The sequence below is a fragment of the Nesoenas mayeri genome (assembly GCF_963082525.1).
Source record: "Nesoenas mayeri genome assembly, chromosome: 2".
Lineage (NCBI taxonomy): Eukaryota > Metazoa > Chordata > Aves > Columbiformes > Columbidae > Nesoenas > Nesoenas mayeri.
This window is the reverse complement of record NC_137543.1, coordinates 142,700,955-143,252,976: the sequence shown is the minus strand read 5'-3', so window position 1 is coordinate 143,252,976 and position 552,022 is coordinate 142,700,955. Positions and strand designations below refer to the sequence as shown.

The window sequence follows — 552,022 nt, the reverse complement described above, 5'->3', positions numbered from 1 at the left end:
TATCATTTCTAGTTATGCAAGTAAGGACAAACAAACCCTTTCCATGGTCCATCTGCTTATTTCTGTCTGTCAACATATGACATTTAGTTGGAGGAGGGAATAAAAAAATACAACCACACACAACAACAAACCCCACCAAAACAGGAAAATCAGGAAGAAATCTGGAAGAAAGCAATCTCACTGAGCTTATCTCCTAATTGGAAGAGAATCAACACAGCCCAGATTTATGACTGCAACAATATTCAACTTTAGTGCTCCAGAGTTGTTACTGAAACAATATTCACCTTTAGTCCTGAACTAAGTCCATGTGCCCAAAAGCTAGAAATTAGGTTAAGACCTAGAGAGAGTCTCAACAGAACATATATCTTAGTAACCAGATTATAAATAAATAAATGAATCCACCTTATTTTTCCCAGTATTATTAATTTTGGCTTTAAGACATCTCTGACATGACACTGCTCCTGAGGACTTCTCAGCAGTCATGATCGCTCCACACACTTCTAGAAGTTATTCCTCAAAAAAAGGTACAGGAATACATTATTACAAAACTTTCTTGATCAAAACTTCAAATTATCTCAATTTCCTCATCTGTAAACAGAGAAGTGGTCTGAAAGTTTCCAAATTGCTCTGATAACTCCTGATAAATTAGACTAAATAGAAATTATTATTCCCAAATAACTTTCCTTCACCAATTGTAAGCTGATCTCCAATATAAGGGGAATATCTTGATTTCCAAAGAAATAATATTGCACTAAAAATAAAAGAGGAATACTTTGCAGTTCTGATTTTCAGAGAGATTAAATAAAAAGGTGACATTCTAAACAGATAATATCTCCTTCAGAACATATTTTCAGTGCAAATAAAACAAAAGTTGAACTTCATGCAATAGAGACACATGCATGGTTTGGGAAGAGTCCTGGGAGTTAAAGCACTTGGGAGATTAATGATAGAAGCTTAACACTTACACAATGAAATTATGTAAAATTCAGAGTGCATGCTTCATTTGGAAAATTTTAATTAAAATAAACCACAAGGTCACTACGTGCTGTCACAATATAGCAGTTTTATCCTAAGTCTAAAGTGCCTAGTTGTGTTTCTTAAATTAACCCAGGCAACACTAGAAATTGTACTCAGAATAACCACCTCTCAATTGGAGCTACATAATACTTAAAGCAATTCCACATTTTAAGGAACTGTAGGAAATATTATATCACTCTTACTAATTTGCTTATTTTATATTCTACCACCACAAAAAAAATACCACTATAAAAAAAAAAAAGTTTTGATCCAGTGATCCATTTAATCCTAAAATCTAAGCTAAATGAATATGATTCTCAGTCTAAACACATTATTGGGCTGACCTGAAATGCAATACATTTTCACATATCTTTAGAAGGTTAGAACCCTCCTTACTGGTTCCAACTCCTTGTTACTGTTGCTTTGTATTTTGAGTGAATTTACTTATACTAAGAGATCGTTGATGGGATAAGCAAAGAAACAAAACAGCAAAATAAACAAGCAAACAAACCCCTCCCCACGCTTTTCCTAAGAAGGCTGCCACTAACACAAAGTAATTTTTCTACTACCCTAAAAACTCTTTTAGAGCAGTAGCTGTAGCTTAGAGAGACCTTGATCTTGTATCAGATGTTTTTTGAGAGTCAGGCCAGATAGGGAATGAATCAGAAACAGTCCCATACCACTATTCCAATCACCCAAAGCACCCCAAACAATATGAACTCCAAAGAGCTGAAGGAAACACATCATTCTCCCCAATTACAAGAAAAAGAACTAAATCCCACTCAGAGCCTAAAACTCCCACATACCTTAGCCCAGCACACAACCTCCAAATCTTCCTGAGTTCCTGCTCCTCCTCTACAGTACTTAACCAGCCTGCTGCTTCTGCCCAGGTGATTCATCAGGTAGTGATCCACTACACCTGCATTAAAATAAACAGATTTCAGCTGCTCTTTTAGAAAAAAACATCATTTTTTTTCTACAAGTTGCCTATAAAATGGATAGATTTTATTTCCCTGCAAAAGCTTGAAGTCTCAGAGTACTGATGTCAGAGAAGCTGCCATGGCAAGGGCCTACCACCATACAGGTGGTCCTACAGCAAACAAAACCAGTTCCAGAGTTGCTTTGAATGCAGTTGTAGTGTGTCAAAAACTGAGATAAAAATAAATGTTTTCTCATCCACTCCTCTATGAGGTGCATTACACATTGTCAAACTGCAGCTGATATAAGTGTGACTGAGGTTTTACATCACCAAGTGTTTATTTCCAAAGTTCAGCATGATTGCTGTTTTTCACAGTTATGTATTGCCTACCATGAGCAGCAATGGATTTCAGTCCTTATCAGTCTTATTGGAGGCCTATGTTGAATTACAAAGCTTAAAATTAATGGTTACATGTAATAACAGGTTATTTCTAGTATGGCAACAAACTTCTGTTGCTTTACCCTACTGATTTAAAATTCTAGAAAGCTGCCATGAATTAAGTATGTACCACATCAAAAAGACAATTCATCTGAGTGAAAAAATTACTATATGTATTTTTTTTTCAGCTCTGTGAAGCAGCTCCATTAAGCAACTCTAATGAAGATTTTAGCTGAATGGTGTCAAAACATTCAGGAAAAGGTTGAGTCTTAAGAAGTTCTAAGTTAGGCCAAAAATTTCTCCAAAGTGGTGAATATTTAGAGCCTCACCAAAGTAATGAGTTATTCCACCTATTTCAGTGGCTGTATTTCAGTAAAAAATAGATTAATCTGAAATATATGAAACTGTTACACTCAAAATCTTGGAAGAGTAATAGGGAAACACATAAATATTGAGCTAGAAATTTTAAACAGTCCAATTTCTGTTTTAATAGTCCAAATATTCTTAGTAAATCCTCATTAATCTATTTGATGTACATGACCTTTAAAGTATCTAACGCTTTTCTTCCTGTGGTGTTCACCTCTACAGTGGGCCTCTGGGTCTAAAACATCAGCAGTTTCAATCTCCCTCAAGAAGAATAAAGAAGTCTTGAGACAAGTCATCAGCAACGTGAAGTCTTCACTGGGAGGGGAATTATGCCTTCTTAGGGCATAATTCAGACAGCCTTCATCTTTGCACTGTCAAATTGACATGAAGCTACGGCCTGTGACTAGTAACAGTAAATATGTTATATACTGGGCTATACAAAAGGGTGAAGAACCATACAATATTTTGACTTTTTTTATCCTTAACCACTTTCATATGCATCATCCAGACATCTTCTGTGAGGCTTTTCAACAAATAGTGAGTGATGCTTTTCTCCATGGGCACATAATTTCAGATATACAGTTTCAAAATCTTCAAGATGCTGTACCTAACACTGAAACTTACCATGTTCCTGCTCTCAGTAAAAACCTACTGATTAATGGACCTTCTGCTTGTCTTTATAAAGCAAAAAACATCACTGACTGCAGTCAAGGAAATCTGAGGACCCCAGAAAATACTGAAGCAATTTCAGCATAACCTTCATAGGATACAAAGTCAGAAAACAGAGAGTAACCAACATCAAAAGTTGTTTTTTTGACAGTAGTCAGAGCTCTACCCTAAATAGTTGATCTTAAAAGGCTGGTAAATGGATATTAGTTGATTTAACGACTATAAAAATTCTATTTTGGAGAACAAATTCCCAAGACACAATAAAAAAACTAATGAACATCCATTACTGCAAGAAAATTACAGTTTTATCATTAATTTTGTATAAAAGAGGTAACTCATCAAAGAATACTTGCATAACTTAATATCAGGTGAAGTTATAGTTGTGGAGGAGATAGAAGCCCAGTGTAATGTTTCACAAGCAGGCAGAAATTATTATACTTTATAACAACCACTTGGTCTTTTTCTATATACATGCTAAAGACAGACCACACATTGGTGTCCATCTTCTATGTTCTGCTAAGCTTACAAGAGACAACTGCTAACAGCAATTCAATTTAAAAAAAAATATACATATATATGAAATAACCAGTAAATTCAGCCTGGTCTGTAAATATGCTCGTACAAAAATTTTCTTTATAATTAAGTTTTAATAATGGAAGTTTCCAATTAGCAGAATGAGTTAGAAAAATATAATCCCATTTCCAAAGAAACAGAATATACCCAAGTACCATGATGAATATTTACTTTACTGATTGCCACTTCACAAGTGGGAATAAGAAGTTAGCAATGTCCCTGAAACAGATTCTCAAGAGATTTAAAATGTCAGAGCTCCTTTAGATTTTTGTCAATTTACCTCAGACTTTATTGTTCTTCAGTTTCTTTGTTCATTCTGCTGAGGCTGTTGCCACCAGAGGTGCCAGTTTTGGCTGTAGTCATTTCTGAGTCATAAATCATGGACAGCTTTGACATAACTGACCCATTTCATGGGAGACAAGCAAACAGCGACTGACAGGTGCTAATGAATTTCAGCCCCCAGAGGCACAAATGAAATATTCACAGCAATGTGTGAAGATATCTATTGAGAAAGTAGGTAGCACAAAAGCTTGTGGTACAAACCTACCAGTGCAGATCTGCAACATGACTGGCTGAAAGGTATGTAATAACATCAATCAACAACTCTAGGTAACATTAGGGACTTCATTTCTACTTGGAACCCAAAGAAGTTTTGAATAAATAACTCCAAATCAAAGAGGTCAACTCAAAACCTAACGCAGAATGACTGGCAGGAAATGAGAATGAATGTCAAGATGAAGCCAGGTCCTGCAGCTGGCTGGCTGGAGGTGCAGTAAGTATCTGTGACAGAGATTAGACATCTCTTTTGGGTTATCCCTTGCACAAAGCCCTCTAGTAAGTGGATCACTGACACGATAACTACACTGCCGGAGTTATGAGCCTTTTGAGGAGGAAAACCAGGCCATACTAAGGGGAAAATATTAATACCTACCAAAGTCTAGAAAGACAGTTTGGAGACAGACAACAAACCACAGTTACTTAGTTGTCTTCTAACACTGTATCAGAAGGTCCTGTGCCCTACCACCTCCTTCCCTATAATACACTGTGTGGAATGCATGCTCTCTTTTTTTTTTTTGGTACTGGAAAAGAGCAGTTCTGACAAGCAGTAAAGAAACTCCTTGTTTTTCTCAGATTTCTTTTTACCATTATGACATCTTAGTGGCAAAACCTGTCCAATGAAAACTCAGAAAGACCATTGTAATGATTAGTGTTTGCCTGGAGGTGTCCAGGCTGGTGGATACAGACGCAGGCGCATCTGGAAAAACAAGAACAGAGACAATTCACAGCATCTTGGCATCAGACTTTGCCTGCAGGGTCGACAATGCCTACTTAACTGAGAAAACTTCTGGCAGGATACATAGAGCCCCAGGGCTCTGGCTGCAGCTGGCATGTAGCTGATTACACAGGCATCCTCTGAGTAAGCAAGACCCATATTGGGACAACAGACAGCAAGAGCTGCTTGTGCTCTGGGACCTATTGGCTCCATTTTGCCCTGGGAAATCTCAGCCTTTTTCTGACCACCTCAGACTTTATGCACTGAGAAAAGGTCAGGCAAAAGAGAAAGCCTATCTGCCAAACTACTCACTAATCCTTCCTGCCTTGCCAGCATGGTGAAAGGGATGAAGGGCAGTGCTGAGCTCCTGGTGGAGACAAGCTCCTTACCAGACAGTCCAGAGCTGGGGCTCAGCCACTGCTGCACCTGAACTTTGAACCAGTTTCCCTTAATAATCTCTGTAAACTCCACAGAGAAATGCACAAGAGACCAGATGTTTCATTTGGTCATGCATTCACTTTACAGAAGACAAACTTTTTTACATTAGAACACATCTCTCTCCTAAATAATTTTAATGGAACCTATGGACTTATAAAAAATTCTTATGAATATTAGTGAATTCTGAAGATAGTAATTCTATAATAAATGTTGTTTCATTGCTCAGATACCTATGCTACTGTTCTGGTGAGGCTGCATTTGAATTAAGCATAAAAAAAAAAAAAAGATAAAACAAAGCAAAAGAACCCACCAACACCTCTGTTACTGAAAACTCACAGAGAACTGTTATTTATGAGAAAATGTGGTTTTGTATGTGTTTGCTCATTACTGGCTATTTCACATCAAAATAAGTAGCAGTGAGTTTTCTTGCTCTTCTTACTGATTAAGATAACTAATTTGGACTTGGGTTAACAGACACTACACTAAAGTGTCTGATTTTGTACACTTTAAGTTTTACTTACACTCTTTCCACAACAGCTGCAGGGTATCCTTGGGCAAAAAAAGTCAGCAGTGCAGAATATTGAGAAGAGCCATGGGTGTTCAAAAGGAGAAATCCCCTGAAAATTGATAGGAAAAAAGCATCACCATAGAGCGCAAAAGTGGGACAGACATCAGATTTTCAATTAATTGCAGGAACAAACTTTATTTTTAAAGTCCTGGGAAGTTAGAAGGTAGTGAGAATAAACTATTAATTCTAGAGGAAGCTAAAAACTGTGGTGGTTTACATGAGATAAGATTTGATGCCTTCTAACCCAGCATGCGAACTCTGAGGAGATTTTGAAGATGGGAATTTAAGTGGAAACTTTCCTCTTGCTCTCTGGTGACAAATTATGTTCTGACAGTGTAATCAACAGTGGTAGAAATAAATTTTCTCTGGGATCTTTAAGAAGAAAACCTGCTGGCGTCCTCAAACTACACTCCAGTTTAGAGCTTAATTATGTATCTAGTTTTATTTGATGGAATTGACTTGCCACGACTTAATAGGGGAGTGGGGGGAGAAAACATGCCTCCTTGGTTCAGAGAAAGAAGATTGAAATGCTTATTTCTAACACCTTATTTGTGACTTTTAAGAAACTGAAATCCTTAGTATCGCCATTTGCAAAAGGAACATAATGACATTTACTACTGACGCACAACTGCTGGGTTAAATTATTGTGGATAGTCAGACCAGATTACCAGAACAACTCCTTTTGTCTTAAATTCTGCCCTACTTTAAGTTACTGCTATTATACAAAACTTTATTTATTAATGTTTTAATGTATCTTTAAGAATCTTGGAAAGTCATTTTTAACATTCACTTGAGTCATGGTGTGGTTGTTTTGTTTTAATTAAGCACAAATGTTAAAGTATTTCTGATGACAGGTGACCATATTACTGACAGAGACACAATGATACAAGGGTGGGAAGGATTTAAGAAAGGAAACGAGAGGGGATTTAAAAAAACAGAAGATAAAGCTAAGACAGGAAAAAAAGCCTTAGAACAGAACTTCATGAAAAAAAAAAAAAAAACAGTAAAATGGACCAATAACATGCCAGAATGGACAAGACAGCTTGGCTTAGAGTTGCTACATTTGAATTCCATACAAATGTCCAAACAAGTAAATCAGAACTAGTTATTTAGGCAACAGAAGAAAACACATCTCTGCTAGCAGATCCACCACTAAAGGGCATAATGTCAGAATTCTCAGTGCTGCAATCTGCATTTAGTTTAATTTGTTAGCAGAATTACTTTCTGAAATTTTAAATAATACAGTTACATGCCTCCCACAGTCACTCACAGCTAAAAGCACTTACAAAATGAAAGCACTGTGCAGAAAAGTGAAAACAAATCTGTCACCCACACAGAAGTATACAAATCTCCAAATGGATAGAAATGGGCCTTTATCCAAATAGTTTGCTGGCACCACAACACTAAGCTAGTTTTTGGCTCAGTTCACTTTTGAAAAAAATAATTGGGGTTGCTGTTGAGCTGGACTTTCCAAAATCCAAACCCCATTGGGTTTTGGGGGGAGAAAAGCAGGAACATCAAGTTGTTGCACAGCTGCCTCTGATGGGAAAAGCAATCCTCTCTGTTTTCTTAAATCTGTATGAAAAAGCAACTAAGAAAGTGTAATATTCTTTTTTCATACATTGCAAACAAAGTGAGTCTTCAAGATTTTCACCTTCTCTTCACAGACTGGCATCTATCTTAAAGACTATACCTTCTCCAAGCTTTTGTCCAGCTCTGGTACCAGAACACCCAAAAAGAGAATGCAAGAGAAAAAAAACATGAAAAGATATCTGCTTAACTCATAGCTACGGCTCCTATGCCACCTTGAGAAGAAACAGAGATACAAACAGGAGTGCACAGTACATGCAAGTACAGAAGTTAGCCACAGGAGGTAAGATTTGGCAAACATCAGGCTTGTGCAGGATGGAGTGGGTGTTTGCTAGTGATAATGTGTCTGAGCGTATGTGTGTATGGATATGTTCAGATGGTGGAACACTGGGAACACTTAGATTCCAAGACTTGTTCCTGAAAATGAGTTTTATTTGAAGTTAAGTCTGCTATGAAACAAGTCCTACCACATGGACTGGCTTTCAGATTACAACAGAAGATCTGGATGAAATACAAACAGTTTTTTCTTTCTCACGATTCTGTAGGAAATGGAGGTCTCTCAGTTCCATCCCAGTGTAATGCTGAGAAGGCTGAACCAATTCCTCTACCATCCACAGAACTAAAATTCCAATAAAATTAAGTGGAATTAAGATATAAATTTAATTATGATAATAAAAATTAAGCTTTAGAGCCAAAAGAAGTGTTCTTTTAATTACTGACAGTAAGTAAAATATGAATGAATGTGTCATAAATTGGAAAACCATTCACTGTGTAATAGAAGCTCCAAATAGGCTTACAGATGGAAAGTTAATGAGCTGGAAGAGAAAGAACAATTGCACTGGGAATGCTGGTTTTCATATTATTCATTGTGTGAATCTGAAGAGATCCCACTGTACTGACTTTTCCACTTCAGTTTAGATGGAAATGTACTGGCTTAACAGAGAAATACATTTGCATTTCATTTGTTAACCTTTCTAAGCATTTAAGAATATTAAATCCATTTCCTTGCCAGAAGTACTAAAAAAAATATATATATATTTAATTGTCAAAATCATATACCCAGCATTATAATAATAATTTTTCCCAGGCTCATTAATCTCCAGGTACAGAATATATATTTGTTTGAAATATTAAATAACTTGCTTTATTTTACTGAGAACTGAAGTGAAAGTATAAACATAAAAAAAATATATTAAATTGTGGTTTCATTTGACTTAAAGAACATATTAAATTTTAACTTTGATAAAATGTAAGCATTTGTAAGAGAAACCCGAAATGCATACCTGTGGCAAAATCCATCTAGCACCCTCTGCCTCCTCAGCCAATATTTAGGACAGGCTTTAATGCCCATGGAACCACAGGAAATCCTGTGAATTATTTCAAAAAACTTGGAATCAAGCCCTGCAGAAGTCACCAGGACTATTCATGAGTATAATTTTAAAGTGTAGTTGTATGCTTCTCTGCCTTGGTAAACCAGCGTACTGTTCTGCTACTGATTGCAAACCCTAAGCCTGCTATTGCCATAGTGTGAAAAACAGTCTTCCTCTGTTTATCTTCCTCATTCAGGCACCCAGTTCCAATATTTTCTTCTAAATTTGTATGAATTATATTGTTTCTTTTTCTTTGAGTACCGATCACTGTTGTTTTCTTCTTATAAAGCAAATGTAACTGTGTAACTAGTGTAGGAATACATGTCTGAACACTCTCCCTCCAGTCTCCCTAAAGCTTTTCATTACATGAGCTGATAATGTTTTCAGATTGACACGCTTAAGATAAATGCAATTTTATCACGATCGATGGAGACAGTTAAGATTTGTCTTACAGCCTCTCGGTCAATAAATTAAGATTGTGCAAAGCCCATTTTTATTATATTCATGATTACTATTCCTTTACCACCATCCTCAGATTTTCTACCCAAGTGAACATTGGATGAACATAGATAAAAATTGAAAGGCAAAAATAAAGTTGTCAAATAATGTTTCCTGAAACATTACAGAATGATTACAGATTAGACAGCCTAACTTTATGTGCCTCTATTTTTTTTTAATTTAATTTTTTTTATGCTTTTTAGTATCAGACATTTAAAATAAAATTCATAGAGGTAAATCAAACAGAGTCTGATGAGTTGCCATGTGGGGTCCAAGGATGCCAGTCAAATGACATTGATAACCACTATTTTTTATCCAATTCTTCATATTTAAAAAAAAAAAAAAAAAAAAAAAAAAAGAGAGAGAAAAATCTTGTTTCTCTGAATACACCATGAGTCAAGTACAGAAGAATGATTTTGAAAATACCCATGTAAGACTCCTTTATCCAGGACTTCTCTGCAGGTTTCTCTCAGGCCTGTTTCCAACATTTGTTCTCACTATGGCTTTCATTTTCACTGTTATATCCTCACTTTTTCTCCTCTTTCAGATAGAGTCACATACAACTAACAAGAGAGGGACAGACAGAGGCTTTCTTGGTGAATATGTGATATAGTTTGTCTGAGGTTTGGATAGTGCCAAGTACCACCAGCTCTCTAGGTGAACATGGAACAGCTAGTATTCTGTTTCATTTGTTGTAATGAAGAGCTATTTCATTCATAGTGTGAACAAATTCTAACTCAACACCTACAATTCATAAAATTCATCCAACTAGAAGCACTAACTAGCTTTAAATTGCTCTGCCCACCTGCTTTGATTGCCAGTGCTGGTGATAGAAATTTATCACCTTAAGTATGGCTTATGTCATTGTGTCCATTCCAGGCATAATGGGTGACTGTAGGTTTAATACAGTTATTTTAGATTTCTGAGGTTTTCCTGAGTGTATTTTTTATTAGGATTTTGGCAGATATATAAAGATTTATAAAATAAATTAAAGTCTTGATTGATCCTCTTAGGCTCATACTGATACAGTTATTAACTTTGAATTGCAGAAATTAATTTTTTCTTTTAGTTATTCGAGCTGATATTTTATCTAGTCATCTGGTCCTGTCAAAGAAAGATCCCTCATTATATCTCATTTTTTTTGTAATTATATTTTGTCAAATATGTTTCATGTATGATTTTCTTTTTTTGAGCTTTTAAGAGAGCTTTTGCTTCATATATTGTTTTCTTTAATAAAATATAAAGATGGGGAAAACAATTTGTGTGTGTATGAGACAAAATAGACAGGCTGTTGTTTGTATGGATATTTTTAAAACATTGATATGGCATTTTTGGACCTAAAATCTCCATGTGCTTAATTCAATATGAACACAGCAAGAAAAAATGGTGGTCGGTGTTTTGTTTCAGTGAATGAATTTGTCACATGCAAGCAGATTACAGAGGAAAAGCCACGTTACAAAATAGATATGAGTCTTCATCCTGAAAAGGGTTAAATCCCTGCTCAATTTCTTTACACATTTCTTCTGAAAGACATGAAACAATTTTCTGAGCAGAACTGAAAAATTCACTCAGCTAATCAAAGCTTCCACACATTTTTGTTAGTGATTTTACTGCTCCCGAGTATATGGAAAGTCAGCTCACATTAACTTGATGCCTTCATTGTCAAGGTACAGGAGCACAGTGAATTTCATTCTTATGCACTGTTTCAGTCACACTTTAGAATAGCAATGAGCAAATTATGGACAAAGAAGCTGACTAAAAAAAAAAACAAACAAAAACACACAAAACCCACAAACAAACAAAAGCAGCTGTCACTGGGTAAGGTAATATCTTAAAATTATGGATATCGAATTTTGCTGGTAAAGCATAATTTATGCCTTCAATAATACTGTGTCTTCAAGTACTTCAACTACTAAAGAGCAGCTTCCCTAACAGTTGTACATACTCCAGCTATGAATCCTCCTCCAGGAACCACAACATGCATAAAAGGGAGGAGACCAAATCCTGGCCTGATTTACAATAACATTAATCAAGGGCAGGCAGTAAAGCAAGAAAAATCTGGTATCATCAGCATTTTGAAGGAATGACAATCATTCCTTTGCTGCTTATCACTTTCCTGAGAATTCATTAATTAGTAAATTTGTTTTACTATTTTGCTACATAATGTGATAAACTGTTCTACACCCATTCCACTAAATAAATAGAATTGCAGAATTTGCAGCACTGAAGGAACAAGCTCCTAGCATAAAGTTATGCACTAGATGAATTACTAACATAATTAGAATTACTAGAGGAACACCGCAGATTGTCTTGTCAATAATGTTTAACTCACAAACTGGTAGAAATTGTTATGAGTTTTATTAGAATTCTTTTTTGAACTGCCACACTTTGCCAGTAAAAAGTGTATTTTTTGCCTTTGTATCCCTAACAATCAATTATGGGAGCCTTTGTACTTAGTCCACAGCACACACAAATGTTATATGACATTAAAACCATTAAACTTCTGGGGAACTGCTTGCCATTCTTATTGTTATACTTTGGGTAGATAAACAATACTGTAGAAAGTGCATATCTATTAGTCATTTTATCTTTGTTGGGTGCTTAGTTACAATTTCTTTATGTGACATGGGAACATGAACAAAGTCTGTGAAAGACAAAACTTGTCATGGATGTGTCCACACAAAACACTTTATTCTTAGATCATAAGTTGCTGTGCACATATGTTCTTAGTGAAAGGTTCATAAGCTATAGGACATAGAACCAATTTCAAGTTGCCATACAATAGAAATAATTCTTTATGCAACAGAAGGCTATTCAATGAAATTATGAAAAACTGAAAATGTGTTTTATTAGCAAAATAGTATTGACAGTATGTTTTGCTGTTCAATGCTACAAAGTATGTTTGCGATTAAATGCCTGATGACAGAACATTTTCTTCTTGCATGTGGGTAAAACTAATTAATTGAAAAGCACAAAACAAAGTACATGCAATAATTTAACTAAGATACAATGAAAAATAGAGCTGATATTTCTGTTTGAATTTTGACCATGGTTTATTCATTATGCTTACAACAATGTTCTTTTCTGTTTGTGTTAACTTATCATGCTTAAAATGATAGGGTCTTTAAAGATGATACCACCTCAGGCAGCTTGGATTCAGTATGTCAAGTTCATGAACAGGAAGAAGAATTCAAATGTAGTATTGAAAATCACAAATGCATCTCATCAGCCGGCCAAATTTGGATGTGGAAGTAATTAGCTGTGTCAGAAGAATGAGTATTCTGCCTTGAAGGAAATAACAAAAGTTGCATAGAATTTGCATACAGCATATGAAATATGATAATTTCTCTGTAAACAGATGTGTTTTCAGATTTGATTTACTGTCATCACTAAATGATGAGGATGTGCATGAGTACTGATCTGATGATATTAAACTATTTATTTATTAAACTATTTATTTACTAGAAAAAGAGACAGAGAAAGGAAACAGCCTTCAGTTAATTGAACAAACTTTAATAAAGAGAAATAATTTGATGCTTGAAAAGAGGTAAGAAGTTAAAACAGAAAATTTTAAAATAATCTGGACATGAGTGCTGTAGACAAAGAAGGGATGACATTGATTGGAAACTGAGGGGAAGGTTGCTGATGGTTTCAGAAATGGTGTGCAGAGAATTCATCATCGCAGCCTTATTTAATATGCTTTTTATTGCTAACAAATTTTTGAACACTTCTGCTATATTTAGGTATGTTATTACATGAATAAGTAAAATATTGTGCATTCCTTTTATCTTAGGCTCAGAGAGATATAAGGAAGAATTTTAAATCTGAGCAAACCTTTGTACCTCAATTCATAGATAGACATAAACCAATGCTGATCACCCTCATATTCATTACAGTTAGCCAGAATTGGAAGTATTTAGGACTTCTGACACTAAATTATTTGTATTTGTGTACCTAAATGCAGAATATATACCTTATTTCCAAAATACCAAAGTTAAAAAATTCCTCCTGATGGAAGATAGGGGCAAATGGATGAATTTGAAGAGCTCATGTTAAGCATACCAGTCTGGAGATCCATCTTAAAATTTTTCCTTCTCTTAGATTCTTTCATTACTTCATGAGATGTAAGAACTGTATTTACAGAACCCAGGGGCTCTAGCTTGTAATGTCCTCTCTGATACATCTTCAAAACTATGTTGTTTTGGCTGTTTGCATTGGATAATGCTGACTCCACTAAAATTGAAGACAAATTTCTCATAGACTTCACTAAATTACAGGTTTCATTCTTTTCATTAAGAATACTGTTTCTGGAAGGGAAGAGGAAGTTGACTGAGATTTTTAAATTTTTAAAAATTTAAATTTTTAAATTTTAAGTTTAAAGTTCTAATGTGAACTTTATTCTTTTTCTTATAACATTTTTTACTCCTAGAAACATGCTTCTCTAGTAAACTCTGGACATGAAAAATTTATCAATCTAACACAAAAACAAAACAAACCCTTGAATTTTTAAAACCATATATATATATGTAAAATTCCTTCCAATTAGTGTTAAGGAAAAACTTCAGAGAAGTTGCTTTGACACTATGCTTTACCTTTGACATGACATTTTTGTATGCAGCCATAACCATTGAAATAGGAAGGTTCTTGCTGTACATCAACATAAATTTTGGTATTGGATAAGTAACCATGTCAGCTGAAATTCAATATTGAAGTTTTTATGGATTATTATTACAAAATAACACATTTGTGGGATATGCCTGAAATTTTAAGAACACAAAGTTTATATCTATGCATTTAAAACATATCTGTTCTTATTCTGTGACAGAAGTTGTTGTCTTCTGATCAAATAATCTCAAGTAATGGCAACAGAAGATGATCTGAATCTATACCTATCTGAGTTTAATTTTATTGAACCTGGTTGACCAGTTCAAATTTTAAGAGACATTTGAATGCCTACATTTCTATTTAGCCTACTAAAGTAGATGTCAAAATACTACTTAAATGAACAGTGTGAAATTCTAAGCAGTGTTGGTAATGTCAGCTAGACAAATTGCGAAAAGGAATGAGAAAATAAAATATGAATAGATAATTGTAAGAGAATAAAGAGGGTCTTAAAAAGATTTTTACACCAGGCGAGTTAAATAGATTAGCAACAAAGTTACGAGAATTTACACTGCATATATTTTATTCCGATTTTATCTTTTGGAAGTTTTTGATAATGATCCAAATCATTTCTGTTCAGTCATTTTCACAGCCCTCTTGCATCTTCTATGTACTCTTTCAGTGAATGTACAAGTACACTCTAGGTAAGATTTAGAATAAAAATCTGAATAATATCATGATGTAGGTGCACAGTCCTGTATCCTGGAAACTTAAACACTATTGGAAGCTGATCTTGTGCCTATGCTGCTTACATAGAGAGCAGACTTGTTTAGATCAACAATAAAAATAAAACATTTGCCTGATACAAATCAGTTTTTAACTCAATCTCCTGAACAAAACCTGTTTATCTGAGTTTTATATAGATACAAGACAGCAACACTCTACGAATGCCTAAACTCTTCTCCATGTAAAGAGCTTTAGATGTGCAAAATAAATCTGTCTCAGTGTCTTTTGCATAAAGATTAATCTGTTTTTAATTTCTCAAGTGCAATAAACTATGGCTGTGATTTTCAACCCAGGTAAGGAGTATTTGTATATTTCTTTACCATCAAATCCAGTATCTTTCCTGTCTTCTCTCTGAAATACTTCTATTCCATTCATTTCATACTTGCAGTAATTTATGAAGTGGTTATTCAAATAGGCACATATTACTCTTGAATATAAACAACATTTTAAAAACTGCTATAGCATAAAGAAATCATATAAGTGTCCACACAGAGGAATATTTTTGGAAGTTATAAGTTGTAGTAACTGATTTTAAAACAGACTGTAGAAAAATCAAAAAAAGGTACTTGAGAACATATTGAATATAAATATGTGAACATGTAAGATAGTGTTTTAAATATTTTGGGGAAAATAAATTAGATGTCATTGCTGGTGACTCTTTGGTAAAAAAAAAAAAAAAACAGACTGTGTAGAACATTACAGATCCGTTAGTTCAAATATAGTTTTTAACTAAGGTATTGACAAGAAAATTCGAAATTTCATTAGCAGTATTAACGACAATTGAACTGGAAGATGTAAATCCATCTCCTATTCTCTAATTACTCGTTTCGTCAATTCTGCTTTATAAAGATAGTTTTATTTATAGATGTATACCAAAATGCTGGGCTAATACATCTGGATTTATTTTTTTCTAGCTCAGGAGTGTATACAAAGACACTTAACTTCTATCTTCCAGAGACACCTGCAGAAAGATTTGATCAGATAAATTTTGAGTATGCATCACACTAGTTTTGTGAGAGTGATAATAAATCACTGATATTTCAGTCCCCATCTCACTAAGAAAATAATCCTTAAAAAAAATCTATTCATAAAATAATCAGTCTTCAATTATTGTTTGAGTAATGCTCACTGAAGTTTCTTTACATGCCATTAAAATTCAATATTTGAAAGTAATACAACAGTAGCAATAAAGACCTATATTGGAATGACAAACGCTGTACACATCAGCAAGCCATCAGCTCATTTTGGAGTTTCTGACATTTAAGTTATCTATTAAATATAACTAGAGGAACCATCTGGAGAGCTGTTGTATATAGAATGGCCTAATAAATGTGATTTGTCATGATGGTATGCCTTTAAATTATTTATCTTCTGTTTGACTGCAGTCTGACCTAGTAATTTCTTTACTGATTTTAGAAAATTCAAATTTAAATCATTTAAATCCCTGTAATATTGCTTACATATGATAGTATTTGACTACAATTACCTCTGGAGATCTAACTATAGAACCTGAATTCATTTCTTAGCTGAATAGGAGACTAGAAATGCAAATTTGTTTACAAAATGAGCAGTGTCCTAGTGAGGACAGGTTGCTGTTGCTTGGTGCCTTCACTTAAAAACATGTAAAAATGGCACTACAAATGCCAAAATGCTGAATGGAGAGAGTAAGTGTGGGAAGAACTCCCACATCCTCTTACAGATATGATATGAAATGTTCTCTCTGGAATCAACAAAATTAATTAATCCAGGGATTTTATGCTTAATTATACATGGTCAGTCACCTCAATATTTACAACACCCTGCAGCACAGTGAATAATTTAGGAATAATTCATGCTGATTTCTTGAACTAAATCCAGTAATGATTTTACAAATGCACTGAATTCATTATGTGAAATTATTTGAGAGAAGGGGTAAATTTCCATTATCTTTCCACATCTGCCAAATTCTCTGTTGAGCAGTAAATTATACTTTATTGACACCCCCAGCCTCCCAGCAATTCTTATTTCACAGCGACCCCTGATCATCACCGGATGTCTGCATATTGTCTCCTTCTGTGGGTCCCAACACCTTCAATGAAGCCTGCAGAAATCCTAACTGGCTTCTCTTCCCCACAGGCTGTGAGAAGGAATAAATCAGAAAGCCTAACTTCCCCGTAAACATCAAACATATGCTGTTCCACTGATCTTGCATTTTAGAAATTATTTTTCTAGGTCTATGACCCGCTGTGACTCATCAGTTTACACACCAACTAATATTCCATGAATTGTGACTGAATAGTCTCTAAATATCTTGGCTTCATACTCCTAGGGCGATTTAAAATTCTTAAACAAATCACAAAAAATTATTGTAAACAGTGTTATTTTCATTTTCACTTAGCCGTACTCGTGACGTTTGACCCTGACCCAGCATGTAAAGCAAGAAAATCAGAGCATCTATCTTGGCTCCATTCCAGACTTCAGCTGGTGGCTTACATGTCATTAGACTTAGGTAATTTCATAATATTTCATTAGAATTAGACCCTCAAATGAATCTAGCCATCGTTGGTTTATGAATCATCAGTCGTAGTCGGGGCATTTCAAAGCAAACTGTACATGCTTACTAATAAAAATACGTGCTCTAGGAAGCCTGAAAAACCCAAGAACAACAATGAATAATGGTCACTAGAGACAAGTGGTATGCAGTCAATTTAAATAAAGCAGTATTCAAAAAATGGTTTGGTTGTTGACCCTGTTTTACCTCTGGAAATCATTCTAACCTGTAGTTAGGTTTTTAGAAAGCATTCTAAATGTACCTCTTGCACATAAGAGGATATCACTGATGCCTCATTGCTAGATATTCTTTGACCATGTGCTTTTTTCTTTCTTCCAAAAACTCCGAAGGAACAAAACCATGCATATTAAAATAAATTTTTAAAGAAAATGTAACTCAGAAAACCGTATTATACTGTAGTCCTTTCAATTAATAATGTCACAGGCAGTTGAGCACCATGGAATTAGAAGCTCCACAATGCACTACTCCACATTTCACAAGCAAAAAAGTATGACATACAGAGTCTTATTGCTTAGAAGAACACTGGAGCTTGAAGATCATGCATTAAGTTTGAGCAACATTGGTGAAAATGAGATCTCATTCCCTCATTATACAATCCGACATCCTTCATCTAAAACCAAATGAGATAATAAAGGAAGAGAGATGAGATATATTTTCTGCATAAAGAACCATATAATCCTTTATCTGATTTAAATAATAGATTCATAAAATCTTTTTTTAAACATCCAACTAAATGATGCAGTGAAATATTAATAAATCTGCATATTTAATAAAACTAATACCACATGTTAAATGATATCCAGATTAATTGATATCCCTAGAGAAATACCAAACAATACTAACATGGTTGTGGTTATCTGTTGGATCTGAAGTTTGTAAAGGGTTGTATATAGAAACTGGTCTGAGTATTGTGCGGATTCTGTCACGTGGTATGTAGCAGCACAGCATTAAAATACTGGCTTTATTTTATACTTGCATATATTTTTATTGAAGCGGGGACTGTGCTGATGTTTGAGACTGAGTTGTAAGTGAAAACATCCTTAGTGCTTTACAAGACAATTTCTTCTTGTAAGAAAGGAATCTCAATCATTCTTAAGAATCAATGTGATGGGATGTTTTCAGGTGTATGGAAAGCATTTACCTCACACTGGTACGTACATTAGGACCTAAATGCAACATTTTATCTTCTCTGACTACTTTGCAGCTGTGTCAAGTATAAATTCCCAGTAAGAAATAAATTGTCCGAGAATATTATTTATTAAAAATCAAAGAGACATTAGAGGCAAATAAAAATTATCCTGCATTTCCCCTGAGAGCCCTAATTAAATGGAAACTGAAGAACCAAACCCACTGCTGGGTGAATTCCTGACAGAGTGAATGTTCAGAAATAACATGAACAGTAGCAGGTAAATGTTTGCTGTTCGATTCAAGCTGTGGAGTGTTTTGCACATTTTCTATAATTTGCAAGTACCTCACAGCCAGGAATTAATTTTTCTCTATAACAACTCTGCTATGTAAAAGGGGGTCTTCAGGTTTTTAAGAACAGAGAACTGAGGCACAGAATTTAAGGTGCAAATATAAAATACACTATATCAAAGTATCTGTAAGGAAAATTACACAGACTCTAGGCATGTAGTTTCAAGTCTGAAATCCTTTAAAACCTGGTCATTGACTACATATTTCAGGCATTCCCTAAGGCTCTAAATGCTTAATTCATGTGTCCTGTTTGTCTGAAGAATTCATATTTTCTCAGAAGTACCTTAGAGTTGAGAGTGCAAAGCAATATGATTAGCTAATTAGTCCTTAATCTCAGTCATTATATTTAATCTATCTCCTTTCTAGTTACTGGGAGTGGCAAGGGGAGTGTTATCTAGTAAGTCATTAGGCTGTCTCCAGAATTTAACAGCAAGTACTACATACTTCAAAAAGTGCAGTGGAAGATACAGATAAAATACACAAACACTCTTTGGAAGAAGGACTTCACCTAGGAGTCTCTGTGCTAAAAACTAGGGTAATGTCCTAGCAAAATTTATTTATATCTTCCCATTTGAGAAAATAACAAACACTAGAGAGTTTGAAAAGAGGTGTATTAAAATAGGGTAAAATATAACAGTGTAAAGCATAAGTTCATATGAATTTCATTGATGGCTAAAATAGGAGTTTACTGGAGAGAGAGGTGGGGAAAGACTCTTCGGCTATCAGCTAACCATGTCATGCAGCCACAAAAGATATATGGTGACAGAGCTAAGTGTAATTCCATTGTCCAAAGCACTAGTGACAATGCACAACAAATAATTTGCAGAACATTAGTCCTTCAGTTACAAAAAAGTTTAATAACAGCAATAAGCATTAATTATCTAGACTGAGAAGAGGCATGAAGAGACAACCTTACAAAAAGAGGCTCAAATAAGGTGGCAAGCAGGGATATAATTGTTTGTAATGAGTCTATCAGCAGGCAGGACGATAAACACATCTCATTGAAAGGACATACTTGAAATAAAAGGTTGTTGGAAAAAATAAACAGGCATAAACTAACAAGGAAAGGTCTCTAACCTACAAAACCGTAGTTCTGAAATACAAACTGGGGATAAAATTTGACTTTTGATTAACTAAAGAAAGATGCTATAGTGCATAGATTTCTGAAACCGCAGCAGACTGGGCATCAGAAGCTCAGGAGGTCACTTCTCATCTCATTTTCCAAGATACAAGTGGAGAAATGTTCAAAGTGAAGAATTTTTCAAGATTTTAAAGTGAAAAATAAAGGAAAGCTTGGTTAAAAATTACAATGTTAATGAAAGATAAAACTGAATAAAACAATACTGCGTATTGCAATGCTTACAGTTTAAAACATAAGGAATGTAAATCAAAATACTGAATATGCAGAATGTTTTCCAATGAAACTAGTCAATGAAACTAGTCTAATATCGCTGAAGTTTATAAATATATGAAAACAGTAAATATGTACTGATTTTCCACTGCTGATACTTGCAGGTTGTACATTTCATAATATATTTCCAATTTCAGAAAATAATGTATATTTAATGATTAATTTTCAAAGATGTAAGTCTAGAAATTAATAGAGCTATCCAAGCAGAAAAGGCAAAAGAGCATGAACCTTCCGCTATTGCGGTCTGATTCACATCAACAACCACAGGAGAATTACTCCTAAATTCATACACATTCAAAACTATGTTGTCAAACAGTTAAGGCCTCTATCTACCGTTTTTAATCTCATGCTTGACACTAATTCAAAGCCAAGTCTGTTTAATAAGCTGGAACCTTCTGAAAGGAGACCACCCAAAGACTATAAACCCTTCTCAGCTAAAATATCAGTATTTTCAGGATGAAGAGGAAAATAAACAAAATTTAGAAGGTAAACGATTTCATAAGTAGATATTTCTACACAAATCTGCCTCACAAAACAAAAAACAAACTAAAATATAGACATGATAAAATGTTTTCTCACCTGCTGGACACAAACAAACACTGCCTGAGGTTCTAAGTCAGCAGTTTACCAGCTGTCTTTTTTTTTTTTTTTCTGAAACATTTTATTTGGAAAAGTTTTTGTGGAATATTTTAGTCTTACCAAAAAAATTTTTCCATTATAATTTTTTCAACCTATATCTGATGTTTTAGAATACATTTTTAAATTGCAGAAATTTTAAAATATAAAAATAAATTTCGATTAAAATATTCAATTACTTAGCACCTTGCTTAAGAGAAAGCACCAGATACAAAGAAGGCCCTTAGGTTAGTGAAAGAAGCTGACAACTGCAGCTAAGCATGAGTGAAAAAAAGGACTCAGCGTGGTTAAACTTTGGAGGGTATTTCCCCAAACAGGAGCCAACACTGCACTTAAGTTTTTTATTTCTAATCAACATTGTTGACTTTTCTGGGGAAAAGGTTTTAACAAATACTTCAATGTCGGTTGATTCTTTGTTCAGCAGCTGCAAATGCCATGATCTGTTTTCAGTTAGCCTTGCTTGAAGGGCAGCCTTTGACATTTTTGTGCTGTACTAAGGTAAACAGAAAACACAGAAAAGTATGTTCCATACTCAGATTAGAATTTCCAGTTGTATACATGATGCACACTTAAGCACATAGTCACATGAGATTTGCCATCTCTGAGAAGATGGCAAATGAAAGAAGGAACTATGGGCCAAAAATATCTGAGCCAGGTAGATACTGGTTCAATAAATATATCATGGTATGAAATGCAACACCGTGTGGTGTAAGGAGGTCTGAATGGATGATCTACTATAATCTAACAATCTATTCCAGCCTTAAATTTTAAGGCATTCTGCAGCCTTTCTCCCACACTGGTTATTTCTGCAGGCAATTTTAATTATGCTTATGGGATGGTTCTGCATAGCACGCTATAGCTGGGGTATGTGATAGAGGATGTCTTTCCTGATGCCAACAGTGTTTTCTAGCTGCCTGTGATGGGAAGTAAAGTGTTAATTAAGCTCCCCATTGCCCTGTAACTGTCAGATTTGTTTCAATATCTGCAGAAACCAGCATCATAGAAATAGAGAGGGTTATATATTAACATTTGAATTCCACAGATTTCTTCCTTCACCCTCAAATATGATAGTTGTAGAAAAGATCATTCTCCATAGGAGAATCGTATCAAAGAATTATGTATACTAGTTCAATATAAGGAGAAAATTTCCCTTCCTTATATTTTAGAAAAGTAATATTAATGGAGTTGATCTGAATATAGAAGTTACATTATTCCACATGAGGTATTTCTAAAGATTTTTACTGTCCTTTGTTGGAACATAGGGAAATTCATAAATCAACAAGAAATAAATTGTTCCCTTGCTGTTATATTACATTGTCATTTCACTAAAGTAACTTCTGTATTGCATCCAAGGAAAACATCTTTATTTTTGTTGAACAAGTTAATCAATTTGATCAAGAGGCCATGATAACAGCAAAATTGTCATTCTATCATGCAACTGTATGTTTCACACTGTGTCTCTTGAAAAGGAAAGAAAATTGCAATTTGTTTAGTTATAGTGCTTTATATACAAACCTCGTTTCCTCTGTTTTCCTGTTGTCATGTACATTCACTTGATCATCTCCTCTTTCTGCCTCATAGAGTAAGGCAACTCCTCTACCACCAGGAAACAGGTAAAATAAGGCTGATTTATATCTGAGTTACAATTCTCATCAAATTATCATACTTAGTAGATACCTTCTTACATGAAAAAATTATTCTATTTTAAACATCTTTTATAAAAGTATCAAAGCCATTGAAATAGCAAAGAAAACAATGTTTTGTCCAATGCTTACTAAAATTGCTCCTACAGTGGTTTAAAAACATTAAATTAAGAATCAGCATTCCCTTGGGAAATAAATGAAGGAGACACTATGTAAGTAGATCGCTTACCCACCACAGCATTGCCTCTGGACAGCAATTGCTCACAACAGCTAAGAACAGACAGTGAGAAAAGAATCTCATAACCGGCTGAAGTGGCACAGGGAATTTGGGAAGGCAGAGTGCAATTACCTGAGATGGAATTTCATTGGAATGCTAAGGTTATACCAACGGAGCAGTAATGGTCCCGTTAGAGCCACCTTGGAAGTAGAAAAGCAGAACTTGAGTATAATAAACACACTTAAAGAATTCAGGGTGTAGGACACAGAGAAATTTCAGTTTTCCTGCCTCCCCTAGATTTCACACTGGAATGCATCTTGTCCCTTTTGAAGCATTTTTTTTCCTTTCTAGTGGTCATCATTATAGCACCTGAGGGACAAACCTAAAAGAGGACTGACATGCCAAGAGGGGCATAAACAGAATTTAGATACAAAAAGAAACTAGAACCCCAAGCCTGAAAACCTCCTAACTAATCTCAGTTGAAAGCACAGCCAAAATCCAGAAGGGTCTTGAGAACAGTGAGGGGAATATGTGTTGCAGAGTGTACATTGTCCTCTTATGTCCTATAGACCATGCAACAGATGACATACATTAGGAACTCTTTTCAAGACTCTCTTTCTTTATCCTTCCAGAACTCTGAACAGCCATGAAGAAGGCAGATGCCACACAGCTCCATGATCTTAAGGAAGCTCTCAATTACAAGGTAGTTGTCAATACCTCTGATTAAGATAAGAAGACTATATTCTGAACTATGGATTATTCTTGTTGCAGAAGTTTGATCTAATGTCAGATGCAATAAGAAGGAAGTTGCAGCATGGCACATCACCACCTCACTAAGGTGTTAGGAAGCACATAAACTGTTTGAATGCATTATTTCCTTGTCATCTTACATTGCAATGTGTTTCTTTCTTGATGCATTTAGGAACTGGTATATAATGAATTTTTAATGAACTGGAATATGGTCTGTTGCTCCTAGCAAATCACTGTGACCAGAGCTGACCTCATTAGGAGACTATTGTTATACAAAGGACTAACCATTGGCCAAATTCCTTCTGTTTTTTTTTTAAGTATTCATAATGAATTTAAACACTAGTTTCTATGTAAACACAAACGTAACATTGACTGAAGAGGAGAAAGTAAAAAGCTGGTTTATTACATATTAAATTCCATTCTGAGAACAGCTTGCAAAACAAGCAGAAAATACACTTTCTAAATCCTCCAAAAATATACATCAACCATATTCAGCCATTAATAAAGCTTCAAATTGCCTCCTGTAATTTTGATCCTATCTATGATCCCAGAATTCCGGGTGGATCGGGAATTTTGTATACCTCTTCTCACTTCTGCTCAGTTGGAGCATTTCTGTTTTTATTAGATTATTTGATTCTAACATCATTTTCTGGTTTATAGACAAGACTGTTGTCCTTACATCTATTCAAATTAACCCAGATTTCAGATGCAGTGCAATTTCAGTGAGAACAGTGTTGATCTTAAGTCTTGTATACAGAGGGGTCAATGTTGGGTCCACAGAGCTACTGTCCCAAAGCAATATGGAAGAAAACCTTCATAATACACTCTGCTTAGTGTGATGTGTTGTCATGAACATATTTCAGTTGTTTTTCATCTGTCCAATTACCTCTGGTATCTTTCCTTTAGGACTCAGTGTGTTGACACTAATCTGTATGTTAAAGAGCCGTGTTTCATGGAACTCGTTTCCCATATATCAATGCAGGGGGACAACATAGCCGTCCTTGGAACAGTTTCCTGTTTCAAGACTCATTCTCATTCTTAGGAATAAAATAATTGGATTTTAGAGTTTAATATAAAATGTTATTTTGGTCAAAATTCTGTATCAATGAGGTAGCACAATGTGAAATTGGCCTGCTTCCCTGAGACACGATGTGTGTTTTACCCAACTTCAAAGTTCTTACTGTCTGATGAAAAGGTGGAGCTACATCTGGATATTGACCCATAAATTCTTATATGGCAAAGATAGGCAGCAGTTGTCAGTGATTCTGGATTTATCATGGGACAGAAAGACAGAATCTCTAAAGCAGACATGGTGTTGTTCAGCAGCTTATATGACTCTATATCATTTTCCAAACAGTTGTTTTTCAATAGACTTTGATTTTGACTAGCATATGGAGTTGCTTGGAGAATAAAAGCTTTGCTATCTTGGAGACCAAAATGCTTTCATAGTGGCAAATCTATCTTATGGGCAGTAATACATGCCATCAGTCTGAATTCACATAGTATATTATCTATATTCCACATTAAACTAAATAAACAAAAATATGGTCCTTTAAATCAGGTAATATCCCACAGAATTAACATCCCCATCTTTGAACTGATGAAAAAAATACACCAATGATTATGAACAAATAAACTTCTGGCAAACACTATCCAAAGAAATACTGATGTTAATATATCTGGCCTGTAAATACACTTCTAGTAGACTGTATCTCCATTTAGTACTCACAGAAATTAATTTATAAGTGCCAAAAGTTCTCCATCCAGGTCAATTTGCACTCCATTCAGAGGTACATCTGCTTTTTCTAGTTTGGTCCAATACTGACTAAAAACGTGATGGCTTTCATTATTTCATGTTTTCTTACTCCTTTCTTGGTCACTGTATTAAAGGAAAATACGTTTTTAAAAAAATCTCAAAATTCAATTTCTTAACGAAATATCAATTGAGGGTTCTCAGTTTTGATATATCCATATTACAATGGTTTAAAGAAGTAGTGTCCATAAATATATAAATATAAATGCATCAAATAATGCAAGCAAACATATCCACAAACAAATATGTCAACATATAGAAAGAAAAGGTATTTTTCAAAGATTGAGAACTCTGATGAAGTGACATTGACCAGCTACTAAAAATAATAGTGTCCACAGAGAAGTCCCAATGACCTAAAGAAGATAAGGCAAACATTACCCAGACCATAATTCATCACTGTAAGACAGGACAGGGTCCATTCAACGGATGCAGCTATATTCATTAAAATTCAATATCACTGCACTGCTGTCTAGTGATGTACTTAAAAATCTTTAGCTTTACTCCCTCAAGACCTTTTGGAAATTGAACTTCTTGACCCCACACAGTCTTGTCCAGGCATACACATTATTTTGATTGTCTGGTACCTGAAAAGGTCCTGATGGGGTCAAAGTCATTATCTATAAATTTTGAACACTAGAGAGAGAGAGAGAAATGGAAAAAATGGTTTAACTTTTTCATATCCCTAAAACATAGTTTTGGGCAAAGAGTACTTTTTCCAAGTATGAATAAATATGATACACAGCTGATATATACTTTTAAACACAAATTAGTCTAGGGACCACAGTGCCTAATTGAACAAATAATGTCTAATAATAAATGTATAATAAATATTCCAAAGTCAGAGACAAATGGTACAAAATAAGAAGAGAGGTCTTCAGATCATTTATACTTGTAGTCACTGTAGAGATATGAGAAAAGTTCTCACAACTGAAACTTTCTTTATTTGGAATAGATTGAAGAATCTTTCTCTTACAAAAGTGTCAGTGGAAGAGGCTCCAGGAAAAAATAAATAAATAAATAAATAAATAAAAACAGAAAATGAGAAGGCAGAATTCCAATACCAGAAAAAGTTCTGAAAATTTGAAAAATAAAATCTCAATATTATAAACTGTGCTGCTAAGCTATATTCCTTAATATTGTATTAGTACTGAATGAATGAAGCATGACAAAAAAGCAATTTGTTTTTGAAAGGCTCTGATGGTAAAATATTGAAAACTGTTTCTGGCATCTGCAATGAGTAAACCAGTAGAAACTAACAATCACAGAAATACAGAATTGGTGAGGTTGGAGAAAGTCTCTGGAGATTGTCCAGACATAGTCTTGTTCCTGCTCGATGGAGGACAACAGAAGCCAGTTGCTTATGGCAATGCCCAGTCAAATTTTGAATGTTTCCAAGGATGGAGACTCCACACCTCTCTGAGCAACCTGTTCCTTCTTCAACCACCCTCACTGTAAAAAAGTTTAACTTTTTTATGTGAACCCCAGTGTGCCCATGTCTTGCTTGTCCTGGGGAGCCCAGCAGTGAACACAGCACTCCAGATGTGTCTCACCAGGGCTGAGCAGAGGGGAAGGATCACTGGTAATGCTCTTCCTAACACGACCCTGGAAGCTGACAGCCTTCTTTGCTGCAAGGGTGCATTGCTGACTCATGCCCAACTTCTTGTCCACCAGCATCACTAGGGCTTTCCCTACAAAGCTGACTACCAGATGGCTGGCCCCAGCCTGTAGTAGTGCATGGGGTTATTCCTCCCCAGGTGCAGGAGCACTTTAGGGAAAGAAGTAGTAGCATATGTGAAACAACCTGACATTCAAATGCCCTGTACTTTCTACTTCAGCAGGTATCTCACATGTTTGTGGGAGCAAAGGAGATACAGGAAGAAGTAAGTAGACAGGAGTAAAGGACAGACACAACATAGGGTATTTTGTTTGAGGATGGTGCATACATTGCTTGACCCTGGAAGGTGGATATTGAACTGTTGGTCTATGACAAATAGATAAATGGAGAAACGCCACTTTCTGTAGAGGAAATATACCTTGAAAATGAGTAAAGAAGATACAGATATTGAAGTAAAGCTACTGGTAGATATCATATTAATATTTGCAAGTTGGGTGTTTTGGTTTTGTTTTCTCCAAAAGAATGCTAAACCCTGTTTAAATTTCTTTTCAACTGCCTGATTTAATTTTCCATGTATCCATCTTGCCTCTCATCTTCCTTGTACCATCAAGTCTGAAGGGATTTTTGAGGAAGTCTGAGTTAAATAACAACACTATACACCTTTTCTCCTTCTTGCGTATTTTTCATCTTTGAAGATCAGAATAGTTTTTCATCTCCATCAGTAAGTAAATGAAAGTTACATCTCTCTTAGTCTTACAGAAGGCGGCATAATCTTTGCCTTTTGCACCCTTCTGCCAGCATTGGCTACTCCACAGTCCAGGAAAACACTTTCGTCTTTGCAGTGGTAGGAGCTCAAAAAGACAGAAAAAGCTGCAGAGCTTCACAGAGCTATTTGAAACACTCCTTGCACACGAAATGCATGCTGCTTTGGGCACATGGCAATTCACAGGACACAATAGACACCTGCCAAGCAGGTATTTTAGCAGATCTGGCTGACCTCAAGAGACATGGCCTTTGCCTTTCTTGGTGTTACTTCATTGTTTCCCAGAACACTTATGTTTTAGGATAGTATGGTCTCCGTGCAGGTACGCAAACCTGAGTGCCTTTAAATGTTCAAGGTGTAAGCTTACTAGGAAAGCTAGAGGCTGGACCCCATTTTCTCTGTAGCACAGGCCAGCCACAGAAATGAACGTAGTCCTGCCACTTTGGCTGGGTCTGGTGCGGGTACAGTGGTTTCTTATCAGACATTATTTAGGATGTGAGACATTCAAACTGGCAAATGATTCAAGTCCAGAATGGTCACACAGAGAGCACAGAAGTGTTTTGAGTAAGTCACGGGATACCATCACTAGATGATAAATCCAAATGGAAGAGTGAAACTATAAAGAAAGTGACACACGAGTATTATCTTTACTACTCAAATCTTCTCCATTTACAAAGTAGATAAAGCAAGCTTTTCTGGTTTATCTCTCACTTCTCTTCTTTCAATTTGGAGGAAGTTGTTTTGCTGCTTTCTAAGGTTTGGAGGTCTCTCAGACATGCTACATACACATAAGCAGAAACAAGAAAATTAAGCAATGAAAAAACACTGTCTACTTTGCTTGGTTACCAGACAGTTATATTGCTGTATATTTACTGGAGCAGAAATGGCTAATTTGGCTTGAGTCACTTCCTTATTCACACACTTATTTTAGTGCTGACAGTACAGAGGCTACAAGAGCAGGGTTCAGTGGCTTGTGTTTTGTTCATCTTCTGCCTGTCAAGCTGTTTCATTCTCAGTGGTACTAAATCACACACTCAATAAAAAACAAGTTCAGACTCTATAAAGTTCAGACACGCTTGGCTTTGAAATGAACAGCTCTTGATATTTCTTAGGTTTTTTCATTTCTTGATTAGAGCTGTTGGGATTTTTTTAAAAAGAAAGCAAGAAAGATTTTCAGTCAGGAACATGCTGTCTCGTTCTGAGATTCCCACAATTTCCACCCTGGAAATAGTAAAGCGTGTGCTTAACTCAAAGGACAGGAGCAATGCGACCGTGTTCTCAGGCTCTGGCCTAACACCATTACAGTCCACTTTTACCCTGCTATATAATTCACTATAAGCAGCAAATGCAAGATACAGCAATGTACAATCTAATAGTCAGAGCACAACTTCAGAGCACCAAATCCTGCTTATCTTATACTTGGAAGTGGTGTCACTGATGTCAGAGAAAATGCTCAAGTGAGATTGCTGAACAGCCCTATCGTGTCTTATCTTTCCAAACTAGTATACATACTTTCACGGGATGAATAACACAGCTTCCTGTACCCACACAGCATTATGTTTTTAAAACTGCAAACTTTATACAAGCCCTGTATAAGTAATATAAACAACAATATGTTTCCTCTTTTAACATATAAATCACACAGACAAAAATCTACTCCTGTTTTTGTTAGCGTTTTTTCATCTTTATTATCAAAACCAAAATACATTTCAAAGGAAATCATCATTCCCTGCATTTGAAATGATACTTTGCTTATCTTTTGCTGCACTTTAAAACTTCAGAAAGATGCTGGCTCTCATCCAAGATTGCGACTACCCCATCTTTGGTAAGGACCTACACATGGCAATAAGATATCCTTAGGATTTCTAGGTGTTTGTTTTAAACAAACACTAACCTTTTTTTCTTCTTTTTCTTTCTCAAATGAAAAGGCTATCAGCAATGAAGTGGAATTTGCCTGTTTTCCGTTATTAAAACAGTTCTGCAAAATGCAGTCCTAATCACAGTTCACTTTATCAGTCATATTAGGGTATCATAAATTAGCTTCTAGACTTCCTAAATGACACTTGACTACATCTCCCCTACACATACTTAAAATTAGATATTGTGTAGATGCTCACAAAACATGCCCAGGAACAAACATTAATGAACAATGTTAGATGGTTCAATTGTGAGAGTTAAATGTGATAACTTACTGACTATCCACTAGCTCAAGCTGCTGCAAATTTCAGACATGGCCATATACATTAAATACAAGACTTCAGGGCTTTTTTACACTCATTGGCTCATTGTCCTGGACAGGTATCCTTTACAGATCTAGATGAGCAAGGAAAATATGACGATGCTCAGCTGCTTGTTGCTGACAACTGGATGGGTGTTGCTGTCTTCATTTCTCTATATGTGGAGGCAACATTCCCCAGTAGTTCCAGTCTACTTAAACCTGTCTTTGCCTGGTCTGTAGAGGAAACTGTCCATATGGTCCTTTCTATCAGGTGAGCTGTGGGGGGCTAAATCCTACCAGCTTGCAGGGAATAAAGGGGACATCAGTGACTTCCACCAGCACAGATGTTTGCAAAGTGTCTGCCCCGACCTAGTAAGAAAGTTGTGCCAGTAAAATTAAAGGTCTTATTTGACACTTAAACAGTTAAAGTTGCACAAAAAAGATTTGTTGATGTTCTTTTTACTTTAAATTCTAAAAAGTAGGACAATCTTTGAAAGAGGAGTATCCATGAGGGGAAAACAATTTATTTTAAATATTATAGTACAACTTTCCCTTGGACAAACTCAATTTCTTCTAACTGTGAAGCTGGCATTATCCACCAATGTTACACTTTTTAAATCATTCTCTCCTGGTCTAGAAGAGCAGATCTGTTGGAATAAATATCAGTGATGACTACATTTGTGGGGTTGGTTGATTGTTTTGGTTTAATTTTAATTTAGAGTGTTAAATCTCAAAATTCTGTTTACAGGTGCTAAAACCACCCACATATGCAAAGTCACAACACAGCAACTTCTTAATCTTTCCTACCTCATACCCAGATATTTCACATTCACCCAATCTAGCCGATTTTGGTGTGATGACTTTGATTATACCAGCTATGCACCCCACTGTTATCCAGGACACACCCCACAGGGGACAGGCAGGGCTTGTAAAGGAGCAGCATAAGAACCAAAAAATAACCTCAAATCACTATTTTCCTCTCACCCATTCTTTTATCATTGTTTTGGTCATGATTTTCCTCATTACATGCTACGGCTCACAAGCTCCTCCTTCCCTCCATCTTTTTTTTAAAGTATTTATCAAAGTACCTCCTGATTTTGCTGTTATGACAGATTTCCTACATTGAAATCACAGGGTTAAGGAGGTAATCTGATGCAAACGAAACTAAATTGGACCACCAGAATGATTCACATGGTAAAAACCTACCAACAGGAATCTTCTCAGACTACTGAAGACAAGGAGACTTGTCCAGTTTTCGAAGGGTCCTGATCGCCATAAGAACCCTTTAGGAGGTGCAGCAAAGTACAAAATGATAATTCCTCAATCTGTAAGAAAAAAAGCAGTGACTAGACAGGTTCCCAGTGCTATGTCCAGTACTGCATAGCTTTGTTTCCTAACATTGTCCAGAGTGGACATTGTCTAGAGAGTCTGTCAGAGCAAAGTACGGTTCCTTTCTGGCTTGTGTGCACAAAATACCTTCCCACTAGTGCAAAGATATGTGGAAGAGAAACAATGAGCACTTGGATGTCAGCTCACAGGGAAGGCCCTGTGTGCTCAGGAAATGGACAGTGCTCCTGAGGGACCAGCACAGATTTAACTAACATGTTGTGTGTCCACCCTTCAGAAATATTGAATAGAAGAGTGTGAGAGCAAGGAAAGGAAATGCGTACCCTTTTGTTATGTGAAATCCAGCCACATACCACATTACAGTGACCTTCTCAGGTTTTCTGTGTTTTGATTGCCTGCTGTCCCATCCACCTCATTCCTCAAAGGTTAATGAGACTAAACAAGTAAGAAACAAAAAGGTCAGTCAACAAAATGCTGATCTATTGACAAAGCCTAAGGAACACAAAATGCTGTTGTTCCTCCATTACTGATACCATGCTAGGGCAAACCCATACACACAACTCCTTCAGAAAATTTTACTGTGCATAAAGTAGAGAAGTAACCCTCTCTCAAGCCCAAAAAGCTGAAGCTTTAGTGAACCGATTGTTTTACACACTCAAGGCTGAAGTTTCTATTTTATTATAACCATGGCATGGTGAAGAATGACGAAGAGAGAACTAGGGATGAAGTTAGGAAAATAATTCTACCTCTCTAACTAACATGGTGTAGGTACATGCGAGATACGATTAAAGTTTGCCTCCCAAATGATCATGTCATTTCTGCTCCTCACCTCCAGGCTCAGGTCTTTCACCAAGGCCACATAAGTGCAGGTTGTCACAGAGACTCTGCTGCTCTCAGAGGTGATACAAGCATGTGTATTACAGCTGGAGACTTTTGTCTTCCTGTCACCAAGGCTGACAGTAGAAAAGGGCAGAGAATCTCTCCCTCAGTCCAAGTGACAACCAAGGACAATGCCTGAAGAGCAACTTATGATGAGAAAAACTTTTCTTTGTAAAAATTTGATCACTCAGGACCCCCACTTTTCAAAGGATATGGCACTTCAGTCAATAGGAAGAAATGTCTGGTCAAAATGAGCAAGGAAATAAACATTCGTTCCTTCCCTTTACTGTCTGTCTGAGCAGGGACTTGAAGCTGTTATTTTTAATAAGAGGAGGGAGGATTTGTTTCAGATTCAGAACTCAAGATTCCTGCAGTTCTGACTTGTTTCAGAAAAATGCAAATTTTTGATTTCCACAAAATTTTTAAAAATCTATTCCTAGTGTTGAAAGCAGAGTGAACATTGTCTTAAAATAATCTGCATTGCTTACCTATCACAGATATCTATTTAAACTTGTAATTTATTTCTTTAGTTACATTTTTTTGACAAGCAACGGTCTAAAAGAAAAAAATAGTTTGCAAAACCCTGCCTGGATTCCTTCTCTAATCAACAATGATGCTGAAAACAGAATGCTATAGGATTATGGAATTGAATAAAAATGACTAGAGCATCAGATTTGAAATTATAGTCTATAAACAATCATGTGTCTGCAAGAACGATGTGGAGAGTTGATGTGGAAAGAATATTGTAAATTTATGTTTGCAAAACTGCCCTTTACAGTTAAAGAATTTTAAAGGTTAATTCAGCAGGTGTTTTCAGCAGTAAATCTAAACAGGGAAGGAAGAGGGGAAAAAAAAAAAAAAAAAGGAGGATTGAAAACGTGTTTTCTTAGCAAAGTGAACTTCTTTTGTTCTTTGATGAAATTAAGGGAAAAATTTCATTGTCTAGAACATGTCACATGTTGCATGGTTAAAAAAGAAGAACGAAAATCAGTGAATAACCTAACATAGTTGAATCCAGTGCTTACAAAGAGTAAAATCATACAAAGATTTCAAAACACTTTCTCATGTTTTATAGCTCTCTCCAATCCCTTTCTGTTCTGTTGCCTTTTGTAGGGATGGCGAGCCATTCACACCTGTCACTAAACTGCTAAACAAATAATGTGTCTTCCCTTTGCATGGACCACTGGAAAGAAATTGCTGCCTGGTGCTTCTATTACTTCTCCCTTGACATAAATTATGAGCCACTTACAATGATGTAATAGGACAGATTCTTTTTCTTTGACTAGAAACTTACATTCTGAATACTCTGGAGTTTTGATTAATGTTTCTGCCTCATTTTTTGTGAGAGCTACGAAACTAAATATAGTTGGTACTCAGTAACTGCATCAGTATAGCGGACAATAATGAGACATGGCTGAGAACAACTGAAGGTTTCAAATTACTAATGGCATAAATGAGACCTGTTACAAATCTGGAGGCTGAATCAGAACGAGAACTCCATCCTCAGTCATAATGGTGATGGAACAAGCTACTATATAGTCAGAAATTTTGAGCACAGAATACTAAATACAGCACTGCACCAGTAGTTGTGTGATCTGTCTCCTACCACTGAGAAGTACTTTACTGAGGTATTTCTTCTGTGCTAAATTACTAATGGCTGTTATATTGCCTTGGAAAAAATGCAGATACAGGAGGCAGTCAGTGCCCTGGAGGCACCGGCCAACAATTATTTTCGTGTTTGGGGACCCCAGGCAGCGCAAACATGGTGAGCATTCACAAGAAACTTTAAGCTTGTGGATTTTTTTGCACTGGTTTGCACAACTAAGTAGAAACACCAGTTTCCATACAGAAGCTGGATATAACAGTATAAGAAACACAGCATAGGAAAAGGAGGGTAATCTGCTGTCGTTTTGATTAGCTGTACACACAAGGACTAAGTTCAGAATCAATTCCTACAGTTGAAAATTCCTCTTTTTGAAGAAAAGCTGGAAGTTATTCATTATCAATATCTATTCATCTACAGTAATATTACTGGCACTTTATTAAACCCATTGGAAGTAAATTTGCTTGTTGTTCTCCAGCCTACAACACTCTGCCATCTAGGTAACATTTCAAAGTCTAGATCTGAAGGCGCAGATGCGCACATTTCACTGTTTCCATCTGAGCAGAGATGGATGCCTGAAAGTCCATGAAACAATGTCTGAGCCTAAAACCTCAGGGTTTACTGCCTGAGGAAGACCTTTGCTATGTGGAAGGGGAAAGTGGAGCAGGAGAGACTCCAAAATGGCACCTGGAAGAGATGCAAGGAGCCCATCTAATCTAGCCCTCTGCATGGCCACTGGCTTTGGTTTACAAATGAGCTTCCTTCACATTCAGATATTTCCTTATGCACCAAATTCCTTTGGGACAAAGTCAGTACACTTGCCTTTTTTTTTGCAATATATTACTTTTTAACAAACAAACACACATACACAGCCCTTTATATATGTATGCAAACACATAAACAAAGATTATAATGTATGAAGCAGTAGTTGGATGACACATACAAGAACATAATTTAAAAAATAAGAAGACCATCAAGGTTGCTGAAAAGAAGGTATGAGCTTATACGACGAGGTTACTTGGCCAGGTGCAGGCAAGAATATTTATTTCATGGGTTTTATGTACAAAATGGACCACTAGGATTATTTAGTCTTAAATTTTGAATAACAGAACTTATAAATGTTACAAGGCATTTGCCAGACCTTAGTTGCAGCCTGGTAACATCATCCCAGAGGAAGACCAAAAAAGGTAATAATGGAAATATTTTTCTGCTGTTTTAAGGAGTTAGACAATGCAATGTAGGTCTTACCACATCAATTAGACCATTGTTAGAAATATAATCCTGTATCCTGTCAGAAAAAAAACTGTGAATACAGTTAAAAGACAATTATGCAAAAGCATGTCTATGAGGGAAAAACTATTTTCTGCAGTCATTGCAGGTTTCTTTTAGAAATCAGTGATTGAATTTTCCAAATAGAAAGCTCATCAATATTAAAAAGAAGGCTTTTTTAATTACAAAATAAATTACCTAGTTCTTGTTGATTTGATTAAACATAATGAAAAATTGAGTCAGTTAGTGAAAACAAGAATGAGATAAATTAACTGGTTTCAGACATACCTTCTTAGGGGTGTCTGTGACTTTAGAGTACACAGTGATGCAAATAGGCACAACTGTACTATCATCCTGAGCACAAAGATTCAGAACACCTCCCTTACTGCATGTGCAAACTCCTTTTAGTTATAGTTCTTGCAGCTCAGCATTAGTCCAATGTCGAGATCTTAGCAAATTTTGAGGTAGCACAACAAATTCACTTATAGCCCACTAGAGATCCTTTTCAATAAAGGCTGATGTAAACATTTTTACTGCTACAAATGGATTTGAATTCCTTTCTGCATAGCAAACTTGCAGCTGCATTTTTAGTGTGTTGACCCTGGCTAGCTACCAGGTATGCACCAAGCTGCTCTATCACTCTTCCTTCTCAACAGGACAGGAGGAGAAAAATATAACAAAAAGCTCATGGCTCAATATAGGGACAGGGAGATGACTTACTAGTTACTGTCACAGGTAAAACACTTGACTTAGGGAAGTTAATTTAAATTCTTGCCAATTAATCAGAGTAGGATAATGAGAAATAAGAAACCTAGAAACACCTTCCCCCCCACACCCCTCCCTCTTCACAGACTCAACTTCACTCACAACTCTTCTACCTCTTCTCCCTGAGCAATACAGTGGGATAGGGAATGAGAGTTGTAGTCTCTGCCACTCCTTGCTCCTCACAATCTTCCCCTGCTCCATCATGGGGTCACTCTCATGGACTACAGTCCTTCATGAACTTCACTATCATGGGTCCTTCCCATGGGCTGCTATTCTTCAATAATTGCTCCAGCATTGGTCCTTTCCATAGGGTACAGTTCCTCAGGAGTGGACTGCTCCAGTGTTGGTCCCCCCACAGTGTCACAGGTCCTGCCAGCAAACCTGCTGCAGTGTGGGCTCCTTTCCACGAGGCCACAGTTCCTGCAGAGCCCTGCTCTCATGTAGACTCTCCACAGGGTCCCAGCTTCCTTAAGGGCATATTTGTCTCATCCAGCATGGGGCCCTTCGTGGGCTGCAGATGGATCTCTGCTCCATTGTGGTCTTGCATGGGCTGCAGAGGGACAACCTGCAACACCATGGTCTTCACCAGTGTTTGCAGAAGAATTTGCTTCAGCACCTGGAGCACCACCTCCCCCTCCTTCTTTACTGACCTTGGTGTCTGCAGGACTGTTTCTTTCCTTTATCACTTCTCTTCCCCAGCTGCTGCTGCACAGCACTTTTTGCCCTTTCTTAAATACATTATCACAGAGGTGTTACCATTGTCGCTGATGGACTTAGCTTTGGCCAGTGGTAGGTCCATCCTGGTGCTGGCTGGAACTTGCTCTGTCAAACATAGGTGAAGCTTCTGGTGTCTTCTCACAGAATCCATCCCTGCAGCCCCCCTGCTACCAAAACCCAATGCAACATTTTAAAGTTATGATCAGCTATGGTGACTCATTCATAAAGAATTGGAATATTTCCTAAATTAGTGTCATAGTGGGATTTACCTAGGAAATGCCTGCCTCTGATTAAATTGGTGATAGTTAACTTCCTGCATTAGCTGGCCTCACTTTCATGGTTCGAAGTTTATTGTTATCTCAACAAGAAAAAGTTTTTATCACTCCAGCTCTTTTGAGAGGAAAACCCCTCTTCATTCCATGGATTCAGGTGATGTCAGTTTCCTGCAATACTAACAGGTACCTGCTAAAAAAGGAAAAGCTGCAAGCATTTAATTTATTTCCAATATATCACTGTATTTCAAAAAGTATTCAAAAATCTGTATTAAAGCACGGTCCTTACAGGGACACTCAGAACACTTAGAATACATTTGCATGTAAACAAAGAAAATAATTGTTAATTAAGACCTAGTGTCTTCCTTGGTGATTTTCAAATCCTGTTTTGATATTCAAAAGGTGTTTTTTAATTGCACTATGGAGGCTCCAGTTAAAGAACTGATTTGATAAATTAATTTTAAGCTACATGAAGCACATGAGGGTTCAGTCCTCTATTCTCAGCCTTGATGTGCAGTATTTCCCCCTCAAATTATGTGCCACTTGAACTGGTAGCATTCCACCTACGATGTTCTGCATGGCCAAACTAGGTCTTACAAAGCTTTAATTTTAATTTTGTTTAGGCTCCTATTAGTTTAAAGCAGAAAAAGTGTTATTAAGGAACCTGCTTTAGTTTCAAGTGTACACTAAGACTATTTAAGTTTGCTTTAAACTATGCCTCTAACTACCCAAGGCTCAGAAACCTGGTCAAAGTGACATTGCTTAACAAGTCACTAGTCAAAAACTAGGCTGTGACAATCTGTCTACTCCAAATCTATAGCAGTGCCACTTACTTCATTCTTGTTTAGCTGAGACTTAAGTAGATTTAACTTGTCATATCTGGAGAGTGCATGAATGAGCAATTATCATGTTCATACTGAGGCACATCAGGCTAACTTGTATGTTTATTCCTTAAATTAATACAAAATTACCCCTTTGGTTTGCTTTAAATAAAATTATTTTAAAATTATTCCATTAGTTAAGACAAACACACCCTTTTTTGTTTTCATGGCTAACTGGTGTTTTTCAAGGGTGGGAGCACAACTTATGCACTGATTTAACTAAAAAAAAAAAAAAAGAGGGGAGAAAGAAAAAAATGAATAAATAATTGAATTAAAAGAATGTGGCCTATCACACATAAAAATACTGCTTTTCTTTGTAAAACATTAGTTTCAAATAAACAAACTCTTTTTTCCCTTTGAAATAAAGTCTGTATTTGGAACAAGACGCTGTAAAATAATTTATGTTTTCATTAAATAGCTATTTAATTTTGGCCTGTTGATCTGCTAAATTCGTGGTTGTATAATTGGCATAGCTCTGTGGACTTTGAGAAAAGTACTAATTTGTAACTGATAAAGAGCCAAGCAATTTCTATTCATCACTTGTATAATGAATTTTATTTTCTTGACACTTTCTATCAACTAATTTCCTTTTTCTTTCCAGGTCTCAGAAATAATTATTTTTTCTTACTGAAAAATAATTCCTTCCAGAGATAAGATCCTTTCTGGTACATTTAATTAAACCAAACAAGGTAACACTGAAAGCAGAACCAGTCTCCCACACAAAACAAAAGGGGGACGATTGTAAATCAATACAGCAAGGAAGGTCAACATAAAACTATAAAACAAATGCAATAAAAAATGCCTACTGGATTAAGATCTGTGACCACATTAACTTAATTTCCCCCTTCACACCTCAGCAGTTATTCCCAAATTCTGTCTTAAGCAATTCTACTGCAAAGTTTCTGCACTAATCCAGAAAGCAAAGTAGCTTATACCACTGGAGACCATTAAAAATTTTATACACAATATGAGTATTAGAAAGACTTCAAGATATTGCTATATAATTAGAGCATCAAAAACTGCAACAGCCAGAATGTCATGTGTCAGGTGACTTGTCTCGAGGACAGCAGTCTGTACCAGGCTCAATACTTTCAGGCCTGATTTTAGAGGAATGAGGTGTTCTTAGTTCCCTGAAAAAACAACTGAACGAAATTACAGCTTCAAACCAATTGTATATGTAAGGTGGCTTCACTGCTCTTCCAATGCATGAGTGAAAGAACTCTCATCTATATCTAGCTTTATAATGTATGTAGAGGAGCTTTGAGGTTTGTATCTACTTTAACAAGATTTTTAAAGACAAATAAACTATAGTGAGAGAAAGACATTCTTTAATCAAATTCCTAACAGAAATTTGTTTTGCTAAACTAGCATCAAAAAGACATTTGGATGGATGCCCCTTTATTCAAAACTTTAATATTTGGGAAGATTTTGGTACAGTAGAACCTCATTTTAGGTCTATGTCTTCAGTTAATTAATGGAGGTACTTTATCTGCAGGTATATGAGTAAATTTATTTAATTAATATATTGATAAAAGAAAAGAAAAAAAGGAAAAATTAAAACTTTAAAACACATTTACTATAAGTTATTTAAGTGATATCTGGCAGAACAACTGGGTGGTGGGAGGCTGATATCATATTTCTGTTGTTCACATTAATAGGTTTCAGATAATCCAGTGTTCCATGCATGTGTGCATTGACTTTCGATTTTTAAGGTCATTAAGATGGTAAGGACATCATAGGCTTCTTTGTAAATAATAGTGTAAATACAATTGTTAAGGACACTTCACACGTGATTCGGGGATTTCAGTAAAGACATTAGCTCCAGATAAGCACTTCTAGATTCAAGGACACTCTATGTCATTACTGGCATTTATGAGTAGTTTCAACAAAGCTCTTATAAATTCCAGCATACTGGTATTAGTGAAGTGACTAATTTCTGCTGCTACCAGTATTAAAATTTCAGAATAGTAATGAGAGAAAATGCAGTTAAGCAAAACACGGTCTGAACTAGAAAGAGGCCAGAGTAGGGTCATATTGAGTGTATGCTACTATCAGTTATAATATGCTGCTAAAAACTCTCTACGAGGAATGCTTCTGGTAAATGCAGAGTTACAAATAACAAAGAGAAATCCTGCATACTACTATAGTGTCCTGCTCTGTTTTTAACCATGGAAATAATTTCTTCTGTACTGATGGGAAAGCTGACCAAAGAAGATATGTCAAATAAGTCAGAAATGGAATTGCCTGCTTTTTGTCCCTGGAGAATGTGACTAAAATAGTAGAATCTCCTAAACAGATTTATAACCATAGGGATACACTCATAATTATTTTATTTACATACACATGAATGAACACAGTCTAATTTCCTTCTCTGTATTTATGGACTTTCTTAGGTCCACTGACTCTCTTACGTTAAATGGCATCAGACTCATAGCTAAGGCTCAATTCTGACTTCCTTCTGAAACTGCCACTTTTGACACTTCAAAATGCAGGGCACATACCTCCTCCTCTCAATTGAGGATGATGACTCTCATCATGAGTTGGCATAGAAAAGCCAAGTAAGGCAAAATAATGGGTGGAAAAGTCAAGAAAAAAGGCAAGGGAAAGTTGAAATGTTAGGTAATCTAGTCAACTTTGAGGTGTCCTATTTGTAGGGGTATGATTTTCCTCAAAGGGAAAAACATTTAGTAGGAATAATTGGGAAATGGGATTAATTCATATTTTGTGCACCTCAAACTGAAAGTCAAACAAATTGTTAATGAAATAGGGAAAATTTGAAGAAGCTGTTTAGGCTATGTTTGACACCTTTTCTACATAGTTTACTGTGAAGGTCCCAGAACATCTTATATTAATCCTATGGAAAGCAAAAATGGAAGTTTCTTCCAGGGGAAGAGTTCACACTCCCAGAAATATTTTTGCTATGTGCACGATGGTCACACCATATTAAGATTTCATAAAAATCTTGCTTCATTAATACTGTAGTTCCCCTATAATCACAGGTTCATTAATAGAGATAATTTCTGTAGCAGGCAATTGTACCTTGATCAGTAAATCATAACAAAAAATACACTGAGATTTTCATAGCACTTAATCATTATTTTTCTGAATTAAGTTTGTTGTGCTTCTGTATTCAGGTAGCAGTAAGTCAAACTATCCTTCTATCATATCAAGTTGCACCCCTAGACAATTTTTTAATTATGTCCTTTGCTGGGTTATCTTGTTGTTCAATGAAACAATTATTTTGCAACATTTAGTGACATATCCAGTTTTAGAAACACTTTAACCGATATCTTTTGTAGACAGTGCACTGATTTTCCACTCTGTAGCTGTCAGGTAGATATTTTTTGCAGATATAACTTCATTAATTTCCAGTAAGTTATGCTGAGCCTAGCTCAGAGGAAAACATCTGCTGGTTTATTTCTTCATACTAGTGACCAGCAAAAGTTGGAAATTTTGAGTTAATTTCTCTTGGAGTAGCAGAGGTTCAAACTCAGTTAAATTGATATTGGAAGAAAAGGAGCTTGAAAGCCAAAATGCTCAGACTGAATGCATTTCTAATGTAACTTCTCAGTGCAGATATGCCCCACCCAGCAAAATAGGCCCTGTCAAGCAACATTGCCATGGAAAAGCACTTTGTATACTTTTTATCTGCCTCATAAAGCGGGGAGGAATCTAGAATGATTTTAACTACTCACCAGATAATGAAACTAAAGGTAAGGTAGTCAGAATCGAAGGACCAAAGATAAAATTTAAACAGTAACAGGTGTTAAGCTATTTGTTTGTTTGTTTCTTTAGTATAAATGGCATGATAGAAATAAAGTCAAGTCAAAAGTAGGAAATACAATAGTGGAGGAGCTGAGACTTATAGGAGAGAGGCAGCAGAGAAGATTAAATTATTACTTCTCTGAAGATCATGTCCTGTACAGTTTGATCTGGTTACCAAAGGAATAATGGACAGAAACCATTCACAGATTTAACTGCAAGGTGATAAAAAATCCAAGAGTTAACTGTTGCTTTGAGAAGGAACACTATAAGTGTCTTGGGGGATCCCATCTTGTTTGTATTTCCTTTGTTCTATTTCATGTTTGAGGACCTTTCACTGAACCCAAAAATATTCTTGTCACTAATGGCACAAATTTCCCTGTGCTGTTTTTCCCACATCAGCCTCACTAGTAAAGGCTGCACGAATCAAACTACACCTACTCACCTCTACTGATAGTAGCACTTCCATGAACAGCTTTCTGTTCACATGACAAATGAAAAAAGTGAAATTAAAGCTGTTGTAAGAGATGATGACACTTTCATTTTTCATAACATGCAGCCACGCTAAGTTGAATAAGCATGGAAGTGCGTTTAACTTCAGGCTGGTGTTACTATTTTTAAGGTGTTTATAGTAAATAGTGTTAAGCACTCATCAGTGTATCAGCGTAAATATCACGCAGACACATGAAATGACAGTTTTTCATCAAAGTTCAATACTTGTCCTTGAAGTCTGCCAAATTCTGACATTTGCAACAACTGTTAGGACTGTACAAAACAGAGACACTGAAAAGAGAATGTGCATTTTCCGAGGTTGTTTTTCATAGGCTCTAAGATAGATATGTCCTGTTTTTAACAAGCCCTTATTTAGAGTTCCCAAGATTAGCCTCTAAGCAACCAATCAAGTAGCCTTCTATCACCCTGACACAAAAAGATTTGGAAATAGTAATCCTTTGAATAAGAAGATATCAGCATTTGGAAGCATGCAGAGTTATAATAAAAAAATTCCACTTCACTTGGTGCATTGTTTCTAATTCTTTGCTTGAAAATCCCTTTTCACTGCAGAAATGATAACAGTGTCTAGACTTAGTGTACTTCAGCTACATCTGATGCTAAATGATGTTGTCCTCAGAATTTCAACTGAAACAAATGCGTTAATTGTAGCTGAATGTTTTGCCTGATCTTTTTGTAGCTATATTTACAGACAGAAGTAACTGTGTATATTTCTAACTATCTTCTCCTTAGAGCTTACACAATCATTCCAATTGCTTTATTTTACAGTCTGGCAGTTACTATATGGATTTTTGAACATATGCTATAGAAGAATATTGCGGACACCTCATGTGCACCATATATCAGTGTGCAGTACAGTCCTACATGTACATTTCATGATCATTCCTTCCCCTGTGAGTGAGGCAGGTGTTGCAGGAGACATAATTCTCACTAGCTCTAGCTGGGAATATCACATTTTGCAAATACTTTTGTCCCTCTTGCAAGTCATATGGTCAGTCTTCTTCCCATTAAATTTGCTTTTGCTAGTTGAACACGGGTAGGGATGATGCAGAAGCTTCAGAGCAGAATCAAACTCGGTACCTCTTCATCAAGAGCTTAAAGTTTTTGGAGTTCACCAATCTGTACTTTGCATTAATAAGTATTCATTTACAAATTTAAAAGAAGCCTATTAAACATATACTAAAAATTAACATGATATTTTAAAGATCCTACTTACCATTACTGTATGAGATTTCTTTTTAAAAAATAGTCAGTTTCTGCTTTTAACACATCATTAATTTATTCATGTAAATGAATTTTCTTTTTATAAAATACACTATCTTAGAAGACAACAGAAATTCCACATTCAGCTCTTACATAAAACTATACCTTTTAGTCCTACTAAAAGACATACAAGCTTTATGAAGGAAGCAAATATATCACTCACTTCGAACATGCACTTATCTTGCTGTCTTCATAAACCACACTTCTTTTCTAAATTAGGGTTTTAAGTTTTAGGATATTTCCTGAACTGGAAGCCAAACTAGTGATTAAGTCATACACCAAAGTTCCAATTAAAGATATTCAAAATCATTTTTCTTCTTATGTCTTAAAAGTTTTATTTGCTAGCCAAGTGTGGAGTTACCTTGATCTACATTAGAAGACGTGAGTAAACTAGTAGAGGGGTTGCAGCTACCACTGATGTGTACAATCATTTCTATCAGTACTCTTAAAATTCAGGCAACTACGTTCTCTTCTAACATAGATCTGAACCAGAAATATAATTGGTAAATCAGATGATGGAAATCCACTTTGTAGGCGTCTTCTATGAAACAATTTGTTACTGAGTTCCCCTGTCCCACTGTTTTCCAGGACTCGGGGAAAATCTGCTTGTAAGGACAGGAGAATTCTCAGATTGGCAAGGGTGGAAGGCAGACCTGTTGGCCAAATTTGTGATTACATTGATGAAATGGATACATTTATTTTGTAGATATGTGTCAGCAGAATGACGTGTTTACCTTAGACACCATGATTATTTCTCCCTTAAATATGTCCTGTCTGAGGAAGAGCACTCAGACATAATTAACACGTTATAGGCTGGAAAACCTTAATGCTCAAGGACATAAAGTTTCACATGCAACTTTAAAGCAGATTAGGGTCTATTGTTACTTTCCTCCATCACAGGACATTCACTATTCTTTAATGTTTACAGTTCTCCAGCAATTTACTTAAAACAATTCTGTATACATATGATATATTATAATAGATATTATACAGAATATACTATGTAACATAATATAGTATCTTGTATATAATTTTGAATTGTTATATATATATATACGTTTCATGTATCATAGAATAACATTATTTTAAAATAAATATTTTAATGTATTTTTATCAACGTCATCCTTCCTCCAAGTATCAGAAGCAATCACACACACAGCAGAAAGAAATTATAAATGCCACTTGGGGAACTAAAGGATACAAAGCTTTTGCTGAAGCAATTACAGTGCTTTATTGCATGTTCATTTTTCCTACTGGTGCTATACCTCAAATTAAACTAGCAATTTGCAGGACAAAAAAGATGTGAAATTTTGCTTCCTAGCACTTCGTAAGTACCACAAGCCACTTGTAGGAAAGCTTTCCCCTAAGATAACAAAAGAAGACAAAACCAGACTCTATCAGATTTATATGACAGCCTGAATACAGCTTTCACAAACACAATCATCAAACAGTTATTAAAAAGTGATGAGTAGCTAGAGCTTTGATTGAAACTAACAGGAGCCCCAGCTGCCCTAAATCTTTAAGAGCCATCCAAATTATGTCCAGTTTCTTGAAAAAGTACAAGTGCAGCTGAAGACAGCAAATCCTAATACCAGCTAATATTGTAGCACAAAGTCAAAGTCATTTTCTGTCAGCTTCCATGGTTTCTTCTAGGCATATGGAAAACCAAAACCAACCAACCAACCAAAAAACAACAAACACCACAAAACAAGGATTCAGGGCTCAGGTTGTGACTACTGAGATGAAAAATAAAGGTAAAAATTCTGTGGAGCACAGCCCCAGCAAAAGGAAATTGGGAACTTCTGCAGCAAGCAATTATCCAAAGAGGAAAAGGAGTGATGGAAAAACAACATGCCTGTGTTACAGAGGTGGAATTATCTGACTTGTTCCTCTTTATATTCTAGCAAACACTGGAGCATGGAAAACAGCAAGATGTGACAGTATAGAAAAAAATATGAAAGGAACAGACAAGTTTTATGAAACTAATGTTATTGTGTTAGTTCTGTAAACTTCTTCATAATTACATATGATGTCTCTTTAATTATTGCACTAAGTCTCACTCAGCACTGCAGAAATCGAAACGACATGCAGTGGAAAGCTCTGAGTAATATAGTGTTAAGCTAACAATTCTTCTAATAGAGATTTGGATTTCTGCTGCCGAAACAAATAAGAAAATAAAACAACCACAGCAGCTGCTTCCATCTTTACATTATAATATTGAACTGTTTATTTCTTAAGGACAGGCTATGTAGAAGTCACAAGTGAATTTTATAAAATGGCAGGTATTATAACCTCTGAGATATCTCAGGTATTTGGGCCACAACCTGAAATGTTTACGAATTGTTATGGAAAACACATCCAACAAAAATGGATAATTAATGCATAGAATTCCTATGTTTTGCACATCAAAAAGCACGAAATATTCTGTAATATATAAATCATCAAAGAGTCCAAACTATTGCAGCCTTGAGTACAGTTGTTTGCTAACAATGACAAGAAAGACTAGCAAAAAGGCACCCACACACTAGAAAACAAACCAAAACAAAATAAAAACACCAACCTGTATGTGTAATGGAAACAATAGCTGTGAGCCCATGTAAAATAACACAAGTGAATGAAAACTCCAGTAGCATAAAGAAGAGCTGATCCGAACTGGGCTACTAGAATGCCATACCAGGGAGATTTTTTTCTTCTTTGTGATTCCCTTTACTATCACTTAATTCACTCCATTCAATGCACTCATAGAAAAATTACAGTTTTAAAATGTAGCTCTGGATTTTCCCTTGGAGAAGGATTATACAAATCTCACCAGAACAAGCCCACAGGGCTGAACTTCGCCTAGGAGGAGTTTCTACTATTTGTTGCAGAAAAACACGAGTTGATTGTTGTGAACATGAGTGATTCTGAGCAAGACTCTTATTAATACTGAATTAATTGTAGTGGAAGGGATCAGGGACAAGCAGTAGGTCTTTCTAAGAGCCTGTTCTCCTTGAGACTAATGTAAATGGCAGAGCCTGCAACCATCACACTGCAAAACTATAGCCCACAATTTCTGGTGAGAAATGGAGGTGTTGAAATTTTGGCACTGTATACCTAGTAGTCATTTGAGAAAAACTTGGGTAATTTGTGTCAGGACACACACTGTAATGAGCTGAGTTACTAGCTAAACGATTGCAAATGAATGTCAATTACACTATGTATTGTTTATGGACTGTGCACTTGCTTTTCATATAGGAAAGATTGACAGAAGAGAAGATCATGAATTTGTTTTAGTTTCTGTTGTGTGGCTTCTGACCTACTCTTTTGGCCTCAGAGGCTGGGAGCAGCAAAGCAGAAGAGAAAAGCTTCAAAGAGCCGGAGATCTACAGATGTACGGAGCTCCAGCTGTAACCTGTGGAGTCCCAGACAGCTCTGCATCTCCATGTCTGCTCCAATTCCTAGTTGAAGTATATCCTGTGACAGATGAAGTCTGTCTTAGTGGATCGTGAGTATTATGTTTTCTCTTTACTACTAACAGTCGTGGGAAGCCGGACCAGCACTGCAGGATGCAGATCAACAGACCAGAACATGCCTCCAGCGAGGCAGCTGGGCAATGTCTGACTTCAGGAAGATGTTTCAAAAAGACAACGCATTTATTCTGCAAATGAGGAACGAACCAAAAGTGATGGCATCCTCTGCAATGACAGTACAGTGTCAGATCTAGGAAAATGAGGAATCTGGCAGAGTTTTGCTGGGAACAACCACTTTGAGGAGCTACTCTTCCTGCTAACTTTTTCTATGGACACTATAGAGTCACCAAAGCTAACACGAAATGTGCTAGAGCCTCAGCTACATAATTGCTGTTACTAAGAAAGTGTTTTGCTCTGCATTATAATCTATAAGAAATTAATAAAAACATTTTCAGCTACCCATTTTTCTTAAAACTAACCACAAACTGAATAGAATAGATAAACAAAGAATTCCAATATGAAGCAATATCACCTCTGGCTAACTTAAGTTCCTAGCCTCCCTCGTTGCCTAACTACTTGAACACAGAAATCAGTAATTTAAATTGTGTCTTGTTGTTTTCACTCCAGCATTTCAGAGGCATAAGCCATGTCTCCAGTTACTGAAGGGTATATGATGATATGTGAAATCCAGGGTGAATACTCCATCTCGTGGCAGATCATTATGTTCCTTGCTGGCAAAAAATATGAAACCAAGATTATATAATTCTGTGAGATTATTGTGTAATTCAGTTAAGACTGAAAATGTGAAAATACATACTTTTTCCCAGAATTAGAGCAGAAATACCTGTACATATGTATGTTGTGGTAGAAAGCAATTACAGTTTGAAATCCCTAATTTTCAGTAACACTTCTCCCCACCAAAAGAAGAATAAAAAAAACCCATAACAAATCAAAAACCAACAAACAAATTAACAATAAAATCAAATGCCTAGAATATAAGAAACAACCCAGCACACTGAATTCTAACATAAATTCTTCACAGCTTTCATAGAAAGCACAGCACAATGGAGTCACTGGATTAGTTAATCTGACTTTCTGTATATTATAGGTCTTTAAGTATTGATCAAATACTCTACTACATATACAAACTATTGTAGTCTTCCAAAAACTAAAAAAAACTATGCTCCAAAGAAAGAGCACATGCTGCCACCTTAATTTTTTGGAGATACACTCAGTTAGTTGTCTTCTGATCCACACATAAATAGAAAAAAAATCAGTTGTCAAACAATTCTATGGTTCCTTTTCAAAACTAGCATTTTCCCTTATTCTAAAGAAGAAGCTAGAAGCCCTTGAAATTACTTGGATAATATCAATATCAAGTAAAAATACACCCCAAGTAATCAGAAAGTCAAAGAACTCATAAAAAGTAACAGTTGTTCTTTGACTATTGGGAACACAGCACCAAAGTATTCTTTTCCTGACAACCATGTGAACAGACAGTGACAGTTCTGAAAAGTGTTGGGAAAAAATCAATAACAAAAAACCACTGCCCTGAAGCTGTTTAATATATGAAGGCTGCTACCCTTAAAGGCTCACAGAGATACTGTTCTTTGTAGGTTCAGATTGGTCTAATGTCTTAGCTCTCTAAGAAATCATTGTTTTCCTTCAAGAACTCATGCTTCTTCTCCACAAACTGCTTTAGGAGATATCATGAGTAATAAATACCAAAAATAATTAGATTTCTCCTGCATCATATCCATTGTGGGAATACATCAGACTACATCTGTATCATTGGAGCCTCATCTGCATTATAGGACTGAAGAATGTTTTCAGGTTTGCTGCAGTTTAGCCATGTGCCAACTCTGTATCATCATAAGATTAACAAACACTAGTATCTCACACATACTCTTGTTTTCATGGAAAGGAACTATCAATTTGCAGATTAAATGGGAGCTTCAGCATACTGTAAAAAAGTGAGTTTGCAGGCAGCCCGAGTGCTTGCAAGCATTCTGCTTCTGCTTCTGATCACAGCTAGAACCTTTATCAAAGGAAACCTCCATACTTCAAAGGGAGAAATCTCTGATTAAACACCTATGCACTGACCAACAACTCTAAAGCAGCCATCACACTATTGGTGCCACTAGTTAATTCCTCATTACCTAGATGCATTTTCAGAATAATACCAGATTGACAAGTTTATAGAAAGTCTGTGACATTATCTGAACATCCAGTTTCCTGAAGTACAGTCTGTCAGACTCAGATCAAATAAGACATACAAGGTACAGTGCCGCTCTCTCAGATAACCTCTTCCTTATCCGTGGTGGAACACACAACCAGAATTCACCATTACTGATAGTAGCAGCCAATTAGATAAACTTGTCTTAGAGGTGAGAAGTTATGATTAATAACTTGCAAACTGAATCTTAAGCTTGATTCTTATCTTTCATTTTCAAGATCTTCTTTAAGGAAAGTACTAAGCCAATATAATTGCACATGGAAATCATCCAGATATCTGTTACACTAAATGTGAGGGACTGCATATCCCAGCCATCCCTGCCCTAACCCTTGCATTTAATATTTCATAGAAGATGAAATATCAAGATAGACAGGCAGAAATAAAAATAATATTTTTTTTCTTCTTCTTTTTATTACCCTCAATATCATACGAAGTAGAACTTCAAACTTGGGATTCATTCTAAGTCTTTATTACTTTTCATTCCCATTACAGTTACCATCATCTGCCACTGGGTGGAAAAATATCGCCACCATTTTAGATACATACAATTGTGTTTCAGACACTCATGATCTTCAGCTATAGTCACCATGACTATAGCTCATAGCTAAGAATGTCTAGAAATAGCAGCAGCTGGTCTTAAATTCTGTAGCTGTCTACTAAGTGTCAGAGGTCACCAAGAATACACGAGACTACTACTCCACTGTCTATATTGACTCTCCAAAGAATAGTGCAATTCAAAAGCCTTTTTCTGGCATGCATAGCCTTTATTTGCTTTAGAACCACTTGTCTGATCCACCAGAACAGGCACTGATTAAAAATTGTGAGAATAGCCATCAAGAGTCAGTTTCATTTTAACACTACATTTATCCCAGGAATCTCATACGAAAAGTATGACAAGGACATTTATAACAGAGACAAGGAGAACGCCATATGATCTCTTTGTGATTGAAGACTCTCAGATATCCAATACTTGGACAAAACTATAAAGTAATATACAAATCAGTATTCAGTCAAGATTTTGCAGTAAGCATGATCAGCTTAATGCAATTTTCCCTTGTGGTAAGCAATATTGGTGATTTTTGATAAACAATTTATTTTTATCATTAAAAGCTATTCTAAAAGAAAATTAGTATAAAAAGAATCAAATGGTTAATAACTAGTCATTTATGTCTACTCATTACTATACCCCTTAAGCTCAGCTAAGTTACTGAAGCTTATGAAAAAGTGAAGTACGAACAAGAAGTCAAATAACCAACAGAACCTTAAATTCAGTAGACTCAAGGAAAATCAGTGCTCTGACTACATAAAGGATTCCAGCAGAGGTGGGGAGTGAGGAACTAAGTTACAATTAGGAAAAAAAAAAAAAAAGAGCATTTATAAATTTCAAAGAAGAAAGTTTTAAAACCATCAGGACCAGATTGTACAGGCAAACTAATATAAACAGGGTAGCTGCAAGAATTCAATATGGCTCTTTCTGATAAAATCTGATTAAAGATAACCATAGAAACGTTTTCAGTAATGTAAGCAATCTATCACCACTGTTTTATCTGCTATGATCTTGCTTCTACAGACAGAACATTTTTTTAACTTAACTGAAACAAAATTAAAATAGCTCCAAATTACATTCTGACTAACTGAATTCCCCTTCCTATGTCAATTAGAAATAATGTTATTCAATTCATGCTCCTTACTAAACAGCTGATGTTTACAGCCCTAGAGCATGTCACATCTCAGCGCAGGTGAGTTTATGTACATATTCTGCAATGTAATCAGGGTGAAAAAGGTGTCACATGCATAAAATTACTACGGATGTATGTTTTTCATTTGGATAAGTCAGCATCTCTGGACTTCATAAAGTTCTCCTCTGTATATGCTTTAGCCTCCTCACCAAGATCTGCATCCCAGAAACACTGTGCTGCTCATTGTGTGACCAGACATGTTACCCTTCTGTGGAATCATCTGGAGACTTCCTGCTGAATACAACACGATTATCAATGTATATAACAAAGCACAATAGAAAAATAACATAAAATATGAATACGTAGAGGTGTCAGAAGGAAGTAATTTTTCTCTAGCCTCCTGGAATAAAGTTCTAAGAGGAAATAAAAAGACCAAACATTTTCACAGCCTTCCAGTAGAAAGATCAGCTGTTATGAGATGTGAAAATGTGGTGCTCAGCACATTTGGCTGATCGATGTATTAAAGAGAAGTGTTTATCTGTCTACACAAGTGTTTAGATAATATTTCTAAAGCTAATACTAGCTATGTTTCTACCAGACAGCAAATTCTATGTCCGACATTCCTGTTTGAACTATACTGGGATTTTAAAAAACCCAGAGAGAAAAAGGATTCCAAGGTAACGCTTCACCATCAGCTGTCCATTACCCAGAATATTAACTCCATTTGAGTAATTGACTGTGTATATTTTGCAGTCTGGTTGTCCAAACCATTTATATGGAAAATATTTAAGTTCTGGTTTTGTACAGCACTTTTTATTCCACTATGCTTTAACTGACTACAAAGAGGTATAAAATTCAGATAGGAAGCAATTTCATTATGTAAAAATGACTGCTCACCGGTCTTGCTGGTAAAATGTTTCTTCTCCAATTAATCCAAGAGCTTATAAATAGAACACAATAAAATACAGGAAATAAAATTCTTCCATTTATTTTACCTGGATTCTTTAGTCTCTTCCTTTACTTTTCATAGCCATTAGAGTCTGGAGCTACCAGCACACTTTCTGAACCAGCTGGGCAACTCAGCAGTGGTGACCACCTGTTATTCCTCCTCTTCATTTGCCATTGCTGCTCCAGGCTTGCTCAGTGCTCTCTGTCCATCACTTAGAGAACACTTAGAGAAAACAAATCTGAACTGATGCTACATCTCTTGAAGCCAGTAAGAAATACTTAGAAAAAAAAAAAAAATCTACATTTTATAACTTTATACAATAATGAGTTCTGAGTCTTAGTTCTTTGAACACCTTCTGTACAAAAAATCTTGCTTTACACATTCATCACATTAAATGATAAGTTTTATAGCAATGAGTCAAATCAGTAGGGTGTCTTGACAGGGATACAGTTGATCTGTATATCTGACACCCAGTAGAATTTGAATGACATTTGCCACTAAGAAAAGCAAAGTTAGAAGGTTTTTTTTAAAGTTCCAAATCACAAAAGTTTCTTCGTTTTTTAAAAGTACAGAATGGTCACTTCATGTAGAAAAGAGTAGCCTCCTTGTAACTGCATCAAGACTTAAAGCTAAAACCTTTTTCACCTTCTTTTCAGGAAGACTTTGAGGACTTTATCACAAAATACACAAAAGATTTCCTTGTGGTTTTGTATTATTACTATCATTCTATAACAGCACCTACAGCCACGCTGGAGACTTATGCTATTCACTGTGTGTTTATACCGTAAATTGGGAAGAATAGAAAAAGGAAGGTTACAGTCCAGAGTAAGCTATTTAATTAGATGTTTGACAGCAGAAAGCTTTCTGTGTTAGTCAAATGTCCCTCCCACAGAAAAAAAAGTCAGTTGGGAAGACAAGCACTTCAGCATTTTCTCAGTCTTTTTTGTGAACTAACACTGTAAAAAAGAGAAACAAGGCAGGGAAGAGAGTGCAGTAGGAGGTTGAATAGAAGGGGAAAGATGAGAGATGGATTATTGATTTTAATAAGTTAATATTGAATGATGAATAATTGTTAATAAGATTCTAAACTTCTGCTTCTTTTATTAAAATAGTTCTAGTAATTGACCCAAGAGGGAAAAAAAATTGGTTATCAGGTCCAGTATTTGTAAGTCTTCATTCTTTCTTAAACCACAGTTAAATCACTAATCCAACCTATTTTATTTTAAAATGATTGTACAGGATACGCCATGTAACACAGGACATGAGAACTTTTATTCCTTCTTTTCTCTGACCTTCCTGCAGCTTCTTTTTCAAGTAAGGTCATCTTTCTCCTGCTTATTCAAAACCTGCCTGTACTTTATCCTTCTGCTTTTTTTTCAGCCCAGTATGGGGCCTGAAGCTCAATCCAGCTCTGTTGCTGGGGAGAGCTGTAACTCAGAAGCATCAAAGACACTCAGGGCCGTAGAACAGGAGTGTAGTAGACACCATATGCAAGAGGTGAAGTCCAGAGAGTCAAAGATGCTGCTGGTCAACATCTACATTTCATATGTCAGGTCATGGAAACTTTAATAATCTAAGTGAAGACATACTGGAAAGCAGGAGAACTTTGAAAAACCTGTAGGCTGGTGGAAACTGGAGGACCATCAAAGGGAAATAAAACATTTTATACTTGCTTAGTTCTCTATCTCCTTCATGGATATATGTTACTAATTTTTATGATGGAGAGGAAACCTGGGTGCAATTTTTGGTCTAATTCCATACAGCCAATTTTAGGTAGAATCAAGGAAAATACAAAATAAAGAAGGGGAGAGAGATTAAAATAAAGTGCATAGATATATCTGCATCAACTTGACTTACAGATTTCTCATCAGTTTCTTTGACTATCTTTTCTGTTGCACTCTTAATGCTACATGAGTTCCAAGTGACCTCAGTGGCTCCTAAGTCTTGCCTTCAAGATTTTCACTATCTTGATTGTCCTCCTCTGGACACAATCTAATAGCTTGATCTCCCTCTTATATTGCAGCACCCAAAACTGAACACAAGACTTGAAGTGGGGCCACACCAGTGCAGTGTAGAGTAGGAAAATCACTTGCCGTGGCCAGCCAGCTATTATGTGCTTGATGCACCCCAGGGTACAATTGGCCCCTTTGGCTGCCGGGGTACACTGTTGACTCATGTTCAACTTGCCATCAACCAAAATCCCCAAAATCCCTTCTTCCTGTGTGGCTGCTCTCCAGCCTCTCATCCCCCAGTTTGTACATATAACCAGGATTGCCTTGTCCCGGGTGGAGAATCCTGCACTTACTCTTATTAAATTTCATGTGGTTGATGATTGCCAAGCTCTGTAGTCTATACAGATCTCTCTGTAAGGCCTCTCTACCCTTGAGGGAGTCCACAGCTCCTCCTAACTTAGTATCATCAGCAAACTTACTTAATGTGAGATCATTTGTAAAAACACTGAAGAAAACTGGCCCAAAACTTGAGCCCTGGTGAATCCCACTGGTGACTGGCTGCCGGCCTGTTGTAACCCTATTTACTAAAGCTCTTTGAGCCTGACGAATCAGCCAATTGCTCACCCAATGTATTATGGAATTGTCTAGCTGTGTGCTGGACATTTTATCCAGAAGGATATTGTGAGAGATAGTATCAAAAGCTTTGCTAAAATCCAAAAAAATCCCACACCTACTGGTTTCTCTTGATGATAGGCTGGTCATCTAATGCAACTTACTGCTTTGAGCAAGGTCAAGAGTGAATTCAGACTCTGCTGTAATAAGTGGCTTCAAAGTCAGAAAATACATTCCAACCTACTTTCATATGGATAGAACATTTTAAAATCAAAAGCACTGGCATCAAATATTAACAGAAACTCCCCTCAGCACATCAGGAGATATACCTGTAGAGCAAAAGAAGCATGTTCTTTAACTAAAGCAGTTGCAAGCTACTCTTCTTTTCCGTCTTTGAAAAATTACATAAACTTGCAACATCAAATACAGAGTATATATGAGGGTATTCTGGTTTTGACTGGGATAGAGTTAATTTTCTGTCTAGCAGCTGGTATAGTGATTTAGCATGAGAAGAATGTTGGTAATACACTGATGTTTTGGTTGTTGACAGGTAGTCAAGGACTTTACAGATTCCCATGCTCTGCCAGGTGCACAAGAAGCTGGGAGGGGGCAAAGCCAGGACAAGTGACCCAAGCTGGCCAAAAGGCTATTCCTTACCATATGACTCCATGCTCAGTGAATAACTGGAGTTGGCCAGGGTGGCCAATACCATTGCTTGGGAATTAACTGGCTATTGGGTTGTGGTAGTGAGCAACTGCATTGTGCATCACTTGTTTTGTAAATGATATTATTGTTATTATTGTTGTTGTTGTTATTATAATTATTTTATCATCCTTTGCTGTCCTATTAAACTGTTCTTATCTCAACCCATGGGTGTTTTCTTGTTTTCTGATTGTCTTTCCCATCCCACTTGGCAGGAGGACAGAGGACATAGCCGGAATGTGGTCCTAGTTGCTGTCTGGGGTTAAGCCACCATGGAGGGCTGTACCAAAGTCCTTCAAAGCCACAACATGTTGAATACACCTCTCTCTCTGTAATAAAAGCACAGTAACAAGAAATCATTGCAAATTTTTGCAGTATAAATACTTGTTGTGTGGAGAGTAATTGCAGGTTTTCCACTATGCACTGTATTATCATCAATCTAACACTGAGTTTAAGACTAAGAACACTGAAACTGTGCTGTTCACAGGGATAACAAGTATTCCTGTTTGCTACCTGAAACTTACAATCACTAGGTGGTAGAGTATTTCACAAGAAGCTGTTTGATAGAAAATGATAACAGGTCCAGAGCACAGGGCAGACAAAAACCAAAGCATAGTTGACAAAATAATGCTTTGGTGCCTCAGACTATAGTGTAAGTTACAGCAAACAGATTTAGGCATTCCATTCAGGAAGAGCAGTACAGAATATGAACATGTACTAGAGAAAAATCATTAACAGAAAATGAAATAAAATCAAACGGGAAGTACATTTGTAAAAAAATGTAAAAAAATGGGAAAGGGTGGATGCATGTATTGACATCGGACCGCAATTTAAGATCACATTTGGATGAATTCTTTGTGCTGCAGTTACCCTCTCATACAACATTTGAAGTGGAAAAAAAAAAAAAAAAAAATACAGCAAATCAGTTCTAACCATGTATCTCAAGGAAGATTTCTTTAAGAATAATCTTATTCATCTCCAGACAAAATGTAGTCTTTGATTTTAGCAGGATTTCATGAGCTGAGCTGATCTCCCACTGGCTTCAGTAGAAGGACTTGATTTTAAATCTTGCAAGCCCCTCCCAGCTCCTGCCCGTGCCCTCACTGTCCATCAGCTCAAGCCAATGAGAAGCACCCAGGTTCTGCTAGGCCATCCCACGTCTACATGCTGGCTGAAGCTTCCCTCTAATATTGCTTCCCCGTGGTGAAGGGAACTGTCATGGAGGTACCCCAGAACAAGCTCCAAGCAGACTTTATTCTAATTAGAACTGTTTAGCAGAGAAACCAACTAGAAATGCTTGGGATTTTTTTCAAAAATAGACAGCACTCCAGCAACATTTAATAAGCTGCAGGTTCGACATACCAGTTGAGGATAATATTGTACAACTACTCACAAAAACAAGAGGTTTCTTTCACTCAAGAGTACCCTCAGAAATTCTCCTTAGGTGGCGTCCCTGATCTAAGGGGAGGGTTCTGTTCACTGACCCACTGCTCTGAGAAGACCACGCAAAGGGGGTCTTGGGCAGGCGCCCCATTTTATAGCCTGTTTTGATCTGGCTGTGGTCATTATGAGCATAGTCCAGAAGGTTCTCTGGGCATGGAAACCTCTTTTGTTGAGGACCCTGTCTACTGACCAAGGGTTCCACATCTCCTGCTCCGCTTGTGAAGGGGGAAATGAATGTGAGGAGTCACTGTGCCCTGATGTGAGAGGAAAGTGACTGTCAGCATCAATCAAGGTGCCTATGGGAGGACAGGCACAGTGGGACACAAAAGGTCCCATCAACTGCCCTATTGAAAGCACTGAATCTCATCAGGGCCATACAACAGCCACAAAGACTCTACCTGGATGACAGTTTTCACGGAAATCGTGCAAAAGGTGGTACCTATCGGGTTTTCGTCACTCTGCCAAACTGTTGGAAAAAGAAATATGCTCCAAAATTATTAAGCAAGAACTCACAGGTGAACAGACAGTAGGGGATTCAGCTGCTTAAATACTGGTGTCTAGTGCAATTTTTACACCCTGAGAAATCACAATACCCACCCAGGACTAGCAGATGTGACCCAGGACCTATAGGACTCCATTCCCTTTTGGAGTGGCAGCTATAAGCCAAATGCAAAGTTTTAAGGTACTAAAAATGACACTGAATACTTTAGCAACTGAATTTAGCTGGTAGTGTGACTATATGTCTTGTTTCTCTACAAAATCAGGTTTATAAAATAAGAAGAAGTATTTAAATCATCAAGGAGGAAAAAATTATGAGGAGCACTAAAAGTCTCCCATCTGAATGAGAAGATAACTGACTATAATTTGCATGGCACATCATATTTTTACTTTTTTTTTTTAGTTGAATGTTGGAAAAATAACCGGACAATCCATATTTTTATCTTATTGCAAAATGGTTTTACATTTCTGGATGCATTTCCAAGTATCAAACATTGTTCCATCTAGTTTCAGCCCACTTCTTTTTATATAGGTACATTTCTATGGAGAACAACAACCGTTATTTTTAGTTCTTCAGTTCTCCAAAATGCAACATCATAAAATGAAAAACTGCACTATCATTATCTGCCAGTTATCCCATTTAGTGATTAAATTTGAGATAAAAATGGCCAAATGGTTTCCTATATGATAAAAACTGGAAAAGGCAGATTGCTTATAAGATAAAAAGAAGAAACTATGATAAGTCAATCATGAGCACAGGAGATGAGCATTAATAACACATATCAGTGTGATGAAGACTGACATGTCCATTACCAAAGTGAAACAACTTTTAGCAGTAAAAAGATTAAGCATGATGGTTTGAAATAAAAAATTGACTAGATTTTCTAGAACATGGAAGTTCAGGAACTTCAAAAGGATTATTAAAATCTGCTGTGAACAGAAGCCTCCATGAGTAAAGGAATCAGAGAAATTATGCTACACCTTAATGGAAGAAAAAAAAAAAAAACAACCCTAACTTATCTCTTCTACACCCATGCAAAATACAGATAAATTATTTATAAGTTAGAAACAGTAAAATAAGAGTGAAAAAGCAAAGTCAGCTGCAAATTACTGCAGAGAAAAATGACAAGAGCAGAAGGTAATTGCTAGGCAAATACAAACCTCAGCATTGCTATTTAGCCATCTAGAACTTGAGGAAGATTCTTTTACCCATGACGGTAGCAGGCATTAATTTATTGGACAGTATTTTAAGGATCTGGTCCTTCACTGCTGATCATCTTATAAGATGTTGCAATAGGTATGATTTTGTTCTATCGTCTTCGTGGGCCTTTGATTCATATTGATATTGGATTATGTAATGAGTGGCAAGTCCTTTATCTTCAGGGCAGTACCTGAGTCTTCAGAAGACAAAGGATACAGTCCCTTCTGCACTGGCACCACGCACCAACAGATTTCCACAGCATTGTGTCTTTTGAGATGGTTAGTGAGACATAAACCAGCAGATAGAGGCAATATTAATGCTTAATTCAGCTTTAGAGATGCATCCATGCATACAACTGAAGACAACAGGGCTGGACCACTGTATCAAACACCATGATACTTAGACTATGCTGATGATTTATATCATTGGATGTTCAGACCTTCTACTCCTCAGATTTTATAATTTTCATTGAAGTTTTGCTAAACTGGATTTACCAGCCTTTTGTTCTAAAATCTAAGCAAGCCACCAGGAGAGATGTTTTGTTCACTATTATCTTTACACTTTTAATTATCACCATTTGCTTGTATTAGAAACAATCTTACGAAGTTTGACCAAAGACTTTTAGCACTTGCATCTTACCATGGATGTACATGCATGGATGTGCATGTGTGCAGCTTTTGTTCAAGGTAGATTTAAAAGACAGATCTTAGAATTTATTTCAGGGGGTTATTTTAAGGGTGGGTGGTAGCAGTAAAGAAATTAAATTAAAAAAAATAACCTGGAATTCCAGATTAATTCCCTTTATACCTTTCATTGAGACAAGAAGATATGCTGGAGAAAGGATGTGTAGGATTAGTGACTGGTTTTATAATTATTGTCAGCACATCATAAAATTTCAAAGGCAGTGAAAGAAGGTATCACTGAAATTTAGAGATTGGTTACAATGCTATTTTGAATGGACAACCATCTGATATGGTGTCATTTGTATCTATGATGCCAAAGGCATAAAAGAAGATAATTTCATTTAAATTACTTTTACTCTATTTTTAAATTTTAGTTATGAAAGCACACCTTTTGATTGTTCACAGAGCACCTATCAAATTTTCTGGTTTAGTACCAACATCTTGCACTGCTAAGAGACTACTTATTAGGTAGCGCTCTGTCATAATAAAAGATGTACTTTCAAATCAGATATACATAAATGCTCTGTGCATTGATTCACAGTTGTAGAACTGTAGGCTTTCCATTTCAAATAATGAACTTTTAGTATCTTAATTTACTTTGTTGATTTTCCTGTAGTTCGTATCAGTATGGTACAAACATTTCAAGACGCTCAAGGAGCCCTCACCTACCCTAGGGAAATATTAGTCCTTTGAAAAAGATCATTATTTCCTTCTCAAAAAAAGAATCTTCAAATAATTATTAAGCATGCACAAATGCAGTAAACTAGCCTGCCTGTAGATAAATTAAACCAAAAGCACCAAAAATGCATTCCTTTCAATGGGATACTGATTTCAATAAACTATGGGATTCATCTTAGTAAAAATGTCTACATCTGAGCTAATCACCTGTGATTATCTTCAAGTGACAGCTAGTTACAGTCAAAGGAGGGAAGGGCAACAGTCATGTCATCCTGGTGTTGACTTCTAATAGGGGTTGAGTGAATCACATGCTAGTTCTTTTAGATGACTGCAGAAGGAGCATAGTGTAACTAGCTTAACTATTAACAGCAGTATTTAAATGTCTAAATTTAGGACTGATGACTGTCATCCACAATGTCTAGCATGCATTTTTTCTGTTTCTGTGGATTCACTTATCTACTGTTTGTTGCAGAGTTGTTAATGCCCAAAGAGTGCAGTTGCAAGTAAGGACTGATAGAATGAGAGTGGAACTTTCAATTGTTCTAAAACTCATGATAGGCACAGATATCAGTACTTGACATTTCCCATTTCTGCAGAAGTTTGCTACCCCCTCATGCCTAGGTCTTTAAGTTTAAAAAAGTGTGGGCTGAAAGATGGATAAAACTGCAGAGATATTGCCCTCTGGATTTCAGATAGCACATAACTATTACCTGCAGAGAGAACTTTGTGTTTTGCTGAAATAGATGTCTGAACTATTTTTTGAATCACAGCACTCAGAAGATATCTTTAAAACTGAGATTTGCTTCAAGTAATAGCTATTAGAAACCAGAGAACAAAAACATAAATAGGAGAAAACGAATCATATATTTTACCATAAGTAACAGTCCTTTCTATGAGGTCTGCTTAATTACTTTCACTGAAGAATCATTAGCCAACTTCAGTTCATACTAGTATTAATAAATTAGAAGGAAAACCTTCAAAGTGGTGAAAATACTGAAGGCAAAAATCAGTTTTTAGAAGGGCACAGTTGCAGCAACTGAGATTGTCCAATTGGTTTTTAACTGTCAAGTTTTCAGTCATTATGGTACTTTGGTTTGTGGGGGTGTGTGTGTATGTGTGTTAACTGTGGATCTAATAAGCACAGTTACCTTAAGCATGTTCCTAAACCCACTAAAAACAGGCAAACAGGCTGAAACAAGCAATAGCAAATACTTCTGCAAATCACTATATTCTTTCTTCTTTTTCAAGCTTTTTTTTTTTTTTTTTTTTTATGATCTTGGGGACACCTACTGCCCAACGATTGTGAAAACACCCATTTTCCAGTGGTCTGTCGGCAGCATGGTGCAGAGAGCACTGCCAGTACTAGTACAGTGGAAGTAGTTTGGGATAAACTAAGAAAGCAAGAAGCAATTTAAGCTTAACTTCATGAATGTAGTCCATGACTACTAAAAATAAAGTTCACTCCTTTTCCTAGAAAGAGGATTGAGTCCCCCTGAGCCCACTTCGAGCAGGGGTTCACCTCCTCTTCCAAACTGGGTTGCACTCAAAGGAGTATTCCAACCCAACAAAAAAGTACAGTCACACTCATAATAAACATGTTAATTTTAAGTAAAGACAACTTATTTTCTATTCAAACAGGCAAAAAGATTTTTTCAGGAGTCTCTGATAAATATGGGTTCAGCAAGATAAGATCTGGCCTTTAGTTCTTACAGCATGTGTTACTGCCTGATACTCCCTACTGTGTGATACAAAATAGGGTAAGGCTAAACATGTCCCTCTGTGTTAGAGAAAGTACGCTCTAAGCAGACGTCAGAAGAAACATATAGAATTTTATTTATTTACATAGTATATGTAATGAGAAGAAGAAACCGCAGCTCCACTGTTTCCAAATGAGACATTTTTATTCAAACAGGAGAGGTAAGTCAGATCCGTAACATACCAAGCACACATTTCTTTTTCCAGAATTTATTACTTTAAAAAAATAACAGGGTAGATGTTAGTCAAAGAACTGTAGTCAAAGAGGAGCAGCTGATATGTACTTTGTGAGTAAATGCACAACTGAGACGTATAATAATTTTCATCACAGTATCTTTTCTACTAATTAAAGAAACAAGAATATTAATCAAATTGGACCTGTAGAACAAAATAATAAAGTTAATTTTGGTTGACATTTCCTGTCATCTAGGCAACATACATTAATATTTGGTGGTAATACATTTAACAAATAACCTTTATGTATTTCTTTTTCCACTGTGTTTTCAGAAATGTTATAAAGCTTTGATTTTTCTCTTTGCTTGTTACAGAGATGAGGGTAGAAAACCTGTACCATAGTCTAATATGGGTATCTGAAAATTCTTTCAATTCTTTGTCCCTTCCTGTGATGCCTTTGACTGATCTAATGCAATAGTGTCTATTAAAAATAGACAAGAAAGATGAAACTTGATAAGCACAGGAAAATCATTTTGTTAAGCCACCTTGGGTTTATCTTTTTCTCATACACAGCTGATGCCATTTTTGGAAAAATGCCTGCAGTGTAAGTCAGGATGCCAGCAGTTATAGCACTGGCATGTTATTAAAAATGAGTTTTTCCTATTGTCATGAGAAAAAAAAGTAATTTTGTTGACATGCTGAAACTTTTCAGCAGTTTATTAAGCCAATAAGAATGCTCATGGGCATTTCTCTCTCTTCATGGGAAGAAAAAAAAGAAAAAGAAGTAACTTTTAACAGCACTAGCTTTGCAATCAATCGTCTCATTGATTTTGTGTCATGACCTGAAGTCTGAAGAGAGAGAGGTGTTATGCTTCTGAGTTATGTTACTGGATGTCCTGAACACCTGAGGATCAGAACAACATCTAACCTGCAAAGATGAGGGATGTTCCTGTTGAAAGTGCCACTTCTTCCTCCAGCTCTGAGAGGAGAAGGATGTGTGCCCGGTGCTTTCGTCTGGCTCACTGGGGCTGCTGCAGCCCAACCAGAAGCAGGACCTGGATACTGAAGGGAGCAGGTCAGACTTTTGGCTGCTTCCCAGGCAGGTTCAAGCAGGAAGGCAGAGGGCTAAGCTGGCATTACAGTGAAGGCAGGAAATGGGGTTTATTATTTTGCTTTTGATCCAGTGGATTACTTTGCAATAAAACTAACGTGTCCTGTTCATATCAAGGCAGAGGAAAAAAGAAATTGAGAGCTTCCAAGGACTTTTTCCTTTCAGCTCTCAAATGTGTGGGAAAGCCTTGGGATAAACATAGTCTCATGTCTGTAAAAGCTCCCACATCAAACTTTGGGGAACTTCTCTGGAACAAAAGTGCGTATGCGAGATTTGACCGACATTACATCTTTAACTGCAAATAGCAAGACTGAGAATTCATTTCTTTATGAATGAATAGAATGAAAATTAAAAGCCTATTCACTGTCCACTAAAACGATGAGTAAGTTTTATTAGCAGTAGCAGTGACGTAGGGTTTCATCAATTGATTCTGAGAAGAAAAAAGCAATTGTAGCCTGGGGAAGATTGAATGTATAAATGTAATTATTCTTTTTTTTCCCCAAAACATTTTCACTACAGATTCAAGCAGTAAGAGAAGTCAACTTTCTCTCCAGCAGAGAATATGCCAACCACTGTTTTAATGATAACAATTTAACAACTTTATTTAGGTAGATCCCTGATTCTGGAACAGGTCAGTAGATACAGAAGGTAATTTGTAACCACTTTCCACCTAAGCACAGGTCAAAGCCCAACATATATTAATTCTACAACCATGGTGCGTCATGAACTGACATGCTATTGCTAGTGTGATATTAAGGAAGAGGTGGTTGGGAAAGATCAGAATCGCATGACATGTTGATCAAAAGCAAATGGAAAAGACAAACAGAAAGCAGCATGGGAATGACATTAGCTCACAGGATCTGTACCTCAAACATCTTCCTTAGCTGGTGGAACCTCACAGTTTCACTAAACATGCCCCACAAGTTACCTACAGTTTGGTCAGGGCGACTATAATAGCTTACATTTGTCCAAGGTTTCTGGTATATCTCAACAGCCTTTCTCAGGCAGAACTATGCAATACATTCAACTACTGTCCTGCTTGGAATGTGGAGTTTTCTTACTTACTTTTTTTTTTTTTTTTTTTTGAAAAGTACAATTTACAGTCCAAACATGCACATGATAATAGGAAAATAGAGAGAGGAGGAAGCAACATCTCTTGGGGTAGTGATGTCTTGTTTGAAATTGTAGGTAATGACAAAAAGCTGGATAAACTGAAGAAAAAAGCTGCTGCACTTACAATCTAGGAGACAGAGGCACAGACTTAGGCTGTGGGAGGGATTCGGGATGACGAAAATTTGTTATGTAGGAACTTCACTATAGGTGTTCTGCTCTACTGCATTTCTAATTGCCTAGTCTCTTCCTTGGCTGACCAATGCTCAGGCAATGTCCTTGGCACTGTATCCTCACTTTGGGCTGCATTTGCTGTTTTCTGGCCCTCCTAAGTCAGGAGATAATGGCTGCTACACAGGCAAGGAAGAAACAGGCATGAGTGAGAGGGAATCTGGAGCCAATAGACGAAGACTGAGAAGTGAGGTACTGAATTACGCAGATTTTATGAGCATGTTGCAGACGCCTGTCTGAATCTCTCAGTGCTAGATATTTAGGATCCGTCCCACTTGGTTCAGTGGAAGAGAGCAGTTTTCTGGTCTGAGGAAACTGCACTGTGACCACACGCAGTCACCTCACTCAGGGAACATGTAAGAATCTGTCCCTATCCTGAACACACCAGCTACTTCTGCGTAATAGGGCACCAGCTGCTGCTATTTTCTGTCATGGAATTCACCTGGTTGGAAAAGATAACAACCTAAATAATAATTGAACAAAGTCTATAAAGTGCTGTAGAGCTGGTTAAAGGGGCATTTTATATGATGCCTTTCAAATATCTGTACTAGGTATGAAAATTCATCTATTAATCCAGTTAGTTTTGGATTATATCTGAAATCAAAGTCTACTTTCAGGAGGAATCTGATTACTACTTCCTAATTTTATATGACATTTTGAGGGAGATTTAACATACAAAAGATAAGATACAGTGAATAGACAAAACACTTCTATTTTATTGTTCCTTCTCGAGTGGTGTTCCAAGCTATGTGCTTAATAAAGATAAAAAGAATAAAGAATATCACCTTTGTATTTAAATCATTAAATGACTCAGTAAAAATGTTACAATTCTTCTCAGGCAACACTTCTTTTTCCTTCCCCATCCCCTCCCCCTTTTTTTTTAATTTAATATTTCATCCTGAAGATGAATGAGTCTGATTTACTCAGAACCACTTCCATGGCAAGAGAAGCACATACAAGGGAAGGAAGCCACTGAGAAGGCTTTTTCACACTACTACGATGCCAAACTGTAACATGGCATTGGTGTATAGATAAATGTCCCCTGGGGACAAGTGCGCGAACTCATTTTAACTTGTGATCCAAGCCAGATTAGAATTTGAGCTGGTACCTGAACACACCAAGCTGGGAAAGCTCCTCACATGCAATTCTGCCCATTCACCTCAGAGCAACTAATTTCAGTCACATCAGTGAGCTTTTTTAAGCCTTGGAGACTTGTACTTGTGAATAACTCCTAACTGCTCTAAACCCTTCTGATGCCCAGGTTAGATCTTCAGCCTTTTCACATGACATTTTCTTCACATTCTTTCATGTAACATTCACTAGTACAAGGAAATGGTTGAATAAACATTTTGCAATGAGAAGTGAGTAGGAGAGTAAGTAGCCAAATCAGGAAAAGAAAATGAACTGAACTGTCAACATCCATACAAAACTTCTGAGTAAGAATTACAACATCACCAGCCTAGTCTACTACTCTTTGTCTTAACTCTCTCACTTATCAGATAATGGTTATATTAAGACAGTTCTCAGAGTAGGGATTATCTGTTAATGCTTCATGAAATACACTTTGAGCATACCTGTGCAGACTCAAAACATAATTAGCAATATTCATTGCTAATAAGTTGGTTCTAACTTATACATTTAGGAACTATCCAAGCAGTTTCTGACACATTTCAGTGTGATACTTCCACCAATGCTAGACTTACTAGCTTCCCTTAAGGCAACTGTACTTATTTTAAACTTTTCAGGTTACATCATGTGTTTTGGGTTGGGGTTGACAAAGATAGAAAACCTTAATTTGCTCACAGAAAGTAGTTGAACTGTTAGTGTGTTTTAAACAAGCAAATAAACTAGTTTGTTGCCAACTGTTTCCTCCTCCTCCTTTCTTATGAGAGTGAAGACAGACATAAACCCACAGGGAGAGATAGTAACAAAGAATACACATGCAAACACAGCTGTTTGCTCATGATTTTGTTCATTTTTAAACACAATTTAATATTTATGCATTATGTATTTTTAAGAAGATACTGTCCCTACAGACAGTAAAATCTACAGTCCCAAGAAGTTCAGCACAGCTGCACATGGTTCAAGCCAGTAAACATTTCAGATGAAGTTCTTTTTACACAATGTAACCCCCCATTAAGCAATCTCACTAGAGAACATGCCGCAAAGCTATTAATTATACATTTGGTGGAATATACAATGAAAATAAACCAGGTTTTATTATTTAACATCTACCTAATGTTTAAAAATGCATGCTTGATGTTTAGACAGCTTAAATGGCACTCAAGTTTCATACACTACGTCAGATGCAGTACTTTTGCAAACTCTCAATGCCAAATCACAAAACCAACACTGTTTGGCTCTGGTCTGTGTTTAGCATGAGAGTTTGCTAATAAACTTAATCTCTAGCTCAGTAAAGCATAGATACTGGAAGAAATGCAGCATATTTAATTTTCACAGGTTATTTATCTCACCAACATGACCTAAGTTTTTCCAATAAGTGAGAGAAAGCTACGTTGTGCTTCCTTTGTGAATGTGTTAATTTGATTCCTGTTTGTTGTTGTTTCTTTAAATTGCTGGTGATAAGCGGACCAACTTACGTGAGACCTTTGCAGTTTGAATAATCCAGTATACAGCATAAAACATGATCAGCTGACAAAGTAATTCACTGATAATTATGGAAGATCACTGATCAGTAACAGGAGTAAAAATCTACAGCTTCAGTGGAAGGTTTGTCAGAATTGAATGAATTTTAGATTATTAGTTTGAAACATTACATGCACAGAGATTACAATGCGCAAATTCTGTCAGAAATCTCATTACACGAGTGCAGATGTTGTTGGGGTATCTGCTGAATGATGAATTCATTCTCAACCAGAAGAGGAGCTGACTTGGCATATCAATCACTCCTGCAATCCTTGCTCTACAATAGTATCATTTTCATTTATTTATTTATTTACAGGGGCTCGACATCTGTAATTTTCACAGTTCGTAGCAGTTAACATGCTGCTCTTCCAGCTTTTGACTTTAACCGCCACCAAGACATTCAATCCCAAAGTTTGTCCACTTCCAGTTTTCAGAGTTGAAGTCATGTCTAAACCGGTGGCCATTTGAAGGGCTGGTCTTTAGGATCTTTGTAGGATGTACTTTGTGTGTTATGTTTGCAAAACACATTTTGCTGTCATGAAAATACGGACCTAATGTTAACTTCATTGAGACCTGCATTTCTAATGGGATTGACATTTTTCATCTTCTTAAAGTCATGACTGATAAAAGAAACCTGAGGGTTTTTTTTACTATATGATTATTTTAATCAAGATATTATTTCACAAGTCTGAAATAAAAATATCTGGTTTACTGTACTGATTTGCAACAAGATATTTCTGTACAGTATATGGTTTGAACTAATCCACATAAGAGGCCACTTGTTTTATGACAGTAGAGATAGTCCTGTTCTTCTAGAGACCCAGATTATAATAGATGTTACCACTTCCTGTATTTTGATGGCAAATGCAAAGTTGAGTTGGAAATGTAGGCTAAATTTCAATACAGTTAAATTTACCAAACATCTTTAAACTTTAAAATCCCAGTGAAGCTGAGCAGCATCTCATAGATGCATACTAGATGAAAAAAATTGATAAAAAGGAACTATATTTCTTTGATCTCTAGAGGAAGAAGCCAAAATCAAATACAATCATGAATAATATTGCTGAATAAACCGGTTTAAATCTTTGGAAAAAGATATTTTATATCACAAGTCCATCTCCTTTAGGCTTCATCCAGTATATGGTGGGGGAAGAATAGAAGGTAGGACTGGTGCAGGCAGGAAGAATTTAAAACACATATTGTCTACATTTGCACAGGGCTCAGGTTATTAAGCGCTATTTTATGTTGAGGAAACTGTTAAAATGAAAAATTTACACAACACACAGAAAGTATCAGTTATTTATATGACAGTGGTATTTATACTTATAATCTTCACTGCTATTCAGATAGACCGATTTATTAGGCTTATATTCAGCTCCACTGTAATATACAAATCTTGAAAACTCAAAATCTTCAATCTTCGAAGTTGATGATTCACTTAGAAGCTTGGGAGGGAAAGAACAGAAACAAAGGAACCATAGGAAAAACATTCAGAGAATGACAAAGAACATTAAAAAAAAAAAAATCAGAGCCCAGCATACATTTCTTTTTTTGCATGGTATCTGTAGAATACCACCTTGTATAGCTTACTGGACCTAAAGCTTCCCCTTCCCCCAGCTCCATTCCCACTGCTCTTCTCTTTGACTATATAAAAAAAACCAACATGGATTTAAATAACAGAAATGCAAGATCTTGGAACTAGAGCTGGTTGTTAAATTCAAAGTACTATTGCTAAAGCTTGATCTCCATGACATTTGATTGTCCTATTATCATGCTATATGCTTCGAAAACCTGAAGCAGTGCAGCAGATATCATTTTAAGGTTATTTATAAACAGTATAAAGCACTGAACGGCTGTGAGAGTTAGCAGATTTGTACACAGAATCAGAGTGAATGTGACAGCTCTCCATTGCAAGTGAAAAGCTCCTAGAGGCTGAATTAAAGGTTTTCCTGTAACAAAGAATAAACCAGAATGAATACTTCGGCTGTCACACTGAGTTTAATATTAGACTACAGAAAAGCTGAGCAAGATCTGGGACAGGAAGGTTTTATGAGGCTTTTCTTTATTTAGTAAACACCAGGGTTTGGATTTTACATACATTCCAGACTTAGAATTAGAATTGAACTGTAGGTTTCAGTGAGCTTTGAGAAAATAACAAGAAATGCTTGTTTTTCCACCATGTTTTTGTGCCTAAACTCGAGACATTGCTGAGAAATGTACTTACACATTTTTTTAATTTTGTTTTCAGGGTTGTTTCGAGACATGACAAGAATTGAATAGCTTCTGATTGTGTTGTCCGTTCTTCCAAAGCACAATTTATATTGCTTAAATTTCTTACATGCTTAAATGCAAGAGGTTTCCTACATCACTCACCTGTGTGTGCATGGCAGGGGGAAGGGAGACAGGACAGTTTTTACATTTGCAAAGGAGTTGCTTTTTTCTTGCATCTCTTTCACCTCGCTTCCTTCAGGAAGAGCCAAGAGAGCACGTTGTTAACACCAGTGTTGTCATTATTTCTCTTGAAGTCACTTAATGGTTGATTTTTAGACAAATTGCCTCAAAGACTTCCTGTGGTTACAGGAATGCCCAACCTGATGCCCTGGGCATGGAGAAATGGCTGCAGCTGAAGCGGTTGACATGGGCTAGCACTGGTAATCACTGCCCAAAGAGGTTCACACCAAGACAACCGGACAAAGCTCTACGCCTAAGTTCGAAGCTGGCCCTGCTTTTGGTCAAGCACTGAGCTAAATGAGCCCTAAAGAAATCTTCTAGTCTCAATTATTCTATTGCAGTTGCCACAGAGCAGGGGTGCCCTTGGACTCAAGCAGGCTCCCATGTTTCCTTGCCTGGGCAGACTCAAGGCACTTTCACCTCTCACCACTTGTCCCTCCTCCCTTTTCCCTACTCATTTCACCACACAGGCAGCATCATTCTGCACTCCATAAGACAGCCAGCAAAGCAAGCATCTGCTTTTGAACAACTACTGAATAAGGTATTGGGGAGCACATAAAACCAAGAAAATACTCTGAATACCTGTTAACAGTTGAAATGCTATGGAAACAGGAAGGACAACAAAGAAGGTTTAAAACAGAACTTCCATTTCTGGCTATCAGAAGTGAGTTCAGGGTAGAAAGCAAGACACCCACAGGACTAGTTCTGAAATAGCTTAAGTACACTTTTAAATAGACAGTATGAAGAATAAGTGAAGGCATAAGGAGTCTCCAACTAAAGATTAAAAAGATAAATTTATTATTTTTAAAGATAACCTAGAAGGGATCAGATAAAAAATAAGAGTGCGGGGAAAAAATGTTAAAGAACTAGACTCAGAATTACTCTTTCATTAAATAATAAAATTCCCAGTCAAATACCACTCAACTAGAGATGGAGCTTATGATGGACAGAGCAACCTACAGCACCACAGAAATCAAAGCAAATGGGAGAGGGGGCCTTGCAGAGGTTAACACTGGAGTCAAAACAAGCCAAAAGGTTGCAAAGAACATTAAACTGTGTGGTCGACTTGCAAACCAAGAATATGCCCATCACTTAAAAGTAAAACAATAAAGAGGATTCCATAATTTCACAAGCAAATGCAAACACTGGCAGAGTATATAAATAGCACGAGCAGGGCTGGAAACAGCATTACTAATATATTGGAAGGAATGAACAACATTGCAGTAAAAAGTGAGTGGGCTATCAATTTTAAAGAAAGCAGAATGCTAATTTCAAATTGGACACAGATGAACAGTCTGGTGTTATCAGGACACAGTAATTGTTGCTCTTGAGAGAAAAGCTGCAGAAAAACAGATGAAACTCAAATGTTAAAATAAAGATTTTATTCCCAACTGAAGAAGTTTATGAGGTAAATTAACAAGAAACTAAGGCAAGGGAAAAGGTACAATCTATCTACAGTATTACCTAAGAGAGAAAACAAATTTAAAAAAAAGTCTCAAATAGAGTAAAAGATGTGTCATGGTCTGTGTTTCAGCATTTGGAAGCCCTTAAGAGGAGCATCAAGCCAAAAGAGCTATGGAAGAGTGGAACATCCTGAGAGTAGGACTGAGAGAGTCCATGTGCTTCGTGCTCCTCAGGCACCAAGAGCAGGTGAAGCTTTTCTTGTGTGTGGGACTCACCAGCTGAGCTTGGACATGTGAAACAAACCAGAGAAATAACACTGCCTCCTGGCTTCTGAACCAGGGGACTGACCTTTTACCAGTTCCCTATTCGGTTCAGCACTGCCTGACTTGGCCTATATACATTTAATTTCTTTTTACTTCATCAGGATTCCACGTATGATAGAAACAGGGCTTACAGGGATGCCCAAATACAAACACTGTATACCAGCCTTTAACCGCTCCATCTATCACACAAGCTGTTTTACAGACAATGTTTTTAAACAAACAAAAACAAAAAACCCACACAAAAAAACCCAAACAAACAAAATGCAAAAATCCCATTAAAATATTCCATCTAAGCACAAGTGATGATAGGTATGTAATTACTACTTGGAAGTTAAGTTCATATATCTGTAGGATTAGTGTTATTTCTGTGCATTACTCCAATGGAAATTCCCTTAATGTTTGTGTTTTTAAATATAGTTAATAGGCATTTTATTTAAAAATAAAGATTATTCTGCACTCAAATGTTTTATTTAAAACTTTCAGATGTGTTCAGAATGTCAGTAGCACCCAAAAAGGACATAGTGAGGGTATAATTGACCTTGTCAGCTAGAAGCAGTCTTCTCTTTTTCTTGGAACATTTAACTCATAGATGCAGTCAATTACCTTCAGGTAATGCCTGCTTCAAGGGTTTTATTGCTCGCTTCCTTTGAAATGAAATAAATTTACTAGCCTAAGTTAGATCTCTTTTGCCTGATGTTCCAATGGCATTTAAGCATGATTTTAGCAATATTAAAATTCTCTCTGACTCTAGTACTAGGCTTTAAAAATAAAGCTACTTACATCTGTGTTTCAAAGCAATCAAATATTTATGAATTTTTCAAGTATTTTTTCCATAACTCCGAATTCATTAGTACGCATATTAGATTTATAGGTTCAATGGCTAATTTTTACTTGTTGCATTGTAAGGGTATTGGACAACTTTTAACCTAAAACTGTGTCTAGCTTCATAATTAGTTGGGATAATCTGTAGGTGTTTGGCTTAAGGCAGAAATTCTGGTAGAGCTAAAGCAGCGCACAGCAGTACGCCATGGTTTCCTACTCTGTCACCAATAGTCTCTGCCAGGAATCTTGGAGAGTTTGTGTTCAGTGCTGAAAAATCCCAGCTGACAAGAAGTCAATAGAACAACAACTCAAAAGAAAAAGGTTGGAATGTAAAGCCCACGGCTCACACATGGGCCCCTTGTCTAGTGGTTGTTCAGTACAATCAGAAACCTCAAATTCCTTTCTCTCCCAATGAAGCTTTTCAATTAGTCACACAGCAGAAGGCAGACACAGATTCACATGAGACAAAAATGGTCTGGCCTTAGATGAGAGTACTTTTGCCCTCTCCTTATTTCAACTCATATATAGGTAACCTTTATTTTTTCCCTCCAAATATTTATGAATCTATACAGATACTAACACAAACAGTCTTGACTGCACAGAAGAGACAATCAGACCAGCTACTGAATTAAGAAGGTACTGAATTTCATTGCTTATTGTTCAGGTATACACAATTGATGTCAATGTAAGATCCCATTTTCATTGCAGCTAAAAAGCAAAGCAGAAAGATAAAAAGATTCATAAGAAGCAAAAGAAACTGCCTGCAACACTTGCAGAGAATCAGCGTATGGAATTGTAAACAGTCTGGTATTTTGTTCATTAACTCCTAATTTAGATAGTTCTATAAAGAAGAATGAGCACTGTTGGGTTATATATCCTACTGAAAGTCCCCAGATATTTCCTATATTGCGTTTATTTTCACAGAAGCAATAGGATTTAATTCTACAGTAATTACTTCCCAAGTTTCCTCCAGAGCAGAAGTATATTACATTTCCTACTAAACTGAAAATGGATTCTATCAAGTAGCTGCTGTCTTGCAACTTACTGATAAAAGAGCAAAGTGAAAATATTTAAGAGTTTGTATTAAAACATACTGAGTCCAAGAGGAAAAGCAGGGCTAAGAACAGTGTTTGGGCCTTTGTAGGATCACTGCTAACTTTGTTCAATATTCACTGGATAGACTACAACATGTCTCTGCATCAACCTCCTTTACACATAAGAGACATTTATATATACATCTTTAAAAAAATGTTTTGCTACAAATATTATTCTTTCAATTGGCTCCTGCAGCTTCGAACTGTAGTTTACTAAGCTGAAATCTATACCAAATTTCTAGTTATGCCATTTTTTATAAATGCATTCAAGGTTTTTCCCAACATTGGAGTTTGAGTATTGGTGGTAATTGAACATATATTTTTGTCAAACTTTAAAGCTTGACCAAAAAAACCATTTTCTCAACATGGGATTAGAATAACACATCTCCAAGCCCAGTATCTGACAGCAACTTGCTTTTTGACTCTGGTCAAACTAATGAACTTATTGCTCCAGTTCTGTTGTCTACAGAATGGAATCAAATCTCCAAAGAGATGGAATAAAACCTCCAAGGAGATCTGGGAAAAGCTGATGGAAAAATGATAGTCACTCAAATGATTCAGTGAAAGCACTGCTTAAAAAGTGTAATCTTGAGAAAATAAGGTCAGAAACAAGAGTTTTGTTTCGCAAAGAAAATGGCCATATTTTTCTTAAAACTGTCATAGAACATTTTGACCAGTATTAGCTAGTTACCAAGATCTTAAGTAAGTCTCAGTTTTAACAGCACCATTTTCAAAACATGTTTTCTGATCTAGTTTGAAATAACTCAGTAAACATTTTCCTGTGACTAACAGTGCCTTTTTATTAATTTAATTTCCAAAAGGTCAGTGGTTACAACTTAAAATTTTAACCAATACTTTCATTACATTTTATCTTTATACCTTTAATTTCAGCTTCCAGCATCTTCGTTGGTCATCATGGCCTTTTCTGGAAAAACTGTGCAGTGAGACTGAAGTAACTTCTGGAGGCAGATCCGCCTCAGTCTTGGTGGATGCAGCGAGTGCACCACACGCCACTGTGCAGTACAGAAGCCACTGCACAGGGCTTTGGAGGCAGCTGCTGAAGGCTGGACAATCCAGCCACAGAAAGGCTGCACTTAGACAATAAGGGTGTGGAGACCTACAGGTCAGCTTTCTTCAAAAGCCAATTCAAATCTTGAAATGTGGTTATCTAAATTTTAGCCATTAAACTCTTAACTTCTATGTAAAAGTTACTTCTGCAATTAGCTGTGAAAGATGCAGAAACAGATATGAAAGTGAGTTTCAAGAAGTTTTTGCTCATCGCTTCATCAAAAAAAATCCTCAGAGAAGAGATGAAAGAAATTACAGCCTTACAGACTTTGCTCCATCCCCAAGGCACCCCACAGTTTACCACTTCTTTTTCAGGATGGAGGATGAGCCCTTTGAGACCCTACATAAAGTCAATTCCACCTGTAATGAAGCTTGGCCAGCAGTAACTTTCATTGTGGACATATAAATGAAAAGCTAATTATTAGGTAATACTTTGTCAATAGTCATAATGTAAAATTTTTTTAAAAACTGTTTAAAGGGAAATACACACCCATGAAATAAATAGAATTATAGCTTCCCATTTGCATTTATAAGATTGAAATACGTACAAGAGGAAAAAACAAAGTATTTTGCAAAAAAACACTTTAAATTCTGCCCATGTGCTGCCCAGCTGAGGATTGAATACTGTTCCATGATTAAATGTGATGGCACTGGGCTTTGCAAAGTCATGAAGGAAAGATTTGGCAGAGACAGGAGGAGAGCTATTTTGCTGTCTTCCCCAAATTAACACTGCTTCTGCCTGTGAATGGAGCACTAATTCTAGTCAACCATTTCAACTGCAAGGTCTTGGTTGTACTACCACTGCCTTGCACTAAGTTCCTGCTTCCAGATTCATTCTACCTGGCAGAAACTCCAAGTTTTAATAAAACAGAGTGTAACAGAACTAACCAGCCTGAATTCTGCTGGATGCGCAAAGAAAGCAGTGGAAGAAGTGATCAGAAAAGGATGAACTGAGGAAATTTAAACCAAGAAGCAATGGCAGAAATAGATGAGTAAGAAAAGGGTATTTTCTTCTTCATGTGCAGCACTGCCCATCGAGTAACCACATTCTGCCCCTGCTGTTGCTTTCCTGCACTTCCTTCCACCTTTGTCCCTCTCTGTCCTCACTGCACACTATTGATCTTGAAACTCCTTTGATATTGCCCAACAGTTCTGGGTAAATACTTTTTTCCAAATATTCTGGAAGGTGTGAAGTGCATGAAAGGATACTGACATTACACATACACACTGAATAAACACGCTCACATGCATAGCCTCTGTCGCTCTAAAAAAATATAATTAGATCAAAATTTTTCCAAGTATTTTAATATTTGGAACAGACTGGCAATGTTTTGTATAAATCTTTTTTTCAGGCCAGAAACAATAACTTGTAAACTACAAATAAGTTGAGAACAATTGTTTTAAGATTAGTTTGATTTTGTTCATCAACCATTAGAGAAAAGGCAGCTCTAAGCATCAAACGGATGGATGCGGCAGAGAAAAGCAGTGTCCTTTCTATGTCTAAAGAGTCCTTCTGGCTACAAAGGTACTTATTTATTCATTCTTCTAGAGTTCCATTTCACACAAGCAGCACAGTTGAAGATCCTCCTTTCACCACCATAAAGAAGTCATCATGAACACTCGTCAAGAATTTGCACTGACAAAGCCTCACATACAACCCAAGATTGCCCATATTTTACTGTCTTCAAAGTAATCAATAAGATACTCCTTGGTAGAAGCTGGCATCCTGTTCTCTCAAACAGCACTGCATCATTTTTTTCTTATGAATTATCAAATCTAAAATGCATGCATGCAGCTTTCCAAATGATGTGTCTACTGATGAACTGGTAGCATGACACATCACCATGCTGTGCTTCCTTGTTCCATTCCAACATTTCCTCAGCAAGAAGCAGTATTTCAACAGTACAGTTTAATATTTGATCTAGTTTTTCCTCTCATCCTTTTCTGAATTTTACAGAAAGAAAAATCTTGCAGGAACAACTGCTTCAGATATTTCACTTATTTTCATGAAGCCTGGAACATTTGGTACCACTCTACGTTCTTTAGGTCTCTAATTTCATTCATTTTGATTAAAACTGAATCATTTTAGCACCAATTGGACAAAATACTCAAAATTAAGCAGTGTTTCACACAAGACATGCATTGCAGCAACTGCAACAGAAACGACATGGGCAGTGAAAGACTTGGTGGTACTGCACATTGGGACCACTGCTATCCTGAGCTCTGCTTGCCATTAAAGATAATCTAAACATTGCAAAGCAACTGCCATTTTACCTGAACTTTGCCTTCATATGTAATAAGTATAAAGGGAAGACTAGAAATCATAACCACAGCTAAGCATAAGGCAAGGTATGTTTTAGAGGTATAACTGACAGTTCAAATTGTATAGATCCCAAATGTTATAAGTATTTGCCTTGCCATTTCTGAGGAGCAGTAATACCACTGTGCAGAGCCTCAGAGAAACAACTGCCACGCAACCAAAGCTCAATAATTATTTTCTTGTCGTGGACAGCAGACAGAGGTTATAATAAAAGTTAAATATGTCAGGAATTGTATTAATTTTCTTGTCTCCATTCTCGACGGAACAACAATAAAAGGTGTGGCATATAATTTTAACCACAAATCATGAACACAAAATGCTTGGAAGCTACAGCACTACGTTTCAGATTTATTCAAACCTCATCATCAGCTTCCCTCCCATCCCTCTGTGCTTACTTGATTTTATCTAAGCATGGTCCTCACAATTTAGCTAGTGATACACAATAACTTAGTTTTACTGAGGTATTTTTAAAGTCCCTCAGGTCAATGCTGAGCACATGAGTTAATGCAGGCTTGGCACGGCTAAAGTGATCCTTTCCTGCCATCTAGGGGACACATACTGGTGTACAAATGGAGGAACAGACTATTGTCTTCACAGTTACATACAGGAAATTTTTCTATATGAAATGCTTATCCCTATGCATAAAAAAACAAACAAACAAACAAACAAAAATCAATTTAAGATTAGCACAACTATCAAGAAACAAACCTAACTGAAGAGCAGCACAACTGTTTTATCAGGGACCAGATGGGTAACAGTTTAATTTTAGAATAACTCTACAATTTTCTACAGTAAATTTCAGTTAAATGCCCAGCAAAAATATTGAGTTGAGAATTTAAGCCTCACTTTTATGACACACAGCCTTCTTCTGAGCTACTCAGCCATATGAAAAGCCTTTTCATTTCCTGGATACCTCAACAGAGTATAAGATCTACACTGCTATAAACCACATGTAGCCATGAACAGCCAATACAGTGATAAAAAAGAATGAGGTGTCTGTGGTCCCAGAAATAGAGAAAGTCAGAAAAAAGCAAAGTTGCATCACAGCTGATATTATGAAATCTCAGCTCAGTGTCAGAACTTTCTTTTCGATACATCATTTACATGAAGCATTAACCTTCTCAGAGTCTCATTCTGCTGCCTGCATCTTGAGCAGTGCAGAAACTTAGTTTGGAACAGTGTGCCCCACATACTGTACAGACAGAATGCACCTTCCTATTGCTCTGCCCTAGGAAGTAAAATATAGAAACACTCAATGTTGAAAGACCATCAAGTTAACTTTAGAAAACAATAAAGTTTGTTCCAAGATGCAAGTTCCTATTGCTAGTGTTGGTATTGCAGCCACATTTTTCACATTTGCTCTCTTCACTGTTGCCTTCCAGGCTCCTTCACACAGCAGAGTCTACAAAAGGAAAGGGCAAACTCAGCTAAACGCTCAGCATCAGAGAAATGTACACACAAATATCCAAACTTTTTCCCTTCTCTTCCATTTGGATTTGTTTTGCTCTTACTTTGAAAAGGAATCATCCACCAAAGCAAACACCCTTTGCTAAAACAAACAAAGACCCATGCTTCCCACAGCTGAAAGGCTCTTCAGGATTAAAATTGGAGCTTCTGCTGGGATAAAAGGAAGATGGTGTTCAACCAACATGTTTGGTGAACTGGCTACAGTTGCACAGGATAGAAGCTCTGATTCTGTCCCTGTCAAAGGACTGAACATGAAACACTCTCCTCGACCCCTAGACCGAAAGTGACAGTGTTACCAAATCATTTAGCACCAGTACTTGAATACAAGTACCCAATACTTGAATACAAATACCCAAAATTTAACAGAACAACTCTTCAATTTTATTTTGATAGAAAAAGAAAAAAATATGATTAGCTCTGCCCAAGTCTTCGTCTCATGACTGTGTGCAGTGCGTTGAAATGGCTGAGAAGAATCACTGGCTTGGGGATTCTGAGGCTCTTTACCACCTAGGCCAGGAACTCCAAAAAATAAAACAAATATAAAGCCACATGCCAACTCATTTGCAGCAGTGTAATATAAATCTGTATAAGACACCTTAATTTCTTGAACTGAAACATAGCATATGCTTGCATGGCACAATCAGCAATTTGAAAATAGATCAACACCGCTGCTGAAAAAATACTAATAAATCTCTGCAATATTATACTTGTGAAATTTGCTATTTACAGGAAAAAAAAAAAAGGTCTCCTGCAAGCTCACGGTAACAGCCTGCATTTCACAAGAAAACCCCCAGTGGTGACTAGTAAGCCTTACATTTGATATAGAGGAACTTGCAAAGATTAAAACTTGCAAACTGCTAGTGCCCACAGACATTGTAGGAAGCTGTGTATGGAGCCCAAGTGTTATAACAGCCTGACTGGTTAAATTTCAGGAAATCTGTGCTCCTATGCCAGCCACTGTTGTCCAGGTTCTGCAGAACATCCAGCTAGCAGACTCCAAAGATCTCCAGACAAAATGGCAGCAGTGTCTTGGAAATGGAGACTGCTCTGGGCTTGAACACAAACACAGATAAAATGGATTTAGCAAAACAGATGTATGAGAAAAATGCAGCTTTCTTGGTAAAACCTGTAGCATATGATCAATGTTTTGTTCAGGACCTCACATGCCTTTGTCAGCATCTTTAGACAAGAGAGTACAAGGCAACGACACCTCAGGGCAGTGAAGTGAATTATATGAAGATATCATTCAGCCAAACGGAGAACTTTTGTGCCTATGAAAGCTCACATGTTCCAGCTTTGCTTTTTCTGAAAACAATGCAGTTTCATGTCAGACCTGACTACCTACAGAGACGTTTGTGTAGCCTTACAGAAGTTCTGAACTACCCCCAATTCCATAATTAGTTGGCTTGTATCTGCAAAGTTTTCTCTTCATTTAACATACGCTTATCTTTCCATAAACTTACGGAAGTAAAGCCAACAAGCATGTGAGGTTTCTAGATTTGTTTTCTAAATGTGATAAAAAGTACGGTTTCTGGAAGGAAACTTTTTTTAGTGTTTCAGGAAGTGTATTCCTATGCAAGAGACAGATCATGTCTCAGTAATTGCAGGTAAATATAGGCACACACTTCTTTTGCTACTCTGGCCCTTCTGCTTTGAGAACAGTATCCTTTATTCTTTGGGAAGATTTTTGGAATTACTGAGGAAAAAAGAAACATGCTACATTAGAAGGTCAAAATAAACACACGAGGGAAACACACTGAAAAAGTATTTCCTGTTTAAAGCCTGTTCTTATGAAATAGTGTTGGCATCAAACAGAAAAACAGGAATTCAACTGGCTGTACTTCCCACCCCCCAGCCCCGTATTCACAACTCACCACTAATTACTGATCTGTCTGTAAATATTTGTCTACAAGTCACGGTTTGTTTACAAGCTTTTTTTTTAAAAGCAAACAAAAAAAACCCAGAACACAGGTGAAAGTATTTTAAAAAATTATTTTAAGACCACAAAAAAATTGAACACTTGAATATTTTTTCAGATTTTTTTCCCAGTCCCAAACCCTTTTTTAGCATCTGTTAGAATATTTACATATTGAAGTGACTACTAGTGTGACTGTAGAATTTTATTTTCAAAAGTGGAAAAAATTCAAATTGTATGCTTTACGGGGGGAGTTTCTGTTTACGAGGAGCAAATGAACTTTTCAAAAATTCAATATATAAAATCATAATATAGAACACTTCAATATTTGCAAGCTACAGTAATTGTGAACTGAAGGGTAAAGAAAGGAAATAAAACTTTCCTTCTCAACTACAAATGACCCACTTCAATACGCTATCTGGTACAAAATGAAAATCAGCTTTTTATAAGTACCAAACGTATTTTTTCCCTTAGTAAATGGTTTTCACAGGTTATTGAAGCAGGTAGAAGTTAGACAAAATAAGATAGGAAAGATAGTACACTCACTACTCAGTTAGCCAGCTTATTTTTTCTAGCAGTTATTTATGCAATAAGGCTTTATTCAGTCTTAAAACGATTAATGGGGAGGGAAACATTAAAATGATTACTGGATCTACTTAGTAATAACAGTTAGCTTACAGAGAAAAACATCAGGGAAAAGCTGGGGGGAGGGAGAATTCTTATTGTAAAACTAATTCCACTTCAAATAAACCAGGCAAATTCAATTATGCAAAAGAGCTTAAAAGTCTGCAAAGACTACTTTAAAAAAGCAGATCCTGCCAACCTCATGCAAGCATGACAAAAATCACTCAAAGATGCATGCTCATAGAGCTTGCTACACAAATCAGAACTATTTCTCTCATAATATTATGCATTATTTTAACACAATGGGTCTGATTCTATAAATCAGACTAATATGCATATCAATTACTTTATTACAGTATCCTGTATTTTGATTAAAACTGATAATTCAGGAGAAAAATCTTTGTGATATTTTACTTGGGAAAGTTGTTAAACATTTCCTTTCATTAGTAATTTCCTCTGAGAAGATGATTAACAGTGTTTTTTGTGAACAGTATATTAAATGCAGAATATTTTCAAAGTGCAAAAACTACCTGCAATATTTACGACATACAGATTAACAAAAATTATGCAGTGTTTGGCAGTGCAAAGACACATGAAGTGTTCTAAAGCACCCCGTTGTAATAACAATTTTTGATCTTGCAATCAAAATCATTTCAGTTTAACAGGCTCTGAAGGTGATAAAAAACAAACATCCCAAAATTCCACACAAAGCCTTTTTTAAAAAAAAACCCAACCCACAGCATAAATGACTAGAAAAAAAACTGATAACATAAATGGAAAACTTGTAGAAAATGAAGCAGTAGGGTGATCAAAATTATAGCTGTTGTAAAAAGAATGTTTCCTTCTGTAAAGGTACTCAAAGGCCAGAAGTGTTAAGGAATTAAAAGCAAATTTTCATTATTCTGATCTTCTAAGGTCTACAATATGACCATTTCTCTTAATCAAACTTAGATGTATTACCTCAGGTGAGACTGGATTTAGTTATCAAACTATACATTTACAAATGGTTTTACCTGGACAGTGTTAAACATAAAATCATGCTTGCTGCCTCTTTTTTTTTTAATAGTCAAAGGGCTACTCATCCAGCTAGTGCTTTTTATGAATATTCTGGAATACATTTTGAACTACATAAAAATAAACCTACCTTATGAACTGAAATGATTAAGTCACCAAACAAGAAACCTCATTCACAGTATTATTTTATTTTTTCATTTATAATTTTCTTCCCTAAGAAGAAAACAAATCTTATTTTCACACATTAAAACAGTGAGCTTGAACACCAGAGCAAGAAGCTTTAATACTAGATTTTAACCTTGCCTTATATTCATTTTTTTTCTTTAAAAACTACTTTTCACTGATGCAAATTATTTTCTGAGCATTTTGACTTGACACTCAACATAGTCTTTCCCCTAAATGTGACTAACCAGCATTAATATGTAACTTTATTCAACCAATCACTGATTCCAAATCTATTCAGTCTTCTTTTTAACATGACATTAAACATGACATTATTTGCTGATACTTTTAAAATTTCATTACGCTTTGTTCAAATAAAAATGGAAACAAATTTCATTTATAAAACTTAAAATTTTATTAAAGAAAACTCAGTGTGCTTGAATTATTAAAACAACATTTATCAAAAACATTTTGTCGTTGAAGGATTCTAGTCAATTAGCATAATGGTTCCAGTAACCTGGCTACATGGGTTTTAGGCACACAAAAGTGCATGATGGTGCTTCTGGAAAGCCTGACAAACATTTATGCAGGTTAGATCCTTGAGTGCTGCTGAGATTCCACTAGGAACTGGGTGTCTGCCACTTTTTTTTTCTTCTAATGTCCTCAATTAACCTCATCCGTAGCTTTAGATTCTCTTTACAGATTTAACTTCATTCCCTTCAAATTGAGAGTAAGGTCCAGTCTTTCAACACCTGTTTTTCAAGTGGAAGATTTTTACTTTTTCAGCTTTTACTTCCTAAATTTCAGGTGAATTAAGTTAATTCAAACATCATCAAAAGTTCCCAGCTCCTGCAAATAAGACTAAAAACAAAAACTAAGGCAAAATACTTTCTTTGCAATAGAATCTGAAAACATATTTGATAGTATGTAAATAAATGTCAAGATTAGCTTCACTCTGAAATCTGCAGATACAGCACCATTATTTTGTTCTGTTTATAAATCTGGCTTCCCTTTTGATCTTGCATTCATTTAGAAAACAACACTCTCACTAAAATGTAAGGAAGGCTCATGTATACAGTATTTAAAATTTTTACAGATTACAGCAAGTCTACACATAACACTGGCTGTCATGATTCCAAATTTAATTATCAAGAGGATTGTTTTTAGAAAGGTATTCAAGTTCTAAATGACTAAATCAGCACTTTAAAGAAAATTTCTATCCACTGTACAGAGATGCATTTTCAAGTAAAAGAATTATATCCTAGAACTACTTATCAGAGAAACTGAGAATGAAATAGATTTAAGGCAGAAGTTCCATTATGTACCAGGTTGAAAGCCAGCACAATATTAACTATAACTAACTTGTTCAGCATTTAAAAATTTGCATTCATAACTATTAATTCCTGTGCTGGCTGGAACTTTAGTGATGTTCCAGGAAGCCCAGATGGAGATACGGTTATCCTTAGGGGCTAAAGCTATGCCAGAGTAAAGTCAATCTACTCACTACTTTCTCATTATTAAACAAACTGCATTCATTGATGTTATTAAGTTATATAAGGTATTTAGAAAGAGAAAGTATGAAATATTGACGATGAGAAAACAGATTTTTAAAAGCTATCATTTAAAAAGTTAGAATACATATTCAGAGGAATATCAATGTTTAAAAACAGATTCACATACGTTCATCTAGTTGAAGATTAGTGTATTAAAAAAAGTTAAGAAAATACTTTGTGTTTCAGTTCAACTGCACTTGATTCAAGTACAGCATGGGGTTTGGCTGATATAAATTAAACATGGTCACTGTCTCAGCAGCCAGAAGTACAGAAAAATGTACATGTTCACAGGATAAATAGAAGTCTCTTCTTTTGGGGAAAAAAAAGAAGCTATCTCACTCCAATACGGGAGGACATCCACTCCAAGCCTTGGCATAATCTGAAAGATAAGAGATATTATGTTGGTACTGGTTCTATTCCAACTTCTTTGAAGAATTTTCTACTTGTTTTCACATTTAAAAACATCTACTTAAAGTCAGCTGGAACTGGGATTGAAACTTGAATAGAGTAAATGGTGTTTTAAACCAAGTCTGCTTATGCTTTAACCATGAGAAGATGGTCAAGCATGCTATTTTACTGAAGCTTTACACTCCTTCCATTTTTTTCCCTTGTAAATCTAAAAGACACTATTCTTAACATGCTTACTCATAAGTATTGGGAACCAAATAAGTTTTTTTTGTTGGTGGTGTTTTGTTTTGTTGGATTTTTTTATAGGTTTCCCATGAAAGACAGCCTACTTGAAAGCTACCTTTACATGCTAATACTAAAAGACAAAGGACAGGTACCCAGACTGAACCGGTTCATGAAAATACAGTGTATTAAGAATTCCAAAAGCCCACAACAAAAATAAAATATATTTTTATTTAACACCAAGACTGCATGAGATCTAATCTGCATCTCTATTTAAAAGTTTTCGCTTTTCTTTGATGTTCTAGGGACCCAGTTGCCTAGCTTACACCATCTTTAAACTTTACCTTTGTACAGTATATGACAACATAGCTATCCAAGAGTTCTATCTTCACTCGCACAGGGCCAATCTCCCTAGTCTTCAGCCAGATCCTCCCAAGGAAGCTTCAGCTCAGTAGTGTAACTCTGGGAATTTTTTATGAGTTTTATGGTCTCACTTCAGTCACAGTTTTAATTATTCTAATTATTCTTCTTTTTTTAAATAAGAAAGAGGCAGACTAGGATGACAAACGTTTCTAAAGTAAAATTCATATTCATTAATTTCTATCTTTCTCCAAATGCCAACTTAATGAAGATCTAAGTTAGTACAGAAAAGTGACTTTGGCAAAACTGGTAGTAGGAAAGCAGAGTTGACTCTTGGAATGAAACAATACAATCCAAAGACTCAATCAAAAAAACAGTTCACTTTCACTAACACATCCCACCCTAAAGAAGTGAATGCTACTGATCAATCTACAAGACACCTCCATTACAATGGAAAATACTTAATGCTAGAAGTGCAGAAGATGCTCTCACTTCTCAAGTACTCAGTTGGATTCACTATTTTTGACGTCATAAGACCAGAAAAATGTAAAGGTTGTACAACACAGCTGAAAAAAGCCTCTAACTGTGACACATTAGAAGACTGCCTTAAGAATCAAGATGAAAAATTAGCACACTTCAAATCATGTAAGCAAGACACTATCCAACTCATTACAGGCATCCAAAAATATTTTTTTATCTTTATAGACACATGTAAAGCTCAGCTTTTCATTTTAGTAATTGCTGGCATAAGGTACAGAAGTTTCACAATTTTCTTTTATGCCAGATCTATGTGCCTTTTAATCCAAACTACATTTGAATGCTTATCGAAAAAAAACAACCAACCAAAAAAACCACAAAACCAACTCACCACCACCCTTAGAAGATTATAGCAGATCAGAATGCAAAGGAAGACTAGAGCAGCTTTTTTCTTTAACTACACAAAGCCACCCAGAAAGAGAGGGCCGTGCACAGAGAGTAAACAGTTATGCCAACAGCTCTATATTTGGGTGCAGGGAGGGTATTGGCATTTTCATCCAAATTTGGAGTTTGAGCAATGCAAAAAACCCCACAAGATTCAACAAAGAAAAGGAAAAATTCAAAGTGTCCCTCTGACTGCAAAGCTCAGAAAATCTGTTCTTTCAGGAAATCCATTTTGGTGTCAATAAGCTTCTAAAGCAGTATTCTCATTTACCATCTTTACTATACCAAGCATAAGCATTTACCCTTCTCCTGTCAAAGCACAACAGGACTGAATGTGCCACGGGTGATCCTTTATGGAGCTAAGGGTGAGGTATGCAGATATCTCAGCAGCTGTCATGCAACCTTTCATGTCCTGCTTGTTTGCAAAGATGAGAACTGCAGCCTTCTGTAAATCCTAGAAGTAATTTAGAGTATTCATAATAGTTATGATAAAGAACTAAAAGGCTATTGTGTTAACTGAAGTTCTTCAAGCTAATCTACAATTACACAGCAGCACAGAGTTTTAACAGACTTACTGCATTAAAAATTAATTACACTAAGACTCAAGAAACCGATTTATTCAGAAGTGTTCTCCACCACAGAGAATCAAACTATCACATATTATACAACTATCCTTTTGGTGTTGACCACATGTTCATATGTTAACTAATGAAAATCTTGTTAAAATATATTTCATAAAGCTCCAAACCATCCAGCCAGTAGAACTATTACTGGATAACATTCCAAAGTCTATATTAGCTGCTATTCAAATGGAAAATGCTACTGTCATTCCCTGGAAATTACTTTCAACTTCATTAAACAAAGTCTATAGTAATTAAAGCAGTAACAATTTGAGAAAGCTATTTAAATTATTGGAATTTTTATCCTGTTATTGCAAAAAGGAAGCTCTAATAATGCTGCAACAGCTTCAGTAAAAACAGAAACTAATAAAAAGTTGTTTTGTTTCTGTATGAAATTAGGATTCCACACGGCAATGAGACAAGAACTGGGATGTATGATTTTACAAGTGCAGAAGGGTAAACAAATGCAGTAATCAGGAAGCTGACAGTTGCAATTAAAAATGTCCAATACATTTAAATGCATATAAAATTTTGAAACTATTTCTCCAAATATTTACAGTCCAAAGTTGAAAATTCACTCCTACAAGTAATCCAGTCTTGGTCTGTTTTCAGGACATGGTAGACCACAATCTCGTAAGAGTTTATAACACTGAAAACTAATAAATTACAAGGTGAAAACTTCACCACAAAAAGTAATCTTTCCATCTTTTCTTGGTAGTATATTTGCTCCTTACCACCAGACCCAAACAACATTACCATAAACTACAAAGTAAAAAACTTACTCATTTGAAACAATGCAAATCCCTCAGAGAAACGAACTGCACAGACTTACTTGCATTGTACTAAATACTTTTACTTCAAAAATGAACAGAGATATTTAGATTTTAAAAAACTCTAATTTAGCTTGAGAGTGATCACAGAAGGTTTTAATGTACTTTGGCTAATCCAATGTGGATGTTAATTTAGGATGTTTGAGGGAGTTGACCCAATGTTGAACAGTCCTCAATACAAGACATACTAATAAAAGTATGAACAAAATAATTCAGAAGGAAATTGAATTGAAACCAATTTATCCATAGGATTAGAAATGCTCCTTAATTTTAAGGAACTAGATTAAAAAAAAAATAAAAATAAAAATGGAATTGCCTACTTTCTAATTTCTTTTTTTTAAAGTTCAATGAAATGTAAACCATTTAATTGAAAGAAGAGAGTTAGTTGTAGAGAAAAATAATACTTAGTTACATTAATATGAAGTTTAAGATATTTTACAAGTTCAGCATTTGCAAAGTAAAGGGTGATTTGATTACAATCAAGCAAGTCCTATTAGCAGGTTGTTTGATAATAATTTTCCTGTTTATTTATAATTTACATGGTTTTAAAATGTGACTAGCATGCATACACATTTAGGCTAAATTTTTTTTTTGTGACAGGAATTTTTGCTAACATAAGAAGCATATAACATTATGTGACTGTTTACAACAAAAGAAAACTACTATCCCAACTCGCCACCATACCTCATGAGCCAGCATTCTATAAAGTTCTTCTTTTGTAATAGAAAGTCGCTCTCTATCAATGCTGTCAACAACAAGAATGATGAACTAGGGGAAAAAACAATAGTACAGTATGTCAGTACAAAGTATAAATTACAGAAAGCAAGTTTTCAAGAGACCACTAGCACAAGTCTTCCTATAAGACAGACATAGACTCTCAGAGCACAGTAGAAAATAGAACAAGGTTTATCGTTAGAGTCTTTTGCTAGAGCGCTGGGTATCATACATGAAGTTAAAAAAAATAAATAAAAAATTGTGCTTGCACATTTCAATAGTGCTATTAAGATCTACTTTCATTTACTACGGCTAAATGTCTGTGGTGGATTTTCAGGCCCTACATCATAAGCAAAATAGTGATGTATGTACCAAAAGCACCTAGAGATAATGGATTACATTTAAAATGTGGATGACGAACTTGCTACATAGTTATCAATGAAAACAGCTATTAATATTACTATTTGAATACTCTGAACACTATAAAACTGAAATTGAAATTCCCTATTTTCAAAGAAGCATTTTTAGCAGTTTCGTACTATCTTACTCCCAAGGTGTAAGAAAAGTTATTTCAAAGTAGTAAATCAGACCTCAGAAAGCTATGTACCTGTAGTTCTTAGCATTATGTTGTTGCATAACACCTTAAACCTTTGTCATGAAAAGGGCCTCTGCAGTTGGGTTCTCAATGATGACTTTGCACCATTCCACCCGGGCATTTGGAGATGCTATAGCAATGATTTTACTTTTACTGTTCCTGCCAGGCACATTACTTTCATGGCTGTGCACTTGTGAATCCTGAGACACTACGGGGTCTGGTACATCTAGTCTCCTATTGGAAGCGATTGCCACTGGTATGAAAATTACTCTCTTTTACCCCACTCTTTCTGCCCCTTGCGTTGTAGTTTCTATTGTATAGCCTAACACCAGAAGGGAAAAGGACATGGTGTTATGTAGTAGGTAATGCTCAAGTAAATGCTTGGAAGCATTACACAACAGTAGGTGTGTACAAACCATAACAACTGATCAGTGGCCAACACTTGCCCTGCTCAGAGTGTGCTCCAAGCTGTGCTAACAACATCATACGTCAGAACAACTAGCAGGGAGCTCAAACATTTTCTGATGAAAACTATACAGATACTACTAAAAAAAAAAAAATTACAGGGAACACACGCTACCCTGGAGAGGAAACCAATGAGATGACATTCATCTGAGAGACTCCGTCACTTTTGATAGGAATACTTTCGCATCCCTTTACTCTTTTACTAGAACTCTTTTTATTATAATAATCACACCCCCAATAACTTAACCATGAGAGCTCCCTCCCCTATCCTCTTCCCCCAAATCTTGTGTCTGTAAGCATGTCTCAATATCATTTCTGTAAGAATATGCTCTGACTCTTAAAACAGAATTGTAGAACTAGCCATATTAAGTTGAAACTAATCAGGACAGGTATGCACTGAAAGCTTATTGGGGGGATTTTTACATTACTTCAAAGATTTCATTTAGATTGCTTTAATTTACAGATAAGGAAACAGAAAAGAGAGATAGTAACAAAAAAGGAAGATAAGAAGTCATCACTACTTTTCCAACATATGCTTCAAATCACTTTGCCTTAAATTAAGGAGATTCATTACCCTTTGAAAATTATCACAAAGTATAAAAAAACTAAGTCAATTTAATGCTGCTGTGACTTTGAGATGTCTAGCAGATGAGGAGGAACAATAAAGGAATTATTTGCATTGTGAAGGCTATGGATTAGCATATTAAACAGATCCCTTTTCTTCCTCAACTGTTTCAAGCAGACAAAGCTTCTAAGTGAAGGAAAAGTACTTCTTTCCAAGTGCTAGAAAGGACTGGATTTCAAACACTCACTAGCCAGAACATTATGGAGAACATGCCAAATAGGATTAAAAAAACCCCAGCAACAACAACATCGAAAAAAAACCCAAATAAAACAACAACACCCCCCACCCCAACCACACAGAACAAATACATGCATCTCCCCAAATTACAAAATAAAAGATTCTCAGTGAACAAATATCAAGAACTTATTGTAGCAGACAATGTGGGCAGAAGTGTCTTCACCCTCATATGAGGGTGTCTTAAATGTAACCATACTTTTCAGATAAAATTTAAGTTTAAAATACTAGATAAGTTTAAAATACTAGATATGAAGGTTGAGGCATGATCACCAGGCTTTCAGTAAACAAAAATGTTTCTGAACATCAGAGATGGATCACTCTAAATTCCCTTCTCAAAGAGGGTCATAAGGCAGAAAAACACATTTCACAGGAGGATGGAATGCTTATATACTGAGTAACATGTACAAGAGGTCTCTACTTTTAGTAGAAATGGTAAGAAATTAAGCCCAAAATCTTTTACATCAATGTAGAAGCCTCAAAGTGAGGCTACAGAGATTTTATGTGTATGTTCTGTTGATAACCTCTTGCATCAAAAAGACTGCCATAAAAACAAACCCCCAAAAGACAACTGTTGCCAAGTTCTACTCCAACCTTTCCAGCAATGGCAGCTTTGCCAGTTATCTCCTGGGTGCTGCACAGCTACACTTTTCTTTACCCTTTGGATAAAAGACACAAGCTGATGAGCTTTTTAAATACTGCTGCCTAGAGAAAGTTTCATTCCTCATCCTTAATTACCATTACTTCAGAAACATTTCAGACTAGACATACAGATGTTAGGTTAACCCCTGCAAATCCTCACTGAATCTGCAAAGTACATTGCAAAGTTTTCTTTTTGATCTACTTGAAAAAACATGCAAAAGCCCCATTTGATTGGAAATATATTTTGATATCATTTCATTGTCTAGGAAAAAAAGTCTGACTTCACATTTTATGCCACAGATCAAACATTACTGTAAAGTACACAGGAAAAATACATCAGATGTTACCCAAAAATTGGTTGCATACCAGAGACACCTTACACTTTTTGGGGTTTTTTCTTCCTCAAAAAGATTCAGGAACAATACGGCTGCAATCTTTATAAAAATCTACCAATATTCCTAATAAAAAAAATACAATTTCAAACAAACTTATTGAATTTCCAGATCTCAAAGTAGCTTCTCATACCTCTGTGTTTGAATAATAGGTATTCCATGACGACCGTAATGATTCTTGTCCTCCAATATCCCACATTAAGAAATGAGTGTTTTTCACCACTATTTCTTCTACATTGCTTCCTATGGTCGGAGAAGTATGAACCACTTCATTCATTAAGCTAAAGGAAACAATATCACACCATAAAGACCAACCAGTAAAACCCACAATGCTTGTCACAGCTCAGTTACAACAAATTTGTTGCAGAAAAAGTAATTACGTCTACCTCTGATAGAAAGATTTAAAAACTAGGTATATTTCAAAAAGTTACACATTTCATTTTTTTATAGACATGAAGTAAATATTTAAACCAGTTCTTTAGTAAAAATACTAATTCAATTTGAATTTGGACTGAAAACTGCTGATGAAGTTCTAGTGTGCTTTTGTAGCGTGCTTAAAGACATCAGAAATGAAAAACAATCACATAAAAGGCTTAAAATGCAGACATTTATCCATTTGGTATAAGTGGCTTCTCTTTTTAAAGGACACTCTTTAACAGATACTTAAAACACACTTGTTGCTCTTCTAAGGATCCCAAATAAGGGGAACAGTAAACTATCCAAAATATGAATCAGAATACAATTTTATCAGAGCTCTCAACTTAGTAACTCAATATTAAAATGAATTCCTAAGGATTGTTTGTTTACATAGCTGAAAAATTCTCAGTTCTAACGTCAAGCTTTGTCAAAAGTGCTTAGGAAAAGGTTCTTTGTAAAACATCCTCTGCTGTCTTTGTATCCAAATACATGCATAGTAATTTGGCTACACCTTCCTCCTCTTCCACAATTACAACAGTAATTGTGTTCCTGCCAAAATTATTGAATTTATCATAGATATTCTTGTAATGTTGGCAAGGTTTGGGTGCAATGACGCTATTGAAAATGCTTAAGGTAGGATCTAGGCAAGAGGAAATACTATCTTGAGGAATCTTCCATCACAAATTTTAGACACTGGAATCTGGAAACATATGGAAACACTTATAGATTTTTGCAGAGTGGCTATAATTCCCATTAATTTAGAAATCACTTTCTTCTCTGCAGTTCTTGATGACAGGATTAGTTCTATGTTTAGAAATAAAAATAGGCTTTGATTGCAAAATCACTTTGTGTTTATATGTACAATTTTGTTGTTCAATTCACAGTTCAGTTTTAAAACACTGCAGTTCCTTCACTTTATCCTTTAGAACCTTAAAGATTCTGCCAGGTTGCAAAGCTGAAGTTTCAATGATCAAACAGTGACAAAAACTAAAATGTAAACAGAAAAACAAAACAGTTCATATACTTACAATTGGTAAAGAATAGTAGTCTTTCCAGCATTATCAAGTCCCACTATGATTACTTTGTGCTCTGTATATACACAAAAAAGACAAGAATAATTGAGTAGCAACAATAATTAGAATTCTGGTTAATCACTTTTCCTTACTGAAGAAGGCAACTGCTTGTTTGTCTTATTTTAACAGCTTACAAAGACTACTGATGACTTCAGGACAGAAGAAAAAAAAAAAAATCCACAAAGCCTCATCTTCTCTTGAGACTACAGTTTTAGGAAAAGTCGGTACTGGAAGTTTTCATAAAGGAATGCTCACTAATATGATTACTTCATTAAAAAAAATCCAGTTTTGGAAAGAAAAGTACAATGAAAAAATATAACTCATAGCACCTTAAGAACATCACCAAACATCCAAAGGCTACACAAAATACTAGCCTAACATTCAAGGCTCAGTAATAACCACTTGTTAAGGGACCACCCACCATCATCCGCACAGTAATATGCTATGCACAGTAAAATGTGCATAGATCAAAAATCCCAACAATGCAATTTCTGAACTGAAAAGCCACACAACAGTAGGGTTGAGGTTGGAAGACACTTCTGGAGGTCATCTGGTCCAAGCCCCCTGCTCAAGTAGGGCTACCTAGAGCCAGTTGCCCAGGACCATGTCCAGATGGCTTTTGAGTATCTCCAAGGATGAAGAGTTGACAACCTCCCTGTGAAACCTGTGCCAGTGCTCAGTCATGCTCACAGTGAAAAAGCATCTCCTGATGTTTGGAGGGAACCTCCTGTGTTTGTGTGTGTACCCATAGCCTCTGGCCCTGTCACTGAGCTCCATCTTCTTTGCAACCTCTGTTCAGTTATTTATATACATTAACAAGATCCCTTCTGAGCCTCTTCTTCTCAAGGTTACACAGCCCCAGCTCTGTCAATCTTTTTTTTTTTTTTTTTTATATGTGAGATACTTCAGTCCCTTAAAGATCTTTGTGGCCATTCTCTGGACTTCCTCTAGTATGTCCACATCTCTCTTGTACTGAGGAGCCCAGAACTGGACATGCTGCTCCAGGTGAGGCCTCACCAGCGCCAAGCAGAAGGGAGAGATCACCTGCCTGGACCTGCTTGAAAGTCCAGCTTACAGAATAGTGATCTTCCAAATGCTGCGATGTTCTTTTTCCAGGTCGAGGAGAAATAAAACCAAACAAAACCGACAAAAAAACCCCACCAGAATTTATAGGTTTCTCTGTAGTTAATCCTTCTTAGAATTTCAAATACAGCAGTCCAGCAAACTAGAATGGTGGTTCTTTTGATATATGTGTCAAGTTAGAAGATACTTATCTGCTTACCGACAAAAAAGCAAATCACTTGAGCACAGAGAATTTACAAAAGAATACTAGAGGTAAAATTTGCATTAAAAGTCTGAGAATAGGCTCACTTTGGAAGAGGTTGTATTTAAAATTCTAGGGCACCTATTCCAAAGCAAAACATGGTTCACAGCTTAAAGATTTCCTCTAAAATAGCACATTATATCTACAAGACTTACAACAAATTATTATAAGGTTAGAAGTTCTACCAAAAAATATCAGATTGGTGGGGTTTTTGGCCTGCAAGTGGGTGTTTTAAGGAAGAATGAAAGTGGGGTTCATTTGTCTGTTTTTTGTTAGTTTTAATATACATATATATAACCACCTAGACCTTTTCATATTGAAAGTGACTGTAATAAAACATTCTCTTGCTTGGGACTTTTAGAGGTTTTGCTATGCGATACAGCTCTAACACTGAAATGCATTTCCTTGTATCTGTGCCCCTACTGCTGCATCCTGCCAACGCATTCCAAGGAAAGAACTTTTCCTGGCCTTAAATCCAGTAATAAGTTTAGCCCCGCAAGAAGCCGCATCAGTAATTAATAACCTTTCCCAATACATAAATGGTACTTACTCCCTTCTGCTTTCAACTCTAATAAACCATTTCACATAGCTAGACTGTCCATCTCTTCTTCAGTTTTAAGGGCTTTCAAAGTTCAAACACAGAAATGCCCTTCTGTTGTTTTCAAAACAGCCATATTGTCAACTATTGTCTGGAAGATGACTCTATTTTTTCAACATTTTGTTTGAGTTATTTTCAAAGAGGAAAAGAAAAGGAATTCCAGTCAGTATTAAACTGCTTTTTCCCACCTTCACATCAGAATACAGAGTCTTACTTAGGAATGAATAAGAAAAGCATTGGATGAAACAACATCACTCTACTTAAAGTAATGAAAAAAAAATTCCCATTGAGGTGACTGCTTTTGAAAGCCACTGAGGCATGAATGGTTCAACACTATATGGGAAATAAAAGGCACAGCTCAGTCAAATGGTATTTTATAGAGTAATGAATAAGTACAAACAAGGAACAGTCATACAAGTCTTAATTGATGTTGATTTGGGGATGAAAATAATATGATGAAATACATCAGTATCTCATACAACTCGTTTTCACCTTTGTTAATGGCAGGTGCTTTCAGAATTGTCATCTATGGTAATGGAAAAATTCTTCACTTACAAACATACTCAGAAGTTGAATTTCTGTCTAGTTTGGTTAGATTACAGAATTTTTGCTTATATATGTGCATTACAGGAAAAACATGAATTTATGCACTGGTTTGACTGAAAGCAAGTTAATTTTCATTATACAGATAGAAACTTTAATTTTTCATGGCTTGCATGGCTGCTGTTTGGATTTAGTTTGAGAACAAGATGATAACAGAATTAATGCTCTTCTCCAAGTAAGTTTTCAGCATTTGTAAGTTGGAACGAAGACTATGTAAGAACCTAACTGTTATCTTAGTTGGTGTCTGGTGGCCAAGGTCTTTCTGGGCTCTCTGCGTGAAGGTGTGAGGCAGCTGGGAAGGAGGGCATGGATGGGACAGACCTTGACTGACATTCAGGCTGATCAATGAGAATATTCCATGCCAGCAGCATCACGTTTCATAATTAATGAGAGTTGGATTTTCTGGCTATGGAGATGGAGACCCATTCTGGTTTCTGCTCTTTTGGTGGAGTTTCTCTGTTTGACCTTTTGCTGTTCTGCCATTTTGCGGTGGCCTCTGGGCCTTTCTGCCTTTTTCTCTCCCCGGCATCAGCTGTTCAGGCCCAGGGTGCTCTCTCTTCCTGGGACTGGGTGCTTGGCACGGACAGAGTTCATGAGGAATTGCATTGACTATCTTTTATATTCTATTTCCATTTTATACATTGTTATTATTAGTAGTATATTAGTATTATTTGTTATTTTGTTATTTTATTAAACTGTTTTTATCTGAAATCACAAGTTTCTTCCTTCACTTTTGATTCACTCCCCTATTTGGGGGTGAGCAGGGGAGTGAATGAGCAGCTATTGTGGTTTTGATTGCTAGCTGGGCTTAAACTGCAACAACTTAAAAACTGCTGAAGTAAGAACAAAAGACAAAAGTAAAAACAAGACCAATACTTGTTTACAAGAGGGACTAGTAGAAGATAGATGCTACATTTAAAAAAAGGTGAATTACGGAGTAAACCGTAAGCAGTGATTTATGCTCATATTTGTATTCTGTACTTACAGACTAACCCAAGTTTCTCCCTTTTACTGGCTGGTATTCAAACTCAGTTTGGATTGTACTCGTTAATATCTTCCCAGTCCACCACATTCTTTGCAAAGGAAGAAGAAAATCCATAACAAAGTTGCCAAAGCAGAAGAGCAGAGCCTTTATAAATCAGGTAGAAAGAGTGGAAAAAAATAAGTAGAAAAACTAGGCATATGCAGGGGAGAAAAAAACAACAACAAAACAAAACAAAAAACAACACACACACACAAAAAAAGAAAAATTAAAGACAGTATTAGACTACCATTTTAAAAGAAAACAAAAAGATATACGTAGTACTGTTTAAAAAAAATCTGGCAGTCTAGTATTACAAAATAACATGACAGTGAAGATGATCTTGCAGATGTTAGAAATAAGACATAATGTGCTCTTTTCTTCACTTACTCTTCTACATTCTTCTGTGGTAAGAGGACCCAAAACTGAAGCTTGAATTCCCACAACTTTGCCTTTTCCTCTAAGTGGTGAAAATTAAAAATAAAAATATTTCTAAATACTTCAATGATGAGCAAGGTTCTTCCAATATATTTGAAAGAAGACATTAATACTGTATAGGGTACCAACACTTTTGAGGCTGTGAAACACAAAACCCCCATCTAGTTCTGAGGAATGACGATTTTGGAGGCTTCAAGGCTGAACACAGAATGCAGACAGAAGTTTGCTAAAGGGGAGGCAGAAGGAATAGCATTTTACTAAAGTTTAAAGACATTTAAATACAAGGATTCATTCTGCACACTAAAAGCTGCCTTAGTCTTCTTTTAAACACAAAAGAACTGTTTAGATACAATTATACTTCCAGACTTGATTACAAGAAAGTAGCCTTTAATAGTCACTGGAACCAAAATCCATTCGGCTTTCAGGATAACGGTCTCTGTTAACCTGACTGTACAGTCTGGGAAATGCCAGCAAGACCAAGTGAGCTAAATTTTAGACTTCCAAAAGTTTAACCATCTTTACTTGGAGCTTATTTCTGTTCCATACCTATTGCATTTATTTAGAGAAACCTCAAAGACTATAATTAAAAAAAAATAAAATACAGATTTGTGAACTTCTTAAAGAACTCTACCAGTCACACACACAAAGGAATAAAGTATTGACAATTGTCAGAGTTGCCTTTATCAGTCGCTGACATTCACTTGTTTTTTTCCTTATGGTTTCATTAAAAGAAATCTTGATAGTATTGATGGAATGATAAGTCTAGCAAGTTTTATTGAGCTTTATGTTAACACAGGCAACAAGTTAGTTGCTCCACCATTTATTGATATTACTACATGTTGCTTAGAAGTCCGGGCCATTTGAGTACTGAATCATAGCATAAGTCAGTAATTTTTGAATTCTAGTATTTTAAACATACACTTATTTCAAAAATAACTCTTAAAAATAAGCTCATTTTGAACTTCTGACACTTTATAACCAGACTTTAAATGGCTGCAGGGCACAACGTGTTAAATGAAAACAATACTCAGGCAATGGTTTTTGTCAATTTCAAACATAAGGAAAAAGAACCAAGAAGCCATCAGTAAATTGCCTAGAAAAAAGACAAAAGTCTATTTTTAAGCCAATTGCTTCTATTCTAAGTAAAGTATCTCTATTTTGCATTGTTAAATTACTAGATTAAGAGACAATATATATTGAGAGTTCAAAGAGACAGAAACGCTTATTGTCCTCCCTCCTTCAATCTTTAACCCCTGCACTGAAAAGCACGGAGACCAGAAAACAAGAATATTAAACAATTTTGGAACAATTTTGTCCACTACTACCACCCAAACGAAACCAGCCACTGTTTATAAAGACTACTACCAAACTCAAACTGAAAATGAACCCTTCCAAACATATCCACAGAACTAAAGAGATATTCCCTAACAGACTGAGCTCAGGGCAGAGGCTGTTAGCCTTCCTCGCTTTCATCAGTCACTGACTCACAGATCAGCACAGGCGTCACCCAGTTTCCTCAAACTGCTCTGCACTGCAGCTTTTCTCCTTCCATAATCCCACGTACCAGATTTGGAGAATAGACGGTGCACTGCAATGGAAAAGCAAGTGCATTCTGCCAGGGGAGCAGGAAAAATAGCTAAAGGCTTTCCTCTTCTAAAAGTTCCTAGCACAGGTCAAAGCCACACAATACTATTTTAACCATTACATTTTTCACTATGAGCCAGTATGGGTTTACCAAAATGGGTAATTATAATCAAAATGGGCTGAACCAACTCGAACAACTTCTGCTGCATGTATACCAAGTTGAAACAGAAAACAGACTGGCTCAAGTTCCTGGTAGGAACAAACAGATGCTACCCAAGTCACAGGGCTACAACAGTGGAATACCAGTAGTAACAAATGCTGCTGGAAGAGGTCAGTAGATAGCATTAGTCAACAAACACTTAATGCTGATTGTCTTTAGAAACAGATTAGGTCAAGCCTCTCAACCTTCCTTCCCCTACTTCACCCTTGCCATTGGAAAGGATGGTAGGAGATTCAAATCGTAAAGCAGTAAACATGATGTGTAAATTAATAAATCGACATTCAGTGCTTTAGCAGGATGTAAGGTGCCTTCATCACAAGGCTTTCCCACTAGAACTCAATCTTCTGTGCACAGCACACATACTCTAACTGCACTGAACCCTGAGCACAAAAATGCATGGTGCTTATTTTAAGATGTTAGTTATCTCAAGATGTACATTTTTCAGAAAGCTACCAACATACCATCAACTCATAGGGAGAAGATACTAGCTCACCTGTAGATATTTCTTTAACAATGTCCAGACAGTATTAATCAAATACCGTTCAGATTTGGCATTTTCAGGTCAGCTATTATTCACATTTATGTAAAGAAAAACTGCACTGCATAATCAATACTCCAGTGAAATGCCAAATATTTCCTGTTCTGTATCTTCTAGCACTTAGGCACACCTTCTCACCCATGCTCTACTTGACTGAAGACAGACTACTTTATAAATCTTGGCTTTGTTCAACCTTTCATTTTGTCAGTATCAAGTGCTTCAGACACAATCCACAGTTGTGGCACAACCCATACTAGCCATGGTGAACTGATGATACACTCCACACACATAAGGGTTTATTTGCACCTTTAGAATGTTCCCTCCAGATAGTCAAAAGCATTGTGTAAGCTACTGGGCTAGTCTGCTCGGCAAGCAGTTTCATGAGCTAGCCTATGAACTCTCCAAAAAATTGTCTAGATTTGACATAACTAGATGAGTGACCAAAACAAACTCAATAATTCCCTTTTTAATTAATAATAATATTATTATTTAGAGGAAAATGGTCATGAAATCAGAGAATAACTTCCCACTAGACAGGTCAATAAATTATGTTTTAAAATAATTATCTACGTTGGAATTTCAATTTTGGCCATGAAAAGAAACTCACTGCCTCCTCAATGGTCACCAAAAGTAGTGGGGGCAAACAAACATACAAACAACAAAAAAACCCAACAAACCAAACCAAAAAGAACAACAAAACAAGACCCCAACACACTCCAGAAGCTTCTTCTTGAGATTAAAGTATAATGGTAAGTATGTCATGGTACTGCCATTTTATCTTAACTGTGATACTAATTTTTATTAACATTTTAAATGTATGAAGAGTAACTTTCCTTCCACGAATTAATAGACAGTTACAAGGGCATGTTTTCCTCTAATGGAATGGAATCAACAGAATCAAATGTTGTATACTAACAAAAACAAACAACCCCCACAAAACCAAACACCCAACCCCCGCAAACAAACAAACCACAGAAAACCAAACCAAGAAACTGCACCTCTTACTTCCTTTCTGAAGATAAATATTGACATCAGAAGGCACCATACTGACCAGCACTAAAAGCCACAAGAAGTTATCTCCTGATAGTCCTCTGCTTATACATGTCTCTTCAGAGTCCTTCACAGAAGGAAAGGTGTCACAGATTTCAATATTTGATGAAAACGAAGACAGTACTTAATAGTTTTCTGGAGAACGAGAGAAACCTTGTATCTTACCAAATGGGCTTTCCAGTTCAGACAAATAAGAATATTCAAGTCAAAATCAACAACAAATTCAGAAGACTTCAGGAAGGCCACAGTGGAATAGGGTATGCAGGGAAAAGATAAATGGTCTTGAGCTCTCTCTCCCACTCTCATCCCATGAAAAGACAGTTTGATCTGCAGATGTTAATATGTATACATGCTGAGATTTTGCCCGGTTATTTACATAATTAGAACGGGTTATGTGGTAGTCAATGGTGTGGAGTCTAGTTGGAGGCTAGTATCTAGTGGAGTGCCTCAGGGGTCAGTACTGGGGCCAATATTATTCAATATATTCATTAACGATTTAGACGAGGGAATAGAGTGTACTATCAGCAAGTTTGCTGATGACACTAAGCTGGGAGGAGTGGCTGACACGCCAGAAGGCTGTGCTGCCATCCAGCGGGACCTGGACAGGCTGGAGAGTTGGGCGGGGAATAACCTAATGAAATTTAACAAGGGAAAGTGTAGAGTCCTGCATTTGGGCAGGAACAACCCCAGGTTCCAGTATAGGTTGGGAAATTACATATTAGAGAGCAGTGCAGGGGAAAGGGACCTGGGGGTCCTGGTGGACAACAGGGTGACCATGAGCCAGCACTGTGCCCTTGTGGCCAGGAAGGCCAATGGCATCCTGGGGTGTATAACAAGGGGGGTGGTTAGTAGATCAAGAGAGGTCCTCCTTCTCCTCTACTCTGCCCTGGTGAGACCACATCTGGAATACTGTGTCCAGTTCTGGGCCCCTCAGTTCAAGAAGGACAGGGAACTGCTAGAGAGGGTCCAGCGTAGGGCAACCAAGATGATTAAGGGAGTGGAGCACCTCCCTTATGAGGAAAGGCTGAGGGAGTCGGGTCTCTTTAGTTTGGAGAAGAGGAGACTGAGGGGTGACCTTATTAATGTTTATAAATATATAAAGGGTGAGTGCCACGAGGATGGAGCCAGGCTCTTCTCAGTGGCAAACAATGACAGGACAAGGGGTAATGGGATCAAGCTGGAACACAAGAGGTTCCACTTAAGTTTGAGAAAAAACTTCTTCTCAGTAAGGGTGACAGACACTGGAACAGGCTGCCCAGGGGGGTTGTGGAGTCTCCTTCTCTGGAGACATTCAAGACCCGCCTGGACATGTTCCTGTGCAACCTCACCTAGGCGTTCCTGCTCCAGCAGGGGGATTGGACTAGATGATCTTTTGAGGTCCCTTCCAATCCCAGACATACTGTGATACTGTGATATGTGCCCTGACAGTAACAAGACTACTAACAGAATACCAGGTGTACCTGCCTCCTAAAACTTGCAAAATTGCACCAGCAACAACATGTTGCACAAAAAAAGCTTAACTACATTTTTAGTAACTTTAAAAAAGGAATGAAGTGTGTATTTGGAAACCTGATGAGAGAATCACAACAACAACATCAGTTTGCCTGCTGCAAACTCAGAGCCCCAAGGAAAAACACTAAAGTCCTTGACTCCTTTATTTTCTAGCCAAGAAAGGCTACGTAAACATGATTAATGAAAATAAATAAATAGATAAAACATAATTTCCTATTTTTCTGATAACTGTCTGAGCTAAAGGTGGTGACAGCCACAAGTTTTGAACTCTGAATTAGAGCATGAGCCATTATTGTGCAGCCGGGTGCACTGAGTAGGAGGGAACAGAAAGCTATCTATCCTCTTACGACCTTTATATTCTTGGCTTGAGAAGTGATTTTCTTGAGTCACTAACTGATTTTAAGCAGTATCTTTGCCAAAACATAAACAAATCTTTACCTCAGAGGCCCCGACACAAGTTCAGTGTTTTTTTTTTCTTGATATTAAAGATAAAAATAACATGATTTTAACAGCAGGCTCCGACTTGTGAGCAGAGGGTCTACAAAGACAAACAAGCCCTTCACGGTCCATCAAAGCTTCAGCCGCCACAACAATGACAAAAATGCCCGAGCGGCACCAGCATTCACTACCCTGCGAACTCGAGAGCACAGCGCTTGAAGGGGCTGCCCGGGGCAAGCCAAGTGCCTGGAGCAGCCAGGGGGGGCTGTGGGGACCATCTCAGCCAGGGAAACAAAGCGGCTTCAAGCATGAGGCGCCGCGGAATCCCCGCTCAAGGGGCTGCAGAGGGAGAAGCCCAACTTTTGCCTGGGCGCACCCGCACGGGAAGATCGCCGGCCAGAGCAGGCCCCCGACCTCCAACGGCTGCCCGCGGCCCCCTCCGCCCCACGGGCTCCGCTCGCCCCCTCACCACCGCCGCGCCGCCCGCCCCACCTCCCCACAGCCGGCTCGGGCCCCCGCGCCCACCTTGGTTACCGAAGAGACTCCACAGCTTGGCAAATATCAAGCCCATGCCTGGCCTCGACTCGCCGCCGAGCCCCCAGGGCACCCAGGGCTCAGGCAGGCAGCGGTGGTGTCCCCGCGGTTCCCGTCCGGCGCACACAGCCCGCAGCGGCCCCGGGCCAGCGGTCGGGTGGGGGAGCAGAACGGGGCGGGCAATCGGCGCTGCCCCGCCCCGCCCAACAGCCGCACGGCGCGAGGGGCCGGCCCAACGCCCACACGGCTGCGGCGGCGCGTCACTCTGTGCGTCATCACGTACGCCCACCTTGGGTGAGCTGAGTGGGTGTGGGAGCCGCGGCGGGAGGGGGCGGCTGGGACGGTGTCTTGCAGGGGCGAGCTGCGAGGTGGGGCCGGGCTTTCCCCAGGGCTGGTGAAGAGCCGAAGGGTCTGGGGTCTCTCACGGCCGGGGAAGAGAGAAGCGCCCGGCAAGGGAGTGGTGCGTCGGGCTGTGCTTGTTCCCCGGCCGCGGTGTTCGGTGCCGGGGTGGGAGCCCTGCCGCCCTGCGCTGGCAGCGGCCTTCTGCCGTCACCGTGTGATTCGGCCGGGCGGTGCTGCGGCTGGTCCGCGGCCTTCGTCACGGTGGGGAAGGGCTTGTGGTTCTCGTGGCTGTCAGTTCTTCCGTGTATAATAAAGCACTTTAGAACAGCAAACTCCTTTTCGATGCGGCACTATAGGCTCTTGCATATGGAACTCTTGCCTGGCTACCGCGGTTTTCTCACTTGGCAGCACCTTGGGCAGGGTCAGCAGAAGAGCACGAACCCCGCTCCGCCTTAGCGAAGGAACCTCGGGGCACTTAACGTGCAGGAGGGGTGGAAGTACAAAACCTGTTACTTTAATCTACTCAGCAGCGTTTAAGGTTTCTCATGCTAAAAGGGGGAAAAAAAAGAAAAAGCGCTGTCAGCAACGTTTTGTCTGGCCTGAGCTACTGCAGCGTCACGAACTCGTTGCCGTCCCGTAGCACAGGGACACGCCGCTCCACCGCAGGCCCCTGCCGGCAGCGATGCGGGTGGCGGTTCCGAGACGCCGTGAAACCGCGGAGCAGGAGAAGGACCTTGCGGCACAGCGTGCTCTGACCGCGGGGGAAACCGCTGCGGCCGCACGTAAGCGGGGACAGGGCGGGTAATGGCGCTGCTCACCCTGGGCGGCCTCCGCGCCGGCTTTGCTGCCGCCCTTCCCGTGCCCTGGGAGCGCCTCCGGCCCCGCTGCGGCGTGTCTGGCTCCCATAGTAACAGCCGAGCCGGCACCGCCCTGTCGACCGCCAACCAATCCCCGGCGGCCGCAGAGGCGGGACTTCCTGCCACTGCCCGGAGGAGGCGGGACCGGCCCTGCTAGCGGCGGTAGGTGGGGACGTGGCGGAGTCCGCAGCGCCGCCGGGAGAGGGTGGAACGCGGCCCGGCCCTGCGTGCTCCGCCCTGCTCGTGCTGTCCCGGGTCCGGACGGGGCTTGTGTCTCCTTGGGTGTACGCCGGGGCTAAGGGGGCAACGGTGCCGGTAGCGGAGCGTCCCGCTGAGGCGCGCCGCCTCCCGGGGAGCCCGGGCCTGGCGTGAGGAGCCTCGCAGGGCCTGGGGGAGGCTACCAAGAGAGAGCTGTTCCCAGCTTCCCTCCCCCCCCACCCCCTTAGTGTTTTCAATAAGGGCGCGATGTGGGAATAAAAGAGAGACCCCCAAGTCCTGCCCCCCACAGCAATAAGCTGGCTGAGTTTTCTTCCTCCTGTGGGAAGGGATGGGGAAAGGAAGTTTTAAAGTTCAGGCTTGCTCGGCATCTCTGGGCGCTGGCTGCGTTTGACAGCTTGCAGGGCTTATGGCAAGATCAAAGCTCTGGCCCAGCATCGCATCCCCCGCAGCAGCTCCCAACAGAGGCACAGGGAAACCTGTGAGGAGATGGTGAACAGGGGGTTATGCTCCCTCAGGGGCTCTGCTGAAGTCTGTCAATCCTTTCCTGGGGCAAGGTATACTGTGCAGCAGGTCTGTGGAAAAAACAACAAAACTCCTTTTGGTTTCAAACCTGCCTCCTGCTAGTTCTATTTGAAGTCCAACTCGTGTTTGAAGAGGCACTAGGCAGTCTCCCTCATCAGCTTTTCTTTCTGCCACACCTGATTTGATAAGCTTTTATCACATTCCCTCTCAGCTGTGTTCTCCAGCCTGGAAGATTGCAAACAGTTTAGTTTTCCCTTATTTGAAAGCCATTCCCTATCCCTTTCCCTGAAGCTACATTGCATCTCTTCTGGGATAACGGACACTGCAAGGGCATGTATACGGTGCTGAAGCTGCAGGCTGTGTGCATGTGCTCTGAGCCTCCAGTTGAGTGGTTTTGAAGTTTCCAGCCTGCTCACAATAGTTTTATTCTTTTGACTGCTCTTTTTAACCGAGGAATGGCTTTTCAGTTGTGTGTTTTTCCTCTTCCTGAAATAAGCACAATGATAGTGGGTTTCTTGTATTTGTCATTTGAATGCATGTGTCGAGTTTACATGCCTTACAGTTGCTGTGACAGAGCAGCTCTTCTGCAATAACGTTTTGTACCAGGCCCTGGGAACTACTCAGGGTCAAGTCTTAACTTCTCCTGTTACATGTTTGTCGATTTCCTGAAGTGCTCGTGAATTGTGGTTAAAAGCACATGTGTAGTATCATGTTTCTGCATGACATCTATGCTGTCTACACTGGGAGGAGAACAATCCCTGTTTTTATTCTTGTTTTTCTGTTGGCCCTCATTTATTGCAGGCACTGTAAAATACTTGCTGTCCTGCTTAGAAGAATGGTGGTCTCTAACACATTATAACGTTTCTATTTTGATATGAGATTTTCAGCCATAGAGATCCTGCATTACATAGTTGTCTTGTTAATTTGTATCGTGGGACTAACACGTCTCTTTATACCTCATTTAGGGACCTTCATTGCAGTTCTGTCTACTGTGTGTGGTGGTTTTGACCAAGAGTTCATGGTTTTCACCACCTATTGTCTCATATTTCGTGGTAGCACTCAGTTGCATTTTAAAAATTCGGTAGAAACAAGTCCCATTCCCAGCATGCTGTCCGATCAGTGGCTGGTTATCCATGAAGAACTGTGATTGTGAGATGACCTCAGTCATTCAGTGTGATTCTGCAGTTATCATAAAATACCCATTTAATGTCCTAAAAAGATGCCTTCATAATGTTAGTACCAAAGTCACTTGTAGGGCTCATAAATAACACATATTTCTACCAATTTCCAAATGTCTGCTTAATTCTGTTCAGGATTCCAGCTCTTCAAAAAATTCACAAGTGTGTGTTTTTTTAAATGCTTGTTTATTGTATTTCTAAAGAAAACCTTTTCAAATGTGAGCCATAGGGTTGGGTTTTGTGGGTTTTTTTTGGTGATTTCTTTTTCCCTGTGATGTAGGCATGCTAGGACAACAGCTCAGAGGCATAATATGTCACATTGTCTGAAATGTTAAAACAGAACTTTGTTAATTTTGGTTGTAATATGAACTATTATACTGTTAGATTTAGTAGAAATCTCAAGGTAAGGCCTTTCGGGCACTTTGTTAGATTCTAAAAAGAATTAATTCAATTCATAAAAAAAAATATTTAATTCCATTACAGTTTATATCTTTCAAAGGGTGCTCATTTCGGAAATAAGGCTTTGAAATTCCTACCCATGAAGCTGAAAGTTGCCTTTGTCTGGGATCAAAAGTAAGTCTAAAAAAGATTACATTCTTCTAGCATTAAAACTTCAGCTGAATCTGAAATATGCATATATATGTACAAAATATTTTGAGGGGTTTTGTATGATAAAAGTGACAGCCTCTTATTTAAATAGAATGAATACTCAGCTTTCTGATGTTTGTTCTTCAACTATGTTTAATCCAATGAAAATGTAGTATTTTATTATTCAAATTTCCTTGTTGTGGATATGATAAACCTCACTGACAGGGGCCATGTTCTCACTTTCCCTCCATTTAAGTTAGTGTAAACAATTTATTAAATATCTAGGAAGTCTCATTTCTGACTGAAGTGTGTATACTCTTTCAAAATACAAGCAATATAAGGGTGGACAGATACAATTTGGGAAGTTAACTGTATTTTATTACCTACAGAGAAAAACAGAGAATAATTACAAAGAATAAAAGCTGCATCAGTGCTGAGCTACAACAGGGACTTTATAGTTTGGCTTTGCAGAAGGAATTAAAGCAACCTCTGGAAATTTCCTGTAAATTTTAACCATGTAATCTTTCACCAGACGAAGATTTTCAGTGAGGACCACCAGAGCTTCTGTTGCATTCATGTTTCACTAGTCTTGCTGTGACTTAAACACAGACTCAAGAGAAATGTGTTACTTACAGTTCTTCTTTAAATTTTAAGTATATATGGAAAAAATGAGAATCATTGTCCACAGGGAAAAATTTCCCTGACAGGGAAAAATTAGAAAATTATATCTTAAAATGAACACATATGATGATATAATAGAATAAGAAATTCAAAGATGGGACTTAGAAGAGTCAAAACTAGACTCTGTGAGGAGCCTTTGTGAGTGAATTCTTGGACTAAATGGCAAGATGTCCCCAAGGATAGCTAGGGGAACTTTAATGAGACAGGATTTAGAGGTGGTGACATTTTCTTCACGTTTCAGACACTAATACAGTAGCCTTGGAAGGTTTGGCTGGGAACAACATGACAGCAAGGAAACCAGTAACCTCACTGTAAGGTGATTGCAAATACTAAACATGTTAATGAACATATTCTGAAATCTAATTAACAGTAGTGCTACAGTCATATCCTGAGCAATATTTGGAACTTTGAGTACAGTAAAATTGCATTATTAAAGCAGAAATAAGAAGATATTTTGCTTCTTTCAGTTCTTTACCAGCAGATTTTAAAAACTAAAGGAAGATGTCTTTTTTCCCCAAAATCTCTTTCCAATGTGAGGTTGAACAGTATCTTACCAAAGTTTTCAGAAACAATGAGGTATGTGAAATAGATACTACTAATCATCAACAAATATTTCCTAACTGAACACTGTTAATATTGCTTTAATATTTTGTGTGACTTTACTACCTTACATTGTCTTTGCATTAGACAAAGATTTTTATATATAGTTCTATTTAAAATATAAAATTATTCTTTATGCCTGTTGGCTCAAAGTAACCTAGAAATATTTAAACTAAACGTAGCGGAAATCTTAGACTCCAGTTTTGGATCCCACTGAAGTATGATCACTGAGAAAATGAACCACTTCTCAATCACATAATATTGACAAGAATTATTCTCTTATCCCAGTGTAGAACTAAAAATCCTATAGACAGTGTATGAATTCCTAATGTCAAAGGACACAAAAATGATGGTTTTGTGTATCAGAATAAGAGTTATTGATTCATACTTTTGAATCTTCCATCTCCTTGTGACTGTTCTTGGTACAGCATCACAGAGCTCACTAGCAGTTACTTCAAGTACTTGCTGCTGCCTGTTTACAATGATCTTGCTAATACAACTGTTTTTCCAACAATACCTTTTCAAGAAATGTATGGGTTTTTTACTGGAATTAGGCCTCCAGGCATAGACATTACTCACTATGGCCCACCACACAACCATATTCCTCCATTTCCACAGAATGGTTATTCAGTGGGTTTTGCTTTTGCTTTTTTTTTTTAATTTCACTGAGCAAGAGGCTGCTTTGTGAATCTCTTTAATATAAAATCTCTTCTTTCACTTTCAGCTTGTCACTGCTTTAGGAACCCAGGAGGCGGAATGTAAATATCAATCTCTGTTAAGTCGTCTATCTCATCCACCAAGTTTCACCACTGTTAGAGTTAATACCCACTTGGCCTCAGTGAAAGACGTGAAAAAATTGCTGTTTGAAGAGATCCAGAAGGTTTGTGGAATTTATTTGTTACAGCAAAAACAACAGGCTGTTTTATCTTTTGCTTGATTGTGAGAGCTTTTCATTACTGGAAACTATTCCTTAATATATGTCTGCTAGTATTAATGTTATGCAATCATATTGATTTCCTGTCAGCATTAAATGTTCAATGAAAATTCATTGTCTAGCATTATTCCTCATCTAATATATCCAAGAAAGGCAATAGCAGAGGGAAAAGAAAATAACTCTTTCATATTGCAGATCCAGACCTTAGATAGGATTGGGGTACTACTGTAGTAAATACTCTAAAGGCATTGTAAGTCTAGAGAAGATGGTAGAAGGAGAAAAAAACCTGTAGTTCAGAATGTTTAGAACATTTTTATTTAAGATTAGAGGAGAATGGCTCTGTGTCTCATTGCACAAACTGTTCAGGAAAGTAAGAAAATCTGTATATTTTAGAAACTGGAGCCAGAGTGATGCTCTGTAGCTGCTGTGTTTTCTTTTTTTAACCTGTTTTTTAATATTTATATAATTTTTTTTATTTTTACAGACCTTAATTAAACAGTTATTTATCTGATAATATGTAAGCCATTATGTTTAAGAAGTAGAGTATTTTGAAACTCTATCCTAGATTTTCACTCTGTCTAAAAAGACCTAGTTGTTCATTAAGTAAATTATTAATGCTAGTGGATGTGCAGGGAGCTATTGCATGACAGGAGCCAAGACATTTCTGTGATGCAGAGGTAGTTGACAGTATTCTGCTGGCTGGAATGGTAATGAGTTATGCTAATTTTAGTTTGATTGTAGAAATCTGGAAATATATATTGCAGAATGATATTTTGCTTCAAGGGAAAATGCTTTGCTGAAAACTGAATTAAGACTGGCTTTTCATAACCATTTTGAATTGTGGTTATGTTAGAAAAGGAAACCACATAGAAGTTTTTTTTAACAAAAGTATGCTCTTGGATTGTTTTCTTCAGAAAAAATACTTATTTATCAGATGCAAACTAATTTATGATTTTGCATGGTTGAAGGTTATATTTTAGAAGGCTCAGGGGAAAAAGCATCGTCGTCTTAAAGTTCAAGTTGTAAGCTGTCATTTCTTCAACTATATGCACAGCTCAGCTCTCAGTACCCAATGAAAGTTAAGCTGAAAAGAAAAATAACAAGTATTACCAACCTGGCATATTAAGTAAGACAGGCAATACATTAGATTTAAACAGTGTTTTATAATTAATAACATCAAAAAGATAACACAGACTAGACCCAAGCTTATCTGGTGGTGTTACTGTGATTTGATGATAACTTGACACAACCTTCTTCCAGAAGAAAGCAAAAACCAATGGCAGGGTTTGATGATGGTGGTAGTGTCAGAACACCGTTCCACTCCCTGAGGTCACATATTAGTGAATCCCTTAGTGGCCTTGTTATTTTTCAATTTATTAAAAGTTTAGCCTTTTAGAGCAGTATTTTTTAATATGGAATATCTCTTTATACTCTATTTCCCATCTTCTTGTACTGTTTTCACTACATTTGTTTTTTGTACTCTACAGCTATAAATTATGAATGGAAAATTGTTTTCAGTCTAATTAAGTACTCAAATGCTATTTTTTTTTAGAATTGCCTAATAATTACGTTTTTTAATGAAACAGCAATTTAAAGGATTATGTGTTCCAGTTCTTGAGCACCCAAAACTCCAGGACATCTTATTAATTCCTGTCATTGGACCCAGGTTTGAAATTTTCAGTCTTTAGCCTTAAAATGCCATAACAAATATTTTATTTATAGACTTCTTGTTAAGCAGTTATGATAACTAACTCACAATAAAAGACGCACAACTTCATATGTATGAAGACCTAGTGGACAGTCCATATCCTAACTAGGTGAGAGATTTAGTCCTTAAAAGATGTAAGAAAACATAGAGGGAGTTCTCTCCTTATTTATGAGATTAACTTTTTATAGGGAAAATGTAACATAAGAACATCCTGTCTGGCAATCCAGGTAGATGGCAGATAGAAGAACTAAACTTCTGTGGGGGAATATAGAACTATAGCTAAATACAGGCAGAGATTTCTGCCACTGTAATCAAGTCCAGAGCAAGACTTAGGGAGACTGGATCAAAAATACTGAGAGGATTCCTGAATCAATTTTGTCCCCTACAAAATGACTATTTGTTCTTCATTCTTAAGATATGTTTGGATATTTCTCATATTGCATCTGTGTCTGCCCCTATGGAGGTTCTTCAGTGTTTTACTGTATTCAGTTATGGACATTTTATTTAAAATATCTTGTTCATAATGCATACTAACCTACTTCAGATGCAGTTTATATTGTGATTAGGGAGAGATTGCTAACAAGTAGTACCGGTTCGTAAATGCTGTACACTCTAAAATAGCATTTAACACTTTTATTTATTCTTCATTCATTTAATTCTCTTTGGTAGCATCTTTTTCTGAACATTCTGTTCTTTTTGTATTCAAATATATTTGCACTTCAATTGAAGTTTGAGTAACTATCTTCCTCACAATTCCTACTGGCAAAGTTCCTTACATCCGGTTCTACATTTATTATAGAAGTACTTAGCAGTTGTTAAACACAAAAAATCACTTCACAATTGTCTGGCGTAGGAAGGGATAGAGGACTATTATGCTCCATCTCAGTATAATTTATTTGTATTCCTATGTCAGGTTCATTACAGTGGCAGAATGTGTCAGTGTGTCAGAATCTGGTTAATTTTGAGGACTAGTTTCCTTCTTGGCTCTTTCATTTGATTCTTCTGAGACTAAAATAAATCTTTTAAATGTAATACATAATAATTAACTATGTTTTCTATTATGTTGTGACAAACCCAGTATTTATGAACTAGAGTTTACTTGGAGGGTATTTTGTTTGGGGTTTGTGGTGGTGGTGTTGTTTTCAGTATACTTTTTTTTGGTTGTTTTTTTTTTTTTTTTTTTAAGCTGAACTACATATTGTATTTTTAGGAGAGATTTAAAAAAACATGCATCTGAAGTCATTGTTGGAGCCCAGTGTGGATATGCAGTACTTCGAGGAGCACATGTTTATGTCCCTGGAATCATATCTACCTCAAGATGTAAGACTTATTTATATACACTCAGTTAAGTTGAAGAAATTTCACCCCTTGGTGACAGTTTCCAATAAATACTGACACTTTTTTTTTTTCTATTCACAACTGAAATTTATCTTATAGTTGTAATTCATGGTAAATATATATTTTTTTAAGTTCTTCTGGTGTTTTCTGGGAGATAAGTGGATGTATGTTTATTATTTAATAGATACTACTTCCAGATATATTTTTTCTTCATTCAGTCACAAAGGCACTCGCCTTCATGATCCTGTCAGATTCTATGATACAGATCTAAAAAAGCAGATTTTTTTTCTTTTAATTCACTGGTGATTCATTTTGATATTGTTTAGTAAACTAGTAAAAAGGTTTTTTTTTCTATTGGTGAGAAAAATCTTCAGTTTTAATGTCAGATTCTTAAGAAACGGAAATTTTTGTTTCAGTGTTTGTGAGGCAAGATAAAAAAATTGACATATACATGCTTAGTGTTCAGCAGCCTATTTATTTTTTATTTAAAGGTCAAATTAACTATATGTGAAACCAGTATAATTTTGGATGATTCACCTCATTATTCTATTATGATGAGATCTACTAATCATCATGGTTCTTATTATTAAACAAAGTGAGTCAGGAAAGCATTTATCTAGCCACTTAACTTCATTCCCTTCCAAGAAAAAACCTTCAAGAAGTTTTAACCATGTGCTTATGTCCAATTCACTGAATAGGAATGATTTTTCAATCTTGGACTTGATAATGAAATAAGTATATTGCCATAGCAGTTGTTCAAACTGCTTATTTAGGCAACCTCATAAATATTCAAATCACTCTTTGAGTCAGCTAGTGATTTATTATAATTGCTGCGTGTAATTATGCATGCAACATCAATTCAAAGAATGAAAAGATACTATAAAACTTTAGGAACACTTCAGGGGAATTGCAGATAGGAAAATAAAATAAAAGGGGATGCTACCCACTTGAAGCCAAATATAAAAAAGCTGTGTTAAGCACAGATGGTCTAACTAGGAAAAAAAAGAGTACAGGAAGAACACACATTTAATCACTGAACTTGCAACCCAAATGAGGGTAAACTAATTATCAGGGGGCTTTGAGTTTAATTTAACTAATCAAACTCTAAGCTTTATGTTTATGGAATGCCAATATAAGCTACAAAAAGCTTAAGAGCTTTTCAGAGTACTAATGCATTTTGAAAGGATGGTTGTTAGCAGAGAGTGAAATAAAATCCGTGCAAAAATCACTGGCAAATATGCTTGATGGAAGAGTTAAATTACTGCAAGTTTTTGTTCAGTGAAGTTTAAGCAGACAATAGTACTAGGCTATCACATAATGTTTCATGTCACATTGTGTAAAAAGAAGCTACCAAAAAAGTACATGTTTAGTGGCTCCCCAACAAATATGACCATTTAAGAATTCCAAGGCATTTTGCATATTAAGAAGGCCACTTGGAAAAAAATTATTCCTAAATACAATTTAAAGAATTCTTGGGAAGCTGAACTGTCATTACTCTTACTTGTCTTATCTTCTGGTTGCTCCAGCCAGTCAGACATGTCAGAAATGTAATTTTAGAAAACTGTATATTGCTGTCAGTGGAGGCCTTTATTCTTAAGGATATTTTTCAGCCAGTCAGTGCATAGAGTTTGTCTGCTATTCTACAGAATCACCTAAACCATCCCCCTTTTCCATCTATATTTGATCTAGCTCAGAAAGTTTCAGTCCCCAGGACTACACTTCTAGAGTTTGGTGTATATTTACATACTGATCTGGAGGGGTTTAACTGGAGATGTAAAACTCTTTTAGAGGATTATTGAGAACAGCAGTTGCCTTAGAGTGAAGAGAGCCACACCAGAAAAATTGTTTCAACAAGAATATATAATCACTTGTATCAAAGCAATAGTTAGGGAAAAAGCAGCTATGGCTATGTTCTACCTAGCTATTGAGAGGTCATTAGACAAATTTAGTGTTATTACCTTTGTACCTTATGTGTGAACCAGTGTTTTTGGATGTACTTACATGCTTGGAGCACAAAGAGAGGACTGAATCCTCAAGAGCTGCTTAAAACTTATGGGTGAAGATTTGTCTCTGGCCTCTTAAAAACAAGACAAGCTGTCTGATTTGTAACCTTGTGTCTCTCAATAGCTCTAGTCTTCAGTAGCCATCATTCACCATGTACACTGTCAAGCCTAATATAAGTTAATCTTTTTCTTTGATTATGTTAATCAAGTTTAATGATTATGTTAATCAAGTTTAAATTTTGCTATAGTGTAGGAGTTTAAGTAAGTAGTCTACTGAGGATCCTAAATTATTTGGTCACTACTGTCTTGTCAAGGATAATATTAATCTCAAAATTTCTGTTCTTCTTTGCACAGTTATGAAAGCTGGAGATCTGGTCTCAGTGTATTCAGATATTGAAGGGAAATGTAAAAGAGGAGCCAAAGAATTTGAAGGAGTCAAAGTTTTCCTTGGAAATGGGATTTCAGAACTGAGTCGCAGTGAAATCTTTAGTTCTAGTTGCCCATTGAAGTAAGTCCATAGTAACTGCAATCTACACCTACAACTGTACAAAGCGAAGGAAGAAGATGGGAAGACATTTTGAAATGTTCTGTACTGTTTGTGAAACCACAAGATGGCTTTGACAGAGACCTTTGTTGCCTGTTTGGATTTCCAGTACTTTTGGGGAAGAGTTAGTTTCTGGCAATATAATAGAATTGTGCCACCTGCTGTCTTCTGTAGCTTCACAATGAAGGTAGCGGCAATATGATGGCAATTATGATTAAAGTACTACAGTAAGATTGTCAGACTCAACATTTATTTTCACAGTGGTATCCAGATACCAGTTTACTTGAGACGTAGGAAAAAATAAATGGGAGCCTTTTCAGAATTTATGTTTAGCGTATTACTTCAATAATATAGAACAAACAGAAGTGACAAACATTCTCACTGTGGCAAAATTGCATTTTGGTAAATTGTTCTGTGCCTCTCTCCAATTTGGAGAGAACAGAAGTGCAGCCTTGTTGATTTCTCCATCTCCTAAAAATATTCATAGGGGCTTTTTTTGGTGGGGCAGGGACAGGACATAAGGTCAGACATTTTAAAAAAATAGTAGTATTTGCCAATCTGTTTCAAGATTACTTACTTTTCTATTGTATTTCATTTTGTTCCTCTTCTGTCATCTAAAACATATATGAAAAGTAGTGTAGAAGAGCATGAACATCAAATTAAGGACCAAGAACGAAGTACAAAAGACCTAGTAAAAAAGACTACATTGTCAGAGGATTCCTTATTTATTAGAGCTTATATATAGTGAAAGTAGTGGTGGGATATACCTGTTGAATTGAAGATGCGGAATGACAGCATGTAACACTAAATATGGGGTCAGCAAATTTGCTTTCTCATGTCCTTCCTTCGTCTTGTTAGACTGTGCAGTGCATATGCAAAACAATACTAATTCTTGTTATCTTCAGTAATCTATTGTTTCCAGGCTCAATTTTGTTGTTGTTGTGGTGGTTTTTTTTCTTATTTTTGTTGTCCATTTCCTAGTACATTTATCTTAATTAAATCTGTGTCAGAACTTCGTATTTAAAACTTTTAGGTTGCTTCTAAGTTCAAACCTTTGTTTTGCAGGCAAATCAATGTTCTTGTAAGGCTTTCGAAATAGACTTTCTTTAGGTATTTGACTGAAATCTCAGACAGTCTAGAAAAATGGAGGAAGATCTAAGTAGGAAATCATATGCCAGTGCCCTAGTGGATATGTGGCTCGCCAAAAGCAGTTATGGATTGAAACGAACATATTTAAATCTGGTTTTGTGAATTTATTTACATTATCAAGACTTGGATTATCTCAGTTTGTGTTGTGTACAAGAAAAAGAAATTTGTACTGTTTTTAGTGATACTTCAGATTTATAACGTAGTATATTTTTTGTTATGATTTACCCAACTTAATGATGTAATTTTAAAGAATTATCAGATTACAAAATTGTAAAACTTTTTTTCCTAGTTGACTTAGAAGTGCTTTCAGTTTTGTAAGACTATTGTTTCAAGTTTCTATTTGTAAACATAGTAAGTTTAACTGAATACTGTTAAAAACTATAAATCTGAATAGTTGAAATATTTTTGTCATGTTTTTCAGTGGAATGGGCGTAAAAATGATAGAGCCAGTCTACCTTAGTCCTTCGTTTGACAATGTGCTTCCTAGTAACTTGTTTTTACAGGTATGTTACTTACAAAATAAAAGTCTGTACAATTTGTAGAATAATTAATATCTTCTAAGCATACATTAATACTTTATATAATCATTGTTTATTATGGCACCTAATTCACTCTTTGGATTTAAAGAAAACAAAGTGTTTAGAATGCAATCAGTACCTTCATGTAGGTGGTTTAATCACACTGTGTCTGAGCTGTGAGAAGAGACTTCAGAGTGACTTAAGAGTTACTCACTTAAAAACTTCGAAATTCTTTTGTGCACAGGTACTATGCATAGAACTTTTAGGTTTTGGAGTCTGCCTATCAACTCTGAAATATGAGCCTCGTTCAGGGTACATCCTTCTGTAGATAATCAGGGAAATCTCCAAATATTAGGTTAACTTTAATTTGAAGAAAAAACCTGTATCTTTTTAGCCCTAATGAAAAATACTCACCTGAACAATATAACCATGAAAAATCTTACAGTAACACAGCTTTTGCTACCTCTTAACATAAAACTATGCAACTTCCAAAGAAGGACATTTTTTTGGGCGTAGTTTTATTGTAGAATTAAAAACTTACTTCAAGCTAACTTTTCCTTCATATCTTTGATATCTATGATACCTATACTCCTTTTCACCTTCATTAAAACTAATTAAAAGCAATACTTAGACATAAGAATTGGCCACCTGTGCTGTGTTGAAACATAGGATGATGAAATCACGGAACTTTCTAGTTTTAAGATGATTGGGTAAAATCCTTGATTTCATTTTGCTGACGTAGAAAGATCAGGTGAAACCTCAGTTAGATTTCTAAGACAATTAGTGTACCAACAATGGTATTATATGATGATTTAGCAGCAGGGTTTAAAACAAAAGCTGTCCAGCCTTTAGAAAAAAAAGTTACTTTAATCTGTAGAGCAAATGTAAATTTTACATCAAATAAACCCTTGTTCAGAGATGTTATCTGAAATTCTAAGTTATCTCCTTATTTGATTGATATTACTAGCACTCAGACAGCAAGTCCTTTATTAACAGTGAATCGTCTCAGTATTTCTTTTGTCAGAAGAATCAGTCCAGCTGATGAATTATTTTCATGCATATATTCTCTTTGTAATTGAACTTAATATTTTAAAATCAGCATCAATTCTGTATTTTGAAGTGGGCAAATGTTAGTTTATCATGCAATATGTTGTCTCATGGCCTGCAGTAAAGAAGAGGCCTTTTCTTCCCTCATTCAGCCTATCAGAGCACTTGCTTTCAAGAAACAGAATTTTTAGGGAGACAGGTTGTTTGAGAGACTGGTGCACATGAGAATCTAGATCATATTTAACTTCTTGTCCACCAGGTTCTCCAGGGCCTTCCAGCCAGGCAGCCCCAGCTGGTGCTGGTGCCTGGGGTGCACCAAGTGCAGGAGCGTGCACTTCTCTGTGTTGAGCTTCATGAGGTTTCTGTTTCTCTGTTTCTCCAGCCTGTGAAGGTCCCTCTGAATGCCAGCACAATCTTCCAGTTTATCAACCACTCTTTCCTCTGTAAACTTCTTTAGGGTGCACTCTGTTTATATCCAGGTCGCTAAGGAAGAGGTCAGACCCCTGATGAACACCACTATTGACTGGCTTCCAGCTGGATTTTGTGCTACTGATCACAACCATTTAAGCTCTTCTTTTTTGGCTTTAATTTGCCATCTGTAAGATTAATTATTGTTCATTTATTTTGTTAACATTGTGGCATGGAACGTAGAACTATGCTAACCAGAGACAACATATAGTAAAGACAACTTTGAAATGTTTTTATATCTTCGTGCTGAACTAAGTTAGATTTGAATCTTGAAGAATGTTTCCATATTGTGTAAGATGCAATATGGTGCACAATTAGTGACTATTATTTCTCTTCAGTACATCTGTTCTATTTTCACAATTAATAGTGCAGTTCAGCTTCTTGGTACCTTAAATCAGCAAGTTGAAACTCCTGCCTGTTGATATTATTCTTCGTCAGTAGGTCACCAGTATGTTCATATAGTACATGTTCCAATAAAGAGGTCAATATAAAATATTTGTTATATACAGAGCTGCTCTGTTTTTGTGATAGTATCAGCTTATTTCATTTTGTCTTTTAACACTGTAGTCTCTGTAGTCATGAACACTTAAACTTCAGCCATAGATAGTCATATATAGCTTTAAATAAAAAATGAGCCACTGGAGACTTCTGACATATACAGTCTTTTTAATATAATCCCAGCAGTTAATTTTCTGTTAAGGACCTTACAGCAATATCACAGGTATCTTCATTGCTGAATGAATTTTTGTTTCAACAAGTTTCTCATTCCTTAATAGAGGTCTTGATACAGAACATAAGGTTTGAATTCTCTCTCTCTTTTTTTTTTTTCCCAATGTTAGAACTTACCTTCTGTGGTTGTGAGCCATATTTTAAACCCTCAACCAGGAGAAAGAATTTTGGATATGTGTGCTGCACCAGGAGGAAAAACAACCCATCTTGCAGCATTAATGCATGACCACGTAAGAGAAATCATTGAGCATTTTCTGTCTTGGTGAAGAAAGTCTGACCACTGTTCATTTGCAGAGCTCAGTTCACTTAGCTGTCAGAATGCACAGATAATTTACAACAGGAAACAGTACTTGAACATTCTGCTTACCAGTATATTTTGCTATACATCAGCCTTACTGAAATGGGCACAGACTATCAAATAGTCACCATCACATTTAAAAACTTACTTGCTGCAAATTGACCTATTGAAATATCTTTGATTTAACTTTTTAAATGTTGTTGATTTGTTTGTAATGGAGGAATTTGTAACATGCAAGGCAAAGTTAGGCAGGAATATGCTGGATTCATGAAACTGAGAATACATGGAAATCAGGAATTACTACTGTGTGCCAAAAGAGTGCACAACTCTGTACAAAAACATATTAAAAAGTTACTAAACCAATTAACTTTCTCAGTAAAAAGTATCAATTAAGCAGTAAAGATATGATCTTAGATTGAATTTCTAGTGTGAATCTGTTGTTCTAGGGTAGAAGGTGGCCCTTCTACCCTAGAACAACAGATTCACACTAGAAATTCAAACGCAAAAATATTTCATGAGAAAGCAACAAGATAAGAAGAAACAGAAAATATTTAGAGAAATACAAAGGAAAATAACACAGAAGCAAAAAAGAATGTGGATATGGGAATAACAATTTGCATATATTGAATTGCTACAAAAATACAGATTATTCTTTTCTGGCAGAGAAGGGAAAAATGTGTAATGTTTCCTCTAAAAATCTGGTAAGGTTATTATTTGCATTGGAACAGGGTTCATAGAATATATCAGATTATTTAGAAGTCTTGCAGTTACATTATGCAGTACTTCAGCAGTTGTCTCTGCATTAATGGGAAGGTACAGAGGGTGATGATGTGAGTATGTTTAGAAGAGATGTATTCAGTTCTGTGATGATTTGCTTATTGAGGTGTTTCTTTCCTCAATATGGAAAGTTTGCAAACATGCATTAAACATGAATTAGACAGACATTAGACATTTATGAGATAGATTTATAAAGCTTCCACTAAGAAATTTCAATGTGATAAATAAAGGAAGTCTGTAAAACGTATATTTCTGTCATGGATACATTTTACATTTGTACTTTTTCTGTGTAGGTACATTTTGTATAACTTTGTATAGTTTTTCTTTAGTCCTTTTAGATAAGTTGATTGTGCTTACCTCCAGCTGAAGTGGTAAAGATTAAGAATACAGATGTTGAGATTTTTCTGAGTGTATAATTTGAATTTAAGATGTAGAAGAAATGCATTAGTAAATTTGCACTGCTTTTTGCTTCTTAAGTTCCATTCAGAGATATTCCATACTAAATTTTCATAGACAGCAAATTAAATCATTAACATTTCAGAATATTTGAATCAATCTCATATTTTTTGTAATTTAATTGTAAAAATTAGTTTGTAGATGTTTTGGTTTTAGATGGGAAAATGAACATGTAAAATTACTTTGTATTGTTATGAGCTTTTAGATAGAAATTGGGAATAGTTAAAGCTTGAGAATTTCTTATTATCTGGATTCCAGTACAGACCACTGTTTTTTCTACATATCTTTCAGGAAGTTTTTCTAGCAGCAGTTGCCACGGGCCAGATGGGGAAGAACTGTTGTCTTTCAGCTTGTTCTTTTTTCTGAGAGTCTCCCAGGAGAAGGACTTGTCTCTCTATATATCCACAGCACATGTGCAGCAAATCCACTGTTCTAGCAACAGACCTGACTTTCAAGCACCATCAGTGGTTGGTGTGCAAGCACCAGAGGTTGTGTGGTGACAGCGAGAAGCAGTGGCACGTGCTCATGGGCTGCTCCTGTGGGAGCTGATTTAGCTCATGGTAGCTGAAGGCTGGACACAACATAAATCCTTTTTTACTTCTCAGTCCTAGACCTACTTATTGGCTAACATGACACACAGTCAACAGCTTATCTTTACTGAAGTTTGCTTGGTTTCAGTTTGTTTTTGAGTTAACAGATTTTTATCTAGCAGATAGTGGTGTATGTCCCTTTTGATTTCTCTTTAGGAAAAGAGAAATCTTACATAAAAGGAGAAGAATATGTCATTGTGAGTCCCCTCCCCCCATCTAAATTTATTCTATTATTTACAGTATTTCCCAAAGTGACTTGAGTGACACCTACTGCAAGTGTAACAGTATGTTAACAGTCTGAGCAAGCCAGAGGCCCGGCTGTGGGCCTCATGTCCTCAGGACTGTTTCCTACCATCTCCATGCAAATTTGAAACCTCTTGACCTATTTTACCATATATTTGAGACTTCTACTCTCTTTCAAATGATTAGATTTTTATCTAAGTTAGTGCCCAGTAAAACCGTTCAAAACAAACAAATAAACCAAAACCAACCAGCCAAACAACAACAAAACCCAACCAACCAGTCAAGCAAAAACACAAACAAAAAAACCCAACACAACAAGCAAAAAACCTGCCCTTGTCAGAAGTGAGACATGATAGGGTCCCTTAGGGAGTGACTGTGCCCGGCAGCTAGTGCCAGTCAGAATGCACATGGTTTCAGACTAGTATCTAGCCTAATGCGGATATCACGGAAAATATGGATGAACAAGAACTACTAGAGTGTGGATTTAAGAACAACAACATTCTGTAGGGAAAACTAAGCTTCATTCATTACACTGCTCATGGGCGCAGGGAGGAAATCAGAAACTGTGCATCCATTTAATCCCTGTGCTCTTGATAAAAACTTTGTGGTTTTTTCAGGGTGAAGTAATAGCCATGGACAAGACAGCTAACAAAGTCAAAAAAATCAAGCAGAACGCTGAATTGCTACAGTTGAATTGCATTAAGACTTTTTGCTATGATGGAACAAAGGCACTTTCAGTTGTGAAAAGAGAGGATGAACAAGGTAAAGTAAACTGCTTGAGTAGTAATAGCTTTTATAAGAAAACAGTAATCAGTTTTGGACTAATAGTATTAATCCTGCCACAGGTCTGCAAGTCCTTGAAATCGTAGCAATACCTAAGTTGCTTCAGCACTGTGAATGCTCTTTTATTTTCTGCTCTTTTGTGATAATTTGCTTCTCCATGAAGCAAATACAAAACTCAAACTATCTGTCCTTATCACAACCAAACATGCTCAAAGGGAATGCATTCCTTTTCCAGTTAATGTCAAGGATGGAAGAAGACTTAAAGGTTCTTTCATTATAATGTTTAACCCCATACTCTGAATTGTTTGACTTAGTCTGAGAAAAAAATTATTTCCTCAGAATTGCTTGACTTTTCTGCCTCAGAATCCTCATCTGTAAAATGAGGTTATTAATACCTAACTCCCAGGAGTGCTGCAAGGTTTAGTTCATTGATGTTTGTTCAGCTGTTTAGAGGAAAGTTCTATGGAAGCACAGTGTATTATTTTAAGCTCATTTCATTTGCTTTTCTGAAGTGCAGTATTTATCATACTGGTTCCTTTCCCATGATGGAACGATTTAAACAGTATTTGCTGTCTTGATTATTTTTAGTTTGTTGTGCAAAGTGTGCTGTTCTTTCTTGCTCTGTTTTATTCCAGTCACTAGTTAGCTTAAGTAGGCATTAGGTTGCATAATTCACCTTCCTTGTTGCTATGTCTTGCCGTTATTCTTGCTTTGGAGGAATAAAGGTATTTCCTGAATAGTCTTTCTATGAACATAAAATATGGTAGGTGATATGTAGCACTTACACAGATGAACAAGAGCTGGCTGTAATACTGAGAGATCACAAAGGCTTTTTTATACATCCCTGCAAGTAAGATGTGACATATTTTGAATGTTGTAGTAATGGATCAGAGGCAGAAAAGTCAGATAGACTTATTTTGTAGTGTTGGAACAAGCTGGTAGCAGTAGTATGAAGTCACTCATTTTCACTTGTGACCTAACTTGAATATTTGAGGAACAGAAGGAGAAAAGGAGGTAAAGCCATATGTATGGCTTTCTTCCTCATTGGTTACTCACAGGTACACCTATGGAGCCACTTCTGTCTTGGTGATGCTGAGCAGAAGAGTGTCTCTAGCACTAAGACAATATAAACTTTTTGGCTGTTGAGCTAGTGGGTTTCAGTTGAAAGGATACATATAGAAGTTATGGATTCCCTTATCTATGCAAGTAATATCCAGAAATTGTTCTTGTCTTCACAGCTCTTGTTTACTGAATTGTTCTGCAGCGCAGACAGCATTAGCATGCATCAGGACTTGTAATATTTCATGTTATTACGAAGTGCTCTGTTTTCTACGGATATATATGCATCACAAGAAATAGTTATTCTATAGACAGGCCAATTATTATTATTCTTTAAGGCAGTCTTTATGGTTAACTACAGGCTTCTCTGTAACCATTTGCACACTTGGTTCAGTTATGAGCTGACTGTGGTTCATTACAGCCTATATGTACAGCTCTGTACCCAGAAGCTCTGACCAATCATGTTTCAACATTTTTGTTTGATTACTTTACATTTTACTTTCAAATTATTAAATTAAGCTTAAAAAGATCATTTCCTAAAGGGGTGATGTATTGTTTGACCTCACAGAACTAAAATTCTTTAGTTTTCTGAGAGGTGAAATCTACGACGAGCAGTGCTGAGAGTCATCTCTTACTGCAATTACTTTTGCAGGCACTATGTATAGAACATAAATATTTTAAGTCAAGGATGCCGAAATAGATTGTACTTATCTGCGGAGAAGTCTCAGGGAAAGAAACAGCCACATTTTACATTTCTAACTGATTTTTACAGGCGCACCTCCATTCTCACCAGAGTCATTTGATCGAATTCTTCTTGATGCTCCATGTAGTGGGATGGGACAGAGACCAAACATGGCTTATTCCTCAACTTTAAAGGAAGTGACCTCTTACCAGCCACTTCAGCGCAAGCTTTTCACTGTGGTATGTATTAATCATTGAGTAGATAAGCTAAACTGAACATAATGCTTTTGCAGCATAAAACTTAATACTGAAAGACAGTGCCTCATTTTCCCTGTCTTTTCAGCAGTTAGGTGAAGAAAATAGCTTTAAGTTCTGTTGCTAGGTGAAGTCAGTTCATTGGAACATGGGAAAGGTATATGTAAGACACAGTAAATAAAAACCTTTGTATGTGTTTTTTCATTCCTTCAGTTTCATCGGGTTTAGTTTATAATAATCACAAGGGTCTAAGTCAGGGAGCAGGCTAAAGCCTTTTCTCTGCAGCAGCGTAGACTTTGTATGTTCACTGCGTAGATCTCCCGTGCAGTGGTGCTGTGAGATGCTGTGTGGGACATGAGATGGAGTACAAAGCCAGGAAACCAGATTGCAGCTTTTCCTGCTAGTAGGAGTGTGCTTGGGATGATGCTGAAAGATAAGATTTCCTGAAACTTGTCTAAATCTGAATTACAGGTCTTCAAAGTGAACCACAGCTTGAAAAGCAACATAGATACAACTTCCACGCCAAATATGTGGAATAGTTGACATCTAATTTCACTGATTAAAATATTGTGTATCCAAGGTTGGCAGAAGGTGATGAAAACAGAACTAATCTGTCTGGGATTTGCAGGGCTGTACAAATAACAAATCTTACAAGGTGGATCATCTCAATGGCATTAATAAACTGCATGAGCTATAATGCTGATTTGGAAAGAAGAATCTTTCTAATCCATGGGATCCTTTACTGCATTTCCTGAGAAGAATTAGTATCCTAACGCCTCTCTTAGACAGAAGGATCTGAGTTTAATTAAGTGTTAAGTTTTTATATTATAGCTTAATGGTTTCTTGGTTAATGTTGCTTAATATGGAAGTTTTTACATATAAAAATAAGCTGAAATATTTTTTATTTCTCTCTGCAGGCAGTGAAATTGCTGAAGCCAGGAGGTATTTTAGTGTATAGTACATGTACGATTACACTCTCTGAAAATGAGGAGCAAGTTGCGTGGGCCTTGAAAACTTTTCCTTGTCTCCAGCTTCAGCCACAGGTAATAGTATTTTCAGGGTACTTCACACAATCCAGTGATCTTGTGTTGGTACTATAAAGTTACATGCTATATTTACTATCAATAAATCTCTTTTTCACTGCAGAAAATTTTAACTCCTGTGGATGGAAATAACCCAGGCATTTCTAAGGCTCTTTTAAATCTATTTTCACGTTTAACTGAGCTTCATTTAGGGATTGTTAAGCAGTTTCCCACTGAGTAGTGTGGTTGTTTTGATTTGTACAACAGTCATTTAAAACACAACAGGGAAAAAAGTTCAGACAGGTTAAAATTTCGCTTGCAATTGTTCTCTAATGGATATATTTTACTTGCTTTTTTTGCACATTCACAAGAAAGGTGAAAGATTTTTTATAAATGCCACTGAAGTAGTGAAGATTTGCATGAAGGATGGGAGATAAATGGAAAATACCTTGTGTTTTGAGGAAGGAGGTTTTTATATGTATGGGAGATATTTTTGCATTATATAAAGGAATGAGGGAGTAAATTTATTTCAGGCTCAGTGTCCCAAGAAGGTACCTTGTCTTTTTTGGACCCAGTGTCTACCATTAAGATGTCTGGGAGGAGGTAATATATAGGGAGATACTAGAATTTTTCATCTATACCATATATATTTCAAAAATATCTATTACCTTTATTAGTACTTTGGAGAGAGTTTATCATCAGACCATATGCATCTCTCTTCCTCTTTGATGTGATGAGTTGGGTGGGTTAGTTGTTTATCATCACAGCTTTGAGGAAAAGTCTAACTCTGATACTTGTGTAGCTTACTTACACATTCTGTGATGACTTGTATCTGTTCTAAGAATCACAGAATCATTTTGGTTTGACAAAACCTTTAAGATCGAGTCCAGCTGTTAACCTAACACTGCCAAGTCCAGCACTAAACCATCTCCCTAAGAACCTCTTCTACGCATCCTTTAAACACCTCTGGGGATGGTGACTCAACCACTTCCTTGGGCAGCCTGTTCCAATGTCTGACAACCCTTTCTGTGAAGAAACTTTTCCTAATATCCAATCTAAACCTTTCCTAGTGCAATCTGAGGCCATTTGCTCTTGTTCTATCACTTGCTACTTGGAAGAAGAGCCAACACCCTCCATGATACAGCCTCCTTTCAGGTAGTTGTGGACAGCAATAAGGTCTCCCCTCAGGCTAAACAGCCCCATCTCCCTCAGCTGCTTCTCTTCAGACTTGTGCTCCAGACCCTTCGTTAGCTTTATTTTCCTTCTCTGAACTCTCTCCAGCACCGCAACATCTTTCTTGTATTGAGGGGCCCAAAACTGAACACAGGATTTGAGATACAGCCTCACCAGTGCCGAGTACAGGGGGATGATCACTTGTCCTGCTGGCCACACTATTCCTGATACAAGCCAGGATGCTGTTGGCCTTTTTGACCACCTGGGCACACTGCTGGCTCATGTTCAGCTGGCTGTTGATTAATGCTCCAAGCTTTTTTTCCTCCAGGCAGCTTTCCAGACACTCTTTCCCAAACCTGTAGTGTTGCATAGGGTTGTTGTGACTCAAGTGCAGGACCTGGCACTTGGCCTTGTTGGAAGTTTAGATGCATCCCTTAACTGTAATTAAAAATATATATATAGAATAGGTGTATGATTATATGAAGGCTTGTAAAGATTTAACAGAACTGAAGAAGATTTGTATGTTAGGGTTCTTCTGCCTACTTTCTCACCATCTATTTACTAGCAATTTTTCAGTTCCAGGTATTTCAACTGGGATTATATTTTTTAAGTAACAGCATAAAATTGTCCTCAATAGAATGACAAGGCAAAACATTACCCCTATTAACTCAAATGCAAGATTAATTCTGGTTTCATAGACTTTCTCTCACCAGTAATATTGCTCTTGCATAATGCACTAGCTTTTACACAGAAATGCCATGTCTGTAAAAATTAAGCTTTCGTGTATGGTATATTTTAAATGAGATGACACTGAATTGTTTACCCACAGCTAGTGTATAGTATCTTACAACCAGTTCTCCAGTAGTGTAAACCCAGGTGATCTTTCCAATGCACAGGAAACTGGAATCTAGGGTTGACTTACCTCATAATCCTTCACATATTTTTTCATATTCTTTAGTCTCTCGGTGAACACCTCCTCACGTACCCAATCCACTGTCTCCCACTTTCTCAGTTTGGCAGCAGATCCTGGAATCATGTTGGGTATGGAAAAAACAGGAAATAGAGACATAGACATTGAGCTTGTAGGTGGAGGTTACTGCCTGGCAGCTGATCCTTTGTGCAGACTTACTTCCTATTAGGAGTTTACCCAGGAGATGCTTTACTAGAAGGAGAAAGGAGAAGGTCGAGGAAGAAATTGGTCTGTCTTTGAACAAGTTGATTGACCCTGTGTACTACCGTTTTCCCTAGACTTTTAGCTTTCCATCCTTCTATTACATTACTTCATTTCACTAGCCCCATCTCCCTTTGTATGCTATTTTTTCTCAATTTGCAACGGACGCCTCCTTCTGTCTCTTCCTTGGAAAGCACTGAAATCCTGCTGAGGGAAAGGAAGAGAAGAATCAGGCTACAAACTCTGGGCTGCCCAGCTTTACAGCACACAGCGTGTCGTTAAGCAACTGTCTCACATCACGAGCTGACAGGGTGAACTTGTGTTAGCTGAGTATGATGGCTCAAAAATACTCTGCTGTAAGGTGCATTATAGACTGCACTAGACTAGATTTACAAAGGAGATCTGGTTTTGATATTGCAGTGCCAGCTTTTGCACATTTTATTCTATGTCTTTACCGAATGCATTGAAAGCTAGAAATCAGATTTTTTTTTTCAGGAATCAGTGTATTAAATAAAAAACAGTCAAGGCCACTCACAAGAAATGCTGAGAAAAGGGCTGTGATTTTAAGCCTTTCCCCTCTCCAGGATTTTGATGCCAAATGGCATCTTCTAAATTCAGATACCTAAACTATTCCTTTCTTTTTCTGCCTCATACACATGTAACAGTAGTCCTGCTTACGTGTTAGTCTAATTACAGTGCATAGAAAATCTGAAGCTCAGGTTTTTCTGCTGCATCATCTTCCAAAATGCTGCCTCTTCAGACAGTATAGTATCCTGGAATGGGGCTTTCAGCCTCTCCAGTTTAAGTTTTTAATGGGAAAAATCCAGGTATTTCTGCTACTGTTACTGAGTATATTAGTAACTGGCTAAGGAATCACTGGTTTTGACTTAACCATAGCTATTAGTCAGTACACAGAAGTGTTGCATCACTTAAAAGAGACAACCTAAAACCTCTAGTTTTTACTGTCTAGTGATAACAGCTTTCTTATCATGTTTCAGTGCTTTGAGTAATGAATTGATTTAGACCTGTGTACCTGCCCTCAAAAAGTGCTCTAAACTGCTGGGCTAAAGTGGATTAGGTGCCCCACCATCTCCTCAAAGTACTTTGGACCTTGTATATATGCTTGTGTACATACTGGACAGATGAAGTCAAGAACGGAAGTGCCAGTTTATTTTTAAAACCTCCCTGGGTGTGAATGATACAAACTTAGCTTGTCCACGTTAACAGGCAGCTCTGCATATACTTGGCAGAATACATTGAGGGCATTTAAGAACTTTATTGATGCAATCATTTGCTTTTCTTTGTTACTAAAAAAGGAACCTCACATTGGAGGAGAAGGCATGAGGGGTGCTGGACTGTCACTTGATCAGTTGAAGCTGCTGCAGAGATTTGATCCATCTGCTGTGACGTTGCAAGGAATGGATATTAATTCTTTGGAAGATTCCAGGGAAGATGATCTGATTTCACTGGCAAACAAGGACTGTATAGGATTTTTTATTGCAAAATTTATTAAATTGAACAGTAAATAAGCAGTTAGGAATGCAACCTGAAAAAAACACCTCTGTGAGTCTAAGAACAATTTGGAGGTGAAGTGTTTCTCCTGCTGCAACGTTGCTGAGGCAACGGGCTGACGGCAGGGTTGCTATGGCAGCCAGAAAATCTGCCAGCTGTTCTGCTGGGAAAGAGCCACAGGTTGCAGAGAGAAAGTCATGGCTGGGGGAAGGGTAGGATCACTTGCACATCTCCATTTCCTTTTGTATTGACAGCAGGTCAGTGCACGAATGACAAGTGTGTTCACTTGTGCTGCTGTCTGGTCTGTCTTTCCTCATGTGAGTTGTTTGTCTAGTGCAGCAAGCACAGGAACAGGGTTTCGCTGGGAGGGGTGTAAGCCACATCATGAAATGCAAACATAATATTTGGAACTATTATCACAAATTTTGGAAAAGGTAGTTTCTATGGATGTTTACCAATAGTTAATGTTTCATTAAATAGTGCTTCATGAAACACTGTAACATTTTACAAATAACTTTTATAAATTGATACTTAGAACCTCATTTCTCTTTTATTTTAATACAGGCAAGATTCTCTGTACACATAGTATATACACAAAATACGAATAGGCTTTGTAGCATGTCTTTTATAGCAGCATGAATATATTAAACCATCTCACTCTGGGAATGTAAATAAATATTGTTTCAACATCAAACTTCCCATGCATAAACTGTATTGGTTCTGAAATAATAGCCTATTGGACTGGCTGACAAGTGACAATTTTAAAATGAAACATTTGCAACAGAAGGGGCTACAGTTGTGATTAATATATCAAAAGACAGAAAACAATGCATAATACCATCTGAAATGTTGCAAATCACCTTTCAAACAACTAAGAATATTAACTCTTTATTGGTTAGAAAGCATCACCAGCTAAAATCATACGAAAATTGAAACTGGGGAAGCAAGCTAATGAGAACTGCCTTAAAACACTGCTCAAAGTTTTAATAATCTAAATTTCTTAAAAGTGTTAGATGAATTTGAAAATTTTGCTCCAGTTGCCAGAGATGTTCTCTGTTTGAACAGTTTTCTGTTTTCTCGGTACTGCTGGAACTGATGGTAGCACTAAAATTAGAGGGAAAAGGTAAGTACAAATCAAAACCATAAACTTACATTTCTGTGTGTTTGTTTTTTTCCTCAGTCATCAATTTCCAGTTGTTAAAAGCATTATCTTAAAAATGTCTGTCTTTACAGACATAACTATTTGGTTGGATTAAAAATAGTGATAGTCCTTTTAAAATTTGTCTTTATACTGTCAGAAGTGCTTTTGTATTTGCTGGCAATCAAAACAATTTATACAATTCTGTTTCTCAGTATTCTCATAGTTTACTTATATTTGCTATAAATGTTTTTATACCATGTGTTTTTTACTGATTTTACATAAAACAAATGGTCCTTCTGTTCTGCCAGGGTTGACTAGTACATCCTCTCTAAGGCCTGTGCTAGCAGGGTAGGAGAATAGACTTGTTGTCTACTACTACTTGGCTGCTCTTGTTGGTCACTCCTTTCCATTAGCCATAACATGTTTAAAGAAGACTTAAAGTATTTTGTTTCATCAGTAGTAGGTGAGATACCCTATTTAGAATCATGAAAGCTCATGATATAATTTACAGTCTTTTTAGTCTAAATATGGCTAAAATAATTACTTGGTAACAAAAGGGATTAGTCCTTTATTGTAAGTACATGTTGAATTCTTTAACTCAGTGCTAGTAAAAAGTGTTCTCTTTTTTGCAGAATATATAAATTCTGTAAATGTGTATCAGCAGACATAGACTATATACTGAAATTTGCATATGCATATAAAGTAGGGAATTTTGCCTCCAGTTTCAGTAGCAGGATTTGTGCAATGCTGAATTTGAAAGAATTAAGATTGCTGAACTTTTAGTGGAAGATTTGTTGAGACTTTCCAAGATTTCTTTCATTTTGAATAATAAACAGGCTTTTCAAGATGGTGATCTCACTTGATGTTATACGAGAAGTTTCTGGGCTGGGGGAAAGGCAAAGTAACTCATTTGTATTTGATTGCAGTGTAATTGTAGACCAGACTTCACCTGAAAAAATTACTGATATCTGAGCTTTTACTAGAGTTGTTTCTGCAGAAGCCAACTGCTGGACAGAAGCACACTGAGCATATGAAGGGGATGAGCCTCAGCTGTTCCACGGAGTCCCCTCTCTCTGCTGGAACTGGGGAGCGGGGTGCAGTGGGAGAGAGACTTCTCTATCAGACAGGTCTGAACAGAAACCCTATTAAGATGCTCTAAAGCATCCCTTGAAGGAGTCAAGAGTCCTTCCTTTGACTATAGGCTTGGCTAAGTTAGATGACTAAAGTTGGATGGATGTCCTTTTTTTTTTTATTTCCCAGTCTTACTGTGATTTTAACCAGAAGTGCAGGAATACTTCCTCATTGTTACAGTTTTGGTGAATGGTGTGGATGTATTTTTAACACATAATAGGATTACTTTCCTGATAAGAATGCTTTACACACTGAACCATCATGCTTCAGTGTTTGGCACTGAAGAACAACTGAATATATATATGTATTTATATGCTATATGAGACATTTATATATATTTTTTTAAGTTATTGTCATTGTAATGAAAAATTAACCCTACAAAACAGATAGGTTAGGCATGCAATCAGATCCTGTCTTTAAGAAAGTCTGAAAACTACTTTATCCATTTGCAGACTCATTAGTAATAGTGCCAGATCTAAATATTTATATTGGTCAATATAAATATATTAAAATAGGCAGCCTAGTATAGTATTGAATTGTTATATAGTTTCTTCCTTTTTCAGTGTCATGGAGTCCATGAATTTCTAGATCATAGGATTTCATAGGCTTTTTGAGGAAAAGAGAATAGTTTAGTAAGAAATAAGCTGGTGATGATCATCAACAAGAAATTACTTTGGAGTGGGTACTTTAAAATATAAAGAACCTTCTTTTTATGTTTAATTGTTCAGGACTAAAATGTCTGAGCAAATCCCATTTTGTACTGCTGGAATTTATTGCAGGGTAAGTAAGGCATGGTAGATAAAAGTGGTAAGAATAAAGTAAGAAAAGAGAACATGGATGAGTTGGAAGAACCAGCTTAATCTCTATTATATCTGATATAAATATTTTTTGGGGCTGCGTAGGAACACATCTCTAGGATGGTAATTTATAAAAAGAAACTGTCTATAAAACTACTGTAAGCTCATATGTAACAGTTTGTTATATAAAAGTGGCGAAATGAATTATAGACAAATTGCCAAGCAATAAATTCAACTGAATAACATTTGATTAAAAACATTCACAATAAAAATGGCATTCACAGACTTTACAGATGATAGAAGTACTAAAATTTTGGTGAAAGATCTGCAATAAAGTAATAAATATGTGTACAACAGAAATGTTATATTACACTTTGAAAAATAATTTATCTGTTCTTCCTTTAGATCACGTAATAGAATTTTTTGCAATATGTGCTTTGTTTTCATTGACAGAATAGAATTAAAGTCAAAAGTCATTTGGGAAATAGCTTTCAGCCTGATGTGTTAAAGCAATCAGAGGTCAAATGTAACCACAACCCAAAATAAATCTTGAAGAGGCTTTAGTAACTAACACAGGAAGTGGTTTACACCAACCTTTTTACTTTGGAGGATGCTGATTAAAAGCAATCAGACCACTTAGCATTCCAGCTAAGGGAACGATAATGGGCCACAGTAAAACCGCTGCAGGCGTCACAGAACATGAATATGACTTTGCAAACTGACAGAGCTTAACAATGATAATTCCTAACAAATACCTAAAACCCGGTAAGTAAGGGGCAGAGTGTCAGACGTGGGCAGGAGCTGCATGTCTAGGAAGAGTAACCAGATAAGAAGGGAGAAGTGAAGATAGGTCTCTACTTTCACTCAGGGTTTGGTGAGTAGAACTTTATTTCCTTATCCTCCATTTGTAATAAGGGCTATAGGTTAAGACTTCACAAATTAATGTGAAAGCAGGTACTGCACTCGGACTCATGGTGGCTTTAAAACCAGTCTTCATTAATTAGGGCCAAATCCTTAGAAGAAACTATTCAATTTTACACCTTGAGAAGTAAAAATCCTGGAACTCTTCTCCAATTCTGAATTCTTGATGCCAGACACAGAATATGAATTAATGAATACTCTAGAAGATTTTAAAAATTTTCTAGGCAGTAATGTATGGGTTGATTTCAAAATAGTTTCAGATAATAAGTCCTGTGAATGCTGCCTTTATGCATAAACCTGTTTGCTTATTCATCCCTGTGTCCTGTCCTTTAACAGGTCTGGAGACTGTTTCTCTCGCCTCCTTCCAGTCCCTCATCGAGAATTCTTTTTTCCGTGCTGTCTGTGTGACACTGAACAACTGATAAAGGACAGACTTGGGCTGCTGAACAGCACTGATATGTATTCATTTGAAAAGACATACAAAAATAAGGTTAACATTTAACATATATACATGTAAATGTTAGAATGCATCCTATTCCTTCCCTATACTGAAATTCTTTAGAAAAATATAGAGTGAGAACTGATGAGAACTATGTGTCACTTAACTATTTTACCTTCCTTTCCTCTGTCTCACTGGTTTTATTATCGTTTTAGCTCATTTGAATATAAATTTTACAGGTTGGTTTGTACCACACATACATAAGAAGACTCTGGAGCTCACTGGGACCTCTACCATTCCTCAGATTCAAAGCTCCTGAGACTAGATACAGAAGTATGAACTCAGTAGTATCCTAATGCAAACAATAATAGTGAACTTTCTATTGGAAAAAGTAAGTCTGCAAAGACATTTCATCACAATAACCTTTGATATGTCCTCCAGTTGGAGTATTTTTAAAGCTTCTTATCGATATAATTCTGTTAAAGTGCTTTTCAAAGTAGTGCTCAGCAGGCAGGTGGGATTGTGCAATATGTGTAGTGCAAGCTCACATTACAAATGATTTGTCACTCTTAAAACAATAACTGAAGGGAAGTATCTTGGCAAGGCTAATAAAAACCTACTGAGCGAGTCTGCCTAAGAAATGCAAGTATATGTTGTCTGTACATAATTAGTAGCACTATAGAAAATATGATTCTCTCATTATTTGGACATGCCTTTTTGTGATATTTATATTCCATAAATTAATATATAGGCCATACTTAAATATTAGGACTTGGACTATGCTCTTTATTTTCTCATTTATTTGTCTATACATTGCCACCTACTCCATGGTTTTCATACGCTACTCAGTGCTTTGAAATTCTGCCAAACATTCCTTAAAAATACTTTTAAGAAAGATGGAAAATAAACACTGTGGAGCAGAAGTTAAATGGAAAAACAAACAAAAAACCCCCCAAACAAAACTCCCAAACAAACAAAAACCCCAACTAAACAAAAGATAACAAAAACCACAAACAAACCAACCCCCAAAATTCAAGATATTGAAGTGGAATCCACAGATCACTTTCTGGATGACACAGCTGTCATGTAACAGTTGTAGGGAGAAGCAGCATTTACTGAAGCTGGTAAAACAGCTAAAGGCAGGCTCTGCAGAGCAGGACAATAGAACTTCTCTTCCTGTTTACATGGGATCTGATTGGATTCAAACAACAAAGTCTTTCAATGTCATTTTTCCACGGATACCCTGCAAATCTTCTCATATCATCAAGAGCCACTGCTTATATACTCATATATCCATTTAGTAATACAACAGATCTACTTACCTATGCTTCCTTTGTCTACATAGTCATTTAGTGATGTTTAGATGAACACTGAGAATTTTAATTCTAGAAAAAAAAATACCCTTTTCCTTGTGTTCTCCACAGTTCATGCTTTGAATAACCACAACAGTCAGCAGCACTGGGAGGGGTGGCCAGATACCCAACAGCAGAATTTGTAAAACAATGCATATAAAGCATTAGGGACAGCGGTGGAAGAGGGAGGACAGAGTATGTTTAAGGGAGATAACCTGAATTGCTTGGATGCTGGAAGAGGAGATTGAAGAAAACATGCACCTGCCATATATCTTATCCATTTCACTAAAATGATATTCAAAATCAGGCAATGCTGATATTCCCAGAATTATAATAATAATAAATAAAAAGAACTTCCAGCTAAATTAATTATTATCCCACTACAATCTTTATATAATGTGCTATTTACAGTGAAATACAAAAAGTATTTCATTCATACAATAACTACAAAGACCATGTGTGATGCAGAACAGCTTTTACACTAGGCAAGAGTATGGAACCTGTAGTCAAAAATAACAGTGATTTCTCCCCCACTTACCAGTGCAATGGGTGCTCAATGCAAAAATCAGTGTTCACTCCCTTTGATTTCAATGCCTTTTCTCTAGCAAGCTCGGAACAGAGTGTTTCGTCACAGTCACTTTTCTAAGCTCTCACTAGCAGCACAACAGTTGAGGTGAAGGAAAAGCAGTGAGCTGGCTGCAAAGCGGGAATGCAGAGGAATTGGCAAGTGTAGAAAAAGTGGAGAAGCTACAAAAATTTATTTTCCAACAAAATAACTCTCCACAAGCTGTGTAAACTTTTCTTACTAAAACAAATACTCTAAAACACAAAGAGTTTACATTTCCAGTGAAACACTCACAGTAACATTTGCCTGTGTTTACTCTCCTGAAGTCTCAACAAAGAGCCAGCAGATTTATGCTTTCTCAATTATCTGGGACAGTAAACTCCCTCATATTCCTTGACTGCAATTTGGATTTTGAAATTAACAGACAAAATGAAGAAACAGACTTGGGCTTCTGAATAACCTTTTTCTTCAGTAGGTTCTCACGCTTCGCTGCCTAACGTGCTCACGCACACGTCCGCCCATCCACCACCCACCCGCTCACATACACACCTCTGTCATCTGTGCTCTGTTATTCTGACAATAAAACAAAAACTAAGCTGTGTCCGTTGCAATTTTGTGACCTGTACAGAGAGAATAATTTATAGTAGTAAGTTTGTTATCTTTACCATAAATTTAAAATGCAAAATTGGGTTTGCAAGGACTGCGTAAGGTATAAGAGTTAGACCCTTTCTCTCAAGCACTCATTCATATTTACAATAAGTATAAGCTTTCTGCTACAGAAGAAAAAGTATTTAGATTGAACACTGTTACAGATTTCCTAAATGAGGCTAGTTCCAGTTGCCAGTAATTCAAAAGCAAATCTGCTGACTTGGCATTAGGACTCTTAAAACAGTGTGATCAAACTTAGATAGTAAGAAGGTGTCTGCAGAAATAACATTTATAAACTGTATATACAGTACACAGTACCAGTACATAGAAAATAGATCTTGACTTCATGATCCCCTGTGTGTAAGGCAAGACTGAATTCTGTCTTCGAATGGAGTCCACCAGAGGTTCAAGCAACAGATAGTGACTCGCAAATCAATATGCAAATCAAGTGCATACAAATGAAAAATCAGAGCAGACAAAAAGGTTTAGATTTTTTATGTGCTGATTCTGGCTTGCTGAATACACGGGAAGTTATTAAACATCAAATGTACCTTTTTTTAAAAAATACTAACAACACCTTGATGGCAACAGATATTGTTCAAGTGGCAGCTACCAAAAAACAGCTTGAAAAATGGCATAGTACAGCATCAGGAACCCTGTGGTTGTACTACGCTAATTCATGTAGCACTAACCAAAAAATAAGTATATGAATATTCTATTTCATGCTATTGCTATGCAAGCAACAGCAATACAAATCAGCATACAGAAAGATACCATATGTTCTGCGATGAAGAACCCAAAGATATTTTCAGGGGCATTGTTACAAGACTTCAAAGAAACACAAGACTGTCAGAGGCAAAAGTTACTGACGGATGTAAACATCCCTGTTCCATTCTCCTGCGTCGTTACGTTTTTTCGATATCACTTCCCCATCCTTGTCACAATATTGGTCCCTTGATTTATGACGACTACGCTGTTTGTTGCATTCATTGTGGTCCTGCTCGCGGTCCCTCTCCTTTGAGCGATGCCTTGATTCTCTGTGTCTGTGATCACTGCTCCCGTGGGACTCGTCTCTGTGATTGTGATCCCTGTGAGAATCATAGTGGTCACCGTGCTCATGTGAGTAGTCCTCCTGTGGCTCCACGTAAGCCGAATCTCTGCTGTCTTGTGTTTCCGAGTCAAAAGTTTCTTGCCTAGAAAGGCCTCTAACACCACTGCGATGGTTGTGGTGTTGGCTCGAGGAAGAGCGATGCTGGGATTTCTTGATGGATTCAACCCGTGCTTCCTCTTCAATTTGTGAACCGCTGCGTTCAGGGACTGAATGGTCATTCCTCTGGTCTCCTTGAGATCCCTGCTATCACAACCAGCAGTTAAGTTCACGTACACTAAGTACACATCTAAAAGCCTTCCCCAATATCAAATTCAACTAGAAAGTATCATGAAACTAAAACAATTTAAGTACACAATAATCCACTGTTAATCTAAACTAGGAAAAAAAAAACCACATTAGAATTCAACTTTTACTGAAATTTCAGTATTATAATACAAACAATTCCTTTCATGCTCATCAGAATGGAGGGTAGCACTCAGGTTATTCTGCAACACTTTCTTGTCTCCTGTGATGTTTCTGACTATTCCCATTAGGAATAATTGCCTACCACACTCCAGACAAGAGAGCATGCAGAAGCAGGACAAACTGCAGAAAAATTAGAGGACATATTGTATATCGGTTGAGAGTTTACAGATGCCTGCTTGGAAACAACCACTATGGCAAAGTGATTTTAAAGGGCTGAGGAAGTGGATTCCAGCAGAGAACCAAAATACGAAACCTTGGCTCTTTTAAAGTAGCAAAAAACAAAGCAATTGAATCTAGTGTAAATGAAGTTTGTATTATGATACTAATAGTACCACTGACCTTCTGTTTTTCTCAGCAATAATTCCATTTCTTCACAGTCATGAAAAATTAAACTTTGACCTCCTAATTTTAACAGCTCAAGAATACAGGTCATTGCCAAGAAAAGCAAGAGGAGAGTGATATTATCACCTATAGAATTTCCTAGCACACCACTACTATTAAAAGACTGAAATAAAAATTACCAGGTAATAACAAACCTACTCTTCACCAGCATAATGCTTTGAAATCACTGCAAAACGAACAAGTGGCATTATTTAACTCATTTGGGGTTTTCATTACATTAACCTGCTTTTATTTCCAAACCACAGCCAAAGGCTTCTCAAGATTAATTGCAAAATTTGAAGACATAGTTTATGGTGAAACTAGATTATCCTTCTCACGTGAGGTGAAGAACATCAAGACAAAATCATCTCTACGGGCACAAAATTAAAGTAGGTTTTAACGAAGTTATCCAGGCATTTGTTTGTGAGACTGTTTTGAATTTACCCAAGTTAGTCTAAAGTTTGCCCTTCTATGTTCAGAGTTTTCTAAAAATAAGGATTGCCTTCAGGGCAGCCCACAGATGTATCTTCTTTCTGTCTGTTTTGTGGTAAAGAGCTAGGGGAAAGGGGAAATGTTGTCCTTCAGCCACAGATCCTGGCAGGTGGGTTTCCTAGCAACCCAAAACATAAAATGATAGGAAACTGGACAGGAACAAATCTATATTTTATCAGAAAATTATAAAAGGCAACATATTTGAAATGGGCAATTTGATAAATTTGACAAATCTTCATTTTCTAGGAAACTGGACAGGAACAAATCTATATTTTATCAGAAAATTATAAAAGGCAACATATTTGAAATGGGCAATTTGATAAATTTGACAAATCTTCATTTTCTAAGACAACATTTCATTCTGTAAACTTCCCAGTGACAAGCTGGGCTGCACCTTGTGTTCCTAATTTGAAACAAATGGTATAAATGAGAACAAGGTAACAGAAACAGTGGTCAAATTTCTTTTTTGTTTTTGTTTTTATGATGTTCAAGGTGAAGAGAAATTAAATCAAGTGAAAAGCTAAGAAGTCTAAAGCAACGCCTGCTTTGGATGTGCAAACACGTTTCTATTCATTCACAAGCATGACTTTTTAAGGCACATAAACTGGGTACACACAGGAAACCCTTGAATTCTCATATGGTCAAAGGTCAAATATGTATGTACCTATAGACATAATTGTGACTAATAAAATCTGTCATTGCTGTGGTTTGAGAACAAATGCAAAATTTGAAGCTGCTTTGGACAGAATGCTACTTTTACAAACTCAGATGCATCTTCTCTGCTTTGATGAGACGTGTGGAGGACCACAGTCAACAAATTTAGAACCAATACCTGCAATTTCATGGTAGTGTTTGGGCTATTGGGATTTGTAGGCAAATTCATCGATGGTAACTTATCCTAAATATTACAGGGACACTGAGCAGGTAATGTTTGAATCTGCATTAGGGTCTGGCTTGTGGTTCGCAAACAAATTAGGGCTCTGATTTAAATTAGATACCACAGAGCGCAGGAATTTTATGGCACAATCTCATACGTTTTTTTGCCTAAAATGGAGAAAGTTTGAGATAAGCCAGTTTCATTAACCAGGTTGTAATTTCAAAGATGTAGGGGTCCTTGGAAAGAAGTTTAAGCGCTACTGAAAAAGAGAGAGAGAAGTCTGTGTCCACACAGTCAATTTGGCTTGCTCTCTATTTCCATCCAGTGGTCCCTATCCACCTGCACCATGTATGTGTGAGGTTGTTCCAGTCTTTTTTTGGAAATAGCCAAGTATTTCCCTATAAGAGGAAACCTGAGAACAGTTGTCAGGACAGTTTGTTCCAAAGCTCTCCATTAGATAGACAGGTGGGGTATGGTCTTCACTGACTCATTTCACACAGTCCCAAGAGGTCTCACACGTTCAAGCACCTCGTGCCATGCAATGCACACATTCAGCGTCATGCTATAAAAATACCACTCTGGCAGCTGGCAACACAAACCTGTCATTACAATGTACCCCCAGGACTGAAAAACCAGAAAAGACAATTATGTCTTATGGCGATGGGGTGCTGCACTGGACCCAGGGGAGAATGATTCAAATGCTTTGCAGTGCGGATGTGGCCACTCCAAGCCAAATGGATGGTTTTTCTCTGCCGAACAGTCCAAAAAAATGGCACAGACACAGACTTTAAATTCTCCAAACAGAGGGTCTTAACACTATTCAGAGAATGGATTGAGCCACTGTGACTAGAAAATAAACCCACCCTATTCCAAGACTGTGACAGGGTCAGGTTTGAGATGTCAGCTGAAAACGTATCATAGGAAAATGAAACAAAAGGAATGCAAAAGCTCTAATCCAAAGGGACCCCCGTTGCTTCGCACTTTTGGATTAGTAGACCTACAAACAAACTGTGAAAGTGCAAATACATTCTCATTTTTGAAATAAAAATCTGTTAATCTTAAAATAAAAATCTGTTAATTTGTAAGAAGATAGCACACCATTCAGAGAAGTGTTATTAGATTTCTGTACAGTTCCTCCAGAGAATGTGGTTAATAAAATGAGTACGTGAACTCTAAATCCACACTCAAAAGGCATAAAAAAGCCAAAACAAATGAAAAAAAATAACTTGAGAAAAATAATGAACATGTCTAGCAAGTCTGCACACAACAATACTGAATTTCATACTCAGAAATTCTTCCAGCTCACAATTTTTCAGGGTGTTTCAGCTCTGAGGACAGAAAAAAAGGCAGAGATGAGCTATAGCTTACCGTCTCTTTTCCTGCAACTGCTTTTGAAAGTGAGAGAAGGAGATGATACCCTGCAAGGTGGCTGAAGCAATTTTTCTTGTTAAAGAACAGACCTGCCAAGTCTGTGGTTGTCTAATAGGGAATGAATTCTTTGACACAAAAAATCATTTTGCAAGATCATAAAAACAAAAAGCCATTTTCTTTTTTTTGCATTTTAGTTTGGGTGCAGACTTGTTTTTTTGTTTTTTATTTTTAAAAAGAGGAATCTTTCTTAGCCAAAGTTATGAATTCTAACAGACATACGTACATAACTTATGGGCATATATGGAACTTAGGTGGAAATTTAGATGTAGTAAGCCATTATTTCAGCTGGGACAGATGTATTTTAACCCCCACTGTGATTTTCTCAGCTTCAGGGCGTCAGTCACTGTTTATAACGAAGGACCATCTTTACAGTCCTCATTTCATGCCATGCAACACATATACAAAGGAGAGTATCTCCTTATGCTGCAAACTTTAATACAATTATATAAACCTAAAGCTGAAGGAGAAAAGAGAGGACACAATATGCCCAAAGTCAACAGGCAGGTCAGTGCAGAGATGGAACAAAGGCTGTTTTTTCCCTGCTCACTAGACAGCACTCTCACTGTTGCCTCTCAAGGTCTTTCTGCACAATGTGCAGTTGGATTTGGGTTTTATGTAAGAGTTTGGTTTGAAGGAAGTATGTACTTTTCACAGCAATAGCCAATGAATAAAAGAACAAAGGAGACACTGGAAGGGCCACTTTGACCGCGAGACTTCACAAATAGAGTCAGTCATTCTCTACAACTCTACAGCCTGCGGGAGGAGAGGAACAGATTCCCTGCAACATCTGTGGATCTGCTCTGTACATAACCCAATTTGTCACACAGGGCACCTGGGGCTGGGATTTGCCTATTAGCAATAGTTTGCCCATCAGTCAGAGAGCTACCAGAGGCTGTAACGTGCATAGTATTAGCCCAGTTTTATTCCTCTGACTGGATTACATATGGCCAGCTATAAAAATGCTTGTGGCTGGTACACATATTACTGGCACAGTGGTGTCCTGGGCACAATGAAATCTTAAGTATTCCACTTCACATAACCATATGTTTCCAGTCAGGCTGGCTTAGTCCTTGGAATCAAAACGAGCCCCCTAGTCAACACATAAACACATGCTACTGTGAATACAATGGCAATAACAATAATGTGCCTGTATTTGCCTTTTATACTGAAAATGGGTGAATGTCTACTGAAAAATCTCTTACTTTATCAAAACCAGTAAGATATATTCAGCATATCCTAGTATCAGACTACCACTGTGGTTTGGAAGAGGAAGAAGTTGACAGAAAAAAAAGAAGAGATGGCATAAAAACTGTACCTGTAAATTAATATTTGAACCTGGGCTAATAGGAAGAGTGGCTGTTGCAAGTGTGCGAGTGAGAAGCTGGTTAGGAGGATTGCTGCTAGGTGGATGTGTGGCCTTCCAGTAGGCTTCCAGATAGTCAGCAAGGTGCTCACAAGCATCTTCAAGCTGGTTCTCATCAAGAATTACATCAAACATTTCCTGATAAAGGAAAGGTTTTAGTGAGAATAACCATCAACTAAAGGCAGATCAGCTGGAAACATTGATGACAACACTCTTCATTCAGCAAAAATGAATCACATTTCTAATACTTGTGTTAAGATATTTCACCTTTTTTTCTTTTTTTAAATGCAATTGATACAAAAGACAGCAACCATAACTAGCACTCATGTTATATTTGCTAAAGCAGGTCCTCATGACTTCCACTTAATAAAGTACAAACGGTCAATGAAGATAGGAAGAGGCAGCTTGAACCAATCTTAAAACTCAAATATCCAGAAAGGTTATATATTGAATCTTTTAGCTATTGAAACAAAATAGAATCGAAAGAAAAGAGATTCACTCCCCATATCTAGAATAACTAAGAGAAAACTAAGACCAGTAACTAATAACAATTAGAAACACAAGTAGTACAGATCATCCATTTTCCAAGTGTGGTACAAATATTAGGCAAGAGATTAGTCATACTGTCTAATTTTAGGCATCTAAAGTTAGGAGGCGAGTTTCCTCCATTCCCTCCCTGGTCTGGGAGACAGAAGTCCTTTTGAATGCAGCTTCGAGAGCTAAGCAGGTCTCTGGCATTGTTCATTGACTTCTTGGGGACCTGAGGAGACTAGTCTCTTAACTGAGATGCTTAAACTGAAATGATTAAAACATTCCCCTCACTCAGCTCCGTAAATATGGCAAATTTCCATATGTGCAACTGAGCTGAACCTTCATCTTCTGGTCACTCACCCATTCTCTTGACAGTTGAGTATGCATGCAATAATATTTGTCACATTCAAAACACAGCTGGGGTCTCACCAGCTCCACTTTATATGTAGAAATTGAGAGACTTTGCTTCAGTGCACACCAACAGAAGAACTGCATAGCTCTCAGTTATGCCATGACCCACAGCTCTTTGCCAAAACTGTGACCAAGAACGCCAGCAGCGATGGGCTGTGCTGACACAGGCCCCAGGGGAGCTACCCAAACCACCAGACTTACACTAAACTGCCAGAGATAAGCACAGTCACTAAGCGGGTTCATTTTTAGAGCAATAACTCCAAAAGAGTTACATCAAGAGTTATATCAAGTAAAACAAATGCTCAGTTTGTTTAAGTGGTGAATGCATCAGCACGCATCCTAATAACAACTCGCGACTAGGACTGTTTTTTCTCTGCACCCTGGTGCAAGAGCCCAGAGACCTCAGGAGTCATTCTGCAAAAAAGCAATAGTGAAATATGGCCAGAAGAGGGCAAACATTCCCAGAAATTACATAATTAACCTCGTGCTTGAAAAGAAAGGCATCTTTCAAAGATGAGACATAAATGAACAGTGACTCACGGGAGGACACTGTGCCAGTTTATCAGCTGCCACCATCTGAACATTAAGGTGTTTGGCCTGAGATTTCCCTCGAGATTTTATTAACCTCTGTAAAACCTGTCAAAAATAAGACATTAATGCAAATGAGCAGGTTTGGACTTAATGTATATATATATAAGCACTTAAAATATTTACATTTTTAACTGTCCCCTTGAGCAGATCAAATTCTTCATTTGCTGGCATCAGGAGCATTTCCCATGCTGTTTACATCCAGAACAAGCTAATTTTCATTTACTTCCCAACATTTCCCTTCCTGTTACGAACACTAAGAAGTTCCCCTCCTATATTCCCCTGCTGCTTCTGCTTTTGTTTGCTTCTAAATTGAAATTCTTTCATTGCCCTCCCGAATTCTCTTCCCATGAATTTGTTCTTCTCTTTCAAATGCCTCTTCACAAAGTCTGTGCAGGTTTTTTCACAGAATGAAAGAATACATTACCAGATGTTAAAGTTTACCAATCAGTCTGATATTTGTTACATGAAAATCTTTCTTTTCTTTCTGTATTATTTTGATTTAAAAAACTGTCAGCATTACTTATGTGATTGACACTAAAAGTGCAATCCTACTTTAAAAAAGCATCAGAGCTACAGCATCTTTTCCAAAATGGCTTTTGATAACACCAGACCTAAGACAATTTTTTTGATTAATAATATTTCACCATCCAAATGGAAGCAATAACAATATATAGCTCTGAGCTTTAATGAGGACATGTCATTACCTGCATTTAAGATAAAAAAAAGGAAAAAAACCCACAACTGAGACAGTATGAATGAATAAAATATTTACCTTAGGAGAAGATATCTTTACGTATACTATAATGGGAGCCAGAGAGGTTTTGCTTAGTTGAGCTGGGTGGTTAATGGTATCAGCGTCAAGCACGACCAACTGCAGTGTCCTTGCTAATTCAAAAATCCGCTCAATTTCACTTTGAACTTCAGCTGCGGATAAGTAGAAAAACAGAGTTATGAAAACATTAAATGGTAGATAGTTTTAAGAAATGTGAAAATGTGGTAGACTGGTGTGATGCTCCTCCTCAAGTTGACAGGAGCTATAATTGTGCATGTCCATGGCACGCTAGGGAAACGAATGCGACGTTAACGTTTTGTCCCCGGTTTATTGCCCCAGCAGGCAGCGCTGCCTGACTCTCACCTCCACCACCTCCTGCAGTCCCAGCCTGGAGAGACACTGTTAACACTTTCTTAAAAGACCTCGGTCCATGTATGTAAGAAAAAAAAGAAGTAAGAAGGCCTGCTGCATCGCATACCAATCTTACTATGCCATTAATTCCCTACATGTAAAGAATTTCAGCTCAGACTTTAATTCTACATAGTAAGCAAATTACTCAAACTGCAATGCCTGAGATAGGCATTAAGATGTACTGAGGTGTCTATATTAGCAGAAGCTCCTGTTTTTCCATTTACTTCAATTAATCAAAGCTCTGGAAAACAGTTTCCTTCATATACTGGCCTCAGCATGGTATAATATCAAAAATTTGGTTACTACGTGTAAAACACTAAAAAGAACCAAACCAAACCAAACCAAACCAAAACCAAACCAAACAAACAAAAACAAACACCACAAAAACAAAACCAAAAAAAACAACCCCCAAACCACCAACAACTCAATAATCTAAGTAATGCTATGGTATCCTCTTCACAAGTCAGGAGTTCTGGAAAGGTGATTTTCCCAGAAAAAATAATCTTGTCTTCTGCTAACTCATGCTCCCAGCTCCTCAGTACTCTGCCTGATGGCAGTAGTTGCCAGGGCAAGCCTCTCCAAGGCAGATGGACTGTGTCCACTTTCATGAGTGATGTAGAAACTGTCTTCACAGAATCACAGAATGTTAGGGAATGGAAGGGACCTCATTGCCAAACAAAACAAAAATAAATCTTAACATAGCAAAATCATCCTTGAAATGGATTAACAGTTTCCTGCTCAAATCTTGTTTTAAGTTGACTTCACAGAGAAATTACAGAAGTTGGGTAATTTGTGCAAGTCTATAAAGTTAGAGAGCCACACAAGACTGTAATTCATATAGGTTTCCCTTTCAAGTTTGTGCACATTCCATGAACCAAAAGCAGATTAGATATGTAGCTAGTTCAAAACAAATATCAGAAGATAACCAACGGACACTTATATGGCAAAATGAGGTAACACCAATTTATTTATTAGGAGTTTCTTGAAATGACATTATTGGCATTTTATCTATTAGGCTGGCACAAGCATTATGTTTGCTGGAAACCACAACCAATCTGATCCGGCTAGAGAGAGTTTTCTATAGTGAATGGCTCTCTATAGAAGAATGTCTCTTTCAAGAGGTATGAAGGGATTGATTTTCATTTTCGTCTTAGAATAGCAGCAACTGAATAAATTAGGCACCATGACAAGGTTTCAAAATTTCCAAGAGAGCAAAGCATCCCAGCTAGTCTCCATTTAGCTCAAATTCAGTACAAGTTGAGAGGTGACTACTATGACCATTTTATAAATCAAGTAACATCTTAAATGGCCATCAGAAAATCTCTAGATGATGTTTTCTATTGGAGGAGGTTGACATTGTTTTGGATTTCTTAGAGATCACCTCTATCTATTTGTAGTTCTCTCCAGTTTTGGTTAGGTACATGCATGTCAGTCTTTTATAGCAGAGAACGTTGCGAGATGTGCATGGCGTGCTCGTATGGAAAACATTGGTGCATGTTTTCCTGCTTGTGAATAAAAGCATTGTGGCCCAGCTGCTGTCTGAATTAGGATTACACATTTGAAGACAGAACTTCTGATGGTTCTTGGCACATTCACAATCACATTTTCTGTAACTTTGCTGCATAGAGATATTGCTGCAATGACTGAATACCATTGTCTCAGTGACTTAGAGGATAGTCAGTAGTCTATCCCTTATTTAAGTCCAAATGACAACTAGAATAAACATAGAGAGATAATTTGTCATACTGTTCTGATGCTGAGTTTGGATTGCTTCCCTGCAATTTCAAACCAGGCTCAACACTTCAGTCAGTATAACAATATCAGTTAATGTATCATTTTAAGACCATTCCAGACTGCTAAAAACCCTTGTTCAAGACAATTTATAACTAGCAAAATCTGTCTCTTTTGACAGTATATCATAATTTTGTCTGGAGAAGCAGTATTTTGCTACACTGCTGGAAGCACATTTCTGCCAGTATAGAATACATCTCTGTGAACTAGATTTCCTGCTATACTTTTTGAAACAACATTTTGCCAGGGCAGAGTATGCCTCAGGGTCTCTTCTGTTGAGAAACACAGCCAGGCCAATAATTGCAGGTAACTATGGTTCTATAAACCAATAGTTTCCACCTGAGTCTGAAGACAGAGAAGTATCTTTTCCATCAACTAAGAAGTATTTCAGTATTTATTTTTCTTAACTTTAGTATAGGAGAAAAGTTCAAAGAACTACACTGCATGGCTGATGAACTAATATGTTGTGCCTGTACCTCTCCAGTCAGGAATGGATGGAAAAAATGCGACAGAGATTGCTGAAGAGATCTGATGTCCCATCCCTTAGAGTACTTTTTCAGCATCTGGAAAAGCCTGCATTTTGCTTAAAATTTTCTTGTATTCTATCTTTTTACTACATGTGAGATTGTTGCAATTACTTAAATAATAATAGCTTATTAGTTGACACAGGCTTTATCTATTAATACTGCCGCAGCTTTGGTTTTCATCTTTATGTAGCAACATCTCTCAAAAAACAAATAAGATACCTGTAAAGACTTCTTCCCAGCAAGACACTCAACACAAATTTTCTGTCATACTTTTGACCAAAGTAAGCAAAGAACTCTAAATGTCATGTGGGGATAGTAACACAAATGTCACTAGTAGTTAAAACAGGGAGCTCAGAACAATGACAGTGTGGTATCTTCAAAGCTACACAGTAATAGCTTAGCAATCTTCCCACTTCCATGAATATTTATAGTAATGTCCCTTTTGATGCATTGGAGAGGCATGACAGTGAGGCTATAACAATTAACTCCAATAAATTATATTTGCCAAGCATTATGAGAGGCATAAACATAATTAGATCTACTGTGACAATCATAATGAAATGCCGGCAGCCCAGCTACAACACTCAAAACCAAAAATAAGCTATCAAATTTTAAAGTGCCCCTTACAATCTAGTTGATATGGTCTCCTTGGCAATCAGAAAGTAAACAGATTTTAAATGACAGGAGGACTCAACTATTTAGTTCATACAACAGGGAGTCAGCTTGAAGAAACAAGCCATCTCCGAGCCAACTTTAAATACTGCATATTCAATCTTACTCACATGTATTAATTTCAAATATCTCTACTGCCCCCTGAAATGAATTGAAATTCAATGCAGTAAGAACACAAGTAAACGGCTTATCCTGTTATGGGAGAAGACAAATTTTCCTTACACTGGTTGGACCTTACAAGTGAATTTCAAGCAAAAATCTTGAACAGTTCACTACAATAATATAATGCAAAGTAAAGGTAACGACATAGCAATGCTGCATTGCATCTATGTCAACTCCCTAATAACTATGGTGGAATTTAGAGTGGCTTATACGATGCCATGACAAAAGAACATTCTCTGCTCTACACAGTTGGAGAAACACAACCCTCCTTCAAACCTGGGCAGAAAGCATCCATAGCAGCCAGGAGTCGTGGGGACACCCACCTTGACAGAGCAGTGGCTGCCCAGCACTATGTTTTAGGAAGACCCTGATGAGATGGCAGTTCCATGACGGAGATGCAATGCAAAATGGCCATAGTTCTGGCCTGCAAGTGCCAAAGTAGAAGCACAACATATTGCTTATACGCATCCAAGAGGTTCTGATCTTCAGCAGGAACAGTGAGGTTCCCATACTGTCAGCTGACTAGAGTGTGACTTTAATATCCCATTCAATTTGACCTTGTCTACTTATCTTTGGTATCGTGGCAGTTTTGTTCATAGAACTGAATTGGTAAATTATTACTTGGACTCCAACACCATAGAGACAAAGCATTCTATTTTTCTAAACAGAGCTGATACTACAGATACAGAACATACCTATGTCAACGCATGTCATATAAAATGATGAGCAACACCTTGCAAAATTGGCTTTCAAGTAATATTATAAATTAAGGAGAACAGATATTAGTAGTCATGATTTTTCTTATGCTAATTCTTTTATACAAGCACATTTATCTAAAAATAATTAATCACTAAATTCTATAAACATAATTAAAGAAAAGAGAAGTTTAAGGCAGCCTCAAGAATTCCAAAACAAAGGCAAAGAAACAAATATGCAATACATCCCCAGTGCCTTAAAAGCACATAGAAAATATTGCACCAAAAAAGCTGCTGAGAAATGGATAAATGTCATATCTGAAATCCATAAAATGAAAAAAGAAAAACAAAAAGGAAGTGATGACTATTGAGTTGTGCCCACACACCTCTTGATTAAGAAGTAAATCATGAGCTTCACTGACAAAATTAACATTTTAAATTTTAATTTGTGAGTATGTGTGTGTATACACATGCTTATGTTGTTGGGGAAATCTCCAAAGTGTCTGCATTAGGTATCGCACTAACCATTATGCCGGTACTTCGCCACAGCTGGCTAGCCTAGACTACATTAGATACCTGTGCTCTCTTTATACATGCTGGAGAGGTCAAGATGCTACTGATGGTGATACTGAAAGCTCCATATTGTGTGAGTAGTCTGGAGCAAGCCAGTAAGAAATGCCACACATATGTAAGTGCTTGGCCTCTTCTTATCTTCCCCTTTCTTCCCCTCAAGCACCAAGGGTGCCCAGGGTAGGCAGGGAGCTAACAGCAGGGTCATGCTGGACGAGGGATGGTTGGCTCCATCCCTTCCCTAGCCAGGGTGGTGCTGCCCTGTGGTCTCCAGGCAGGAATAGGTCTCCCACCCCACACCGGTGGCAATGCTGGGGAGCAGAAGCCTCTGTGCCCTGCTCCAGCACACACAGCTAAGAAGCAAAAAGTCCTGGAGGGGAACATAAGCCCATAAGAGGGAGTAAATGCTCTCAGTCCTCAGGCAATGGGCTGGAAGATACCTGGATTACAGGTGTTTTAATCAAATTTCTAACATAAATGTACTTTTGTGAGTATAGTTACACTTCCTTGGTCTCAACCAAATCCCTAGCTACTATCTTGTTACATAAAAAGGCGAGGGTGAGAGTGGGAGGATGACAATATTTTCCAGGCAAAGTGGCTGCATGTGTTACTCATGCCTGGCAGATGGGGCTCCAGCGAGGGACAAGGCAGCAAGGAGAGGAGCATGTCGGCTGCTCCGCCTGGCGCTCCCGCCCGGGCTCTGCTGAAGAGGAGCTGTGGGGTGAGCTGCTGTAGGCAGACAGGGCTCTTCTCTTTCTGCCTGCTGAGGCTCGGTTTAGACAGAATTCAGATGGCCTTGAATGCACACACACTTCCAAGTGGTATTTACAGATACAATGTGGCGTTTGGAAACCTCAACACAATCAAGATCGATTTATAACAGACTAACATCTCCTGAAATGCAACACTGTAATTATGTGAAAACATAAACCAAAGAGTATCATCTAAAAATACTAAACAGCACATGAAAATGTCTACTTCCTCCCCTATTTCTCTGGGCTAGTAAAACAGTAGCATTCATGGAATGATGCTTCTTATGCCAGGTTTAAACTGGAAGTAAATTTTAACAGCCTATGAATGGAAAAGCTCAAAATCAGCAGATTGCAGCAGAAACACAAGAGGATGAGCCCTGCACAGGGGAGAGCTGCACTGAAACAACTGCATCAGGTAGAACCCCAGCCGCTCCAGAAGGTGCCATGCAGTAGCTTAGCATGGCTCCCATCATTAAGCTCCCCTACACTCCATTCGTGAGTAATTGGGATAGTAAGACTGGGCAAAGCAGCAGTCTAACATTTATTTTGCCCAGAGGACCACGCAGATGTCTCTGCATAGTTCATAATGGAAATCATCATGTCAGGCTGGCAGTAACTTGCATATTTGTGTACCATGCTTCATTACTCAGTGCAGTAGTATAGGCTTTTACAGCTCTGGTCCATGCATAGACACTAAGTAAGTGTTCCTTGGGTTTGTTGTTTTATTCAGAACAAACATAAATAAAAATGCTCAGGCTTTCTCACTGATATGATGTGAAACCACTCCATCGCTGGCTATTCAACCCCTCCTGCTGATGCTGTGCAACTCACAAAACATTTGCATATTCACCGAGTGGGAGAGAAACTGACTCTGCAGCCTGATGCTCAGAGTGGGAGGCAGAACACGTGGATTCCAGTTAATTCTCCAGGGAAAGTTTAATCATAGAATCATAGAACAGTTTGGGTTGGAAGGGACCTTGAAAGCGCATCTAGTCCAACCCCCCTGCCATGAGCAGGGACATCTTCAACTAGATCAGGTTGCTCAGATCCCTGTCCACCCCAGCCTTGAATGTCTCCAGGGATGGGACATCTACCACCTCTCTGGGCAACCTGGGCCAGTGTTTTACCACCTTCATTGTAAAAAAATTCTTCCTCATGTCTAGCCTGAATTTCCCCTCCTTTAGTTTAAAACCATCACCCCTTGTCCTATCATAACAGGCCCTGCTAAAAAGTCTGTCCCCGTCTTTCTTGTAGTCCCCTTTGAAGTACTGAAAGGTGGCAATAAGGTCTTCCTGGAGCCTCGTCTTCTCCAGGCTGAACAGCCCCAACTCCCTCATCCTGTCCTCACAGGAGAGATGTTCCAGCCCTCTGATCATCTTGGTGGCCTCCTCTGGACCCTTTCCAACAGGTCCATGTCTTTCCTGTACTGAGGGCTCCAGAGCCGGACACAGGACTCCATGTGGGGTCTCACCAGAGCAGAGCAGGGCAGCAGAATCTCCTCCCTTGACCTGCTGGCCACACTCCTTTTGATGCAGCCCAAGATACAACTGGCCTTCTGGGCTGCAAGTGCACATTGCCGGCTCATGTCCAGTCTCTCAACCACCAGTACCCCCAAGTTCTTCCCAGCAGAGCAGGTCTACGTCCCTTCATTCATCAGCCTGCACTGATACTGGGGGTTGCCCCAACCCAGATGCAGAACCTTGCACTTGGCCTTGTTGAACCTCATGAGGTTCATAAGAGCCAACTTCTCAAACTTGTATAGGTCCCTCTGGATGGCATCCTGCCCCTCAGATGCATCAACTGCACCTCTCCATTTGGTGTAATTATTATGTCAGGACCAACTGACAACCAAAATGAAGGTGATCATAGCCCTGTCCTGGTGATGGAAACTCTGAGTTCACACCTGTTAGCAGAGAACAGAAACGAACACAGACTTTTTTTGCATTCTGGTTGAAAAACCTAAACCATTAGTCTTGAATAAAACAAGGATACAGACACAAACTTTTTATCACTTCCATGATATACTGAATCAATTCAGCCTACAGGTGTGAATAATTTTAAGGGAAGTAAACTGTATTCTTAAGTAAACAGCTAACTTGCTAAAACTATTTAATTCACCTATCCAGGTATCCTAGTTATTATACAGGCATCTTAAAATTATTAAAGACCTTAAAAATTATTTTGTCGCACTGCTATATTGTTTTGTCTGTAGCACGTTTTTTTTTCATCGTAGTTACAAATCATATGTATTTCAGTGAAGTACCATGAAAAAATAGTGATGTGTTGCTGAGAGCTATTACTTATTTACAGAAATCAATATTTTTTTTTCTCTTATGTCCTTTGAAAGCACTCAAGAATGTTGTTTGTACTGTATCAAAAAAGTATTCATAAGTTAGAATAGTGGGAAGTTAGTATCAAACTTCTAATGCAGAAGTACCTGGCAAATTAATTACAAATACTCTGACCTCAGATGTTAACAAAATCAACGCTGGCGCAGCAGAATAAAAGAGCATTTTGAGACACACAGGCCTGATAAATTATAAGAGGTTCAGGATCTTCATGTCACTCTTTCCCCATCTGTGTGCAAAAAAGAAGTGTAGCTACATCCTCATGATAACCCAAAAGCTCTTGGCTGCTGTATTACAGCATTCTTCTGGTTCAAGGCAGCCTGACATTCAGTAGATTACTTTACCACATCTGAGATTTAATGCCTGCAAGTAAGAGTTCTGGACATTTGTCCCAGCTATATTGAAGATAAATAAAGGACAATCAGGACTTTCCATAATACATTGAACACCTTTTTTTCTTCCCTTTGAACTATATTAGATCCTTGAGATTCTGAAATGGAAATACACTCTTGGTCAAGCACCATTTTTTATTCCTGTTCTACTGCCTCTATAGGTAGGGAAGCATCATTACATGGCTTAGCTAGTGCTCTTCTATTTTACAGTCAGGGAAGCATTTACTTGAAACATACTATATACAACAAATGTTTTAAAATGACTAAACATGGGGAATACATATATATAATGTGTGTGTGTATGTACATATATAAAATAGTTACCATAGTTTCAAGCATTCAACTGACTTTTCACATAAACATCAAGAAAATAAAAATACAAAGCTGAAATTTGCACTGACAGTCCATTCCTTCAAGCATTTATGTTTCATTTTCAGAAAACAAAACTCTAGGATATCAACTTAATGATGTGAATGGGAGCCCTATGCATTTTCTAGAGACAGCTTTCCATAGGAAGGCAATCAATTGCACATGCAAACTGGGTGCATGTAATGCCTGACAGGTTACTTCATATGCACACAGAAAGCAAATAAAGAGCCATTTGACTGCAATCGATTTACTGTATACATGATGATATATCGCCCATCAGCATTCACATGGCTGTATTAAAATATGCAGATCAGGTGCACACACATTAGAAATTTATGGTGGAAAACCTAATCTTTAGGCTTTACTTGTCAATCTCAACTTTAATTTTAGAATTACCTGAAAATAAATACAGAAAACCAGAAATTTTCTGAAAGAAATGCTTAGCAACATATTACAGGATTGGCTTTTGTCTGTCAGCGAGCCAGTTATGAGAAACACACGGTGGTTCTGTGAGGTACAATAAAGCACTGAACACAAAACAGCAGGAAAAGTAATTTGCAAGCTTGTATACATACCCAAAACATCTGGAAAGGGAGAGCATTAATGAAGCAAAGAATGGAAAAAGCCAAGACAATCAGGTTCTTGTACAAAGCATACAGCATGAGGTTAGGTTATAAAAATGTTACATACACAGAAACAACAACAAAAAGCTTTGAGTCCTTTGATGAAGAAATGCAGCAAAAGCACAAAGCTGGTTCAGCAGTTTCTGCAAATGGCATGTGAAATTTAATTAAGCCAATTGGGACTGATGTTCAGGAGAATGAGCCTCAACCATGTACTGTACCTTCCTGGAGAGAAAAGTCTTTTCAAAATTACCAATTTCTTCTAGGCTTTTCAAGAAATCAATCAATTGCCCTTTCCTTAAATTTAGTTCTAGCATTTCACATATTAAGCACAAAGCAGTGCTGACAAGCAAACATTTCTTTTTTTTTTTTATATAAAATAAGCTTTCATATAGGAGAGGAATAAGACTGTACTGTCCTAAACCTTTATGAGCTAGATATTATTTTTATAAAATATCAAATATATTAGTTTTACACTAGAATACTCAGTGGTAGCATTGTTTTCCAATGAGTCAAATCCCAAGTCTATTTTGAACTGATTCCTTTACAGAATCAAACTTTAAGTCAATAGGTATGTGTAGCATTAAGCCCATTGAGAGAACCCTTACAGGATTATCCTGTAAATCCAGTTCCTCATGGCAATTCCTACTCTTGATAACCATCTGGTTTGTCTGTGCCTCCTTGAAATTAATTTTGGGTTATCTATTAAATCAGTTCCAAATAATGGTGCTCACTCCGCTGTTCACTATGCTATGCAGTTACGAACAATATGCATGATACTACAAATCTATATAGGGTGATAAGGGAAGAGCTGTTCTCAAAAAGAGGTTCATTTGTTTCCCAGAAAAAGGTATTTGTTATTAATATATCAAGAACATTACCTTTCTACTATATTAACTCATTGATAGAACACTTATGAAAATAATACTTACATAAAACCCAACAATATATTTTCATAAGTCTAAAAAAATAGCCTCCTCTGCTGCAGCTACAACTGCTGCTCCCAAACATGCGCATAACCGAGGGATAAATCAAGACCTTGACTGTCAAGCTGCAGGAGGTACCGCTACACCAAGGTACCCAGTAAAGGAAGAGCTTCACATTGAACCTGGAAATTGGGAGGGTTTTGTTTCAATGTAAAGCAGTTCTGGGGAGCTACATTTGCTATAATAAAAATGCCTTTTAAAAATTATACTGGATGCAGGAATAAACACATGGCTCTCAGTCCCTGCACCACTGACTGTTCAAGGAGGAGCGAGACAGACAGCAACCCAGGTCCCACAGCCCTGCAGCCAGAAATTCGTTCAGAGCAAACCAAACCCTGTTTTTAATTAACAAGATCAAATTTTATTGCAAGAAATACCATTTTAAAATACGTGGAGCAGAACTACGTCATCGTAGACAGTCTGGACAAAAAAAAAAAAAAAAAAAAAGGCAGCACAAATTTAGTGTTTCTTGAACTTCTGTCTATTTTTTTGTTTTGCAATGATTTGGAGAAAAAGCCCTGTTATTGTGTTGATGTTCTTAAAGGTAAAGTTCTTCATGAGACAAAGGTGTACATGTTAGGCTGCATTTAATTTTGCTAGATTTTTTCTTTCCTGTTAAATTTTTGTCTTAGCTGTTTTACACATATGAAAATATTTTATCACAAAGAATAGATGATACGCTTTTTACTGCTGCATATATTTGTGCAGTATTGCACAAAATTGCACATGGTTTGATGTTCAGTTTGGGGAATTCATCACCATGATTCTTTTTATGTTCCATGACTGGGTGACCTCCACCTTTATTACCAATTTTCAGTTCTATTCAAAACAAGTGATGCTTTATCTTTTCATTAGATTATTAAACAGACGTTTGCAACAAGACTGAAACTCACACTGAAGAATATTCTTGTGTGTAAAGATATCCATTATGTTGTTACAGCACATTGCATTTTGGTATTTCAAAACACTTAAAATAAAACATACTTGCAAGCTATCAGATTACTTGCAAATAAAGATTCACAGCCTCCACACAGCTGAAAGTAAGGGTTTTCAGAAGCAAATTTTCAAGAAAGGGAAGTTGGACGTTTTAAGGCAGAACAGCTCATTCTAAGGAGGACAGATATATTAGGCAAATGTTAAATACTCAGTCAAAGCACAAGTGTACTCAGAAATTTTGTTATAAAACTGATAAAGAACCCATTTAATAGGACGGATGAGACTTTTCCTCTTCCACAAATTTTACAAAATTTCAAGATACAATGCTGTGCTCAGGGGAAACCAAGCTCTCTCAAAGGCTACTAAGAGAAATCTGCAGCCTTGTAAAGACAGACCTGCCTGGGGCATTCACCTGCGATCCAGGATGTTCGAGTTTTTCCGTTTTTGTATTTGAGCAGGGACTTGAACCTGGGTGTCCTGTCTCTCAGCTGGGTGCTGTAACAGGAGTATGTAAACTCCTGGCAGGATCCATCTCAGTTACCTCCAGGTGTCCCTTCACAGGGAATGAGCCAGCTGCAGTAGCGGAGACTCAGATATAATTCCCCTCATGCAAGCGAAAGGCTGAGGCCAGTCTCCATGAGCTGAGACTCCAAAGTGGCCACCTTTCCCTGTTTACTCTAAGGACACCTTAGAATGACAAGCTCCAGTGTAGCCAGCTGTATTGTAGATGGTGACATTTAGTTATATCTTCCCAGCTAAGCTTGTTTTTCTTTCTGCCTAATAAATGTTTAAATACTTGTACAACTGGACAAGCTTCAGTACAAAAGGACTCATGCAAGATGACAGCTATGTATGTTATAAACTTAGCTACATATATTAGTTTTTATATATTTAACTATATCATAGTTTTCCATGCTTCATTTTTTGTACCAAGCTCAGCCCTAGTTTAAACTGATATTGCATTCAGAAAGTGTGTACTTCCATAATTTTTTTCAGGTCTAACATCAGCATCTATCATTACTAGTAACCTTATAAAAGATAATGCATAATACCAATAATATTCATATAATTGCAGCTATTCTGAAACCATTACTTCTATTTAACCAGAAGAACATCCCTTCATATTTTAGTTACCTTATGGATGGTTACTTGTCCCCACTGAGGCAAACAGCAAAACATGAAAACTGAACATACGCAGGATAAAACAAAATCAGCACTAGATGAAGTTTATCTTGTAGTGATTTTAAAATTATTTCTAGTGCCAGGATTTCTGAATTATGGGAATTGTGATTTTTTTCACAGCAGAGAGAAGGCTATTTTTAGCTTACACATATGAATTGAGAGTAGTATACTTTACAGCCAATTTGTATATAGAATCATTATAGGTACTTACCTAAGCTTGATCTTGTGTTAGATCGCTCTATTATCGCATGCTTACTGGGGTTGTTTAATACTGAGCGTTTGGCAAGCGAGATGTCTGCTGTGACTCGTGTAATTGATATACTGCAAGAATAAAATACAGTAAAACAGAATGTTATTTATCTTGGAGGGATGTGAGGAGAAAAAGAGACTTATTTGACACTAGAAAAAGAATAAGACTACAGGAAAACAAGTTCTCTTCAATAGCACAGAATGCTTTGCACAATGTGAACAGAGAAGCAGCTTTAACTAATACTGTTAGACGAACTATTCCTAAGACATCCCACTTTCTGCACAGTACTGAAATGCAGTGTGACTACTGACTGCAATGCTACATGTGTCTGGGGAAAGGGGAGGCAGGAGGAGGTCAGGGACATGCTGCAGAAGATGGGACTTCCCTGGAGGCTCCAGGCCTGATATGGTTAGACTTTGCACCAGTACGCCCAGTATGAGTAGGCTGGTTTCTCCTTTCCCTAATTTGATTAATTTCTTAACAGGTACTGAATGGCAACCTGGCTTACTTTAACCATATGTGTAAGATATAGAGGGGTATGCAGAGTTAACAGGTAAAGGTAAGTCTTAGCAGGGAAACTAGTAGAGTCACATAACTATTATTTTTATTGTTCAGTTTGCTAGCATACATTTTTTAACAGAGTGCAAGAGTTACCTCTAATTTTCCATAAAAACCCAGCAATATGCTGGCTACCCAAAAACGTGGACAGTAACATAGAGAAGGAACCAAATGAAAACTCTGGGCTGAGTATTTGGCAGGCTCAGTTTTGCGTTTACGAGAAAAGATGAGCCAAGAAAGAAGTGGTTACTTCCAGTTAGTTGCACTGACCTGATAAAAGCTTTCTGCATATTCTTCTTCCTAGGAAAACAGTTAACTTGGTTTGTTTTGCTTTACAGGGTCAAAGTGCACCCTTTGGATAAATTCACTTTCAAACTTTCTGGTCTAATGAGGTTTAGGGATCACATTTTTCCAGTGCTGAGAGTTAAATCAGACTGATGTTATTCCCTCGTTCTTCCTTGTGTGGTTTTATTTGGAATTTGAAAAGGAGGAAATGGATTTGCTAAGAACAGGGAGGGCGCCTCTCTAGCAAGCAGAGTCAGATGCTGTTCATCTGAAATGTAACCTAATAGGTAATTTCCAATGAGCTCAGCATATGTATATATTTATCTTAAAGCCACAAAATGTAACAAAGCCAGAAGTTAACACAAAAAAAACTTTTTGGAAATTTAGGCATGATTTAACTTAAGCTAAAAACACAACTAAAGATTGTGATTTCTGGCACAGCTTCTCACAGATAATGCTGTTAGTCTTAAAATGAAATCCAACATGTAATTTGAGGTACTCATTACTTATCTTTATTGGCTAATTGATGAACACTACAAACTTCTACAACTTTTTGTTTTTATTTTGTTTTATTTTCTTTCTTGTCAGTCTTCCTTCCTCCATGCAACAGATCTAAGATTTGAATAATCATAACTAATATAAAGAGGGACTACTAAGCGTTTAGGTCTCAACATCATAATTCTGACAGAAAATCCAACAGCTTAAGCCACAAAGTCTAGTATTATAAAGAGCTGAAGCTATTGATAGAAAACCTCAAGCTCCTTGAAAGTTTGACAGCACTAGGACACACAGAATGGTGTTACTGCTCTGCCCATTTCCAAACTAAACAGAACATTCACTGAAGTTACAGACATAACAAGACCTTTTCCCTCCAGATGTCAACCCACTAGCACACATTACTCTAGGGCCTAATCCATGTGGAGAATCCACCTGATGTCTTTGGTCCATGGGCCTGTGATGTTTGAATTACAGAACATGCCACTGCTTTTAGAGGTGGACTTATCATTTGACATTTGTACTATAGCCATGCCTGGAGGCTCAAACAGAAATCAGATTGGGCCTTGTTGAGCCTGCTGTGGGGGACAGGCTGTGACAGTGTTCAGATTGAAACCCAGTGAGATGCAGCCTGCCGGCTACCAAGGGTGACCATCTTTCGACAAGGTGGGGTCAGTCCTCCCAGCAGTCCTTTAGAGACTCCCCATTATAGAGTCCACCACTACTGTCAAACCTCGCTCCCAGCTGGAGGGATCAAGAGTTTGACGATCATATACACTAGATAGTCTTAAACTAGTATCACTCTTTCCAAGTGAGATGCCACTGTAAGGAACTAGAGCTGAGCAGGAAGGGTGGCTCTCCTCAGCTTGTGCAGCACCCAGGGAGCATTGATGAGATATCACTCCAAAAAACTTGAAAAAACCCTTTTTAATAATACACATTTATTAAATTTGTAGATAAATACCTAGCAACTTACAGGGTGAACGTCAGAGTCATCAAGAAGAGGACATCCTTTTTTCCACCCTTAACAAACGCACACCCATGAACACTGCCCACTGCAACACAACCTCAGCATGCTCTAAGGAAACTTCCAATCCACACTATAGTTCACTGATGAAGGAATTAGTCGCCATTTCTACTTTTCTAGAATATTTTTCCAAGAATGTCATTATATCTTAAAAACCTGGTGGTTCCTAAACAGGACCTTAAGTCAAGTAGTTGTGCATTGCAAAGTACTTACCGTCCTTCAAATCTATGTTTTAAAAAATCAAATAATGCTTTTTGCATCATATCCGTTACCTAGAAGCAAACAAACAACAAATCAATAATCACATAGGAAACTCATAATACTTGATGCTAATAGTAATATGTAATAAAGTTGACAGTAAATTGCCTATCTGAACAAAAGGATTGGAATGTAATTTATTCTTAATCTCATTTCTCATATGAAATAAAATACATATAAGCAGCTATCTAGTAGAAATAAAAATTGTCTAGATTTTTGCCTCTGATATAAATTATGTTTTTCTGCTTAACTACCTTTGGACATTCAAATACAAATGAAACACGATATTTTTGGCAAAATCAAACCATTCACAACAATCACTTACCTCATATCCCTTCAGAGAAGGCCCCACTAAAACTACTGGTCGCATAGAAGGCACTACATCGTAGGGAGGGATGTGCTCTGTCTGCAAAACAGAAAAAGCTTTCAGCATCTCAGCACCTAGAGAAAGCATTACTTATTACTTACAACATAAGGAACTCTGAATTTCCAGTGATGTCACTAACACAGGAATCAAGGATTCATTAACATTGCCTGAAAACTGGTAGTACAAGATAAGGATATAACAGGTTCAGGGACTTCTTTTGAATAAGCTTTTATTTGAGTTTTGGTTTTCTTATTGTTTTCATATTTGCTCTGGATTGCTGCAAAACTGTTATTCTGGAGACATTCACGTCCCACTCCATAATTCCTAACTGGTAAACTGAAAAGGTTATTTCCAATAGTTAATGATGTGAAATGATTGACTCTAGAACTGTGACATCAGTTCACCACCAAATATTTATGTATGCAAACTAGGAAGGAGAAAAATAAAACAAAAAGGAAGGGAAAACCATAACATCTCTTTTTATGTTCAGATCTGCCCACTGCTTGACAAAACATCGTGACACCACAGCAAATTCTCATGAGAGCATTGTCTGTATGACTTCCACATTTGCATCTGCAATCCACTTGCAATTGAAATCAAAATAATGACTGATCAAGTTAGTATTTCTAGAAAATTTTCATAAACAGAGCTTGGGATAGCAATCCTTCCACTTTGGGAAGAAGTTCCCGTTACTCCCAAGAATGGATTCTGTTAGTACGATATTCATCAAACTACTAACTGATGTATTGTGCATAATTTAGGAAAAGTATTTTAAAATCAAAGATAAGAAGATTGCCTGGTTCCAAAGATTGCATAAATTTTTACATTGTTATAAAAATAAAATATAAACAAATTAAACTTTTTTCTTTGATAGGTGGCTGTTCCATATATACCATTAAGAATGAGTCTTATCAGAAAGTGGGTTTTCTTTGTAAAGGAAAGTTTAATTTATCTTTGTCTTGGGGAAAAAAATAGTTGAAATCCCAACCTAGGCATACGTGGGTGATATGGAACAAGGTACACCAGATCGACTTTTCAAATGCCTACATAGTACAAATACATCAGTCAAGACCACAGAATACGGTCATTTTCCATCCTTTCAGTATTCAACGTATCCCAAGGTGTTTCACAATAACATTAAAGTAAGTATATACATTCCAAAACACAAAAACACAAGGACAGACATTAATAAAGTGACAGCACAAAATGCTACACAAGCAGTGGTCTAAAGCAGTCTAAAACATGGAAAACCCTTTTGTGGATGTTTTTCAACATAATTTATTTTTTTGTTACCTGTAGCTTCACCAGATAATTAGTAACATAAGAATGAATACCAGTGCCCCAGGCATCATAAGCATGTGAAACAAATTTATTTTACACAGTGAAGAACCTGACTTAACCCATTTCAAAGCAAACCCCTGCAATTACACTGTGCCAATATCAAAATGCAGCCCTCTACTGTTCTTGCCAATATCATTAATAATCTGATATGTGCGTTAGAGACAGACCCTAAGGAAAATTCATTACAGATGTGTGAGTGCTTATAGCAGGAGTGCCCTGACGCAAGAGATCTTTGTCTTAATGTCACTGATTCAACTGAAGATATTCATGTTAGAACTTAACCAGCTATTTCAAAATTAGGCAAAGCACAGAAATTACCCTATTTGATGGAATATGGGGTATTTTTAAAATCTGTTCTGTTGAAACATGCACCTTCATATTTTTATCTCTAATCTTTACAGTTTCAAGTAATGAAGCTGTCAGCAGAAACTGAGTAAAAGTTATCTAATAGAAGCATTAAGGTTGTTTAATTTAGCACTAGAAAATCGGATACATTCTAAGGGACTGGCACTGAGCTATACAGCTTTCACTTGCTGATTCAAGTCCAAATATGAACTTGGAATGTCATCCAGTATTTACTTTAAATGTCAGTATTACATACCCACTATAACAAGTAATCATTCTGATACTGAAGAAAAGAATGGAGAGATGGCAATAGCCACCATCCAGGTCCAAGGTGGTTCATCTAGAAGCTGCATCTTCAATGATGCTTATGCAGACAGCATCCAATACATGTCAACATGTATTATTCTTCCTTAACATTTATATATGGTTATAAATATCATTAAGTAGTAAATTGCTCAGAAGCAAGAAACTGCTGTTGATTTCCATAGCGGGCTGTGAATGACATGGTACTTAACAGACTCTACTGAAGCAAATACCAATGATTTTGGAAATAGGAAGGATTCAAAATTATTTAAAAGAATATAAGAAGAAAAGAGAGAGAAAAAATGAGTTTCATTTACTGAACATGAGAGCATCCACAGCATGGGCAACAGTGTCACTTGGCACTGTTGATAAGCAATGTAACAGTCTGTTGTTACATGCAGATTTAAGTCAGTGGTTATAAACAAATGAATAAGAGCTATGAAGACTCAGGATTTAAAATAAGAAAGTAGAAATGTGATATTTCACTGAATAGTTTGGCTGCTACCTGATGTCTTGATAACTTATTCCAGCAAAGATCCTAGAAATGTATTGTAGTTTGCTGTAAAAGGATGCCAATTGCATAATTCTGTAGTTATCTGGGTTATCTATGGAGAGACATTGGCTCTCCTGGGAACCGCCAGTACCATTTCCACTAGCTGAGATGCTGAAAAATTCTGACTGATGGATGGTGAGGACATTTGGTTGATAATTTATACATGACAACAAGAAAAACTCAAAGTAAACCATCAAAACAAGCCTGTGGTTTTCCACTGGTCTTCTTCACCTGCAGATTTTGCACCTAGTGAATTAGAAGTTTAAGTACTGATTAAAATAAAAAATATAGTGGTTTGAACTGTTTGTTTTCTAAGTACAATCTGAATATGTGATTAGATTCCAATAATTATTTCAATAAACTGAGTTACAGGGGAAAAAAAAAGAAAGAATAAGCATGCACTTGTGAGGTTCATTATATGGATTTGTTAGAAATACATTTCTCAAACTTTCAGGCGGCCTTCTCAGTGTGCCCTATTATTCCATCAAAAAGGATAAGTACTGCGACAGAGTTTCACAGATGCACTGAACTTGGGACTGTTTGTTTTCTGGTACTGAATCCACTAACAGCTCAACACATTTCTTCCTTAATTCTAGAACAGCTACATTGCTAATCTGAGGTAATAATGCTCATGATGCCAGTGGCAGGATAAACACAGGTAATGTCGATATAAACTTACCGATTTCTGCTTCTGCTTAGCTACAGCAGCATGGAAAAGAAACAAAGAACAACAAAGCATGCATGTTATTGGCTTGTCAGAGGACGCAGACAGTTAACAGGACTAGAAATGTGACGCAGTGCAGGTGAGCAGGTGGACAGATGGGAGCTTGGAAGTCGGTGTTACCTTCTTAAAGAAGGGCATTCTTTTCTCTTTGGAGTGGGGTGATGTTACACTGTTTGCACTGGGTTTGGGGGAGCGATGGTTTGCTGGAATATCATTTTCTTCTGCATCTAAGCCAGTGGCATCTATGTCTATAGCTATATACAGACAAACAATTCAGAATTATCAGATGACAGGGAAAGTAAAGATAGGTTAAAAAGGAAGTAACAGGTAAAGAAAAATAAAACCGTCCAGAGTAACAAATAAATAAAAATTTTTAAAAAATCAACCATGAGTACAAAACACAATAAAACAAAGGGAAAAATGTAAAGGTGCTGTCATTTGGATTAGAAGACAGAAGGCAATCTGCAGCAGCTACTATAATATTTTCCTCTGAACCCCTTTTACATAGCTACAGCAGACATACATGGAATTACTATTACAAAACAATGCAATGGTCAAGTTTGTTCTCATTACACCAGTGTAAATGCAAACTAGTTCACTGGCATATGTAAGACCTTCACCGATGTAAACAACTGAACTTGGCCAACAACATTTGAATTATTTTCTAGCAATAAACACTAGTTAAAAATGAGTATCATGAAATTTGAAATGTCACTAGGATGTCTATAGAAAATTAAGAAACAGAAGAAAAATCACTTTTGAAGACAAAATTGGCCTGATACTGGTACAATAACCTCTACGCTAATCTCTGGGTCAAATACCATTGGCATTTTCAATCATTTTGACTAAAAATGCACAGTAGACATAAGAAACATTTACCAGAAATAAAAACAGACTGACTAGTAGAGAAAATTAAAAAGAATGGGTAGCAGAAGAGAGGAAAGTGATCCCATCTTGTCTCAGAGACCTGGATCCTGTTGTAAAGGGTGAGGATGTAGGCAGGGCAAAATGGAAGTGAATACAATAAACCACTGCTGTTCAACCTCTACCCCAAAAGAATATACAACACACCATGCTTATACCATAAAATAAAATATTTAACCTCTTTAGCAAGTAAGTAACAACAGTTTAAGCAAAAATCATAATGGACTCAGAAATAAATATATTTTCAAAATGCAAAGCCATGTTATCCAGAATGCTGATTCCAACTGATACCTGCAAACTACAACCAAACCAAAACAAAAACTTTCTTGTTTACAATGCTCAATCCTGATCTTCTGTAATGTATTAAATTTGTCTTCAGACAGCAAGTACACAAAAGTGATCCACAAACATGCTGTACAACATCACTCTTGTGTGTAGAGATCATACCCACCTCCTGACACACTATGGTAACTCATGCGTATCTTGCTGTGCCATTATGTCGAACTGAACCTAACTCTGAATACATCTGTAAGCAGTACCGTTTGCATTGACTTTATCCAAACCCATAATTAATCACTGCAAAGTATTATGAAATCACCTTAGTGACCTACTTCCAGCTGCTTGATGAGTGGGACACCAACGAATACAGTGGCCTGTGCTATTAAATTATGCAACACATAAATATTTCTGTCAAGCCTACGTGCAGCTAGGGATTTAAGAGACACTTGGGGCAGTGATCCCTTCTGGTTGAGTAAAGTACTATTTTCCCATTTGAATTATCCACAGATCTAATGCCACAATGCTTGACAGTCTTTGAGTTACAGAACTGCGCCACTGAGCAGGAAAACCTGTGAGTAGATCCGCACCCTGTTTCTATTCTCCTGCTCTTAAAAACAGCCACAGAAATCATGTAACATTTTCTTCTAGCAACACTGTTCCTTCAGCTTCTTAGTAAGTATAAAAAGAACACATTATCTTTTCTTGAATACAGGCCAGCACAGATGATATAAATCAGTCATAATGAGGTACATTAAAACTCCTTTGGTTCTATGTTCAACTAAAATCGTCAGTAAAGAAAAAGCAGGGTGTTTTTTTCTGTAAAAAGAAAAATGCAGCATTTGATCAGCTATCAATCTATCCTTTTCTCATTCTCAGTCTTCACACTATGTAACATCTTCCATGATAGATCTTTTACTGTTAATTACCTGTAGTTCACTGAGTTTTTTTCAAAGTTATTTTCACCAATATCCTCATCCTATTTGGTGACCCATAAGGATTGTATGGAATGATTACTGTATCAATATAATATTATTTAAATGGACATGAGCCTCCTTTTAGTTTGTTTTTCAATGTTTTGTTTTGGTTTTGTGGCGCTAGTTTATATTGAAAAAAATCTGACTCAAATTAAAAAAATGAAGTTAACTGATTCGGTTAAAATCTCTTCAACTCATTGAATAATTTGTGTATTTGTCATTTATTAAACTTTCAAAAAGAGGAGGCCTGGGAATAATAATTAAACTGTACTTTGAAGTCATCCGAATTCTTGTGTCAGTCACAAACTATGCCTCTTTCACCCTTCTTGGGATGTCTTAAGATAAGAAACAAACAAACAAACAAACACTGCAGAATAAGTTAATGTGTACTTTTCATAAATATTCTCCAAATTTTCAGTGTAAATGAATAAACTTTATCAAATTTTCCTTCTTTCTCCAGAAAAGCATGTTTCCCAAAACTACCGTCTGAAGGAACAATTCAGTACAATGAAAATCACAAGATGGCAATCAGTCAGTTGGTAATCTAAGTATCTCATCTGTTCTTGTACCTGTACATTCTGTGCAACATTCTGGAAATTTTGTATGTACTGATTTCCAAGTGTTTTTAGGATACAAAAATATTATAGCACTTCAGATGCTCTAACTATAAAATTGCAACATAGGTCCATGGACACTTTTACGACAAAAACGCAGTTGTTGAAAAAGTGGCCTTAATATGACAGCTTAAAGCTATCATAAACTAAAAGATTAAAGTCTGTTCTATAGACTCGTGATGACACGTGTTAGTACACTAAAAATATATATATTTTTTAAAAAGTAGAACTTAAGTGGGATTTTGATAAACTCCAGTCATCATAAAGTTGGTTGTTACAAACAAATCCATAGTTTCACAAGAAAGACAGATATTTTTCAATTAATTCGTTCAAATGAAGCTGCTACCATAACGTGACTTAATTTCTCTGTCTCTCTTAATGTTCATGTAAATACTTTAAAATCTTCAGGATCATTTGAAGATGCCTGCTCTGAAGACCAGACTCCATATAAACTAATATGATTGGAAAATACACATCTTTGCTTCAGTAGACAAGGCACTAGCAACATTCATTAATATTTTCTGATTTCAGGTATTCAAAATGTACATTTTCTATTTCAGGACAAAGTAAAACATGCAGCAACACAGCAGTTTAATTCAGTATATATATTTTTTGTTCATCTTCTGCTATGCGCTTTTCAAGAAGCTAATGCCAGTTTCTTCCACCAACTTGCCATGTACTTGCTTCATATCTCTTGAATCCAACCTAACTAAAGTTCAGTCTGTCTGCTGATGCTCTAAATACAAAACAGTATTTGTGAAAAAATTCTCACAAAAGGCAAAAAATATCCAGTATGCTAGAACTACGTGAAGCACATCCTCACTATCAACTGTGAAACTAAAAGTTCCTGTTGTTATAAAATAATGCTGTTGTTGATGCTACTGAAGAAACTTCTTGGGATTTTTTTATTCTTATTGGTGCTTTTTCTCCTGTACCAGAAGGTATTTCTTGTTCAGCAGGAGTGCTCAGACCAGACCAAGTCTCTAACTATCCTACTGCAACACAGTCTCATCATTTTATTACATCTTTGCTATAAAACACCATGATAAAAGCAAAGAGGGAATTCTATGGATTGTTAACGGCCCTACCATTGCCTGAACTTGTTGGCATTGACTCCATTACTTCAAACCAACCCAAACCAGCCTTATGGGGCAACGCAACCACCCAGCCATCTATCTACAAAGTATAGAGATTAAGATGTATAGATCCAAATGTATATCCATTTTAACAGATGAGATGCATGAGTCTGTAAACCAACAGCTTCATGACCTACTCACCAGATGATGGAGGCGTCGATTTTCTGGAACTAGGAACGATGTCACCCAAACTGGATGAAGAGTTTCCTCCTGATTTACTGGAGTAAAGCAACAAATTACTTTGAAGTTTCATAGCTTTCTCAGTATTTATTCTAGTTTATTTATTACTTGCCTTCTAAGTGAGCTGCTAGCCAAAAGACAAACAGTGTTTCTGTCAGTGGTATACAACACATCTTACACAAAATGTGTGTAAATTTTGGGGACTGAGGAACTGCAAACATCAATCATGCGCCTCGTTCTGCTGTGCAACTTCATTCTGTTGTATATGCTCTCACTACCTCATGACATTAATGTGATCCAGTTGTTAATATGGCTACTGATATATAATTACTAATATAACTGCTCGTTACTAAGACTAATTCTTAAGCCAGCGAGCATATCTGTTTCCTTTAACAGAAAAGTTATTGATAACTCCCTAATGAAAAAGATAGTGGTTCTGCCTCACATGTTTTCAACTGAATTAAGGTACAAGTTCTTTTGCTGACTCAATACAAGGTAGGAAAAAAAGAGTCTCTTAAAGAATGATAAAGCAGTGTAGGGTTTTGTCAAGTTCTGCTTTGTGAAAACCTATCCAAGTTGTGAAAATAAAAGAATATTTTTAGTGATTTTATTTCCCTTACCATAACTAGAAAAACACTGAAAAGTATGTAAGAAAGGCTATTTCACTCTTCAAATAATTCAAGTGATAGTATTAGTTTCTACTTTCTCCATCTTAAAATATTAACATACACTAAGTAAATGTATTTGTGCTGTAGGACAGTGTTATCTTCAGTAAGGAGTTCTGGAGCATAGAAGCCTCTGTAATTTGGAAAGGGACCGAATCACAGGGTCAGATTTGGCTGTATGAGAAGCGTCAAGAGCAGAATGAGGAACCCAACATCCTCCTGCTGAGGACAGCACACTCATAGGAAAGGCATTTCACAGCTGGCGGATGCGGCCCCGTGCTGCAGCATCCCGGTCTCCTCCCAGCACAGACATGCTCCTCAAATACTGCTGTCCTTCCCATGGAACCAGGAAAATCTTCCTGGCTTCCCAGATGTTTCCCAGCTGTTTTCTCAATCCCATGTGCATCCCACTCAGGCACACTGAAAAGATTTGTTTCCTATAAACCCAAGGGGAATCAAGTGGCATTTGCTTCCGCATGTGTATACTAGAAAATTGCTTTATTAAGAATTTTACAGTAAAGATAACATTATTACCATCTTGCAGTGTTGTTCAATATGTTTAGATACTGAACATCTTCATGTAACCATGGCTGCAGTCAGAGACAACAAATGACATGAAGCTTCCATCATAAAATGCAGTATTCTTAAAAGCTGTATTTGTGGGCAAGGAATTTGACATGACCAAAACATTTTTTCCCTAAGACTTAACTAACAGGCACTGGCTTCAGCTTACAAACCAATTAATCTTAACGTTTTCTGTAATTTCTAAAATCAGCTTTAAAAGTGCTTAGAAATTGCAAGATCATGAGAAGATGTAACAGTTGCTAAAGAGTTTAGTGAAATTGATTTTTAAGTCATGTACTAACTGCAATGCAAATTTGCAAACATTTTATGAAAATAAAATAGAGTATTAGCCACTGTACACCACCATGGACCACCAGTCTAAATATGTACTTTCTTTCTCAAAGGACAATGACATTAATTATAGAAAGAAATATTATGTCCTTCATTGATTCAAAACATTTGCAGCTGCCATTACGACGATTACACAGAACTACAGCACGCACAGCATAAACTCCCAAGTTGTGTCATGCTCATAGCTACTATTTTTAAAGATTTGTTATTACCTGGAGTAGAATTTTCCTTGTTTTGCCTTTTGTTCATGCTGCAGCCTCATGTTTTCTAGTTTGACTGGGCTTGGTATGAATCCTATTTCACAGCCTTCTTTTACCAACCGTCCTATCCACCAGTCATTATTAAATTTCTAGAAATAAATAAATAAAAAAAAAGTCATGTATTAAGAAATTACTGTATTTGGGATACTATTGTTATTATTTTTAATTTGCAGCTAAGTCATTTTATGTAATTCTTCCCTGCCATTAATCACTGTACTATCTTATTATGGCAATTAATAATTGTGGCAATATTCAGAAATACATTAAAATAACTATAACTTTGCAAATTATTAAAATGCTACAGTACTTAAGCAGAAAACTTCCTCCATAGACTTCATGATTCTCTCTGGCTGTTATTTCCACCCAGTTCATCCTTTTTTTTTGCTTCACAGTCTTTTCCCCTCATACATGAGAACTGCTTTTGTTCTCCTTTGATGTTTTTCCTTGGTAGATACCAGACATTTCTTCTGATCTGCTTCTACCCACTGCAACAATGTAACAATTTATTTTTCTTATTCCACTATATTCAGTTCTCCACTTAAAATAAAAGCTATTACTTCTAAAATTCCCCTGCTTCTCTGAACACACTAAAATCTCAAATATGACTACATTCCACTGCTTATTATATTTACTGCATACAGCTCATGTGATCTGCATCTTAAGCATACTATGACAGATCCACAGGGAATGGATATCTTTGGATAACTAAAACAAACTACAATTATACAAATGCACAAGAAAGGCCAATTAACTGAATTTCAGCTATATGAAATATGAGCTAATGACTACTCTAATTTAATAATATTTATTCATACACACACAGGGGGTTTTGTTTGTTTTGTAGAGGTCAGTAGAACAGAACTATTTGCCTTTTTCTTTGTTGTTTATTCACCATTTTTGGATGAGAATAGGTCACTGCTATGTATGGCCCCACATGCAATATTTTAGGGGTTCCATGGGAAGAACTACCATTAAATATGAATTTTGGATAATTTGCATTATTTATGAAAGTGTAAGAGAACATATGAATGGGAGAGAAGTTGCCTTCTTGAATCTGAAGCTATGAATGTAGATATTACAGTGCATGTTTAATTATATAATTAGTTTTAACAAGTGTGCATTTAGGAGTAAAACATGTAAAATGTGTGGGCCCCCATAAAAAGGAATCAATTTAACAGAGAATACAACATTGGTGGATCAATGATACACAACCCAAACTGTAGTATTACCTTTCATTTTGGCTACTATAGAAATGCTGTGATGCTTGAAACCAACTTTAAGACATTTAGCTACCAAAAAATAAACATTAAAATAAACATACTTTTAAGGTCATAAAGTTTAAGGGGTTCTATTCCATTCCTCCAATTGGATGCCTTTATGAGTAAGAATACCAACATTTAATAGGGATCTAATCTGGAATAGCAGCTTCTCAAAGCTGTATTAGACTGAAACATATTATTAAAATTATAACCTTTCACTGCAAAATCCTAACTGAAGATATGCACGCACATTTAAAATATGTTGTAGGATAATATAGGTGGAGGAAGACTATAGCAATTGAGCCAACGGAGGTTGCTGTTACATGGATCTGCTGTATAGTTTACATGACGTTGCAGAAGTAGTATCATTAACTTGGTAAAAGGAAGAGATAAATTAAAAAAATATCTGAACAGCCACTACTTTTTTATACTGCCCTATGCTACAACAGACTACTTATAAAAAAAAAAAAAGACATGTGGAATTCACTCCTGTAAAGTCTCAAAGCTAATGCTGTGTCACTACAGGAAAAGGAGAATAAGATAATTTTATAAGTAAATAATACAACACATACTACTTTCTCATTTTAAAAAGCAATAGCAGAAATCTTGTTAGTGAGGTGTCCAGCTCTCAAGGCGCTGTTTGGGTGAGTGATTCTCTATAATTCACCTATGCTTGGGGTGCCAAGGGAAGCACAAATAGGAACTAAATGCAAAGCAGAATTATGGCCATGCGTTAAAGCCTCAAAAAATTCAGGAGTGACTATGATGCAGCTCATGTTTCTTCATGCTGGAAGGAATCCTTCATCTTCACATATACCAAGTTTTAATGAACGTAACCTAATAATGGAAAGAAATTTTCCTCATACTCCATCACTGCAGTGCTTTTCACCGTTGCCCATGAACATTCTGAACTGAGGTTTTTCTCATCTGAGCCCTCTCAGCAGCACAAATTGGAGAACTCTCCTCATGGACAAGAAGAGGACAACAGTGACCCAATACAGCATTCCTACGCAGGCAAACGTTACTGGAGATTAATTTAGATGTCTTCACTTCTAGCAAACAGTTAGGTATAAAATAGAAGAGCGAAACTGCATTTTATAGTCAAATACATCTTTTTTTCACTTTTCATCTGCACAAATAATTAAAGTTTGGACATTTCAGTTCTCACAGTATTAACTATAAGGAGCACCAAAATTACTGCAGGAACAATATCTGGCCATGGGAGATGGAGCAGTGGACACGGCTGTGTAGGGCAGGGCTGCTGCTAGGGGCAGCCTCCTGGAGAGGTTCAACCTGCCCAGATGGAACAGCTGCTGCCAGATTCAGGACCACAGAGTACAGGTCCAAGTCTGGCTCCTCATGTATCCCTTCCCACCTCCCCATCCCAGTGGCGCAGCTGGCATGGGCGCAGGGTCCCTTCCCCAACCCGGCTCTGGCCTAGTACCACTGGACATTTAATTTTCCTTAAATATTTAGAGAAAAAAGAGGTATTTTTAAAGGCAATTAGCAGAGTGCCTGTTCTACACCCGAAGCTGCAAGAACATCTTAATCTCTTTACCATTCCTAAGTGGTACACACAGCCACAAACACTATAACAACTCAGCTGAACTAAGAATCCTTTTAAGGCATTTCTGGAGATCCAGAAAAGTTCAGGAAACCTTTTCTTCCTCATTTTCTCTTATGAATATTTATATCTAAGTTGTGCTGTGAGGAAAAAAGCATAAATTATAACAGAAAATCTCCTAACATTGTGTTTCTGGTTCATATGGCAGCCGTCAAAAGACTTGATGTGAAGTCTGAGATTACAAGCTTGTTCAAAATGCAGATGGAATAGATGACCATACAAAATAATTTAATCTAATCAAACTGAGCCATATTTTCCAGTGCTTTCAGGCTCACTGGAGAATGCTGATGGTTTTATTTGGTCAGCACTGTGCCTGACCATCTCTACTTTGGTCACAAGGCAAAAGAGAACAATTCTTTTGCACTATCATCAGACAAAAAATATCATCTTCACTACATACAGTTTGAATCCAAATTATTCCTTTTTTGTGTATTAATTATATATGGAAAATCATGATCATTAGTCATCAGTATGAAGGCACTAGAAGTCCACTTCTTGTGTTACCTTAGTCTCTGCCCACCTATATTTCTACCAGGAACATTTCTTGCTTCTGTAAAGCACCTGCACAAGCAGAATCATTGTGCATCATCAGTCATAACTACTGAGGGATTTTTAATAATCTGAAATGGGGCAAAGATATAATTTCAAACACATGGCTAAGTTGCTCTCATCCTTAAGCTAACTTCCTATTTCTTCTGCTATAAATTTCCGTTTCCAGATGGGCATTTTTGTGACAAAACACAATGGAACACGACCAGAAGCTGGGAAATCTCTTAAAATGAGGGAATCTTTCAGAAGGGAGCGGTGGACTGTTGAAGAAGGCCTGTACAGGCAAGTTACCAAGATATTTGCTTTGAATCATCTTGCATGGAGCAGAGAAAGAAAATGACTTTAGGTGTTTGAAACTGTAAAAAATGAAAATTTTCAAAGCCAACCTAAAGGAAAACCGATGTAGCAAACACAAAATGCCTTTTCTGATAGTTGCTATGTTCACCTGGAAACATTACATCAGTTCTTCAGTACATTACTGTTAATAAAATATTGCCTGTGTCAGGGAAGTAGTTTCAGTGAAAAAAAAAGGAGAGCTGAGGATTTTGGGGTTGAGATTCAGTCAGACAAATGAAAGAGAATCAACCCTTGGCTGCTGAATCAAAATGAACCCTCAGAGTACTACAGTGGTAAAATACACAAATATTACATAATTGAATATGCTGATGTAGATTTTTAAAGCTCTAAATAAGTTATTTTTACTAAAGAAGAAAAGCATTTGCTTTCCAAACTTCAGTAACTCAACTGCAAGGATTTCGTGCCATTGTTTTCAGAAGAATAGTATTTCAAGATTTAGCTGCTTATACACAGTTACCTTATTTATATAACATTTGCGTAGGGCTTTGACAATGTTAAATGTTATCTTAACATTAAGAAATAGTAGCACTATTACTCCAACAGACTTTAAAGAGAGATTTGCTTCTCTAGTTTTACCTACTTCTTTAACATGAAGAAAATCTTTAGCCTCAAATGAGATGGCCATGCCTGGGACTGGGACATCGTCATCGTGAGCTGCACTGTACCCAACATTTGTCCGTACTGCAAATGCAACAGGTTTTGTCTGCAAAACAAAAGATAAAAAGCTTATATTTTCCCTTGTCAACACATACATATGTACAAACATATACACAGAGGATGATTTCTGTAAATTATCTTTTGAAAATCATAAAAATGACAGAGACCTCTCAAAGCATCCATGCAAAACATCATGAAGCATCATGCCGACTTACCTCAGTTATTTACTATCAACACATTTGATAGAACACAAGACTTTTACTAGTTATTAGTGCTCTGAATTCACTTGGGATAAGTCAAATCAGTAATTACAAATCATAAACCAGCTGGCAATTCATATACTATGCTCACCATGCAGTTCTGCTGCTGTGCTTGTCCAGTAGGACAGAGGAGCACTTGCCAGACCCCAAGTGGTCTTCAGGGCAATCACAAATCAGGAGGTCTGGTGCCAGCAGCTGCTGGTGACACCTATGCAAGACATCTCAACTGCAAAGCCATTCTGAGCCTGCAATAATGTGCCCTCAGATCATCAGCTTGCTACCAAACACCAGCCAGAATGAGACTTGCTGGCTCCCATAGCTCATACTACAACCTATACTGGTAGTTGATATCAGTGAGTTGCAGGATTTTCCTAAGTTGTGTTTTCAAGAAGCAGTTGCAGGAAGAGGCAGTGCGTCCCTGGCTGCACAGCTGCCCTCCAGCTCCCACACATCTTCTCCTCCCCATGCCCACCAGTGCTGAGCACCTTTCTGCACAGCTCCCGTTAAGCAGGTGGTAAGAGATGCCATCCAGCTCAGCCCAGCCTAGAGCTATAGAAAGCTTCCTCTTCTCAGAGGTATAACCAGAATACAGGAGGATAACCTTTATTCTGGTTTATTCTACACCAAAGAACACCTCTCCTGACAGAGGATATCACACAGTATCCCTGGGATCCACTGTTGCCCTACCCCAGGCTAGACTTTTAGCCCACCTCAAAAACCTCCACACTGCTCCTATGGTCTAGTCTCATGTCCCTGTACATTACGGCTGATAAAATATTTTTAAAAACATGAACTGAATCATAGAATGCTAGGGATTGGAAGGGACCTCGAAAGATCATCTAGTCCAATCCCCCTGCCGGAGCAGGAACGCCTAGATGAGGCTACAAAGGAATGTGTCCAGGCGGGTTTTGAATGTCTCCAGAGTAGGAGACTCCACAACCTCCCTGGGCAGCCTGTTCCAGTGTTGTTACCCTCACTGAAAAGAAGTTTCTTCTCAAGTTTAAGTGGAACCTCTCGTGTTCCAACTTGATCCCATTACCCCTTGTCCTACCATTGTTTGTCACCGAGAAGAGCCTGGCTCCATCCTCATGACACTCACCCTTTGTATATTTATAAACATAAATAAGGTCACCTCTCAGTCTCCTCTTCTCCAAGCTAAAGAGACCCAGCTCCCTCAGCCTTTCCTCATAAGGGAGATGCTCCACTCCCTTAATCAACTTGGTTGCCCTATGCTGGACTCTCTCCAGCAGTTCCATGTCCTTCTGGAACTGAGGGGCCCAGAACTGGACACAATATTCCAGGTGCCACAATATTCCCCAGGTGCCCCTCCGTATGAACTGAGTCCCAGAGGTGCTCATGAGTGATTGAAGAAGGCATGGCATAACTTTTCACCTTAAAAAATACTAAACTTCTACCAGACAACAATTTTAGCTTTATTAGTTAGTATCCATCATCGCTTTGGCTTGGCTAAAAATATGGTGTTTTGCTGGGATGACAAGCAAAAAAATATGTCTTATTTCCTACATGAGGAATTGGTTCCATTGGTTCCATTCTCAAAAACAACTATATGAAAATGTATCCCCTATTTCAGGATAGCAAACTCAAATACCTGAAACAAAAAATGTGCTATATTTTTACAATTACCAAAAATCCCTGCCTGCTCCATCCAGAATTACATTGACAATTTGCACAGTGCCACAGGACAGAAATCTGCCACATTAAAATACATGATAAAATGATGAAGGAGATACATAAATAATTCTAAAGACATTATCATGCCACCTGGCCTGAAAAGGACAGTTGGAAATCAAAGCAGAGAAGGTTCCCTGTTGCTTAATTTAGGTCTAATGTGCTGTAAAAGCCACAGGGTTCCAATAAAGCAGATTTAAATTAAAACTCCTTAAATAGGCCTGTATTTGAATGAACTACCACAGTCAAACAATTTACATCTAAGTGCACATTTAGGAAAGCTTTTTAATTTAGAAGGAGAAATGATAAGCTCTTTCATAACAGTGGGGTCAAGAGAATCTCTGTGCCCAGAAGTGAAACAGGCAATTTAAACAGAAATAAATTTTGGAAGGGTACTGCAGAACGGGCTTCATGTTCATGTGGTATTCTGGATCTAAATATGTATTTGTACAAAGAAATAATCAGTAAATTACTGGAAGAGGACTTTATTCCATCTGTTCTTTCTTCTGGAACTAATGCAAAAGTCTTAAGAAAGACAGGGTGGAAGGGCTGAAACTGGTACCATTCAAATAGGCACTTGTTTAAACTGGGAAGCCTATGACTCCTGTCCTGGTGTTTAGCCACAATTAGAATATTGCAAATAACTGACTGCTTTTCTTTCCAGGTCACCTGTTCTAGAAAAAAAAAAACCCTAATAAATTAACAAATTAGTGTATTATGTGAAATGCAATGATGAAATAAATGAACAGGATATTTTCCTTTCAACAAGGAAAATCCTATTGCTGTTGGAACATGCTGGGGCTGTTACTCAATAGATGAAGGTTATATAACCAACTTTATATTTGCACTGTGCAACAGAAAAAGTTAAAATCAGAAATAATATTTAAAAAATACACAGGCAAAACTGATAAGGGGATCAAATTAATCCATTAACAGGAGAAATATGTAGAAAAATACATATACTATGTATTGGTTTAGATGAGTTTACTAGATGTTCTTATTAGCTACCATCCTACGCTAGAAAATGATAGTCACTTTTTTTTTTTTTTTTAATAGATATAAAAAACACAATCAAAGACCAATAGCTGGCTTAACTCATTGTGCTGGGCATCTTCCTCATGCTGTGAACTCTTCCAGTGTGCTGCAAAAGGAGTTGAGGCACCTAACACAAATTTCTGGGCTCCAGTATGAGAGAAAGGTATGTAAATGTGAGGCACACATGTCCCTGAATAAGCCCTTATTAAGTTCACCTTGTCATTAGAGAGATGAACTGTTAGAAGGACATCAAGATATGATTACACATTCATATTTCCATTTCTGAAAATGGACATTCATGAGAATGATCATCCAAAAAAAAATATTTGGTGATCCTTCTATATCAATTTAAAAACCTTGTAGTGTTGATGCAACCCAGACACGTCCACTTCCTGGCAGCTCAAATTTGTATCTTATTAAACTCCTCTGCAATTCTATCAGTTGTTACTAGCATTCAGTTACCCTATGTAAAAGCCTGCGAACTATTATAGAACTAGGCACACTACAATGAAAAAAAATAGTCACACAGGCACTGAATTCAGAGATATCAATTATATTCCTTAAAAATAGAAGATAACATAAATTACTGGGTTTTAATATTTATGCAAAACCCTACAACTTTCCTGAATTTAAAAATTACAGACTAACAGAGTAGACGCTTTCTATTCTATTACTAATTTCAATACTGAAAATAGAGATATGAATAAGTATTAAATTGTCAAATCTCCTAAACAATACTTCATCATTAAATAGCACAGCATGGAATAAATCATACTTGGTTATTAAGAATGATCTTTTTTGTAAAGCATAGTACACTTATTGCAGAAATGTATCTCAGAACAAGAATGGAGATATTAATGAACAATCTTTGCCAAACACTGATAGGGGCAATAATACACTTGCTTATCCATTCTCACATTTGCTATATCCTCAGGAAAAATAAAAAATGCTCAACAGAGTATTGTGACTTACTCCTAATAGCATCACTGGATGAAAGACTTCAGGCTGACTAAAGACTTTAAAATCTCTGCTGCATTGCAACAAAAAGACATCTTCAGCAAGTTAATGTCCTTGACATACTTTTTAGAAGTGATCTAAAATTTCCTGTTGGAGGGCAACAGCTGACTACCCAAGAAAAAGAGAAAAATGGAAACTACTCCAGAACTATCTTAACATGAAAGATAAGCAGCAGGTAAAAAAAATCCTCTGTCACCTTCTGCTATCGAAAAGTTAAAGTACAACTCCGAGTGGGAAAACAAAGCAAAAGATCGAGCTACAGATATTCACAGAAACAGTATGTCCCATTTTTGATACTTGTCACACTGGCAGAGAGGGAGACTGAATTACCATGGGATTAGACCACAATAATGAATCTAATTGAATATTTTAAACTAATTAATTTATAAAAGATAAATGCTAGCCTTTTTACATAAATAAATAATTCTTAAAGTTTCATAGAAGGGTCAAATTAATGACTTCTTTTCTTGAACTACATAGTCTTGAACTAAAAAACTCCAGTTATTATGTAATTAGGGTCTTATAAAAAATGAGATATATATATTTTAAAATATATCTAGCATTTGCTTACATATTCTATAGTTCTGAAATTAGATTGGGTCAAAACAGTTAAGCACTTTCTGTTCATTCTCTAAATCTCTGTAAAAACACAACAGCTTTTTAGCTTTCAGTTAATCCACAGGCTGGACTACAAGGATAGATGCTCTCGGACGCTAAACAGTTTAACATCTCATCTCCCTTAAGAGAAATAATGTAGCCTGAAAAGGTTCACTTATCTTGAGAATGAATATTTCCACCTTTTTTTCCCCTTGAAAATACAACATTCAATAGTTTGAATAACCCCACAAGGAGAATAATAACCAGACCATGAACATTACCATCATCTGTACTAGTAGGGCAGCAGGAAACACACTCTGGAGTGGGGTTCTTCATGAAAAAATTTCACCTTCTAATTTAAACTCAAAATATAAAACTATGAAACCTTATTCACCAACGGTTAAACCAACTTTGGCTTTACACTTTTGGTAACGAACATAAATGAAAGTGGGACTAGGGAAACCTTCCTTACTTTTCTCTTTTTCTGTCTGGATCTCATTTCTTCCTTTAGGTTCACAAATTATATTCACTTCGTACATCTTCATGCCAGCCCTCATTACTAAGTCAATAGTATCTACAGTATTATTATAGTCTACTACTTATATTCCCTCACTCTTGTTTTATGACTAAGCCATATTCAATCCATAAATGAGCATTTGCACATTGTCTCTGTATCAGTCAATTTGTCAGCTTAAATGAGTTTGCACCTGCTTGGTTGAATTTGTATTTGAGAAATATTTCACTCAATAACAAAGCAAAATAATACAGTCGCTTTGCTAGTAATGTACTTGAAACATGACAGGACCCTTTTTTTCCTATAACTCATTTCAGATTTTTTATGCTGTGCCATAAACCCAGTGGATGCAACCCCTGGGGATCCCAGCCAAGAAGGTAAATTTTCTGACACAGAATTTGCTCACAGAACAGGTCATCTCCCACATGGCCACTAATTTTGGGAATGCTGCTTGATAATCGAGGTATCTCTATTCCCCATCCACTACCAGAATGTAGAAAAACAGATCAGAGCATTTTCCAAACCATTTTCATTTACACCTGATGGCAACAAAAATACAAGCAAGGCTTAAGGCTGCCTTTACTTTCTTCAGCAGTAGGCAATGAGGATCTAGGGTCTCTGATCTATCTAATTTCTCACTGTATTACATCATTCCCACAGTAGAGGTACACTGCATTCACCTCAGTTTCCATGAAACCAGACTGCTAATCAGAATGCACCTTTTATGAAGGCAATGCCACCTCAGTCAAGAACTGACTCAGAAAATGACTTCAGTTATAATTTTGACGAAGTGCTTGTCAAAGTTGGCATCTGTGTTAAAGTCTGGAAAATTTGTCTCAAAGGAAGTATCTTTCCTCACTGTAGGCTACAAATGCTACACACTCTTCATCACATCCACTTTCACAGATGCCTGTAACATTATTCTGAAAGTAAGGAATTATTTTTCTCTTAGGTAATTACTATAATGGATTTCTCTCAAAACACTAGCAGGTTTGCACTCATGAAAATTTAAAACACCACACAATCTTTTTCAGCTGACGAAAGATGATACAATTATTGAACTTTTCATTAGTGGTCTTGGTAGGGAGTAAATAAGCCAGAACATGACCTATGTTTGGCACTATTTCCACAGAGTTGCCCTGTACTTAGTGTTTAGGCCACAAGCAATATAAATACTCCACAGAGGACAAAGATGAATAGCAATGTGATGGCTTGATAACAGCCATCTTAAAATATGTCACTTTACTTTGCCCTGCTCTTCACTTAAAGTCAAATCTATAAAGCAACAGCAGTTTAAAACCTAGATATTTTACAGAATTACATGATTTTCATTATTATTTTAAATAAGTTTATAATATGAAATATACACTGTAACAAATGCAATTCAAGAACGGAAAAATAAAAATAATAAAAGAACTTTCCTATTTTATATTTTTTTAATTTGTGCACTAATTTATGTATCTGTTACATAAGAAACAAAAATCAAAACCAGCTGAGTACACAAACAAATAACAGGAAATTTATGTCCTAAATGCTGATTATTGCTGGAGCCTCCTTACAGATACGTAATTGTCCAACCTCTGCTCTGTCCATCTGCTCAGCATTCTCATTACAAAGGAAGCTGTTCACGGATGTTCCAATAGAAAATTAGAGCTGCCACTAAAAGTGGTGATCAATAATATGACTTCCCAGCAAAGATCAGGCCTTCTTTTATGGGCATGAATACATATATTAAACAAGTCTGGCACCAAGAGAGAAACACAGAATAAAGGTTAAAAGAGGTCTCTGGTGTTGCTCGGTTCCAACCCTCCCCAAAGCAGGTCTGGTTAGATCAGGCTGCTCAGGGCTGTGTCCAGGGGAGTCTTGAGCACCTCCAAGGACAGACACCACAACCTCTTTGTGCATCCTACTCCAGTATTTGACCACCCTCATGGTAATAAATCCATACAGGAGCTATGGCTCACTCATGTATCTATAAGTGAGGGAGAACAATATCTATAACAGACACCAAATACTGAATTTTATACTCCAGTACAAAGAAAATGAAGTGTTATTACAAGTGGAAATCACAAATTTCCAGTTTTAATTTTAAGTGGTCTAAAAAGAGAAGGCTTTTAACCACTAGGTTGGGGTTTGTGTGTGTGGCATATACCATTGTTTCAGGTTAAGACAGCAGTTGTATTACTTTCCTACAGCAGATAGTATTGCCCTCATAGCCATCTCATGCCTGAGGCTTGAGTCTTGGATTACTGACTCCTGTGCAAGGTGCTGTACTCAGCATTTCCAGCCAAGTGAAGGAGCTGTACAGTGGGAGAACAAAACACAAAAAACATGTAGCTAATAAGTAGCAGCCTGAGTACAACAATAGTATAATGAGACTCAAACTCTTCTGAATTATTAAGGCTTTTGATAGCATGGATCTTTCCTGAGGGATTTGGGAGAAAAGGGGTGAGCCAGAACATGTAGTTCTGAGCCAAACTTCACTACTGACTCAGATACTGAGAAATTATTTGATCTGAGTACATTTTACCACCTATTTCCAAAATTAAGGAAAAGTGAACTATGCCTGGCCTTTGCCAATGCTTGCACTGCTCCTTACAGAGCGTTGGCTCACCCACGTCTTGACTAGGGAACATCGCAACTGCTGCTCTGTGAGGCGTCACACAAGTGTGGACCCTCCTGCAAGAGCAGCCAGCAATGGGACGTGCCCATTCCACAAGCCACCGCCATCATCAGCCTTCCTCTTGGACTTGCCCAGCAGGCTGTACGTGTCACTGCAGGGTAACTCAGCTATTAAAGACTGAGTGTGATTCTCATTAGGGTTGAGGGCCACCGATGAAATTTGTTGAGGAAACCTCAGAATCCTTACAATTCCTTGGTATCTCTGCTACAACAATGCCTGTGCACTCAATGTTAAAGAAGGAAAATTTAACACATCCAGCTGGTACAAAAGAGTCTTCAGATCCCTTTTTTCTTAACAATAGGGAGGCTTAAGAGAATTTTGTTTTGTCCTCTTGTACTCTCTAGAGATACTTTTGTTACTATTTTAGCTGATCTTCACACACACAGACTCATGCTTCCTACTTCCTTTTACGAAATCACATTTGAATAGAGAGTCACCGATGTCGGTTTACATTCAGCTCAGGAGGCGGCAAAGACTGAAATAGCTTCAGTGACGCACACGGAGCTTTCTCATATGAGCGGGGTCTTTTTTTTTATTAGAGCATAATGCCAAAACTCATCAGTGGCCCTGTGTTGTCTGCATGCAAGTGTGCCAGAAAGGTGGCTCTTCGGTATCACCCACTTGGGGCGTAAATGGGAACAACTGGAAACAGGCAGAGCTGAAGAAGTCTGCTCGTGCCTGCTGAAAACATGCTTATTCTGGCAGCCAACGCCACCAGATGAAAACTGTTGTTTGCAATACAAATACTGTGATGGGATTTCAAGATCTTTTTCAGTGTCACAAGTGAGGACGTTTTTTGCTTATGAGACATTTTAAGCTTATGAGACAGGATTTTAGCATAACTTTAGTACTAGAATTTTAGCTAAATTATGGTTCACATAGAGGAAAGAACTGCAGTAACATTTTCCGGCTATTCACAAGCAAAAGTTCTCCAGGAAAAGCATAAATCTGTGAGACAGCAAGCTAAAGTAAACACTAAAGAAATCAACAATGCAATGATTGGTTAAAAAATATATACTGTTATCAAAACCTCCTGAAAAAAGCTACATCATTGAAAATGTTACTTAATTCAGTATTATGCATGTAAGTTCTAATAGTTTTAATAGTTTAATAGTTTTAATATTTAAATAATTTTGCATCTCAGTTGGATCAGAAAGTCTCTATGACTGCTAGAACCAAAGGTTAATGTTGTAAAAATGTTTCACTATTACATAATATGTTAAGTATGTGTGTTTTAAGAAACTATGCTGATAAATTCTTCCTTTATTAGAAACATACATTTTGTATAATAGCTAGACTGCTCTTTTTCCAGGAGTTACATGAATACACGTTCCAAGGATGATATTTTAGAGTTTGAAAAGTCAAATGTTATATTACCTCTTAAACTAACATGCTGAACTGAGAAGTTGTCACCACATGGTAAACCATACAGCTGACTCCGTGCTTCTGCCCCTTTCTTATGATCACATTTTCTGGCCACAGCTTATGTTACCCTACCTTCAACTGAGTACCTATTGTTTCTGTAGGTCTTGCACTATCTGAGATACTTCTCATATATAAATTCAAATGGCGTCTCTACTGCAAATGTCCCTAACAGACTAGATAATGATTACAGAAATTATAACACATACATTTAAAGTTGTGCTATAAGAACATTTATTAAAGTTCAAAGTTAAAATTCCCAGACTTATGAAAAGTGAAAATGAAGGTACCGTCAACTTAGGGGAATGGTGGTGGTATCTTTAACTTATTCCTCACTATGTACTACAGTATTACAGTACAAACATTAACTTAATATTCATATTTTCTCCCCCATCTCACAAGGAAACACAAGGAGCTCTCTGTAGTATCCTATACTGCTCAGATGGATTAATTTTTGCCATCAAAGAGTGAAGTTCACCCAGCCCAACAGAGAAAGGCAAGCAGTCTCTAAAGCGCGGTTGTCTTAGGACTGTATAAATGTAGGAGCAGTTGCATTTATGCAGTCCTAAAATTACACTCAGCCCTTGGAAGGCAACCGCGAAGCTGATGTGGCCCCCTGTGAAAATGAGTTTGATACCCCTGCTCTAAAGGATGATTAATCTCTCTCAAAATAGCAGGAATCACCATTTCCCTTTCTTTATCACCCAAATAGGCAATTAAAGTACCAATCCCTAGTTATCCAGGCATACCAAATCTTACCCACTACTCAATGGTATGGATGGTTTCTTAAATTTGTCGCTCAACTTTCACAGAAACTTTTGATCTGAATCTATGACTTGGTGGCCCAGCTGCAACACTCTTAAGGACAAATCAATGGTCGCACAGCATTCAGATAACTTCTGCACAAGGTCCCATGAAAACAAGAAATCATTAGAGAAGAGAATACTTCTATCTTCTTAATATGCAATAAATACAACACTGAGCCACTACAAGAAATGAGAAATAAAATAACCAACAACTACTTGTTAAATATATTCAGACTACACTGTAAAGACCATAACTTCCCTGTGCAGATGTATAATGCTAAGCTAGTAGAAACCACTTTACATCTTTCATTTTCTAGGTTTGGAGTACCTGACATTGTATACTTACTTTGTTTTGGTTTTTAATTTAATTTTGTGTGTCCATGCACGATTTTCTGTGTTTAAATAAAACAGCAAAAAGATCGCTTTTCTAGTGTCACGCTGACATTTTCATACACCATCAGTATGACTGAAATCTTTATATTCACTGACAAAAGCTCTTCACAACTTCAGTCACAGAATTAACAGACTGATAATGGTTTAATAATTTTAAGTATAATAGCACTAGAGTTGAGGCAAGCTTCGACTGTGGTCTTCTCAAATTTTTGCCGAAAGCAGAACAACTGTAAGACTTAGGAACTAAAGCTATTTAACACAAAGCTAATCAGAAATGTATTTTAAACCGGGGGGCTTTTTTTGTTTTGTTTTGTTTTTTGTTTTATTTTGTTTGATTGGTTGGTTGGTTTGGGTTTTCTTGCTGTTGTTGTTGTTTGTTTGTGTTTTTTTGTTTTGGTTGTGGATGTTTTGTTTGTTTGTAATTGTTATAAAGTTTACCTGAAGTTGATACCAAGCATATAAAATATTAGGTCAAATATCTCAATTTTGGTAGAAAGAAAAACAAAACGAGTAAATTTTACATCACTAACTTCATCTATTATAATTTCCCTGTATCTGTTGTAATTCTCCTGCATGGGAATATAGCAGAAGATTGGTGAGGAGGTTGGTTAAATGTAAATATGCTCAAGTGACTTCCATCTGTGGTCTAGAAAATCACTAATTGTTTTACCAACCTTGTGTGCTTGACAAGTACAACCTCTGTGTCAGATAACATAGGCCTGTGAGAAACTCTTACCTTATCATCGCTATGTCTGTGATTCCTGATTTGTTGTGAGAAAGAGCGGGAAGCTGTGTCTGCTTGAAGCCTTGGAATACAGGTGACCTCAGAAGGCCCAGCGATCTTCCACCAGGGCTGAATTGCTGCAGCACAGGCGTCCCTGCTTGTGTTACCTCTGCTACTTCAGAGATCCCCCGGTAGAGAGGTAACTAAAATACAACTAGCTCTTTGCAAATGCATTTGTGGCCTCTGGCTCTTCTCTTGATGAGCCTGCATTGGTTTACACACCTCCTTTTGCCCTTCAGGCAAAAAGGGACATCCTGAGTCCTCAGCCTGGCCATCACTCACACATCTGGGAGACTTCTCTTTGCACGCAAGAGCTCCCAGGAGGCTTAGCACCAGCAGAGCTGCTGTTGCACTGCGGTTCTCCTGCCCTGTTATGGGAAAAGGGTATGTCCTGGAGATCCCTTTTTGCCAGGAAAAGTCCTCCAAGGATGTAGAATTAAGTTAGAGCAACACTAGGGCTTCTTTGGCATAAGCCAGGAACAAGGCAGAATGATGCAGACAAGACACCAACATAAGAGTGGCTAAAAGCCAGGCGTTGGGCCATTCTTTGTCTGAGCTGTGCTAAGAGCAGCCCATAATCAGAGCCTAAAGATTTATGAGACTTCTCATCCCATTCTTGTCCAAAACCACTCTCTTACAATAATGTGCTAGAAATAGAATTACTTCTCTTTAATATTTCTTAATATTCTTATTTACTTTTCCTTAAGACATCTTATTTGGATTCCTTGCTTGGAGCACAAGATAAAACAGGTTTCCTGGTGGGTGTATGAGATGCAAGAGTGAAGTGCTGTGATGATGATATCCTTACAGAATATATTATACAGCTGGTGCACAGCTAGTCATCTAGCCAGCAGATGAAACACTAGCTGGCAATAAACCTTCCTCTTATTATAGCTCTAGAACTGCTAAAGTTTAATTCCAGGTTGGATGCAGCAAGAGTTATTACAAAAGCATGAAATAAAATGACACAGAATTGTAACAATTTTCTCTTTGTAGGAAAAAGAGACAGGGCATCAAAATGCAAAGCTGCAGTAAGAATTCTAATTTAGGTTTCTAGACATTTTTCATTTACTTTCTTTGGCTCAGTGGCCTGCATTTTCTGTGGGTGTGCAAGGATGTAGTTCCTTAGGCAGAAGCAAGGCAAGTGGAGCAGTCCATGCTCAGTCTTACCAGGGAATCAGCCTGAGCAAGATAATACCCTTGTATGATAGATCTGCCTATCTACACAGTTGTTTTATCCACAGACAACAGGTATCATACATATTAGCATCGTATTCATAAGCAGCTGTCATTTACACACTCAACATCACAGAGGGCTTTACATGCCTTCACTTGTTGCAACAAGTTCTCCTGGGAAGTGACTGCTACTGGCATGGAAATCAGCCCTTCTCCCCTTCAACCCCCAAACTGTCTTGCCTTTTATTTTCTAGAGTTTAGTTTATATTAGAGAAACCCCAAATGTAGTTTCTTTCTCAATGCCACATACTGTAAAAGGAAGAACATCCGGAGAAGAACGAGCGCACTCATCAGGGGCCCCATCACTTCTTTCTCCAGCTCTCCAGCTGGCTAATGAGAGCCTCCCCCTCCTTTTTTTTTTTTCCTTCTCCCTCCCCAGGGTTTTTTTGTTGCTGTTGTTGTTTGCTTGGTTGGTTTTAATTTTCTTTTTCCCCAAAAATACCTTTCACTATGAAGACTTGATGTATGTCATCAACTATGGACCTGGTGACGCAGTTTTGTGCCTATAAGCGTAACTCAACACCCCCTGTGCATCAACATCATTGACATGCAATACAAAGAATTTGTGGACAGCAGATATGGTTTGCTAATAAGAAACTAAAAGAACTATTTTAAAATTACACACCTTTCCTCCAGTATCAAAATTATATAATATCCATGGCTATATTCCAAGGAGACCTGTAATCCTTTTTGAATTGCGGGTAGTCAACCAGAAGGGTGTAAATGGCCGCAATGGTATAACTTGGGTGCACAAAGTAATAATGGGGACACAGGAAAATAGATGGTAGGATTCTGCTCTTTTTTTTTTTTTATTTTTAATTTAAATGAATTTTATAAATAGCCATAGACTATTTCCATATTTACTTAAAGAAATTAAGAGACCAGAGTGAAGCTTTAAAGTACAATATTGAGGCTTAATGCTGTTAAAACATTCTATTTTTGTAAAACAAACAAACAACTGTTTACAAGATATTGCGAATGGAGAATGGAGAGACAAACTAAAATCAGTAGGTATTATTTAAATAATGTTTTAGTCATATTTTACATTTCTATTTCATACCAAAGAAATAGTCTTATTTTCTAGGGTAACTTTTAAAATTGTTTGATTGTTATAAAATTCAAGATTTCTAGTACTTGTTTTTATGGCTTTGTTCATTTTTTGAGTCAGACATTGGAAGACAAACACTTTTTATTGGCTTTCATCTAAAATGAATAATTTCCTGCACAATGGGTATAAAAACCACTTAAAATGAAGAAATACAAACACAATATTAACTTTATGCAACTTTCTAATTTTTGTTTTACTTTAATGCAACATTAGCTGAAATTTTAAAATATTTGTTGTAAAATAACATTTAATATAGTGCATGATATCATGATGGATTTATAAAGGTCAGTTTCACATGAAACAATACAGTTTGTGTACCCAATTAATAAGCATCCTTTCATTTGTTAAAAACTGAAGACAACTAATTCATCTGTTTACATTTCACTAAACAATTTACACACGTTTTTTGTTGTCACTTGGCTTTCTCACCAATCTGGTAACTGAAAGGAACTGGAAGTTCACTGCATAAAAAAAATAGTGTCTTAATTAACAAAACAGAGTTGTGTGATAATTTGCATAATTAGAATGTACATGAAGTAGACAGCATTTTCTGGAAAGGAAGAGAAAGATGTCTCACATAACAAATCTGTAGACTGCCTCTAAGGTTCAGAATGCACCATGAGACAGACCATTAAAAGTCTCTGATTTAAGGATAAAATTAAGGGGGGAAAAAAAAAAACCAGACAAACTATTGAAGGGAAATAGAAGAGATGTTATAAGCAATAAAGCTTGCAGAAGATGATAAGAGTTTTATATGAATAATTACAAATCATATAAAGATAGGTCATTGTCTTAATGGCATATTTAAATTACGTAGACATTCACTGAGAATGGAGCCAAGCAGGATAAAAGTAACACCTTTGAATGTTCTGGAAACTACAAGTCGGAGAAACAAAACAAAAGGGGCTCTTGTAGCTTTGTTTCTAACCAACTGCTGGAAAGTGTTTAAGAACATGAAACTGGAAAGAAACAAGTGCTTATGAAATGGAGAAACTCAACAACAGTGAGGAAAGACTAATAACAGGAGATTGAATGCAATGGTCTCCAGGAAAGCAGATTTTAATATATTTTCAGTGTATTCTCAAGTATAACTGCTTCCCATGGGAAGCAGTTCTCAAGGAAAAAATTAGTTCAGGAAAGTGACAGGTCCTCAGTGAAATAATGTTAAGGGCACAAGCACAAACTAACCTATATGAAAAACGATAGAAAGTACATAACCTGAAACTGGAAAGAATACCAAAGGGAAAATTAGTATGAATACAACAGAACCACCAAATGGGGGGGGGGGGGAATTATATAGAATTAGTTAGCAATATTAAAAATATTTTTCCTCCTGATCTTCATGTATATTAATAATAAAAAGCAGATCAAGGAAAGAGTTCTCTCACCCAAATGAAAGATCTAAAACTCTATGTGTCTGACAAAGTAGAAATACCATGTATATTTGATTCAGTCTTCAAATTTAAAAAGTTCACTATTCCTGCATATTTAAGGGAAGCAAACAAACAATAAAAAACAAACAAAGAACAGGGAAAAAAAAGCAAACAAAACACACCCTGATGATGAAGGAGTAGAAACTATGGGTAGAGAAAGAAAAGCACAGGTGTGACAGAGGTTTAATACAAATCCAGCTATAGCATATTCTGCTCTGGTGATATTTGAGCCATGGTAAATTAGGAAAAAGGACTATGAGAAATGGAAGAACAGTTAAGACAACTTCAGTTTCTAGGAAAACATAATTAAAATAAAACACTTATGCAGAGAAAGGAAAAGATAACAAGGAAAACCTCTGTAACAAAATCTGTCACACAGCCCTAACTTACTTCTGTAGGAGAATACCTGGAGAGTTGGAAATCCCCTGCTGCTGGACTGACTGATGCTCTGAACTCTCCTCCTCTAATAGTCACCAACAAGCTTTAAAAGTGTTGCTGAAATAAGGGCCACACAATGGATTGGAAAAGTTAACAGTAGGTTGCTATCAAATATGGATAATTTGGATTAATGGATTAATTGATTTTCTGCAGCATTGTATCCCTTGTCCACTGCTACTCTGTATTTCCATTAACTATTTGGAGGATGGGATACAGAATGTCCTCCCTAAATTTACAAATGATATTGAACTGAAAGAAATCAAAAGAATGGTGGGAGACAGTGGCAAGACTTCAAAACTATCTTTCCAAACCAAAAGAAAAATACAAATGAAAAACAGACCACAATTTAATCAGAAAAGCTGCAGATGACCAGCTAGCACTCATCAGCTCCTCCAGTAAGAAATGTGTAACTGACTCAGTGGTTGTCCTAACGACAGGATTTAAGGACTGGATCCCAATTAGAAGTGCCTGTCATACATGTGTGAAATACAGTACTCCATGGAAGATGACCAGGGAAGAATATAGCCCACATGGCACATGATTCAAGAGGGGCTGGGGCCTCACTTAGGAAATGTTACAGCATCTCGGGCATGGAGCTTCAAGAGTGTGGACGAAGAAGAGAAATGGTTTGGACAGGGACAGCATTGACGATTAGAGGTGTAGAAAACAGCAGGGAGAACACAGAAACCTTACTTATTTCCTAACTGCCTGAGGTTTTAAGAATAAGTTACACAAATACCTATAAGGAATTGCTTGGGTACAAGTCATTCTGAGTTGATGTAGAACAGACTTCTTGGAAATGCCTTGAAATCCCTTGAAGTCTTAATTTTATTTTACGCTTTGAGCTCTTTCACATTTATGTAAGTTTCTTTTTTAAAAAAGTATGTCAATCTTATTAAACTAGCTGAATTCTAGACTTTATCTCTAGTCTTTGAGAGCTTTTATGTCAAAAGTGTGATCATCTAACACTATTTAGATATTAAAAAAAAAAAAAAAAAAAAGGAAAAGAAAAAAGAACAAGGGAAAACCAAACCAAACCAAACCAAACCCAAAACAAAACAGAAAGATAACATCAGCCGCCAGGCAATGGACTGTAGAACTTCACACTCACAAAATACTCAAACTTTCTCTCTATTCCACTACTTCAGTTGCCTGATCAAACTCATTCTAGACTTCACGGAGTCACCAGCACAGTTAATCTCTTTTCTCTTGCATATCTCATGCTGCTGTTTTCTATGAACAGAGATATTTCTAGTAAATTATTTTTCAGCTGTTTTTTGTTCCCAAAGCAGACAGGCTCTATATACATATATATTGGGTTCTTTAATTATCCTTTTCTGGTATGCTATGAATTTCTCATGTGTTTATTAATGTGGCATATAAGTGCTATATATTAAAATCCATAAAAGCATTCATATGCAGCTCACAATGGCAATATACAGGCAGAGAGAGAAGCATACAACAAGACTAGATGTAAAGTGACACAAAGAAAGATTTTTATTTTCCTTAGGTCCTAAAGGAGACATGGTGGGGTTTATTTCAACTGAGAAAGTTACTAAGATGCTGGGCAGAAAACAAGCTTTAAAGAAAAGACCAACCATTCTCAGGCCAGAAGTGACCTTCCTCATTTCGAGTTTTCTCAATTTCATGAAGTTCGTTGATCTAGTTTTAAGTAGTTTGTGGAGGTCTGAACACACTTCAGGCTCAAATTTCAGCAAGAAATATTTCTTGTTTTATTCCTGTCACTGTGGTAAGAGGGACAAGAGAGAACCCTGGCAAAAGAACTGAGTCACCAGAAAGGAGAGGCAAGCCCTTGTGTACGAACAGATTGCTCCTGTAAGAGCTGAGCAAGGCCGATTTGCTGCAACTGCTGCTCAGTTCAGTGAGTGATGGTGCAGAGAGTGCAGCTGTAGAATATAGACCCAGGAGAGATGGAACGAGCTGTAACCCAGGTATCTCGGGTAGTAAATGTGGTACATCACCTTCTAGGAAGAAGTAAAATGACACACAGGCCAAACGCCTGGATATTCATAACTTCTGGACAATCCAGATCATGAGACGCTACCAATGACTTCATGGACAGACAGACTTAACTTCTAGGTGGTATGGCAGTGTGGAGAGAAAATATGGAAAAGAAGGGATCCCATGCAAGGATTCTGGATGCCTCCAATGGCACTAAGCTGTTTCCCAGGTGTAAAAAACTATTTACTACTAATACTTCAATAAATGAAAGTTTGGTTGACTGTATGAAACTGAGTAGAGAAATAGTGATGTGCTGCCTCAATAGTCAAATAAAAGGCTCTAGATATTTTTAAATGTAACCGCAGAGGACATAATTCACACTGGTGAAGTTTACACCAGAAAGTACTTCTGCCTGCGCTGTAATAGCCCTAGAGTACTACTGACTAAGTTTTGGGGCAAATAAAACTGTAAGCAGCTAACTTGGAGAACTAGCTACAGTTTATGGGAACATCTGAGAAAACAGCAAAGAAAGGAAGGGAAGAAAATGTAGAAGCACTTGGGCATCTTTTGAGATTGGAGAAGTAACACTTTAAGCTTCAGCAGTGAGGTTGGATGTATGTATAGGACAGCACTCTGCCTTGCATGGGAGGCTGCTGTGCAGGTTGACGGGTGTGGGGAGGATACATGCCCTGGTGGGAACTACAGGCCAAGATCTCCGACCCCATGAGGAAAAAGGTTAGATTAATACTGAAAGACAGTGCCCTCCAGGGACACACAGGGAGCAACCCACAGAGAAAAGATGTCACTCTGTAGTAGGTCAGGTACCAACTTACTGAGACACAGAAAGTATGCCATAGTGGCCCATAAAGTACTCCTTGATCCCTCAGAATACGGGGGCTGCCCGTGTTTGTGGGGAAGAGAAACAGATGAAGCCAATCATGATGGTGGCAGGTGTATCTGTGAGCAGAAAGGCCACAGGCAGAAACAAAGAAGTATGTCAGGAGATGGAAGCTCAGAAGAGACAGAAAAATTGCCAAACCTCCTGTATTGCTGAACCCAAAGGTCATTACCAAGAAGTTAGCATTAGTATTCAGCTCTGTGCCCAGTGTCAATGCACAAAACCTAAGGCAGAGAGAAAAGCATCACGTTTCTGCCATTCCCTGGCTGGTCCCAATCCTAAAGCCAACAGACAATGCAGTGAATTCAACACCCACACTCCCAAGCAACGGGCAGGGAAAAGGACAAGAGATGTGAGCAAGGTGGTACTCCAGAGGGCATTTTGTTTCAGCATTATCTGCTGCAAGGAGGCTAACACAGGAGGGCCAGGTAACCATGCCTTGGCCTCCACAGGCCCTACAGGGATGTGTTAGAACTTGCTGATCCAATGCTTTTTACATCTGCCAGAAATGTGACATTAGAAACACCATGAAGACTGATAAAACTGTCACAGAGGAAAAATAATACATAAATAAGCAAAGGAGGGAGAAAGACTGAGGCAGTTTAAGCTGTGAAAGCGCGTGTTAAGAGAGGAATTTATGAGACACTGTTCTGTCACTTGGCTTTGAGCAGCAGCTGAGCGAGCTCAGTGGAAGCAGCCCCAGCACGCGAGCCTGTACCACCCTGCATCCCAGCACTGCTCACAGGGAAAATCAGAAGCAGCGGTAGATCCAGCCCTTAGCTTTAATTCTGACATGATTACCAGAGAGCTCTCCCCAGCTGGCAAAAGCACAACAGCCGGCAAAGGAAGGACAGAGCCTATTACTCAAAATATATTTTAAAATTCATTCCCGCTCCTCGTTTTCCTTCTGTATTTCCACTCGCCTCCACCTCCAACAGCTGTTGTGCCAAGCATTAAAGGAAGGTCATAAGCGGTTCCAAAGTGCAAAATTGTTCACTATCTGCCTGGTCTATGTAGCTTGGCAGACCTTCCTGTTAAAATGTGAATGTGTTAGGCCCAGGGGTCACAGAGAGGAAGACAAATCTGGTAAGTGACCTCAGTGTCCCCAGTGTTCACAATGAAATGCAGCTACCAAAGCAGCTGAGGCACTTCAACGGACAGTGGCCTGGCCTCAGTCAGACATTTCTGTCATGTTCCACATCCTTCCCAACCTCAGCACTGCAGTCAGGTGGGCATGAAACACCTGCATCCTGGGAAGCCTGCCACCCCATGTGTTGATTTGGGGCTTTTTGTTGTATAGAACTAATATTTCCATTGTAAATCCTATCTTTTCCAGTTGTTTGCACTTTTGCAATTGGAGATACAAAAGAAATACAATCTAACTTTTTTCATCGGTTACAACTGTAAATTGGTCCATTTAATTTATTCTCATTTTACGTAACAAGTCAAAAGCAAAAGATTGGAAGCAATAATTTTGTTCCCACTGTTTTACAATCCAGTTCTGTATACCGTGTTCTGGACATGTAACTCAATGTTCTCATAAATCCCCCAAAGCCCAACCCTTTCTGATATGCAAGCACCAGTATTATTTACTTACACTTTTTCTTCTTCCCCGCTCTCCTCCCCCCCTTGCCCTTCACAGGATCAAATTAGCCGTTTCTGAATTCAGAAGGAATAACAGGATATTGTTTTTCTATTGATCTTTGCATCAGGACTGTATTTTTCTTTGTGTCTGATGTTAGAAGCATAGGAATTATGGGAAAGCAGCAGACCAAGGGAAAGTGTCTCTCAGCATCATGCTCAGGAGGCTGCATCTGACTGTGCTCTGGTGGTACCTGTGCAGCCATCCCATACACCATGACCTCCTCATCCCATAAGGTTTCAGTCTTTCAGATAAATTTGATAGAGGGAGTAAAAGTCTACATATTGCAAGTTCCCTTAAATTTTGTGATGATAAGTGAGCAAGTAAAAGCAAAAAAAAGTGTAAACAGTGCAACTAAAGCACAAACTTAAAACCACACTTAGCAATCAAAAGTCAAAGTCACAGAGAAAAAGAACATTTTGTTTAATTGGAGAATTCCTTTGTTTTGATGGTAATGCAGTAACATGACACCCTCAACAAAGAGAAATTCAATATGAAAAAGGATCCGAGGTCTACAAACTACATTTATTATCCTAAATATCAAATTAAGTATTAAATGCAATAAAAGGTAACATCAAGACATTTTGTGAAAAAGCTGTGCGCTTTCAAGCAACTGTGAGAGTACTTTTCTGCCCTATCTTACAAACAAGCAGCAAAAAGCATGCTGCCTTTCACCAGCTTAGTACATTATACCAGATCCGAACCATTATCACTGAAACGAACCAGTGAATTCCTCAGGAAGCAGAAGCCGTAGCTGACCCAGTAACCCTTGAGAGCCTTAGGCAAAGCTTAGAGTCTTTAAAAGTAAAGCAGACACAAACAGTCAGCAGATCCTCCATCACAAATATTTTTTCCTCTCTGGAAAGAGATAATCCCACCACCCCAGTGAAAATACATCAGAAGACAGATCCTTCTTCTCACAGGGAGACATTTAGTCAGACTGCTGAGAGAAGCACCATTCCCTGGGATGCAGGAGGGGAGGGAAGAGAGAGAGGAGACTTTAATTCCTGGGAAAATGCCTCATGAGGTCAGGAGATTATTGCTGAACAGGCCAAGAAAAGAGATGTAACTGTTCCGAGAAGGAAGAGGGAAAGAGCAAAGCAACATGAAACCTTTAACCTTTCTGTTCACCATATCAAAGTGGTCAAACAAAGGGTAACAGTAGCTGACTGGCTTTCACATCCTATAACCTCACAAACCACTAGAAACCCTGGCTTTCTCATTTCTCTCTCATCAGCATTTCATGACCTGTTTCAAGTACACCAAAGAATCTACCTTTCCTGTTAGTTTTGTTTGTTTGTTTGTGGTGGTGGTGGTGTTTGGGGGATTTGTTTGTTTTTGTTTTGTTTTGTTTTTCAAATTATAAAGGAACTCTTCTATTACTTGACATTGGCAAAGGTCTGCTGACTTTTTTCCCTTCTTCATCTTACACATACATCACTGAGTGAATAAAGTCTGAGCTACCAATGGCTGACTTGAAAGAAAAAAACAATTTAGTTCATTACAATTAAACTTGTACCCGGTGCCAAGAACAGAAAAAGGCCAAAAGGCCAGGAAAGTAAACTCCCATGTTACCCCAGGCCTGGCATGTCTGTAAACGGGCAATGCATAAGAAGGAAAAGATTCAAATATTCCAAAGCTTAAAAATCACTACCCTTTCCTTTGCATACATAGGAAAATGAGAACATTTGCAGGTATCTGGAGTCCTTGAGGCTAAAGGTCATCCTCTGAACAGACAATGTGACAGTATCTTGACACAATAGTAAGAAAACTGTGACTTAATTGCCTTTTTTTTTTTTTTTTAACATATGCTACAGAAGATATGGGTTTTTTCTGTTCACCTTTTAAGGCAACTTACAGAGTAACTGTGCTCCCAGACAGAAGACATAAATGAAGATAGCAAGGAAGATATGCAAATTCAGTGACAATCTGACATTCCTATGTACTTCACTAGTTTCCGTCATCAAAATGAACACTGAAGCCCTTCACACAGCATGTCTTCCCTTCTCCCCACCAGCATATCCAGGAGTCCTCCAGCTTTAACCACAGACCTTTCTGCAGCTTAGAGAAGCTCCCAACAGGCTCCTGGATTTCAGTGTCCTGAGCCCATTCCTCCAGCCTAAGGCAAAGCAGCAGTCAAAGCCTCCACTGCTCCCCTGGCTGCCAAACTGTATGGGGAAAGGGCACAACCTCCCTCCTCTGCCCAATCCAGCCTCAGCCTTTCCAGCCCAGCTGCTCTCCTTGTCTCTGGCAGCCCTGATACTCAGAAATCTCACTGACTGCTGCAGTGCTCCCATTGACTGCCTCCTCTCATTCAGCACCCTTCTCCTCCCCGGCTCCTGGCTCCCTGGTTTCAGAGAAGATGAAAACTAACTGCGGTTTTTGAGCTGAATTTCATGGTTGCAGTGCTAGAACTTGACACCAGTGTTAAACAACCTCACTGAACTCTGCTTGCTACCTTTGCAGGGGAACAAAAGTTAACATGATTCCCTGGCAAGTTAAAATGAACAGGATCAGTTTTGGTTTTATACCTCCCTTTCCACAAGGTAATGCCTGACAATATGTTCTTGCTGAAGTACATTGAAGCATGGCTATCTACTACACGTATTTCCAAGGAAAACTGAATGGCACAGCAAACCATGACAACAAATCACTCAAGTCAAAAACACAAGTATGAACTGTAAATACAACGAGGAAACACTGTATTTGTCTTGACCAAAACACAGGTTATAAAATCCTTATTGAACTTAATGGAGCTCATTAATTGTGAAATGGCAAGGTGGATAAGTTGCATAAGATTCCTGAAAGAAAATGGTCCCTTTACAGACACAAAGGTAGGAAACCCAGATCCTCAGAGCACAGCGAGGTCCTGCCTGAAGGGCTGGGTGTCTGGGCTACCCACGTGCCCCCCAGCAGTGGATGCCGGAGGTTGCAGCCTCCACACGGGCACAAAGCTCCTCTTGCGCTCTTTTAGCTCAGCTAAATACAAACTAGAACAAGACAGTACGTGCATTATTTAATTATTTAAGAAAATACTGTCTAGGATCTTCATCAACAAGACTGTTCAGGGTTAAGACTAAGCAGGTATTTCCACTAGAACTGTTAGCAGAGATGCTGCTCTCCAACCTTGGTTATGTCATGGGAAAGGCTGCTACTGAAAACTAGCTAAGGGAAAGCAATTCCATACCTCCCAGTTTCGTAAGCAGTCCATGGAGGTCTGACCTCCAGCCTCTCCACCTCTGTTTTTTGATCAATTTACTGTTTCTAACATAAAATGTGAAATTGTGTGACAAGCTGCAAATTGTTATTTCATCTACTTGTTCCAATATGTAACTAAGCAGTGCTGATTGAAAGTTACAGACTTCTTGCTGCAAATGATGCTTAGTAATCCCGGTAGACAACTTTTATATCTATCAGAAAGTTCAGGGACAACTGGAAGTAGAACTCATTAAGATGCAATAATCTATAGGGTAAAAATCCATAGTAAAGTATCCTCTAAGTTACTATGACAGACAAACATAAGTAACTAATTAACTGTTTTCAAAGTGTGATAAACCAGCTGATTTGAAATCTTATCTGTTGTTAATTTAAAATAAAAATGTGTTTTATAAAGATGTGATAATCACGAGAGTGCTCAAAGCAGAAAAAAGTCTCTTTTTTTTTTTTTAATTGCATTAATTCACCAGTAACAATCTTGCATTTAATACAAGATTCTTGATATTAATCTGCTGTCCAAGTACATGACTATATAATAAATTTCAATTCAGCAGGGCTACTATCCTCCATACAATGTTATTATTTCCATTACTAACCTTTCCGACTAATATGCTAAAACATATCAGTTTTGCAGGCCATTACTGTAATGCAATAATCATAAATTACCTTTCAGTTGCCATTATTCCTGGACAAAAAAATGACCATCACAAAGGGTAATTACAAAATCACATACATAACTTCAAGTGCAAAGAATATTGCAGTGAAGAACCAGTCTCAAAAAGGGAAACTGGTGAGACAGAAATCATGAATAATACATCTTCCAAGAAGAAAAAGGTACGCCTCTTCCTTAAATATATAGAATTACTAACATACCAAATTCTTACCAGAAAGATATAAAACAAGGATGACTAGGGAGAATGCACAGACCAAGACCATGATGAACAGTTTTTCTTCGTTCTCCCTCTGCTATGTAACCAGCCTAAACAATGGTAACATTTTACCATGGAAAAATGTTGTACAGGTCTAAAAGGCCACAATAAATCAGCTTCTATTGCTACTTGCATGCATTCCTGATGGAATAAACCTTGAAGTTCATGGCTGAAACTGTGAACTCACAAGTATTAAGTTCTGTGATGTGCTCTAAATATATATCATTTAGGTCATAATTGTAAGAGATGCAAACAGTCCCCTGAGATAATCCTCATGTGACACTGGTATTACTTTAAAAGGCGTATTTCCATAATAACTCTTGATTAAATATAGAAATATGACAGCAGTGACTAAATCTAGGTGCTATATGGCTTTTTTATAAGGCTCTTCACACAAATCTGCCTGTGCAGCCACTGGATGGACAAGCACTAAGGCTACTTACAACAAAACCGGTTTCCTCCTTGGTAAATTAAAGTCTCCTTTTGAGGTATTTCTATCTTTTAAAGACATTCTCTAGAATGTTTTCAAAGACATAAACTCCAGGGACTATCTATAGACTTTGTCACAAAATGGCAATAGGTATTATGATCTTTCTAGATGTCACTAATCACTTAACATTTCAGCTATTATCTTCACTGTGTCCATTAATTCCCAGAACCCTTGAACTCATGAAGACAGTTATGTGCTGGAGTGTCTCAGTGACTTGCTAAAGTTATTCAGATAAGAAGATTTGAAACACAGAAGAGGAGGAGATGTACAGATGGTCAGATAAACTAGGAGACAGTTTTCAAGGGTGAAACAGTAAGGAACATTCACAATTCTCGCCTTTCCTTTCTGTCAGGTAATTGCTTTGTGAAAGTAAGCAAACAGTGTTGCCAATATGCATAATTTTAAAAATGCTGGATTATTTAGTCCTTATTCTTCAAGTCCATGGTCTTAAAATTTTATGATTTAGTTAGAGTTTCAGCTTTTATTAAAATAAATCAAAGCAAAACAAAACTAATATTCTAGTCCTTACAATTGTGAAAGAAGACTTGAAATATTTCCCAAATCCTGCCTAAAGTCTCCGAAACTTGGGAGTGAACTTAAAAAATGACAGCTGATTTTGAACACACTATTAACAATGTTTTAAGTGGAGGTCGCATGACATGAAAGAGGTGCCAAAAATCAGGACCACAGGGCTTTCACAGTTTTGGGGCTTCAGTGCTTGTAGGACAAGAGATTAACTTAACTTACACTGCAAGCAATATCACCAAAGTCATTACCAACCCACTGTCTTAAAGATGGAGAGAACAGATACAAGAGTGTGTGGGTACTCCAACATATGTTATGATGCAAGAGGTTTTCTTACCTTGAAAATCAGGCTTAGCAGAAAAGAAACCTGCTTTAAGAAATGTGAATGGAGGAAACTACAAGAGGAAGAAAGAGGCAGCCTAAAAGGCTACTTTGTGTTAAGTTAGCATACAGCGTCCAAAGTCTTACATGAGTCTTGATTGAATCAAATCAAGTGCAAATTTTTATTTCTTTTTTATTTCAACAGATTATTCATCAAGCAAAAGTCTGCGTCTCAAAATAAAGGCGAGCATGTATTTTATAAAAATATGGCAATAGATCCTAATTCTCACCTATAAAACATTATGAAACACCAGTGAAAACTACTACATCCAGAGAATTCAGCACTGAATCTTAGAAGGGAAAAAACCAAAAGGTCCATTCCTTGAGAAGGAACTGAGACAAGCAAAGCTGTGTCATATCTGAGAGATTTACTGACTATGTTTACAGTCTGGTTTTCTCTTACACTATAAAATGGAACTTGCAATTTCTTTCACGTGAATTCAGCTTCTTTTTCACACAGAACATCACACAGGTGCGATTTAATGACCTGCTAATTGAAACACGTGGGACCACTTTGAAAAGATTTAAGACTTGATACTTTAAAAGATTTAAGACCTGATACTTGAAACTAATCTAAGTTTATGTGTATATAGACACACAATTTTAACTCTGGAAGTCGTATGTGTTCATCTTTTTGAAAAGTGATCTGTATATTAAGCACAACTACTTTTTACATATTAAAAACGGCCTGGAGAAAAGACATTCTGAAATTAGAGAAAACGTTGATGACTGTTACAGAAAGGCAAACGGAACAGGTTAAACACACCAGTTTACAAAGAGAATATAAAAAGAGCCACTAAAGAACTGTAAGGGAATCATCCAAGCGTGCATTTGGAAAGACTCCACACATTCAATGATCCCTTTTCTCACTGCTGGCAAAAAGAAGGAACTTCCTGCTCTGTCTCAAGGCAGCTCAGTATATCTGTTGTGATTTTCCCCAACTTGCTGACTAACTGGCAAACACGTGAACGAAGGCAGTTAAGAAAGACCCCAGCAGTTAGACTGGACACGAATGGTAGATGATGCGTGCTGTCTACACAGTTGGTTTTCTTTCCACAGCTGAGGAGCCAAATATTGATGATGAAGGAATTTCTGCAAAGGAAATCGCATCCTTCCCCTCAATTTCCTCTCTCCTCTGCAAACTCAACACAAGGGGCAGCTCTCAAGCTTTGCAAAAATGACATTTTCATTCTGTGATGACTCGTGCCTCTTTTGCACACGTGGCAGGCAGCAGTCCCGAGCCCTTGCTGGCTGCTGGCCTGTGGAGATGCTCCAGCCAGGCCTGGTGGAAGGGAGCAGGATGCCTGGGACTCCACACACCTCATCACTGTGGCTAACAAGGAGAAACTGAGGAAAATGGGGGAGGAAAGAATTAGAAATCTGAAGAGAGTAACAGGCCAGGTAGAATTTAAACCAAGAAGAAGAAAATCAGGGCAAAACCACCACCAAACAGAGCTATTGCAGCTGTCCTACAAACAAGATGTTGATCTGGACGCAATCTTCTGTTGTAATGAAATCTAGACAAACCTTGTATTTCAGAAAATTAAGACTAGTCAGTTTATGTCTACATCATATAAATTAGCTATCCCCTCTATAAAGTATCTGTTTGAGAAATACAGAAGTGAGATGAATGGCCCTGGATCAGATGTCATGTATTGATTATTTATGAAGCGAAGCAGAAATGTCTTTAAATGTACTTTCAAGGGTATTTTAATAATGAAACCGAACTCTAATTCAGAATGTCCTTCAGGCCAGTTTTATGCATACTTTCAATTATTTTCAGCCAACATCCTCACCAAAATTAAATGCTGTCTTCCTACAACACCCAAATTACAGCTTATTTTTCCTCTGCAGCCTCTCTTCTGGTCCTAAACCCCACTTTGGATGGCAACGGGAGAACAGGATCACAAAACTTATACTGCTTGTATCTATTTTTTCTTATTAGGCTACATATAGCTGTAATAATACTCAGTTTTATTTCACCATGTAGTCACATAAAAGCTTTTCCAGCAAGAGGGCTGGACCACAGCATTCATCTGCAGGAAAAAAATGCATAAAATTTACAGCATTAACTGATTAGTGCAGTCCAACAAAAAATAAAATAACCGTGAATTAATTCTGCTTATGAACATGTTTAAATACAATATATTTAGAATACGTTTCTTTTTCAAATGTATACTTTATTTGGTTGCTGATTTCATGCCTTCTTAAGTAATTGCAGAATAAAAGCACTTTGCTTATTGAACTAAGGTTTGACTTAATTTGAAAGAATTTTACTATTTAATGTGCAGAAATTCACTGCAGCCTACTAACAAACAGACAGACCTCTTTCACAGTCAGTGCAGGCCTATTTCTTTACCTGTATTTATTATTTGCATACATGCATTATACATGCAGTAAGTGCCTGCTTTGGTAGACATTCTTGACTGATCAGAGTGATTTTAAAAAATTGCAAAAGCCTATCTGCTAACTTCTACTTTAACTAGGCTAAATATAATGACTAAGCCCAGGCTTGAATACAGAATTCATATTACAATTTAAACATTCAACAGTAAACAAAATATGTTACTCAAAAGTGGCTTTCTGCATATACAGCCTACCACCTCACAACTTGAGGGAAAGTAGGAGTGATTTAAGGGCCATTTAATATGTGACAGATTTTTTTCTTTCAAGTTCTAGAATGACACTGAAACACTCTTTTCTCCTATTCCTCTGAATTTGACTCTGAGATGCAATAATTTAAACATGTGCTACTAGATCAATCTATTAAATTTGCTTTGTAGTGAAGCGGACCCACAGAATTTTCCTTCTAATTGGGCTGAAACAAGATCTCAAAGCAGCTGACTGGAAGCAAGACAGTGTCAATGTGGGCCTGTGCATCATCTGCTGGCCATGGCCTTGCTTTTAGCAAGGTTGTTAAATCTCTGAGCTGCCAGTCAGTGAGTGAAAGCAATTTAAATCTTTTCCATCCCTCACAGCAGACTCGAGGAGAATGTGGTGGTAAAGTTTCTGTTGGTCAACCCAGGGGGAAGACACCAAGGAAGCACGTGTTGGGACTCAGAAGTGAACAGCAGATGAGAAAAGATCAGAAATATCTGCAGAAGGTTCAGTGAAGATTTGTGAGATTTTATTCCCTCTGCCTCTTTCCAAAATGAAGTAACTTTCTATAAACACAGAGTTTCTCAGACAATGCACCATGAACCACAAATATTAGGAACACCTGCAGACAGCATCAAACAAGAATTTGGCATTGGAAGACACCTGAGATACAGCTCAACTATCATACTATAAAAGTGAACCTATAGTCATACAAACAGGCCTACTTGATCTGAAAAACTCAAACAAAGCAAATATGTGAAGAAAACTTTTGCAAAGGATGAGCAAGGCACAAGTGTTAATCCTATCCATTACAAGTGTATTTCATGCAACAGAGATGTGACAATGGAGGTAGCTAATTTACTGTAATTATTCTAATTATATTTTCTATTTTATTATCCTCTCATTTTTATTATGATAATCCAAAATCAGTACATGTTGCAGTCTGACTAGAGACAGCTGATAATTAAAGGGCTATGAGATTGCCCAAAAAGTGGAGAAACAGGCTGAGCTTCAAGAGAGCTCTGAGACACCACTGATCACCACACCAGCAGCCCCTTTGACACAGCAGAGAGACTGATGCATTGTAGCAGAGATGCTCACTGCTATAATACAGTCCTTAGTACCCATCATTTGGCATTTCACAGCTAATTAGAGAAGCCTTACTCTCCACACATGAAATTTCTTTGGGTGTTATTCAACTCACTGCTAAATTTGATAGTGTTATGCAGGAACACATTTGTCCCCCACCTCTGCAAAAAGGTTTCTCTCCTCTGCATACTTGATGCTGATTTCACGCAGGGCCCAGCATTCGCTAAAGCTGTTTCTGTCCTTAATATAGTTAAAGCAACACAGCAGCTACTCAGTGGTTGATGAAAGAAATCATTTGAGGGTCTCCCATGGTTTCTTTTCCTTTTTCTCCCTTTTGCTGTACTGAAGACCTCATACTTTACTAAAGATCTCAAACTTTATATAAAATCTGAAGAGCCTGAGTCAAAGGAATATTGAATGTACTGAAAATGCAAATAAAAATAACTTAAAGCCTCTTTTTTTAAGCAATAATCTACTGCAATAATGAGAAGTAAAAAATTACATTTTTAAGGTTTATAATTCTGCAATAAGCAACAAAAGTGTATAAGAACATTTTTGACACTCTTGGAAAGAGTATTTGTGACCAGACTGCTTACTTACATTTATATTCTTTGAACAAGATAAATTTGGGGTCTTCAACCTTGAGTAGCTGCTTAATTTACTAGTTAAAGTCAAACAGTATGTTCCAAAATGCCTCAAGATGTTATAAAACATTATCTGCTATTTCCATTCAAAGTTCTTCCACTGAAAAAAGAGCATCAATGGATTTCAGTAACTCGATAAAACCTCCTTCCCCTTTTATCTCCACCTAAGCTTCCAGTTTGTCACAAAATGTGTTAAACAAGTTAAAGAAAGAAAAAACGTCAGGATATTCAAAGCAGATAACTTGGAACAAGAGAAACAAATTTAATTCCTTATTATAAATCCAAAGAAATGGTGTCCAATCTATGTCTCATACATGCTTAGATATTTCTTAGCCCTGAATTGGAAAAGAGATCTGTATATGGACTTCTCCCCAGCTGCACTAATGCCACATAAATCCGTGTGTGCACTTCGTCACTTGGTTTCTTTTACGTCTACTTAAAACATTCAGAACAAAGCTACTAATTTCAACAGGGAAAAATGTTATTTGTGGGTTTTGACATGGAGGTTCTTGAGTTAGCTGTGGTTTCTAGAAATTTCTGAAAATAAATGAGTTTATCAATGAAAATCAAAGCTTTTTAAGAACTTTTGAAAAGAATTGGCATAGTATTTTTATAATGCGTAGAGCCTGATGCTATGATTATATGGATAAACAGAATCTGAACAGACAGTATCACACAAATACTGCCACTGAATACTCTGTATGAGCACCTAAATGAACCATCTCATAAAACAACCACATTTTCTGCAACATTTCAAACCGATTTAGGACTTGAAATTATTTTGTTTTGTATACGTGCATAAGAAAATTGACAAAATCAGTAAGGTATTACTTTTTTATCACTTTTCGAAAAGCAAAGTGTCTCTGTGTTTGCAATTAATAAAGTTTCTACTATCAAAACGTACGATGAATTTTAGCTTCATACATGCACTTGAGAGTAACATATAGTTATGGCATATTTAGTAGCTGTTCATTTCTGGAATTCCAGGCTCTCAGAAAGGAGTTTGCTTTAGCAGGCATGGTTTATTACAGGTAGCATTTTTTTTCTGACAAAAGATCACTGTGGTGAGAGAATCCATGGGAAGTCATGTACAAGGACAGATATTCACAGTGCCTAGAATGAATGATCATATCTTCAAGAACTCAGTGATGAATAAAACACAGGAAAAGGTATAACAAGTTTGATTACATGAAAGATGCATGCAGGATGGTATTGGTATTAAATGTTCTAGCTGTTGAATTATGCTTGTTATTATTCCTGTCTAAGTGTGCAACAGTCCTGCAGTAATGGCAGAGATCTTATAGTTCATGAATACAGGAAAACTGCTGCAATACACACTGAAGTTTAAAGAGAAAATTCAGGTTTACTTCTGACTGTGGAACACAACTATCTGCCAAATTGTACTCGGCAAAATTTCTAGCCTGGATTTGCCAGTGATATTCAGGAAGAAGTACTGAAACATGTATTTTTTGAGACAAAAATAAGAACATATTTCATGACAGAGTGAAGCAGATAAAGCAGATACATTGCTTTATGGCCTCTTATGTCTTGCTCCTTTCCTAGGATTAAGTAATAACAGTGTAGACATGTCCCTGTTTGCATCAGACAGCTTCTGCAGGGAAGTCCTGAAGAGCAATCAAATTCACTTGTGACCGATGAACAACCAACAGTATGTGCTGTATCAAAAACCAGGATCAGTGGTAAACGGAAGATACTACCCTCGACAAGAGAAGATCAAGGATTTCTCAGCTGAAAAGGGTTCACTTACTTTTTCAGCCCTGTGGTATGGAGCACTTAGTCTCCATTCACATCCCCACACCGCAGCACGCTGCCGGGGGCCGCACCACGCTCACTGTGGATACCTGGCCTGGCTTAGCAATAACTCTGCCAAAACTAATGAACTGAGCAGCTGCAGATGGAAACTTCTTAAACCAGTGCTTTGGAGCTGAAGCCACTGCCATGAAAGTACATTGCCAGAGAGACACAGCATAATCAAAGCGTGAGAGACTGTTGAGTCTGAACAATGAAAGGTAAAAGCTGAGTCTTTCAAACCTGCTCAAGAATGTCAACATGCAACTCCCCCTATCTCCTCTTTCCCACCAGATTTGTCTTCAAGCTGAATCACAGAACAGGTCTGTATGAAGCAATCCAAAATTATTTTGCTCTGTTTAACCCTCCATGACCTTTCCTCATCCTCAGGCCCTGCACCTCAATCATGGGCTTTCAAAATAAACTCCTGCTTTGAGAGTTTTCCATGGAGACTTTACCCAGCACTGAGCCTAATGCCAAGATGAGTTCTTGCTCTGGAAGGCAAGCAGCAAGGATACAGTTACATGCTGGGTGATTTAATCTGATGGTTTTATGCTGAGAAGAGTTTAAAAGTAGGAGTAAGGAATCTTTTCCTTTCAGAGGAAAAAGTAAGGGTTTCAGCTGCATTTGAGTTCACACATACAGAGCACATCTACAACAGCACAGCTCCACAGCTTTATCCTCATGAGAGGGAAGCACCCTTCTCCTTTGTCACAAGCTGCTGGAGTTCTCTGCGTCCCCAGGTCACTGCCAGCAGAGCTGGGACAGGACTAGAAGGGGATCTTATCAATGTTTATAAATATCTCAAGGGTGGATGTCAAGAGGATGGGACCAGACTCCTTTCAGCGGTGCGCAGTGACAAGATGAGGGGCAATGGGCACAGATGGAAGCACAGGAGGTTTCATCTGAATATGAGGAAAAAATTCTTTACTTTGAGGGTAATGGAGCACTGGAACAGGCTGCCCAAAGAGGTTGTGGTGTCTCCTTGTCTGCAGTCATTCAAGACCCACCTGGACACATTCCTGTGCAATCTATTCTAGGTGAATCTGCTTTAGCATCTTTGGATCTCCAGAGGTCCCTTCCAACCATAACCATTCTGTGATTCTGTGAAACCCTCCTCTGTCAGGGAGGAACCTCATGTCACGTCCCCATTTCTGCAGCAGGCAGCTCGAGCACCCAGAGAGGCTGGAATAGGACACAGGTCCATGCTCAGCCCCCACCAGGTCAGCTTCACTGAGCACATCGGGGCTGCTATGAAAGCAGAAAATAAGGAGCAATACAGTAGGCCTCCTCCATGGTGGCTCTGTGTTACATATCAACTAGATTAAACTACCAGGAAACACCAGGGGAGAAGGCAAGGAAATTTGTACTTTGTGGGTGACTCACTCGCCTCGCTGCAAAAGGGCAATAAAGAGTCAAAATAATGAAAGAGCTGGGATAAATGTAGTAAGTTCCCTTACAGCTCCTCTGGGAAAGACACTTTCAGCTGTAATTTGACTGCTACTAAGAGTCAGAATACATCTGCCTTTCCAATTACTGTCGTTTATTACTGCTGGTTATTAAAAGCAATGTGCAGAGCTGATTCGCAAGATGGCAGGTACTCAGCGTTTCCTCTCGTTTTTATTTCAGTCAGGAAATGTTTCTTTCATGACAGCCAGAGGAGATCTGGAGTTATAGAAACCCCAAGTGCTTTGTATTCGTCTACTTTACCACAAGTGAAATATGAGAATCCAACCATTTTGTAAAACTCAATTTTCCAATAATTGGCAGAATGGATGGAATCAAAAAGCAGCAGGCACATCTCTTCTCTCACTTCAACATTCTGACATCTCCAGTCAAAATAATCAAAGCAGCTGCAGCTTGATCCTTCATCTTCCCTTTCAAGACATTTTTCCCTTTGCTTTTCCTCCAATCACTGAAAAAGGATGGCTTGCAGATCAATAACATGAGTATACTTGCACAATAAAGACCCAAACCATGGGGTGTTTCCTTGTTTTCCGTACCTGTCAAATGCAGATCTGTTCAAAATAGTGAAAATAGGGCACCAGTTTTCAAACTGAATTTTGGATTCTAGATATAATAAACAACAAATCCCACTGAAAATAGGTATCTACCTGAAAAAATTCCCAAAATGAGAGCAAAGGATGTTCTTGTTGATATGTACTTTAGCTATATATTTATCTTAAATATTTTATTTTACCATCAACGTACTATTATACGTTTCCAAGAACAAAAAAGTACAAATTTTAAACTCATAAGCCAAAACCGGTTAAGCTGTTAGCACAGAAAGATCATTTTATAAGAGCCACAAAGCTGGAAAAATTTTATTTCACCAAGCATTCCAACAAGCAAGAAGCGAGTCTCACTTCTAAGAACAATCAAATGAGAATGTCACGTTTTAATGCCAGTTATTGAAGGCTATGAAAAGAATAAACAAGTAATATAACAATTACAGTATGCTAAAAATACCCAAATATGGACAGGGAGGAGACTAATCAAAGTAAATATGAAGGTAGCAAAGAAAAAGAAAATGGGAGAAACCCTTGGATTCCCTCAAGCAGTATTAATCTGAATTGTTTGCACAGATGTATCACTTGACATTGTATCACTTTTTAAAACTTAGGTACCATCTGCATGTGTCTTTCTATCAATAAACTAGGATTTCAATAAAAAAATCATGGATGAAACTATCATTTTCTTGATCTACTTAGCAAGGAAGAGAAGGGGTTTTTAAGAAAAATAGCTGCAAGAAGTAATATTTCAATGAGTACTATCTCAGATAAACCTAGAGATTGCCACTTGAAACCTACATGTTATGATTTCATATCAGATCTAATAAAAAGTATTGGATTTCTTCCTTACTTGCTACTAGAGCTGAACTTTGTCAATCAAGTAAAAATAAAACTAGGTAGTTGTAAAAGTTGTACGACTAAAACCCACTTGTGACATTTACATGACAAAAAATGGAGGGAGAAGGGTAAATGGCTATCCATACTTTCATAAAAGATGTCTGTTTAATTTTTGATATTTTGTGGCAGCCAAAAATACACCTCAGCATATATATATATTTTTACCTCAGGATTGATTTTAAATGTATAAAAATAGAGGGTTTATGCATCGAATATTCTGTATCATATTGAATTTGGGAATACAACCCAAGTAAATATGAAAAGTTAGAGAAAAATGCCAATGCGGGATTGGCGGTTAAATGTACAGAGGAGATGCTGAGAGGTTTCTGGAGCTCCACAGGTGAATGTTGGGAAAGTTCATGCTACGTTTTTTCCTCTAGGATGAGCATTGGCTTCAAACAGAATATATATAAAAAGATGGCAGGAACACAACCAGAAGAGCATCAGTGGGGATGTCTCTGAATCTTCATTTTTAATTAATTTATGTCATACTGTGAATTATGCAGAATCCAGACACTCTTCATAGTTTAAGTTGAGTTTGCACTTAAAATGTTCCTAACCTGAAAACACAGAGTATCGTCCTCCCAGGTATCACTGGTTTACTTTGGGCTCCTACTGAGTTGTTGGGTTTTTTTTTAAGTTTTATAGAACCAACAACTAGTTTATGTAACTAATATTAAATTTTCCAAAGCAAATGCTTTTGAATTGGCACCTAATATCAGTCTAATGTTGTCCCAAAGCACTCTGATGCTACCTGTAGTTAGAACTCACTGGCATCTTGTGTGTAATGTCATACTTCATGTTGCAATTATGAAAAACAAACAAACAAACAAACAAACAAAAAAAAACCCCAACTAATTCTGAAGCTTCCTTCCATTTTTTTCTGATTAAGTATAAAACCAAAACTACAGATACTTGATTTATTTTTTTTTTCCTTCCTGTTTTTTTTGGAAGAGTGCGTTATTGAGGAGGGAGGGGATTCAGATCTTTACTAAGGACTTAAGAATTGTGTCTGGGGGTTTGTTTTCATCGCAGATGACAAGTACCTCTCTTCATAATAACACACATCAGTCAGGTGTCTGATCTAATAGAAATCAGGTTAGTTCCTGAACTGGTTGGAAGAACAGCCACTTCAGTACACCAGCAGAAAGCACAATGCTTTTATTGTCCAAACTAGTCTTTCTCCAAGCCACTGCACCGCATCCCATGGGTCTGAGTTAACCGGGCATGTCTGCACGGTGAGCTGCTGGTGGCTGCCCTGAAGTCCTCCCTCCACCTCACTCCTGCTTCCCCAAAGCCCACGGCAATCCCACCAGCTCTGACCACAGGATAACTTTGTTCTCTGATAAAACACTTCTGTCTTCCCACAAGTTAATCCTTTGGTACGACTGTTCTCCCTGAGTACAAAATAAACACTTTACAATGGGAAGTTACCAGCTATAGAATATATATGGCCAGTTCAAGTCACCGGTGATAGTTATCTAATACATGCAGACATACATACAAACGTATATCCATATACATACAGGAATATGTATATGGATGTATATAATGCATACACAGATACAAACACAGGTCCAGATCCACAGACATTTAACATCCTATATTTTACTGAACACAAAAATAACTAAGAAAACTAATGCTTGTATAAACCTGTATCGGTAATGCCTACCTTGAAAACATTTTACAAATACATTTTTTATTTTAGAAAAATAAAATATTTTTTTAAAGATAAATTCACCCCTAAAAAGTCCAACCAGATTCTACATCAAGTTGGAATTTAAATGGGAAATATACATCAATCGTTTAGAGTGGAAAAGATAAAATTGTGTAAATTATCCCCTAAATAGATATTACAGATGAAAAAACCTCAGCATTTACCTTAAGGTGATTACAAATATTTTAGCTACCTTTAACAATGGCCTATGCTTTGAAACCCTCTTTTCCCCTCTATTTTTGAATTGGTATTCCCTTTTAAGTAAAAAGACATATGCTAACTGCTTAAATAAACACAGCACTTGGAGAGCTGGACCAGCTGCTGAGAAAGGTGGAGTTCTGCATTACAGCATACTGTCTGGGACATTGGCAAAAGTAAATGAGACCCTATAAAACCCAAGAAAGTTAAGAAATCAGGCCATATATACTTTGCTAAGAGTGACCAGCAGCATCTACCTATATCTAACATCAGTGGAAGTGCTAAGCAGCCTGCAAAGGCACACCTTAATTCCTCCTTTCCCAGGGTCCATCAACCACACTCCCTGTCAGTCACTGAGACCATTCCCAAAGCTGCTTCGCATCCTCTTGTATGGTTCCCAATACTCTCCATAGCCCCTGCTGACCCACACACAAGCTCCTGGCCTGACACCCAGAACACAGGTCACCCCTGTCCTGAGGACACTCACCCTGCAGAGGTCACATGTGGCTGTCACCACATACAGCCGGCCAGCAACAGGCACACCATGGTTTGGGGCTGTAGCCTCTGCAGTGCCAGCCCTGCAGCAGAGACTGGCAGCTGACAGGTCGTGTCTGCCACACAGACCCGAGGGAGGAGGAGTAGGAGGAAAACTGCTGGACAAGGATTTAAGATGTAGGTGTGTGTTCATATCTGGTTTACAACGCTTACTTTGGCGGTTAAAATGTTCCTTCAACACTTCTTTTAATAAAGAATAGGTTTAGTTTTACAAACAAAATGTAATGTTTGTATTACTGCCCTTTAGACAGGAATTTAGACATACAGATAAAGTCAGAGCAAAGACATCTTGTCAAGGAAGGGAGCAGGCGCGTGTGGAAGCTGCAGGTGAGAGCAGGTGGAAGAGCTATACGTGGCCTCAGGACTTATTCTCAGTATTATCTCACTATTCCTCAAAGACAATTTATCTCCTTCTGCTGATTATTTAAAGAATGTCAGGATACTAAAAGAACTATCTACAGTTATGTATCTGAATTTAGGCTGTGTTAATTTCCTTCCACTCTTTTTTCTCCTCTCATACTCAAGAAGCAGAACAGGAAAGGATACTAATGAAGCAGATTTGATCACTCTGGAATCACAGCATGAATGAGAGATGGCAGACATTTTTTAATTAGAGAGGGTACTACTTCTGGAGCATTTGATTCCAGTTCGCGTGAGACCCCACTGGAAGAAACAATTCCAAACCCCAAACACTGCAGCTCAATAGTGAGAACGGATCAACTGTTCAGGGAAATAACCAACATAATGACAGGCACTAGAGCAGAACAAGCATATATATTAAACTACAGATCAGTTTAAAGGGAGCTGCTTTACATCCCAATGTTACAGTCCTAATAAACAGCAGAAATAAACGAAGACAATTTTAAAAAGGGTAACTGTAACCTGATACGAACATATCCAGCAATGCAGAACTTTCCTCCAGCTAAACAACAACCAGATTTGCAATTGTACTTTTGGATCAACAAGTTATTTATTTCCAGCTAGAACACTGTGCCAACTCCTATGTAATCCCAGCACCTCTGACATGCAACATTAGCTGTCTAAATGATAACATGCAACGCGAATATTCCAAAACAAAAAGGCAAATGAGAAGAAATCAATGAAAAAAAATATTACCATATACAACAGCTAACACAAGGTACTACCCTAGCCTATGCTACTATGGCTTTGGGTACTGTTCAGCACCATGACATTCTCAAAATTGAGACAAAATAGAAAGAATCTCCGTGATGGAACAAGGTGACATAATATAACACACACCAACAAGATGGGCACTTCTGGTCTGTCGAAAAGGTACTGCAGCTTCAGCAGACATACCTTAACTAGCCTTGCAGCTGCTTGCTAGCAGCATGGGGTCATTCAGAGGCTGTGAAACCTGTCTGAGAGTGAATAAATACTTAAATAACTAGTCTTGGCACACTGCACTGGATAATTACATTCGACAATCTTTTTTGTGCCTTCAGCCTTGCAGAGATACGTAGGCATTATCCCAGTCTGATACACGTTCCAAAGCTGTGGTCCCCAGCACATGCATGGGGGGCACAGTATTACACTTAAGATACTGCACTATTACTCAAGAGTCACAAGCCATCACCACTACTACAGCACACATCAAGAAAGTAAAACACAACAGCTTGTATTAATGCCTAGGAGCCAGCAAGGGATGTCTGGTACCACCATTTCAGTGGTGCACTGTCCTAACAGAAAAATTATTTAAATGGTGTTTTAAACTAGGACTATGGATATTTCAAGTGTAAACAAACTCCTAAAAGGATGCTGGCAGTAGAACATTAGGTGGACTGCAAACAAAGTAGAGCTGAGTGGAACTGAAATTTCCTATTCTAGACACAATTAGTGACTTCTGGTAGGCCACACTCCGGCTTTGACAGCCACTTAAGATGTCTCAGGACCAAAGGACGCTGAGAACAATCTTTAAGAGAGAACGAAGGGCATAGGGCTCTTAGTGCCAGGTGAGAAACAGAATGTGGATGATTAACTGTCACCTAAAGTAACCAACGTACTAGAAATAACTGAAAAATTATTTCATTTCGCAAAATGCTGAAAATATTCTATATATGTCATTTGAAAATTGTCTATACATAAGGAGCTCTAAGCCATGGGGAAAAAAAAAAAAGAGGTGAAATCTAAAAGTCTGTAGAGAAGAGACTGAAGAGAATAAGTTACTCTTGCAGAAAAGTTTTACAGACTACCTGACTAATTATATTCCAGCCAAATCTAGTACATAATGTATTATGTGCTTCTGGCAAAATAAATCAACAGAATATCTGAGTTGATTTTACTGGCATTGGAAAAGGCCAAAAATCATTACTGAAGCCGCCTTTTTTATGTAAAAACTTTAGCTCATTTAGTACTGAATTTAAAGGTCTCATTAATACTTGTACCTCACAGTTTTCCTTTGATCTCATCCCTGTCACTCAGTTCAGTATTTTAAGGGATATTTAACTGAATACTTGAAAGGAACGGACAAAAAGTATATTTACTTACTATCATTTATTTTTAATCCTCACCCTTCAAAACAGAAGGTTTTTTTCTGTAGAAATGAAAATTTTAAAAATATTAACGCTAAAAGCAATTAAAATAATTGAGCTTTCTATTTATTTTTTTTTTCTTGTGAATGCTTAAGATTCATATTTTTATGGAAATGGGAAATTCAGTAAATTATCAGTACAAGCCCTCAGAAATGGGTATTGTTAGCATGCCCTACTCAGCCACAACACATCCTCTTTATAACGGAGATAGCCACATGCTGTGGACTACGAGGAGGATACAAAGGAAATCCTCAATGCTTTGAAATGTTTTATTTAAAACAAACAAAGCAAAAAAACCTCAAGCTTTCCACATTTGCATTGCTGAACTGTTCTAACCAAGAACACTTCATCTCAGCTTTCGGTTTAACAGCTTCATTTGCAGATGTGTTTCCCCTGGGATCAGCAGCTGCCCTGCCCGGTAGCCTCAGCAGGTGCCTCTTAATTTGCCATCCTGGACGACTCTGATGGTGCACCCATGGCTCCACCTTCCTTACAGTCGGTCACATGCCAAAGTGAGTCAGCAAAACATGCTTAACCATTTTCCAGAGAAGAGATGCTTGTAAAAATAAATAAATAATTGAACAGAAATGGACAGAACATGTATTTCCTTACAAGCGATTTTTGTTTTTATTTTTCCCTGCTTGGATACCTATCAGATATGCATATTATATTCTGGCTTCATGTCAAACAAGCACCTAGAATCTATAAAAATCCAGATTTAAAAATCCTCCTAACAATCTGCCATTGTGTGCTTTATCGCTATGTTTTTCTCTTCAGGTTAAGGTGTTTTCCCTAGCTGTAAGGAAGGCAAATGGATGTCATTAAACTGTTTTCATTAAGTGCATGACACAGTTCCAACAGTTTTTATCTACCCTTAATTCGCTATCATTTTCCCTCCACCGCTGCATTATTCATGTATGTCATCCTCTTCTAATTCCTGTGACAAATACAACTGTAATGACTTTATTTAGGATCAACACTTCCACTCACAATATTAAAAGACTAAAAGTTAAAGCGGCTGCAGCCCTTGTCTCTGCCCGACGGGTGGTCAGGGGCCGGCACATCATGAGGAGCAGGAGCAGCACAGGGCTGGGCGCACACAGGAGCCGGGCGGCACCAATGGATGTCACCGCTTCATTAATTTTACTGCATTTCAGGGAGGTGAGGGGCTGAATCACCAATAGAGGCAGTAAAGCCACCCTGTCATGTTTTAGATCTACTGGGTTAGGTTCAATTTATGTCTTTTTAAACATTTATTTCAAACATAAGAACCAAATGCATATAATATTTTACTTAATATTATTAAATATTACACTAGAGTACATATTACACTACTATACCACTACATTAAATTATTTCCATACATTACAGCCTGGCATGATTTTAAACATTTGACTCGAGGAAAAAAACTGCTAATGTAGTTCCAGCCTTAATCCATTTTAAATCACAAGTGATTTAAATAATTCATTTTGTGTTTTCTGTATGACTGGAATTACCTATTGTTATAGCAGGTTGATTTTGGCAGTGCCTTTGCTACTTCAACTGTTCACAAGTTGTCTTACAGTCTCAGACGGTGTCAGACCTAGAGACTATATCTTATGCCAGCTGGAGTGAGAACATTGCTTTGATGTATAGAAATACAGTTTTAAAAACTCAGGGTCTGGAAGCAGTTTCGCTACAAACTACAATGGCAGCTGTGCTAGAGGTCATGAATATTACATAAGGGCTGTCCGTGCACTCAAGCCAGCATCAGTAAGCCAAATTCCCATAGCAACACTCGCATAGATTTACTCATCGCCAAGAGATGCATCAGTTCAGCAGCAAGTGCTGTACTGCTACCCTGATTAGTCTGCAAGATATTATTACTTCAACTCTTCTTCTAAAGATTGTGCGTTTTCTGATAAAATTCAGCACTTCACCTGAACTTCAGGGCAGCCTTTATCATCTTTTCTAAGAGCAAAGAAATCTCACACTTTGCAAAAAGCAACCTTGATAAAACTGAAACTCCTGATTATGATCAGTAACATCTCTAAGATACAAGGTGGAAGGGAAGCAGCGGGCTGCTTCTGTGGCTTCTCTGCTGTACTGGTCCCAAGACAGCAAGACCCGACTTCAAAGAGATGTTCAGCATCTTGTACGGTTGGCAAGTTCCAGCATCTTATCAAGAAGCTGCTTCAGGAGCTCTTATTAAATATTGGTAAACAATTACATTTTCCCTGTTGAAGGTTTTTGGCTCGGTGAAGCTGTCTGCTTCTGTTTGTGCATTATGGTCCTGTATTATTTATGGAGCTGGTCCTTGCCATACGATCAGTTGCATAGCTCAATGATCTGGACTCCTGAATTTCTGAAGAACCCTTGTAAAACAGGTGGTGTAACGGGCAGAGGCAAAGCTGGGAGCAGAAAAGGAAACAGAATGGGGAACGGGAGATAAGGAAATAAAAAAAGGCAAAATGGAGGAGGGGAGTCAGAGAGAAAGTGAGAGAGAAATGTAGATCTGAGGAGGGATCTCAACAGTGTATTTACAATTTAAATATAAGATATGAAAACGGTAAACATCTTGGAAAACAGTAATACAGAGATCTGGCAGATAGGATACAAGAAAGAAAAACTGGAACAAAGTGATAAAGGAATGACTACAAATAAGAGAAGGATGATTTTTACAGGTACAATTGTGTTTAAAGATACAGCACAGATGAAAGAAAACCAAGCCCATATCCTTTCACTCCTAAAACCCTCACAGTCCTAAATGTGTCTCAGGGAAAACATATAAACACAGAACAAGAACCTAAAGCTCATTTAGTATTTCCTTACTAAATTGTCACTATCTGCTAGGAGTATGGAGAAAGAAGGAGAAATCTTAACAAGTCCTAGAGCATATTACTTACAGGGTCATTTAACACAGAAACTGTAAGCCAGTGAAGTCTTTAGGCAAAAAAGACCTCTTTAACAGATTCTCCCTATTTGCATATGACTTGTAGAGACTGATCCTTCATTGATGGCAGATAAATAGGAAGTTTGAGTGCCATAGCAAGCCATGGGCAAACTTTCACAAATATCTTCAGTAAGAACTCAAAGCTTTGACCCTATACATTGCATATAAACAGGTATATTCAATACAAGAAAAACTGCACACATTTAAGTGAGATTATTCTGAAATACACAAGCCAATCAAATACTTTTTATGGAATACTCATTCTCAGTGATTTTTCCTGGAAACTGTATTTTCTACTGTTGTCAGGAAAATCTTTATAAGAGGTCTTAAGCTCTATGTTAACACATTAAAAACAGTTGTATAGGTAATGGATGAGATGACAGTCCTTTAAGCTGAACATTTTATGAGCATGTGACATGAAGTAACACCTTACCTTTGCTTTTTCCAGCTGTGCCTGGGCCTGTCGCTCTGCCTCTCTCCGCACTGCTTCCCTGTCTTCTTCCAGAGATACATCTGAATCAGATGGACGGCTGGTGTAGGAGTCCGCCGAACCCTGCACAAGAAAAGGAAAAATAATGTCACAAGTCGTTTTGGTGTTCAAGAAAACCCAAAACAAAACAGTGGAAGTGGTTATACACCTTGCCTTTTCTCTTACTTCTGTATCCCCGAAAAGAGAACAACTGCCCGAAAGGGAAAGTCACTTGGAGAAATGGAGTCTAGGTAAATGTTTTCTTGTGGAGCCTTTCCAAGAGTGCAGGTGTCTTGCCTAGTGCTTTATTTCCTGCACTATCCCCGTGCTCTTATTTGTGTGCTTTTCAGAAAGCAGAGCCAGTTGCTCTGTAGTTACAGCAGTGGTGCAGTGCAGGGCTGAAGGACACACAGCAGCTTCAAGGAAAAATGAAAACTCTAAACAGTGACAGTATTAGCAAGGAAACAGACTTTTTATAATCAAAATGCAAATTCTGTATCAATAATTACCATTACACAACATCACTGCTAACAGCTTTAATCTCTGCTATCCATTTTCACTTTAGGGCAACCTGACACACTTTCCCCATCAGAGCTGCAAATGGCTCATATCCATCTCTGCCCCTCAGCAAAACATGCAAGTGACCACAAATCAACTTCCAACTAATAAAATCCGTCTGGACTCAACACATGTCCCCGTATCACCACAATGGAAGCAGCCACAATGCCAGAACAGCTCTATAAATAATGACAGCTCTGCTTTCCCTCTGCATCTCCTTGCATACAAAACAGAGTTCTGCTAATTCAATCAGAATGAAAACAACTGTCCTCTCCTCACCGTCTTTTTTTCCCCTCCCTCTCTGCAATATATATATGCCGATAACAAAAATGTAGGGCTTACACAGATATCAGAATTCTTCAGACGTCCTCCTTTGGCTCTTTTCAGAAGCCTGATCCAGGTGGCCTTCATTAGCCAGACAGCTCAGTTATTGTCCGCAGCTGCAGCGCCCGGCACTGATCTCATAAAACATGTGCACAGTGAGCACCGCAGAATCACAGCTCCTTTGCTATCCATGCTCTGCTCTGAGAGCCTTCCTTCTCTTCCCTCTGCCTTTCAAGCTTGCAACCTCACTGTTTCCGAGTAGTCTACTGTGATTAAATTCTCAAATTTTCTCATGCCATTAAAGAAAAAAAATCCAGAAAAATCCCCCAAAAATCCACACCATCTCCAAAAATCCCAACTTGAATGATAAAAAGGCAAAATAAGTCAGGTTTCAGATAAATGTTGTGAGAGATGCTTCAATTGATCTTAAACTGAGATCAATCACAGAAAAATACCTAGGGCTTTTTTCTTTCTGTTTTGGGGGGCGGATTTGGCTGTTAAAAATAGTGCTTATAAGAGAACCTTTTAAAATCCTGTGCAAAATGTATTCAGTGACATTTGCAAGTGCAAAGTTCATTTCATCTCTTCCTAGATTGGCTGGGGGTGGGGTAACAGGCTGTTCTTATCACTGGGCATGCTCCATATGTGCAGCCTTTTACGCAGATGCTCGCATCACACTGGGTTGTTAGCCTATGCCAAATTGCCATTTTACGACTCAAGGGTAAACAGCTGGAAAACGCAAGTTCCCTGTGAAACTGGAAGAGCTGGTACAGCATCTCGTTCCTGACATGTGTGTCTGCTACGATCCATGTCTGCCTCGGACGCTTGGATCTGTCACGCAGCACTTCCCTCCGCTGCAAAGCGCCGAGCTCCACTCCCAGCTCTCTTACAGAAAAAACGTAAATCCAAAAATATGCCTGTTGAGCAGGAATTTAACCCCCTAGTTACTGCTTATATTTTTCTGACCTTAGCAGAGGAAAGAAGCAAAGAATAACTGCACCAAACCACTTAACTCATAAATATTAGATCCTAATGTGGCAAAAGCCAAACAAAACATTGAGTTTCTATATTCTCCTTTTCGGAGTCACCCCCTATCCTTTCATAAACTGACACGAAAATAACATGATAAGGCATGGTTATCTACAGCATTAATGATTCACTGACAGACATGTAACAGCCTAGGTGAAAAAGATCACTGTAGCTGATTGCAGCACCTGCCTTTGATGTAAGCTCACAGTGACAAGAAAAATAGAGAATAGAGATTACAGCTGGGAACAGTGGTCACGCATGTGTCATAGTACATCAGTATGTCCCAGAAAGGACTGAATCCTGCCATGGTTTGAGTCCATGTAACAATTAAATAGGCCCATCACAAGTGATGCAGCAGCCAACATTTAACCACTATTAGAGCAAACAATAGTTGTCACTAAACTGACACTTCAGAATAAAGGTAAATTTTAACTTTCAAAATGTTGTTTTGTTTTCTTTCCTGAAGCCCATATTAATTATAACATAGAGTTTAATAACCTGTCTTTGAACTGACATAAAGAACATTACTCTCCAAGAGATATTTTGCTTATATGGATCCAAATGATATGTTATAGTGATCTTCTAAAACTAAACTGTCTATTGAGCTAAAGCAAAAGGAGCAGAAAATAAAATACAATCAAACTCTTCTTGAATTTTTAAAAATCATGCCCATTAGGAGAATCCTCAGAGGCCTTGCAAATTTGTCTATTCTTTAAAATTTCCCTTTGCCACAATTTCTGACCCATCTCTCCAACAGAAACAGTGGCAAAAGATGAGCAGCAACAAACAGACAGAAGTTGAGTATAGACTTTAAATCCTATTCTGTTTGACACAACATCCTGTGGTTGAAACCACTGATGTTATCACAGCATTAAGGAAAGCTAAGATAGTGATGGACTGACTGCCCCCTCGCCTCGCTCCGAACCCCAGCCCCCAGGACACTCTGGGGTCCCCCTGACACTCAACCCCCTTCAGAAAAGGGACGTTTAAACCGTTCCCCACCAGCGCTGCAGTTCCTTGGTGCAACTTTGCCATCACATTGGGCACAGTGTCATAAACCAACCCCAACGCAACAAGACTTTTAAATCAGAACAAACAAATCAGCCACCAAGCCTGACACGGCAATCACACAATTGACAGTCTGCATGTTCGCTTTCTACAGCATTTTCACAGTGAACACATCAGATTTTCCACTGACCAAGTGGCATAGCATCACTTTTACTATCATCCATTCTGCTGTCCAGAAAGAATGCTGCCTAAATGGTCCTCACCCTACAAAAAAAAATCATAATGCACAGAAACATAATTCATATCTCCTGTAAGAGGGCAAGATGTCTTTTGGGTCTGGCCAGGATTGCTAAAATTGGAATTTCATCTTCCAGGCCACAGAGATCATTTCTAGTGCTGGTCATGTCTTGTGTTGGCCACAGTCCCAACACACATCCAAAAATTATAATGATTCAATTTATTTTAATTATATTGACAAATTGCTTGAATCAAACTCAACATTACATTTATTTCCCCTGTGGGACAGACATGGTCACGTAAATTTTCTGTGGAAAGCAGAAGTTGGGAGCTTCTTCACTTCTCGAATATGAGAAAAAATTAAAGCCGATCAAGGCAATGCAGGAAAAAGGGGAAGCACACAATTACAATCAATTCATTTGATAAACTGCTGAGTATTTCCACATAAGCTAAGAATGCTTTCAACCACTTTCAGAGGGAAAAAAAAAATCAAACTCAGATAAAAACTATGATCAAACTACAGTGGAAATACTATTTAAGGAAGATAGGGCCAAGTGGATGAGCACTATCCATTACCTCCATGGCTACACAAGTTTTTCAGGGTTGCTCTGAAGTACACTATGGATCTTTTCCCAAGAGCTTCTGAAATTCAGCCTTTCTGATATTCTGCAGGTCTCCATCTCCTTCCACTGCAATATGGAAGAGCTGCTGTAATATATGTATATAATACACGCTACCATAGCCCCCAGTTCCTCATCTTTCATGGGAAACTGTCGAATAAAAGTGAGATAAGTCACGTTAATAATTACCCCATCTATTTATTCTCACTTCCTTTTCTTTTCCTCCTTACTTGGCAGGTGTACAAACCCAGTTTGCTCGATAAATCATTTCCTGTTTTAACTACATGCTTGACAAATATTTACCAACTATCCTGACGCTTATTCTATTAGAATATAATAGTTTCTATGAGGTATTCTTTCAATATGAAGCCACTCTTTTCACACAGCTAGTGGTCATATGTGATCATATTTGAGGTCCTTCTTTAAGGCCAAAAATGTCTTATCTTTTGTAGTTTATAAGTGTATCGAAGTCAAGTAAATTCTGTAAATACAGGTTTTTTTAATCACTATTTTCCTTTATTTGCAGGTAGAAACTCCTTAGTTATATTAGGCATTGCCTCTAGATCTTATTTTTCTTGTTAGTTTTCTGTACCCCTGCTTAACTTGGGTCAGTACAGTTGGAGCTGAAGTACTGATTTTGACTGCAGTCTTATGTTCACAGTGTAAAATTTGTTGATGTGTTTTGTCTGTTACTGTAACAAATTCTTACTGGGTTGTTACAGCTATTGTTACAATCGCAAATTCAGTCATGGTCTTTATATTATGTCGTCTTCAGAAAGTAAAAACGATCCTCTGAGTACCACATGTTTCTCTTTAATGGGGTAATTCACTTATGAATTGAGTATCATCAGGGCAGATAACTTTCCAAATTTCTGAATATTCTCAGATAATTATCTTCTTAAAAAGATCAAACAAGTTACTTCAAGTAAAGACTTATTACATTATTATTTATCAAATAAAGGCATGAAGCAGTAAGCAAACGTAGAAAAAGATCTTATAAATAATAAAGAAATACACGTGACTACACATATATATATTTATAATACCAGGTTCTTCTCCTAGATACATTTTTCATCTCTTCATTCATTTAATGATGAAGAGAATTTTAAAACCAAAATGAGAAATATATTTAAGTCTTCATTTGTTCTATACTTGAATATGGAAAGCTCAGGCCTCACTGTGCCAATAAGAGGAACAGTTCATTTCAATATTCAGAATTTATACACAGATATTGCTAACTGCTTATCTTCTCATCTTGTTGAAACAGTCAGAATGACATGGCACATCCTTTTAGGACATGATTTGAGATGGTATATTATGTCCCTGTGATGTATTTCTTGAGTGCCAGGAAATAAGTTAATGAAAAAAAGTTGTTGAAAGGTTATTTCCATACAATTTTCATTTCACTCAAAATCTTTAAAACTTATTCAGAATAAAGGCAAAATGTGAAATGTTAAATTTTAGCATGAAGTAAAACTGCTGACATTGGCGTATTTTAATTATAATTTGCTAACAGGGAATACAGACTGTGTTCTTTCATAATTATTTGACCCAAATTAAACGTATGGGCCACACAATTAGAAAATCACGAAGTACACTCCCAAATGCACTGTCTGTAGGGATCTCAGTTCGGCAGAGTGGCCACAGGTGGTGAATGTGAACATTTCTTTTCTATAAAGTTTTCTTCAGATGTCTGCGCAATGTCATTATTTTGAATGATGTTGAAGAAAGCACAAAGTGCCGCTCTGAGAATGCTACACAATCTTATATTGATGTTAAAATTATTTACTGAAGGATATATTTTTTTTATGGAAAGACCAAACTAATTCCAAGTAGTTGTTTGGCATGTATATTTGGTGCTTATGAAAAACTGAGGAAAAGTAGTTTAATGAAGAAAAAAATAAAGAGTTCACATACTCATCAAGGGGATATCAAGTGGGAATTGTTGACTTCTTATTTAAGGGCCATGGACACTCCACAGCCTGGCAGCTGTCAAGTGTACTCCTCATGTCCTCTCCAGCCCTCAGCAGGGGTTTGGCCATTTGCTCTCTATCCACAAATTTACACTAAAATGCTGTAAAACTGGGCTCTCCTACAATTGCTATAAAAGGAGGGCTACCAGTTCCAGACATCATCTGCTATATTTGCATTTAAAAACCCACACCAAGGTAGACTCAAGTTTTTTTTTTGTTGAGTATTGCTATGGCATCTACAGCCATGGGGGACACTCAAATAACAGGAGTGCAATTTTAGAACAGCTGGGAGCTTTAGGGTGGCAATGTGATTAAAAAGGAGATTATCTAGGAAACCAGTCTTCTCTTTACCCTTAACAAGACTTTTGCGAGCTTGATCACAGCACCCAGCTCAACGTTAACTGGTTTTCAAGGTCCTAATCCAATCAACAGCTGGATGAAAGCAGAGTTTTTTAAAATATCCTTTAGGTCTGCAGAAGCCTAGATTTTGGTATTCATGAACCAGTTAAGCCGTTGTGTCAGGTAGTTTACTAGCAAAAACCAAAACAACAAAACCCAAAATAACCCCACACACCAAAAAACCCTACACATTTGCACTCACATTTTCATTATATTGGCTTAAATGTTTGTTTTCCTGTTGTTTTGCTAAGAAAAAGTAGCATGAGTAAATATTTTTAGAGGAATGACAGTCTTTTCATAGCGACTCTTCAGAGAAACTTTGGCACTACGCAATTTGTTTCCAAAAGGCCGCTGCAGAGCTCAGCCCCGTAAGCAAACAAACAGAGCCCTGAGAAGCCGAGCTAAGCTTTGCACAAATCCATGGAATGCTCTGCTGTGTTAGTTTCACCATTTTCTGCAAAAAACATCTGAGAGGGAAAACTACTTGAGACCCTGTTGTACCAGGCACTGTACAGTCACAAAGTGAATGACAAGCCCCGCTTAAAAGAACTTGCAGTCTAAAGGATGAGAGAACATGAGCAGGAAAAATAAATAAATAAAAGGAAAAAGAGAGGGATCAAGGTAGCAATTCAACAAAAAATACAGAATTTTAAAATATTTGATACCAGCATTATGACTCATCTCTTGCATAACCATGGTGGGTTGTTTAAGGCAGTTTTCTATATGTATTATGGCAGAGATTAGTTCTGTGAAAGCCTCTGAAGGAGGATAATCTGGTAGCTCTGTATATTCTGACAGAGAGATTCTCCCACTTATGAAACAAGAGAAAGTGCTTTTGAGGAAGAAGGCAACAACAGGAATATAAGGAGGTCTCCTACTTTATCAAAATATGTTTTGTAGACAACATAATCACATAATTGAGTATGTTAAAAAAAATCCTCAAAACTAAATAAAAAATGGGATTTTTTTTTTTTGAGACAATTAATTGGATCTAGAGGATGGTATTAACTTCTTAGTTATTTTGAGCTGTAAGGAAAAGTCAGAGCAATGACAGAGCTAAGATGTTGCCAGTGGAACAACTCAGAGACAGGTGTCAAAGGAAGAAAAATACACCAAGGAAATGATTGCAAGCTGCATGAACCTGAATCATCTCCCTTTTCTCTCAAACTGTCAGTACACACATGTATATCAGCACAACTTGGTTGACTCATGATAACTTTTTAAAGCCCTGGTAACTTGATTATATGTCTAAGCCCTTAAGCAAAGGTAAATCAGGATTATTAGTAACAACAAGGTGAACTGTGGTGGAGTTTATTGAGTCAGAAGTAGGCAAAAAAGTTTATGGTTTTCAGGAAAAATGAAAATATTTTGGACTAAATTTATTCATCAACAGCGGATATCGCAAATGAAGGATTTTAAATTGCAGAAAGAAACTCAGAAAAAGGATTTAAAATATAACATGCTATGTGTTGATAAAAGAGCATAGAGAGAAAGACAAAGATTGAGTCAGCCATAAAATTACAAGGGCTCAATTAAAAAGAGGAAAAATGGAAAATACATCTGGGATGACAAGGAAACAGGAAGACAACTAGAAAAGGAAAGAATCTGAAGCAAAGCATGGCAACCATCATCTCAGTTTGTCTCAGCTCAGTTTAAAGTGCCAATTTAGATTCTCTGTTCCAGATCTTCAGTATATTTTTATCTGGGATTTTGGTTCAAGTCATTAAGATTTTCTGCATACTTAAAAATAACTTCCTTGAAAATTTAGCATGAAATTCTGTTAGCAATGGAGAATTCTGAAGTGAAAAAAATTTTCTTTGTATTTTATCATTATCTCTGTATGTACAATCCCTTCTTGGTTTTAAAATCTTCTACAGATAACAAATGGAAGATTTGGTGGTTTGTTTGCTTGTTTGTTTTTTAACGTCTTAAAAATGTTGAGGTTAAGTATATAGAGTGAAGTCTTCCCTTTTTTTTTACTATTTCAAATGTAACAACTGCTTCAATATGTATTTTTGTTTGCTCCCCTTCATTTCTGTTCTGTAAATATAACATTCATCTGTTTAAATAATTATCTCTTTTTCATATACCTTCATGAGCTAGTTTGGCAAGTACATACTGTGGAAAAACTGCTGTCATACACTACTTGTCTACAGTATTTTTCAACATCTGATAAGTTTATTTTCCAGCCTATCGTCTTATTATTAAAATCTTGATTTTCTAGTCATGATCTTTTGTTAGCAGCAATCAGTGACTGTCATGACATAAAACACTGCAGTTTGCTCACTGCTTATATTAGGAGAGGTTTTCATATCAACACTTTTCTTAAATTACATACAGTGAAGACTAAGGAATTAATTAATTAAATTCCCTAACCCAGGCTCCCTGAAAGCTCAAGTTTGTCAGTGTTTCATTTATGAGTCAGCCCAGGTATCTCTAGCAGGCGCAATCATCCCTTAAGCATCTGCAGCCTTGCTCCCTCTGATACTACCAGAAACAGCAAGCAAGCAGCTTTCCCACGGCATGATGCCATTTACTTCAGGATAAAAATGCTAAATAAAATACGCATCTCCTCGTCAGTGGGCTAAGCGTAAGCTCAGTTTCCAAGGGTGTCAGAAGCCACAGGAGTCCTTGTGGTTTCAGATGTTAGACCTTTGTTCCAGACTTTATCCTCATGTACGCTGCTTGAAAAATACCAGACCTGTTTCTTTACAGCCATTACCAACCCTCCAGGTCCAGCATAAACCAAAGCAAACTACTTGCAATTTTTCCAAGAAGATGAGCCACCTTACACCATTTAGATATTAGAATTATTCTCATCTTCTTTCAAGAATGCAATAGAGCGTAATACTTTCTCATTGATGAAAAAGTCTCTGGACAGGCCTTTTGTCCCTCTTGCCAATCACATATTAAAATAGTAATGTTGGAAAATTCTCTCTTTCCAGCATACATCTTCACAGTATTTGTTCAAAAACCAAAATATACTGTTCACAATGTCAACTGTTCACATCCATTGGCTCTTTTAGATTTGATTCTAAAAGATACATAACCTAGCATATCCACACAGACGGGCTGAGGGTCCCAAGTGTGCGATGTGCGATACCCACCCGAGGGCAGAAGCTAAAGCAAGCCCTGCATGCCTGGTTCCCCCATCCCAATCCACGTGGCTGTCATTACTTGTACGGCTCCACCAACTGCCTTGTGAAAGATGCAGAGCAAGACGTAGTTCATGATTCTGACTTATTAATCCTTCCTACTGCACTTCCTGGAGCACCATTCACACCTCTTTACTAAGAAGTAAGACTGAACTCTCTGGATGTTACTGCCTCTATTTTCCATCTGCAAGCAAATACAATAATAAGAATATATACAAAGCTAGTTTACAAAAAAACAAATTAGTGAAAGGTTGTGGGAAATCATCTGACAGTATATAATCTCTAATAATGTATAAATCTAAGTATATTTTCATTACAGCTAAAACACGTCTTGTACTATGTTTTTATATTAGCAGTACTGCGATACGATTGTTTAAATAAAGATGAGAAGTTTAAAAGAGGAGTAGATGTTTTAAGCAATTTGGAAACAGAAACATGCCAGCTACTGAAGATGGTGATGCTGATTAGATGCCAACCTGAAGGGAAATAAAATATAAATGAATTGCAATAGAAAAATTAAAGGCAAGCATAAAAGCAGTACATGGTCTTATGACCTTTCTTAACTCACGTTGGAATATTTTTTTGTGCTCTGGAACATTCAAAGCTTAGTAGAGTACAACAGCCACTTTCCAGGATAATGAGTGAACTCTGGTTTTTAACATTATTGCAACCTACAAGTCCAAGCATTTTCTGGTTTTCAGACATAAAAGAAAAATCAGGAACAGACTTCTTTCTGATTCAGAACAGGCTTTGTCTGGGTCAGGACAGCACATTACATCATATGCCTTGCTGAGCCATTTCTTCCTCTAGAGAAAGCACCAAATACTGGACAACTGGTTGCTCTTTCAGCTATTGCTGCAATACTGAATACTGGCACAAACTACATTTGATTTGATGATAAACCCAAAATCTTAAGAAAGAACGACTGAAGACTACAATACCTGCAAAAGTGCCCTGTGTCAGAGCTATGACAACATCCTACATGTTGTGCTCAGGACCACAAGATAGTTCAGGCAGAAAGAGGCCTCAGGTGGCCTCTCTAATCCAACTTCCTGCTCAAGCTGTGAGACCAGACCAGCTTGGTCAGGATTTTATCCAGTTTGGTCTTGAAAATCTGCAAGGACAGACTCTGCATGATGTCTCTGTGAAAACCTGTCCCATTGACAGACTACCCTCATGGTGAAGGTATTTTTTCCTATCATATATACAGTCTGAACAGCTCTTTCAATTTTCAGTGTTTGCCTCTTGCTCTCCCACCACGCACCTCTGAAGAGCCTGGCTCTATGCTCTTGATAACCTCCTTGTAGATGCTGGAGGGTTTCAGTTTCCCCCCGAAGCCATCACGTCTCTAGGCTGAACAAGCTCCAGCCCCTCAGCCTGGCCCTGCAGGCCAAGTGATCCAGGCCAACCATTCTGGGGGCTCTTCACTGAAGCCACTCTGATTTACCTACGTCTTTCTTCTGCTGGGGAACCAAAACTGGTCCCAGTAAAGCAGGTATGTTCTAGTGAGTGTGGTACAGAGCGGTGTGATCACCTCTCTGGCCTGTGGTCCTCTTCATATAGGACTCAAGAGTTCAGGATTTCAAAAGAACCTGTGACTTTGGAAATATAATAGAATTTTCATCACAAAAGAGCCAACATACTTGTTGTAAAACCTGCATTTATAGATGTTCTATACAATAGTAAAATTCATTCAAAAATGTTAAGACAAGCAATGCCTCACATTGCTCTAAAGCAACGTTATTAATATGCTACCAGGATCAATCAACTTTGTAAAACCCCTCAGATAAAGAGATGCCTTCCAACACATCCCTAGCAAGTTTCTGGTCACAAGAGAGTCTCCAGCACCTGCAGGAATGAAAGACACAAGAATGGAAACTCCAGTTCTGCAAGTCTTAAAGTCTCAAAACATGCTGTGTTCTCACTGAAGAAATAAAAATGAACCCAAGTATGCCACCCCTAATAATTTACTTCCTTCAGGAACTACACTGGCCAATGCCTGCTTCTTCATCTCTGTTCCATTTTCAGGAGATGAAATTAATTCTTTCCTTAAACTGATCCAGTTATGCTCAATTAAAAGTCATATTTCCTCCAGTTTATGAGCGAATCAGTTTCTGCTTAAGGAATCATCATCCAAACTTATCAATTCTACCATTGCTGCTATCACCACTGGACTCCTGCTGAGGCGACAGGAATATGACAAAGATGTCACTGAGATTTCTGCTGTGCTACTTAGAAAGACCATTATTATTTGGATGAGACTCCTGAACATAGAGGAAGAGGGTGACGAACATAGAGGAAGAGAGTGACCAAGGAGCCAGCAGAAAGTAGGTAGGTGGATGATGGGCATCATCTGTACCACACAGAAGAGGAGCACCTGTGACAAAGCAGCAAAATGGACAAGGCTTTCAGGGGAGAAATACCAGAGAAAGATTTCAAGAATGTAAGAGATGGACAGCAGGCCAGCAAGCATTTCTGAACTTCTACTAGTTCTTGCCACTCTCCTGTTCAGCAGCAGAGATCACAAAAGCAGAAAGATATCTTTTCTAGGATGAAAATACTGTATAAAAATACCGTCAAACAAAAAAATTATCTCAATGTTATTTGTACTTATATGCTTGGCACTACAAGGAAAGTTACTAAGCTAATAACTCCCTTTTTTAAAACAATATGCATTTTTATGACACCTAACCACTTCCATCTCTGTACTGTATGCAGTTTCCCATTAGAGCCAATAAATATCCAGTGGTTCTAAGTTTCCAAATTGAAGTATATAGGCAGAAAACTAATTCCACAGCTAGCTTTTCTGCTAACAAGCATTTGACAGTTTCTTTGTGTTCACACTGCTCTACATGAAGTGAGTTCCCAAAGTGTTCACGGACATATAAGAATTACAAATGATAGAGAAACCCAAGACACATCATCTTTTCCAGGTCATACCTATTGCCTACTTGGTAGCCATGTACATTGTATATGTGCTGCTATACCACAATTCAAATACATCTGTACTCAAACCCTCTTGAACGTTCTCCAGAGACACAACGCTGGCTTCCATGGCCAGGTTAAAGTCAAAAGTGAACATTAAATGCAAGACAGGCTTTTCATGCTCTAAGAAGTCTGACTCTTCCTGACTTTCAACAGTATTCCAGTTCGTTTCCATTTTGAAAAAAAAAAAAAAAAAAGGAATTTAGTATCTTAATTATATGTGTATACAAATATATTTTTAAAACATTTATTCCCAACTGATTTCAATTAAGCTGAATCACTTATTACAAAGTATTGAAAACTTTCATTTAAGGAAACCAGAATTTCACTCTAGGTTTGCACTGCTCTCCTTCCATCACTCCTTCTGTAATAATTATTCTATCTATAATCAGCAGTAATTCATAGAGTTAGCATCTCCCTTCCTGTTTGAAGTTTTTGAGTTTACAAAGGGTAAAATAAAAACGATGGCTTATTGTTTCTTTCCTCATGCAGAAGAAAAGGAAATGTTTCTTGCTGAAGTTGGCACAGTAACAGAAATGTAGTCTTGTGTTCTGTTAGCTGTCTGCAGGCATGGATCTTTTTTACAATTTGAAAAGACATCAGCATTTTTAAGTTCTGTTCATTTTCAAAATCATCATAGCCTGTGATCTCAATAGCAGTTCCTTCTTGTTTCTTCTTTGATTACGCTAGAATAGACCTTATTTAAACCGAATAGCATTTCATTCACGTCATAAAATCTACCAGAGAAGTGCAGGGGCAACACTGACAATTGTCACAAGGCAAACTGATCCACAAAACATGTTGTGTAAATGGCAGAACTAATCTCTCCCAGCACACTTACAAACACAGATGTCCAGGTTTATTTAAAACAGCCCTCAGAGAAACAGCACAATAAATGTATGCTTTTTACTGGGAGTCATTCAATTACAGAAAGAGCTCAGATTTTATTGCTGTGTTGACAAGGCAGCAATGGCTAGGGGAAATGGTATCAGTTCGATTGTATTTTCTCCCCCCCAACACACTGAAGACAGTCCCATCCAGATCATTTCCCACATGTTCTTGCCTGTGAATTCCATCAAACCTCTGGATCCAAATTCATCAGAACATTATTTTGTACTAACAAGACACAGCTGAAGAAAATTATTCGTTTTTCTTACAAATCTATATTACTGATGGAGAGAGGGGGATAACATTCATGCGTGCATGGGAAAACTGTTATACTCAGAAGGCAAATCAGTTTAAGTTATCAGCAACAGATGTATCTGGTGATTATTTTAAAAAAAAGGCTGTTAAGTTCTAGAGAAATGACAATCAGTGAAACAAAAATTTCACATATGGTACTAGAGTCATGTACAATGAGCCTTACAGTTTTACTTAAGTACACAGAAGGCCACCTATATTCTTGCCAGTATGCTCGTATAGTAAATAACAGAATTACAGTAAACAATACAAATAAATTCATCTTAGAAAGACCACAGGACAATTAAGGGAAAGACAACACAACTCTGGGGTAAACCACAATACAATACATATGATAATTTGACTATATTTGAGCCACAATCTAATGCCCCTGTCCTTCAGATCTCACTTTATAGATATATCACTATATTTCTATGGAATGCAGATGAAAGCTAAAAAATCACAGTGAATTACAGATTAGAGACCTGAAACTTCAACATTATATATGGCATCCTTCAGCAATGGGAGCTAAATCATGGGCAATTGCTGGACAAGATGAAGACTTCGAAGAGTGAGTTTTGACTTATAAAACATGGGAATTTCTACTTAGGTGCCATTAAGATTTCTATATAGCCTGTTTTCTCTGAACAGAATCAGCAAAAAAGATAGGTTGGGAAGAGGACATCTGGAGGACAGGACACCTAGTCCAACCCCCTGCTCAATGCAGTGCAAGATTCAAAGCCAGATCAGCTTGCTCCGGGCCTTGTATAGTTGAATTCTGAAAATCTCCGCGGATGGAAATTTTGCAACTTTGAACAGAATTTTACTTTGTAATCTCCTATGTAAGAGAATTCTAAGAGTAATCTAACATGTTAAGATAATAAATTAATAACTTATATGACCTCTAGCCTCAAAGATTAGACAGCTGAGTTCCTTCCACAAGCAGACAAATACAATGGTACCAAGTTCAGCACAGTTTTAGTAAAGCCAATTTATACACTTGAAAAAAACTCCTTAATTACTTCCAGTGAATAAAAAAATAAGTTTCCCATTTACTTTCAGGCAAATATGCTTCATAAAAAAGGTGTGCAGAGGCCCTTTTCTTATCACATTGACTTGCTCCTTGAAGGAATAGCTTTGGAATATAATTATACTCTTATATTATAATAGTCTAATAACAGGTATTATAATACTCTAATAACAGCTATGCATGTATCAGCCTTGCTCCTATAAACTGACCTACTATGCTTAGAATTCCTATAATGGTCTACCTGCTTCTAGAATTAACAGGAGGGAGGGAGGAAAGTGGGGGAAAGGAGGAAGGGACGGATTATCAAAGAAGTTTCAGGTCAGATAATCTGAAACAGAATTTTTGGCCCTTGATTCCCCTGTGTGGAAGGTTCGTATCAAAATGACACTGTGCAATATCCAGTCTGCCTGCTAGGAGTACTTAACTAAGCTGTTGTAACTACTATAGTGTTGAAAGGTCAAGAGAGCAACGAGATACCTAAACTGCCAGACACCACCTCATATACCATTGATGGGAGAAAAGTAGCTATGCTACCAGGATAGAGCACCTAAATCAGGCGGGCTGCCGCAGTGGGCAGGCACGCGTGGCAGACAGCGCCCACGTGCCGGTTCAAATGTGCTGCTGGGGAGTCACCATTTCATTTCTTCACATAAAACATCCTGCATACGTACCCGTTCTGCTAACTTACATTCATCCACAGACTGAAAAACATAGACATAAAAATGCATGTCACAAATACTTAACTGGAAAACAGACTAAAATAACTCTATAGTTAGAGGCACCACGTTGAGGGCCCTGCAAGATCTGGAGTTTTCTTGTACCACATTCATGTGCAGCATATACAAGTTCCATTTCTTTAACTAGAGACATTCAAGCTACCTCCTTCTAAACAGCTACAACTTTTCCACATAGAGCTTCAACCCAAGAGTTAGAAATTGATGACTTTTAAAAGGCACGTCAATAGTATCCTTAAGAACAAGACTCCTCTAGCTACGTAAGTCTCCTGACATCTAAGTAAGGGAGAAGTATGAATACATGCGGTGTAATAGGTAGCAAGTTGTAAAAAATTCTCAAAAGCCTAGAAGCATATACATACATATGCATGCAGAAGAATCCAAGATAATTAAGTACATAGAAGCTATGTGAATCAGAGAAGCACGATGAATTAGCTCTGCCCCTCCTGGCATCCCCTGTTGTGGCTACGTTAGGCTTCATTCAAGTTCCTCACTGGAAAACAGCTCTATTTTCAATATCAAGACCTGTAGAGCAGATGACAATAAGAAAAAGAAAAAAACTCAAGCATCATCGATCACAAAGTTATTACTTAGAAGTTCATGCTGGTTCACTTCAGTGAGGTAAACTCTCCAGAAAGAGAGATTCATTAGTGCTTTGTCAGGAAGTAGGTTGTGTTATCCTATTTATTTCCTTCAGATGGGAAAAAAAGCCAAAACCGAGACCAATCAGTTTAAAGATTTCATCCAGACTTGGTGACATCGACACAAGTAGATGAAAACTATTCCCAGACACTGTGCAAGAGACTTCCTTCCCTCCTTCCCACTGCTGTCTCATAAATGGAAAAGCAGCCAAGAGGTACAGATGTACCTCAAGCAGTTTGATGGAGGGCACCCAGAGATGGGTCTCTTCACTCATGCACACCCTTTGTTTTTTTCCACTAGCACTTACTACGAGATGGAAGACAATGGTGAGAAGAAAAGGAAGGACCTACAATAAAAAACACAAACAAAATACTCAGCATTGGTGAGGCCACATCTAGAGTAGTATGTCCAGTTCCAGGCTTCTTAGTAAAAGAAAGACACAGACATACTGGAGAGCATCCAATGAAAGGCCACAAATATGATGATGGGACTAGAGATTCCCTTACATGAGGGAAGGCTGAGAGAGCTGAGACTGTTCAGCCTGGAGAAGAAAAAGCTCAGGGGGAATCTTTGTAATGTACATCAATACCTCTAGGGAGGCTGCAAAGAAGATGGAGCTAGGCCCTGTGCCCTGTGACAGGACCAGAGGCCACGGGCACACACTGAAATACAGGAGGTTCCCTCTGAACACTAGGAAATGCTTTTTCACAGTGAGGGTGACCAAGCACTGGCACAGGCTGCCCAGGGATGTTGCAGAGTTTCTATCCTTGGAGATACTCAAAAGCCACCTGGACACAGCCCTGGGCAGCTGGTTCTAGGTGGACCTGCCTGAGCAGGACAGTTGGACCAGATGACCTCCAGAGGTGCCTTCCAACTTCTGCCATTCTGTGTAAAGTGTTCACAAGGCTGTTCACCTACACCATGTGTGAATGCCAAGTGTAAATACTTTGGTTTCACTATTTTGCCTTCACATTTGTAAGGTGAACCGCACTGGTCCTGCCAACCCAGGCCAATCTCCATGCTCTACATCTCTTCCCCTCTACTCTGTAAACAGATGTAAACTCCCTTGCTATTTCATCACCTGGAGTTGCTGGCTGGTTTCTAAAAGCTAGAAACTATGTGACTTTTCCTCACTTCACAGGGGCTCTCCCATGCGTGCTTCAGATATGAACCTGCTTCTCAAACATGGCATGTTAATTGTGATCTGCTTCCATGGTAAGAGGTATTCTCATTCCCTTCCTCCACTGCCTTCAGACACCACTTGGCACTAAACCAGTACAAAAGGATCCAGGCTAATTGTAGTCATTACTTTGCCTCATATTTGCTGTCAGAAATATCTATTTCTAGAAGTTAATTCCTGAAAGGAGAACACTGTCTTTAATCTTTGAGATCTTCACATACCCCACGATGGTACAGTATCAAATAGGTATGTTGTGCTCTACATGAGGGACAGCTGATCAACAGTTCATAGACTCAAGTACATAACGGGACTTACAGCTCAGTGCCTCCAACTATGGCCTTCACAGAGCTCCCCACCTTTCTCTTGCCTGTTTGTTTGTTGGATCACAGGGACAGAGGCAGGGGAAGGCCAGACATAGTGTAAACCCCTCTAGTATACTCTCAACAATCCAAAAAGCTCCATTCTCAATCAGTGTAATTCAAATTAAAGAAATGAGGCAAGGAAAGTTATGTGAAGGTCCAGCACATGGCAACAAAGATCATTAAGGGAGTGGAGCATCTCCCTTATGAGGAAAGGCTGAGGGAGCTGGGTCTCTTTAGCTTGGAGATGAGGACACTGAGGGGTGACCTCATTAATGTTTATAAATATATAAAGGGTCAGTGTCACGAGGATGGAGCCAGGCTCTTCTCGGCGCCAACCAATGGTAGGACAAGGGGTAATGGGTTCAAACTGAAACACAAGAGGTTCCACTTCAATTTGAGAAGAAACTTCTTCTCAGTAAGGGTAACAGAGCACTAGAACAGGCTGCCCAGAGAGGTTGTGGAGTCTCCTTCTCTGGAGACATTCAAAACCCACCCGGACGCCTTCCTGTGTAACCTCATCCAAGTGTTCCTGCTCCGGCAGGGGGATTGGACTAGATGATCTTTTGAGGTCCCTTCCAGTCTCAAACACACTTTGATTCTATGATTCTGTGATTCAAACAGTCATATCATTATTAAAGAATCTGCTTCATAGACACTACAGGAGGTTAAATGTGTTTTGGGAAAAAAAGTATGCACAAATCACTAACTGGAAAGCACACTGGGTGTCTTGGGAGTTAACACAGAAGTCTCTGCATGGGTTTATAAACGCTTTCCTCTCTAGCATTTCGCTATCCTAAACTGAAACTACTTCAGGAGACATTCTGCTACACAATTGGAGCTAGCAGCTCTCCCAGGCTTCCCCTGGGGGGATCCCAAAACTCATGCACAACTCTTAAAACACAGCTGAGACATCTCTGAGCTAGTCATGGGGAACGATGCCACACAGCATGACCCTCAGTTTTCCAATTTAGGAAAGCAAAACTGTATTGCTGCTACACTTTGGCTGCTGCAGAGAATCAAGAGGCAAAGGCTTGCTCAGGGTTACTGTTTCACAGACTCACATCCAGCTCTGGATGTGAGCACATCTGTCTTTCACATAAAGTAATTCTCACAAATCACCCTGCTTTAGGCATGAATAACTCCATTCCTAGTACACATGTACAACATTTGTAGTTGAAAATTATTAAATACTAGCATTTGTTATGTGTAAAGCACGTATTTTTAAAGGAACTTACCAGCTTTAAAAAGTTAAACCTTTATCTTTACCAGAAAAGAATGAAATATCACCTAAAATTTAAACGTAAAAAAACAAAACGTCAAGTGAGTTGTCATGACTCTGAAACAAATCTCAGAAGCTGAATTTTCCTACCTTTCAAGTCTATACTTCAAGTTACACTCACACGTGCCATACAACTTACTCATCTGAACATAGCATTAGATGTTGATGCCTTAGGTTGACCTAAGGTGAAAAGGAATAAGGAAAGTAATTCCAAAATCTCAGGGTTAATATTTTACAGCATTCTTCCACAGGAAATTTACAGAACTCTGCTTGGAATCCTGATTATGATTTTTAGACATATTCCTGTGTTAATCCACAGTATGATAAAAAATACTGTTGCGAACAGTTACACGTGACTCTCTCCAGTCTTAAACAGCATCCTTACTATCTTTTCTGCCTTTGCTCAATTTCTGAAACAAGGTAAGTAGTGACGCCTCAGAGTAAACACTGAAAACACATCAATGTGTTCTCCCTACTGATTTCTAGGACTTACAATAGCACATTTCTAAAATAGTGGGGTTTTCCCGTCACGCAGCAAAATTAGCTCTATCAGCAGCACGCCTGCTGCACAAAGAATTGGGGTTTGTCTCATTCACAAATAGCACTCAAAAAGTAACTCTTCTCAAAACTGAACATCATTTTGCTGTTTCAAGATCTTCCACTCCTTTAAAAATTTAGCAGACAGTTTTTCACACTTTTCAGAAGATAATGCCACCTTGCAGGAGGCATAACCGGCATCTATCAACATCAAACTTAATCTTCCATAAGAAGTGCTCCCACCTGCAGGAGGACATAGGCAAACCCCAGTGAAGTGAAGATTTAATTTAAATAGACAACTTTTGCCCAGAGAACACAAGTGACAAATACTGCATTTCCAAGGCAACCAAAACATTTGCTCTGGACATCACAATCAAATCCTCAGAATTATTAAGATCTCTTAATAAATCTTGTAAAGATTGCAATTGATGCAATAGAGTGAGTGAAATTCAATGATTTTCCTTAAATGACCAGTTCTCAAGAAAACTCCTCCCTGACTCTGAACTACTCTGCTACAAAATATTTTCCCACAATTTGGTCGTTCTCAACATAAATCCTAATTAATCCTACACTTAGCCTCGCATCCTACTACAACAGAGCTCAAAGTTTCTACTGGGAAAGACTGGGAGGAGGGAGGAGAGGTAAAATGCCAAGGTGTCCCATGTTGGTGCTGCCAGCCTTGGCCTGCAAACGTACACCCAGGGCTTCCTGCAAAGGCAACGGTGGGATGGTGGGACATGACTGGAGATGCCCAGCACCCACAGCCAAGGCAAAGCACCTCTGCAGCTCTGCAGCTATGGGGAATGCTCTGGCCGGGCCCCTAAACATGCAAGCACTGTCCTAGATCTCCATCACCCCTTATGCAGCAACTCAAAAGGCTGTTGGGAGTAAGTTTTAGATGCCTTTGCTTTGGGAGGTTAATGTAGAGTACAATTTACCAGCCAGCCCTGAAAAGGAGCTCCCACTTTGTTCTCTGTTTTTGATGAACTATTCCAATTCTGTGCTGCTATTCAAGGTTGATTTTGCAAACAAACAGGGAAATCCCTACACAAACTTATAGCCACAAATGAGATTGTTTGGTCTAGAGTTTTTATAGTTTCCTGTATTTACAAAATTAAACTGCTTTCTGTATTCAAACAACTTTACATTTCCAGGCATATGGCATAAAAAAATGCCTTAAAAGATCACAAAAGATACCATATGTTTATTCCACCATTTCTTAAGAGCTTAATAAGTATCTGCTTAAAATACTAAAATGCAATGTCCCAAATTGGGACATTTATGCAAAAACTTATTCAAACAGGGGAGGACCACAGCCACATGGTTTTATTGATGATTTCAAAAATACAGCATTTGTCACTATGTTATGAAGTAACACCTTTTTTTTAATACGAAGTGGTCATAAATTTCTGCATTGTCTTTTGATAACTCATCCTTAAGCAATATTATCTTTGTTCAGATAGGGTTTATGGGAGATGACCTAAAAATTGATTGCTGGTGCTGCCAGTTATCTGGAATTATTATGTAGTCAGAGTAAGCTAATAATCCAAGCTTGTTTATACACAGGAACAAAAAGAAAGCAAAACAGGACACCACATGCAACAGCTGATTGTATCAGTCTCTGGAGTTTCCCTGTTAAATTTAAGTTAGAATATTGCTTCAGATGCTCAAGTTTCTGCAAATGTGTATGTGTGCTCATGTGGACATACATGCGTGCATATAAAATACACATAATGACCACAGAAAGTTCTTTTTCTCTATTACTGTATTTAAGGGTTGGATTTTTAAAGAGGATGTTATTGAACTCCTCTGAGAGATGTCTGAATCACTCTATGTTTCATTTTATCAATAATCTCCTTTCTAGGATTAAAATCAAATTTTATATGCATAGCTAGAATGCCTCAAACTAATTTCAAATTGCCTGAAATTAATAGTGAACTTTAAATCAAATCTTGCAATTCTTCCTCCACTGTCACTCTTTTCACTCACTTTGTCCTTCAGTGACTCACAAGTAATTGTTTGTGTGGGAAGATAAAACAAATGTCTTTTCTACCGTGCAGAGCATATGGCTTCATGGACTACAGATCTGTGCAAACAGAAGTTTGACATTGATTCTATCTTTTACTGAACAATAAAACTGTTCTCCAATCTTTATATAGGCCATGAATTCTACTTTACTTATCACTGAGTAAAGCAAACATCTTGGTAAGTCTGGCTGCCAAAATAACACGAAAAATGTGCATCCATATTTTCCTCTGAACTATCCTGCTTTAAAGAAAAAATAAGCAGAAAACGGTACTTTAAAATTTCAGACCCAAAGTTTCACCCTCTGTACAAACCAGCAAGTAACTACACAGGGTATAATGGAATGTAGAGACCAGGCAGAAATCTAGAAATCTATTATAAGAGATTTGCAACCCCTTACAAATGGCGACAAACATGTAATGGATTAAGAAAAATAAATCAGTCCTTTAAAAGCTTTGAAGTTGGAAACTTTCATTTACTTGTCAATTTTTTTAAACAAGTAACCAGTCTATATAATAATTACTGCAATGCCATGTTGTTTGCTGCTTTGGAGAAACTCAAATTCTTTTCAGTTGCCTTGCTTGTTTTGGGAAGGTTTGTGTGAGTCGAACACACAAATGAGTTCAATGCGCAGACAGCTGTGTTTAAATTATTTTCTTCAACAACTTTTCGTATATTTCCTGCATCTCACAAACATAGCTGGTTGGAATTAAAAAGAAAAAAAATGAGGAAAAAATCCAAAATAACTAAATTGAAACGTGTTGTAGAACCCAGACTGCCATAAAAGGCGCTTTCATACTTCAAAGAGCAACTCAATAATCAAAACATTTGCAATTGCCAGTTATATGCAAAGAATGTGCCACTTTTTAACATATGAAATTTATTTTGATGTCCAGTAGTAGAGTTCATACACATTTTTTGGTCTCATTATTTTTCCCCAAAGCTCCTCAGGTCTTTGCTCGGTCACGAGTGGTGCGTGGGTGGAAGAATCCATCCATTTTGCTTATGAAGTAGCACATGAGCCTCAGGCTGCAAAACTGCAAACTTTTATGTCAGCTACCAATGCCACGCAGAATGTGGAGTTGTGTTTTTCTCCTCATCATCATGGATGTATTTCTGATGCCGTTTTACACAAATACTGAAGTAAAGAGTGTCAGATCTTAATGTCAGTGTTAGGTTTATTTTGGTTTTTTTAAGCAAGCTTTAATGATGAACATTGCCTTGCAACGACATGTTTTGAATTGTACAAAAGAAACAGTTTGGCAACGTACCCACAAACATACAATTAAGGGCAGTTCTGTAAGCTACTTGTAGTCTGTCTACATCACCAAGTATGAGACAAATTCTGAATTATTTGGAAGCATGGTTTTGCTTAACCCAAAGCCTGAATTGCTTAATACTACTGGGTACTTGAATATTTTCAATATTACCAAAATGCAATAAACATGGAAAATAAATTGTATCTCACTACTTGAAGAACTTGCAGAAAAATGTCATTTTTTAAAAAGCAATACAATGGTAAGTACTAAAGCCCAACTACAGAAAGCACAACACTGACAGGAATTCAAATCTGCCCAGTAAATTCTGAGAGACAGGAAACATTAAAAGTAAATAATGTTAAAAAAAAAAAAAAAACAAACCAACAAACACAGCCTTAGTTTACATCTTACCGCTTCGTAATCCTCACTGCCAAAAAGGTACATTGCTACACCTCCACGTCCAGAGCGCCCAAATCGCCTAAAGCAAGACCTTCAGCAGCATCCTCAACTTCTGCGTCCCAGGGCAGGCTCGCAGCTGCCGGACAGACCCAGCGCTCCGTTCCCACGCCCGAACTGCTCTCCAAGTGTTGCTCTCAGGCACGAAAACAAAACCGCTGCCTGCAAGGGGCCGGGGAACCGACGATCTGGCGAACTGCTCCGAAGGAGAAACTCCGCAGAGGAGAGAAGTGGCAGGAGAAGCCGGAGAAGCGGCAGCAGCAGCCGCCGACCCGCGGCGGGCCGGAGCGCGGCCGCGGGCAGCGCCGGGCTGTCAGCGCCGAGCGGGGCCGGGCCGCTCATTCCGGCTCCTGCTCCTCATCACATGTTGCTGGCGCTGCTCCGATTGGCTGCGGGGAAAGGCAGGGTCGGGAAAAAGCGAGTGGGAGGCCGGTGGGCTGTTGTTCGGGATGGGAGAGCCCGGGAAGATCGCAGGAGTGGCATTTCTGGAGTGGGAGCAGACACTGGCGGTATTCATCACCGAGGGGTTCAGGGAGCAAACGCTGCTGTCCAGTGAAGCGCTCAGTGTGAGCCAGCACAACTAGTTTAACTTGGATTGAGAACAGGCAGTTCACAATCTGGATTACCTGAGCTCATTCAAATCACTTTTCTGATAGTTCCGTGAAAACCCATGGAGCTATCTCACTATCTATCTCTATTAAAAAAAAATAAAATAAAATAAAATAAAAACCGGCCCAGGATAGTTTTCTGTTGCTATGTTTTACTGACTTCACTGCCTCCTTCTGCTGATTAATCCCAGATTGCTCTGCCAGCGAAACACAGTGCAACTTTACAACACAAATGGCACTTAGGTCACAGAAAATCTATACCTGCTACCTCACGGCAAGGGAAGCAGATCCAGCATATGATACTGCACCATGACAGAAGAGCCTGAGGACCTGCCTCGCTCCTGGCCAACTTCCAGCCCAGGCAGAGCGGGCAAGAAAGAGTAAAAGCAGTCAGAGAGCAGAACAAAATGCTGAAGACTAAAAGACATCGGAGACTAATTCACCAACAGCATTCCCAATCTAATATTAAAATAGGGCTTTAAAAATAAATCTCATTAAAGATGGTTTAGGAATACAGCATAAAATAAGCCAGGCATACAGAAATATTGCCCCCTAGAAAAGGCTGTCCTTCACAGCTGGGGAACAGGCCACCAGTTGGCATCCAGTAACACAACCCTGATGAAAACAGCTTTAAAACAGCACTAGGAAACACAGCGACTCTCTGCTCAGTCCTCTAAATTCCTTATAGTACATGCTGCTGCTACCACTGTATCCCATAATCTGTACATAAGCTCTAGGAAAAAAAATATGGAATATGTAATGTCTGAAGGAGGAAACTTGTAGGTGTATGCTGCTTACCCATTTATATCTATAATTACGTTAATATCATATACAAAACATACCGTGACAAGATACTATGAACTCATATAGCATTGAAAACCAGTTTGTGCTACTCAACTTCCTCCTTCTGCACACAGGAAGGAGGACAAGACCTCTTTCCTAACAAAAACACCAAATGAAAGAGTTCAAATACATTGTAAACAGCCTCCCTGTTCCTCCCCCCGCCTTGCTCCCCATTCATTTTAAATAGATCTTGACTATCTCAGTTTCTCTGCGTGAGTTAGTAGGATATTCTTTTCTCAGTCTGCCTTCTCTGTCAAAACAGACCTTTGGTCCTCTGTTGACTGTATGTGATGTGAGTCATGAGCCTGGATTTTTTAAGTTCTTCTACGTATTCACAAGCAGAGTTAAAGCCAAGCTGTATACTCTTGGAAAGAGCAAATTAGAAATCAGAAGACATTAATTTTATTTCCAACCATATGTTTACAAAATAGCAGTAGTTTAATCTACCAGCCAAACTGGTCATTTCGCATTATATCAATTACAAATTACGATTCAAACAAGTAATACCATAATATTGTGTTCCCAGAAAGTAAACAAAACATGCACCCTTTCTGCATGGAGGTAAATAACAGACATAAGACACTGCTAGTGGAATGTAATAATCACTTGGCCAAGTTGGTTGCCACAATTGATTCTGAACAAGTGTGGTTACATACACTTATTAGTTTTAATGTAATTGCCTAAGCTTTACTGCACAGCTTTTTTAGTGTGAAATCACACCTGTCAATACTAGGCAAAGCTAGTGTCATCATCCATTATTCGCTTGTCTGATACAGCTCTTATATGCAACTAAAATTTGGGTGCCATAACTTGATTGCTCCCTTGTTGGATACAGCTCTCGTAACTAAATTTGGCAAAAAAAAAAAAGCAGGAATGTCTCAACTGTTCCTACCATCAAGGATAAGGAAAACATATTGCTTTCTATGTATTAACAATTACGGTGATTTTTTTTCAATAGTTTCATCAGCTCCTGTACTTCAGGCGTGAATATGAAATCGAGGAGGACTGCAGTTCACATACACTTGGCAGAGACTTAGGGAATTATTCAGATTGTCACCATAAGCGACTTACATGTCACAAGTAATTCTCACTACAGACAGTACAAGCAGCCAGAGTCTGGCAGGTTGGACAGTAAATAAGCTGAATTGCTCATCGCTCTCTTAAATTGAAACATCATGACAGGTAGCCAAGTCTATCTCAGGGCTCCACCAAGCAGATCTGTATATAGTTTTTATGGTTCAAGAGTTAAAGTCTGCAAAAATGCCACCCCTGTTGAGGGCGTTTAAACTTAGCACAGCACTTCTGGATGACCTCTGCTCCACTCCCAGCCAAGTGACAGCGATGGGTTTTCTCTGCACATCCTTCCCCCAGTGCCTCAGTGCAGCGTGGCACTGGCCAGCACAGGGTGGACAGTGTCTTGCTAGTGCAGACCCTTGAAGCCAGGCAGTACAGAGGAGAATCCCATGATCCACACAGAAAGAGAAAGCACAGAAGTAGCAATGGGAGCGAGAGAGAAGTAGGCTGGAAGAAGGAATCTGGCAGCGATGGGACTGGAGAAGCGGTAGGCATGGGAAGGGCACAAAACTAGAGCGCAGAATAAGGAAGGAAGCAGTGTGACTGTGTGACCTATGAGGAGGAGATGCCAAAAACCAGGCCAGAAGACACAAATTAAGATGAGGCAAGAAAAACATTCATGGTAGACAGGGAACACAATAGGATTTGAAAAGACCTGCATGGCAACAGCTGACTACCTGACTAGCCTAGATCTAGGAGGTAACCAGGGAAGAGAAGAATGGTGAGGAGCAGGGCAGAGATGCTAAGGTGGGATATCTGGGCAGAACTGGCTGATCAAGCAAATAAGGGCTACTGAAAAACCTGTAGGGTGAAGACTTCAGCGAGAGACAAAGTTTAAGAGAGCAATGGAACTGGAACAAAGGCAGAAATTGTCAAAACCACAGCAATGGCTCTATCAAAAAAGAAGGTGGAAACAAAGCTAAGATTGGAAGTGCTCCTCTCCTCCACTGGTACTTTCCAGCAGGACATGTCCTTGAAGATGTATGACAGCTACACAGGTATACAAACCCAACTTGATGAAGACTGGGCCTTAAGAACCATCCTTCAGATTAAAGAAAAACAAACTACCTGGAGGCTTGATGGTGAGAGTCAAGACTACAGTCCGAAAGATGGGTAAATCACAACAATAAAAGAAATCACTTCAGCTTTCTACTGTAGCCAAGTACTTTTAGAGCAGACCTTGCTCATCTGTAGTATCCAGGACAGCAATAGCAAGATTGAACAGGTGTTAACAGAGGCAAGTAGATACAAATGCAGGTGTGTGAATATGGGTGGACTTTGTTTGCTTCGATTGTTTCTGTAAATTCTGTTCCTTTCATAAAAATCTATTAATGTGCATAATACCTGATGGGAGGGAGTAAAGAAGACAAAGCCAGACTCTTCTCAGTGGTTCCCAGTGAAAGGGCAAGAAGCAGTGAGCATGGATTGAAATACAGGAAAATCACTTAAACATAAGTATTTTTGTTGGTGGTGCTGGGGTTTGTTTTGTTTTGTTTTGTTTGTTTTACTGTGAGGGTGACCGACCACTGGCACAGATTGCCAGGGATGTTGTGGAGTCTCCTTCCTTGGAGATATTCAAAAGCCATCTGGTGCTCTGAGCTGGTGACCAGACTAGCTCAGAGATGCCTTCCTACCTCAACCACTCTGTGAAACCATAATAAATTCATACAAAAATATCTGATTCACGTTATTTTAGTGTTTCCATCTCTCCATTTTAATTTTCAAAGATTGAGCATATTAACTTTTCAAATTTTCTAGAAGGTTAGCATTTAACTCTGGTATTTAAACCCTGACCCATGTCTTTTAAGCATAGCTATGAATTGTCTACACTATAAATAACTTCGTGTATCATACTACTTCAACATAATGCCTTTGGGAAAACAAACAGAAAAAGCTGCTGACATGGTTGTCAAGGTTAATAGACTAAACAGACCTTCCTTGATAAACAAGAACCTTTCAACTTGCATCCAACAGTAATGACTTTTTTTTCTTCAGAAACTCTAATGGAAAGCAATTGACTCTCTATTACGTAATTCAGATTCAAATTCAAACACCAGTGAAGAATGTCAATAGCTGGTAACTCTTTTGCACAGCTAGGAACAAGAATTGTCTCTTATAAACAGAAGTGTTTCATTCTTAAGGGAACTTCAGCAATGCTTCTATTTACATTTTTCATTTACCTGTTGCAAAAATTCTGAAGAACTTATCCCGTTTCACATATGAGGCCAAAGAGCAAGAGCTATTTCATTTTAATCACCTATCATCCACACTATTCTATCCCACACCAGCACTAAACAATTGATTAATGGTGTTACTTAGCTGGCAAAATTGTGATTAGCAAGTAATTTTTCAGTTTTTCCTACGAATTTTAGCTCTCCCATTTCTCCCATGGTGGTCAGGATAACTGTGGGCACTACGCTTCCAGCAGCATAAACCATGGCTTGCCTACACCTCTAGGAATGTTATTGCCCTGCAAGAGTTCTTCTCATTACCATTGTTACTCCCTGTATGCAGCGTGATGGTAACCACAGTGTCCCGGCAGTCAGGAGCAACTGGCAAGTAAGACTGTGTTCTAAGAAACATCCAGGTACTTTATGAACATGATAGAACTACCTCAGCAACGGGGACTGCAAACAAGCTAACCCAGAAGAGTGGACAGCTTGGTCATAGCACCGTGCTGCTCATAGACTGAGTTTTGTGACAGCTGAGTTTCAGCTTCCCCAACTCCTGCTAAACACCCTAGTCTGGATGTTGGTGGGAGGGAGGGAAGAAGTGAGATGGAGGGGCCAGGACATGATTTGGACCTCCTCCTTCACTTCTTTTGAATGACACCTTCCTTACTTTTTAAAGCACCCCCGAAAACCAGCATATTTTGGGTCAAGTTAAAAGGGTTTTGTTTGTTTTAATTTTCATGTCAGCAGAAATGCTGGGCAGTATCCCAGAACATGGTGCAGATTCCAAACCATCAGGATGCTCCGTGTTCATCCCCAGTAGACTTTGTATTTGTTTTCTGAATATATTGGTTTTAAATCTAGAGATAAAAGTCCATTCCTTACATAAAATACCATATATCATGTAGGATATTTGTAGTTCTTTACAGATGGTGTACATCTGAAAGAGGGTTGATAAGTAACATTTTATTCTATGAGATTAAATTTAGGTATATAATAAAGCAATGTCAACTAATTCAAGATGCAATAATGAAACAATTCCTTAAGATTAATGTCACATCTTAAATCTCAAAAACAAGCGTAAAATGAATGAATAATAAAATAAAATCTGAAAGTATGCTCATGGAACTGTTGGAATGCTATCTAAATTCTATTTTTAAACACTAAAGCTGCTTATCATTTACAGATTGTTATTGGTTATTATGGTTACCATTCTCTGACACAATCCAATCTGCCTGCAGTTTTCTATTTCAGGACACAGCAGTGATAACACTAACAGCAAACTAAACTTCTCAACTTGCAAAGATGCGTACATTAGAGGCACATGCTATCTCCTCCTGCATTGAAAGATAACATGAGTATGTTCTCACAGTGTCACAGAAACAACAAGCTGTCGATCTCCTTCCAGTCAGATGTTAAAACATTTAGCCCAAGTCACAATGAGTGTCAGAAACATAGCAAAGGTTTGAAGCCATTTGTATTATGAACACTTAATATAAATACCTGTTGTATTATGGATCTTCTGCATAATTCAGATATTGGAGAGGTGCTTCATAGACTTTATAGTCTATAAAGTTGGAAGATCTGCTCACTTGTTCCCATGCATGGGCAAGATTTATTTTTTATTTTTTTTAATGTAATGCGGAGGCATGGGTAAGATTGAAGCCTTGCAGCAGTGAAGCACAGAGAATGAGGATACAGATGGAAAGGACAAGTCAAGTGTTCAACATGCCATTGCTGGTCTAAGATGCTCGTGCAAGTCACTTGCAACTGAATGTGCAGGCAAACATTTCTGAAACAGCTGTAAATTTTGTCTGATCTTTAAGTGGTTGAAAAAAGTTGTCTCCAACAACCATATTTAAAATACATAATACCCTGAAGAATAAAACAAATATAATGTTCATTTTGCCATATTTATTAATTGCAAGAAGGGAAATGTGCTTTTGAGCACAAGAACAATAATAGAACCCATCTTCACAGGTAAAACTAAGATCTTGAAGCAGAATATATAAAACTTACACAACCCTGGAAAAACAGCCTGTGATGGCTGATGTTCCTTAAAAAATACAGCTTTCCACTGAAAACTTACTATTTTAACTCCATAATGTCACCACTACATTCTGCTACACTGAAAGCTACATTAAATAAACACTGGGATTTAATCTCAGCGAAAGGCTTTTAACTCCCACACTCGGCACATGTCTGCTTCTGGGTGCACTGAAATGTTTCAAGTGCCAAGAGCAGCTCAATGATGGCCAGTTGCTGCTCCAGAGCAGGTGGCTGAGGAGTAACTTTGGCTTGTAGCTGCATACAGGGCTACCATGAACAACCAGGGATATTAACCACCTCTGGCCACAGCAAAGTTCTGAAAACAGTGCCCGAGTCACAGGTTGTCCTCTGGGTACTATTGCTGTGCAATCCCCATACTCAGGACACTGACTTATCAACTGACACTTCACAAAGGAGAGGTTCAAGCCCTTTGTCCTTTACAACTGTTTTGGTTTAAAAATGAGGTTATAATTCATGTATAATACAAGTCCAACCACATCTCAAAATCACATTTACAAAAGTAATTGTAAAACTTGAGCTATTGATACCTCTAAATTCTGTTCTCATTTCAGAAACAAACACAACGTCTGAGCGGCAGAACCACAACAGCAGGCCACTGGAGGCTTTTTGACACATTTTGCCTTTGTTTATGCATTTTTGGCACAAGTCGTTCTTCCACAATTCCATCAGTTTAAGTTATTGGTTCTCATCAAATGTTGTGGTTTCTTTGGCCTCATCACTTCTTCAAATCTCAGTTCCCATTTCCCATTTTTACTGTGTTTGAAGAGTCTAATATTTCTGATGTTTGCATTTTTGGCAATATTAAAGCTTTATTAATTATGTTTAACTTTTGGTGAAGACTGGCTTGTACAGTTTAACAAGCCCCAGTGAAATGAATTCTGGTGAAATATCAAAGCTGGAAAACTTGTGTCTGCAGAAAGGACTATGTATCACTTGAGACCCACTTCAGAGCTCAGAATAGGAGTTAAGTGGAATTTAGGCAGCACGTGTGCTGTTGTAATGGCCTCTCTCACCTGTGGGGATGGGTGTCACTCTGGCACTGCAGAAACATACTTTAGTGTAATGAGCAGGGAGCCAGATGTGTAACCCCGGCTACTGACTCTCAGGGCACCGTGGTGAAAATGCAGACAGAATAACCAGTGTGTTAGCTAAGCAGAGTCAGTATTTTGCAATGGAAGGGATAAAATACATACAATAAGTTGGTCGTCACAGAGAACTAATGCAACGTGTTACAGCAACATTTGCAGAACTGCCCTGATGAGATGCAGCATGAAGGTAAGATAATTTTAATCAACCTTGCTTGTCTGTTCAAATTAGCAGAATCTTGTTAGCAGAGAGTAAGAACATGAATACTTAAGGCAGAGTGGAAAGGTCTTCTCTCACTGAAATGATACATATTTTCCCAATTATATTCTCCTAGATTGGTGCAAAAATGTTTGGTTTTTTTTTCAATTAAGTTTTTCTGTTTAGCAGACTTTTTCCTCTCCCTCTTGCTATGATTTGCAATTGGTGTTCATAAAAAGAATGCTCTGAAGAGCCTGTTTCCCTGGTGCTGACAACACCGAAAGCTTGTGCATCAAACCAAAGAGCGCACCTCAAAGTGCGTGTCTGTGCCAGGTTTGCCTTCTCTGTCGGAATCTGCATTGTCTACATCCTGGTTAGAGCTTCAAAGGGGAACCTGTGTGTGTGATTCAGCAGTCACCCCCACTAACTTTCAGGTTCAAATCCATGATACTAAGGTGAGTTGGATGAGGATTTCTGAAGTCACTGAGAAACTCCTCCTAAATACAAAACATTTACTAGACAATCAATTTACCATGATGAAATAAGTAAACAATGTAAGAATTCTGATCAAATCCATAATTGTTGATCTTAATATGGTAGTGACCTATAAAGACAGTATTTTGAATTCCAAGGTACAAGAATTTCTCCTCTCCTAAATTCATAACACTGAACCTAAGTTGTATGTTATGTTGTCCATGATGGGAACTCAATAACAGATTTACAATAAGCCAGCATCAATGCAGAAAGTTGCTTTAAAAATTTAAGAAGGAAATTATTCACTCGAGCAGTTTGGTTCAGACACCTTAAGCTTCTCTTAAAAATTAAAGACTTTCGTTATTAGGATGCAAGTTGCTTTGTTTAAGTCTATACAAATTCTAATGAGGTTGGGAGATCCATGTGAAAGCACAGCGATAGAAGCTGATCACATTTTCTTGACAGAAAATATTCAGCCAGACAACATTCAGCCAGAAAATATCATCATGTTCTGGGAACTCACTGATTTACTTTGAATTTGGCAGAATGTTATCAAAGTGGTTAGTTTTAAAATTACTTTTCTAGCGTTCCATCATGACATAAGCTACGGAAAGTATTATATAATTAAGGATTAACCCATTACTTATGTACCAACGTGACCCTGTTTCCAAAATGAACTGGAAATATTGCTGAAAGGCAGTATTTAAAAAGTTGAAACATTACTCTTTCCAATGCCTTACATATATTCATTCACTAGTTTCTAGAGAGCAAATACTGAAGAGATTACTCTTTCAAATAATGCTATGATTTGAAAATAATTGTTTCATTGTTACCTTATTAAAAGGCAAGAAAGATATGCTTATTTTATTATCGTACAATGGTAAAGTATATGTGAATGACATAAAAAGAAACAACCAGAAACTTTCAAATAAAAAGCAGTCACTGAACAGTGCTTAAATGAATAAGCAAAATCATAGAATCATAGAAGAGTTTAGGTTGGAAGACACCTTTAAAGGTCATCTAGTCCAGCCTCCCAGTCATAAGGCTCATGATAAAAGGAAACAGGTAAAGCCCAAGCATGTCTAGGTCACACCGATTCTCAAAGAAACTCTACTGTGATGAACCAGGCTGCTGAACTGTGCACTTACAAGACTGTGCTGAATTACACAGAAATTATAATACATACTTGACTGAGGACTTCAGCAAACTGAGAAGACATTAAGTTACATTACAGCTGTTACAATTGTGAGCAGTGTTTCCACCAACAGCCTTTGGTCAGCATGAGCCAACTCGAAGTGAAATTTAGCTTTTATACCTAGAATTACTAGCAGAGCTTTAAAATGATCTTTTTTTCTGATGCTAATATTCTACTAATATCATTAACTAACAACCTAATAATTTTAAGGGACAAATATTCTAAGTCATCGATCTGTCAGCATCCTTTCAGGAGCTCCAAAACATTCAGAAAAAAACCCAGAAATTTATATCCACTAAAACAGTGCAAAATGCAGTGGATCATTAATGATGAGCAGAAGAAAAACAAGTTGTTTTGTGAACAGCAGAAGTAACGAAGCCTGGTTTCCCACACACACCTCCACAATACCTTCAGCTCTCTCTCCTTTTCCCTACACACCACATGCTCTGCACCCTCGATTCCCCTTCCCAAACCTCCCTTCCCTTTCTGCGAGTTGCTGGTTGAACGACAGGCAGCATTTGTTTCAGCAGCTCTGGAGTTAAACTCCTGCTCATCGGCTGGCTGGATGCTGGATTTCGGATGCCAGAGCAGTCCAGAGGGTGCCTTGACTCTCACACGCTGGCGTGTTGAGCAAATGGCTTTAACTGCCCTGTCCAGCCCACAAAAAGGTCTGTTATAAACACTCAGTGCTACTGAGTGCAAGACTGATTTAAATTGGCCATTGGATTGAAGTTACTGAGAAGCACAACTAACAGATGGAAAGTGGGATTGCATAAATTTTGTTTTAGGAAATCAACCTGTAAAATCAGAGCTGTTATACAAAGATTGTCCACACGCTTTAATACTCAGCAGCTTGCTTAAATATAAGATGATGGCATGAGCAGCAATGTAAACATTTAGTCTGTCAGTGACTATGGAGAATTTTCAAACTACTTTTTTCAGAGAACATTTGTTGCTGTTATTAAGCAGTAGCAAGTATGATATAAACCACAGGCTTTCATGCAGTGTACACGCACCACCAGTGGTGCATAAAAATACCGTACTTATAACAAAGGATCAGTAACTAAAAAATTGTATAAAGTCATACATGCATATGTAATTAGAAAACTTACTTTCAAAATTGTTACATCTTCTGTATTTTGGCCCATAGCAAAAAAACCCAACCAAACAAAAACAACCATTCCAGTGGTTTAATAGCCTACATCCCTGGAAACATCCAAGGCCAGGCTGGACGGGGCTCTGAGCAACCTGATCTAGTTGAAGATGTCTCTGCTCATTGCAGGGGGTTGGACTAGATGAGCTTTGAAGGTCCCTTCCCACCCAAGCTATTCTCTGATTCTAGGAAAATGGGTATCTGAATGCAATGGAAGTTTCAAGGCACTTTACCTACCTTCCTTTTACTCCATTTTATGCTGCACTTCCACACCATCCACCCTGAGAAGCAAATAGCAGAATTCACCCTTTAAAGTGTATTAATTCCTAGGCTGGTCCGCTGCAATTTGAAGACAGAATAAATAATAAGAGCCGCAATTATATCTTCCACTGATGCTAAAAACATAAATTCAGGCAGATGTGGGTAAATTGGCAAAAGGCAGGATGTCACTTCTCTGCATAGTGGGTGAGGTAAGGACAAAATGGCAGCCTCAGGAGACTGGAAGGAATTACTGTGCCTGATGTACTTACACTTTCTGCCACTTAACGGACTTTCCATACTGAAGAATTTCTATGTCACAAGAACTGTGCTGGTGGTGAAAAACGTATCACTCATTAGGCAATAAGTATTATTTTATGCCATTCTACTCTAATATTTTAATTTACTTGAATACCTCAGGGGTCAACTTGTTACAAGGGACATCCTTTAATTTGGCAATTTATAAAAATGTTCCCATTGAATGGTTATCTGATTTTCTGTTCAATTATGTAATTTGTATCCACTTTTGGTGCAACATCTGTCATTAAGAGACTATAATCAATAGCCAATTTACTTAATTACACATGCCCAGAAATATGAAAGTTCTGAAGCTCTCTCTTTTTAATCTTCACAATCTTCTCATTACTTTCAGCCATTTAAACAATTCCTTTTAAAATCAGATAACGTTTGAGGACTAGTACCACTAAAAACAAGCTAATTTACAAACCGAGCTCCCTGTAAAATGCGTCTGAACAAGAAGTGACTACAGTGAAAATCACATTAGCAAAGTCAAATGGTCTTCTTTCCCTCATCTAGAAACTAGGATAGAAACTGAGGAAACATGAAAAGAATGGTCATCAACCATAACTTTGAAGGGTTGATCAAATGTTCAGAAATCCACGTAATATACACGGCTGAATCCCCTCAGCCAAATTTTATTTGTTTCCTTCACCTGTCCTGCTTTGGTGCTGCTTCTCAATTCACAAGAGCTGTACATCCAAAGCATGGCTCCCTGTGATCTCCAGTAACTTCTTCCTCCATCAACCAGGACCTCTATGACTCCACCAAACAGGGCTTGGACTTCTACATTTTACTTTATAGCCCAGATAAATCAAACTCACCTTCCCCTTGATGACATTATTTGATGACCAGTAGACAGAAAGATAAAAATGCTGCAGGGAAAAGTGGGCATTTTTTGTGCTGTGTTCTAATATCAGATAGCTTCTCTTTTTAGGAAAAGAATATTTTCCAGCTGATTCTTTTTTAATTTTACACTCTTTACGCATCAAAAAAGTTATTCTCTAATTTTTTCCCCATTTAAAAAATATATTGTGATTGTCAGAGAAGTCCAAAATACAGTAATTCTTCAGAGCTCTTAAGAACTGCTTCGAAAATATGTATACTGAAACTTAATTTTTTAAGCTTTTAACTGCATTATTTACATAAGAAAAGGCTAAAGGCAGCTATAGCTATGGTTGGACTTGATCTTAACAGTCTTTTCCAACCTAAATGATTCTGTGATTCTACTAGTAGCTGATTTCTGCTGCTCTGAACATCCATGCTGAAAAAAGTCCAGAGGAGTTGTATATAATAATCGTATACCTTCCTACTTCATGGCACACTCCCTGTAAGACCCATTGTTGCATTATTCCCCTCACAAACATACAAGCACATTCTAATTTGAGTAAAGTTGTCCATGAGAGAAGGACAGAATGGATCTTAGCAATAACTACTCAGCTTCCTATGTGGAGATCCCTAAATAATCCAGGAATAGGAATGATCCAAAGCTGTTTTCCTTCTAGAAGAAAGCTGTGGAACAGCTGTTACAAAAGACACTGTCCCTGGGTTTTCTCAGAATAACTCTGGAAAGCTACTATCATGCCTCTGGTACACTTCTTTCACTGCAACTACATTAAAATCTCTTATAAAGGTTATAGGAAGGAGCAAGTTTAAACCAAACATTTGGCTGAAATTTATGCCTATGTTAATTTTATTTTTTTAATCTTCATTTTTTTGTTTTCTACAGTGTAAAAAATAAAACGTATACAATTAGAGCTTAGGAAAAAATGGTCATTACTTAGATTTTATTTCATGAGCACAGCTGTAGCGGCATATCTGCTACTTTAGGTCTCTGGCTGCAGGATACACATACCTAGTCAAATGCTGCCAAATCAAAACTCATGAGCATGTTACATCCTAACCAAACCAAAAATTAATAGAGAGTGTAACATTTGCGTCTGTAAAGAGAATGTACTTCTAACTACTGCCAGCAGAGAGTCCCATTGCTCTCATATTAACACAAAAACAATTTCGCACAGTCCCCCAAAACGCAGAACAGCAAGCTACTTAATTTTAACTATTTTAATAGGATTATAGACAGAAGCACTCTCAGCAACAGCCACCTGTCAGTGCTTTCCCATACCCTCAAATCTAGTTTTTTGCAGCTTTTCAATGGGACAGCAAGCTAGTACATTTGAAAAAAGGAAGCTCAAAAATGTAATTTGAACTTCCATAAAAAGGATGGCATGTTTCTCAACAACATTTGCGCTTGGCTAGATGAGAGCAAAGTGAAACAGTTTAACTGTAATTAACTTGCAAGCCAGCCTGTACAATGCATTGTAAAATTAAAGGCCTCCCCAGCATCTGGCCTGCACTCCTTCAACATATGCTTACCCCAGGAGTAATGTGCTTAGTTTGAGGAGACATCAGGCGTCTGTCAAGCATGTCAGCCTCGCTCCACGTGGGCCAGTCCTTCCAGCAGCAGCAACGCTTCTTACAAGGAACAAAACCTCCAACGCAAAACAGCGCACTAGTGAAAACTTCAGCAAATCAGCCCGCATTAACCATCGTTCGAGATGCTCGTCCATCTAAGGCCTGGTTTAAAGTGTCCAGCTTTCGTCTATGTGGAGTGATACTGTTTGCTGGTGGCTGTTCTCGGCTGTTGATCTGATTCAGCCCCGATGTTGGGTTACAGCTCAGCAGAGAACCCGTCACCATCGATTACCCAGGAGGAGTGGGAGGGCTCCGTGCTCCCAGTGACGTCAGTCGCTTTAGGAACGCAGCCCGCACGCTTGCTGGAGTAACACTACATTTTATTAATCTCAGATGCATGCCTTGCAGCACGCATGGCCTCCTCTTAACATACCACAACTGGCTACGCAGCCAGAACCAAATAACGGAGAAGTATCTGAACATGAACACTGGATAATCGGATTTCTTAATGTTTGTGGATATGGATATTTTTCTTTCTTTTTTCCACCCTCCCTTGAACAGAGATATTAAGCACTGGTATTTCAAGTTGGAAATCTAAATTCAAGTTGGAAATCTGGAAAAGGAAAATTATGCTTGATCATAATTAAGGCAGAAGATATATTATGGTAGAAGATACATTCAAATGAACCTTAATCACGGTTCTTTGTATAAACTACTATTCTAAAAAAAAAAAAAAAAACAAAAAACAAACCAGAAAACCAACCTTGTTAGATACATCAGCAGGGCAGTACTTCCATGCCAGTACACTACAATCATCAGGAATATTATTGTTCCTAATGTGTTTAAGAGTTTGCAAGATTAGGGTCAACTGGCTTAAAATTAGACTGTAGGTTGAATATAAATAAGAAGAATGAAGGATACATGCCTGTATTGCTCAGAGCCTTCTGGAGGTGTAGTAAAGAGGAAGAAGGAACAGGCAGCAACAGGCAGGGAATGGTATGAAGAGAGAAGAAAGTGCGGGGAAGAAGCTTTATGCTCCTGCTACCGCTGAGATAATAAATGACGAGGCAGTGACTCCTGAGAATAGCAACAAGCGCAAACATTTTTTTTTGGCTCCTGCTGCTCAGTGAGCTGGGCAATCTTCACCTCTGCTTACGCCTTGAGACTGGCCTTTAGTAGGCGCGCTAGGCAAGCAAATTCCCATGAAGTCAAAACTCAGGTCCATGAGAGCTGAAAATGTTGCCTATTTCCAAAGGCCAAACTCTTAACACTGACTTTGTAATTAGACTCTGTAAAGTTGACAGTAGTTGGAGAGTCCACATACATGTGTCACAATAAGAATCAAAACATTTATTTATTTATTTATTTTTAATAAAGATCTCAGAGTGGCTCCCATCTGTATTAACTGGTTTCTACACATACTTTCACACAGCTACTTTTAAGGTGGACCAAGGTCAGTTATCTTCGTACCTCCCTCCATCACTTAAGATGTGATTTATTCATGTTAGCTGCGCACCATATTCTTAACAACTCTAACTCACTGACACTAGAGGTAACTTTTGGTTGATGCATAACAGGGTTTTTTTTGTTAGGCTGTTTGTTTTGTTCAGGTTTTTTAGGTTTTTTTTGTTGTTGTTGTTTTTGGGTTTTTTTGGTTTTTTGTTTTCTTGCAAGGAAAGTCTGAAAATGCAGGATTGTTAAAATTTTACCACTGTTTCAGAAACCAATATTCATGCTAGGTTCAGTTCAGATAAGTAGAAACCTTGCATAAGTTGGTTTTTTTTTAATGATAGCCAAATATTTATTTCTCATGAAATTGATATTTCTATTTACCTGAAATAGATTCAGCAGAGAAAAATCCAGAGAACATTGACAACTTCTTGTATAATTTTTTTTGACAACTACTGTTTTCAGAGGAGGAAAACAGTAAACTTCAGTGAATTCAGTTTTAGAAGGTTGTGAGAAGTATGGCCATTTCTGATGCAATACTGTATTAATAAAGGGGTTTTTTTTATAGCACAATTACTGAGCTAGTTTTTGGCAAAATTACCATCCTTAAAAAGTTTAACACATGCTGTGTGACACAAATACCTTGGGGCAAGTCAGAACTACTCTGAAGAATACATAATCACAGTCCCAGCTGGAATATTGCAGTTAGGACAGGGCAGCTCTGATTTTAGAGGCTTATCTTCTGCCCTGCAGCACAATTTACAGAATACTGAAACCAAGCTTGCAAGACCAGGCTGTCACAATGGCAAATTTTGGCATGACAATATGGAAACAAAAGAACTTTGTACTAGAAAACACAGTAATAAGATGATTTCAATGCAGAAACAGCAACAGAGGAATTCCCTGGTACAGATCATTAAGTTTCAAAAGCTCCCACACTCTTGTAGCCATAGAATAGAAACCACTTGTTTTTTTCTGAGCAGTCGTCAGTCACAGGATGAGTATGTAGTGAATGACAGATGACTTCTGCCCTTTTTTACCCAAGAGAGTGAAGTGTCACCCAAGACGTACCAGGTCTGTTAAAAGCTGCCTGTTGTGCATAACCTTACAAAAAATTAAGATGCCTTAGAACAAAAGTGAGTGACATTCATCCACTTACAGAAAAATCTAAGGTCCTTATTAAGAGAACAGGAACACAATTCATACAATAATTACAGTTTTCATTCTTTAATCTTATATAGCACTAATAGAGAAGTAGCTTTAACATTAAATGTTACTACTATATTTAGTGTTTTCATCAGAAGTCTCAAATCAATTGTAAACATAACCTTATGAAATGTACTATAGACCATAAATACCAATAAGCACATAAGAAAATAGAAGCACTGACTAAATACTCATTCTCAGCAGTACACTAACAAAAGTTTTCTTGTAAATGTTGAAGTTTTTTTGGTTCTGTTTTTCTTAGTTTAGCAAACCAAGGCATCTGGACTCTGCTTCTTTCTATCCTAAATTGAAAATAGGTGCTTGCCTAAGAAAGTTCTTCTTGACAAACCAGATCATAAATGAGTTGTTAGAGATCACAACAGTCGATATCTCAGAAATAATAAGGACTTAGATATATGAGTAATTTTTCTCATCACCAAGTTATTGTGCATCAGCTGTTCCATATGTGGACATGTGGGCACTCTTAGCATATGGCAAACAAATTAAGGCAATTTATTGTAATTCTGCCTCACTATGGATTCTGTTCTGTGGCATTTTCTGATGGATAAATGTATGAATAGGTAATGCATGGAAGCTTGTCAATCCACATGTCAATCTAATATATACATACAGAAGGATTCTTCTATTTCTTCTTCCCATTTTAAAGGCAGATACTGTGTTTGTTTTTCTCCAGTTACCTGAGATATCAAATTTACTTTTATTCAGTCATCAGGTACCTCACTAGTGTTACAGTTTCTGAAAAGATAACTTCGTGCTTCTGAGATTCCTCAGCCAAAGGTTTAGGTATCCTAGTATCCCATACAAAGATCTCAGGCTGAGTTAAGTATGGTCTAAGCCATCCCCTTTTTCCTATTTGAAGGTGAATATTTATCCCTTTGCTATTCATATAAGTTATATATGTTACCATCTCTTTTCACCTGGCAAGAGTCAACTTTGGAAGATTTTCCTTTCCCCTTTGACAAGATCCAAAGTATTCTCAAAAGACATCAAGGGATTAAAATCCCTCATTTATTTAACATGATATGACAGCAGAACTCTGCATACGCCTAGGCAAAGTTGATGGGAATTTTGACATGCACAAAATTTTTGTTGAGAAGACAGATGATAGATTAGTCAAAGCTCACATAGAGTCAACAAATCAATAGCAAACAGGCCCAACCGAGACTTCCTAAATTGACGCAACAGCCTTTCGACAGAAAACACTCAAAACCACCCGGTTGGCAGGAGTTCAGCTCCCTTGCTCATGTCAAAGCTCATGAAGGTTTCTCAGGTTCATAATTCCCTCTCAGATCTTTACCAAAGGGCCAGTTCTGTTTAGTGTTTCACACAGTAACTGAGTAGGGCCGCTCATGCAGCAGAGTCCCAGGTGAGATGCTGCAAGAGTGGCCAATTGATCGATACTTCTAGCAAAAGACAAAATTGCAGCTGCTCACACAGCACAGTGGGAGGTGAGCTACAGGATGGCCAACTACTGCCCACGTACACTCCGCCCAGTTTGAGTAAGGGACACAAACAGGGTCTCTCACCTCCAAAGTTTCTTCACTACCAGATATCAAGTCAATCTCTTGTTTTTTCTCTCTGTGGCTGTGAAAATAGTCAACTATTTTCTATAAGTGGGACAGGGTTCACAATGAAAATTTTGTCACACAATAAAGAACCAAATTCTGTAATGCCTAAATATTGCAAAACAGGTGTGAAGGTTTGAAACAGGTGAGTACTCATATCAGTGGGGTTACTGGTTATAACACACAAGGAAGATTTTATTTTTTTTATTTTTATTATTTTTTTAATAAAGGCAAGCTGACTTGGATAGATATGTATTGGGATAAAAAGGTTCACAGGTATGTTTTACAATTAAAATGCACAATAAGAGTGCCTGGCTTACCATGACCTGCACCTTCATACTCCTCATTTTTGACCAGCTAACTTGAGGAATTTGACTTGCAAACTGTTACTCCCAAGAGCTACAGCTGCATCTGAGAGAAAACTGTTGCATCTTCATAGATGCTGATCTTCTTGACTTCAAGTACACACTGCTTTGCCAAAAATCAATTTAATGAAAAATGTGGAATTCCACCAGTCTAAATATAGTCCCACTTTTACATGACACTGCCTTACTGCCACGTCCACAAGGCAGGATCAGTACAGTGCCTTAGGGTTAGGTGTTGGTTAGGTCTTCTGCAGAGAAGGAACTTCAGCGCTGGATGAAAATTTAAGTTCCCCGATGGCACTAGAAGACATGTAGGAACTTTACAGGAATCTGAGTGCAGCATATAAAATACAAATAACACATGAAACTGCTACACTAACAGTTTAAATAAGTAAATACCACTGCTGAGAGCGGAGCTCTTGGTCCTCTCTAATCCTACTCCCATCCCTGGTACTCCAGCAGCACCTTCCTTCCCTCTCTGTTGGTCCCAGCACGTCACACCCCTCCAGGAGGACAGTGACACACCCAGCCCAGTAGGAAACTACTTGCTTGTTGTTTTTTGTTTCGTTTTGTTTTGTTTTTTCTTTTTGTCTCCTTTTTTCCTGCCAGGTCAGTAAGACAAAACAGCTAAAGGGAACAAAAGCAGGGGAAAGGATGCTGGTAGTGGTGGGGCAACAAACCTCCACCACCCAAACCTCACAAGATAATCCACCAAGGGCCTAACTCCCTTTGTGAATTTAATTTCTATTTTGTAATGCACAGCAACAGCTTTGCAATGCTGTATCAGTTTAAAAGCAGAAAAGACATCTACTTCAAAGGAAGTATCTCATACTCAAAACATCAATAATTAACCACCCCCACACAAACACTTACTTAAGTAAACAGAAAAAATGACAGCTTTAAGATACATACAGTTGTGCTTAACATTTAAACGAAGTCTTTTTTTATTAAAGATAATTCATGTCACATTTTTCCCCTTCAAAGCACAAATTTAGCTCCAGCCCTACTGAATAAGGCACACCCCTTCATCCATACATTTTGGTTTAATACTTAAAATAGCTACAGACAATGTTAGCTTACTGCAATCTCCTTCGAAGTTAATTCTCCTGAAAATGTTCTTATTGGCATGATCTGAAGCCCACAAGGCTCTCTTCAGTTGGCTTTGGTTTGAGTTCTTACATAACTGTAACATCTGGGGCCCGTTTCTACTATGCAAGTTCCAACAGACACAATTTCTGTGTGTATAAATTCATTTCTATTTAACAGATGCCTGTATTTTGGAAAAGCAGAACAGATACAAAATTCTGTTAAATTGAATATACAAGCTAATACATATTCTCCCAGAAAATAATGAAATAAATAATGTAACTTTGTATGACATACACACTTAATGTGTTTTGGGTTTTTTATTTTTGTTTTTGTTTTTATTTAAAAAAACTTCTGTGCTTTGCAAATTCATGTCCATCTCTGCACAGGGGATAAAAACCACAGCAGACCATTATTACCACAGCTGGAACTACTGGAAGGGAGAAGGCCCAGCGTCAGTACTCTTCTCCTACATCATTTTTATATGAAGTATGCAAAGTATTACATATACTTTTTAAATTCTAGATTAATCTGTGATGTTTCTCAGGATACAGTAAAGCAATCCAGTACTACAGTACAAAAGACAGAAAGTACCATTGTGGAGTCCACATGAAGCAACTGTCAATATGTGAGTGAATGTGTATTTGTTCATGTGCAACTCCACAGTGAAGTTTGGAAGGCTGCTATCAATTAGTGAAAACTCCCCATACAATAGGCTATTAGGCTATATGTAATGGAGAATTATCATGAACTGTTACAATCCACTTTCTTCTTAAGCATGATTTTCCCCCAATGAGAAGCAATTACAATTTCTTGTTGTTCTTCTGTTTTTCTACTGACAATAAAAACATGCCATGAGGTTATCTATATCCATCCTTGTAATTGCACAAACAATAAAATATTATCAAGATTATCAATAAATCCTTGTGAAGAACTCAGTATTACTACTATAGAAAAAGCCTTGCTGAAATAAATAGATAAGCCAGAACTACTAGCCAGCAAGGTGCACTAGTTTACAGGGAATCAGAGAATGGTCTTCAGATTACCATCTCTAAGACTGTACAAAAAATAGGTCAGTACAACAGCTCATAAAAAAGGACTAAAAATAAGTTATTTTAAAACTATTTTCCCAACTTCTATCAATGCAAGAAGAGTGGATTATTCACACTCTCATCTTTGTATTTCATGTTCTCTGTTGGAGAACCATTTATCACAGAATACTACATCCTACAAATATCTGATATTCTCCTTCCGTACTGAGAGAAGTTAGAGTTTATTAGTCTGATAATACAGAATTTTCAGTGATCCTTCACAAACAACAGCAGTCTCCGCTCATCCATCTAAAAGGCACTGGACTTCGCAATTCACAGTCCGACACTACTTATGTGGATTAGGAGAGAAATTACTTGCAAATTAAGACACGTAAATAGGCTCAAGAAAATGTAACACAACAAAAAAATACTAACTTTAATAATAGCAAACACTTTAGTGATTTTTTTTTTTCTTATGAGCACAGAAAGAATGACAAAAAATACAACCATACCAGTATATATACCATATATTACACATAGAGCCTACTTTGACAGAAAATTAGCAAGGCTGCAAAATAAAGCAATTAAGTTTTTGGTCAACTTTAATTGAATTCCCTTGTCTTCACCTACATAATCATATTTGGATTTCCAGAGAGCTCCTACATTTTTTCAGCACACAGACAGACGAACGTTTACTGAGCTGCTATGTTCTGTATGTATTTTTTTCTCTTCCTTGTACTCCTGAGTTTTCAGGCCTCAGGCCTTCTCTATTATTAACTTTTCCTTTGAATATTCTGAGAAGCTCATCACTAGCATTTTCTATAGCTTCAAACAGAATTTATCTTCACAATAAGAAGCACAAGATGAAGGGGGCTTTTTTTCCTACTTGACAGATGAGAGCTAAGGCAGGCAGAATATGGTCAGAAGGGGCTGCTTGTTCCTCACCTCAGCATCTGAATTGGGAGCATGTGATCTGTTTGTTGCCCATGGCACTAAAATTTGGTGTGTAAGAGAAACCCTCCTGCTCCCAGCAGCAGCACCTCACCTCCAAGTAGTTGACATCAGTAAGAGATCCTCTTGGAAGTCCACAAGCCTTTGGAAGACGTGCAGAATACCTGTCGGGCACTCACAAGATGACCAAAAAGAAGCTTTTTTTAAAGTAGAAGGAACACACTAACTAATGGGTAAAACAGAATTAAAATGCAGACAAATGCCTTAAGGCAGAAGTGCCCTTCCTATTGAATTTTGATTTCAAAGGTCAGTCCTCAAGAATGAACTGGAGCCAGCTCAACCATCCCAGTGTAAATTTGGAAATCGTATCTCTGTTGAGTAAATAACATGTGCAAAGAATGACAAAACTGGACCCAAAATGTGAGTGGACAGAACATGTTCTCGGAATCCAAATCCATTGAGAGCCATTGAACGTACATTAAATAAACCTTGGATATAGTACCACCATCGCAGTTCTTGTGCTACATCTTATGGAGAATAAACTGTCTTGTGGAGAGTATCTCTACACACTTGCTTTGTGTTTATATTTCTCCCTATTTCTGCTACTGCTTACTATTGGAAATAGCTAGATGAGTCTTCGGTGTAACTTGATACAGCATGGTTTATGTCAAGTGCTCAATTAACAGCTAAGAAGAAGCAAGAGAGAATAAAAGGATATGCATGCCGAGTTCTTCAACTTTCAAAGGTAGCTTAAAGGCTGGTAAGAAACATACCTCCCAGGAAGCATCATGGTGCTGAGCTGCCCCTAAGGCTTCATGGCTGAGAGATGCCTCTGCAAAATCTTCCAGGGAAGGAGTCTGCTCTTAAATATACTTAAAGTTTCATTTTCATTCCTTTTATGTTTTTCTTTTTTTAACTCTGGTTCTGGTCTTGCGATCAAGGACTTACCTTTCCCTCTGGTAAAATAAAAAACAACCTCTTGTATTGAAGCACAAATTCTCCAGAAACAGTCCCTTTAGATGACTGTCTACAGGAGAAAAGAACGCACATTCAAAGAACTGCTGTGCATTTCCATTAAACTACGTAGGTCAGTAGGGATGTTAGCACTGTCACGTACCAGGTTATGGGAAGGAGTTTTCCCTAGAGCCTTAAACAGTGCTTTCAACCATGAACCAAGCAGTGGAGGGACAGCCCATGACAGCAGGAACTGCCCAGAAGGTTACATTATCTCTGCAAATAGAGACTTCAGCTGATAATGTTGTTTTATTTTCCTCCTGAATATAATTTCAGTCCATTTCTTTCCCATGATTACTCCCTTAATATTTTCCAAAAGTCAAAGACATGATGCACCCTGCTTTTAAACCTGATTTTGCCCATAATCAGAAGTTACAGTAGATACTGCGCTCCCTATTTAACTTTGCCGTACAGTCAATGTCAGTTTTTCGTTGGAAAAGTTTTATTTTCAACATAGAACATATTTGTGAAAGTATTATTTTTCAAAAGCAGAAGCATATGGAGAACAATTTAATCAAGAGTCTTAATATTTTTTTGACAGTGCAATACTACTGATTGCATATCAGATCAGCTGTACAGTAAAAATTTAAAAAATATTACTCTGAAAAACAGCTACTGCTTTATGAATTGTTATATCATGCACAACATGACTTACAAATGATGGCTAAAATACAACCTTGGCCGTGCAAATGCCCATCTTTCATACAAGGGCAAAACCAGAAACACTTTACAATAAAAAAGAGGTACCTCCATGGGTTGGAGGAAGGTCAGTACTTTTTCTCCTGGCTCATTTGGCTCCTGGTCCTCTCCTAGCAGTTCAAGCAATCACTGCAGGGCCCCAGAAGATAAACTGGTGACTACTAGTGTGGGACAGTGTTCCTGGCTCCTCTTACTGGGGTCTAATGCATCAAGCATGCCTGGACTGTTCTCCTGACCTAAAGCCAACTGGCTTGGAGTTGCCAAAGTCCACAGTATTAAGCTAATTCTCATCCCCTTCAAAAGGGGATGGCTGAATCCAAACCATGCCGCAGGAATACTACCAGGCCTGTGCTGTCTCACAAGGGATGCCAAAGAGCTGCCTGGAAGCCTGCGAGTTAGTCCCAGCCAAACACACACCTGGGACGGCTCTGACAACTACACAGAGTTGCACTCCTGTGCCAGGAAACCTCTGATGCTCCTCAGCTCCTGCGTACAGAAACAACCTCAGTGCTAGACAGCTCCAGTAACTCTAATAGGCAAAGCCAGGACCCATTTAGGGACACAAAGGTACTTCAAAGTACACTCAGGCGATTGTTTCACCATCATAAGACAACTCAAGTATTTCCATTTTATATCCTCACCTGCTCATTTGGAGTTTCCTTGTCATCTGGCACCATACGGCATCAACTCAGACACTGTGCTGCTAAACCTCCCCAGTGTCTTTACAGAGACTCCTCTACATCCCTGCCTGATGTGACAGCCAGACCTGCCTGGTGGGACAGCCAGCCTGGCGAGGTAGGACAGCTAGCCATCTCCTGGGCAGGCAGGGCCAGGCCAGCGGCTGCCCACGCAGCGCAGAGCATCTCACAAGGCTGACTTTCCGTCAAATTTGAGCACCACTGATAGCGGTTTATTTCTGTTCTGAATCTTCTTCATTTTTCACTTTAACTTAGTGAATTATTTTCATAAGGCTTTATTAAGGTACGTACAAGGAGACTTAGAAAACAAAACTATGTTGGATGCAGAACTGTCATTGAAACGCCTGGTTAGTTTAATACAATTGATGTTTGATTAAGGCTTAGGTTATATACACATCCATCATACTTCCAGACATTTTACAGACAGACTTAGGATTGCTGATGGCATACATAGAAGAAAATACCTATTTATCTCCCTGCATTTGGGTTTTTTTCTATAACTCTCTTTAAGATAAATTTTCACTGCTACTGACCAAAACCAAACACTGTTTCCCTTTATGTCACCTTTCCACACCAAATTCCATTGTCTTTTAGACATAGCAAATATTCAGATCAGTATAAAATAATACAAACTAAAGCTCATGTTTGCTTTGTACCACGTGGAGAGAATTTCAAACTTTCTGGCTCCCCAAGACCCTTTCCTCCTGTACAGCTGCAGAGAGCACAGGTTTTGGCAGGTTGTTTTGTTTGTTTTGGTTTTTATTCTTGGCCGATAAAAGATTTTAGTGGCACAGCAAATCAAACATACTAAATCTGTGTGCTTCAGCTCCAGAGGCTGGTCCAAAGCAGAAAGTAATCAGAGACAGGAATTAAGAGAATGATTTTGTGTCCCAGATCCGGGGAATGCCACAGGATTGCTGGGCAGTATTTAGACAAGAGGCTGCTGGAAAGAAGCTTCTAGAAAAGAACACAAAACCAAAACAAACAGAACACAAAACTCCCATTTGCTATTTCTGGTATGTACAGATATTTTAGGATTAGCTCATGATGTAGAGAGGTGAATACATTGTAGAACAGAAAGAATGAGAATTATAAAAGCTATTAGGCTGCTTGTGTAACAGAAATAAAAGAACGGAAAGGGATTAAGGAAGAGAATGAACCTAACACAAGGATTTTCTACAAGAGCGTATTTTACTACAGGAATGATGCTGAATCTGCTGCATGGCTGCAGCAGGCTCGGTGCTGGTCTGCCCAGCCAAACCTTCAGCCTGCCCTGCAGCTGAGCCTGAGTGAGGGAGGAGGGACGTCCCTTTTCCAGCTCCTGGACGGTAAAGAAACATGGAATTCATCTTTTACACCTCTTCCTTAAATGATTAGAAACTGAAATTATCTTGTAGACTGTATTTTTAGTTATTACATATTTTGTTTCATTAATAGCACATACAAGTCAGAAATGAAGCACTCTTCATCAGGCTGTGTTGTCTGCCATGCACCGTGCAAATCTTGTTGAAACACAGAAAAACAGAAGAGTACACAGTTTTGCGGTATCTGGCAACACTGAGCCCCGAGTTAGACATACGAAACCAGTATTCAGTTGTGTGTGATTATCCGATTATTTGAACTGCATCTCAAAACATTAAGACCTCAACAGAATATCTATAAATCAGATGAATTTTTAATAATTCAGTTTTTCAGATTACTTCTGTTTTAAATTAAAGCTGCCTATTTCTAGATCCACCTTTTTTTTTTTCAAACATAGCTGTTACTCAAACTAACTTAAAAGCTCACCTTCAACTCTGGATTCATTCTTTTGTGTGTCTTGTCTCCACTTCCATCTTCTGTCACTCATATACATCATCATCCTCTTCTCTCTATATTACTTGCTGCTCTCACCATATTTTGACTTTTTTTTTTCTAATTAATATGATTTTCCTTACAATAGCCTTTTAATCCATTCTACTTATTCCATCGTTTTCCTATATATCAGCACTCTTTAAAAAACAAACAAAACCCTGCAAGAAAACCCCTGCTCCAAATCCTAGTTTCTTTAAACACCCAGAAAAACTGAATTTAATGAAACAGCAGCAGAACTTTTGTTTTAAATACCTGAAATCTCATCTGAGATCTGTCAGACTATACAGTCTCCTTAAAATAAAAAAAAATCCTAATCTTTTTTTCCTTATGAAATCCAGTCGAGCTAAAAAAAGATCCATTACTTGTAAAATTATTTATGTAGTAAATCTATAAGTTCAGCCATGACTAAAATGAATTTGCAAGGGAGAACATAAATCATTCAGATACTTGGAAAAGTTAGGTCACATGGAAGGTGGTACATCTCTAGTATTTTTGGTTTCAAGCTGCTTTACAGAACATTTTGTGACAGATATTTTTTTGACGGAGAGTTCAGAGTCCCCCTCTCTACTTGGTTATGTGTTTCTCATCCCCTGACATTCTTGCACATCAGTTCGGGTGAGAAATCACACACAAGGAAACAGAAAGACCCAGGTATCAGTTTGCCACTGCCCAGCCCAGTACGGTCATGAAACAGGTCATGTCATGGCTGCAAAACTATCAGGTTTAATTACTTATTTAAAACAGGACAGAAAGCTATTGTTGCTGATAAGCAATGTGATTTAATTTTTTCCCCTTCTTTGCATGACAGGCTTACTTAAAATAAGGAGAATGGTGCAATTCTGTTCATAAACGAGCAAACAATTATCACTGAGTTTATTGATCCATCGCGGGGAAATTCCCATAGAGAACAGAAAAACTAACTTTCCATTATATCTGCTACTTTCCCAATTTACTCATTATCTTACTATGAGAGGAAATTCAAGCACAGTTTTGACTCAGAATGTACTCCCTTGCACACCCCATCCAACTGGCAAAGGCCGCACACAGGGGGGCTGCAGCTCCTGAGCCACGTCCTTCAGCAACCCCCCTTGTCCAAGCGCTGGTGACACACGGCAGCCAGGAGTCCTGACACTGCTCCGTGTGCCACACAGCGCCCTGCCCACCCGTCCCAGCGTGCTGCACGGCGACTCTTTCTTCCTAAGGAGATTTAGGCAGTTTGCGTCAATCAAGGATTTAACAGGAGACATAAATGCCATCCCCTCTTAACATAAACAAACAGCTGCCAGCACCTTCCTTGATGAGCTATGGGTGCATGGGCGGCTGGCAAAAATTATAAAAGTTAGTCATTTCTAGTGTATTCTCCCCTTTCAAACATACTACCTAATCTTATGATTAGATCACAGGACTTATTTTAAAGGCCCTCCTTTTTCTGCAGTAGAAAAAAAAAATAATTAAATACACTATAAAGGCAAATATAAATAAATCTTACGAAGAATAATGACATTAAATGCCCAGAATTAACAAAGAGGTATATACAGAGTACAAACAGTAAAAACACAGTATGCATAGATTATCATTAAATGTTTCTCCAACTATCTAAATAAAGAAACCGAACTCAAATAAATAATTATTGCATAAGGCCTGCTCCCTGGTCCCTGCAGTATATCTATATCAGAACTACGGCTGAAATTAGCACTCATATCTGGCTTCAAGTCTTGTCAGGTCTTTTTGCAGTAAATAGAATTAATAACAATACTACAAAAATCTTGAAATTAATTGTTTCAGATTAAAATATCTACACAAAACATGCCTGAATTTGCAAGCAATGGTTTCTGCTTTTTAAACCTAACCGTGTTCAACACATACTTGCAATCTGGACAACTACACAACAGAATTATGAATTCTTTAAAACCTGGCCCCATCATTCCCACAATCAACTTTGTGAAACTGGCATAAAAATAGCAGCTTGCCAGATGCACAGTCGAAGGCAAACAAGGAACCATCCCTGCCCCACAAATGTTCTCAGCAGCAGGGCTGAGCTGCTCTTCCTCACCCTCTTTCACACTCTTTGCCACTAACACACACGTGCAATTTTTTTCCAGGTGAAAATGAAGTGGCCAAGAGACAGCTCACATATTGCCCTATTTCCTCACAAAATAATTTAATCCAAGTACCTCTTATAGGCCCTATATTCTCCCTTAAATAAGACGTTCGGTAGCTCCCACCAAACACCATTAAATCAGTCTCGTTCATCCTTTTAGCAACAGTTCCAAAAGTTCCGTTCACAATGTTAGAAGCTTATTATAATTATAGCACCTCTTAGAACTTGAACTTTTGATCTGGTTTCTTAAAAATAGCAAAGACTTCCAGATCAAAAGAACATTATTGAAAATAACAGTATTAATGCTATTTAATCAGCTCCAATTTCTTCTAGCCTGTTGAAACAGAAGGTAGCATGCTGAATATTCTGTTCTACATTTGGACCAAATCAAAATTCAAAGCTGTGTCTTTGAATATTTCATTTTGACACCACTAAATAGCAATTTGGCAAACAAACTACGCTAACATTTTGGGGTAAAGCTCGTCCATCTTAACTTCCCATGTTGGGAGTCAAATCCAAAAGTTTTGTCTTGAGTTTCTTTCTTTCTATCCCCCTGCACAGGCTGGGATGATTGTAGGACCTTGCAGGCTGAGCACTCTGTGGCTTCCTTAGGAGCCTTCCCGCTTTTCTGGAAGAGCTCTGTTATCAGCATCCACTTATGGTCTAAGGATGTTTTTAGAAACCTTTGAAAACGGTAGGTCCTGCTCACAGGGCAATACTGAAGAGTTTCTTAGACAAAATTAAAATCAGAAGTAATTATCTTGAAAGCAGGGTCCTAAACATACATATTTCTGAAATCAAAACAGGCTCTGTGACTTTGTAGAATAATTTTGCCAACACATCATCTGATATCTGACTATACATATATATACACACACTTGTTTTGTTGTTTTGTTGTTTTTTTTTAAATTAAAAGGGGTCTGAGATCACTCCTATCTGGGAAAAAATAATGTCACAAACATACCATGCCACAGAAATTTAAACATAAAATGGTAATTGCTGGGACAGTTCCTGTCCTCATTCATGCTCGCACAATCCTAATTAACACCAGGCAGAATTTGGCCTCCTGTGCAAGCCCCATCTAATCCCTGCACTGTAGTCTGCCATGCCAGAAGGTTATTCCTTGAAACACTCTCCAGTAAGCCGGATAATTCTAGAAATGACATTTCAATGCCACTGAATCAGTTTGCCTAGTGCTACAATGTAATTTCTAAGCCTTTTCCACTTGCCTGTACTTGCATGGCAACATGACAACGGTACCTTTTTTGAGAAAGAAATCAAAAAAGACAATGACTATTTTGGCCTGTAGATTGAGAAACTCTTCTGGAAGTAACTGAGTCTTCGCAAGGGTAGCCTCTTCCCTCATTTATTGTATGTCTATAAGGTACATTTTAAATTATAAAATACAAGAAGAACATTCAGAAAGGGAGGATCAGAGAGATGGAGTACCATGTAATATGTAAGATAAAAATAACAAATCCATTTGTTTAACATTTTAGGACTGCATCAAAAATGAGACACTGGAGAAGCTAAAGCAGAGCATCTGTTTTTTACAGTAATTATCTCCAGGCTCCCAGAAAAAGGGCCTGTGAGAGCAGGGGAACACAGGGAGAAGCAATGGACTGAGCATCCCAGAGGCTGCTGGAGCAGAGCCAGGGAAAGTTTAGATTAGGTCATGTCATTGTCCCAAGGCTGATGGCTCAAGGCCATTTTGCACCTCCTCGCTTGAGCTGCACTTAGTGTTCATTATCTGTATAAGGCTGAGGGTTTAGCACAGGAAACTAAGCTTTATGATATAAATAAAACCAGATCCTGCAAACAAATAGGTCTTCTCTATTAAATGGAGACCAGTTTTATAAATATTTCCAAGTTGAGCTCCTTGCTGTGCTGACACTATGATCTATGTGGAATAAAGGGCAACCTGCAATGGTGCAGACTCTGAGGAGAAGAAGACCCAATTCAGTCTCTGATTTCCTATTTATGCCATGTAGGAATTGAACAGGGCCAGCTTCTGCATCAGGTCATGGTGTTGTGCTCTTTGGCAACCTGGCTTTATGAGCTCCTTGTTCACATCCAGCCATCTGCGTGGGTGAGGAAGAGCTCACTGGGCTCTGCCTGTGTGCTTGCCTTTTATCCACGGCTCTACAAAACAGGCAGCTCGCAGCAGGGCTGAAAGGAGATGCTGCTCTGACTGATATCAGCGCCAGGAACACCATACTGTGCACATAAATACACCTATACTTTTCAGTATATACTTTTCAGGATATTCCTCTCCTCGTGACATAAGGGACACGAGTGACATGACATACATCTTCATTTTCACTGATATGTCTCCTCAGAACACCTGGCTACCATTTAAAGACCACTGATTTTGTTAGAGCTCTTTTTCCAATTTCAGTCAATTTCTTCACCTGCTGTCCCTTGCCTTGTGTAAAAATGCTCAAATTTAGTATCCATGGTAAAACACATTTTTGACTCTGGCAGTTATGATGCTACCATGATTTTTCTGTAGGTTTGTTTGTTTGTTTTCAGAGGAACTCAGTATGATATTTCATCCTTGGGATTTTAATACACCTACTTTAATATTTTTTTCTTATATGTACGATTCAGACTAATCTATTCAGATTTACTAAAGAAAATTTAAAAGACATGTTCTTATTATTAATATAATCTCAAGAGAATTCATCTTGAAACTGGGACAATACAAAATATGGAGGGATAAAAACATCCAGGGCTGCCCACAGCATGAACTCACGTTATGGCAGGATTTTGTAGAAGGGAGAAGAAAGGAGCAGATTAAGGAGCTGACCCTGCACCCCCTCGCACAGGCCAGCGAGAGGCCCTGGATGGTCCCTGCCCACAGCCTCAGCCAGCCTGGGCAGCGTTCATGCTGGCCGGAAAGCATTGTTTCCATTTCTCAAGCATACCGAACACTGCAATTAAAACATCTTTCTCTGAAAATTTAGAACCTCAAAAAGATGACCTTAGACTGGCCAAACCAGTTTTCAGCTCAGTGATCTGCAGCCCATTGCCATGTCAACATGGACACTTCATTTCAGCGTGCCTTTTTGCTCTGATTTAATTTTTTCTCATGTCAAACTGCATGTAAAAGAGAAAATCATAAGTTCGATACAAAAGAGGCATTAAATGACATCCCAAACCATATTTTTTATGAGGGCTGAAATCTTCCTGGTACAATATAAAACACACTATGGAATGTTTTAAGCTTAGCATAATCCTAATATTTATTATACAGCATTTTTAGATTGAATTATCCCAACCTTGAAAAAGCATAATTAATGCACAACGTTAGAGAACTGACCTGTACAATCTCCCATCACAAAGGTGGTGCTGATCACAGTTGGGCATGGTTAGACTGAGCTGCTCATTCAGAATAACGCATGAGGCGAGTATCTCAGCAGGGCACTGGGCTGAATTTTGAGCTGCCTCCCTTGACCACCTTCTGGAGCTACTGGCACCTCAGGCCATTTTGACTGGAGCCACATCCAGCTATGCCAGGCAGGCAAGGACCACGCCAAGGTACCGCGGGAAGCATCAGATCCAGGAAAGGATGTGGCAAGGGCAGAGGCCAAACCAAATGTTTCAACCTTGAAAGCTCTTTCCTACAAGGCTCTGAAAGAAGCATCTTACTCTTGAGATGAACAAGAGCGCAGGTCTTAGCACAGAGATCCCAGCCTAGCTCCACCTCAGCCTGCCGCCAGACTTCAGCTGGCAGCCTCAGAGTGCGCACAGACAGGAGCAAGCTGCTGCAGCACAACACGTGAAAGACTGATACCCAAACACATAAAAAGTTCAACAGAGTAAAAATAATGAATGTGTAGCTGTTTGAAAAGTAGGGAAAATCAGCTGATTTCAAGCACCTGGTCTGCCAGACTGAAAAGCAGGAAGGCAATGCTGAGGATCATGTTCTATCACTCCTAGTTAGAGCCGCTTGAATAATTCACATTTGGGAGCAGGGGCCAAATCAGCGTCTCGTAACATTATGCAATGTCTTGTACCATACTAGGAACACACCAAAAGGATTTTTTTTCAGTTTACTTTTACTGAAATGCAAGTACAAAATGAACCATATGAGGTTAAAAATTTAATATTTTAAAAATTAATGTCTAATTCAAGATTCAGTTTTAAGAAATATCTGAATTAAGATTGTATGTTACTGGTACAACTCCTCATCAGAAACTTATACTTATTTGCGGCCGGGTACTGAACAGTGTAATGAATTAATTGATGATTTCCCCTTGTAGCTCAGTAACAGTTAAACTTATTTCCCATCTGCCAGGCTGCTGAGATTTCAGTTTCAGCTTCCATACTACATACTCATTACCACAGTTAATATTAATTAGTAATCAAACAGAAAAGCACCTGAAGCAAAGAAACAAGTCAGAAATAAGAACAGAGACATGGCAATAGGGCAGTATTATTACCATTTATGTTTACCCTGTACATAATAAAAGACTTCACCAACCAGAGTGAACAGATATTTTTCATCGGCACTTTTGTTTTTCAAACAGACGTTTTCTTAGTATATGCAAAATCGCATTAAGCATGCAAAATTAATTATTCAGTTATTTGCATAAATATCTTCCACGGTGTGCACAAAACTTGACAGCTGTGATTTGCTTTACCCATGCATAAATAACAACAAAAGTGGCCCCAAGACTTTTACTTCACATTTTAAATGTGAAGCCTAACCAGGCAAAGAAAAAGGTTATCACTTCCAAAAATACTGGAAAAACACTTAGCCCAGACCTAGTAAGAAAGCACTGGAAAAGAAAACAGGGCAAAAAGATGATAATAAATAAAAAATTATGAAATTCCTAAATCTCAGGAGATTTGTATACTCTTGACTTTAATGCTGATTGAGACACAAATACAGTAACAAGGGCTAAATCTGTAGATATTTCTTTTAAATAGTAAAGAATATTTTAAGTGTTTTGAGAACTTAATATTTCAAATATCCAATATTTGTGTAGTTGGAAAAATACAAATATTTCAAACATTCAAATTTTAAAAAGAAATTTAAAAATAATTTTAAAATAGTTTGGTTTATTTATTCTAGAATTAAACTTTAAGATAGTTTAGAATTCTATAAGGAGTAGCCACTAGCCAGAATTTACTAAAGGTTTGTTATTTGCTTTTTTCTATAACCAATTCTAGCTATTCAAAATGTGTGTAAAAGTAATTTTTGCTTTAATGTAGGTGACTAAACTGTGCCAATGGAAATGCAGGCTCGTTATTTGAGGGGATGATTTTCTCAGATTTAACCAACATTTAGAAGACAGGAGTGTATGGAAGAAAATGACTGGTCTAACCTTTGCCTTCTTACCCTACCAGGTCTAGACCATTTAAAGACTTCAGTCAAAGTATCCTCCTTAAACAGTACAGGATTTATTTAGACAATAAGCTACTCAAGCCAGACAGGTTTATTATTTGCCTTCAGCATAATATGCACATCGGTTACAGCAGAAAATCAAAACTGCTTTTGGAGTAAGTTCTACAAAGCAACACTATAACATGAATATAAAAGTGAAAATTGAACCATACAATGAAAATTATTCACTAATAAGTCTTAAATAGTTAGAATTAGAAGGAAATGAGCCAAGAAAAAAATTTTTAAAAATCAAATAATCTTAAGAGAAATACAGGAAAATATATTGCTTCCTATCCCATTGAAATAACTGAAACTTCTGCAAATCTATTACATTTGAGGGTTAACCATCCTCACTCTGATTTTTTTCTTCATTTTTATTTACAGTTTCTACAACATGACTTCACAAGTTTTTAATTATTATTTTTTTTAACTTGTGAAAATATAAATCAGGACAGTTTTTGGATAGGAGTCTCGTTTCTAAATATTTACTCAGGTGGTTGCTTAGTAGGAAGACAGCAGAAATTTTGTTACCATCCTTATACTAAAAATGTTTAACAGCATTTGGGGTTAAGCACAATATGGCCTTGCCAGTAGTTTGCTGTCTTGTACCGGAAGGCATATAGCACAGCACAGGAAAAGAGCCTTGAGGCATTAGTGTAATCCACCGAGGTTAAAGTAGGAAAGCTAAAATTATTTAATACATTTTAAGCCCACAGAACAGTAAATGATCCGTTGCTAGGAAGCAAGCCTGGCTAAAAATACAGCTCTTTTTAATATGCTGACTTCATGTCTGAAAAACGCCAGGAGCAGGTCTCACTGAAGGTATTTCGCACACCCTCCCGCTCCTTCAACAGAGTCCCCATTTCACATTCAGGAACGTAGGAAGCCGAATTCCTTCTGAGCCTGGAGGTTGTGTTTGACCAGGACAAGGCAAGCTGAAAAGACGGATGATCTTTACTAATGTCTTATCAGCAGTGCCCACATCATGGAAATAACCACAAACTCTCCAAAATTATCAGATTTGAAGTTTTGATCCCCCACTCTGACCATGGACTGGCCACCCACGAAGGAAGACCTTCCACACCAGACACCCCAGACCCCAGGGACAGGCTGCCTGCCGGGGGGGGGGCGAGGGGGGGGAAGCAGGGGGAGGCAGCAGGGAGTCCCAAACCCCACCCTGTATGCTACATTCCCACAAATAACCCCCACTTGCCCTGTTCTGTGAAAACAAAAGCATTCAACTGTCCTAATTTACAGCCGTAAACAGATGAAGCAATGCTTATTCATGCAAATTAAAAATTTAAAACCTCAGAAACAGAAAGCAGAGTTTGGCAGTAACAATGCTGAGGAGCTGAGCTACAGAACTGACCAGTTCTCTGCTAATACTGGACTAGTAAATTCAGTACGATTAAGGAACACAACACACCATAACACAGCTTGCATGGAAACCCAGTCCTCACAGGTGGCTCTGCATTAAGTCACAGTGGTTAGATTTTGTGCAATAAGTCCACTTAGTCACGTTTCAGAGGATTAACAATATATTAATGGAAGAATAAAATAAACAACCCTAAGCACAGAATTGCAAAGGCACCATGAATTACTGTAAGCAACTTGGAAGACTTTGATCACAAAATATTACACCTGTCAGTTCTACAGTAAATCTTTACCAAATGCATTCTTTAAGTAAATGGTGACATAAAACGTGTGTTTCGAGCTACATAGTGTCCCTGAAAATGAATGTTTCAATAAAAGTTGATAATGACCTTGAGACAGCAAATAATGTATAATAATTATTTTTAATCACTAGATATATTTCCTATTAATAATTACTGTTATTCCTGAATTATTTTGTAATTCTAACTTTTTAATGTTTTCACCCTACAATCCTTTCTCCTTTCTATGTGGCTTTCTGCTAGAAAGGAAAACAGATTGTTTTTTACTGCACCAGTATTTAATTTGCTACTCTTAGCCAAGCAACTGCAACTTAATAGAGAGGGTTAACAAGGAAAGGTTCAGAACTTTGGTGTATCTTTTCTTCACCTTACACTAACTTATAATGGGAATCAATCACTCTCTCAGAGCGTGGGATCAGAACAAAGTCCCGTTATCTTCCCAAGTCTTAAAAGTTAATCCCTGATCCTACACATTTGCTATTCTCCTCAGTTTCTTCTCTGGATGTCCTGAGGGATGCAGAGGAGAGAAAGCTGGAACACCTCTGACGGCTTTGCAATGTGCCCTGCATGAGAAACGGCCCACCGTGGATGCTCACAGTTAGCGCAAACTAGTTTAAGATAAAAATGCGAAGGTGTCAGCATTCCTGAATGTCCTCTGCCCTTTGCACGGACTTTCTTCACTTTCACAGCCAGTCTCTCTTTTCAGATTTTCAGCAGGTTTATTACGTTTTCATTAAACTCCTTTTCCTCTGCCTCAAGTAGAGAACAGCCTACTCATCCTCTTCAATGAGAACCAAGTTTGCCCCTGTCCAACAAGCAGATAAATGTTACGTTCATAAACATTACATTTGCAGTCATGCACTTATCAGGTAATAAACAGTCCTTTGCATCAGAGATGTATAAACTCTCCTTTTTTTCTACAATAACTACTTGGTACCTTTAGGAAGGAATTTTTCCTCTTTGGACTTAATATTCTCTGTCATTTTGTACATGATAACCACACAAGATGTGAACATCTAACTGGGCTAATTTTTGTGTAGCTTGATACAAGGGCACAGCTGATATCAGAAATAATAGAAATCACTCTGGAAACACTGGTTCTGAATGGCTTTTACTCAATGTTTTCCTTTTAGTCAAACACACTCATACAAGCAAAATCCCACTGGAACGCATGCATTAAGTAGTTAATTTGGGCATGTACCAAGTCTGTAAGGCTCTGATTTCAGTGAGAAACAATAAAGCAGTTTTTGCTCTCTGGATGTGAGGAATTATCTATGGATTTTTACAAATTACACAGTTTGGCAAGTCTTGAAATTTTCAAGTCTCTTGTTAACGATGGGTGGACACTAAAACATAATGTACTTCAGAGATATTTTACCCTTTGTTTCCAAATATGCTGCAACATTATTATCATCGCTAATATTTCTCTTCTCCTATGTGTATTACACCTGAAACAATTACAGAAAGCTAACTCTCCTCTTTTTTCACATCATAGTGATATTTGAATCTTCAGTAGTTCAATTTTCTATGCAGATTTAGAACCGTAATGCCATTCAGTGTAGCAACAATACAAGGGTTAATATAGCTATCCAGCAGCTATACAGCTATAAAATCACACTGCTAAAACCCACTAGTAAGACATCAGCACACAATAATATATCAAGAAGAAACCAGCTACTGCCAGTTGAAGAAGAGCCTGAGTTCAAAGAGCACTACACGACATTATAATTAACTAATCTGGAATGCCTGAGTTATTGCTAAAGAGCTTTTGCATTCCTTTTCCTTAAAAATGCAATATTTACAACAGAGAGTTTACACTGTCACTAGGAGAACACCAGTTCCCAGAGCCAACGCATTTTGTTACTCATGATGTAACTTGCAGCATGAGGAGTTCCTTGAAAACTGTGTACTACAAGAATACAGTATAATAGTTTCCATCAGTGTGCGAACATACTGTATTTCTCATAGGATTCAAAGTATTTCCCTTATCAACAATAAATCTATGGAACAAGAAACAATGGACCATTTAAAAGCATTGGTTTTAAGTGAAAAGAAGTCCTTAATTCACTATCAGGATTCAGTCTAGTACGGCTGAAGTCATAAATATGCAGAAATTACTTCAGTAGTCTAGAATAATTGGGTTTTGGATTTCAACTTAAGTGATTTTTTTTAAAAAAAATAATATTATTTTTAAATGAGGCAATGTGCATACTTTTAAGATTTTAGTTACACACACAGTATCAAAAAAGGTACTTTAAAAACAAACCAGATACTTTGTCTCTTGGAAGAGGTCACCTACAAAATGTTTCTTAAAATGATCTCTTTCCAATTTACCAAGACATTATGGGAAATTTACAGGAAAGGCTACAATTCAAAAGCCATTTCTTCATGAGTGCTTGAATCACCCACAAAAATAGTTCTAACTAAAACCGGCATGCTTGGATCTGATCACTTAGCACATTGCTTTCTTAGTAGCAGCTCAGATACAGAAAGGTACCACTGCCCCATTTACCCATCAATACATGAACCCTTCTTCGTGACCATCAAACTGGTAACACAGTGTGTAGGCAACTCTACCAGTAAGGTGGTACAAGGTCATTTTATCTGGACAACAATGTCAGTCAGACACACCAAAACTGGGACCTACTGGAGGGGAAAAAAAAAGAGTGATTAAGGGCAGGATGTTTATTTGGGTGAGAAAGAGGGTGGGAAAAGGGAAAAACTTGAGAGGATAGAAGAGAAAGTAAGGGTTGGCAGATTGATGCGGTGACTGATGGTGTCTGGGTGCTTGTTAAGCAGCCCCAGACCTGATCCCTACAAGTCAGGTCGTCCTGCAGACGGCTTAAAACTGATGGCACTGGATTAAATAGCCATGCTGCTATTGCTTCAGGCAGAGCAATATCTCTCCTCCTCACACCAGCTCTCTGCAGTCATGCACACCAGCTAAACCCCCACTCGGAGCCTTTGGTTTCCTTCCAAATCCTGCTCAGGGGGCAGGCACTGGATTTGCTGATATAAATAAACTTCCCATTGGTTTTGGAAAGGTGGGACATTGGTTTTACTAATTTAAAAAGACTGCCAATCCAACAGCATACAGAGGTGATCAACTGACCACAAGGTCATCTGATGGAGAAAACCAGATCCAACAACACAGGTATCGCAGTGCAGCCCACATTTTCTGTCATCCCTAATGCAGGTGAAAAGACTGAAATATCTACTTTGTTGACTGTGCAGAAAGATGTTGTGTGACTGATGTTATCTTACTCATCAGAAATACAGTATAATCATACCTAGTGCTGTCCTCGCACCGTTATGTAGCACAAAGAGGTTACATCAGACTATATTTACTGACTTCAAACAAACATTCAGAGATAAATTTCTTACCCTTTTATGACATTAAGCATGTGACAGAGCTGATGACATTTGAACAGATACTTGAGAGTACAGTTTGTCCAGAAGAAAGTTGGAAAGTCACTTAAGAGATTTTGTTCTATCTTTGTGTCATTTTGCCAGGAACTAAAGAGCACAGCCCCGTTCTGCCCTGACCCCTCTCCCGCTGCTTTGTTGGCTGTAGCACTGGGAACACTTCAAAATTTCTGGCAATCTGACACTTCTCAACTTACTCTTCACGTCAAAGCTCACAAAAGAACTTAATTAAGTTTATGAGCTTTTGTAAGTGACCTTCCAAAAGCCCAATTGTCGGCACTGAAATAGCTGGCATGAAGCTTGTTTAATTTCTATTTACTATGGGAAAAATCCTCTACCACAAGTCTCTCTGATACTGATAAACATTTTATAATTAAAAAAACCCACAACCAACTAACCAACCAAACAAAAAAAATCCCACACCACCAAACAGGAATTTGTCAAAAAATCTTAAAATTAAAATTACCTAAGTAGAACTAATGACAGACATTAATACTGTATTAATATTACAGTAATACTTTTTAACATTCGAAAACATATTTGAAACTAGATGTTTTATTTTTTTGCAGAAGAATACAATTTATCACTTGCTGAATTGCAAAACTTCTTTAGCTGGCAAAGGGTGATTATGTTTCTTTCCTTCTTCCTCTACAAAAATCTGCTCCTAAAAATGTTATTTAAGAGGAAATTAATGTCCATTTTCTAGTTATATTTTGCCTCATTAACTTTATTCTCTACCAAATTGTTCATGACTCCAAAGGATATCACCATGTATTATTGCCTCCCAAGTACAGTCTCCTATGCACTTACACACCCAAGTACTTATGTGTTCCTGTTTTATCAGTGTGCAGAAACAGACATAAAACCTGAACTTCCTTACAATGGAAAGTGTGGTAAGAATTAGAAAGAGTGCACTCTTTCCTTACTGGTCAAGCAAACACTTGACAAAAAATTAGTTGTCTGGTCTGTGAGAAGCAAGTCATGGTATATAAGCAGCTGCCGAGCCCGCAAATCAAAGTTTTAGTGAGAAGTCACGATTTCTTGAATTTGGGGATTGTCCTGTGGTGCTTCTGCTGCATATTTATTTACCTGAATCAAAGCAGAGTACGTGAACTGCTGCTCTAATTTTTGACAACCAAAAAAAGGCCATAGTTATGCTGAGGCATTCCAGTAATGTCCCACTTTCACCAATAAGCAGGAACCTTTCTCAGACTAGGCTGAGATGATGGTTTGTGAAGAGGAAGCAGTAGGTCAGAAGATGTCATATCTGACCCATACTTTCTAAGGAGAAATAAATAGAGAAGTAGATATCAGCAGCTGAGACAACATTAGTTTGATTTCCGTTTGTGTTGTGCTTTTGGGATTTCATTCGGTTTTTCTCAATTAAAAAAAAAAAAAAAAGAGTAAGCTAGAATTTTCATTACTTAGAGTTTAACAACCATATTGAATAGTGCAGCAATGACAATATCTCAAAACTTCTATCTCATATATTAGTGCACTTAAAGGACCCAACATATATATCCATTTTTCTTATAAAAGCATTGTCTCTTCTTGGTTTTAGAGACATTATGTTTTTTAAATAGGTCTCAAATTGTTTACTAGTTTTATTCAAGAAGCAACATTTAACATTATTTTAAAATATTATTCTCATTCACAATAAGAGTCCATTAAAAAGTGTTTTATGCATTTCATGGCCTTCTCTCCATTTTCTCCTCTGGTGCCTATGAATTCTGTGTGCTATATTCAACACAGGGCAGATATAGAGGGAAACCTGGCAGTAAAACCTCAAAATTATTGGAAGGCTTAAGGGAGACTATCAAAAAGAAGTGTGATTCACTCTTTGCCACAGGGTAGATTTCAGATTAGAAGCAAGCTTCCCAATGAAGAAAAAAAAACCCATGAGGCAGGAAGGCCTGCAAACACTGAACATATATGAGCCCTGCAATAAAATAATTCACATCTGAAGAATACAGTATTGGTTTGAAATGCTGAATATTCAAAAACTGAAATGTTGCTTGCAAAGCACCTCCTATCATTTTCTTTGTATTCTGAAGAAGATACTATTATTTTAACTATCAAAGTGCCTTTTGTAATTTATCAAATTAAGTTGACTTAATCAATTCTCCTAAAGTTGGTTATCAATATTTTGCATTCAAGAACCAGGTTCCATAACATGGCAGAAGTCTTGTGGAGCGCAGCTTGCCCTGCAGAGTGGCCGAGGACATGTTCCAGCACTCGGCCTGGACACAGGGCAAAAATTCAATATGTTGTTTCTGACAAAACTGAATCTATTACAGCAGCCAGATGCTTATTTACCAAAGCCAAGATGAAGCAAACAAAATTAGGAAGCAGAGACAGCAGAAGTCAGACATGAAGACAATCCCTGGGGCCTCTGCAGAAAAGATATCACCAACGGGCTCCAGGCACAGGTCTGGATTTTTAATTCTTGAAATGTAAATTTTTTACAGTGGTATTAACTTCTTTCCTGTTTTCTTCAGGGCTAATTATTTAGATTCTCTAATGTATTTTGAATCTCTGCTCTCATTTCCAAGATGTTTTCTCTTGCGATTTCACTTAGGAATCATGTATCATGGGAAAGAGAGAGATCTGCCTTCCCAGCATGTATTTTGGGAATGTAACATACGCTTCCACACATGTAACTTTTCAGCATGTTATTTGTACACATGCTCGTTTTCTCTGTGACGTACCTTTGCATATCATTGCCCAGATTTATCAAGTCTAGTAATCAACTGCTGTATTCTTCGTTCTTTTGATTGAACTACAGACAGAACGCGCCTTTCTGACACCTCAAGAGGCACCAAATAAACACTTTCTAGTAACTATGTAAGTATATTCCTGATCACTCAGAGAAGTATGGTAACTGTGTTATTTTTCTGTATTGTGATAATTTTTATCACAGTTCTTTCTACCACAATAAATTATAACAATATGTGCTTTACTTGGTTTAGTTTTCTGCATAGTATTACATTCAGATTTGTTCTAAATATTCAAAAACTATTTCCACATGGGAATCCCTTTATTAGTTTCCTTCAAGACAAGGCTACCTAATGAAACCAGAACTTAGGAAGGCTTTCGATGTCATCAGTAGCCCTTATGAATTCAGTATAAAATAGTTAATGTCAGATATAAATACCCTCTTATGAATAAGTATCAAGAAATAAGGAGATACAGAAACAGAAAACTCCAAGCATATAATTATTAAATGTCCATGAAATTCTGATCAACTGTATCTAAAACTTTATGACTAAAATATGGACACAATTCTTACAATATTTCTTGTGAGCCTTTCTTACTGTATGCGTGATTTTTGCTGGGTAGCACACACTACTTAAAGAGCAATATAATTTGATGGTATATAACTGCAGGACATTACAAAATCCATACACAAGTGGTGTTCCAGCTGAAATTTAACAACTGTGGCAGCAAGAGGATTTTCAAAAGGGAGAAAGATTAATCTAAACAGAAAATTCTATAGCCTTAACATACAGCTCTAGTCTGCTCAAACCCAACATAACATTTCTATGCCACCCATAACATTTATCAAACATGAAAAGGTTAACTCTTCCCTGTCTATATTCATAGAGCCTTCGTAGTGTTGCAATAGGTTCTCAGCCCTGTATGTCCAGTAGCTGTTCTCTCCTCTACCTATTTCCCGTGGCTACTGTATTTTTAGGAATAAATCTCCCATTAATACACTGATGATCTGAGTGAAGAACTCATAAATACTTATGCAGTTATATGTTTAAATTTGTCACACATCACTGGAAAAATAAAACCATTTACACTTTAAACACTCCGGGCCCATTTATGCCTCTAGAAATGCAGGATCTATCTGGCAATTTGTCATAAATTTAAGTAACAGGCAGACCTCAGTCAGCTTTAGTCTTTGCAATTCAAATACAGGAAAATTACACTGCAAATTTATATTGCAAGGCTCTGCAATTTTAGTAGCCACGCAAAACTCAGAAATGAAAAAGGGAAATGACAATACAAATATCTAACCCACTGGAATATATAGCTGGCATTCCTGTATCCAGATTCTAATGTCAAAGGCCAGTATACGTACTACTGAGAAAAACAGGCCATCATTTCCTTTTATTCACAGATGCTTCTGTAATTTCACCTTTTATTTTATCTCAGGCAACATTACCTTCAAAGTCAGGTTTGTATTTTTTTCCTAGACTCTCCTCTATTCCAGAATAAACTGCAGGTCTCAAAAAATTTATCTTCAAGAAAACAGTTCAAGGCAGCTCAAACTGACTGTGACTGGGTCACCTAGTAATTCCTTCTGCTTTTTTGTTAACTCTAGACACAGAAAAACAAATTGACTTTTATAGCTTAAAAAGGGGAAAACACATTCCTCTTACCTTTTGAAACCCACCCCTTTTGTGTGGTTACAAAAGTCTGTGACATTAGAAGTAGCAATTAGATGTCTGTGGTAAATGCTTATATATTCTATTACATAGAATTAGGAAAAAACACTCTAGGAAAGTTAACATCTCATTACTTTATGAAGTCAGTCAATGGCAACTTTCTACCTTTAGCATAAATTATTCTCCGGCCTCCTTAAATTGCTGCATGGCAGTCACAAACTCAGCATAGTGCAAATGAAGATGAATTACTAAAATTGATGGATTCCAATTTGGGATGTATCATTGATTTATTTTTCAAGTAGGATTGCCTACTTTTAAAGATCATGCCATCTGTCTGAGTCAAGCAGTGTTACCAACAGGGATGTATCACCCACATTCAGCCCAGAGTCCCACCTCCAGCAGAACAAGCGCAATCACAGCCTTGCGCACACAGTCTGGTACGACCCGCAGAAACGGCCACCGGTGCGACTCTGCTGGTGCAGCCCAGCAGCGCTGAGGACACGGGCAGAATGCTGCTTCCCCTGATTCAGAGAAAACATTCCGAAATTTCAAGGGAAACACATCCTCTCACAGCGGACTACTTTAAGATCTGCATGTCCTGATGACCTTTCTGCTAATCAGATTATGCATGTGGCTCCAGCCAAAATCAGTGGGAATTACACTGATAAATAAATACAAAAAAAAAAACCAGAGGGGGGATAATATGCAACTGAGCTTTTGGCTTTTGTTTCCTAGTGCTTCAAATCCCATGAACTTTCTGTAGCATACCACCTGAGTCCTGGCAAGCAAAGGGAGATGATCCACAGCCAGAGCAGCTTTCCCACCAGTTTCCCTTTGAAGGATGGAGGCAACCTGGGCCCAACTCTATTAACAGAAAAAACCTGGGCTGTCAGCAGAAAGAAGCAAAGTCCTCATCAGAACTTTGCCAAGGAAGCTTTCCCTATCATCTGAGAATGCTAAGAGCTGTCTCCAATAGAAACTAAGGACTTGATATCAACCAAAAGGAAAGCAACTGTCAATGTCATGTCAGTACATGACTATTTAACAGAATGAGTATCACATTAGTGCACATTAGGCCAGGCTGAGATAGAACCAAAGCATCACCCATTGATTTACTGGAAAGAAACACCACTTCATAAGCATTGTAACAAACATGAGATTTTTTCTTTTCCTTTTATGTTTCTCCTTTTCTTTTCTTTTTTTTTCCAATAATGTTGTATTTCAGCCAAATATATCCCCAGCTGTTTCAGCTATGTCAGTCTTTAAATGTCAAGAGCCTTGCTTTATCAAAGGATGAAGTCCGACATGCAAGCCAGAGTTGAGTAATCAACTGCCTCTTGCGCCAAAGACTACTTCAGCTACTGCATGGAGAGAATCTTTAAGCCCACAGAGATATTGCCGCAGCAGACGTTATCTGCTTAGATCTTCCATCAGATCCTTGTCTCCCCTCTTTCAATAACATCTCAACCCCTTGAACTGAGCAATGGCTCTATTATCTGTGTTTCTCTCCACGCTTTCCTCTCCTCCATGTACCTTGAGAATCTCAAGCATAAAGAACTCATCCGAGGGAACCTTTGTCCTTTCTGTTAGAAACACAGCAAATTTCATTTGTATTATCACTATCCTCCATGTTTCAGGGTAAACACATCCTGAGATAATTTTCCAATTATTTCAAGCTTCTCTCACTGTCTGTTCTTCAAACTACTTTTTTAATTTTCTATTTTCGTGTTAACTCCAAGTGCAGGAACAAAAATAATGCAGCCACAGCCTCCTCTTGGTGTTTCTGCATTTGTTTAATCCTTCCTTTCTACTACTATCACATCTCTTAAAATTCTAGTTTGTCTTTCTCTTCATCTTTTCTCCCTCAGAATTTTATCTTATCTGTTTTTCTTTGACTACTTAATCTTCCATTTTTTTCAAGTTACTCCGTATTTTGAAAGTTTCCAAAACCATAGAATGGAACTATTATTTACATTTTCCACACGTCCCGTCCTCTCTTGAAACTTTCTGAGCTGCAATAAGCATATTTCACTATTTTCATCCTATCTTTCTTCCTTTTATCCTTCACTTTCTGTACCATTGTGACACTCTATGTACCACCATGTAACTTCTTAAGTAATAAAGTGATACAGAAATATCAGTCCCTTTTATTAACTCAGGGAATTCACCAGGAACTGTAATTTAGTTAATGACATAAAAGTCAGTCTTCCTACTCTGTAAATTCCACTCCTTTGAATTTGAAACATACTGGGTGTATAACAAAGATTGTTAATAAGTAAGAGGACAAAGAAAATGGAAACTTTGCAATCAAGAAGATTTCTCTCTTAAATAACAATGACAACTCAATTTAAATATTCATAAAAGCAGAAGCATCCTGCGTATGCACTCTTAAGCACCCTACTGACAGTAATAGCAATGCAGCAAATTTCCTACCCACCCAAACCTGTCCTTTAGGAAAGAAGAGTTACCCTGCTAAAGTGGCATACACACTTTTGTTGCTGTTATTTTGGTTTGTTTGTTTGTTTGGGGGGTTTTGTGGGTTTTTTTTGGTCGGTTGGTTGTTTTTTTGCTTTTTGTCTGGTTGTGGTTTTTTGTTTTGTTTTGTTTTTCTATAGGTACCACAGTCTACAGCTGCTGCCAGCAAAGCATGACAAGAAGCTCCACAGCTTTCAGCTAAAGAGCTTGAATTTATTTTGGGGTTTCCGTGGCTCAATGACCTTTCTGCTCAGAAGGCAGCCTTGGCACGGAGTCAAGGTTTGCAGCCCTGCAGCAAGGCTTGTGTGGCTCCAAAGGCCAGAGGATGTTGGGAGAGAGAAAAACGGCTGTAGCTGGAACTCTGTAAAATCATGCTACCCTTGAAAATGGCATCAGGTAAAAAATGTCTTTTACAGAATACTTAAAGGTGTTCACTCTTGTAATATAGCAAAATAGCAGACTGGCCAAATATTTTACAAGATATATAGAGAATAAATCTTTACAGCCATAGAACAGTATTTTGAAGACTCAATAGTACTTCAAATTTGAAAGTTCTTTTAAGCTCAAATCTCACCAGCATCTACTGCTTAGGTTAAAAACATAATTTTAAAAAAATCCACCACGTCTCCTAGCTGCATTTGTTGTAATTTACTGTCTTTTTCACAGGTGCAGGCCCTACCTAAAGCTGCCACAGCTCAAGGACAGGATTGCTTGTATGTACAGAAAGTAACAAATGATAAATTTGCTGATATTGGACAATAGAAATGAAATTCATGTCAATAGAAGTCAATTTAACAAATTTATTCCATTAGGGATAATTAAATGGATGCATTTTGCAAATCAAATTTTAAAATCCCAATGCATTAGATAAACAGATTTTACATTCATCTTGTCTAGGTCAGCCTCAGCTCTTCCCAGTAACTTTCAAAAACATTCAACAGTCTTTAGAGAGAAAGGTGAAAATATTCTCTATGTAATTTAAAACTAAAGTCACCAGAGCTCCTCCAAGGCCATTTAATAGACTTAAAAAGCCATAGACCATGTGCAGCAGTAACCAAAGATTCCTCAAGACTGCATGCATTAAATCAAGGCTATAATTCACATCCGGAAGCCCTAGAGCCTATAGTGAAGTTGTGCAGATCTACCAAATGGTATTTGAAGAGCTTCTGGGGAAGAAACAGCCCACTAAGGAGCTGTTGTTTCCTCGGCTCTTCAAAGACAGAAGAAACTCATCTCTCAGCCCTGTGATTTCTGAGGTGAGAGTCCCTGCAGCAGTCAGGGCTCTGTCAGACACATTGGTGCAAAATGTTGGCAAAAGTCCCAGAAACTTCCTAGCTTTTCAACACTGTAGCAGCTTTTTGTTTGTTTTCCACAGGGGAATGCACCCAGGTAGGCACTTGCCAGCAGGTAGCAGTCATTTGTACAAGACACACCATGATGGCATAGCTTCTGTCCTCTAGAACTTGAATGCTAATGACACAAAGATCAAACACCAATTACAGAATAACACAAATTTAGCAGACACACTAATTCAGAAATGTGGTTGACCACAAGCTTAAGTTTTAAGCGGGTAAGAAATGACGTGAAATTTCAGCAGATGTTTAAGTGCTTTGCTGGATTATATCCAAATTCTTTCTTGCACTCATCTTTGTGATTCAGCCTTGGACCTTCATATTTTCACTGAATATCCACAAAGGTCAAGATGAAATCACAAGACAGGTAAAACTTCCAAATTCCAGATTTTTAGGAAAATTGAAGATAATCTCCACTTATTGGGATTTAAATCAAATGACACTTTGAGCAGGTATCTGATTCTGTAAGGTGCCCTTACACTTTACTTCAGGGTATTTATCTCATATTTCCAAACCTCTAGAGCACTAAAAAAACCCCAAACCAATCCACTATTATGTTCTGAAAAATTCTCATCACTTGTCTTAAACTTCCTCAGTGAATAGCTATTCTGATTTTTTTTTTCATTTAAAATAATGGTCACAGAATTATCTTTATACTTACTGAGAAAATGATAACTTCCACCACTAGAGTAGTGAATAACCATTATACTATATTGCCAAAGATGGATGAAGTGATTAAACACACACCCTTCCACCCAAGAAAACCAAAGGGAAAGAGATGAATGCAAGAATTACATAGACCTATCGTCCTCTTTCTATAGAACTATTAATTTCTTTCTTTGGCTCTTTGTGTCTCACACAGATATTGAGTCACAACTACAAATTACTAATAAAATACACTTATTTAACATTAAGTCAGAAATCCTTAAAAATAATATTTGCAGTTTTATTGATTTATTTTTGAAGGGGAAAAGTGTTACATAAAGTAGAAGTAATCCCAAAAGCTACAGTGGTTTGGATGCCGCATCTGTTTCTTTACAGAGCACACAACTGCAACCTTTAAATTGCCATTTTTGCACTGGATTTTTCAAATCAGTTTATAGTTTATACTTTTCACATGTATAACTATGGGTTTAGTGAAACAACTAAAGGTCGCTCATGTTTACAATATAGAGCTATGCCATCATACATAAACATACATAAATGTAACAATCATTCAATTGCAATTATTAACAAAATGTACTGTTTTCATGACAGGATATACGTATTTCCTTCTGTATGCAAACTGGTAGTGAAAGTATGGAGGGGGAGAGAGGTCTTTATTATTTGCGGTGATTACTCCACAGTACAAAACTATGGGTCAGAGTAAGTACCTTGGCATTCTCCAACATAATCATCAGAAACAGGTGGTTTAAATACCTAAACCTGGAGACAATCACAGATGCAAACATTTGAGTTTTCTGCGTCCAGGAAGACACACTGGGTATGTGAGCAGTTTATCCTTCAATACCTAAGTTGGGGGATACAAACATCTACCAACTACACTTCCATACAACCATAGCCTGCTTCACAAACACATCAAAATTTCTAAGTCCTCTGGAAATTAGTGGATTTTCCCAGCTATTACTCACTGAGCAGCCACTGGGAACAGAAGGTTTCTGCACCCTCATGTCTGGCAGTGACATCCTTCATTCCCAAAAAACCCCAGCACTGTAGACAAGGTTACGGGCAACCCATTTGGGGCAAGATTTGGGATTCAATGAGGTCACACAAGAAGCCCTAAAGCCATCTGTGGAGGAGCTGCTGGCATGTCCAGCTTTCTGTGTGGAGCTGGGGTTTGATGATGCTCTGCTGCTTCGCTAGAGCAGGCTGGGTGCCGGCAGCGCTGTATAATCGTACGTGACGGGGGATAGGAAAGGGCACTGTTACTTACTCTGGAACTGTATTTCGTGGCTTACTTTATTGCCCAACAGAGAAGCCTAGTTTCTGACACTGAAATAATGTATCAGGACAAAATAAAAATGCATGTTCTTGGTAAAAATGAAGAAAGTCTACAGAAAAGACACTGAACATGGACTCCTTCATCCCACTGTGTTACACCTTATTAGAACACACTGAAACAACTCCCAGGACTTTTTTAATAAGGTTTAAAGACATGGATCATATACCTACAGTCAAAAAATCACTGAAATATACAAAAATAGAAATTTAAATGTCATTAAAATAATTAATCCCCTTCAAATCTTTAAACCTTACTCTTAAGGCCTTCATCCTGTACCCTGAAAGCCACACCGATTTTGCAGTTGATTTAAAAGTACGTAACACAAACCCTCTACTAGCACAGATTAAGAGTTTATATCAAAAACAAGTTGAAAGCCTATAATTTTAAGATTTCCAAATATAGTTCCCTCAAAATAGTTGTGTTCAAGTAAATGTATTTTTTAATTTTTCTTAATTCTTAGGAATAATTTAAATAGTTATGACATGAAATCACTTATAATTTTTTAATCTACCTTGCACCTCAGTCTATTTAAGTTTATAGTTGCACCTATATGGAGAGCAAAGTATATTCATGTATATCTAAAAACAGGCATATTCATAGAAACTTTTTTCATCCTTTTGTACTTACCCAGGACACATTTTTAGCCTTGGGTGTTTTTAGCATGGCAACATGCAAGGCTGAGACGACCAACAACAGCCCCACCAGCATGGAAAGTCAGATGGAGGAGCAGTCCAGGTGCCTCTGTTACCCCAGGGAGGACAGTCCCTTAGCCTGGCTGACACAGGCACACTGAGCATGTGGTCAGGTAACAATAAAAAAAGTCATTTTTCTTCCCGATGTACAATCCAGTCAAACAGAGACAAATCTTTGCAAAATACCTGGCTCCAGCACCAGCTGGCTGTATTTCTGTATATCCATGAAATCCGAAGTCGGCTCTTCTCTTGAAAAACTTAAAACTGAAAGTCAAGAGGACCCACTCACACAGAGACGTCCTCCCTCCTCTGGCAAAATGTAGTGCCCAGTTACCCACCAAGCTTCCACACAAGCTCTGAGCTTGTAGGAGAATGAAGCCCAACACTGGAAGCCACTTGCCTTCAGAGGATGTCCAAGAGATGCCCAGTTGCTGGCTGCACCATTTAACTGCTGCTATGCCTGAATATTTCACAACCCCGGGATCTTCTGAGTAAAGAAGAGAATTAGAATCTCGATGTCAATGGATAACGCACGCCAAGAGGTTGTGTGGGTGCCTGCTGTGCCGTGCGTGCTGGCAGCGAGGTGGCCACCACTCCCACCCTGCGGAGGCACCGGTGGTTCCAGCCCCCACCGCGGCGCCTGGTGCACCCGCCAGCACAGACACGCGTCCCAAAACGGGAAGCAAACGCAGAAAATCACTGTCCCTGCTTGTTTCTCTTTGTTCCTCTGCCCTTCTGTCCCTTTACTTTTACCTCCTGTCAATCTAGATTACTAGAGCGGATCCAGGCTAAATTTTGCAACTATCAGTAGTGATTAGAGTGAGTTGATTGAAATCGGATTATACAGGAAGACCTCTGCCTCCTCGCTCAGCACACGGGCCAGTACCATTTGCAAAATACTTCTGCTTCGCTGCACAGCATGAGAGCATTTGGAGCAGTCCATTCCAAGAGGAACAGAGAAGTATGAACAAGCCAGATTGTGCTGTTTTTTAAAAAAGGAAAATGGAAATGGGATCCCGTTTTTAATAGCTACATTACAGGATGTTTCAAACCATTTCCAGATGGAAGAGCTTGCTAGAGCCTCACAGGTTCACCCGTGAGAGCACAGTACATCAAAGAGTGGCATTCTGTACCTAAAACACTCTGTGTATCAGATTGCTACTGCTCAAATCTGGATCCAGTATGAGCATCCCTGCGTGGAACCTGAGCACCAAACATGTGAGAAGTATCATCTTCCCCCGGGTAATACCTGCTGAATCCTGCCAGTATCTATGCTACTCATAATGTAATTCAAATGTGCTTTTTCCAAAGCATATCATTAAATGTAAAAGAAAGTGACCTGCATGACCCATATTCCCATATTCAAATATATATATTCAGTTATTTAAATACAGATACAGGCTATCAAACAAAAACGTAGGACAAATTATGAAATTATAGTACCATCATAAAACCGTGGTATTGAATCTTGAAAAGAATAAATCAAAAAATAAAATACAAAAGGAGACTGGTGGAACAGAACAAATAAGGGGTTGAGATGACAAAAAAATAAAAAAATGTACAAAATTCAGTTAAGTCCATCTGACAGACACTGTGAATGTGACACAGAAATGCAGTTTGCATTACAACATACAATTTTTCTAGGACTTCCAAAATAATAACTTTAATATTATCTACACATGATACAGACCCAGATTATGCTCCAAGCATTATCTGTCACTTTGCACTCATTATTTAATGTATTTGTATAAATGCATGATTTCACAAACTCATTTTGTGGATAGGTCCGTGATTTGTTTGTGGGTTTTAAAGTAATATTAAGGTCTTTTCCCAGATGATAGCATAAACTTTTTATTTTTTAAAAGAAAAAAAAGCAAAATACATGTGTTTTCCAGTGGAGATAACTCTTTGATTTCAAAACAATTACAGTCTTCTGCAGATTTATAGTCCACACCGAGGGTAACTAAAACAAGTTTGATACACCCTGCTTTGTGTATGCTAGAATGAAGGCTCGTATTTTAATAAATCCCTCTATTTTTAATAAGTCCAGCCAGTCTCATGGAGCTGAAGCACTATCTATTATTGGTTCATCAGCATCTTTAACTAGAAGAATCTGTAGACCTTGATTTGTAAGGAAATCAGCAGCTGACAAACTCTAGAAGCTGATGAAGTAGAACCATCTATTTGAGACAGTATTAATTACCTTGTAGTTTGACAGTAGTTTTTTGGGTTTTTGTTTAAGAGAAACATCATCCATTATTCTATCATAAATGTACAAATGTAATCCAGCAGGCAGAAATCCTGAAGGAGTTAGGAAACTGTAACTCACTCGTGAAAAAAGCATTACAAAGAATGCAACTATTAAAGATTGCATTTGAAAAAAGTTTCTAGCTTTTTTTAAAAAAAAATTGAGATATAGAATACCTTGGGTATTAAAGAAAAAAAAAATTGAAACACTGTACTACTGTATGTTGGCAACCCTACATCAGGACTTCAATAAATCACAGGTCAATACACGTTCCAGGGAAGATGGCATTAGAAAATGGCAGGTTGAACTTGCTTCACAGAATCACAGAATGTCAGGGATTGGAAGGGACCTCGAAAGATCATCCAGTCCAATCCCCCTGCCGGAGCAGGAACACCTAGATGAGGTTACACAGGAAGGCATCCAGGTGGGTTTTGAATGTCTCCAGAGAAGGAGACTCCACAACCTCCCTGGGAAGCCTGTTCCAGTGCTCTGTTAACCTCACTGAGAAGTTCTTTCTTCTCAAATTTAAGTGGAACCTCCTGTGTTCCAGTTTGATCCTTCTCCTGGTGATGCAACAGCTTACCCAGGCAGAGGAAAAGCATCATGGGGGTACTGCTCAGTCCTAACCACAGAAATACTTTGTACCAATAATGTTTTATCTTCTCTTATAGAAAACATAAATATTTCTTGTCCTGAGAAAGCAACTATCAATTTTAAAACCCAACACTTTACGGCAGAAAGACTAAAAATTCTTTGAAGTAGTATTGTAATTAAGACGGCCAAAGGCCTCCCCCTTCAAAAAATAAAAAGAAAAAGTATAAGCCACAGGTGGCAATGCACAAGTAATGGTTTTCAGGGCATAAAATGCCATAGAACAAAACCTACAAGTTAACATTGTCTGGAGGCAATAAACTACAAGCCAATCTTGAACACTTTAGCACAGCTTACTGGTGGAGCTGCCTTCCATGCATCAGTGACACAGCATCAGGAACAGCTTTTTAGGTTGTGCATTTATTCCTGTTAAGAGTCATATACTTAAGCAATGTAACAATGAAGACTGTGGTATTTTTATCTATTAATTTCTATTGAAACATCTTAAGTCTCTAATGTGTTACTCACCAAAGACAAAAGAGGGCATATGGTATGAATAACTGTGTGCTATAGATTTGCATTTTCTCTGAATATCACTGGAACAGATCTCTGATAAAATATAAATTACTTCTTTCAGATGAACACATTGTTTCATCTCATATATGGTTTTGTTAGCAGTAGAAAACCATCACTGCCATTTTTCTACTTATGGTAACAAAATATCTCTTACATATTTATAGTATGCATGCATGCTTCTTTATACATATGTAACACAGGCAAATATCACAACAGAATTCCCATATACTTTGATAGCATTACTTCCTGCTATCTGACTTTGACCATAAAATGATAAAATATACGCAAGTAATAAAGTAAAAAAGTTCCCAAAAACATTAGTTCTGGTAGGAACAAAACAGATGAAAATGACAGAAACAAATGCAAAGGAAATTTCAGCACTATTCTGCAACAGGTTTTTTCTTAAAATGGGAAAAATAACTTCAGAAGATAATTTGCTTTCCTGAGAGCTGACTGAGAATCAGGCAGATGTATTAAACAGTCAACAATATTTTCATTAGTATGTCCAGTTATTCTCAGCAATTCCCTCATTTCCAATGGAGTGAAACTAAGAAACTGATGTCAGCAAGAGCAACCTGAAGCACCCTAAGCAGACTTGAACCTGTGGTTTTGCAGTCTCTGCTGAATCTGCACTATCATAAATAATTGATAAAGGAACTGGGCTGAGACAAGTCTGCCTACAGCCAGCTTAGGGAAGAGGGAACCCTGAAGCGTACAAATCCCATTTTACTTCTGGGAAGGGGAAAAAATGGCACCAGTATACATATATCAAAAGAAACATTAGCTTAAGTAGGATATGTAGCATACATGTGGCTGCCACTGAGGTAATCTCAGGTCTACTTAATTAAATTACCTGCAAATAAATTAAAAGGTAAGAATTTCTGGGCTTCTCAGAATGCTTAAGGTGAGCACTTGTGTGTTGCATGCTTGCCTAGACATAAACACACTAAACATACATTCATGCACTTATATAAATTTCTGCTTCCCAGTTCAATTTTCACAGTTTCTACTGTTTTTGTGTATCGTAGGTGTATGTCCCATGAAACAATCTAAGTTAGTGAGTGCATTTAGATGCCAGCTTACAAATGTGAAGTGAATCACTACCAGCACAGCAGAACATCAGCACATCTTTTCCGAAAGTCCGAGTACAATGCACAGACATATGCTGTCCATATGTACGTATGGACAGGATGCTGTGTAGTAAGTGCTCATTACGGCACACACCATGTACCAGGCTCTCGTCCAGATCCCACAGCACAAGGGCAGTAGCATCCTTGGAAGAACTCTATTTGTGAAGCTACACTCAATTTTTAAATTGAGGCCCAAATAAAACTCTGGATGATTGCATCCAAGAAGTGCACTGAGATTCAAATTTTAGTAGTTGGACTGCTGAAATAAAGGGGTATATGACTGGATGGACATCCCTACAGCTGCATGGTGACTTTCCATAGTCAAATGCTTGAAAGTACAAGAAAGATTCTCAGTGAGATATTAACCAGTTATTAGAAACAGTTCTGTTTCAAATATGCCATGTCTAGACATAGTAAATAAAAAAAATATTTCACAGAGAAACTCATGAGTTTATTCCATTCTGAAAGTTAGAGGATACAGAGTTTGCCACATCTGTACCTAACACAAAGGTATCTTACAATACTGTCACCGGTGTAGAACAGATTAGGTCCAATCTGATCCTATATACTGTGCTAATAAATACACTTGGTCCCACACAAACAACCTGGAAAACAACTGGCATTTGAGTTTTCTCCTTGATACTAATGCGGTTCACAGGATTTTAGAGCAGCAGCTGCTGAGGGTTTGACAGACATATGCTCGACTAAAATGAACTGTAATAAATATATTTCCTCACACAGAGGGATTTAGAAATACTGAATTTTACTAAAACTGCTACCTTAGTGACAACAGGATGCACTAAGAAAATAAAATTAAAAGACAATAAATATTGAAAATTTAGACGCTAACAAGACTAGAAATTGCAGAAATTAGCTCTGTTGTATGTTGGACCTATGTTCTAATCTTTAAATCCCGAGGATACAAATTTCCTTGTGTTATAGAAAACAGAAGGTCCTCCTTGGATGAACAATGCTAACAATAAACCTAAAACAACAGAGATATTTTGCACATGTTGATCATGCATCATCTCATTTTTGAGGATGCATTTCTTGTACACTCACTGCAACTTCTGATAGTTGTACCATGAGCATGTTTTCAGAGGATGCTTGTGAGGGGAGATGCTACTGTTATTCTCAATTGATAGCTGGAATAATAAATTCCAGATGAGTCCATTAGTTAATGACGACTCTAGTCTGAGAGGATTCTGGTCTGATCCTTCCAAGAATTTAACATTCTGTAATACTTTCTGTACTTAGAGCACACTTGTGAACTTCCGCTCTATTGCATACTCAGCAGTTTCACAAATAAATCTTGATTACTTCAGTTTTGAGGTCGGAGTTGTTGTAAGCCAGGTATTCCCAAATCGTGGTACACGAGACACTTAGGGAATGACCTGAATCTCTGATTTAAGCAAAGTGTCCAGCCTTGCCAAGAGCCAAACAAGCGCCAAATCCATTTCTGTCTTAAGCACAAAACTATCCTCTCTCTTCCTGTCTCATGTTCACATACTAAGCTCCTACCTCAGCAACAAAGTGATGCCTCACATCAAGTAAATTGATTTTTATTTTTTTCCTGAGTATCACCCGTCCAGTGATGAATACAGCTAAGATCTTAAGAAGAAGAGAATGTGCTGCTTGGTCTTTAAATACTACATTGTGATGTATACACACAATAGGTTTTCCCTTTTTAAAATTTTTATAGGTTTTAATTAAAGCCCCAGCACCATTGACACACACAAAAAAACAAATAAAATAAATAAATAAATAAATAAATAAACAAAAAAGAAGAAGAAAAAACCCACACACACCAAACCAAAATCATATGAATGCATGGAATGGAATGGTTTTGATTGCAACAAGCTTCATGGTATTGCCTACAACTGTCCTCAGTTCAGAGCTGTGGCTGAAACCAATGCACTTTGCCAGAGTCATTTCAGTTTGGCTCCTCAGAATATACAGACACCGGAATTAACATGTCTGGTCTCTAGATATAAAACAGAAATAACAACATAGCCTTACAAAGAAATGCTCTAAATTTGCTTATCAAAGTTTGCAAAGCAATTAGATGAACATTATAGAAGACTGCACTGCTTAATGAAGATCATTAAAGAAAAGCCTTTGTACACATAACACAGGAACCTGTGACATGGGCTGCCAAAGCGTAATTGTTATTCTTTTACGTAGGCTGGGCCGTCAAAAAGAGTAAGGCACACGGTCTTCTGCTTGCTGATACTAGAAAGATACTGCAGCTCAGACCTGGCGTCCCCCCCTCCCTCTCCTCCTCCTTCTCCTTCTGTCTCCACCAGCTCCGTATCTTGGTGGTCATTTCCCCCTGCCATCAAATAACTTGTGGCTGCATGGCCCAACTCCAGGCCTCTCCATCCTCCTCCAGCTCCCCTGCCTTCTGTCCCTCCTGTCAGCCCCAGCCACCAGCGCTGCAGCCACCCACTCAGACAGCCAAAGGCGGGACAGGGACAGGCTGGCCCCTTGCTTTAAGCACATCCCCACAGCCTGTTCCAAGTCACATTTGTAACCGGTGTTCCTCAAAGGATCAGCTTATTTCCTTTAAACTGATTCTGAAAAAAACCTCTTCTGGAATGGAGACCATGGTTGTAGAAAACCTCCAAGCTGCACAGTTTGGAAGCCAACACGTAGGGGACAAAATGAAGGGCTGGGTAGCAAGGGGAGGCGGCTGCTGCCATGGCAGGGCTGCCCAGCAGGCAGGGAGGAAAATGGGGTGGATTTACAACAGCCACAATCCCCAGGACTACAAACCTGTGAAACCAACCAAAACTCAGCAGACTCAAAGTTTGATTTAAAAAGAATCCTTCAGCATTGTAATAGGGTTATAATAATCACTCATATTTTCAAAACATATTATCTGAGATACTGCAGCTGACTCAGGGATTATGTTTCTCAAAATCGGAAGAAATACTATGGATATTAATAACACAGAGTATCCATTGTTTCCAGTAGTTTCTAAGTAGATAGGACAAGAAGGTTCACTGAAAGAAATGGAAAATACCCATGATTTTTACAAGCTTTGCACGATGCTTTAGAGCAGGGGTGTCAAACTCATTTTCACTGGCGGCCTCATCAGCCTTGCAGTCGCCTTTAATCGGTGGAGTGGAATTTTAGGACTGTATTAATGTAACTAGTCCTACACTTATACAGTCCTAAAATTACATTTCACCTTTTAAGGCAACCACAAGGCTGATGTGGCTGCCGGTGAAAATGAGTTTGACAGCCCTGCTTTAGGGGTTACTGAAAAGTTCACAGTGGATATTTATGAGCAGAAAATTAATGACGCTCACAGCAAAAGAAAGCTCGAACAGTATGTAAATGTAATATTTCAGTGGTATTTCAGTTCACTGTATATAATAATAATTGAAGTACTTAAAATGCTCAAATAAGTAAGATTTAATACTTGGGTAGTGTCATGTACTAAATTGCATTCAAAATCACAAAGAAAAATAATCAAAAGCATCAATCAGTAATCAATGGTAAGTCAAATCAAGCCTTTCTGTGAAAGAAGAAAATATACCACAAGTTAAGAAAGATATTGATTATTGAGATAATATATTAATTCTAAAAATATCTTGATAAAACAAAATTCCTTAAGCCTTAGTGAGCAATAGGAATTCTGGTACCTATGACTTCTTCAAAATTATTATTTTTTTATATATGCATGAAAATATTTGTGTAATTCTTACATAAGAGTATCAAAAGTAGAGTGAGTACACTTCGAAACCTGCTATCACAACCCTTGGGCATGGATCTCTCATCCAAATATATTTACATTAAATAAATGTTCTTAGCTGCATTTCTTTATTTGAGTAGTTGAGCAATATCCTTTACTATGACTTACTGACATTATGACTTGAATATTTTCCTTTTTATTTTTCTGACTTTTAGTCTTATGAGTACTCCAACAGTTCATTCAGAACACACATGTATGCAAAAATAAATGAAAGTGACTCATTTGCAATAGTCTATGTAATGAAACAACCAGAACATTGTACAGACATAAGCAAAGCCATGAAAGAGTATAAAGGTGCTTGCAGAAACAAAATCTTATTTTAACTTTTTCTTTATTTCTAACACTAATTAAATAGAATATTAGATGATAATGTTCTCCTGTGGCCATCTCTTGCATTCATTGATAATTCACTGATTGAAAAGCCAAATACCCTGGACTACAGCAATAATAGAGATTATAAAACCTTCAGTTACACATTCAATGTTTGAAAAGGACAGGATGCTGAATCTATTCAATGTTCAATTGTTTGAAGTTTTTTTTGTATCAGATACAGTGTAGGTGAATTCAGCCTTCCTACCATTGATTTTCTTCTCTATTGTTATTAGACATCATCATTAAACATCTCAAGCCCAAATTGCTAAAAATGAGCAATGAGGTTTAGAGAGCACTGATATTCAAAATCACTATTAGACCTGTGCAGGCCTTTCAGAGAGACAGTTTCATTTTCAACTCACACAATGTTTTATTTTAACCAATTAAATCATCAGTGAAAAGCCAGTACCATTTCGAATCTGTTCTACTATGTCACATTGCTCCCCAGGGACAAGCAACATACTGTGAAACAAGGATTTCAAAGCAAAAACACTTACAAACATGCTCTTAAAAACAAATCTGATAATACTTGCCATCTTGAAGATCGTGTGTCAAGAAAGATACTGGCTTGTACAGCCTTTTGTGATGTCACCTTTCTCACGTCTATTTATATTTGCTATAGACGAAATTATATGTTGGATCTGTACCTCTGCTTCTTGTGTTTTAGTGTCTACATGTGAGAAAGACAGCAGGTGTGCTGTGAGCAGCCAGTGCAGGACAGATCAAGAGAAAATCCCTGACTCTGGCCTACAGCACCTTTGTAGTTAAAGTCAACAAGAGGCTCTCAGGAGAAAAAGCAGAAATGGGAAGAGAGGGCAAGAAAAAAAGGTAATTAAGTAAAGTTCAACTTGTTCAGGTAATATTTATATATTACATAGACAGATTATCCTTCTGGGCTTCCCAACAAAATCCAATATAATCAAAAGTATTGTTCTGGAAAAAGGCCACAAATTACATCATTGTTCACGCACTGAATTGAATGTTCGAGCAGCAGAGCGGGCTCAGGAGCACGTCTCAGGCACTGATGGATGAAAGCGATGGGGACTATCACACAGAATGATGTTCAGCAGTTTATGTTGCCTGTTACCAGGAGTGTTGGGAGTGAATGGCAGCAGTGAGCAGCCTGCTGAGCCGAGAGAAGAGCCAGTGGGTAAATACATAACGAGAAAGTGGAACAGATTCTCACAAACTCCATAACCTAACACAAACACCTCTATCTCAACAAGACTCACAACATGTAACACTAAGGCTGCAATATATCTTAATTTTAAGCTAGCAAAGAGGCGGCATCACTGCAGCCTCCTCCTCCTGCGCAGGGCAGGCCATTTCCCGCCAGGCTGCAGCGCCCGGCAGGCAGGAGGCAGCGACCACAGCGGCCACGGCCACTGGTGGGTCACTCCTCTGCCCTCCTTCAGAGCAAAGTAGAGACACCGCAAAAACTGTGAAACCACATTTTGACAAAATGTGTGAACCCTGGTATACACATTGATCTCCAAGAATTTAGAAGGACATACGTTTGGAGATGAGTTTACCTCACACAATGGTTCCCGCAGGTTCCTCCATTCTTGGTACCACCGAGGTCCCTGCTGTTGGGCTGGCACAGATACCCTGCCCCCACAAGCTGAAACTGAACTAGGCTTGCTGGCTGAAAAAAGTCCCAATTGTACCTTCCGCAGCTTGCTGGAGTCTGCATCTACTTTAGGCAAGCAACACTCTATTACAACTCCCTCAAACAGGCCTTAAACTCACCTGATCAGCTTGCCTTGGGCAATAGACTTTACCTACCTGAATTGTGAATAACTGCTATATTTCACTTTCTCATTCCAGTTCTGACTGGGAAATCTAAACAATTTCCCAGCCTATAAAGAAGGAATTTCTTACAAATAAATTTTTCCCGGGTTCCCATATCCACTGTCACAGGTGAATCCTACTGACTACACAAGCTGATTTGTAGTGTTATGATAACAATATCACATTGCACCTGTTCATTTGGAGAACTGCACTGAGAAATCTCTGCAGTTCAAACTGTAAAAAGTTAGTCTACCGAAATAATAGTAAGAGTTTTGTCTTTGCTTCAATAAAGTAGTTGCTTATATTAATTTCTGTATTAAGAATTGTATATCTAATTTGCTACATCAAATCAAGGAACCAGAATGTAATCATTTACTTAAAAAAAATTTAAATAAATTCTTTGCCACTTTCTAGATCAGAAACCCACACTTTATGTGATGATAAATTGACAGAGAAGTTACTTTCAATTTGCGATTCACAGAGTTTTTTGATTTGGAGAGCACTCCAAAAATTTGTCACATACACAGAATGCAGCCTCTAAAGGAATGACTACAAATGCAAGTTTTATTTTGTGCTCCAATTTGCCCTTTTTTAGCATGCTTTCAATTTTGAATCATGGAAGTACGGGAATTAAACACAACCCACAGGCATACGAACATGTGAGCATCATTTAATCAGCAAATCGCACTGACCTTGGCAGTTTTTCAAAATTTTTCTTTCCAGCTGGTTGAACTGTTCTTTAACAATTTTATTTGATTTTACTGCAGTAGTTACGAATTGGCTTTTCTGTATCATCTATCATCCGCGGTTTTTGTCTAAATGTATTTTTACCAGAATATATATGACTTCCCTAATGCAAAATATCTACACTGTTCCTTTGGTATTTTTACAGTATTTAGGAGAAAAGCATACAGAAAACATTTCTGTTCGGTAGTCCTGTGGCAAAGCCTCACAATAACAACTGCTACTGTGAGCAAACTTTGCACATGAAGGCAGAGAGACTTTCTTTGAATTCAGCCAGATCTCAGCCATGAGCGACTGAAGAGAGCTCACAGAACAAAACTCACCTCTGTGATCTCTGCCTGTACCACACGTACATATTGCTATTTCTGGAAACACTTCTGTTTGTTTATTTGTTTTTCCCTCTGCTGTCTCCTTTTAATTTCTCTCTTTTAAGAAAAAGTTATTTCGATTCACATCTGAGGTTTATTTCAATCTACAGTACTTGGACATTTTTCTTTAAGATTTACAAGGATCACTTCATCCAAATTAGAAACGTAGCTATGACTGGAGTCAACTCCTTAACCATAAGTACCAGTAGTACAATGAGAAAATTAGAAGATGATGCCATCTCTCTTTGAAACCAAGACGATTTAAAAAGTGAGTATAAAATAAGGGGACAATATTTGGCCTACATACCACATTTGCAAACACACGCCTGGAGCGAGGGTCCCCTGCGGGAAGTCCTGTGTCCATGGCTGGAAGGAACTCAACCATGGCAACACTGGGCCAGGTCACCGCACCAGGAGACATTCGCTGTGCAATACGACAGTTTCCTTCGAAGTCTCCTTAATTTTTTCCTCGTCTTTTTTTTTTTTTCAGTTTTTTTTTTTTTTTAAATCTTTGTAATTTTTAAGAAATCCAAAGATCACAAAAGGAAAAACATTTTTAAAATGTTTTGTGACAAGCTCAGTTGAAACCTGTTCAAACGTTGCTGTCTTGGTTCCCACCAGCGACTGGGACACATTGGGATGCACAGACTCACCTGACCCTGGGACACTCTTTTCTATGGCAGACTTTGTACCTTTGGACACCCATGAGGACGCATTAGACAAATAGAATATTTCTTAAAATATGCAATGAATACATTAGGATGTTTGACTCATAATAGGCTTTTGGTGAGATGGGTTACCACCCAGGCATTTTCCACCATCTAACATGAGCCTGATTAAAAAAAAAAAACAAAAAACAAAAAACAAAACCCTACAACTTCCAAAGCAGACATCAGTCAAAAATATTTATAAAAACAAAAGTGAAGAAGCTAATTACTTCTCCAGAAAACATTCTACAGAATTTCCTGTTTCTACTGCATTTTCCCTCTTTCTGTATCTCTTAACTCTTAGGCTGCAACCATCACTGAGTGCCTCTTTTTGGTGAAGAAGAGCTTTTTATAACCAATCTGATCATTGAAGTCTCCCTCAGTGTTGGTCACTGAGACTTATAAGTTACAAAACTGCACGGTCAGTCAAAATAAATGGGGTTTTATTTCCCCAGAGGTGTAAACATTGCCTTCTTAGACCAGGTATTATCTCATGCACTTGACTGGTTTAATGAAAATTTCTTTGTCTCAATGAGGGTAACATTTCTTTCCTTCTCCTGCACTTTGGTGTCTGTTCCACCTGTTGTCTTCTTTAAGGTTTGTACTGTAATCTCTACGTAGCCTATACAAACATATTAGCCCATGTATAGACTGACTATTATTAAAATATAAATTAAATACTGGGTCATGGCACATTGCTAATTCAATAGATCAAACACAACAACACTTAACTACCAGCAGCCATTAGCCAACATAGTTTAATTAAAATCTGTAAAAATTCAGCTGTCCATATTACACAAATTATGTATCTGTTTGCAGATACACACACACAAACGTAAGTATTTAATGAAATGTGTGCAACAGTTCATAACAACATTAACCACTTCCTTCATAAGAAAAGGTTCCACACACGCAACCCCCTCCATCTGATTTTTCTACACACGTGGCATACCTCCTCAGGGTCTGCTGAATTCTTCCATTTGGCATCTTCTCTAAATTTCTCTTAATTATTTCTCTAATTCTTTCAATTTCATTGGTTTATTATTTGACACAAACACAATGTAGATTAAACTCACTTCTAGACTTGGATTTGGACTTTTACGGATTAGTTCTACTATAATGATAACGAATATTCAGGTATGTTTTACCAAAAGCTGGAAAACTCAAGATAGAGGAACTGCACTGACAACATGACTGCTAAACAGTATTTTTCTACTCTAAAAATTTATACCCCAGTAACAATGTCTCATCACTTGTTATTTTAATAGTATTATGTGGTAATAGAGATTCTACAAAATGGACAATAATCCATTGCCATATTTATTTCTGCTTACAGGACAGAGTAACATCAATCAATGGATATAGTCTTAAAGTCATTGTATGACTAAGGCTTTCCTTCCTTAGCTGCTGGGGACCAAGAACCAGCATGTTCTACTTATTTACTGGTGCTGGTTTTGTGTAGGGCCATCCTATTTCAGCACATTTTCAATATTCTGGGAGAAAAAGAGGCCTAAACCCCATGAGATTAACTGTCCTACACAATTTTTTCTTTCTTCTTTTCTGGACAATCTTTTACTATGTTTGCTTCTGATCAGGCAGATAATTAATCAAACTAGTTTATCTTCTGAATCTTTTACAAGGTGTGCAGTGGGCTAAGTCTTGCATCTATATGCTACTATTACAAATTATAAAACATACTGTTTCTGTAAAATCTGTGTTTCCAGATTAATTCAATAAAAACAACATGAAGAATATATTATGTAATACATCTAGTTCACATTTACAACTGGAAGATAACAGTTAAACACACCTACTTATTTCCACATCAGGTAAAAAGAGAGAAACCTTGAGAAAGTTGTATACACAAATTTCTGAACAAAACGCACATAATCACAAAATATGGGAAAAGCATTAGTAAAGAAAGTTTCTGGAAAAAAACAAATGGAAACAGAGACGCAATAAGTGAAGCAAGATGTTTGTAGTGAAAACAGAGGTACCAATGCCTGCTGTAGTAGACCAAGTTCTGTGCACAAACCCATAAACAGAAAGGATCATAAAATGTGAAGATAGTGAGAGTTATTGCTAACAGTCTGGTTATAAACTCTGAAATAGACTCTACAGAGACAAACGGCAAGATGAAGCATCTGACTGCATTTTGCCAGATGTAGGAAAAGTAGGTCAATATTCCCATAAAGAGAATCATTTTCTCTACTCTGTAACAGATCAAAGTGTGCAAACACTACCTTCCAAATATTTATTTCCAGAAGCAACACAAAAGCCAAGAACACTCCTCCTTTCTCTTCATGCCTCTAATGCCACAGTCTGCTCTGAGCCACAGGCGCATTTGAACACAGAAGCAGGATGGCAAGGACGCGCTGCAACAGTTCCTTCAGCTGTTAAACATACAGAATTTCAGCCAACTGAAGCAGCAGAGTGGTTCCATCTAGAGGAATAGTGTGTAAAAGCTACTCGTCCCTCATGACTAGCTATTTTTAAATACAGAATAGGCACAAAAAACTAACACAGCACACTCAGTATAATGGGCCTGCTACCTGGTGTCATAGCTCCATGAATATCTGTTTCTGAGAGCAAAGTGTGCTTGGCTGCACTGGACAGAAAAGATAATGTAGTAACCAGAGTTATTAACATGCTGGACAGCCCTGGCAATATCTGCAGCCACAAATCATGTGCAAGTAGATGTGACTAGGACTGACATATAAAAGAGCTCTATAACGAACTTGTGTAAGGATGTGTAAATTACATGTTGAAACCAATGCAAACCGAAAACACCTCAACTCTCAGCTCTAATTCCATTTCACCTTGCCATAACTAGCAAAACTTTTTAAGGACTCCACGAAAGCCAAAAGTTTCTTCTTTTTCTTTTTCTTTTTCTTTTTTTTTTTTTGCCACACATAAAAGGCACATTAACAAATTACTTAAACAAAATCAGTTCTTTCAGCTCTTTTAGGATGAAGTAAAAAGCTGACTTTTCAATAATCTCATTTGGCCTCTTCCAGCTTGTCTGGACCTTGACCTTCTCCATTTCTTCCTTCATTCACTGACCAACAAATCCCCTTTCCTTCAACATTCCTTCTGGAAGGGAATGTTTAGTCACACCAGAACTACTGCAAGGCCTCTTCCAGAAAAGTTTGTGCTCAGTGGAGCATTCTTGGCTATGTTCAGCACTTCACCAATTCTATCTTTTCAATTTAAATCTAAAAGTAGTTTTTTGGTTTTGTTTTCTTTTTCCTCTCACATCCCTTTTAGTAAGTTATGATTTTTGCTACTCTAGTTAAGTATAAAGATAGCAAGAAAGATATCAAACATAGCAATCTTCCCAAGAGAAGTCAGGAGACTCAATTAGTATTGTAAGACAGCCAGTTAATTTATCATGGCTTCACGATCTCATAAAATGGTTATGGAATGCCAACTCACCAGAAAATGTATTAACATTGCCAAAAATAGTTACATTTTTCCATCACAATCTAAGTCTGTAAGCATTGTACCCAAAGACATTACACCCAAGAAGAGCAGAAAGAACAAGTAAATGTTGAAGGGAAGAAATATAGTCAGAACGCAATACAAAGAAAATAAACCACTAAAAAACTTAGAAGGAGAAAAACATTTTTACCAAGTGAGGATAGCAAAGCTCACTATGTATGAAGTGGGGAAAAGGCAGAGGGTAAAAAATATGAAGCAAAAAAAAAAAAAAAAGAAGGATGAAAATGGGTTGTACTTATCACAATCTGTTACGTTAGTTTAAAGTGTTATTTTTAACAAATACTCATTTTTTTCAGGTTTTGTTGAAAACGTTACACTTCTGCACACATACTTGTGCAGCACGATTCTTCTTCCATCAAAGAACAGCAGCTTTGTGGAAAGGAAGCACCTCAGGCCTCCTTCCACATGACTATTCCACAGCCACAGGAGAAACCACTGTCGAGTTTGCATGCAGAGATTACAACTCCTGATTCCCACTTAGTAACACCAAGAGACTAATAATGGAGCATGCAGTGTATGGCTTACTGCAAATTTGCAACTTATTTTCATGAATATAATAGAGGTTTCAGAAAACACATAGACTTTTTAAAAACGACATTTAAAATACAGTTTCAGGAAACTCTAACATAATATGCATAAAAACAGTATCAAGTGTGCCACAGGTATAGGAGGAGGATGTTATGAGAGACGCAGATCGGCTTTACAAGTCTGAGCTTTTCTTGCCAGAAACAATGCAAATAAGGTCACTTACTTTGATATACTCAAATTAGTGGAGGTTAGCAAAACAATGCCCTGGTTTAGCAATCAGTGATAGTACTATCAATGGAAATATTAATTCAACCTTAAGAGACGAGACTAGAGGAAAATAACTAAAATGAGGTTCTCTAATTCTTTATTTCAGTGTATTTAAAATTGTGATATTGCTGATATTGAAATTTTCAGTATTTTAAATGTCCTGTTTAAGCAGTTACATTACAAACAAAATGAAAGAAAGCAGGCCCTTATTACATATATTGTCGCAAAATTTTATTCACCAGCCATATTGTTATATAATTTTACCTCAGAATGCATGATGAGCTACAAATGTTCCCTATAATTCTCCTAAATGTAAGAAAGCTTTTCAAAAGAAACCCCTTTTTCTAGTTAATTAAATTCAAAGGTTGTATCTAGGGAATGCAGCAAGAAGAACTTACAGAAAGTGGGACAAAAAAAAAAAAATTCTTATTTTTTTTTCTTTAAACAAAGGCTTTGTAGTCCAAATTCTATGCTCATAAAATGGAGCACAATCATTTAAATGCAGACATGGGAGTCAAAAATAAGAAACTGTGGCCACCTAATATGTAAAAACCAAAATAATTAGAGCAAATGTGTGAAGTTTAACTTGAAAGGACTGGAACTGCAATGGAAACAGGTTAGCTTCAGTAACACTCCACAACATAACAAATACAGGCTCTGTTGGACTATTGTAGCAAAGGAAAAGCAGCTAAAGGGGATTTATTTCCCTGTGGTTTGGGCAGTGCAAAGTTTGTTCCTGGTTTGGCTGGTATACAATGACTGACAGTCTCAGTTCAGGTTACTTGCTCTTTAAGTATTGACACATCCGTTTATTCCACTTTATTCCCCTTTTGTTTTCTTTCCATATGACCAAGCAAAAATCTTAGAAAAGTAGGGTAGAGAAAAAATGCAAAAGGACTTCCGATAGATGTATAAAATACACAAAGTTTCCCCAAAATCCAGAGATTTTGGGTTGCTCCCTAGCAGTTTTATGTCAGATATACCCAACTTGTACCAAGGACAGTCCAGTCACTTTAAAAAGTTGAAGGACTATTTTTGCTCATCCAGCCAATTCTTATAAATATACTGTACGTATGCTAAAACTTGTAATTTACTTCTCATTATCAGAAAACTACAACTTCTTTATACATTTTTTCCTCCTCTCAACATGTTTTTCTGCCTACAATACACAAAGGACAGAATCACGGAGGCAAGTCCTGATAAAAGTTCATCAACAGCTGCCTTTTGGCTGCAACTTCTTCTTGTCAACAACTCCAGCTTGCACTAAAACTGATAACAGCAGCAATGGAGAAAAGAAGAGAAGAGCGTAAGGTACAAGGCCAGGGCTCATGGCACAGGAGTACTAAGGGTCACAGAAATAGCCCTGGCAGGTGCAGTCCTGGGAAGGGAAAATACAAAGCTGGGACTAATGTCAACAGGAGGAAAAGAAGTTTGCAAATGTGAAGCAAGATTTCTGCATGTGAAAACCAGAGAAGCATGTTGAAGAAGAGGAGGGAAAAAAAATAGCTGTATCTGGAAAACAAAACCAAACTATAAATCAGCAATGAAGAGATAGGGGAGGGAGTGAGCAAAAGGAAGAAAAAGGACAGCATCTGCTATGATAAAGAATGATATGGTGAGAAACCTGATTAAGTGATAGATGGAAAAGATTATAGTATCAAGAAGAACAGACAAATAACCCTAGTCCAAAGCTAACAATACCAAAAAGAGAACATTCCCTCACGAGGTCTGAGATATCCTCCAGGCACAGGCACAAAAAGCCTGCCGTCTGGATCCTGCTTACTGCTGCAGGCAGGCAGAAAGCTCTCCAATTACAGTCCCCAGCATCACAAAAGAAGCATCTTGAAATAAAACCATACCAAGGTCCTTAATTACATTAAACTGAAATACACAGTACAAGCCATACCATAAATCTCACTGCTAATCTTTATTTAAAGTTTATATTGTTTTGGAATGCATTTTTTAAGGCTGTTTGGTTGTTGTTGCCTTTGTTCGTTTTTTGTTTGTTTTGTTTGGATTTTTATTTTTTTTTACTATTGAATTGTAATAGTCTTTTGGAAAGGATTATAGTCAGAGTAATGAATATTTGTCTTCCAGACATCATCTCCATGCTTTATCAAATCAGTTATATATCTAAGAAAAATCTTTAAGATACAGGTTCAGACTTGTTCTGAAGTCTTTTCAGGTAAGCAAAAACAGAATTTGATCATTCTTTAAAAAAAAAAAAGGTAAAATTTTAAAAAGTCAGCAAGATGAGTTTTCAAACTACCAAATAAATAAATATTGGTGTTTGGAAATCCACACAACCAAAGATTTTAAGCTGTTATTAAAAATAAACAGATTCCAGCCTGTGGCTTGCTTATCCAGATTATCCTAAGATGTTGGCCCTCCCTAGCTACACCCACCTACTCCTTGTGCAGCAATAACAGTGGCAACAAATGTGCCCTGCAAACAAACCTGCACCCTGAGAAGCCAAGAATTCCAGAATTGCACTGAAGTGCTCAATGCACTTGTAAATCCAAGATTCGTACACTCTGGTAGGTGACCTTGAGCTATGAATTAGGTCACGTCCAAGTTAACCATCTTGAAGAGCCTCTCAAGAAACTGTATGGACTCTCCTCATTGCTTTCACTTGACATGGATAAAAAGTTCAGAGTCAATCACTATTATGTTGTCATATATACAGTTTTTCCAGTTTGACAAGCATGCTGCACCACTGCAAATGAGACCACTCTCCCAGCAATTAGAGGTGACAGTACATACAGCCAAGCAGAGTGGTTGACAGCTAATTGTTCTGCTCACAAATGTGCAGACTTTGGAAATATCTCAGAGTCTGTATTCAAACAATCTTCGTGATGGGTTTCCAGACATATCCAGAGGGAACAGTAGAGAGCTGAAAACAGTGCAAGATTCCTGAGTGACTTCCATCAGATTGTAACTTCTGCTGAATGCTCAACCAACAGGTGGATAGACTGAATTAAAGTTTAAAAGCTAAAATACCCTGGCTAGTCTTTAGGCTCCTGTGCACTTAGATTTCTGTGACATGCTGTCACTGTGAGCTGTGAAACATTTTTTGGGCAATATACAAGCAGTGCTAATGTTTTAGACTCCATGTTTCAGAAAGAGATGAGATTGTCTCCCAGAAAAGCTCAACACAGCTGTTCCTCCACACTACCCAAAATGGGTACCATTTGAAAAATGGCATGACCCCATCTTGCAGACAGGACTAAAGACATAAGGTGAAGATGTTATTCAGCATTATTTCAGTTTTTCTATGAAAAAGTCCAATATAAAGATTTTTATTTCTGGAATTGAGTATTAACATGCAATCATATTGGCCGTATGAGGCATCCTGTCTTTAGATGCTGCAGGTTATGCTACAGAGTATATTAAACGGATCGCATTAAACAGCCCCCTCAATACCCAGCCACAGAAGAGAAAGAATGGAAGTTTGGTATAATAGATGCAGGCAGTACAGGGTGCCATGCTGAAGGAAGAGTCAATGATCAGGAAAGCCTAAGAATAGCTGAGCCAAATTTAATCTTGTTAACATTGTGTTACCTGCACATCACTAAAATGCAGCAAAACCTGGAGAAAGGTTGAAGTCTGTATTCAAACACATAGCTACGATCAACCCAGGCCTTGAATTTTATCCCTGCACACAGATGCTGGGCTAATCGCTGTGCATGAGAGTCTAATATCATAGAAAGGAGCAACATAATATAATCACCTTCTCTATCAATAATGCTGCTCCTCCGAAGAAACAACATGACCCCCACATAACTAGTTGCAGTCGTCTGTCTATTCTTGACCCAAAAGACCATCAAAGGGATTGATTATGCCCAAGATCTGCACAATTTTTAGGACCTGGACCAGAAAGGGCTATATTGGTTGCAAAACAATGGTCAGCTGTGATTTGGTCATACATTTTTGGATGCATACAGTAAAATATCTTAAACTCCCAGAAAAATTAAAAAAAAAAAAAAATAAAAATCAGAACTTCTGTGTTAGATCATTCACCACTACAATTCATAAGCAACTTAAAATCTGTAAACTAATAACCCAGAATAAAAGTCTGATGTTTTTCCCCAGTGAGTCAGACATTAATAAAAAGGGTCATACCTTGGCTCACTTTAATTTCAGTGGTTTCATCCCAAAAGAATCACACAGTACAACCTCAATTAGCCCAATGCCATGGGGAGCACCAAAAAAAAAAAATCAATAATAACGAGTTTGGATAATCAAGGATTCAAACAACAGAGAGAATTTTCATTGTAATTAAGTTATTTGAGAACACGGTGATCCTTCACGTAATGGGGTTTGGACCAAAAAGATCAAGGGCAAACTCCATTTCAATTATCCTAAGATGAAGCATCCTGTTTGTATATAGTCAGTTAGGTACTCAGAATTGCACAATATCCTTTACACGACAAGTGTAACAAAATAAGGTACAAACCTTGGTACTTTATAATACATTCACTAAGCATCTTTCTCTCCATTACCCACAAACCTCCAAAAAAATGACAGAGCAAATGGAGTTCAATGTGTTTAGTCTGAGACTAAACCCAAGTAGATGTCATGGTGGTTCACAAATGAGTAATCTGACACTTCCAGGTTGTGAAACATACTTTACAAACAGGCAAATATTTTATTCTGTCTAGATAATGTTATTCACAGTGACTCGTGTTATTGTTAAGTAACAATTACAAGAAGAAATGAAAGAATGGGTGATGCATCTGAAGAGGTCATTATTTTCATATGTCCCAATCTCCACATACAAAGCTCTTACAATGTATCCATATTTCAATTTCTGCATAACAGTGGGCATAGGTACATGTCAAATAATTATCTGCATAATAGATGTCCAAATTTAGATTTTATATTGAATTGATGGTTAAAATGAACTACACATTGGGTTTTGTATAATTTATGCAAAATACTGTACTTTTTAAATTCTAACCTTGAGCAAAGATCTTATCTGCATCTCCAAGCTTCTGCCTGCTTCTTACAGAACAGTATCAACTGTTGCACCAGGAAGAACAAAATACATCCAAAGTCAAGTTATCTGCGCAAAATAACTATGACAACACTCACATTTCTTTTTACATCTCTGCCATGGATACTGAAGGAGAGATATTTTTTTGTCTTTAGTAATTTTGTTCTCTTCATCAACCCTGTACAAAAACTTTGACTTAAATTACACCTATTTATGACCTTGCATGTTCTGTGATCATTTTTTAAGCTTTGTGTAAAAGAGCTTTCTATGACATAAACACACAGCATTCCTGACACCAGAACTATTTTTCCTGATATATTTGCTCTTTTCTTGTGCAACAAGCTACGATCTGCTTGTTGCAAATACTCAGCAATTTCAATTTGCAGCTCAGCCAGATCGTTTCAGCCTCCTGTTTCTTATCACATCTCTCTGACAACTGAATAGCAGAATAGAAAAGGAATGTTAAAACATAAATGAATTACTTAAGAGATTGTCACATCAGCTGAGTATGGTTCAGACATATTTCAGGTAATAGACAATCTTTTTCATTGCTAATACTTAAGCTTTGGTGCTGGCCTTCCTTGTGGAATTTATTAGAGACAGCCATTTTGCAATACAGAGCAGACTTATAATATCAGAGTACTGAAATACCCTGTTCTGGAAAGAAAACAAACCATGCAAATGATCAGGCCATACTTCTGCCACTGTCCTACTGCTCTTTTTCAAACGAACTACCTCATATGAGGATTTTTTATGTGCCTTGGGGTCTTCCAAATAATTTTTATGCCAGTCCATAATTGCTTATAACTTTAATTGATTTTCCGCTATCATATACAGATAGAGATGTCCTTTTCTAATGACTCCACTTACACAGAGCTACTAGCAAAAAAAAAAAAACCCAAACCAAACCAAACACCACACGATTTAAGAAAGAAATCAGAAGGGTCAGGCTTCCAGTCTTTTAACACTGCAGCTTATTTTGAAATAAGATATATTCTCGATATGAAGAAGTTCTGAAAAACAGATGAAAAGAAACTCACACCTGTTAAAATGATCCTGTGTCTGGTGCTCTGGTTGGTCAGTCAGATATACATTAAAATACCTGCCTGAGGCATACCATACCATCGGCTAGATTAGGAGTTGAACATACAAGTTAGCATCATTCTAATACAAATGAAAACTTACATAGGAAACCCGTACTCGCCGTCGGTGCACCAGCCCACAGCACTGCATGAAGAGGACAGCAGACAACAATCAGTGTACGGTTTCACCAAGCTTCAGTCATTCCTGTCTCCTCTGAGACACTGTCCATCTCTCCTCACTTTTCAGCCCCAGGTGCAAGGAAACAGGTAGAAAAACAGCCACCCTCCAGCTCTCAAGCTGTCCTTTTAAATTAGCTTGAAGACAGATGAAACTTACTTTCTCTGAGTAAATCAATCTCTTCTCTTTCAGATGATTAAAAAAAAAAAAAAAAGGCAGAAAAAAGCCCAACAACAAAAACCCAGAGGCACGTCTTTATTTCCTCAGCATCCAGCTATTACAAAGCAAATTCCGTGTTCATATACATCTTTTGCTACACATGGCGTAAGGTTTGTATCAACCATTCTGAACTTAGGAAAGACGAGAGACGTAACAGGATCTTTATCTCTCAGACTACTGCAACACCCGGCTTTCCAAAGGTCTCTTGCTGCTGCTGCTGCCGCTGCTGCTGTTGTTATTGCTGCTGCTGCTATTACAGCTTTCTTCCCAATGCACAAACCAGCAAGAGCATCCTTGCTTCAGCGTTACCTCTATTCTATCTTGGGCATATCTGATTTGTTATTTATCCCTTCCCGACAGCCTGAAAAAATGACAGAGTCTAGACTTTAATTCACTCTGGATTCTCAAGAATACAGAACCACCCTCCAAATAGTCAGATGCTTTGTCTGGTGATACGTGTTTCATATGAGGCAGGACTGCTGAGTGGCCTTACTACCTGACTCGCATCAGAGGCACAGTCTCCTCTGCTCATGCTGTTTACAAAAAGAACTTGAGAGAACATCAAATACATTTAGACTTTGGGATTAACATCCTTTTGGGTTTTCTTTCTTTCTTTTTTTACCTAAAACACTGACAGAGCTAATTAAAAACTTGGATAATGAAGACTTATGGATAATGGTTTTGAAAAGATAAATATCATGAAAAATTACTAACCTTAAAGCAATAAGACACATCTGAAATGAGGTCAGATTAAATTAAACTGTTTATGATCACAGTTCATCACTCTTCTTCTGGGGGGGACTGAATATCCCCATACTGAAAAGGCTTAATAGCTATATTATATCTTAAAATTAAATCCTTCAGTACTTTACAGCAGTGGTCTAAGAGTCTGAAATGTCTCCAGTACTGTACATCTCCGGTCAGATGAATACAGGATCACTTACTTTTATAACACTGAGGTAGACTTAACTCTTTCACCACCAGCACTTTGCTAAAAAATAGGATATACAGTATGCTTAGCATAGTAAAAAAGGAGAAACAGTATATTACTTTTAAAAGGTAAAGATAAAGGTACTTTTATTTTAACGTAATTACTGAGTTTATTGTTAAAGTCTGCGATGAAACAATTAGAGATGATACATGATATTTCTATCCTGGATTTATGTAGGCTGTGTGCTGATGGCTCATGAAAGGGTGAAATCTTCTCAAAAGGGTAAAGAAATAGAAGGCGATGCCCCTCAGAAATTAGCTTGGCTTCCAAGCTTGAAAGAGAGGACTCCAAAGAAGGCAAGTTATCTGCATGCAAGAAAAATGGTACCAGGTATTCAATCTAGTTGAATGACCAGAAGAGTTTTCTGCCAGTGGAAGACAGTGCAGCTCTGCCCATAGGAGGCAGCAGGCAGCCTTCTGACTGTGCTGAACCCAAGTGGCGAGAGAGTTAACATTTTCAACCCCAAAGTCTGGCATATAAAACTCAATTTAAGGCAACTCCTGCCAATTTCAAGTACAATTTTTTCATGTGCAATTTCCCTCTTAATAAAGAAAGAAAAAAAAAAAATCACATGTTAAGCATCTATGTGTCTTTGAGGACCAAAATGCATCTTTAGCCATGTAAATATCACTAGTTTGACTGGTTTTGGGGTCTTTTTGGTAGGCTTTTTCCACACCATCTAACAACCAGCAGGTGCTGCGGATACCAGTGGATTACTGGTCTTTCTAAGCCAAATGCACTTTTGGTGACAAGCCAGAATTGTTAGTTAAGATGTATAACTCATCTCAATTGGACCTGCAGATGCTCTCAGCATCTTAAAAAAATATAATAAGACTAACATAATTAAAACCAGGAAATTCTGGATGTAAGGACCTAATCTAAGTTAGACCTAAATCTAACTTAGCTTTATTTTACCTCCTACCACACAGCCAGATAGGTCATCATCTACCTTTAGCAGGAGGACAGAAGTTGGTACTTCACAAAGACACATAAGGAAGTGTCCTTCTAACAACTCCACAGTCCAAAAGCACTGTACCAGACCAAAAAAAGAATGCAGATCAGGACTGTTTAGAGTTATTCTAAAAAATCCATTAGTAAATGTACCAATAACAAGGACTAGTGGGAAGAAAAAAACATTTGAAATTCAGGACATATTGAACAGTACCATAAAAAAGAATCACCTGTTCAAAACAACTAATTAAATAAAGATAGAAAGAATAATACAGTAGTTGCATACATACATACATACCAATTAGTTCTCTATATTCTCTCCTTATAATGACCACTTTTTACTCTTAGAGAAGATCCATACATAAACTAACACCAGTATGAAAGCCATACTTCAGCTACATGTTATACAGTTAGATTTTTTTTAAATATTTGTGACATTTATTTGGAAATCATCAATAATATTGGTTTCATATATGTGATTATAACACTGGTAAGGCAAACAATATGAAAAATCAACAATTAATTTTAGAAGCTTCAGTTGCTTCTGAAGGAGATAAATGCATCTGCATTTCTAACTCTTCCTAAAATTCATCAAGAATACTCACAGTAACCATAAGCATCCCTTATAAAATCAGTATCACAACTCTTATTCAAATTATCTTGCATCTACTCTCACAACCAAAATTTCATAATCCAACCATGAAAATCTCTCCTTTCAATATAGGTAGGAAAAGTGTTCGGTTGTCTGTCTCCCCTCCTACTCCCAAATTACTATAATACTTTGTCATGATCACACTTCATGAAGGTGTGGGAGGGATGAATATTTTGAGGATAGAAGAGACGCAAGTATCTCCAAGTCAAACTCGTCAGTAAAATTTTATGTTCTGCAAATATGACTTTGTTTACAGTCCCCACAGGACAATGCAGTGAATACAGAACCAGGCCATATACATCCTCTCTTAAATTTTCTTCAGCACTCACACTGGATTTTACTTTGTTTTGTCTTTCCATTCTCATTACCTCGTTTATGACGTCTAGCAGTATTTATTGCATTTAAAGAAACAATGATGACTATTCAGGCAGCAAATTTTATCGCTATCCTTCCTATACTTCCTGGGTGGGCTTAGTCTTTAGGCCAACTGCAATCTAATGATTCTTGGTAAATCCACAACCAAAACCCTCCTCAACATTGTCACTATAATAAAAAAATCTCCATGCTACCTTAAGTTGCAGGTGTAACAAGGCATCTAATCCAAAAACAACTAAAAAACACAAAACCCCACTAAAAGACAGAATACGACCAAGCCAGTGAAAAATATTTTTTCATGCTCTAACATTGAAAAAATATAGCTTTATGAACACAGCAATTATTCTAATTTTGTATTTCTTGTGATACATTTTTGAAATGAACTTTAAGTTCACCATCATTATTAAGACAATAGCAAGGCTAATGTTCTCAGTGAATAATTTGATTTTTGCACACAAGGCATAATGGTAGCATCTTCAAAAAAGGAGCTTAACAGATACATATGAAATAATATTCAGAAGATTGGTACAAACACTTGGGAAGCAGAAAGAAACAGTGACATGCTGGTAACAAATATACCATCAGGTACAACAAATAAGTAGAAACTTCAGAAGTGTTTTGAAGCAATCAGTGAGGCTGATTTTCAAATATTTAGAGGCAGCTTCTCCAATATTGAAACAACATGGAATAAAGGACAAAAGTTTTTATCTGAAATTAAATGAGCAGGCTGGAATAAAAGGTTGAGTAGGAATGAACCCTTAGAGGGTAAATGAGTGATACAGCTATTTGTATTCTCCTCAAGTGCTTCATTTCACAGGTTATGTAAACTGAAAAGTGGGAAAAGAAAAAGAGGCTGTCAGGAGATTGTTATCATTTACTTTGATTGGCTTCCTCAGCTAACCAGCACTATCTGGATGAAGCCTCTGCCAGCTCACAGTCACCCCAATGCTCCTGGCCAGACTTTCCATAATCTGATCAAGTGACTGCCCAGAGCTAATGAGATGGATCTGAAGTGTTCAGTGCCAGCAAGCTCAGTGCACAGCTGCCCCAACTACCTCAAATGGCATTGCAGCCATTCCAAAAAAGATCAATGGTGGACTAAAACCATGCCGAATCCTTCTGGATGAAACTAACAAACAAACAAACAAACAAACCCCACACCACAACTAAAAAACACAATCCCTCCTCAAAAGCCCCCAAAACAAGTAGTTCCCTTAACTTATTATTTCAGTTTATCCACAGAATCACAGACCAGCTGAGGTGGGAAGGCACAGCTGCAGGTCATTAAGTCCAACCCCCTGCTCAGCATAGGCTCAACAAAAGCAGATTGGCCAGGGCTGTGTCTGGGAGCCTTTTGAGTATATTCAAGGATGGAGACTCCATAACCTCTCCGGGCAATCTGTTAAAGTGCTTGACCACGCTCACAGAAAAAAAGCTTTTTCTTTTCCTATGTTTAATTTAAATTGCCTATATTTCAATTTGTGCCCATTGTCTCTTGTCCTGTTATTGGGCACCACTGAGAAGAATCTGGCTCCATCTTCTTTACTCGTTTCATTCAGATATTTATACATTTGGAGAAGATTGCCTGAGCCTTCCGTTCTCCAGCTGAACAGTCCCAGCCAGCCCTCTCAGCCTGTCCTCATATGACATGCGCTCCAAGCCTTTTTTCAAGTTTGTGGTCCTTGGCTGGACTCTAGAATGTCCATATCTCTCTTGTACTAGGAAGCCCAGAACTGGACCAAGCACTCCAGATGCTGAGCAGAGAGCAAAGATCATCTCCCTTGACTTGCTGGCAGCACTTTTCCTAACACAGCTCAGGAGGCTGTTGGCCTTTGCTGCAAGGACACATTGCTGGCTTATCTTAACTTGGAGTCCACCAGGACTCCCACAGCCTTTACTATAAATCTGCTTTCCAGCTGATCAGCCCCAGTCTATATTGGTGCATGGGGTTATTCTTTCCTGGATGCACAACTTTATACTTCACTTTGTTGAACTTCATGAGGTTCCTGTCAGATCATTTGTCCGGCCTGTTGAGGTCCATCTGGATGCCAACACAAACTCTGATTTATTACCCACCCCTCCCAGTTTTGTAGCATCTGCAAACTTGCTAATAAGGGTACACTGTGCTCAGTTATCCAGACTATTAATGAAGAGGTTAAAGTGTATGGGCTCCAGGATCACCCTTAAGAGCACAAAACTAGTGACTGGCCCCCATCTGGGCTGGACTTCATGCCGCTGATCACAAACCTGCCAGTTCTGATGATTTCAGTCCACTCCACCATCTGCTTATTTAGTCCATTATTTTGTCTATAAGGATGTCCTGGGAAACAGCTCAGAAAACCTTGTCAGAGGCAAGATAAGCAGCACCCACTCTTCTCCCTTTGTCTTCTAAGCCAATCATAAAATTGCAAAAGGCTGTCGGGCTGGTCAAGTCTGATTTGCCTTTTGTATATCTATGCTGACTGCTCCCAGTCACCTACTTGTTCTTCACATGATTAGTAATGGTTTCCGAGAGGATTTGCTTCATCACCTTCACAGGAATAGAGGTAAGGCCGACCAGCTTGTAGATGCCCACGTCTTCTTTCTCACTCTTTATGAAGACTGTGGTTATATTTACTTTCTTCCAGTCCTCATAAACCTTCCCGATCACTATAACCCTTCAAAGATTACTAAGAACAATTTTTCTATGACATCAGATTAATGGTATGGACACTCAGTGTAAACCACTGTTCCTCAGAAAGGCCTCTCCCTCTAAAATTTATACACACAAATATTTAGGTTCGATTTTCTCCCTTGCATCATAACAACTTCATTTTAAGTACTTGACTGGATTTCTGACTTTACAGAAAAATGTTTACTTTGCTTCTAACTGTAAACCTTCTGCTAAAGCTTTTCAGGCCCACTTCCTAGTAGTATAACTGAGTCAGCATTTATGAAATAATGTATTCTTTTTAGCTAAAGGTTTTTGGCATATTAGTCAGTTGCTAAATAGATTAATTTACTCAGTACCATTTAACATTCTTTCCATGCAGCACTTCAGAGAAACTCAATTGAGATATTTTAAGTCACTCAGTTATCTACAAATAAAGCTTTTTAAGGATTCATGCAAAACTGTATGAGGAGTCTATGGTGACAGAGAGATTGCGATAAAAACATCTCAGACTTTTTGGCAGAATAAGCTGCTTCTGAATCCCTCGGTTTTGTGAACTGCAGAGAAAGAGATGCAGTCCCCCTCCTCTAATATCAAAAGCAAACCAAAAATTTATTTTGCTTATGAAGTCAATGGTACAAACCTATATGAGATTCTCAAAACCAGTCTTTTACAAAGCATTTGCTACATATTATGCAATGCATTACATACATAAACATGCAAAAAAAAAAATAAATCTAGTTCTCAGAAAGTGCTGGAAATAACTTTAAGAATATGACTTGTCTCCAGTGGTGCCATCTTTCTCCACGTGGCATTTTACTGATCATGTGCTGTACCCAATTCCTTCCAAGGCTTTCTGAGAAGCTACTTTTGTTGATGTCCAGCTCCTCCACTGCTTGAAAGGGCACAATGAAATCCTCTTCAGTCAGCTTCTTTTTCTTAGTGGTATTCCAAATGGATAACCTCTACTGTATCATCCATACATGATCTGTATTCTCTGTGAAAAATCTAAGTAACTAAATTTAATATAAAAAATACGGAATACTAGCTCCAGACTTCGGCATTCAGTTAACCTGCTTAAATAATGGTTTGCTGCTTTAATCACTGACAATGAGTGTTGCCAACTATGGCTCCCACCTTCCTGTCTTCCACCAGAAATGAATGTTGTTGACTTTCTATTAATGTTATAAACGTCCTCTTCTCCGCCAGTGTTTGTCTGGAAAAGAGTATTAGCACTGAGGAGTCTTCATTTTCATTAAGGAGCCTCATGCTGCCTGGCTTTACTTCAGAGCCATGCTGCTCAACTTTTATTTTTTCTTATAAAACTGCTAAAGTTGCAGACAACTGTTTCTTAATGTAGACTGAAAAAGAACAAAACCCTTTTAACCTGAAATCTTTTGATTTAATGATCTGTCACTGTGCTATTTTTGCTAGTTAGCATGTATTAAACCTTCTTGCCTACATGATCTATGCATACATAATTTCTGAGCAAAAATAAGTTAAATAATTTCAAAATTGTCTTTTAATAAAGCAGTCTCTCATTGTTATCATAGTTGATCCTAAAAGAGGCAATATGTGCAAACCTGTTATGTGCCTGTTAATCTAGAAAGGTAAACAAAAACCACAATTTTAGCAAGCTCATTTTTCAATGTGTTAAAAGCTCTCCACAGACAGATAATAAACAATTTGTCTCAAATAATCACTAACCTTGGTTTATACAAATCTGTCAAGCTATCATCCTAACTATAGCTGTAGTTGTTCTCATACCAATCTACGTCAGAGAATCGCAATCAGCGAGTCATAGTTTAAACTTTCTAGGAGATCAGTTTCAAACAAGTAAAATAAAGTACTTCTTACAACATGAGGCATGAAGTTCTGGAATTTGCTGCCACTGACAGTACGACAGACATTACTGGGGAAGAAGGGACTGCACAAATTCAGGGATAGCAGGTACATAATCAGAAACAAACACAAATAGTCAGGGATATACCCTCTGTCAAAACAAGGAGAACAAGGGACCTCATAAAGTCATCAGGTTCCCTCATACCCTGTCTAGCTAGCATTATTTTTAGCTACAGTTAAAAATACAGAGACAGACTACTGTGCTACAGGGACCACCGCTCTGAGGCAGGAGGAGACTTTATGTTATCTGCTCTTCTTAAAGGGATTTCCACTCATAGACACTTGTTGCCCATCATGCTTCATGCCCACTGAGGTTATTTATGCCCCACTGTTCCCTTCACCTGCACTTCATTCTGTCTCCTGTTACCCAGAAACTTCAACAGTATTTCATCTTCTTTTCTTGTGATCCTCTACTTGCAACCATCATCCTCCAGATTGCAGCCTGCTTTTCAGGTTTTCCTGTCAGACAGGTGTTTGAACACACCATGTTTCTATATGGTATCCTCTCTTATTTCCTCCAACTTGCTGTTTCCACCTGAGAACTCTAATTCTCAGAAATGTTCTACCACAAGTTCAGGTCATACATGCTAGGCACATACAGATGTTATCAGAACTCTCATTAGCAATGCACATTTGGCAGCTTCTACACCTCAACATCTTTGTTTTCTCCTTCCATGTGAAGGTCATCTCTGATGCCATCTCAAACACTGTCAGCACCTCTCCCCAGTCCCCAGCTCAAAAGTCAAGGACTCGTTTCTTTCTCATTAAAGACAAAGTCTGCACCATGTTCCCCTTTTGTTCTGATCCTCTGTTTATTCACTCCTGTACTTCAGGAATTGACTGAACATATTCCAACAGTTAAATAATTTCCTGTATTGAATCTGATAATATGAATGCTATGACAACATTAACAAGTCGTCCACACTGTTTCAGTTTCTTATTACACACAGAGTGCTCTCTAGGCCGTATTTTGATCAAGATATATGATGGCTTTAGATTAGGTTTCTCAGCTTTATATAACTGAGTGATCCTTCCTTTCATCCAGTAGATCCTCCTGCCTTTCACCACCTTTCAGAGAATTTAATTCAAATAACGGAAGTTTCAAGGTTATTTCTTTTCTACAGGTTTGGCAAGTACTAGAAGATGGATAAAATAAGAGACATTCGAACCCCAGATAATTACAAAATCATACTAAATTATAAAAAACTGTCACATGCTCTGCCAGGACAATTACAATATATCGTGCCTGTATGTGTGGGTAATCACCACATATGTAACTTTGAACCAGTAACAGCATATTCTGTCACGAGCCTAGAAAGAATTTTTGTCATTGGGACATATATAAAAAAAAAAAAAAAAGAGGACATATAATAAAAGGAAATGAAGCTTCTGTAGCTCTTCTCCTCAGAGAATAGCTACTTTTTTTCCTTTGGAACCTAAAAGAGACTGAAAGGAGATAACCTGTGTCTAAAAAACAACTTGCTGGAATGGTGACTGTAATGTTTTCCAACATTAAATATCACCGTCAATGTCAAATGTCCACATTACCGACAGAGATACTTTTTTTCCTGTTGAAAGAAACATCTCTTTAAATTTAGTAAAAATGTATTAAACAAGGTCAGTTAGAAGCATTTAAGGAAGACAAAAAAAAGAAAAAAAGGTAATGCTTCTATATTAAAAAAGTAAATGAAAAAGAAAGAAAGAGGGAAAAAAAAGACTAACTATAAGTTATAAATTGGGGAGCTGTCTTGCCTGTGGCTTGGTGTAGCCCAGAGACGAGACAGCAGATTTTACATGTGCTACAAGGATACTAGAGGAAAAACATTCTGTAGTACATACAAGCAGTGACCTAAAATTACATCTGTTTATGTTAGATTTTCACAGGGTTTACAGTTTTTCTTTTGATTCTATTATGAGAAGACTACTTTTGTTAAAAAAAAAAAAAAAAAAAAAGAGAGAGAATTGTCTAGTATTAAACTTTCCTATAAATTCATTTACTAAGCTTTTAAACCACATTAGAAGCTAAAGTGCTTATTTTCATAAACCTATTATGAGTGGTTTCAGCTGCATCTGAAAATTATACCAACACAAAAAATCAGAGAATATTAAATGCAAAAGAAAAAAATACAACAGTGTTTTTTAAAAATAAAGAAAATGAACTGTTCTGTTTAATTATAGCCACTAGGTGGCAAAGTTGGCCAAAGAACAATTACCAGTAAGTAAATAATTTGTAACTTGACTTTGCATCTGTTTGAATATAAAAGGACTTATTAAAAATGCCACAGAAAATAGTGTGAAATAACAAAAGGCCAATAACGAGAAACCTATTTTATGACATTATTATTAAACTGCTTCATCTATTTATTAAAATTCCTGAAATACTTAAGGTAACACATTTTTAGCGAATGTTCTTGAAATCATATGGAGAAATTACTGCACCGGGCAACATTAAAAATACTGAATACAGATTTTAAGTTTAGAAAATAAGTCCTATGAACACATTCACTGACTTGATATTAGGCACAATACTGCTATCTTTCGACTACAAATGACACAGTACTCCTTATATTTCTTGACATAAAAGCTGTTCTTCTTCCTTTTTAAATCAGCACAGTCAAACTCTCCGTATGTTTAAATTCCAGCAAATACTTTAGAAAGACAGCTAGGTTTTTTAACCTTTTTTTTGTAGTACTTCCTTCTCCTTAACCTTTTTTTGCTTTGTTGTTTGTTTGTTTGGGTTTGTTGTTTGTTTTTTTTTTCCCCCGCCTCCTTATTTCAGCACATCTCCTTGTTTAATCATAGAATTATTTTAGTTGGAAAAGACCTTTGAGGTCATCAAGTCAAACTGTTAACCTAGCACTGTCAAGTCTACCTCTAAACCATGTCCCTAAGAACCTCATCTACATGTATTTTAAACACCACCAGGGATGGTGACTCCACCACTTCCATGGGCAGCCTGTTCCGATGCCCGACAATCTAAACCTTCCTTGGTGCAAAATTCCAAGCTGTCCACTCTATACACTTACACATCCCAAGGTACTGGAATTAGTGGTACCTGCAATGAAGGTAACAGTGACATGAAATACACTACATTAGTTGATCCACAAGCTCTCTGCAAATACACTGCAGAACAAACCTCATTTGATGCATAGGGGCACATGTTAACGACAGGAGTTTGGAAAAGCTTTCCTGTCCAACAATCCCCATAGAACTACAGAGCCCTCAGTTAATAAAAAAATTTATTCCCAATACTAGTACCTCCCTCTTCCAAAAAAAAATCATGGACTAGGAGCATGAAGTGCCCAAAGAGTGCAGAAGGAGAGGAGGATCCTGGCTTGTTTCTTCATCTTTCATGAGACAAGTCTGGCAGCTCCAAGATAGAAGTATGGTGAACTCCACAGTCGAGGGCTTTTGACTTGACTAAATAACTTAATCAGAAAATTATAAACTTAATCTATTGAGTGGGATAGAGAAGGTGTGCTGAAGGTAAGCTCTTGTCATATCCAGCTCAAGCTCTTTAAAAGTCACTGGGGATACAGCATCACATTGTCAAGGAAGGAGCGTGAGCATCAACGGGGAGGCAACCACTGCAGGTACTAAATGCTTGACAGTTTTGATCATACTCCTCACAGTAAAAGGGGAAAAGCTAATGCTGAGTATTGACACTATTTAGTTTCCATTTTCTTTTAAGTGAAAGTCAACTAAAAACATCCCACTCAGAATGAGAAGGAAAGAAAACAGAATAAACCAGACTGAGAAGGAGTCATTCCAAAGCAATGTGCACTGCCTGTTTGGAAATTTACCAGCTACATGCAATAGATGTGGAATGTATTTCTGCCCAGTAGCATCCACCCCCATTCCTAGACGTGTGTCATTTCACATGTCAGTAAACCACTGATCGCAGTGACGCAGCTATAAAATCTATGAGCTTCTGTGTCACAGGAGAGGTTAAACTAAACAGCCAGAACCACACTGAGTTTGAGCTCTACCTTGATCCCAGCTCAAAGGCTGAAGTTTTAACCTAAACTACTGCAACTCTCTGTCCAAACGACACAGCCAGGGGGTGGAAGGGGATGGAGGAACAAAAGACAAGCCACCTGCTAAGCAGTCCAGTTTCTGGAGCACATGAGAGAGTGAGAAAGGTATTCTCACAGCTGGCTGCCTTTGATTTTCAGCCCCAAAACAGCAGGAGTCTGCTGAAAGGTCACTTGGAAGCAGCTTACAATGATGTCCACAGTGTGGGCTCAGTCTGAGTCTCTGGACCTCAGGAGGGCTCAAAAACAACTGGGAGATGGGGAGAGCTCACCACATATTTCCAACAAGGCATAATCTTGCAAATGTTCTTCCCCGCAGAAAATCATCTTCCACAGAGAAACACAGACTTATCAAGACAGACATGGACATACTGGAGCCAAGTCCAGCCAACGGCCATGAAGGTGATGAAGGGCTTGGAGTATCTATCATGAAAGGAGAGACAGAAAGCTGGCAATGTTCAGCTGGATAAAAGAAGGCTCAGGGAGACAATATCCATATGTACACATACTCAAAAGGTTGCTATGAGGAGTCAGACTACTCAGTGGTACCCCATGACAGGACAAGAAGCAATGGGCACAAAGTGAAATACAGGTAATTTCAATTAAACAAAAGAAAACTATTTTTTATAGTGAGGGTGGTTAAACACTCTAAGAGGTTGCCCAGAGAGGTTATGGAGTCTCCGTCCTCAGATTTACTCAAAACCTCCCTGGACACAGCCCTGACCAACCTGCTCCAGCTGAGCCTGTGCCTTGCAGGGGACTGGACTCCATGATCTCCCACCTCAGTCAGTCTGGGATTCTACAAACACTGAATGCATAAAATTCCTCAGAATTCTGCCTAAACTTAACTGGCAGCAGTCTTGTTGCTTAAAGAAAGAATTTACAATCTCCGCTTATTATACTACTTAATGTTCAGCACTTAGACAACAATAGGGAAGTAATGCACTACTACTTATTCATTTTAAATAATAAGCAAAGGCATCACCAGTTTAATTTTTATTGAAAAGAAGTCTGGCTTTCTAAATCTGTCCTTATTACTGAAGAAGAAATGTATTCAAAAGACAATTACATGAAAATTTATAATTCTTTGGTCAAGCTTTTATTGTTATTAAGAAGACGCTGGAAAGTTTTAAGAATGTACTGCTATGAAAAAGTAAACATAAGCTACAACATTAAGAAACCCCACAAAATTTTCCTTTTACAGTAGTTTCAATATCTTCCAAAGCCTTTTCAAGTATTCCCTCCGTAATTACCAAACTTGTTGGACCCTTGGAAGCCAGCTGTCTAATGTATTTGTACTGAACTGTGCTGTTACTGATAGGCAAACCATAACATAAGGAATGGGGAAGTTCAAATGCAACACAAAATTCTTAAGAGTTTCCGAGTACCCAGAGAAATTCCCTGATAGTTCTTTTTTACAAAACAAACAAACCCAACTGTGATATATATATATATATATATCACAGCCTATTTGAAACAATTTTTCAGTAGGAATATAAACAGAATCTAGTATAGTAAAAGCAGTTGGTGCAATATGAAGTGGATTTTCTGAAGATGAAGGGCAATATTTCATCATTTCCAGACAGACAGAAGTAAGCAAATAATAGCCTTGTAGTCTAGTTTCTTAATAAAATAAAACTTTCTCCCTCTATGTACTAGGTTCATTTGCCAGTTTTTGACTGAGGGGGAGAATCTCACTAAATATTAATTTCCTACAGATTTGCCTAAATAAGTAGCCAAGTAAAAAGAAACTGGAGGTTCTGTAGAAAACACTGAGGGATAAACATCCCCACCATTACACAGAAGTCACAAAAGTGCCTCAATTTTGAGATAAAAAGCCTTAGAAAGTACTGCTAAATGGATTTGAATATATATTTTAAATAGTTGTTTTATTGTTAACATTTCATCAAACTTCATTCAAGTCATTCAAAACATTTTTCTCCAATGTGACCTGAGACCCAAAAAGGATGTCTGTGTTACACAATGGTAAGTGATACAAACCACATGTTACTACCAGGTTTACGGCATCCTCCAGGCTTTGCCCCTCTCCATGGGGATGAGGGTTTCCTGATCCCTGGTTCCATGGGTAGCCACCAAACCCAGACCATGAAAGCCCAAGAGCCCTTGAGCTACAAAGCCAAGGCTGTGGGGTAGGAGGTGGAGAGAGAGAACAAACCACAAGATATATCTCTGCCACACATCAGACTCTGCCAAATAAAAGACTTTTCCCAAAATTGCATTTTCCAAACAAAACTCAATTGAACCAGGAGACCTGGGGTTGGTGATGTTTCCCATGGAGCCCATTGGAGCCTCTGGTGGGTACAGTTTGGGAAGCAGAAAAAAAGGGAAGTAGAGAGAAGGAATATCCTGCTGCTGGCAAATTATAAAGAATTTTAAGGGACAACTGGGTGAAAAGCAGAAGGAAAAGAGGCAGCACTTGGAGCGTAGCAGTACACAGCAGCAAAGTTTGGGCAGACTTCGTAGCGGACCAGGGTAACCTGGGCAACTCAGATGGAAATTGATTCTTTTATTATTTATTTGTTTTTAATAAAGACTTTCCAGTATTTCTCCCCATTTTATTTTGGGCACTTCCAAAGCAACTCAGACCAAGCACCTTGGAGCTCTTCAGTGTCCAAAAAAGGCTGCAGCATGTGAATGAACAAGAATTTCCAGATGGCACATCTTGGGAACTCAAATAAGACATCCCTGGGGTATTAAGTCATGAAATTTCTACTTCCTCCAGCTACTTGTTGCCTGGAAGAATTCAAATGGCACCAAAGTGTTTCACTGGAAATGAAAACATTGTTGACCTTGCAGTCCTTATTCACTTGAAACCTGATGTGGTGTCAGGAAGCCCTTGTCACCTGAGACAGACTGTGTACATGGTAACCAGAGTTTGACTAATCTTGGCTTCTGTGTTTGGATGGTATTTGGTTTTGATAACAGAGCGATCAGAAGTTCAAACAGAGGCATAATTAAGTCATGAAGCATTACTAGTTGCAAATGAAAGTGTGGTATAGAAAAGCAACCGTAGTGCTATGTACTACTAATAGCTTTACATTCCCTTGTAGATGCCACTTTGAATCCTGAAATGAGGAGAACACTAGACATGAAGCAATGATCAAAATAACAGAAAAACTGCAGATTCTTTCTGAGAAGCAACAGGAGCAAATAACTAAAAAGATGACAGAAGTCAAAAGATATCCTGCAAGAAAATATTTTTTGGACTGTTACCGATTAAGAAAGTAAATTGCGTTCAAGTAAAAAGAAAAAAAACCCCAGATTGTTTACACAGATATGAACAGTTCAGGAAATAATAATATTAAAAACCCCAAACCTTTTGTTTGATCCATAATGAAATCTCCAGTTTCTGTAGTCTTAAACTAAACTTTTTTCCTTTTTAATTTTCTTTTAAGGAGAAAAAAAAGAAAAAAAAAAAAAGGTTAGCCTTCAAAACAAAACATTGTCTCAAGGCCAGAGCTTAAACTCCCTTTCACTAACTTTATTAATTTATATTGTGGCTTAATATCCTGCAGGGCTCTGCTGGCAGCCAGCCCAACGCTTCCCCACTGCCCACTGCCTCCTCCCCAGGGAGAGGCCGGGAATCGGCATCAGCAGCGCTCACAGATGAACAACCACAGGCCACTTCCCGCAGCCTCCAGCGGTCCGGCTGGGCTGGGAAGCGGCCACTGGGGTGACAGGAGAGTTGGGGACAGGAGACATCTTCTCCAACCAGGCGCTACCCAGTGCGTTGCCTTCAAATTATCACTGAAAAAAGGCTGGGGTGGCCCAAGAATGTCTAATTTCAACCTATTCAACGTCACCAGTGAGTTGAGTCATGAATGCTTAAGAAATGGCAAAGAGAGGCCAGCATTACCCTTTCACACTACTACGGCATACACAGGGGTGGGAACTCAGAGCTGGTATTTCAATTTCAGCTTCATGAAAGTCAAAAGAGAACAAATCTTTTGCAAAAAGATGTTCCGCTATCTCCTCCAGTCTCTCACCTACTCTTCACAATGCATAAAGATCTTAACTGATGCTAATTCAGGACTGTCTATCCGTATTTAAAGACAATCTCCTCCAGAAATGTATGCTACAGTTATTTTAAAAAGCAATACAGTACTTCTGCGTCTTTCATCACAGTTTTACCAGGTCACTACAGGCAGTTACATAAATCTTGCTTTCTCCCATCCCTTGACAGCATTTATTCTTTTTAGGACTTTTGCTCTTACAAAAGAGATGGTTGTCATAGTTAGTCTTGCCAGAACTTCCTTCAAATATTACAGAGGGCAAAAGTTACGTATTACCTAACTGTGTCCAATATGAATACATTTTGGAAATAGGACTAAAAGCAAAACAGGATTAAAAGGCAAAATAACTTTCCATGTCCAATTTTATATCCTCACTGCTTTTCCACAGAGGATTGAAAGTACAGTTTACCTCACGAAATGGTTTAGACAGTACCTGCATATTGCTTTGGTTACGATAGAGGGAATAAATGATATTAACAATGAGCACAGCTGGATTCAGATGAATTTTAGACGTGTTCCTGCATAGCATCAAGTATGCGACGACTTGACACTTGGTAACAGGCTAAGCACTGCTACCATGCACCAAATGTTTAGTCCTGGACAAGTACCAACTTGGTTTCATTCACAGAATGAAATGATTCAGAAGGATCTACCCCAAATTCTCTTTGCCCAGGATCACAGACACAGGAAATATTGTACAGCTTATGTTTAGCCAGGCTCTCTAGCTTGTCTATAATGTGCCACCAGTACTCAACAAGTTAGTAAGCTTATTTTTGAGAAATAATACATTAAATATATATATATATATATATATATATTTTCAGACAGGGAATTAATAAAACATATTAAAGTTCTGTAATTTTATACCAGTGTCTGAAACTGGTTCTGAATTTACATCTATTTCTCCTTCAAAACACAACTGTGGTTCCTAAAGGGACTACTCATAATCAACATAAAAATTGCTATGTTTTACTTACCTACCTACCTGTTCACATAATTATTTCATAGGGAAGAAATACCAAAAAGACTGAAGGAAAACAAAGTCAGAAGCTAAAATCTATTCAGAGAAGTAAGCAGGGTAAACAAGAGATAGGAAGAAAGAGTCCAACACATCCTTCCCATTTTGAACAGCCTGACCCCTGTGCAGGGCAGGTGAAAGAGGATACACCTTGTACACGCTAAGTTGTCTGTTCCCTCAGCAGAATTAAACACAGAAGTGACAGTGTTAATGAAGTGGCAAACAGGTCCACACGGCAGAGAGAGATCCAACTCATGGAAAAGAAAGACATTTCTCAACACAGTCCTACATCTTAGAATAACCAAGAACATTCCTTGCCATCAGTGACTCATGGAGATGGGTATCTGTTTCACTGCTCACAGATGTCACATTGTTGGCACTGCATTCATCATAAGGACAGCAACCTTCTGGCACCACAGCAACTCTCAAACTCACTGACAGGCTTATCTTTTCAGTACCCAGCTACCTTGACAAAGAACAGAGAAGACAAACTCACAATTACAATCCTGAAGCTTTTTTTTTTCCTTTTTCCTTTCCCCTTCATACCGCATGGGGTTTTTTTCCCACCAAGGGAAATGATAGCTGCAGCAATTAACTATATTCACAGTATAGGAAATCGTTTCATCCAGCTGCTGCCACACACACAATAGGCACAGAATGGTTTCGGCAGCAAACAAAGGAGGAGGCAGTTTTGTCTTGAATGAAGAATTTAGTTGTCAAATACGTTTATGGACTTACTGTTTGAATTTATATCACGCTTCATCAAATTGCGTAGATTTAATTGTCAGTAGGAATCTCAACAGTACATTCGCTATTTTTCTTAAAATACCATACGATCATAGAATGTTTTGGGTTGGAGGGGACCTTAAAGATCGTCTAGTTACAATCCCCTGCCAAGGGCAGGGACACCTTCCACTAGATCAGGTTGCTCAAAGCCCCATCCAACCTGGCCCTGAATGTCTCCAGGGATGTGGCATCCACAGCTTCTCTGGGCAGCCTGTTCCTGGGCCTCACCACCCTCGCTTGGAGAATTTCTTCCTTATTTCTAAACTCAATCTACCCTCTTTTGCTTTAAAGCCATTATCCCCTGTCCTATTACTACATGCCCTTGTAGGAAGTCCCTCTCCAGCTTTTCTGGTAGGGTTCCTAAAAGAATATACAACACATAGCAAAGCAAGGTTTGCTTCCTGCACATTTGTTTTGTAATTTAGTTCTGAGTGCTATATCTTAAACAAAAATCAGAAAAGTGGAGCAATGGTGGGGATGCTAAAGTTAACCCAAAGTGACACCTGAATTCTGGAATAAAACAAGTAAATATTTTCCTTTTTTTTTTTTTTGAAGTTCTATGTATATTTTTTCCCTTTTATTGCCTTAAAAAAATGTTGGTTTAATCTAGTTTAGTTTTCGTCATCTAGAATGTGAATTTAGGTGGAATTTTTGTAATACTTGACAATTTTCATTCCTTTAACTGTGCAAAGTACTTCACAGAACTCAAACAGAGCAAAGTCTGTGTTCCAAAGAGATTACACTGCAATTTTTTAAAAATATAAGAAAGGGGAAAGAAAAGTGTGACAACAGAAGAAAGACATTAGTTCCATCAACAAGGACTCTATTGCTAATAATACACAAAAAGCATTAGTTGACAAACTGACAAAAAGGATGTTTAGTTAATATTCACACCGTGCTGAGCCATTAATGTCAATTCCACACTCAGGAAAAAAAAGTGACAGATTTACATCTACAACCATTTTAAGCAAAGAACCAATAAATATGTAATTTCAGGAGAAGCTTCATTCCACTTCAACTCAATTCTTCAACGAGAAATTTTCACTTCTAGAAATACAAGAACATTCAATAACCAGAGCACATCTGGTTTTCTGCTGAAACAAATGTAAAAAAAACCAAACCAAACCAAACCAACCAACCAAAAAACCCTACCTCTAAAGCACTATGACATGAAGTACCAAATGTCCCTTAAAAGAAAAAAGATTCCTGCACCACTAGCGATCTTTTGCCTGCAGTAAAAACTGACCTAAGCCCTAAGACTCACAAATCACACAGGCATGATTTTGTGGTTTTGCTCTTAAGGTGCTATTTTGAGTTTAAGGAGGGAAAAAGAAAAGCATATAAAGGCCATTTCCATGCTAACTTGCAACCAGACACTAGATGTCTCTGCCTGAAATAGCACCAACAAGCTCTTGCTCCTCTTCTTACCCTACACTGACATCCTGCAGTCCTACTCCAACTTTATGGCAATTTCTTGGGATTTTTACAAGCAAGTACAGCTCATCACAACTAAAGGAGCCAAAGATGTCTCACTTTTGCTGAAAAGGGATTAAGAGAGTTATTACAGAAAGACAGTTAGAAATGGAGCAGACTTCTTTAGGGTATAAAGGAAATCTCTGTAAGAAGTAGTCTTGCACATAAACTATAACGATTACGCTTTTAACAAATCTTGGTATTGTTTAAGCATTTTTACAAGGCAGCTCAGAACCAAAATATTACAAGCAGGCTCAACATAAAATAAATAAATGAAAAATACTTCATCCATATTTAAAGATTTTCTAGTTGCTAAATAACTACAAGAACTAAAACTACACTCAAAACTATCAAGACATGCCTGATACAATGCAGTCGAATGCATTCCAGTCAAAACCCAAAATTTATTTATGCCACCATGGTTCATGTAACATTTCCTGCTCAAGGACACATTACATATGACTTGGTAAAAATAGATTCTATTCCTATGTGTTCGTGTATCCATCTGCACACCTTACCTTCAATACCATCCACATGGGCAAATATTTTAAGACAAAGATTGATTTTGGAAGCAGCCCAAACTATAAACAGAGCACAGCAGTCTTAACAGTATCCTTTAAAACGCAACCACTTAAAATGAAAAAAATTATTTACCCTTATGTCTCCAGATGTCAGATTCTCAATGCATCTTGGCTGACCAGGGTCAGTTACCTAGATTAGTGGTCTTCCATTTTCATTATCTCATATACAATGGTAACAAAAAAAAAAAAGAATGAATGAAATGGAACAAAACCACATTTTACCCTCTGTTGCAATTTTCACTATTACAGCAACAGCTTCAGACAGCTTTTCTCAATGCTATAGAGCCTTGGGTGATTTAATTTTTAATTAAGCAGACTATTCAAATAATAATTTAACTTTTAATATGAAGAATTATCCTGAAATGTGCACCTACTTTACTGTTAGAGGGTCTGCAATATAGTATTGACTCCTTAATGGCATTTATCCTTTCTTTAACAAAAATTAATAAAGTATTACAACTGTGAAAATCCATATTGATAGATTAGGACAGGGCCCAAACTCATAACCCATACAGACTGTGACAGAAGGTTTTCATTCTCTCAGCAAAGCACATACGTGAAATAAAAACCCTGCAAGTGCCATTTGTACATGTGTTAGAAAGGGTGCAATTCAGAAGTTAGTTCCTACATGATAAACGTATCTCTCAAAGATCAAGAATTGTGCTTTGCATTCATTCCTACATGATCCAATGTTTCTTCAAGATGCAAAAGAACCATTTTTTTTCTTTTTTAAACAAAGGCACGAAACCTAAACCAGAAATTTTAATTATTTCATTTTAAACCAAGTGACAAGAACAAACAGAAAGAGAAGTGATAAGAAATAACAGTGGAAAGTGTAAGTGCCATGACTACCTCTGATTCAGCTGCTCAGATGGTAAGTAATAGGCATATGTGCTATTCAACTTCAGCACTGGAAATAACAGTAAGAAATAATTCAATTCACTGTGTTTAACACCATACATCTATAATGCAAATGCATTGAAAAAATTTAAAATAAGATGTAGTGTGAGCTGTGAGGCAATTAGCTAGGCTGAAGAAGAATTCTCATTTAACTTACACCAGGCTTAGCTTCATCACAATCAATGGTGTTACACTAATATATAAATAGTGCATAATACATAAACTGGCAGAGCGATCCAAATGTTTGCAAAGGTGTATCTTCTTGCACTTCCAAAGATCACATGTAATTTCCTCTGAACCCCTCTTAAAATAACTTATCTTTATTCCTCTTTATTGACAGTTAAGTAATATTTAAGAATAACTTGCATCTGAAAAGGTGCTATCATGAAGTTTTCCTGTCTCGGAATGACTTCCACTTCACAATTCAAAGCCTCTCCTCTGAAACAACTCTACCAAAGCCATTTACAGATGTACCCTCGTGGTACCATTTTCCCATCTTAGAGACAGAATCACACAACAGGTTCTTGATCAAGCTTCACGATGTAACTAACAGCATCTAAACACTCCTTGCTATTTATCACTGAAACGGTGTAGGGAAAGTGGAATGAGGATTCTGGAGCCTTCCAGGGTGGCAAAACTTCGGAACAAATGGAACTTGTTTTACTTGCAGAGAACGTGTTGCTGTGGAGCACAGCACCCTGCAGAGCGAGGTGCTGCACCAGCCCACTGCAGCAGCAGCAACCCTGGTCCTGACCCCCAGACGGCACAAAACTCTGGGGGCTGGTTAACCCCAGCAGGAAGGTGAAGAGCCACCACCCTCCTGCATCAGAGACTCCTATTGAGACCTCAGAGGCAGGGCAAGCTTTGCTGCTGCACTGGTGTCTCCATTGTGGGGTGTAAGCAACATAAATCAAGGAGGAGATACTATTAAACTAAGTCAGGTGACAGGAAACCAATCACTGAAAATTTTCTGTGGGATTTGGATACCCTCACTAACCTGCTTCAGATGTGGCTTTTGTTCTGGATACAACTACTGGGCATGAAAAATAATCTGATCTTCATCTCAGAATAATGATAATACATCGTCATCAGCATTATCTCCACCAAGGACTCGTTCGTGTCATCCTTAGAGTATTTCCTGAAAATCTAACTTTTGAAATCTAATAGAAACTAATTTCTCTTTTATTTTTAGGTGCCAAATCCATCAAGAGAAACTACAACACAGAAGTGTTACAAGTGCTACAAGTGCTGCCCCGCACTGGTTTTGTTTGAGGCTGGTAGCAGGGTGAGAGTTGGAGGCCAGGAGAGCCGTGCTCCAGCTCATTCCCTCTCTGAGATCCCAATCGCTGCTGCCATCAGGAATTGCTGGAAGGTTCAGCTGCAACCGTAACTGCAGACGGCAAAACCAGCCTTGTGGTCTGGTGGGGCAGCTGTGCCGCCATCCCTGGAGACCCCCCAGGTCTCTGTCTTCAGATGTTCTGGGTGCCTTGGATGCTTGTGCTCAGGTAGAGAGTGAGATACGGCAACAAAAACAATTCTGCCTAACGGTGAGTTAGAAGAGTTATTTTCTTCTAATATTAAGCATTTGAAGAAAGATGTATCTGCAGAATTCATTAAACTAACTTTGCAACTAATTTCTGCCGAACCATTGTATTCAACAGTTGGTGGCAGAAAGCATCAATTAGTGTCACATTACTCTATCTGCCGTCAGAAAATATTGATTGCAAGTTAACTATTACATGGAGTATCACAAAAAAAATCTAAAAGACACTTCACACGTAGGAGCTCTCTGCACACCATAGCAACAGGGAGAGATTGAAGTAAAATGGTCTGGTTTCTATAGCAACTATCACACAGACCATCTGTAATCAAAGGAATCGTAGCAAAAGAAACAAAATGGGGGATTTTGCATCCTGGAAGACTTTGTGTATTTAAAACATATCACTCCTTAAGGTTCAACTCTAGTGTTGAAAAATTATTTAAGTGCAAGAAATCTACACAAGCTGCTGAAAAAAGTTTTTACTTAATAGAATACTAAAAATCCACCAGCTCTAGCTGTGGATCTAACTACAAAAGACAACTTTATACAAAAGCCAATGTTTTTCAGACATCAAACATATATGACCCTCAAGATCCATAATAAAGTTTTTGGTTACTATTTTATTCTGAAACTCAAATACTGTAAGAGGATTAATGGCATAATATTTCTATGGTCTATTATATGGAACTGTTTTTAGAAAGGTATCATATCAGATAGAAACATTTAACTATCCTGTTCCTAAAATATAAAGGCTCATCCAGCTTTTGAAAGTTGCTTCCTAATAAATCAAATAAATTAGAATACAAGAATACAACAAAGTGAAAACAAAACAAAACAAAACTCTCTATAACCAGAGAGACATCTGTGTCACGCAGTTCGTGTGCTGAACAGAACAATATTCTATCAAGACACACCACACACAAATAGAAGGTACATCCAGTGTTAGTGAAACAAGGCACTCTCTTTACATTTCAGTATTATAAATGCTGAGAACATAAAAGGGACCGTTATATGTAGATGGGGAAATACTTTTGTATTAAATGTATTTTTTGGTGGAAATCAACTGGCTATAAATAGGCTTTTAATAAATTATAGAACCAGGAATCAGTGAATAAAAAATTAGTAACATTAGTCCATTTCTTTTGCCTGGGAAAATGCTGATTTGCTGAGCATCAATCACTCATGTGCTGAAAGCAGGCACTGCAGCCGCCTGGCTTCATGCAAAGCATAAAGGGGGCTGTCTGGAATAATCTTAAAGCTATTTCTGTCTTCAGTATGGGGAAGGAGCACAAAGGAACCACCATGGTGACCCTATGCTGTCAAAAGTTTATTCTTCACTAGAGCTGACATGCCAGCTGCTTAAACCCACTTCCTCACCATTAGGATGGATGAAGACACAGATGCTCAGCCCACTGCCTGGATGGTCAGCACAGCTCCTGTCTCCCTGCCCTGGGCCATGGCAGCAGGTGACTGCTCCAGCACACACCACCCTTCTCTGCTCTGCCTGAGGCACTGACATGAGAAAAAATATAAAGGAGTCACTGGACAGGATGGCAGATGAGAGCAAATCATTACAGCCAAATATTCACCCAGCCAGCAAACCTACTCCCTGCCTGTATCCGAACAGCACTGGGGAAAGCACACAGGTCAGACGAATCGCTGTGGCAATGGCTGCACATTCCCTGCTGCTGCCTTTCCCACTCTTCAGATATGGGAGAGAACAGCCCATCCAGGGCTGCTATGCAGCTGGTCCCTCAGGTGCTACACAAACTCCACAGCATCCCGTCTTCTCATGCCATACAAAAAAGAAAGTGCCCTAACCCAGACATCAAAGTGCAATGGGATTAAAACAATTAAAATATGATAATTTAATCGAGATGCTTTTATTTTTACAAGAAACACAGGTTGCATTGGCACTCAAAGTCAGTAGTTACTTGACTGAGTGTAGCTATAAAAGAATTTAGAATAAGTTCTGTAAAAAGAGTTCAATCGAATGCTAAGGAGTTTCTTTCATGTTTTGGACCTTCGAAATCCCATTTGTAAAGATGTCTGTATTTGTTTAGATGTGAGAGTAATCTCAGCAGCCAAGCCATCTTAGCTTGGACCTATAATTATCCTGAGTTATAACCAACAGCTGTAGTCAGTATAGACTCTTCTTTTGCAAATTCAGGCAAAACTAAATAGATCTAAAGTGTTGTTTTCACATTTTTGCCCACAAACCCATTTGATGAGATTACCACATTACTGATGTCAGTGAACAACAAAAGAAATGTTGAGATGCTATACATCCTTCTTGATAATAAAAATGTGTAGGTAACAGACATAAAAACCAAAACTTCTGGCTTCATGAGTACCTTGTACTACTAAAAATCATTACTTTTCTTTAGCCATAAGTCAAGGCAATACCATATCTTCCAATGTTTGCACAATGCACAAGTAGTGGAAGCCTGTAATTAAAAAAAAACCCTCTATTTAACTCCAGTAGTAACAAGTTTTACAAAATGCACTGATGTTTATACAAATAAGAAGTGGGGAGGTTGTGGGATGCTAAGGAGGAAGCCTTGCAATGGCTTATCTAAGGAAGTCACTCACACCCACAGAAGATTATATTCTTCATTGTGTCTCCGTAAGCAATTATGCAGCACCACAGGGGTCATTCAGTAGATTGAAGAAACTGGTGCCAAGGCCCCTATAGGTCTCCAGTATAAGCAGAAACATTTTTATTTCAGACAAGATTTAGTCTGGTCCCCAGGACAAAATGTTTCCAGCACACATATGGTTTAACCATTGGTTTGGACCACAGTGGCACCATAAAGGATTGGGGTATATTTGGGGCACATATAGAGATTCTGCTTTTCCACACAGCTTCCTATCTAAGGAATCTGGTTCATGCTTATCAAAACATTTCTATAATCAGGAGATTTACTTCCACGTCAATTTGTAAAATATTCTCAATACATAAAGGAAGAAGACCCTGAAATCTTGCAGTAAACTAGAGTTCACTTGAGTCTGTTTTTCATGCAAAATTTTCAGTACAAAGTCAAGGGACTTTATGAGTTTTGTTCCTTTTTTTTCTTCAGATGTGTGCAAACCTCACAGTGAGAATGGGAACATGAGAGCAAATACACCATCTATGGAGATAATGACAATTCGGAAAAATCAAGAAAACAAAAAAACCCCAAACCACACGACACTCACATGCACATTTAAACCAATCTTATTAAAATTATATGAAAATATTTCTTAAATTTTTAGTAACAAAACAGTGTTTGATCCAATTTGCTTTACATTTTCAAAATATATGTCTTAGCAAGTTTATGAACATTAATAGTAATTACATCCTCAGAGACTCATAACACAGCAGAACTTCTTCCCTGCAATTATATAACTAACATATAACTTATGATATCTGGGAATTCTATGCTGCTTTTTTCCATTATGACTTAATTGCTTTACTGTTACGTCTATGATAAATAAATGTGCACTACCATATAAATTTAAATCTATACTTTCTTTTTTTAAATAGCATGCATAAATTTTAAACACAAGGTAATCGTGTTGGAACAGAGATCTACTTCCAGCATATGCTGGTGAAGTATTAGATGGAAGCAAAGCTATTCTTATTAGAAAGTTTGTCTCCATCTCTGACATCTATAAAACTGCGGCATGAGACATATTCCGTTTTAAATAACACTGCCAAAGGTCAGAATAATTCCCCTAACTTTGTCAAGGCTGGCACGATTGATACTTGTTTTAGGTAAACTTAGTATCCATGTCATGAGTATTGTACTAAATATAAAATTTAGAGACCAGGAAAAACAAACATATATTTAGAAATTAAAAATGGAATTGCATTTTCCAGACCAACAAAAAGCAAAGTTCTGTATCCAAGAATATAATTCTGCAAATATTAACCAATTCACTGTCTGCCATCTCATTGGACTTACAATTTATCTGGAACTTGCATAATATTGTGTGGAAACGGAGTGAAAACAGGATTAACCTCCTTGCTGCTCTACCCTTTATAATTGTAGTAGAATTTCTTAGAGCTGCTTTTTCCCCCTGTAACTCTTTGAATTCCAAAGCCATTTCAGCAAGTATATAAAAAAATCAGTTATTGTTATTCATCTCCACCATAAATATGCTAAATAACCATTTAAGACTGGCTTTTGCATATTATTTTTTATTTTAACTCATCTAAATTGATTTAAATAACATAAAAGGCTGGTTTTAGTATTCATTAACAAAACTTCTCATGTCTAACTTTTAACAGCAAAATTTAGAAGACACATTTGCGCTGTAGTCAATGCCACTTTTCCTTTTATCAGAGACTCAATTAGTCAACACAACCGACAGATCATTTTCTACAACCACCCTTGAAAAAGTGATTTACTGCACTAACCTCTGTGTCTACTTGTTGCAGCCTAATTCAGATAGAGCTGAGTAATTGCCATGCTTTGGTTTTTTCAGTGTATTGAGAAACTTTGTGAAATATTAAACAATGAAGGACAAAATCAGAATTTTGGAAGCATATTTTAATCTATTTGTGTCCTTAAGCTTAGATATCTCTTAAGCTGGCAGCAACACTACAAAATATATAACATTTTGTGTCCCTGAGATAATATGTTCTGAATATTACAATTATTTGCATCAAAAGTTTTATCCTCAGAGGATACATGAAAACATAAAAACATGAATCCACTACACACATTCACATGCTGCTGGACATTACGTGCAGCAAATACGTATTAGGAAAAAAATACTGTGTTCTGGCAGCGCACAATAACTTCAGCTCTACCACATTTATCTCAGCACTAGTCTAATGCAAAAATGACAAAGATAAACATGCATATTCAACGGGACATAAGTCTGATTGCTGAGCAGCAAGAAGAAACAAACTTATTTACCAAAGAAATTATGCAACTTATATTTTCAAAATGTTTTGGTTTTATTTAATTGAATAAACAACATTGCCCTATAATTATTATAGGCACAGTGCCTTTGCAATTAAAAGATATGTATATGATATACGATGCTTTTCTAACAATGATTCATATTTTAGAAACTACAGATAACCATATTTTCTCTTTCCCTGAATAAGTGTTGTTGAGATACAACAAAAACAAGTTACTCAAATAGGGCATCCCTGTTGTTGCCAGAAAAACATTATCACTTATTCTTAATAAAGTTACTGTACTTCCACTTTGAATATTATCACATTCTGAACGTGTTTTGTTTTGGTTTTTTAATTTTACTTATAAAATATGGTAGAAAATTTTAATGCTAATTTACTCTGTAAATAATTTACAAAGTATCAGCAATAACAATTGTGAAGAGCTCTCCCTTGTGCCATAAACACAGGGACACACATTTTTCAGCAGTGATCATGAAGAGAGAAAGAATTACAGAAACCAACTCTAGCAGCCTCTCTAAAATATATCCCAATCCACATGCGTTTGGACTGTGTTTTTCTTTACAGTATGCTTTTCCCAGTTATAACTGAAGCAGCGACAACTTTTTATCCTCCCTTGCCTCATTCATCAGTTGCTATCTTTGATTAATATAATTAACCTGTTTGACTAGATTTGCAGTAACAAGAATAAAAATACTTTAAAAAAAAAAATCTCAAAATACTATTGATCTCATCTTTATTCTTTTTTTTTCTTTTTGTATGATATTTTTTCCTGCGTATAGTCTTTAAAAAAGTTAATTAGCTTTATATTTAACAGATTAATTGATCACGCTCACACATCTGGAATAATACTTGTCTGTAATATAACTCTGCCTTCTTACTGACTTTCAATAACCCTTTTAAGCACTTTTTATCACTTTCAGTGTGATTTCCAAAAGATGCCAATTGCAGCATACAGCTCAGCTTCATGGAGTTTACACTTGCAAGTGTATTATTTGCCAAAAAATCAAACGTTAATTCTAATAAATTAATTGGCATTCACAGAACAGCACATATAAAATTTCATTGCACATTTTTAAGTGTGCCTTTTTTTTAGCGTTTGCTTTATATATGACTAGAAAATGTCCTTAAGCTGGCCAAGAGTAAATCACTGGACACTGATCTTTATAATCTGATTATCTGAACTGCAGAAGCAATCGCTGGCAGCCACTTTGGAGACCACCAAAGTGGTGCGGTTTTCCAATAGATAAGGCAATTTTCTAGTAACACCCAAAAAAGCATCCTAGAGATCAGAAATTCAGTCTTGTTTCTTGCAATCTAGGTCTAATGCTATCACAAGCCAGCTGTGAAAACTCCCCTCGAAGGCCCGACAGCTTTTAATTCAATCTCCTTGCATGGTAAAGAGTTACTCCTCTGAGCTACAGGAAAAAGAAGCTTTTTCATTAAATTCTTCAAGTAAAATGGGATTCTTGTGGCTATATTTTGAAGGGTCTGTACAAAACCAAATTTGTTGTATTAATAAACTAGAAAAATATAAGCCTACTTTCCGACCAACTATTGCTTATAGCAAAAATGTAGCCTAAAATGTCATGCAAGACTAACAAACATCACAGACTGATTTGTTACACACTATATAGGCATAAATGATACAATGCTGGCCTTAATGAACTTAAAATCAAAACTGTTCCTGGTATTTCTATAGAGAGCAGCATTGAGTTTGCATGGAAGCTTGCAGCTACAAGGTAAAACAGAGCAGAAATTAAAAGAATTTGGACATCAGTGGATCACAGAAGGTTGGGGGGGATACGACTTACTCAATTTCCATACCATTAAAAGAAGTAGCCTTCCAAATAAATAAAACACTTCAATAAGGCCTGCTTTTATATAACTTTACTACATTTTTGTAATAAGTTAAACCTACCACAACACCAACTGTCTTCAGTAGGACAAAGTAATTTTATACACTCGATTCAAACTGAACATTTGAGCTTCACAGTCAAAGCCTCCATGGCCCAGCGTCTTAATCTTGTCAAGTCCCACCTTTATATAACCATAACAAATCTCCTGTTGTCAGACTTGAGAGACATTATTAGAAAGTTTATTTGAACAGTGCCTGGACACCAGCAAAATATTTATAGCAGATAGCTTTAGTAGAGCAAATTCAATGGGCAAACCATTTAAAGAGGACATGCAACACAACCTAACTTTTATACTTATATCATAATGCGCTATTATTTAGAAATTATTATTCCAAAAATAAATAGAAAGTTAAACGGAAAAACTCAAGTAATTTGGCCTGGCAACACTTTTAAGACTTCTTCTGAAAAATGCAGTTGAAAGCCATCTAAAATTTTTATCTGTTTCTTCTTGATTTACATGCTTGCACACTTTCCACTACAGTATTTATAAGATAGAAAATATAAATTTGATAAAAAAATTCAACTACACAAATATATCATTATTAAAAGGTGTTACTTGAAATTGAACCATTATTATGAAAAAATTCAACAGAAATTATTATCTTCTAATTACCATTCCCTTTCTGCATTTTACAGTGCAGTGGCTTTTTCTACAGCAGAGGATGGGCTGAAGTGCCCAGTACCAGCACGATGCCTGCAGGCTTATGCTCCCCCACGGAAGGCAACAGCAAGACACACTAGATACCACTGCTGTAGCCAACCACACCTAACTATCAGTAGAAATCTATACCTCTCCCTAGGAGCATATGAATTATGTATTAGTGGCATAACCACGTAGGATTTATCTTTGGAAACAGAGCCTAGGTCTCAAACAGCACTCTAATCAGTTTTGTCATGGAGTACCTGAAGTGATGCAACACTGGATTTCTTCTGCTGCTCTAAAAATATTTGCTTCATGCTTCTAGCTATGAGTATCTCCTGTTAGAACTCTTTCATTTTGAAAAATTAGGATACTACTGTCTTTTTTTTTTTTTTTTACCTTTAATAAAAATAGTTTTTTCAGATAGGTTTGGTCTTAGTACTCTGACAAATAAACAACATTCATTAAGAAAGCGAAGTGCAAACAATTACCTTTCATCCTAAATATGGACCCCATACTCACGACATATCTACCATGTGAACATAAAAATGGCTAAAAGGGATCAGACAAGTTCAGCAGAGCTAATGGCAGCCTAAACCAGCAAAAATATATTTGTCTGCATGAAGTCCTTATGCATTTCCCCATCACAACCATCTCATTAGTCCAGTGACTCTGATGCCCCACACTCCATCATGCACCAACTCCCCATTCTTGGCAGCACCACAGTGCTCCCAGTTTCCACCAGCATCCTCTCCCACCTCTGCAAGGCCAAGCTTCAGAAGACAGAGGCTCTGCTGAAGGTGCATATCTTCTTGTTGCCCCCTGACGAACTTCACATTTACTGACCATCCAATCATTGCCAAAAAGAGTAGGCAAAGGCCAGATTTTACCTGTCTGCCCACCCATCCACTTCTGTCTGCTTCACAGCCCCCCTGTTTTTCAAAAAATCAGCATAACATTAATGTCTTTGGGATCTCCACTGCTCTGCCAAATTTGATTACATTAAACAAAGACTTTGCAGGAAAAGGGTAATGAACAAAGAGGACACTTCACTGGTAGGCTGATCTGAAAACTGTAGGATGCAATAAACAATGGTGGAAATAACTCACATATGTGGAACTTGGCCCAATGAAATGAAGTCAAATGCACCCACCTATTTAAAAAGGGGAACTAGGTAATAGCAGAGTACCTCACAAAGTGGTAATCTAGAAAGGATCATGAACAATCCTGGTTTCACACAAAGTCTCTCTGCAGGTCTGTAGTTTAGAAAGTCAGCCTATTCTTTGAACCTTGAAAGAAACATCAAGAGCAAGTAAGTGGTGTTATGATATCACCAAGATTATTATTAGGATTATATGGGCAGGACAGGTGTCCACACATCTTTTAGGCTGCTGCTGAAAACTGTAACATTTCAGTGAAGTGCTAGAAAAATTACTTTGGGCATTTAAAAGCAGCTGAGTCTGTTTATCGCAGTGAGAAAGTTAAGAGGTGACCTGAACAAGGATTACATGTAAACTAGAGCGGGAAGGGCTTTGTACAGTAAACAGGTCTTTAATCTAGTAGAAAATGTCACAATAAAAGCAAAGGATTACAAGCTGAAGCTAAACAAATTAGGTGAGAGTAACTGCATTTTGGACAGTCTTTGAGAATAAATGTAGATGGCAAAGTTCTTAAATATCAGGAAAGGCTATTTAAACGGATGGGAGAGTGGAGAAAAGTGAGTGATTTTTTTTTTTAGCATTAAAATGAATAGAAGAAACTTGTGATGATCACTATTAACCCCATAAATACTGAAACATAGAGAAACATCTTTGATCTGCTTAAGTAATTCAGATAATAAGAGGCCTAAATTAATGTCATCTGAGACATAAACGTGACTGACAGTGATGTGTTTTCTTTTGTAAACCAATCTGAAACTCATGCTTTCTTCTCCTCCTAAAAACTTGGTATTGATTTATGAAACCTTCTAATTTTAATCTAGAATCTGAAATCATGCATATAGTTCGAGTTTGTGTTCTGGATCATTTGCCATTTGCTGCTGTGTGCCTTTTCCACTCCTTGGTTTGCTGAAGTGAGGTTGCTGGGCATTCATCTACCTGCCCCTCTGAAACTAATCTGCTGTTCTCTGTTTTCACAGTTCACAGGGCCTCCTGAGTCACCACTTGTATTTGCCTAAGTTAGGGCTCCTCATTACGAGAAACAATTCATAATTCTCCAGCTGCTCCCCTAGGTTTCACATGGGGCTTGGGCAAACTGCCATTTTAAAGGGCTTTAGCATCATAAGGTAAGTCATGCAATGCATTTGCTTCACCTCTTTTAGCACCAGCTTACTGACCATGGCTAGGGACAGCTAAACTCAGCTTGAAAGAATCAGCAGTTTCCTGATGGAATATTCAGCTTCAAAACCAATGGCTTACCCCAGGTTCAGACATGAGAAGTAATCTGCCAGTAAACTACAGACCAACCTGAACAAGCCAAACTCATTTTCAGTTGCTGGCTTGAGACTCAGCATGTTACACATTTATAAAACAGGACTCACCCAGGACAGGCCAGTGATGTAGGGCAACACCCCACATCCAAGTGAACCCTGTTACAAATCACAAGAGCTATCTCAGATGCCATTAAAATAATTCATGGAAAATTCACAAAGCATTAGACGGTCTGACAAAATTTGTACATGAATCCCCTTAAGAGAAGGAAGCCATCACCATGGGCATTGCAAATTCTGACAAATTAGATGCTACTGAGAATAACAAACAGAAATCAGGCTGCTTCAGATGCAGGACACCCATCACTACAAATATGTTTCCTTCCTCCAAGGATATTATCAATCTAAATCACTCACAAACAAACAAACACTAGAGCAGCACATTCTTTGGCACAGAGCAACATCCACTCATTCTAATGCACTCTGAATATATGTGAAGATGACATGCAACTGTGCTCCCCGAAGAAGACATGATGTAACAAACGCTGGGAATGAGCCACCACTGTAGACTCCAGGTCCTTTAAGGGTTGCTTTATGTCTGCATCCAAAGAAAGCACTGACAGAAAGAACTAGTGGTATGAATGTTTATGTTATATCAAGGAGCCAGTCTGAAGTGAACTGCAAGTTTCTTTATGTGAGATCTATTAGAGTAACTTGGAGCAATCAGTGAAGTTATTCTCATGGAGAAGGGGAGTAGAGCATGCAGTGCAGAATGGGAAACCACAATCAGGGCAGGGCAAAATAACACCTTGGGAGTAATGCTGAACCAGCAGCACCAGCGCAGAGAACAGAGCCATAGGTGACCCAGTCAGGGAAGTCTCCCAACCCTTTTGGGTTACCCAGAAACACAAACATTTGGCTAAGCATTTCACTTGTTCTTATGTAAGCATACACACATTTCACAGGGACAAATGCAGCCTTTATTGGAAACAATCTTCTCACGCACCCAGTTCAGTCTGGTTCCCATAACAGTGTTTGCTTCTGGTGTTATTAGGGGCAGCCATGTGCCACTGAGGACTCCTCATTCGTAGACTAAGACTGATAAAAAATGGTGGGTTTCTCCTCTGTATGATGGTGCTGGGCAGTCCACTACCTATCCTAGATTGGTTCTAGAGGTAAGAAACCAGAATTTCCTAGTCCATTAGGCTGGCATTTCTTGCAAGCACTACTTTCACTTTAAAGAGAGACTAATAGTGGAATATCTGAATCATTACAAAATTATGCCAGAAAAGAAGGGGAGGGAAGGAAGGCGGCGGGGCAGGAGAGGGGGAGGGAAAGGGAGGGAGACAAAGAGACAGAAAGAAAAAGACACTCAAGACCCATAAATCTAATAGAAGTCCCTGAATACAAAGGCTGGGGAATGAGCGGCATTCATACTGATGTGTTAGAAAACAAACTGTATTTAGTTCAGGCATCTAATGAAACTGCAGGTTGTAACTTCTGTTTACTTTCTGTCACCAGGCAGAATCTGCTGTATCTCAAGTTGAAAAGTTCATAAACTAAACATTATTTTAAAAGTTCAGGAACTACACACCCATCATTATATAATGCAAGTACTTAGTTTACAGAATACACTGAAATTTTGCTTTTGACCGTCCTAAAAAGGTAGAAATATTTTTAAAAGCATAGACTGAGCATTTTGTATTACTAAAAATATCATTATCTACTTCTCTATAAATTGTTCTTTACTTGTATTTACCTCACATCAAAGCACTAATGGAAGTAACTTCTAAACTTATTTATATCTATATTAAAGTATTAAGACTAAGAAATTTCCTTCAAGAGAACATAGTTTCTAATTAAGCCCTTCTTTTTAGCTAAATTAAATGTTTAATTATTAGAGAGTTTAAAGAAACATTGGGATCTACTTTAGGTGAATTTTAAAAACAATAAAAAGAGCTTCTGACTATAAGCAAAGAATCCCTGTACACCTGCCGAGATTTTTGCAACTTTATCAATGTGATTTATAGTTGAAAGAGGCCATGTACACATACAACCCCATAACATATGGGTCCTGCACATACAGTCAGCAACAGCAAAAAGAACTCGGGAAAACTTACAGAACTCAACAGCAGGAACTGTTCCCAGCTATTAGACAAAGGGAAATCTATGCCAAAGTGAGTGCTTTCATGGAGCTGTATTTCTATGTTCTGAAACTGTATGTTCAGCAGCGTCAGAGCAAAGTAATAAACTATGCCAAGATTAAATCACAAGGTTTTGAAAATAGCCCTTGTTCCTTCCTGACTCGCATACTTGAAGATGCACATTGGGGCCGATTTCCTGTCAATTCAGCTTTACAAACCAGCCTGAAGAATGTAGGACACATGTAACGGGATCACAACTGCTCGTAAATCAAGCACACTCGTACATTCGGCAACACTAAGTGCAAACATGTGGCAGCCCGTGCTATATGTCATACCAAAACAGAGCTCTAACTATGGCACATGTGCTTCTGTGGATTACTGCTGGAACAATTCGGTGCAAACTGCAAAATTTCACAAAACATACAGTAGAGTGAGCAACTGATGTAAGTAACAGGAAAACTAGATGGCTCTTATATTATCATAATGACCAAATAGTTTCACATTACAATACTAATGCTTTATAAAAAAATTACCTGAATAAAAAGATACCAAAGATGCACTGTTAAAGTGGAACTTAAGGAATTCCTTCATATTTTAACCTTACAGATGGACTAATATTCTCATTTAGTGAATAATCGACATTTGGCAAATAGAAAAATCAAATACTGAAGTCTAAGATTTAGAGTGAAATCTGCTCAACCAAGAAATTATTTTTAGAAATAGAAAGCCCTGCTTCAGCAGCATTTATTCTTCAAAATGTTAGTACCTGAGTTTTTGCATATCACACTGATTAAGGGGACTACCATCCCAACCTTCTTTTCTCTAAAGCTCAGACAAACCCTCAAAAAAAAAAAAAAAACTACTCAAAATCAGAAGTTAAGATTTTTCTGACAGACAGTCAAGGTACTCTGTAAAAAAAAGATTTTCAGATTCTTGAATTGTTCTAATGTCAGACACTTGTTAATATTCTTGTTGTATTATTAAGTATTCTATCATCCAGAAACAACAGTCATCTTTTCATTCTGACACGGAGTTCTTCCTAACGTTTCTCGATTGCAAGTTTTTCAAAAGAACGACACTAGATAAAAGCAGTCAATCTGTCAATGCAGATGTTTTGCAACAGTGCTATATTTAACAAAAGTTTCCTTGTGACAGACTTCTCAAGTTCAGGATGGGACTTCTGGTGAAAAATTAAATTTAAAAAACTCCAAAACTCTTAGCACAAAACGAGTATTCAAGAAACAAAAGACACTCATGCAGGATGCAGATACCCAGACTGAGATGCAACTTCTGGTATTACAGATTTGGACTACTGACTAGGCAGAAAAGATACAGACCTGCTAGCCTGCTGGATGGGACACTCACCTGGAACACAGGAGATGTTTCAACTACCTGCTGCAGTAAGTGCTCAACAGTTCACACAAACAGGAAAACTTTACAAACAAACATTAAGAGGAGGACATTTCTGGGCAAGAACACAGTCCAGTGTTGAGGACATAACTGTTTCCTGCAACACAGACGAGCAAGGACTCGTGCAGCAGCAAAAGATCAGATCACCAGGACTGTTCATCAAAGCCTGTTTCTCATTCCTGACATTTTTTGACCCTTTTTAGGAGCAACATTGAAAAAGATGTATCATTTGTTCCAATGTAAAAAGGTTGTTTTGCATCTGCTCTACTTAAAGGCTCCAATATCCATGTATCTCCTTGAGCTGTGTGATGGCACTGTGGAGTGGAATTTTCTGCAGACAAACAAAATACCACAAAAAAACCAAAGACTATTGCAGGTAGAAACAATCATATTTCTATAGCCTTACCCAGAACAGAGGCCAGAAATTTCAAATTGCACACAAAAGTCCACCTCCTATTAGGGCAGCTTCAGTTTATCCACTACGCATTATGCCCAGCAAGAATTTAGCTATGTAGGTCAGCTTGCAACAGATAATCTCATTCTGCTCAATACACCTGAGGATGGCAGGAGCATACAGAAACTCCTGCCTAGCTAAGGCCAAAAAGTTTGCATGGCACGCACCAAACAGCCCTGCCCCACAGGCCTTGCTGGGGCTCACAGAACCTACCTCTACAGACATAACAGGCTCAATCTGTAAAACTCAAGAAGCCTTCTCAAGTATAATTAAGAAAATTGTAAGTTTAAAATTGTTAACAAATATACCACTGTAAACATAAAAACATCCCAAAGCTTTAACATATAGTACGTCTTTGCTGTACCTGCCCAGTCTCAGATTTAGTGTCCTGCGTTGCTTCAGCAGGAGCAGATTCCTCCAAGTCCTCAGGTTTAAGGCCTTTAATTTCTTCTACGGGAATTGTTTCCAGCTCATCCTTGGGTCTAAGATCTAGAGCGTCCTCTGTCAAGTCTGAAACATTTGATTCCTGCAGACTATTGGGTGTTGGACCCCACGTCTCTTCTCCAAGAGCCGATTCCATTGCTAACCTGGTGCGGAGAAAGGTAAAGCGCTCCTTGCAGAAGTGACCTGGTAATGATAGCATCGGCTCTACTAGGGAAAGATTACAGACACCTGAACCCTGCTCCTATCAAGTAAATAAAACAAGAACCACACCTGTCACATTTTCAAACACCAAGTCTAAATAAGCAATCCTTTACTCTGCTCATGAACTATATCTATTAAAGATTAGATTTAATGTTACTTAAAGGAATTATTGAAAAGTAGCTTATGGGTAAAAAATAGCACAGTCCGTCCTGTAAGAAGAAAGCTCTAGACATTCCAGTGGTGAGACAGAGCCAAAACTGATGCAAATCATTGAGGCTTACTGAGCATCAGCTCATTGATACCTGTGTGTTCCAGGAAGTTGTCTTAAAGCTTCCAGTAACCAGGCCTAGATTTCAAAATAACCCCAAGAATGGAGCCAGGAACAGAACTGGGAACAGACTTCTTTCAAATCTGCAAGAGGACAGAGACCCAACGGGAAAGTAACACTTGGTACCAAACTGTCCAGTGTGGTGGGACCAGCAACAGTGTCGGAGCTCTCACGCACAGACATGAGTAACATGAAGGAAAGTTACCTTGTTGGTGTTCAAAGTAGTGTTCCCGCAAATACAAGATGCTATAGCAGGAATTTGCTAATTAGATTTACCTCATTTAAGTAGAAGATGATGCAAGCTTCTCCAAGGGAATTATAGATTGAAAGTATGAGACCGAATATGTAATTTTAGAAAGAAAGGAAAAGGCAAACAGAAAAGGCAAAGGGGAAAACCTGGCTACATCTTCAATTGATTGGATGTATTTAATTAGCATTTTACTGAACTACCTGAGTCGCAATAAACATGGATATCCTTTGACTGTCTATGATATAAAAAATCCCATGTAAGGCTCCATGTAGAACAGCTGGAGAGCACTGCTAGATAAAACAGAAATTTTCCCAATACTTTTGAATAAACATATATTTATTCATTAATAAAAATAATTTTTAATGCATAAAATTTTAGATTATTTTCAGTGAATGGCAGACACCTCTTGCACTAACATTGTTAATGTACTAGCTAGATTTTTAAGTCACAGAATAAAAATCTAACACCAATAGCCTAAAACATTATGAAATTGAACAGGCCCCAAAAAGAAAAGTTAACAGTAGATAGTAACAGTGTGCAAATCGCTGCCTCTACATCCCCTGCGGTTAACAGGACAGCCGCTCACAGGCCATGCAGAACTGTGACCATGGTTGGAGAGTGGAATCGGCTGCCTTTGCTCCAGGGGGCAAGAGCCTTTCATCAAGACCAGGGAAATTCACACTCAAGAAAACAAAAGCTCACAGACTTTGCAATACTTCCCACAACTTTTGTACCAGGGCACTATTTCAGAATCTCCAACATAAATAATTCAAACATATGTTGAAAAAAGATATGAAGTCATTCGTGAGGGCAGTGAGTTGTGTCTTCAAGGCATTTTTTCCTCCTCAAAATAATCCATTACTTAAAGCCCAGATGACAGCTCCAAGAGGGGAAAATGGCTGTAACAAATTGTGCCTCTTTAATCCTAAAATTTCTGGGCAGATAAGGACAGCAAGTACTGAATGCTCCTCTCAGCTATTCAAGCACTTCATGTATCTCCCTCCCTCCCTGCCCATTTAACAGAACAGGTCACAGGTAGTAGACACTGCAGACTGACACACATGTGCCTTGTGCATAGAGACTAAGAACAAAACACTCCCATTTGCTTTTCAGGCTGAAGAAAAAGCGTGGCACACATTTGCTTTCCATGGACACCCATCCACAACTTGCTCTTCACAGAGCTGGCCCCACGCTTGTAGGACACCAAAGAAATGGCATGAGAGGCTATGTTTCCACCATGTTTGCCATTTCCACTCTGAATGAACCTTCTCTTTGCCTGTTCATATCACTGCTCAAGGTTAAGGGCCTGGGGAAACAAGGGCCCAAGTAGAACACAGCAAGCCTCTGGGGGGGGTCCCTGCCTGCTCATTGCTGCTGCTTCCCGCCTTCTTCCCACGGGCTGGTCTGGGAAAGACAAATCACAATAGTAGAGATACTACAATATAACCATGCAGACTGTAGGGTTGTTGTTTTTTTTTTAATAAATAAAAGGACCAAGAAGATATACTTTTGAAAAACTTTTGAAAACAACCTAGTCTAATTCCCATAAATATTTTAGAAAACAGTGAAAGTCTATGTCCAACACATTCTAAAAACATTATGTGCGCTGTTTGACTGCCTGTAGCACAAAGGGGATGTTACTAATCAACGTTAAAAAGAAATTTCTACAGAAATATAAAAATTATTAAGCTTGGATAAAAAATACTTTAAAACATACATTACAAACATACTTGGAGTTCTTTATTGTTATAAAGTTTATTCAGTAATTAAGCAAGGTATAGGAGGCATATTTCTTTTTTGCCTCTTACTATGAAGCTGCAAATATTTGGGACATAACTTTCTGATAAAATTTTCTTGGTTTACTCAGGAGAACTTTTACTATAACTTATTCACAGACCAAAGGTATATTTTAAGCTGTGAAAAAGAATAAAGGTTTGGACAAAATAACCAAAAAGAACAAAAGTGACTTTTTCAGCATTTATCTTAACCTAGAGGTTAAGAAATCCAGGCAGACAGTGAAAACAGGCTGCAGAGGAAATATCCAAGGTTGTCTATGGACTTCAAATTGTGTTACGTGTTACGTGTTTGTGTTGTCCAGACAGTATACCTGTCACTCACTCATTTATATTTCTGTATCTTGAACCAAGATGTGACAAAACACCATCTACTTGTGTTTAGGTACGATCTCTAACCTAAACTGGAGGTAAAAATATGAAGTTATAGGAAGCTAAAGAAATATTTCTTAAACAGGAGTTTCTGCATCTAGTCTTGCACTTTCAACAAATAGACAGTCCCTGGAATGCATACAATGTTGAACAGAGCAGATATCATTTAGATGATCCAAAAAAAATAATCACTGTGACTCAGGGAAAATTGCCCTCCAGCAACAGTGGAGCAAATTCACACATCAGGTGCCCACCAGTTTGCCCAGAACTTTGAGGATAAAAGAACTATTTTTATATCCTCTGAAGGAAAAGAAAATCTGTATACACACACATGGATAACAAGAAAAAGTAAAGCTCTTTACTTCAGCTTACACATACACCTCATGCTATTCTCTTACAGCATAAAAAAGAAGAGGTACTATGGAGGAAAAACTTACAGCAGTTCACATGGAGCAAAAATATTCTGAAAAGGTCCACAGAGAAGTTGTTATTTAAAACCAGGAAGTTTAGCTTAAGCTTAAAACTGCCCATACATTTTACCATAGTCCAAATCTTCATCTTGTGTATGTTACTGTAGCAAATTCACTACCTCAAAAGTTACCACTCCCAAAGGATACACAAATGCTGCAAACTCTAACACTCACCATGAGGGATATTACAGCTTTTTCTCCAAAGAGATAGACTTCAAGTTCCTGAGAAGCCAGGCTGCCCAGACCTAGGAAAGCAGGCTGCTCCTACACCTAACCTAATACTACTGTCTTTGAAGGGCGAGGGCTGAAGCCTTACTCTTCCAGGGGACCCTTCACCGCTTTTGCTTCCTAGTTTTCACTTGTTGTTTCTGCAACAGGCAGAATTCATTAATTTCGGAACAATTGTTTGCACATTACCTTCAGTTTCTCTTCACTTTCAGAATCTTTTATACTGAAAAAATTAGACTGTATAGATCCTTCCTTTTTGGTTTGGGAATTTTTGGAGGGAGGAGAAGCAGGGGAGACAGGAGACATTATATTCCAAGGTGAAGTAGAAAGAAATAGTTAAACAAGCATTTAATCCATCTAGTCCACCGAATGAAGAAAAGTAGCTCCTGAGCTGTGCTCTGCATTAGAATTCTTGTCTAAATGGGAATCATAAAACTACAGGGGAGCAAGGCTGTATGAGATTTTCCAATTGTTTTATTATTCTGCATTACTTTATAGACTACCATTACATAAAGTAAGAGCTTTAAAATAGTTTTCAAATGAATCTCTTGCTGAATCAGGTGGCTGTCACCATTTTCCAAGCTTTGTATTGAAAAATAAAGAAAAATGTCACTGCTCAGAAAAGCATCAAGGTTGATATTAATGACAATGAATGCTATGAGTAACAGAATTAAACTGCAGCCTTTTGAAACTCTTGATCCAACACTCCCTCAGGTCTGAGTTCCAAGACATCACTTTTTGTATTCTGCAAAGGAGTCCTTGTATTGTATTTTCATTTGCTAGAAAATTACATGTAGGATTGTTACACATAGGCTATAGTATTATCAATAAAGTAAACCTCACCATGCACCATCTGAACAATAGGCTTTTTCAACATAATGTTTCTTGGGAATTACAGTATTAGATTAATGTGATGTTTTATCAACTCAATCTCCAGAGCAATGAGTCACACCTAAATGCAGAACAGGAATAAAATTAAAAACAGCTTATGTGCTGCTGTATTCTATACCCCATAGGTATGGACCACATGATTTCAATAGAGTAGAACAGATGCAAAAGGTTCCATAGAAATAAGAAAGCTGCATAGATGCAGAAAACACTGTAGCAATGTGTGCTGCATCTGTGCTCAACTGCTAAAGAGGTGCTAATAATGATAAGCAGCTGTAGAAATATCAACTGAGAAGAGCGTCTGACCATCAGATACAGGTATGAGACTATTCACAACAACCAACCACAGGCAGCTAAATGAGAAATCTGGTTCCCTCATGTTCCCCCTGTACTTAGTGGGACTACAATTACCCTCTTGGGAGAGTAACTCAGAGCAGAAGACTAATTTAGGTAATAAAAATCAACTTCTGGAAGAGCTGGTCTGCCTCTGTAGCCATCAAGCCTGCACAGGAATGCTGCTAGCTCGGGTGAGAGCTCAAGTGGCACTTTCTGGCTTGGCTGACGCCAACAGCACACAAGGCACACAAACTGTGCTAAGCAACAGAGAGGACTGACTTTGTACCAGGTTCTCCCATTCCTCCTAGAAAAGCAAGATAAAACCAAGGAAAAAATATTCTAAAATAGCATAGTACAAATTGTACCCTCTCTTCTCATGAAAAAACAGACAAGTTTACAAAGTGGATAGTAATTAACAGATACTCTGCTAGATGGTAAGGATGTACCATATAAGGCAGAAGCAATCTTTATCCAAATACCTCAGTCGCCCTCATTTATGGTGCCTAGAGACCTAACAAACAACAGACTGCTAGCAATCAGATAAATCAGTTCTATTCAGAAATCCCTAGTATAGACTATACAGCAAATGGACTGTATAAAATATTTGTAGGCACAGTGGGAAAATTTTTCTCCATTCACTCTGGTATGGTGGGTTTTCTGCTTAAAAAGGCTGGGAATTATTCTCTGTTCTAATATATTAACTTCATTTCCATTTCTGTCTGTTCCAGACCTATTTCAGACTGAGCACCTGCACACTTCACAGTTCCCAATGCATTTTTTTTTTGTCAAAACACTCTTTCAAACCAGGAGTTGATCTCTCCTTTTAGTAGTTGGAGACACCCATCACAACAAGACAGCTGTGAACCTGTGGGACAAATATCCTGCAGCCCCATGGAGAGAATGTTCCAGCCACTGCCAAAACTCAGAACCTTCTGGGAACACACAGCAGGTTAGGTTCCATTCCAAACTCATTTCCTTCCAGGAAAACCATGATGCAGAGGTGAGGAAAAAGGCAACATTGTCCACGCTTATTTCTGTTTGGTAGAGTGAAGGTAGAATGTGCTCCAAACCCAAAGGCTTCCCACAGTTTGGGCTAAAACAGAGGGACTAAGGCATCCAAGTTCGACAGTTTTTGGCACAATAGGGTCTTCAACCACACTCTACAGCCCTGGGCTGTACTGTATATAGTATACACCCAAGTGACTACTCCTATGGTCCTCTGTGGCTGAGAAGCAGCATGCAGCATATAACCTGACGCATGCCAGCAGTGCCCAGGCCTCCCGACTGCTGGGCTGGCCAGCTGGGGCTGGGGGGGTGACCTGCTGGGACACAGCATCCAGATCCTTCCCCTTGCAGCAGGCAGAGCAGCCTGTGCAGCCCCACAAATCGTGACCGTGGAGTCTGGCAGCTGCCAGCATTGGTAAATTAATCTTCAGCAGGTTGCCCGCTTGTCTGAGGGCTGTCTCCTTGCTTCCACAGCTGGCAAACACTCTTATCAGCTCAGTGTAAAATGGGGAGAAGTACTTTCCCAAGTTGGCAGAGATTGGTTTATAACATTTCAGATTTTGGTGTTCTGCTTTGGGGATAACTTACATAATAAAACAGACGACGTATTCAGAGACAGATCCTGCCTTACTGGAAATGTAGGAGCTATTGAATTTCAAACTCGAGTGACCACTAAAATACCACTTTCACAGGTAAATGTAATGATGCGTACACTGTTAAACAGACTTGAAAGGAAGGTTCATTAGTACAAATAAGACCAAGTTAAGGTCCTGTTCCACAGCTGGCAGAACCACACTGGTGAGACATTTCAAAAAGCCTTATAAAGAGCTAGCAGAGAAAAGCCCCTGAGTGATACTCAGCGTAAGCAGAGGTAAATGTTTGCCAGATTAACTCTAAGTTGCAGCTGCTTGACTTCAAATATGTGTTCTGAAAAATCATGAACAATACCAGTCTTATAAATATAGTGAACTTTTCTAAGATGAAAAATAAAATCTTGCATGTGCTGCCAAGAAAGTCCGCCTAGAAACTTTTGTTTAAGTTTTGTATAAGCTAGGAGTCAGATTTCCCCCAAGTCCAATGTCTACCCGACAATAACAGGAAAACAATCAGTGTTTAAATGAAGCACTCTTATTTTCTGCTGCCTAAAGAACTGTAAGCTGACCGACCAGAAATTTCGCAGTGATGGAAAATTAAAACTACTTTGAAAACAGCAGAGTTAATAATTTCATCTGTCCAAGGCCTGTCTCTTCTTGCAAATGCCCTGCAGAACCAACAGAACTGACAAGCCTAAACAGGTTAGTGTTTTACAGCACAAAAATTAGAAAAATGGAGCAGATCAAGGCCACCTTCTGAACAACATGTTTCAGTCTTTAGTCAGGAGCACAGTACAGGCAGATCCAGTTCAAACCGAAGGGAACCATCACAGAAGACAGACTCCCCTCCTGACTGGGGCCGGCATTGGGGGGAAAGCTGTGAACTCCTGTTCTGCAGAGGTGATAAAAGCACAAATGAAGATCTGCCAGAATTATAATACCTCAGACCCTACTTGTTCCCATGCATGAATTTTCCCACTTTTATTTAATTAGGCAAATATTGCAGCACTGGGTTTCACAATTACTTCATCTCTCTGTTTCACCTGGTGATTAGTAACTCTTAGCTAAATGTAAGTCACCCACAAGTGCTTCCCCACATGAACAATGAGACATCCATAGCTATATTTACAAGCAGGAGATGAAGTACTAAAGACACAGATTCTTCCATGCTTCTGGGCTGCACTTACCGTTTCTGAAAGAACTAATAGGATGTTCTGCAAAGCATATACAGTTGATGCATCCTGGAAAGAAGCCCTGGATTTATCTGACCCTGCTTTGTGGGAAAGCACAGGGTATAGCATAACAAAAAGCACACAACATCACATTTTAAAGGAGACCAAAGGATTTCCTGAGTACGGTGTGAGAATTTAGGTCTGAACTGACATGATGAATCTTGCCAAGGTAGAAAGCTGATTTCTGGTAGAAATAAGAATACCAGATTAAATGCCAAATTCCGAACTTGTGCTAAAGTGGATTTCACCATAATGACTTTCAGGCATACAACGAGTACCAATTAAGTAAGTTCTGAGTTGCACTCTCAATAGAGAAAATTTGCAGGAAAGATAAAATGTGATACTGCTGGGTAGCTCAGACTGCCAGGAGTTTGGTCATAATATATATATAGAGATAGAGATTTATAGATTAATATAAAATACATACAACTTGCATATATATTTTTATACATATCCATAGCAAATAAGTGTTCATGATCAAACTGGAAGTATGTAAGATTTCTAGAACTACCAACACTTGTAATTGCACAGTCCTACCAGATTCAGAGGAAGCCTCCAGGTTTTAGAGAGAGAATTGTAAGAGCAAATGTAACCACAGAGTTGTATTTTGTCACAGTTTCAAATCTTCTTTGGTCCGAGATGAACACTATTCATTTTTTTATTCTTTTGGAATGAACAAGTGTTTAAATAAACACTCTTTGTATCATACAGTAATTATTTATTGCATCAGTCTTTGAGACACAGGTCTTTCAAAAAGCACAGATACTTGAGGAAAGTTAACTGTTTGACACAAACAATGGACAGGGATCCCTGAAGCAGCAATCTAAAGCTAAACTGCAATAACGAAGGATTTTTTCTTTCTTTTCTAAAATTCCCACTTTCTTCTAGAAAAATTTGCCAAGTTCCAAGAGGGTAAACAAAAACAAAGAAAAAAGAAGTGGCCTACTAAGTATATGTGTGATTGGTAATGGAATTCCATTCTTTTTAGAAATAGTTTAGATTTTGATGGAGTAAAGCATGTCTCAGAAATCCTTACATTGACCTGAAGGGTTTATGAGCACACTGCATTCATTCACCTGCTCAGGTGACAAGTCCCTTACAGTGTCTTGAAACTCTTGGTCAGCACCACATCCATGAAGCCCACAAAACTTACCACACATCGTGACCATGAGTACATCAGTTAACATAGGACATATACACCAAGCAGACGTATAGAAACCTTACATATACATTTAAAAAAATATTATTTTCCTCATTCAAGAGCAGTCAATCAGAATCTTTAAGACATTAATCATAGAATGTCCTGAGTTGAAAGGGACCCACAAGGATCATGGAGTCCAACTCCTGTCCCTACATACTCCACAGTTCACCATGTGTCTGAGGGCGTTGTCCAGTCTCTTGAACACTGTCAGGCTTGGGGCCGTGACACCTCCCCAGGTAGCAACACCAGTGCAGAGCAGAGCGGGACAATCACCTCCCTCGCCCGGCTGGCAATTTTAGAAAATAAATTTCTTTTCTAAAATCCCTACAGGCCCCATCAACTTGTAGGGATCTAGCTGGAGTAGCAAATCCTGTACAAGTTCTGAATTGATTGGGAGTTTATTGTTCTCGCAGCCATGGTCTTATAACCCAGGGTTATGGAGCCCCCCAAATTTACATTGTTGTAAATTAGGGAATATCTCTCATCAGAGTCTTATAATAAATGTGACTGTGGCTCATGAACAGTTAATGGGTATTATTTGTGTATAAAGGAAACTGTATTTAGAAGACACAATACAAGCGCTGCACAGAATATGCTTTGCTTCTCAATCCTTTGTTACATTTTTAAATTGTGGCTTAGATTATTCATTTTCAAGTGTGCCACCAGAGATCCTAGCTGTGAGTGGGAATAAAAGAATCCAGCCCCACTGGAAGAAAGATGACATTTCTTGGCTCTTTTTCAAGACAGAGCAACTCACATAATCTGCTCACAGGGTTTCTGCAGGATTTATGATAGTTGTGTCTATTTGACAAGCTATTCAGGCAGATACATAAAACCATACAGTTAAGCAAAGAGATGAACACAAAAGAGTCTACTGGTTTGAGATAAGACTCTTGAGCAAGAATGGAAAAGGAAAGCCACCGTCATGTTGAAAAAAAAAATTCCTTCTTTGGAATCTTCCATTAAATTCATTTTCCCAGGTGGCCTCTTAACAAGACCTGCTGGTTCATGCAGAAGTTCAGGAGTCTATAGACCTGGACCCAAGGGCAATACTTTTCATTACAAGTTACAGTTTAGTGTACATGGGAATTAGATACCTCAAAGTGCAGAGAGGATGCTCTGCATCTCTCAGTGAATACCCTAGATACAGGCCCATGAGAGCCCCAAGCGTTGACACAGACCTGGTGATCACACATTTTCTGGACATGTGGAGCTCCCACACACAGTTTCCATTGATCAGCACTGCTCCCTTGCCTGCATCTGAGTGTAAGATGTAAGAGTGTAGAACTAGTCACCCTGGTTTAAGAAAGATCATGTTTTGTGGTAAATAAAAAACTTCCAATACATAAGTTTTAATACAGCATAATAAATCATCTAGGTAGTTTAACTAGGGATTTTAGGAAATAGGTGCAAGGAGAGGCATCAGAGCATCATAAAATGGGTACTAGCATATTTGCCTCAGAGTAGAGGTGGGGAGAAGAACCTAATGGGTTGGTTGATGGGTTGGTGCAAGCCCTTCTCACACCCAGTGTGTATCACAAGGATGCGCTGGCAGAGTGACTGTCTTCGAATTGCCATAGCTAGCCAGGACTGCACTGCTGAGATAATGGCAAAGCACACACTTTAAAAATAAATAAAATAAAGATATAGCAGTGGTTCGAATAAGAACAGCATTCTGCTAATGTATATTGTGGTTCTTGAAGTTCAAACACTACCTATGGGAGGTAATCCTAATATTTTCTGCAAGTCTGCTGACAGAGAATTAGAACCTTCAAGCACTTTCTCTCTTTAAAACCTTCAGCAAAAAAAAAAAAAAGGTTTTTTGCTTTTACCTAAAATTGCAAATTCAAGTTATTTTTAATTGTATGCAGTCTTTCTAAAATAAATAAATATATAGCACATGTAGGTTGAACACTGGAAAAAATGTAAGTACTATTCTAAGTAGTTCTTGCTTATTAGTAATTAATCAAATAATATTAAAAAAAATCTTAAACTCTTCAGAGTTAGGTCGTTTCCATAAAAAAGGTACACAGCACACTGTCAGTTCTTCCAGATTATCTCCAACAAACCACTGCTGCTTAGGCCTCAGCCTGATGATGTCTCTCTTCCACTTGGTTGTTTCATCTCATTTGGAGGTTTTATCTCAACACCACACTTTATCACCACACTTATTTATTATGTAAGGTTTTGACTCATTTTCTACATTCAGATTTCAAAGTAGTACTGTAACAGCATAGTTGGTCAAATCTATTAATTTGCTTTGATTTCTTCGTCATTTCTGTAACAGTATTTTAACTACTGTTTATTTTTCTCAGATAATAACAGAGACATGAAGAGTTTGCAAATTTTACCCTTTGATATCTTCAATCTGCTGATGGAGTTTGAGCAAATGTTATTTCTCATAAGCATGGGAAATTTTATTTTAACATTTTACTTTAGTGCAGCTAAGGAAAGCCTCTTATTTCCATTTCAGTATAAATGGCAGATGATGGATAAATTGTAGCTAATGTTGGGAAGAGATGTATAAAACCAATCAACTTCTGATTATACTCTATTACTAAGTCTGGCAATTTCCTTGGCAATTATTTCAAGGACAAGGCTGAAATAATCTTTAATCTTTTCCTATTATAAGCAAACATTTCCTTGACACATTACTGTTTTCAAAAGAATTTTTAAAAAGTAAATAAGGTCAAAGAAGGTGGACAAAGAATGATTTATTTTTCAGAGAGCTATGCATGCAATAACATGTTTTTAGAAAAGCAATAAGGGGAGATGACTGAATATATACTATAATTTTTGTATTTTGTAGGAAAAATAAACCCACCTAGCAATGCTTCACTGTTTTTACAGGAACAATGGTGCCTGCCTTGAGCTCCGTTCCTCTGAAAGCAGTATCTGATAAGCAGACCTCTGAGAGCCAACTGATCAACCATGGCTTAAAGCTGTATTTCTAACACAAAAGACATAGCATCTCAACCCAATTCGGCATAAGAGCAGAAGTCTAGTTTTCATATTGTAACAGCCTTTCCAGATTTCAGAAATATTTTCTGGTTCAATCTGCCAAACAACTGAAAACTCAAAAATATCACTGGAGGCAACTGGAGGAAAGACATCAAAGGCATTTACAGATGTATTTTTCCCCTTGTCACCTCACCTGTTTGCCCCTCTTTCAGCTCCTCACTCACCGGCAAGAACCAGTTTTCCTTCCTACCCAAGACTTGATCATCTTACAGGTAAACCACTTGGTGACAATTATTTATATAGAAGGCTACAGGTTTATGTGGAGCTTAGAATTAATACTACACATCTCAACAGGATTATTGATGACCTCCTTTAGCAGAAGTGGAAGAATTCAGACATCTCACAATATCAGATTTTAAGGAAGGATCGCTTTCTAGTTTTTCATATACCTATAACTGCTTCAGGCCAGTTATACTTGGGAACTAAAATATCATGTGACCATCAGTGAAAAAAAGGTGCACCAATTGTGCTCCCATGGATGTCAGTCCATAATCCAATGCCCAGAAAAAAGCTTTCCTGTAAATTTGTTTGAAGATTTACAATTAATTTTAGAAGTGGTGAAATATGAAGCTGTTCAATGAACCTGAGCAAAGGAAAGTCTGAGTGAGATCTGATGAAAAAAGTGACATTCAAATCTACAGAAAGATATAACCAGTGTTGGAAGTACTGTCTAATTACATAGCCCAAGGCAGCTCTCTGCTGCAACTGTCCATAAAACTGGCAACTTTGTGACTGACTGGATGGAAATGGCACTTGTGTATGTTGTAATGTACCTGCTTAGTGAGGTACAAAACCAAACACGCCTGAGTTTGAGAAAGAGCGTACTGGTGGGGTATTAAGAAAGATAAAAGATTCGGTAGATCCCTCTAGCTAATTGTGAAGTACCTTTCTTTACTACCTGAGCCCTGCCAGTGGCTAGGAACAACTCAGCTCCACACCAAAGAGATACTGAGGCAGCTCTCTGCACGTTGGCCAACTGCTGGTTATGTCTCCTTGGAAGTGCTTGCATTTTGGAGCAGAATGACATTTGCCTTACAGAGCATCAAACTGTTCCCTTGTGTTAGGCGTTCGTTCCCAATCAAAACCATACAGCATAAATGCAAGCCCTGAAAATCAATATAATATTCAAAATGACAAAAATCACTTCAGATTTACTTTTCCACAAAGGGAACTAAGTCAGCAGCTATGTTTATGGTGCTTTTACATATAAACTTGAACTTTGTGAGTGACTTAAACCATCTTATTAAAAACAAACAAACAAAAAGCCACCAAGAGTAAAACCCAACACATATTTTAAGGCCTTGTCAAAAAAAAAAAAATTCCAATAGACCTCTCAATCTAAGACAAAAAAAATTAAACCCTCAACTTCAAAACAAATCCACTCCAACTAAACAGGCTTGTAAGAAGTTGTCAAAATACTGCATTTATCTTCATAAATTATTTTTGACAGTTTTTGCATTAGCTATAATTAAATATATTTATTGGAACTCTTGCCCCATTGCAGACACTTTGTATGTCAGTGCTTACTATAACTGGAAGACATCTATGATAGCATGTAATAGAACCTTGCTTCTCACCACAATGTTTAAAATTATTTTGAGTAAGACAATGCTGCACACGAGAACCAGGAACCGCAGTGAATTTCCTGGGAGAAACAGGGGACAAAACAAACCAAACCACTTGATTCTCATTCAGTCTTATTCCTAATTTTTATCTTAACTGTTTACAACTGTGTAATTTTTTTCTTGGGGCTTCTACTACACCTCACCCAAAGGCCCAACAAATACAGGCAAGGAGGTTTTCGGTGCAGTTGTAAGGCTTTGAGAAGTTCAGCTCATGCAAAGCACACTTTAATTAGCACAGAACTGAGAATGCCAGAGAGCAGTGGCCAGTCATGAAGATCCTTGGCCAAAGAGAAACCCTAAAAACACAGTTGGGCTTGAGCCTTCTGCTCTTTCCCCTACCATGCACTGTGATGGAAGAGTCTCAACTGTATCTTCAGAAGAGTTGCGAAGATGATGCTTTAGCTCCATCAGTTTGTCTAACGGCTTAAACACCACTCACATATCAGACTGCCTGAGCAGCCAAGCCCGTGCCTCCTCGTCTTCCTCCTCCTCAGGATGGAGGCAGCCCTGACACCTGCAGAAATCCCATATCGCTCAGGGATGCACAAGCCCTGTCAACCCCTTCAAATGTCCCACTACAAAGGGACACATCTGACGCTGCCAGACTCGAGTGCAGGCTGTGGTAGTTCCCGAGTGGCTGGAAAGCCTCATTGCTCCCTGTCCCTGACAGACCCAGAGGAGAAGCACACAACCAGGAGGCACATGCAAGATGGCTGCAATGGGAATGACAAAGGAGAAGGTCCAACAGCTGCCACCATTGGGGATGCCACCTCCCACCTCAGGCCTCACCTCTCCCCAAGCCTCTCACAGAGGGCCACATGTGTCCTCTTCGACACCTCGCAACGCCCACCCAAGCTCAAAAGCAACACTGGCAATCGTCTCAGCAGCCACCAGATATGAGCCTCATCTTCCAAATTTCCACGGCTGCTTGGAAAAGGATGTGTTGATTTCAGCTGCTTGCCAAGTAACATCAAACACATATGCCCATCCAAGGCTATAAAGAGGGCTCGTATCCTTTAGTTTTTAATAAGTAATATATTTAGTTGTTACCCCTGTAGTTTTCTCACACCCTGCTACAAGAAGAATAAATGGACACATAAGAAGAGCTTTACGATGATTTGCTTGTTTGTTTTGGTTAGAGGGTGTGTGGTTTTTTTTAAACACATGGCAGCATTTTGATTTCTATTCTTAGAAATCATTTGAGGCAAAACAAGGGCCCATGAAAGAATTGAAGTCCGCAAATGAACTTCCTTTCTGCTGAGTTTTTCTCAGCCATCTCCCCTCCAGTCATGTGTGCCAAAATCCCATGCTTTATAGGGGCATCTGTTCTATTCTCTCCAGGCCAAAAAAGGAGACTTTTCAAACCCTTACTACAGCTGGGGAAATCTATAGCTCAATGAGCATAATGTGATTTTCCCACGTCTACAGAGCCTAAAGGGCAGCTCCACAACTGCCACCAGGAGGGCAAGTCCCTTTCTCCTCCCTCTACCCTTCCTCCAGCCACACACTCCCAATCCAAGCCTCTTCTAAAATCTGTCCTCCTCCCATTCCCCATCTAGCTTGTGTTTACAACATGATTGAGGACCTGAAATATCAGCCATGAATTAAATTCTACTTCAACAGCTGAACTGACATATTCCTGTGAATCCCTACACTTCATATGACAAGAAATGCTTGAAAAATAGTCACTTTCCCATACTAGTGCTACTCTTAGAGACAGGATATATTTTTGTATCACAACAAATACAGACTTAATAGATTTGACTAAAAACTGATTAACATTGGCCTTAACAGCAAAGTTTGGCAGCTCCCGCCAATGCCAGAACAACACAGACACCGTACTCCACAAGCCAACCTCAGTGTAAGGTGGCTTTATCCAAGGGTAATACCTTTCCTTCGAACACTTACATTAATAATTCACAGTGAAAAACATAGGATGCCACAATTCAATCAAATTAAAATCCCACAAAATAACAGTTTGAATGTGTTTCAAATAAGCAGATGTTCCAGCCCCTATCACTTGTGTGAGGCTTCAAGGCAGCCACAATAACAAGCACAGGCCACAAGTATTACGGCTGTGGCTTTCGGTGAAATCAGCAGAATCAAACCAGAATAAAAAAACGGAACCTGATAAAATATGCCAAGATAGTAGCATCAGAAATAAAAGATGAAAAAATTAAGTTGAGCAGTAGGTATACATTTTCATGTATTACAACAAGTGTTTGCACAATTCCTCTAAACATTTCTGACAAACTTTGTTTTCTAGTGTGAAAAACCTGAAGGCAAGTCGGAAAAGCTCTTTTTTTCCTCTAGAAGCCAAACATGTCTCATAATTAGAGGCACACAAAGAATGTAAGAATATATTAATTTTCAAGTGCACTTTTAAAAAATTATTAAGATTTTCTGGCTACACAATCTCGTTCACATATAGTATTTAAGAAGCAGGAATAGTCCTAGCACAGAAAGCATAAGCAGCTTTTCATCACAAGATTGTTAGTGCTGGGAAATTAGGACCAAAGCTAATATCTCTGCCCACTCTGCACCAGCTCTTTGTGGCTCAGCCTGTAAATGCATTGTCTCATTGGCAGGCATGAATATAAGCTGAATAAATAAGCTCTTCCCCCCATGAAAAGGAAAAAAAAAAATTAAAAAAAAAATCAATGTTAAGCTATATTTCTGGAAAAAAAAAAAAAGGCAATTTAAAGAAGAGAAATACATTTTGACATGGTCCAGTTCTCTGATGAACTCAAGATTAAGTGGTGTGTTTATGAGCAAAACTGAATCAATATTTTCAAGTCATTTTTTAGTGCAAATCTTAGCTTTACCATTCATAAAATTCAATAGGTGATTACACAGCTAGGCAAATGTCCTCAGAGGAAAGTGAAGAATAATGAATTCCCTACATAATTATTTATAGCTGTATTTTTGAGTGAACACAGTGTAACAGGCATGAAGCCAATATTTAAAGGAAAAAAAAAACAAAAAACAGATTTGTAAAACCTTAAATATTTCAGTAAGCAGATCCATAGTCTACAGTCTATTTCACAATCTAATCTGCCTTTGCAACATGTAAAAATCCCAACAACTTCGACTGCCTCTATGATTAATCATTAGGATTTAAAATAAAACCTCTACAAAGGCAGGTCCAGAAGTGCAACCACAAAATATATAATGCTATCAGAACATGAAATTTGCTTAAAATAATGTTGCTGGGAAGTGCCATACTGTTGTCTGCAAAATATTTTGTCTGATCTGTATTTAAAAAAAAACTCTTGGGAACAAAATCATTACCACACATCAGTCAAAATGGCTCCAAGTACAGATCAGATCCAATTCAGCCTTTCATAGCTAACCCTAAGAACAAGCTGCTTATCACTCCAAAGCTCAAAAAAAGATGATGAAAACTATGTAACACAGTGTTCTTCAACTCCCTAAGGACAACTGATTAAAGTCGGTTAGGAGCTGATTGGTGTGCAGTGATGCTACTGTTTTCCAAACACACTGCTTAATTGCCCACAAGACTTCACAACACAACAGAGGGGAGAAAAATTCTTCCCTTTCCTGCTACAGAAAGTCAAGCAGTAGCTGCTGGGAAGTGAAAGGAAGGCCAAGTTGTTATGTTTTTAAGCTCCAATATCATCAATAACTTTTTGGAGACAAAACTAAACAAACAAGTTTTTGGAACAAACAAATAGAACATGACCCAAAACATTCTCCTAAAATCCCATAGGTTTTACAGTGTCATAAGTGAAAAATAGAAATGCAAATCTATATCAATAGATAAAAATTATAGTACTGGATTTAAAAGAACGGTTTTTTAAATTATATTTGTAAATGCTCTTCCTTTGGTTTAATGCTCCTTTTATATACATTAGCAATAGATTGTTCTGCACTATTTCAGCACTCTGAAAAAACAGATTTAAGTGGAAGAGATCATTGTGCACAGGGCTGTGCAAAGTGCATTTCATCCTCTTTACACAACAGCAGGAATTTGCAAGCAATTTGAAGCAAAACTAAGTTGGCATTATTTTTCCTACTGTAGCATTTTGTATGCATTGCAGGAAACTTGCCAGGTACATACTGGAACCAGCGGTACAGATGCCCTTAAGGAAAAGGTGAAACACAGACACAATAAAGCTTTGTCAGTGTAAGTAATGGATACTAACTCCCTCTGGCCTACAGCAACTTTAACTTAAATGGATTCAAATGTGGATTCAAATGATTGAATCATATACACAGGAAGTTAACTTGCTCCTGCACAATAGGTCCGCTGCCTTCCACATGCGTAACAGCTCTTCAGGACTAGACATATTTGTCTTCTCTTATTCAGCACCAATTTATTTCTCTGTTATGAAACGTCCACTTTACACCCATGCTTACAAGAAGAACCTGCACACCTCCAGCTGCCCTTCTAGTTTAAGGACAGGGAAAGCTAAATATGACACAAAGCACCTTCCAAATATTCTTCCTTCTTTATGAGGGATATAGGTAGACCTTAGCCATAAATGTTCAGGACAATCCCAGGATTCCTTCTTGAGAGCAGAAGGGAGTACTTGTAGAAATGAGCATAAAAGTTGCAGGCCAAGTTAAGAAGTAAATGTGAAAGGAGACAGGAAATGAGAGGAAATAAGGGAATTCAGAGGAGAAAGAAAAAAAAAAGGCAGATATAGGCATCATAAGCATCACAGAAACAAGCAGTTTGTTTGCCTACTAAAAAAACGCCACAAACCCCTTTCCAAGCCAAAACTGACTTCCCAGTTTTAAAATACCACTAAAATAAAATAATGTAAAATAAATGGCTACGTCATCGATTCTGGTCTTCTGTTCTGTAACTTTTACCCACCTCAGAAAAAACACCTAATTATTCTCTTGCAAATAAATGGTTATGGCAAAACAATTGTGTTCATTTATACCATGTAAAATATCCTCCAAGAAAGATGGAGTCAAGCAATATGCAGCACCAAGGTGTTTTCTGGGAAGGGCGCAGCAGCGGAGCCAGCAGAAAGTGACTGCACTCATTCTATTTAATATCTGGGGTGCTGAACACCCTGGTCATGCTGGTGGCAATTCTTCCTTAGTGCAAGAGAAAATCAAGCAGTCCCAGGAGGAGAATCAGAACAGGAAAGCCTGTTGAAAATGCAGCCCAAGCCCTGAAGTAAACCTCTCAGCTTCAACTGTGAAGAGACACTTCTCTCGTACATCTACTACAACTCGAATAACTCTGCCTTTACTTACTAGGAATGTTTTGTGATTATTTTCTTATTTTAAATTTATTTTGTATGATGTCACATCAATATTTATCCATTAGCATCCCTTCATTATCTTCAGTGATAATAGCATTTCTAAACTGAGTTTTGCTTCAGCATTCTATTAAATCTCTGGCTTTTTTTGCAGAAGCCTATTTCATCATTCAGTCATTTTTATCATATCACTTGAGTAACTATCAAATTTGGATTTATTTCAGGGAAATATATAAATCTCTTCTGTAAGAATTCACACTTGAGGTAGTCATACTATATTCTCCCTTTACAGCCCTGGGAAAGATACAGAGTCTTTCAGACTGGAGCTCACCAATCCTGTTTTATATGTCTTGTTTTGCAGATTTGATAAATCATGCCCCACAGTCTATAGAGCCAACTAGTTCTCCTCTAGCTACAGGAGTCCACCTCAACATCTACATGTAGTTTGATGATCTACCTCCTTGTGCTGCATCCTCATTGCCCTGCTCCCCCTCATGACAGCAAGAAGAAATACTTGAGACCAACTTCAGACTTCATTTAGGTAAACAAGAAAGGCAAAGAACCATGTGCAGCCGATGTAAAATAAACACTCATAACTCTGCAAAAAGTGTTCCAGAATGAATTTAACATCCACAAGGAGCTAAGGAAAACAGCAACACAGATGTCTTTACAAAGGCTCATTGGAAGTGAGAGAACCTATTGCTGCTCCCAAACACTACCTGGACTGCTTTTTCAGAGTATTTTTAAACAGGACAAAATGTCACAAATAAGTAATTTATTGATCCAGAGTTTTCATCTTGATATGGTTTACTGCCACTGAAAAACTCCCATGAGCAATTAATATTTCACAACTATATTCAACAGACACTGAAATGTAATGGGGGCCTGACTTTATCAAATCCACAGCCTATCACAAAACCTGCTATCATGATCACAGCAGGACAGAGTAGATCGATTTTGCAAACAGAAAATGTGTGCTGATACAGTCAATGCAACAGCAGTGAAGTCATTACATGTTTTGAGATGGAGGAACGTGAAAGATAAGCCGTTGGAGAAGGAGGTCTGGTGCCTGCTTATGGCGAAAACAAAAAGGCTACAGGGAAACCTCCCAAATTCCAGAACACTTCCAAAAAAAAGATGGCAAAGTCTGTATTTGCAAAACCACAGTTTAAATCAGCAAGCCATGAAGAAGAGTATTTCAGACTTTGCACTGGCACAGTCACTGTGATGCTCTGGACACCCTTCGTGCTCTCTACGTTGTTGCCAACCAGACACGCATCAAAATGCACGCTCCTTCCACAAAAGCACAGCTTCAGTAGCACCGTTCTGCAGCGAAAGACCACGCCACACTCTGGATACCCTTCCCTGCATTTTTTGTCACATCTGCTGGTGAGATCGAGGTGCCCCCCAAGCACCCTCACAGGTCTGGGACTCGCTTCAGTCTCCCCCATTGAGGGAGAGAAATGTAGGCACAGGTCACAGAAGCCTAGGGCACCACTCCATCCTCTGCAGGCCTTTCAGCATCGGTGTGACGGGGACAAATGCTGCCACGCATTTCCCCTCCAACCCATGCTTTAAAATAACACTGGGATGTGGGAGGCAAGCATCTAAGTTAACACTGCCTCACAGAGCACTATTTTAAGGAGGTAAACCCCAAGGATTGTTAGGGCTTCGATGCTTTCTCCCGAATGTTGCCACTTTAGGCACTGCCATCAAACTGCACCTCCTCCTCCAGCTTTAATCACCTGATGGCATTAGAGTAACAAAAATAATGCAAACTACTATACATGGAAATGAATAAGAAATGAAAAAGTATTTATCTGCCAAAATCAAAACAATAGCAACCAAATATTTTTCACTGTGTTAGCAGAGACTTTTCTTATTTCTCAGGCTACAGTATCACTCTTTGATTTGATAATTTACCTAAAAAAAATATTACTTGAACATTAACATCAGCAAGTCTTTTAAAAACTGAAAAAGACATACCTGACGTACAAAACTGTTAGAGGTAGTGTCAGAAGATGTACTCCCATCTGACCCTTTGAATCGGTTTTTCCTTCTTGCGCCTTTACCATAAGACTGTAAAAAAATAAGATTAAAGGAATAGCATTAAGTTTGTGTTGCACAGAAAGCTTTCAGTACAAGCATCACTAATGCCTCCTAGGCTAGCAGGGATTCAGATAATTAGCTTTATGCTAATTAATAAGCACATATTCAATAAGTAACTGATGGGTCTCTGTGCACAAGTGGTCACCAACACAAACAGGTTTGGACAATGGAGCCCTGAGTGTTTTGGGGCTTTTTTTCATGGTCAGGTATGGAGAAACTTGTATACTTGTAGTATTATTCACCCAAGTCACAATGATTTAAAATGTACAGTTTGTTTTGCAGTAAGTTTAAATAAACAAGTTAGGAAAGAAGAAAGAAGATACTAAGGCAGTCTCCAGTACCTCACAGCTATGAGCCAAGTCAACTGAGGAAATATTAAGCAGCAAGAAATTACCTACAACTTGCCTATTCAGAGACAATCCTACAACTGAAGAAGAACACACAACAAAAACAAAACAAACAAAAAGCTGAAGTAAAAGCCGTATAACAATAACAAGGACAAAACATGTATTAATAACTGGAAAAGGGATAATATACAACTAAAAAGTAAGGTATTATTTTTGTCTCTTCAGAAATCAAAAAGATACCAGGAGAAAGCAGTGGTTGGCTGAAGCAAAACTTATTAAACTACGGTTTAGAAACACAGTAAATGTCCCTATCCCCTCAAAAAGCTATTTGTTCTTTGTGATGAATATGGACCATTAACATATATACTATAAAACAAATTTCAAAAAATATGAGAAGTTTAAAACTCTGCCATTTGCAACCACTTATTTTTGTGGTGACTGTCAACTGTGCCATGACACCACCTCAGCCCCTTCCCAGGGCATCCTTCCCAGGTATAGCAAAATCTTACAGATTTGTTTTGCGCAACTACATTAAAAGACAGCCCTTCCTATCTAATCGCATTGCTTAAATTCATCTAAACTTACATCAAAATCATGTCTTCACTACTTCAAACATTATTTTCCTTGAGATAGTGATTTTTTTTCCCTCACTCATTATGCTATTGTTGAGGTCATTTTACTAATCCATCTCTCTGGATCATGTCTCCTGTCTTTAAATACCTCCCACAGTTTCCTGCAATAAACAGGGTCTTTATGTTCACTTTCAAGGTCTCTGTTGGCCTATTCCCAATCTTAGCTCTCATCTTGCATTCAGCGCTGAACTTGCAATTTACATAATAACTCAGGAAAAAAAAAAACAAAACAAAAACGAAAACAAAAAAAAAAAAAACAAACCACAAAACAACAAAAAAATGCCTCCATCACCTACATGCTAAATTTTCTGAGACTAATTTCATTTCCTCCCCCATACTACCTCACAATCCTTCTCCCCAGAACAGAAATCCCTTTACAGAAATCTCATTGTTCTCCTTAAAATATATAACTACAAAACAAACAAACAAAAAAACCCTCTTGATGATAAGATACTAGCATGCTAGTATCTCAGAATATTACAGTAATAAATTATATTATTTATCCACAATTATTTCCTACGAGTCCATGCATGAACATCCTGCTGTTGCCTTTGGCCCTAAGCTGCAGTCGGTCCTGAGTTCAGGCATGATGAGAATATTACGATCAGCATATCGGAGAACGTGGCTGCAAATGTGTTACAACACAACGCTCCTGACAGCCTGGCCCTGATACAGCAAACCCTGGGATAAAACTCTGCCTGGTGCACAAAGCATGTCCTTCTCTGGGCTGCAGCCATCTCCAGAGCACCACGCAGAGCTCTGGGCCCGCAGCCCATCAGTTCTTGGGGTAGGGAAGGGTGGGCTCCAGCACAGGCTCAGCGGCACAATTAAAATCTCATACTGGCACATTTTTAAGATCATGACTTCAAAATCTGAGCCGTACCTCTTAGCAATAACACACATGGTAAACACGATAAAATATTTTGCAATCTAAGAGTAACTGAGGAGGACGACAGACAGCCACTACTGACTTGAGATCATTTGTCAAATTGACAAATCCAGGTGACTTGCTGCCATGAGATGCACAAGATGCATAAGAATAATGTCGGACTGTATCTGGACCATCACTGTTGATTCTGGAAAAGCTTGGAGCACTGGTTCTAATCTAATATTATACCAATCTTTTAGAAATAATGACTTGAGTAACAATAGATCTGTCAGTCTGACACTGATTCTCAGCAAAAATAATTTAATATCTATCATGCCACTGAACTAGCAAAGACTTACACAAAAAGCAATTATTTCCCCAAAAATATATATCTATAGGAAAGATATTTTGCTAAATCAATATGATTTTTACAAAACTGTAGGAAAGCCATATAAGAAGTTTCTGAAAGGCAAATGAATCAATACTAGGTGTGTTGGTTAGAGCAGAACTATATAAAAATCAGCATGCTACACATTATGGGGATGAAAATAGGACCTTCTGATTAATGTGGAACTGTAATCCAGTAGGTTATGAAATATAAAATTAAAATTGAATGGAGAATGGCTTTGCACAGTTGTATTTCTAAAAGAGATCGTTGATAATAAGAGAAGTTTTTGATAATAGAAAGGTCTTCATATATCTATAAGAATAAAAAGCAGATCAGAATTGCTGTTACCAGCAAGTTAATCAAAACATTTTACAGTTACTGTTGGAACAGACAGTTATATCAGAACCATCCTTTTCCACACAACATAATATTCCACCTAATATTACATAATATTAAGGCACCTAGAATACATTAAAAATATCCTTGACATCGGTAGTCTTCAAATAAAATAACATCTTTAAATCAAAATTCACCTCTTAAAAATGGTTCTTATTGAGGTAACTGACTGTAGTTACCCGCCAACATTCTGACTTTCTTTTCTCCAATTTTTGTGGAAGAATATGGAAATATACTTAAAAAAAAAAAAATTCATAACATTAACATAGCAGCTCAATAATATAAAGCTTCTACATAAATATCAAACAATCTAGGCAGTTTCATAAATAATGTACAGTATAGTATTGTGTAATTCCCAAGGAGACACTAGAAAAAATGTATACGTTCTCTTTCGCAGTCACATTTCTTGCATTGTACCTAGTTGCTACAATATTTATTTTATTTACAGAATCCTGGTGTTCAGGTTTATAATGCAAAAAATCACTACAAATGAAAAAGAGGGACTGCGTCTGGAGTCAGGAGGGTAAAACAAACAACAGCAGAATAAAAACGTGCTACAAGCACAGATAAAATGCACACTTCTCTACCTGCGTAGCAACAACTAAAAGCATTTATTTCAGGCAACATCACACAGTAAATGCAGCTCGGGCTGAAACACACCTTGATTTTTCAGTTTTGGTGGGGTTTTTTTGGGCACAGCAGCACGCAAATTTGTATTTTAGTCTTATATAAGTGGAAACGATTCAGGAGCACAAGCTAAATCCTAACTTCAAACACAAAAAAGCAGTTGACACGATGGCAGGCCATGGCTACGCAGTGCAGGAAAAGTCAGTTTTATAGCTGCTTCTGTGCATAGACCAACTCTGAATCAAAGGAAAATGAGACCATTTCGGCACACGGGAAAAGTGGGATTTGATAACTGTTCTCATTGATTTAAAGGATGCCGATCTGGGTTAACATTTGTCCTCCAGGCCTTTCGAGCTTATTCCCACAGTCAGAAATGCCTGAAAGTTACTTCTAGAAATGAGATAAGTCTTCCATAAACAAAGAAGATTCTTACATATTTTAAAAAATGATTTAATAACTTTGTCATGTGGAGAACCATGAATACTCATCCTGTCATATTCATTAGCTTTTGCTTCTTTGAGTGTATTTTTTCCATAATAGCCTAATGCGAGAGCAAGATCTTTGTGACCAAAAAAAAAAAGAAAAATCTACCAGTTACTTTCAATTCAGTGGGGGGAAAAGGGGTGTGAAAAAAAAACTTTTAACAACAAACTCAATATGTTGCTGTGATTTTCATATTAAAATTAGCTGCCTTATCTGTGTTCTGTGCAGCAGTTGGCTGCAATTAGGTAGCTAAAAATAAGAGGCTGAATCATGATGTGCGGACATTGGCCAATAAAAGCAGCAACACGGGGCAGTCATTCTTAACCTATACGGTAGCTGTACCTAACAGAAAAACCATAGGGGACTAAATGTCTCTGCACCCCAGTGATAATAATCTCGAAACCCAGCATAGTCGGCTGAGTATGGACTATCATCATCTGCCCCAGCTAATGTTAATGCAACTGACTCCAGCCCTGTGAACAAGCCTATTTATATAAAAAGTTTGCTGACAGGAACATTCTCATGGGATTTCAGCAGAACATCTTATACAAATAAAGTTGTGTATACATGTGTTTACAAGATCGAAAGTGTAGCTCAGTTTATTAGTCAGCCGTGTGAAGTTTTTTCAGATTGGCTGAGTTGCCAAAGGCGAGAAACACAACACATTCATTTATGTTCTACAGCTTTTTAAGATACCTGACAGACAATGTGAAACCTTAATAAAAAAAATTAAAATTAAATTTTGAAAAAGGCACCACAAAAACCTAAACCAAAACAAAGACCAAACACAAACCTACCAAAGTAATCTCATAAAAAACATTTCATCAAAGTCTTAACAAAGCAAAGAAAGATGGTTCCTTTCAACTCTGCAACCTTTACTCAGCCCATGTAATCAAACAAAATACAGGAATCATATGAAGCATTAGAGGCATGTTTAGCTGTTTCATGATAATTAACAGTTTCATATACATTTATTTGTTATTGCAAACAGATGAGACCAGTGTCACTCAGCAAAATCCTTTAATTTTCATGAGGTTCTGCCTCAACGTGTGAAAAGCATGCATCTGTAACATTTAATCCTCTAACACACATGACAAGCAGAAGGCATGGTTTATCACGGTAGGAAAAATACTGTCATCTGGAAGAGGGAATATAAAATATTTTAAATGACCAACTGTCCACAACCAGAGAATCAGTCTTCAGTGAGAGTCTTAAAATGCCCTTCACCAGCAACTACTCCATTGGTATTTTATATTGAAGCAGACAAAAGAAGTGTAGATAGGGTGAGTCCAAACCTTTGCTAATTATAATGGGTAAAATAGCACCAGTATTGAGACTGATATCATGGTAAGTGGCAAAGATGAACTCTTAAGAACTAGCCTATTAGTCTCATTCAAAAAATAAAGGAAAGGTGCAGAAGAGTCACTGACATGGAGTCAGTTCTCAGAACAGAAATAATTATGCAAAAAAGGAGCTGGAGAGAACAAAAACAGAAAACAAAAAGAGCTGGAATGAAGCTTATGCAATCTCAGATGAACAAATGACCAATTACAAGGATCAAAAGAGGACCTAGAGGTAAAGAGTGATGCTCTGAAGGACTAGAGAATTGCTAAAAGAGTCAGAAAAGAAAGAGTGCACTCAGCATTTTTCCTTCCCATGCAAAAACTTTAAAAGATATTTTAAAAAGCCCATGTCCCAGCTGAAGAATAGCATGCCAGGACAGTGCAGAACACATACATCCAGCTCCATCCACCTCTTAGAAAAACAAGTCATTGCCACTGTTATCAATTCGTTACAAGGCAAGAGTGGTCCTGTACATCAGACCTCCTGAGCCCTCTCTGATCAATGGCCAGACCTGCCACCACTCAGAAATGATAACGTCCAGCTACTGAATAGTGCAGCCTCCAGTATCAGCTGTGTAATGGTAAATCCCCACACCTGCCACTCAAATAACACAAACCACATGTCTTTAGATATAAAGGGTCAGCTATGGAAAGAGACATGAATATTTCTGATCTTTGCATGACAAATCCCACTAATCTCACAAAGGAGGGGAGGTCAGCCTTCTGACAGTACAGCCAAGGGCTGGAAGACATACGTGGACTTTGGTGACAAGCTCCCCAGCACTCCACCGCTCCATTCCACGATGACAACAGGGGTAACAGTGCAATGTTGAACATAGCAATATATCCTGGCTTGCCTCCATCTGAGGGCTGGGGTTTCAGGTCACCCTACACAGTCAACACCAGTGCAGTCCCATGGCAGGCACTCAGCCCTGTGACATACCTTCAGAGATGAAACTGCCTGAGGGGCACAGACTCATGTCCCCATAACAGAGAAGCAGCCCAAGGTTTGGTCTCAAAACCTGGATTTCTTCAAAGAAACAACATTTGATATCAGGACACAGTTCAGAAAATACAAGGCTTGCCTTCAAAAATCCTGTCAAATTGAGGATCTCCATATACAGTCATCGAGTTCACACAAGCTACAATAATGACTCTGTTAAATCCATTCCATGGTGCTTTTATAAAATCCTCCACAAAAAGAAAAAAAATCCATCCAAACAAAACAAAACACCCTCCACAAATAATTTATTTATCCAAACTTGCATACATAATCCAAAAATAACTGTTTGACAGATGCTTCTTTTTCCCCTCATGAAAACAGAAAATCCATTTCTGCTGAGAAATCTGTAACAGGGTTAAAACTTTGATGCTCTTTTCTGCTGGCCTGTGATAAAGCCTTGCCAATAGTGCAGCTAGAAATAGCCTAATTCTCACCAGTTCCTACATTCCTAAGCCGTCTCCCAGTGCTCTCGCTCTGGAATCAGACCAGGTCACCTGGCAGTTTCCACCCTGACAGATAAGAAGTAGGGGACCTGGTCCACCCTCCTCCTCCCCAGTGGCTTGGGAACCCACCTCGGTGCAAATCTGCTGCACATCTCCCTGTAACACCAGTGATGAAGATGTCTGCTCCCAAGACAGCAGAACAGGAGCACACAAGAGCAGTAGGTGCTGAAGCTCATGTCCAAACCCCACTGTGCCTCCTGCAGCCTTTTCAGATTGGCAACTACAGTTGCAGGCGATTTGCCTGCTCCTCCCCACCTGCCCTCCATGGATTTCTGTATTTCTCTGACACAAGCAAACAGAAAAAGCGATCTGGCTCTGTTGCAGAAAGATATTTGCAGGGAGCAACAGCCCCTATGTGGAAGATTCCATCTGCTAAGGGTCTGCTGCCCTGCTGACAGAGGGAGGGTGATTTGGCTTCTTTTGTGTTATTTTGAAACTCTTCTATCCTGGCACAGGAAAGAACAGAGTAAAAGAAGCAGAAGAAAAGTAACCGAGACTCCAAAGAAGCTAGCCTTGGAAGAGTTCAGGAACTTTTCATCTATAATGGTTTGAAATTATAAACCAGGAGACAAAACACCACAAAAACAGAGGTAGCCTCTAGAAGATGGTTACCAGATACACAAATACGTCAGGACTGAAACTGCTGAATTGTTTCAAAGGGATTTTACTCTCTAGGAAAATGTAAAAAACAATTATTATAGCACATGTATGCTCAAGCTGTGTAATACCCAAGTGGCGAATAAATGTCTCTGGAAGAGATAAGCATGCAAGATCACCTATTACTGTTGGATTTCAGGACTGCAAAATAAACCGAAGAGCAGAGGAGAATCATCAGAAAAGTAACCACTGAAACCTGAAGGGCTTTCTTCAGTGAAGGACTATTAACATTTATTTTTTTCAATAAGGACCACAACACTGAAAGGAAGTTACCAAATCAAGAGAGAAAACACTGCTTCTTGCTGAGGACCATAAGAAAGTCCAATGAATGCAGTTTGATCTAATCTCTTCTTCATTCGCATATGCTCCACTGAGCCACTGACACATCAGATCTGGCTTCTACGGATGCTGCTAGAAGAGAGAAAAACCTTCCATGCCTATAACAAATGGTTATTGTTATTATCTAAGTAATCAAATGGATATAAATTTTATTTGTTTTAGCAATGGGAAATACACTTTTGCAAAATGTTTATTTGAATCATAGGTAAACACGGTGTGAATTGTGATAAATCAGCCCAGCTGAAAGAGAGCAGCAGAGGGCAGTGTGATTAATCTGCTGAGAATAAATCTCTGGCTATTCTTTCCATTCCTCATTACCACAAGACAGGCAGTGAGGGGATGGTGCTATGCAACTGAAAAGATAGCTGGAGATCCAGGAAGGACAACAGTCTGTGCTAGGGCCAAATAACTAAGCTGATATTCTGGAGTCACCATGTGCCCATTACTCTAAAATTCACATGAGTAACAATCGCAGTCAATACAGAAGGAAAACTGAAGAAGCCTGTCCCTAAACCCATGCCTGCAGTTTACCTTCAGCAATACAACCCCATCTGCTGGAGCCCAAAACTCCCGGGATGGTGAAGCCTTTAGATTTGGAAGGAGGAAGCACTTAACAGTATTAGGGCAGAAAGGAAATCCAAGTGCAAGTGAAAGAGCTGAAGAAAACAATCAAAAGAACTGCTTTCATTTAAAATGTGTCAGGTTGTTAGGACCTGCATTGACAGATGATGCATAAGAAGGCAAGAAAAAGAACAGGAGGAAAATAATAATGGGGAATAGGGAAAAACTAATTTGGGATAAGATACCTTCCACAAGGAAGTCTGTAGTTCCTTGACGCAATGTTACAATTATAGTTTCTTTGAAACATCTCGTATAATTTACTGATCTGATTTGCTATGACTGTTCCTATGACACAACACAGGAAGCTTTATGAGAAAATAGCAATAGAAATTGAATCTAATGATTTCTGGGGACTGAGGGACTTTTAAGTAGGATCAGAAAAAAATTACATGGGAGGGAGGGAGGGAGGGAAAAGAGAAGAAAGACCAAGAGTTACCATGAAAGGCATTAATATACTATGTTACAATATAATATAAACAAATCAGCATGGTATTTGGGTAAACTAGAATGATTAAATTGAATATTCTACTAATTCAGCTTCCAAGAATTTGGGAGTTCTTGAAACAAAGAATTAAAAACAGGACTGGAGTTCATTTTTTAAAAAATAGATTCTGATCATCAAACACTGACGCATTCAAACAGAGTTTGCTTGTCTTATGATTTCAGAAAATCAAATCCGTGTTTTATTACAAAAGGACCACAGATAAAACTGACATGTTGTCAATAACTCCACAGTGTAACTGTCAGTGTGTCCATTCATCTGGATAAAACTGGACATCTGAAACTACAGCACAACCCCACCTGGATTAGGATCACTGTGAGTACCCAGAACTATGTTTTTACGGTAACATGGAACTAAAATCCACAGAATAACACACCAATACCTTGTACCCATTGCAAAGAACTTCACAGGGAGAATACAGTATAACTGTCACAATCAATACCTGAAGGGATTTTATTTTGTTTGCAGATCTTGTTAGGAAAATGCATTTTGAAAATAAGAAATAGAACTTATCCAGGAATATTTCACATATTTAAGTACCTTTTAAGAGTAATTACTTTCACAGTGTTAACTACATTCACTCCTCTGCCAAGTGGTGACAAGTTTGGCCAAAATCGATAGACAGGCACAATCCAACATATCAACCATGATGTACAGCCAGGTTAAAAGAAATCCTCAGCTTTGCAAAAGCAAAATTCTCGGATAAGAGAAATTTTGAGGCTTGTTACAACTCTACAAAAGCTCTTCAATTTTATTTTGCTAAATCTTAATTTGCAGAAGTAGCACTTCAGAGAGAATACTTTTAGGAATGATATCACTCCATAAGCTTGTGTGTTGGTTGCTTTTGTTTATATGACACATTACTTGGCATGAAACATTTCTAGGATTGATACTCAAGTACCTTAGTGAAAAAGATGGTGGTGGGCACAACTGAAGTACCTGTAGGCAATCTACTTGATGATTCACATGTTCTCATTAACCCTCTCCCCACTGTGAGTGTGTTCTAAAGCAGCAAGATCTTACAATATCGATTTTTTTGAAATCATGTTAACAGAGCAAAAATTCAAATCAGAATAATTGTCTCTCAATGCAGTGCATGCTAAGGAATTAACTAACTAAGAGCCAATGGCCTCTTTTGCTTCCATAATCTTATTTCCTCTCTACCAAAGGTTTATGTACATCTAGAATATATATCTACAGAGAAGATACGATTCTTATTTTACTTAATGGCTTTGGTTGTGAAAACTGAAAAACAGCCTCTGAACTAAAATCTGCATTACTATTATCTTAAAAAGTGGATCTTTTTGGCTGTGAATGTTCAGAAACCAATTCTATAAAACAGAACATCAGGCCTTTACCTGAAACATATATAATGCAGGTATTAGCAAACTATCCTTCCTCTCTAAACAAACTATCCTTCCTGTCTTTATGCCTAGTTAAAAGGAGTGAACATCAATTTCATCATCAGTATTAGACTTTTGTCCACAGCAGAGCAGCACCATATGTTTTGACAGTTGCCAATTCTGTGCTTAGGGCCGAAAAGATAAAAATGCGAAATCTGTAGGTCAGAAATGAGTTCTCTTGTCATTGTTTCTGGAGAAGCTGGCAAAGCATATGGCCCTACTGAAATGTCTGTTCTGCACTTGGAGGCTGCAGTCAAATTCACATCCAAAGAGACACTTCCTCAGCTAAACCTAGTCTCTGTTTCAGTGCCTGGATTTTGTTCTGCTGTCACTGGTCCCCAGTAAGTAGAGATCAATTAGTGAGTCTTTTGACAGACTGACAGCATTTTCTTCTGGCAATTGAGCACTTCTGTGATGAAACCAGACCTCCTTCTCAGAGAAAATAAAGCATCGGACATAGCTTCGGCAGTAGCAATAAAACTTGCCACCCCAAAAGGAAAAAAACTCTGTCCTAACAAGAACAAGCATGTTTGTAATTTAAAATGAACGCAATCAGATTTTACCACCCTTTTACTGGGTTTAAAAATAGCACCGTAAGTCTTTGTAGCCAACTATTGCAAACTCGAAGATATTATGCAACATTCATAGATTAAACAGGAACCACCTTTCAAAATATAAAGTCTTTACCAAGTGTGCTGACATCCACACCCTGTCTCCCTCTCTTCATCCATCCACCTGAACGCAGTGCACATGGACTAAGTTGTTAAAATTTCAGAGATGACTGTACAGCCACCTTCCGCATGGTAATCGAGCAGCTTAAACCTGCAGCGTGCTCACACCTTCAGCCTCCTCCAAAATCCTGCTCAACAACCAATGTGAATCGCCTTCCCCCATCAACACAGCCCGATAGCAGCCTGTGTCACAGATGAGGAAGGTTTCAGCAGTGCGTGGTAAGCATCAGGTAGAGATACAACAGGTTATTGGAGCAGGGAAAAATAGCCGTAATCTGGGGGTAATACACGCACGGAAGAGCACCTTAATAGCAACGTATTCTTATATGTCCACCCTTCAAATCACTGAAAGATTCTTTTGACTTAGGGTGCTTCTATGGCTCAGAGCATCCCACTGTGCATCTTAATTAAATCACATTTGAGGGTGAGAGAGAACCGGGGTTTCAGGCGCCTTAGGAGAGCCCTCAAACTTTTCCGATGGCGGGGAGCCGAAGTTGAAGGACCGGCAGCTTCGGCAGCCCCGACGCTCCCCTCCCCGCCTCTCCCAGCCCGCCGCCCGCTGCCTCAGGGCGAAGCGTTGCGAGCCCGGCCCGGCCCCGCCGCCCCCCGCCCCGCTCCCTGCCGCAGCCCCCGGCCGAGCCCTGCGGTCCCCGCGGTACCTGCGCTGTCCCCGCCGCGGGCAGGGGGTTGTCCAGCAGCTCCATCTGCACCTCCTGCGCCGGGCTGGGAGGCGATTTGGACATGTCGCTCTGGACCATTGGCGAGCAGAGCGGGCGGCTGGGCGCCGAGCCCCTCGGCGGGGCAGAGCCGTGCCGAGCCGAGCCGGGGCGGCGGGGCGCCCCTCAGCACCCGGCCATGCCGGGGTAAGGGGCGGACGGGCGGAGGCGCGGCCCTGCCTGCTGCCGGCGGGGAGCGCGCAGCGCGGCGCCGGGGGACGGGGCACCGCCGGGCGCGGGGGCGGGCAGGGGGCGGTGCGTTGGGAAGAGGGAAAGTGACAACGAGCATCTCCCGCCCGGCAGCAGCTCCCGGGCGGCGCCTGCCTGCCGGTGCGGCTGGGGCTGCGCGGCCAGGGGCGAGCAAGAAAGTTGGGGCTGAGGCGCGGGGGGGTTAGGCCTCGCTTTTCCCAGCCACTCGTGGCCGAGGGCGGGAGGGGCTGGCTCCCGGCAGTGACTTATTTGCGAACCACGCTTCCCAGCGGTCAGACAGCTCTGGGGTTGCCGGGCGCGGTTTGGGTAGGAGTGGTGGGAGAGAAGCGCTGCGCCTCCCCCCCCAGCCGGACCCCTCCGCTCAGCCAGGGCGGCGGGGTGCACCTCTCTTCCTCACCCCTGCGGTGCTGCTCGTCCCTGACCGCATGGCGTCGCATGTCCCAGCCCGCACCGATGGTTGGGTTTAGTGAACGAACCCGCACTTGCCAAAGAGGTCTTGCCATAGGTCCGTCTCGTTGATACGGTTTCTTCCTGTACTTCTTGAAGATTCCCGTGCACATATCCACAAAGGATGAGTAATTCCTAGCTATCAGGTGAGATGAAAGCCACTGCCGGATTTTCATTGTGCTATCAGGTATTGCACAGGAGGACCTGTTTAAAACCTGCCCCAGCAAAACCACCCTCCACCCCAAAATGATTTATCATCCATTCCTTGGAAAACAAAATCCAACATTGTGACTCTCCTGACAGAGACTAAACCCTCTCACCACATAGACACACAATGGGCTGATATTTGTAGTCAGAGAAGACTTGGTAGAGGAAGGTTTGTTACCTCTTGTTGCCATTTTTGGTTTGGACCCAGCTGTGCTCCACACAGCACAAGAGGGAAACTACTGTGACTGTTTGTGAAATCACTTATCAGTTGACTGTAAACAGTGAAAAATCAGTACAGAAACTCTGAGTGGCCTCATGTCGTACACTTAGAATCACAACCATCATTATGAGAGAGCATAATAATAGTCAGATACAGGAAAAGAAGCCAGCGAACATGAACCAGCACAAAATCCAGTTCGGCTTCAAGAAGTACTTTCAAGCTTTCTCTCAATTTTGTGGTTGATTCATCTCATTTTCTGTAAGAGTTAATAATTTTCCTCTCTGAATTAGCTTACCCCTATGGATTTTCACTCATGTACAGTGAAAATATCCTGCAGGAACTACCCACTTTTTGTGAAGAAATTGGCTTTCAGTGCAAGTGCTTGAGAACTTGTTCAAGAAGTTTCACATTTCAGTTTGAAAAGTTGTCGTAGTATTCTTCAACAATAATTTCAAGAACTTTGTCCAAATTGTTGTCTATGGCAAAATAGAACCTTAATATTAATGGAAAAGAATGTCATTTATGTGCTTACATTTCATTCACACTGTTCAATCTTGGAACTGTAAAGATGCTATATATTCTCTTAATGGCTATAAACAAAAAGATATTTTCTCTTTACACATCTGGTGGGAAGAATACATACTTCATCTTCTGTCATAGGCCTTGAAGTAGGTATTTCTTTGCCACTTCCAAATGATATTATTTTAATGGAATTACTTTTTGTGACCATCATAATAATGAAGGAAGGATAATACATAAATATAGATTTACAAAATACCTAAACACAGTATTCCTGTTAATGATTGCTTAGCAGGGTGTTGTTATGGAAAGATGTTTGCTTTGACTTCTTACAGTTTTATGGTTTATCCTTCTGTTTCATACCATTCTCTATGGCAGGCACTTAATCCACTCTGATTCACTACCTTTGGTTGGTAAATTTTCAGGTATCCATCAGAGATCACCTATTTTTCTCTCATGCAGAGAAGGGAGTAGATGTTATTTAATCATGTAACAGTGATGCTTCATAGTGCTGTCTGAATTTTTCACTATGTAAAGAGTACCTAAATAACACAGCTATTCTTTTCTTTTCTTTTCTTTTCTTTTCTTTTCTTTTCTTTTCTTTTCTTTTCTTTTTTTCTTTTCTTTTCCTTTCTTTTCTTTTCTTTTTTCTTTTCTTTTCTTTTTTCTTTTCTTTTCTTTTTTTTCTTTTCTTTTCTTTTTTTCTTTTCTTTTCCTTTCTTTTCTTTTCTCTTTTCTTTTCTCTTTTCTTTTTTTTTCTTTTCTTTTCTTTTTTCTTTTCCTTTCTTTTCCTTTCTTTTCTTTTCTTTTTTCTTTTCTTTTTTTCTTTTCTTTTCTTTTTTCTTTTCCTTTCTTTTCCTTTCTTTTCTTTTCTCTTTTCTTTTCTTTTTTCTTTTCTTTTCTTTTCTTTTTTCTTTTCCTTTCTTTTCCTTTCTCTTCTTTTCTCTTTTCTTTTCTTTTCTTTTTTCTTTTCTTTTCTTTTTTCTTTTCCTTTCTTTTCTTTTCTCTTTTCTTTTCTTTTCTTTTTTTCTTTTCTTTTCTTTTCTTTTTCTTTTCCTTTCTTTTCCTTTCTTTTCTCTTTTCTTTTCTTTTCTTTTCTTTTTTCTTTTCTTTTCTTTTTTCTTTTCCTTTCTTTTCCTTTCTTTTCTTTTCTCTTTTCTTTTCTTTTCTCTTTTCTTTTCTTTTTTCTTTTCTTTTTTCTTTTCCTTTCTTTTCCTTTCTTTTCCTTTCTTTTCTTTTCTCTTTTCTTTTCTTTTCTCTTTTCTTTTCTTTTTTCTTTTCTTTTCTTTTTTCTTTTCCTTTCTTTTCCTTTCTTTTCTTTTCTCTTTTCTTTTCTTTTCCTTTCTTTTCTTTTCTTTTTTCTTTTTAATATACCATTTTTCTATAAGAGTAGTAGAGATCATTTTGGAGGCATTACAGTTTCTAAAACCATAAATTCTGTTTCTGAGTTGAAGGGGTATATATACTCCCTCATAAATTAGAGCTTGAATATATAAAATGAAGTTCATTTTTTATTTGCTGAGTGTTACATCTTTTATGATTACTTTGTCTTCTTTCCTTTCTTTTATAAAAAGATAAAGGTAATAATTTTGCTTGTTTTTATATATACATACAAAGGCTGCAGAAAGCAGGGACTCAGGAAATAAGTTTTTAAGGCACAAATAAACAAAAGAGAAGTAACTGACTTTAAAAAGTAAATATAAATACTTGTGTTGTACACTAGTCTCTTAAAAAAAAATACACACAATAAACCCCACAAACACTAATCACCTGCAAATTTCTAGTAAATTTGTTTGCATTTTTTTTCCTGAGAAAACATATTCTACCCAAGTGTTTTTAGTAGAAATTGTCATTCATTGTCTTGATATAATAAGTGCCTAGATGCTTATCCTAGAAAAATAATTGTAAATATCTTAGTCTGTTTCACTCCTTTTGTTTAGCAGTTGAACAGAGTTCTCTGACCTTGAAATACGCAGTGAAAATCCTTCAGCAGAACACATTCACATGCAGTCATGCCCCTCCATACTGGTTTTGGCCACATCTGCTCCAGGATAAGGGTCAATATGTAAAAGCAATATGCAGAGATTCCAAATTGCTCATTCTTTCTCAAGAGGAAAACAACCTGCTATGCCTAATCACTTCTCAGCAGAAAACCACTCTGCTGCATTTTTTTACTCTTTTATCTGCAATGAAGGGGTGTTGTGCATGCTTATTTGGATTTTTCTAAACATGTAAATGTTAGAAGACCAGAAGAACACATAAGGTGTTCTGTTTTGTGGGGCTTTTGTTTGTTGGTACTAAAAAAAGAAAAAAATAGGTCCTTAGGCTGACAAACAAGATAGATAACCTGATTTGAGTGCCAAAAAAGTAGCCTTTTTTGTTGTATGAGATATTAGATGTTCTTTTAGAGCAAGGAGCGCTGTATTACTTTGCATGTTTAATTGTCCTTTACTGCCAACATAAGAATGTGGTGTCAGCACCGTGGCCTAACCTTTGCACACATGTGCAGTGATTACAGCATTGATTTATTCTGTAACTGTCACCTGAATGTGCAAAAATAGGCCTAAGATGGCTGGCTGATATTTGTGTAAATGCAGCTAAAAGCTAATAACTTAGGCCCAAGGGATATCATTAAAAACTTGCATAAATATGGGCTGGTGAGCATAAGTAGCTCTTATGAAGCTACTAAGATGCTTCTAATTGAGCATATGTTTAAAGCCTTGATACAGCAAATTTATTTAGGCATATCAGTTGAAAAGAAGTGCTGGCCATCTATTACTCTGTGTCACCTCCTATTTAAAATGCATTGTAGCTAGAAATGTGAAAAAAAATTCACTCGGTTACCTGGATTTAATATCTTGGAATAGACATAATTCATCTTCTTCTAGAGTGATAAACTGGAAGCTGTCTGTCACAAGTGCAAACTAAAGAGATTCTTCTTATTTCTGTACTTTATCTTTCACACGACAAGTCTGAACAAAACCACTCCAGACAGGCTCACTTATGAATCTATTATCAGTCTGTATCAGTGCACAACACCGCCTGCCTGGATTTAATGAACCGGTCTGTTCCTCCAGCTCATGTTTTATTATGCTTGATTCTGTAGCACGTAGGTGAGGTACAGCAAAACCCTGATTCATATTGTTATGATATATTCTGGGAATTGGAAGGAGCAGGGTTTCTATACAATGGAAGATACGAGCAAGACATAAACACTAGCAAAAATGCTCCTAATGCACGGGAAGGCTCGCAATACTTGCAAAAGCCACAACACCTACTAAGCACATATTTTCAGCCCTTTGCAAAACGTGACCAAAAAAGGCACACTCCTGCTTGCAAGCTGTTCACTTTGCAAGAGGCAATGTTGTTGTTGATGGGTTACATACAAAGTTCATATTTGATTAAGCACTTCTGCAGAAGTTACTCGTTTCAGCTGATATTTTCTTTCCTTTGCCCTCCTGTCATAACTGAGACCCCATATCTCTTTTTGTATCCCCAGTCCTTACCAACTATGGTGTTGCTATTTATAGCATTATTGCTCTCTTATTATTAAATACTTGAATCGCAAGACCACAGAAAGGCTTTGCAGCACTCTCACCCACAAATATGCTCAATCCATGTGATTTACTGACACGAGAGACAGCTTTTAATAGACTCTGCACCCTGTGTCCATGGATGGCATCTGAGCTCTTCTCAGCTACTTGAGATTGGCCTTCCCCCGTCATTAAGCCCTGTGCTCAGCTTGGGCTTTTCTGTTTTATTTTTTTTTCCACCCAAAAATCACTTATTTGTGGCACTGAAGCAAACCTTCATTCACAGTAAATGGTGCAAGAAAAAACAATGACATCTTCTAATCTGTATGAGGATTGCAAAACCATCAACATGGTTGGCAGTTAACTTATCATTGCCAAGGTTGTTGGCAGAGTTAATATGCCTAAGAGTTTACAAATTCTTTGCCAATTTATACCTACACAGATCTGAAGTGCAGATCCCTGATGGCACAGTTCCATGTTACCATCAAGTCAATTCAAACTGTGAGCATTTTCCTTCCCTCCTCGCCTTGGCTGCACTACGCGGATCCTCCTTTGCACACTGCTTGTGCTTCTCTGAGAACCAGGGACGCCATTCAAGAATTAAAAGCACAAAATTAATTACCTTTCCACAGGGTTAATTCTCTGCTGCTTTATCTCCATGAGTTGTCTTACCATGAAGTTGACAAGTGCAACTACCAGGGTGAAAGGGGAAGCGGGGGACAACAGGAGTATGCAGCTTAGGGCAGGGTTGCAGGAATTCCTTCCTGGCAGCGCACCAGCCCTTAGAGCAACTGCAACCAGGGTCATTTTAGAAAACATCACTGCAGAATAACGTTGGTTTGGCTTCTGAAAAGTAGTTCTGGATAAGTACTTTGAGTTTATGCAGCAAAATGAGTGAGAAAAAGCAAGTCTTCAAGCTTTCGTTTGTTCCTCCTTTTTTTCACTTACTGCTAAGCCTCTTTTACTCAACTACCTCCCAATCTTTACCAACATTGAAGTTCTCATTTTGTGAGAAACCATTTTCAATAAAGCTTTAGCAGCCTTCAAGTTTCATAAGAAAAATTATTCTGAAAAATAAGATATCAGCAGTCATATTAATATTGTGATGTAAATCTGCATTAGCCACAGTCAATTAATTGCCATCAAAACCATCTTATCTATTTCCAGAGTAAAATTTTGAGAGAAACATTTGTCCACCTGAAACATAAAAAGGTGCATAAGACTTCACCATCTTCACCTCTGATTCTGTGCTGCCTTGCATTTTATTAAGATAACTATCATTGAAGTGTCCTTCAAAAACCTAAGAACCAAGTTTGTGCTGAGATGATAGATAGATTGATAGATTGATAGACAGATAGATAGATAGATAGATGGATGATAGTAACATCACAAAAGTATCCCATATGACTTCTGTAGAAAAAAATGCCAGAAGCCTAATAGCAACATTTTGTTCCAGTCATGTGCAAAGAAGAAAACTGTGGCAAGCATCGATCAGATTTACTCTACACTTCATAGCTAAATATGTACTTTAATATTATTTTGAAACCATGTATTTTAAAATACACCCGCAAGTACTTTCTATGACATGTTTCTTAAATCTGGGTGGTTTCTTTATATCATTAAATGCCAAGAAAACAAATTTCCCTTCAATTTTCCCAGGTCTATTTTGGAAGGAAAAATAGCTTGAAATAGACGTAATATCTTTTTTTTTATTATTATTATAGAATTACACTGATAAAAATAATAAGAAACAGTCAGCTTTTAAAATGATGTAGCTATTAAAAACCAACAGCTAATGTATTGGCATCCAAACCTCTGATACCCAGGACATTACAAATCAAACAACGCCGTCCTGTCCCTGCTGGGTAGCGCAGGAGCTGCTGCTCCTGGTGCAAGCTGTGGTGAGACACGTCCACATCTGTTCTTGGATTAGTGTCCTGGATGGGTATTCTGCCAGCAAGACCTTAACACTAGATATGAGGAGAGCAGACTTCAGGCTGCTCAGAGAAGTACTTAGTAAGATTCCCTGGGAAGAAGCTTTTGAAGATGTTGGTGTCCATCAGTCCTGGTCATTTTTTGAGTACCACCTACTAAAAGCACAGGACCAGGCAATTCCAAAATGCCAAAAATCTAGCAGGTGAGGCAAAAAGCCAGCTTGGTTCAGCAGGGATATTCTTGTTGAAATACAGTGAAAAAAGAAATTACATGGTCAGTGAAAGCAAGGTCAGGCAACATGGGAGGAGCACAGAGATTCTGCTCCCCACTGTAGGGAAGAAATTTGTGCTGCCAAACCTCAATTAGAATTGAAGCTGGCCAGTACTGTGAAGGACAATAAAAAAGGCTTTTTAAAATATATTAGTGGAAAAAGGCAAACTAGAAATAACATTGGCCAATTACTTGATGATCACCATCACCTTATTAACAGGGAAATAGACAAAGCTGAGACATTTAATGCTTTCTTCACCTCCATCTTCAACACAGATGATGGACTTGAGGGGTCCCATAACCCTGGTTTATAAGACCATGACTGCGACAACAATAAACTCCCAATCAATTTGGAACTTGTACAGGATTTGCTACTCCAGCTAGATCCCTATAAGTTGATGGGACCTTATGAAATTCATCCAAGGATGCTGAAAGAGCTGGCTGACATCATAGCGAGACCTCTCCTTGTGATTTTTCAACACTCCTGGGAATCTGGAGAAGTCCCAGATGACTGGAAGCTGACAAACATTGTCCCAGTCTACAAGAAGGGCAACAGGGATGACTCTGGCAACTACAGGCCTGTCAGCCTCACTTCTGTGCCTGACAAAATCATGGAGAAGATGTTTCTGGGAGTTACCGAAAAACATCGGAACAACGCAGTCTTTGGTCCCAGCCAGCATGGGTTCAGGAGGGGAAAGTCCTGCTTAAGAAACTTAATTTGATTCTATGATAAAGTTCCCACCTAGTTGACCAAGGGAAGCCTGTGGATGTGATCTTTTTGGGTTTCAGTAAAGCGTTTGATACTGTCTCTCACAGTATCCTCCTGGACAAGATGTCCAGCATACAGCTGGGTAAACACACAGTGCAGTGGGTGAGCAATTGGCTGACAGGCCGGGCTCAAAGGGTAAAGGTAAATGGGCTCAAAGTAAATGGAGTTTTGCTGGTCTGGTGACCTGTCACTAGCAGGTTCCACAGGGATCCATCTTAAGGCCAGCACTTTTCAATGTCTTTATAAATGACTTAGACACAGGACTTGAGGGATTGCTTAGTAACAAAAGTTGGGAGGAGCTGTTGACAATCTTGAAGACAGAGAGGCCCTGCAGAGGGATCTGGAGAAACTGAAGAACTGGGTAATCACCAACCGCATGAAGTTCAACAGGGACAAGTGCCAGATTTTGCACCTGGAACACAGCAACCCTGTCTGTATGGACAGACTGGGGAATGAGATGCTGGAAAGCAGCTCCCTGGAGAAGAATCTGGGGGTTCTGGTTGATGGCAAGTTGAACATGAGCCAGCAGTGTGCCCTGGCAGCCAAGAGGGCAACCGTGTCCTAGGTGCGTCTAGCATATCATTGCCAGCTGGGTGAGGGAGGTGATTGTCCCACTCCACTCTGCACTGGTGCGGCCCCACCTGGCGCACTGTGTGCAGGTCTGGGTGTCACAGGATAAAAAAAGTCATAAAGCTACTGAGAGTGTCTAGAAGAGGACTACAAAGTTGGTGAAGGGTTTGGAGAGGAAACTGTATGAGGAGTCGCTAAAGTCACTGGGTTTGTTCAGCCTGGAGGAGGCTAAGGGGAGACCTCATCACAGTCTACAGCTTCCTCACAAGGGGAGGAGGAAGGGCAGCCACTGGTCTCTTCTCTTTAGTGACTAATGACAGAACCCAAGGGAATGGGAGGAAGATGTGCCAGAGGAGGTTTAGGTTGGACATGAGGAAAAGGTTCTTCCCCTAGAGGGTGGCGAAGCACTGGAACAGGCTCCCCAGGGAGGTGTCACAGCCCCAAGCCTGACAGTGTCCAAGAAGAGACTGGACAACACCCTCAGACACATGGTGTGAATTGCGGGGTTGTCATATGCAGGAAAAGGAGTTGGACTCCACGATCCTTGTGGGTCCCTTCCAACTCAGGACATTCTATGATTCTACGATTTCTGAAAAAGGCAGCAAAGTACAGTAATGATGAAGCATTGTTCTTTCAAAGGAGAGAATGTCAGGCCATCAGTGATCTCACAAAGCATCCCATGAAAAAAATGGAACCTTTTATTTTACTTAAAACAATCCCTTAATATGAAATCTGGACAAGTCTTGATTTTCCTTGCAGTGTTTGTTAAATTCCTTGGTCACCAAAGACATGTGTTAGTGACAGACTGAATCAACTTCAGTGTGCTATCTGACGTCTGCCCAGGTTAATTCAATAGGCAGAGGCAGCTCCATGGCAACAAATACTAGAGAAGCAGCCTGGTAGCCAAAGACCTAATTCTACAAGGATATGTGGAGCATATTCTAGCACAACAGGAAGAAAAATATGTTTCAGACAGTGATAATTAGCAAAGCCTTAGAAAATTTCCTCCTCAATAATGGAAACGGATCATGGTCTTTGGTATCTAGTCATTTTTATGTGCATGAGACAATTTTTTCTGAGAACAAAATGAATTCATGATGAGATTTTACAGCCTTTGGTCAATATTCAAACCAGTTTCACTCCGTTGTGGGTTTTTTTGCTTGTTTTGTTTTGGTTTTGTTGTTGTTGTTTTGTTTTGTTTTTAAATATAGTCAGTGTGTGTCTATTTATTCATTCACAGCTCATGAAGTCCTGAACCAGGAGTTACTATAAGAACAAGAATATTGAAGCCATTTATCACTAGGCTAGTACCTGTGGACTGTTTCTATATAAGGAGTCAATGAGGATAGAAAAAAAATATTTTTGAGTGTCATTTTAACCAATATGAACATTAAAACAAACAAAAAACCCCCACCTGTAAAATAACTATTGTTGTGGTTTTCACAGTAACATACATGAATACGTTTCCCCATGAGTGAATCAATGCAGAGCTCACAAAAGCAGAGAAACTCTGTCATCAAAGTCTCTTATTTTCTTCCATCAATGTGGTATTAGTGAAATGGGTTTATTTCAGGCCCCCAAAATAACTAGTCAGAGGCAATTTTAAAGCATGGCTTGCTTAAGGGATTGTTGACATCGATAATATGTAATAACTTAGTTTTAGAGTTACATCAAAGGCATATGTGAAGATTTGCTGAAATCATACAGTGTTTTCCAAATTCATCTTTAATCTTCTTGGCTTCCTAGCTGAGACATCTCTCAGTAGGATCACCTGTTCACTTGCTGACATCTAGATTTGGCTAGAGAAACTGGGTACAATTTAGTCATATTCTAGCGATAAGAAAAGCAATTTTGCATGCAACCCTGAAGCCCAGCCTTCGCTCCTAGTCCTACTGAGTGCAGGGCAATTTTACATGCCCATGGGAAGACAGAAGCATCAAAAAAGAAAACAATTCATGTTCATCTGTTACTTAAGCCCTAGTTTTCCTAGATTTGTGAATGAGCTGTATATAAAAACACCAAAAGGAGTCCTGCAAATTATTAATATAAGTAGCTTCATTAGCTTCACAGCACCTTTCACGAGTTATGAGGTGCTCTACACTAGATCTTAACTGGATACCAGTATCCCAAACAATACATTTTCTTTTTCATTGGATATATTTCAGTATGGCTTATAAACACTAACGCAATTCTTTATGCAAGTGTTCCAAAGCACTTTACACAAACTAATTCAATATTTACTTCAGTAAATGCTTTTATATCTTCCAAATGCTCATCTACTATTCAACACATAGTGGAAAACATGTTTTCATTTCTACAGGCTGACACAAAATGTTTAGAATAGATCATACACATATGAAAAAAGCCAACATTGTTTACCAGACTAAGTCTTTTTATAATATAATATTACATTGGTCAATGGCTACTTGCATAAGTAGTATGGCCAACATCATAGGAATTACTTATCACTGTAAATCCCATTATTAACTGCTAAGGGATCTGCAGTTTTGTCCACTGTGAGGTTGTTTTCTTAGATTAAAATCTCTACTGCATGCTTTTAATAAAAACAATACTGTTTTATTCAGTTTTGTTATATATGTCACCCAGCATAAAGGAAACAATTACAGTAAACACAGTGAGATAGTTAGGACCAAAATTTCAGCTGTTTGCAGCCAAACTGTTGTTCATGAATCAGCTCCTGAACTCCTGCTGTTTCAAATCCAGTATGAGAATTTAAAACAAGATTAATTCTTAGTTCTCACTAATCTATTGAGTGCAATAGTTCTCCAACCAGTAAAATAATCATTTGGCCATCATTATTGCTGAAGCAGCAATGTCCTGAAGCAACACAGTGGCCAGCTGAGAGTGGTCACCCATTCAGCGATTCCAACTTCATTTGCTTTATACTTCCTTCTGGAAGAAACATTAATTTGACTGCAGTCTTTGTTCAGCTATTAGTGTAAACTAAAAAGGCCTTTACTAGGAACTTTTGCCAATGTAAGTATACCAGTTAATCCTTCTTCCTTTTTCTTTTTTTTTTTTTCTCTAAATAAACAAGGTTAAAGTGGGTTGAAGTTGTAATAAGGGCTTTCATATGCCTTTCTTACCAATTAACAATACAGAGTACACACTGAAGGATCAGGCAGAACATGATCATGTAGGACAAATAAACTTATCATAACCTTCTTGCTCTGAGCTTGCTCTGAGCCTTCAGAAATGGAAGATTAGGTGCTGCTCATAAGCGCTCCTCACAAAGTGCCGCTTTTGGAATGCGTGCTACTCCACACTCCGCCCTCAGCTCACAACGTGGCTGAGTCTCTGCTCTCTTTTTCTGGGATTGCACATGTGCTGTTGTGCAATAACAGTCTATAAACTCCATTCAATTAGCATTCATGTTGCTGTTTGCAGCTGCAATAAAAGTTTATTTCCCGCAGACTAGTATAGTGTGTATATATAATTGCTTCCTTTACGTAGCTGAATTCTGGATATTGCAAGAAAATTCAGCAGATTCTACATTTGCTACCATGCTATAGTTAGAGAGAGAAAACCAATTTCAAGATAGGTGTCTGTGCACAACAAGTATGTGTTCTAGTACATTTACTGCTTTCATTATTCTTAAGGTCTGATAGAATTAGTAATTTCTCTAATTGTCTTGCACCATATAATTTAAATGCAATCTTTTTTATTTATGGTTTCTTGCACAGAAATAGACCATCTACAGATTGCAAACGTTGATTAGAAGTAATAGTATAAGAAGTCAGTGAAATTATAACTTACAGGTCAGGAAACAGAAGTACAGAGTAGTTAAATGTTTCCAAGGTGAGACTATTCTGGCTTTTAAACTAAAATAGGCATTGGATAAATTAAAATGTCCTTTAAGAACAGGAATCAAATCTCAGGGTTTCCCCCATCTTCTCAGAATATTCAGCCACTAGATTAAAAACCAATATTTACTTTTCCCCTCATTCCTAGTCCCAAGGAATCTTGTTTTCAGAATAGACCATTCCAGGTGGTTACAGGAACCTCCTAACAGATAAAGAACGTGGATCTAAGCATCCTTGTACATGTTTCTTAGGGAAAAAATTTACCTGGTCTTTGCTCATAGGTACAACTCTAAAAGGAAATACCATGTCCATTCAGTTGAGTGCCTCTGAGATCGCTTGGCATCCCAGGAGTGCTTTTCAGTTTTGCTCTTCGCGACTGCGGAACTTCAGATCACATTTTATGAGACTAATCCCATTTTTAGATCAGACTTTATATTTGAGAGGTGGCTTCAATTTCAGACACCATCTTTTAGAGGAAAACCAACTGATTGTCAAATCAAAAAATATTCAACTCAAAAAGAAAAATATGACAAATGGTATTAAAAACACAAGTAGTAAACAAAGCTGATATTATTTGTCTAAGTATGTTCCTTTGTGGTTTTTAGGTAATAAACCAGACATTAGATTAGAAACCAAAATAGCCTTAAAAATAGAAACCAAAGCTCTTTCAGCACAGTTACTATAGGTCCAATTTGTCTATGTACGTACATATTTTTACTGATGAGCAACACAAATATTAAAAGATAGAATGCTTGTAAATGAGCATACTAGTACCAAAAAAAAAATCTATAACTGAAAAATGTTTGAAGAGTAATTCCTTTTACAAAAACAATTCTAAAAAGAAAAAAAACAAACAAAAGAACCACAAGCAAAACGTGAACAAAAACCAAACCAACCAATCATCCAACCAAATAAAAAAACAAACCAGAACAAAACAAAAAAAGCACAATCACTTTGTCCAGGAGATAAAATTATATGCTACAACTTATCAGTGTGAAGAAACTTAAAGCATTTACTAACATCTCCACATCTTCTTCCGTAAGTATACTCCTCACTAGGGAAAGTACTTAAGAATAAACCTACGTAACAGATGCAATATTATGAAAGAGTAGTTTCATTAGATTTTCAGAGCTCAGAGAGGTAGAAGGAGCATTGTTTTACATTGAAAGTTAATGATCAGATTGGGACCCACATGCACAAAGTGCATAGGATCAGTTTTATACAAAAGCAAACACACACCCTTCCCAAAAACAAAAGAACATCTTTCAAGGTTTAGTATCTTAAAATTGTTTGCTGCCTAGTCACTGTCATCAATGAAACAACTGGAGTCAAACCTCTTTAGAATAATTAGATGCAAGTACTTCATAACAGTGTTTATCATTCGTACAAAAAAAAAAAAAGGAGGGCAAGATTTGACTGGCCAGTTTTATTGACAAAAGCATATAGCAAACCCCACTTGTAGTCCTTAGCTTAGATTGAGCTCTCTGTGATCCAAGAGCAAGTTTGGTGAAAAAAAAAAAATAAAGGAAAACTGCCAGTAGAGTGAGTAAAAATAAAGGTCTTGCAAGACTTGAAAAGTGAACGCACAGGCAGAATTGTTATTTGATAGAAAACTATTGTTTTCTATAGAACATAAAATATTTTCCAAACAGTTTTAGTATTTCCTTAGCCATCCAGTCTAGCAATAGTAAAATCACATTATTAAAATGTGAACTGATCCCAGCCTGACAGGCTGTTAACTCTATCAGGTTGTCTCATTTCTCTGGCATCAAAGCAGTACTGAGAGTCCTCAAAGTGTGAATCCTCGAGGCTGTGCTGCTGCAGAATACAATAGCTCCTTCATAATTTGTTAGATGTTTTGGACAAGTACCACATGATCTCTGAATCTTCTTAAATTGTTAGTCAATAAGAAATTACACTTCTCTATGGGACCTCTGATTAACAAGTATCAGCTCTGTCAAGAGGCACTTTCATAACCTCTGTATCAACTTACATTGTTTTCTGTAAAAATACCCCAAGATGTTATGAATATTGTGAAAAAAATCACACCTGCAGATAGATGACATCTTCACATTTCTAGCAAAAAAAAACCCACAAAAGTATGAATTGTTAAATACTTGTCAGTCAGTGGCTTTGCTGAGGGCAAATTACTGCAAATTGGAAATCCAAATTATTTCATCACCTTCTCCCCTGCTTCAAAATGCTTTTGAAACACCGCCACTGATCCACAAAGGTTTATGATTCCAATGTGAAATGAAAGCCTTCTGTGGAACAGCAAGTGGTCTGTGACCACAGGGTTTAGGTAAGAGTGTGAGGGTGTCTCAGGTGTCTGTACTGCCAGTGGCCAAGGTGAGCTGGCTGGGCTCAAAGGAAAGCAGCGGGATTCAGCGAGGGTTGTGTATTCAAGCATGAGAAAGCTGTTGGTACTCAGATAGCTGGCACGGATTTCACTCTGTCCTGCTGTACAGTATGCTGCTTCTGTGCTGGCCAGCTATTGTGAAACTAGCTCTGATTTATGGGTGCAGCCTGTGTGATCCTTGGCTATAGTGGGACACATGCTAAAACTCACAGGTAAGCTATGTGCAGGGCTCTCAGAGCACCTCTAACAGTTCTGGTGTTTATTTTCCTTATTGTTTTGGAGGGGAGATGGTTTAACTAAAAATTGCTCCATGTGACTATGACTACATTCATGGAAACTATGAGGCCAAAATGCCCTAAGGGTAACACAGCAGGATTTAATGAATGGGAAGTGATGCTTGGCTACCCTCTGGATACTGTGAGTGAATCTCACATGCGACGTCTGTTAGCACTAATCCCCATGCATTTAAAGCAAAGACAGATTAGACTCCTGTGGTGGTACTTTCCAGATTGCACTGTAATCAAGAGAAACCATACAGACTTCTTATATTTCCTGTAGCCTAAAAATGTGTGCGGTAAAATCCGTTCACACAAAAGGCCATGTAACTGCAGCCCTTGTAGCTCTCCAGGAAATAATACACAGTGCCAAAAAGGCAACTACCACATATACCACGAAGCAAGGACATCAGGACTGACTGGACTCATGATAAAGTTCCTGGAACATCTGGTAATTAATCTTAGTTTGGAAGGATTTAAAAATCTTGGCTTATATGACCAATTCCCTTTTACTCTAGCAAGTGTATATACACCAAGAGACGTTTGCTTCTACAGCTCTTCAGTTGCTTTTCATGAAGTTGAAAAGAAAAATATGGTTAGAGCTGTACATCCCACTTAGAAAAAAAAGTCAAAGTGTCAAAAAACTACACAGTGGTGATAGGCACCAAGGAAAAAGTTTTAGCTATAAGGGGAACAAAACGAAAAAACAAGGTTCATTGGCACAGATTAAGCATGATTCTCCATTTCAGAGTTTGAAATTTATCTGATGGCTGCTTATACATACCCAGCAGTTTGGCATATGAAGTACCAACCAATCAAATATATGTGGTTTTGAAACACTGTGGTTTGATGCAATAACAACTGAAGCCATCATACAGAATGAAATGAAAATGCATCACTTGTTGCCTAATAAATCCAGTCACTTTCTTGAGGCTAAAATTCCACAGTCTGCTCTCTAGTGGCTTCCACCTTTTAATCAAAGCAGCAATTGCTTTGTTGCTCCATGTTGTTCCATGTTATTCCTCATTATTCCATGTTATTCCATGCCCTTGTACTCTGGTATTTATTCTGACTTTAACTTCTGATATCAATACACTTCCACGTGGGGATTTTATTACTAGAGCCCTACAGGACTTGTATCCTGGTTATTTTAAACGTATATGGGTTGTAGCTGTCATGGAAGCTTGCCAGGTTAACAGTGATGCACTTCTAACCGTACTTGTCTCATGTGCAAGAGTGCTGCTGGTAAAAATGCTACGTATGATAACATTCCACCAGTGTTACTCATGAGCATAAAATCTCCCCTGAGAGACTTGTCAACATCATGCCCATGTTACCTAGGCACAGTTTTTGAAAAGCTGGTATTTTATTTCAGCTCCAAAAATACAAATCAAGTCTAATAAAGGATATCTTATCAGGCAGACTAGAATAACAATAATAATAACAACAACTCTCTGTGACGTTAGCTGTCCTAGAATGACTACACCTTTAACAGAAGGCCAGCTGAATATAATCCAATTGGGATAACTTATTTGTTATTTTGACTAATAAACTCCTATAGAAGAGTTCTGAATTGAGACAGAGACCATGCATGCTTTACCTATTTTAGTAATAATTTAGCATATATAAGAAGATTTTTGTCAGGAAAAATTGTTTTATACGGATGAACTATTTTGGAATAATTATCATAAATCTCTAAGAGAAAAACAAAACATTAAGAATATAAATATGCACTCTTACTTATAAACAATCATCTCCTTTACAGGCCATAGGGAATGTTTCAAGCTGCTATAGAATCCATGTTTTAAATCTATGCTAGCATCGTAATTGTCTTTAAAGTGATGAGTCACTTGGATTCCAACTAAGACAGCTCAGTTTTTATAGCTGCCTGCTGGCATAATGAGATAGGATACAGACACAAGCCACCCTTTGCCCCCGAGATTTTATCAGGAATAGTTTTTAAGTGCTTTTGTCACATTTCATATTAGCATGAGTGCAAGAAGGGTTGCTGAAATTAGGTCAGGTTCTCTGAGCATTGCCAGATAAGACACTCCAGAGAGGAGATCAGATTTTTCTAGTTTGATTGTTCCAGTGCTCTGGGCTTCTATCAAGTATTAAAACTGCCATGAGGTGAAGCTGCTTTATTGCAGTTCTCTGAAGTTGCTAGAACTATTGCTCCTCAGAGAATTTATAACCCTGACAGCTATTAGATAGACCTTTTTGCACAGCAGCCTGAAAAACAGGTTTGGATACTGAATGAATATCTCTTTCCTATATGGATGCAATAATGTCATACTGTAATATTAAAGAATCAAAATTTGGCTTATAATCCACAAACCCGAGTGACACATTTATCTAATTCCCATCCTCACGCAGCTCCCCTGTACAGTCGCATCTGGTGGAAATGTCAAAGCTGGGGCTGTAACATAGCCGTGTGCTCCCCAGCCCAGAGCTGGGAACTCTGGGCAAACCCATTGCTCTCACCCTGGTTTGCTGTTATCCTGCATGCTGATGAAAAAAGCAGGAATTGCTACAGCTACATTTACTGCCATCTTCTCCATTCCTCAGTAGTCACTTCATGTGAAAGCAGCTTAGCTTACTTTCGTTGTCAACCTTCTTAATAAATGAATAAATAAATAAATACAAATCTCACTTTAAGATTTTGTGCTAGCCACTGTTTAAAATCCTCAAACCCTTAAAATGAGATCAATTCAGATAGATATTATTATTTCCTTACAAAATATCCTCACTGAAGATACTTGAAATATCAACCTAATCTTCTGAACCTCTATAAAATATTAAGTAGAAAACAAGTTCACAGGATAATAATCTGTTTTAAACAGCACCTTCCAAATTTTCTCTTCCATTATGTTAAAAGCCTCAAGCAATTTGATCTTGCTAGGAATTCCCAAACAAGAAGCACAAATACAGTTAAAAGAAAGGAATGCTTTCAAATGAGAAAAGCTAAATATTACTTCACCATTTTTGAAGGTTTAAAGCCTTTTTCTCATTTGGTCTTGGCACAGTGCTTTGTATAAAACAACAAATGTAAATATTTATTAAGCCTGGTTTTGTATATCCAAAAATTTTAAGGATGACAGCCAAATGTCTTGTCAATTCACTGGAAGAGCCCAAGTAGAAACAGCTCTTTGTTGTGATATCCAGTACCTAATAATGGAGTAAACTCTCCTGCCAGAAAATAGCTATTAATTTTCCTTTCTGCTATCTTGGATCTGGCCCACATCATAAGTAAGTGGTTAGCATGAAGTATACAGTATTCCTAAGAATGCATTTACTACCACTTTCATGATCTCCAGATTTTCTTGAGACCATAAATGTGTTCTGAGGGCAAACATGCAACATACGGGTAGGGTCACTTCTCTAAAAATGTTAATATTTTTACATCACTTGTGATATGAACTGTTATTTGCTATGATTTTATGAGCAATATTTACCTGACCGAGAAAAAATTACAGCATTTAGAAAACAGAGACTATTTCTTTAGAGAAGCCATATCATCAGCTTCTGGTTTATATTGTTTATACCTAAAATATGTCAAGAAACAAAATCTAAAAAACTCCATGGTGAAATCAGACTGGATTACAAACCAATGAGATTAGAGTGGATTTTACACTAGACCCACTAAACTGTGTCATGGAAAGGATAGGAGTTACACTTCCTAAGGAAACTGCATTTTAGAGATTTCACATTAAATAAATTCCTTGATCTATTTATTTGGAACTAAATATTATTGAAAAATAGCATTCCTTGGCTGAATTTGGGTTCTCTGCAATTCCATAGCTGTTTATAGCACAAGAAAGAGATTTTCTTTCATTTTATCACAGTAAAATATGAGTCTTAAGGCACATAAAAGAGCTTTTTCTAGGGAAAAAAATATCAACAGAAACAAATATTGCTGCAATAAACTCACTGAATATATTCCACTTCATCTTGTAGCACCTTTGTGAAGTGCTAACCAGTTGTAGTCACCTGATAAACTTTTGAGAAGGCATGTGACCAAAGTACTAAAAGTAATTGAAACAGCTCAGGAACATATGTCTGTGAACTTCCAAAGAACTCATGTCACTATTAAAGAGATAATTTAATTTCAGTTTTCTACAAAGGAAATGTTGGACAGGTAACTATGTTTACATCTATAAATGCTGATAAATTTTTGATAGCAAGAAATAAGCAAGTCCATTTTTTGTGATGAAAGGATAAATATATGAACTGGCTGCTCCACTTAGAAAGAGTCAACATTTTCTCTCTGTCTTTTAAAAATAATCCTACATTTTCATTAGCCTCATAATTTTCTGGACCAAAGCAAAACAACTTTTTATTTTCCTGCCTCTATTGTTATGAGGTTACCTAGAGACAAACAGCTCCACTGAGAAGACGGGAAACTAACAGCACTTCATAAAGCAAAAGCAATCTAAACTTATTTAGTGCTTAGTCCTCAGTCTACAAAATACAAACACAGCATCAGTACAGCACAAATCTTCACCAAAGGTTCAGCAAACACTTGATATTGTTATCATATTTTAAACAGCATGTCCCCTTCATGTTTTAGCCAGACTAGAAGTGCTCAATTTGATTTATTTTAAATTTGAATTTTGATAATTTGAGTGTTGGTTTGGATACTGCTATATTTGAATAGCATTTGAGAAACCTGACTTACCTTTAAAAAAGCTTTCTTGAATAGGAAGACAGTAGTTTGGAAAAAGCTTGTTGAAACTCAAACTGTTGTTAAAGCTTTGAACATCAGGGTGAACTACAACCTACAGGGATTCTTTTAGTTTACTTTTCATAGGGTATAAAAGCTGTATGATCAAATGACTTATTAATCAGTCTGTTCCCTGCTTCCTCTCTCAACCAAATTTGACAGACTAGGTTGTAAAACCCCTAATGCGAAGACTAGATGGAAGAGCATGACCCAGGTGATTGCCATCACAGAGAACAGGCTGCACCTGGCTGTTACAACACAGGCTGAAGAAGCCAGTGGACCAAAACCTGATGACACTTTTCTCTCTCTGCTTTTGGAGGTAAGAAAGTCCTCGTGTATTCAGGAGATAAAGAAGGTGTTGCTTGTGGGAGAACCATTTTTGGACCCTTGAGGATACCAGAGGGAGCCCTGACATCTGTCAGCTGGTGTTTCTTTCAAAATGACTCCTTTGCATCCCTGAAAGGGTGCAGAACTGTTCTGTGTAGGTGAATTTCAATTCCTTCATGCAGGAGTCAGGCCTGAAACTGCTGTAGAAATTAAACAGGAGCTCTGAAAACTATTCTAACCAAAGGGTCTAAGACTTATAAAATTTGTGTTAAATTAAATTATACAACTAAAATGGATTGATATCACCTTTGAGATACATTTGGTTCATTATTGTAAGTCACTACTCATTTTCATCATTAATTTCTTTCTGGTTTCTGTCAAGATGATCTCTGAAATGCAGGGGACTATCACTTTAACTGAGGACACATTCACTCACATAAAGAGACATCTTAGTAACTTGGCATTTTAAAGCTTATGTTCCAGAGTTATGAACAACTTTGGAGAGGCAAGAAGTGCTATCCAAAGAGAAAATTGTTATCTGATGGGCACATTTTGGGATTAACAAAAGCACAGAAAGCTCCTAGTACAGTCAGAACTGTGCAGTGCAGGAAACCAAAGGAGTTTATTGATAGCAGTTAAACTGTTAACTTAGGAAAATAAGATGTTATTCTTTGAATTTCAGTTTTCCATACAAGCTTATTAATGAACTGGTGTTTGGGTGTTTCACATATTCTCATAGCTTTGGCAGAAGTGGAGAAGGCTGGAGATTATAGGTAGTAAGTACAGTTTGCAATTTTTATTTTTCAAAAATGCTAACTTGTCTAAAATTTCAAACATAAAAGTCTGTAGCTCTAAGACTCTTTGATTAGTATAAGCTGTACTAATTTGCAGGGATGTGGACTGTCTGGGAGTGTTAGACGGGATGAAATAACTATGTAATATCTGTCTTGTCTCATTCTCCTTCTTTCTCTAGAGTCTATAGCAGTAGTTTGACAGTGAGTATTGTACACTGTGGGGGCAGTGCAGCTGGATGGAAAGCACAATGTCAGGGTAAAGTTGCTATATGTGATAACCTTGGACCAAAAACTTGTGACATTTGCTTTCCCTCTGTAACTCTAGAACCCATAGACTATGAAGAAGCTTGGAGCAGACGTTAAGCAGAACCTAAGCACCTAGTTTAAAAGTTTCAGTCTTGAAGCATCTACTCATTTGATGCATAATTTTTAGAGGTATATAAGCACACTGAGTAACTCCTCTTTGACTTGTAAGCTCCATGAAGTTCAGTTTCTGTCACATGAGCAAATCAGAATTTATCTCTTAAGGATTCAGGATCTACAAACTCTAGCACTCTTTATGGTAGTAGGTCAAAGATAAAGCAAAGAAAGAGCATGCCTAGCAGGTGGTACAAAACTGGAAGGAGTGTCTGATACACCTGGGGGTTGTGCTGCCACTCAGAGGGACCTTGACAGGCTGAAGAAATGTGTGAATAGGAATCTCATGAAGCTCAACAAATATAAGTGCCAAGTCCCACCCCTGGGGAAGAATAACCCCATTCAGCAGTATAGGCTGAGGATCAGCTGGAAAGCAGCTTTGCAGAAAAGACTCTGGGAAATTTGTTGGACAAGCTGGACATGAACCAGCAGTGTGTCCTTGCAGCAAAGAAGGTCAAAAGCATCCTGGACTGAATTAGGCAGAAGATTGTCAGCAGGCTGAGAGGGGTGACCCTTCCCCCTGCTCAGCCCTGGTGAGACACTTCTGGAGTACTCTGCCCATTGGTGGGCTCTCCAAGACAAGAGACACATGGACATACAAGGTCATTGAAGGTCCACAATGATGTTTAAGGGTTTGGAGCATTTGCTGCATGAGGAGAAGCTGAGAGAACTGTTCAGCCTGGAGAATAGAGTGCTTGAAGGCATCTTATCCACGAATATGGATAGCTGAAGTAAAATAGTAAAGGAAATGGAGCCAGACTCTTCTCAGTGGTGTCTAGTGATAGAAGAGGTGATGTGCACAAATTGAAATACAAGAAATTCTACTTAAGTAATAATAAAAAAGGTTTTATTTACAGTGAGAGTAACCAAGCAGTGGCATAGGCTCCCCAGAAAGGTTCTGCAGTCTCCATCCTTGGAGATTCTCAAAACATAGGTTGACATGGCAATGGGTCACCTTGTCTAGCTGAGCCTGCTCTGAATAAGAGTGATTAGAATAGACAATGTCCAGAGGTGACTTCCCACCTCAGCTTGGTGACCAGTTTATCACTTCCAGACTCCAGTCTTTGCTCCAAGGACTGTTTCTGTATTTCTATTTCATAGGCCATGGAGAAAATATATAACAATCTCTGGAATTGGGACTAGCTAGTTCTGGACTAGATTTTGAGTATTCTTGTTTGCCATGGTGTTTTATAAACTTTGGCAGAACAACCTCCTTTAGACTATCTCTAAAAGAGAAGGGCAACAATATTCAGATCTTTGAAAGACAAGGTGCGTGTTCTCAGGAGAGGATTAGATAGAGTTAGCCAGATCCAGATAAAGGAGTGTCCCTACAATCTCAAAGGCCTCTAGAGAGAATGGCTAAATTAAAATACCTTGCCGCTTTTTGCATTAGCCAGTCTGATAAATGTCTGGCTTCTGCACAGAATATTTGGGGCTTTTCACTGACAATTCCATTCTTTTCTACTGTCTTTGTGCTCTCATCCAAAGTCTAGTGCAGAGGTAAGACAATGTACCTAAGGAGGTGTCTTTTGTTGTATCTAACTACTAATAGACAAATTGACAAATTTACCAAGCCCTGGGGGTTACCTGAAGCACCCACAGATGCTGCTTAAAACTGCTGGGAAATCCCTGGATTTTGAATTTTCTATTGAACTCTTGTAGAAATCTTTCCATATTCTTACCTTTCTGCACAGCTCAACTGATGGGATAATGTGACAGCCAAGGCATAGAAAAATCTCATTTGGGAATGAACTTTCTTCTTCATTAGATTTTCCCTGAGGAAGCTTGATCAATTGTTTCCTCATTTAAGTAGCTAATAGGAAACACTGTATAATTGGAATGAAAACAGTAGATGACTATGTAGCCAAGAGTCAGAGTTGAAGAGAAGCAACCTGTGCCAAAACTATTACGTTGTCACTGATGATTATTATCTAGCAATCACAGACATACTGAACACTGCATGAAGTTTTGTTCTGTCTTATTTGTCTTATCTTCACAAGGACCCACTTGCACTGTAAGGTGCAGTATTATGTCATTTAGAAGTTTACTTTCAACTCTTTTATTTTTTTTTTTCCTTCCCTCTTGAAGCAGATTAATTATGGTGCAAGTATTTGCAGCAGCCTATCTGTCACCAGAAAACAATAACATAAGGCAGCCAGACCTGTAGTGGCAGGCTTAGTGGAAGTGTATTACACGATCAGGTTAAACTTAAGAAATGAATTTGCTTCTGTTTTGCTAAAAATCAGTTCCACAATGGATTAGCTAACAAAATGTCATTGTGGTGACTGAAGGATGTAAACCAGATACAGGTTTGTCCAGTTTGTTTGTAGAAGAGATGTTTATATCTCACATTTTAAATAGATGTGGGGGATAAATGAACATGCAATGTGTTTTTCATCAAACATACTGCCTAGGAACTTTCAGTACTTGAGAAAAGATACTGGTTGCCAGCTGTATTTCAGATGATCTCCTTATCATGTAGATCTCAGCAACAGAGGCTCAGTGCAGACTTGGGTTTTTTGTTACAAAGAATGTAAAAGCCCTTCTGTTGTTGTTGTTGTTAATACAGTACAAAGGAGAAATTATTGCATTTAGTAAAATTTCACCAATATAAAACTAACCTGAGAATTCAGAAGTCGTTTATGTAGTTAAACGCTATGAAGCAAGTCTCACTGATTATAAGAGCATAAGAGAGCAAAGCCTTAATCTGAGATCTGACACTATTTTGTAAAATGAATATAGTGAACATGAATGCCTCTTCTGCCAAGACCGTTTGTTACCAGGTGAACCACCAGCTTCACTGGGAATAAGCTTGACAGGTAGCCATTTCTGAAATAAGTAGTGCAGAAGAGATGAAAGGGCCTCTTTACCATTCAAATAGCCATTTTGAACATAGAAAGAAGTGGTTCTTGGGAAAGCTAGGGACCTGTAGTTTTTTTCTTACTGTCTTGAATATGGGATGTGTTTTGTGTTGTGAGTTCTGGAGGAAGAGGGAATGATATGAAATATGCAGTATATGACACAGATATGAGAGAATCAAAAGTGACTCTTGTTAAGGCTGTGGTTTATCTTCATACCAGAACTGTAAACTGCAAGAGCAAATTGCAAGTTGATTGGTATCTACTTTAAGTCACCAGAGATTTTCAGTTTATATTCCCTAAATCAAGTAGCTATCCATTATTAGAAACTGTTTTTCTATGTCTTTGTATGTAATACTAACAGGCTATAAAAGTGAAAGTGGTTAGGAATTGTTTAACTGAGAATTTGCAAAAGATTAGGCACATGCCCAGTGTCAGCTAACATGTCTCAGCTGGAAAAGAGTAGCTTCAAAAAAGTGTGATTGAAGAGGTGCAGGGGATCTGTTCACTTGGAGTCTGGTGTAAACAGACTGGTGAATACCAGTGTTGGTATTTGCGCCGTGCCATTTAATTTTCTTTAAAGTTGGAGCATGCTTTCTGATACCATCAAAAAGTGGGTAGGAACTGCTCTTACTCTAGTTATGTTTCGTTAGAATTCAGACAATCCTTTCTGAGGTCCGTCTTGCCCATAATCCAATATCTGCTATAATTATGAAATGTCTGGAAAAAGATCTTCTGACAAATTAGGTTTTCTCCACCAATACTGAAATTTAATACATAGCAGAAATTATATTGGGGGAGAAATGGAGAGGAAGGAGAGGAAATAAAAAACCCCACTTCACTTAAGTGAAGTACATTATAATTACTTCTGAAAAAAATGATTCCATGAAGGAGAATCGAAGTTGAGAATGGAGGATTAATTAAGTGCAATCAGACCTAAGAATTTTGATGGCATATTAAAATATTACATACTAGAGAAGAATTTACAACAAATAGTCATGTGCTTTCCTAGTCCACTCCAATAATGCCAGAAACACTGTGCCAGACAGTCAGCTATTCTGTTGTCTAGACAAATGGCATATTCCTGCTAATTGCAAGTACAAAAAGCCAAATTAAAAAGTAGGTTTTATGGCAGTAGGAAATGATACAAAATGGACTGTGATCTCATAAGCTTTTTTCCTTCTCATTACTTGAGATGGAATTGAAATCCTACACACAAAATTATACAGATTTCATCAACTATGAATATGTATTTTCCAAAATATATGGCTGTGAACATATGGATCATATTTTCAATGCATGTCTCAAGTTTAAGAGTTGTTAAAAGTCATCTGTTTTTTAATATTTAAACTATTTCCAGTGTTAAAGCTCAATTTCTTAGACACGATATTTTCCAGCAACATTTGCATAGAATTGTGTGGGTTCTGTGTTTACTAATGAGAATGAACCACGAGGAGGAGGAGGTAATATTCTTTACATATTTGTTGTTTGTTTTGGCATTTACACAGCCATCTACAAGAACTTTCTGCTGGACACTTCCGTGTTCTGGCTTTCCTGTTTTGTAGATGTTTTGCCCTTTTTGTCTTGAAGTGGGAAGGGAGATGCTTTGTATTTGTGCAGGATGGTGCCACTTATATTAGTTTCTTTACCAAATTACAGAAGACGCCTTATTCTCCACCACATCTTTTCCTCTGAAGCTTGTGCAAAAGCACACAAAAATAATTTCATCAGTGAGGTCCTGGAGCATGACAGAATGATTTTTATGCTTATGGGACTCCTCATGTGGACAGTATCTGGGAAAAGAACTGCATTCACAGCTATAGCTCAGTTCCGAATATCATGCTTTGTATGCTGTTCTGGGCATACTAAACTACCATATGTATATTGTCCACTCACATCTTTCTAAACTTGCTGGTAGTTACACCTACTTGCTACTGAACTGCTGTACTATGCATATAGATGATTTTTGTTTGTATACTTCAGAAGTGCAGTACTCATCCTCTTCTGGATTGGGATGTTAGCCATAAAGTAGGTGCACCTCTGCTCCAGAGCTCATAAAAAACCTTTGCATGGAAGTATGAGGATGGCCTTTGAAATCCTGAAATTAGGACACATGACCAGTTGCTAGTGACAAAACCACCCAAGGCCACCAACACAACGTCAACACACTTCAGTGTGGAATACGAAAGAATTACTTGCTTGCGCTTCTGTTCAGTACTCATAGCAGTGTCTCTCAAATAAGAAGAGTAAAATTGCTGGTACCAGAGTGTAGATAGTAGTATCTCCTGTGTGGTTCTCAGTGAAAATTCCAAATCCCTGTTGCCCTTTCTGCACATCAGAAGTCACAAATAGTTTCAAGAAATTGCTCCAAACCCATCAGTATGCATGGTGGAGGAGACACCATACCATATTTGCGTAGTGCGGACAAACAGGACAAATGCTAGAAAGTCCTTGCCAGAAAAAGAATTTTCATGTGAGGTGGTGTGCTGGTGGATGCCATGTCTGGTATGCAATGACAGGGACACCTGGGGTACTCTGAAACAATTGTCAGGCTTGAGATATGGCTGCTGTTCACCCACCACGTACCCTGGGGAGGACAACTGGGGCAGCTACCTAGCAGACCAGTACAGACATTGTCCTGGTGCCTTCCTTGCAGTATGAGAGTCCATGGAGACACAGCAGAATTTGGTGTAGTCTTAAATTAAGACTGGAATGTGTTGACTAGTCTACTCCCCTATGCATATCTATTGTCATCTCTCTGGTCAAGTTAGTATCTGCTGGCCTCTGGGAAAAGGAGGGTTCCCCAGCCAGCCACAATGGGACAAAATGATGTCACATCTAGACACACCTATAGCAGTAAATTAGCAGTTGGTCAGCATTCTCTTTGACCAATACATAAATAGTTAGTAGGCAGATTTAGGTTGCCAGTTAATCCTGTTCTTAATACTCTCTGACAATGTCCGAGCTGAGACCCTGGGGAGGAGGAACTGCCGCACCACGCTCCATTTGGATGCCCTGTGGCTGTAATGTGGAGGTGGACCACCCTGGTCATGAATACAGGCCTTCTCCTTTATTTCTGAGAGTATCATCGGAGATTCCTCTGCAGAGAAGGGGCATTCCCTTGGGTCACCCTGACTGCTGTGGATTATTGCACTATGGGAGACTGCACCAACAGGGTTATCAGCGAGATCACTTTCCCCATATCCTTCACGTCTAAAGCCATGACAATGTGAACCGTCTGAGAATTTGCCCTGAAAAGAGCTCCTGCAGGATGCTACAGAGACAGCTATAAAACCTTTGGTCCTCCTGCTGCAACTGTTGAAGTGCTGCACTGCAGTATGCCCCGCTGGCGTCCCCCTGCCTGCTCTGTCTCTTGTCATCCCTGCAAAAGGAAGCAGCACCAGCCCTCTGCGATTCCTGCACCAGGAGGCTGCTCTGTGCTGCCGATGACGGGAGCTTGGCAGCGACTTCAATGCAGCCAGATGTCTACGCAGGGTCTCCCATTGTGCTCCGTCCTGTTATCAGAGACATAAAAGGAAGAAGGCACTTCTTACACTCTCCTACGTGACCCAGAGCACCAGCTCTGTGGTGTGGATTTTTTGTTCTTTTGGGGAGAAGGGAATGAAGGTGGGTCTAGTAAAATAAATTGCAGAACTTTTTGTTTTGATTAAAGGCATTGTATAACTACCACTCGTATTTTCTGCAGTTGCATTCCTATGGCTACACTCACAATAGAACACAGCTTATTTTTAAGATTAGATGAAAAGTTGACAAAAGGTTAAAATAAAGCAAGAAAAGCTGACCCTTATTATAAAATTATCAGCCCTAATCCTCACTTTGGTATAAACCTGGTTTTGGTTTCTGGCTGCAGGCTCAAAATTGTTACAATGATAATATGCTTTCTCAAATGCAATGTCAAGGTAAAAGAAATAAAATCCAAAGATATGTATCCAAAGTAGCCATGCTTTCTTATATGAAAAAGGCATTTTTTGTCTCTGGAGAAATGCCATATTCATGCCTAAAGCATAAAATACAGTGAAGGAATAGATGGCAGTATTTAAAACATGCAGATGAGCTCCAGAAACTTCTAAGGGCATTAGCATAGCTGGCTGTGAGGAAGGCACTATTTATCTTAGGAGTCACTGGGTAATGTGTAACATACACAGAAAAAGAGAGGTACAAGGTCAGCTGTCTTATGCTTAGGAGCCCTGGTAGTTTGGAATTGGAGGTATTTTTTATGAGGCCCTCTGCCATTTAACTTCCAGGGAAAAATACTGTAGCAAACAAATTCTTTCAACCTTTCCTTTTCTCTCTCATTTTCTGTGTAGGAAAGCAAGTTGTTGCTTTATGTTTTTTGGTTTTTTCTCTCTTTTTCATAATGAGAGTGCCTGAAAACAGAATAGATGAAAGAGAGAAATACTAACCAGCTTCTTCCAGTAAAAATTCCCATATCTATGGTTTCATATATTTTAGGGTTTCAAAGGAACATTATGATTATCTAGTTAGAACTGCCTGACAGGCTGTAAAACCTCACGAAGTAATCTTTCCATCAAGCACATAACATCTGTTTGAGTAATTGCATACCTCTTAGAGAGATACCCAGTCATGATTTAAGGGCTGCAAGTGATGAAGTTCTGCAGTCCTTACTCAGGATTTGACTCAATGAAAACATTGGCATACTATGCTCTCTGTCTGTTAGCTTTGGAGGAACAGAAAGAAATACCTGGCTTTAAATAGAGCCTTGTTTGAAATCTGTATAAATAAATCCTACAGAATTTAAAACAAACAAAAAGAGAAGGCATCATAAGAATACTTGTGCATCACCTTCTCTTTTCTAAGGATGCAAACCCATATTCATCTATCCTTCTTGGGATTTTCAGGGAACATCGACAAAACAAATGAATCCTGCAGGTGGATATCTTTGCATTTAAACTGATTTCATTCTCTAATTCAGTGACCTACAGGAATTTCCAGCCTTTTGTATGATGCATTGTTCCTAATACACAGTCTAGTCTTATTTTACATAGAGTAATGCTCCACCTTCAGTATCATTTTGAAGATATTAATGTCAAGAGAATTACAGCAGAGGCACCAACTTTAAGTATGGGTTCCATAAAAATCCAATCTTCTGTATACTAATGAGATTTCATGTATTCAGACTGGACACCAGGGCAAAATGGTGATGGAACTGCTCACTTACTGACAAATACTGCAAAAACATCCAAATTCTGTGGCAGAAATAAAGACTAACTGGCACCCAACATATTTGTGCCTGCGGTGGAAGCTGTATAAATGTACTTGGTTGTTAAATGTGATCAGGAAACCTGGTAAATATATATAGTAAAAAGATGGCATTTTCTGAACAGATGAGGATGCAATATGTTCACAGATCATCTCAGGATCTGAACCTATGTTCATATGCAACTTTGAAGTACATACTGCCAGAAATTACTTGCCCTCTTTCAGATACATTAATAAATAATAGGAAAACATTTCAGAATATATTAACATTACTGAAACATGACCATATTGGTAACCTTGTTTTTTGTAGTGGTGAACATTATGCACACATAAACATGCAAATTGTGGTAGCTCTGAGAAATAACAGATGTTTCCAATATTCATTTGCACCATCCGATACAGGAATAGATTTTGCTTACGTCCAGTGGTGTCCTGCTATTGCTTGAATTGACTGTCACAGCTGAAGGTCATGAAGTGACTCAGTGCCAATACAAACAGATGAAATACTGGGAAACCTCTTTTTAAAAAGCCTTACCTTACTAAAAGCAAGCACAAACTCCTGAAAAATCTAAACTTCGAAAAGTGAAGCTTCAGTCATAGCTTCTCAGCTCACCTTTCAAAGCTAAATCAACAGGAAAAGCAGTCATAATATTTGCACACCTAAATAAAACAAGCTAAGTTTTTACTTTGCGACTTAAAACAGCTCAGTTCATTTCTCTAGTTAGATAGAGACTTCCTGTGTGACCTTGGATAAATAGTTTGGGACAAGGTTTTTGAAGTATGTAAATGCCTAGATGTACATTTAGATGTGTAGTGGAATATTTGCTACAGATTTTCATTATTAACAGGTACTGAAAATCAGTGTATATCTGTCTTTAAAATTACCTTTAAGTGTTTTTCCCAAGGGTAGTCTCTGGATGACTAGGGGTCCACAAGCCCATGAGAACTGACAGCCTTTGAGAACTGACAGTGCTCTAGGAGAGTAGACTCTGTTCCCCTCTGTAATATGAAAATAATTGTACCTTTGCTAGGAGCTGTCAAATAAACACAGGACACATTGTGAGACAGTCATATTGTGTCGTAATGTTTCCATATTTCATGCTTGAGTTAAGACAAGGAAAAGAAAATATCCGCTTGCTGCATATAGAATATTTGTTTGTTCTGTAACTTCCTCTGTTTCTACAGTTCATCAGAGGAAGGAGAAAGAATCCATCTCAATTCTCATATAAAAATATCAATTAGGTTGGGGGGAGTCTTTACACCAAAAATTGATAGCATGTAAGTAATAGAAATCACACAGCTGAGTGTTTCTCAGTACCTCCTGCAAGTTGCTCAGCATCTCAGAATCAGGGCAGAATTTGTATATTTGTTTCAGGCTTGATTCAGCAATACTAAATTAAATGAGTCATCTTTTAACTTATGCAGAATTCCCTTGAAATCAAGAGGACTAATTACACAAACATCACTCAAGATAGGAGTGAGGCCCTAGGAAAGCACAATTTCATGCACTTTAGACAATTGAAAAAGCTCTTTCCACAATGCACATCACATTTGTATGAATAAGCTAATTGCTGACAGGAAGGCACTATTGCTGTTCATTAAACATGATAGCTCAGAAGCAACATCTGGCTCAAGGAATCCCTTGATTTGAGGAGCCTGGAAGGGATGTCAGGGAAAATTATTTACACATATTTTTTATAATCATTCTTAAGCATTTGCTATGAGCAACCATCAGAAGTGGGATAAAGCAGAAGTGGCTTACTCTGAGTGTTACTATAGTCCAATGTTTGACTGTCACAGATTCCATCACACATTTGAGAAATGATACTACAGCCAGAAAAGTGCATTCTCAGATTTCTAGATCATAAACTTCAACATTTACACTTGTCATTTTTACCTGCCACAGCGGACCAGTGAGATATGTCTATTTAGGATCTTTATGTTGACAAAGCAGATAATGCAGATATTATAATGAGATTGTTGTATGTAATTTAGCAGTTCAGTTTTACTATACTTTTCAGTTATAAAAATACATTTATTCTTTGTACTAAGAGGCAGCAAACACTTCTGCTTCAAATTATTCAACTACAGTTAGTCCACTTTAATTATTGCATATGAAAGTGTTTTATTCTCTTCTTCAATCACACTGGCAGAGATCACTTAGAGCAGGGGTGTCAAACTCATTTTCACCGGGGGCCACATCAGCTTCACAGTTGCCTTCAAAGGGACAAATGTAATTTTAGGACTGTATAAATGAGCTTGACACCCCTGACTTAGAGCATTCAACTAGAACAGTCTCAATAAAAACTAATCTAAAGCTCCTGTGAGTTTGAGCATGGGATCTGGTAAACTCAGTAACAAATAAAACATAATTCTAAACATTCATGTTTACAAAAAAAATTATAAAATCTGAAGAATAAGTTAATAAAGTGAAATAGCTATCTACTATTCAGATACAAAAATTGCGGCAACTTAATTTATATATCACTATAGCAGACATGACAAAATTGTGAATAATCTTGTCCACTGTCATAAGTGGTACTTCGAGATTTCCAACAGAAAGCTTATATTTTAATTTTCTGTTCGTATATAGCCAAAAGTAAGAGGCAAAGCCAGCCTAATAGTAATCCAAGGTTCTGTAGGAGAAACATCAACCAGGGTCGCTGTGTCTGAATATGAGTCATTTCAGGAAGCTAAAAAAAGAATAAGACACCAGAATGAGAGCCAGATATATTCATCTCTGGGAAAAAAAGTCTTATGGGAAAAAAAGACAAACTTCATTAAAAAAAGACTTTCAAAATGCTGGGTTTCTGAATACAGCTATTAATCTGCAGCATGTTTTGTACATTGTAACAACACAGATCTTGACAGTGAAATATTTAAATGAATGAAATTCTACCCATTTTCATTATTTTACTAGCATCGACAAGAATTATAAATTAGATTCCAAAATTTGTTAAGTTCTCAGTAGTTTTTAGTAATTTTATACAGTTGTCTGTAAGGAAATGCTTATTTAGTAAAATTAGTGATTCCCTTTTGTGGGAATAAACTAGTTTGAATTTTTTGTTTCAGTACTATATATAGGGTCAATCCTGCTCTTGCTGAAATAACTGGCAACTCCTATTTACTTGGGCTTTAGTAAACATACAAGTAGAAAACATTATTTTTTAAATATTCTTGAAAAATGACCTTTAATGTTTTTCTCTGTGAGTTTTAAATCAAGTAAAGGAGCAGCAGCTGTTTATAATATTAAAAGCTCTCTACATTGATCTTCTGCTGTACATGGTTCTCTTATATCAAAGGTTTAAACAAAACGTATGTTGCAATAAAACCTGTGAAAAACGCTTCAGGCTCAGACTCTCTTAGTACATATGCTTTATGTATTATAAAAACCAGAGGAGACACTAATGACTGCTGATACTTTCATATCAACTTCAGAAATAAATATAGAACAGTGGCCTGGTACTGACTGTTGGTTTTGCTTGGGCTTTTTTTGTCTCTTTGTTGTGAACTTCAAAATGAGAGCGAGTGCTCCTGGTACTTCCCCATAGTCCCCTCCTGCTCCACTCACAGCCCACACTTGGATGAAGCTACTTAATTATATTCCCTCTGCTCCCAGAGCCTCAACCACTAGGAGTCGGTGGAATGGTGTTGAGCGAGGTGATGAGCTGGGGATGCTCAGAGTGATTTGCTGTGCCTTGTCCTGCCCTCTGTCAGAGGGGATCCGCTGCTTCTGCACTCCTCTTTTTCTGGAGGATGGCATGGGTCCAAAAAAAACTATAGAGAAGAACCTGCCTCCATGGTAAAGTTTTGCATAAAAACGACAGGCAAACCCAAACATCCTGGATCTTCATAACAACTAGGTAGAGGTTTAAATTATGGTACAAATTCATACCTTAGAAACTCACAGAGTTATATTTAATTTGTATTTAAAGATCATCAGAAACTTTTAATCTAAAGCAAGTGTAAACATCTCAAAGTTCTGATGTAAACCAAAATCTGAATTGACAGCTTGTAAGAGTTCAGAGGATGTGGGTTTCATTTTGTATATAAGTAAAACATGCTGTGTAAGACCTAGGTCTGAATTCAGGTTTCCAGGTGAGACCTTAGTTCTTTCTAATTTATCCATATGATGAGTCTCTTTTGTCCTCTTTCCCCACACATGAGTAAACAAGTTCTCTAAAGATGCACAATAGGAAATGTTTTTCCCCTTCCACTGCAAAAGCTGGTATTTTTGCTTACTGGCGCCAGTGCCAATTTATGTGTTACATGCACAGTTGGTTGCTAAGAAAGTTTTAAAAAGGAATTTTCAGCAGGTAGTACCCTTCCTATGTCCAGTGAAGATCTCTGCTCCCTCCACCTAACCTATGTGCAGGATATCAAGTGCACAGACCATTTTTATAGCTTTACCTATTATGACATCTCTGATTATCTATTTGAATATTAATGCAGAAACCAGTGAGGCTGTTCAGTTTTATTTAACTGCTGCTCTCTTATTTAACTGCTGCTCTGACAAGGCCATGAATATGTGAAAGCCCAAAAAACAAATACTGAAAATTATAGTTAAGCTTTGTACATCATTAAATATGTGTACACCATTGCCAGGAACACTGGTGATTACTGTTTGTAGATGAGAATGCAGCAGAGAATATGTTATTTCTGTGCAGAAAGTTGAAAAATAAATAAAGCATGGCTGATTTTCTTTTGAGAGGTACTACACAGACATACAAAGCTTCAGATCTATAGATCCCGTAGTGCTACATAAATATTTTTAAAATAAAATAACCCCTGTGATATTCAACACTTGCACTTCTGACAAACATAGGTGAGCAACCCAACGTCAACTCTTTTGGCAAAGTGCAGAGAAAGGCTGATTGGAATCTCTATTAATAAAAGGGAGGTGAGAGAAATAAGATCCTCTCCTATCTCTCCCATCTTTCTTCTCTTCACATCAAGAACAAGATCGTGGTGACAAGCTGAGAACAAGGGAAAACATGTTCCTGTCTCTGCTTGAAACTGTGTCATGTCTTGGGATTTACAGCTGACGCATTGCTTTAAAGACTCAGGGAAAAACATCATGTTGTTCTGGGAGCTTGTGGATGAACCCTGGGACCCTGATGGATATTGATCCTACACTGAAGGAGAAATATGCCTAAACCATTCTTAGTCCCATAACAAAAGCATTCCTATTGAGGAGGTAGGCAGCCTCACTTCCAGATTTCTCTGTGTCAGAACAGGATGGAACTTGGTACACAGTGTTCTTGTCTCTCATTTACCACATCAGTCAGGACATATCCACAGTCCTTATGCAGTTTCTTCATAAGCTCTTAGGAGCACTTTATGTTCACTTTACTTTTGTTAAAATAGCAAAGATAGACTAAAATATACTCAAGGTCTAAGGTCAATTATTGTAACTAGATTATTAAATAAGTTATAATACATGTCAGGTTTCAAGTATTATACTTGAACCTATTAAATGATATCCCAGGCATGAGGTAGAGGTTGGCAGTGAACACAACAGAGAGATAGCCAGGCTTGGGAAAACCACAGTAGTAATTTATGAAGAGCTAGAACTCCTTTTCCCCTGACCCCTCTTGATCTAATTACTCACAATATTCCATCTTTATTCAGAAGCTTGCAAGCAAGTTTACATTAACACATGTTGGTTAAAGAGCCATGTGGCAAAGCTGGCAAGGTAATATGGTTTTGTATTCTTACAAGTGTAAAAGTTAGCCATGTCTTCAATAAATAATGTGGCCTGAGACATCGACATGAGTTATGATTTCACCACATTCTTCCACAGTCCTTAGACCTTCCTCCTAATGTATGTCTTCACACTTTATTTTTCTATAGTCAGATCATTGCTATTGAACTGGGAGTATGAAACATATAGGGCAAATATGAAAAAACTTGAGGCAATCTGATGGGTTTTGAACTGCCTAAGAGCTCATCCAAACCTCTCTGAGATAGAAAGGCTGGCCAGGAAGAGCACAGGTTAAGTATCTTGCATTTTAGTTCAGAAATGCAAATTCATGTTGAAACAATGGATGAAAAATATATAAAGAAAAGGGCAATAAAAGGAAAGAAGTAACCAACTTCTTCAAAATTTTGTAAAATCCACAGATTCAAATGTTTCTTTATATTCTGTTAAGTAACCCTATCTGACCTAAAAATATATATTGTTTACCTTTCCCCCTTTAAAAGTTCTTTATGCCTTTCTCATGTATTAACCTCTTTATTTCACCTTTTTATTACTTAGCACACCTAGTATGGCAGTGGCACAAAACAAAACCAGACTATTGTTCTAAGCACTGTACCCACACATGGCAGACAACATACTCTTCCCAAGAAGGCTATGAATTCTTTTTCTTTCCAAGTTCATCTATGTACTTTTGCCTGACACTCATTTGTGATATGGCTATGTTAAAAGGAAAATAGAAAAATCAACTGAAGCGCTCACCATTTCCGCTAAAGATAAATACAAGAACATCCCAGCTGTAACAGTAAAAATCCAGTTTTGAATGCACAGGTCAGTTGATACAGAAAGGCCAATATAAAGTCCTAAGAAGGCTGTTAGTGCACTTATAAAATTCATCAAAATTGCAATCTTTGTGGGGAGGCCCGTACTTAGCAGCACAGCAAAATCACCTGCATAGAGAAAAAGACAGAAAATGTATTATTTAGCTGATAAATGTATTTGTAAGACTCTGGGTAATAAAACATGAAGGAAAATAATTAAGATATGCACAAAGATAGTGAATGATGGAGGACCACCCTTAGATTTCTGTAGAATTAGTTATAAACTCATCTTGTGTGGGGAAAAAAACCAAAACAAACAAACCAAAACCAACCAACCAACCAAAAACCAAAACAAGACCAAAATAAAACCAAACCAAAAACCAAAAAAAACAAACCACAAAACCCACCAAAAACCAACCAAACAACCAAAATCAAAACAACCCCCCCAAAAACTAAACCAAAACCAAACCAACAAAAAAACCCCCAAAACATAAACCAACCATATTGACTTGTATTTGTTTAGCTATTCCTAAAGATAGCACGCAGTATACAGGAGTGGCTTTTTGTTAGTTCTTGATGTTCTGTGACATTTCCAACTTGGATACACACAAAAGTGAATTCACATGCTTTCCCAGAGTTTCTAAATCTTTCTTGGTTGGGAACTTGCCAATTCAAATCATGTGAGTATATTTGCAACACGGTCTTTCACTGTTTCACAGGTGCTGCAAGTCAGAAAAACCTATGCCAGTCTGATTCCAGTTTGAGTTTAATCCCACTGATTTTAGACCTAGTTAACTTTGGTAAATTCCACATCAGGATCCCATGACAGATTTTTCTTCTAAAATAAACAATGTCATAACATGTCCACACTTAAAGACTTTGAAAATTCTTCTCCATGAGTGTAGAAATGCCACTTTGACACTGAGACACTGCTGCCCCAGAATTAAGAAGGTCTGTCTTTGGAATTAGCAGTTCAGTACTTTGGTAATCTCTTTTCTATGCAAACAAGAGTTACCAGTTTTACAGCAATTCTTCATCCTGCCTTTTTGTTTGGGGAAGTTTACTACATAGACAATACATGAAATCTCCAGTCATTTAAGAACAAAAATGAGAATCCGCAGTTCTCATCTCAGATTTGTTAGCCTATATATGTTCATCAACACAATGTGTAGAGCAACTTCTTCCACACTGAAAGATTTACTACAAGGAGATAATTGAGGACTATGTTCAATAGAACTGTCTTCCTGTCCTGTCTGCTAGTAAAATGAGTCATATATCTTCTTTTATTATCTTGTTATTGTTGATTAGCAGCAGGAATGAGGGTAGCACGAGGAATACATTGTTAAATGGCTCTGCTGCATATTAAAACTTTTGGATAGCCCATTGTGTCAGGCATAGGTGGCTCTTGCTCAAAGCTTACTACTTTTTGTTTCTGTACACATGAGAATAAAGGGCCACTCTGTCCTGATGGCATTTACATTTGGAGAAGGTGAGATGAGATGGTACCCAATAATGAGGACAGAAGCTTCCTCTCCTTTTTGTGAAGAGAAAGAGAAGAACATAACATCTTTACATATCCATCTCATGCATTGATGTTATATTTCATAATGCTATAAGCGAGATTTCCCACTAACATCATACAGGAAAGAATTAGTCAAAAAAGCTGGAAATACAAGGGCAATAAGGAGAAATACACATACATATTTCTTACCCATTTCATGAGGAATTTCATGGCATAAAATAGCAATAGTCGTTGTCACACCTGTTTCTGTGGAGGATGAGAATGCTGCTCCTATTACTAAGCCATCAGCAAAATTGTGAAGACTGTCACCCACCAGGACCATTATTGCTAACAAGCTAATTTTCTTACCTAGGAAAAAACAAACACACAAACCAACAACAAAAAATCCCCAAAGTTTTAACACAAAGAGATCTTGTAACTTTTCCTATGGTACAAATGGTTTGCTTTTTCCGTGACTTCACACATAACATTATTGAAAGTCATAATCAGAGGACAAGAGTGTTTATCTATTATGTCCTTTTATTACACTTCCTTCAATACATTTGAAACAAAAAAGTAGGTTGTAGAAGTCAGAGACAGAAATTCCAGGAAGTGTCTTCCTTATTTTTACTAGATAAACAATTAGACAAAAAATTAGAATTCGGTTTGAGTCCAGTCATGTATCCTAAGTGTTTCTTTAATTGTTGAAATTCACACACATTTTCCTAGGTGTTATTTTCTTCCTTTAAAGGTGGGAGTTTTTCTACTGTTGCTTGCAGAATTGCACAGCTATAGTGAAGATGGATTTTTGGTCTCACGAGCTGATCATTTTAACATGTAAAGCATGCTGCTACTCGGTAATATTTTCAGGGTCTGTTTTTTATGAGACTGTATTACAGTGAAAAACAGAGATGAAAAGCAACAGGCCTCCAAGTATCGCTATTAGTCCAGCATCACAGCATGCTCATTTCCAACTTCTGTTCCAATCAATTAATGCCCATTATGCTCATTGTACTCCTGTCTGCAGCATCACTCATGGATGCAGAGGGCTGCTTTTCTTTCCCACGCTGTTCTGTGACCTTGCTTTAGTGTGGAACAGTATATTGGATGTTCATGATCAGGCATCTGACATGAGTGGAAAGGTGCTACTAGCGAGACAAGTACTGAAATCAAGCTGGAGAATTAGGAACTGTCTCTACCCCCAACTTGTAAGTCAGACAGCCATGTAGGGTGCTGAATGAATTCATAGGGAGGTATTTTATCTCTCACTACAAGTAGCAGTGAGACTCCATATTTGGGCTCAATGTATAGGCTTAACAATATAAAATTGGCTCCCCTATCCTATACTTTGTTCCACCCATTTTATCCACAGTCTTCTGAGCAGGACCTCACAATGCCTTTCAGGAAACTCATCCAGCTTCCCTCTACACAGCATAGACAGAACACTTTGCAAAGGGTTGCTTTTATGCCTGAAGAATTAGGGTCATGATTTGGACTTTAAACATAATGTATTTTCCTGACTTTTGATGGCCCCACAGAAACATAATATAACAGTCTAAGGAGCTAATGTGGAGCTGCACAAAACTGTCTGAATACAGTTATTACAAGGTTTCACTTCAGTATGTTTTTCGAGATCTGACCATTTTATAGAGATGGGGGAGATGTTTTTCTTACAGAAACTGGCTGGAACTGAAGTCTTCAGACTGTTATAAAAAAACACACAGCACATAAAAGCCTAACAGCTGTATTCAGAAAATCCTCCCTAGTTGCCTGGGAGCTCTGTGGGTTCAGAAATTGGCAGACTTGTTAAATTTTCCTGCCAGTTTACAGAGCCAGACATGGATGTCCCCAGTTTGTACAGTTCTTTCTAAACATTATGGGCATTTTATGATCAATAGTGCAGAGCTTGAGTTATGTAGAAATAATAAATTGCTGCATTACATTAGGATAATGATTTTTAATGAGCACTGGCTTATTCAAGTATCTGATTGTTACAGGAGATGTACCATGGTTACTAGAGCTCACTCCAGTGTATTGGCTGTAATATAACATGGGAATCAGGTTAACATTATGGAGCAATTGCAAATGTAAGTTCTTTGAATTTACTTGACTGAAAGTTAAGAAGATGCATATATAAACAAATCTGAATATTTATTTCAATTTACCTTTAGCCTATTTTAAAGCAACTTCGTTACTAGCAATTATCTCACTTCATTATATCGCTGCAATAGGAACTACTAGCTATTAACTTATTACCTTGTTTCCACAAAGCCTCTTCTTCTTAAACAATCCTACATTTATTTTTCATAATTTTCCATGCTTAAATAGGGGATCGGAACTCATAGCAAATTCTCTTCTCTAATTTTCATGAAGCTATTGGGTGCAGGAGTTCCACCATAGATTATGCTTTTTAAGCTTTGAATAAGAGTTTAAAGCAAGCATTTATCCATAAATAGATATTTTTTCCAATGTTTCCATTACTCATACAGCAAAAATATTTCTAGTTAATGAAAAGTCTCACTGAGTATACCAAATATAAAATGCTACTGTTTGATCTTTTCAGATATTGATAGAACAACTGTGGACAAATGAGGAGAGGGCCAGTGAGACATATTTTTCTTCCCTCAGCTTCTTGCTTTCTGAGTTATTCACTGGCTATGTGAGGTGGCTGACTCCTCTCGCTGTCCTTGACATGCATTTACAGTGAAGTTTGGCATTTCTGGAAATGTCAGGCTTCAGTCTTAGAGAGGCAGATTCCATTTCGTTTGGGGAAAAAAAAAGCAACAAACAAAAAATAACACCTTAAAGTTTAGCTCAGTACTAAGGTACCCAGGTATGTTTATGCATTTAGCTATTCATATGAACTGTAACAATACAAGCTTTAAAAAGTATGCATTCTCAAAAAAACCCAAACAAAAAGCTCTGAAACAAAACATTTCACTACTATGGTTTCACTTACTGATTTCTAATATAAAGGTAAAACTGATCTATGAGGAAAAAATTTAACCAAAAAAGGAATGTTACTGAGAAACTATCCGAAATTTAGTTATACACTCAACTTAGTTATTTGGAACAAATAACATTGAGATCCCTAGAACTTCGTTTGTTTGTGGGTAGTGATGATTGAACAGAATGGAAACATCTAGAAATGGACTAGATAGTCACACTGAAACTGGCAGCAGATGGTGTACTGCTGGATAGGTGAAACTGAAGACATGGATATCCAGATTTCGAATGCCTCAGAAATGAAGTCCACAACAACAAAGAACAATATTTAAGAAAACAAAAGAAGATAATGACATTGTTAAATAAAACAAACTGATGACCTGAGATCTGAGATCACAAAACTAAGGGGAGTCAATTATAGTAAATAAACTGATTTCAATTAAAATGTTATTCCCTTAATTGAATGATTGCAACTCTACTAAATTCACTGAGGTCACACAAGTACAATCAAAGGCAGAGCTTGGTTTGTGCTCTATTTTCCCATTTTTTGGACTAAGCAGCAACAAAACAGAGAAGATAAGATAACTTTGAAGCACTCTGGAGAAAAGAGATTATCATAAAACTGAAAGCCATCATGAGCCCATAATTCCATACATGTAATAAATTATTACTGATTTAAAGAGGCTATTGCTTTACCATATAAGAGAAGAAGGAAGCAGAATTATACCAGTGTAGTAAGCCAACAAAACAATTGTTTCACTATCTTCAGAAATAAAAGCTGAAGCAATGTTTACAATTATAAAAATCTAGTTTGTATGAAATTTTGAGTATTTCCCTTTAAGCAAAGGTTTTAAAATATGGTTTGCAATAGTGAGTAAACAAACAGTAAAGCATGGACAGTTTAAGATTAATGAACTTCACAATTACTGGGTTGGCAGCTGAAAAGGTCTTCAAGCAGTGACTACATTATGTAGCCAAGCACCATCAGATGTGGTGATGTAGCACACAACAAACACAGTGCTAAACCAGCTTCACACTTTCAATTCCATCTTAGATTTGAAGGCTTTTACTGTTGCTTGTCTAGTCTTTTTATTGATACTAACTTTTTTTGCTGATCGCCTTACTCTCTGGAGGAACTTCAGCAGACTCACAATCTTCTGGGCTTCTCTAGTTAAAAGCAAAGATAATGGATCAGTGTTAAGGGGCTCTTCCAACTACTGCTATAAATACAGGAAAATTTCAAATAAGTTCAAGGTTTTTGTATTAAAAATAGATGCTGTTATTTGCACAGATATCATTCGAATAGTTTATTAAACACTGGCAGTGTGATTGGTACTGCAGAAACACGTAAAAAAGAAATCTTCCTTGCCCAGAAAAGCTTACAGTCTAATTCAGGTAGGACGAAAGACGTTCAAACCACTGTTCTAACCCAACAAAATCATATTTCTGCTTGAATACACAAAAATCTGAGCCAAATGCAGGACTAAAAAGGTAATTATAATTCAAATTCTATCTTTTGATCTTGTAATGACCAGATGATTGTGGCTTTCTGCTGGATTGGGTACCTATAGAATTTCCAAGAAAAAATATGTAGGCACCAGCGTCTCTTTGGAGTTCATATTCTTCACAGTTACTCTGTGAAAGCACAAGACTAAAAAGGATGATCATAGGTAGGTTTCACACCTTTTCTTTCTTCAGGGCCTTGCCTCTTGGCCTTTAGTTAGGGCTTTATCCTGACATCAGGAAGCACTGACTGGCCACAGCAGCACCTGAGTACATTCCACTATGATGAGTGAAATTTACCCTTATTTCAAGTGAAGAAAGGAAGAGTATCTTTGTCCTTATCCTAGAGAGTTAATTTGATGCATCAGTCCTAATGTTTAATTAACAGAAACTGCAACTGTGGGAGGAGAATGGAGAACATGAGGCATCTCTCCCTCCTCCTACTCCCCTGGGGCTTTGTTTTCTGAATAGAGAAATTACTAGGAATTTGTGCGAGGGTGAGATAAGCCAAAAAACTTGTCTGTTTGAAACTAGAAAAACTGAATTTATAATAATTATATTTTCTTTTCTTTTCTTTTCTTTTCTTTTCTTTTTTTTTCCAAAAAATCATATTAAAGCTATTATGGCAGCCAGTGAAGAGTCAACAGCAGCACGAAAGAGTTCTTTGTCAGGGATTGCAGCCATCACTCCAAAAATTATAGCAGAGATATCTTCTGGCTGCAAAACAGGATATGTTCCTTGGCTGGTATTACCTTGGTTGTGATGTGGGATATGTTGCTGTAGAGACATGAGGAAGAAAGGGAGAGGATTTGTTTTTTAAATTCTACATTTTAAACGGAAAATAAAAGTCCTTAATTTCCACGATTACAGCCAGTCATATGAATTCCAGTAATTGTTCCACTTCTGTTATGTATTTATTCACATGCCACTTCTTTGAACTCTGAGTCAAAACTGCAAGACTAATCACTGACCTGAAGGATTTATAAGCTTTTCTTAGTCGACCAGTGTTTGTCTTACTATTACTCACATGATTCTGAAAAATTGGCTGCTCTTGTACAAACTAGCTAAGCCAGGCTAGTTCATGTGAACTATACATAACTTCAGGGGGATCTTGCATCTGAGAGGAATGACGAGGTCGTTCATTATCATGAACAGGAAGCTATGACGTGCTTCATAAATTAGTAAACATTCTTCACTCATCTGTTTGCTCTGCCTTCACTTGAGAGTTGCCCAACTGTGTTTGAGAGATTAACAACGGCTCATGAGGCTCTTACCCATCACAACTGCTTTAGCAAAATGGAGTTCACATTATAGAAGACCTCTGGAGATCCTGATGTAAATAACCAGGAACCTACATATCTAGGTACTACATACAAGCTAAAGAGATTCATTGGAAAAAGAAAAAAAAGGTTAAAAGGTATGAGAGAATTTAGTTTGCAAAGATATATCTGACTGGATACTCTCCACAGACCAACAGAAATTTATGTAACTTCTTATAGGTAAAAGTACTATTTCCAGATATCCAGCTTGTTTATGTTACTGTTCAAATCTGTGGAAGATGCCCAAGAACAGTCCAGGATTTCATCTGTTCACTAATTATGCACTTAACTCTCACTGTAGAAAATCCTGAAGTTTTTCCCATGGGAGAGTCTGCTCTTACACATGATATGTTTTTAAAAAGAAGGGAGGAGGAAAATCTTCAAGAATTTTGTCAACAAGAAGTAGTACAGGAAGTGTATTGTTATCTCAATCTGATATAAACAGAAAAGTTATTGCAAAAATCTGTGTCCAAAATCTCTGTAAAAGCTCATTATAAACTTCTAAATCTAGAGATTCCTGATAATCATATCATGTAATAAAGGATGAATCAATGAAGGCTGAAAAATAATACTGATTTATTACATTAATTTGGTTCATTTTTTGTGGTACAGAGGAAGAGGAATATAAAATTAGGGAAGTATGTTATACTGATAACCTACCAACTGTATGGTTGAAGTAGACTTGCCTCTGCCTGAATGTTCATTTAATTCAGATTCCACTGAAAGATCATGGGAAGGTCCCCAGTGCCCATTAACTAAAGAAAGGCCCTGCTGAATGAAGATGCTTTGCAATTAGTTCTGAAACCAAATGAACACAGGTGCAGTCTTTCTCATCCTTTTGTGAAAATGTAGCATTTATAAGAATTACTTTTTCCAAAACAAAACCTATTGAAAAAGATTTTTAATTGGTACAAACATTTCCCAATGCTTATTTCATTAAAAAAACAAAAAAACAAACAAACAAAAGCCAAAAAAACAAACCACCAAAAAACACACACACGTGAAAAGTGAATCAGATAAATCAGTGACAAAACTTCTTCTGTTTTAACACGGAAGATTAAAATTGAAGCTGAGATGGATGTAAATCCTAAATTTTAGAATTCATCTAGCTCTCAGTAGAACAAGTTTAAAAATTTATGGGATCATCATAAAGCCCTTCTCTCCAAATAAGTAACAAAAAGGAATGCTTTTTACTGAACAATGAAGAATCACTATAATTAAAATATTCTCTTTCTACTAATCTCACATAATATTCTTACAACTGACACAAAGATAGTGGGAATAGGGACTCGTTGCTACATATCTAAATCGGGCCAGTCATTAAACAGTCTATGAAACAGAAAAAGCAAAGGCTCAGCCTTCTGAAGTGACTTTAAGATAGCCTTCCAAGCTGAGAAGCTTAATGAACCATCACACTTTGTGTTACATTATCTCCTTGTGCATAATCATATTTTCAGGTGCCAGCCACACAGAAATAGAGTGATAGAAATACTGTAACCATGGCCGTGAACAAGCAGATATTAATATAAGATGGGGTTCTACTGACCACAACATACGTATTCGATTTTCAGATCCATAAGAAAGGGGTAAAAAACAATTTGGAAATTTCAAGATAGAATTCTGGAAAATATTGTGTGCTTACATCTGTGTCTTCCTCCTCCTCAAACAGAGCCTAGAGTAAACAACTGTCATTGCTAATCCTTATGGATACATACTCTTCACCTGTGCCAGTGCTAGTCAAAGTATCCTTATAGAACACATTTAATTAACTGTTTCGTTTCTGAGTTATAAATATACGGGACATGTTCATAAAGCATGCAACATCCAAAGAGCAAAGCAAATCAGAAGATGAAGGTCAATCTTGTAGGAGCACTTTGGAAAGCAATTTTAATGCTTCATTTAGCTCATATAAATTGTAATTATTTTCCACAATCACTTTAACATTTTATGCACTGTAAAATCTCAAAATAAATGAGATTTTTTAAAGGATAAATTATACAAAGCTTTACCTGTTCACGTGGTGTTACCAAAAGAAAGAAGCACTTTTCTATCAGAAAAAACCCATGAATTCCTCCAATTATTCCCAGAAGTTTCCAGATATATTCTTTCCCTTCATAGAAATGTTCTACCTCTTGTGCTTCATGTTTATGTAAACCAAGAGTCTAAAAAAGAAAATTTAAAAAAAAGAAAAATGTTTTTAAAAATGGCAAAGTTTTAATTTTTGCCGCAATAATCCATAATATGTGCATTCAATTTAGTCTGAAAATTTTCTTTTGCTATCTCTTTTACATGTAAATTTAGTTTCAAGCTAATCAGCTGAATAGTATGTGGATGAAATTAATTGTTAGGAGTCTCTGCTACACTTGATCTCTCAATGTTGAAAGTAATATTATATTTAGAGACAGTTTTATGAAATTGCCCTTTATTTATCTGTACATTTAGTATATTTTGGCTTGAGTATATTGATTTTTAATGTCTAAAAAGTCAATTGCTTCATCTTCAGGTGTAAGCTTCATGTTGAAAATAATCCATAAATCCTTTGCTCTGAAAGTGGGCACTTTAAAGGCTACTGGATATGTCACTTTAAACTGTTGAAGGAGAATACTTGCACATTCAAAAGGTGTTTCTTAAAGAAATGCATTTGACTGATATACAGTGAGAATTGCCTTCCTTAGGCCACTGTCCCCCAGTTCTGCTTCCAGAGATGATGTATTGAGTATGAAGAATATTTTGACCAAAATCTCAAGGGAAGGTGTGAAGCTCTGTTTCAATGACCAGTTGAAGTCTACTCATAACAATTCTGTCATATCAGAGGAGACTCAGTCAAAAATAGATGAATTCACAACAGAAAACTTGGTTCTGCTTTCCACACTATCCTATCCTTAAAATTTATTTAATTATTTAGGTAAAAATAATAGCACCCACTTGCTTACAGTTCTAGGCAGCAGAATTAGGCTGGTAGCCCATGGTTCTCAGGAACAACATGTGGAGGGGACTGTGGATGCCTTGTACAACCTTTGAACAATTTATTCTAAAATGCATTACAGATTCTGCCTCATGAAAGAATTTAAAAGGAACCTGTCTTGCACAGGACTTGTTGGTTTTCTGAAAAGTTTTTTGTGAAAATAGGAACCTTATTTTCCCTGAATTCATAATTCATTGACTTATCTTTCTTACTATTTGGAATCTCTCTCTGAACTACAAATTGGAATGCTGGGTAGTTGATCCACAGATTTCATGGAAAGCCTTATTTTTAAACAGATATACGTAAGCCAGATTTAAATGAAACTTTTCTGTGGGATGTGTGTGCATGTGTGTGTGTATATGTCAACATTGTAAACACACGAAGTGTGTATTACCTACCTGAGGAATAAGGTGTAGCAATGCATCTCCAGAAAGGGTACCAACAGCCAAACCAACAAATAGCTGTAAAATGAGTGTATAGATTTCTTGACAGGAGTTAAATAAAATGAGGGTTGTACCAAACATAGATCCAATAGTAATAAGTAAAACAGCAACAGTGCTGTAACCATATTCTGTAGGGAAAAACAAAGGAAACAAAACAAGGGCACCTTTAAACATTCAGTATTTGTATTTGTGTATTTGTTTTTGTATTTGTATGTGTTTTTGAGGCTATGTTTTGCTACATCTCTGTAGAGGTACACAGAGAAGTGATTCACTGTGCCACATAGATTTTTCTAGTCATTTGTGACATAGATGACAGAATTGGAAGTCTAAAACACATGCATTTTATCAGGCTTTACAAGTAACACAGTCTAGTGCATCTAAATGTCAGACCTTAAAGAGCTAAATAGACTGTGATTGTGCAAATTAGAGGCACTCAGAGCTGTATAGTGAATGCTGGTTGGTATTTGTTTCCCCTCTTAGCAGATTTGTGCTTGCTGTTCTACGTCATCCCATGCCACACCTGTCTGTGTGTCCACACCACGTTATTAATCAAATCATACTCAGTAAACAAACCCAGGCCTAAAACCTCAGATGAATGTAGGCATCTAATTAAGGTTCTAAGCATAAACTGTTTGGTCCAAAGTATGTTTACAAATTTCCTGTGGACATACTCTCCTTTAGTTACTACATCAGGACCACCAACCTATTTTTCCCAAAGGTCCTGGGATTTTTGAAGGTTACTCTTATAATTCTTCAGTTACACGCTACTCACATTTCCAGACATTTGCACAACATGAATCCTGATTAATCTGTATGAAGTCTTACTATGGAGGTAAAACACTGATGAGAAACAGATAAAGGAACTAATACCAAAACATTAAATTTGTCACCTAGAGTTTCACAGTTGAAATAGCACTGCAAGTGCTCAACACATCCAAATACAAGACTGTAGCAGATACTTATGGAAGGTCAGGCCTTGATGATTGGTCAAAACAGCACAGCCTCTCAGTAAATTAGAACTGAAAATAAAACTAGTGACTCTATGCTCACATCACTAGGTCACACATGGGTCACACATGAAGTCATGCAGAAAGGGCTTATTAATTCCATTCCATGTTTGAATAATTCATCTTTTCTCATCTACATAGATCTTTCACCATTATGAAATCACTATAATGTCATTGATTGGGTTGATGGCCTTAGACTTGGGAGAATCTCACTCAACTGTGTCTCACTCAACCTTGTATATTACCTGGGTAAACTGTAGCATAGAAACGATAAAGTAGCCTAAAAGTACTGCTCTAGGTACAGGTGATTATGGTTAGATGCCTATTCATATTCTCATTCCTGGCCCCCTCTATCCCACAGCAGAAATTAATGCCCCCCATAATACACCAGCACAACTACTTTAGTCACAACTTCCCAGATGCTGCAGGTTTAAAGTAAAAACAAAACCAGGAAACACATTAAGCCCTTAGGTCAGATTAGATTCAGACATCTTTTTCTATAGGGTGGACTAGGGATTGGATACAGGAGAAACTGAATCAGCAGAACATATGGGGCAGAAATCCCTAGAAGCTGTGGCATGTGAGGGCTACGACCGCTACTGGAAACAATCTTGTTCCAGTTCTACCATACAAGTCCTGCTGCCTGTATGACTCATGTTCTGGTTGTTTTTCTTCCTGCAGTACTATGCCCAAAGCCTCTCTGCTGTACAATATCACAACATGAAAAACCAGCAACATCCACACAGAACTTATCTATATCAAGCATTTGTCACATCATGGTATAAAATGCCAGCTGATATAATCTTGAGGCTATATGTAAGAGCAATGTAATAATTCCAGTATAAACCTGCTGGAACTTTCCCTAAATTGGCCGTTATTCCCCAGCAACCCACTGATAAGGACCTGTCATGGCTCACCTGTTGCCTGTACCAAGCAACCTCTAAGAAATGAAGAAAATAAAGCTTAAAAACCTACACATTGAAATAAAATTCTGTTTAATATACAATTTACACATTGAAATAGAATTCTGTCCAACATAAAATTGAGAGAGTTGAATCCTCTCACTTCTCAATATAGTACTATTATCTGACATGTATGTTATGAAATTATAGAGTGCATAGATTACAGAGTGCATAAATGTCATCATATTTTGATTGGAGTTCAATAATGAATGAAATATATCCAGAAGCTAAGCCCCTGCACCCCTTTCTCTGAATTTTCACAATCCTTTACTGATAACAGCATAACTTACTTTCCAGAGTTGTTGGTGGCAGCTTAGTCTGCTTGGAGTCAGGAAGGTGACACGAACAACTTAATAGTTGTTGAATGATAGCCGGACTGATTTGCTTGAAGTGGTCCTTCGAAATGGAGGAAGAACTATTTTTTAAAAATATCTTCACAAGTTCATTGGCAGAGAAACAAGCCTAAGTAGAAAAGTAGGTGCAGTTACTGAATATGTTGCATATACCTGCATTTAATGATGAGGTTAACTACGTAATCTTACAATAACACACGGTTATACAACCTAGAAAAAAATGGTTTTCCATACAGCCTTTTCTGGTTACATCACTTTAGTTACTTCAATTACTTCTATTCATTTATTTTTTCCAATTAAAACTTGAAAGTACTATTTATCTCAGAAAGATCAGAACATTTGGGATGAAGTAGCACAATTTTCATCAAAGCCTATTACCACTATGAGGATCTGACATAATAATACCTATAAATATTTTATTATATGTGCTAACAAACATATTTTAATGCTAACACAAATAATATTCTTAGCTATTCATGTAAGATTGCATTAATGGCAACAATATTGGTATTAATGTAAGATACCGCCTGTATCAAGGCAGTACTGAAATTTGTCCTTGTGCTGCATCTTTAGCGAGATACAGAACTAAGTTGGTCAGTTTTTTTGATTCTTTTAACAACGGCATGTCACTTTAAGGTCAGCAAACTAGATGTTACATAGACTAAACTGAGTTTAAATATTACTTCATAATTGTATTATTTTTGTTCTTGTTAGAAATGTCTTGTTAAAATAATGAACATTGGGAACATTTTTGTTTTGAAAAATTTTCATGAAGAATTTATTTTTTCATCTCCAGAATGAAACTTCTATTAAAAACATAGGCAGTTAACATTAAAACAGTTTTATTTGCAATTTCTGGAAGAACTTTTAAAAATAAGTCCAGATCAAATATGCTATCTTAAAAATTTCTTAATCTCATCAGTTTAGTTGTGATTCAATTAAAAAAAAAATATATTTATTTTATTGAAATTAGTCTGCACCTGAGAATCAAGGAATTCATAAATATTCTTTTTCTAATGACTAAAGCTTATGTTTCTTTTGAAATAAAATTACTATTTAAAAGAAAATATTTGTAATTATAACTACTTTTTTATAACCCAGTTAAAACCTAGCACCTTCACTTTGTTCATCCGTTAGTAAAATAAAATAAGCCTTGTAGCTCACTAAGAAACAGAATGAATTGAGCACTGATATATTTGTTCTGAATACTACATTCTAGTCATCAGAATAACAGGTGTTCCTGCCACCTGTCTGTTCTGCTTCCAAGCAGAAGGAGAGCATGAAGACAATTCAGGAGCTACCATATTAGAAAAGACCTTCAGTTTGCCTGTTCTAGACAGTGGTTTTGACTCTAGAAGTAGGGAACACCAAAAAGAGCTATCAAGTTGGAAGTCTAGCTCAAGGCTGGTTATGTGCAGTATTCCTCACTGATCAGTGTGGAGGCTGGTTTATTTAATGCCTTCACCAATGACCAGAGTGATGGAACAGCATCCATCATATAACATTCACAGGTGAAATTCAACTGGAACAACTGGTCAGCATGCTGATGGGCATGGCTGCTCTTTAGATCGATATTGACAAGCCAAAGAAATAGGCTAACAGGACCTTTATGAAGATCAGCAGAGACAAATTTATTGTGCTTCAAACAGAATAACCCCGTGCATCAATAAAGGCTGGGAAAAACTGACTGGAAGGTAACTTTACAGAAAAAGCCCTCGGGATCCTGGCAGACAACTTGAACATAAGTCACCAGTGGGCTCTTGTGGAGATGAAGGCTAATTGCATACCGGGCTGCACGAGCAAGAGTGTAGCCAACGGGTAACGGGAAAAGATTACTGCCCTCCACTCGGGACATATGACTACGTCCAGTTTAATAACCAGCAGTACAAGAAAGATATTGGCAACTTAGGTGAAGTCCAGTGGAGGGCCACCAAGATGGCCAGGGAGCTGCAGCACATGATATGCAGGGAGAGGCTGAGGAATCTGGGTTTGTTCAGTTTGGAGAAGGCTTGGGAGCAGATAGCCTTCAACTACCGAATGGGGATTATAGGGAAAACAGAGCCACAGTCTTCTCAGCAGAAGAATAAGAGACAATAAGTATTAGTTGCAGCAGGCAAAAATTCCTATTTGCTGTAATAATAATAATAAACAAATAATCCAGCCAACACACAAAACTCACAAAAATGATGGCGATAAAGCACTAGTACAGGTTTCCCAGAAAGACTGTGGAATCTCTGTCTTAGAAGACATTCAGAATTCAGCTGGACACAGGCCTGTGACACTTGATCTGACTTTGATGTTGGCCCCGTTTTGAGAAGTAGGATAGAGAAGACAAGATCCAGGATTACTATAAACCAAAATTTTAATGTTATTTTATTATCAGGAATTTTAAACAAAAAAAACCCAAGATTTCATCTGGAAAATGAACTGTTCACACATATATAAAAAAAAGTCTTAATGTTTATTTAGTAAAATGTTGTTCTAAGTGTTGAGGCACGAAGGCCTGCATATGTTCCAGCTGCAGGCCTCAGCCTTTGAAACTTTTTAACATAAGGAGGCAGAGTACTAAGTCTCCATTAGTAAAGCAGGTATGTGTTTACTCCTGCAGGATGATACTGTAGAAAACTAATAAATCAAATTTGCATATTCTTATATGGAAAACTGGATGGATGGATGATTTTGGTTTCCAAAATCCATGTTTCTTTAATGAGGAATAATAAATGAACACAGATATTGTGAAGTAGTTTAATGGAACTTAATATTATTGCTCTTATTAGATCATCTACTACTTAGTTCATTTATATGCATTTTTAAAATCAATAGAGACAATGATGACTTAAAAAGAAAGCAGTGACCTTTTTCTGTGGTAATGTTTCAAAATATAATTCCTATCATTAAATCAAATTACAGATCTTAATGTAGTTAGCAAACATAGGCCATAGATGAGTCGATGCCTCATATGTAGCAGCATCTGTTACTAATGGAGCACAATGGCTATCATAGATCTGTGCAGAAAGCAGGAGACAAAATTAGCAACACAACACTGAAACACAAAGCTTTCTAATGCAATGATATGTCAAAGAAAAAAGACACAACTAGAAAGAAAGAGGAATGGAATAAAACTGAGAAACTAGGAATTAATAGAGATGATAAATTATCTTCTCTCCAGATGTTTCTTTGTGATTTTTTTTTCATTTATACAGAATATTTGGCTCTCAATTTGACTCCCAGGCCTCAGATAGCTCCCCTGCACACTTATCTTTTGAGTTACAGCTAGTCTCAGAGGTTAAAGAAATCAAAAACTGTGATTTATAAATTCTTCTATTGCTGGAGAACAGTTTTACTTCTTGTACAGATAATATCACTACTGATTTCTGTCCTTCATAAATTTTAAATTAATTTGAAACACATTTAAAATGACCTTCATTTAAAATTATTTTGAGACCTCACTAAATGCCTCACAATGCTCATCAGCATGATTCTTTTGTGGCCAGCTGGAAAGAAATAAATGTATTGATAAAGTATGTATTCCAAATGCAGTAAAATTACATAGATTAATGTATATCAGAATGGTATTTAACAAGATTCCATTTTTCTCCGTTCCACATCATAAAATGACCACACAGAAAAAGCCAATTGCCATCCCTTATTCTCCTAAATGGAGAAGAAAAATTGTCTGTGAGTTAAATTAAATTGTAAAGAACTGAGAACAATAGAAACATGTTATTTGAAGTATATATTTCAAATGTACACATCAAAATACATACAAAGTATATACTTCAAAGTCTTCTTTTTTATCTAAGCAATATCTTCCAGTCTAAAGGATGGAAGTCAGTTACCATCTTCATCATTGATACAACCAAAAATTATTTATTTTCAAATAGTTAGGAATAAGGATAAAATCACCTGCAGTGAGTCACTGTCCTTCAAAGCCCTCAAAGAGGATACTGGGTAGTAGCTGAAGTTCTGTCTTACAGACTCAATACTTTCTAAAAGAGGCTCCTGGACTCCATAGATGGCTATGAAAACTCTTAGGAAGTGCCTACCCTTCAGTTTACAGAAGCCTTTTAAAAACAACTTATGTAGAAACCTTCATTTACACTTTTCCTTGGTACAGAACAACAATGAAAACATTGAAGCCATGGTACTACAGTCCTCCGTGTCGTGAAGAAACACCTGATTCCATGTAACACTAACCAGTCTGTTAGCTCTTCCCTGCTACGTAAATCACATGTTCAACATCCATAAAGTTCTTCACCCAATTAATACTTAAACAAAGATAAACACATAAAAATCTATTCTTATCAGTATCTACATGACTTTTTGAAATTAATAAACTTTACCTCAAATAACGCAGTGTTTGCAAAACAATTCGTACTTTCATCACTGAAAATCTGTGACTAATATTATAATAACATGAAAATAAATTAACCTGGTCCCAATCTGTGTTCTTTTCACCATCTTCAAAATAACCTTTCAGATAGTCTCCTTTTGGATGGTTTTTCTTGACTGTAATATTTCTGTTTCCAGTATCTCTGATTGCCATACCATAACGTCGTCTTTTGTGACTGTGGAACTGACCGTTTACAGTGCAGGTCTTTTTGACTGTAAGCACATTTAGTAGTTGTTCTAGTTCTAGTAATTCATTAGAAAAAAAAGAAAAAAGAAAAAAAAAAAGATATGTTATTATGGGAAAGCACACATTTAAAAAGATAAACCCAAAAGTAATTGCTCAAGTTTTGTTATTTTTAGCATTAATTCAACTCCTCATTTTTATACTTCTTTCTCTCATCAGTTTGGTACTGTAGGCAATTTCTGCTTAACAGCTCTAGAAGTTCAAGACACCAACATACTCAGCCTTTACAGTACCACACTCAGATGTTTTCCCTATGACTAACACAGAGGGAAACAGATTTGACTGGAAGGCAATTCATCGTGCATTTAATCGTCGATCGCTGTCCGATTTATCTACAAATTACTGTTGAATAGCTTTATTATTCTTCAAATTTTCCTGTGTAAATGGAACAACATGCCAAGGCACAATGGTATTTGGATAGTGCAGAAAGACCAGGAAGACAGAACCTTTATAGGGTGTCCTGTACACAGTCTTCAGGATGCTGCCCTGCCCTTCGCACTGCAAAAGCAGAACACAGGGCAGCTGATTTTCCCTCTTGGTTGGTTAAATTGCTAATCTGTAAGCATGCTTGTTTACAGAAGTTTCCCTGAAGTGGGAAAGAGGGAGCCAGAATTCCTAATCCAAACCTGAGACACTGCACGGATCTGTCCCACGAGATAACCTAGGTGCAATGGGTGTGCCTGCTGTTGAAATGTTTGGCTATATGAGGGGGCATGTTCTATCCTATCTTATTTATTCTCTTCCTCCACCCCTGCATTTTCAATTCGAAACCATAGTGATCGTTTTGGTAAACCTGAGTTTGTCCATTGGAAACAAAGGCAGTTCACAAATTAATTTTAAAGGAAGTTAGATCAATGATTAAGAACTTTCCCATGTAATAATTCTTTATTTTTTAATATCATATTCAGAAAAAGCAAATGATATATTCCTCATGGCAAGTCTTACAAAAAAGGCTTGTGATAAGATGTTTGTCTGCTTTCTTTCTATTGAGCAAACAGATCTGAACAGAGCTAAAGCTAGATTTGTTTTCTAATGTAGCCAACTCTATTTCCTTTTTTTTTTTTTTATGCTTCCAGTTCTTTGCACTTTCCTCCAGTCACTATTAAGAATTAAAATAAATTTAAAGGGATGATTTAATTAGCTTAGGCTTAAAATACACTCCCTCTGTAATAAACTGTTTATTTTTTTGTTTCTCTGAATGACACCCTAACTCCACTAACCAAAAAGTCTTGCTATTGTCTCTACTGGGCCTGGATTTCACCATTTATAGCTATTTAGTAGCACTGTGCCCAGATGGCTTCATCCATCCTTGTGAGTCAATTACTTCAGAAGATCTGGCTTGGGAATTTTAAAGGAAGGGTTTTGCTGCAAAACCAGTTTATGCAAGTATGATCTAGGAGTCCAAATGTAAGGCTGAGGATTTTGTTTATTATTATTATTATTATTATTGTTGTTGTTGTTGTTGTTGTTGTTGTTATTGTTATTGTTATTATTATTTTGTGTCATTCAGTGCACCTCTCTGTAACCTAAGGGTAGTAAAAATGTTTTTAGCTATGCTTAATTCAACTCTTCAAGTTGCTTTAACCTATACTTAATGTAACTTTTAAAAAAGTGCTTTGGAAAGCTTATAAAGTGTTGCTGTTAGCAGTTACCACAAACAAGGAAATGTCTTACAATAACCTTCTAAATCCACAGTTGGCCCCGATGGTTTTATTTTTTACATTGCTAAGCATGCACAGTCTTTTACAGAACTTAACAGCAGCTGCTGTGAGTTCAACACTTGTGTTTTTCCTTTTCAATTTTTTGACCACTTAGAACTTTCCTATACTTCTAATTATTTCTGGCCAAGTAGCATTTTTGATACATCGAGCAACAGAGCTCCTGAAGGATAAATGAACTTTGCATAGTACCCAGCCTCTGAGTCTAGAATAAGATCAGAAGCTGGGTCGGCAAGCACAAGTTATAAAGATGTTTTTGGGTACATTAGGCAGATATCAGAGCATTTGGTCAAAACAGAGTGGCCTGCCTCTATTTCATCTCTTCTGGAGGTATGTCTGCACTGAGGTGTGAGTGACTAAGGTGTCTGATCTGAATTTCCCATCAACCCCTAAATGAGTCTTGCAATGTGTCTGGATCTGCAAAAAGAGGCAAGATAAACTAGGCCCTTGTGAACTCTGCTCCCACAGCTAGATTGCCACTCTCAGAGCTCTCGTGGGTAGTCCAAACTGTGCTGAGCAATTAGGTCATAAATTAATGTGATGGTACACATTTACTAATCACAATAACAATTTGTTTTATACCTCTCAGAGAATATCAAAATAAGGAGTTTTTTTCAAACTTTGTTTTTAAATTTAGAAGACACTACTTAAATCTAAAATGAAATGCAAAATGTCCTTTAGGCATTTAAAGACAGTTTATATCAAATGTGTGTTGCAAAAGGCAACCAGAGACAAATAAATAGCTTACCGGCCACTTGGAGCTCAGTGGTACTGTTTAGAGAATTGAAAATATATTTTATAAAGAATTCTGGGGAGGGCAAACTTGCTTTCCCCATACAGACTCCTTGGAGAGCCAGAGTAATGATTAAAGCAGCCAGGCGTGGAAGTGTGTTTTCATCAGCACCATCTCTGCCCATTATATCAGCATTTTTCTCCAGAGTACTCACATCAACACACTGAAACATGAGGAGAAAACACCATGAAGACAGCCCTGGTCACCTCCATTTAAATAATCAGAGTGACAGGAGGAGAAACTGGAGAGAACACTTTCAGAGATAGACAGGGTAGAAAAAATATCAAGATTAAAGCTGTAATTGACAGCAGGACAGCAAATGCAAAGCACAGGACATTTTCATGACAACAGACATAGAATAAAAAAGCCTGAAATTTTACTCAGTATCTGACAAGGGAGAAGTACAGTCCTTCATTCAGGTGATTTTTGCTTAGTGTTGTTTTTATGCTGTTTCTACCATTCCTGCATCCTCCTCAATTGCATCTACATCTACTTCTAGAAAGTGGCAGAAAAGGGAGGAAGTTTTGTTAAAGCACAAGAGAATGACTCAATACAGATTTTAACTCTTCGTCTCAAAATTCAGAAAGAATTCTCTTCATATTTTTAGTTCCCCATCTTTTAAATGGGATGAATAATTTATTATGGGGCAGTTATCTGGGGACAATCTGGACAGACATAATTCTGCAGAGAATGGGTGACTTCCCTGCTGGGTGAGCAAATGGGAGCTGCAGTCAGTCGTGCACAGCCCTGTGTGTGGGTCTGAAGTGAGGGAGCAGGGTACAGCTCCCTCAGTTACCTGGAAACTTATCCCTGTTTTCTTCCATTTCTGCCTTTCATGTTTATTTTCACTGCAAATAGTTGAGATTTGAGAGAAACAAGGAAAATTTGGCAAAAATTATTTAAGTTTGTCTCTCACTCTTGTTAACTAAATTGAAAGGTCAACTAGGTGAGCCAGTACAACAGTTACTTATTTTAGACATACTCATCTCTCCATATATATGCCTTAAACACTACAGAAAGGAGGCTGGCATTTTTTTTCCCATCCATCCTTTACACATTTGCATTTCCACAACCCGAAATTTCACCTCTCATTTAAGGTAATATATTAGCTGCTATGACTGTGAAGAAGTTATTTTCTGTGAAACAAAAAATATAAAGAGCCACTAAAAATTCTTTTCTGATATTACTACCTGCAACATTGGCCCTTTTCCATAACTCAGGTGTTGTGATTCTAAGCATTAGATAGTCCATAATGTTTTGAGTACCTTTCATTACAAAAACTCCTCTTTTCCCTTATGTCAGTGAGTGGTGAAGTCTCAGTTACTGAACAGGCTTAACAACTGATTCTACTGCCAGCATAAACAAACAGACCACACAGTCAAGCACTTTATGCATTGTTATTCTATCTTGACATGCCAAATACCCACCGATGCCTCTTTACAGTTGCCCAGATACCATTGGAGTTCTTGGAAGTCAGAACGTTCACCAGGACTCAGAACCAAAAGTACTGGTCAATGAATAATTTATGACGGGAAATGATAACACAAAACACAGAAAGAGGAACTGGAGGCCCTCAGCATTCTGCTGCACAGACAGGACTCCTGGCTGTCTTCTGTTTGCACAGGAAAACCTACTACAGTATGCTGTAAATTTAAATCTAATGAAATGAAAAAGAACAATGCAAACTTTGCAAGAAACCAGATTTAACTTTATATGATGAACAGATATAAAGGGCTTCTCCCAGTAGGTCAACCTGTACTTTAGGAGTTATCTAATCTGGCAAAACTTATTTTATTGCCCATGGCAAGGAAAACAGTTTTTCTTTAGATTGTGAATTCTAGAATATTATTCTATTATTGTATATATCCTACTTGAAATAAGGAATAATAAACGGTGGTGAAAAAACTCGCTGTGTGTTTCCTGATTTTAAAAGGATGTTTTTAGCTGAGTATACTCAATATTCTTCTTCTTTTTCTTTTCTTTTTTCCCTTTCCTTTCCTTTCCTTTCCTTTCCTTTTCTTTTTTTTTCTTTTTTTTTTTGTATCACTTTTTCTATAAGACATATCCATGCTGGAAGATAATTACTCACAAATGTATGTGAGGAAGCTGTCATATCATTGGACGGACTCCTTATTCCACCCTGCTTTGGATGGACATGGAAGTGCAGGGCCTGGCAAGGATCTCATCACAGCAAAATGATTCATCATTTCTGCTATACAGACAGATCAGTTTTGTAACTATTCTGCTTTCTACCATCTAAATACAGTCACTGCTAGGATATCTATACTAAATGAGAAAGTACATTCTGTCTCTGAAGCCTAGTCCAAGATCTTGTGTCTACACAGCTATACCCTTTTCCATCTGCCCTAAACAGGGGAACTGCATCTGAATTACCTCTTGAGAAAGGTCCCTAATATGTGCTGTCTGCCCAGCCATGTCTCAGTGGACCCTGTGAAAGTGCTAGGGAGCAGATGCTAAAAGCAAGTCAAGGAGAAGGTTGGTATTAAACAGCATGTACAACAAAAGACTGATATTCAGCCTGTGCTCTCGCATTGTTGTTTACCAGTTTTCTGGAGGACCATGATACCGAGACACTGTGTGAACTAGCTTAAAGGCATTCTATCAGTAATAAATATGAAGATATTTTTACTTATGTTTTCTTTACCTGGGTTTCAGAAGTTTTAAAATGTTGCCTTACTGCAGCCAAAATATCTTCAGTTTCATTCCGTGAAAAATAATAACAGTCTTCATCATGTCTTAAACTAAGCATACTCTGTAAGTAAAATTTATAATCCTTATTATTCAAGCTGAGTTCTGAAGAACACACATCTCTATGATGAAGAATGTAGTAGAGAAGAATAAGAGAAATTCTCTCAAATACTTCTTCACTAAGATGGTCTTCTAAATCTCCACCAGCTACTATTAACAAAGCATCTGGTTCAAGGCACTGTGAAAAAATAAGAATAAATGGAAATTCAACATTGCAAGTCATCTGCAAATACAATTAGAGATGAGAACAGGAGAATTCAACTCTGGTATTTAAGGGATAAAACCTATGCCACTACAGATACAGGCTAATGGATCAGCAGGAGGAGGGTGCAGGTAATTCATTGTAGTCATATGGCTGCAAGATTACACTATGGCTTGATTTTTTTCATTGTTGTTTTGTTTGGTTTTGTGTGGTTTTTTTGTTTGATTTTCCAGAGCTCCTTCTGTTTTTAAGAAACGTCAAGTGTCCAAGGGATTTAAGATTTACTACAAAACAGGACTAACTCTGTTCAATAATTGTAGAGAATTGAAAGTCTTCCACTAACTTCAACAGAATCTATTTCAGGTTATAAATATATTAGACAGAGTCGAGGGCTACCCTATTTTCACCTGTGTGTTCTATATGTGTCTGTGTTATTAGACAAAGTCCATATCGGGACCATAGTTAGTTCAGGGTGTGTAAACAGAAGTTATATCATATTCAATGCACTGAGAAGAGACCTAATTTACCCTGCAATCATACAACTATTTTAATTTTTTCTCAATGGATTCTGTTAACTGGAACAATTTGGTTCAGTGTATAGACCCAGCACAAGGTCTCAACACCATTTAGTCCTCCAAATGCATTTCAAGATGGACTGAAATGATATATTCACCCTCTGAGGCTTTATATCTGAGCACAGGGTTTTCTATATATGCATATATATAAAATCTCATTTTTATTGATACAAAGAGCCTTTACAGAAACTTTTGCCAGTGCAAGTAAAAGTTAATCTTTAAAATTAGATCAGAAGATTAATAGAGCTCTATTTCAGGCTATGGAAAAGAAGATACTGAATTCGAGAAAAAAAAATAATGTTTCTTGAAGAGATAGTCTAACTATCGTCATCCATTGTGTAGCTGCGTTTTTGTGTGTGTGTGTGTTTTTTTTTAAACTTTGTTTTGTTTCTTATTATTGTTTTGTTTTGGTTTTGTGGGTTTTTTTGTTTGGTTTTGGTTGTTGGTTTTTTTGTTGTTGTTGTTGTTGTTGTTGGTTGGTCTGGTTTTAGGTTTTGTTTTGTTTTGTTTTGTTTTCCAACTGGCTCTTTTCTAAGCATGTTATAGGAGTGCCAGCTAATCTCAATCATTATGGTAGAGCAGACGGACTATACATTACAGAGAAGAAACTACAGCACATAAAGGTACAAAGGGAGGATCTAAACTACTATCTAATAAGTTAATTAATCCAGACAGAACATAGTTTGTCAGACTAAATTGTTTGTGGCTACAAGCATGATGCATTGGTTGGTATAAGTCAGCTTGTATGTCAGTTTATTTTCCTGCACGGAAGCTGAGTAGAATCAAACACACATTGTCATGTTCAGGAGCCAATATTCCTTGGAGGAATTGAGAGAGCTGCTACTTTTTAATAGAAATAATTCTAACAAAAATTATCCCAAATATTCAATCTAAAAAAAAAAAAAAAAGAAAAAGAGGACTGTGGATGGTAATTTCCCAATGAAATATTTATACTTGTAAATAAAGTAGGTTACAGCATGACCCACTGTGCCCTGCCTACATTGTCTAACAAGATCTACAATTCTTTTTTGAGTGCATGTCTCTGAGTATTAGTACTTGTGCTAGGAGGAATATAGCTATTCTGGTTTCTGTCCCAAAAGACCAAAAGTTAGTCAATCAGCCTTTTCAAACACTCAGTAGTAGTACAATAAACATACTGCATGTAGTGGAACATTTTTAGAGACTTCTATAAGAGTTCAAAACCCAGTGAGGATAAATTACAACCAGCGAGGCAGCTGTTTGCTCTTGTAAGAAAGCTGACTGAAAAGGAGATTGCTGATGGGAAGGAAGCAGGTGCATTGTAAAAGATGCAGCTACTTCGTAATATGTCGGTAGCCCATACAGAGTGACCCTTGGGGAGATATCAAGAGGACATAAATTTGTTCATCACTGGTTATTTGGCTGTTATTAATATTTTAGAGGCACAATTGACTGCATCACCTTGGTTTAGAAATGTTTAGTTGCTATAAAAAAGAGGCCAACTTTGAATCTGGACACTGAACCCTGAGTGTCTTTTGTTTAAAAGGCCAAAGGTTAGAAAAAATTATCTTACCATTGCAAGAAATATATTAATTTTGTGTGCTTAGGAGATAAGGAACTGTCAAATGTCATTCAATAGCTGCTAGCCTCCACTGAAGGAGTCTCGGGGCCAATATGTAACAACAAACCAAAAAAGAGTCTAAAATGATGTTAAACTTCACTGCTTTTAGATACCCCCTGGAGATATCATTAAAAAATGGAAAAAAAAATCTGAAAACAAATTCATGTGGTATGACTGGATTTAGAAAGGAATGTTGAGTCTGAAATCAATTAGTTATTCCCAACAAGTATGGGAAAGAAAATGCCAAGCTAAGGTGGGGCATTCTGTTTCACATTTTGATGAACTTGAAGGTACTGTTTCTTGCACAGCTTTGCTGTTTTGATATCTTATTAAATAATCTTGCAAGATTTCAGCACAGTGCTGAATGGGACTGAAGATGCCGCCTCTCTCTTACTGATTTTGTGCAGAAAACAGTGTTCATGTGGCACCAGTAGTGCAGGATGTGTGCAGTGTTACTGACTCAGCCAACGCTGAGAACTACTGCAAATGGTGAATTCAAATTCTTCCCACAGGAAAAATTCCAAGATGAAGTCTAAACAGAGTAGAAGTCCTGACTAAAGTAAGACCCAGCTAATTTCACTTAGATTACTTCCATCTAAAGACAGGGCATACTCTCCACAAATAAAAAGAAAAAAATATGGCAATCCAGAGAAGCAAAACAAAGAGGGAGAACAAGAATGCCTACGCTCTTGTTTTGTGAAGTTTAGAAGGACTCTCTACATATTACTGATGAATACATTCTCAGCTTTTGATCTGGTTTTATATCTGGTACATATGCATTACACAGATGTGCGAAGACAAAAACTGCACAATCTCCTTCATAAAAATTACCTATTTGATGAATAACAGGAACCTACATAATTTATGTATGAAATTTCATTTTGAGGCTAGTATGAAAAATGGGAACCTGTGCAGAAAGGGCCAATTAAGTGAGTAGTTGTCTGCTGCACAGGAGAAAAAGATCTTGATTCATTGGCTTAGCAAAGTGCCAAGAAGAGTATGTTGTGAAAGCATTCACCTTTATGACTATCCTCATAATTCTGATATAAAGTGACACTCTGGTGTATGTAGGTCACTGAACAATGCCAGAGCTAGAGTAACGTTAACCAAAGACTCACCCAGCCCTTCGTAATCCCTTTCAGCTAAGTTGCTCACTTAACATTTTCTGTCCTGCTATAGTCTATGATGTTCTTATACTTGTTCCTTTCTTTGTCAAATCGGGAATCAGTTTTGAAAATACTCTCAACTCATCTAGACAATGAAAACTTCTGTGAAGTTGTACCCTGGACTGCTTCCAGTTTCAGTTTGGATTTGTAGATTCATCGTTCTGCCTTTGATTTTCCTTTAATTGAACTTCTTACCAAAAGCCTTCTCCAAATCTTGAATATTTCACTAAACTGGTACATAAATCTTAGACAAATCTTTCTGGATTTTATTTTTATGAACTAAAATCCAGAACAAAACTGAAGTTCCAGAACTGGTCCCCAACTTTTACCTATGCATTTCCGCAGTGGAAATCCTCCGTGTCCCAAATTCAAGCTCATGCTTTTATAGTTACATCAGGGTAAGCACAAAAATCTTTGTTGCAAAAGAAACAGTTGATATCTTTTAAAGGAAAATTATTAGTGTCATGTGACTGAAGCATGGAGCTTCTAGAGGAATGCCTGTCATGTTTGGAATATCTCTTCATGAGCTCAAACAATAGATATTAATAGTTAAGAATGAAATTATTAAATCAGGGACAATTTCTTTTCTGCAATAACAAGCTTTTTACATGCTTAGGTTTTGTATTCAGAAGAGTATCACTCTAATAAATAATTTTAGAATGAACCGATGATCCTGTAAAGACATCCCTCATTAATTGAAGCACTAACCAGGTTACAATCCTCTTGCATGCCATAAAGCCGCTGTGGACACTCAGCTCTCTCCAGTAACATTTTGACCAGTTCTCGTGAGTGGTTCATGTGGAGCTCATTGTTGTCAGCTGAAAGAACGCGTAAAACTTCCATCAGATAGCCTCGGCCGGGAGCATAACTGCCATCCTGCCCTTGCTCTTCCCTGGGCTGTCCTTCAGCAGTGAGCACGCTGAATATGAAAGCAGAACATACCACCCCAAGAGCTGGACGCTTGGTCAGAAAACACATCTCCTTTTCCTGCAGCGCGTGATCTGCACTGAATGTTGGGTTGTTGTTTGCACTTCACAGCTTAAACTTCAAACCTGAGGAATCTGAATAGTAAAGGGGAAAAAAACCCCAACCCTTTAATTAGTGTGAACGCAATATGTTTGAAAGGATTTATTAATTGGTCGGCTAAGCTGATTTGCAGTGACAAGCTGTTTTTGAACAACAGGGAGCCTGTAAGGGCTTTACAGCCCAGAACAGCAGGAAACTAAGACAACCATGGCCTTAAAACTTCTGTAGAATTACCAACAAGAGGTTGCTCAAAGTGCCCTTCCCTCCTCATAAAAGTTAAGTGTATGGTTTTCATTTCAGTATTATGTTATTGCATTCACTAATAATTCTCTTCAGTAAGAACAGGAAAATACCATAGCTTTCACTTTCATTCCATTATGAGACAGGTTTTTAGTAGCAAAAATAGATGTAAATAAATATTACTAGTCTGATTCTGCTAGAAATGTGTAGTAATTATGTTACACAGCAATGATACAGAGCAGGTTTTATTTTCAAAACACTTTATTAACAAACATTACCAAACTCCAACTACACAACACAAAAAAAGAATGAACATGACATACTTAAAAATCAGTGATATGTTATGACCAGATGAAAGAGTTACAAAACTGACACCATAATTTCATTCACAGAACTCAGTGAATAAACAAGACAAACATCCCAGAAGCAACAAGCTTAACTTGCTTACTCTAGATGCAAAAGACATTTTGTACTGTAAATCTGTCTTGTCACTATACTTCACAATATAACATCAGCTCTGCTTTAACAATAATCTATCTCAATATCAAAGTGTAAGAAACATAAAAGAGTTTCACTTCTGTTTTCCACAAAAAGGTTTTCATTTTATTGACAAGCAGATGCTGGCAGTGACATGCATTTTTCAGCTAATAATGCACATATGTTAAACAACCACACATAAGTTCAGCTTCTTTTAACTGCCATATGATACTTGTGTGTCTTACTTTAAACGAAACTCTGTTAACAGAGTGTTTAAAATGAAAAAATAACTGCTGAATTCAAATTGGCATTTACACAGATAAAGATTAGTATGTTTTTAGATGTTAGAAAACCTTTTGGTGTTTAGATATATTTTACCATTAGCAGTTAGGAATGTGTTACGAGGATGCATTTATTTCTAAACATTATTTTCTTACCTTCTGTAGGGAAAAAGAATGCTTGTGTATCTAGCTTTGTGGCCTTCTGAATCCTCAGAAGTATTTAGCTGCTGGAAGTCCAAGGTTTTTAAAATTCCTTGATGGTGCTCTGGAAGCTGGAGAGGATTAGTTTATTGCTGCCTTGAAAAGTTTTCAGTTGCTATGGAGAGAGCTGCTCTTAAGGTAACAATGGAGGTGGATAGGAATTAGTACATGTTCTTCTTGGCAAGTTCTAGGCATCACGTTGTTGAATGTATTTCATATATTTTAGTAGTTATCATTTTATGTAAACAGTCTCTATTTTAGCAGTGCAAGACATATAAAATCTATTGAATGTGTTTCATTACGATGGGTAATGAATGCAAGCACTCTGTTCTCTACATTACTACATTATCTGATCAATTTTTGCAACAAATCTGAATTTATTTGTTTCATCAAAGCATTACTTATTTATGCAAATATGACAATAGAAGTAGAAATCTTTTCAGGCACCTCCACAGAAAAAAACACTATTTTTCTTTGGGAAACACTGTCCATAGAGAACAGGCTCTTTCATCTCCACTTATTCTGTGCCATATTTGCACCAATTAAAAAAGCTGGGATAGCTCAGACTGCAGTGAAAAATAAAATTATTCCACCCACTCAGATTTTCCAGAGGGATGCTGTTACAAAGTCGACATTTACATCACCATGCCATTGCATTATTATTGCACTGGAAGTTAGTGAAAACTGTCACAACTGACAGATTTCCAAGGTGACAAGTACATACCAGTCATATTGTTCTCCCACCTTCCAAACCTTCAGTGCAGTAGTGAAGAATTGGCATCTCAGTCAGCTCAACAAATCCTGTGAAGCAGTAAGCCTGTAGTAATAGAAACGTCATAATTCTCTTTAAAGCTAGACTCACAAAAAATCCTGAGTTCTAAAATGCTGGTAATATTTCCTATAAGGTGGCAAGGTCAAAGGGAACAGCCTTGTTTTAGTGAAGCTGAGAACTAGCAACTGATACTGAACATATAAATATATATATATATATATATATATATAAACTGACAACACCAGCTTGAGGGAAGTGCAAAATATAAACAAATGTTCTCAAAAATATGAAGGACCACTATATAGAAGTATGTACAAACTCTTGTCTGAGCATTTTAAAAATCAGTCCTACAATTAGATACTCAAGTACAAAAAAAACCCCTCAGATTTGTATCAAATTATCTTTTATGTTATTTCATAAATTATAAAAGCTATTTATCAAACTAACATTGCCCAATATGCAACTTTATGCAGACAAGAATTACAGAAAAGTTAATCTCAAAAAATTATTTTTATATGAATGACTGAATAGCGGAGGCACATGATAATACACATCTCCTCTAGTTTTTATATGATTTGCTCTGTTAAACAAAGCTGACTACATCCAGATTTGTTCCACTAATAAAAATAATTCGTCAGATAATGAAGGAAGAGTTTCCAGCATTTAATTCTGGGGATTGCTCAATCTCCAAACAAAGTAGGTTTTCCTGTATATAATTTTGGTGTGTAGTATATAATTACAAAATGAAACTGAGAATTAATTCTATCCAATTAAAATGTACAAAGAGAGGGTGAATTGTTTCAATTTATTGAGAGAAGCTAACATTTGAAAACGCATTTGAAGATTTATAACTATTGAAAACTGCTGAGAGATTTGCATAATACTGGTGATATTTTACATTAACATTTATATTACAGAGTGATGGGGAAAAAAGGAAACAGTGTATTAAAAAGCAACAGATTATAATTGGTACAGGGTACTATGGCAGATTTCAAAGGAGAATTCACTTCCCTTTCTAAGACTAAGCATTGCAAACCTTCTCTGGCTTGTAAATGAGTTTCTCAGTGGTGGCAAAATCACTGATGATGACTCAAGCCTTAACCTCTGCATCTACTCCTGATGCCAGAGCACTACCCGTGCTTCAGCCGTGCCATTGTTATCAAAGAATTTTTCTGCCTACACAGCACTTGGATCAGTACTATTGAAATAACTGCTAGCATCAATTGCTAAGTCCTTTTTTGAAACGCGCCTGTAGTAGCATTATTCCATTACCACCTACCCATCCTGATGCTGTGCCAACTGATAAAATGGGACAAGGGTAATAACAGAGCTGTGTAGTTAGATGCCTATTAGAGGTTTGCTGAGATACACAGACAGAAAGAAATCACTGGTACAGTTGAATGTCTTAAAACCTCCTGAAGCACCTAACACTATTATTTTTCTCTCATGTGTTACAAGTCTCTGCCATTTTGGCTCAAATGCAATTGCATGTCTTTTGGTGATTTTTAATAAAGGGGAAAAAAAGTCCATGCACAATGGTCATAAGCCAGTGACTCTCTGCCTACTGTAGAAAGGAAGAAAGAGCTCTCACAGGAACTGGCGAACGGGGGTAACTCAAATTGAAGGAGCTTACCATTTGAACAAGATGACAGACTACACAGCAAAAGCAAAAGTAGGATGACCTTCTTTCAAGAAGCAAATTATTATTTTTTTTTTTTCCATTCTATGCTTAGTTAAGGACCTTGGCATGATCAAGCAAGGGCCTGATCTCAAGAATTTGCAGAGATAATAGATAATTTTTAGTCAGCTTGAAGAGTTACCATGGAAGGATACTTGCAAGAGAGTATCTGACCACTGACAGGCATGGGTACATGTCCCAGGAAAATAAGTAACAGAAGAAATAAAATAAGAGTGATAAAAATTGAAATTTCTGAAAACTCTTACTTATATTTCATGATGGGATGCATTATCTCAGACAACTGCATATCAGATTTTCTCTACACACAAATGCATTCTTTTATGACTTAGAAAGGTCATCTAGTAATATCCTAAATTCCATTTTTAGTAAATAGGAGTGAAAGCAACTTCTGAATGGCATAGCCAGACACATAACATATTAAGAACATGCAGCAAGCCCTCTTTGGTGACAGGATTTTTATTTATTTATTTGGTTTTAATTTTAAGTAAACCAGTAAGACTTATTGCATCTTATCTTGTTTTTTCTCCTACCTACACACCTGCTGCGACAACAAAAGCAAGTTGCCTGTTCACAAATGCCGTGAATAACTGCACTCTGCAATTTACTGGTTTTCAAAGAATCAGTGAATAAATTATGTAGGAATAGAAAAACTCTTTAAAGAACTCACTCTGAGATGACAAGGACAACCCTATGAGCTCTACCAATCTGACAAATCGCTTAATTTTATTTGTACAGCAGAATGGGAGAGGATGTAGGCATCATTTGAGCAAGACCCCTACTGAACTTCACAGCTTACTGAAAAATGCAGCTATAAAACTCCTATTCCTTAAATAATATATAACTTGTTCTGATGGACTAAGCAAATACGTTTTTTGCCCTTTTACTAATCACAGCAATTACGGCAAATAGAAGAAAATCCTGTGGTACTGCAAATTTCCTCCAGGTTATTAATGTGATCTGTGCACATTGCTATAATTACAGCCATACACAGCATATTGACACTTGAAAGGACTACATTTTGCATGCAATTTGTGTAGAATCTCAATATATAAAGCATCTTTGCCAATGAATTAATGCTAGAATGCTGTAACAAAAAATGTCAGTGCTTTAGAATTACCACAGTCTATCCAGCTTCATTGGCCTCACAGTCAATCCTAACAATATTGCATATATTAAGATTGCCAATAAATTAAAATAAATTAATGCTATTGGAATTATCTGAGTTACATATATCAATATATAACTCTACATTAATATATGTCTCTGGAACAAGCCTTGTATTAGTTCAGGATTGTGTAATTCATCCATTAGTTAGCAGAGTTTCCTAAGAAGACCTGGAAATCTAGTTACACTTAAATAGAAGAGAAAGAACTCATGGAGTACTTCCACTTCAGGCCAGAAAAGCTTCTTCTGTTTTGAGAAATTCACCTTCAGAAGTGTCTTCTCGCATATTACAGAACTAATCTGAGACATTTATTGTCCTAAAATATTCCTGGCATGAAAGCTTATATGGGTTAACAAAAGTGTTTGTTTATAGGGAGAGTGTGATCTAAAACCTCTTTAATTGTCTCAGTCTTATTACAGATTTCTCCCTCACTCAAACTCTCCATTGCTGACTGTCTGGTTGTGGTTCCAATAAAAAACAACAACAACAACAACAAAATTGGGATCTAGAGGTAACCATCAAGACTATTCAACAGTAATATTAATTATAATCAAGAACTTAGTCACAGCAGGAGATATGAGTATCTTGGTGTTGTGTATTGATAAGGATCATGGCTGAAAACATTGTGGCGAAACTAGTTCAGCCAGCCACTGGAGGTGATACATTCAGTGTACAGGGAACTGCGATTTACATGTCAACGACAAGCTAAGGAGCCACAGATCAGGCCGGCTGACTGATACTGGAGGTGGAGAGTGTGCTGGAGGGCACATAGCCCCATCTTCTGATATGCCTAGCTTGGCAAACGAAGGGGAAAAGCTGAGACCCTTCAACATGGCCCAGGACTTGTGCAGACTTGTTGATCTTTTGCAATCACCCCTTTCCCCCCCAGACTTTTCTCTACTCGGAGAGCTATAAAAAAGCTCACCTAAAACAGCACTGGTAGGGAATCCAGCAACCTCAGGACTCTCAGCCCACCAGCTTTGCTGAAGTGAATCCACCCTCAGGACTCTTCAGCTCAGCAGCTTTGCCTCGGGAACTGAACCAGACCTTGGAGGACACTGTGCTCCTGATTTGCAAACACCAGCATCCTTGCTGTGGAACACCAAGGCCATACATCATTGTACAACTCCTGTCATCCACACTCTGGGGCCACAAGAGACTGGATCCCTCACCTTTTTCTTTCTTCCTTTCTCTCTGCTCTTTCCTTCTCTCCTTTTTTCTATACCCCCATTTCTTTGTCTCTCCTCCTGCATATCTATTACTCTCTTTCTCTCTCTCTTATACCTTAGTTTCCCTTCCCTCTCTACCACTCTCTTTCCCTCTTTTCCTTTTGAACATAAATGTAACATCACTTTAAACTCTGCTGTTGGATTCTGGTTAAACTTCATATTATAACTACTAATGGTTGCCAAAACATTACTCATCGTAGGACTTTTGCTGTTAATGTGTTGATAAGTTCTGTTATACTTTTGCCAAGTCACTATTCGCTGTAACCAATATTCCAACATGTACTTTTAGTAAAACTCACAATTGAATTGGACCCCAGGAGTGATTGTCTGTCATTCACTTCACATAACTGTGCAGAATTAACCCCAAGTTAACTCACACCTGGTCTCACCTGTTGAGTCAGGGCACGTGTCGCATTTAGAGTTAACACATCCCTCATCCCATCTGTTGGGATAGGGCACTTGAGCAAGAAACAGAGAGGGCTTCAGAAGGATGTATATGATGTTGCGCATTTTTAAGTTAAAAACACGTGGGGAAAAAAGTTCTTGTGTTCATCCTCAGGAATTTTAGCAGCCTAACTTTACCGAAGGTATCTGAACATTCAAGTATAGTTACTAGACCATCACGTCAGCTTCAGCTATCTCTCCTCCTCCTCCAATAACTAGATGCAGAAATCAGTTACTAAGCTTTTTGCTGCCTATTGTTCAGTTATGTCCTGGAGCATTATCAGGCTCTACTATGCATATTGTTTATTTCTGCTCCTTTAGGCTTCTAAAGACATTGGGCTCAAAAAATACGAGCTGATTTTACTGACAATGTTTCCTTCAGTCCAAAGCATTTACGGTCCAATTACCTATGTTAAACTATAAATTTAAATATTCCAAATGAAATGTTATGAAGTATTACGTCATGAAACACCAAGTAATATTTTAATGGAAAAAAATAAGGTTTTTAAATTGAAAAATAGTGTTTTGACAGCTATGTTATTCACCTTGTAGGAAACTGAATTATGTCTCATATGTCAATTCTTCACCCATTGACTTCTAACACCAACATACTTAATGTTTCTTTCCTGTTGGACAGTCATCATCTTATGCTTGAAACCTACTCAAAAGTCTATTTGTGTAATTTCTCTTACTTTATGAAATATTCATAAATAATTTTTGCTGTTGCACAAATCAGGATAACAAGTGTTTACTCACATTACTTCTTATTTTTCAAATTATGACTCAGTGTTCTGTTGTCCTAAAGAAATTCTCCTCACAATAGAGAAGAGTCATTGCAAGCAAACATCATGGTAATTGTTGCCTGAGAGAAGACTGATGCTCCTTAAGGCCTTCTAGTCTGCCTAAAAACAAAGGAAAAATATAAGTTTCTGGGTCATGAATACAAGCCAGGGTGAGGATAGTGAAGACAATTTCTTTCACTCTCTATCTTGAATTCAGGAACTTTGTAGGTGGCACCAACATTAACAGCAGCTTATGGAATAGTTGGGTGATCAGATGGGCTTCAAGTAACAGATGTTGAAGCAACGAAGGTGAAAAGGAAAATAGAAATCCTGGAATGAAAGGACAATGAAAGACAGAAAAAAAGAAATTTAACCAAATACAACCTTCATCACATTAGAGTGAATTAAGTTTCCACCTTTATTAAAACCACTGACTAACTAGTACCTCCCCCATGTAACCCAGTATTATATGCATTGTTTGAAGGTTTGGTAACAAGAGCAATGAGAAGGAAATTTGTTATGATAAGAAATGCTCCTACTCTATGAAAGAAAGTGGGTTTTTATACTTTAAAAAGTTGTTCATCTCTATATAACCATCCAGTATTCATGATGAATATGTAAGCCTTAGATTACAAAATAAATGCTTGCTTTTTCCTACCTGTAAAAAATACACAGAAAATACAAAACAAACTACTATTTTAACTTTTCAAGTAGGGTTTGAGTTAATACACTATATATTCTATCTGATTTCAGAACAACTCTTATTTTCTCGTCAAGGGGACATACTGTTCATTCTGCTCAGTGTTGGCCATGGAATTCTTTGTATCACCAGTTCATGGATGAGAATTGCTGTATTTTAATAATAGTTTGGTGAATTGTGCATCTGTTTGCCATTGGTTGTGTATGTTGTGTTGTTTAGTTGTGGAAGAAATAAATTGTGGGTCAAGTGTATATTATACTGAGAAGTACCAGAATAACTCATCATACTCAGGTGAGATATTGCTATCTTCATTGTTTTCCTCTCCTGTAAATGAATATTCAAAGCGATTTATGAAGTGTATAGATCTTGGGCAACAATACTGCTCATCTATATAAGCAGTTTGTTATGTCTGCATGTTCTCTGTACACAAATGTATATACAAAGAGTATGAAACAAAACCAAAGAATCTGGAGAAAAAACAAACAAACAAACAAAGAACACCAAGCTGAAACAAAATCACAAACAATAAAAACCCCTGGGTCTAATTTAATATGAGTATTCTGATTTTTATATCAACACAGCAGGTTTTTCTCCACTTACTGGATTAATCTGATGAGTATGTGTCGTTATAAACATAATCATTGTTCCTAATGAAGTATATTCATAATAATGTTAGAAATTTCACATCTTTTCTCAAAATACTTGGCTGTGTACACACAAAGATTGCATTTGCTTCTTTTATGGTTGCACAGTCTACATGCCTCACATCTCCTGTGCATAAGTGATGTGAGCAGGTCTTAGCTCTCCATTATTGCTCATCTTGGAAATCATTGTTATCATCCTGTAACATGTGCTTACTATGTACTACTATGTTTTACCTCATGTCTAAAACTCCAGGTCTCTAATTCTTTCTGTATGAAAACGTGATTATCCTTTATAACCTGTCATTTAAAATCAAACAAACAAATTTACCTTCCCAGTTTACCAATTAGTTCCTCTTTACCAACATTCAAATTGAAATCACGGCTTATTTTTAGCTATAAACATTTATTTCTCATAAATGTAGAAATTAATAAAAATATAGAATTAGTCCTTTCTAGTTGTGTAGATGCATGGAATAAATTACGATATTGAAAATATTGAAGTACTGAATGTTGAAAATATTGAACATATTGAAAAGAAAACCAATATAGATGTAGATTATAAGAAAAGCTTTAATTTAACATGCAATGATACTAAATCAAAACACTTGGCAGAAGAAACAATTTCTCAGATTTTTTTTAGTCTCTCTGTTGTACTCAGGTTGTTTCTAGGTAAGTAAATATTTGTACTTTTTCCGGCAAATTCAGATGGAATTACTAAAAATATGTGCATAATCAGCCAAGTCTGAAATTGAAGTTTGGTCCAAAACAAAGGCACAGAGTAGATGGGCTAATTATAAAGACAGTTGTACTCTTAATTCCCACTAGACTGCTGTTTCTTAAGAACTAAAAAGCTGTTCATTTAATGTCCTTCAACTTTTTAAGTTAAACCGTCTTTTCTGGTTTCTACTTGTTTTATCTAAGTTACATACAGTGCTCATTGACCATACTTGTAAATTATATAGATGGTATCAGTTAATATCAACAAAAACACCATGGAGGACCATCAGCTGGAAGGCAGATTTCAAGCGCAGACCTTGGACTTCTGCTTTGTTAGTCATCTTAAAAACCTCAATTAATTGCCTGAACACTTTCTGCCTTGTCAAGAAAATGAATGAAGCTACAGTACCATTTTTTCAATTAAGGCTGTTCTTATATCACAAACAATAATGCGGAGCCTCCTTCACTAACTAGTTAAGACACACAGAGGAATCCTAGCCATGATGACGATGATTAGGAATAAACAAGTAAGTAGTGGTAATGCATGCAGATGCATTTTGGAAATAACACAGAATGTTTGATTTCAGGGCAAAACCTCATCTCCATCAGGTACCAAAGGTTCTCCAAAGCAGCTGGAGTAGGTATCACACCAGTGGGCCCTGAATTTCATCAAGCATGCAAAGTCTTGTAATACTCAGCTGCAAATGATCAAGCACAAGTCTTTGTAAAAACATCACTCATTGTGATGTTGGTTGGTATTTTAAGCTTTAATTACTGATTTTGAACTGTTAACACTCAGACAATCTGCAGCTAATCAGTACCTGTAATCTCCCACACACTGTTCCAAGAACAGCTTGCCTGAATTTTCTATTTAGTTCTAATTATAACCTCCTATATAGGAAACAGTAACAGTCTGTATTAAAGTTGTCTTTTCATCAAGACAGCAACTGAAGATTTAAAGTAAATAACCCTGCCAATTTTTGAATGTTTGTGCTCACGAACTATGGGTTTATCTTGAAGATGCTCCATCCTGTTTAACTTCAACTCTCCACTTACTGAAACCTAAGTCAAATCTGAAAAAAAAAAAAATGTTATTTGAAAACAGGTTTTACTAAAAATATTATGTGTTTTAGAAAACTCAGGCTAAGCTAGAAGTTTCGCTCATATATTTGCAATAGGAAATTACTTCCTTCTGAGTTTTGCATACAACTTATATTCAGTTACATGGAAAGATTTCAACCTGTATCTTCCAGTTTACAGTTTTTAAGGACAGAAGAGATCTTTTAGGATCATTGCATGTTTTGCATTAAAGCAGGACAAAAAACTATACCCAGGAATTTCTGAAATAAGCCCATTGTGGTTTTGCATTCTAGGATATATTTATGAATGAAATTCAGCCTTTAACAAAAGCTTCATTTGAGTCTGTAACTCAACATCAGGCAAGTTTTTTCAGAGCATTGCAGTCCATGCTAACTCTCTGCTGAGCAAGTGCTTGTCCTATGATTTAGCAGCTGAACAAGCTATCACACATGCTGGGGATGTATACTGGCATGCTCAATGTGAGTAATTTGTGAACATCATAAGCACAAACTTTGCTGGAACTGAGGGTCCACTACAAACAAATTGCTAAATATGATACCAAGCCTACTGCAGCTCTGCTCTTGCTGCAGTTCTTGCTCCCACACCATCTCCACACTTGGAGATGGATTTTGAGATATGCAAGAAGAACATTTATTCTAATTCCCCTTTTTCCCACTGCCCTTTTTAAGCACACACACAAGTTTCGAAAATCATAACTGTAAAGTCTATTCTCAGTTTTCACCATTTGATTAGATTAAATTAAAGTGAATACTTTTTAACAATTAGATACACACTTAACAGCATACAATCTGCAGTACATTGTAAGGTATAAAGCAGCCAAGTAGAACAAGTCAATGGCTGGCACTCATAACCTTGAAAAAGAAAGCCTAAGTGGATTAGCATGCAGAGCATTAGTGCATTGAGGTAATTTTTAAAGTTAACTCTCTACAAGGAAGTTTGGGGTTTTTTAATTAGAATTTTATGTTTCTTCTTTTTTTTTTTTTTCTTCCCCTTCTCTCTCTCAGAAATCATGGAAAGAACTGAAGAGGAAGCTGAGGCAAATTGATATAAGATGAAAAAAAAAAAAAAGAAGATTCTTCATAAACCAGTGGCAAAGCAAAAAAAGGGAGGTGTGAGCCTTCAGATGAGAGTATGGAGAACGGATACATCCAAAACTGATACATTCAACACACTGGATTTTCTCCCCGTCTTCTGAGTGATGACTCTCATTGCATTGTTTTTTATGTTTCCTTTTGAGTGACACGGAACTCTTCCACAAGCATATCTTGTCTATTAAAGGCAATAAATGACACGGACAGAATGACCATCTGGACATGGTGCTAACTGGGTATGTATTAACCCCAATTTGGTCTCTTACTGCAGAAAAAAATCTGATGAGATATACCTGCCAAAGACTATTTTTACTGTCACTTTGAAAGAGGGAAGTATATATGCATGAGAGATGGGAAAATATACCATGCTCCCTTTTGGCACGTTCCTTTATATTATCTCTTCTTTAACACACCCATAAAGCTGAATTACCTCTTTCAGAACGCAAATGAGTAGATGTATGTTGATTTACCAATTATTTTTAAAACTTCACAGTTTACAGTAAAGCTGATAGACTTAACCTGCCTACAACTCTTTGGTTTCTGAGCTGCATGTTTTCCATAAAAGCTAATATGCAGTTTCAAAGAAGCTTTTTAACATACGCGGAGAGCCCACTAATTCTTTTTCACCTATGTGTTTTTTTTAAAAAACCTTTTCTACCTTTTTTATATATATACAAGTATAGTCTCAATTATTTATTTTTTCCCTCTTTTTTCCTCCTCATTTAAAGGGTGTTTCTGTTGCTTTTTTTCAGTGTGATCTCCTGAAGCAGTGAGGCTTAAGCAGTCAAGGTCTGTCTGGTGCAGGCAGGATTAAACTTATCTAAATTTCTTGCATAGGGAAGTCTCCTAGACAGGAATCTAGGCTCCCTATATATTCACTGGAGAGAAAGAAACATTTTAAGAGGCAGTTTATCTGGCCTGTTCTAGAAATACTGTGAAAGGAGCTGCATTCTGGGATCTGTGGTTAATTTATGGTAACTGCCTTGACAGTTCAGAGAGCCTGGAAAGATTGTCTTTGTTGAAGACTTCTGTACTATCAACTATATTTTGCCAGTTAAATCCCCCCCGTCTCTGTATGACTTTCCCCACTCCTTCCACCCCACTAAGTCTTTAACAATTTTGGCAGTTTCAAATATAATTGATAAAGGAGAAGAAATCTTATAGATATTTAATACCTGCAAGTTCTGTGAGAAAACAAGGGCTAGAAGGAGCACTCTTCTGTTATAGTATCTACATGCAAGAAGCTGCAGACATAAGACTCAGCTATAGATATGAAAGAAACTGTAAGAGAAACATTATTAATCCCATAAACCATCTTATTCAAAATGAACAATCCTAAGATGCAAAGCCATGGGACATAATCAGTCTTCATTAGATCTGCTACTAGTCTAATTTATAATGGCTTTCTAATCATTTTTATACCCATGAAAAAGAATTAACTGATTGAGAAGCAGTATAATAGGATACTGACCACTAGAATGTAATGAAGTAATCTATAATAAAATGCATCTGTGGAACTAACAATTTACCCTCTCAGGAAAAAAATATGCCCATTTGCTAATTCAGAATCAGATTTTATGTCATTTGTTCAAAGAAAACAAAACAAAGTTAATAGGGGAGGAGGTTCATTGGCCTTTCTATGAGGTGAAAAACACAGTAATTCTAGCCTTGAATTTGGAAACTGGGTATGACAGTAATTTTTTCTTATTAATGAAAATAAATGCCTACAGGAACATCAGCAAGAAAACTGAAATAAAAGTTTTAACCCTGGGTTTATTTAATAGTTTTTATTTTTGCTGTTTGCATTACATGATACTAAAAATGATAAAAGCAGACCTACAGTAATCATATTTGATGCACCATTTCACCGCTGCTGCCCTCTGCTGCATGGAACACTTTGAAAGTCTTTGTATTTCATACTAAGCTGGTGCATGATTAGAGACAGATATTCAAGCACATATGCCAAGATCACTTCCGTTTATTCCTTTAATTTTCAGTGAAGTTTATTTGGCAACAGAGGAATGTGAATTTTTCAGTATTTAAAATACCTACGTAAATAAATGATTACCAAACATGATATATGATATATAGAAGAAATGTATTCTCAAATTTGTTTTGTAAATTAGAATGACTTACTTCAGGAGGTATTTGGACTCAGTTAAATGTGCTACAATATCCATGACATTAATGTTAATGTCTTGTTAAATGTCAGCTCTCATTTAACATTTTAAATGAGAGGCAGTAAGAAGAGAAGAAAATCCAACACAAACAGTCTATGAGTTCATATTGTTTTCTGGTTTCTTCAGTATAGTTTGTCTCCAATATTTCCTTTTCTTTTTTTTTTTAATGTATCCATCCATCTGACCATCTCAGGACAAGTGCTATTCTTACGTGTCATATTCCCAACAATAATACATCTGTTATCTGGGAAGATGTACCTTGCACTGCAGGGTGGCCAGATTATGCTGTCATGAGGTAATATACCTTTGTAAGCAAAACGTCAATGAGTACACATCAAACTACCCATGTATTTAGCTTATGAAAGGCATAGACAACTGTGATGATTGTCACAGAATCTTAACAGCACCCCAAAAATGTTTTTTGTTTTTTGTTTTTTTTTATTTTTCAGCACAAAGCTGGACTTAGGCTCATTAGTAATTTAGCCATACATTACAAATATCAGGCACTTTTTGAGGAAATTCTGTTTCTTCCCATGGATTTTCTGGATAATTCATATTTTTATTGAAAAACCTGCATAAGTCCGTGGCTTTAATCAATATTATTCTGTTCAATAAAGCTCAGTATTTTTCAGTACTTTTTGAATGAAATGAGCATCAAACTGCAGGGCAAAGCCTGTGAAGAGAAGGTGGTTTAAATTGAATTAAATGAATAATCAAAAAGAAACCCAGACCAGAGGACCGTAAGAGCTCAGGAATATTTAAGCATTTGCCTTCTAGTTTCTCTCTCTAATAAGACAGTTATAGAATCATAGAACCATTTGGTTGTAAGAGGCCCTCAAGATCATCAAGTCCAACCATAACCTAATTCCAGCACTAAACTATGTCCTTAAGAACCTCACATATACATCTTTTAAACACCTGCAGGGATCGTGACTCAACCACTTCCCTGGGCAGCCTGTTCCAATGCCTGACAACCCCTTCTGTGAATAAATTTTTCCCAATACACAATCTTACCCCCCTGGTGCAAACTGAAGCCATTTCCTCTTGTCTGATCACTAGCTACTTGGGAGAAGAGACCAACACCCTCCATGCTACAACCTCCTTTCAGGTAGTTGTAGACAGCGATAAGATCTCCCCTCAGTCTACTTTTCTCCAGGCTAAACAGCCCCAGTTCCATCAACTGCTCCTCATCCGACTTGTGCTCCAGGCCCCTCACCGGCTTTTTCGCCCTCCTCTGTGCTCTGTCCAGCACCTCAATGTCTTTCTTGTAGCAGATGGGGAGGGTGAGTTGTTCTATCCCTAAATCATTTTAGTTGCCTTTGTAATTGTTCTAACCCATGTTCTTCCCAAGATGAGTAGCCTACAACTCCAAACAATACTCAAGATGTGGGTAGTACACCACACTCTTGCAAAGCTGAAACTGAATGTACCTAAGTAGGTTGTTTTAGCAGAACTAGCAGAACCCTTTCTTTTCCTCATCTATTTCTGAACAATTACTGCTAGCATGCACTTGATTTAGTTAGTTACCTTAATATAATAGTGCTCCTGGAATTATTATATTCTTTTGTAGGTCATCTTCAGTTTGGTATTGGTGCATAAAGTGAGTAATCTGCAACAGTTTTCACCCTTGTCCCACATATTCTGTAAGGTGCCTGCCTCTAAAAAATCAACACAAGGAAAATGTGTGCTGAGGTGAGGATGTGCTAGATAAATATAGCATGCTATACACTAAAACTGATGACTAGTGAAGCTGAGGGCAGGAAAAATATACTGCTATTTCAAATAGTTGTTTTCCACACCATGGTCATCACAATCAGAAGTTAAAAGGAGAGGCCTCTTGCAGCTGATGTGACAATAAGCTCCATATACAGATTCATCTAATGACTAGTTAAAGATTTTAAAGGAATTTACTCTAACTAGAAATAAATGTTGCTGGGATTTACCACAGTTGCAGATGAACAATGCATCCTGCATTGCTGCAGAAAGTCTTGTTTCTTATCATTTTCTTGGCGTCTTAGGGAACATTCTCTTTGAACCAGAGAATGGTTCATGTAGCACTCAGTTTGGAAAAGTCAAAGTTGGTATTGCTTCCCGTTCCTTTGCTTACCTTATGAAAACGATCAGAATGGTTCTACAAAAATAATTGTTCATAATCCAGATATTTTCTGCAGAATTTCATGATTTTTGACAAACTGAGATGTGACAGACTGCGTGTGAAGAGATTCAGTTCTATAGGATGATGTTTAGAGCTGATGACTGATAAGTTTTCCTTGACAATACTCTCCCCAGTTTTCCTAAGGAAACGATGCTTGCTCAAATCACTTCTCTCTCTCTCTCTGAAGCTCTTAATCCCCCCCCCCACCCCTTCCTGATGTTTCCTTTTTTCCAAATGTTTTTTTCTTAATAGCCGTCTCACCCATTAAATGCAATTCTTGATGCACTTCAGAAAATATCATGTCCTCAAGCTGTAACTGTTAAATTAAATTGCTTACTTTCAAGCTGCTTACAGAGAAGCAATTTTCCTTTTAAGTTGCTGTGTTTCAGGTTTCAGGTAACTTCATATAAACACTGTATACAGTCTGATTTTGCTTTCTTCTGGGTTTTTTTCGCAATATGGAGCATCTTGAACATACGAGTCACTTGGAAACACCATTAGTCTCAAACCAAAACAAACTGAAGAGTGTATGTACTGTCATGGGAAAGGAGTATATTGTCTTTAAGTTGTAGCGACTGCTTCCAGTTGTTAACATAACAATAATAAGACAGGAATAATGTAGCAAGAGTGTTTTTATGTAAGACTGACACAGCACATCATGCTGACAAAGGGTTGAGAAATGCCCCACAATTAAGGGACTCACTGCCCAATGAAGTTTAGAGCTGTTACTCATTGCCTCAAGAACGCATTAAAGCTGCTTTAGGTATGACAAGTCTTATACTGTCCAAGATCTCAGAGTTTGTAGCCAAACAGGAGCTGCCTGAAGTGGGAAATACTAAACATACGTATAGATACATCCTACATTGTCTGTTCTGGTGGCCAGGGCTGTGAGAGTAATCTATCCAATATATCACTTCCACTACTAACAGTTCAAGAAAGAGGTGCTCTGGGGTGAGCCAATGTAAGAGAAGACTAGCTAAATATACCAGCTTCCTTTGTAAACTCAACGTATATTTTTTTGTCAGCATGAGTTCCAGCTGCTGTTTGCTAGACATGGAATAGCTGAGCTGACAGGCATCAAGACATTCAGAATCTGACATGATGCCACACACAGAAGAGGTGTGCCTTGCTGTGGGGATCTGCAGAAATGTGATGGTAAACACAGTACTATGGCCCAGAACAGAGGAAATGCTGGCAGTACCAGGTAACACCCGGTTACCTAAGGGTGGTAAATTTGAGTGTATACCTCAACACTACCAGCCTTCGTTCTGTTAGCCCGCCTAGTCTTTGCCTATATGAAGACACCAGCTTCATAGCACTTCCGTTTCCCATCATATGCAAAAGAAAATATTCTGTTGTTTGACAGCGATGAACTGGGCTCACCACTGATGTAGTTTTAAATGTTCCTTTCATGAAGAAAATAGCCATTCAGGCTCTTAATTCTAATGGTCTTCTCATGGTGGCTATGACATAGACCGGTATGTAGCAGCACACAATCCCAGCAGCTCAAAGAGGAATCTGACCTTACCCACAGGCAGGAAACTGGAGAGAGCAGTGGTACACCTGGACACTTGTCACATGATGTTTTCTTTAAATGTTCATATGAAGTAAATGTTTTTAAAATTAAATTTCTAGCATTGGCTACAACGCAAATTGAGAACTCATCCAGGATATTGCCCAAGACTAAGAATCTTAAACCAGTATGTAAAACATCTTCATAAGCAGTCAGTTTAATAAAGAATCCATTTAATTTTGTAAGAATGGAGCTCTTAAATGATGTTTCACAGAGGATCATACATGAACCATTAAGAATGACAACAGCCTAATAAAAAATATTATCAAGACAAATAATTAATTTAGAGTTAGATTACATATTATTGTACAAACATGGAAGACAGCTGCAACACTATCACTAAAACCTACAAAGCTTTCATTTTTAATTTGCTAATTGAGCCAATGAATATTCATGATCTCAAACTTGTAGCAATTCTGCAGTTCGTTTCTCTGCTATGTGATTTGCAACATCACCATAAAAATCCAGACTAATGGAAGTGTTAGAGAAAACTAGCAGATTGTGAAAATTTCCCTTCTTAACTCATTACCTCTTGTTCCCTATGCAATAATAAAATATTTTGAAGACCCTGCTCAGACTTAAATTCATGTCCTTTTGATCAGGGAAAACAACTGACCATAAAAGATGTCGATCATTTAGAGCTCTATATTAATTGTATCTTTCTCTGATTCAACACAGTTGAGAGAACTGACTTTATATTTTTGCTTAAAAAGAAGTCATTTGCAGTTGCCCACAATTTTTCTACTGCAAACATAAACCAAAGATAAAGCAGTAAAATTACTGAACATCTCAAGTACTGCAGTAATAACTCTGCATAATGATTGCTTAAGGCTGGCAATAGTTCTAGATTACTTTCTTAATGGTTATTATAGAGCATTGAATTAAAGTTTAATATAAAAACCCCTTCTAATAAAAATAAAAATGCATGACTAAGTAATGGGTGTTTTAAACTGTGTAATTTGAAAAAATGTATTTGTTTATAAGTTATTCATCTGTCAAATATAACATTATAGTTATTTGTCACCACAGCTTTTTAACCATATTTGTTTTGTTCAATAATACATAGTGAGACATGCCCAAAGGATAGAATTACTGAAGCCTCTGCTGAATTTGTAAGACCATGATGAATTTCACTGACAAAACTGTTGGTAAATGTACAATTTATACCATTCCAAAACCAATTTAAATACGGAAAATCGCTCACTGGTTGGGACTGACATTTGCCATGCAAAATCCATCACAACAGATGTCTCAAATCCCTGAGACATTTTCTCAAGGCACGACAGATAAAGTACATCAGCTAGATACTCACAAATTATCGGATGTGAATTCATCAATACACCTCATCTATCATATTTATATAAGACTCCAATCCTGTCAGTCACTGCGTGATATGCAACACTTGACTGGAGTGAGCAGAGCCTACAGAGCGGCACAAATAAACCCAGCTTACAGCTTACATTAGGCAGTCCTCCATTTTTAGCAGCATTGAATTTCAGATAACTTCTCAGAGAGCAGCTGTACATGGTTACACGCTTGTTTACATGAAGTTTTCCTGTTTCAGTTTTGAATGTGATATTGAAACTGTTTTTGCTAAACTGGAAAAAAATAAGGCTAAAGCATAATTTATTGTGATATAATGAAATTTGACATTTTTTTATTTTAAACTGTCTAAAAGTTAAGCTACATGTCGCGGAATATGAGGGTGTCTGTGCAGTAGACTGAACCAAGGTACAGACAAAGATAAAACCTGACACTAATTATGACTGGAAAAGTGTTTCTTGGTTTTAGTTCCCAGGTGGGAAAAGTATAACAACCAAAGAGAAAGAGAGGATATCACTACAGGGATTTTTGTTTGGTTCAAAGATACTTTTTCTACTGCATTTACAGACACCAAGAAAACACAAACCTACCCTTCCCCTATCCCAAACAAAACAAAACTCAGACCAACCAAACACAAACAAAAAACAAACCAAACCCAATAACAACAACAAAACCCAGTCAATTGCTACAAAGCTCTTAACAATATAAGAAAATATATACTTCCAAAATATATCTGTACCAAACAGAATCCTAATATCTTACGCTATGAGTTACTAGTATATTCGTATACAAATATAGTTTTCTTCAGCAATTTAACAATTTGGCTCAACTGCCTTTTAAATTGCATCATGACTTGGGTTTCACAGCCATACAGTTAACAGCACATCAGGAAAACAGCAATTATGGAAGCTGTCCTACAGGTCTTTCCATCAGCCCCGTTATTCTTAACTTTCTCTGTCTTCCTGCAAAATCCTTTCTCTAGCTCCCGTAGTTATGTTCAAGTCCAGCTGCCAATTTCTTCTCCTACAGTTTATCTACTTACTTCATATTTAAAGACTGTCACAGATCAGACTGTTGTGCAATACAGCCAGTATTAAAATTTTTGGACAATTTAATTACCTGGCAATGAGAAATCCTGTCAGATGCAGAGTCTCATTGACAGAATAAATCCCGGATTCCATCTGTCCTGACCCCAAGTCTCTCCCCTAGCTACTTTTCCTATTCCTATTTTGCTTTACATACAACTCTCATTTCTTAGGATGGCCACCCTCCAAGGTACTCTGTTTACTTATTTGAGCTCTAAATTGCCCCCATACCCAGCTGCTACAATTCTCCTCCTAGAATAGCTCTTGCATCACCTCCTCTACAAATCACCCATCTTTCTATTCACCTGGACTTTGTAGCTTCCCTCTACTTGCCCTTTGTTTAAGGCAGGGTATATAGATTCAAGGTGGACACACACAAACGTAAGAACAGGTTATAAATAAGCAAATAGTGGGGGTTTGGTTAAGTTTTCATAGAGACAAACACATCTGTTAGCTATTCAGCAGCTGTAGCTTTCAGACAAGATTTAACAAGAGATGAAAGTTACAGCATATTTGCTGTTTCTCTGAAACAGAAAAATTAGAAGACTTTTGAAAGGGGACAAAAATACCTTTTAAAGTCAGTTTCTTCTCTCTGAAGATTTTTACCTATTATTACTAGAGTGGACACCCTGGGGTGATTGTCTCCATTGAAGACCTGTTGCATAGCATTGAGAGACCTGCATTCAGATCAGGAGGTCCTATATTCCTGGGATAAAAGCAACACGGGAAATCATTCCTCTCTGTTTTTCAAAATTTGAAATAACTCTCCCCGTGTAAATTTCATATCTCATATTTTCCTTTTATAGCAGATTTTTAAATTTCCAAGTGTTCAACACAAAAGAGAAGAAATATTCTTTATAAATTTCAAAATATCATGAAATGATGCAGAATTTGCCACTGATGTGTAGGAAATCTTGATTCTGGTTATAAAAATGGAATTTAGCTATAGCTTAAGGTTGCAAATTCTCCCTGAAAGCAAGTGCAATTGAAAATAAAATCATTATTTCTTTACATAATCTTTTGATTACTCAATATGAAACTCATATGATATGATCCTTTTTTTGTACTTTGGAAAAAAGTAACAAGAAGCTAGGAGTGTAAATTAGCATATTAATTTAAAAGTTCCTGTCATTATAACAAAACAGTCTTTGATTTAATAAGAATCATGGTGTTTCCCACTCATTTCAAATTAATTGAATAATATCTGGTATCTCAAGTAAAAAGTAACACATAAAGTACTAATGAAACAAATGAGAGGAAAAATAGCCTACCTCAAATAGATCATTTGCCTAAAATTCCTAATTTTGTCTTGAATGCTTTGCCTATGATAAAGCCAGTTTTGTTAATATTTGTTCAAACCTGTTCAGTAAACATATTCTAGTCAAATGAAGGGATAGTACCTTAAGCAGAATTTGTTTAAACAGTCTTAGTTGGTCATGAAAAACAATCATTTCAGTATGACTCAGGAATGTCCAGTAATTTCTTCAGTGTAATTATTTCATTTACTTCCATCAGCCTTTTTGCATTCGTTTCCCTTTCATTTTCTCCTGCAGTATATACATGTGAAGTAGGCAGGGGCCTTTTCAGAGGAGTTGCATTATATAGTGGTTTTACTTGGCTATCAGTTCTGAGGTGTCAACAACCTTGACAGGCTCACGTCTTCTAAACATTTTCAAGAGGTCAGTACAAGCTTCAGCTGGAAGAAGGAGAAAGATAAGCTATATAAATTCCGCTGTTTCATTCATCTGTTTTCTTTACTACAACACGCAGGAGGTATGAAGTAGTGGTTGGAGAGGTAAAGCTTCACTTACAAAAAGGCTTCTCAGCTATTGATTGAATTGATTTATAGTACATGTGCATGTATGCACATGTGCTTCCACAGTAGCTGCAGTGTGGCTGTGAACCCTTTTCAGACAGATTCCTCAGCATCCAGTTTGGCTGGGAATCATTTCCAGTCACCTGTTCTTCAGTCCTATATTGGTACAATTCCATATCTGAGAATTTTTGAACATAAAGATGTGATCATATAGATAAAGGCTGAATAGATTAGCATTTTTCAGACTAGCATTTTTCAAACCAAGGATTTCTTAGGATAGTTAAAATTGTCTTGGACTCCAGAAGCCTTTCTCAATGGTTGTCACTGGCAAGGTGGACCCAAATTGCTTGGAAAGCTTTTCTGATAGTCCATTATGTACCCAGTGCAATAACTGTATAGTCATGTTAGTAACTATGAAACATGTTTCCTAATGTATACTTTAGAGGACAAAACCACAAACATTTTTGGGAGGAATTAGAAGAAAAAATACTGTGAAATAATGGGTTTGTTGCAATTCCACTAGAACCTTTAGATGCAATATTATGCTTTCCACTTTATATTATTCAGTAAGAGTAGGAAAGAGTTTCTTCAGCTGCTCGTGGCCCTGTAACTGCAGTTCTGGGGAAAAAACAGAAGGGCTGACATGTTTCTGATGATACAGAATGCTTTTAGATATCTCTCAATTCCACAGCAGTTGAAGGACAGCATTGGTAGTCACACAGCTAGATATAGTGTATATTGTTTATTTCAGGAGCTTGTAAGTTTATCAGTTAAAACAAAGCTGAGGTTGATTTCCTTCTGAAAAGCTTGTTAATTTAGAGGGACAGCTGGTTTCCTCCTGCAAAGCCTGAGAAATGACAGAGATGACAGAACAGAAAAAAACTGGAAAGAAAAAAAATCTGCACATCGCCTAATAAGAAGACATGCATCTCTGAATAAGTGATAAGGTGGCTGAATGGATGGGGGTTAGAAGGCTGCTACACTGAAAAGCATTCTTATTTGCCCTTTCCTAGGTCTTCATAGGTTAAGCAACCAGCAGACTAAGTATCCTTAAATTTGAAGGACAAATTAGCCTGTTCTGTATTTCCCACATGGCTCAAAGGTAAAGACATTCCTGAAGGTTCATTACTTATTCCCAAAGGCAAAGATTAAAGGATGTTTTTAAGGTAAGTGAGAAGCAATAAAAGGCCCAGAAAGGAAATCTTGCAGGAAATAAGCATATTTCTGAAACAAAGCTGACACTACAAAAACAAAGCTGGGAGACTGTTTAGTGTTTGTTTCTGTTGTTGATGGTAGTGGGAAAATATGTCATTTATTTACAAAATAATCAAGAGATAGGGTAGAAGAATAGCTTGACAAGAACTGATTCAGATACAGCTTACAATCTCTGGTATCTGATTAAAGCAGGTAATTACCATGCTGTTTTCTGGCCTTGTAATCTATGAATCATTTGTGCTATATAAATATTTATTTGAATACAAGCAGTTTGGCATAGCCCTACATACTTGCTAAGCACCTGGATCAATGGAAAAGCAACATCTTAAAGTATAGTAAAGTCAAACACTTAACATTTTTCAGAACACCAAACATAGGTATTTCTACCCATGTTCTGAGCTCATATTAAAGCACTAGTATGGAAGCCTTCAAGCTAGTCTCTTATAAACAGAGCTAGAAGCCGCTCCTCATGAGATATATTTATGACTTTTAGTGTTACAGAAAGTGTCTTCTGGTTAGTCAGTGAAATCTGCCTCTATAAATGATTCCATACAAATAAATAGATCATATTTCAGGTTTGTGCTTCAAATGCTGGAAAACCACTAAGTGAGCAAGCATGGAATTGAGTGCATATTTTCTTCAGTAAAATACACATGTCAATGTCTTATGAAAAGCCACATTTTATATTCAAAGACAAAATTAAACATTGCTATAAACTGTCAGAATTCCTGAGTGGCAGACAAAGGAAAGTTAGCCAAGTATTTTAGATAGTAAAATAAACACTTTGAAGGAATCACACCAGTGGACACATGCAAGAGAGAGAAGTACATTTTATAGCCCTCAGTGTAAGGTGCTTAATCTCTTTGTGTCTCTGAAAGGACACTACACGTGCTTTTGTGAAAGTAGTGATGAAGACAACAGTTTGTTGCTCAAATGTCACTGTTTCCAAAATCAACAGGGTACATATGCAATAGCTGAGAGTGGGGTACCTTTTAGAAATCTTTCAGGCATCTTATATGTTTATTGAAGAGATGTGTTACAGAGCCATACTGAAGATAATCAAGAACTTGAAGCTTATTTTTTAACTGAGTGAAGCTCAGTTCTTTCCAACTTCATCATTAATAGCAACAAGAATTAGTAGAACAAATGGTGCTACAGTGGCTCAGATCAGAAGTCCATCTAATAAATTGTCTTCTCTCTTACAGACACTTACAGGAGTGTACAAATAAACACATACTGAATTCCTTGCCACATCATCCTGTTCTCTTTGAATTAGAGGTTTAGGAACCTCCTGAGCCAGATGTCACATTTGGATGACTGTATTCAAGAGTCTCTGTGGACCTATCCCACAAAATCATGGCAAATCCACTTTTGACAATATGCCATCCTACAGAAATTTAAAAGCTCATGATTTTATAGGCTTCCACAGTATTTACCCTTAACCATCTTGTCTTATAACTGAAAGCTCCTAGTGCATTTAACCTCATTGCATCCGTAACCCCATAGTAGCGTTCACCTTTTTGTTAACTGTCTGTCACTGCACATGTATTTTTAGGGTTAATTCTCCCAAATACATTGAGATTCATATCAATAAATTTGGTTTTCGTTGTATTGTCTCATATCTCAGCAGTGGACAAATCTTCTGCCCATGTCCACAAGTCAAGCTCAAACTTGGACCACCATGAATAATTATGAGTAACCAGTAAAAGCTGTCATTAGCTCTTTCTTCCAGGTGATTCAGGAGTTTTTGAATAGCACATGACCTATGTTATCCACATGTTTATTGGGTCTTTCCAGTAGTTGTTAGGCCTAATTTTTCAATATAAACCCCACATTTACTCTTCTATAAACTATCATAGGTATTTCTAATTCTTCCCCTATTAGTGTTTTTACCAGTCTATCTTGGAGAAAATTAAATTAGCTGTCTTACAGCACTCAGGAAACAGAACTTGATTCACAGATTGATATGGTATTTGTGATTTGCTGTTTCTTTGGCACTAGAGCTGTTATGTACTAGAGCAAACAGGAATATCGAGTTCTTTTAGAACAAGTTCTAGGATATTTCTTCCTTTTTTTTTCCTTGAAGTATGTCAAATTTGAGGGGAATGTGATCAGTATTATAGTGACCTTCACCCAGCATATCACAAACAAGGCTTTGTGTTCTTCATACAGATTAACCTTCTGTTGTGAGCTTTTCCTCCAAAAAGCAGTGATGTATGTGTACATGTCCATGTGCTGTATGATTGCCTATATGATAAATACAAGTCTATCTGCAGGTAGCTGAAGGCTTCCATTATTACTGCTTTCTTTATTTGAAGTCTCTCAGTTTGTTGTAGTCAATAGCACCTTAGTGCACAGTTAAAAAGACAACAAACGCAGAAGGAAAGAAGTACTATTAGCAATTACACTGATGCTTTCTGATGTGTCAAAGTCATATTGCTTCTAATTGAAATTCCATTTCACTTCTTGAAAAAAATCTGTAAAGAAATAAATGTACTTCATTAAAGTCTGGAAAAACATAAAAAAAACCAAAATGGACATTTACTGAAAGGCTGTAAATGGACATTTACAGAAAGCCTAGTGATGTAGTAAGACAAAAAGATGGAAACAGAAGTGGCCATATTTATATTCTCAAGAGAGGCAAGACTGGTGTGTAAACAAGTTTCTGAAATTGACCCAGGAGAATTCCTGTCAGTTCTATGTCACTAATGATAATAAGCTAATGTTCTTTGCATTTTTGTAGACTTTTCCATTTTCAGATTAAAAAGCAATTAACTGATCTTGAAAATGCTTCTGAGAGACAAACACACATTATTATCCCTTTATTAGTGAGGGAGATGCTGAGGCGCACAAGTTTTGATTTGTCATGTAATGATTTGATTACCAGAACCATCAGCGAATCACCCATGTGTCCTCTGTTGCTAATACTGTACAAGCTGACCCTGATACGATATAATGACAAATGTCTACCTGGAACATTAAAGTGATGGTCCCGGAAGACTTGTGGGGGAAGGGATAGGGGTGGGCAGGGAAAGAGAAACAGAAGAAAATTATCAGCATTTTACTACTTCTGCTTCACTTACAAGTCAAACGTAAGAACTGTAAGGAAAAAATCGTACGTACATTAGACTAGGTAAAGAGACAATTTTAACTGGAGAGAGAAGACTGGGACATGTCATTCATCAGCTAAAAAGTTAATTACGAAATCTGAATCACTTCCCTCTCATCTCCACTGTGGTTTATTTGTTTGCTTCCAGGTGCTGCCTCTCTGGGTCTCAGGCGATGTGTTCGCGCACACCCTGTGTCCGCCGGGCTGGCAGCCCCGCAGCCCCGCGCAGCAGAGCGCAGCCGCCCCTCCCCGTGGGGAACTCCCGCTGAGGGAATTCAAACGCCTCGTTGCCCTGCAGAGAAAAAGAAAGTCCCGTGTCATGCCATCGATGCCGTCTTTGGCTCCAGAGCTTCTGCCAGCCGTTACTCCGTCTGTAATGACCACAGAAAGCCCCGGCGCACGGCGAGCCCACGCTGGGTCAGCTGCCCGGTGTAGCCCGCCCTCGCCCGCTAGATGGCGCCGCCGCCTTCCGCGGGAGCGGGGGTGAGCGGAGCCTTGACAGTTCATTCCAGAGGTAGTTTCTTTGTAGGAACTTCTGTCAACGTTCTTAAAATCTTCTTAAGAAATCATACCTGTTCAGTTTCCATTCTGAACTATGAAAAATAAAATCCATTTTTTTTTTTTTTTCATTTGGCAGAAGTTTTGTTTCCAAAAGTAGTGCTTTTCAAGTGGGGGGATGTGCGGGAAATCTGTTGGGACTGGTTTGAGTGCTTGTTTTCTGAAGTAGCCTGGAGCTATTGATGTTAAAAGTAATCAACAAAAAACGATTAGTGTTTGCTGTGCCAGATTGCATAAGATATAAATTATGAATTGGATTCTGCAGAACTCAATTACTGGGAGATAATTGGTTTAGGTTTTCTCTGTGTCAGTGAGAGTCTAGAGGATCTCATCAGTTTCTAGAGTAGATCAAGTAATTGCGCCCTAATGTACCCATTTCTCTGTGTTGACCACAGTGGGGACCTTGAGTGAGCAGTTTAGTTAGGTATGTCTACATTTTACGTTTGCATTCTGTGACATGAATTCCATCCCTTTCAGGTATCTTAGATAGCTAGGCAGGTATGTGAAACAGATTACCTTGTCATTGCAAATGAATGTGATGAAAAATGAGCAAAATACCATGTGAAAATGTGTTGAGACTTTGTGTAATTGTTGCAACTAATCTGAAACCATTTCCAGAAAATTTGTTTGTCTTCTTAGGACACAGTAGGGTTATTTGTAGAAATGTAACGATTACAAGTTTATTGTGATAAGCAGTTTTAACACTTGGATTCAGTCTTTATGCTTGGTCCAATTTGAAGCTCTAAAATATGTAAGTAATGAAAAAAACCCTTAAAGTATAACAGGGTATACTTCTGGCTTTCTAACTGTTTAGAATTCTTAAAATACACAAAAGACTCAAAATTATTTTTATAATTATAATGAATGAATTTGCATATTACAAATTTGGTATAATTCATAAGGGTATGTGTAAACCACATGTCCCAAATCTGGTCCTCTCCGAGATATACAGCAGTTTATAAAGGTCAGCAAAGAGAAAAATAGACCTACTGATACCTTCTGAAGGCTTTAATAAACAAGTAGTAGAACATAAATTATTTAATCAAAATTGGTGCATACAGAATTGATGGACAGTAATAAGAAGATTAGTTATTCTGTAACTCCTTTTAGCATCCATTGCTTGATGGTTACCAGAAGGATGGAGAGAGAGACAACTAAGATTTATGATCCTGGGTTCTGCATTTGCTATCTCCAGGGGCTCATGATTTCTGGTGACACTGCTACAGGTCTTTCTCTTGCAAGGTGTTCTGTGACCATGGCTGTCTGCATTGGCCTCAGCTAAATGCAGCCAGGAAAGTTTAGAGATAAAACCAACCACGGCCAGCAATTCCTGTCCTGTTGTCTACACTAAAATTTTCCATTGTCAACAGTTTAGTCCATTATGCAGAACAAGCACAGAAAACTGAAAAGATTAATTCTCAAAGGGTTGACTTCATAATTTTGAGACAACAAATTGGTTGTGATTCCATAAATCCCTGTGTTTTTACTCTGGTATTTTGAACACCGTCACATACCAACTCTCTGTGGCCACAGATTAAAGGTAAAACTTTTCCTTTGGCTACAAGAAGATGACGGATTCTGTATTTCTGTTACTGAATTAAGTTTTACTGCCACAAAATGACCACAGTCTAGCTACAGAATAGGTGGTGTGTCCTTAAAAAACTGTTGAAAATCAGGCATTATTTATTTATGAAAATAAGAGGAAAAATCCTACACAAATACACACATGCACACCAGTATGAACATTTATATTTGACAGCAGTTTTGGGATGTCTTTTGTTCTCCACTCTGAAGCCAATTTAAACCAATCCATTCATAAAAACCAGTATTTTTCTTATCCCAAGCACTGAACTGACAGTGGTTTTAAGTATAGAGGACTTTCTGAAGAGAAAAGAGAAACATGCAAACAATTGCCTTGGGCAGAAACACTGGGATTAAGCATTGAAAGGGGTGGAGGTCTCCTCTGCCCTGTGCAGTTTAAACCAGTGCAGCCCAGCCCTCTTTTGTGTCTGAGCATCACATGAAGTGTGTGGCCGATGTCTTAGGCATACCTAACACCCAGCCCAAAAGCCAAATACAGATGAGTTGGGGCATTCAAATGTGCTGGTGTCTGCCTCCCTGGCTGTTTGGTTGTTTGAGACTCAGTAGATTGAGTGACCCATCCTTGCTGTGGCAATGCTGTCCTGTGCTGCATGCAAGGGCTGACGATGACAGTGCCAGCATGAAGAGAGCAGGTCTGGTCTGGGTTGTGGCTCGCAGCCTGTTCCCCAGGTACGAGCACAGCTGCACTGGCTGACACTGCCCTCATCTGTTTTCACTGCTGTTCTCACCACTGTGCTCTGTCTTTCCTGTTTCTGTAACATCTGGGACCTTTGGATCAGCCTTTGAAGTGTCTTGGTTTCTTATGCCTAGCCTGTGATCCTCTCCATTTCTTGTTCAGGCATGATGTTCAGTCTACCTACAAAATAGCTATACATATGTGTATCAAAAGATTTTTATATGATAACACAGACAACTGGCATGCAGAGCAGCTCAATTGTTGGGCACTCCATGCTTCCCTGCATGGTGGTGACACCAGCCAGGCTTCTCCTATGGAGGTCCTAGGCTACTCTGGATTTGGTCGCCAGGACACCTCTCTTAAAAGCTCCCAATTTTTACACTTAACCTTAAAAAATTTAATCTCTTCTATTGTATGTTGCCTTTCTTCTGTTGGAAAAAATAATTTTAATTTGTCAGGTGTTCAGAGCTGGGAATACATACGCTAGGATCCAGCAGCTTATACTGGTTTTAAGTATAGAACAGGAAAAGCACTTTCACTATTTGCTCATCCAAAAGGCAAATGTGACTATGTATTCCCAGATTTCTGTAGCATATACCAGGAAACAATTTCACCTCTAGTCATCTCCATGGGAAGCAGGTGGTGTTTTTCTCGTTCTCACAGTTTTGTGTAAAGTTCTTTCAACTATTTCCTATTTCCTCCTGAAAATGGCAATGACTTTGCCTTTGTCACCAGAGCTGGTACTACAGTATTTATTGTAATGATTTAAGGAATTTATTTTTATCTAATGGCTTTTATCTCTAGCTTTACAAAGTGTTCAAAGGACATTCATTGTAAAATTTAGTTTATTTTTACCTCTGTTTTGAACAACCCGTAGAATGGGTGGTGGTTTTATTTGTTTATTTATTTATCTATTTGTTTATTTATTTTTAACCAGGTCTCTTGATTAAGTAATGCCATACAGACATACCAGAAAGGGAAAAGCCATACTATCTGTAGATATCCTTCTATATGTGTGATTCTGTATGCATGTTGCCACTACAGCTCTGTCACCCAAAAGTGGCTGGGCAGCATTTTTGGCACTGCCTCATGGTATGTACTGCAAGAGTAGATAGGGTGTGTAAGTAGCTAGAGTTTGCAGTCCAGAAGATGTCTAGAAGTTGATTTATAATTGCCACATGCCGTGGCATTATAAACACACAATGGTGTGTTGGGGTCACCAGTAAGTGACCACCTTCCTGGCTTGGCCATTGGGTAGCGTGCAGGCAAAAGTGTGGGAATCTAGAATATGGACCAATGTCCAAATGTGACCTTTTATTCTCAGTGAAATGTTTACTTTTTCTAGTAATTATGTGATTTATCTTTCTAGAGAACCATTTCAGGAATTCTGTGGTCACATAGCTGTAAAAATGCCTTTGCAAAGCTCCATTTTCTATTTAGTCATAGGTCAGTGTTTTCATACATGCAAGGAAGTGCTGCTAGAAATCCTTGTATTCTCTCTCACTTCTAAAAGACTATTGCTCAAATATATAGCATTAATGTATAGGATGCTCCATCCCATCAATTCTAAGTGAACAGTCAGGAAAAATCAGAAACGTGAAGGAAAGTGTCTTTTCCTCTCCCCTGATCCACATGCAGACTTATCTGCAGATTGCAGACAGCCATGGGGGCTGTTCCAGAGCAGAAGCTGCATGGCCAGGTATGTTTTACTGGTTCATGAAAGCTAAATGACTCTTCCATCTCATCTGTTGTCCAGCCAGTGAGATCCAATTAATTAACTGCCCTGGCACTAACAAAGACAACTTCCCTATGAGTTTGTGTCTCTGCGTTTACACTGTGTGTGGATTCCCTCTTGTTTGGGGAAAGAAAAGCTAACCCTTCTGTCTGTGCCTTAGTGGGAATCTAAAAGTATTTATCTCCCTACCCAATTACTGACTTCCATAAAACTAGTAGAAATTTCCTATTTTTTAGATGTTCATATTTCACCTCATATTTGAGATATCAGTTGCCACTGTCTCTGACTAAGTTCAGTTATGTAGTGAAAAAGCATGCTCAGAAAAGCAAGCTAAAAATCATTGCTTGAAGTTTTAAACTAATTAAAGATTTGCTTAGCAATGCCACTCATTATTTTATGCATTTAATTACATCTTCAGTCTTTCTAAAACAAAACACTTACCTAGTCGGGCACATTCCTCGTGAGCTTGACACCATCTTCTTTTCCTGCGAGTCTCAAAATAATAGCAGTGACCGTGGAAAGGTATCCAAGATTTGTGTCCTCTTGATTCAAGGCATTTTCCTGGAAGTTGTGAGACACCAGTATCACAGAATCGCAGAATCACAGAATGTTAGGGATTGGAAGGGACCTCAAAAGATCATCTAGCTCAATCCCCCTGCCGGATTGTGATTTTCTAGGAACACCTAGATGAGGCTACACAGGAATGTGTCCAGGCTGGTTTTGAATGTCTTCAGAGAAGGAGACTTCACAAGCTCCCTGGGCAGCCTGTTCCAGTGTTCAGTTACCCTCACTGAGAAGAAGTTTCTTTTCAAATTTAAGCGGAACCTCTTGTGTTCCAGTTTGAACCCATTACCCCTTGTCCTACCGTTGGTTGTCACCAAGAAGAGCCTGGCTCCATCCTCGTGACACTCACCCTTTATATATTTATAAGCATTAATGAGGTCACCCCTCAGTCTCCTCCAGGCTAAAGAGACCCAGCTCCCTCAGCCTTTCCTCATAAGGGAGATGCTTCACTTCCTTCAGCGTCTTTGTTGCCCTGTGCTGGACTCTCTCCAGCAGTTCCCTGTGCTTCTTGAACTGAGGGGCCCAGAACTGGACACAACATTCCAGATGTGGTCTCACCAGGGCAGAGTAGAAGAGAAGGAGAACCTCTGGACCTACTAACCACACCCCTTCTAATACACCCCAGGATGCCATTTGCCTTCTTGGCCACAAGGGCACAGTGCTGGCTCATGGTCATCCTGCTGTCCACCAGGACCCTCAGGTCGCTTTCCCCTACACTACTCTCTAACAGGTCATTCCCCAATTTATACTGGAACTTGGGTTTGTTCCTACCCAGGTGCAAGACTTTTATCAGTAGGGGCCATTACTGACAGGAGATCAGGGAGCTAGAATCCAGTTATTTTATTTTTCCCATTAAGCTAGTAAGAGAAAACTAAACAGATTATATGAGATTTGTCATCGTAGAAGAAATGAAGAATGTTCTAAAAAGAGCTTGAGTATGGCTTTGATTTTGTATTTGAGAGAAAATTTTGCTTCATATTTATCAAGCTGATTAGGAAGATATACCAGTTTATGAGTACAGATTCTGTCTAATGGTGATTTTTGTAATTGCTCTAGTCAATACAATATGCAGCTCGTTTTCTGACATAAATATCTGCCTAGTTAGTCAAAACTGCTATTTTTAAAATGTCTTCTGACACTTCAGTCTCCTTTCTTCAACAGGATCAAAACCTTATAGCAGAAACTGTGATTGTGAATGGAAGTGTTGGTATAACTAAACATGGTTTGCAGGATTTTTTATTAAACTACACGCTGAATAAAGTCCATGGCAATTGATATAATAGAAAGATTTTGGATGAGAAGATAAATGCAGATAGAACAAAAATTAAAAGTTCTGGCAAATTACATTCTCTTCTGGCGTGTCTTCTGCAATCTATTGCTTTTCCTATTAAGGAACATTCAGCTCTCAAATTAGATTTCTAGAATATTGAAGTGGAAAGAGACATTATATATTAAATTGGAGGGGTTTTTTTGTCAAATTACTATGTCTTAAAATGTAATTTGGCATGCAATTTTAAATTTTCTAATAACTCAAGATCTTCCATAATGTTGACAAAAACAAGAATATAGCTAAATTGTGAAATGATGTTTATACTTATTTCCATAGATATTATGGAAGTTTGTGCCTAGAAGGCTCCTCAAGGAGCACACACCCTTGTGCTCACATGTGACATGAATTTGATATATATAATTATATCATTTCTAACAGATGCTAGCCCTGTCTGTTCTTAGCAACCTGTAGTGATGGAGATTCCTTGACATGTCCAAAGTATTTGTTAAAGGCTCTGTACTGATAAAATTTGTTTCAGCAAGTGTTTCCTTGCTGTATGTAAGTCTGTTACTCCTTTCCAACTCATATCAGACATAGGGAAGAATTTAATTCAGATTCTTAGGGCTCATTTTTAGTATTTAAAATTGATAATCTGGTTTCTCTCAGTCTTTTGTTTCTTAGTCTTTTGTCCAACTCTAATTATAATTTTTCCTCTTAATACTTGTTTCCTGGTCATCTGAAAACCCTAGTTAACTGAGAGCCGTTTCAAGCTTTGGTGCCCCAAACTAGATACAGAATATACGGAATCATATGCTTACTAATGCCCCTTTTTTGTGCTTGTAAATGCTGACTGCAACAAAATGTACAATGTCTATTATCCACAAAGGTGAAAGCAGAATGTTTTCATTTTGTTTTGTTTTGTCTTCTGCCCTTCAGAAAGTACCTAACATTAATTCAGAGCATTTTTCAAGCCCTGGGAAATGGAAGGGAAGAAAGAAAGAAGGCATGAGAGAAGGCATAAAGCTGGGAGTCAGATAAGACATCATGTTGGTACGAACACCCAAAGGTCTGCATGGAAAATGGGAGTGTGGGTGGGATTGTTCTTAATAAGTAGTGCTGATCACCATCGCTTTTGTTGTAGTTGTCGTGACTGTGATTCATGGGGAGGAGTGTGACATGTGAAAACACACCTACCATCCAAATGTTCTCTCTCCCCTGTCATAAAACTAATGTAGACATCTCACAAACATAAAGGATTTTTATTTTTTTTCCAAAATATTTTAACTTCTTAACGGGAGCAATTACACCAATTGCATTTTCAAATGAAAAAAAAAAAATCCACTGGTCTATATGTACCACATCATATAGCCTTTAGATTCCTTTAACTAAGGAATTTTATCCCTGTTTCTGTCCACAACCTTATTTTGCTACTGCTTCCATAAATAAGACTACTCTAGTAGAACACATGAGCATAAACACACACACATGAAAAACTTTCCTTCGCAGGTCTCAGATGTGCAAGCTGAGAGATCATGTCAGCCATCACTGAGGTTCATAAACATGTGGCAGGAAGGCAGGATGCATGTTGTTCCTGAAATCTCCTTAGATTAAGATAAATTCAAAATGTGGGAAATTTATATTTGAGACCCTTTAAATGACTCTAAACAACACACGGCATTGTTGTATACCACTTTGCAGGAGCATTTCTTTGTGCCAAGGCATGTAAGAGTTGTTAGTTCATTAAAATCTCCACTGTGTGAGTCTCATTGGAAGAACTCCAGCATCAATGGGTACTACTGTACTGATGCAACATGTTTTCTTCAGCTCTCCAGTGGCAGAAATTCATATAGGTTACAAGTTGAAACCATAAAGTAAGATCAGGTCCAGCATAGGCTTGACCACCTGTATGTAACACATGTTCTTACCATGTTGCTGTTAAAACCAATCCACAGAGGCTCTCCATATTCCTCTACAAGTAAGATCAGCAGTGCCTGGCTATACGTGTATAAAATGTCAGCAAGTTCTGAGACACTGTTATTGCGTTTTTTCTGTGCTTCCTCCCAATTCATTTTGTAATGGGTGACAGAATAGCTGATGCCACCAGAATTATCAAAAGCCAAGTCCAGCACCGACTGACCTGTAGGAATAAGGAAAAAAAAACACCCAAGAACAGTTAAATCTGGCAGCCACATATTTGGCTTGTGACTGAATAGCATCTTTATTTACAAACCTAATTGCTAGTGGAATGGAACACCACCTCATTGGTTGTTTTTAAGTAACAGATACTTTCAAAACAAAACAAACTTTCTGGATGAAAGAAATAAATTTTCATCCTCTGAGAATTTTGAATCAGTAAATTCACAGTATCTTACATTGCAGAGGTAAACTCACCCCATCAGTCAAAACTTACACACCTACCCTGACTGTTTTCAAAATACTTTTTGAAACTTATCAGCTTTGTGACTGTCAGGTTTATTTGGATAAATGAAAAACTTAACAGTTATGAAAATCTATAGATCATTATGAACTTCGGTAATTAAGCTATTAGCTACTTAATTATACTTTTTAAAATAAAATAATTTTGCTTTCCTAAATTCTGATATTTTGTTTATCATTCCCTTTTCCAAAACTTTGCTAAGGAGCACTGAGATGCAAGATGGGCCCTTAGGTTTTACTGATCCTTTATCTAAAACCAATCAACCAACCAACCAAAAACAAAACAAAACAAAAAAATGAAACTATTCTAAAGCATGATGAACAAGAAAAGTTATTTTAATCCTCGTGTTATAAATTTCAAGATTAGCAGTACAGAACTCACCACTATTCTTCTGGCATATCTACCCTCTGCTCTTATAACACACCTCATTGTTCCATTTTCCTACGTCATCAGCACGGCCACTCTTCAGAGAGACACAAACTGTTGGAATAAGGGAAAGAATATGAGTACATTGACGTTAGAAGTTATAAAGCAAAGTATTATAATCCCCTGGGTAGTTCCACTCCTTGTTTCTTTGACTTCTGATATTGTAGGATTTGTATTACAACTACTGCCATGTAAATCTTTGTAACATTCAGCTAGGTCTGTTTATTCATTTCATTATTTTTGAGGAGACATACTTGAGAGTCACTATTATTTTCAAGAATTTGACATCTTCTGTCTTAACTAATGAGTGACTATCAATAACTTTGTGAATAAGAATGAAACAAAAATAAACAGAGGTCATGCTTTATATTTGACTTGCAAAGCCAGCTTTGAGTAGCATTTATTCTTGGTAGAATAAGCTAAATGACAGTCCTAGACTGAGTTATTCTCAGCTCTATTTCTTAGAATTTATCTTTCACCTACACCAGATCAGGTCCCGAGTGCTTAAGAACCTAGAGCTTCAAGTTTATTAGAACCTGCAACAGCCTACCCGCAACAGCTACCGTGCAGGAATTTTAGGAACACCTCTTTTAGTAGCTCTTGACTCTAGTTTTTCAAGCTTGAGTAACTTTTCAATGTTATTTCACTCATTTGAGAGGAAAAAAAACCAGAAGCTTACTGGCAGAAGGGCCCAAAGCTTCTGGTTTCAAGGGTGTCCCTGTAATTAAATGGGAAAAAAAATCAAGATGTAAAATGTTTCCCAAATGTTGAGCCAGTATAAGTGTTCAATGAGTAGAAATTATCTTAATGTCTATCAGTTTTTCATATTTACATATTTAATGAAGTATATGTTTATATACTATCTTTGATGCAGAGAAAAAATGGATGTTCAGGTAACAGGAGATGTATTACAGGCCTACATCTCTGTCTAGGTACATTTTTGGTAAGTGCATCTTAGGACTGTTTCCTAGGTTAAGTGACTGAAGTCAGTCTGAATAAATACTTGTTTCAGAAAGAAAACTAAAGAGTGAAAATATTTCAATGTTGGAATATTTTTAATGTTGGAATACTTTGCAAATAATAAAAGATTCTTTAGGAGCAGTGTCTTGTATCTGAACAGAAGTTAAAATACTAAACAAATTTTTGCTTCTAAGTATTTTCAATTTTATTAGTATTAATTTATTTGTGAAACTTTTTTTTATATGAAACCACTTTGTTAAGAATCATATTTGACTGAAAATCCGCCAGCTTTTGAGAAATAATTTAAATGAAAACTTTCCACATCACATGGAGTGAGAGACTGGAGCAATGTTTCTCTAAACGCACAAGGCCAAGAGCTATAAAAATGTAAAAGAAAAATCACCTTCGTAATTTTTTTCCATAGCAATTCCTCATAATGTTTGTGTTGTTTATGTGTAATTACATTAAATGAAGTAAGTTACACATATGCTTGGGTAAAAAACCATAATGTAATATTTTTAAAATAATCTCTTACATAATTGGTTAAAAGATTTAAAAGAAAAAATATATGTCTCTTCTGGACATACAAAATGTTATGACTATTTCAGCAACTTTCAGTATACCATTATGCACTGCTGGCAAATGATGGTAATTTCTTCAGGCTATAATTTCTTCCATTCATACACTAATAATAATTAACACTGTACAACTATCATAGACAATTTGCTAACAATTTTTAGCTGTACTAATCATGCAGGTAAGGACTTAAAAAGTAAGTCACCAGGAAAGGTACCTTCACAACGTATCTTTAAGATAGATGTCTGTGACTATTACTTTTTAAGTAGGAGAAGCTGAGACAATGTGCCTTGATTAGAATCAGATTATTTTGAATAATTCACCAGCAGAGAAATATCTTATTTAGAAAAGTATCACTTTAAACATTAATTCTTACTGCTTGTGTGAAGGAGCCCAGGGAGCCACCAAAGCAACACCTCTTTTAGTCTTTCTCTGCAGAAATCTCAGGCTTTTGTTTTTCTTCTCTCTCAAAACTCTATAGATACAGGTAGAATATGAAGTTTACAGAATGTTACTGACTGCCTTGTGTAAACAAAATAGGAAAACATGCCATTACAATTATCATATATAATATGAATTAAAGGGTATGCTAATTAGATAACCTTACGTATCACTGCTAGTGTGATAACTGCAGTGAATTCCATGAAAAAATTGTTTAAAATCTCACTATGTTCATGCAATAATGTGCCATTCTCTGAAGTTAAAACACCCTAACTATTTGGTGCACTTCTGTCTCATGAGTAGGATTCTTAAAAAGAAAATACTCTGAAACATGAAGCAGTGTAATTGCTTGTATCCCAAACCAAGTGACATTTGGCATCAGAAACAGTTTCATGAACAAGAGGAAGAGTGATTTTTTTCACCTTTTTTTTTTTTCAGAGAAATTTTGCCTGTACTTCACAGTTCTCAACATCCCATAGTCCAGCTGCATTGTCAGTCCTTAGGGCAACACAACCGGTTTCATTCCTGTTGTGAGATATAAAAGAAAATTGAAATGTCTTTTAAAAGTGATTCCCCTGACATTTTTACAGCTCATGTGATTCATTTACAAAAGACTGTTTGAAATATTAAATGTAGTGTCCACTCAAAGGAGGAGCTTTGTAAAAAGAGGAAACCAGCAAGCAGAGTCTTTCATCGCCTTTCCTCCCCTTTGAAAAGCTTTACAAGTATCACAGTATCACAGTATGTTTGGGATTGGAAGGGACCTCAAAAGATCATCTAGTCCAATCCCCCTGCAGGAGCAGGAACGCCCAGGTGAGGTCGCATAGGAACATGTCCAGGTGGGTCTTGAATGTCTCCAGAGAAGGAGACTCCACAACTCCCCTGGGCAGGCTGTTCCAGTGCTCTGTCACCCTTACTGAGAAGAAGTTTTTTCTCAAACTTAAGTGGAACCTCTTGTGTTCCAGCTTGATCCCATTACCCCTTGTCCTATCATTGTTTGCCACCGAGAAGAGCCTGGCTCCATCCTCGTGGCACTCACCCTTTATATATTTATAAACATTAATAAGGTCACCCCTCAGTCAAAGTTCACATTGTTCACAAGTGCGTGAATAATCCCTTGCCTGACTCTTTCCCAGGCCACTCACTGCGAGGATTTCACAGCCTGTCAGCCAGGCTGGAAGAGATTTCACCCTTTGCACTCAGTTTGATTTTTCTCTTTTAAGCAATGAGAAAATAAATATTTTCATGACATCATAGAACATCACAGAACCATGGAATCACTGAAGTTGGAAAAAGCTTTAAGATCATCAAGTCCAACCATAAAACTAGCACTGCCAAGTCCACCACTAAACCATGTCTTTAAGCACCATGTCTACACGTCTTTTAGTCACCTCCAGGGATGGTGACTCAGCCACTTCCCTGGGCAACATGTTCCAATGCCTGTCAATCCTTTCTGTGAATAAGTTTTTCCTAGTATCCAATCTAAACCTCCCCTGGTGCAACTTGAGGCCATTTCCTCTCATCCTATCACTCACTACTTGGGAGCAGAGACTAACACTCTCCATGCTACAACCTCCTTTCAAGTAGTTGTAGAAAGCTATAAGGTCTCCCCTCAGCCTCCTTTCTTCCAGGCTTAACAGCACCAGATCTCCCAGTTGCTCCTCATCAGACTCGAGCTCCAGACCCTTCACCAGCTTTGTTGCCCTTCTCTGCACTCTCTCTAGCACCTCAATGTCTTTCCTGTAGTGAGGGGCCCAAAACTGAACACAGTATTCAAGGTGGGGCCTCATGAGTACTGAGTACATGTGTTAATGACACTCCTATTTCAAAGGCATAATGTTCATATTTATCATCATGGATGTGTTTTAGTAAAGCTGGGAAACAGTTTAGAATTACAATGGCAGAGTACCGGGCATTGCCATGTACCAATTTGCGTGCAGAACACCTTCACCAGTAACCCACTTGAATATCCCTTGCTCTTCTGTGTCTGAGAGACGAATCCAAAAATACTCAGACCAACAAGGCTGGTCAGGTAGGCTTGCTCATATCTGAAATGACAGGATTCATATGGGGATTAAGCCTAGGTTTCCCTTAGTCTGCAATTTCTCAGCATCTAAACTATACAAGACTAGAATTAATGAAGTCATGGAAATATGTTGCTTAACTGGCTACCAGAAGGACTGGCTTCAATAACAGGTGAAGCTGTGCTATACTGAAAAATTGTTCCTTACAGAACAGAGGCAGCTGTAATCTGTTCTTTCAGAGTAAAGTACTGGAAAACATGAATGTGTGAAATATACTTAGCTAGAAAAGACATACTGTACTTATTTTTTTTATCCAGAAAATCACACTCTTTTTTTATGGTTTCACATTTTTTTTTCAAAGAGTTCTCAACTATTTTATAAAATTCCAACAATATTGCATCAGATATACAGTTTTTAAACTCTTTTCATACCTGTTTTGTATAGTTGTTAGATAACCACTGCTCCTTTTGCAAGTTTTCTTTGCTTTGGAAAATGTTACAGAGCAATGTTCAACCAGGTAGCAGTAAAAAACATGTTTTTCCCACCCCTGTCAAGAACATGGGAAATATACTTGCAGTAAAAAGAGGATATGTTATAGTCCTTAAACTTCAGTGCATACTTTTAAATCAACATACTTTTAATATAACCTAATGTGATAATGTATTAATTTGAATTCCAGTGGGCTAATGGAAATTAAGCTTAGTAAGCAACCAGTAAGAAGAGATTTAATGCGTATTAGTCCCTCTTTTTTACAAAAAGTAACTGATAAATTTTAATGGATAAAAAAAGTCAAAGGCACACAGAATGGAGAGTGTATTCAGAAGCAGGTGAATAAAATACGGAACCAGTGAGAGTAGTATGTCTTATAATGAGATGCTGACTTGAGTTTCTGAATGTTTCTAGGCGAAAAGAACAGTTTTTAGACTAATTAATTGATTTAACTCATCAGCTGACCTAAAAAGCCTGAGGTAGCATAGAAACTATTGAAAGTCAGAATCTTCAAAATTAGACCTAAATGCCAAGTCGCTTTTCTCTTCTATACCAGCTGAAGATTTGCTTGCTGCATCCAAAAAAGGTAAATAAAACCTGAGTTCAGTATTTGGCTGCTGCCTAGTTCCATTTAGCACAATGAGTCTCAGCTCTGTCCCCCACATGGGTTGTGCAAAATGTTACTAAGTATAGAACAGTAGTAAATAGGAAAGTAAAAAGATGGGAGAAGAAAAAAATCAAGAGTATAAAATAACTTGTTCAAAACAAATTCATAAAAGCAATTAAATTGTTTTGATTTGGCTTCAATAGTGAGATTTGTCATCATCTTGCATCATGTCACATAGTTCAGAAATGGCTCCCAGCCTCTACTGCATCTTAGATGTCCACAGATGGTTGTAGAACAATATAACAAATATGCAGAAAACTGCAGTAATAGCTTTAGCCTCTTTCACAGACAGTTCTGAGACAACTCATATTGACTGAAAAAAAAAATAATCCATAACTTCATTTTAAATAAGGGAAAATAGTGAAAATTATCACCCTGAATTTGATTCAAAAACATTCATAAGGGATTAAAAAACCAGTTTCATTGTCAAGTGGAACTTGTGAAAACAATGGATTTTTGCTGACCAGATTCCTGGTTACACTTTCGTCTTAACTCAAGGCAGGCAGGACCAGTCTTCACTGTCCCAGAAACTCCTTGTAGTGGGTCTCTTCTGCAGATGTAACCAAACTTTCTATCACAGGCACTGTCTGCCCAGTATCCATCCTAGATGCAGTTTGGGAAGAAGAAAAAAATAGTGAGACAGAACCTGTTCCCTTTAGAAACATTTTGATGTTTTGCTTTTTGTTTTTGTTTTTAATATTCCTTCAAAAAGAGAAAAAATATCTGTATTTTTTTAATGAATTCCAAGTATTTGTGCTTAATTGTGAGGTTATGTTAAGCTAAGCATCATGGGCAGAGTGTTAAGGTTTGCTTGGCACATAATGTATGCTCACACTCAGACATGAACTTTTGTCTAGTTATCTCTAATTTAATTTTAAATTTAATTTTGAACAATTGTATTTCTGAGTGAATAAAGATATCATTACCTGATTTGTTTCTAAGTTGCATTCACAAAAAAACAAAACACTTAGGAATAGAAAACAAAACAAAACAAAATAAAAAACCCACAAAAAAACCCCACGAAGAACAAATAGTGTAGTGCTACACAAACGTGGAGTGATTCTACCTATCTTGCCATAATGACACAATCTTGTTGCCCATTGGTTTCATGAGTTGGTGCTCCAGGCAACCATCTGGTATATGTCACAGGAGTCCCATCACTCCACTCAAAGTACATTTGGGTGTTGAGGTCATTCAGAGCAATCCAAAGCTCATCCACAGCTTCTGAGAACAGAAATTCACCTGTGTTAGTACACAAGTTGAAACAGTCCATAGGAGCGAGATTTTACGGAGATGAGCTCAACTTGCCATGTTACAATACACATTCATCTAGATTAAATGACAGTGGAGTTTATTTTAAGATCTAATTCACATTTTTCTTTCAAGAAGTTAAAAAATGAGATGCCAGCGGGAAATGAGATTCCTCAACTTTATCAGTAAAAGTCCATTACTCTATCTACAGCTACAAGGTGTCTGAGGCAGATAATCAGCTCAAATACTGCAGTAACTAGAGCTGTTATTTCTTTCAAGTGATTTCAAGTGCTGTAAAACAAATGAAAATCAAAATGAAAAGAATGAAAAGAAAATGAAGAGACAACTGATGATTCCTCTTGTGGAGGAATCTTGTGGATTTCTAGAAATACAATTCTTCATTTTTACCAAACACTGCCCTGCAGAAATACTCACTGTAGCCAAGCTGAGACAGAATGAAGCCATGCTCCTCAGGGTTGTGGATACTGGCCAGATTGCCACTGCTCTCATTGCCAGAAATTAGGGCTTCTCTCTACTCTCTGAGGTCTCTCTAAACCATGAAACAGTGACGTCCATAGGGCAGCCATCCTTCTGAGCATTTAACAGGCTCTGTATCCCCTCAAAATCAATGCATATTTCAAGTTTTTAAACAGCGCAAACTGAAGTCTATAATAACTGCAATTACATTTGAAATGAGTTAGTTAACTAATTAGAATGAAAATGGAGTGGATATAAATAAGCAGCACTTCTATTCATTCCTCATACATATAAAACATTTAGTCTGTTCGCTGTTCTGCTTTGTACTTTTACAGAAAACATACTGCATTTAGACAAAAGAGGAAAATAATGAAGCCTTTGGTTACTGGGCTTTACCAATGTGAAATATTCAGGTTTTTTTGACAGAGGAATATTTTGGAATTCCATGCATAGTGCCTTCACACAATATAGCCGACTTAACCATGTTTTGCATATTTCAAAAAGACGTTATTACTGCAGCACAAGTAATTCTCTGCACACATGGCTTTCCATACTAAGTCTCATTAAATAAATCCAAGCAAGGTGTAGTAGAAAACTGGTCTGAAGGAACTTGCTCTTTTTTTCAATCTTTCTAGGTTACAGGCAATCCTACTGAGAAGGTGGTTTGAGCCTGTTGGTGCCGTCTTTCCAAGCCTTCAGTGATAAACCTTGGTGTTTTCATTAGAATGCACTACATGAAGAGTGAAGCAGCTCTGACTTTATTTTCATATCCATGCAGTCCATCATACTTTTGTGATAGTGTATATACTATGTGATAGTGGATGGCTTAGACTGGTGACCCGGGATTGTTAATAATAACACGACATACAAATTGGTTGTCTGGTTACTGGGTTCCAGGAACTTTTCCAGTATTTAAATATATTTGATTAAAAAAATACCAGTATCCTTTCTTCTGTGGCACTCATCAAAGCAGAAGAATGAGTGACAATGCTTTTACAATGCTTTTTTTAAAAAAAATATATAATTTTATTGTAAGGAACCATGAAATTTCATTTTAGTGACACAATTCTGTCTTTGTCAAAGGGTTTTTATTTGCTTGACATACCTCATGGAAGAATGAAAGGATCCAGTGTGGAGTTTTCCTATTTACAGATATAGCCAACTTTCAACTCACATGGCTGGTTTTCCCATTTAGCATCTCTTCTGGGATTTAGTACTGCACAGAGTTTCTCAGCCTTAGGGCTTCCTTCATAGAATAAGAAACAAATTATTTTCATGTAGCACAGGTTTTATGTTAGCAGCTGAAAGAACAATTTACTTCCAGCCTTTTCATGTGTCAATTACAGACTTATGACTTCATTGCTACAGTTATTTTTCTATCAGATATAAGGAAATGCAATCTAAAAGTACCCTTCAAAACATTTCTTTAGATGCTTGTTGCATAATTCACACATTCTGCCATATTTGATTACAGAATAGTGGTCTCAAAAATAAGACATTCCTATAAATTTTGTGAAAATGGTTGGCTTGCACAGAAGAGAGACTAAACTTTGAGCCTACAATGATGGAAAGGCTGCAGCAAATCCTTTCCTTACCCTGCCTTCCATCCATTAAGGAATATGTAGTTCACAACCAGTTGCAGAATAAATTATATTGTTAGCCAGTCAGCAGATGCTGGGCTGGAGTCCAGACATTGAAGGGGAACCTGGTGCTGCTACAGTTGTGATGCCACACAGAGACTGTAGGAAATCAGAGTTCATAGTTTCACAGCTCATGAAACATCTAGTTTTATACACAATTTGTTGTCAGGACCCAATGATGCTAATAGGACTAAGTAATGAGCTTAAAACACTCAGTTACATTTGTGAAAAGTGAGGACACAGTTTAAGCTAATATTTTTGGACAGGAACACAGTAAGGGAGCGTCTTAACATAGTTCATATTCAGACAAAGAATTTTACAGACATGAAGAGTATTCTTCAGAGCAAGAATTGTCAGCCGCTAACAATAAAAAGAAATTTTGAAACCTGAAAATTAGAGTTCCAGTTCATCATTTTAAAGCTAAACCAAGCTCAGTAAATGAATATTATTTGTTAAAAATATGAGACAAAAGCGAAATGCCACTGATCTGTGAGATATGTTGTCTGGCAGTTGAGTAGGGAGTGGTGGTAACCTAGATTGGACAAAACTTGACAGAGTAGGCTTCCTCTGTATAGGAGCATGTTAAATAGGTTCTCGTTTCCAGAGCTTTGTTCAGCAGAGCACAAAAATAATAATATGGAATTCCTAAAATAAAATCTAACCACACCTTTTGGATGAGGCATAACAAATCACATGTGAAAACAAATTTCCTGATTTCCACAACACTCTTGTAGGAAAATCTTCCTTTCTATGTCAGGTTCTGGTTGAGCAACTTTCAGCGGTGTGCTGTAACAAAAAAGTTCAACTCATGCCCTTTGGAAAGGTCCTTTCTGTGTGTCCCTTTGGCAACTGGCTTCAGGCTTGCTCCTTGCTGTGAGCAGAGCCTCCTCACATGTCCTCACACTTGCTGTGTGTCTTTCCCGTGCCTGCCTCTGCAAACAGCCCTCCAGGAGGTTCTCCAGAACAATTGTCCTTAGGGAACAGGCAGTGTTTTCCTTTTCTCAGAAAGGTCCACACTGTGATGACATTTTTTTTCCCCCCACTCCCAAAAGATACAAGTGGAAATGTCTAGGTTAACTCATGCTAACAGCCATCATGTGGGGATACAGGAACTCCAAGGGTGTGGGCTGCTTGACCTGACAGCCAGCTGCTGCTCTTCCCTGCAAGGCTTAAGGAATTTGACCAGATTGCAGAAGGTAGAAAACCATCTACCAGACTCAGCAGTTCTGGACTTTCCCTTCATTCTCTGTGCCAGACAGAGACAGGTGTCACCTTTGAGACTTTGGGAAGGCCAAAGGAGGGAATATGTATGCATTTATTCAGCAACTTTCAAAGATAAACTGCCAATGTGATGAACTCTATTTACAGTCTCTCTTGAATATTGAATATTGAAGAGGAGAGAAGAAAAGTGAAAAGTATGAAAATTGAAAACTATAAAAAGTGAAGGGGAAGGCTTTGCAAGACTGAGGCTCACTGACAGCTGAGTCCTTGCAGGGGGATACACGGTTTGATAATCCTTGTGAGAGCTGAAGAGACACAGAGGTTTGATAATAACTCACTTGAAGGCATTCCTAGTATGCTGCAGCTTGACTATTGCTTTTCACTTTATCTACTTCTGATAGAGGAGTTTATTTCATTCTTCTGCTTGAAACTCCTTGTGATATATCCTATGAAGAAAAGCACCATTCTCAGCTTTTTAATCTCACGTGTCTCATAAGCCTGTCATCTCTATTTCCTTGTCTTCATGGGGAATACTACAAGATTTTAGTTACTATGCATTCAGCATTCTGATAGGAAATATTTACTCCAAAAACTGTTAAAAAACCCAATTACTATCTGGTGCTCAGTTAAAGTATCCGAGGGGAATGCCACCGCTCCACTGCCAGCCGTTGTTGAGATTCAGACTGTTAAACCCAATATAGAGGGAGAATCTCTTGCTGTCAGTCAAATCTAGGAAACCAAAAGAGTTGAATTCTAATGAGATTTGTTAGGAAATGCACTGCATTTTCAAACTTCAGAGGAAGACAATAAATCTCTGCTTAGTGATTTCCAAGTTCAGTACAGATTACATATTTACTGGTAATAAACTCAGAGAATGCATTTTGTACATAAAGGGTAGAGAACACCAAAAGACTGTTTTGCATATTAGTTTATCTGAATTTAATGCTATTCCACAGTTATATGTAAGCAATAAGCTTTGAAAACTGAAACACTAAATTGCTATTTTTAATATTTATGTAACAACTTTGCTTGATTGTGATGTGATTGATATAGGGACTTTGTTCTATGCATAAATCCAAAAAGTCTTTAGCTTTTCAATAGTGTTTTGTATAAAATTTGTATGGTATTTCCAAAAATCCATTTCATTAGATATAGTGATCTCTTAACATGAAAGTTATAAAATCACTGCCTCCTATAATGACATTCCTTCTTGTAATGTCCCTTTCTGTGACCTTGCTGGTGTTTTCTGAGCTTGAGCCAACTGTCACTTAATTAGCTGGCAATTCTTAACTTTCTTTGTCATTATCAAATCACAGTTCCACAACTTACAAAAGTTCCACCTGTAAAAAGATTAATTTACAGTAATTGTGTTATTCCTCTAGCAGTACGTATACCGTTTTTACATCAGCTATTCATTGTAATGTGATTAAAGTATTGAAACATTTGTCATCAGTCAAAAAACCTCTTTGACACTCTTTACTGAGTCTTGCTTATTACTTCACCACTTAGATACTTTTGTTCATGTATCTCTGTGATACTTAATTCTGCATTGTGCTGCTGGAAGCCATTCCTTGCTTGGTGCCTTGTGAGAGCTGACTGGTAGTTTATCTGGTAGTAGGTTCCTGCCAAAGGCTCTGTACTCCAAAAATCTGTCCTTGTCTGCATGAGACAAAGGCAATTTAGTATTGCAGTTTGTTATAAACATCTTACACAAAATGTTATGAGAAAATTTAACTTCAAACTTACTTGTGAAATAAGATTCTGGAGCAAATAATGCCCAGACCCCCAAAACCCATATTGTTCCATTAGCTTGATCTTTGTTATGTAAATAAGTGGTTTGCGATTGACAGTAGCAGAGATGGACCTTTCATCTTTTATTTCCACTTTACCCTGTGAAATCTGATGATCTCCAGGTTAAAAAAAAAACAGTGTGAAGATGTCAATAAAGCAAAACTGAACCTTGCTCATTATCCACTCTGAAAACCTGTTCAGCAGCTCATAAGGCTTTGCCTGAATTAATACTTGGCTGAAGTATAACGGAAATGCGAACATTTCCAATGATGGAAAGTTTGCTTTTCAAACTATGGCATCATTAGTTTTTTTGCAATGATACATAGAGGGGCTGGAGTGAGTTCAGAGAAGGGCAACAAAGGTGTTGAGGCATCGGGAGCACAATTCTGCTGAGGAGTGGCTGAGGAGGGAACTGGTGCTGTTCAGCCTGGAGAAAAGGAGGCTGAGGGGAGACCTTTTCACTGTCTGCAACTACCTGAAGGAAGGTTGTAACATGGAGGGGGTTGGTCTATTCTCTCAAGTAGCAAGTGGTAGGACGAGAAGAAATGGCCTCAAGTTATGCCAGGGGAGGTTTAGATTGCATATTGGGAAAAATTTCTTCATGGAAAGCGTTGTCGGGCATTGGAATGGGCTGCCCAGGGAAGTTGATTTTATGCTGAATATTGTCACATTTAAAGCATACTGATCTTTTCCTGGATGTTACCTACTGACAGATACACCCAGAAAATTTTCAGTCTGACTAGAGTCACAGGAAACATCTTTGTTTCTTCTGTAGGGAACCTTATGGCATGGCAGAGACATTTTTGAGTAAAATTAAGTCATTAGAAGGTTTTTCCTTCCCACACTAGTAACAGCGTTTCAGTATTGATATATTTACTTAACCATGTTGCGTTATAGCATCCATGTCAGCATTTGGGACTTAACTGCCAGCTACACAGAACCCATAGAGATGGTCTGTGTTAAAGTCAAGGGTGACTGCACACCAGAGCAAGCCGTCTGACCGGTCGCTGTGCACCTGGCCTGCCACTTCCACTCAGCTGGAAGGGCAAGGCAATCGGAGCTCTGTTGTCATTTCCTAACAGTGTGAACACAACTGAGGGGGCAAACGAGAAATTATAATACAGCTACAGGAATCTGGGGAACCCAGGTCTCCATGCATCTGTACTCTTCATAAGGCTATGTGGAGGAAGTGTTGCCAGCGTTATGCCGGTGTAACTGGGGGCATACTGTCACCAGCAGTGTCTTCCAAGGAAGTTCTGTGTAGATCTTGCAGTTTACCCTCTACTTAGGATATCACCAGGTGTAACAACTGGAAATAGAGCAGCTTCAGACTGCAGCCAACTATGAAAGAACTGTAGTGATTTTTGTCTCATATATTTAAATACACTTTCCTAAAAATAACATTATTTTGCGTATCATGTAGCTTAACATCCCATCATTCATTAAAAATAAATAATTTATTTAATTGTTAAATGTTGTGGGATTTTTGGCACCTGAAATTTCATCAAGGAACTGAATATTGGCATATTAAACATAACAATTTTTGCCTTTCATCCAGCAATAGGAATACAATTTCACTAGTACTGGTATACAGTTAAATAAAGTGCTTGGATTTACACTAACAATTAACAATAGCCTAGATCAACCTTTGCTTTAAAAGTAAAGAAAAAAAATGCACATTTTTTGCCTGTACTGCATTCTGTGTAAAGCTAAGCAGCTGCACATCTCCAGGATGGAGAAACTCAGGCCTGAGTATGTGAACTAATCATCCTTCAGTGCATCACTGCCTGAGGTGGAACAGCTGGTATTAGACTAAGGGGAGCAGAAATCAAAGGACCCTGTCTCTGATGGCAAACGAGTGGGTAGAAGACACCATCAGGGTTAACCTTTAAACTTTATCACCTTGAGAACACAAATCATTAATGGTTCTGTAGATCTTCCATTAATTCATCATCACTGATCCTGTGCTCAACAGAAAATTTTGTTCTTTTCTTTTGCCAGCACTAAGAAATAAATCTTCCCCTTGGACTGACAAGGTTGCATTTCTGAAGTCTCATTTCTGGAGTTCACGCTCATTGTTGCAGGGGTACAGAGAAATTTCAGCCTGGATTTGCTTGTAGGGCATGGGCACTCCCAAACAATGTGCAAATGTCACACTCATCACCTGGTGGTCTGGCACCCACCTGGGTTTTTGTAACTCAGTTTTTTTGTTGCAAGCAGCTATTGTGACTGCATAAGAGCTCTGAGCAATTAAACAGAGCTTAGTATCCTCATTGCATATTAAAAATGATTCATTGTCTATAAAACAAAATGATCAGAATTAATGTATTTATGGTGAGCACATGGTGAGGGGAGCTTGTGAGGAGAGAGATGTGCTATTGATTCTATGCTGATCTGACTCATGTCAGAAGACTGTAAATCTGAGTCACTTTTGCAAAGATCAAACAGCAGTTTCAAGACTTTTATTTCCTTCTGGGAAAGAAAAATAAGTGCAGCTCATGTAAATACAATACAGAGGAATAAGAGCACATAAAATACATTATGACATCTTCAAAAATGTCATCACTAGAATGGAATTTTTGTGAGTACAGTGGGTTCTATTTTCTAAATCTCTCCTGAAATACACATTTCTTTCAAGTTTTCTGGAAGAGAACTTCCTGAAGATTTGGAAGTTTGCCATTACTTCATGCTCTATAGATTTAGCTCATGTTACATACATCTCCATGGGGCTGCATTTGTGCTTAATACAGTTAGTGAGTGGGCTGTCTGTGACTCTCCTCCTGTAATTGGCATGTTCTGTTATGGTTTGGTTTGGGTTGGTTTTTTTTTAGAATAAAATGTGGAACATTGATTTATTATCTTTCCATGTTCCAGTATCCTTTCAGTAGTACGTCTATTACAAGAAGTCAACATAATTCACACAATCAAATCACAAACATTCTTACAAGAGCAAACAGCAGGCAGTATATAGAAGACACTACAGGTGTGTGCTTATGTGCCTGTGCTTTGTTATGGAAGGGCAGTATGTAAAAGTTTAACAAGCTAGTTAATGCTTTCAAACAATTACAGGCAGCCTGATTGAGTACTCCATGAAGAAAGCAGGTGCTGCTGTGGTTGTACTGCTGCCATGTGAAGCGGTCACTCAGTGCTGGGCATCGGTCTGAAAAGCTGAAAAGCTCCCTGCTTTTCAAAATTTGAGTAGCCTACAGCTCATGCTAGATTTGGGTCATGAGACAGTGAAATATGAACTACTAGAAATATTCTAGGATTTATGGGACAGGAGGGCAAGGCTTTGCCCTTCAGTTCTCTGTGCCCGAAACCCCTACCTGGAAACAGAGATGTAGCATCAACCCCATTTCCATCTGAGAGAATAACCGTGTAAGTGACAATGAGAGTCCCTTCCAACCACAAAAGTAAATTGGTAGGACAAGGACAGCATGTTAGGGCACAGCCAATGTTGAGTAGTGAACAGAGCAGAAAGTGTCCAGGAAATTCTGGGAAGTTCTGACAGGAAGAATAGTTCTTGTTAGGTTATCTGTATTTAATGCTTGAGCTCTCCCAAGAAGACCCTGTATTACCTTGACCAGCTTAGTAACCTATGGAAGTTTCACTTCTACATGCCTAAATTTAGAGGTAAGACCTAATTTCTTCTTTCCCTCTACATTTAGACAGGTTTTAAACCCTATTAAATATAGTATTTATTTCTGGTAACTAGTAAGTGTTTAGTGTAGTGCCCTAAGTTTCAGCTATTGCTTCTTGTGGTATTTTTGCATCTCAGGAGCTCTTGTTGGAAACTGTGAGGGTCGTGCTTGGAATACCACATGGGTTTGGACCCCAGCTCACAGAGCAGAGGTGAGACTCTCTTTTTGCAGAGGCTAGTGCTGGCACAGCTCACACGGCACACTGTCTGCTTTCAGAAGCTGTGATTTGTACCCTGCTCCTCCACAAATCTAATGAATTGAAGGATAAAGGAAAAATGTCCTTGAACCTTATCACTATCTTTACATCAAAAGGGAACTGTGATCTGTCCTTGGTCAACTTCAGAGCCTTAACCATGCCTTTCATCATTACGTTGAAAGCCACAGTGGTTATTCCAGGGCAGTTCTCTGATCTTTTAAACATTTTATTATTTTTTTTTTTTTCACCAGCGTCTGCTCAGCCCCAGTATTACATCTCACATTAATCCAAAAGCTCCATCTCACCCCACACAACCTCATCCTAAGGCTAAGAGGTACACACACAGCAACCTATTTAATAATTTTCTCTTTTAAATTTTTCATAACTCAGTCATATATACAGACAAGAACTATGGAGCACAATGTGAAGACCATGGACTTCACAGGGCAGACAAAACCATTAAAGTTGTATCCACATACATGACTCTGTCCTGATTTCTGATTTCTGATTCCAAGCTTCACCCCATCTTGACTCTTCCCATCTTTAATAGTGAACCAACATCTCTCTATCTGCATCTCTTTTAAACTTCTATGGGCCACTCCAATTAAGATGACTATGAAATCCAAGGTAGTCAAGCTGTGTGAAAATCTTGAAGAGCATGAGACGCAAGCAAGATAACAAAAATGCTCCCTTTCACATCCACTTTTGCAGGGGATCAAAAACAAAGACTCACCGAGTGTCTGAAAAGCAGTATGAACACAAGAAAGGAAGACTAAGACTGTAGAAAAAGTAAAGTGTTTCATTTCTTCTTATTCACAAAGAGATGATATGAAATTTGTTGCTGCAGTAGAAGTCCTTAAGGAACCAGTTTGCACTGGCTACTCAGTTTTTGAGTTTCATTTGAAAGGGAAAACTCTGGGCTTTAAATAAGGAAATGTCCTGTCACATGTGGTATTTTGAAATCTATAAATAATTACAAAATTCAACCTTTGCATCTGAAAGTGAAGTTTCCTTCCATTTGAATGCAAGTGGCAAAGTATGTAGACTTCAACATCATTCCTCTGAATTATTTTTAAGTTTCTTTGTTCTGCTCTGGGATTTTAAAGCACTGATCCTCAAAGACAAAGAAGCCAGGCATGCACTTTAAATGGAGGTACTTTAAATCTCATACATACTTATTTGGTAAACTCAGAAAAAAAATGACAATTTCTTGGCCAGATAGGTCTTCACTGCGACAAAAGATATATTCATTTAAATTGATGCACCAAGCAATGTCAGCTACTTCGGTGTGAAAAATTAACCCAGATTGGACAACTTAATTTTGCTTCATAACTTGACAAAATGCACACTTGGCTTTTATCTTCTCCAGTTTATCAACCGGCAATACTACTGGGCTGTTATTTCATGTGAATTTGTCTCAGGAAAACAAACACAAATTAGCCAAATCTTTACAAATCTTTCTGTTAATCAGTGATTTAGATGACAGAAGTGCCTTTCAAAATTATTTAATCCATAAAGTACAAATGAATGTTAATACATAATAATTTTTTCTTTGTACCAAGTGTAAATGAGACAAGCAAGGAGAAACATTTCCAAACATTGCAAATGAGCAACAGTCCTTTAAATGGGAATCAGCTTCAGCTACGATGTAAAATTGTCTCTTTGTTTTGAAGGAAAAGGAAGAAAGATATTATGGTGAAATAATCCTTACAATTTTCTCTCATTTTTCATGGCTTTGTTAGGAAGACGAATCTCATAATATATTCTATGAGGGCAAAACATGACTTATGTGAGAGAAGAAACCTATGTACAGGGTCTTCAGAGCTGCATTGCCAACATCAACTATCAAAATTACAAATAATGATATTATGTGGGATTTGGGATTTTTTCATCTGTTTGGTCTTTTAATTTGCATTGCCTTTATCATTAACCATCAAACAGCACTGAATTCAATTCAGTGTCAGTAGTTACAAAAAAGATAAATATGGATCTGTGCTGTAACTTACATGAAGGAAAAAAAAAAAAAGGTGTAGGATTGAGGTGACTGTCAGTAAAAGTCGTTTGAGTACAGAATGTCCTGCAATCCCTGTCCTCTGCAATATGTTTTGTTTGACTGCAAAATCTGCAAACCAGCAATCGAATGTCATATGACTCCCTCCTTCCCAGTGACCTCCCCTGGACAGCTCTTAGGTACTTTCTAAGAGTCTGTTTTTCCCAGATATCCTTGAGATTTATTATTTTTCTTAAATTCAGTTTGTCATAGACAACATAGAATTAACACTGAGGTATCATTATGTAATATATAGATCCTTTACTGATATAATCTCATATTCATAATTGATACAAAACATTCAATGTTGTAGAATATGAATGAGTTTTTGCAAAGATTTATTTGTTTTTCAAAATCCAAGTTGAAACCATGAATGAAGGAAAAGTATTTGCATTTCACTTATAACACTATGGCAAGGAAGATACTTGTGTAAAGACTGTAACACAGGGGCAGTAACAGGGGGAAAAGCCATGTAAGTCTCTGTTTATTGCAGACACCATTTTGCTTGGGTAACAATATGCACGCTTCAGTACTCTGTGGTGGGATATATTCTCAAAGTGCAGACTTTGGGTCTGAGTGCTCAGCAGAGTGCTCACTGTATGTCTGTACTTGACTCTGTATGTGATTCTGCTACTAATCTCTAAAAAGAGAGAACACCAGGGTATTAATCTGTAACTTTTAAGTCTAATTTCCCACTAGATCTGTTATTTTTCATGCTTGTTTAGCTGGCCATTTTATGCAGTACGGAGTCATAGTCCTGAGAATATTTCTTGAAGAGCATAGGGCAATAGCTCTTAATCCTTACCAAAGGAATAATTGTTCATTTTAGTTCATAGTGTCTATTAGGTGCATGTAACTTTTACTAAGATTTCCTTTGTTCCAACTAGATTTTTTTTTAACCTTAACCAAACAGTTTCACTATGTTATCCCATTAGACAGCACTGTGTTCATTTTTCTTCTTAGTCGTTGGTAGAATCGTTCTCATCATCCATTCCAGTTAGGACATAGCTGTATTCTAACAGTGTGCTGCATCGAGTTGCCTCTCTTTCAGTCTCACTTTGAGTTTTGATCTTGAATAAGAAATAAATTGTGAAACCCATCCCTAATAACATGATAAGGACTAGAGTAAGTAGTATCTGCATATTCATGTGACCATGTGTTTTGTCCTTCGGCATCTGTAAATAAATACAAAACAAATGAAGTGGGTATACTGTAGCCATAAAAAATATGAAGACTACTGAAAAAGATTAATTTAATTTCCCCCTTAATTATCAGGTTGTTAATCAGCATTTATGAAGGAAAGGGAATACAACCTCAACATCTCTGGCCTTCTACCACTGTTCTCTTGGGGCAAGGATAGGAGGGTGGGCAAAGAAGCTGTGATAATTAAGATGTAGATATTATTGTATAAGGTTTTTTTAAGGATATGAGTTTTATAAAAAATCTGTCATAATTGTCTTGTCTTGTGTCAGTCATTCTCATAGATCTTATCATGCAAAAGAAGGAGCGAAGAGGGTGTGATCAGTTTACCAAAACATTTAGTTATCCTGGGATGGCCAAAGTGTCTCATCAGTACAGCTAAATTATGCTGGGAACGAATTCAATGGCAACTGAGTAAATTAAGTTCACATAAATAAATCTATTAAAAATAAATAAATATTAAATACCAATTCATAAAAAAAGCCTCAAGCACTTCTTTTCATGTCTCTTTGAAACTCTTGGGAAGGAAAAATAAATCCTACTTTCCACATTGCAGCTTCTTTACAAATAGCTGTTATAGATAAAGAGAAATGTTTAGTCAAAATCTAAAATGATCACAGCTTCATCCTGACAGTTTTATATTAGCAAAAAGTGCAGTAACCTGCCCGTCAAGTTTAGCTCATCATTTTTCCCAGAAACACATTTGCTGAATTAACAGAGGTGAAAAGGTGTGATTGATTTTTGACCTGATATTCACTGCAATAAAACTGTCATGTTTGGCATATTAAAGCCTCCTTCTTGCTTCTTATTTAATAACCAAAGAATCTCCAAGCACAGGTAGTTTCTGACTGTTCTAAACGGACTCTCTCTTCTCCCCTGGTTAATAAATCTTGCCCTCTTCACTGGGTCTGCATGCCTGTGGAACAACTTGATCAAACGCTGAGGGTATCTGACAGTTTTCATGTACTGCATACAATTCCCTTGAGACCCAGCACATTTTAATTTACCGTCATTCATTGGCGTCTGTAATCACATTTCTAAGCTCGAGCTTGTGCAGTTTTTCCCGGCCGTGCAAAGAGGGCGCCATCTGCAAGATGTTCCTGTGGGTGCTGGGTGCAGGCTGGATGGTGGCCAGAGCAAGGGCAGATCTTCCCCTGAACAGCTGGAGCCACGGGGAGAGTCGGGGTGCGGGGAGAGTCAGGGTGTGGGAAGAACTGGGGTGCAGGGAGCATCAGGGAGATCCAGGTATGGGAAGAGTTGGGGTGTGTGTTCCAGCACAGAGCGTACTGGGAGCTGGGCTGCTGCAGCAGATACACAGCAATGCACTAAGCTCCAGTGCGTTTGTGAGCACCGTGACTGTTAAATTGTCCCTTGGAAGGATACAGAGCTCACTGTAATGTGATATTTGCTTGTGCTGAAAACCCCACTCTGCTGGAGAACCTGGTGCCAGGGAATATTCTCTGTAGTCTGGCAATGCACACAGGGGCCACTCACAGTCGAACCCAATAAATATACTATGTGTTGACACTGAGCTTCTGCTTTCTGATATATCTGGTAACAAATAATTAGCTTTCTATAGTGTCTGTTCCTCTGACTACACAAAGAAAATGAAGAGTTGCCCTAAAAGGATAATTTTCCTTTGCAAAAAATGCTCTATGTGTACAGTTGCTTTTCTCATAAGCTGCAGCTTTGCTCTGGGAAGGGAAAGGACAGACCTCAGAAACATCCCGAACGTCAGGGCTGCAAAACAGAAAACAGGGTAGGAAATCATACTATTTTTTCTTCCTTTTTTTTTTTTTTTTTCAGAATTAACAATTAAACTACAAAATACCACATGGCTGCTTGGCTCATACTCTTCTGATATTTCTGCTTCCTGACTAGAGCAGATGGTGCTCAGTTACACAGAAACACAATATTAAAAAAAAATGCTAACCAAAACACTTCTATTATTTTCAAAGGTCACTATACATGCTCTGGATCATGCTTCCGTTCTGTTATTAATTAAATAGAATTGCTTCATCCATCTCTTATGGGAACAGCATGTATCATAGTACAGCAAGAGGAAGTAAAGAAAATTATTGATGCAAACCTTGTTCCACAGAAAGTGAATATGAATGTTAGCAGGAAAATGTGTATGTATGTTGGAGGGGAGAAAAACAACAATGGAGTTTTAAAATTTTCTAGAAAATATTGATCATCTTTAGTTATTAATTGAATATTCATCACAGAATACAAGAAAATCTAAGTTATGAAGCAATACAACTCCTACATGGGTGCTCCCCAGCTGTGAGCAGATGGGAGCCAGCTGGGACATGTTCCCCACGGGGACACAGAGCAAACAGGGTGGGGTTCTCACAGGCCAAGAATAGGAGATGTCCTCAGGGAGGATTGAGGCCAGAGGGTGAGCACACACTGGCTGAATTTAGAAATGAGATTCCATTATTACCTCAGGTATGGACAGATAAAAGTACGTGTTATATCTTGCTTTATTAAAGAACAATATGTTCTGCGTTGTGCCTCTCAAGAAATATTCCTATTACCTCTCTGCATCTTTGCTACTGAGCCAGATATAGCAAAGATATTTGAACTGAGCCAGTCTCCATGCTGGCATGCCTTTGGTAGACCCATGCAATATCCAAGACCCATAACTGAAGCCAAGAAAATTTATTTTCTACAGCCTTTAGTACCTACTGGATAAAACCATCAGCTTCCAAGAATCTTTAGATTATATGCTATTAATAAATCATTTTGTTTTCAATTAGCTTCTCTTCAATTAGTTCCTTAAAATCAACTATACATCTTACTCATGTCTCTGTCCTTTTAATGAAGTCTGCTTATGATTATCTATAGAAATTAAAATATTTACCGTTTAGATTTCTGTATATTCCTATACAAAAACCACTTGTCTTGCTTATGTATAAGTCTACGTGCTCTACTAAAAAGTTTGATTCAGCCAGGTCTTCTACAGAAGTCAACACACCACCTGTAAGAGAACCGACAGAAGATGATTGGAGGTATCCCCTGCATTAGAAGTCAGTGGTAGTTACAGCCTTTGATACAGGATAACGTTAATAGCAAAACCTCTCCTGCTGCTTGGGAGTAAGCAAGGATTTAAACAGAGACCAGAAAGTGGTGTTCAGCTGTAGAAGAACAGCACAGAATGTGAGTAATGTCATCAGAAATAGAAGACATGAAAGCATAGTGAACATGATGGTTTTTAAACTCCAAAGTACACATTCTTTTCAAGTGATTGGATAACATTCCTCATAGGTATTACGGATTATTTGTTTTTCATGGTTTGATAGGATATTATGTAGCATGTAATACTGTGCAGTAAATAAATCTGCAGTTCAAGAGGAATTACTAATTTTTCTATCAGTGGTGGTGGAGGAGGAGGAGTGAGAGGATCTAAAAAGATATGAAGCAATAAGGCAGTATAGTGCTTCCCTTTCTCTTTCACAGCCTCCTGAGGTATGGATGAGGTGGCTAATGATTCAACAATGTAGGTGGAAGAGAGCCAAGGACCAGCTCACAGTTTTGGCCAGGACCAGATGCCCCCAAGATGGGGGAGGGAAGGGTTTGCCTCCCAGCTCTGCAGGCTGCCAGGGAATGCTGCTGGTAGCGGATCACGCACCCTGTGTTAAAAATAAGTGATTGTTATTATGATATTTACTTCTGCTCTTGTGTAGGGAGAGGTATGGAAAAGAAGGGATAAGGCCAGAAAGAAGTTAACCCATTTTAAAATCTTACTAAAAAGAGAAAATTTGTGAGTAAACAAATATAAGAAACAAGCACAACTGGAAAAACAAACAAACAAACAAAAATAAAACATGACCTATGAAAAATAAATGAAGCATCGATTCCCTTTTTTTTTATTATGTATAGATTTTGCAGCATTAGTTTTCAAGTCATTTTTAAGTGATTTTTTTAATGTAAATATTGAAATCCTGTCTTCGAGTAAAAATAAGAATTACCTGATTGAATGCACTGAGTCACAAACTGAGCCCAGCTCATTTAATTGGCATTGAAGTTATAACAATGGCTTTGGAAAGGAATCCAAGATATGTGATCAGATTCAGAACATTTTTCAATATCCTGCGGGGGATCAGAAGGAAGTACATCTAAAAGAAACGAGATATTATAGATGTGCTCATTCAGTAGGGATTGCAGTTCTTCAGATATGAAATCAAGTTTAAAAAAGAAAAGAAAACCAGCCTTTCTTAAAAGTCCTTAAAATATTCTTCAGCACACAGTGCAAGAGTTATCAGTGACTATTTCAACAGTGACAATGAGAAGCAGAATTGCTGAGTCACATCTGAATGATTCAATATGATTCTGTGCTCTTCTGTGTTACCAACTAAATCAAACTTGGACTGTCTCAAGCATATTTGAGTGTTTAGGGAGTTTTGGTTCTAGTTTATTTTGTTATAACCAATATTTTTGTATAAATAAGCAGTATGGTAAAAACCAGGGGAAAAACAAACAAACAAACAAAATAAAAACCCAAACAAACACAGAAAACTCCCAAACCCTCATCTATTGCAAATAAATGTTTGATTTCAAATGAAATATTATGTAAAACATAGTTCACTGTGGAAATTTCCAATTTAATATTTTCCTCAAGATAAGAATCCTTAGGTAAAACTTTTGAACAGCTTAAACTCTGACAATGCATAGAATAATCTGAAGATCATAGAATATTTTTGTAGTAGCCCCTCATTTTCCTGCAAGTAATGACATTATGGAAAGAAGCTGTATCATTGTCAATTAATACATATGGTTTTAAAATGAAAATTGCAAATAAGTAGAGTGGAAGTTCAAAGCATGGCCTGGAAAAGAAATTAAAGAAAAACTACAGAAAAACAGATCAAAAGAAACTCAGAATTTCCATTAACTCGGTGTCACTAGAACTAACAGCGATTGCTCTAATACAAATGAGAAAGCTAAAAGGTTCAGTCCCGTGCTAAAGTTTGCCTGTAGCTTTTAATTTGTAGTGATGTCAGTGACCCCCGTAGAATCACTATGAAGCTTGAACTTTTGTTTGGGCTGATAACAGACTCTTTTTTTCCCAACACTATAAGACATTAGCAGACTCTTGCAGGAATAACCAGACACAACTCTTCCTCCTTTCACCAGTTTTCAGAATCTGGTAACAGTGAAGCTGTAACCACTGTATGAACACTGCTTGTGTTGAAGGACCTAAATTTATTTTATACTTAGTGGACTATTGACGGTAATCCTTCCCTCAAAATCCCTGTCAACAAAAAGTTTCACATTCTAAACTAGAAGTGAAATGTTTAGTACTCCCAGAATCTCTGTGTTCTCTCTGCCTACAACATAGAATAACTCCTACGGCAGTTATCACCCCAGTCCAGTGAAATGGCAGTATCCTGGCTGGTGAATGAAAACTCCATCAAAATAAAACATTGCTCATACAAAATAAAGGTACTGACGTCACATACTAAGGCTTATTATTCCTTAGTTTATATTACAGTCAAAGCAGATCCAGCAAGGTTTCTGCCATAAATCAAAAGTCATCACTGTATCTAGCCTCAGATTTTTTGCAGACAGGAAAATGAGTTTCATTTCAAAGTGCTGTTTTCCAGGTCCCACTGAGCTCTAGATAGACACAGCCTATTTTCTGTTTTGGTTCTGTATAGTGACACTTAGGAAAACTTATTTTCCTTTTATCAGTCAATCTATAATAGCCATAATTCTAAAATTGAAACAGACATTTAACATGATTTTTCTGTGTTCTCCTCAGTTGTTTTGGGTAAGCAGATTTATACAAATGCACATTTTCACAGTGATAACACAGAGCTCAGTTTGTATATCTGTACTAGTACTGTTAAAATTTTAATTAAATCAGGACTCAGCAGTGTACAAGTAAGGCACAGCAGTTTGTCTCGCATGCTGTAACAGCCCACAGAGGTGTTTTGAAGGCTAAAGGGTGCTTCATGGGTACTGCTGGTGCTCAGTCCCTTTGTTGGGCAGTGCTGTGTGGTGGACTCACCATCCTGGAGGAGTCAGGTCACGGCGAAGAATGATGTGACCACAGGAACATGAAAACAGTGGAAAGCTCAGGTGGAAACAAGTCTCAGGGGGACTGTCAAACAGGGACTGTAAGCTCAGACACAGTTTTGAGAAGAATCATTCAGGAGTAAACTGTAGCTATGACTATGAAAAAACTGAGAAAAATATTAGTTTGTTAGAAGCAAAAGGGAAATACAGAGGAATGGGGAGCCTTGAGTCTCTGTTTAATCTTCTCTCTGTTTAGTCTTCACTGCCCCACTCTGCCTTTTTTTTTTTGTTTGTTTTCAGGAAGAATCAGAAGAATTGCAAGGAAAAGGGAACAGGCACAGACAGTATATTGGTGACATTAAGAAATGAGGGATAAAATGTGATCCCGTTCTAGTGTCTAAATGTGTCAAGAGGCCAGGTACACAAGCCCCTCCTGAGCTCAGCACTGTCAGGTCAAGGTTGCTGCCTGGGGAACAGGAAGAACCACAAAGCTTCACTCCGCAACAGCGGGACTGACTTTCTTACAAGGATCAGGAGAACACAGCTGGTGATCCAAATTTCATTGTCACGGAATTTTAACTGCTTTCTAAAACATATTTCTATGACTGTAAAAACAACTAACTTTGATCTCGAGCGGACTTAAACACAAATATTTTGTTGTGGATAGAGATGTCCTGTGGACTTGTGCAAGTGGGAGGATCCATGTCAAGATTGGTGACTTTCAATCACACGTATTCTAAGAGCAAGAATTTTTGCTGGTAGGGAGAGGCACAGTTAGAATCATGAAAATACATATTGTTCAGCAATAAATTAATTGTCTGAGACAATGTAGCCTTCTAAGAGGCTTTATAAAAGTGCTGGTGCATCATATAATCAGAAATGCTATTTTCACACATTTATTGCAAGTTCTCCCTAGGAATACTGAATCTCAAACATGGTTTGCTATGCTATATATCAGTGTGGAATCACAATCAGCAAAAACAATCACTAGTTAAGAAGATAATTACTCAGGAAAGAACTCTTTTTTATTATCAAATTAGTTTAGTCAGCTAAAAGAACAATGCAATAAAAACATGATAGTTAAGTGCATTGAGCAACTGCATACTGACTAGAGAAGCTGACACTCATTCTGGCACTCAGTCACAGAGCTGATCAGGTTGATGCTCACTCAAGTGTTCCTTTACACGGTGGTGGACCTGGATCTCTGTATTCACTTGTTCTGGTACAGTATAGCTTTTACTGCTTTTAATCTTTGGGACTTAGCAGGCGTAACAAGGAGGATGTCCAGAGACACAAGGTACGTACTGTGAACCCTTCTGATCCAAAAAGTAATTAAAAAGATACAGCTGCCAATGATCATGAGGCACTAACCTCAATGACCCTGTTGGTCTCTTTGAGTAGAATTCACCTCTCTCAAAAAGGGACATCTAAAACTTAACCAGGTAGTTTGAGCTAAGCGTCTCAGATTCCCACAGAGTTAATAAAGAGAGGCCAGCACTGTCAAAGGTTCCCATCCTTCTCCGTTGCCTAAGATCGAGTTTAATGATTTGAGACGGATGAAGTTAAGTGTTGTCCTTCAGTCCTAGATTCCTAAATCAGTTCATGCTACAATTCTCCCTGCTGATAGTAGTCCAATCATAGCATTTAAAAGCACCGCCTACCCATTTATTAATCTTACTCAATTGCTCTTGAGCCCAATCCATAAGGGCTCTCCATATTGCACTGCCTGCAGCAGCAGGAATATATTACTGTAATAATCAAAATGCTGGCAAGCTCTGACGATATCTACTTGCAGGCTTTTCTTGCTTCTTCCCAATTCCTTTTAGAATAAATGATTGAATAGCTGCTGTTACCATAATGAATGAAATCAGAACCTGGAGGAGTCGTGGGATGAAACAGTTCAGGGTCTGTAGGGAAGAGGTACAAATTTGAGAGAAAAGGGAAAAAACAATGAAAAAATACTAGCTGCATTAATAGAAGTATTATTTTTGAGTAACAGATGAATATAGTGTGGTGGCTCAAGCACCAAATAAAAGCATTTCTTATTTAAAACATAGGAGACATATTTTAGTGGTAACTTGGAATTAAATTTAACTGTAATGTAAATAGTGTATTCAGGCAGAGGCAGGAAACAAGCTGTGTGTATCTACATACACTGCACCAGATGAAGCGGTGTGACTACTGGTCACAGGGTGATTCTCCTCCCAGGGCTCTCTAGGTCCCCCTCCCACATTGCAGATTAAATTAATCCCAAGAACAAGCATGGGGCAGGATCATTCACCACTTCAGTCTCAATATAGGGGTGAATTTCATTCTAAGCAAAGTTCGTGACTCTCCTGCTACTTCTTTGCCATGTAGGATGAAGTGAAAAAGGAAACTGTAGTTGTACCTTAAATAGTGTAAGTGGAAGTAGAAAACAAAGACCTAGAGCTAGTGGTGGGGACAGAAAACAAGCCTGCCTTCATGTTCAGTAGGCGTTCAGAATGCCCTGGCAGTTGTTTTTGCTAGTGATACCCTCATGCAGCTTTCTACACTTGCACGGGATTGAGCTGTGAAACATCTGGCCCAGCTGTGGCTTCTTCCTATATTTTTACTAGCTGCTCAGCAGTTCCTTGTTTCTATTCCTGCAGACTCTGCCGTGTTGCTGTGTTCTGGGTCTGTCTCCCACCCTCAGGGTACATAAAGAAAGCTAGAACTTTCGTCTGATTCTTGCTAGTCTTGCGATATAAAAGCATTGCTAGACACTGATGAGCAAAATAATCAGTTTAACTGACCTTAGTTAACCCCCCAGTGGAGTATGTGTGAGGGTTTCTGGGAGCTGTGGATTAGATCTGGGCCTATGGGTGGGCAATCTGCTTTTAGGGTATTGTCTAGCTAGCTCATTCTTATGGTGGAGCTCACTGATGGATTTGTCTCTGTGCACTGTATTTGCATTTGCAAATACAAATATAGATACTTGTATGTGTGTGTTAGTTGAGTAAAGCACAGATGGCTAAATGACTTTTCTGTCAATAAAGGAAAAAGGCATTTTGAAGGGATAGCTCTTCTAACCTGTTTTGGGCATCCTGCCTTCAAAGTGTCTGCTCTCCCTGTGCAGGCAACGGATTGAAGTGTGGCATAGGTGAAGTCAGCCTCAGTGAGTGTTGGTGGCAATGCTGGTAGGGGAGAGGCTATAAAGCCAAAACATTTTATAAACCTTATCGCAGAGCGGGTTTTGTGTCTGGACTTATGGAGCTGGGAAAGTAGCCCTGCTTCCCTCACCTTGGCTGCTACCGGCACAGCCAGGCAGCTACAACCGAGGCCTCATATGGTTGAATTGTTCAGTAAACGTCTTCCAACAAAGAAAGTGAAAAGTAAGACTTACTGCTGGCCATCTGGCAAATACAGCATCTTTTTTTATGCTGGCAGTCAGTGTTTTCCCAGTACGCTGCTTCATCTACAAATCCTTTAATCATTGCGATGTAGTCAGTCTAGGGGGGGAAAAAAATTATAGTTACTGAAGTGCAAAATGTCCGGCAAAATAATAGAAATAGGTTTGAGGAGACAAATTTAACAGCTTTCTGTTCTAATTTTCTCACCCTTATTTTAATTTATTGTTTCTTGGAAAATAAGCTTATTGTATTACATATCTTAAGCAAACATACTTTCCTTGGCAGATAACTGCAAGAACTTTTGTCAGTTTATTGAAATTTCTTGGACTGCAACAAATCTACTTTTACTGTGTAGTTTATGGTAATACTGAATTGGTTGAACTTTCATTTGGACTCGTGCTTTAAAGGAGAAACAATAAAACAAAATAAAAATCCCAGCTGGTAATACCGAATACGTGCAGTAAAATCTAATAATTCTAATTAACTCTATCAGTAATTATAATACAGCACTCCTTCGCTGCATTTCTAGGCTTCTGCAAAGGAAGGACAAAAAATATATACTCTAAACAGGCTTATTAATCTCTGGTCACAGATTTAAAAACATGATCTCCGAAGTATAATTCCATTGCCTTCTGCTTTAAACCATTGAAACAGAGCATCCTAGCTGAGAAAGAAGTCAGGTTGGTTACGCTAACCTTGAGTATGTTATCTGAGTTAAGCATTTTCTGATATTTTTCTGTTTACCTGTATTGTAATATATTTTCCATCAACTTCTGTGTATTTATCTGTAAATCGGAATGCCTTGCCCGCTTTGAATAATCATAAAGGCTTCCATCTGTCCAAATAAATGTACCCTTGCTGTTAATATAATTCAGTCCAATCCACGTTTCATTGATGACATCCTTTAGGTGGAAGATGAAGAAGGCTATTAAAAAAAAAAAAAGAAAAAAATAGAGAGTAGCAGAGGAGTTGCCTTTCTTCAAACTCAGTGTAAGACAAATTCAAAAAAACCCACAACCAATCAACCTTTAAAAATATTGCAAATACCAGGTTCAGTATTGTTAGACTATGAGCTAATGCTGAAAGTGTACAATTATAGTGGTAATTGAACTGAAGCAGTCTGATTTCATTAAAAAAAAAAAAAAAGGGGAGGGAGGAAGGTTTTTAAATAAAAATGATAGAGACTTCTTGGAAATATTATAGAAATCAGGGCTAGAAAGGACTTCAAAAGGATTAATCAGGTAGCATCAACTGCACATACATAATTTCTGATGGATATTTGTTTACTTTCTGATTTGAGTATCTGTGGGCATTTCATTACTATGAACTATTTCTATTTATCTTGTCTTCCAAGGCCATGGGGAACAGATTATTATCCCCTCCACATGACACTTTTGCCAAGGGATGGCTCCAGTCTTCTCTGTAGATCAAGAAGCTCCGTCTTTTTCTTCGTAAGTTATGCTATTTAGATCTGAAGGCTAGTTTGGCCTTGTCTTTAGATGGTGAAATGTGCTGGCTTCATACTTAGTGCCAAAAGGTTCAGATGTCATAGTTTGCACTTGCTTATTGTGTAGAGAGGCCAAATTTCCCCCTAATGCTATACAAGGACTTCTTGCAGAGTGCCAAGTCAGTCTCTCTTCTTCTCTGGAGCCAAATATTTTATAACACTGCAGGGAGAGTAAAGGATTAGACAAAATTTCATATGTTGAAGAGTATTAAGACATTTGGTTTTGATTAATTCAGTTCTAATCCCTGCATGTAAAGAGCAGCAGATGGGGGATCTGATGAAATGCAAATTCTTTCAGCTGATCCCAGCGATGTGAGTGCAGCTCTGACAAACCCGTGGACTGCCCCAGGTTAGTGCAGGGCAAGAGCAGGCAACCTCCAAAAGCTTTTGAGGAGTTAAGTAGCTATCCAAGGTCACATTACTGAACACTATAATTTTTGATTTTATGGGCAGAGAATTTCCTGATTGGATTCAGTTATGTACCACAGACTTAGAGCTAAAGCTGAGCTTGTGTGATCTCTCAGCCTGAGCTGAACAGCGTCAGGAAGATATGCTCTCTTGCAGTGTATGAGTATTCCAAGGGGATTTTTCCTGAATACCACTGTAAAAAATGGTGGTTGTGGTTGTTTTTTAAGCAGCATATTTTGCTCCTCCATTTTTATGCCCTATGAATGCACAAAACATTTTCCTATTGATTGATTGATTTGTGGTTTCCATTTCTTTGTTGTTTCTGTTTATCTGTTTCTTTACATTCGTGTGGCCAGGTTTACTTTCGCTTGATTTAGCAAAAAACAATGCTTGGGTTTTTTTTTCTAGATTTGATCTGACATTAATTACTGTTTGTATTACTCAAGACAAGTTGTTGTGATTGTTGATTATATATGGAAAGTGTGATGTTTCATTTTTTCATCTCAGTGTTACTCAGAAAAAGAGGCTTACACTTACAGATAAGGATAATGGAAGAGTATTTCTGTACAGTAGGTATGTCTAAAATAAACAGAGAATTCTAGAAACTATAAAGGAACTATGGCTAAAGGCACATGAGCATTTACAAAAAATATAACTTAAAATATTCAAATTCTTTTTTTTTTTTTTTTTTGAGATTTGAAGATTGACTATACTGCTAATTAGAATACCACTTAGTAAATTGGTATATAAACTGAGAATATTTATATAGTGAGACAAAGGGATAGTTGTTTTCTTTGCCTATAGCATGTCTGCTAAATATGGCTGAGATTTGTTACTTGACCTTATTGTTAAACAAAAGCCAAGTTTCAGGACATACTCCCTGAGGTGGAGGCACAATATGAGCAAATCTTGAGTAATTTGAATTGTGCTTTTCAGAGATAAAAGCATTTTTCCAAGCACAGCTTATATCTTTCCAAAGGCCTGTAAGTAAATGAAATACAGAGAATAACTGTGAAACCCTTGTACCACTATTACAACAGTCAGCTACAGACAGTACTTATAAAGCACAAATTAAACTTTCTGCGGGTAGGTGAAAAAGTTGCGATGTACACAATTTGCCCTAATACACTCCTCATTCCTCTGTTATATGTTCATCTCCTGATAGCGATGATGTGGTTTTAAATCTCAGCATGCTTGTTACAAAAAAGTGTCAGTATTGTTCAACTACCTGTTGGTGGATTAGCCTCAAATTTAAATATGTAGCAGACATTTCGGATTTCAATGCTAAATTTTTGACCAAATATTTCTTGTTGCTATTTTACTTGAGAAAATGTCTTGACATTATCAGAGTTTTTATCATTATTCACAAAATTTTGTTCATTTGGAGCCCAGGCAGCGTAATTCATCGGGGTTTCATCCAGCCAGCTGAAAGAAACAAGGGGATAGCGACTGCCGGACAGACATCTCCAGTGATCATTTAGTTACAAGGTCTGTTTAGGTAAAGGGCTAAGCAAGGTATTAGCAGTGACCATAGGACAAAAGCTCTACATATACTGGAGAGGACATATCCACAGCATTACTGCTTCTCATCTGTTTAGTACTATAACATTCAAGTCCCATCAGTGTTCCAGCCAGAGGCTGGATAAACAGTTATACTCAAAGGGAAGGGGTCTTATGGTTTGAACAAGACTGAAACACCAAGATCTCACCAGTGCACAGATTTCCCTTTCATCCCAGGAAGGTGTTCTCCTGGAAGCCTTCTACAGACTTCTAAAGCAGTACTACCAGTAACTTCAGAAAGCTGTTGGGTGAGATGATGCTTACACTTCTTGCTTCTAGCTCACATAACTTGAACCACTGGGATTAGTCTGATTAATCCGTTACATCCACATTTTATCAAAATCTCTTGGGTTTTCTCTGTAGCCATTGGAGATCTGGTCAGAGTTAATCTCATCTTAAGGTTGAAGTCTAAAGCTGATCAGATCAATAACATCCTAAATTAACTGCTTCTCCTCACTACCTACGAAGGGTTGCTTGAACATTTAACTCAGTTCTCCCAGTGTAAGACATAAAGTGAAATGAATCTTAGTCATTAACTTCTCTTGGTTTTGCTCTCCCATATTTGGAAGGAAAATGCATTGCTATGCTTAAATATAGAACTTAACACTTCTGATCTGAGACTTCACCCAAAAACTATCCAGAGGTCAGTTGCATGACAGTTATTAACTTGTAAATTGAAAGCACACACAAACACTCCCACAGAGTGAGATTAAATTACCGTCATTTTCGTCCGTTACTGTTTTTTTTTTTTTTACTCACCTGAATTTCTGATCAAAGCTGACAAATAAGCAAGTGACACAAGATTTCACTCTAAGTTTTGCGTAAATCTAATCACAAAAGTATTAACAGTTAAGCACTAAACAGTTCCTCAGCATTGAACAAAAATCTGGAAGCCGATAAACCATGTCTCTGATTATTTTTGTCCTTTTGTTTTTCAGGATTTGAGCCTCAGGCAAGAACATTTTAGGTTCATGAGTGGCTTGATATTCTGAAAGATAAAGAATCACATATATTATGTTTGTATCTGCTCTGTACAAAGTCTGAAGACTATATAGTAAAGTTTATTTGAAAGGAAAAAAATCCTACCAAGTTTGAAGTTTGGTTCAGGTTTTAGCAGTGTACCTGTAAAATAAAAGATCATCATAAGCAACATTCCAAATACAAAAAGAATCCAGAGACATTTACTTTATGTAGTTTCAAATGCTTTGTATAATAGGAAAACAAACAAACAAACAAACAATCAACAACAACAAACAAAAAACCACACAAAACAAAATACCAATGAACTATGCATTATATATCTACTGCATTTTCAAGATTTTAAAGTACATATCACTGGATTAAATTTAAAACTATGTATGATTTTGAAACATTTATCTAGTGAAAAAATATGTATCTTTAAAGCATATATATGTATCTCCAAAAGCACTGGATTAAACAACCCAGGATATGCAGTAAACACTTTGTAGATGAAATTTACATCAGTTTAAAAAACTAATTTAGTGTTTTTACTCGTCATGTTATTACTAATTTCATTTTATATGCATGGGACTAGAGCCAAACAACATAATCCAGCCAATATATCAAGTTTTCAAGCTTACGTACACAGTAGAAAACTATTCACAAGTACTGAAAGCTTAATGCTGGTATTTTGTTAATACCACACATCATTTCCAGTGTCTCAATGCATTCCTCCTACTCTAATGGTTTGTCTTTTCCTAGGAAAGTCTGTTTTTAAGAGTCTTGGAGAACCAATAGATACCAAACCTAGATTTCTGATTATAGGATGGGGCAGGAGGAAGTGATTAGCCTGTTGCTACTCCCAGAGCCAGCTATAGCCCTCCAAGGTAGCTCTACTTTCATTTGGATGCCTATTATTTTGTTCTTTACAAGGACTACTAATTCTTCTCCATGTCTTCTGTGGTTTGATGGACAGGAACATATTATTAAAGAAAGGACAGGAACAATTTAGATGAAAAATGAGTAAACAAATGAAAAAGAAATTAAATTTTTCAGTTGGGAGCTTTTAGACATTTTCTTCTCAAGTGTTTAGTGAAGAATGAACCAAACTCATTCAAATACTTTCATGGTGAATTTAAATATTTAATCTCATTTTGATCTTATTTTTTAATCCTAACAAAACATCCCTTGCTTGTTTGTTTGTTTTTCAAATGGAGGATCTTAAGTAAATACGTGTCTTAAGTGAATATGAGAGAATTAACAGCTGAACATCTCTTCACTCATGTTGATCATCATATTATCCAGATTCAAAATAACAAGATCTAATTTTACTTTTTTTTTTTTTTTTAATTTTGAAAGGTCATCTAGGATCAAGATAAACTGATCAGAGTCTTTATGTAGTGTTTTCTGAACTCCTCCTGAGTAACCTCACCAAGAGCAGAGAGCCACATCTGTACAAATTAGCATGCTCAGCACACCAGAAAGGGTTGCACGGGATGCACTGCTTCGAGCTGGTGTGCAGCAGTCAGTGTTTTGATGATGCATTTGTATGACTAATTTAACCACAAGGCAACAGTGACTCTTCAGTTAAGCAATTTTTCAATGTTAGCGTGGTGCCTTAATTGCCATTCAAGGGTAACATTCATTGGCAGAGTCATCAAATACTAGATATACTCTGTGCTTTTTATATAACTGCTTCTCCCTTCCCCTTCCTATTGTGCCTTCTACTAGTTCCCTATGTGCATCCAACTTTCTTTTCAAGAAACTTTTAAGAATCTCCTGCTCCATGGAGATGCATACATGTACTTCATTTACAACCAGGAAGCAGGAATGTAAAAGTAGGACCGAGTAAACAAAACAAGTTCTTTCATTACTCATTGTTGCCTGGGGCCCCCAGCCCATGAAGTCTCTGTTTCTCATGAGCACGCACCCCAACACTCCTCCATCAGGTCTGATTCCTGACCTGGCCCCAGATGCAGGGGACCCAGCGTTAGGGTCCTGCTTCTCAGGCAAAGCTGGTGCATGAAAGGGTCTTGCAAAACTACACCAGCCTCTGCTTTTGATCGCTTTTTCAGAGTTGCAGGTTCCTATAGCAACTGATCCTTCTCTTTGGTTCTGTTATTTGTTTCACAGTGGAAAGCAAAGCTTTTTTTCTCTTTTGCAAATAGGAGTCTAGTGTCCTGCATCTTTGCCTCTCCTGGGTGAGCCTGAAGAAGATAGAAATACAGGGAAGAGATAAAAGTGGGGGAGAGGTACCTTTGCCTTGCAAATTTATCCAACTCGTGGCAGAAAGAGATAAAACCAGAGATAAAGTAATACAGATATCTTTAACTTCCTACATCTGAGTACAATTTAAATGTCTCAATTCATTGCTCTCGCTTTATGTGTCGCCTTCACTGCAACTAGCTTTAAAATGAACAATTCCCAGTATCTATCTTCTTTTCAATTTGCTTAAATCCATACAATTAGTTTTGAACTTGCATTTATTGCTCCTAATTAAGTAGGGAAGTAATCATACCTTTTTTTTGTTTCACAAATCCAATTAAGTAAATCTTCATAGCGTAAATTGTTCCAGTGCATTTGGGGTGATCTATAGCACAATTCGTTCCAGCGCATTTGTAGTGATCCATTAAACATAACACAACATTCAAGTTCTTCAAGATCATTGGGTTCATCTTCATCCCAGTTCTCATAAATTACCTGTGTTGGAAATAAATCTCAATTACTATGTGATTCGAGCTGAGTGGAAGTAATTGAGATTGCCATTATAACACAATTTCAGGATCTCATCATCTCAAGTACCCTGTTTATGGGATCAATAGGAGTTCAGATAGGTTGAAGAGCACTGCAAAAGTCATGATCATCAGCTCATTTTCCCCATCACTCCCCAGAGAAGTTGTCAAGATTATGTGGTATAGAAAAGTCTCTCTCTGGTGGAGGAAAAAACAATGGGCAGAGGGAGTTGTGTTTATCTCACTTTGTGAAAGATGGCAACCTGACTTTTTTGTAATGACATACATCAGTACCCAGTCTGGGATGCTGTGAAGATCAAAGAGTACAAGCTGTGGAAGATGACATATAACATGGTACCAGAGATGAAACAGAGGCAATTTTGTATTTTCATTAGTATGTTAAGATAACACCATCACTGAGCACTGCAGCTGTAGAGCTAATCGATAAAGACCTGCATCACACCTGCCAAAGGTTTAAAGAGATTGGAAAAAAGACATAAAAGGACAAAAATTTATATATTCTCAAGGACAGAAGATCAATTAATATCCAGCAAATAAGTTCTCACAGGGAAGCCATCAATCTAGGCAAAATCCTTCATCAGGATTTAAGAGAAACAAACCAATCCAGAAAGCTTGAGTGTTCAGTCCTTTATCCCTAAAATAGGTCATACAGTATAGATATATGAATGTAGAAAGAGGGGCCATGATATAAATGCTGGAAAGCACAGAAACATGCTATCTTCTGTCACACATGAGTTAGGAGCTGCTCCTCCAGCAATGGGCCATAGCCAGGCTTGCTGCCTGTGCTCTGTCAAGGGGCTGGATAGTGCTCTGTGTTGGGACAAGATGTGATATGTTTGAATGTAAGTTAAAGGACCTGCGATGGGGCACAGAGCCAGCTCAGGCTCCCAGCCTTCTGGCTGCAACACAGCTCTTGGATTTAGCAGGAGTTCGCAGACAGAGGCTTTAGCAGAAGTAAAACATAACAGAGAGATATAATTCAATTTAAGTAATGAAAAATAGTGAAAATTGTTTTTCAACTGCTTTGATTTGTTTCTTGGCACTTCCTATGTAGTTTACTTAATAATTCATGCTATTTATCTTGTTTTACATATGGACCAGATAAAATAGAGCCCTGTTTCATTCACTACGTAACACGAAGATTTCCCTCTGCGAAGATTTCATAGTCTAAAGCAAAGAGACTTATCACACAAGTAAAATACTTTCAGCTTCTCACAATGCTGAAAAATAATTAAATGAAAAAGGATGAGATCACAAATAATTTTTTATATGACTGTTTTAAATCTATTTGTGAAATTAAACCTAGATTCACCACTATGTAATACAGTTTTGGTTAAATAGCTATATCGCATGTGTCATTGAGATGTCTTAACATTATGGAATACAAACAGAATGTAGTGGTCTAATTTTGGGGAAAAAATAATGGCATAATTTCTGCATTGCAGGCAAGACATGGCATCTACAGTGCTAGCAAAAAATAATTAAAATGAATTCCTGATTGTTTTCAGGAGCCTTCAATTTGTAGTTGGAAAATTTCCACACTAAGTCCTTGCATCTGTCAAGGTTTAAAGCAGGGTGACAATAAACCATGGCAGATGCTCTCTGTTAATCCCCCCGCCCTTTTTCTTAGATAAGAAAACGTGATAAGAAGGAAAAAGGGAGAGACACTTCAAATTGGAAAGGGTTTGAAGGCTTTCACAGAACCACAGAATGCTAGGGATTGGAAGGGACCTCGAAAGACCATCTAGTCCAATCCCCCTGCCAGAGCAGGAACACCTAGATGAGGTTACACAGGAATGTGTCCAGGCTGGTTTTGAATGTCTCCGGAGAAGGAGACTCCACAACCTCTCTGGGCAGCCTGTTCCAGTGCTCTGTCACCCTCACTGAGAAGAAGTTTTTTCTCATATTTAAGTGGAACCTTCTGTGTTCTGGTTTGTATCCATTGCCCCTTGTCTCACCATTGGCTGTCACCGAGAAGAGCCTGGATCCTCGTGACACTCACCCTTTACATATTTATAAACATTATTGAGGTTGCCCCTCAGTCTACTCTTCTCCAAGCTAAAGAGACCCAGCTCCCTCAGTCTTTACTCATACGGGAGATGCTTCATTCACTTAATCATCTTCGTTGCCCTGTGCTGGACTCTCTCCAGCAGTTCCCTGTCCTTCTTGAACTGAGAGGCCTAATGCTACTAATAAATAGAGACTATATATACAAAATATACAAAACCCAATACTGAAATCCCCAGGGTAGAGTTGCTCCATGTGGAGTTGACGTCACTCCAGTGGCAGCGGAACTGGGTGTGCGGAGCTGGCGTGGCTCCAGCAGCTGCAGGGCAGGCACCCAGAAGTCTTGGATGGGGCTTCACAGCAAATGGGAAACTGTATTCAGGGATGCAGGGCCCTGAGGCCTAGGATCACAGGCACAGATGGCAGGGTCCTCTTTAGATGCTGGCCGTGGTCGGGGAGAGTGAGACCCTACCTTTATATGATGTATGATGTGGATGGGATGGAATAGTCAGTTGGTCAGTTTTAGATACCTGTCCTGTCCACCCCTCCTGTAAACATGCCCCTCTCAGTTATGGGATTTGTCTTCTTGGCTTCTAGCAATAAATCTAAACATGAGCTTCTTCAGCATTTCATTGGTCATGTCTGAAAAACATGCAGGCGAAGATTCAGAAAAATGCAGTTACGTAGAGGAACTTAGCTGAAAGGAAAATTCACTAAAATAGAAACTGGACTTGTTTTTAACAAAGCCATGACATTTTTACATTACATGTTAACTCAAGAGTTTTTTTGAATGCATTTATTAAAATATGAATTGCAGTCAAATAAAGAAAGGCATGGTTAGAACTGAACATTTTATTGTCTCCATTTTGGGAGAGGGACTAATGTGAAAACTTGATCAGACATGGAGAATCGCCTTGATAAAAACCTGTGATGAATATTTCAAAAATATTAAAACATCTTAGAAATATTAAAGATTATTTTTTTTTTCCAGGACAATATCTCCAGATAAAAATGCCCATTTTATTTTAAAATTTGACTGTATTTATTCATTCACTTGCCCAGCTCCAGATATATTCTGAAGGAATTCTTATGTAACAGCATGAACATGAAAAAGAATTGTTGTACAAGTATGCACGATGTTAATTGCCATAATAAAATTTGATCTTTTGTATTGATTGTGACCAGATTTCATCTTATTTCTCTAGAGAATTCTTCAGCCTCAAACTAAGTCTTCTTTTGGTTTCCCTCTCACACACACAAAAAAAAAACCTGTTGAAAAAAGAAAAGGATAAAGAAAAAATAAATGTGCAAAGTTTGGCATATAAAAATATATAATTGCCTGTGCAATTAAATAAGAATCTATTTAGCACCCCTTTTTCTTGACTGAGACGACACATCTGTCAAGACATATAGGATTAAACAGTACTAATGCAATCCGTAAGTATTTTTTTCTTTCTGTTTTAAAATCAGGTATGGCATAGGTGTCTGAGGAGAACAAAAGATATCACAATTTACAGAGAAGAAAAAATAATGTATAACTTAATTGGAACTTTAACCACTGAAAGTCTCAAAGAAAGATGGAATAGCTCACTTGTGGTATTTTGCAGTAGAAATCAGATTTTTGAGAAATGGAAGGTGGAAGGGAAATGAATAGGTTGCAACAGAAAAGATAGTATGGACGGAGAAAGCCATTTGGCAGGTTGCTGACCCTGGCTGAGGAAGAGATTTGCGTATGGTGGCGCAAGCATACATATAGCTGCACTTTCTACTATGAAGTATGTATATTCTTGAATTAAGGAACTGGATGCTTGACATTTTGCATGAAAATAATCAACAATTTGGTGATTGACAACACCAATAATGTTAGTAACAATAATTAAGTGTGACATAGGAGTTGAGACTTATAAATACAGGGCTAAAATCATCTCTGGCCTCCCAAGAGACAGAAAATCTCAAGAGAGAAAGTGAGCGAATGCTTTTGTAAAGACCTGGAAGAACAATGTTGCATATTTACATTTACTTGATCTATTTTTGCCTTTTCTTTACTTTTTTCTCTTTTCAAAAAGGAGACTTTTAAAGGCATTTTTAGCTAAATCAAGAGAATGCCCCAAACCTTTCTTTGCTGAAGAGTCACTGATGTCAAACTAAACCTGGATTGTAAAAGTATCACTAAAAGTACCACATGCTATGTGAGAAAACTTTTGGCAGAGAGTTGGGTTTCTATAAGTTCTCTCTTAAAAACACTGCCGCATGCAAGTGGCACTGTCAGCTCTTGAGATGCAATACTATGTTTTTCTGAAGTCCCAAATTCCTGGAAGCGAAGAAATTAGGTGAGGTTCTCACCTGGCACTTAAATGAAAGAAAGCACATTTCTAGCACTCCGTTTTTATTGTTTCAGGTTTTCCATTGTTGAATTTCATTATCTTTGATGGATTTTCTCGTGGATTTTTTGCCCTTGAATAACATGGAGAAGATAAGTCTCAAAAAATGACCCAGCACCCGGGTCCCTCAGTACCATGGTGACCAGGGCATTGACCCCTGGGCTGCCCCATGCTCAGGCTCACAGTGAAGATAGACACACACGTACTTTGAAGCAGACACAGACTTACTTTGAAGGAGACACAGACTTACTTTGAAGCACGAGTCTGTCCAGGAGGCTCCATCCCAGCCTTCGGCACAGGCGGCCGCAGGGGCTTGTACTGGGTGAGCAGGAGGAGCCACTCCCACTGCCCGCTCTTCACAGAGATAATTTGCTGTCTTTTCACAGCTAACAACATCCCATAAACCGGCTGCAATTCCATTTCCCATGGCAACACAGCCTTGCTCTTTTCCTTTGCAATATGGAAAAGAAATCACTAAAACCAAAGTCTTAATTGGTCTCTGAGAAATTAGACCTTTGCTATTATTCAAAGAAAATTTTGAAAAGGAAGATTCAGATTATGCAGATTAAAAAACTTCCTGGATATAAATAGTTTTTAATACCTCCTGCCAGAGCCCAGATACGGGCCAATGAGTCGCACAGACACACCATTGCCAAAACCATTAATCTGCAGCTTTAGAATACAGATCTTCTCTTGCCACCCCAGGGAAATCACAGGGCAAATGGCACTTGATTTTGTTTACATATGTAGCAGATGGCCTGACAACTACTTTGGGGTTCTCAATATCCAGGTAATTCAATTTCAAGAAGGCTGGTATCAGTCCTGTAAAACAAGTTTGGTTTAAGGCATAACAAGCTCATTTTGTTGAAATGTAAAACAGCTGGGTGTTCACTGCTCATTTCTCACATATGCACCTTGTGGGTCAGAAAACTCTGTCCATAATAATTTTGCTCAGTCAGGTGAGTTTTTGTTAACTGGTGTGAAAAAGCTGAAAAAAAATGAGACCATGGACCTTGTTAGCTCCCGCACAGTATTGCCTTCAGTCTAGCCCATTAAAAATCTGTTTCTGTAAAACTTTGCAGGAGATTGATTTTAACAACACCTGACACTCAGCTATGATAGTGCTTGTTGCATTGGCATCAAACACAAGGCCTGACAGTGTTGGCCACCTACAGCTACAAGCACAACAGAAAGTGCCTCCTGTTATTTCTAACACCAGGGGATGGAAAGCAGAAACTTTTATGAATTTCAGCTGCACTCCAGTCAAGAAGGTTGAGCCCATGTAGAGCTAACCTGGCATTGCTGTGTTCCAGTGTGTGAAGAGAGGAGTTTTACCACTGGTCCACTTGAAACTCCCTCATTCTTCTGTATTGGAGAGACCTATCCAGAAATATTTTTTGGATCTCAGCCCCGTCAGACTAACCAGAAAGGCTTGCTTGTTTCTGAAGTAGAAAACAGGTTTCGTCCACAACCAATTGTCTTGCAATATTGATCTAAGTGGTACAAATAAAGGTATCACTATCACACTAGTGTGACCTCAAGGCAACAGCTGCTCTGTGAAGTTCAGGTAAAACCTCAACAGGCTTTTAAGTGTGGTCAAAATAATTTGGTGAGGGATAACTTTCTCCTTTCATCTGAAAGCACCTTCTCTCTTTTCCGCCCAGTTCTGTGAAAAGTCAAAAATAACTGCTCACATGGGCTTCTAGTTCTATTCCACTGTTTGCATTGTCTTTCCAAATCTTTGAGGGGTCTCAAAACAGACCACCAAGTCAGGACCAAACCATCAGCTTTACTAGCCACCACCTCTGAAGGCAGTCGTATTCTTCAGGGGCCCTGAAGCCTGCGGAGCTTGCCTGGGATATGGGTAGGTTGGAGACGCCACATTCTGGGGCAGGTCCCGGGGCATATTTCCTACATTTGTTCAGAATTTGGCTTAGAAGGTAGTTTGGGAAAGTATTTTTGTTAAACTTTTGAATCATAAGGTAATACCCGTCAGTATATAGACTAAAATTATAGTAACTATGTTCCACCAGGAAAAAAAAATAAAAGGCTGCTTTAATTAGGAATTGAAAGATAACACTATTTAATTCAAGAACCCCTAAAAATTTGGATATTGTTCTAAGAAAATGAGTAGAAAGCCCTGAAATGTTGAAGAGTGCTTGCTTGTTTGTTTTTCTGCATGGATTATTTTGTTTGGCTTACTACTACAAAATTTTTGAGTGGTCCTGATAAAACACTTCAAATAATAAAAAAAAGTAACAACTTTTACAAGTTTCTCCATCAGAAGGACTGATTTTGAAGTATATAAAAAAATATATTTTCCTACCTGCTTTCCACCGTAGCTAGAAAAGCTGTGCTCTGTTCACATCTTATTGCTTCTGAGAATGTTGAAGACGCAGAGTCTAACAAGTAACAGTGAAAAACAGACTTTTCCAACCCTGTGACAAACATAAGGTTCTTAATGTGAAATTGAAACTTCAATATAGAAATTAGTTCTGCATTTTTGTGTATAAATATTTTATGTCAAATTTTTTGCAGCTAAGCTTAAAAACAAGTTGAGACTGGGCCAGTCTTGTAACTAACAAAAGCTGGTTTTTTGTTGCTGTTTGCTCCTACAGAAGGCCTTTTTTTGTTTGAAGGTTGACATTAAGTTCTTAGTTTTGATATCTTTTATTTGTATGTTACTTTCCAAAGACAATTGTGACTGTGCCATTTGCTATCACTTTCCAGGGCTCTGTAAGGCTGGGATCATACAAACTGCATCATAACAAGCCTGTGATTTGTTCAGGGGGAAGCTGCAGCTCCAGCCTTCCAGAGCTGTGGGACATAAAGAAATACAAAAATATTGCAATGTGAAAATGAATTAACATACAAGCACTGCTCTCCAAAACTGTCTCTCCCATCCCTAAGTACAATGGGTGAGGAGAATTCCTGAGCCAAGAGGAATCAAGTCAGTGCTTGTTTGTGGGTAGGGTAGAAAGGAGGAATATCAGTAAAACACCCCTCCTTCTTCCTGCTGTTAGACAGATCTGTGCTGACCAATACAGGTATAGTGATTTTCTGATTAGGTCGATTCTGGAAAAATTACTTGTTCGGAAAAAAAGTAACCTGCTGATATCACTCGAGGTAGTCCATCAATAGTCCATGGTGCAGAAAAGCTGATCCTTTTCTGTTTTGAAATTCTTTTCTTTCTTTTATCATCCCTATACTGTAAGGACTTTGTAAAGACTTTAAATAGACAGCAGACCTGAGAGAAGAGACAAAGTGGCTTTGGGTAATCTTACATGTTTTGTTAGGCTAAGAGCATAAGCAAGGAGAATAGTGGTGAAATTATTATTTAAAATACATAAGTAATGTCATCACAGGGTGGCTCATCTGGGAATTGAAGGAAAGGCAGTATTCATGCACGCATAAGTGAATCTTTTCTGAATATCTTCAAAGCAAAAATGAAGAATGCACATGTATTGCTAAAATGCTAATAGCAGAAGGTTTCATCAAGAGAAGATTTTCTAAAAGATACAAACACAAAGACTCTAGAAGAAGCAAGAACCAGTAAATTAATTCCTGTTCATTTTTCCCAACATAATTAATTTATGAGAGAGCATTTGCTTGCTGGCAACCTGGGTCCTCAATTGTCTCTCTCAGAGGGTTGTGATGAAGGCTTCTTTTTACAGCTGTAACCACGTTGCTTATGACAAACATCACTTGCCCCATATCCATCCCACAATACCAGGGAGAAGGAAGGAATGTGAAAAAAGGGGCATTCATAAACATAAGAAAACTAGTGCTTTCATCTTTCTTCACTACAAGGGCCACTGAAACATACTAACTTAGGAAGGCTCATTTTGCTAGAGATTTTTTTTTGAGTAGACACATCTGTCAGGATTGGTTTAAGATCAATTTGATGCTGTTTTGATATGAAAGAAGGAAACAAATTACATATTGAAGTCTTAGCATTACTTGCTATCATAGCTATCTATTTTATGTGAGGATTGTAAAGATACATATCATCTGGGGCGGATGGATCTGCATTTAGAGCAGTATTATTACACTATACTTCTAGCAAAAAGATCAGTGAAACTGAAATAATGCACATCTGAGGGTATTGCAACAAATTCAACTATTCTATCTATCAAGGAGAAGACTCTGAAAATGACTGATTTCTTTTAAAAAAGGAATTGTGTAAAACATAAAATGTAAATAGGAACTATTTTCCCAATAAAATCAGGTTTAGGATCAGTTCTATTGGTGCCTAATACTGTCAAACATCAATAATGTTCTATGATATAACAGTTCTTCAAATAACAGTATTTATTGCATAACAGCATTTACAGTTTTTTTCTTTTAAAATTCATGACACATTTCATGTGTTTATGTGTGTGTGTGCACATGCACGTAAATGTGTCTAAAATGCAAAAAAAATATGCATTGCAAGAAAATAAAGTTTGTGAATCAAGCAGTCCGAAATACTGTAGGATATTAGGTATTTGGCAGGTAGGTGTAAGTGCTCTTTTTATGTCACCCCTTAAGTACACTGCTGCCAGGTCTCCGTGCCTCAATGCTGTGTCTCATTGAAGTAACATTGAGGGACATAATGGTCTATTGGAGTATATGCCAATAGCATATATGATAACCACATAATGTAGTAACTAGTTCATTCCCTTTCATTTCCCAGAGGTATAGTTTTTTTCATTGTTGCAGCATTAGAACAAATCTAGTATAAAATTTCTGGACCAGACTTTTCACCAGATAAGAAATTTCAAAAGGTAACACTAGAAAGGTGCCACCTCTCTATTGCTGATCTCTCCTGCCCTCTGAACATTTCTTCTCATTGATTCCAAATTTATGGGGAACACTATTTTAAGTTAATATAAAAAAAATGACTCGTGAATAGGTATAAAATGGCAAGTGATTTCAGACTGACATAGTTATTAGTTTGCATTGCTACAGAATGCCTGCATGGTTATACCTGCCCCTTCATAACAATGCAGTCCTCCAGATGGTTTGTGTAGGTGGGATGCCTGTGTTGCCACTTGGTGTAGGTCACAGGAGTCCCATCGCTTCACTTGAAATAGAAGTGAGCTCTCAGGTCATTCAAACCCAGCCATAGCTCTTCTGTTGGCTCTGAAGCATGACAAGAAAAAGCTATGCAATACAGTGAACATTTTCACATGCAGATCAAAGAGGGACTGATAAAACTGGGACGTGGAATGTGACAGGTCTTTGTGCTTTAACAGAAATGCTGGTTTCCTCTCAGATCTGGGGTGAGAGTTGTCTTGAGCTGTACCAAAAATTCCTTAGATTCCATCCAGAAATAATGAGTTTAATAAACCTAAGGCTCTTTATGGCTGGCAGAAGATTTTTACAAACTTTCTGAGTATTTTTACAAACTATTTCTGAGTTGATTCAGAACAACAATATGCCTCCTAGTATGCAAGGTAGGACAATGAGTGTCCCACCTGTCAGGAGATCATACCAAGTCCAAGCCATGAAGAAATCTGCCGATGCATCTACTTCATGGGAAAGCATTAGATGGCTTGTAATGGCCCATCAGGGATGTTTGAGATGTCCAGCATGTGCAGGAGTTGTCAAGACTGGTTGCTACAGATCCAAGGAAAATCAAAAGTGGAAAGATTTCTTTTTCTTAGAAGGATATACAGCAAGATATTAACCTCAGCAAGAGATTTTAATCTCCACAAAAAGTTAAATTTCTTATAGGTTTGAAGCTTCATTCTGAAGACATTGAATGTAGAATAAAGGTGCCAAAAGTGCAATTTTTAGAGACATTTATGTGGCTTTTTTTTCCACCCACTTTATCATATTTTACAATGCATATTATTTCTTGATAAACATACTCCTATGTTTATGCAACAGCAACAGCAGAAAAGAATACCATATGTTAGACTTAGCCTTCCACTTGTGACATTTCAGAAAAAAATCATTAATATTTGTTGTGAAGCCTGGCTTTTATGTTACAGATGGGGTAAACAAAATACAGGCCAACACATGTACTCACTGTGACCAAGCTGTGACACTAGAAAGCTGTATTCAGCAATGTTGTGGACACTTGCCAAATCTCCATCTTGCTTCTTACATGAAGTCAGAGCACCTTTCTGTAATTTGGGTTCTCGTTGAATGCTGTAGCGGTGGCCTGCATAGGGCCACCAACCATTGGTGCACTTAATACGTCTCAATTTCTCTAAAATTAAAGCACAATTTTTCAGAGCAATTTTATATGAGGAAAATAAAGGACACTAGAATGAAGGTTCATGAGTACTCTTTATAAATGTGGGACTACATGAATAAACATAAAGCTGTAGTTAGAAATGCAAATATATTCAAATGAAAAACAAATATCATTAAGGCACAGGATGCTACATATGCAAATAGAATGAGGTCTCCTTAAGCAGAGAATCATTGAAAAAGGCCTGTATTATGTCAGAGATGCAATTTGAAATAATGCTATGGGGGGAAAGAAAGACCAAAGCAGACAGCAGCCTCTCCCCTCTTTGCCCCTGGAGCAGTCCTGTCACTGTGTCACGGTCACCTGGGCTGCTTGCAGTGGCTGACATTAGGCTCTGCCTGCTGTTCAGTGTCTTCTTGCAAACACACAAAATTTTCAGATACAGAAAAGTATGGAATAATTACTTAGTATCTGCATGTACGTAAACAGTGCAAATTAATGCAGAAGTGGTAGTTTTATCTTCATATTAACTCAGTGGCTCTTTCATCACTTAGATTCCAAAATATCTTTGAAAGCTTACCTTAAGCTAGCTTTAGCAAAAGAGTCCTTTATTTCTTTTTAAGGTTCACAGGGGAATAAAGATTCTCGGAAATTATTTCCCTACTTTCTTTAATATAACTGCTTCTTTATAAGTAGCTTTTGTAACATGCCCAGATGACAGTCTCCACTAGACACTCCATCATAGCTGTGTTGTGTCACCAAAGCCTCAGGCTGGGGTGGCCCATGGATGGAATGTATCCTGTGTTGATAGTGCTGCTCTTCCTCCTCTGTTCTCATTATCTCAATGCATTGCATACTGTTTTCATCAGAGGAGGATATTTTGCCTTAAGATTGGAGTAATTGAAATTGCTCATTTGGAGAAAATGAGGAGAAAATATGAAGCATAAATTTCTACTGCATTTATAGAAATTTGATTGCTGGCATTGGTTACCATGACAGAGCAGCTTTTATCAGTCTTGCGAGAATGAATAATAGTGATGGAACAAAATAATAATATTCTCCTATGAATGGTTAATACACAATGGGAGTACAAAAGCAGCATCTAAAAGTCTCTATATGCATGTATAGCTGTGGTTTCAAAGGTTTCTAATGCCTTAGTTGAAAGATAGCGTTGCATACCTTTTGTCATTTGCAAATCTTTACAGATTGCTCTTTCTAGAAGTCGAAGAAAAATCTTTCTTTTTATTTGACTAACCTACCTCTGGGTATAATATCAGACTCTGAACTGAAGTTTCTCTTTTTACAAATGTACCAAGTCTCTGGTTACATGCTTGGTTTTCACATTCAGCTTTCTTGCTGGGATTCATAACACCACACATTTTCCCAGGGAGCAGGGAAAGACTTTGAGTAAGAGAGAAAATGGAATCTCACAGCAAAAAATGAATAAAAATATGAACAGAATCATCATATTATCAGTAGAAACATCAACTTATTCTCCTGTAGGATAACTGGTGTTGTAGTTAATAAGATGCTGCTTTTAGTCTATGATTTGAGAGTGAAGTAGTGAAGTAGTGACTCTCCATTGACTTTGTGTCATAATGGTACTGGGAAGTTTCTGGTTCTTTTCTTGACATCCAGAAGCTAGAATATTGTCCCGTGCCAAAAACTTCCAAACTCTAAAAATATTTAGTTTTAAATTATACCATGCCTCCACTGTCTCAAGAATTTTACAAATCTACTTTCCTGTAAAATAGCTTTTCTTTTTTTTTTTTTTCCTCTGTTGCAGTGTAAAAACCTCTATAAGCAGCAAAAGAAATTGTCTGCTACAGAATTTTTGAAAATTTAGAGGAGAGTTTAATTATTCCTTTACCATCTTGTAACTTTTCCAAAACAGGAGATGGCTTGAAATACTCATGGTACAAATAAAACATGGGACAAAAAAAACAAGAAACAAAAGAACCCCCCATGTGTGAGTAGCACCACAAGCACACCCTTTTTCCCTTCCTTGAGGTGGCCCAATGCAATTTTGCATAAACTACTGAGGAGTTATGAGGTGGCTCTGTAAGCCTCTCAGTAATATTTAGAATTTCTCCAGAAAACATAATGACATTAATTTCTAAATATTTTGCTACTTTTGGAAGATCTGATTTATGTTCATACTCTTGGGCAACACATTGTGGAAAAAACCTGATCTCTGGTCTGTAGGGTTATATATCACTCCACATCATACTCTGCTTCCATAAACAAGCTCTGTGCTTATATAAGAAAGTAAAAGAACTTGCTGTCGCTGCTATTCACAGTGAACTTTGTAATTTGGAAGTGTACTTCTTAAAATAAAGATCTGTATCTTCAGCTATTGTAAAACAGAATGGACTTTTCTGAAATAGAAGTAGCTAGGGCAGTTTTTATTAGTTGGTGTCTTGCCAGAATCCATTCAAATTTTACAAAATAGGAACAGTTCTTACCTGGACCCCAGTTTAAATATCTGAGAGGGCTGCCTCCAACCCATTGCCATCCACTGTTGAAATTCAAAGTGTTCAATCAAATCCAGAACACAAACCTCCATTTTTTAGTTAGCTCTGAAATAGACAATTACATCTTCCTTTCCTCATATTTAGCAAGTTCATCTAAAAGAAACAATGTCAGAAGTAAGACATTTATATTTCTAAGTTTAAACTAGCTCCAAACCAGTACTTTCTGCACTACTGAGGTTCGCAGATTAAAAAAAGTAAAATATGTACATGATAAAATATTGATTTAGTAGAGATCTCTGTAGTTAAAAGGGCTAATTGATCTCTTATTTCACTACTTAAATAAGAGTTTGTTTCTCTGACTTTCATCACAGCATGAGAGATATCAAAAGTGTCTTATTTTCATTGGGGCATTTTGCTAAGATATTTCTGTAACAGATTTTGTGGAGTAAACACACCAAAAATGTTACAAAGATGGTGTGCCAGGCAGTTGCTTCCAGATTTGTTCTATGTGTTTCAAAGTGTACTTCACACCATTTATACCAAACTGACACCATTACACTTGTATCTGAAATCCACTGGAGTTATTTGGAGTTTCTGTATGTAAATGTACCCACATCTAGCCATCATCATCATGCGTTCTCCTAGAAAGATTAATAATCTTTGAAACACAGAGGAAAAAGGTAAATTTGAGTACCAGACCCTAGTCCTGCTCCAGAATGAGTGCACCAGCAAGAAAGCAAGCAGAGGAAACCCTTCCCCTGGGACAGGCTGCAGATGTGGTAGGTCCCACCTGAAGCACTAAGGTGGGATGGGGCCATTTTCCCCCTACAGAGGTTTGGGACCAATCCTTCACAGAAAAACACCAGCAAGTGTTGCCCCTTTTGGTAGCTCCTGAACCACGCCTGGCACCCTGTCTTTCTTGGTGATACAGAAGGCAGCCAATTTCATCATCTAAAGCTCTGGGACAGCATGTTTTGAGATCTTGTTCTCTGTCATTTTACCTCCCATATAGTCTTGCTCATGAATCTCTGTGATGCTTAATAGTTCTGCATTTTGCTGCTGATAGCTTTTCCTTGCTTGGTGTCATGTTAAAGCTGATTCTGAGTTTATCTGATAGTGAATGCCAGTTGAAACGTCTTCTGTCCAAAATCCTCCTGTATGATCTGGAAGAAAAAGTGACATAGAGTGTTGCTGTTAGAGGACTGATATTGCACCAACTAAAAGCAAATGAAGTATGTAATGATGCAAATGCTCTAAAAATGCACAGTATTAACTATATGCTGTCATCAGTTTTAAAGCATCAAAAATATTGAATTAAATTAGGTATCAATAAAACAAACAAACAATTGTAATTTTTTGTTTTAAATAAAATAATTATTTTAAATTTCTAAATTTATAGAAGAGAGTGAATGGGTTTCAAATATTTGCTTTGAAATTTTGTTTTACACAAAATGTAGCACTGCATAAACCAGACATATCTGTTCATTGAAAAGAGAGATTCCAGGTAGAAGTCAGAGAAGGAAAGCAAGCATATAGGCGAACTATGACTCTAGATGTTCTTTGTCAGGCAGATTTTTCAAAAATGGCAGAGCCTGTTCCTTGGCAGCCTGAGGAACTATAAAAAAAGTCTGTGTAGTATTGATGTGCAGATCATCTGCAGTCTTTGAAGAACAACTCACAAAACCTCGTGAAACTGTTGTGTTATTGGGAAGGCAGCTGGTGAGGAAAGTGGGAGAGTTTGTGTCCTGAGGTGACAGGATCCAAATATAAATTCAGTGCAGAAAATAGTACAAAGGTGGAAGAGGAGGATAATTTTAATAGAGCTTTTTTGTGTAGCCTGGCAATAGGACACAAGAAATGAACGTTAACAGAAGAAAAACTAGTATGTAGCACTTTGAGAACTGACCTACAAGGCATGCCTGCAGAATTAAGAGCAATGGGAAATTTTGGAAGTGAAAATGTCATTCTAAATTCATGCTAGTCATGCCATGCACTTAGATTCCATCAATGAGATGTCAAGGAGCCTCCTCACCTCACTGGTCCACAAAGAGAAGCAGCCACCTCCAGCAGGTGAGTCGGCACCTGTCTGGGCTGAACCACACTCTGTGAGCACCTCTTCCTCTCCACTGGCTATAGAGGGAGTGCTTGGCTTCTGGGTCTAATGCTCAATAAGATGATTTTCATTTAGTCTGCTCTGATAAGGTTTGTCATGAGTATGTGCAGTTGATACCTGACAATGAACCTAGTAGCTCAATAGTGTTTTATGACAAGTTAATAAACAAAATTAAGAACTTACGTATTAGTGGGCAAAATCCGTACAGTTTGTCAACATCAAAGTCTGCAGCTGTTGCACATCAGAGCCAGCCATCTGACCTTCCAGCATCTATGCACTCATTGTACTGTTTGTCTTCATATTTAAAAGGGAATACACATGGCTGTCCACTGGCATTTCCTTGTAATGTAAAGATATCTAGGGGAAAGAACGTAATCCTAGTAATGGATCTAATCTGTCAGTATGTCTATCTAAATTGAGAGGTCACACCATCTTTTTAAATTCATTTTTAGCATTTTCCCCCTTGTGTAGCTAGAAGTTTTAAAGAAAATGTTGTATTAGCAAAATCAGGGGTTTAAATGATGTGTCCATATTTTGGTATACATGCTTTGTAGGAAAGTCAAATTCTGTTGCTGATAAGTTGTGGTTCCTGAAGACAGAAAAGCACAAGCAGTTCTCATACAAAAATGAGTTCATTGCATTGTTGTATTCTGTACAGCTCAATACGTTTGCTTTATCATTCCATCTTTTCATTGGTTGTTTAAAGAAAAAGCATGGCTGAGCAAAGATAACACAGATCAGGTTGTGGCAAGCATCTTTGCACAGTAAAACTTTTAGGTTTCAATTGCACATTTCTGCACTTGAAGAGGTCTTGCAGATTCACCCTCAACTCACATTCTTTAAGGTTAGCAATGCTGCTTCTTTTAAAACTATTACACTATTACAGGAGCATTCTTTTATCCTGAAATTTCTGCTATATGCTCTCAATCTCATTTTCATGTGAAGACCTTCATGCTCTCAGTTCTACATGCATTAATACTTGACCATTTCTCTTTGTAGCTATACCAAATTAGTTATATACATCTTTAGACTAGAACTGTTCTTCTAATTTGGTCAGAATGGAGGGGAGAAGCCAGTTCTTCCTTCTCATACCTCACAACTTGCAGCAGAAAGGGAAAGTTGCGCAGCTATCATGAAAACATGTCTAAAATCCTGTGACTGATCACTGCACCATGGGTGTGATGGGGAGGGTAAATGGAAAGAGCTCCATGCTTTCTCATCTCTCGTCACCCTCCAATACAGTGCCATCTGATTTACTATTTACACAAAAAGAAATTCCAGTTTAAACATCCTGCTCTTATTACCTCATTTTACCCCAACAACCCTACCTCTCCTCTCTTTCAGTCTGTGAATCAAGAACTGTCAGAATGATACCCAAGATACTCTTTAGATCATATATATCAAATCTCATAGCAAATACAAAACAATAAGTCTATGCATTAAAACTGTAAATCTGCCCAAGGAAAAGCATTTTCTTACCTAGTTTAACACAAAACCAACAGAAAACTTATCCAGTGATTATAATGAACAATGCACGAGGGACAGAAAAAACAGAAATGTGCAGATACTCATTGCAAATGTAACTTGCTTTTCATTCCTCTACCAAAATTTGGACTGTAAGACTGAATCTATAAAATCTTCTGAGTGATGACAGTGACAAGTCCTTCTCTCTATCAAAATGTTGATGGATAAAGTGCTGTCCTCTAAATAAGGAAATATCTTGTCACATGGTATTTTGAAATCACTGGAGTGCACAATGCAAACATTACTCTCTTTGTTGAACAAGATGTTTCCAAAACTGAAGTCTCTATCCTTGTAGCTGGAAGTGATAAGTAAAGGGGTGACCTTGGTCTTTTTCTGGGACTTTGCGGGTATTATATATAGGGGTCAGTTGCTGGGGTGCTACACAGGACTAATGTCTGAAAAAGCAACTTGAGAATTCGTAACAAGAAATCTGCAGTGAAACATCATCAGTTAAAAACTCAGTCTCTGCTTTAACCCTTACATCTCAGAAACAAAAGGAGACAAAACCCCAGTGGTTCAGTACACTACTACAATGTCACAGCTCTACATATATAGAAGAAAGAACAAATTTTACAGATTCTGCAGCATTTGGTGCATTATTGCTCACTTTGAGGGCTAAAATGACTATTTTTTGTACTGTTACATTGCTTGCTTTGACCAGATTTTTATGCTGGGCTGTTTATAACTACTGGTTGAAGATCTGAAAGAAGTGAAGATATTCAATGCTATAGGCTTGTTATAAGCTTCCTTGTAACAGGAGAGAAACTTTTGCTTGGAACAGTTCTGTCAAGCAAAACGATGCATTCATCTGTCTGAGAAATTCCTAACAAAGGTGTTCCAGGACAAAGCCAAAAGTAAGATAAATTGTAAAAGCTCCTCTTAATCTATGACCAAAGTGCTCATCTGAAGACTTATATTCACATGGCAATACTTGTACAACTGTGCTGTAAAACTGTGCTGGCAAATATTTGCATACAGATGAGTCCTGCTGTTCTCTCTGTTTAATTATGTTGGTGAAAATAGAAGTTGTGAGAATGAAATTGAAAAAAGTGAGAAGTGAAATAATCAGTACTGAGATATATGTGGAAGCTGAACAGATGTCATATGAGGAACAACTGTATTTGCTTTTCTTTATCAGGTGTTAGAAAAAATTACTTGCAAGAACTGGCTAAACTTGTTGACTTGAAATTGTAAGAGGGAAATATATTTTCAGAAAAAATTACCGGATTTCAGTAAAAGTAGGAATTGGATAATACCTATTCTATTTGCAGGTGACATTCAGGAAGACCTTAGTGCAAGCAAAGAGTGCAAGAGCAGCCCAAAGTTGTAAAGTTGAGTGGTGCTACAGGCAACAATGGGATGGGAGAGAAATAAAAGCTGAACTTATTGAGTGAAACCATATTTCAGAAACATCCAGTATCACAGAGCGAATCCCCAAGGAAAATACCTGGAGGCCACAATTCCTGCCTATTTCTCTCTCTGCCTCATGAAGTGCCAGCCACGCTCCAGTCCAAACTGGGCTTTAGCACAACCTTGTGCATGTGGATGCTTGTGAGGATTCAGCTGCCCAAGGCTGCAGGGTGATGGGGGAGATTTGTGCAGACACTGAGGTAGGGTGAAAGAGGACTGGAGAACTGAGCACTTCAGAGCTGACCTTTCACATAACCGACCAGCTTAATGCTGGTTACAAACCTTTTGGAGTCACTATCCTGTGTGCTGCATTTCAGTTGTGCAATAGCCTGTTCTCACTACTATGTTAAATTCTTTGTTGTATTTGAGCCAAAAAAAATGGAGTCTAGTGCCTAGAAAATAAATTTCATTCCATTGTATTATATTCTTTTAACTTTTCAGCTTGCTCAGTAGACCCTATGCAACCTGGGGAAGGCAGGTTCTACATCGGGGCTCTCTGTTAAGCACTATTCCCCACAAAGGAGCTAGTGTCTAAATTGTATTTGTGCGTCACTTAAGTTCTATTTTGTACTGCTTTCTACTGTTTTTCTAACATCTTAAAATTAGCTTTCTTGCAGATTCCTAGTACAGTATCATCTGCTGAATTCCTTAGCTTTCAGTTCCTATTTCTTACATTTAAAAATGTCGAGTTGGTGGCATTTAAAATAATAGACAGAATGAGATATCTAACAATTTTTCAAGGTTTTTTAAGCATTTGAGTTTTGGAAACTGCTGAAGTGGCATATATTGCAAAAGTAATGCCACGACATGGGATATTAGAAATGAGACTGCAAGAATTGAATTGGCATTCATTGTGAGTTCGTATTTCTGAAAACAGTCTTCATAAAAAGAGAGTGGATTATTGTAGGAGAAAGAATTTGTTACTTTCGCAGATAAATTATTAAGTAAACACTGCCTAATAGCAAAATAAGTCTCTGTTTCTGTATGCTTCTAGAAATGCTTTAAATTTGTTAGGTGATTGTATTCCAGAGAAAACTGTCTGAGGGATATATATTTGCTACTGGGCACCTTATCCATGTTTGTAATATTATTTATAAATTCATTCATTTGAGGAATTCATCCACTCAGATTGTTCCTCTGGTCATTACTGTATCTTCAGGAATACCCTAATTCTTCACTACAGGCCCAGAAGTTTTCATATACACCGAGGAAGTGCTGTGACATAAGTATATGGAGCACGCTATATTAGAGTAGAATAGAATAGAATAGAATAGAATAGAATAGAATAGAATAGAATAGAATAGAACTGGACTATTTCATTTGGAAAGAACCTACTAGTGAAAATCTAGTCCAACTGCCTGACCAGTTCAGTGCTGACCAAAAGTTAAAGCATGTTGTTAAGGGTATGTCCAAAAGCCTCTTAAACACCAATGAGCTTGGGACATCAACCACCTCTCTAGGAAGCCTGTTCCAGTGTTTGACCACTCTCTAGGTAAATATGTTTCCTAATGTCCCGTCTAAATCTCCCCTGGCACAGCTTTGAACTATTCCCAGACATCCTATCACTGGATGCCAGGGAGAAGAGCTCAACACCTCCCTCTCCACTTCCCCTCCTCAGGACAATGTTTTTTTCAAAACTGACAGATACAAATTTCAGTTTCTAACATAAATAGACAAAAGAAGAGAGGAGGAGGAAGGCTTTTCTCAAACAGTAACAGCCTATTTTAAGCCTGTGTAAATTATGTTCTCTGAAATTTATTCAGCATACATCTACTTTTACTATATTTTTGTGCAAAGTTCAATGTCTATAGTCACTTCCAAAAAAGTCCAACCATCCAACCAAAATGTTCTGACTGGATAATTACTCTCCAGATTATTTTATAATCATTTTTCTCACTTCTTTTTTTTTTTAAGTTCCACTGCTTTACAGAATTTCCTGAAGATACTTGTTGACATACCTTGTTGTTAAAGAATGACCAACTTTCTGTACATCCTTCAGGAGGCAAGGGAGAAGCAAATGTTGCATTAATAGAAGTTACATTTTTCACATACAAATTTATTTGGGTAACCACAGTTTATATCATTCCACAAGCCTGAAAATAATAAGATTGAAGAAGCAAGTCAAGATGTTGCAGTATTCATAACAATAATTTATCACTTCTTATTGTGAGTTAGAAAGAAGCTAATCTCTACTGTTTAGACTGTAAGAGTGAGTAGAAGAGCCACACACTATATTTATGCACTCAACTACTTTTTACTAACAGAAGATATTTATGGACTTCAGTTGCTCAGCACTGTTAGTTAGTGGGCTTCCATCTAGCAAATGAAAAAAGAATAAAGGACAGGCAAGAAAGAGCCAGTGACTCAGAAGAAATGTTCTAGTCATCAATTAATGTTATTCTACTTTCTCCAACCTCCCCACATCTATCCATCAAAGAGTCTAAGCAGAAAATGTTCTCTGTTTTATATTTCAGGCTCCAGCTTGATCTGAAGGAAGAATAACCACAGCAGCTTTTAATGAGCCAGTTGAAGCTCTACTAGTAGCCCAGCTGTAGCCCCTTGTGCTTAATTTGAACTGCCTGACCTTTCTGCTCCTCATCTAGGGCTCTCTACAGTACATGTACCTGTTTATGATTTGTTCAGGCTATGGCATCATCACATTCTGGGCAGCAGGGGAAATATACCAGCAAGGAAATTTGAAAAGAAAATGGATAATAAATGAATGAGATAGAAAATACCAGATCAATCTAAGGGAACAATATAGTGTTCAGACATACCTTATGAAATATGTGCCATCTCCTGGGGGCAAACATCTCAAGTTAATATAATGTTATCTAGGGATTTAGTTTGCAGATTACAATACCTCATTTCAGTTGGTAAGATATACACAAGGTTTCTAAGCTAGTCAGTCAATAGAGAGCTAGGGCAGGATTCATTTGTCTAAACAGAGGTGCTTAGCCCTGTTTGAGAGGCTGTGCAATATATCTGCAGAGAGCTGACAGATATGGCACTGCTTCTGTGGGAAACTTACAGTCGGTTGGGCTAACTCTAGGATATCACAGGTGGTTAAGTCATCTACATGTAGGCAACTGAATACCATGCTGGATTAAACTGTATTGCTCTTCAGGCAGCATTAGATGTGCAGGTGAGATTTCCAATTGGCTATAATGAGACTTCAGAGGTCTAGCTCATGTTAGAAACATTTTGTTGTCAGCTCAAGCTGAATGCTTCCTTTATGGTCCAATTCAGTTGCCCACCTGTAAACCTCTAGATCTAGACAAGCTCAGGAATGTTGAACCATCTCTATAGAGCTGGTAGATACAGCAGGGACCGGTGGGATAGCTGCCCGTTTTTGGATCAACAGTTAAAGAAGGAGGGATGCATCTCAATCAGGCCAGATGCCTATGTTTAGAAAACTGAATCTTCTTCTTGATGTCTTAATATGAAGGCAGAATTTCAGGTAGGATTGCTGAGTGAATTCTTTATAAAACACAAATTGAGAGATTGATTTCCTTATACATGTATTACTGAATTCTATTAGCCTCATCTAAGTTACAGAAATAGAACCTAAATGAAAAAATAGCTCTAAGGTTTGCAAGATGTTTACATTTAAAAGTACTTATAAGCATGTAAGACAATCTTAGGCCATTAGCTTTGTCTCTCTCCTCCTTGTCTTGTACCTTCGACCTCTCTATTTCCTCTAGCTGTCATGAATGTGTTCTTAAGTTCACAGAAGCAAAGATCTTTCTTCCATAGTTTGTCCCCTCCTTTGCGTCATTCCCTGAGATTTCTTTCCTATATTCCAGTCTCAGATACTGCAAAATGAAGATGTCCCTTTTTTTTTCTTTCTTTCCCCATGCCTTTGCCCCAAACCAAGCAGTTTAAAGCCTTTCTTCTTCTCGAAACTATTTTGACACTTAATTTAAAACAGGAACTACTATGGCTGTTTGATACCCAGCCTTCAGGACATGTGGGGACTGGAGCAGTAGTTTCAATAGGTGGGGTAGTTGCACCCTCTGCCCACTGCTTACAGATAAATTTTTGCTTTGTCTCACAGTCAAGAACATCCCATTATCCAGCTGCAGTCCCAGTTCTCATGGCTACACATCCTGGGTTGCTTCCTTTACGAGAAACAAAAAACCTGTTGGATATTTTATACAGTCTAAATTGTTTAATTCTTACTTCAAATCTTGAGCTTCAGATGTTCACTTCTTGCCATACAATAACACTTGGATAGCAGAGTTATATTTTACTTGGTTGTCACACAGGCAAAGAGTAGTATTTTCTGTCTGCGGAAGTCGTGATCCCTTCTGGATGCTCGCAATGGGCTTATACTATGGCTTATTTGTGTTGTTTCTTCATTTCCTAAGTATTCTTAACATTTTATTTGCTTCTGATTCCTATTGAGGCCAGACCTGATGTTTTAATGGACATATCTACCAAGGTGCCGAAAATTGACTTCTGACATGAAAGGTTCAGCTATAAATCCATCATTTTATGACAGTTCAAGACATATGTTTATTTCTATGAGCATCACTTTATCTACATCCAAGTTCACCTGGCATTTTACTGGTCATGCCCAGTCACTTGTTCTCCTGAGATCATCCTGTGTTTTCTCCCAGACACATCTTCACTATCAGAAATAGCTTAATATAATCAGCAAATCTTGTGACCTCACTATGTCACCTTTTCCAGATTGTCTGTCAGCATGGGCTTTGGCACAGATCTTTATGGGACTCTGTTGGTGAAAACTCTTCCCCAGTGAAAAATAGCCCGCATTGAAAAAAATAAAATAAAAAACCAAAACAAAATAAAACAACAACAACAACAAAAAAACAAACAAAAACCAACCAAACAACAAAACAAAAAACTAAACCAAAACAAAACCAAACAAAAACACACAAGAAACCCAAAAAAACCCCAGCAACCAAAGAAACCACCACAAAAGATCACCACGTTCCATTCCTTGCCTTTTTATGAAAAATTTTATTCATGTAAGAGCTTTCCTGTGTCAGGTAAATTAGTTGAAAGGCTTTTGGTAGTTGAGATAGACCACACTAACTAAATTTCCCTTATTTGTATACTTTTGTGTCCTGTGGGAAGCTCCAGGAGATCTATAAGCACAACCTCCCTTTACACAAGTAGTTTTGTATATCTTTCCTACTATATCCACTCTATTCTACTCTTTATTACAGCTTCAACTAATTTACCAATGACTCATTGGTCTGTATTTCCCCACATCTCTCTGGAACCATTTTAAATGTTGGCACCAATTTTGCCTTTTTATAATTCTTAGCTCTTAAGGCAGTTTTAGCGGGTAGTTATGCATTAAAGTGAACAGCGCACTTAATGTGACCATTACAGTTCCTGGATGCTTTTGCAGCTGTGCTTTGTCCTGTCTTGCTATTCTTTAGGTCACCTATTTGTTCCATAATCTATTCTCATGGTATTTCAGATTGAAATAGACTCTACAATCACGTCTTCATGAAGAAATTTTCCAGCACAGGAAGCCAATTTTCTTTCTCAGTGAACACAGATGCAAGGAAACTAATTTTTCTTCACTGTTCCAGACTGATCTCCAAGTCCTCCCTTCATACTCTGATCATCTGCTGGCACCACACACTCCCTGGCAAGTTTTCTTCTCACGACATTTACAGAAGTTTCATGCTCTATGTCTTTTGCAACGTTTGGTTATTTTTATTTTATTTTACATTTTCTAACCCCACTGAAGGTTTTGAGAAAGTTTTTGAGAAAGTTTTCTGACAAATTATCACTAGGCAGGACATAGTATGTCTTGGGGAGAACAGATTCCCTCATGGTATTTTGAAACCTTGTTTTATGGGCTTCTGCACAATGTGATCCCCTGAATGCAGTTTTCTTATCATCACAATAAAGAAATAGATAGATAGATAGATAGATAGATAGATAGATAGATAATGTGATAATTTTTAATGCTGTGATTTTGTAATTCTGACTTAAAATCCTTATTACAGTTGGCCTGTTCCAGACTTCTCTCCCAGGCTAACTTTACCACTAGAGGGATGAGTGTGGAATAGCCTCAGGAACTGCCTGTGACTCCTTTTTATCTCTTTGTGCAGATGAGCCAAAAGGTTAAGCTTATGGGTAAATATAACAGCTGTCCTAATATAAAACTGCAGTTCAAATTGTTCCATTTGAAATTGAAAAATAGGTGTTGAGAACTGCTAGTTCTTGTAAAATATACTGAAATCTTACAACATAAAATTCAGAGGACACTGCCAATGCAAACCCAAATAGGGACCATGACCTCAGACAGAGCCCACCATCCACTGTCACAGCACCTACCATGCATTGCAGCATCCCAATGTGTGAAGGAGACGGATTCACCATTGACCCACCTGAAAGTGTTTGGTCCTCCATGTCAGAGAGACCAAGCCAGAAATATTTCTCACAATTGTGATATCATATATTAAGTAAGCTATACCATTTCAAACTAAATGAAGTACAATAATTGTGATTTAGAAACCTCTTGCAGTGAAATGACATATTCCTTCTAAGTGGTTTCTGTAAAGGGCTTTCTAAATCTTAAAATAACTGAGAGATAAACTCCATAATACAACAAAAACCACACAACTATATATAAATAATATAAGTAACTCAAATAATTCTAGATGATCTCAGACAAGGTACTTATTTGATCTAGGAAACTGATGTTCCATTCTTATATACTATTTTTGCAACCTGCATCAGTAATTTCCTTTCCTCCAGATATTTGTGATATAGGTTTTCTTTTACAAATGTAGCCACTTTTTTCTTGCAGACATGGTCTGTCCAATAGTAATCCTGTGGCAAGAAAAACTATTAAATAACAATGAGATTAAGATGAATAATATAAAGAAAATGAATAATTTATTTCTTTATAGTGAAAACTATTAATTTTCTTTCTCCTTTCATTTTGAAACATTTTTTTGTCCCTAACCAAGTCCCCTAGTTGCTAACAGAAATAAATCTGCTCACATTCAGTGGAATAGTGGACTGAACTATAGTAGTACAGCTGATAGTGATAAGAAGGGATGAGGGTGCAGGGGGCTGGTCCCCGACCCGTTCTGCAGGTTGTGCCATGCAGGGATGGCAAATGAGTAGGCACAAAGGAGGCAGCAGGGATCCCATCATTAATTTTCTTGCAGCATTCATTTCTGTACCCACATGCATCGCAATAGGGGTCCTCAGAGAAGAGCTGTACAATGGTGACAGCACCCATCCTGCCTGGGAAACAGTGAGGAGCTCAAAATTATTCTACTGGTCAGCAACACTACCACAATTAGTGGTAACTGTATGCTATTTTACTCATCAGTCACACTTTTCTCCACATCGTTATGCAATGTGTTATTTCCTTGTGTAGAGTATGATTCTGGATGTGGGAAAGACATTCAGAACAATTAGACTTCAGCTAATGACCAAGGGTAATTGCACTGGTAAACAGAATTATTCCACGAGCATTCTCATCTGCTGAGTCACAACAGCCACACTTCCTCCACCTGCACTGGTACCTCCAGCCCCTTCTCAGCTCATCCATCTTGTGCTTCTTTCTTGAGGAAGTAATTTCATTTTGATGTTGCTGTATGAGAAACTTATCACTGTTTATGCTCTCTGTTAACAACATAGTGACACAGTATGGTGAGAAATAGTGACTTTAGAGAATATTTCTATAGAGTGTAAGAGTAAATAAATAGATATATATGTATACAGTTACATATAATATATATTTAGAGACTATATGTAATACTTAAAATACTAATACACTTTAATGCATATGCTAAAATATTGTCCATATTATATAATATATAAATGTATATATTTTATGCATATAATGCATAACTGGCCATAAATATTGCATTAAATTCAAGGCTAACGCCCCCAGTACACTGATTTTCTAAAACTCTGATGGTCATTGAAGGAATCAGAATAGTCAGAGCCAAAGATACAAACCACCATAATGCTCACAAAGAAATTAGTGCAAGGGATGGAAGAATCAATTTCATGTATCTTCATGTCCCTGGGAACATAAACCATCCATGGCCCCCAAGATCTTCCACTTATCCTTTGCACTCAGCCCTTTCTTTAAGAAAACATTATCATGTTCTTCATCGCCAGGACAGAAAAACAAATCTTCTCCTTCGATTGCAAGGAGGCTTTCATTTCTGCATTCCCACTGCTTCGATTACATGGATACAGGGTGATCACAGTCTGATCCTGCTTTGACGGCACCTCCAGGCATAGCTTCAGTCTCACACTCATAAGAAGATATCAGTGATCCACCTAAATTTTTATGATTGTCTTGATGGCAAGTGGCAGTTCTAACTGACTGTGCGATAGACATCTGGAGACAGAGCTTCTTGACTTTATTATATATTAAAAATGTTCCACTTTCTGTAAAACAAAACAATATATAGTAAATGGTTAATAGAGAAGATATGTGACATGATTCTGCTTTCTATTCACATGAACAAGGAGTTGCTGAATTCGTATCAGATAAAAACATGATGTCTTTGAACAGAGTCCAGCACATCAATTTTACTGACTAAAAGGCAACGAAGTAGAAATTAGGGTATGTATTTCACTATTACATGTCACCATAGTATGGATTAGTGGCAGTCAGCAGCATCAGCAGAGTTGAGCACAGCTTGTTAGACTGATTTACATCACATGAATTCTCTCAACCATTTTATTACCATTTCTCTGTCTCCATCTGTCTTCAGATGCATGGCCTTGTAGACCTCTGACCTCTACAGACTTCACTCACCCTGCCAGATCTTACAGGTCTCCTAGTAGAGCCACAGCTGCCTTTGCTGAGTTATTTGTCTTTCCACTCCTGAATCCACATTTCCTTTCCTTTCCACTGTATAAATGTGGGTGAAGACCTCTGGACTCATTGGCTTTGTTGACTTACAAGACCTGCAGTATCTACTATGAACCATTGCAATCTAAGACTAGGAATGATATCAGAAAACCAATCACAGCCTGAGAAAGTAGCAAGGACTAGATAGTAGTGGCATCTGACCACCACCTGGCAATGTGGGAAGGCTGGTGGAAGTAGGAAGGTCCACCTATACCCAAAACTGGATCCCCAGCTGCCCAGGTAGTTTTTCTGATCATGTTTACATTGCTGGCCCTGATGTGAAGTAGAAGCAGTTGAGCTAGTTTCAGTCCTGCAGTGAGTTTATCAGTAGCAATAGTGAATTATGTCTATGAATTTGCTCTGCTGCTTTGTGGTGTACTTTATGACCCACCTGGTTGTATTTCCCTCCAAAGCTTGTGGGATTCATAACCAGTTTTGGTCCCTGATACATCTTTTTGATCACTGGGCACAATATTTACTTAAAATGTATTTTAAAAGCTAAAGAAATTTCATTGAAAAGCTTGCAAAAAGTTGAAATCAGTACACTGAAGATAATTATTCTGGCCTGCAGTGATACCATGGGTGATTAAAAAGAAAAAAAAAATTCTCTGAGGCAATCCATAATGGTTTTATTGAGGACACATCTAAAAGGATTTAATCTTTAACATACAGGTCTCCAGAAGCCATCTGTTTAACACCTACAAGAGAAATGCAGCTAAAGGGTTGACAGTAATATTGTCACTTCAATTCTACGATAACTATCCTAAACTTAATCTAACTATATTTCACAAAAATTTTGCTTCATCCACTTTATCAGTACTAGTGAATTCAGTGAGTCTGTTCAAAACAGTGAATGAAAAGAATCCTCTTTGTAAACACTAAGTCTCTCCAGATTACACAGCCATCATCTGTGACCATCTTAATACACTACAAATAATTTCACATTTCACCACTCCTGAAGTTTTTCCAGCCTGATTTCTCTAATCATTAGCCAGACACTAACAGCTAAAAAAGTCAGAACACAAAAGTAAAGGGGAGGAATAAAAAAAGTAAACAGTTAAACATATCTCATTGTTTTCTTAATTCTGATCTTCTGGGGTTATTGAAATGATAGTGCCACTATATATGAATAAAGACATTAAGAATTCAGTCTTTTTTTCGTTCCCTATCCATTTCTCTTTTTTGTTAGCTCTTGCCCTTGCCTACCATTAAGATGCTACCTATCTATATGTCCCAAACTGCCACAGAACCATAAATCACCCAGAAATGCCAGAGGACGTGGAAGCACTTTCACAGACACCTTTACAGGAGGCAAGCAGAAGGCACTTACCCACCAGCTGCAAAGCTCTGTGAACAAGAGAAAGAACAAGCAAGAACCTGCAGAACAGAACTGTAAATGTTGTGTTCTTTTCTTCCCTTCACCAAAAGCCGGATGATGAGAGCTGCTGGCAATAAAGTGCTGCTGAAGAGGGGACAGTGACCAGTTCTTCTCAGTTTTGAAGGCTGGATGGTTGGATAGAAAGCTCAGATTGCTAAATAAGGAAATATTCTGTCACATGCCACATTCCAAAAAAACAAGATCAGACAGCACAAATTTTTCCTCTGAAAAAGAATGACTTCTTGCTGAGGGCAAACTGTGCTGCCTTGGGAAAGCAGATGATATACAGAAGGTTGTATCAGAGTACTTTCCTGCTTTGTCTCCTGAGGAGATGTCTGGGGAGCTCATGGGATCAAATCAACAGTGAAATATCAAAGACAGAAATTCAGCCTCAGCTTTTAAATCTTACACCTTAATTACACAGTGAAAAAAATACCATCAGGAAAACATGTCAGCCTCGTATTTTCCTGTGTGAGATGAGACAGGATTGAATTTTAGAGGATTTGAGTGAAATGTACTCTGCAGGACATGATAAAAATTTCTTCTCTTCTAAGTGAGATTGCCATTGTCCTACTTACCTTTATTTCTGCATAAATGCAACTAGGAGACCAGCGCTCAAAGCTACCTGAAAATTGGCTCATTTTAAAAACAATCCCTGTTTTTCTTGTGAAGTAGCCCAGTCTCATCAGACAGTTACACCGAGAGCCAGTCAGTGTCTCAGGAAATGCCACATATGTCTTCTTATCCATATCACAGAGCAAACACACATCAGTTTGGTATCAAAACATAGAGGTGGAAACCTGAAAGAACCAGTACTTCTTGCCGAGCAGAATAGACTGATCCTATATCTGCACAGAAGCCAGGTTTTATCACAGTAGATTTGTACCATGGAAATATTTTGTTTTGTTTAGAAAAACTGCTAAATAGAAAAAGCAATCTGTGGTGTGAAAATACTGTTTGAAGTGTAGTAACATATTTGTTCAGCACCTGTAACAAAAATGTGATAGCAAGGAAATTTGGCATCATCTCCTGTTTGTTGCCAAGATGATTGCATTTCCTAAGTACCAGATTTGTTCCTACTTGGCTGCTCAGCAGAAATACAACGTAAGAGGGAGAGTTAGTTCCCTGAGAAATTCTACAGGATTAAAATAAAAAGGAGAAACTGAATTGCGAAACAAGAAGTTGCAAGGAAATGCTAAGTACAGATGTTAGGAAGTTAGGGGCAAAGTTATCTGAATTTTCTTTTTCATATTAGGACAAAATACACTAACAACAATGATAATGTCAACAGCTTTTCTGGAAAAAACATTTCTAGAACTTCTTTTTTTTAAAGTAAGTCTCTTAATCAGTTGCCAAATATCTTGCCTAGAAAGAGCAAAAGTTTCATTTGACCTGAACCAATTTGTTTTAGACTGACAGTGTTTCCTCACAGCATGTGGGCTATTTATACAAAAGATACTGTGTCATTTATATTGTCCGGAGTTTCAACAGCCTTGTTTTATTCTAGAGCTTGTATGGCGTGAGGCGAAATGGAATTCCACTTTCTTCTTTTTTGGACGTTGTGCAATAATGAAGAAGCAAAAATGGAGCAGCCCCTTTTCTTCACCATCGTCTTTTCCTTAAGCCACACCAGATCCAGCTGCATCCTGGCACTAAAACAAACATTGGTTCATTGAAAAAAAAAAAACAAAACAATCACTTGATAGGAATCCATTCAGCCAGGTTGCAGATCAGTTTTAGTGCTAAAAATCTGAACAATTTGTGCTGTGTTCTTGATACTCCAAACACACCTTGTGCACTTAAACCTTTCCTAGTATGGTCAGTATTGTGAATTATGGAGTGCTGTGCTGATTCCTGGAAAGAAGTGGCTGCTCAAGGCTGTCAAAATCCCTGAGGCCAGCCTCCATGGAAAAGCAAAGCCAGAAGAGCAAACCTCACTGTGTCATCTGCACCCAACACCTCCTGACAACCACAAGCCACCAAACACATATCTTGGGGAGTACCAGGCAGGAGGTGGCTCTGCCTTCTTGTCCCTTTGCACTTCAGAAATCTGGCAACGTCAGGCACCTTCATCTCACCACTGCTCACGGGTGTAGCCCCAGCATAAGTTGCATCCAGCTCGGAGGTGCAGATTGGCCAGTCATGATCTAGAAGGTCAGAAGCTGGGCTAAAAGCAAAGCTATACTCCCTGGCATGAATTTAGTCAGTTCTCTGCTACTTCAAATTCAATTGCTAGACCTACAACCTAGACGCTAATCTCATAAAAAAGTTATGAATACTGTAAATTTGACTTCTAAGGGTTCCCTGGAAATCCTACTGAGTTCATTTAATTTCTACTCCCTCAAAGATTAAGGGGGAGAAGAGGCACAGAGTGGCACAATATCAACAGCACCCTATACCTCAGCCTATCTGACGTGTCTAAATGAATAACAAGTGGGAGGTAACACACGATGGCTGCTTTGCACATGGTAGTCTGCTGAACACTGATGCCAGGTGTTCACAAGCAGCTACAGTGACATAAAAAGAACCATAAAGTGCTTTGGGATCCTTCAAGAGCAACAATCCTTTAGGATCCACTCTGCTGAAAGAGGAATTCCCACCAGGATAAGCCTCCCCATGCATCCGGGTATAGTGGCTGAGAACAACTGACACACTCCTGCGCTTGCAGACCAGCCCCAGCTGTCAGAGACTGATGGCAAGGGGATTGCTGTCATGGATTATACCATTAATTTGTCTTCCTGGGACAATTTATTTTCTTTTCTTTTTTGTTTTTTTTTAATACTGAGTTGAGATGAGCCTGCAGTTTTTCTGATCAGATTCTAGCAAGGGGGATAGGTACTCTTTGCCATCCTTTGTAACTCTTCTCATTCAGGTTGATAAAGGCATCAGTTTAAAGCTGCTCTGTTTACCAAAAGTTCAGACAATAAAATCCACACAGGTCAACATGAGATCTAACTTAAGGAAACATACCCTTGGACTGAAAATACCATGGCTATTGCATTAATGTGCTTGACTTTTGTATATACCTAGCGATGGCAACTGCAAAGCATGGGATAATTAGGCAGAAAAAGGAATATATAAATTAGATGGTCCTATCAGATACTAATAAAGATAATTTTTTGGTCTGAAACATGTTTCTTGCACTCCTGCTGAAGATGAGATCATTGCTATTTGTTAATTGTATCTGCCAAATCTCAGAGTTAGAAGAAAGACACGAAGATCATCAGGATTTTTACTTCTCTAGAACTTAAGAAATATTTTCCAGGTTTCAGTTTAATGTTCACATATGCTTGTGAAGAGAAAGAAAATTGTGACACTGACTTGCAACCCTAAATTGATGTAACCCTTACCTTCCACTTTAATGCAGTTCAACACAAGCAAGTCTTGGGCACTTGTGGGACACTGTGGAAGAGTATGACAACAGATGAGTGACTGGCACTGGCACCTCGTCACGGGTAGCCTGTCCACTTTGGTGGCCTCTCAGCTGCTTTACCAGCCCTCTAAGGCACTAATGCTACTCTATCTGGGGGCAGGAGGGGTGAGAAGGGGTTGTAATTCCTCAACCCAATCATATAACCAAAGGGACAGAAGCTCAATCTAAAAAACAAGCAAATTTGGTGAAAAATTAAACTCAATAACCCCTTGCAATATGAACAGGAGAAACATGAAAGGTCAAGGAGAGGAAATTTCAAGCTGAGCTTCAGAGAGTCCTGTGACAGCCTCTCTGTGCCCCGTGCCCAGCTGGTCATGGCCACCTCACCTTGGGGCTGGCACTGGGTCTGCCTGCTTCTGTACAGAGCTGTTTCAGCACACCGAGACAGCAGAGACAGGGTCCTTTTCTCCTTAATGTGCTGAAGCAGCTCATAATGAGGTCAAACTGGACCCAGAGCAGGTGGGAAGTGGGGGTGAGGGCTGAAAAACTCTGATTTGAAGGGCAAAATCTCTGTCAGCCTTGGAGTCACAAGGAATGGTGAGATCTGGCCAAGCTTTCCCTGGAGAATAAGAGCAGCTGCCTGCTTGAAAATTCCTCTTATTTTCCACAATAAGAGAATGGGGTGTTGAAATGACAATATCATGCTAAAATAAGAAAGTAAACTGCAGAGCCAAAGTCATCACCATCCTGGTAGATGTCTGAGTAAGCACCAGAAGCTCAGGACCTGTGACAAGGCCACAGGTGCCACATTTGATGGAAAGAAGGTCCCCATCTGGGAGACGGCACCCCAGGGTGCATGTCGCCGCTGCAGATGTTGCCTAGCCCTTCCTGGTGACCCAAGAGCACTTGAATGTCAATATTTTGGCTGAGTTACAGCAGACCAATGTATGCCATGACTGCTGATATACAGATACACCTTTTGTACTACCCGTTAACGCTTCTCGTTAACAGAATCTCAGTAATCACTGGAAATAATCAACTTGCATCTTTGGACTATTGTTTAAATAACAGATTGTGTAAGAAAAAAATAACTAATCAGCAATACTTCCTGGATAACAGTATATAGTTATAAAAATAACTGGAAAAATGACTGGTTTTTATATTATCTCTATGATGAGTCTTTGTTTTCTTCCTTTGCTTTATCGCTGTCTCCTTCCTTATTAAAAAAAAACACACACCATTTTCCAGGAAGAAATGCTTCAAAATATTTTTCATGGGCTAACACTTCAAGGACCATCTGGATGATGCGCTTAGTCATGTATTTTAACATTAGCTAGTCCTATGAGAAGCAAGGAATTAAACTCGATGATCCTTATGGGTCTGTTCTAACTCAAGATATTTTTATTATATTTTTCTACACCTTTTTAATCCTTTTCTTTATGTTCATTCTTTAACATATCTAAGTGCAGTGTTTGACTTGAATATGTAAGATAAACATATTGAAGCAGAAAGGTTGGCAGAAAATGTATTTGAGATTGTTTCTTCCCCCGCTACCTGTGGATTGGTGAGGTACAGAACATGATTTTAAATATGGGTAACAAGGGTGTGTGAAATATGTCACATCTGAAAAATATCCCAATGTCAGGTCCCCAACACCTACGTGTTGGTCTCTGTGAGGGTGGAAGATATGTAGTAACTGAAGTTTCTTTACAATAACTGGCAAGGAATATACTGTAGTTCTTCCCCTCCTCACACACCTTCCAACTACAATTTTATCAAACATATTTTCTGAAAGAGGAAGGAAAGTTCATGATTAACAGCCCATAAGGAGATAGACAGACCAGACTGTCAAATGTACTGTTATGAAAGGAATCTCTCAACTATAAAACTATAAAAAGACCAGTAGGATCAGTTTGTTTTGTTTTTTGGTTTTTGTTTTTTGTTTTTTTTCTGGGAAGTTACACACAGTAGTTCAAATAAAGAGTAAAAGAAGCTCTGTAAACAGCCCTAAGGGCTGGCTTTAATGTGAAATAGGTTGCAGATTTCTTTATTATGAAGAGCATCTAAATCTATCACAACTCTTCAAGGCATAGTCTGAGTGATGTAATATCACAGCAAAGCATTTTGTTCTTCTTTTATTTCTTTTTGGGGTTTCAATTCATAACTCAGTGGGAGCAGAAAGTGGTTTGCCTAAGGCTCAGTCATCAGTTCAGTTTACCTACTTCTCAGGACTGCCTGATCCTGAATCTATCACCTTACTTAGCCTGAACATGCCCCGGGCACACTACTTTGGTCACGTCATTTGGGCAGAATTGCGTGTTTTGGAGAGAAAGAGACTTATCCCTTGGCTAAAGTAATTGGTATGTAGACAGACAGTCATCTGAGCTCCACTAATGAGCTTGAAAAGAGCTACAAGGGTGGTAGTCATAGCTGGTTCAGATCCAAGTTGTGTTTGTCTAGTTCATGCTGACAATGCAAACCACACACACCACAGGGAGCTGAGGCCAGGGCTCCAGCTCTGCTTCAGCCCAACCGCCAGCATGGGCATGCAATTACACTCACCTCTCTCGTACCTCTTCTCTCTCTGACTAACCTACTCCCTGCTGCATGGACACAAAAAGAGGGGTATAGCGTGTCCTCACCTAAGATAAGCCAGGCACATTTAGGGAACTTTAAAGGGTTTAGATTGCTCTTTTTGCCCACTCTTCTTCCACAAATACTTCAGCTGTTACAAATAAGACAGTCAATGATCTGTGGTCACTGCCAGCACCATATAACTGTCATAAAAAAGACTTCAGCAGACCAAAACACAAAATATTGAAGACATTTCGTGCTTCTTGTTGAGCTCTGCCTTCTCAGGGAAGAGGTAAACACGTCACATAAATGTATCAAGCTGTTTACTGGGGAGATACATCCCAAGAAAAATGTAGTGAGGGTGAGAAGCACCCAATATATTACTCAGCTCTCTGCTGAAATGAAATCTGAGAAAAAGTGAGAAAATTTAGAAAAATATTCTCAACCTGGACATTTCAGATAGGAAGACTGGATTCTTAATTACACCCCCTGGTGTCAATAGCCTGGGGAAATATCTAAGGAAAAAAACAAAACAAAACAAAACAAAACAAAACAAACAAACAAACAAGCAAACAAAACCACAGAGGTGCTTCTTTGCACTATTAACCAAAAACTAGCAATTTCTTCACTAAAGCATAGACGGAGGAAGAGGAAACTTAGGAACTTGCAATGCTGAGTCTTGCTATTCCTATCACTGTAATTAATGAATATTAAGAGAATGTAAGTCAAAACTAATTAAGAATGTAGGAACAAGCTATATGTACAAACATCTATTTAACAGACTGCTGTGAAATGGGCTGGTCATCTCCAGATAGATTTCCAATAACAAAAGAATCTCTATGGTGGGTAAGAAAATTTTGCACTTCCCAAACCTGCCCTGATTTTCAGCATATGCAGAGGCAGGAAAAGTTATAGATTAGTGGTTTTGTTCCCAGCTTTACTCTTGTGTCATTTATCAGACCCTCTTCCTTTCCAATCAAACTATACATCCTCTGATTTTTACGTCTGCACAAAATGATGATGTTGTGAAGTCTAACTGACATCTAGAAAAATGTTTTCAGCTCCTCAGATACAAGAATTTGTGTTATGATACACAGCACTGAAAACCACTAGGATGATCTGAACAACTTCGAGAAAGCTGGTAAGTCTTGGTCAAAACTTAAAATTCAAGTCACAGCCCGTTCCCAGCTAAAAGACTTTCCAAGGCCATATTCTCCACAGTCAGTGTCATGCTTTTTTTCACGTAACACTTATATCCAAACATCCATTTAACAAGGTAAAGTACACTACTGTGGATGCCTTTCTTACCACTGCAGGTACAGAATGCTCTTAACTTAGCTGAATTTCCATATTTATGAAGCCAATGTGCATTTAAAATTAGTTTGGGCTTCTGCCCACATTTTCAGTAATTTCTCTCTTTTTCTTGGCAGCTTCACAGTCTATCAAACTCAATTGTGTTCTGGAAACCTTCAGTGCAGAATACATTTTCCTTGTTATTTTGCATGAGGCAGTGTCACTGCATTCATGAGCTTAATTCTTCGTACCAAAACATAAGCATGCACTGTTTAAAGTATGTTCTTCATTTCACTAACATTTTGTCAGATGCTTCATTAAGAGGCATTTAAACAACAGAAGATGAGCAAATATTTGCAAGATCATTTCCTATACCTTGAACATCTATTAGTTATGACCAACTTGGCATCAAGCAACAGTACAGATAAAAGATCAAAACCAAATGTGAAGTTTGGACTGCAGGACAGGCAGACTTATTTTAATTCCTGGAAAGGTAGTAGAAAAAAGTGGTACTGTTTCTTAATCATGAGAGCATAACTAGATAGTCAGGAATCATAGTCAGCCCCTAAGGAAAGAGAAGCAATTAACAGTTTATGTTGAACTGGAAGGTATACTGACAAGGGTTTTATGGAAAGATTTGGTGCAAAACATGTACTTACTAAATTACTAAAACTTGGAAAATGAACTTAAATTATACACTGCCCAGGAAGAGGTATTATTGCAGACTTGTCTATCCTGTAAATGGTTGTCCTTCACCCATGCCAGGGAGCACTTCCCTAAAGGGATTTCTAGGTCCAGTTTGGCATGTCCAGCATTCAGTGAACGGTTCCCATGAAGCAGTTTGAACACAGCCACCACTAGCCCCTCTGGAGCAACCGAGAGCTTACTACTAGCATAGATGTGGACCACTCAAGTCCCACTGTCCTGGCAGCTGGTGACATTGCAAGGCACACTGACATTATCAGTATAGAAGCTTTGTGTAGGTTGCTCAGGGAAGGGATTAAATCATCATCACTTTTGGAAACTTTATATGAGGTTATATCTGTCAGCAACTGCTTAGATTTAGCTGACATTGCCTTTGGGCAGGACTTTTTCAGTTCCCTGTTTCTATAATGTATATCCGAAACATACTGTGATAAAAGGTTCCTATTCACAGGATATATACAATTTGAAGATCATTAACCTTTAAAATATGTTCACACCTTCTATTGCTTACCTGAGCATTAGAAAAAAAGAAGCCTCATTTGCACTTTTCTTTCTGTGGCACCCAGAACAAAAGAGAATATTTTTGAAATCTCCCCTAAATTCTAAAATTAGATATTTTTGAGCTTACAAATCTGAAGCGACACATTGTTTCACAATACATATAGTGTGACATGGAACTAACACATCCCAGTATGAGAACACGGTGTGTCTTTACTGAAGCTTTATATTCTTATTGTTTTTAAAAGGCTCTGAAGTAAAATGCAATTCTATCAGCTAAGAACTTGACATTTCCAGTGTTACAACAGATTTTCACAGATACTGTGTGTTAGGAAAAATAATTGTTATTTTTGCAATTACCTTACTGAACTTCTCATTTTTTAGCTTCTCCACCCCAGGTGCAACATCATCACCTACTTTTCCTCAGATAGCAGGTGAAGCACCTCTACATTTTCCCTTTGTTGCCTCTGTATCTTTACACAGACAGGAATGATGTGAAAGAAGAGACTGGATCCACATGTTCTCTTCGATGGCAATTTGCTTTTGCAGACATCCACCACTAATGGAAGCTTACTGAGGATCCCTGCACATCAGTCTTATCATGAAGAGACTGAGGAAAACAGGGAACTGGCAAGAAATGTGCAGGGGTTAAAAAATTAACAAAACACAGAGGACTGAGAGGTAGATAGCAGTCTTGGGAGGGAATCTAATACTGGGAGACAGAAGATAAGTGACCTCAGGATGACAAACAATGTGTACCCACAGCCACTCAGAAATATGTACAGGAGGAAAACATAGCTTTCAACTCTTGCCTCCTTACTTTTTTTTCTCTGGTTTGTGTGGTTGTTTTGGGGGGCCCTTTCCTTTCCTTTCCTTTCCTTTCCTTTCCTTTCCTTTCCTTTCCTTTCCTTTCCTTTCCTTTCCTTTCCTTTCCTTTCCTTTCCTTTCCTTTCCTTTCCTTTCCTTTCCTTTCCTTTCCTTCTCTCCTTTCCTTTCCTTTCCTTTCTCCTTTCCTTTCCTTTCCTTTCTCCTTTCCTTTCCTTTCCTTTCTCCTTTCCTTTCCTTTCCTTTCTCCTTTCCTTTCCTTTCCTTTCTCCTTTCCTTTCCTTTCCTTTCCTTTCTCCTTTCCTTTCTCCTTTCCTTTCCTTTCTCCTTTCCTTTCCTTTCCTTTCCTTTCCTTTCCTTTCCTTTCCTTTCCTTTCCTTTCCTTTCCTTTCCTTTCCTTTCCTTTCCTTTCCTTTCCTTTCCTTTCCCCTTTCCTTTCCCCTTTCCTTTCCTTTCCTTTCCTTTCCTTTCCTTTCCTTTCCTTTCCTTTTTCCTTTCCTTTCCTTCCTTTCCCTTTCCCTTTCCCTTTCCCTTTCCCTTTCCCCTTCCCTTTCCCCTTCTCTTTCCCCTTCCCTTTCCCCTTCTCTTTCCTTCCCTATCTCCTTTCCTTTCCTCTTTCCTATCCCCTTTCCTTTCCTTCCTTTCCTTTCCTTTCCTTTCTTTTCCATTCCTTTCTTTTCATTTCCTTTCTCTTTCCATCTTTCTGTCTCTCTTTCTTTTTCTCTTTTTGATTGTTGTTGATTTGGGTTTGTTTTGTTTTGTTTTATGCTGACACTATAATTAATTTCCTGAGGACATGGGAGCCCAATTGCTTGGAGCCTCATGTCTGGTTTGGACCTCGATTTGGAGCACCAGCTATGACTTTAACAACCTATTGTGAGCACTCATCTCATTGACCATTGGAGTTGAATATAGGGGAGCAACAACCCAGCTTTCCAAGTGGGTTAATGTAGTAATCACGGCCACAGGAAGAGATCCAAGGTGAGTGTCTGAAACAGGATGTTGTCCAAAGAAAGTGCCAGTGGACTGTAATGAGTTAAGATACATGTATTTTGAAATTAATATTCTTTCATAAGCAGGCCTTTCAGTTGTTAATTTTTTTTTTTATTTTTTTTTAAAAAAGCCTTTATTAAACCACTGGTAGAAAGTAGGGACTCGATAAGGGTATCCAAAAAGGTAAAGGTAAACCCATATTTGTGACAGTCTGTTGATGAGCCCTGCACTCACCCATGCCCTGGACTGTCTGTCTGCGATGCCGGGCACAGCTTCATTGCCAGGCTGCTCTGAGCAAAATACCATGCAGCAGACTGGGGAATCAAGCCTTGCACAGCTGCAGTCTTGATAAGGACTCCACTCAGTGGCACATAAAAGATGCTGCAGCTGCGGGTGGCAGATCATCAGGAAAGCTGCTTGTGCTCCAGGTCCCAGAGCCAGCGATCTGAGATGGCGTGGCATCACCTCTCTCCTGTCACCAAGCCAAGGCCCCGTGCCCAGGCTGAGCTGCTTTAGACGGTGAGAAAGGCAGCAGGGAGCCATGTGCGCTGTGCCTCGCACCGCTCCGCTCTGACGGGCTGAGAGTGTCCCTGTCTGGTCTTGGCACATCCAGAGCTGCAGCAGAGTCACTCACCCACTAATCAAGATCAGACCATGACTTAAACAGGCAGACAGCTTTCCTCAAAATGCAGTAAAAATCATAAGAATACTTTAAAGCATAGGGTGAGGAACTACTTTCTTTCACTACTATCTCTGGTCCTTTTTCTGCAATCACAGGACACGTTATCTAGAGACAAATTCACAAAATAGGCTCTTCTAGATATGTTTCCAGATTTCTGGTATTCATATCCTTTGTTAGTAATTATGTTTATTGTTCACATTGACATAAATGTGGCTGTTTCATGTCAGGTATTTTTAAATACAATAATATATGAGTGCTATTTTCACCAATATCTAGAAGAGGTCCAGTTCTGCATTTTCTGTGTACTTAAATTTCGTGATGAAGCCTGAACACTGGGTCACAGGGGGTCAGCAGGAAACATCCAGAAGCTAAAATGCAGAATGAACTTAATAAAGAATATGCAGTAACTGGCTC

At 37.8% G+C, this 552,022-nt stretch overlaps 4 protein-coding genes and 2 pseudogenes across 12 annotated transcripts; 1 reads left to right on the top strand and 5 right to left on the bottom strand.

Annotated features, from left to right (window-relative positions):
• Positions 1-81,686: 81,686 nt before the first annotated feature.
• Positions 81,687-101,300, bottom strand: ARL5B (ARF like GTPase 5B). The gene is made up of 6 exons (XM_080339717.1): positions 101,164-101,300; positions 91,268-91,328; positions 89,956-90,103; positions 86,840-86,923; positions 85,008-85,159; positions 81,687-83,173 (listed from the first exon to the last, which is right to left on the bottom strand). The coding sequence occupies exons 1-6, from the start codon at positions 101,207-101,209 to the stop codon at positions 83,125-83,127; spliced, it is 540 nt and encodes a 179-aa protein (XP_080195843.1). The 5' UTR covers positions 101,210-101,300; the 3' UTR covers positions 81,687-83,124.
• A 1,209-nt stretch (positions 101,301-102,509) lies between these two features.
• On the top strand, positions 102,510-126,634 carry NSUN6 (NOP2/Sun RNA methyltransferase 6; the record flags this gene model as incomplete). Its single annotated transcript, XM_080339737.1, has 13 exons — positions 102,510-102,533; positions 104,790-104,863; positions 106,027-106,135; positions 106,884-107,039; positions 108,680-108,759; positions 110,012-110,121; positions 112,497-112,650; positions 114,257-114,338; positions 116,708-116,827; positions 119,579-119,723; positions 121,576-121,724; positions 122,657-122,782; positions 126,422-126,634. The coding sequence occupies exons 3-13, from the start codon at positions 106,061-106,063 to the stop codon at positions 126,632-126,634; spliced, it is 1,410 nt and encodes a 469-aa protein (XP_080195863.1). The 5' UTR covers positions 102,510-102,533; positions 104,790-104,863; positions 106,027-106,060.
• Positions 126,635-134,473: 7,839 nt separating this feature from the next.
• Positions 134,474-378,326, bottom strand: CACNB2 (calcium voltage-gated channel auxiliary subunit beta 2; the record flags this gene model as incomplete). Of its 7 annotated transcripts, none has more annotated exons than XM_080364258.1 (14): positions 134,474-134,962; positions 139,684-139,869; positions 141,214-141,309; positions 142,037-142,188; positions 154,664-154,773; positions 157,281-157,339; positions 157,651-157,731; positions 161,079-161,212; positions 165,027-165,103; positions 166,858-166,994; positions 171,275-171,397; positions 214,243-214,362; positions 366,603-366,695; positions 378,228-378,326. In XM_080364258.1, 14 exons carry the CDS (start codon positions 378,324-378,326, stop codon positions 134,474-134,476), a joined length of 1,956 nt encoding a protein of 651 aa, XP_080220384.1. The 7 variants fall into 7 exon arrangements, with proteins under 7 accessions (XP_080220384.1, XP_080220385.1, XP_080220388.1 ...); XM_080364259.1 differs by lacking the exon at positions 161,079-161,212 and adding an exon at positions 160,914-160,933; XM_080364262.1 differs by lacking the exons at positions 366,603-366,695; positions 378,228-378,326 and adding an exon at positions 309,302-309,715.
• Positions 378,327-410,346: 32,020 nt separating this feature from the next.
• Positions 410,347-441,737, bottom strand: SLC39A12 (solute carrier family 39 member 12; the record flags this gene model as incomplete). The annotated part of the gene is made up of 12 exons (XM_080340505.1): positions 410,347-410,475; positions 414,243-414,430; positions 416,013-416,171; positions 419,852-419,915; positions 422,231-422,338; positions 423,580-423,732; positions 424,934-425,106; positions 427,238-427,409; positions 431,733-431,935; positions 434,403-434,610; positions 437,113-437,394; positions 441,468-441,737. 12 exons carry the CDS (start codon positions 441,735-441,737, stop codon positions 410,347-410,349), a joined length of 2,109 nt encoding a protein of 702 aa, XP_080196631.1.
• A 31,059-nt stretch (positions 441,738-472,796) lies between these two features.
• Positions 472,797-493,289, bottom strand: LOC308053364 (macrophage mannose receptor 1-like; annotated as a pseudogene). The gene is made up of 13 exons: positions 493,220-493,289; positions 490,492-490,887; positions 489,524-489,682; positions 488,301-488,457; positions 487,411-487,527; positions 485,043-485,183; positions 483,896-484,078; positions 483,276-483,433; positions 482,702-482,812; positions 481,485-481,600; positions 480,939-481,077; positions 476,115-476,326; positions 472,797-472,916 (listed from the first exon to the last, which is right to left on the bottom strand). The product of its transcript is annotated as a macrophage mannose receptor 1-like (transcript).
• Positions 493,290-495,495: 2,206 nt separating this feature from the next.
• Positions 495,496-551,469, bottom strand: LOC308053363 (macrophage mannose receptor 1-like; annotated as a pseudogene). Its single transcript has 26 exons — positions 551,161-551,469; positions 544,016-544,067; positions 527,659-527,832; positions 526,364-526,525; positions 525,354-525,467; positions 524,148-524,314; positions 522,721-522,903; positions 521,674-521,828; positions 520,314-520,425; positions 519,031-519,142; positions 517,998-518,146; positions 516,933-517,154; positions 515,459-515,570; positions 512,862-512,950; positions 512,082-512,263; positions 509,690-509,725; positions 507,885-508,087; positions 506,681-506,795; positions 505,873-506,053; positions 505,122-505,227; positions 503,436-503,664; positions 501,278-501,452; positions 499,711-499,857; positions 498,603-498,719; positions 496,279-496,307; positions 495,496-495,606 (listed from the first exon to the last, which is right to left on the bottom strand). The product of its transcript is annotated as a macrophage mannose receptor 1-like (transcript).
• Positions 551,470-552,022: the final 553 nt, after the last annotated feature.

What these genes read in the sequence shown, in the direction of transcription:
- ARL5B (XM_080339717.1), bottom strand. Translation starts at nt 101,209, where the DNA reads ATGGGCTTGATATTTGCCAAGCTGTGGAGTCTCTTCGGTAACCAAG. An exon ending in GAGTCTCTTCGGTAACCAAG is followed by an intron (nt 91,329 to 101,163) that starts GTGGGCGCGGGG and finishes GTGTATATACAG; the next exon opens with AGCACAAAGTAATCATAGTG. An exon ending in CCTATTATTCAAACACAGAG is followed by an intron (nt 86,924 to 89,955) that starts GTATGAGAAGCT and finishes TTTTTCCCCTAG; the next exon opens with TTCATCATTCTTGTTGTTGA.